Here is a 576,716-nt window from a genome sequence, read left to right as displayed (position 1 = left end):
GTTTTGCAAAGTTAAGTCTAATGAGAGAAAGACAGAGTTTTCTGACACACATCATCCCCTGTGAAACAGCACACAGTTCCTTCACACAATTATTCACACAAGCACACTGCTGAGTGTTTATTCACACACATAGATTTATACTGACGAACTATAGGAAGGACCCTGACAACTTCAGAAGCTGTGTGTCTACATTGTCTCTTCGCTTTGAGTCATGAGACTGCTGAAAGCATGGCAGTGTTTCCCCAGCACAAAGGAATGCATTAACAAGGACACAGATGTTAAACATATATGTCTGCAACCTCATCTTCTAAGATTTATATGCAGTGATTCTGCTTTAGTGAATTCTGTTCAATGGTTCATTCAGCAGCAAAAGGAAAAGCTGTGAAGGTCACACTTCTGAATGCCTGTCTTTGTCTCTCTCTCACTTACACACACATACACACTCAAACATGTACTGTACAGAATATATACATATAGATTCACACTGACACATTTGTATCTTTAGATTGTGTGACCTCTTTTTCCTGATGTTGTTGATCTTGACAGCATGAGTGTGTGACTGACATATGTGGTTGGGCCCTGAGGTTAGCATGATGGCCTTGTCCCTTGTCATGTCTGCTGTCCCTTGCGGCATGCTGTTTGTAGGTGTTCGCAAGTATGAAATGCCCCAGTGTCCTCTCGGTTCGCTTCAGAGAAGCTGCACAAAGTGTTCAGAGACATCCATGGCACGCTATAACAGGAGGTAGAATTATAATAGCAGTATACATTTTTTTGCTGTTTGTCATTTGTTTTTTTCTGTTGACTTCACAGCATTGTTGAAGGTCTTTTGGGGAAAAAAGGAAGACTCTGCTTCAAGTACGCAAACAGTTGCTCACAATCACACATACACACTGCAGGGCAGGTATAGGTCGATGAGTAAACAAGATTGCAATCTTTGCATGCCACATCAGAGTGACAGCCACAAAGGACACGTCGGCAGTGTCTGCACTCATCAACGGGTGACATTTATCTGAGCCGCAGATGTATTGGGATGACCCCTAATGTCACATGGACACATGCCACACCTTTCGCAACCAATAGCACACAAACACACATCCATTGTCCTCTAATGGCTCTTTACACAAAACACTTTCACTCATCTCTTCTCCAATACCCTCCACCTCTTTACACTTTTTTTTGTTTTTCTGATGCCTAACTCTCACCTACCATAATAGAATGCATCCTCTCTTTCCTTACTTTTATTACTTTTGTCTAACTTCTATTCATCTTATCACATCTACAGTATCTTTGTGGTGTTACAGTGATTTTCAGTGTATGTGCCAGAAGAAGAAATGTAACTGTGCCAACTTCCAGGCTCTCCCTGAGAAACCTCCACCATTGTTAGCTCATTTGTACTCTACCGTGTAGCAGGATGAAAAACCTGTTTCATCTAAAAATACCTGAACACTGAAACGACATGCCTCAGAACCATATTGATCTAATACCAGAGTATGAACATGCAAAGACATATGCGATTCAGTCCTATCTGTCTGCTAAACATGCACAAAAATGCACGCACGCACGAGCACACACACAGACAGACAAGTCCTACTCATGGCTATTTTTGTTGCTGGCAAGCACCTTCTTCCTGTATTTACAAACCTGTTTATTTTATAGTAATGGCCTAGGAGGGTGGGACTATTTATACAGGCTATTCACAAACAGTTCGCACATTTTCCTACAAAAAATAAATTCACCCAAATTCTTGCATATCCTATATATTTTGAAAGGCTGCCACCATGTGATCAATGTGCTGACGGGAGTAAAAAAGGAAGCAGTCCTGAGTGGAACAAGGCAGGTTAGTGTGGTGGATCTGTTACAAAACACTAGACTTTCGTCCAGGACTTTCCCTTGGAGACACATGTTCAAAAGCATGTGCGCTTAGAGGCACTTAAAGTAAAGTCACCCAACCATGTTTTGTTTCCTAAACCTAACCAACGGAAGTTAGGTGTAGGCAATAATAGTTACTTATTATTGCCTACACCTAACTTCAGTAACTGTATGTTAATTACATAACTCATTAAAGACGTAATGTCATTTGTGAAGTGCTAATTTGTATGATGTCATACGAACTGTTCTATGAGAATGCACTAATACTCATCTTATGGAAAAGTCTAGAGCTGGAAATATGTACAATGTGCCTTTATATGCAGATGACTTCCAACTTGATGTCTTCGATCCATTACACTCCATTCAGTCCAAATTTCTTTATCTGCTTCAGTGCATTTTATTTTTCCAAATGAATGTTGTAATGGAAAAATAACTCAAGGATTTAAGCAATTATAAGAGGAAATGACTAACTAATATTTTTGGGCAGCCAGTATTTATATTGTGACCATCTGTTGACTCTGGCAGACAAAGAAAAACCTTCACAGTTGAAAAAGTTTTTTTGTTTTCTTATTATCTATTCTCCTTTTGATATATCAAAAGAACCTAAAACTTTTCAGTCTCTTAAGATCTGGGAAAAAAGGGAAAAAATGAGGCTTCTATCAGTGTCCCTTTGTTACATCAAAACCATTTTCCCCTGCACGATTGTGCTTGAAACTTGAAAGACTGAAACTTTTAAGGATCCATTGATGGTGTTTTCACCCAGTTCAACCATAAATGTAATCTTGCCCACACATAGATGTTTATGGACTTTTGCTCCAATTAACCTGGCCCAGGTCTCTCACATACCAAATAATGTTACTTTAAATGATTTTCTTTAGGGTGTGCTGACTCAGAAAAGCATGTCTTTATTATCCTTTTTTCTCTATTATTTATTGCCACTGGAAAGAGGATCTACACCTCAGGAGAGATTATGAAATATAGGACTCTTAGATGACGTTAACTTGGAACTCATCCACACTATTTGGACTTAACATCTTTTCACCAGGAGCACCAACCAGGTGTATTTTTGGATGCATCTCTGAATCCATCTCCACTGCAGCAATATAAGTAGCACAAGCCAGTGATCTACAGTGTCAGTTAAACACCAATGCCTTTGCTTCCCTGAATGCCAGAAGGCTGATTGCACTTAAGTGGAAAGAAAACACCACCCCCTACCCTCAGTGAATAAGAGATCTGATGCTGTTTGTGCAGTTAGAGAGAATCAGATTTACTCTGAAGGGTTCCACTTTTTATTTTATAAAAACTGACAACCATTCATCACCCATATCCAAAATCTTAGGTTGGAGAGCTTACAGCGGGATACATAAAATGTGTCATACATAAAAGATACATGGTTCATAACAGACATTTATTATAAATATATAATTTGCAACATAAAATTAGATTTATATTCTTTTCTGTTTCTTACATTCACATTTTTATTTATGGTTTGTTATTCTTTCTGTTTGTTTTGCAAGAAAATAACACAGAATTTAGGTTATTTGACAATATGTAGAGGAAAACCCTTTATTCCATATGATTGAATGGAAATCAGTGTCATCAACAAAACATGCATTTATCTTTCGATATATTCCAGAAGTAACAAAGACATGAACAACTTTAATGGTGAGGTATCTCAAATCAAAATCTTTCCATAGAAGGCGATGTTGCTGCTGGTGAGCCCATTCAAACAGAACAGCATACACTGTACTGGTTTGCATTTGCGGCTTACATGGATCTTTGTCCTGTTTAGTTCCACCGCGATCTTAGATTGCTTTTTCAAGGATTACCTGGCAGCAACAACAGCAACAGATGTAGTAGAAAAGTAAAAACATGTTAGGAGAGAGGAAGAGCAGGCAGACGAACAATCGCTGCTGCAGGATTTCTTTTCTCCTTTAAAGTTACCTGAAAATCTATTGCAAAACTTTTCATACAAGTGATAACATTTTCCTCTGAGCAGTTTAAGTGCACAGGTCCCTTTGAGCAAAATAAATCAACATGGACAGAGTAGAGGCACTAAAAAGAGCAAAAAGGTGATAAAATATAAGTGATAATGCTGAGCTTTATGGAAAGTGATGAGATTAAAAATCTTCTGACAACCCTGTTCTCTTTTCTATCTAATATAAATGCCACGGAGTCATCTCTCTCCATTTCTTTTGAGAGCATAAGAGAACAAGGGTTTTGCCACATATTTTATACATCTGTATGAACTGTATGAATATGAAGGCTAGATGTAGTAAGGCACATATCTAACCAGTAATAAAAAATAAGAAAAAAAGAAAGAGGCTCAGGGCGGAGCTGTAGATCACCCTATATGATCCTTATTTGAAATGACATGACCACCACTACTGTCTGATAGGATTGATTTTCTCTATCTCATTTTATTTCTCCATCTGCTCCGGCACTGCCCTCTCCGATATGTACGCATCAGTACAACGGGTCCATCTCTACCCGCAACAAGTCCTGAATTGGCTTATGATTTGGTCAATCTCAGTGCACCGGCAACTCACAATACTCTGTTTCTGTGTCTGACACTAAGGTCACTTTTTCTGTCTGATTTCCAATCTTTGTCTTGCATATTCAAATTTAACCACAATTTACTGGCAGTACTAAAACAATATGTACTATATTGTATTTGCTACAAACAATAATGAAAATATATGTATCCAATGCATTTTCAAGTAACACCTAAAGAGCCAATAAACTCAAATAACGAAAAAAGATATTTTCTTGCTCGGCTTTAGAAGTGTCTATTTACTTTTGGTTTCATTTTCCAAGGTTTATAGAAAATGGAAGAAAATTAACTTCCCTGTCCCACAGACTTTATTTTCTGTCATTTTCATGGGGATTAATTCCACTGTAAACTGCATATTATTTTGTGTGTATCATGCTGCAGTGAAGGGTGCTGCTGTGCATTAGTGTCTGATGCCTAGACCTATTGACAAAGGGGCAGTATTTGATGAGTTGGGTTGTTGCCCACTGCTGCAGAAATAGATGGCGCTAGTGTGTATTCAACACTTTCTCATCCTAAGACATCACATATTCCCACTTTGAAGTATACATATTACACTCTAGGTATCCTTCTGCGTCTGCTACTGATGTTCCAGGATGCTGCTACATGGTGGGATTTTGCATCGGTATTTATGTTTTGGCAACAACAGCACATAGCGACCAATGCCAGGATGTCAACATACACAAATGCTGGCGGGGCCTATCTGGTAGCCAATAACACCAGGAACAGTTCTGTCCAGCTTCGTTCAGTATTGTTATCCAGTGGCATATCCTGCAGACGCGCAAGGTGGCTTTCGGCATTGTGATCTTAAGTGGAAATCACTCCAAAAATGGAAATGGACTTGTGTGTCATAACACCACAAAAGGAGCCTGTGTGCATTGGTTTCTGATGACAACATCACATCATCGTGAGAAGTCGGGAGTGAGAATAGTTTGTTAAGCATGTTTTTCACATTTTATAGGTTCATACTTCTGTTTTTGTGAGAGGACTGTTGTAAAGAAACTAGCACTGATTTCTCTAACATGACAAAACTATACCCAGCCTACCACCATGACATGATCATTTTCTATGGAGAAATAGCGTCAGCCTTTTCCTTCCAAGTAAGTGTGACACTGAAATGATATGGCAGGGTGCGGGCTTAGACATAGGGCAGTGGGCCTGGAACATATAAACCCATGTGTTTGCTCTCGCTGTTGGGGGATTTGACTGAAACGCTCGAGGAGATTCGGCAGATTTGATAGAAGAGGGAGTTCAAGCACACAGACTTTGGTGTGAAATTCATGCTTCTTACCCCCCAGAAAGCAGTAGGAAACCAAAAATTAGCGCCACTTCCACTGCAATAGTGATAAAAAGTGTGGTTGTGCAACAGGGAGAGAGACAGCGAGAGAAGAGAGAAATGAAGATGTTTTGCAAATTCAAAAAGAATCAAAGACTGAATACGATTTATACATCTTATTTTTCTGATTTTTCTTCTGGTTTCATTAAGATGCCTTTCAAATTTTCCATGACACACATTTATTCAGTAATATTTATATTTCCATTATGCTGGTGTGCAGAATCATGCAGATAAACTGTGTGCAGTTAAGATCATGAGACAATTTACATGTCAAACACACCAGTTAGTGTACTAATAATCATGCATTGCTCTCTTTACTCACATATAAAAGGTGCTTCACTTTCACTGAATGTGACTTTCATCCAGCTTATTGCTAATTATGGTAATTCTGATTTTCTACTTGACAACAGTCACCAGTGCAGATTCAGTGTGTTGCAATCCACCCTGGGGCTGTAGCTGTATGAAATCTGCTCCATTGTCACAAAGACGGATGAGGACGACGGTGTCCACAGAGCACATCGTGTTGCTCCTCTGATTAAGATGTTTGCTCGCAGCAGCACACTCTCAACAAACTACTGCAAGCACAGCTTTAACAATCAGTGTTTACTCACGCTAAGTGAATTATTAGGCTTGCTTACTAAAAACAGGATTTGGACTTGTTAGATTGCATTGATAAAATCCAGTATTCCGTAGGCAGGGCTAATCCTTGATAATGTCTTTGTTGCTGAGAAGACAACACATCTTAGGGTTTTTAACGCAAGACGTTCCTCTCTGCATCTCTTCACACTTTCTTCTCTTTCTATTTTCCCCTTGACCATTTATAGAAGCAGATAAGTCAGCTGTGCACTTGCCCATGTTGTGATTAATATTTTTTTCATGTGTATGATATTAAGCCATAGAACGCTATAAGGAAACATCACTTATGCATGATGCTTCACCCTCTAAGCTCTGAGGGAATGTTTAGACCATTAACAAGCTATTTCAGTGCGTATAAACTTCAACTGAGCCAAAAATATTATTTTTTTCAAAATGCTTAATTATTCTGATTTAAGCCTAAGGGTGACTTTGTTGAGGATTAGTTTTAATATAGAAATTCTCTACATTTAGCTTCAATAGCTTCAAGCTATAGAGTGGGTTATACTTAGTCTACCCTAATTGATATGGGAAATCACAATATTAGGATAATCTCTGTCTGGAAGGCAATTACAGTAAACCACATCAAGTCCCTATAATGACCATAAAGTTGAACTGTCAATAAGTAAACATTATAACCCTCATAAAGGTGGGATTTATTGCAGAGAGAGACATTGAAATTTCGATGTCAGACACTGTCGCCAAAAGCCACCTTTTGCAGCAGTATGATGTGGGTGATGGATAGGTCCAACAAATCCCTGATTTTCACCCGGGAGCTCGGTGTTTGCTTCACATATGAATGTGAAGCCAAACCATCATGTTTTATTTTGATTTTTTTTAAAACCTAACCACAAGATTTTTTTGACATCCTTTGTTGGTTACGAAATCCTGGAACATCAACAGCATATGCAGGAGAATACCTAGCATGTGATGTGTACACATGAAAGTCCACTGACAATGCAGTGATATGTGATGAGTTGGGATGGGAATGTGTTGATATGACTGAAAATAGTTGCAATTTTGTGATTGGTCAACATTTAGATGATTTGCAATTTGCTTTTAGCTCAAACCCAGACCTTTAATAAGGAACCACGATAGTTTACTGGTCACAGAGACTATTAGTGTTATGTTTCACAAAAGTTGAAGAGAGGACTCAATTGCCAAACATCAAGTGGGCAGGGTAGGAGAATAAAAAGCAAGCTTTAGTGCAGCTTGTAAAACACCTCTAAAACAGGCAGACAACAAAAACTAAAAATGCAGGCAGACTTTAACGTATAGTATAAAAGACAGAGGCACCAAGACTACACTGAGAATAAAACCACAGTGGCTCAAACAAAACACGAATGAATGCAAGAGACCAACACATGCAGGGAAAATGAACCAGAGACACAACAAACAGGCACATTGACAAAAGGGAATGACACAGGAATACGTACACAGAATAATCTAATTTTTCAATAATAAATAATAAATAATAAATTTCAATAACAATTGAATTCAGCTAATCACAAGAATAAGACACAGCTGGAGTAGGTGGGCACAGGCAAAGGGAGGGAAGCACAGGGATTGGCTGACAGTGAAGACAATTGAGGTGTTATAGGTAACACAAGAGTGGAGCAAATAACACCAATGCATGACAGGTGTGCAGCAAAAGCTGTGGAATAGGGAAGGACTAATGAGAAAGCAGGAGTGTACAAAAACAGGTGGGAAACAGACATGACACATGTGGAGAGTGACCTTCCAAATAAAACAAGAAACAAACCATAAGCAAAACCTAGAATCAAGGCACTTAGCATGTGAAGTAAGTTGTATAATGTCTTCTGCAGCTCTGGAGAAGCTTTGTGAAGTATAAGAAAATAATCACAATAATGAAATCTTATTTGGGGCTTAAACACATAGATGTATTTCTGAACAGACCGACTGGGCACAGGCCCATGGGCCCAAAGTATAATGGCTCACCCTGGCCTTCACCTGCAAAATGTCGTTCAAATTTACATTTACAAACCAAGGAGACATAATGACCACAGGGAGACACAAAAAGAGAGGAATGCAAAGGCACTGCAAAGAAATGTAACTAGCCAACAAGAAGTGGCAACAGCAGCCACAAAGAGACACAAAACACAAAAACAACACTTAAGAGACACAAAATGACCACAAAGAGATGCAATAGAATTGCAAAGAGACACACAAAATAATAGCTGAGAGTGACCAAAACAAGTACACAGAAACACAAACAGACTAGAAAGAGACACAAAATTAACAAAAAAGGCACAAAATGACCTAAATGAGACATAAGAAGACTACCAAGAGATGCAAAAGACAAGCAAAGAGACACAAAATAATAACAACTGAAAGTAGTTTAAACAAGTACAAAGATAACTAAAATGACGAGAAAAAGACAAATAATGACCGCACAGAGACACAAGACCACAAAGACATGCAAAGGAACTGTGAAGAGACACAAAATGACTACAAAGAGATGCAAAGGGCTGCAAAGAGACATGAAATGATTGGAAAAGACACAAAATCTCACATCTCACAATCTACCAATGGATAAACACCACACATTTTAACATGGAGCCTGTGATATAAACTGGTAAGCATGGAATTTAACATTTAACAGGCAGGAAAACATACAGACAAGATTCTGTTTGTTGCATTTTGGAAAATTACCCACAGTCAGAACAAAAAGTCAGGTTTTAAGTCAGGACAATTTTTAAACTTGTGAATCTCCTAACCTTATGGAGCACTAAATCACTGGAGTAGCACTTCAAGAAGTTGTTAACTTACTATTTTATTCATGATTACATCACAGTTATTTGGCTGTTTCATGAAGGAAAACTGAATTTGTCTTGTTTTGAACTGGTTTGTGAGGGAAAACAGTGTGAAAGGAGAGACAGTGAATGACACTGAGGTAGAAGACTGAGGAGGTGGAGACGGACTGAACAAGAGTGAGACAGAAGATAAACACAGAGGGAGACAGAGGGATAGAGACAAATAGAGAGATGTGATTAAATGCTTGAGTGCCAGGAGGGTAAATCCATTTCACTTGTCACCAGACAGTCACACGGTTCTGGCCAATGAGAAAGCAACACATGCTAATTGTCAGTCATCTGGAAACGCCGCCTGAACCTCATTTGCATAATTTCCCATATACCCTGCCAGCCGGCGCTGGGTAACACTCAGCGGCAAAAGCAGAGGTTGAGTTTTCGATGTCACTTTTGACTTCATTGGACAGCGATTACCCTCCAATCCAAATTTCCCCGTTTGAAATATTCTCATCTTCTTGTGTCTCGTTTGCATTTGTGCCCGCATGAGTGAATATGCATGTGTGTGTATGGGTGTGTGTGTGTCAGAGAGTGTACACCCAGTGACTAGTGGCTGGTAATTTAGAGAAGGGGGCTAATAACAATGGTGTCAGATAGGCCTGAGTGGACTCCATTATTAGCGGCTTGTTACACTCACACACACACACACACACACACACACACACACACACACACACACACAATTCTAGGTTGTTGTTGTTGTTGTTGTTGAAGATAGCGAGGGGAGGATGAAAAGAGGAGGAAGCAGAGGAGGAAGTTAACAAACTGAGTGAGCAAATTGACTCTGGGCTAGTTGTGTGTGTGTGTGTGTATGTGTGTTTGTAGGAGGTTAAACACGTCGAGCTGTGTGTGTCTGGGTGCATATGAGATTTGACAACTGCTACAAATGCATCCGCCCCAATAGCTCCCTGTCTGCCTATCAAATAATGTCACCTCATTCTTCCCTTGTGACCTCCAAACTGCAAAATCACCGTCACCCCCTTCATAGCAAATGTTTATTTAGACATCCAACAATTGCTAACTATGATCGGTACACCCTCATGACATAAAGTAGAATGAACCAATCTAAAACTAAATGGATTTGGGGGGGAGAAGATGAGGCAGAGCCATAAGCCCATTCACAGCTAACTGGTCAAATTAGGATTTTTTTTTTTTTGCAGGCCTCCAGTCACATTAGCATTTAGAACACACCCACACAGAGGAGGAGGAAACAGAGAAATTTAAGCAATTTGTATGACCAGTGTCTCAATTTACTCAGAAGTTATGTCCTGTCACTTTATGTTTTTTATAACTGATATGTGGGCGTGACTGTAATGGTTTGGCAAGTTGTCCGGGCTGGCTCCTACAATAAACCCCTGTGCTCCTGATGGCAGCATCTTGCATGCTAACTCTGTCTTAATGAAGGGGCAAATTTTATGGATAAAATCACCATAAAAATGCAGTTATGTTGTTCACTACATGGATCAGCCTCACCTGTTGGCATGGCTACTAGCTTGAGGACAGTGTCCACACCACATTTTCTGGGATTGTAAGCAGGATCGGCAACAACAAACAAAGAACACCATAAAGTCTGTATGTCCTGCTTTGTAGGAAGGGCGGTTGGGCCTTTTGCATATCTGTTCCCAGGAGCCCATGATCCATCCATGATTTCATATGATATTTTGTGTTTTCTTATGATATTTTTTGTCTCTCTGACCTTTCTTCAAGTTCTGCTGATGTGACTTTTATGGGGGGTGTGTTGTCTGTGACGAATAGACTCACCATCATTCTGGTGATGTTGGTACATGTACACAACACCCAGTAAAAGTTAAACACACCAAGTAATGAGCTGAACAGAGGATGAGGCATAAAAACTTTTTTTTTCTCGGCTTGGCAGTGCTGACACAAGTTCTGAGCCAAGGGACCAGATTGTGGCTCTGTGACACTTTTTCTCCTCATGTAAAACCACACAACTCCTTTAGTTGCTCTAAACACTTCTGGTTGCTTAGCAATGAGATTTGACTTACATGGTGATGACGTGTCTGATGTCACAGGTTTCATGTTATCATTACCATTGACGTTATTGAGCTGGATTATCATTTTCTTCCAGCACAGCCACATATTTGAAAAACTCAGATAGATGTAATAATAAATTGAAATATAGGTGGTGTACTTGTGTGTAAATGTTTTTTTTTTAAGTTGCATATTACAACTTTGAATAATATTCATTGTCCAGTCCAGACAATACAATGCAACCTCTCATCCATTGCTCACTGATTTGCCTAAATATGCTCAGATGTCCAAACTATTGACCTCTTCTTTGTACATGCCAGTTTGACTAGATGCGTGTTCATCTTTGACACTGACTTGTGTCAGTTATCATCATGATATTTAATAAATTATGTTGCACCATGCCTTCAGTGGTAGATGGTGTCGGCTGAAGAGACAGAATAACATAAGCTCATGTCTTCAGCACCACAAAAAAAAAAAAAAAGTGATAGAAATATGTAAATTATGTAGATAAAATATGAGTACTCGGAAGGCTTCCTTTGGAAGTACAGTCATTACAAAGCAACAACTGTTGCAATATACGAGTGACAGCACGCTGGTCATAAATGTCCCAGGGCATATCACATCTCAAAGTAAGAGAGTCAGGACTTTGTCTCATAGATCACAGTCAGAGGCAATCTCACGCTCAGCACAGAAATAATAGCTTTCTTTAAAACGACTCATTTTTCTTTCCTTTCCCAGTAACTCAGCTGTTTATTTAATTGTCTGTGAGACTTGGGACTGTTAGCAGTGTATTCTGTGCGACTTTGTGTGTGTGTGTTTGTGTGTGTTAGATCATGCCTGGGGTGCTGTTTTAAACATGATTTAACCACTGAACTGGAAAATGAGTCACCTTGTACAAACATGCAGTCTGGTACACAGAGTCATGGGTGTCCCTGCAACTTTGAGTCTGCTTTGCATTGCTTTCTCTCTTCCTCTTTTTCAGACTTCTACAAACACAGACACACAAACAGCCTACACTCCTACAGGCTCCTCACTTTTTCCCCTCATCCCTCCCTCTCATCCCTCTTGTCCCCTCCTGCTTCCTGAAACCTTTTCCTCAAACCAGTGTGCTTCAATAAAGCGTGACAACTTACAACAGAATATCTTCTTCATATATATAACGTGATATATATATAATATTACAAGCAATGTAAATGGAACATTTGAACTATACAACCCCCCCCCACTATACAAAGCTTTGTAAGAATTTTGTTGTGTTGGACTGGATTGAGACAACCGTTGACATTTAGAATATTTCCATCAGTGATGCCTATAGGTTTTTTAGTTTTGAGTGCCATGTTGTATAAAGTAATAGTAATATCCTCCATAGATGCAGATTTCTTATATTGAGGACAACAAAAACAGATCTCCCATACTTTTACTCAACACAGTAACACACCTGCAAGAACATCAGAACACGTAAAACAACTTCCCAGATTAGGGACTGTTATCTCTCTAAAGGCCCCATTGGAGGGTGGAGGGGAAAACCCCCCAAATGGCTGGTGCCCTCCCTAGTGGTGGAATGTCCTACTTACAGGTCCATTCCATATTTCCCAGATGAGTCCAATATAAGCCACTATACTAATCTATTAAATCAATAATTTACAGAATTTCTAAAGGAAAGAAGAGAGTAGCTCTAAAGTTACCTCCCTTATTTCCAGTCATATGAGTCATTGCTCAATGTCATTTCCGTTCTTTTAATTTTGAGATAGTCTCCTGAACTCCTGAAGCTCTTCTCTCACTCATAGCTCCATGTGTTTTTCTCTGTCTCTGGCATCCGCTGTTGCCATGGAAATGCCATTCTTGAGTCATGGTCAAAAACATGGTTTGTGAGGTCACAGTGACCCTTGACCAACAAATTCTAATCAGTTCAACCTTGAGTCCAAGTGGATGTTTGTGCCAAATTTCAGAAAATTTCCTCAAGGCCTTGTTGAGGCCTTGAATAACCTTAATATTATTTATTGACTCTCAAGAACTCATCTAATTTGCTTCATCAGGACTGTTTAGGTGTGGTTTGATCAGATGTAATAAACAGTGACCCATAAACCTTCCAAATGTCATCAGATTTTGATAAAATTTGAACTTATTCCTGACTGATGCGCATGCCTGCACCAATTCCATGGGAGCATCTGACATCACCTTTTTTCCAACCAAGCCTTGCCTATGTCAAAGCAATAAAAAAAGCTCAGACAACAACACAGACACAGAAACCTCTCATGCGAAACAACCAAAAATTGTAACTTTGGCAGAAAATGTCATGTTCATACAGTATCCCTCTGCTCATAGTAAGAATGTGACATGGAAAATAGGTTTAAGACTCTTTGAAATATGTTGTCTCCAAGCTAAAACCCGGATAATCCCTAAATAAACCACTGTGGTTAGTTTAGTCAGACTTATGAAAGCTTCCTCCAGGGTCACAGAGGACATTATACCACATTTTTCACAGGCTGAGTGGTTCTCTTCATTATTAAACCAGTGAACTGATCTCAAAGTGTAAAACTGGGTGATTCCCCATTAATGTGATATTCTGCATTAAACTAATCAGCAATATTTAATATCGCACAATCTAAATCAATTTATGTATGTATGTATGTATGTATGTATGAATGTATGTATGTATATGTATATGTATATATACATATACATATAATTTTTACTAGTTACAGTATTACTTTATCCCCACCAGCAGCTGCTATATTACCGTAGTCTCCATCTTCATTTATACTGCTTTAACCCATCTGGCTCCAATTCCTCTAACATCTCTACTCCATGCTCTGTTTTACCCTTCCTCTCACCATCCATTCTCAGTAATTACCCTCCACTCCATCCTACATTATTCCTCATTTCGTCCTTACCATATTGTTCCCACCTTCCCAAGTCTTCCTAATGGTATTTATGACTGGACTGCAGCTCTTGTGTTTTCCATATTTCAGCAGTGTCCAAGTTATTAGTAGGCCATTACAGCCCCCTCCTCGAGTGGTTCAACCACCAGCCTCAGCCCCAAGCCCCTTCATCTCTCCATTCTTATAATTTTCTCTCCCTGTGGATTACCCCTACTCTGCTACTCTCAGTTTTATAGCTCTTGCCTTATTTTCATTGCTTTTTGTTCTTTTTTTCCCCTCCACTTTACACATTGAAGATGAAACAGAAAGCCTGCGATGGGCCAAAGACTATATATCATTTAGTTCAATATCTTTGCTGAGGCAACGTCAGCACATGAATACTTTATTACATGCATATGTACCGCTAATTCAACGTTAGCTTGTAAATGTATGCAATCTCTGCATGAAATTTTCAAAACAGCATGCAAAAGTAGACTCCTGTATGTTTGAGTAACACTTCAGTTTAATCCCTTCTATATAGGCGGCGCATTAACAAGCAGTAAACATAAAAGAATATAATAAGGTCTTTATAAATATATTGTCAACAACTATAATGCCGAGAACACTCGCTTAATCAATAATTCCAATCTGTTCTTTTCATGGCCAAGCAAAGTTTAGTTAAATATTTGTAAATATGAGGTTCTCTGTCTCTCAAAGCCAGAAACCAGAGAGGTAAGTCTCAAACGTGTGATGTCATTAGGTATAAAGTTTGGATCTGATTCATAATCAGTGAAGGGAGTCTGATTTTGTGGACTAATTGAATTTTGTGGACTAATTAATTGTTTGTTTTCTTTTTATAGACTCCGTAAGGGTCTGTTCAAGTGTGTCTCTTTAACAGCTGTTTATAATGTGTGTGTCAGTTTTACTTTATTTTACTTTATATTACCTTTTGGACATTTTCTGTCCATTTTAACTGTAGGTTTTTACTGTAATTGTCAGATTTTATTTCATTGCAGTCCTAAAATGTTTTTGATTCCTGTTTTAGCATGTAAAGCACTTTGTAATTTGGTTTTGTGCTATATAAATGATGTTAATTACTGTATTACTGTTTGTTATTATTATTATTATTATTATTATTAGGTTGTTATTATTATTATGAGGTTCTATAAATATAAAAATACATCAAATGTTTGAATACTGGTTCTAAACACTAAAGCAAAGTTAAATTGCGGAGAGAGGGGTACATTTGTGCCCTCCAGTAAAATATAATTAAGACAATACATTGAGGCAGAAAACCAGTTCACCAGAATTCAGGAAATTAAGTGTATGATGCTCAGATTTCCCCCAGGAGAACACTTAAATGCACCCTCTCTTTCATATATGCACCTCCATACCCTGGGAAGGTGCTGTACCATTGTACCTTCCCTGGCCCCTTTGTCCAATGTCTGGATGATGAAGGAGTGTTAAATAGTTTGTATTACCCTACAGCATAATGGATTACACTTCTGCACATTCTCATACACACAAACTGACTTACTGTCACTAATAATAGCCAGCCGTGTCTCTCCTGATGAGGAGTGGCCCACCCTTCCTGCTGTGTTCCTGATAGAATAAGCCACATCTATCAACTATAATATCTCCCTCAACAGAGCTATAAAACTTTATTTAAATGCTAATGTCTGTATGACAGATTAGCAGACGTACACAGGTGCAATATATTCTCCACTGTTTGACGTGGCTCACAGCAGGGATATTTCAATCAGAAAAAATTGTCTCTACCGCAGCAGCTCGGCTTTCTGCGACTTCATTTGAATAGAACGACTTCAAATTTGTTGTGTGATGATCTATTACTGCTTGTGGGAGCATTTCATTAAACAAATCCCATCTCTGAGGAGGTCAGAGGTCAGGTTCAGCTACAAAATTGCAGGAATTCAGTGTCTTGGATTGACTACAGGGTGAGAGGCAGTTTATTATCTACGCAAATGCACCTGAATAGTTGTCATTTAACTATTAAAAACTGTGAGCCAGGATTCATGTCAAATTATTCTGCATCATAAATAAATACAGAGTAAAGTGATGAATAATTGATGTGTCTGTCTCTCCTGGTTGAAATAAACAATGAGAACATGTATATGCGCTATAGATGTACTCATGATCCATCTAAGTATGGGTGAATAAGTCGTTGAGCAAGTTTGGAATATAAATCTAGCATCAAAAATTTTAAAAAAGTGTTTGATCTCTTCTTATGATTGAAGTATTCCCTTTAAAGGCACTTTAAGAGTTTTGAAAGATCGATAAAGCTCACCTCAACTACTTCAAACATTATGAAATTGTGATGAAATTATTATTGTCTCTTTATTTGCCAAAAGTTGGATCATCCCATATTATCCCAGAGATTTTGATGTGTTTGAAACCAGGAGCCATCAAAGGCTCTTGAAGGCCCCCATGCAGCTTCCAAGATGAGCACCCCTGGGTAAACCTTTTTCTGACAGGCGGGGCACACTGCGGTCAGGAGAGGGGAGGGGCAGTGAGGGGAGTAAAAGCAGGGATTACCATTCATCCACCAGTGTCTTCTTCTTATGATGTTCACATACAATATGAGCTGCTTGTACACAGTTGCCTCGTGTTAACTGTTTGAGTTATCAAGATTTGCCAAAGTTAAAGTCACCTGGTTATGGCCTGCACTTAGGCCAATGAAATGCTAGTCATTTTTATTGTATCATCCAGTAAAGTTTAAGATCACCACACTAGAGGCCCAAGTTCAATTGCCGGCATTTACACTGAACAAACATTAAAATGCAACACTTTTGTTTTTGCTCCTGTTTATTTAACCTTTAGAAACGTGGAGCAACATTACTTTTCCTGTGCTGCTTTCAGACGCCTTTCAAAAGTATTTAGACCTTTGAACGCTGAGTAAATTGCAGTAATTTCTTTCAAAAACATGGGAGAAAAGGCAATGAACAACTTTCCAAAAACTGTTCCATCAAGTGCAAGAAATTAGTAGATTTAGAAAATGTTTAAAAAGCTAAAAAAAAAAAAACTATGGAAAAAAACATACATACATAGTGAAATTGTACAGAATTATTATAACTTTAAAGAACCGTTTCCAATTCATGTATACCTTTTTTGTTTTTGGATTTCTTTGGTATAATTTTCAGTTCATTTTCTTGTACTTTTTACAGAGTTCTTGCTAATATTTGAGTAATTTCTTTTTTGTTGTTGTTGCTCATTGTCTTCTTCTCATGTTTTTTTTTTTAAGGATACAAGTCAATTTGCTGCAGGTTTCAAAAGGTTAAAAGGTTAAATATTTAGGATTTTTTATGCACAAAAGACTAAATTTTCTCAAATTTTTAATCAAAAAACTCAGGAAGTAAAGGTAGCACTAAACACAATGCGAACACATTTCAAAATAAAACAGGAAGCAGACACAAACATATGAACAGAAACTTGGCAGAATATCACACTCGCATCTTTAACTTAAATTTGAAAAAAAGGGGGGGGGGGGGGGCGCAGAGAGCAAAAACACAAGTGTTGAAGTTATTTTTTTGTTCACTGTGCATCTTTGCTAGGTGCCTCATCTAATACTGTGAGACCAAGAAAAATGACAATCTGCCTAAATCTAACACAACCATAACTGTGTGGTTGTCACATGTTAAACTAATAGTTTGGGAAGTTAAAAAACAAGTAATAATGTCCGCCTGCCAATGACAGAATTATATCTATATGACGTTCTGGGGTAGTTACAAACAACTTGTTGAATATTGGCCATGTACATGGACGAGAGGCCATATGGGATAATGGCTATGTTGCTGACTAACCCAATCAATAGAATAAATGTTGGCATTGTATGTGTCTGCAGACCATGGATATGTAACATTTGTATGTTATAATGTTGCACAAAAACAACTTGGTTCTGGTGAGGACGAGATCATGTTTGGGCTTAAAATATTTGCTTTTGTTGGCCCAGTTGCGCTGGAAATGTTTTGCTAAATACTAATGGTTTTGAGTTCTACGGCTTGACAGCCATCAGATGCCGTCTTACATAGGTGTTACGCCATCCACCATTCCCCCCACCTTCCAGTGACACAGTCGGCTCATAGACATGTAATGTACATGTAACATGTAATCATACATATCATCAACAAATGTATGAGACGCACAAATTGTATCTGTGGTATCAACAGGGTTGTGATGACTTCTGCTGCAAGGTTACATATAGATGACAATAGGAGGTGGCATGGCATGAGTTTCTGCGGACAATATCCCCTACAAGAAGAGCTCCTTTGTAGCTGCCCACTCAACTCCATGTTTCATAATACATGCATAAATCCTTTAATTTAATACAAATTTGTGTTAGTTTATACACACACACACACACACACACACACACACACACATGTATATATATATATATATATACACACATTACCTTCCAAGCCCATTTCAATGTGAAATACTTGTGCATTGGTAAATTGTCAAAGATATTCTTGGTTTTGTACATTAGCTTCTAAAGCAACTGAGGGAGAACATTAACCAGACAATCATATTGTTGACATAAAAAAGAGATTCCATTATTAATTTCAATTGGACTTAAACATTGTACATAACATCTATTGACAGAGAAAAGGGACTCGAGATATGATGTAAATAGTATTTTTTAGACTGAAATGTATGAAAAATACATTAAAGCTCCAGTGGCTCTCTTTATAGTGAAAGTGCATGCAGTGTTGTTTTTGGTTCAGTTGACACCTATCATATATTTATTACTTCATTTCTTTTGAAGTCAGAAGAATCCTGGCGGCTCCGGATGACTCCCGTCTGTAGTCGTCTTCAAAGTAAAGAGCTGTGATGTCCAATCCTCTATGTCTTACACCATATTTATTCCATTTCTCCTCTCCGTCTCCTGCTCACACACTGGAGCCAGGATGCACTTTGTTTTTCAACTGTCAAAAGAAAAGATGGGGGGGGGGGGGGGGTAAATGAAGGGTTTCATTTCTTCAGTGGTTTCGCTCTATGTCTTCCCGCTTTCTTTTCCTCTCTATCTCTTACTGGCTTCACATATGGAGGATGGTATGGCATCATTATCCAGGGGGAGGCAGCCATCCAGTCAGAGAAATCAACAATTAGGACCCAATAAAGTGGAAAAGAATATTTCTGTATGCTAATGAATGTTCCAGCAGCCACAGTAGATGCTGATTAGGGTGTGCTCCCCCCTACCCAAAATACTACTATTATTATTATTTATTCTATTTACATGAAACTCCATTTATTCATTCCATCAAAGCATTTATTAGGGCCACAACACGGGGCTAGTGCCTTTGGTGGGCTCTAAAAAAAGTGACAGACGAGGAAAGAAAGCTAATTTGATTCATGAGTAGATTTAATGGAAGAAACAGTGAAGCGTGAGAGCATCTATAATGTACCCCCAGCAACTGTTCTCCATACATTCTCCCCAGCTGTCACAGGCAGTCAGCGCGGAGCGGAGATGAGAAGATGCTATACTTTCCAATCTGAGAGAAGCAGCGAGGGCAGACGCCAAAGCAGCACAGCTTGTGTAGTGAAACCCCTGCCTGCCTCCAATGCACATATCACAATCAAACACAGGAGAGTGCGCTCACAATTAGCACGCATTCATCTGCACACTCATCCCTCCTAATACCTGTTTTCTTGCTTGTCAAAAGCAATTTAAAGCCAAATGACAATTATTATTGTCTAATAAGTATCTGATGACACTTTCAGAAGCAAAATATATGGAGGCCATCTGTTTGTGAATAGCGTTGATGTTTTTGGACTGTGTTTTTTTTAGTTTTATTTAATTTTTTTTTAAAAGCCTGCAGAGTCGTGATTATCTTTATTAGATTTTGTGTACTTGTGTAGTTTGTGCATCCCCAGAAAAAAATGACATTAGAAGCCATTTATTACAGCTCCCTGGTGCCAACAGACATCCCAGAATAATCTCACATTTTGTCATAATGATGTGATTTGCATTGCAAAGCATCTGTCAGAGGCCTCTGCTGAATCTGCCGGGAACCTCATCACCTCCACCGTAAGCAAAAACCACCGAGTTTCTTACTAACAAATATCTTATAACAATTACTGAGGAATTCACATTCGCCGTTTACTATTTTAAGCAACAACAAAAAAAAAAAAAAACAGTGAGTGTATTTTCGTCTACTTTTCAGACTTTGTCATAACTATAGTTGAGTAATATTTTGAGGATTTGAATATCTGGAATATTTACCTCACCAACCTCAAAAAGTGGGCACATCTCTTGCAGGGAAAAGTGCGAGGTAAGCAAGAGAAACAGAGCACTTGTGGTTATTTTTAATTAAGCGAAACTTATTCAGCTGCGTTTCTGCTTATGCTTCGCAGAACTGTGTTTTATGAAATGCAGTTTAAAAAGAGCTTATTCATCTGGAGGCTCATTACACTACAGTAATTACACAATACAGCGCTTTGCTTTGTGTCTGAGGGGATATTGCTAACAATTCATAAAACCACACCTTCAGTGAGATAGCCCGAGACAAGCTTGAAGACAAAAGAGCCAATAAACCTGTAGAAACAGATCCAATCTGATACGGGAGGTAGAAGGAGCGACTAAATTGGGAGCCTCTTGTTCTGCTGTTATTGCACGAGGGTATATCTCATCTCTGGGAGTAAGGTGTGCCTTTGAATCCCACACCAGTCAGGAAGACAATGGATCAGAGCTGGTGAGATTGGAAGGAAGAGGCTCCTGGCGGGGGTACCCTTCTTCAACCTACCCCAATGGATGCTCAGATGTTGTCTTGAGGAGAAAATGAGTTTGGGAAAAGGAAGGAATGCTAATGAGAGAGTGAGAGAGGGAGTTAAAAAAGAGGAAAAAAGCAAGAAAAAAGCGCCCATAGAAAAGGGGCGGGCATGAGATGCTGTGTACATGGCGCTGCTGTGTCTGCATTATTTAAAAGCTCTCATTAACCTGAGCCTGAAACACACTAAATCAATACTCAACGCAGAGACACAAAGAATTTCAGGGCACTCCCTGTGCAGACTTCAGGATCATGGTGAGATATAATTGCAAAGAGGGGTTAAATTCATTCAGCAGAGATAAAAAAAACTGCTGTGTGCTGGTCAGGGAGCACCTGCCTTGCATTGATTTGGCCTGAAACCAGACGTGTTAAATAGGACATTGATCATGGCCTGTGAGTTTGTGTGATGTGGCACGTCCCCTGATCATTGACGGCCCAGAGGGAGCTTTGTTTGTGTTCAGAAAGTCACCTCAAAGAGGAATTCTGAGTGCTGTGTTGGTGTATCTTAGAGTGAGTTTTATTGCGTTTTAAACCAAATATTTTCCTTTCGGTCAGTTTATTTTACTCTGCCTCATTGGCCTTTATTTAAGTTCATGAGATCATGGCAAACTTGTCACATTTCATTAATTTCATTTTCATTCATTTCCTCTGCAGTGCACTTCAGCGAGTGCATAATGTATGACAGTTCACTGTGATTCATTTTGATTGAGTCATGCAAACAAATGAATGTATTTCTATGAAGAGAGATGCCGAACTGACTCTCTGCTTCATGGATGCTGGTAAGGTCATTTTATTCCTAAAGCCCCAATTCACTAATTTTGCTCAGAGGGCTTCATAATCTGCACAACGTATGAGCCCCTCTATCTTTGGATCCTCAATTAGTTTAATTGCTGGTGGATGTCAAACTCATTATTAAAGCTTAAAAAAAACACATCATTAAATTTTTAATTCATCTTTCTGCTTCAAACAGAAGCCAAAATATTAGATGTTTTCTTTTGAATGAGAATTTTAAAAAAATCATAGAAGGTTTTTGTTTGTTAGTTTGTTTTGCCAGATCTTTGTCTGTATCCTGTGAATTCTATTTTATAAAAATTACCATGTTATGCCTCAGCTCCAGCAATAACCATGACCAGAGGCATTTTGTTTTCATGTTGTCCATCCGTCCCATTCTCCTAAATGTGATATCTCAAGAACAAATTGAAGGAATTTCTCCAAATATGGCGCAAACGTTCACTTGAACTCAATTATGAATTTTGGTGGTCATAGGTCAAAGGTCAAGGTCAGTGTGACCTTGCACCCGTTTCATTTTCGAAAATGCAATATCTAAAAAACACCTTTGGGAAATGTTGTCAAATTTTGTACAAACAACTTTGAAAGAATGAACTCGTTTGAATTTGATATTCAAATGTTACTGTGACCTCACAAAACATAACTAAACTACTAAACTAAAAAAAAAGAAAGAAAAGAGAAATGATACAGTAAAAAGAAAAGCAGGAAGATGGAGTACAAGGAAAGAACAAAGGGCAGGATGGACTTAAGGGCAGAAGGAGATGTTGAAGCCAACAGCGCAAAGTGTTGGCTCAAATGGACCATGAGGGGGCAACTTCTGGCTCCTGGAGGATTTTCTTCGGGTCATCAAGCATTACATCATGGAGACGCAAATGTAACTATGGTCACAGCAGCTAAAGCCAAAGATCCACCCACAGACATGGACTCAGTCAAAATCCTTCTATGTTCTCTCGCCATATATGCATGACTCATTCTAAACCCGAACTCTAGTCTCTTTCATTTTCTCATTTGCCTGGGTTGCCATTTCAAAGCCTTAGCATTCCCATTGCTATGACTGCATACTGACTGACTTGTGCCTGCTTAATATTAGCACAAAATATCTAATCATTCATAAAATACACAAAAAACACATCAAAACACAACAGAAGCCTGTTTATACACCTATTAAACATCAAATCTTCATCATATTTTCTAAAAAACTGAATATCTCTAAGCAGATATATTTTCTGCTTCACTATCTGGTTGCATGTGGCTGTCCAAATCTCTCTTACTCACCCCTGTGCAGAGAAATCAGAAAATCAGAGAAATCAGATAAAAATCGGGTACACTCTGCCTTAGACAAAGCATCATCGTGTTAACAACTCTATTGGATGCTGCATTACTCCCTGTGATGTCCAGACATTATGCGTGTGTAGTGTAGACCTTTACTGCTGGTATCAAAGTCCAGTTTTGTTTACTTAGAACAGTTAATTTAAAGCCCCAATGCCAGAGTAACTGAGGTCCCCGAAACCTTTCAGATTAATTAATGCACTTGTGAAATGTGCCAGACGTAAGTGGGACCAAGTAATTTATTAACTTGGTGTTTATATTGTATTTTCTTTTGCCTTATTTCGAAGAACTGTGTTGTATTTTATCCTTTGTAAATCACTGTTTATTCTGTTTGTGAAGCACTGTGTTTTTACTGTAAAGCACTTTGTGATTTCTATCTATGAAAGGTGCTATATAAATAAAATTTACTTACTTACTTACTTACTTAACCTTGGCTTACCTTTATTTGTGCAACTTCAAATTTCGAACAACACTGGTTGTTGTTGCTTTTCCAACTGTAATATTCGATCCACATTTTTTGCATACTGCAATTCTTTTTCTATTGACCACTATGCAGTTTTTGTGCGCTATTAAAATCATTGTTTGCCTAATTTTTTTCCCCAACTGGTGCTCAGTAATGTAACGCTCTTCATGGTTCTCTGATGCAGCTTAATTGGATGCTGTCAGATCGGTTCAAACAAGGTGGATCTGGGGAATTAGGTGTCAAGTTGCTGGAAATAAATAACCTTAAAGTTAGTTGAATCAAGAAATTAAGGGAAATTAATTGATTCATGGTACACATTTGATTTTTTAATCTTTGGACTTGGGGGAGGGGATCAAGTATTCTCAAGTCAAAACGCTTTCTCCCAAGTGAAATCACGAGTCAGTAGTGTTGTAGCCCAATTTAAGTTGGAAGTCTTTTTTAGGGCTGTCAAGTTGTCAAGAGTTTGTTAAATTTGTGACTCCAGTCCGACTCGGGTCCAATTCATGTGACTCAGATCCACAACTCTGGTTCCAGCGGTCCACGATTTAGTGAATTCACCCACAGACTGCCCTGCACTCCACTATGGAACTACAAGAGCTGAACTCTGACTGTCCAGACTGCCAAAGTCCATTCATTGATTATGATGATTGTAGCATCATTGATAAGAAATAATACATCCAAAATATATGGAAGAAGAGGATGGAGAACAGGAAAAAAAATGAAGAAGGAAATTGTACACAAAAGTGGAGAAGAAGAAGCAGGAGAAATATAGCGCAAACAAGAGGAAGCAAAATAACAACAACATAATGAGCAGCAATGATACACTGACAAACGTTTTAGTGCTCAAAAAGCTCTAAAATTTTCAGTTATTTGACCAAAAGTGACTTAAAGGGCGATATTTGGTCTCACTGATGCGTTAAGGTCTATCTGAAAGCTGATCCCTTTTAGAGACGCCTTTCTTTGACCACAAGTCGACCTTGTTGAGGGAAAGAAAAAACCCACTGATCTTCTCTCTGCTCTCCTGCCAGCAGACCGGGCATTTGGCAGCTCTCATGGAGAGTATAGCCTGAGGCATAGATCCAGTTCATCTGCTGCCAAAGTTTAATATTTGTCTAAAAACTTTATTGAGACAAGTTAATGTCTGTGATTTTACAGTATTTTTGTAACTGATCCTCAGGGTGTTTGTGTTGTTGGGACACTATTAATGCTATGCAAGACATATTAAAGTTATTTCCCCAAAAACAACCTGTTTGTGTCTAATATGACAGGGTTAGAAGTGCATTTATTTAAGCACCCGTTTGTTCTGTCTTAACAGGCTTGACAAACTCAAACACTCTCTAAGGTGCAGGTTAAACCTCCCTTGGATAAACTGTCAGCTTAATGGCCTCTGCCTTACGCTGATAAGTGCCAAGGTGTCTCCTGCTCTTTGGAAGTGGGTGGATAAAGGTGCTAAAGCCTTTGTGTAAAGGCACCGTGAAACACAGCCCAGTGTCTTTTTTTATTTCTCCCTTTGAAGTGAATTGACATTCAGCACAGGATTTTGTTTGAAAATGCACCCTGCCTCCCAGCTCCTCTGGTTTTCCTCTCTAAACTTTGGTACATTACACAAAGTTGGTGCAGCGCTCTTGTCCTTGGGTGTAACTTACAGGTTGTCTGCCTTTTGTGCTTTGTTTGAGTTCCTTCACAAGTTGATTGAGGGCGTCAGTCATAGAGGGAGATGCAGATAGAGAAGGACATGCTGGCAGGTCGAACGGTGGGAGCCGAGGAGTCTGTCAAACTCCATCTCTGCTACGAAAATGGAAGTAGATGGACACAGCTCTCAGTACAACTGCAGGATGTAGAAGAGAGTGCAGGAGAGAGGAGGAGGGCGTGTGACAGGAATGCCAGAGCATCATGTCACTGCTGATGACACTCAATTTGTCTGTGAGTCAACAGACTCTGAGAGATGCACTCCGCTGAAGGCAGCAGCCCAGCTGATGGTATTAATAAGGGGGGAGGGGGGTACTTACCTGGTTTCCATGGACATACTGCACAATATCATGCATGTCCCAGCAGTTATGATCCAAGCACCCATTCATCCATCTGTAGACTGTTCTCAACGACGGAAAATTGAGAGCATTTGTGGTGTGCTTAAACATCTACTGCTAAGTGACATCTTGTTCTCATGCAAGTAATAACTGTTCCTTCTCAGTAGCAAAAGCAAAAGCATCAGGTTGTTATACCTTGGAAAAAACAGTCAGAAGGAGACTTTGTCAAATTATTGAGTGTGCAAAATGTGCGGCTTTGACATAGGACATCGGGATTTCTTTCCATATTGTACCAACATCCCATCTTCAAATTGCGTTTAATTCTGTTTTGCAATCAAGGGGTTTCAACCATACTGTATTTGATTTGTGCAGATGTTTTTAATTGAAGTCTCCCATGGAACATTTATAAGACGTATACAAACATTAAAATGAGCTGTATAGGATATTCAGAGCATATCTATGGCTCAGAGGTTGTTTGTACATGGATCTCAAACATGGTGCTGGTACCTAACGGTGCTGACAAACAGTGGCAACAATAGTAATAGTGCTGACAGAGCTAACAGTGCGAACTGGGGCGAAACCGAAAAATAGGCGCTAAGCTCCCCAATTAATGCCATGCCAATTTAAGCAGTAACCGTTGTATGAACGCAGTGCAGAGTGGTGAAAATGAACTAGACAGTGGGACACACATGGGACTCACGTGTACACGTGACCGGACTATCTACTGCAACAGCAAATGTCAGATTACACACAGAGGCAGCACAATTTATGCCATTATATATTTGTATGGCAAATAGTTGTCTGCTTATAAATCAATGCTCTGAATATTACATAAAGCTCCCTTAATAAATGATGTCTAATACACTATAAGGACATTTTAAGTATTTATTAATATTCAGTATTTGTGAACAATTGTAAGTTCTTCTATGAATACACAAATTATCATATTTTGACAGTGATTTACTATATTGTTATTCATTATTATATTGTCATGCATTATTCTGATGGTGGCAACAGGAGGAGCCACAGTTTTACCATATATTTTAAAAATGCTATATTCTATTGTGTTATAATATTAAACGGAAATATAATGTAGATATTTATTCAGCATTTATATACCACCCCCATGAGTATAAAATTGGGGGACCTGCCATCACACCTTTTACAAAATTGCTTAATGTTTTACAGTATTTCTCTTTAAATGTAATCTGTTCTGTCTCTCTGTTTGAATTGCACATTGGGATGAGGACTGAATACATCTTTGCATGTTTCACTTTTTAAAATGGAAATAATCAAATTTAAAACTTCTTTCTTTATTTTCTCAATTACATCCAGAACCCTGTAATTTCTGTAATTCTCCTCAAAGTGGTTTACATTTTTATAATTGTTTCTTGTTCACATGAAGTCCAGTGCAAATTTTGCAAGAACTATTATGCAGAAATAAAAGTGCTTTATCTTACATCATGGAACTGTTTAAGACATTGTGCAAGACACCATGTGTTCATTTTTTTCATTGGTGAGAAATTTGTGGACTTAGTGTGAAGGGCCTTTGGTTATATCGATCCCCCTGGGTGCTGAAGTCCCAGGGGAAAGCTTCCTTTGATATTGCCTTCCTTGCTTCCTTTGAGTGCGTCCTTTGATACATATGGGATCAGCGTGGCTGCTGCTTTTCACCTGACAGGGAGGAGTTTCACCAAGAGTAAAATGCTCTCAGGATCTTCTGCAGATTCCCTTTGAGTTTCAGCTGGAGCACTCAGCACCAAGTTTGCTCCTTTAATCCTACCACTATTTATTTATATAGTGCATAACGTGGTTTGATACTGACAAGACTCAGGTTATTATTGTATCTTGTTGGTAAAATACTTATTTCATCCAAATCTAACGCTTTCCCAGAAAGAGTACATCCTGTCCAGAGATTTTAAGACAGTCCATGCGCCATTGTACCACATCTGAAACATTGGATCTATCTATTATTTGCAAAAACTGCTGATTTTATATGTCTTGGCCACTCTAATAGTTTTGTCTACTGTCAGTCATACCAAACTGTGGCAGACCACCAGATTACATAGAAAACTGATGTCAGATCATTAAAAAGGACAAAGTGTCAGATCACCACAATTTAGCAACACTGTATCAATTGGTTGTATCACTTTGGTGATCATATTCTGAGGCTCAGCTGGCTCTGGCTCCTGTCTACATCTTTGATATCTGATCTATTAACCTTTTACGAGCTGACAACATCCTGAAATCTCCTGGCAGGGCACGTCTGGCCATGACTAGGTCTGTGATCATGACCCAAAGTGACTGGGCCTTTGCCATCTGAGCCCCTGAGCCTGAGATGCTGTGTATAATCATATATACAGTAAAGGCCTGTATATTTTTCAGAAAAGCCACTCTTAAAGAGAGTGAAAGACATTCATATAAGATTTTACCTTGTTGGTGTATGTGCAGATTTACTCATGGAATGAATATTGGTCGGCCAAGACTTTAACCTTACACATACGGTGAACTTTGGGTCTTTGTCTTTATGGTGATGCAGGCATAATTAATTTTAAAGATAAACTTACAGTTAATAAGCCCCAATATTACAGAATATAAAGGCCAATAATATAACTGGAATTCATTTTAAACTTTTTTTTAATGACTCATCACATTTACATATTCAAATCAAAACTTTGCATATTTTACATTGAATCTAAGACTTTTGGGGGGAACTTCTCTCTGGAGTAATACATTGTGCAGGGAGCTTGTGCAATTTAAATATCTTTTTAGCTGTTTCAGTCATACACATAATGAGTTAATAATTGTTAGCCTGAAGCGTGAAGTGGAAATTGTGATAATTAGTTATCTAAACTTGTAGGTGCTGCAGTGGAGAACCACCTGAGTTAGCTCTGTCAGGATCTTTGGTGATAACTACAGGAAACCCTGAAGTGTCATGTGGAAAAGAAGATGTTCCCTTGCTCAGTGTTGGGCCATATTTTACAAAATAAACAAATAACTTGAATGCCGTCTCCTTGTAGAGTCATGGTTGATGATAAAAATAAAAATCAGACAAATGAGTAAGCCCTCAACCCTGAATGAACTACCCTGGGTGTAGTTAGAGAAGTAAACCAGTAGGGAGCACACTTTTCATACCATCTCAGTGGAATCTCCCATATTTTAGGTCAAGGAAACATCAGCTCTTTTTATATACAATACTCCATTGCTCTGCATTAGCATTAAGTATATGCTGCTGAGGACGTGAGTGCATCAACCTCCTATGAACTTCGCTATATGCGTATTGTACTCCACACATGACAGTCCAAGGGCAGCCTGTATTAATAATAAACAATCAGTATTAGTAACGATCACTACCATCCCATAATGAATTACCCGACATCAGCACACAATTATATTAACTTTCAAAAAGGTGAAAATTAAAATAATCCACTCCCAGTGTTAAAAACACTTTTCTAAACAAGCTTTAAGTGGGAATATTTATGTATTTCAATGGTTTGGATTATTCTGTTTTAGGCCCAGAAACGGCGACACTAGAAACATCAGGAGAGCCATTAAGTCACTGAATTATTTAACAGTATTATGAATAAATATGAGCGTGAAGATTACTCCTAGGTTATATGAAAATGTAATTCTCCCTCTCTCGCGCTCTCTCTCTGTCTGTGTCATTCGCCCCTAGCTTCTTCCCCTAAGGCGCGTGCGTAATTAGTCCATATTGTATTAGTCTGGTAAAACACGGAGCTCACATATATATGCACCCTAACGGACACATAGGTGCATGTTTTAAAGTAAGCCTGCGCATAAGCTCGCCTGCTCTCTTCCTTTCTCTGTTATTATAATATTCATTATTATTATGACAAATGGTATATTTGTTAATTAGTGAAATTTCTTAAAACAAATAGACGGCTAAATTCAATTATTATATAATTGCATATATATATTATTACATTAAATACTTTTATTTTTTTCCTTCTAAATTTTCAAACAGGGATTTCTGCCCATTTGGAGATGGGTCTGGCAAGATCCCGTATCTCCATGGAAAGATGAGAACCACTTCGAAGGTGGGCAGGGTAGGGCAGGGCAGGTACAGGGGTTTATAGGGAGAGGGAGTTGCTTTTGCAGCAAACGGGCTTCCCCCAAATCTTTGCTTACGGGTCTCGCGCCAGGAGCTCGGCATTGTGGCCCGGTCTATTATCCGCCTGTTCTTGGAAACAGCGTCAGAGAGCAGCTGAGAGAGGCTTAACATTTCAAACGTCTGGCGGTAGGCTGCAAAGTTTCCACCTTGAAAACATTATCTGTCATATATCAGCAGGCTGGAGCAGGACACCATTCATCACGGCTTGGTGTTCAATAGGAAGTTTGCTGTAAAGTTGTGGCACACAGCCTTTCTAAGCCCGGAATCCCACTGTTAATGCGTCGTTTTATTTTATGCCTGATGGAAGCCGATTTATTTTATTTGGGACAACCTGTTTCAAACTTTGTGTGTTAAGTTTCTGAGCAGAAATTGTTATTTGTCTGCCTTTCAATGCGTGCGTAAAACAACATAACTGCTGTGATATATCATCGCTCTCGACTCTTAAACAGGCTGAGAGCATTTTGGCAGACAATTTATTTCTAGGGTAATTCTACTTTACAGAGTAATCGCCGCAGTCAGGTTTTCTCAGTTGTATCTTGAGTTAAAATCCCTTTACATCTTCTGCGTAAAAGTCTGCTCAGCGTTAGCAGCAACATCGCGGATTAAAAGTGGGATTCCGGTGTTATTAGTCATAGATGTCCTCTCAGCTGGAAGGAGGCCTGCAGCTGGAGACCACAGCAAAACTTGATGATGTACTAAAATCCGAAGAAGTTGTTGACGTGACAAGTCCTGACGGATGCACTGGGCAGTACGGCCGCCGCGGGGACGGAGGGGAGTACAAAGTGGCCCCGTCTCCAGAGCGCCACCAGCACAAACCACGCAAAATGACCCGCAGCCCCAAATGCGCCCGCTGTCGGAACCACGGTGTCGTTTCGTGTTTGAAAGGCCACAAACGCTTCTGCCGCTGGAGGGACTGTCGCTGTGCCTGCTGCCTGCTGGTGGTGGAGCGGCAGCGCGTCATGGCAGCGCAGGTCGCTCTGAGGAGGCAGCAAGCTGCGGAGGTGAGGAGAGCACCAGTTCAGGTCAGTGGTGGAGACATGATGGAGAATAAACTGATGGGTGGATCATTAGTAGATGATTATTAACAGACAAAAAGCGATATTAAATGAGCCGTTAGATGTACTGAGGATATGAGTATAGGAGGAAATTAATTATTTATAAAGATATTTATGAGAATATTAAACGTGTACTGGCTTATTCATGATGGTAGATTGAAGGTCAGAATATATAAATATCAATACTCAAAATTTTCTTCTGCTGTTTTGAAATTTCTGCAAAGAAATCGCAAATAAATATTTTACACTTTACAAAAGTACTTAAAAAAGCTGGAAGACTGAATTTGCATAATTGTCACTGTTATTTGTATTTTCAAATAATGTATGTGACAGAAATGTGACCATCTCATGGTACAAACAGTAGCTCGATTTTTTTTTATTATGGTCTATAGGCCTACACACAAAGGGCATCACAAGATAATTCAGTAACATAAAGCAGCCATCAGAATTAAAGCAATCACAAATCTTAAAATCATAGATACAGATTCCCTCAGAGGACTGATTGTCCCCATTTGAGTTTGCTTTGTAGTTCATTGCAGTAATAAGATGTATTGTATCAGAAATTTGCATTCTGTCTGCAGAAGTCTGCATTTAATACTGAAAGCAAAATTGGAAATTGTCAATACAGATATAAATACATACTGTTGTCTATATTTGGTCAAAACATAGTATAACAATTAAACAACTAACATAGCTGAAAGTTAAATATAAAAACGGGCCTTTAGATGCTCTTTTATAAAAAAAACAAGTAATGTCTCATTCTCAAATCTTAGAGGCAGAAAGAGATATACTTGCCTCTTACATAATGTATTAATTCCCTTTAATTACCTTTGGGGCAGAGTCTCAGTGTAAAATTATTATCTCCAAATGTCTAATTCCTGTTCCCATGTTTCTCCCAGGGTAAGAGGGGGGTCAGGTGTGCAGGTCCGTTTCGGAGGACAGCATATCAGCGTTACACGAGAGCAGCAGAACCAAGCATACTGGCTAAGAGCATCCTGCAGGGTAAAGTTTAATTAATATCTCCTCTCTCTTTAACATACATCCTCTTTAAAGATTGTGATAGATGGTTCTTTTTCAGTAAATCAGATGAAATCCTTGAAGTCAACTACAGCATTTTTGCTCTATTGCTTTTAATTTATTGAGTAGTGAGAATTAATGCAAGATCACAAACTGATCAACTCAGTCTGTCATCTGTTAACGGAGGAAGTGAACATTTCCATGTCACAGTCACTTTTTTTGGAGCAGAAGTGCAGTAAAATAAATTTATACAAAAATTATATAAATCAGATCATATGTCATTGAATATGGATAACCCAAACCATACCCCACCAGTGTCTAACCTCAACCGTTATCCTAGACTTATGCTTGATTCTTAATCAAGAAAAAAGTCTTAACCCAAATTAAATAGATGACATTATGGGGACCAGCTTTGTCCTTAAACAGATGATAGTCCCCACATGGTCACTAAACAAACCTTTACACAAGAACACGTGTATTTTGTACATGTGCTCAAACTGCCACTGTATTTTCCTTTTGGATGTCATTACCCAAAATTACACATGCACTTAATTTATCTAAACCAACCTGATCACTGTGGCTTCACTATTTCACAACAACAGGCCATTACTGTAATATATAGTGCAGTGTATTAATACCTGCTGGCTTGCAGTCAAATCCTGCTGGAGGCTTTGTCTTCTTTATAGCCCTCTCAGCCTCTCTGTGCTCTCAGTAAAACAAAAATGACACCGCTAACCAACTGCATAATTAAAATAATAAAGAACAAACTACTCAAACATAAACATAACAATTAATCGGTTGGAACAACTTCATTAGTCATAAATGAATTAAATATATGAAAACACAATGGCTGGCTTTTTTTTTTTCATGCAGGACTCAAACCGGTGGCGTTGCCAGGGAACGACACCTCCTGCTGGTCAAAGCAAACACAGTGTGACCAAACACACTTCACAGGTCCCCCCATCAGCGCCCGGATGAGGAAGAGGCGAGCCTTTGCAGACAAAGAGCTGGAGAATGTGATGCTGGAACGGGAGATGAGACAGAGAGAGCTGCAGAACGACCTTTCCTTCTCATCCTCTTCTGCCCTCGTCCCCATGCTTCACCCTCCGCCCCTGCCTGTCTCCCCTAACCTCCACTGCTGTTTTCTCAACAAGGACCCCATCGCTGCAGGGACACCCAATTTTGTGCCTTTGTATAAATATAAGCCGCTTTATGAGTGTGACTTCCAGTTTTATCAGTTCTTCCACCTGAAAAGTAAGTCTTCCACTGAAGACTATAATGACTTCCTATGCCAAAGCTCAGAGCAAACCAGGGAGTACGAAGAGGTGCAGAACAGCTGGAAAGACCGTGAGAAGAAAGACAGACCTGAGCTGATGTCTCTTACATCAGAACAAAGACTCAAACATCATGGAAGCCCCTTGTCAGGTCCAGACCTTGTCAAATCCCTCCCAAAACCAACAGAAATAATGGACTCAAATGGCTCTTCAAGCATCACATGCTCTATTTTTGGAGCAGATCAGGGTATCCTGGGTGGGCAAGACGTCAGTGCACACAGCAGGACTTTTGATCCCAGACCTCTGACGTCTAAGGGATGGTGCTCAGACACTCCAGCAGACCAGGCCTCTCCTCAAGCCGACTCTGTCAAGATCCCTCAAAGCAGCACAGTCAGGACTCCCACTGTGAGGCCATTACCTTTCTCTGTGGAGGCTCTGCTGAGGGCCTGACAGACACACTGAAAGTGCACTTTGTTTATCTGCGGACTAAGAATTGATGTTAATTGAATAAATATACAGTCCTGTTACAGATTTTGAAACACTTCTTGGCAAGGGCTCGTTGATATAAAGTCAAATATTTATGAACAATTTCCAGAATATGTATTTTCTCCCCTTATTTTTCATATAAATGTATTAAGCTTTATTTTAACTACAATTAAAAGTATAATAATGAAACATATGTATGTACTTGATTACTTTACTTTCATTATTTTGACTACATTGTTAATATTTTTATACAAATATTCATTTTAAAAATGTAATCCTTTTTTACACTACTCTGTCAGCAGTGTGACCGAATCACTCTGCTTTGACCCCCCTCACATCAATCATATTATATTCTCTTTTCCTGCAAGAAGAAATATACAGTACATCCATAAAACAAAGTTGATGAAAAAGTCAAGGAGTGTTTGAACTTGTGCCCATTTCTTACGTTATGAATTGATTTTTAAATCAAAGAGTAGATGTGGCTGGCTGGCTCGCGGGGTGCTGCTGTGTCAAAATAAACCAGGTGCTGCTTAGAAATCTCTTTTAACTCGGAAGAAAACTAACACTGGAAGGAGGAACATGAGCGGGAAGCAGGTGGTTTGCCAAGGAGATGGTTAAAAGGAGCACAGATTTTCCCAAACCTGTCGGTAATAGAACAGAAAGGGCTAACTGCCAAAAAGAAACATAGCTGATATTTCTGCATTTGTTCTCTCTCTCCTTTTTTTTTTACCAAGTGAGAAATGTTTATTCATTATGTTTTGCTATTGTTGACATTTTGTCACACTGTGGTCCATTATTGTGATTGTACAACCTTAAAATTATTAACGATATGACACACTGTTTAATATTTCATAGAGTATCATTTCATCACCTCAACAGAATGTGGGAAGATGGGAAATATTCTCCAAGTGTTGCCAGAGTTGCCTAGGCGACATTGTTCTTTATTTTACTTTAAGCCTGATGCCCATTGAGTTTGTTTGAACACGCATTTGATCTATATCCACTTTCCTCTTTTTCTCTCCTACATTTTTTTGTTCTGTGCCGTAATCTTGCAGAGATGGAGGTCAGATACTTTTGACAACTCTGGACCTTGTGGCGTCAACACAGAGGTGATAGCGCGCTGCTCCGTGTCTTTGTCTGCTGGTATCTACCAGCATATCAGAATGCCTTTCTCTTCGTCTTTTCACAGACTGACAGAGAGGGGAGATTGGCACAAAGGAAGATGAGGTTGTGAGCCTGAAAAGCACTGAATATGTGCCATTGTTTTTTTATTGCACACCATCTGCAGTGATTTTTTTTCAATATTAAAACCTCTTCCTTGCAGAGAGTGCAAATTGCCATTTTCACCGTGATGATAAAGAGATGAACATCAGTCACAAAGGAGTGATAATGACTTCTGTGAAGAATAACACAGAGGATATAAATCAATTTTCCCCACGGCAATGCTTGGGGAAAAGCTCATTCATCCAGTTCCCCCATGTTTCACTCTGGAGTGCCCTTAGACGAGGTGTGTGTCAGCTTAATAGATAGCGACCCCGCTTTAACATACCATTCACGTTCCATCGTTCTTGTTAGGACTGTGCCAGGGACAGACAGATTAACTTTATTGTTCTGTGCTCTTTGGAAAGGTTTGATCCAATCCACGATTGCCAGTTTATTACCATTTTCTTTTGTGTGAAAATGGAGGGAAGGATAGAGAAAGAAGACATGTGCGGGGGTTATTGGAATCAGGACAGTTTGCTGACAAAGCAGTTTCAACAGGTTGAAACATGTTCTTGGATTTGTAACAGCCCAAACGCTTCCCCTCCCGGCACCCCTCTGCCTTTTGTCGCCCACCTCTGGTGCTCCTGCTGTTCATTCTCTCGTTGTGCCTCATTTCCATTTCAGCAGGATTGATTTCACGATGTTCGGGGTGGAAAAGCTTTGCTTTGGCGTTTCCCTGTGACTCTGATCTTCATATTTTCATCATACAGACTATCAGCAGTAACTGGAAAGACTGGGAGAAAAAAAAGAGGCAAGTTGGCGGGTGGGAGAGGCCTGACAAAGAGCTATCCCACAGCTTACACGTGCTCCAGCTCCTTTACAACTCTTCATTCACCTCCACCCTGTTACTTCAAACAAGGAGTTTTTTCCCCTCCCTCCTCCCATCAATAACCACGTATTGCGGTCTTCTCGTATGCCGCCATAGGCCTGTTCCTGGCTTAGCATGAAGCCATCACACCACAGCTGCATAGCACAGACCTATCGAAAGGATCTTTGTTTTCCCATTGCCTTCATTTCCTTCACCACCTTGCAGTGTTTACACAAGCTGTGTGCAAAGGCAGACGTGCAGGGAAGGTAAATTGTCATTCGAGGAAGTTTTTCACAGGACTCCAGCCTCCCTCCAGGACCTGAGTGAAGCAGCCAGACCTCTCGAGTTGTTTGGTATGATGTACGTATTGGTCTCCCCTCGGCCACATCATCAGCACCATTTAGTATCAGGGTTCAGTGGAAAGCCTTTGATCGTCCTGCCAGCTCTCCTCATTAAAGAATGGTAGTGGACTAAAAGCATATGTCTTGGTGTGGCAAGGTCATTTCCCTTGGCACTTCTGAGAGAGCTGCTATCTGAATTTAATAGTGTTGTTATGGGATGTTTGGACAGTGCAGAGGACTCTCCAGGTTGATGAGGACGCTGTTTCTGACATGCTGAGCTCAAATAGAAACAGCGTGCGGGCTCAAATCATTTTTTAATGGTTATCTGGTTGGTCACTCAGAGTTGTCATAGTGGTGTTGTCTCATAAAGGCGGTGTATAATCATGGTAAAATGTTGCTGGCGCCTGAATGTTTACATCTTACTTATGTACTGTCAAATGCTCTCATACCTTCCAGGTTAGATAATATTAATTACTGAAAATTAGAATTTGGTCGTCAAATGTAACTGTGACCTCACAAATCATACTTTTGGCCATAACTCAAGAATTCATACGCCAATTATTAAAAAAAAAAAATGATTGAGTGAAATTTTACATCCAAACTCAGGAAAAGGAGGGGAGATAATTGGTTGGATACTAAATTGGAAATTTTGGGTGTCCATTTTTTAAATTGTGGTGATTTAGATCTCCGGTGCTGCTGGGAAGATATGTGTTAAGCATCCATTTGTGGCTTCTTGCAGCAACACCCATATTTAAAGCATTGTCAACTGTCATATGAGTCTGGACAAACATGGATATAAACTGATAAATGCAATCTGACTGTACAAGCAGTTAATTCTAGTTTCTCTTGTGTCATTTGTTAGGAGCATATAAAAGTGATGAGTGTTTTTGTTAATTAAGTTTATTATAAGCATTAAAATCTAAAGACAAAAAAATTATACAATTCATACAAATATTGAAACCAGTTGACAGTAATACAGACACTAAAGGTACAGTAATGCAGGAAATATAACATTAAAACACATTTACTCACAGGAAGCCATCTATTCTTTATGTTTTGCTATCTCTTGCACACAATATAAATTGTACAGTTTGAATTATGTCAGTGCTGTAATAAACTGCATGAGCAACTTGAAGTTTTTTTTCATTCAGTCAAGACAATATAAAATTCACTCTCCCCAAGGACAAATACTTGAATTTCCTGCATGGCTTAATTTGTTAGGATTTTTTAAATTTATATTTGTAAGGCTGCTATCTTAAGTGTGCTGATGGATGTTATCATTATACTGCAGTAATGCTTCTATTTATTTCAACAAAGTCTCTGCAACATATAGTATGAGGGTTCAAGGCAGAGTGTTTGATCTGTCTGCCAACTTGCCACGCACTTTGGATTCTCTCCTGTCCCACCCTGCCCTGCAACAGCCCTGCATGCTCTCCGGTGTTTGGTAGCCACTGGTGTAATGTTACGCTACAGCTGTGTGTGTTTGAGACATGAGTACAGCAATCTTGCTTTGATTTGTGGATACAGGCCAGTAATGAAAGCATCTCCAGCGTGGCGTCGCCTCAGTTAGCACACAATCATTTTTATGCCATGCGATGACCTCAAAATAAAAGAATGGATAAGTAAAATAATAAACACTGTCTCTTAGGCACCACTTGGGCACAGCTAGAACCAAACAGGAAAAAAAAGTGCCTCACCTTTTCAGCTATCATCTATCTGGTGTTGCAGCCTACAGCAGAGTTTGAATTGCCCATCTTGAATCATACTGACCCCCTCGAGCCAATGACGTAATTCATTTAGACGCTGGAAGAATCATTCATCAAGTTTTGTCCAAATTTGACAGTGATATCTGAGAGAAGTTTGTGTTTTGACCTTCAATGATCAGATCAGTGTAAGTTTTTAAAGTCTGTTGAATAGTGTGAAGATAAATGATGGTTGCAAGTGTCAGACCAGCACTGTTTAAGTTATCGCCTGCAATGACTCTTATGAACGATGGATGGACAGACAAACAAGACAAGATCAATAGATCAAAACACCAGACAACCTAGTTAAATCTGTCTGCACAACACAGGCAGGTTTCGTGCAGTGCAGGTCAGGCTGTGCTCCGGAGTCAAGGACGATGATTTCACACCAAAAAAAAGGCTAAACAAAAGCACAGCAAACACAATCAATAGCGGATCTTCCCTGGATTGTTGTTTCAATAGAGAGACAATGTGTGTGTGTGTGCGTGTGTATGCTTAAAGTTATGACTCTCAGTGATGCTTAAGGGAGTAGTTTGAAATTTTGGAAAATATGCCTATTTACTGTCTTGCCAGAAGTTAGCTAAGATTGATACCACTCTCATTTCTTTTATAGGCAAAATCCTCTTTGCTGATTTGACACATTTCTTTTGTTCCATTCTCACGCACCTCATCAGGATTTTTTCATGTTACTTTGGATGCAACTCGAGATATTGTGAAGAACAATACTTGAAATATAAAAAATTACCCTAAAATATGTACTTTGAAAACAGCGTAACAAGCAGTGGCAGACCTGGCACATTTGGTGCCCAAGGCAAGTTTTCCCTGCCATCCTTCCTGCCTCCCTTCCACCAGTACTACTATTATTATAATTTTACTATCTTATTTCATGTATATTTTGTTTCTTTTAAACATGAACAAAAGCTTATATATATCACTAAAACTAAATAACAAACTAACTAACAAACAACAATATTACAAAGACAAACAATAAAAGAATGCATTTGTACAAATTTCTCTTACTCTGATGCTTTTCATATACACTCCACTCTACTTCTTATGTTTTTTTTTTTTTGTTTGTTTTTTTCTAATGTTAAATTTTGTTGCTGAACCAAACAAATGTGGCGTCCACACCAGTACGTTGGTGATGCTGTGATGCTTGGGTGGACAGTCGCTAACACTCAAGTTGGAGTATTTAAGACTACTCAGGAACTCAAACCTGTATTTGTTATGTACGAATAAAATATCAGTTTTACTCTTCACAATATCTCTAAAGCTGGACTGGTTTTCTCTGTAAGAGTTTTATCTAGTTTTAAGTAAATTCACAGCAATAGCCATCAGAGCTAATAGAAACAGCAAGGCTTTAACAGAGAACAAGCATCTGGTCTGCCCTCTGACAGAGACATTCCTAATTGACTGTAGTTGGTTTCCAGTCCAACCACCGCCACCCTTCATTTAACAGAAGAACAAACACACCAGCTCCGGCTTTAAAAGACAGCCCTGTGTGTAACCGAGTCTGCTGTGGTTGGAGTAGAAATTTCACAGCTTTAAAAACATCTTTGAAACAGGCAGGGTAGAGTTCTCTCCCGCACCTCCCCACTTACCCCCATCCTGTACTATTTGGGTTTTTCCATACACTGGTGTGTGCATGTACAGTATTTGTGTGCTTGAATGTGTGCGGAGCAGTCCTGTCGCTATTCCAGCAGCCTTGGGGACGACCGGCGGTGCCCGCGGCTGCAGCTGTGTGGCGATCCAGTTACCATCACATGGTGCTGCTTGGCCGCCGAAGAACTACCTCTGCAATATTAGAAACCAAAGCAGACCACAAGACCGCACTTTCTCTCACCTCTCTCGCGCTAGATCTGTCTCCCTACAGAAAACATTATAGCATTTAAGGGATGTTGATACAACAGCTCACAGCAACCTTGAAATTCTGTGTAACATCACTTTGTTAAACTGACTGTATAACAAAAGAGACACCTGGATCTTTCTGAGGTCAAAACCCTTATTGTGCCATTTATGTCAAAAATTTGTGTTCATGTGGGCTGGTGTTGATCTTGCTGCCCCCTGCAGGTTGCCATCTGTTAAACGCTTGCTTGTTTCTGCCTCTTACACCATTACTTTGTATTAAACTGCTTTCACAATACCTCTCTCTCACCACCAACCATGCTTCCCCTACCCTCCCTGCAGAGAATGTGGCACTTCTGCAGATGTGGAAGCAAACAGAGCGAGGGAAAGAGGGGAATTGTGCAGTAATCTCCCTCATCAGATATGATTATTTAGCATATAAATACATCTTAATACAGGTTATAAATGTCAGCACTTTCCTTGGAGATGACAAAAAGATTCTAGCTGTGATCAGCGCCTCGCAGCTTTAGCATAACCTTTATAGTTTTGTACCCGGGCCCCAAAGCTCTCACCTTTATAAGCTAAAACTAGCACATGCCAGGAGAGTTCAGGAACTCTATAGACCAAGGGTGGCAGCAATAACACCAATGCAAAAACAGCTCCGACATCCCAGCCATTAAAGCAGTATTTACCCAGCTTGGTTCGGATTTTATTCTATAGAAAATTTTGCAAACCCAAACTCAAACAATCCCCTCGACCACATTTTGGTAATCCAATCCACCCTGATGTTATTCATGTCCTGATCTGTACACCCCCTCGTATGCTAACATATTGGCACCCTCTTACAAGTGATTGATTATCTCTGAGGCCTAAAAAGGAGAGGATAGTGGAGTTTAATGACATATAAAACCATGTTTTGATGTCAGGTTCACAGACCTTTAAGAATAACAGCTGGCACAGGCAGAGCACTGGGAGGGAATCGCGAGCATTCAAGGAAAAGTGTGGGCAAGTTGAGATGGCGTGATAGCAGGAACCCTGTGGCTCGCTATAACCCGTAACTGTGACACAACCTGCCAAGATCAGCAACATGTTTTAAAGCATTTTACTCTCCCCTTTAGTCAAGAGAGATTATGCTCACAGACAAACCCCTCGACCGTGCCAGTGCCAAAACTAAGAGATTAAAAACATAGTAGGGAGGGATGACATTTAGTCTAATAGCTTTTATAGTATAAATAGTGTCAGTAAAAAGATGTTATTATACATCTCGGGTTCCAGCGGAGCACGTGTTAAAGCCATTTATGGGGAACAAAGCGTCTATTTCAGGTCGGTGTTGTGACTGGTGGTGGAATAGATGGAGGATGAGGCAAAGCCTGTCACTGTGTCTGTCTGCCCGCTCAGCTCCCTCATTACTTATGAAGACTTTTCTGTTTTGAAATGAAACACTTCCCTGAATGCGGACATGTGTCCTGCTTCTGACAGTCGACCTTGACAGATCCCAATCCTGTCTTCCCTCCTCCCTCTGAGCTGAATATAGCTCATTTTACAAATTCTCAGAGAGATCTCTTTGGGGAAAACATTAATGTAAAACATCTTCTTCTGCTGGAATGCAGGATGAGGAGGGACAGGCTGTTCTTATACTGTTCGTACATTTTCAGATGAAAAGTAATGCACCAAATATCCAACATATCCCATGTAATCATACGGCAGTAATTTGTGCACAACCAACACTTTCTCATCCCAAGTCGTCACATATTGTTGTTTTGCAGTGGACTTCCACATCTACATATTACGTTCAAGGTATCCTTCTGTGTCTGCTATTGACATTTCATACCATGACAAGCCAACACAAGCACATGGTGGGATCACACTGCACAATGGTTATGTTTAGGAATTAAAAGCACATGGAAACCAGGAAATCAAACACACATGCTGGCCTGGATGTTTACATTTAGGTAAAAGAGGCACATGGTAAGGTGTAAAAATAAAAAAAATAAAAATTTAGACGAAAAACAAACAATTGTCTTACACATGAACATCTGGTGTTTGTTGGATCTATCCACTGCCCTTCCTGTCTGACCTACTGGGGCCCTCATGGTCCTTATGTTACATCTGACAGCGTCCAGCATATCATGCAGACGTGAGAGGTTCCAGCCGGCCGCTTTCTCAACTGATGCCAACCATCTGAATATCATGCTGCCGCGGTAAGTGCCGTCCTACTGTCTGGTGGTTTATATTAACACAAGGGACAATTCTGTCTGGCCACGTTCACAGCTGATGACGTCTAGCGGTGTATCAAACGGACACAAAAAGGTACTCTTTGGCACTGGCATCTAATGCTAAAAGCACTGCAGAGGTGGTGGTATTAAATGACTTTGGAATAAGAACGGGCTGGCATAACCAAAATGTTTTGGAAGGCTGGAATCATGTCACTAGTGTGCTGATGCAGTTAAGAGGTAAACTGCCCCAGTAAGGACTGATTTATGCTTAACGCTAGATACGTACACAAACATGGATGGAGCCCTCTGTCTGTACTCTACACTCATTTTGTCCGTATTGGTGCAAGTTCTTTGAAAGTTTAGACATATGGACGAAAGGGGGCAGTACCACCAGAGATCATGGAGGCAGTGCGGTGTAGTTCAAGCAAGATATGACAGGAGACGACAAAGACGTTGTAAAAAATGCCAGAATGGATCAAAAGCACAGTGAAAATAATTCTTCATCCACATGTTACAGTGTATTTAATAGCCTCACAGACCACTGCTGTCTACAACTCTACCTTTATTAAACGGTACATTTTTATGACCTCCTTCATCCCCGCCTTATTTGATGTTGTTGAAAATTTTTGACTCTTCCCTCTATTGCCACCTATTGGCTGTATCTATCATAAAGGTGGCATTAATGTAGGACTGCAGTGACGTTTATGACGTGTTAAATGTACATATGTATTTTTGTACAAAAAGTGAGGATAAATGTGCCTTTAGGCAGAAAGCTGGGGTTGTGTATGGATCACAAAAAAATAGCACTTTCCCCAGGTTCACAGCTGTGTGAACTTTAAATCATTTTAAGGTATGTTGTGAGCATATTTCTTTCCCTGAACCTAACCGCAGTACTTAACCTCAATAACTGTATGTTAATGACATAACTTTACAAGAAGCACATAACGTAATTCATGGGGCACTAATTTGTAGGATATCATAAGAACCATTGTATGCAGATAAGCTGTGAGGGATGTGTGCATAAAGTTCAGCAGATGCAAGAATATGGCGTGAATAATGGAAGAACATGTTGCTCATTCAAATTTGTTTCAAATTTGAATTTGCAATTTAGCTACAATCGCTGCTTTATTAAAATAATGTATGTATAGCTCTATGTTGCAGATGACTGATTCAATATAAATAGCATTATTACCTCTGAGGTCTTGACCAGGGACATGAAATAAGGTGGGTATACTGTAAACCCACTGTACATATAACATATGGTGACCAGGCTGATAGAGGAGCAGCTGAGAAATTGTTTCTTAAACTCTTGACTGCACTCAACTACAGTTTAAGGCTATCCAATTTGAATCCCTCTCTGCTCCGGTAGGCTGCCCACTTTCAACCTGCATGGTGCCATGAATCATGAATCTAAATTTAATGATGCTTCATGAACAGCTCGTCTAAATAGGGTTCGGTCTAAGGAGAAGTAGTTCAAAGGAAAAAACAGGTGAAGTACTGGATGCAAAATGGACGGAGTACTCCTCATAAATCTTCAAATCTTTTCTAGGCTGACATTTAATTGGAAATAAAAATGGAGCAGCAAGAATAGGATGTTCTACATTACACTTGCAAACATAACAACAACAAAAATAAATAAATGATGGACAAGATAAATACATAAAAAAAATTTATCAGGCCATGTGCTGACAAACGCTTCACAGTGAGAACATACAACTCACATTTTAAAATGTTTGTGCCGCTTACAGTTAAGTCACATTTCATTTTAAGATTCTTCACTATCAAGGAATGTTGCCCTTTAGCTTGTATGTAAACACTGGACAGCACAGAACTTCATTAAGGTCAAGCGGAAAATAATTTGAGTATCCGCCCTGTGATTTGGATCAACGCCAAAATGTAATGGGTTATTCCTTGGCCCATACTATATCCCTCCGCCAAGTTTCAGCTAAATTGAGCCAGCAGTTTTTATGCAATGTTGGTTACAAACATACACACACACACACACACACACACACACACACAAAAACACAAAAAAAAAAAAAAGAAACAAAAACCTTACGGCCCTGCTGGAAGTAAGAAGTTCCTGGTAGATCCTTCAGATTGTCTGACTAGTGTGACAGTTCTTAAGGCCAGAATAAAAGACTGCATCTGCAGCATTTTGACTAAATGTACCCTGAACTGATAGTCTGAGTGAAGCTTAATATAAAATCTTCAAACTTAGCTTTTAAATATTGCTTTTATCTAATGTGCTTCCTAATTATGCTTGGTTATTTTAACTACTTTATTCTTATAACTGTTTGTCTTATTTCTTCAATGTGTGTTTCTTTTTTTTTTTTCAATCCGCTTTTTCTTTCTTTTTTTTGGTTTGTAGCTCTGTGGTCTTCATGGTGTAGAGTTTGTCATGATACTGACTCACCTTCCAGGGAAGGCTGTATTTATACCACAGACACATGTGTGTTTAATGCAATCACCTGAAGGCCCTTGACTACACACAGGTGATTACCATTCAACAAATTATGTGACTTCCAAAACCAACTGGCTGCACTGGTGATGATTTGTGCGCTCTGAATTACAAACATGTCTTTTTTTCTTTTTATTTGTAAAAAATAAAAAATAGAAATAAAAAAGGGAAAAAGATGTATTTTATTTTGACATTAAATGGTCTCAGTAATCAGTATTAAAAATTAAGAACTGGGTGTGGATTTTCAAATGATTTTTCAAATATGATATGAAAATAATGATTTATATATGTATGTGTGTGTGTGTGTGTGTGTGTGTGTGTATGTATGTGTGTACAAAATGTTCAGCAAAAAATCCTTTTTTTTAACTAGAGCGCTACCTCTCCAACCCTGTGATTCCTGAGGAAAAAAGGAGCCATTTCTCGATCCACTTGAGTAAAATTGCTTCCTGTTTCAGAGTAACAAGATTTTCTGGGGGTGGTGGGATTTGGAGTAAGCGAGGGAGAGCAGCATCTGTGGAGGAGACATTGTGGATTTCCACAACCACAGTTCAAGTGAAGTATATTTGAGCATGTTTGTCCTGAACAAGGATGTGTGAGCATGACTTTGGCTGTCTTGTTTTTCAGTCTCTCTCAGACACAGTCACACTCACACACACATGCATACACACTCTTACAACCACACAACGCTTCTCTCTTAGACAGTAATAGGAATAGAACGGTGTGGAAACAGAAGCTCTTTTTAACCAGCCATCTCCATGTCAATGTTACTCTTTCCCCTTCAATGATTACATGCAAGTCTATGTCTCTATTTCCTTCTACACACACACACACACACACACACAGATGCACACTAGGTCTTTTTTAAATTGCCATTAAGCTGAAAGCCTAAAATATTCCTGGTACTACACACACTCTTTCTCACACACACCTGACTGCTACCTTCTCAGCCACTCTGCACTCATGCCACTGATGGATTTTTTCCCCAAAATATTTGCTCTGTAACACAAGCTAGTCTGTCTTGTGTTTTCACTTCAAACAAAGCTATTAATCACCTTAATCGCCCTCAATTAACCCCCTACACCAGATGCTCTCTCCGCACGTCAGACAAGTAACCGCTCGCTCAGTCGCTCATGCAGTCACCTCTGCCAAACAGGTGATGAATTGCTACCACAAGGCAATCTCCGCCACAGGCTAATTCACATAATATCACAGCTTCAGATGACAAAACATTAGCTGGAGGGAAGTGATGGAAACAGCCTCAGGGAGGCCAACGGAGATCAACGATACGAAAGGTGCAAAAGCATGTGCCCAGAGCTGTGTGAGTGCACATGTACAAGACCTGTTACTCAGGATGAGGTGTTTAATATCTGCTCACTGTACTGAGGAGATGGGGAATCCCTGGAGCACAGAAAAACAAAACACTCAAGAGATCAGCACTTAGAAAGGAACAGAAATTTCAGTTTTCAAAATCTTAAAGGCAGTTTAGTTTCAATCAAGATACTGTCCTAAAAGATTTTTCTTTTTTGGCTAGGCACCATGAAACAATAAAGAGGGAATTAAATTTAAAAAAGACATTAAAAAATGTAAAATTCACATGATACAAAATACAAAGAGCTCATGATGTGACTGCGACAACTAAAGGTATGAATAAGATAAAAAGCAGGTAACTGAGTGGCACTTTATGGTATATTTGGCGGTGCATTAATTACATGGAGAAGTAGAAAAGTGATGCACCAAAATTTCTATATATCCCACGTAATGATGAGCCAGTAATTTGCAAATAACAGAAATATTTTGAAAGGCTTTGATTGTGTGACCAATGCACTGAGAGGAGTAATTACCTTTTATGATTGATATTGTGAACAAAATTTAACATATATTGGAGGGGACATCTCTCTCCTCCCAGAATATTGGAAGGGGCATGTCTCTACCATAAACATGCAAACTTATGCCCTTTGGAGCAGCATCAGCATATTATGCCAAATTCACATAGTGGCCAAACCATGGAAATACAACTCATGGGTCCATAATGTGATGCCATGAGGCCCAAAAAGACAAAAGTCTTTTCAGACTTTTGATAGACTTAGATTGTGAAAGAGAAATCTGGAAATCTGGAAATTTGAGGATATTTTTTTGACATAACCTTCCAAGAACGAACACTTAAATAGCTGTAGTGTAAATTGATTTGTACTAAAAGTTGTACAGATCACAGTGAAGCATATAGCACACAGCCAAATACAGAGTTGTTACGAACTGCCATTTATGTTAGCAAGCTCGAGACTTAGCGGTTTGGAGGCAGAGTTAAAGGAAATGCTAGTCGATTGCTCTGTGGGCTCCTCAATGCAGAAGATCCTAGTAATTTTATATCCGAACTTTTTTTTCTTCAAGCGCCACTGAGCAACTTTAAAAGGAGCGAACGGGGCTCCGCCTCCAACACTGTATCCAGTTCTCTTTATACGTCCATGGTGCATCCTCTAGCAACAACAGCTCTCAGATTTCAGTCAGCCATTGCTGCGGGAACCCACCCACCCAGAGACTTGAAGCTTGGACACTGGAGAGACCTGTCCAGATATATCTTCTTTTTAACAATAGAAATTATATCATCCTAGTTAATATTTTCTTACACCAAAAGCAAGGACAATTTCAATTTTAGTTTGGCTTTAAGAACAACTTTATGGATCTTTAAATAATGCATCAGTCAATTTGGCCTGTAAAGGAGCTCAGGATAACCAGCTTTTTTTAGAGATTAGCAATGCTACTAGTGGGGTCAACTTTTATCCTTGTACTGCCGATCACTGATTGGGTTACTCGCACTGGGTCCACTGCCAAATGTTTGATATCCAAGATGGAGGTATGTTCCTTTGAACACAGCTCGTGGCACTCTTTCCTTATAGGCTTGCATGAGCTGGATCACAGCGGACGATGCCAACCATGCTTGTTGACAGCAAGGAGGACAAGTGCAGATTTTAATCAGACACACTTGTAACAGTCGCGGGGTCATATCTACATCACAGGGTGTTGTCTTTCTTTGTGAAACACGAAAGGGAATTAAAAACGGGTGGATGAGTCGGGTCTTATCATGCTGCAGCAGTTATGGCTCAAGATCAGAATCTGCCGAGGACAAAGAATGTTATAAATTGGTGGCGGAGAAGGTGACAAGAACTCAAAGAGATAATTAGTGACAACTTAAGAACATCATATTGAATTAAACATGATTATATTACACTGATCTAGTCATTACGTGGTGAACATGAGCTGCTCTTTGACCTACGAGCACTGACCAAACATGTTTATGGCTTTTGGGAGCTGCACAGAACAACTACAACTTGAGTAAAGCTGTTTAGTGTCTTGATTCAGGAGACGTCAAGGATTTTTAATGATGGGAAAAGCAAAAGTTAAACTAAACTGAGCATTAACTTGCAAAGGTTAGGGGATAATTCTGCTCATCCATCCTAAAAGCTTTGAATCTGCTACCACCTATCCCAGCTGAGATTTGAACCATCTGTCATAGCAACCAAACAATAAATATTAAACACAAAATTACATGTAAAAGAACCAATTTTTTTTTGTTTTGTTTTTTTTGCTCAGTTTCCACAGGAATTACATTCATATTAGATTATTTTGTAATGTGAGACTTATGTCCGGTCCAACGTTCATTGGACCAGTGTAGGGAGTAGAGTCTGTGGGAAAGCCACAACAAACAATTACAGTGGCTTTTAAAAGTATCAGAAACACCAGACCAGATATGTTCATGACCAGCAGTAACAAACTGGTATTTGCATCAATGAGACAATTGGGTTTCTTTTAACTTTTAGAGAGTTAGTGTGGTCATGGTCAGAAATCCAGCCTAATTTAGAATCTCAATAAATAACCACAAAAACTTTTTAATTACAAATTATTATTCCTTAACTTTAATTTTGATTATTGCTGGTGTCACAAATACTTTAGACTAGAGTGAAATATTTTAACTTTAAAACCAAATTTTCAATTAAGTTTCAAAAAGTTTTTTAATTAATGTGTTGTTCAAGTTCAAGCATCTTCCCTTCCCCCAGCAAATATTGTAAAATACCAGTAAAGGAGCTTTCTCACCACATCATTTCAATGACGGGAAGGCAGCAGATGGGAAATGGTTTCAAATGAGGTGGTAGGGGCATGAAGTGGTTGCAACCCACGTACACAGATTTTGCTCTACTGTGCTGAGTTCAATGTGTTTAACATCTGGTAGTTACCATCTAGGTGTGGCCGTTCAAATAGTGGGCATTAAGGACTCAGAAAGAACAAAGGTTTGTATTAAGAAGATCTGGAAACAGCATTGAGGCGGGGCCCCGTTCATTCCATTAAGAGCTACTCAGTAGTGCGTGAAGCAAAAAAACTCTATTTCTGTGGTATGACAGTAGCTGGATCTTCTGAATTACCAGGCCCATGAGGCTTACGCACTAGAGACTTATGGAGGCTGAGCACAGCCTAGTGTACCTGAGTGGGTAACTTCCGCTAGCAGAGCGACTGACTTCTGGTTAAGGGCTTTGCTAGTGGTCTAAAAAAATGAATCTTACAGCTCTTTTAGACTTTCCAAAAGTTATAGAACTGAAGGGATTAAATCTAGATAGTGGAATGAGTTGGATGGGGGGATTTGACGTTCATAAAAAATTATCCACTGATTTACAGTTGTCTCAGTTGTCTCTCTGGGCCTGTGGGCATCACATGACTGATCTGGACAGTGTAATTCCACTTTTGGCCACTATGTAATTTGTTTCAGAGCTTGGCGCATTTCTTGGGGGCTTCCTCTGAATACCTGTAATAGCGGGGCTTGTAACTTCTTCAGACAATCAGAAGAAAAATATGGAATAACATTTTCACCACACTTCAGATAAGTGGTGAATTGCCCAAACATGTAGAAATCTTAAGTAATTTAAGTTTTTCCATGTGTTGCAACAGTATGCAGTGACAAGCTAGCTGGCACCTCTGCCAGTGTTCGCAGCTTCTTTTAAAAACACTTTACCTTTTGGAGAAACCCTCTTGCAGGTCAGCGGTTGTCAGGATGGTTACCACACAGTGGTGTGAAAGCAGCTTAAGTGCAGCATATTATGATTTGTACAGTATACTATCTTTACTAAAAGCATACAGTATTGTGACCAAAAAAAAGTTCCATCAATTTTACCGTGTGTTCTTGCCTGTCCATCCAATTGTAAACTAGCAGATTTATCTAAAGAAAAAAAAAATCTAGATATATGTGCACATAAAAACAGTGAGCAACATTGTGGCACATGCTTGTGCAAACCTGTAATAGTACTTGACTCGTCAAAAAACCCTGTCGGGGATATGCAATCCAAAAATGACAAAATGTACTACCAATTGAGCTGTTGCTGTAAGTGCAACTCAGAACGGAGTCAGTCTATGTTCAATTGAAACTGATGTAAATTTAAGGTGGCCTAAATTGGCCTGAAATTGCAGTGTGTGGTCACCACTATTTTCTAACAATCCATCAAACTAATGTGTTGGCCAGAAAAAGACCCGACGTCTAACAGAAACGCTTCAGTCATCACAGATTGGGAGCATATTCGTAGACAGTGGAAGCACTGTTACAGGCAAGAGGAAAGAGACAAAAAAGACGGAGAGACAGCAAACAGAGACAGAGCAGTGGAAGGATTTAGTCGCGTGTCTCTCCTCGCTACGTAAGCGGTTATTACAGCGGGGCAGTGAAGGCTTGGAGGGCCCCCTGACTATCATTTATCAATCATCATAGGAGGAAGGAAAGCCCTTCCTACTCTCTGTGAGTTTCCACTTGGAGTAGTTAAGTTCCCGAGCACTAAATCACTGCCCCATAGCGAGAGAGTGAATGGCGAATGAATGAACGGCGGGAATTAGGTTTGCCGTTAACTCACTGAGCCGAATCACTGACAGACAAATGAGAAAACACAGCGGTGACGGTGCTGACAAATGGGGCTACTTTCCTTTCAGAAAATGAGGGAGTATTATGGTTTGTGGATGGATGAGCGACAAAAATAGGAGTGACGTTAACAAGTCCTGCTTAACTTTCAGAGGGTTCACACACCAGCAAGGAGACCAGCGCCATGAGGTTATATTGCACTAAAATGGACATTTGAGACATGTTGAGCTTTTGCACCAGGTTTAATTTAAAAGCTTTTTTTTCATTTCAGATAATTTTTCTTCAAACTAACAGGATGTGAATAAGACGTAAAGGCCTACCTGTACTTGCAGAGGACCTGTTTGATCTTATATTTGTTTCTGCTTTGAGTCATTGCATTCACCACAGGCGTAACAGGCCAATAGTTGGTGTTTAATGGTACCTCAGTACCAGTCTGGGATCTCAAGGACGCTTTTAAAAAAGACATTTGTGTGACGTTTAAAAGCTGACTAAAAATAGAACAGGTTTTGTGTTTTTTAAAAAAAATGAATTATAGCTTTTCATAGTGTCAGACTCCTTAAAAAGATGTGTGTCTGAGTGCGTAAGCAAAAGCAAAGGTGAGAGAAAGACAGAGACGGAGGAGGCAGACATTGCGTAGACAGGGAGAAAAAGACAGACAGATAGAAATAAAGAGAATGGAGACAGCAAGGCTGCTGATTGTCAGACTGCGTGTCAGACCTGACGCCTGCATCTCTCGTCTTACCCCACCCGCTCCGTCATCCTACAATCTGCCTATCACTCCGGTCTCACACACATCGCTGCTTTGTGATCTATACTGATACTGATTTTTATGGCCAGCAAATATATATTCAGTTTTAGAAATAAGACATAATGAAATATATATATTTTTAGCACTTTGTTTACAATTTTTGATACTTTCTTTCTTGCGAAATTGCAGAAAGTCTGAGTTACTCACACTGTGAAAGAGCCTGAAGCAAAAAGCCCATAAAGATGTGCTCTGTAAGAAAAAGCTATGATTTCAGTCTGACATGCACAAGATTAGATAATCTGAAATCTGTGCACAATGTAAGTCTCTCCGCTTCAAAGGAAATGCATGTTGTTTGTTGCCTGGTGCCTGTTTGTTTTGTTTATATATGAGGCCACTGTGCTCCAATCTCTACTACATCTGTCTCCAGCCTTACAGTGAGATGAGGATTTGTTCAAAGTTGGCAAGGAAGATGAGAGAAAGATAAATAGTTGTAGCAAGTACCATAAAGCACAAAATTAATACAGAGAAAAGGAGTATAGTGCATATAGTGTAACTTTTATTAAGTCTTTTTTCAGGGAAGCATCCGTGCGGGGACACAAGAGATGTTTTTGAGTTTAATGAAGAGAGACATTTGTCAGAGGGAAACCGCTGATGCCACAAGCTACTACTCAGCGGTGATGCATGAATGTGAGTTTGCTTGTCGCCGCGTTCTGCAAAAAGTTAATGCGCCACAGGCATACAACATTCAAAAACACAGAAATTCATGCACATAAATATAACTTTGTAGAGTTAGTGCCACACACACACACACACACGCACACCATGTATGTCCAGCTGTGTCAACAGGTGCACTCTTATTTAGTTGCACTTTGGTATTAGACTGTGAGGCAGGGGGCAATTATACAGTGAGTGTGTGTAAATGTGAGTTTCTGGCATGATATGTATAAAGACTGTTATTAATGATCCTGCTCTGATGGCAATATGTCATGTTGTGTCACTACCTACTGCCATTTTGACCAAATACAACCCATATAACTAATCACACTATAGTACACTTATCAGCACACAGTCGTGTGTGTGTGTGCTTGAGAGACACAGAGACGTAGATCTGGGACTGAGCTCTCGACATCTGTCATTTTGGAGAGCGTCACAGCAGCCAGGAGGGAATGGATGATAATCCATGAGGGACAAATTAGGACACTGAAAACGGAAAAAACAAAATAACAAAAAACACATATGATGGAGACAACAGCTCCCTGATGAAGGTATTTTTGCTGAAATGTGCCAGTGAGCCGTGCTAATAAATAGACTTTCTTTTTTTTTCTATTTTGCAGTGCCTGTGAGTTCTTTTGGGATTCAATACATTTACTCTGTTGCTCCTCAGGGAGAAGTTTGCTCTGGACACATTACTGCTGCCTGAAATCAATGCAGTCACAAAACAGTACGACACAATGTAAATAATACAACGTAATACAATACACACCACCCCTGACACAAAATTTGAATTATGGGTTTGGGGTTTTTGTGGGTAAATTATTGTGCAGTGATTTATGTTTTTGTGTGAGGTTGCTCTACAAGTTCAGCTTTTTAGTCCAATTCAAACATGTTGTTGAGGTTTATTTGGTTAGAAGTGTGAAATTCCATCGCAGCTTTTTTTACTTTATACTGCTGCATGTTTGAACTAATAAAACTGTCTTATTTGCTTTAACACACTCAAAAAGAATACAACTTGCTTTATTTGTGTATTTTGTAGTCAAGGTGCAAATCATAATCGTATTTTATTAAAGGCCAAATGCTGTTGGGTTTGTCTGATTTTGGTTTTACCCAGAAAATGGCTTGAAAATGGGGAGTTTTGAATGTTAGCGTGAATGTGGATTTTCATGTGAGTCTGCTTGTTTATATGCATATGTCCTCTCTATATGGGGTGGTAAAGTCCTGATAGACTCCAGGGCCTGCATTCACCATATCTGCAGGTACAAACTTGCACACTCATGCAGATCCAAAGGGGATGTGATGAATGTGTCCCCGCTCTCTGGAGAGATTCACACCGCGAGATGTATTCTCCGAGGATAAAAACCCAGCAAGCTGTCACATAACTGGCTTCAAGCTGTTACTTGGCAGATAAGAATTTTCAGTAAAATGTTTGCATTAAAGAGAAAAAATGAATTAATTTCAGAAACCCTCATACTTCAAAGCTAATCGAAGAGCCAAACTGTGCTATCAAGTTTTCAGATCTGCTCAAACTAACAACCAACAACATTCAGGAACCGCAGAAATCCTGCAGTTTCAAAGAGTTTGTGGGCACATGCCAGTGTTGTTTGCCTCTGCTGGTGTCAGGAAAGGTTAAAAGTGCTTATTTGGTTTACCAGAGATGAATCAGACAAAAATGTAATGAGCTTGATTCTAAAATTAAATATACAAGCCACCCACTCTGACAGTGTTGTGTTGCTGAATAATTTTTCAGTACTTGAAGAATAGAAGCCTTTGATGCACCTTGACTTCTATTTTCAAATCTGTTTCTGGAGATTATTCATATCGTTGTGATGCTGACAGTTCTCATTCAGTTAGCTGGATATAGACCGCACAATCCTGCTGCTGAATACATTTCTCATTTGGTTTGTTAGATATGTTTTGGAGGAAACATAATGGCTGCCTGGATTTTGCTCTCTGGCAACTTTTTGTCCCCCATTTTTCAGTCCAGAAAGTGTGGCATTCTCAAACCACAGAGAAGTCGTTGGTAGGGTTTGGAGGACATTGGCAGCTTTAGTAGACTAAACCTGCACTTGGGAAGATGGTGGTTTGGGATGAATTATCAAAGTCATTAGTTTCAAATTAGTTTAATAAAAAGATAATCTTAGGAGACAAGGCTGCATGTGTAAGTGACAGAAGATGGACATGAAGGGTGAGAACCAGTCAAAGACACATGCAATAATTAAACTAGAATGAAAGCCCCCTGGTAATATGCCTTCATGCACCAGCCTAATAATTTACATTCATGTCTGTGAAAAAGAGGATGCCTCTCACTCATCTTCCCCTCGGCAGCACAGGAGATTTATACAATCAGCACAGTTTCAAGATGGGCACCCAAGATTATGTTTTTACCAGTTCAATATTTGGCAAAAGTGTCCCCCTCTGTTCATGAGTTATGGCGTTGAGTAATGGCCAGAAGAGTGTTTTTGCAGAACATTACGATGTCACAGTGAAGTTGACCTTTGACCTTTTAGATAGAAAATGTCATCACTTCATGACTTTATCCAATTAGACATTTGTGGTAAATTGTTATGATTAGTGTATGATTTCTTGAGTTATGACCAAAAACATATTTGTGAAGTGACAGTGACTTTGACCATTGTGCCAGATTTGAAGAAAACCCCCTCAAGGCCTTGTTGAGACGAATGCAAAGTCAAAGTGACAATGATGACTGACCGCCAAATTCTAATCAGCTCATCATTGAGTCCAAGTTGACATTTGGGCCAAATTTGAAGAAACTCTGAAGGTGGACGAACAGACAACCTGAAAACATAATGCCTTCAGTCGCAGCTAATGCTGGCACAGAGGGCTTAAAATGTGCACATTCTTTTCTCATAAAATCAGAAAATGAACTGTTTTTCTGCTGAGAATGAAAATTTACATTTCAGAGCAACTGTTGCCTTAGAACTGTGACCCTGCAAGATGGCCTTCAGAGAGTGGTTTACATCACCTGAATACTCCTTGTTGTATCCCCCAGCTGTAATTCATTATCCTTACACCATACAGAAGCCAACCCCGAAGCGTTTTTTTTTTTTTTTTTGCAAGTCACACCAGCTACTGCACCTCCACAGCCCCTGTCTGCACACACACATTTCTCTCTCAGTGTGTCTTTGCTGTGTTAAGAGTCCATTCGTGGCAGAACACATGCCTGGACAAAGGAGGCCTCTCCAGCTGAGTGTGTGTGTGTGTGTCTGTGTGAAGTGGAGGTTGTTGGTGTCTGCTGTAACGAGATCTCTGTGTTTGGCTGGTGAAGAGTGACAGAGAGCAGGATGAAGTGGCAAAAGGATTGTGTCTGTCCAGCTATTCCAGAAAAGAAACAAGAGAGGAAGGAAAATGACGAGCAAATCTATTTCAATCTTTGTCACTCTTGGTGGCTGCTCCCCATTTTCATTGTTGCTCTTCCCCTCTTTATTTGATAATTATTTTTTTAAATATATGTTTATATTCTGTCAATATTTTATATTAACTTTTGTATTTCTATTCAAAATGTGATTCCATACACTAAAAGGTGGTGTCATGATATATAAAAAAAACATAAATTAGACTTTATTTTAAAGGATGATTCTGGTGTTTGAAGATAATGACAATATCAATATTGATTTAGAATTAGACTTTTTCAACTAAAAGCCAGCTGCACATTTCTTGGGAGGGCTGAGTTAAAGAAATTTGGACTCATGACTTAATAGTCTAAAATCATTGCTAAAGCCCTGTGAAAAGCCCCATCACATGTTCCCACAGCCCTTGGGTGGCATCTTAAAATTACTTTTTTTATCCAAGTTGTCTGAAAAAAAAAATCCCCAAAATATTAATTTTGTGTAATTTAAGATTAAGAATAAAGATGGATCTCTTATTTGCCATTTTTGCTTTTTTGAAATAGCTGTCTATTAAAGGTCTGTCCAAATTGATTTATTAAAAATGATTTCAGAACAATGTGCTGTTAATCTTCATCTGGCTTCAATGTCAGACTAAACTTTTCCCATTTCTGTATATCCAAGCATCAAAACACAAGTGCCTATAGAAAGCTAATCTATCACTGGCAAGACGTACCGTAGTGGGAACAAAAGTAATCAGTTAAAGATGAAGTCTATTACGAGACATGATGTGGCTGGATTGAAGCCCTCTGCACATAAACAGCCTTCACTGTTGTTCTGCTGCTCAGTTCATACGACTCACTTTGCCAGCACTCTATTTTCTGACACATTACCATATTAGAGACATACACATTATCACCTGCACACACACACACACACACACACACACTGGCACATTTTAACAGGAGAGCTGTAAAAGATGGACTGTCGAGACACTGCCAGGTGAAAAGTGTGATGATGGGCTGTTGGCAGCGGCTGCTGGCTGAGGACCAGTACTCCATGTAAAGCCATGTAAGCCTCCCAGGTGTGTGTATACAGTAAGTATGTGTGTGTGTATGTGTGTGTGTGGCGCTATACATTGTACATGCTCTCCATCTCTCTACTGAAAAGTGCCAGTCAGCAGTTTAGCCGCCACGGGAGAGCACAGGGGAACGCTTAACCAACAGAACAGCGCTCCACCTCTGCTTTCATTTCACACACTTAAACACATACGCACAAATGCATCCTACATGCAGTTGTCACACATTACACAACACAGCGTATGTCAGCCAAACCATTTTTCTCCTAATGTTTATGTTTGAAGCAAATCTGGATGCAGATGAGACACTTTGTCCTCTCTTTGCAGTTGAGCCAGCATTCTGAAAGCCAGGAGTCGTGTGGAAAGGGCCTCTGCATCAATCTGGAAAGGGCGTGTGAAGATGATAGAAGTGGAGCAATAGCCGACCTACATGTTGAGTTAAAGGCGAACTGAGCTCTCCATCAATCAATCTGCAAACTCTCTAGACTTTGGGGTGCAAATACACAACAGAGCCTCAGAAAGTTTCAAACAAAAGCAAAAGCAGAGCAAAATTTCAGGACACAAAAAGCTAAAAGGGATAGAAAAAAATCCACAAAAACTAAATGCGCCGTAACATTTTATGCCCACTAGATCATATTTCATACCATGAACGCACAGCAGAAGGTCCATGACTGACTCAAAAGCGTTAAACTCTTTTTATTTGTATTGAATGCTTCAAAAAAGGACTCCAGCACCTCTCTGAGAGTTACTGGGGCATGTTTTCAGCATTATTGATATACCATCACCATGACAATAAAAAAACATTTGACAGATACGTCCATTAAGTCTTCTTTAAGGGCTGACAGCTGAAAAACAACTGAAATCTTCAACTTGAATGTCCTCTGTTTCTTTGTGATGGACAAGCTCGATTTGGATGGACTTCTACACCACTGACCTGTATTGTGAGGGGCTCCCAACACTGTGGTTTTAATGAGCTGTCTGTCTGGGAGTCCGTTTGGATTTAATAAGCTCATTAATCTCTATCTGCTCTCCTCCAGGCACGACCAAATCAAAAAAGCGTATGTGGTCCCCATCTTTCACCTTACAGCCAGACTCCTATTGATAAATAGTCTAATTGAAGTCCAGAGCAGAAACTGTTTACTTCTGTCTTTTTTCGCCTCTCATTCAGCCTCAAGGTTTTCTGGTTGAAATGTTTTTCGAGACAGGTAATGTCTGAATGGTGGAATATGAAAGGAAGGATGATGGTGATGCTGAGAGATGAGGAGGAGTAGAAAATGAGAGAAATTACATCAGAGTCACGGCAAGCTTTACTGGCTGATGTAATGGCTGAAAACTGGAGGTGATGACACCGTACCTTAATGTCTTTCAGCGGACGTCTGATCGGCCATCGTCTCTGTAAGCGGCAGATGACAATTAGTCAAACAGGGTCTGACAGCACCTGTCATTCAAGTATGTCAACAGAGGCCATTAGAAAATGTGTCCCTCCCTGACATACCCTGTATTAGCACAGACACAATTTTCCAACACTGAAGCGCCAGTGAGGCAAGCATGTGAAATGCTTTTCCATTTCAACCTTTTCACTTTAAACTCTTCATTTAACATTTCTGTTTCATTTTTTATCAACTTAAGACAAACTTTCAGCTGTTAAGATGAACTCTCAAGTAACAGTAAGTAGTTCACAGATATTTACCTGAATGGCAGAGAGAGCAAGGCCTTCCTTTGGGACAGGCTTACATCTGACACAGGATGTTAGTCTTAATTTCCCTTGCTCCCTGGTTAATGTAAACTTAATTTAATATTTCTCCATGTTTACCCATTGTCATGATAAATTCAGTATAATGTACATTTTAGAACATAACAACAGAAATATTGTTTTGATTCATTGATTAATTCCATTCGTTCCACTATGTAGTTTTTTTCTATCATTGTTAAAAGTGCCATGTGCAATTTTAAACACTAGTAGAGCCATAGAGCAATGCTTTTGTCAGCAGGACAACATCTTGTTTTTATCCTAGCTTAAGGATGCACATGCATATATATGAGCATGCTGAAAATGTGAAACACATTTCTGACAATGGTTTCACATCACACATTATATAATGCACAGTTGACAGTGGTAACATGCTAAGAAACCAACAAATCCGCCAACCCATATGACCATATATTTTGTTTGTTTCTGTTCTTATATGTTTCTGAATAAGAACCCCTACCAGTATGGTAAAGTTTAGGAAAAGAATCATGGCTGGTCATTGTCACATTATATACTAATTGTAATGTGATGTAACATAAGGTGATGGAACGAGGTTTAGTGATGACGTGACATGACAACCTTGCATTAAGTACATTACAACCAACCTGTAACCCAAAGTAGGTCAGTAATTTCACGCAAACAGCAGTCTCCTAAATGAAAGTCCTGTGCTTGTTTGTTTGATGTCATTTTACTTGTCTTAATGTGGCATAATGTAACATAAGGAGGTGTAAAATAAGGTGATGTTATAATGTGACATGACAATATTATGTTAAGTACAATATGTGACATTGCAAATGTACATAACTTCAAATAAGTCAAGTTGTCTCATACAAGACGCAAACAGCGGCCCCCTGGATGGAAGCCCTATATTTGGACAACGCATCCACAGTACCTAACTACCTTCTTTGCTCCTGTCATAATTACTAGCAGTTATTACCGCTAGAGGTTGGCGCCTACTCTAAATGTAAATATGGGTTGTTTGAAGCTGTTTGTACAAATGACCTAAGGTGTCATTGTTTGGGGGAAGGCAGTCTTCAAGAAACATACCAATGCACCAGAGAAGGTGTGGAAGAAGAACCCTGTTAGCCAGAGTAAACGTCAATGTAAACGATACAGGATTCTTTTAAAAAACAAAAAACAAAACAAAACTGGCTTTACAAATGTTTTAGGAAGAATGAAATGCATCCAAAGAGTTTGTCAGACCTCAAGGATACACTATGCATTTCGGTGAACAACAGTGAATGCAATCCATTTCTATCTTTGTTTACAAGAAATCACCACACTTTTAAGTTAAGTTAAATAAAACTCATTAAAAGCCTTCCTGTACCCCCCTTATTGGTAGGCTTTCATTTGAGGCATTTTTGAATACCTTCTTTTGTAAAAGAACAACTGAAAAGAAAAGGCTCATGGTGAAAAACACATTAGTGAGAGCTTTACACTTGACAAAGTCACAGTGGGTTAAATACGTGTCAGGATTAAATACAAATGTTGTACTTGAGTGAAATATCTTTAACTTCAGACTCCATCCTCTCATGTGTCAAGCTTCTCCTGGTTCCTAGCAAACAGTGAACCACAGCAGCAACCCGACCCCTCTTTTGTCGCTTGGGGTAAAGTGGTAGCCGTTGACAGATTTGACATTTAGCTGGACAGTCAACAGGAGAAAGAGGGAGAAGGCTGGAGTAGCATTTTAGTTCTGATTTCTTAACCTTCAAAAATGACTTTTCCAAGTGCAGGTGTGTAGTATCTATTCAAATACAGGAAATATTTTTCACATGTAACACACCCAGCAATTTAGAGCTTGTCTTTACTTTTTTTGTGAACACAATGAGGAATCTTACTAAATTGTGACTAATGGAAATCAGAGCTTTTGTTTTGCAAAATGCATCATTGACATCTAATATTTCTGATACATTTGAAACTTCCTTTAGCCTAATGCTGTTGCTGGGTAATATTACATTAACTCTTGTGTGACTCACTTTTTCTTGCAAAAAGTATCATGCAGAAACATAATCTTCTCGGTGACCTTAGCCATCATCACACTTTATTATATATGTGCTCATACACACTCAGTGATGGCCAACTACACCTTGAACCTTAAACTCCCTGCCAAGTTATATACGGCCTGTTTTAGGTTTCCTAATTGATGGCTTGACATATTTATCATCCCTGCATGCCTCGGCTGGTTTGGAGTCTTTCACTGAGTCCGTGTTGGGAGTGATTGAGTGTCCCTCTTCACTTTCAGTGTCTCAAATCACTGCCAGATGAAAATCTCATATCTCCAAACAGCCAGCTTTCCATGACTTGTACAAAATGTTTTCTGATTGATGACAGTAGAAATCATGAGGTGGATTATGAATGGATATAAATGTGTGTAATGGGCCAATGGGCCATGACACGCAGTGAACACGCAGAGAACCATGTACAATTTCAATATTAAATGATTTAAAGTGTTATTTTGGAGTTACAGGCATTTCCACATTGCAGGGACGCTTTCTTTTGAGGTCCTGTTTCGCTGTCTTGAGCTCCTTTCACTCGAGGGGAATGAATGACTGCCAAGCCGTGACAAAGCCAGATCCTTTTCCCAAACAAAGTGGCCACTTTGGCCAGGAATTTGACATGAGTGATAACCTCATCGCTCTCTCCCAACAATCTTCCTATTCATGAGATCTGAGCCATGGACACTTGGGTTTGTGTTATTAGCCCCACAGCTACAGAAGGTTAATGATGCAAACCAGTTGGGCAGTAAACATCACAGTGGGGGAGAGAGCTACTGATCTGAGAAGAGAATGCCAGTTTGAGACAACAGGGTTGAACACTGAAGATCATTTAAATTTTACCAATTTGAATTCAGATTTTGATTGATCTTAATTCTTATGGACTCCGGGTTTCAATTCGTGGAATATCATTTGAGCAAAATACCAATGCTGCTTAACCATTTCAGTTATTGATAAACAGAATTTCAAAACTTGTTTCTCAACAAAAGCCCAGTTATAACAGATTTGGAACCAGGATAGGCATGCACCAGCTAGCACCGACTAACTTGTTTCATAAGTAAATCAACAAGCTCATTTACGAAATCGAATTGCACATTTAAAACTTTTTTCTAGATAGAAATTTTCTAGCGAGCAATATTTCAGTAATGTGTAAATCATTTGCTACGAAACATCTGTTATCTGTCAAATCAATATCTGCTAGAGAAAATTACTTAAGCATCACACAATGTAATGTAAAATCCAGACTTTATGGTTTTAGGGGGGCAAACAACATATTAATGTTTATGGCTGATACTTTGTACATGCTTAAATCTGTCAAACCCTCCACAAAACAACCAAAAATGCCCTATTTTTGCTAAAATAACATAACCGCTACTGTACTTGTCAGCCACCATGTTCATATTGTATTAAATAGAAATCAGTTTGACCTAATATTTCGTTGCACAACCTTTAAAGATAATCACTGCAATAAAATGTTTTATACACTTGTAATTAGACTTCTCTGTCTGTACTTTGACTCACTCTTTAGCACCATTCCTGCTGCACCAAAACCTCACTAACACCTGCTGGCATCTGGCTTTTTAATGCAATGGGAATGTGTACAATCAGCATTTAGACCTGGGTCAAATAACTCTGCAGTTGTCACAAGTTTTTATCTCCTCTGGCTACGATTGGCATTGATGAAAACACAACATTTGGGTGTAATTGCTAATTTTTCCTCCTTAACTGATGAGACGCAATGACTCACCGCCACTAATTACCCTCCATTTCCACCTAAGCAGCGCTGAAACATTGATCCATATTAGTCTGCACTGAGTTTGAAAGAGAAACTAGTGCAAGAAAGAAATATATTAAGAGAAGTCACCAACGTAAAGTTTTCACAGTCTTCTATCCCTGCTGCTTTCTACTGTTTACCGGTACTCGCCCTGTCCATGACATCAAACGGACACACCAAAACACCCCTTTATACTCGTCTGCTGCAGAACCCTGTACACAGCTCTGCTTCACTGGCAATAGGAAAACAGTTTATATTTTTTGCAGGTTTACCAAATGTGGTTTTTCTACCTTGGGGCCACTTTTTCGCTCAAAACGTAATGCGATCAGAAATTGATGGAGCTTGACATTGAAGTTCAGCTTGTATCTCTATGAAAGAATCAGAATAAAGGTTCCCATTACACACCTTCTGCAGTCAATGTGTTACCGATCAATGCTTTTAAATCCCAAATTTATATCCTGGTACTTAAAATCTAAATTCTGCATTAACTGAGCTTGTCGGCCCTTTTGTAGTTCAGATCCAGTATTTGGCAACGCTTTGATTTCCATTAATGGTGATTTTACTGCCAACTGTCAAGTCCACCAGCAGTGTTTATGTTCAAGTTCAAGGATTTTGTCCTCATTGTCAATCTGTATCTCTTTCACTGACAACATTGTCTTTTGACATTGCCTAAAACAGAGGTCTGTATCTTGGACTGTATCTTGCTACGAATACCAAAAGTCTCTTTGGATGGCAAAACACTTAAGTATTGGGCTGAAAACCAGTCATTATTGAGATGATTGTATGAGTGAATGCATGAACAGGGGATTCATGGCTCATCTCGCTTTTACATTTACTGATGTTCTCCAAATTATTGTCTCGCAACATGTTTTGTAAAAAGGAGGGGAGGGCCACCATTAAAGTTTCAACGTTATCTATTTCACAGTGACAATGAAACGCATTAAAATAATGTTAAATCATTTTAAAAAACGGATTGGTTCATGTTTCAATATAAGGCTTTAGTGAGCTGTCAGAACTCTGTGCTCCAAGGACAATAAGTGAGAACATTATTTAATTACAGAAATGTGTGTGTTTCTAAGAATCTTTAAATTTGCCTACAGGCGAGCACATAATTCAATATGAGAAGAGTTTTGAACAATATTTGAACATTTCATTGGTTGTAAGTGTTTTTCTAATTATTAAGATTGCAGTACTTCTCTCAGTGTAATCTGTCTGGAAGTGGACATTAACTCAACATAACTATCTTTACTCCCCCTTATGCTTAGCACCAATTTAAAAACTCCTTTCTAAAAACTACAAAAAAGAATTTGGAAATATGGACCTGTAAAATAAAGCCCTGCCTTATGATGCCTATGGACTTTTCTAAATCAAGTCACTTCTTGCACTTTGCAGAACATTTTTTGCCATGTTGCTCATTACGTTTTTTCTCCCAAGTTTTGGAAGAAATCAAACCAATTTTCTCAGAGTTGAAAGTTTTATACTTGTGAAAGGTGTCTGAGAGCAGGACAAAAAAGTGATGTCAATCCAGGTTTCAAAGGGCTAAGGTTGTATTTGATGCTTGTATTGCAAAAAAAAAAAAACAGTGTGAAATGTCTGTGATGCAATAGTCTACTCTGCGCTGCTCATAACCAATGCTTTTGGTGTGGAGAAATCTATTAACTTTAAAACAGACCGTGATTTTTTTTACTTAAGCCTAACCAAGAAATCCCCTAAGCCCTCCAGAGAAACTTCTCCCAACAGTTAAGTGTCTCAGATGTCTGACTGAGTGCATGTTAGAGAGCATGTTTGCAGAGCACTTTCAATAAATACACCAATCCAGTAACACACCTGCCTACTGACACGAAGGGCCACATCTGGAGCTGTAACATAGTTTGTCATGGGGTTGCTAATGCATGAGAGTGCTCTGTATGTGTATTTATGTGCATCCCTTCATGTGTTATGAACTGCGGGTGGTGGTGTCTTCACCAGAAGGCCAAACACACACATATTATTGAGGTGGGTGATAAGTGAGGTGTCGGGGCAGAGAGCGAAAACATAATTTCTTCAGCAAATCGATGGGGTGTGAGTCAGGGTGCACAGACAATCTCTCACATTCAAAAAACGTTAATGTTTCATCTCATATATCCATGCACACTGCCTCTCTCAAATACACAAACAAGCACACACAAACCCAGGGGTGTCCTGTCTTGTCACCACTTACCAAGCTAACAATGAGCTAATCACTTGCTCACGCTAGCAGGCAAGGCAGAGAAAAACCCATCAACCTGACACACTCACTCCAGGCCATCGCTACTAATGAAGACAAGCTACTGCGGTCAGGAGGAAAATACGAGGAATAATTTGATTGTGAGCCACTAAAAAATGTTGCTGGGCTATGTAGCAAGCAAACTAGTTAGGTGGGTTACTAATTAAATTCCATGCATCAAACCAAAGTGAAGGTTACGATATTGTAATCCTGGTTCTATGAGCACAGGCAGAGCTCCCTACTGGACATTATGGCAATACTCTCCTCTCATTGACCCGTCACACTGATCCTAACCAGCTATCCTATTCTAGAGAAAAGCATGCATGACCTAACCTACTTTACCTCTGACTGGCTAGTACTTGTTGCCCTTGTTGGTTGAGTTAGTTAGATTTAGGCATAAAGAGTGAGATTGGTTAAGATTATGGGAAGAATCTGCCCTCCTGTTTGGTAGTGTTCAGCCATTATCAGAGAAATGGCCTTTTGGAACCATGCACTTTTGTTTTCGGGATAACGGGCTGTCAGTCTTTTGTTCTAATCAGACATTTTTTTGGTCAATGCGGTCTTCCAACTTATGAACCATCGGAACAATAGCATGGTAATTTCTACTCAGCATGTCTTTCAGTGCCCTTGTAACTGATAATCCTGCTAGTGACTCAGTTGGTGATAATCCATTCCTCAATTGGCACATTGAAATTGTGACACACTGTAACATGCTACTCTTTTGAGAGAGCAAGGAAGGCATTGTGTTCAACAGTTCTGGGAGAGAAAAAAAAAAAGTAAAATATCTCAATACATTGAATGAGTACAGAAAATATGGGGCTTAATCCTGCTGAAAAATTGCAAGAAAAGATGATAATTATTTCAGCGTTCGCACTTCCACTTTTTATTTTATCCTAGAAACACTTTTTTTGTATTTTCCATTGGGAATTGCAGCGGTACTTCCTTTTTTGCAGTCAACATTAAGTTAAAAAGTGAATTCAAAACCTTACAGTGCTGAATCACTTCATCAATTGAGAGTTCAGCTCCACCACCGAGAAATGACCTAACAACAGTTTAAAAGGTAAAAAAGGTTCATTTTTCTTACAACGTTTTCATTACATTTCTCTGTATATCATAATCTATACTACAGTAATCTCTGCTGTGCTCTGTCCTACCTGAGAAAGTCTCCTTCAGTGAGACAAAACAGGAGATTACAGACAACCGCACTGGTGACACAGAGCTACCATCTGATGGGAAGACAGCTTTCCCACGACCATGATGTCTCCATGGAGCCCCAGACACCTACACGGCTATCAAAACAAACTAGAAAACACAAGTGTGTATGTGTGTTCTTACATGTACTGGTACATGTGGTCCTGCTATCACCTGTTGTTTCCAGCGCGAGGAGAATAGATAGAACAATCACACAGCAGAGGTTTGTGTTTGTATGTGTGTGTCTCCGCATAAAGGTGCCCCGATTCTCCAAACATGAGTTGTTTAAAAGAGTGGAGGGTAAAAATCCATTATCAGATAAGTAAACACCCACAGTCTCTCTACTGGGGTCAAAAAAAAAAATCAGATAAAAAGCTGAGATAAATTATTATCACAGTGCGTGAGGAGACAAAGGGCTGAGATGGGTGGGATTGTATCTGCTGTTAGATTAGTGTTCTGGTTGACTGGCAGCCACAGACAGAGCAGACACGGGGGTCCAGAGCCAAACCACAAAACCACTTTCTCACGGTCTCAGTGAGAGATCACAGTACAGCTTAGTGTGCTCCTAAACAAATTCTTGAAATCTTTATTGTCAGCTGAGAATCTTAAACTTTGGATTTAGATTTTATTACTATCTGCAAACAAATATTTAGTTTATTTTCTCATTAAATAAAGGTTCCCATGATATCATGGTTTAATTTGGACAGTTTCTTTGGCAGAGGAGACTTGACTGTACAGTGTTGAGAGTTCTTGTTGGGCATGCGAAATGCCTCTTTGACACCACCTCAACCAACCATGTGTCCTTGAAATAACATTTAATTTGTTTGGCCTGATATATTTCCTACATGGATCATGTTACCATAAGTCTTAGGGAGGTGTTTGGTGGGCATAAAATGTGCAGATCTTTGATACCAGAGGACAGGGTTTATATCTTGATTCCTTTATGTGTTTAGACAACAAAAGCACTTTTGTCAAGGTTTAGAAAAGCTTGCAGTTTAGGTCAAGGGTCTGTCAATAAGGTTAAGATGTCTGATCTCTTGCTTCAAATCACTTCAATTCCAATTATTTAACCAGGACAACAATCTTCACTATTCTCAAACAAATGTTACAGATGCTGAAACAATCAGTTATCACGTTTTATAGAAGTATATTTTAAGAAAACTAAAGAAATACATTGGCACTGAGCATTTAGGAATGAGTTAAAGGGCTTTACCCGACTCAGAATTATGTCAGACGAATTGGATTTAGCTGATTAAGACAAATATTTAACTAATCTCTCCTTTTCCAAATAGTTTGTAAGCAAGCCAAGTTAGGCTAGGCTGAGCTGCAGCTGGCTGTACCGGAGAGCAGTGTGAAAGCAAAGAATGCACTGCCTGAAAAAAAACATAAAGAAAAGAAGATTACCACTCGACTTGCAGAATCTCAGTCGACTGAGGGGTTTCTGACCGACTGACTTTTCAACTTTGAGGGGGCAGCCCTTATGTGTTCTGGACATTTTGCAACTAAGATTAAAAATAATAATTATGGGTGGCTCTGAAACATATTCGCAGTTGCAAATTAAAAGCATTTACACCCAAATTCTATAAGACATAGTTTTTGTAGTCGTCAAATGCTGCCAATTCTTTCAATGTAAGATCCCAATGCTAAAAGCCACCTTTCGCATCTGCCACTGGATGGCATCAGCTGAGAGCGCAGCCGTGTAGACTTTCATAAAGTGTGTGGTTTTACTTACTTGAAATTAGTATTGTAAGTATGTATTTTTGCCTTATAAAGTTGCCAATAGTGAGATGATAGTAAACAAGGGGGGAGAAAGATAGGCAGTGATGCTTAACTATAGTCGCTGGCTGGATTGGAAGCTGGCACGTTGTGGTTTACGTTCGGCACTCACATTCATTTCTTATAAATTCAGTTCCATTTTAGATATCAAAATAAAAGCTCAAATGTGTTATGTTTTTGTATATTTAGAATGGTGTGCACACTCAAATAAAAGAATAATGAAAATGTTTACCACAGGCAATGCATGGAAAGGACAGCATTTACCCTTGGATCTATACCATACATACATTATGCTTATCTTAGTTTTGAAGGTTACCATACTCCCCCCCATCATGTGCTTATCACTGGTTATACTGGTACATTTTCAATGAACGCAGCTCTTTAAAATTCCATTCCAGACTGCATTTGTGCAACAGAAAATCAATTTACATTTTTATTAAGTGGTGCTTGATTGAAAATGGTACAGCTTGCTTTGAGTCTCAGTCACAGACACTCCAAGCAAAGGTCAGCAGCTGCACAGAGTGAAAAAATACAGAGAGATTTTATTAAGGTTAAAAACCTCAGCAAACATTTCCACCTCTTAGGAAAATATCATCGGCTTTCATTAGCCATCATACACATGTTAGAGTGGATTAGATGGAGTGTGACGGGAAAAAGCATGCACCTCCCGTTTGTTTTATGTTAGAGCAATGGTGGAGAAAATGGCTGAATAATACATGACATAGTGTTTTAATTAGCAGGCAATGGAGGGCACTTGGTAATTAAAACAGAGCGATGTTAGGAAAGGTCAGAGGCTGGTGCATTGAGTTAGCATGAAAGAAAGCAAGTGATCTGTAGGGGAAAACAGCAGTAAAGGTGCTGATACTGTATGTCTCGTTCTTTGTATATTTCTAAAGAGCTGTCTGCTGGTTTTGATATGTGAATGCGAGATTTGTGGATTATAGCTTGATAGTGTGATCAAAGAGGTTTCCTCATTATGGTTGCATTTGCTTTTTGGGTGGATGTTTATCTCAATGGTGAAAAGATGTTCAGACCCACTGCCCTCTAATTTTGCCTAAATTGTCTAATTATCCTAACAGCGTGCACAGAGGAGGAAACAAGTGGGACTCTCCTGCATTGAAATGTCGCTGGTGAAAGAATTTATTTGTGTTTGATTTCCCCAAAAGCACTTTATGTCATTTGTGAGGTAATTTCCATTTACAACTAATGGAGAAATCTGATGAACAAAACAACAAAACTTGATGTGAGGGCTTCATTAGATCTGCACATTTTTAGAGTGACCTTTTATTGTGACCAGAACAAGGTACACCTGGGTAGTAATCAGGCTTCTAATCAGTGTCTTGATGCCACACCTGTCAGGTGAATGCAAAGGAAAAGGAAAAGTGCTCACCAACATGAGTTTGAACAAATTTGTGATCAAAATTCAAAGGAAATGCACTGAGTGCATCATATATATATAGATATAGATATATATATATAGATAGATAGATATAGAGATAGATAGATAGATAGATAAATAGATATATTTATGTATAAACCAAATACCCAGAGCATAATAAAATTAAAGAATGTGTCTTTTCTGATGCTCAGGGGATGATGGAGACTAAATCCCAGCTGTTAACACTCATTACTTGACATACAAATGGCTCCTTGTTAAGTATACATGTTAGAGGGGAGAATGGGGAATAGTTTGCTGAAAACTTGTCATTCTCAATCAGCTCACACACCATGTGTAATACCTTCTCCGGCATGTGGATGACACTGGATTTTGAACAAACTCACAAACTGGCCTTTGACTATTCCCAGCCTGAAGAGCTCAAAAGCTGCCTTGATGATAACTCGGCCCGACACTGTGACAAGAGCTGGGGAACAAACCTTGACACCGCAAGCCCTCCCATCCTCCCATAATACATATTGCTCACTCTTCCTCTCACACATACACAAACACCACAGGGGACTTGTCACCCACCCACACTGAAATCACTGAAATGTCACCCTCTGGCCCCTCCAGTGTTTGAGTTATTACCTGTTTCCATTATATCTTTCATGCAGGGCCAATAAAGCTTGAATCAGGTTATAAGAAGGATACCAACAACCTTTATTAAGCTGTCTGTGAACAGAAGCAAATACACAAAGTTCACACACAAATATAGGAAGGGGAGAAAACAGAGTGATTACTTCCAAAAAGAACAGATGGGACAGTGTGAGGAAGAAGGACGAGGAGGAGGAGAAACCAAATGAAAGGGAAATGAAATGAAATTTGAGGAGACAAGTGTTGAGAAGTCGGCAACTGCAGCCTTGAAAGCATATCAGCACACCCAACAGAAACCACCCAGCCATAAGTACTATTTACAAGATGTGAAAGTACTGTTATTTATGTGTGATCTGTGACACTGCAGAGAGCAGGGGAAGTCAAGTGTGCTCCAAGACAATGTGAAGAAATGCCACTCCACACACTGCACTGTCACAAGGTCAATGGTCATCTCAGAGACGCTCTTGTTACTTTCGTAAAAGTTTGTTTTTTTGCTGTAGTGTGAAACGCTCGCAGCTGTCAAGCCACACATGCACTCGAACTTGTTGTGTTGATGCGGCAAAAGTGTGTCAGTGTGTGTTTGTGCAGATTTACAGCAGACAGTCGTGGTGAGTGAACTGAGAAAAATGCCTCAACTGTCATCTGTCGCCCTAAGAGAACATATGCAAGCAAAAAAAAAAAAAAAAAAAAGAAATCACACAGTATTCGGGCCGACTATATTTTCTCAGTCTGGACGTATTCATTCATTCAGCACTCTTCCACTACATTTTGATGGGTTTGTTTGCTCCAGGCAAACATTTTCAACATGGCACAGAACAGCAGTCGTTTGAAGGGAAAACAGCATTTATTGGGATGAACAAATGGCTCCTGGAAGTCAGTGGGAAGACTGCAAAGCTCTGATAGACAAGGAAACAGAAATTCCCAATTTTTTGTTCAAATGTTGCACTAATTCTAAATCGAACTCTTAAATTCTTGCTGATGTCTTGTCTGTAAACTGGAACATATTTCCTGTATGTAAAGTTAAATAAGTATGTGTAATAATACATGTGACACAATGATTTATCCAGTTAGAAATGATCTTCTTTTGGGTTTTTTGCCATCTCTGTTGGCAAAATGCTCAATATTATTTTTCAGTGATCACAATGTCTTGTACAGAAATTCAGTAATTAGAATAATAACTTATATTAGGATATATTTTCATATTAGGATTATAGTTGAAAGTGTTGCCTCTGCTGCTGTGGTGGTTTCTACTTTTTGATGTTTCACTGAAATACAGTGAAGCATTTCAATGTTTTGCTTAAGTAAAAGTAAGAGTGTAGAAATACTCCTGCATGCAAAATGTTCCTGGAGTGAAAGTTTCAAATTATACTTAAAGTGCCAAAATAAAAGGTGTCCTTAAACATCATGGCCCATTTCAAATTAATGAACATTATATAGATGGACTAAAATTATTAATGTGTGCATCACTTTAATGTTGCAGCAGGTAAAGGTGGGGTTAATTTGTATTTGTTTTTACACAGCCAGATATTTTGTGAATTCTCTTCCTAAATAAGTAAAGTTTTATGTGATCTTGACCTGTAATAATACATTATCATCTTTTTTCTGTTGACGAAAGATTAGATTTTATTTTGTAGGCTATTAGTAATCTAAAAAAGTAACTGGTAGCCTAACTAAAATTTTCAAACAAATCCAGTGGAGTTAAAAGTATGTCTATAATATTTGCTTCTAAAGTAGAAGTATAGTATTAGTATAAAGTACTTCAAAATTGCAGTTAAGAGCAGTACTTGAGTAAATGTACTGCTTTACTCCACTGCTGAGATATGTTGTAGTGTGCTATAAAGGATTAACTCCATTCACTCGTGGATGAATGGCGCAAACGTGAGCGCGCTGCCCCACCGTGTGGCCGTATGAAGCCACTGCAGCCCGAAGTAGTGTTGACAGTTGCCAGGTAACAAAATCTCCTCCCACCCTCCACTGAAAGCCTCTTTGCTTTGCCAGCTGTCGATATCAGTGCGGATTGATTTAGGATTGTATTTTAAACATGGCAGAAAAGGAGAAAATGGATTTGGTTCGTCAGAACGCAATTCATGTTGAGACGATCCGGAAAGAGCAGAGACACCAGAAACTGCACATGGAGTTCAGCATTAACCCACACCGGAAATGTGAGTTCAGAGTCTGTGCTCCTTAAAATCCTAAGATTTAAAAAGTACTTGAAGTGAATTTTTCAGTAATTTAATAAACAAACAGGGACTAAGGTTATTTCTCACATATAAAGTTTTAAAGATACTGCCAATAGTTATCTATTAAAGGCAGCTACTGGCCAATGGGAGAAAGTAACTTTGTAGGCCACATTTACTTGAGCAGTTACTTAAAGTAGAGGTTTGTTTACTTTACTTCTTCCTACTCCAAGTTTTATTGACATTAAACAATACAGGATCGCACAATTTAGCTAAAGCCCCTTCCATGCTACATAAAAAAGTATTAACAGATATTTAAATGTTTCAATTAGAATAAAAATCACAAAAGAGCAGTAGTATGTTTTTATGCAAAAATCCTAATCTGTAAAGTAACAAAAATGTATAACATGGCATGAAAAGAAAGAACTCAAGTACCTCAAATTTGTACTAAAATACAGTACTTGACTAATTAATAACATCCAACCACTGTAAAATAGGCAATAAAAAACTATGTAAAAGTGTCAATGAAATAGCAACTAAAAAGGAAAAGTTGTGTGTTGTAGTTGTGCTACTTTCTACTTTACTGCATTTATCAGGAGTTATTTGTTAGTTGACAAAGAAAACATGAGATCTTAGGTTTACGCTTTAGTTTAAAAAGTAAAATATGATTTACTGTATATCTTTGAACAGTATACTGTACACTGTCTGAAACCGACCATTCTGTCCATCAAGTAATACTATCACTGCAATACTGTAATTATACTTTGCTGTCTTTACTTTTCTATATTTGAAATCTTGAATGTAGGACTTTTGCTTGTAACACAGTATCTTTACAGAGTAGTTTTACCACTTTTACTTAAGTAAAAGCTCTGATTACTCATTGAAAAAACAGCATTTGGCCCTGTCATAATTGCCGTCTATTAATGTATCTTTTGCTAGTTAAACTGTATATATTTGATTGTATACTGCATCTTTTTCTCACAATGTATCGCCACTGCCTCTTAGTACACATCCTGCCAGACAAACCCATGTCCAGGAAACCAACAGAATTGGTTGCAGAGAACTGTAAGTTACCACAAATTCCCTTGAAACTACAGAAATGTTTTGCTTTTTTCTTCTCCTCTGCCTAAACAACACTTACATAGACTTTTACGTTACTGCAGCCCCCTACGATCCCAGACAGGATGAAACAGCTGTAAATCTTTGAGATCTGTTTTTACTGATTATGCACACGTCTCTCTTTCCCAGCGGACTTCATTGAAGCCTTCCATAAGGCCCGCCAGGAGCCCACTAAGAAATATGCAATGCCACAGACTGAGAGTCAGGAGATAGGATGGGTGTCAACTCCACTGGTGAGGAAAACACTGCTTACACAATTACAAATATGAACAAAACTGCAGGACACCAGGGTGGCATGTGAGCAGAAAACCGCACTTTAGATCCTGAATTCAGTTAATTTCAACGATCAAACCCAAAGAAACGGATGTTAATCTCCAGATCTTACTCTAATACTTATTCTGTCCTTTTTCTCCCTTTAGGTCCCGTCGCACCGCAGCGATAAAAGACTCAACTTCAACCGATTCAGCACGGACATCACCAAACACAAAGAATCTGCCCTGCGTTCATCAAATTAGATCGCCAAAAAAATGAGCAACCCATTTTCAAATGTATGTGTTTATTGTAAAAAACATACAAGTGTCATCCCCAGAAGCTGCCCTTTCTCATTTCCATCTCAGCGAGCTGAGAAAAAACGCTTGCGGGGCAACATTTACCAGCACAGGTCTATACGAAGCACACATGCCCCTCACATACTTATCATATTAATGAACAGGAAAGGGCAAAACTAACAGCTGCTCAATATTATAAAATGTCATGTCACATGGGAGAGAATCAGTGAGTCAAGGAGCTGAGTTAGAAAAAAATAAAGCAGAAAACACAAAACTCTGAAGAGCACACACAGTGTAAATTAAACAACAATGAGGCTTGTGTGGACATCAGGATGTAATCACAGAAAGTGGCTTTTAAACCACCTTCTCAAATAGGGATATAGAGTCAATTATACTCAATAAAACACTTTTTTCCTTTGTGGTTTAGTTGGCTCCATGTAGTCCACTCCTGGCTTTACTCTTTCTGCAGTGAGACCTTTTCTTCACCAGTCATGTCCTTCAAATAACTTCTTAAGCAATATGGCAGGACGGTTTTCTCTCTGTAGCTTGAAGGATCCTCCATATTAATCCAGACACGTTTAACAGAAGGCATGTTGTACAAAAACTGTAGAAGAAAAGCCCACGTTCTGCTAAATGTCTCCTGGTGTAAATGTAGTTGAGACTGGGGAGCGGGTGCAGGAAACCCTGCCTAGAAACAAAGTCCAAGTGCAGCCTATTGACCAGCCTCAGTCAGTTTTTTTACGAGCGGGACTTCATCTTCTTGCGTACAGACTTGCCCGGGCGTTTCTGAAAAACATAGAAAATCATGAGCTTGTCTAGAACAGAGAACTACTTCCCTGATAATATGATAATTTACTGACAATTTTTCTGCATTTATTAAATCAGTCAGCAGTGCTTCATGTGTGTGAGACTCACATTCTGTTTTCCACCTTTGCCACCTTTCTTCCCTCCCTTCCCGCCTTTCCCATGAGCCACTTTGGCGCGGAAACTGGAGACATCGTTGTGGCTCTCCTTGGTGTTCCACTTCTTCCCACTCTTCTTGCCTCCGAACCCAAACTTCTGGTCCTTGTATTTTCTCTTGGCATTGGGGCTGTCAAAATAGTAGTATTTTTTTTTAGCCTTTTGTGAAAATGCCACAAATGTGAAGAGTTTAAAAAAAATATCACGCATGATTTTTGTGATTGCAATGTGCAAAGCTGAAATGTAACGCCTTACCCCTTCTTGTTTATTGCTTTGTTTGGCACCTGAGATGAGTCTTTGCCCTTTTTCTGGTCTCCTTCCAAGAAATCCAGTTTGTCGGTCATTCCTAGGGGTGACAATGATTAGAAATCTAAAATCTCAATTTGAAACCATTCTCACACAACAAAACCTCAAAACATTGAATACTGTTAATAACCAAAAACATTTTACAGCAATTTACAAATGTTTCTTTCCCCACAGTGCACAATAAATGACACAGCAAGAATTTTTTTTTCCACTTTGAAAGATATGTTTGAATAAAATCACACTTTTAAAAATACTCACCTTTCTGGTATTTCTTCACAGCACTCATCATAGCTTTCTTCTCTTTCTGCCTCTTCTGAATCACTTCTATTTGGACCTGGAAATATAATGACAACTTGTGTTAACTCTTCACACCGATATAGATCATTTGGCCTCTATTGGCCTTTTATGAAGACGTCTCCAAGATGCTGATCTAGCATCTGTTTTGCATGTTTTTTCTATTACTTTAACACAACAATAATAGACAGTGTAAAAGCATATCTTTGGTGCATATACATGGAAAATTATATCCTGTATGTATAAAAGGTACTTCAAAGACTGAAACCTAAGAGGAATACTTCTGAGACTTGTAAGAGGAAAAAAAATGCTTTTCATAGAGCGACCAACCTTTTTGCCAAACTTTCTTTGCTCGCGCAGTTTCTTGGCCTTTTCTGACTTCTCCAGTATCATCTGCTTTGAGATCAGCTTTTTCCTGATCTGGACAGAGGAATATAGAACATGTTTGTACAAATATTTTTGTATTTAAGTCTGAAAATAGCATTTACAATACTTATAACACAACTGGCTGTGGTGCGTGTCAGGCTACACATCAGTCTATCCAAAACATCAGATATAAAAAAAAAACCCACACACAAAAAGAAACTGGAATTATGTTTGATGTTTTTGGTCAAGATTCAAAAAACAACAAACACCTGTAGGTCTTGCGGCTTTGCTGTTTGTTAGTTGTTGTTTTTTTTACTATATTTGTCAAAATTGCATCTGTACCTTTCAAGTGTAACATTCACAAACCAGCTCACCTTCTGCATCTGCTGGTCGGACTTTGCCATCTCTGCAAAGTAATCGTCAGGCCTCTTGGTGGCTATGCCATGCTTGCTCAGGAGAGGCAATGCCTCGAGAACTGTAGCTTGAGCTTGACGGTAGCTAGACATGAACAAACACAGATATACACTCTAAATATACACTCTCTTTGGACAAGTTAGATGTCCTTTAGCAAGTAGAAAATTCCATGAATCTTCAGAGGTACACATGGGTTGGGTCTTTTGCAGCCCACATCAACTATTAACATTGCACATATAAGACAAAATAAAATTCAGCAGTAATTATTATTGATTACTGGAAAACAACAATAAATGTGAAACAAATAAATGAACTAAAAGATGTATAAATACACTCCTCAGCCATGACATTTAAAATATCAATAATAATTCCATCTAACACTGTCAATCTAAGCGATTCAGATCTGTGAACATGGACTCAATGACTTTTAGAATTTTCACAATGTTACATAATGTTTTGGTCACTCACAAGAACATTTCTCTCTGAAAATCATCATCTGCATTGACATCTCCATTTTTAGCACTGGGAACTTTTCCTTCAGCTTGAGAAAGAACGTCTTCAGCCGGCAGGTTGGTCATATCCAACCTCTCCACCCAGGGAAGATCTTTACGGAAGTCAGCAAGGCACTGTTTCAAACCCTCCTGCATCACAAGAGACACGTTGTGTTAGGTAACACTATTGTTGGAATAGCTGCAGGAGTGGATCTTTTTTTTTCAAAATCAGTTCAGAATTATATCAAATGTGTTTTCTTTCCTTAGTGTCATAACTAACACAAAAGTTGGTGAGGAGTTCTAACAGCACAGGACTGTTATTATGAATTCACTCACCACATTGTTGACACATTTTTTGGGTTTATCCACCAGGACGTTCATCCCTGGTTTCAAAAACCCCTTCGTAAAAGCTTCTTGGAGCTACAAAAAAAAACAAAACAAAATTTGGTTATAGTTATATTCTCTTGCATATCTTGTTGTGCAACCAGACACACTTGCTGTCAATGTATAAACACATACACAGCACGCGACAGTAAACATTTATATAATATTAGAGTCAGGCTGTTTGCACAGGAGGTTTTCACATGAGGAGTTTCAACACTTAAGTAGTGCAAAAATCAACACAAATACAGAATAAAATAATTTACAAAAAGCTGGACAATAATACTTTTTTTTTTTTTTTTAAATGCAATAAGAGGTGACGTTTAAGGAAGATGCGCAATATACGAAAATAATATATACACTATACAAAATAAACATTTCAGGCTTCGTCCTTGTAAACATTATATTCTCACACAACGTTACTATAAACAAAGGTCAAGTCAGTCTCGTCTGGATAAGTGTGTCAACAACGACTTTTCAAAATTCAGCACACACACACACACACACACACACACACATTTTAGTTTTACAGTAGTTAGCTTTGACTTGCTAACCTTAGCCACTGTTAGCATACCAACAGTTTTCCTCACCTCATCGTCTGATAATTCACTGTCTTCCTCCTCAGAGTCCTGTCCGAGCAGCGACTCCTCCTCTGCTGACTCCATAGTCCTGCTATCGATAATCATAAGATGATAATATTTGTTTTGGCGGCCGTTAAACGCAAAGAAGTCTGTTGTGGATGTGCTGCTCCTCACATGCACCGCGCGTTCGTTGGTTTCACGTGGGGAGGAAGTGACGAACAGCAACGTTGTACCAATACAATCCGCCGGCGGAAAGGACGCATAAGAACAAAGGTTCCTACATTGAAAAAAAAAAATTCAGATACAGGCAAATTATTTATTTATAATAGATCAATGAGACAAATATGGTGGCGTTCATTGTCATAAATTATCTAACACTCTAATAAAAAGACAACGCACTTAGGTTTTTGGGTTGGTTTTTGTTTGTTTGTTTGTTTTTACCTTTTCCGTCGTTTTTCCTGTCACGTTATTGAATTCCCCTTTCACTCCTCGTTAAAATATTTAATAATTGCAGTTCCTGGAGGACTGCAAACTCCACATGTTTTACCTATGAAACAGATCGAACAGATTACCTATTCAATTCCGAAATTCTATTTGAAATATAAATTGGTGAAGCTTTACTTCGAGTATGTAATTTTAAGACATTCCTCCTGGAGGTGCTGTCCTGCACCTGGGCAGTAGTGATAAATAGATGATAAATTCAAGGTGTTCAAGGTTCATTTATGTGTCATTTTACAACACAAAGTTGCACAATGAATTAAAGTTTGTAGCTTTTTTCATACTACACACACATAAACATATACAAATAGAATTTTAAAAAAATTAGAATAAAATTAAACAATATATGCCAATAGGTCTACTGTTCGCCTACTTACATACAGGCTATAGTGTTATGCAGGCCTAAGTGTAAAATGTATCATTTATAATGGCGTGCAGAGGATAAGGTTATGATATAACATCAATGTCCACTTTAAATAGATAGATAGATGAACAGAGTTTTTCACCACATTATTATGTTTCTAATATGTCAAGGAGCAGCCAAAACCTTGTCAAATTGGCCAAGAGGACTTTGCTGATCAAAGCATAGAAAGAATCTGCATTAAATCTTTATATGAGTTTGACTGTGTTAAAGAGGCTCATGAGTTTCACTGGCCATCTCGTCAAGAAAGAAACTATTGACATCACTTTTTCAAAGCTCTCTCTCTGAGTCGATTTCTGTCACTTTGACACGGAACGAGAAATGTCTGCAGTGTTGGCCCAGTGTCACGACAGGAGAGAAAAAGACAGGAGAGGTCAGTGCCGCTAAAATTTTCCTACATGTAACACACACCCAGAAGTAAAGGTACATATGATAATCTGCCCCAAATGTACAAAATTTAAGTGCAGTGAGAAGGTCTGAGTTACTGTCCAATCTGGAGCATTATCACTGCACACTGTAGCAAGTGAAAGGGAATCACAATCATTCATTTTTATGTTGCATGAAGACAGTTTGTATTCATCTTTTGTGCCCGCGTAGCAGTCGTGTGTGGAGAGCTCGCAGTTAGAGAGTGAGAGCGTGCACATGCTGAATGCTAATGCTGTGCTTTGGCCAGTGACCATGAAAGTATCTTGACTTTACTCAAAATGTCACTTAACAAGGATTCCTCTCAAGTGGTCAAACAAGGAGCTCAACGCCACCAAGGGCTGTGTTAAGAGTTTTCAACCATGATAGTGGACATCAATCCACCGAACATGTTGCATTACATTACCACTGATTATTGAGGCTAGTACTGCCGATATGTTCTGACATCCTATGAAAGAGGTCATTTAGGTTATCTGTATGCGTTATCTGTAATTCCAAAGAACAGACAGAAACAGAAAACAGAGTGTAAAACATCTGCAGGACTGCATTTCAACCAGATCATCAATAATTAACATGCCTCTAACCAGAAATTATAGCAGGAAGTCAGCTGCAGTTGGCAACATAACAATAATTTGCCATTTTGCATTGTTCTGCTTGTTGTCTATGTTTATCTTGTCAGCAGTCCTCTGAGACAAACCGCTGTTTTAAATAAACACAGACCCTGTCAAAATGCATGTAATTTGGACAAAAATAAGAGAGACGTTATCTGGTATGTAATGTACTGGCTTGAAAATGAAAATTCAATTTTGTGTTATATACTGTAGGTTTGAAATGAATTAAGAAACACACAACTTCATAAGATGCTATACACTTAAATAAATACACAAATAAATGAAAATAATCCCTACACCACACTCTTCTCTTTCGTCTATGGGGATTTACTCTGTTTTGGAGCCAATTTCAAGTGGTCATTTAAGGAAATGCAGTTATATGCTATGAAAGTGCAATGTTAACACCTTTTTATTTTTAAGTTCAATCGCAATTGTTTTACAAACATGTTTTAACAAGTAAACACAATTTCTAAAAGCATTCCTTAATTTTTAAAATTTAATATATACATTATCATTCTGTTGAAAATGGCATTACATTTGTTGAGCCACACATTATGACTTATTTAGGACTCAAAACTCAAAGTTTAACACTTGGGACTTGACCTTGAATTGGACAGTCTGAACTCGGGGCTTAATTTGGAATTAAGACTGGAACTGATACTTGAGTTCAAAGACCTGAGACTTCCTTGTGCCTTGCAAAACAATGACTTGGTCCCGACTCTCATGGCACCATGACAGAGATCAAAATATATATATATATATATTCAATATGATATTTTACCATCAGAAAGTGACTTTTTATACTGACATGCTTTTGATTTGACCCACGACAGTCATTGAGGGAAAGTCCTCATTTTAGATGATGTCAAGAGCACAAAAAACAAAGACAGCACAGAAAACACAGAGAACAAACAAAGTAAGTAAGTAGTAAGTAAGGTAAAGTAATTAATAATCATGGTTTTAAACTGGCCCAAAGTTATTAAAGTGTTGAGTTTGAATGTGTGTTGTAAGATGTTCCAGGTAGATGAAGCAGAAAAACTAAAAGCAGTTTTTCCAAATTCAGCATTTGCATTTAATCATCTACAGTCAGTGATTATGGAAAGAAATAACAGTTAAGTATGCATTAAAAACTCCTTACTTCCTTTCTCTGAAGAACCTCTCAACTGAAAATCATCTTCAGCTCTCTTCACAATAATGTCAGAGACATTTAGTTTGCTATTACAACATGCAATTTTCATTTATCTTGGAGCCCAGGAGGCTGCAGAGGTGACTCTAACACTAATACCAGATGGAAGCAGGATAGACAGAAGACTGAGGACTTGTGTGATGAGTACCACTGTTCATTTCAGATGTTATCACTCTCTTTCAGTGGCTTATCCTCTGAGTCCTAAAAGCAGAAATGGACTGATCCCCCTAAGAGTCACTTTCTATTCTATTCTGATGGAAATCAATATTTACGATTTGTACTTCACCACCCTTAGTTCTTCCATTCTCTGCGTGGTCAGATCCAACTCGGAGGCGGCTTCAAAAGGAAAAATACCATAATTTCCATTTCTGTCATCATAATCGCTTGAGCCAGACAGTAATGCGGTCCATTGAATTCGCATCTCTCTGTCACTCTTCATCTCAGAGCGACAGGCTGCTTCCTGACAGCAGATTGAAAATAAGTTGAATTCACTCTGTCAAGCTCCTGTCTTAGAGTTATTCCTGGCTGCTGGATCTCGGGACAAAAAAAGAACACAGCCGTAAATGTCTGGGCCCAAGTTGGATGACTGGTTAAGCTCCTATATGACACTCAGTCAGCCTGAAGAGATTTGGGGATGTGCAGGTAAACAATGGTCTGGATAAATTACTGGATTACTATTTTTGGTCATTTTTGCCCCAATCTGTCCTGTCTTGAGTGGATGTTCATTCTTTCTTCCTCCATGATTTGACTGACGAGCTGGCCTATACCTCTTCCTTCATGAGCTACATGCTGCTGTCTTTGACATGCACAAACAGAGCCATTAAGCATCCAAAGTCCACCTCCTGCAAGCACTGGGATGAGCAGAAAGCTCACACCAGGTCTGTTGGGAGTTGTTTGTGGGAATCATTTGAACATTATCTGTGCAGGGCTATTTCAAATTGTAAAAAAATGGCCAGGTTTTTGTTTCCCCATTGTTTTGCAAACCAACACAACACAAAAGCACATTTTCCTAGTTCTTTGTTCAGAAGCAAAACTACCTTAATTCTCATTGCACATTTAGGCTTTTGGGGGTTGGCAGGTATATAAAGCAGTGACTGTAGCTCCTGAGAATTGTGTATTATTGCCCAAAATAGTATCAAGAAAAGGTAAAATGGGTGTATTTAGAAAAGTAAGTAAAGGTAAGGTAAGTCAAACTTTCATTGTATTTATGAATGTCCTTCCAGCTGGTCCACCCTTTTCTCATTTCCAACTCGTCGAATACTGCCTCTTGGTCAACGATTCGGCATCAGACAATAACGCAAAAAGACACCTTTGGGGTCATTTTCTAATGTCACCAGGGAGCCCCAGTTTGAAATGCTGACGGTGTCAAAGTGATGCCACACCCTGCACTACAATGTGATACGCCACCAGAAGGCATCACTTTGAAACGTCGCCGGTAAGGACGTAATGTAAGGAGCTGGAGACTCTCCATAGGACAGGAGGAGGGGGAGATGGATGGGTCAAACAAATCCCAGACTTTCACCCAGGAGACCGCTTTTTTTCTTACTGAATGAATGTTGGGCCAAACCATGATATTTTTTTTCCAAACAATTAAGTTTATTTCGAAAAATGCTGTATGCATCTGATGAGCAGAAAATGTACATTTCCTGTGAAAACAGTAGTTTATTTGAAAGTACACAATGAATGTAACAGACATAAACTGTCAAGGCTTCCCAGAGCATCAACAACAGATACAGGAGGATATTCAGTTGTGTCCTTGAAAGAAATTGCTGTGAAGACAATTTTGCTTAATTCTGGAGATGTGTCTAATCACAATGTTGAGTTTTATCTAAAATGTCATAGTGCCACTCTCCTAGCCAGTTGATAAGTTTGGTCTGGAGTGATGACATACAAAGTGCATTTGTGTAAAGAAATTAACTCAGTGGAGCACCAAACCCCATTTCCAAATACTCCTTAGAGTGACCACATAATATAACCTGGCTATGTGACAAAGTGCTTTATAATTCAGCCTATAGACCATCAAGTGCAGGATTGCCCAATCATTGAGTGTCCACAGAGCCACTGAGTATCAGAGTGAGGGCAAGTGGTCCCAGCATGGGCAGGCAGCCCAATGTCTTTCTCCCTTATGACTAGGAATTAGACACAGCCCAATGTTCAACCCACATCTCACTCAGGTGTTATGTCCCAGCCTCAGTCTGCTACCCAGGAAGCAGCCGTGCAGCCAAGAGGCTGAGTGACCATGAGTGAAAGAGAGACAAGATAGAAAATCACCAGCAAATCTCTTCTGTTTTAACCTAAAATATTTAAAATGATAATATTCAGTACTACACCCGTACATTATCATACTGCAGGGAGGGTGCCAGAGAAAATGTCAGAAGTCAATACACCGGACTTTGTATAATTTGCATCATTGTGAGAAAGTAATTTAGGCATCGACTTCAGCCAAATCACAAGAGACAGCATTTTTATTTATCAGAGGTTCTCCAGATGGTCTCTTTTTTGCAATTTTGCACAGATTCCCTGGCTCACAATCACTTTGCACTCCATAGAAAATCTATTATTAGGTTACATTCAAATGGAAAAATCCCATCTTATTAGCAACCAGCCCCCAAGATTTGTAAACAGGAAGTTGTTTGTGCCTTTTTCTGTGCTTTACCACTGCTCTGCTCCCTCCTCGCCTTCGCTCTCCTCTTCAGATGGAATATTACATCTGAAGTATTTTCAAGTGGCATTGGTTAAAAAGTGTACATGGCTTAAGTTGTTCTTTATAAAACACCAGCATTTGACAAGAGTGACACAACACAATAGATGTGACACATGTGTAAGGGAAATAGATGTGACACGTGACACATTTAATTTCTAAACTGCATTTGAAAAGGTGGTTTAGTTAAATAAAAGCAGTGTGTTGGTGTTTTGTATGAGGGGCCAGTGAGAGGTCCTGGGTGTCTTCTCATTGTATGCACACAGTGTGCTCCTCTTCTAAAGGTGGACGTGATAAGAGATCCTTAAAATCAATAATGGAAATTTAACAAAAAGGCGATAGCGGTGCAAGCTGACCACAGCTGGTGAGTTGCAAACAACATGTCCATACAAATAGATCCACTTTTCCTTGATAAAAAAAAACAACAAAAAAAAAAAAAAAAAAGAAAAAACAATAGGTTCATAGGTTTATCCTCATATGAATTCTTAAGGAGCAGTAGCAGCCCCTAAAGGCTAAAATGTTCATTACAACCCATAAAAACAATCATCATTGCTAACATCGCTGTTGCTGAGGGGTTAAAATGAATCTTAGATTCGGTTTCTGTCCAGTTAAGCTTTCTGATAACTCACATCCATTTAATAAACAAGTAAATATTGCACAGAAATAAAGGGCTAAATCTAGCAAAATTATTGTGTTTTTCAGTACATTGTTGCATCATTTAAAACTTTCATTTTGTGGCAATGTCATGCATATATTGCCTCCACCGCTCACCATTATTCAAATGCTTTATGTGAGTGAACATACCTGCGGAGAGTGAGAAATAATAGGCTTCATAAGGCTGCATGCTTTGCCTCCATGGGAGTGTTTGACTCTGCAGCCAATCAGTGTGTTATTCCCCCATATGGCCAGGTGTTCTATTGCCCAACCGAGGCATTTTATGTATCAGCACTTCTCTGTGACTTTCTTTATTCCCCCCCTCTCCCATCATCTGCTTTCTCCTTGTTTAAATGAAGTGAAAATTGCATACTTGCAGTGTGGTGTCCTGGTGGATCACTGGGCTAGGACACACACTGAATACAGTAAAAAAAAACACCCCCCTCTTTCCCCATCTGTGTCTCAGTGGTGAGCTTCGTCTTATGCTCTTACTGCATGTCTCATGCTTTTTCTCATTGTCACTTCCGTTTTTCTCTGCCTTTTCTTTTCCCACATCCAAAATATTCTCCTTTCGAGCTCAGTTAGCTGGTTAAAAGTGTTTGTTTTGGGGGAGATTAGTGTTTGTCAGTTATGTAGACATAAGGACTAAAATCATATCTAATATATATAGAAGTAAAAGCTATACTATTTATTATTATCTCAGGTGGGTTGGTCTTGAGGACATTCCCCTCAAAATACTGACAAAATCACAAGAAGAAGCTTTCAGAATCCGCACTATGTACAAAAAAGGTTAAATCAATATTTTCACCTCAGGACCATCATCAGCACAATTTACAGATGATGTGTTTCAAGGGATTTAAATAGACTGTCAGACAAACAGCAGCAGCTAATTAAATAGATTGGCAACACGTGTTTGAATGGACAAATCTGTAAATCTAAAAAGTAAAAAAGAGCCCATAAGAAACACAAATACACAACAGTCAGACAGGCTGGTTTAGACAGACGTTCCAGACATAGCCTGCATTGTGGGATATACGGAGCATGAAACATGTCTGGATGGTAAACGATGCTTGTAAGGGCTACATGGGAACAGACAGGACAAGAACTAAGCAAGTAAAAGAGGAGTGCTCCACCTTGAAATCTCCCTCAAGTCTTTTTAAAAATATTATTTGATATGTTAACAAGTCATGCTCAAAATAAGGAAAAGATGCAGAACAATATCTGAAGCTCCTAACCAGAAGATTATATTACAAAACAAACTGACACAGGACTTGTAGAGTATCCTTGTTGGATCAAAACACTGTTGAAAATAATGAGTATTAAAGTTTGTTTTGGGGTCTTTGAAAAAGTTGTATTATTTTCAGTTGAGGGTATTGCATGGGCACAAAGAAACAAAGACGTCTGTGGCTGCTGAGCTCCAACAATGGAGGTCATCCCTGTTTAAATTCATCTGTATGTGGAGCTTTTGGGATTTGATCTAAAGAGGTCTCCTGGTGGACTCTAATTAAACGTTTAGAGGCGCCCTCCTTCCCTGCTTTCCTCTCTCCTGGCCCATTCCTCCTCTCCCTCGTTCCTCCACCTCTGCGTCCTCTATCCTGACACTGATTAGAAGCGAAGAGACAAATTAATCGGGGGAGCGCCAGGTTGCCAGCTTTCTCTGACGGAGGACATCCACAGAATTTTTAAGGGAAATGCAACGTCAACTTCCATCAGTGCTAAAGGGGCAGTGTCTGTGTGTTTGTGTGTGTGTGTGTGTGTGTGTGTGTGTGTGTGTGTGTGTGTGTGAGTCTAAGTATGGGCAGGAGCAGCGTGGGTCCCATGCATAATCACCTTATTATATCCCTGTGAATGAAATAGTGAATTGATCTGATTAGAGGTTGGATGAAAAGAGAAGGCGAGGGGAGAGGCCTGGCATGTAGAGCAGCTCCCTCTGAAAGAAGAAGAAGAGGAAGTGGAGAGAAGGAAGGGAGGAAGAAGAGCAGGACAAAGGAAGGAGGAAGGAGAAGGAGAGGACGAGGGAGAGAAGGAAAAAACAAGCTGTAAGTAATAGAGGATGAGGAGAATAGAGGCTAAAAGAGGAGGTGAGAAATTAGATGAGAGCTGAAAAAGACATAAGGTGAATAAGGAAGGGAGAGAAGGGAAAGAAGTCAGAGAAAATGTGACTGTTTTTCTCAGTCCATTTGCCTGTTTGGTGAGTAATGTCTCAATCTTTTCTACTGTTTTTCTAACAGTTTCATCCAAACTGCAAAAGCCACCAAGACATTTCAAATTAAATCATATGAGCTTTATCGCCTGATGGAGTTTGCCTAATAGAATTGTAGATGTATAAATTTCAATTTTCATGAGCCCTTTAGGTACTTTTTCTTTTGGTACTTTTCCGATTAAAAATTTATCTTCGAAGTTTTGTTAAATAAGCAACTGTTTCCAAGATCAATAATAAACTTTGAAACTCAACTTTTAAGAAAACAAGAAGACAATAAATCAGGACATTTTAGCATCAACAATTCCATGACACACCAAGCCAATAGTCAGCTGTTGGTCAATGTCGGGCCGTTGGTGAGCGTCTGTCACTGTAGTTTTTGCAGTGGTTTCTGCAACATCGTCACTAGTTGGAACTATTTGGCCCTCGTTGCATGTTTTTTGGCTGAGCATGTTGAATTGGCATTCGAACTGACGGAGCTCGTCAGTTAGTAAAATCACTTGGGTTGGCAGTTCATCTTGGTGCACTAGAAGAGAGAGGCAAGTGAGGAAAATAAACTGTTAACTAAAGCCAAGAGGGAGTGAAATTGAAATAAGCTTTTTAAATTAGGCATTTTTTTTTAGCCATTGAGCTCCTTAGCAGAAACGGATCCTTTGGTCTTTTAATATTGTGTTGTTAATGTGCTAACTGGCTAACCAGCACCTTGAATCTGTCCTGTCAGTCTTCTGCTGTCCCTTTTCTAAAAATACAATTTTATAAAAAAAAAAAAAAAAAATGTTTGAGCTAGTTGGCATTTGACTGTAGTCTTTGGAGTGTGTATTTGGCTGAGACAGGCAACATGAGGTGACCCAATAGTCGTCCTTCTTCCACTAATTCTTCAATGTTGGTTTGGTGTGTCTGGGCCTTTATACACATTACTTCGAATTGCCTTGTTGCTGAACAAAAAATGTTGGCCCACCTTGTCTTGATGTTATTAAAAGCTCCTGAAAAGCTACTAAGTGCAGCTCTTCTAGTAGCTGCTGGCTAAAAACAGATTCATACTGTATAAAAGTAAATGTAAGAGACACTTGGCATGAACTCTCCAGGACTGTAGAGTCTGCCAAATTTTGTTTGATTGAGAGCTTACTCCGACTGAAAAGTGTTTCTGGCTATCTAACTTAGCCATGGTGGTTGTGACCTGGGCCAAGATCCAAGCTCTACCTTGTGGCCTGAGTTTGGGTTTTCAAGGAAAGCTTCAAAATGTCTCTTCCAAATCTTTCGAGTGACACAACAGATATTATGACATGTTTAAACACATTTCACCTTTTTCTCTTTTGGTTTTTTAACATCACTCAAAGAGAGCAACATCCTAGGTGTCTCAGGTAGTCAGCACCTTGCCTCACCCATACATACATGGATTTCACCCATACATCTATGATTGTATTTATTACATTACTCTCTCTGAAAATCCAGGAAGGGGAAACAATGGAGTTCAATTCCTCCTTACTCATTATCATATTTTCTTTCAAAACTTTGACATCTCTATTGGAATTTAAACTAAAGTGAGTTTGTGAGTTTGAACAATGTTCAATATAGTCTATCGGTGTATCAGTGAGGCTTGAGCTTAACAGAAAAAGCACATTATTCTCTACAGGCACATTTATACTCCTTTAATATACAAAAATAGATATGGATATGTCCTTTTCAAACATTGTAAACATGAATATGCTTAGTCAAAAGTTTCTTGCAACAACAAATGAGGCATTTGTGGTCTTCGTCTTTGTTGTCTCCTACAGTTATATCTCGCTTGAAGTAAGCATGTACCCTCATGATCTCCGATGGTACTGCTCCGTTTAATTTGTAAATTTTCAGAAAACTTGCACAAATATGGATGAAATGAACACATGGCGGACAGAGGGCTCTATCCATGTCTGTATACATATATTTGGTTGAGTACAAATGAGCCCTACAATTCTATAACTACAAAGCAAACTATCCATCGACGAACACCAAGTAATACGGTATGATTGAAAGCTGCAGGACAGCTATGAAATGGATCTTCTCAATTACTGTTTCCAAGGTAAAAAAATGACATTTAAATCCTAGGTGAATGGAATGTTTTTCAACAGTAGTCCTAGAGTAGATTGAGTCACATAAATGCTGGAACACAACAAGGCGGAACCAGAGGAATATTATCTCATTCTGTCTCAATTTGTGTCCCTGGAAATGTTCAGCTCTAGACAATGGTGCGCCTGTAAACAGTAGCATATTTACAATGAGGAACTACTGTACTGTGACGTGGAACTGGAACACCAACAGAAATAGTTGTTACCATATGGCCAGACTCCACGTCACCACAACTTCTTCTTCCTCTTTTTTTTTTTACCTGCATAACATCTTAGCTTGTCCTATTTTCCCTCTGAAAACTCTGGATTCACCACAGAAGAGTGTGAGTGCGTACACACACGTACAACACACATCACCCAGTCAGCAATTCTCTGGGAGGCACGGCAGTAGATCATAATTAGAGCCAATCAAAAAGAAGCGTACAGCCTGTTACTTCCTGCCAGCCAGCCAGTTAGTCCATCTGGCCATACTTAGGGCTTCTGTGCTCTGCTAACTCTCTCACAACAGCTAATAGATCGCTTTCATTTATGGGGAATAACTTGAATGCATGTCCTGGCAGCAAATTGAACACACGCATGGGTTCTTGACACCACACTTGAACACAAATCCTGGGGTGTGGGATTTTCTTTTTTGCTCCGATTTCAGCCTCATTCAATTGGCACTTACCATCTGAGTGTGTGTGTGTGTGTATGTGTTGTTTCTTTCAGATCAGAATTACATATATATCTAAAACTGTATGTGGAGCACTAAGTGACAGTGTGACTTGGGGGAGTGAACAATGACATTTTTCTGTCACGGCAACACCTCTTACCTCTCATCTCTCCTTTCTTTCCCTGCATCATTCCCTCCCTCCTCCCTTTCTCTCTGTTTCTTTGTTTTTATTCTTTCTGTCTGTCGTCCTCATCCTGCTCACTCTTCTCCATCCCATCGCTCCTTCCATCAGTGCGCTCTTTCCCCTCAAATAATTGCCTTCCTCACTGAGTCATTGTCCACTCATTTATCTCCCGTCTCCCAATGTTTCTGATTACCGCTCTGCAAATCGGGTTTCTCCATCCTTTTTCACCTCCTTACAACTTCCTGCTCCTTCTCTGTGTTGTTGTACAGTATGGCCCTTTAGCCATTTTGCTAGGTACACGTAAAGCCGTCTGTGGAATGTCCCTCCATTATTTTTCAATGTTATACATAAATTTTACTGTATATTTTATGCATGTAAACGTAATCTTTTATATGCATTTTGGCCTTTCAAGCAAACAAACTGCATTTTAGGTCACTGAAATAAACGTTTTGTAACTCGCTTCAGGGTGATTTACAGAAACCCTGTTTTCAGTACTGACATGTACAGAAAACTGAGGTTTTGGCTTGTAATGCCAGCATGTGTGTTGTTATCTCCTTTGTGGGGCTTTTAGGGATCTTAGTTTGAAATCACCGCAAAAGTGGCAGTATTTGATGACTTTGAAATGAGAATGGGCTGTATGAGATCTTATTCATATTGTTGTGTTGGTCAGGCCGACAAGGAACTTATAACTTATTTTATAAGTATTTTATTGTTTCCCCATTTTTAATAAATGGGAACATCTACTTTGCAAACTGTATCATAAATGCATTGGCTGTATATGTAGCAGTAAAATGTCTATCCTTCCTCATAATTATATCATATGTACACATAAAGCTGAAACTTTACTTACTTATCTTTGGATCTAATACTTCCTTGCATATTGTCTTTATTCTGTGACACATGGTTGACGCATCTGATTTTTCATACCTTCCTGGAATTTCACTGGGGTATATGGTATATGACAGTATTGGTGTGCACACTAAACCCCCAACCTGCGGCACCATTGACCAGCAAATTTGCTTCATTCTGCAGACTGTCTTGCCATTTTCAGTCCACTCAGTAGTCTAAACAATACACTCATGAGATGTCTACAAAGAGTTATATTCTAACATCTCTGCTCCTTATTAAAAAGAGACAGACCACCATACATCTTCTGAAATTCATGTTTCTTTCTGCTAACTAAGTTGTTAGCTTAACTGCCTCGTTAACTCATCATAAAACACAGTTCATTCAAACTCAACAGAAACAAAACAAAACTCATCAAAATTATCCTGGTCAGTCGTGCTAGTCATTTAGTTAGTTATTCCCCTGTTGTAACAATCAGCAACTCTGGCTTGGTCGAAAAAACCCTTTAATTTACGGGGTTAGATGTGAGAATAAGCTTTTTTCCCTGCAGTCTCTACGCTCTCTCTCATTTGTTGCACTTGCGGTCAGCTCAGCTGCCTGTTGCACCACACTGACCTCTGGTGGCCCATGACATGCAAGGAATGCAAAACACCCCATTACAGCCTCTCCCAATTGAAGTTATTATAAAGATGAGGGTCTGTATTTTTGATGGTATTGAAAATCATAGTGTCAGGATTTCTAAATACCATGGTATACTGTTATAACTTCATACCGCCAAAGCCTAATTTCACCTACTATACCCTGAACAATTTGAGCAGCTAACAGAGATCTAACTCACAAATGATATTATATTAGTTACTCATGAATATTACTTTGTTTGCAGTTTAAAAAAGTGTCCCCATTAGGCATGTAAGCAAAATCATCCTACTACCTTAACACACTCACACAGTTGTTTTTCACTTGTGTTGTCCAATTGGACTTCTCCTCAGTGTAGGCATGAGCACACTTCCTCATCATCCTGACTAGATCAGGTAATGTGGAGACCTCACCCTTACTTCGTCATTTGGCAGGATAACTGAACACACCTATGTCGGTGTGCAGGGGATTTAAAAAAAATATTTGCAGCTTAACTTCTGTTGACATAATGCATAATATTTATGCTTTCCAGCCAGCTATATAAATTTTGGCTAGTTATTTCAACTCTGTAGTAATTAAGCTCTACATTTACTCAGTGGCATTTAGGGGTTGCCAACTACCAACTTGTGAGAAAAATGACACAGTTTTCACTGGAAATGAGCTCTCTGGTGACCCATTGTTGCTTGACTTGGCCGATAATGGAGGGTTTGTGTCTTTTTTCCGTCTGCTGACAGGCACACAAAGTTTAACAGAGTTTTGAAACGCCCTTTGGAAATTACCCCATTCAGTGAAACCCCATAGTCAATCCAAAACTTTTTTTTGTGACTGCTGGAAAAGGTTTTCTGTGAAATGAAAACACTAGAAAACATGCCACTACAAAATATGCCAGACACAAGTAGAAATCAACATAATTAAAGCCAAGGCAGACAATACTTCAAGTACTTTTTTGTTCTGTTTTTGTGTTTTTTTTAAAGGTGTCATGCATTTGGGCTCTCGGGACATGAAAGCTCAGTCACAAAGCCGAAAGTGTAAATGAACATTAATCCACTTGTAGAAAATTCATATCTGTAATTATCAGTTCTAGATAAATGTCATGCTGAAGTGCCAGCTGTGGTGCTAATGATGATTTCTTACCATGCACACCATGAGTGCTGCTTAAATCAATGCACTCCCCAAACTCGAAAATATCTTTGCTTTAGACAAATGACCCTTAATACTAAAAAACAGGTCCTCTCTATTTCTGATAACAATTGGTGAATGAAACAATTGAAGAATTATGTGATTTTCGGCTAAGAAGTCTGAGTGTGCACTTTGTGAGCGCTTCTGATCTTATTTGTCTCGATATCTCACTAGTTTTCTTAGGGCCTTTTTGTCACAGTTCAAGAGCCAAATCATGCTGACATGAGCTTTGTCCGCGCCACACTTCAGCAGTCTGGAGAAGGACACCAAGGATTGAAATGTGCAGACTGACAAGATGAAGGCTGAATGGCAAAATATCAGACGGTCTCTTGAGAGAAGCCTCCAGACTCTGAAGAAAAAGATCCCGCGACAGATAAGACCTTATATGACAAAGTACACATAAAGTGTCTGAATTCTTAACTGGACACCTGCCTGAACCAAGGGTACACCTCTAAATTACTGTCAATGGAATGGCATAATGTGCATGGATAATAATGCACAGAGAGACTGTTGGAGGTTGAGGAGTGTTTGATGGTGACTTGCTTTGTGTTTCCATTTTTCTCAACAAAGAATAGTAATCAAAACTATGGTAATCTGGGTGGCATTTTCCATCTCTTCTCTGTCAGGTGAAGCTGTTTGAGATGCAAGTCGTCACTTTTTGTTAAAAATGACTGGGAGGAACTATCTCATCTCATCCCATCTTATCGGATCATCTCGTCATCAATCACATTTGCACAAGCCTTTTTAAATTCTCCATAAAGTCTCTTCCTTGTTTGTGCTCAATGAGCCACAGTCTCATACATCACAGCGGGCAAGGTGACTGAGCTGCAGTCTGGGTCATGAATGATCACACTGAATCAGCACACAAACACAAAGACATACAGACAGAGGAAGAAACAAATGCATGCACAATTTGCCCTATTTTTGGCGCACCTTCCCATGTTCATTATGGATTCAAAACTAATTTGTTTTCCTAGCTTCCTCTTTTTTTGTGAAGTTTTGTAGACAAAACCTAAGAGAAATAGTATAAATGTGGAGGTGTAGGTGGTAAAATATATTCAAAAACGTTATCTTTAGAGTGCAAAGTAAAAGGACATCTGACTTGAGGAGGAAAAAATGAGAAAGAGAGAAAAAAAAACACTGAAAAGGTTAAAATTGATTCTGGCATCAAGAAGTCCATTTAATCAAACTCCTTAAGCAATGCAACCGTGTTGTGCAGACTTCTTGCTCGATACAGCTCATTAATATTGTCCCAAATCTTTACACATTCATCACAAGCTTGGGAGAAGTCAGATCCTCTGTAACAAAGCTCACTGCTGTCTGTCTTCGCAGAATGTGTGACAGTCTGGCATTTGCCCGCCCTGGAAAGAGCGAGTCCATATTTCATCACCACCACCACCCTACTGTCCAGCACGCGGACAGAAATTTACATCTCGTCTGCGGTTGCTGTGTGTCTGTGGTTTCCTTTGTGAGCCAATAGTGGGGGGGAGGGTGTTGTGGAAGGGGAGGTCATTGATAAGTTAGTTTTTGTGTAAATGTCACAGATGCTGAAAAGATTAGACCAGCACTGAGGCTTTGTATCTGGAAACTAATTGGATGGAAAAATAAATTTGACTTTCCGTTTTGAATACGAAGTGGAAGCATGTCTTTTGGTGTTCGTGTGTGTTTGTGTGTTCGTGTGCGTTTGTGTGTGTGTGTGTGTGTGTGTGTGTGTGTGTGTGTGTGTGCATGTTTGTGTATGTACAGGAGAGAGAGTTTGTACATTTGCCGCCTATTCATGAATAAAGATTCGCTTGGAGTGCAGCAGCTGCTGTTCACATGCTCTGTTGTCAGATTGGTTTGTAGCTCTCTCTAATTATAATCCATTTGAACACCACTGCTTACATTTCACTTGGGTTTCATTTGATCATATCACTGGATTTGGACCTGCAGAGCAGCATGTTGGTAAAATGGAAGTGATATTCATTCTCTTTCATAACATATCAAAGCGTTGTCATCTTTGTAGATGGAGAACCGCATCCACAACTGAACGTTCAAAGGCTAGATGCACAAAAGAGTATACAGTGAGGCCATTTAAATTAAGATTAATTATTGCGCATCATGTTTCCTCATCTTAACTTCTAAAATGATTAAAACAACACAGAATATACTACAGAAAGAAAGCACATTTGCAATGTTTTGATTTAAACAATTTGATTATCCTGGCTGCACAATGCTGAGATGACAGAAATGTTTATGGCTGATTCCTGCTTGTGAGGTATGATTAGGATTCATTAGAAGATAATGTGCTGAGTGTTTCAAGGTTGAACTGGTGTACAAGAAGAAGAAGAAACGAAGACGAAGAAATAAAAAAAACAAACATGATGAACCCCAAGAGGATTACATCAAAGACATAAAATACATACACAGGTTCAAAAATGCCTTTCAGGTGCATCAGTCCCCACTTTAAGAGAGTGAAAATAAGTTGTTGGATTTTAAGAGGTCTCACTCATGTACAAGAAAAACAAGACTATCAGAAATGCAGCTTAATGGCCTATTGATTTCACGAACTCAAAATGTTTATTTATTTTCTTTTTTGGTGAAGAGGGAGATTCCCTACTGACCCATGTTCCTATCCTCACCTCTGGCCATGAGCTTTGGATAATGACTGAAAGAATGAGATCGTGAATATAGCACATTGAGTTTACCTGTGTATGTGTAATGCTGTTCAAATTGACTGGAATCTACAATAATCAACCTCCTTGATAATTTTTTTGAATTGCAAAATCTTGTCTCATAGTTTATGAAATGTACTATGTCATATTTTCTTTCAATGCCTATTAATCCTTTTAACTTTTTTTCTAACATATATATTTGGTATTTTTATAGTTTATCCTTTTAAATGCACATAGCTTTGTGTGGCACGTTGAATCTCATTGCATATGTACAATGACAATAACAGTCATCTGACAATAACAATCAGATCCACAATGAAAGTCGATCTGACATTGGGCAAAGGCAAGTTACCCGTGACAGGCTGTTCTTATGCACTATTCGTATCTTTTTCTAACCGAAAAGTAATGCACCAAAATTGGTACATAATTTAAATAATGAGTCAGTAATTTGTGCCATATTTTGGACGACTGTGATATAACTTATATAACTAATGATCAGACGGACGTAAAGAAGGAGGCCGTCCCCATCTGATCTGGGAGTTCTTTACCCTCCTAACAGAGGACGAGATCAACTGCTATATAACAGGGACACAAGACACTTTTGTTGCCGGCATTTTATCTAAAATCACAAACTGGGGCTACATCATGCCATTGTCGTTAAGTTCTGTATAAAAAAAAGCAAAGACAATAATATTGCAGCAGTATTGCGGGGTCTCTGTGTACAAAGGACTATACTTTGGACTGTGGTAGGAAGCCAGACAACCTGTAGAAAACTTTTACACAGAAGAACATGAGAACTCAACCCAGCCGACCATTGAGTTTGAACCAAGAGCCTTCTATCTGTAAGGCAGCGCTAACCAACCACTGCATTACTTTAGATAATGTAACTGAAATTTGTACCTTTATATTTCTGTTCCCTTTCCAATTCATATTTGTGTCACAGGTTACACTACTTTGACCCAAAGCTTTTTGCTTGGTGACCATCTTTAAATATACTACAAGATAATAAGAATCCTCAGGTCACTGGTTTCTTAAAAGTCTGAAATATAATCATAATTTAGATTCATCTTGAAGGAATTTTTTGTAAAAAAAAAAAAAAAAGGTAATTATACATTCTTGGCAAACATCTGTCCAATCATTAGATAGAATAGAACAAAAACAAATTATTATTGATCTAAAGAGCTCATTCTGCACCTGCTGTTGGGCAAGAAAAGTTTCTACTCCCCTCATCATTGGTGATAGTTTGTATCGTCCTGCCAACTTGGGGGTATCTTTAATTTAAATGGAAATGAGACACTGGTCCGTATAGATCGAGGATCAGGTACCTGATCAGTGCTTGATCAGCCTGTCCTCTCGCTGTGTGTGTGTGTGTGTGTGTGTGTGTGTGTGTGTGTGTGTGTGTGTTAGTCTGAGGGTTATGGTTGGGGTTAGGCATATAGCTGTGTAGTTGTTTTTATGTCAAGGTCAAACAACACATCATCTATTGCACCAAAAGTTACATTTTTTTAAGAGAAAAATCAATAAAGAGATCAATAAAAAGGCTGCAAAGAATAAAATATTGCATTTACATCAAGAAGATGCATTTTCTAATGCATATTTACTACCAAATCTGAGTTTCATTTACAAAAGTGGAGTGGAGGTGAAGGGAGAGTCTATTTATCTCCCAGTGTGTTCAGAACTTTATCCAGAAGTTTTGAGTGTGTGCTTGTACGTCTATTACTTACATTGTAGGAATTTAGGTATGCAGACAGCTTGTGGGGAGTCACCTCCCTTTTAGAGACAAAAATTAAGTTTGATTATTCACAATGTAAATCACTTTGTTTTAAGGTTTAGGTTTGGATTAGGGTTAACGCATTTAGCAGTTGAGGTTAATGTTAGATTAAATCACCAGGGAATTAATGTAGGTCAATGCAATGCCCTTTTATGTGACGAAAACAGATGATGTGTGTGTGGGGATACGTTATCTATGCAACACACTTTACCTCTAACCAGACAAAGTGTGTGCAGGTGTGTGTCGGTTAATCTGGGTGTCTGTGCATTCATGAGTGTGAAATGAAGAGTTATGGAAGTGACTGTATTTATTCCTGTTTGCATCACTAACTGCTTCCATATATCAGTGGCAATGTCCCAGGTCATCTCCCATTTTCTCCTCTCCTCTCCTATCTTATCACCTCAACAAAGTTACAATAAACCAAATTACCCTCCAGCGCAGGATACTCCTTCAACTGCCATAAAGTTCAAGATTACCATCTACCATTTCTACGTGACTATTTTTTGGGATGAAAATACAATTTTTCCTCTTTTGCATTTCAAGGGGTCAAAAGATGTTTTCTTACAGAAGTGTCACCACTATTAACAGATTGCAGTGCATCTGTTCACAAGAACACTCCCCTTTTCTCCCAGGTGGAGCAAGAGGTATAATAAACACAGATGGAGTCTTCCTGCCACAGGGAACACCTGGAGAGAAACATGGTGGCTCTGAAGAGGAACATGATGAAAAACAAGTTGAGAATGTCAACCTCTTGGCACTGTGTAGGCAACAGTGAAAAGCTCTTCTTGATGTATGAATCAGTTGTGGTAATAAAATAAAATAAAAACATTGCCTTGTGTTTCAATTATTAACATGTCAATGCTGTACATGGCTTTACTTCTGGGTGATATTAATCATCAAGGTTCTACTCTGAACTGGTTACATTTGAATGAAGGTCTTTGAGGAATTTTTCTGTAAGCAAATAAGCAAGGGCACACAAACAACATGCACAAGCAAGGTCTGGCTTTATACTGCAGGAAATAAATTATTATATTCTCTATCAAAAGTGCTTTTATAGAAAATGAACTTGACTTAATGTGACCACTCCTTCGCACAGAAGGAGCCAGTGAGTTCTGAATGACAACAAGTCACCAAAGCCAAGCAGCTTTGCCACATTGGAAGGAACATGCAGTAATCAACATCATGTGCCAAATTCATGATGAGTGTGTGTAGTCTGCCGTCTAACCGGTGATGAGTTTCTGTGTGTGAAGCATTTTTAAGAAAACATGACCTTTTTGCAAATTAATTGCACTTTGAATAAAATAGACTGCTGTGAGAATACATCAGTAACATTTTGCTTCCCACTGATGTTCCAGCTTCCCTGTTTGGGGCCACTTGATGGCAGCCACTTTAAATTAATTCATTGTTGATATTTGGTTTAGTCCTGTAGGGGGGCTCATAATTCAACTGAGGGGGAAAAAATATCCCACAAATAAACAAATAAGTCAGCTGCTAATGTAAGTAAATGACAGACCATATTTGTTTTTGTCAGTTGCCCCCCCCCCCCACTACACACCCCTTTACCTCCCTGAGAGAGTTTGCTCGCTGGATCGAAAGAAATACTGCGGTGCCTCAGCAAGGCTGGAAGGCTTGAGTGCATGAACTATCACCAGTGGCTGTGGATGCAAAACATAAGATCTGCTTATATTTTTTAAATTGCATCAACACATTTCAAAAGTGGCTTAGATTTACTTCAGCTTGCCTAATGAGTTAACATTAATTCATGCTTTCACTGCCAAATCAGAGTGGGAAGCTGCTTTTCGGAGCTTCCTCAAAATCAGAAAGCAAATACAGAAAAACAGGTAGTGAAGTGTTATCTCAGGCACAGACTTAAAGATAAAAGCCAGGGTGTACTTGAAAAGAATTAGTTAGTAGTATGTCTTGTCTGACTATGTCAAAAGGCAAAAGTTCTAGCTGTTTCAAACAGCTACACTTAGGTGAAGAACCTACCATCATAGACAGAGCTGAGACGCACATTTACGGGCAGTCTCTCCTGGAAAACATTCATAGGGTTATGCTTATTTGTACAAACAAAAGGGATGTAAATGTGTGCAGAAATAATAAAACTACATAGAGAAGTTTAAACCCTGCTTACTCTTATCTCCGCACCTCTGGCCAATTGTTGAGTGAAGTGGGTGTGAGTGTCAGATTGTCAGTTTTAGATTGGCGTACGCAGCACCTCCAATCCCAATATTGGAAAGGTGTGGGTGAAGAGGGTTTAATTATTAGACAAGCAGTTTTGTTGGCACACTGTGTAGGATAAGCTCTCTGCAAAACTCACAATCCAGCCCTCGCTGTCAGATGGCAGAAACAATTGGCGTTTGGCTGCTCTTTCAAATAATTATCTTACAGCTACATTTTCCAAATCAAACATTGTAAACTGTGTCAAAGACAGAAAAAAAGGAAATATAAGAAGGGAGCAAGCTGATGATGGTATAGGGCTGAATTAAAATACTGTGCTTATATAGTGGACCAAAATACATCACAGCACGCTTAATCTATAATCTGTATCAATGGTACTGATGTCCTTCTTCTTGGCAACGTTATAGATCTGCATCTTACAGTCATTTTTTGAATGAAACATATTTGAATTTACTCTACAGGTTTAGACACTGGAGGCATAAAATGTTATTTTTACATTAGCCGAGTTATAGTGCATCTCTAAACTACGGAGGAGGTAAATAGATGTGAGGTACTTTTGATGCAGCCAAACAAAATCAATCAATAGGAGCCGTTGTGTCAGAGATGCCATGATCGATGTGTTATGCCATGGGGAAGCTATTTATTATAAGGAACAATTAACTGTTAAGGCATTTCTTTCCTAAAAGCTGAAATACTGGAAGTGTCTGTTCTGATGCATAAATAAAAACATATAGAGTTCTTGCATCCAGCTACAGTCCCACATTAACACTCACATACACAATATTGAATCCAACACAACGCAACCACACTGATCACTTCTTGTAAGCTTTGTTCTATAAATAAGACTTCTCAGTCTGCACATGCCATTCTGTGGTAGCACCACAATGTGCGAGTGACTAACTGTGAATGAAGCACTTGATCTAATTTTGGATCATGGCCCATGGTGAGGATGAAAATATCGAACCTGAAGAAAAGGTGGATAAGGAAGCCTGCTGGAAGGGGGAGGACAATTCTGAATATAATCCAGATTCTCAAGAATCAAACAGATGAAGAGGCACATGCCAACTATATCTATATACAGTATACAGTATATATATATATATATATATATATATATATATATATATATATAGAGAGAGAGAGAGTATATAGAGAGAGAGAGGGAAGGGGAGACGAAAGAATTGCTGCAACAAAAACAATATGGACCAAAAAAAAAACATTGTAAGGAAAAGGTAATCCAAAGATTTGTTAATCAATTGAACTCAATTGAATTCAAGTTGACTGATGTTGGTCTGGCACCATTACATGAAACAGTGGTTTCTCAGTTTAAATAAAAAACAACTAATGAGCACAGTGGGAGGACTAACAATTAATCAGTCAGCACCACTGGCAGGACTAATTACTTTGTAATGCTGTTGTCAAGCAGGTGTAAACTCGTGTTGTAATGGTGCGGATCACAGCTACCATGGTGCTAGAAATGACCATCACCGTCAATGACGAGTGGATCTGACTGGAAGCAGAGGACACTGTCAGCGGACAACTTCCCACTGAAAGTGGCCTCGTGCATAAATATGTGTAACTTGTAAACAGGTGAGTTATTTAAAAAAAAAATCATCCATCCATACAGTTACCATGACTGTTGAAATTAGTTATACAACTGTTTTGTTGTGCCAGACTGTAAACATGTTTATTGCTGCTGAAAAGTTTTGCATTTTAACGTAGGGGTGTATGGAGATTGACTCTGTTTTGGAGTCAGCCTCAAGTGGCTATGTGATGAACTGCAGTTTTTGGCACTTTCACATTGACTTCAGTTTTCAGCCTAGGAGGATGCCACTTGGTGCAGACCCACAGTGGAGTAAAAGTACATTAGATTCTGGCTGATATGTGGGTGATGTGGTGTGGTGTAGGAAAATCAAATCTCCCTCCCCCAAGGATATCAGTTAGAGTGGACAAAATGTCAGACTGAAGATGGAAATGAAATGTTAACAGTTTACAGTCCTGTCTGATATCAGGAAAATCAAGATGGGCATTTTGCACTATTCTGTCATTTTATAGACCCAACGATTACCCAGTAAATTGAGAAAACAATTAGCAGATTAATTAACAATAAAAACAATCGTTAATTGCAGGCCCAATAGCATTCTACATTAGTGTCTATGAATTTCCAGCACTTCTACTCAAGGCAAAGTGGCATGATTTTCACAAAATCAGAGTATTAGAAATATAATTCCATTTAGTTAAAAGATTTATTATAATAGATATAAAGTTGGCTGTGATTAAAATTAGTCTATAATTAGTAAATTTCCTCTTAACATTCATAAGGCTGGTCAGTTTTGGGTAGAAACACAATGTTGAATACATACACCTGCCAGGAAAATATAAAGCTGAGAATGCAATCTCTTGAAGTGCTCAAAAATGAGATTTTAACATTTAAAGTTCCATAACAACTGGCCAAATCCATGTGCCAATGAAGACAGTGTGATATAATCCCAAACCCCAGAGCAGGTACTAAATTATGTGCAAAGACAAGGTCAATGATGAACTGTGCCTTTTAATCCTGCAATCACAAATGAAATGTATGTGCCTGTGAAGTGACAAACAGCAGAAAAACAATAAGGATGCCAGGCGCTATAACCTTATTTCTAATGAATTATGACTTAATTAATATCATATCAATCAATCAAGACTGACTGCAAACCTTATGGAAGAGCTTGCACAGATATAAACTGCATTTTCCCCCTTAGAGACAGAATGGGTTAAACCACTTCTGCTCCATAAAAAATAAGAAAGAAACAAAAAGCCTGCAGCTCCTCGGCTGATATCACAATCACAGTGGTTTTTATTTATTGGAGCTGTCACACCCCGTGTCATGTGCTGCGGTTCCCCACGGGGACCCACGGCGGCGCGGAGGTCGATCCACCGACTTGCTGTCCCCTCCCATCGGCGTCCCCTGCCGCCGTGCGCGGCCACACCTGCATTAAACGGGGAAAGTCCGTCCGGTGGAGAGGGAGAGAGACTGAGAGGCTTCAGAGGCGCGGAGGCAGGAAGCAGAGCACCTCCAGCAGCTCCCATCGCATGACTGTGGACACTTAGATCCGAGAAGGTTGAAGGTGTGAAGGCACGCGATGACTGGTGGGACTGAGACTTTGCAACCGTGGAGAATACGGGAAGGGGAATTAGGACTAAAGACGAAAAAGGACCGGAACGATACGGAATAGAGGAGACCGAGTGAGCAGCGGAGCGCACAGGTAAGATTGGCTTCTAATAAAGTCAATACAGGAAGACGGGAACTGCCCCGTTACAACTTTTTCTAATCAAACACATTTTCTTTTTATTTCTCAGCTTTCTTTTTTTCGTTTTTAACTTGTTTGTGGGTGCTAAATTATTCACGTTTCCCCTTATTCCCTAACGAAAACAATCATAATGAACAAAATTAAATAATATAATGTTCATTATTGTTAAAACTCCATTATTAAGCAATCTATATTTGACCATTGACCATCTAATTTGCTAAAAACAGTGTTAATTGCTCGATCATTTATTTTACCCCCGTAGTCAAAGGCAAACGGTAATGATTTTACAAAGATTTGATCTTATTTAATTTTATTGAATTCAATCATTTTTATTCTGCTTAATTTTTGTATTTCTATACTATATTTCTTTTATTATAGACTGTATATTTATTTTTAATGTTGCAGATTAAGTTTTCTTGATTTGTTTTTTTTCCTCCAATGTCTCATCCCATAATAATGCATCTTCAAAGTCATTTTCAGTTTTGAGATGAGAAGCAAGCTCTTTTGTGTTTGAGAACTTCCTGGAAGGCTTATAGAGTAAACATTGATAAAACTGTCAAACACAAAAAGCCATAATTTCCAATTTCCAATCATTCACTATTTAACTTGCTACTGAATATTAAATAATTACAACTTATACATTAGCAGACAAGACTGTGGATTCAGAAGCATCAGCCTCTAAACAGACCTTTTCTTAATGTATTAACTGTCACTTCTAAGACAGAAATATATGTATTACAGGAGTTTGGGTGATGATGAAACTTTTTTCCCAATAGCAGTAATGTTCGTTAGTTCTGGACTTTCACGAACAATGAATCACCAATTTAGTTTCCATTAAAAACAAGGAAGTAAAACATGTTGACATTATCACACCCTGACCTTTGCACCAGCAGGATGGCCCACAGTTATCAAGTGCACATAAAGGCTAGTGTGAAGCACTGTAAATGCATGGGGCCACTGTCATAAGCTCTGAGGTCAGTTTTGCTGCATTGTGGAAAATTCATAAACCACAGATAGAGGAAGTGTTGTCGATGCTGTATTCAAGTTATTGTCACTGAAACAGATCAATATACTGTCCACGCATGACCCCCTGTGCCACCTTGCTCCCATAGATCTGTTGTAACTAATTGAAAGACCAAAGATTAATCTTTACATAGGCATTTTATATTGGTCACGTTGTCACTGTTTTACAACAACAAATACTTTACAGATCTATTACCTAAAAACAAGTCAGGCTGACAACATGTGATAGACCTCATTAGAAAAGAGCCTGGAGTCAACATAGAGCGCTGGATGAAAGAGCGGGAGGAGTGTGAGTGTGTCTGAGGATGACCAGGCAGAGTGGAGGAGCTATATGAGAGCTCTGTATAGGTGAGGTGTGCGTTTCGGGCTGTGTGTGTGTGTGTGTGTGTGTGTGTGTGTGTGTGTGTGTGTGTGTGTGTGTGTGACATGGATGCCAGACAAAGAATGGAGCAGAGAGTAGGGCAGAATCTTAAATATCCCCAAGAGGCATTTTGTTTCACAGTCAGCAGATACACAAAGTCAGGCATGTAGTGTGTCGTCAATAGCAGCTGTACCGACTGTCCACCTCAGTCCCTGCACATAAAATACATCCACCTATCAGCATAATCAATTCATTTCAGCCAATTCCAAAAAGTGAGAGTTGGTGAATGATTATATAGATATTTTTGTGTATTTTTGTGTTGAGGAAAGTCATTCTCTCATTCAAAATAACTTAATGCTGCACTAATGCAAAATCATTCATTACAAGACTTGCTTTGTAAGGCTCTCCTGTGCTTAAAAATCAGCAATAATATATTAACCATTCCATGCTGATGTTGAGCAGGTATAATTTTCACTTTCTTAGTTTAGCTTGTGAGCATGCTAACTCTTACTTATTAGCACCAAACATTAAGCAGCCTACAGCCAAGGCTGATGGGAAAGTTTGTAGTTTTGCAGGAATTTGGAAAAACTATTTCTAGTCAGGACTAGTTGCTGGGCAACCTGGAAGGTGCAGGTCTAGGACAAGTAACTGTCTGGCACATAAACCCTGTAAAATAGGACATTGTTTTCGCACCTCGTTTTTTTGCACCGATTAAACAAATTAGATATAAAGTGTTAATTACTGAGCTTTAGAGGTTGCTGGCACACAGATTTTGTTACCTTTGCACAGAGCCAAGCTTTTTGTTTCCAACAGGCCCCTGGAAAAGCAGCTCAGTCTTGCAGACATTTTTTAGTGGCCACTTACAGTACTGCAGCAAAAAATCTCCTGCAGTCCAAAAAGCATTTTTTTCTAATAGGCTAGAGGACAAGTCTGTAAAACCGTTGACAGGACACCTCGAACTGAAAACAAGGTCAATTATGAACCTGTCTATTGTGATTTTTTTTAACCATGGTGGTTTTAAATTTGTAAAACTTTCTTCACGCTCAGAAAAGCTGTGTCAATGCAATGTTAAGTCAATAAGTTGAGTGGGAACTTGCATGCAGGGCCAGTAAGAAAAACGTTACTATGCATATTCAGTGGGCCTCATACTGCAGAAGTAAACCCAAAAACTAGAAACTTTTATTGGTGTATGTGCTAAACGAGCAGCTCCATTGGAATGACTAGGCGCCATCTTGGCATCCGGCATCCAGGTGTTATCATAAATCTATGGTTTCCATCCCTTGTACGAAGCTATGTTTATTAGCTGTGTGGCTGTGTAGCGTACAACCATGAAGGTGGTATCATCTTCTCATCCAACTCTCTGCAAGAAAGTAAATAAATGTATTTCCCAAAGCTGAAAATATTGTACCATACCACCAGTTTCTCGACCTAAATCATGAGGTGCTGCTGCAGTATACAGATGTCACTTCAGCTAGTCAACAAATAAGACAGACAATCAGACTCTGAGCCAGCCATCTCATTCATTACAATCATTATCATCAGACAGCCGATATTACATTAGAATATGCTGAATATCAACCCCGCCCCCACGGGGGGGGGGGGGGGAAAAAAAAAAAAAAAAAAAAACAAAGACTGAGGAACAAAAAGAAAAGAGAGGGCTGCCTCTTTCCCATCGTCAGCAGGAGTAAAGCAGAAGGGGACCAGCATGTTAATTGGTGATTTGATTAGTGTTTTAATATTGCAGCTGTGCACGACAGAGAAGAGCAATAGACTGCCCAGAGGTTTCTCTTTCCTTTTTTTAAAAAAATCAACAGTCACTCCTCTGATGGAGGCACCGACACAGCTTAGTCATTATGCATGTCATTCTTCTAATTTCCTCCAACTTCTAAAGAAGGAAATCATCATTTCTGTGCTCTGGTTTGGTAATGGAGACTATTTGACGGAAGCAGTAATATTCAAGTCATTTTGAGTCTGGCCCAGCATTTAAGAGCCCCATTTGGCTCCTGCTGTAGTAAAGGGACTGAATGGGGCCCACAGCCTGTGCTAAACTGAACAAGACTGGGCTGGGCTACAGTTTTGTCAACAGCAGTGTTCACCACCACTGAGAGGAGGAAGCTCCATTTAAAAAGGGGGAAGTGCCATATGCTGTATTAGATAACAGATTGGGAATGTGTTCTGTGCATTTTTATGAATCCTGTTTGGGTCTGTATTGATAATGTGTGTTTTGTTGGGGGTTAACAATACTGAGGTTGATGAATAGGCAGATTTGTAATGCTGGGAATGATGAGGAGTAGATAAAAGATCATTCACAATCATTCTGACCCCCCCCCCCAGCATGAAAACAGGTGCAGCATGGTGTGTATGTGCTTGCATGCAGTGTGCCACATGGGCTTTGAGTCAGGCAGCATTACCTGGAGCCAGAGGGGGATCTGTGGCAAAGACAAGTAATCCCCCCGACCCCTTGCACACATCTCTCTCTCCGACACCAAAACGCCAGAGCAGACAGCAGACTGGAGAGAGATAAGAAGTTAGCCAGATAAAGGAGCATTGGTAGTGAGACAGAGGAGGAGAGGCGAGAGGTAGAACAAAGTAAGGAAGGTGTGGAAGGCTGGAGAGATAAGGAAGGATCGGAGGGAAAACAGATGGAGATGAGTGTGTTTGTGTGTGGATAAGGTGCCGGGAGGGCAGGTCTTGGCTAGCCATACCAGTCGGGGTGATGCTGTGCCATAAGCTGAGAAATGAGCTCGCTCAGAAAGGGTGGAATTAAACCATCTGAGAGGAGCCAGAGAGGCAGAGGGAGAATTGAAACAGGAGGGGTCTGTTTAAAGTCTCCAGAAATGTCAATGACTGTTAAGACAAAGAGCCTACAGCCAAGAGAGTGTCCAGCATGCTAACAATGACGTTGCAGGTGCAGGTGTGATACTTTTATCTCATTAACTACTTAGCGTGTTAGCATGCTAACACCTGCTAATTAGCACCAAACAAAGTACAGCTGAGGCTGATGGGAATGTCATTAGTTTAGATTTGGTCATAAAAAAAGGTGAAAAAAAAGCTAATAGTAACCTAGTGCAGACACTCAGTGAAAAGTGGGGGGACATGACTGTTTGAACCAAATTTCTTGGCAATCATTTCATAGTTGTCTACACATTTCGCTCAAAACTATAATAACAACCTCACTGTGACACTAAAGGAAAAGTAAGGGAATTACTGAATCCATTATGTTATAGCCTTTTCAGACCATGAATATCTGCATAATATTTGTTCCAATAAGCAGATGCTGAGATATTTTACAGAATAAATTTAAAACTTTGACCTGCTGATGGCTATAGATGAAAAGTCAGGGGGACACTAGAATCATTAAGACACATCCTCTTGGTACCACGAATGTCTTTACCAGTTTTTTTGGCAATCATTCCTTAGTTGTCTTCACATTTCACTCAAAACCACAAATGTCACCAAAATGGCACCAGACAAAAAGTCAGGGGGTTACCAAAGTCATTATGTTACATCCTCTGTGGACCATAAATATCTGCATGAAATTTTGCGTCAAGCCATTTAGTAGATATTGAGATATCTTACTGAAAAATTGAAAACTTTGAAAAAAAGTAGATGAAAAGTCAGGGATCACAAAAGAAATTAGGGATCATCCTCCGGGGACCATTAATATCTGGGCAACATTTTGAGTCAGTCTGTTGAGTAGATGTTGATATTTTACTATACAACAAGTAGTTCTGACCAAGCAATCTGATTGGTCTACAAGACTTTTAGAACAGGCTCAAATATGCATTACAGCACACCTGCCTCAGCACTAAAAAGATTACTCTGCCATTTCTGAACCATTGCTCCAGAAGACATGAAATTAGTACCGCAGTAATGCAGCAGTACCTATAATATCATTGCCACTATATTAATAAGGGAAAGTATGTACTTGTAAATACAGCTTAACAAATGAAAAGTACCAGCCACCTCACTAATGGTTTAAACTATAAACTAACACAAAGATGACATTATTCAGCATAAACCACCATGTTCTGCACAGGTAAACACTGACAAAAAAGTGACATTTGTATGTATGACCAGAAAACAGCAAACTTATCCGCAAACTAAAAACCACTCAGTCCAAATCTAGGCATGATGGGAAATATAGGCTAAGTGACTGGGTCTGCAGTGAAACGTGAAAGGCTAAACGGCATCAAGAAGCAGAAGATTTTGCTAAATAACAACATTTTATAAATTTAGACCATGATGATACCTCCATCTTTTTTCATTAATTTTGACTTTTGGTCTTTACCTTGCTCTTGAGTTATTGGAAATAAAGTTTGCAGGTTAAATCGCAAAATCTGTAAATGGAAAATGTTTTATTTGTCTGCAGATGTCTTAGTTGTAACACAGAACTGAGCAGGCTAAGCATTTCTGTGTCTATATCTGCTGTATATCTTCTGTATAGCTGCTTGCTAACCAGTATTGCCATTTTTAAAGCCACACTGCTGTGGTTAAGTGGCTCTAATTTTGACAGGGTTTGTAATGCAGAAGATACAATAAAAGACTAATCGTATTTCAGTTCTTAAACATTAAGCATCATTGAGATTTCAACAAAGTGATGCAATTGCTGTCGGAGGAATATAAGCTGTAACTCATTAGCAGAACGAGCGCTAAACTGAGCCATAGCGGTGAGTTTACAGTACTGTTTACTCAGCTGATGTAAAGGTCTTTCTTTCTCTCTGTCTGTCTTAGGTTGTCCCTTGTGATTCCTGACAGAGTGAGGACAGTTACACTGACTCGGCCATTGTCTCCTCACTGTTTCTGGACAGAGTGAGGCTCCCTGGGTGCCTCAGCTGTCCATTGTGACCATAGAGAAAAAAGAAAGATCCAGCTTGTCTGCATAAAGACCTATTCAGCATCATTTCGCTTTGCCAGGCGCATTTGCAACCTCAAGAACAGCAGTAAAGCCTCAGCACTATCCCTAGCCCCGAGCCCTCCATCCTCCGTCCCTCCTACTCTAACCCCCTTATCCCTATCCCGCTCCCTCAGCCCCTTCCCTCTCTTCAGCCCCAGCTTCAGCCTCAGCCTTTGCCCCATTTGGAGTCCCAGATGACAGCTCAGAAACATCCGTTACCCTCCTACTCTACACGAGCCTTCTTTCCTCTCCCTCCAGCCCCCGTGGCGCTTGGCACCAATGCCCATCACATAGACAGATGGAGCCAACCCTGACCCCTCTCCTTGCTCGTGGGGACGCCAAGAGAATCAACGCCTGACTAGAGGAGAGGGGGAGTTTGCGAGTGTGTGTGGAGAGGGGGGAGACAGGAAGGGGAGGGGAGGAGAGTATTGCTTTGTCACCACGGTAACACATCGCCCAGTCTTCCATGGACTCCCCTTCGGCCCAACCCTTCGGCCTTCGGATAAAAACGCACACAGCAGGAAATTCAGCAGCAGGACCAGAAGGACCCCCCCCCCAATTGTGCCTGACATATTTTGCTTTGATTATTTGGCAGAGATAACTTGTTCTATGTTCATGTGGAGAGAAGATGCCAACATTTGAAAGAAACAGGAAACCACAAGAAGACTAATGTAAAAACGCTAAAGGAAAGCCCGCTCCTCAGTCTAAAGTGTTGCTTGCATATTTCTGAACACCGCACAAGTTTCATTGAGCCCCACACTTCCTTTCCCCTCTGGCCTCTGTGATCTAAACAAATTACAGTAAGAAAATCTGCAGTCGCTTGGCAAAAATATTGCCATTTTTACTGGCAAACCAACACATGGGAGGGATTTTTTTTTTACAGTAAGAAAGACACTTTATAAATTTTGCCTCCCACACTTGAATAAAGCTGGAGAAGTTTTTCCCTGACAGCAAAAACAAAATACTGGTGGGCCAGAGCTTCCTTCAGTGTGCATGTACGCATGTCTTTATCTAAGCAGTAGCATCATGCATTACACCTTCTTTAAATGGACCAACATTGACTTCATGTCAAGGCATTTGCAGTTTAATTCTCATGACTAAACATTCCACCTGAGTCCCTGCAATTTTTTACAAGAAGCAAGATTTTGGCTTTTCCTCTGTTGCTGGATTTTGTTGCCGTTTTCTAACATCCTCTGCTGACCGGCATTCTGATTAGCATATAATGCCAGACTACCAATTTCAAAAGAACTACGCATCAACAATAAAACAAGACACTAATGGCCGGTGAAATGAATTCAGCAGGCTGACATAACAGAGGGGGGAATACCTGAGTCCCAGTGCTTCCCAGGTAATTGGAGTGCAGTATGGTGTTTTTTTTCCTCCAAAGCACAGCTTCTCTGGTGACCTTGCAGGCTGAAAACCTAGAGGAGGCAGAAACAGAAAGAGAAAAGACGTCCAAGGTTTACGATTATCTTTGGGATTTTTCATCATTACTCTTGGCGAATTAGCATAACAGAGAGTGTTTGGACCGTTGTCTTCAGTCATTTTTGCTTCGTCTGCAGGACTGAGCATCCGGCACACACAAATTATTCCTGTCAATTTAAAGAAATCCATTTAGAATTTTCTTCAGAGGGAGCCTCTGTTTTAATTCAATTGTAATACTGATCACTGGTGCAGCTCCTCATGGCCTCTGTGAGATACTTCAGACAGTGAAATACGCTGATATAACGGTCGGTTTTTGATGAATAAGTTACCGTCACATTCATTTGGGTTGTCAATCCAAATTCCTGAATTGGGCCAAATGAAATGAAGTGGATCATCTTAATGCTATTTTTCATCTTATTCATTTTTACAGTCGGTATTTTATGAATATGCAAAGAGCATTGTGGGAGTTGTGTGAAAATTCACAGCTACAGTGTGAAGATTCATTGCTAGACAAAATGCACAGGAGGTTTTTAGTACACAGGTGAAGTGGAGTGAGATGTTTCACTCCTGGCTAAAAGCACCTATACAACAATTGAGCAGGTTTATTGTGCAATGAGTCTAAGAAAATCTCATTTGCGATCTTTGTCAGACTATGATAGCAGTTTGAGATGTGTCGGATTGTGCTATGAATGCACGGTGAATCATAGTGCTACAATGTAACTGCCGTTACAGCTTTACAAAGTTTTCATCTTTGCCAGAACCAACGTCTTTCCAGTCTAAGTCCTCTTTTTTTTTTAGAGGTTTCTCACAGCTCCAACTTGTCCACCTTAAAGATCCCCTATTGTAAAAATCTGATTTCCGCGTCTTTCTTATTTTAAAAGGTAGAGGTGCTACACTGACTACAAGTCATAAAAGTATAAAAACACTCAATCCACAGAGAAATGCGCACAGCCAGTATTCTGAAACTGTGCCTTTTAATGAGCTGTCAGGACTTCCATGAAGTTGTGATGTTGCAAGTAACCTATATAAAGGTAAAAACTGCTGCTGCAGTCCTGCTACAGCAATTTCCTGGATGCAATGATGGTGCAAAGATGCAGAGATCGCAGATGTGAAAGATCTGTAAACACTGACCAATCAGAGCAGACTGGGAGCCAGGCACAAACATGGAGCATTTCAGACAGATAAATTCAGTACCTGAAAAATAATGTGGTTTTTTTTAACATTAAATTGTGTAAACATGTTTTAGTGGAAAGCCAAAACACAAGTATGAACCTGAAAATGAGAATTATATGGAGCATTTAAAGTGGGATCTCGGACCGCTATTTTTGATTCATGATCAAAGATTTTATCAGGTTTCTTTCATGATAGTCAACTCCAAAATTACAGTGTCAACGGACCTTTAGCAACTTTAACTGCAGATGATGAGAACACTGTGGTAGGCCTACCTTGGATAAACTGAGTCATGTGGAGTTGTGTAAATTGTTTGTGCCTCTGTACCTGTTTTCTTGTACTTAAAAGGAGGCCAGTGGAGAGTGAAGCAGTGAGTCAGTGCTTTTGTAAAGATATTTACGAGGCCAATATGACACGGCTGATATGACAGTCTAGAGGTCATATAAGTGATAAAAGAGGAAAGGCAGACACAGTCCAGCGGGTTCTGTAAGTGTACGTGTCTACAGGGATCACAGTGTGAAAAACACAACATGGGGTAAGATATACTAGTGTCGTTAGGGGTTCGATTTCATCTTATGATCTTTGTTGCATGCCATCGCCTCTCGCTCCATCACCCGTTGGTGTCCCTGCCTCACTTTACTGTGAGCTGTCTAACGAATCAGAAAATAATCTTTCATACACTTGTACTGTATGAAGGGAGGTGATATTTTCAAAACTTTAATAGGATAAGGGGCGGATAGAGCTGGAGTATCACATTATATTGTTTTTGTCACCTTAACACCTTTTGCGCCACAACCACAGACACACACACACACACAAAAACACATACAGACACACACCTCAATTACTGTGCTATTTCTGTGTTGCTACCTGTCAGTGACACTGAGCTCAAACCAGCTGGGATTAATTAGTGACTCCACACACACACACATACACACACACACACACACACGCACGCACACACACACACACATACAAATACACCCTCATCTCTGTCTTTCTGTGAAATATACACAAGCACATCATAAGAGAATAAATACACACACCTAACTACTCATTTACAATTGCACCCCTGCTTACCAAACACACACACACACACACACCCACATACACACTACCATCCATCAAATACAGGATGTGTAAAGCTTCCAGAACAGCATGTTGCCAATAAACAGCCCTCCTTCTCTGCTGTAATTACTTCACTCTTCATTTCACACCTTGTGTATGCATCTTATATCTCCCCATGTCACCGTGTTACGGCTCTGCCCCAGCACAAGGCGATACCTGTCCACACTAATAAGAAATGTGATCTTGCATTTAGCTTTTAGTCTTTTCTAAACAGGCTGAATAAATAAATCTGACTGGAATTTGTTTTTGTCGCTGCATTTAAACTGCTTTCTAGAGGTGAGAAAAAAACAGGGAAATTCTAATCTAAATGTGAGAACATGTTCTTGTTCTCCAGATTGACATGTACTTTTTTTTTTTTTGGTGGTGGTGGTGTTCGGGGGGCATGGGGGGTTGTGTTAGCAAAATCTATGGCCGGCGAGGACAAGCTGTAAGTCCGGTCAGCCTGTGTCGGGGCCGTGTGGGTCTGTGCCGTGCACTGCTGACTTTGATAGAAATAAAGCTGCTGACAGGTTTTAAAAGACAAGCTGTCGAAAGCCATAACCTTGAGGATGATTGTTTGTGTTTGTGCATGTGTTTGCTGTGTGATTGTGTTATGGGGGTGTGATGAGGTTACAAACTACAGTAGAGATTAGATATGCTGAGGTAAGGTAACAAATGACAGAAGAGCGAAAGGGAATAACACAAATATATTACAAAATATTCAAAATGTATCTTTAATAAACATTTTACAGATATGTGGTAAAAAGACAGATAGACAGAAATACAGACAGATAGATAGATAGATAGATAGAAAGATCGAAAGAGATAGATAAGAAAAGTGAGAAAAGAAGATAATCTGGATTTAAGGTACTAGAGTTCAAATGGGAGGGCTCATTGAGCAAGAAAGTGTGGGGGGATGTGTTTGGAAGGAATAGAAAGAAAATTTACATTTGTGCATTAGCTTTTTGATCGTGTGTGTGTGTGTGTGTGTGTGTGTGTGTGTCTATGTGTGTGTATGAGCATTGTTTATTCTATCGGCAGCTGATGCTTGTTTTATCCAGCCACCTCTGTAGTGGTAACTCATTAGCATAGTGATAATGAGAGATAGGAAAGGTTGCAAGTGTCAGCACACCAAGTTTTTTGCACAGTCAAAACAGCAAGTTTGGATGTTCAGAGAAACTGTTTGTGTGTGTCTGGATTATTATCCACCACATACAGCAAAGAAGCACAAACTTCGAGTTTCAATTTGTAACTTGACACCAAGCTGAATATTTCTTCTGCAAGTCTTACCAAACATAGGGTGTGGTCAGAGGGATGCTCTATTGCCCCTGTTATTACACCTGAGCCATGCAAAGGTGTGCTGAACAACCCCAGAGGGTGCACCACTACATGACTAAAATTAAGAACTTAAACCACCAATGTTAGCACTAACAGGATTTTTTCCTGGTATGAAGTTACTTTTTAACTCGGCTTTCAAAGATCAGATCTTGTTAAAGTTCCATGTCTTTGCTCTCAGCTTGACACAACCGAAACTGTCTGTGTTGTGCTGTGTTTAGGAATGATGGACAGGAAGCCTGAATCTCTCTCTCTTACCCCTTTTCCATCAACAAGATATGGGTTTCGTTTTGGTTCCTGCACCAGTCAGATCATTTTGACCGAAAATAAATTTGTTCAGAGCAGGAAAAGCTGGTTCTCAATTGGAACCCCCCCAAAAAGCAGCTTTTTCTTAACCTGAAGTGAGAGCAATGAGGATATAATGGGGAGTGTAATATTCTAAAGATAGGAGAAGATGTCGATGGCAACAGTAGCCCAGTATTGAGTCCTACAACCTGGAAATTAATTAGGATTTCAGTATCTCTGGTTCCCTGGTCTCAAAGCCAATGGGTTTTGTGAATAGTTTTTTGGTTAGATGCCTGAAATAAGGTCTGTGGTCAACAGATACTTAAAGAGACTTTCAGGTTTTGCTCCACAACATAAAATATCTCAGTAAATATCCTACTTGCGAACTTTGAAGCTTTTATGTGTTCCAAAAAATGTGGTTGCTAACAAGTGGCTAAATGACACATCTAGCAGTGCTGGTTTTACAGCCTTGTAGTGGCGGCAACAAGACTGTAGTGTAGGTCATCTTTGCCTGAAAATAGTTTGTTACATCTGGCGATTACATTAAGGCTTCAAAAATCCTGAAAATGGTGTTCATTTGTGAAGATAATCTTACTGAACAAAGCATGTGGTAAACGTTTGTTTACCACAGAGTATAGTTTCTGCAATGATCCAAAATCCAATGGAAAAATCCCATAGGCTTTTTGACATGAAAACCAGGGCGACGTTAGCTTCCGGGTTGGCCTACAGGAAAAAATCATCCTTGGGGCACTGTATTGTGCAACACCCTCCATATATACAATATATACATTCTATTGTAACATTTCTTAATGGCATTTCAGTAAGTCACAACACTGGCATGTTCACACACTGGACACGATATGGACAGTGATGTTGAAACTTCTGTAATGAAGCAGCAAAGACCCACAGCTATCAGTAGCTGAAAGAAAACACATTAGTAACTGCTATGGCAAGTAGAATTACACACTGCACCCAACCCTGATACATTTCCATTTATCTTCTCTTTCAGGCAAATGCTACACCCTCCAAAACCACACTGGAGATTCTCGGGATGTCTGGATTCTTTGCTTTGGATGTTGAAGCTGTAAGGAGGGTTCTGATTTACCGCTGTATCCAGTTATTGTGAGCTGTTAGTATTTCCATTCAAACAGGACCAAGAGACCTGAACTGATGTTGTGGAACTTTTGAACAGAGGCCAGGGCAACTAAAACCACAATACACTGAGCTCAGTCAAGTGTTTTAGTACATTTGGTGCATTACTTTCATATCTTCTGCATGTTTGCCACCAACCCAAGCTACCTTTGCAATTTTTGGGATAATATACATGAAATCACGTAAAACTGACACACTCATGGTGGCTGCTAAGGACTGAAAGGATTATCAGGTGGATTCTGTCTTCTCTGTTGTGGTGGCGACCTTATTCAACAGGCTGGGAGTGGCATCAAGATGCCTGAACTGGAAAACTTTGCCCCCCTGAGGGGTCAGAGAGGCCCTGAGCTGGGCCTAAATGGTCCAGCAGACCCACTTCGGATTCAGCACAGCATCCTGGAGGAGCAGGTGGAGTTGTGGTGGTTCAGAGATCCTGGGAAGTCTCTGCTTTGCTACTGCGTGGCCGTACTTCTTATCCTGGGCTGCGGGCTGGGTGGCGTTGGTCTTCTCTCCACCACCACCAGTGTCTCGAGTGAATGGCGGCTGGGTGCAGGCACAGCCCTCTGCCTGCTGGCTCTAGGGGTCCTGCTCAAACAACTGCTCAGCTCAGCAGTGCAAGACATGAACTGCGTTCGAAGCCGACAGCGGATCAACATGTTAAAAAGCGGTGGCTTATCGGACCTCCTTGTGGTTTTGATAACCGGGCTGTCACTGGTGATTTGCGGAGGAGTACTATTACGTTTAGCCCTGGCGAACCACATGCCGAAGCCCGGCCAAGCCCTTAATGACATGTACATCTCTGGAGTGGTTTTGCTAGCTGGAGGCGGCGCTGCAGTGGTGGGCGTTGGGATATACTCTGTTGTGGTTGTCCTGCTTGAGAGGACAAGGCACGGAAGAAGGTTTGTGGATCGGGTTTTGAATATCTTCACTGTTTCTGGACATATGGACCGTCAGGCTCGCAGAGAAACTACCTCCAGTCTGGCTAACCTCATATGAGATGCAACACTAAGACTTTGTATTCATCTTATTCAGATTAAGATTCATGCTTCAGCTTTGTCAATCGATGATTGGACTGTGTATGAGGCAAAATTAGATGAATTTGTGATATCTGCTAAGTGAAGACATTCACAATCAAATCTCAGAGCACAGAGCAAGGGTGAATGGATTTCAGTGACACACTAAAGAATAATCAGATGGCTATGCTCACAATGCAGCTGAAAATGTATCAAGTCAAAAACATGTTCTTAAAATTTAACCAGGTACATATTCAGTTGTTGTGGCAAATACTTCACGAGTGATTTCTGAAGGCACTGAATCAGCATGGTATTCATGTTCTGTAAATCTTATTGCATTCACACAAGACAAACGTCAAAGTTTTGGTGCCTGTGGTAGTTTGGCAGAGGCAGGACATCAACACAAAAGCATTGTGAAAAACTCGAGTGGTATTTATGGAGATTCAGTAAAGTTAAAAGCACACATATTAGCTGGAACACATCCTAAACTGATAGGAGAAGTGTTGTTTCACAAACAGAAGTGAATCAATGTTTTTGATGTTATTGTTATCAGCTTGGTGCAGCAGTCTGCAATTGAACATGAAAGACTGTGGTGTGAGCATAGCCTACATTTAAATAGGTCATTTGGTTGATCTAAAGCTCTTCTCCACAAATGGTGTTTAAATAAAAATGTTTAGACTACACAGATGAAAAGACAGACACCCATCTTGTAGACGGTGACACAAGGTAGTGGATAAAGGGATTCTCTAAAAATGGGACTGTCGCATATTCAAGATAATGTATGTATAATAACCATGCATTCTGACACTGTGTCCTTGGGCCACACACCTGAACACCACCTGCTCAACTGCTATTATGATGTATTATGAATAAGAGCACTAGCTGAAAGGCTAAAGTGTAAATAGATACAGAATCTGTGATGGATGGGACATACATGAATTTTCTTTGTGATTCATGTGCAACCTTTCTGTCCATGTTCACATGGATATATGGAAACATTCAGATGACCAATTGAAGGGATTTAAGGATGCACAGTACATCAGTTTAATTATTATTTAACGTAATACATGCAGTAGGGCTGTGGTATTTGTGACAGAGCTTGTCGAAATTTCATTGTAACATTTGACTTCTTGTGCACATGATACAAGACAACATGATTGTTGGAGAATTACATCACAGCACTCAAGAATGTACGGATCATTTGTGTTTTTGTGCATCAACACAGTATTGTCATGACTTTTAATCTCGCAGCACTTTGTTTTTCTTAAACCTGCAGCCTATTTTTGATATTAACACGGTGTCTTTGTAAAGTTTAATGTCCATTCAGTGTGCTGACATCATAGAGAACCACACATCGCTTCAGCTCTAATGAGTTTTTTTTAATCTCTTAGCTTATTGTTTTTATGATATGGATGAGTATAATTCTCATCAATTTGTATAGGTCAAAGCAGACATTTCAGCTTGTCATAGTAGGAAACCACAGGTGTTGTTGATAACACTAATAACGGCTCTGTTCTCTTCAAGTGCTCCAGTAAGAGTGACAGTGAGCAAGCATGCAGTACCCTGAAATCAAAGCAGCTAAATGGAATACAGCCATCATTAATTTCTTTATTTGCACCTGTGTTGTTCTATTGGTAAACAATGAAGCTCCAATAAATCTCACACCACCTACCAACCACCAATGGCCAAACAAAGTTACAAAGTGGCAGATGAATTAGCTAGCGTCTTGCGAAATAAATGTCCAGTTATTTTCCTGAGAAGTTGATGGGTACCAAATCAGAACTAAAGAGATGCCAGTAGCCACTGGACTTACTTTCGTCAGAAGCTGAATTCTGTATAAATGTCAATGTGTCTGCTGAATGTGTAACTTACGCAGGCAATGGCAAAGGTCCATAAAAACAGTTTGGACATGTCATTGTCAACTCTTATTTCAAAAAGAGGTGTTTCCAATGAGTTGTAAATTACTGCGGCTGTGCTAGAACACAAAAGCAGCAATCATAAAGCAAATAAATATATTTCCCAAACTATGACATGATCAAAAGTATGTCCAATGGTAAATAATAAGATCGTTATCTCTTTAGTCGAGAGAGTAATGCAGGGATGATGGGGTTTTTTTTGTTTGTTTGTTTTTTTTTTGTAGGCCAACACAGAAGTTAGCATTGCCCTGGTTCTCTCAATAAAAGACAATTGTTTTTTTTACATTGGACCTTGGATAATTGCAGAAAAAAAGCTATGTGACAAACAGAAGTTCATGAGTACATGTTCAGCATTATAATTTTCACAAATGACCACCACTTTTATGATTTTTGAAGCTTAAATACAATTGCCAGAAGTATAAAGCTAACATTAGGCTTTTAATGAACTGCACCACGGCTGCATGACTTTAAAATTGCCACCACAAAAAGTCTGTAAAGGTGTGTTTAATGCAAAGACTTCTAGCAGGCCAGTGTCATTTAGCCATTTGTAAACAGAATTCACGAGTGGGGTGTTTTGTAGAACGTAGAACAAAATGTGAAGGTGTCTTTAGCTTATGTAAACCAGAAACAGTATTTCAGCCATCTTACCAAAAACCTATTCAAAAAAACGAAAAACGAACTAGTTTCCAGGCTTTAGGACTCATTTCTGCCCCACTCTATTATTTTAAACTAGCTTGTCAACTAACAAGAGTAAACCAGCTAAAGTATAGGTTTATAAAACACTCATTGCAAGGCTCTCTTTCTTTTTATCTGTGTTTGGTGTGATTCATAAACTGTGGCCTTTGTTGAGAAAGCAGTTTGCAGTTATGTCATTGGGTCTTTTTGTGATGTTGGATATGTCCTTGGTGCATTCTGGGACTGAATCTAGATATTATGACATCAAGCTGTTTTATTAAGCCTCTGCATTTGATGACAAATTTGCCAAAACAGGTTTATTGGATAGCGGTTCTGTGTAGTCCGCTTGATCTCCCCCTAATGGCTAAAAAGTGATTAGTGCAGCTTTAAGCACCCCAGAGAGTATAAAATGAAGGATAGTTGGAATAGTCATGAAAAGATTTTGGATGGCATTATATTCCTACCAGTTTTGGGGAAAGCTGACATATATTCAAGAAACTGGGATCCTTTTACAAGACAGTTTTGGAAATGCGAAATCAGGGCCAACTTTACAGTAAGGGTAAGAAGATGATGAGTCAGCAGCACTTTGACTTTAAGTTATAATGGTATGTTTTTAGTGAGTAACTTCAATTTATTTAAATCCCTGAAGCACTTAAGTAAAAGAAAGGAGGGTGCACATTATTTCCATTTGGATCAAGTTGATGAATCTCCGTGAATTTCTCTAATATTACTCAAGGTTTACAAAAAAGGTGTCTTTATGCATGAGGCTTTAGTTGGGGGTGACAATTATAGTCCCAGCACTTCTGATTTATTAGGTGTATTATTGGCTCAAATAACAGGTCATTATCATTCCTCACAAAGCGGAGAAGGAGAAATAAGTGTTGGGAGGAAAATTCAGTGAAATTAAATCCATTGCATCTCCATGGCCAGTCACAGAATGTCAATGCATTTGCAAAAGTTTAAACTGGGTTGTCAATATGCTTCATCACCCCTTGCTACATTATGTGAATTTACAGTGTGCTGACATTGCTGCATTATTACTGAGTCTCATTTGTTTACAGAAGGGTTGAAACATTCACTATCAAAGCAATAGGCTCCACTATTAAGAAAAACTGTGCACAGTGGCCAATGAAGGTCGTTCGTGTTTGTAAAATGTTTCCAAAGCCTTTGAGAGTAATACCTCACATCGCCTTACAGAAGAACCGCAGAAAAGGTCCTGCATTGTGTCTCAGTTGTTTGTGTGTGTGTGTGTCTGTGTGTGTGAATCAGTCACGCCTCTTTATCTGTCTGCACATACGCACAGCCAATTGCCTTGAGACAAAAGGGGTCACACAGTTAAACATTGTTGGAGTGATGACGGACAGCATACTGAGGCCACAATGCACAAGGCGGCGGCCTGTAGGGGCTGGTATAGGCTAGCACCACTCTCTCTAATACACACACACACACACACGCACACGCACACGCACAGAAAAGAAAAGAGGTTCATGCTGCTTTTTTTACAACACACACAGAAATCCTGTAATCCTTACTTACATGAATCTTGTCTTTTGACCCACACTATAAAGTTGCGATGGCAGGTTGTGTATCCATGCATGACAAAAAAAGGTGAGCAGAGCAAAGAGGGATGCTGCTCTGATAGTGAGGAGAGAGGACTGAGTGGGAGGAGAACATTCAAAGCTTTTTTGTCAGAAAAACATCTGAGCACAAACAATTCAAACCACACAAAAATGTGCTCTGCTACAACTTAATTCAAGTCCAAATGAAGAAATGATTTTTCCTAAATAAGGGTATATCTTTCATTCACCATTGTGACTGAGTTAGGCATTTCTAATGTGCTTTCATGTGTAAGAACGCAGTTTTAGTTTTGCTATCAATCATCTTCAGAATTAATCCTAAAACCCGGAAATGAGCATGTTAGCACTCCCAGTTCCCTTTTGTCAGAGTTGATTTTTTGAATGGGTTTTTGGTTAGATGCCTGTAATAAGGTCTGTGGTCAACAAAAGCTTAAGAGACTTCATGTTTTTTTTTCTAGCTTTTTCTAGCTTAGCTTTTTACTTCTGGTGATTACATTTACACTTAAAAAGTCTTAAAGTGGTGTTCAATGTGAATTTGGTCTATCAAGGGAAGTTAAAGTCAACCAAAACATAACTTAGAGGAGCTAATAATTAGCATACAGACATAGGAGTGTTATCAATCTTCTCAGTGAATTAGCAAATTTCCCCAAATTTCAATTTATTCCTGCATAACACTTTGATTGCATCCAAACTTCTTTACAGCTCCTCAATTTTGAATGATGTATTATGTGAACTTTGACATTATTTGGTTGTAATCAAACTAATATTCCTGTATTTAATATTTTGGGTTAAATGTTTATAGGAAGCTCAAAGCAGATTGGTCCAGTTGTTAGTCAAATTATACATATGATACATTTTAGAGCCTCAATTCATCATATTATTCATCTATAACCATTTAGTCTTACAAAAAAAAGTCCAAAACAAGATACAAAAAATGGTTTATTTCCAAATATATCCCTTTGCTTCCTATCAACAAACAGTAGGTGATAAATTAACACACACACACACACACACACACACACACACACACACACACACACACACACACACACACACACACACACACACACACACTATCAATCCTCATTGGTGTCAGAAAAATGTCCCCACAACAGAAAATGGAATGATTGTAAAAGGTTTTGAACTCAACAGCAGAGATGCAGTAAGTGGATGCAGGACTCTCTTCTTTGCTGGTGGCACTGCAGCTGAACTGATGTGGTGCGATGCATGCACAACAGAGGGAGTGAATAACACCACAAACTGCTCTGAAGTAGCATATCGGCCTGCAGAGGCTGACATATAAAAAAAAAACCAAACAAACCAAAAAGTCACTGAAAAACAATTACCTCAACATATTGTCAATATTCTTAGATTCTGCAAAGAAATCCCTGCAGGTTATTTTACCTTTGTCCTGCTCCCCCCTCCTCAACCCCTTGTTCTGTCCTTCAGTTTCCCACAGGGGACTGACTAGTAAAGGATAAACAACAGATAGAAATATGACAAAAAAATATCTGCATCGTGCTCTTTCCTCCACTCTCTGCTTCAAAGCTGCAAGCTGATTTTGAGCACAAGGACAAGGTTACAGGCCCCGTGGGAGCGCGTTGACGGCATTATGTTACACTGCCAACGCCTCTGACAATATTGTGCCTTATTAATCATTGATCTGGTCGCTGGTGTTAGATTCAGTGCACTGGGGATTATGTTCACAGTGCTAAAGGTGATGATACATAGGCAATTTTTTAAGGCAATGAATATATAATATCGAGTTTCTGGCAAAACATATGCCTTTGAGAGGGATGGAGATTAACAACAGAGTTAAAATGTACTTTATATGGATCATAAAGTGGTTATTAAGGACAAAACATATGAGGAGTAAAAAACCAGCACAGTTAAAGATGCTGACAGATGTGCCCAAACGTGATGTAGAGGTTAAAATTCTGCATAAAGCAATAACTATGCTTAAAGAAAAGGATCAAATTTGATGAGGACGTGGCACACCTTTCTTTCAGAGAAATCAGTCTGCAATATTATGGCCCTTTGAGAAATAAACAATGACCCATCACACTTACTCTATATTGGCACTACACAATGTTTGGTTTACATGTTAAACAGTAGAAAGCTACACATCTCAGTGGACAAGCCAAGTACCCAGAAAAGGCAGTTCTCCAAATTCTATATTTCATAATATTTCAAAATTTTGTCTTTCAGAAGAAATCATGATAAAAAGTAAAGTATTTTTCTCCCAATTCTTTTCTTAATTAACCCCGAAATGAGAGCTTGCCGGAAGCCAAAGTTATCAGTTCATTATTCACATATTAAAACCTTTTGCTGGAGTCCTGAGGAGCCCTTAAAAAAATCACAGGTCAGAGGTGATGTAACAGCCTTTTCCGTCCTAAGGAAAGGGTTGTCTTACTATGGAACAATTTCATGTGTCCTCCTGCGCCTGTCCTCTGTTGTCCATTGCAGACAGGGAGCCAAAGAAATGAAGAGAGGAGAGGGAGAGGAAGACAGACAGAGAGAGAAAAAATATCCATTCGTCTAGCAGCATCTGTGCCCTTTAGTTTGTCCGGAGCTGGTAATCTGCCAAGAAATGTAACAGCGGAGCATTAACACAGCTTTCTTCCCCTCATCACTCCTGCACTTCACATAACTGCCAATATGAGCCCCATTAAATCCCTGAACAAGATTTGCACAAATACTCGCTGTAGTGGCATTCTTCTAAATCACATTACCAATATTTAACACATTCCTTTCTTAGACAGATATTTAATCTTCTGCCATTTCAAACTAGACTTTTGATAAAAAATACATTTATTATAAGGACTATTAGCAATATCTCAATCTTCAATTTGAACAAAGTTGTTATATTTATTCTGTACTGTTTATTAAAAAGATAACACTGACTTACTTGGGTTAAACCTCTTTACCCCATTTTGGGCCATAGGGCGTCGACCAGAGCTCATCATCTCACTCTTAAAAAGATGACACTCTGTGGCCAAAAGTATGTGGTCACCGCTGTCCACATATTTTGGTGTGGGGCAGTTTTTCATGGGTTGAAGTAGACACCTTTAGTTCCAAATGAGGGAAATATTATGCTATAGACCTCAATTATATTTTAAACAACGGTGTTTTCAAGTTTGTTGTTTTGGGAAGGAAAATCTGCTCCAGAGATAATAAAATCTCATTTAGAATCACACTGATATTCCTAAAAACACAAATAACTAATAATCCAGATGATTGCCTTACTCAGCAAGTGTGTTGTATAGTTCACTCCATATGTCTAAAGAATACTTCACATGCAAGATGACTGTTTTTATTACTCAACACATGTTACTTTAAATTAGCAAAGAAAACATTGCTTTTTTCTGCATGCAACTCCCGCAACTCAGCGGTGAACGGAAAATCCAAAAAAGGCAAACATTCTTCATTAGCTAAAGGGGCCATGTTTAAAAACAGCAAAACAACATTAGACCATCCATTAACAAACTCTAACACAACTCGTGCAGTGTCATTTATCCAGTTGTAAGCTCAGTACTTTCCAGACACATGTATTTTTTGCTAAAACATGACACTGTTAAACACTGCCACCTATGAGCACATGCTTACTTATTACCTCTGCTATTATGTAGTTCCATGTGTAAGACTGCTGTACCGTGTTGTTTTAAATTCTAACATTTTGGTGAAAATGCATATGTTTTGGAAGTACTGAGTAAACGACTGGATAAATAAGACTTGTATTTATACATGAGTTGTATGACAGTTTATAAAAGGATGCTATATTATAGTTGTTGTTAAACATGGCCCTTGTTTACTTTAATTCATAAAGAATCTTTTTTCCTTTTTTGGATTCTCCAATTACCATGGAGGCAGGTATGTTTTCTTCACAAATTAGAAGGAAGAAGGAAGTGAGATATTTACATACAAACGGACATTTTATGTGTAAAGTATTCTTCAAATTGAATTATTTTTACCAGTCCAACACTTTATTAAAAATGTCTGTTTTTAACAGCTTTTAACAAACACCAGTGTCATAAGCTCGAGAACATTGCGGGTTATACGCAGTCCATTGGGAATATGAGGGGCCCCCATTAGCTCAAACATGTCTGTAACAGCAGTAGTCTAGAGAGATGTGAGTGTTATTTTAGGGCAACAAAAATAACAGCTAAAAAGTTGAAAAAATTAAAACCCCAACTTAATGGTTACTGTAAATTTTTTGTTTATGGATGAAAGCAAGTACAATAAGTACAATAACTTAAGTCCTGCAGTGACTATTAATTGGACTTAAAGGGATATGAACATAAAGAAATGCTCAATGACAGATTGGAGTTAAGAGAAACCGGTGGAACAGAGGCTGGCCCAGAGCTGCAGCAGGACTTCAGCTCTCTGTAAAGAAATGCTTTTACCAGCTTGCTGTGAAAGAACTTGACTGTCCCACACAGTAGCTACGCAGTTTGTCACTTTTCTCCTAAGCCAAGCAATTGCATCACCATTGAAATGTACCTCAGTATGTGCACCATAAGTGAACGCATCATTTACACGGCTGCAGTATTCAGCACTGATCCTGACAATCTGTTGCAAGTAACATAAGGATAATAACTCAGAAACCTATTAGAGAGTGCTCCAAGGATGACATTTTTCTATAGACCAATGCGAAAGTTGTCCTTTATGATTTATGATGATACTTACATGTTTTATTCAGCAAGATAATCTTATAGAGCCTCAATGCAATAGTCAGAAGTAAAAAGCTACAGTTGGGTCATGTAACGGCGTCACCGTAACAAGACTCCAAAGTCACCTGACACCTGTTGGCAACCTCCTTCTTTTAGATACATAAAAGCTTCAAAATTTCTGAGTGGTGTATTTACTGATGCAGTTTATGTCACAGGACAAAATGTGAATGTTTCTTAAGCGGTGTTAACCACAGACCTTATCTAAGGGTTGTTACCAAAAACCTTTTCAAAAACCAACTGACTTCGAGATGAGAGAACCAGAGGTGCTAAAATGCTAATTCATTCCTGGGGCACTCTATCAAAGACTGGATCATCAGATAGTTATTGTTCATGTGGTTTTTACAGTCTTTTAATGTGTTTTTCACAAAGTGAGGTACTGTGAGTAAAGTTGGGCTGACAAAAGCTTAAAGGTTATTCAGTATAGTCAGTTCACTTTGAAAATTGACAATGAAGAGAAAAGGACTGTTAGGAAAACAGTAAGTACAGCCAGTAAACTACTGGGGATTAAATTGCCAAAAAGTAAATGTATTTGCAGAGACAGTTATTAACAAGGCAAACATCATCATGGGTGACGAGAGGCATCCACTGGCCTCCTCATTTAACCTGCTCCCATCTGTACAGTGTTATTGCCCCCTTCTTTTTTTTTACAAAAAACAGATCCAAATGGTACTTTATCCTGCAAACTATTACATATTTAAACACGCACAAATAATAAGCAGTATGTCCAGCTGGTCTGGTAAAGTCTCTACCTCTGTCCTGTCTCATTAAATTCCTACTCTATCTATCTATGACTATCTATCTATCCATCTATCTATTTTCTGAACACCTCCATCATTAGGGCATTATCTATACTATGCACTATTAATGTTCAGTTAATGCATATTATTGTTTAAAATGTAAGAATAAGAATTCCACAATCATATATGCGAGTGATGTTTGTGTTACCATACTTCTGGACATTTACTCTATCATACATTACGGTCATTACATTTCATACACACTGATGCTTGAAAACTCTGCATTTTAATTTCAGGACATAATGTGAAACAACATCAGCACGCAGGGGTCACTGGACAGCCAGTATCAAAGATCAGCTGCTGTGTAATGCTGCATAATCATATTCTGACAACTGACAGACGGATATTCGTGAAGTCTTCATTTACTGCTGTACAGTACGGCTGCTAAATGCCTGTTCATCACTCATTAATAAGTCAGCAGACTCAGTCTACAGTATCAGGGTATTGTTTAATCAATGTGAGTGTGTCTGCATGTAGTGCTGAGTGAAATGTGATCAGCGCCGTCCTCTCTTTCCCTCCCTCCCCATGTTGCTGATGGTAACAATAAGAGAAAAGTGATAGCAGCGTTCTCTCCAGCCCCCCCCCCCCCAACTTCATCACTCTTCTTTCTCTCACTCTTTCTCATCTCCTGTCCCCCTCCTCTTCCCCTTTTCTATCTCTTCCCTTGCCGATGTTACCCACTACCGATAGTAACCTTGGTGTTTGCTGAGTGGCACCCTGGGAGCTTCCTGGCACTTTGTGGCATCATTCAACCTCCGGCAGCACCCTGACTTGCACCCGACACATCCAGGTAATGGATATGATGGATGTTATAGAGTGAGGTTCATTTCTCGGGCGCATGGCAGGTATGAAACTTAAGGATTTCTGGCTGGGGTCCAGTGGAGGTATTGGGCTTGCAGCTCCATAACATTTCCATTTGCCCCCCCATTGAAACTAGTGAGCTAGTAAGGAGGATTTTGCTGCAGTACCATCAATATATTGTAGATTTATTGTGGAAATATGCAACAATGTGTGATCTGTCCAAAAAATAACCATGTGTTTAATGTAGAAACGAAACTTTTTCAACATATTTCAACATGTTTTCATGGTGCTTGTCTCTTCTTGTGTCACACTTGACAGATGCAGAAGGGTTCACTTCCAGGGCAGCGGCTGCATCTACAGATCCCTGAGGTGCCAGCTTTGCTAAACATACTTGACTGCATTTTTTCGGCTTTACAGTAGCCCTGATACAAATCTGGACAACTGAGAAACAAAGAATTGTACGCCTTGAGCAAGCAGGCTACAAAGTTTCTATCCCTGGCATTCTGTATGGTGTCATTCTGAGCCTCTGAGGTCATGGCTCACAGTGATAGAGGCAGGTAATTGATATGATGGATGTTATACAGCTGGGTTCACTCCTAGGGCACACACTGAATAGTGATGCTGAGAGACTGATCCTGACACCACTCTAGCAAGGAAAACATAATATTTAACCTCAGTGTAACCTCCGATTTGCAAATGGATTTCTACATAAAAACCATCATGCCTTTAAGGAACATAAACTCAAAATTTAAATTAAAATTAAACAGAAAAACTGGAGTCCATGAGTTCAACACAATGTGGGCACTGGATGTTTGTTACGAATATTCAGTTTAATAAATAAGACCTAAGGTTTTTTTTTTTTTGGTTTTTTTTTAACTTTGTTGCTTATTAAGGTTTTTTTTGAGAAATACTTATTGCAAAGCAAATTTTCAGGGGATTTATAACTTTAGGCACAACAGACTGCTAACTTTTTAGTACCACAATGACTTTATGTTACCTTACATAAATATTTTGTTTTGCACTGACAGATATAAAGACATTACATTTGTGGAAAATAACAGAATTCAGATATCAGAATCTGTAGTGTGTGTGTGTGTGTGTGTGTGTGTGTCTGCGCGCGCACGTGTGCATTTCAGTGTTTGTTCTCACCTCCACTTTGCGTGATGTAGCGCACCCAGGGTAATGCCTGGTAACCGCTCTTCTCTATGATCTTAAGGTAACGTACCTAGGTAACACAGACAGGTTAAAGATAGTTATTTCACTCATTCACACACAAATACACACCAATGTTTGCTATATATCCTTTGAATGCTTCTGTGTGCTCATGGTAGCCCATTTATAGCACACCATCATAAATCACACCCGTCCATTGAAAACAGAATATCTCCGAATTTTTTTTTTTTATCATTCTAAATTTTTCAGACATATTGTGCCTTTATGGGCTGAGAAAATGTTCCTGGCTCAGAATCTAAATAAAACTCTTTTAAAAAAAATCAGATAGTCTTAAAACTGCATTTTACAAAAACTGAAAAAACAATGCTGCTTTTTTCACTCATGAAAGGAAATGTTTTTTTTTTTTTTTTAGAGATAACTGTTTTTGCAGGACAGTGACAAAATGAGTCCAACAGGGAAGCTAAGCAATCCACTGGTAGGGAGGGGTCAGCAACAAAATGTATTATAGCCACCTAAAAAAAAATCACTATTGTATGCAATAATGAGAGTATTTTCACTTCTTTACCAAAATATCAGCCAGTGACTTCCAACGGAAAAATGAAGTTTTTGTACAGCTCTCTTCAAGACTTCATTAGAAAACCGTCATTTTAACATGCTGGACACAAGAGCTGCTGGTCTGCCGCTGCTTTGATCAGTTAGTTTGTGTAAATGTGTTAAGTTTGGATTGATCAAAGTCACACAATAACAAAAACTAACTTATTAACTGAAGCAGTGATAAACCCGTAGCTTCTGTGTTCAGCGAGTTAAAATCAATGTTTTTGTTAATGGAGTCTGGTGGCTTTGACGACGGCGTGATGGGGGAACCTAAGCCGCTAATGGATTCCCCGTTGAAGCGACTATCTGACAAAAATGTAAAGCGGTGAAATAACTCTCATTATAGTGTACACTTATACTGATATAGACTTTTTTTTTTAGGTGGGATGTTTTTTGGTGGCTAAAATACTTCTTGTTGCTGACCCCCATCCACAGTAGTAAGTAGCTCATCATAGATCATACATACATGTAATTTATGTATAAATATTTCTTTGTGCAATGGGTTTAAATAAAGGGTCCCACCTGGATCCCAGACACGGTGAAATAAGGGATCTCAAAGTTCACTGTGATTGGTCTCTTTGCGTCCAGCTCATCGCTCTCCACACTGGGTAGCCCAAAGTGTGCCCGCATCATGTACTCCTTACCACCCTACAAGAGCAAAAACAGAAACGAGAAAAAGTCACAAAGCTGTTGCTGCATCCGTTAAAACTGAATGAACATTCAGAACAATGTTGTTCACAAAGATTTTCTGATAAAACAGTGAAGTTTGTTTGATGACTTTTGTTCCCTGGTGTCTGACTCTAATTAATGCAAGGCTGCTTTGTCCAAAACAAAACAAACTTTATATTCATGGCATCGTGAGACAACTACCATGTCATGTCAAGGTGAATCTGATATCAGTTCATGGAATTTAACATCTGACATATATCTAGGCTATAAACACACAAAATAACAGGTTAATCATTCTTCATTCAAGCAAATGTGTAACACATCCTCTAAGCTCGGCGCCTGTTAGTTTGTACTTTGGCTTGACTTGCTGCAAATCAGTTACCATATTGGCTTTAAAGCCCCTGAAACTTTGGTTTCAAATCAGTATTTCACTGTAACATGTAAGATTTATGACTAAATAAGCAGAAAAGTTACAAAATTCAAATAAATGTCTTAACACATAAACAAAGCTATTGTGTTTTATCAGGATTATGTGGGTGTGGTCTTATCAGTTTTGATTGACAGTACTCTGGCAACAAAAACTAACAACCCAGCAATCGTCCTCATTGTTGAGGTCAAATGTTGTGTATGACATCACCTTTTCCTAGCTGAGCCCAGCCCACTTCAAACCAGTGAAAACAGCTCAGACCACAGAAACTTTCTTTTTAGAAATAACCAAAACTGCTCTGACTCTGGCAGAAAACTGTGTGTTTCCCCCTTTGGCATTATACAGATTGATGCAGAAAACCTTATTATCCCTATCCTTGCCTACAGCTGATAAGAAAATATTTCTTTTTTTGCATAACCTAATAAATAACAATAAATGAGAAATCTGTGAAAGATGCACACATTCATGCTTATAAAATAGCTGATGGCAAACAGACTCATTTCTAAAAGCTATACTTTCCCTGTTACAGGAGGCGTTCTGGTTGTAAATAACTGGGTGGAGTTGAGGGCTTTTGTAGTGTGAATGAGTCTGTTTATCAGTCTCTTATCACACAAAGCCACTGCTTCATCTTTCCTCCAAACTCCATCAAACATTACAAGTTGAGGATGGTGTTCTGAGAGAATATATGCAGTTTTATGGTGTCCAAAGGTTGATAGTGACAAAGAGAAATGTGCTGCAGAGTCACAGACCAGCCGGATAACAATACGTCACCAGTAATGGCAATTCTTAACCCTCCTTGACAGGCTGAAGGTGTAATGAATTACTGAGGAGATCTCAGAACCTGACAGATAAAGCAACCCAGACTGAATTAATGTTTGACAAGTTTTTAAAATGTTAAAATTTTCTTTTGAAGAGTTTATATTTTGGTGACAGCAGAGGCTGACATCAACATTGTAAAAGAAACACCAAAAACCAGATAAAATATGAGACTTGCTTTTTTTTGCGTAGGGAGGCTAATAATAATAATGTGATAAATGACTGCTGTCTAATACTTGTCAGAGTCAAAATATAACTTCATTTTCTAACAATGGGACTGATTAAAGCTTCTGTAGATATCTTTTATAGATATGAGGTATCACTAGTGGTGGAAGAAATACTTTGTTACAACTAAAACTCATGCATTCAAATATTGACTTAAAGGAACAGTGTAAGATTAGGGGAAATTTAGTGGCATCTAGTGTTGAGGATTGCAAACTGCAACCAGTCGGAAACTTCCCCTGTTAAAATTCCTTCTGTGTTTATTGTTCAAGAGGTTTTTACTAAGAGATGATTTATCCTCAGAGGTCTTTTTCCTTTCAAAAACTGCTCCAAACTGATCCCAGATTAAAACCAGTAAAACCACTGAATCAAGTTTCACGTTAAAAAAAAAGTGTTTTTTTTGACACCCTCATCACAGAGGGGCTTCTAACTACAGTTGGCCAACTCGATAAAGCAAAGATGCGAATGGCCCGATCTAGAGCCAGTGTTTGGTTTGTCCATTCGGGGCAACTGCAGAAACATGGCGGTGCAATGCGGCAATCTCCACAGATAAGGACCCACCTCCTATGTAGATATAAATGGCTCACTCTAAGGTAACAAAAACACAACAATTCTTATTTTCATGTGATTATACACTAAATAAAAATTAATATTATTATTTTTCATTTCTGTCAATACATTCCTCTAAATCCTACACACTGGACCTTTAAGTAAAAGTACAAAAGAATTAGCATCAAGATCTACTGAAATGACCAAACGCAAAAGTACTCATTGTAACAGGGAAGAACGGTCCATTTCAGAATAATGTATACTGTATTGCTGCATGATGTAATATATAATAACAATATTACTTTCAATAAATAAACACATATTGAAGTGCACTTTGTCCTTGGCTCAGACTTGCACAGTGCCTGTGGTTGTGCCACATCGTGTCTCTTATAAACAAATGTAAGAGATATGCTATTTAAATATTGCCAGATGGCTGATGTGCTATTTACTTCTTAGGCCCCAGTTCCTCCTTGACATTTGCAATCATCTTGTCACACTTTCCTCCTTTAACCGTGCTGAGTAGTATGGCAGCATGACTCTACGTGTGTGCAGATTCTGACCAATCAGAGGATGCCTTACAGTGAGGGCTCTTTCTAATTGGCCAGAGAATTAACAGTGCATATTAGACAAAATAGTACCTGCTGACAGAATGTAATTTAATACACTGTTACTATATTCAAAGAGCAATATTGCAGTCTTTTGCAAGGTCTTTATCATGCAAGTTGAAAATTTAAAAAAATCTATTGTGCAGCCCTAATATGTGATGTCATAAGATTAATTATTATTGCCGCATTAATGTGTACATGTCTTTAATGTTGCAGCTGATAAAACTAGAGGTAATTTTAATGCGTTTATATACTGCCAGATAGCTTGTGCAAAGTTGGACCACCATATTAGAGCCATCATCAGCGATACTGCCACTTTTCTTTCACGTTGGTCATCTTTCATCTGGCACAGCCCAAAATCACAGTGTAAACCAGGCTTAAGTTGTATGCTGCTTGAGTAGACGTTCTTAGTTACTTTGTATTACACTGATGCAATTCTGCCTTTAAAACCTGACAGTGGTACAGGATAGTACCGTTCTTCTTCCAGCATCAACATGTACTAAACGTATTTTTTATTATAAACTGTGTATTGTGTTGCCACACTAACAGGGAAGGACTTGATGTTCCACTGCACCACGCTCTTCTCGGGCACCCACTTGGCGCTGCCTGTGCTGGTCTTGAACTTGGGTGAGTCAGCATCACTGGGCACTGGCACCAGAATGGACACATTGTTGGCAGTGGAGCGGCTCTTAAACTGACTCCGAGCCTGTGGAAGGTGACAGAGGACAGAGGAGAGTTCAAATGTCACCTGAGACCTTTACGATAGAGAAAAGGAGCATGCACATCCAAATTCAAATCAAGGAGGTCCTCATGATTATGCACACTGCGGCTTGTTATTTTGAGTCTGCGTGGCTGTCACTGCCTCAAACAGATGGTAAGCGGTAATCCACCTGAGAAGTATGTGTCATAAATACTAAATAAGTTTCAGTGAAGCGACTACATGAGTGGATAAGGTCGCCGTGCTGTTTATATGCTTATGTTTGTGTTCCACTCATCCTTACCTTCACCTTGATCTCCACACGACTGTGAGAGAACTTTTCAATCACGCTCTCAATCCATATGAGAGGCTTCACCTGTCAGAGAGAGAGAGGGCGGACAAGGTCAGAGGGGTGAGCACAGAGTTGAAGTGCGTCACTACAACACACATCACCAGAGTGACACTGTGGACAGGGGAGAGAGAGATTATGTTTGTACAAGGGAGACAATAACTGCTCAGACGGCTAGGAGTTCACATGGATTTCAGGCGCAACACTCCCCCTCAAGTATCGTCTGGTTCATTGAACAGCGTGTCAGGGTGAGTGGCAACATGTGGCTTAGCAACTGAATCACTATTCATCTTGAAATATATCAGTTGTCACTATGACTGGGCATTAAAGGGAAAGGATTATGCTCCTCCTCATTTTCTGCAATATATATTATGTTACATTGTCAGATGTTCACATAAAATGTGGCCAAAGATTCAAATAATTACGTAAACGCATATAGAAATAACACCTGTAAGCTAAAACCTCAGGCTTCAAACCGCTCTGAACACTCTGTTTAAACATTTCTTTTCTACTTTGGCTACAAGATGACATCAAATCATCACAAATTTCCTACGTCAAACAGGTCTGTGACACCGGGGTAAATGCAGATGCCGGCAGCGCTGAGAACTGCCTGCCCATACTGTGAGCCAAAAACAATGAACTTTCGAGGGTGTGTTGGTCTTCGCCTTACTGTTAGATGAATAAGAGGTAGCTCTTGATGTTGTTGTTTGCATGTGGTGTTAGTGTGTGTTAAAGAAAGAAGTTTGTTTGTGTGTCCCACTCACTGTAGTGTTGAGACGGTAGGACATGAGCTCGCTCTCGCCGTCAGGGGGGATGAAAGAGATGGTGCGGTCGTTCTCGAAGCGTGACAGACGGACACACTGATGAAACTTCACATCCTCCAGCTCCACTGTCTTACTCTTCTCTCCTGACACACACACAAACAATACACAAACAGAAACACACAACAAAGATTGAGAGCCTTCCACGCAGCCTTTGGGGAAATCAAGGTCAAGGTAATGATGACTGACAAACATTCGCTCAGTCTCTCTCCCACACACACACGCACGGACTGTACCCGCAGTGTGCTACCAAATCCATCTGCCCTCTTGTTGTCCCCCACTGAGCAGTTATTTAGCTGTTACACACAAACACGTACGCACACAGGCACACACACTGTGTGCCTTCAGAACCTGCTGCCATCATCGTCTTCCCCACTGAAGCCCATTCAGTGGCCTCACAAACAAACACACATACACACCGAAGTAAATAAATATTGCACTATCAGCCAGAAAAAAAAAACTTCTGACAAAAACACATATCTGTCTGCCTTTAAGAGGTGTGTTTTCGTTACTCGTCCAAGAAGAAACACCATTTTCTTTGTTGTCAAAAGCCTCTAATTTACTGTTTGTGAAAGTAATCCACCTACTACACTAATGTGGGTCTTTTATTATAGTCTCATTTTGTGAAATACGCCTACAGGGAAGTCTTTCTGCCAATGGGAGATGTCACACTGTTCTCCCACTATATCATTAGTAATATGACTGCTTAAGTACACAACCATTTGTCAGTTTAGGTGTTTAAAACCTGCCAGAAACAGATAGCCTCAGGGGAGACATTAATCCTTGTTTATTGATGAAAAAATACCACAGAAAGCAATAAATCCTCGCATTTGAATGTGATATTTTGCTGGATAAACAACAAATTATTCATTGATTTTAAAAGTTGTCAACTCATTTTCTGTTTATTGACTAAGTAAGATCACACAAAAGTATAGTTATGAGTATGAGTATAGCTAGTGACCAATTAAGCACTGCTCTAGCCTTTATCTAACTTTTATTTCTAAAACGCCACAGGAGCACCCATAGAGGCAACTATAAACAAAAATCAGCAGATTGTGTCCGCTAGATCATTTTCTCTGTGAGCAAATTAGACAATTCCAGACAATTCCTCTCATGGGTGGAGCAAGAGTGCAGCGCTGTTGCAATAGACAGTTAAAAGAGCGACCTCCTTAATGGTGGCATCTGCAGTCTGCTGGAGAAAGCCTGATGTTCTGCTCCTCTGTGGTTAATGGAGGGTGCTGAGTGGTGGAAAACTGCTGTAATGACTGTGGGCCTGTGGGCCTTCAACCAAATCCCCCATTCAACAGTCAGCTTAAAGCCTGCCTCACCTGCTCTGAATGCAACCCTGGACCGGCACTGTCGAAGAGAAGACGTGTGTGCGCGCGCGCGCGTGTGTGTGTGTGTGTATACACTTGTGTGCATTTGTGTATGCAGCTTCCTTGTTCATTGTTCTCTCTCTTGAGTGCCTGTACGTGCATAGATTTATGCATGTTTGCTTACTACTTGCTCGTTTCTCTATTGATTTTGCTTTTGTGTGTGCGTGTGTGTGTGTGTATGACATTTCCTCATGCCAGAGAGGGGACTGGCTGAGGTCAGGTCTAGGGAGAGCACAACACTCCTGAACAAGCAAAGCAGGGAAGCCCTTTAAAATGGTTTCTGTCACTATTTGGGTTTATTTTTGAGTCAGTTACACACACGCAGGCATGCACACACACACACACACACACACACACACACACACACACACACACACACACACACACACACACCCTCTTGCATTCAGCGTTATCAAGACGACGGGACAGAAAGGTCATATGGGACACTCTGTCACTGCTAGGACTTCAGGGGCTACAAGAAAAGGCAGGTGTGTGTATTGGTGCACGTGTGTGTGTGTGTGTGTGTGTGTGTGTGTGTGTGTGTGTGTGATCTGCCAGCTGGGGATTGAAGATGCAGCAGTGTCCCCTGTGGTTCACCTTTAAGGCTGCTCTTACCTGTCCCTGTGCTTTTAATACACAGCAGTAGACAGGAGGAACCTAATCTGTTTTCTGTCTGCTGTTGCACAGAAAAAAAGAGACACAGGGAACACAGGGAAGCATTTTACAATGGCATTTGGAAAATGTTTCTGTCCAAAGCATCTTACAGTGTTGTGATATCACTGACATGGGTGGCCAGAGAGACAGTTTAACATAGACGTCTTAGCATTTAAAGGTCAGTACACAGGATACCTAGCGATTAGCGGATTATTTTCCTGAAAGAAAATGAATTGCCCACTCCATTTGGCGAAGGATTCATTGTACAAGTCAGATTTCTAACAAAAATGAAAAACATTTCTCGGTTTCACCTTTTTAAATGCTATGGAATGACACAAAAATATCTGCATTTTGGATGTGGAGGTTTTAAGCAAAAATGCCAAATGTTTCACCTTCTGCCAAATGTTTCAACGATAAGTTGATTAGTCAATTTATCAATTACTCAATCAACAGAAAATCAATTGGCAAGTATTTTTGTAATGCAATAATTGTTTCAGTCATTTTTTAAGCTAAAAAAACAAACATTTGCTGATCTCATGCTTCTTAAATGTGAGAATTTGTTGCTTTTCTTTGAAATTATACTAAACTAAACAGCTTTGTTTTTTGAGACTGTTAGTGGAATAAAACATACCTTTTTTGAAGACATCATCTTGGGCTCATGGAGATTACATGAGCATGTTCTGCCATGGTTTAGCATTTTATTGATAAAATAATTAAGGAAGAAAATAATGGGGAGATTAATCGATAATAAAAAATAATCCTTAATTGCAGCCCTATTTGGATTGTTGATTAGACAAAACATGTCATTTGAAGATGTTACCTTGCCAAGACAAATAATTGGAAAATAATCATCAGATTAATTTATAATGAAGATTTTTGATAGCCAGTATCTCAGCTTATACTGTGCTCGTACAGGTTGAGAACCTCTTCAAAATCATCTTATGGAAAAAACAAATAGTGTCAAATCCAAACAAACAGACAACACCTCTGCTAGGGAGTTATGTTTAATCTCTGATACATGTAGTATACATGCAGGTGTAGACACGGAATTTAAGTAGTGGTGTAATGTAACTAAGTCATAATGCTTTGTTACAATATTGTAACAGTACATTTAACATCATAAAATGTCTTTTGAAACTTAAGTACAGTAAATATCTGGTACTTTAAGGCTTTTACTCAAGTATTATAGGTGACTTTAAGTACCAGTGTCATTTTCTAGTGATAAATCTGTACTTTTACTCAAGTATGGCTTTTAGATATTTTATCCACCACCGGACTCAAGTGATCACATATTTTAGATAGGTGCTTGTCCTGACTGAATGATGAGCTTTTTGTGGGCTATGTTATTTGATGGAGCAGTTTGAAATTAGGAAATACTGTGATTGTAACATGACATTTCAGTACTCAGGAGTGACAATTCTGGACTTCTGCCAGCAGAGGGCAGTGTTAAATGACTTTTACTCTCATATTTGGGTACATCCAGCTGTGATAAAATGTGCAGATCAGGCAAACATTGAAAAAGATGCCACACACACACACACACAGCTACAAAATATGTAAAAGAAAAAAAGTGTAGCTGCTGAGGATGAGAGGGCGAAACATATTTTAATATTTGTATAAACAGTCTGTGTGAGTGTGCTGCTGTGTGTCAGTGTGTTTGTTTGATCATTATTTCTGATGATTTTTTTTCTGAGGAAATGTTATTTCCCAGACTGCAAAACACAGCGGGGGGATTGTGGGCTGCATATACAGGATATCCACAGACCCTCACCTTTCATCTGCAGGGCTGTAGCCTGGGGTGAGGATTAACTGAGAGGCAAAGAGGCTAGACAGTGATGGAGCCTTTCCCCTTCAGTAAGGAGCGGTAGGGGGCATGAAATGTAGGCAAAGGAAGGGGAGGAAAAGAGGAGGATGAGAAGGAGAAGGGGGAGCGGGTGCAGGAATAGACAAGAGGAGATGTAGCAGTGGGAGACGGTATTGGGAAAATTGGAAAAGTGGGAGGAAGATGAGGAAGGATGAAAGCTAAGCCGAGTGTGAGATTTGCAAGAGTGAGGGGTTTAGACAGAAAGAGGAGGTGAAGGTAGAAGTGTGAGTTCAAGGCAAATGCTCTACCATCAACCAGTCGCACATTTACAAATACTGTTCATCATTTAAGCATTAGTCCATCACATTTTTGGAGGAAATTTATACCTTGGGTGAATCTTTTTCACCCAACATAAAATAAAAGTTTCCCTTTCCACTCAAGTTCTCTATCAAAAACCTCAACTCTTGGCAGCCTGAGATAAGAAGATCTTGTAAATATTCCTTGCACATGTCACTCATGTGAAGCAGTCTGTTGCTGTCAGCTCAGTGTGTGAGATAAAGTGTACCAACAACGATTTGCAGAGCTCAACTGAAGGGTAAGACAGATAATGAGATAAATGATATGATATGACCCATGCCTGACTTACATGCATACTGCTGCACTTAAACTATAAAATAAGTCAGTTTTCAAGAAGCAGCAGAATTATATTGTCAAACTAAACAGTTGTGTGATATCATGGGCAGTGCATCAGCAGTTGGAAAGCATGTTTTAAGGGGCAGTTCACCCCAAAATCTAAATTACATTTTCTCTTTAAGCTAATTGTGCTCAAAGAGTCCAAAAAAAGATTTGAAAAATTCAACAGCAATGTCTCTTTCCAGAAATTATGACCCGGTTACTCAAGATAATCCACAGACCTTGTGGTGAGCAGTTTATTTCTACTGAACTACACCCGCTAACCGTATCACCTCACAAAAGGAAGCGTGCAAATACTCGTGGACAAGAGGCTCGTGAGTGCGAGATATGAACATTAATGTTAGCTAGCTCAGTGGTGCTAGGTGAGCTATCAGTAGATGCACACTTCTTTCTGATATGTTTAGCGGGTGTAGTTCACTAGAAAGTAAATAGTTCCTACATGGAAAATCTCACAACAAGGGCTGCAGCAAAACAATCTAGTTTGTTGAACAGGACTACAGGTAAAAGGAAATTTTACCTGAAATGTTGGGTTGAACTATCCCTTTAAAATCTAACAAATTGTCCATGCTAGCTTTATCAATTTCTCCTCTCTTACATTTGTTGAATGTAATTCAGGTCAGCTTGTCAGTGTGACTGTATTGCTTTCTCATAAATGTTTTTAAGCATATGCAGGCACTGAGCATGACTCACTGTTACTTACTGCCTGTGATTTCAAACAGCACTTTGTCATTGAGGCCCAGTCTGAGCTCAGGCATCCCCGACAGGACCACTTTGAGCTTGATGGTGCCCACTATTTCACTCCGCAGGACGCTGCCATTGGCACTGACCTGCAGACAGAAGAGCAACATTATATATTAAACACCAGATGTATTAATTCATGAGTTCACTTTGAAATAATCATCGGCTATATCAGCTTTAGAGTACACAGTGCACAAAAAAAACACACGCTCTTCTTTTAGAAAGTACAAATGTGCACTTTCGAGTTGCTTTTTTTATAGGACACAGATCAGAAGCAGATATTCGGTCCATAAACACAGATTGAGGGACGGGGGAAAGGTGTGATGTGAAAGAAGATTAGAAACATCAAAAAACATCTTTAAAAAGTCCCTGGTAACAGAGAAAGGAAGTGACAGCTGCAGCTCTCTAAGCAGTGTTTGAATATCTGCATCTTATCAGTTTCCCTTTGACTCATGAAAACCTGCAACTGTGTGTTAAGTTGTCCTTGAGATGTTGCTCCAAGGACATGAAATATCAGAGCAAAGTCATTTCTCTTCCTTTGACTTTAAAAGACACTGGCATGATCATGTTAATCTCTTCTGTGTCTTTAGCTGTAAGAACTGATCCCTTTGCTGTATTCCTCAGTTCAGAATATAAAATGCTCCTCTAAATAGGTTCATTATGTAGCCTAACATTATCACATTGATCATCAGTACTTTGTGTGTCGTATAGCTGACAAAATGAGGTCAGAAGGAGACAAATATAACAACGTTACATAATTAGAGTAATACAATAAGTCAACTTATTATTACATTATGGGTCAATATTATTATTATTATAAAAGCTAGAAAAAGAATCTGAATTTGATGAAATAAAGTTTACTTTTCCAGCAAATTAAAGCTGTTACAATATTACAAGTAGGCAGAGATCATGTCACAGGTTGAAAATGTTGTATTGTCACATCACTTGTAATGTTTTCATCCTGAAAAAAATGTATTTTGCCTGCTTAAATAACTGACAAACCTTTGAAATCTAATACACTGCACACAATGAAGAAACATAAACACCACGGCATGTTACACTGTAACGGTATAGAGGATTGTTGATATTAGAGACCGTTTCCTTCGCAATTCAATTCAAGGAAAGAGACTGTTTGGAGGAGTCAAAACATGCCAGGGTTTTAACAAAGACAAATTCAGAACTGACGCACCCACCTCGCCTCAAGGAAGCACTTTGACTTTCTTTAAAAAATGCAAAAATTTTAAAATGATGGAATAGAAAAGGATGATGCTGGATATGTAGAGCTGATAGTACAGTCAATATGATTAAGAGTCAATCAAATGTATTTAGAAATGTATCTACAGTATATGTGTGTTTTGCTTCTTGTGACCTTATTAATGTGTACAAACTTATTTTGAAAACCAATAAATATATTCAATAAAACAAGAGTTAAAATTAAATTAATCATTTTATAGTATTCTACAAATAGTATCATATAGTGATAAATAATAATAATAAATAATAAAACATTTCAAGTAATGATAAAAGAAGAATGAAAAAAATAAAAGACAAAATAAATGTCTGGGATGTCTATAACACTTTCTGTCTCTTTGCTGAGTCAGTTTGTTCTTTTTGAGAAAAAAAGTAAGATATGATGTTGACAGAGCAAATATTGTCCTCACCAGTAGATTTACTGACTCGATGACATCCATGAAAACTTCGTTCTTCCTGTACTTGATGCCTTCTGACCGCCAAGACACAGCATTGGTGACAGTGGCGGGAGGTCGAGGAGCCCCAACCTCTAATTTATGACCCTGCTGGGTGATGTACCTGAAAGAGACAAAAGCAGAGAGAAGTTGTGACACACGTCAAACTGTTTCCATATTCAGTCTGTTATTCTGCAAAGTGGAACAACTAAAAAAACCCATGAGGCCATAGGGCTCATTAAGATGCTTAAGACAGACAGAATTTTCCAATTGTGGAGAAATATCTCAAGAAATGGCTGCAGTGTCAAATAATTCAATCTCTTAATCTTCTTTAAAGACTGTCACCTGCAGAAGACTAATACCACAAGACTCATCAACAAAATAAGATTCTTAACTTAAGGAAAAATTAAAAGGAAATGGCAGCGAACATGCACCTAATCTCTCTTAAGAAATGTTTTTTTTTAATATATTTTGTATTAATCACACCTCATGATTCAAAATAAATGAGCTGTTCTTGTGTGAATAAATTAAAGAAGGATTCCAATCATGTTGTATGAAGATTTGTTATGGATTTATTTGGGAAATGTTGATTTACATAAACCCATTGTGAATGCAGTTTCACATAACATTATCATGCATTTGTTTACATGATACTAAACCATTATGTGTTGCTCAGGTAAATAAAACTCCAGGATCAAGTCACTTAGAGGACTTTAAGCCACCAGGAAATGTTTGTATTCTCCAGTTTGGAACTTCTCTGATAATAATTTCCTTTTTTTTTTTTTACAGACTATGTATTTGATCAATTGTTATAATAAAAATATTGAGGGTGCAGGTTTAAAAAAAAATCATTACATTAATCAATAATGAATGCAATTCCATAGCTTTGACTGTGGCAAAAACAAATCAGTTGATATCTATTTATACATTATAGTTACCAGCAAGAATATCTTTTTTGATTCTTAATCAAAAAATATTATATTAATCTGTTGATCCATCCATCCCTCCCTACATTCTGTCTCTTAGAGTGGAAGCTGGAGAGATTGTTTTAACAATCCTCTGACTGTGTCCAGGGAAACATAATGAATTGTCATGAGGAAAAAGAGGGAGCTGTACCTTGATAAACAACATGTGACCAGGCCTGTATTTAACACAAACACCTGCTCCTCTGCCATTGTCAGCTTCTCACTGACTGGCCTTGTTTCCACTGCACAGCTGTCTTCTCAGTTATTCCAGTTTTGGAGTGTTAATTACATCTGCCAAGGAGGTTATGTTTTCAGTGAAGGTTGTCAGTCTTGTCACAGAAAAACTACTGACCTAATTTCCCTAACCTATTAAATTCTCAAAATAGTAAAGCTCAATTGTGACAAAACATAGTTAATTGAAAAAATCCGATCCAAAATCAAAAATTCTGGGATAGCCAATACATGTAGTTGTTCAAACGTCATACAGAGAGCAGTCGTTATGAAGCACTCTGGGACACTGGTTTCGTGGAGACAATTCTTTTCTTTCCCTCATACTAGGCTGTGTCTATAGAAACGTAAATACACACATATCATGCAACTAATCATGTCTGTCTTGTCTGAATTAAACTTCACCAGAGATATTAGGATAAATGTTTGAATTTCACGATTCACAAGAACTCGCAAGGATCTTGACCATAAAGTAGGGCTGCATGACATGACAGATCATATAGTGATTATATTCACAGATTTTGTGATATAAGTCATGCATATTTGCATTTTAATTTCACTGACAAAAATATAAAAATGATGATGAAGGTGAGATTTTTGCTCGGGTCTGTATCAAACAAGCATGATTTGTAGGCTGGGGCATCTCTGTAGCAACACATAAACTTGTGCCATCCTGATCGTCTATCCCCTAATTTTACATTAACAGGAGTGTTGTTTGTCCTGCATCACCACAGAAAAATGCTAAGAAATCAAACAGAAAAGTGTCCTTAAAGTTCAACTGTAACACCAGCAAAATGAATTGTGTGTGTAAATATAAAGTTACTAAATCATACTGGTTTGTGTAATAAGTTTTGTTTCTCTGTGCAAACATAAATTTGGACTCAACTGAACATTTCTTCCTTGTGAACATGTAATTTTTTTTACACCAACTGTTTTTCAAAACAGATCGCCTTGATCATTATGTTCTTTCAGTCTACATGTATGTTAATATTTCCAATTTAGAAACAAAATAAATGTACACGTCAGATGACAAGGTTTCAGCTTAGCACACCCATATTTTAACATCATTCTAATGGTTTTATAAATATATCCTGACATATAGTGCTTGTGCTTGCAGATTATCATAAAGGACTGAACTATTAGCCTTGGCGGAGGTCTCCAATCTCAGAGTGCTCTTCTAGTTATTTTCATGTTTGTATAATGTACAATGGTTTGTATTTTCTGTCTGGTACTTGCTAAAAATATCCAAAAGCCCTCACCCTACAGATGACTGCCAGATGATTTGTACAGTAACCTTGGCAGGCATTTTAATAAAACAAACGTTTTTTTAGGCACTTTGTTGTAAACAATCTGAATTGGTGCTGTTGACCCGCTCTTGAACCTACTGTGGAGAAGCAGCTAATATTCACAAAAGGACAGGATACAGCTGTTTTGCAGTCATGTGCCTCAGATCTCTTTAAATTCAACTCCATCAATTGTTCAATGAAAATACATGCTATAAGTTTTAACTGCCAACACAAATAAAAACACAGAGTGACAGTGATCCAAACTGAGCTATCTCTGAAGCATCTCCTCTCCCTCTGTCTGCCCCACTGACCTTTTCTCTGCCCCCTTTCTCCTCTCCTAGTTTCAGTTGCCCCTCACCTTTTCTTCTTCTCCAGAGGCCCGAGCATTTCTCCACAGAGTCAGTGACATACTGACCCAATGTTCCACACAAATCTGTTGTCCTCAAGCAAAAGTGCAAAGCTAGCAGAAGAGCAAATTAGTAACAAAGCCCTTTTCATAACTTCCTCTATCATAACTGTGTCTGTATCTGTTTTGAAATCTGGCAATTGTCCAAAAAAATCTGCCTGCAACAAGGGGGGTATAACAGCACCATCGCTGAAATTATTTACTAATTTTGGAATGTCATTGTGCTTGTGATTTAAAGCACCAATGTCACATATGATGTCCTATCTGTATCTGTAAGAGGTCTTTCTTTACAGCCGACTAAATACAGTAACAGGAATGGTATTTGCATTCTATATGCAGTTTCTAATTTGAGAGTTGAGCTGCACTGTCCACATGTCAAAAAGCATGGGTATTAATAAGATGTCTATCTTGCTCCAGACTCATTTCCAGATTGCGCAGTTCTTCTGGTAACCGAAACTGCAGATGTATTTTATATCTGCTTCCTCGATTCAACCAAGCAGCACAGTCATAGAGAGGTTAACACTGACATCTCACAGAGAGAGTGTTTGGACCCTCTGGTTGGCTGTGGCCCTTGTCTCTATATCTCCTGTGATACTCTGGTGACCTGTCCTCTCTCTCAGTGTTAGCTGTGACCGGCTCCATTCCCTAATGACCTATTTTCATTCCTAGTCCTTAAACCTGCTGTAACTGCTTTGTTTTTGACACTTGTGGGCAGCGGAAAGAAGTTGTGATCACAACACTGACACCATCAAGTTTATGAAGTAACATCATTATTCTTTCGAGTCTTGTTTCTGTCAAGGACGAGAGCTGAACTAAAACAGTAAAGCTGTGGGCTAAACTGAGCTTAAAGCTGTGTGAAGCTGAGAGAAGCTGCAGATATGGGTGATAATTCTCTGTGGGTTCATCAGAAAGAGCAAACCCTTTCACATTGGTATTTGAAACATTGTTATTGGGAAAATATTGATTATAGCCACTCAAAATTGAGTTTGGAGGAACTGTTCGAGCATGGGCCAAGTGTCATGACCCATGAAGCCAATCAAAGCCTACTTAACAAAGATGAAACAAACTAAAGGCTCATGTTCCCAGTCCATGTGTACATTTCATATTTACAGTAATGTCAACAACAAAAAGTGCTAAATAAACAAGTTTTAGATTGATTGACAGATTGAGGCAAAATGTTCTCCCTAGTTTTCCGTCCCAGTTCCACCCACCGAGAGGGTCCTGAATGCATGCTTTGTTACACAGCAATGTCTGACAGTGCTGAGAGATAAAAGGCGGCGACAAGTGGGCTTGAGGTCGACGTTGGGTTGTTTTGTTGCTTTGCTGTTTGTTCTGTTTTGCCCTGATTCTCCTCAGAAATGCTAATGAAAAGATCTGGAAGCGGGTTTGGCAGCAAACTGACAGATTAGCATAACAATAGCAATCATAACAGACACGCATGCGTGCACACACACACACACAAACACACACACACACACCGTTCATACAAGACACACACATGAACACATTCACGTGCATTGCTACAGTCTCACTCAGGCTCTTGCATTCACCCACCCCCACACACATTTATATTTTCAGCAGGTTGTCAGTGTTAAAATGTTTTTTAAAAAAGCGTTTTTGTCATAGGCAGGTCATGAAAAGGTCAGAGAACTGAAATAGCTTTCAGACAGAGTTACACAGTGGCTGTCTGTATGTGTACTGTGTGTGTGGGGGTGGGGGTGTGTGTGTGTGTGTGTGTGTGTGTGTGTGTGTGTGGTGTGTGTTTGCGCATGGGAGAAATGACACTTTGTGTGTCTCCTTGGAGGAGAGCAGAGCAGAGCTCAGTCTCAAGTGTGTCCAGCTGACGGTGTCATTGTGTCTGAGTGCCAACAGGAGCCTGGTAATTATCAGCCCTATTCAGACACTAAATACACATACTGTACACACACACACACACACACACACACACACACACACACACACAATCTCAACCGAGCCTTGGTGCACAAACACCACACCAAATTAAACATTAATCACATAATACCAGAAAAATCTCATTTGAGACATAAAAACAATGTACAACGCAATTATGAACTTTCAAATATAAAGTTCACCATTAATTCGAAGCAAAGCTGATCGTGTACACACACAACCCATGCTGTCCGGGTAATGTAAAGGGAACATCAAGCTTTTCCCTAGAAGCACATGCCTCTGTGATGAGCCAAGAGGAGGGAAAAAGCTAAACTACCCACTGTACACTGAGAACACAAAACACTTCTGAAGCCCAAGAGAAGTAGCTGCTGTGGTTCATTTCACTCTCTGAATAAAGTTCCACCATTCATTACAGCTCGAGTCACCAGTTGTACTTTGTTGAATGAAAAACAACAAATAAAGCCAATGGCACTTCAAACAGAATCATGGAGCGCTCTTCCTCCCATCTCTGCTGGTAACTACAGAATGAAATACAAAGCTCACTGAAAAACTTTCATGTTTCATTCCCTGATTGATGATACAGGCTCCACTTGAGCTAATGTGGTTGCATTAAATTCAGACTGGAGTGCCTCAGTGCATTACAGCCTTTGAGAGTTTGCAACTTTAACCTTATACCTTCATCAGCCTGATTAATGTTACACTTAAAATGCCTGAACACAGCGCCAGCGCACATAAATGATCAGAGTTTTGGCAAATGCAAGAAATTTGAATCATTTTTTATCTTTAACGAAAAATAATGGCACAGTAACTGCTTCAATTTTAAGTTTTGTCAATATTAGTCACTTGTAGACAATAAGACACGACAATCTTAACATGGTTTTCTTACTCTTGTAGGATCTTGCTATCAGTTGTTTGTGGGAAACCGAAGTCCATCACTTCGTCCATCAGCTCATACACCGTCACAAAGTTGTCACGAATACTTTCCTCCTCAAGTTCCTTAAAGTACTCCTTAAATACCTGCAGACACAAATAGGCAGTTCAACATACACGTTACACTATAATAGATACATGGCATACAGGTTTTTTTTAATTGATAAGGAAAGTATACATTTATGTCATATGCTGGCTGTTTTGAAGAGACAAAAGCAAACTTATTTTTAAGGCACAGAACCAAACAGATATATGCAGCAAAGTAACAGCCAATTAAATAGGAGGTTTAATTTAACTGCATGTTATCTTGTTGGCTGGTCATGTGATAATCAAATAATAACCACAAACAAATGCCGACAGTGATCACTGAAAATACTCATTTCTGAATGGTCTATATTGTATAATCTGCGACCTTTGTTTAAAATGCAGGCAACTTAAACAGCAAAACTTTGTGTTACATGCTACAGGAGAAGTATTACAAGTGTGTTTAAACTATACAGTGTTTAAAGATGGGCAACATATCTCCACTTCCTGCATTGATGACATCATTTGGAGCCAGAGTCTTCCATGTAGCAATCAGGAAGTGGAGCCTTGATATCAAGTTCCAAGTTCCAATCACAAGCAATGCCATTTCTTGCTGTCAAACCCCCTTTTTATAGCTACAATTCTACAATTCTACAATTTCATTTAGCAGACGCTTTTATCCAAAGCGACGTACAACACAAGCAAGAATTTAGACTTGAGGAAAAAACCCTTAGCAAGTGCAAGTGCTTCAGGTGTGATTGGTCACAGGTATTGCCGTCTAGTGGCAACCAAAGTAATAACTAATAATAGCATAGTAATAGTAATAGCATCAAATGATTAATTAAAACCAAACTTCTCAGAAAAATTAACACGATCATACATCAGTGTGATAAGAGCTATTTTTCGCAAAAAATGTGACTTTTTGATTCTTTAGTTAGGCCCATGTCCCATCGACAAACACAGAGGGGACAGGTTTTATGACCTATACTGCATCCAGCCACCAGGGGGCAATACTGATGTTTTGCCTTCAATTTTGGGGATCTGTCATGCTTTCCATCTTTACATACCATAATAGGCTTAAAACAAACAAATCACATACTTATTTTGAAAATGGTACAGTAAGTGAATAGTATAGGGTCAAAATACACTAATAGGTATCCTGCATTAGAAAGTAATGCACTCAGAAGAAGAAAGCCCACTTTGCTTTCCTCAGTTAGTAAAATGAGGACATCTTCACTCGTTTTTGCCAATATAATAGAGCCTGACTTAAGCCAAAATGATACAAATAATCACTTAACATTTTAATCAGGCTCGCTAGGTTGATAGCGCAAGTGAATATAAGTAGAAAGTAGAGATCATGAAGCAGACGCACCTGGACAATTTTATAAAGAAACGAGTACACCAGGGCAGCATTGGCGTTCTTCTTCGTCATCGCCACCACTAAAGAACAGTCTGTCAAGAAATAACTGTACATCTGCAACTGGCAATATCTGAGCTGAATGAACAGATGGAGGCATAAAGTGAACATCTTTGAGAGACTGTGGGTGGTTATAAGATGAATGCAATGAAATAAAAGTTAGCAGAATGCATCACAGTTGCAAGCAATTGAGAACATGGCCACAGGGAGGTAAAACAGCTCAGTTGTCTAATGCAGTGCGGTGGGAATACCACAACTGCAATATCATACTGAATTAATAATGTGTGAGGAAGTCTGACTGCCCAATCTTGCATTGAGCACGGAGGATATACAGTGCATAACACATCACAGTGAATCTGTGTTCAATTTTTCAACTGGCTGAGAAACATGAAGTGATGATACAGAAGATGTGAAGCTGCCTGCTGCTGAGATGTGAAGCACAGGACTTGTTATGGAGCTGCAGACAGCTTAGTGTAGAGACCATTCAGGTATTTGTGTTAGAGGCTGTACATTTCTACTACATTTTATATTTACTAATTTCTCTGGAGATATGACTGATGGGAAGGCTGTGACATTTAAGTAGAAACACACAAACTCAAATGGATACAGTAGAGGTTGCTGTGCTTGATCCACAGGAAGTGCGAGGAGCCGTGGGTGACCAGAGGTGTCATCTCCGCATCCTCTTCTCTCTTCATCAGGATGGGCATAAAATGGTCAATCTCATTCATGTCCATGTTCCCCATGTAGTTACGACAGATTAGCACCTGGATCCATAATGTAAAACAAAACAAAATATAGAAGCAGAGAGGTTATTATAGAACCGCTACCCAGTTATTAAATGCTTTTTGCTAAAATACCAAACCTGAGCGTAAACATGCGTCAAGAGCCACTGACTGAAGAAACTCTAACCTCACGGAGGGAAATAACACCATGTGCTTCCAATTTGAATATCTGATGATGAATGACCACCCTCTCAACATGAAACACACCGTTTTTAAAGTCACATGCTCTGAAGTCCATCTGGTTGAATAGAAGACTGCTCAAATAATTGATAAAATTGATATTGATTTACTTAGCGTAAAAAATGTTCTCAGACAGAAAGAGGGATTATATTTATATCAAAACAACAGCAACAACAAAACACTGTGTTCGTAAGTTTCATTTTGTGGAATGATTAGGATGTAGAACTTAATTGAAATCCAAATACAAATAAATTTAAGAGGATATAAAATAAAACATTTTTAATAGGCACTGGGATGAGAAAGGGTTGGTAGTTTGAACATGAAGTATTTATTTGTTAGATTTATGTCCGATTTAACACTGGGTGTATATTTGGGTTGTTCATAATTTTCTGTGAGTTGTATATACGTATGTTAAATAGTGAGTTAACTGTTTGAGTTATGGAGAAACGGTAGGACAATGTAGGGGTATACCTCTTCCTACTACTTTTTGAACATTTAAATATTTGACATTTATTTATGGTGTTTATGAGAATTTTGTATATTGAGAGTTTGCTTTATATCAAGAATTTATTTTTTTTATTACTTTTTTCCCTTACATTTTGTTTTGTTAAAGGGTTTTTTGTTTTTTTTCCTTGTCTGCTGTGAGGGTCCAAGGACAGAGGGATGCTGTATGCTGTAAAGCCCTCTGAGGCAAATTGTTAGTGCTAATGTGCAATTAAAATATATGTTTGAAATATAGAAATAGATAAAATCAAACAGGAGCTCAAACAAACCTCAACAAATCTTCATTGATAATCAGGTTTGAAATTATAGCAAACAATACTGTGCCAACTTTGTTACTGCAAATGCTGGTTAATAGTTGTAAGACACAGTGACCTTTTGTCCTAGTGGTTATATTGCACATACAATGTTAACGCAACATCCCGGGTTGATTCTGGCTGGAGTCGTTAGTTGCATGTCTTCCCCCTTGCTCAAAAACTTGGCGAAATGCCAAAAGAAGCACCGTTTTAAAAGTTGCAAGACATTAATGAAAACCTAAGTGCCTAAGAATTTAAAACATAAAACTTCATTCACTCTTACAAAACACAAACAAAATCTTTTTTTCCTTGTACAACCACTTTTCCTTATCTGTATTTTAACTCCTCTTCCTTGTCAGTGAGTCCCCAAATTTTACATTTTGGCTTTCAAAAACCCTATAAAACCAGCAAAAAATGTATAAAAGTTGGGTGTGCAATTAAATAGCCAGTAAATTACTCGTGGACACTTCTATGATTGCAGCTTTCCCAATACTAAAAATGGAGCCTCTTTTGACTGCATTGCATTCTGTTCTTTTGAGAAAAGCGTCACTGGAGAACTTGGTATTTCTGCCTTTGAAAGGTTGAACATCAGTGCAACTTGCTGAGTCCATAAAAGACGCCCTCTTTAAATCTAAGACTGACATTCTGATAGAAACTGTACATGGTAGGCAGGTACAAGACTTTTCTTCTGTTTCCGTTTGTAGCCCAAGTAGTCTTGACAAATCACGAGTAAACAGGCTGTGTGCAAGCAAACAAACTCCATTGTGGATGCACTAAAAAAAACAGACACACAAGAAAAGGGAAAAAAACAGGTCCAAACAATGAAAAGATGACACAGAAACTCAAGTTACACTGCAGAAAGCACTTGTAGTAAGTGGACCTAAAGTGATGAAAAAATGACAGAAAGGTACTTGTTTACCTCACATAATTACAAAATTGTAATGCCTTAAAAATGATTTTCAACGAATTATTAAAATTTTACTTAATTTAGACCCAGAAACCACCACACACACACAACAAGATGAGTCAGCAGTCTTGCCAGAGTCCGTACACACAGAGTGAAGTGAAGAAAGAGATCAAAGCTTCTATGCTTGAGGGATCTAGATGACACACGCAAGCATGCACACACACACACACACACACACACACACACACACACACACACACACACACACACACAAACAAAAGCTTCCCCCCTTTCTTTAATAGAGAAGTCTGTTGCATAGGGGTCACACAGGGGCAGCATACAACAAAGGCAGGAGGAAATAAGAAATAAACAACAGGGAAATGCCAGGAAAGTAAAGTAATCTGAGGGAGAATAAAAGATATGAACAGGCCACTGCTCGGCTTCTGTGAGAGGAGACAGAAACCACAGAGCAAAGAGTTCAGAGGTCACCAGAGACAGGGAACGAGGTACAGACAAATCTTTGTATCAAAAGAGCTGCAGTACTGAGGACCCCTGGAAAGGTATCCAGGAGTTCACTTTGTAGTTCTAAGTAGTAAACTTTGATAGAAAAACATAAGAAAGAGAATAACAGTGGAAACATGATCGGTCTGTCTCAAACAGGACGAGATCAGCAGACTGACTTGAGCAGACTTATTAATGCAGAATATACACACAATCACTATGAACAAATTTAAAGTCATAGTGTTGGTCAATTTAAGAGTTAATTTTAGTTAGGAAATGACCCTTTGCTAAGCCCCGCCCCTCTGTGATGGTCCGTCATGCTGTCAGAGCTAGCATGGAGCTCACGCTGTACATAACTGCACTCCGTGAAGAAACATTATTAAATTTTTTGGAAAAATGAAGCAGTGATTTGCCAAAACCCAGACCAACCCTACACTTTTTCAGGGTTTGATTTTGGCTTTAGAATGAACAAGAAACATATCTCCTTTTAACCTCTCCAGGTAGGGACTATCACTATTACATGTGCCCCAGGCACAACATTTAGCTCAAAATCCACAAAAGCTGCCTAAAAAAATGAAGAAAGTGTGACATGACTACGTGAGAGTCAATGGAGCACAGCTGTGTAGATGTCAGACCCGTGTCAGAGCTGGCTGATTCCACACTATCATTGGGATAGTCTGTGTCTGAGGGATGGGACAGAGCAAGGGGTCAGTTAGGGTTGAGTCAATTCACCACAGACTCGATCGATAGTAAATGAACAATTTCAATAATGGCATGAAATATTTGCTCATTTCAGGTACCTCAAATGTGAGGATTAGCTGATTTTCTCTACTTTTTATATCATTGGAAACTGAATATCTTTGTGTTTTTGAACTGGTTTGTTGAAATTGTGGGGCTTTGTTTTGTTTGTTTGTTGTATTTTCTGACATTTTGTAGACTAAATGGATAATGAATAATCAGTCGCAGCCCTTTTTCAAATGCACCATGGATAAATTAAAAATGGCCAAAAACAACAACACTTAACCAAAACCCTCACTGCTCTATACCCATTGTCAAACTCCATTTTATCAGCATATTGATGTGTGTTTCACTTTTTTTTTTGCCAAACAGCCACGTGTTTTTCAGTCAGCCAACTCTGCAGCTAATAACTGCATGTGAGGATAACAGCACAGTGTGTTAGGGGAGTTTCCAGCAAACAGGTTCATTATTTGACAATACGAACTGTATGATGCTAGAAGCTGCGACATTTATGTCCTTGCTATAGTCACAATGATGATTTAAAATTATGTTTCACCTTTAGGTTAAGAGTCAGCACACAATTGTCGTGGCATGTTTGTTCAAATGTGTGTCAGTAACACTCACATTAGAAAGGAAAACATCAGACAGTGTCGTATATTCAGCCAAGGCAGAACACATCAAACAGAACACCTCACACAAACAGTTAGCATATTTCATGCCCCAAAGCAGAGCTCGGCTACTTAATAATCCAGGTCTCATTAAATTCTACTGTGGGTGTGTTAACACACCATACATAAAAACATATTCTGCAAAGTTGGGGTGGCATTTACGAATACTTAATACAAATATCACATCCTCCATTGCATTCCTACAAATCTTATCATGCATGACTTTCACAAATGACAGGTACCTCAGAGGAGTCCTGAGTTAAAGAGTAAAGCTTTAAAAGAAACAGTTTAGGAAAAAAATAAGACATTTTTTTGGCAGCAGAAATAGACAGAGAGGAGGCAGAATGGAATAAAAACAAAATATAAAAATACATATAACAGATTGAAAATAAGGCAAATACTAGACAGAGACATGGTGAAGAATAGTATAAATTGTGCAATAAAAGTTAGGAAGTCAAATTTAAAATGTCATTTACTACAGCAGTATAAGATCTTGCTGTGGTGATCCGAATCACAATTTTTGTCATCTTGCTTAAATTTCACAAAAACAACAACATGGTCTTCTTTTTTTAAGCCCGCTGCTGGCTTTAAAACACACCAAGGGATTCTTATACCAGGGATTTAGTTATTGGGACACATGAGGCAATCAGTGAAAGTTTACAATGTGTGAAATCAATAGGAACCACTCGCTGCTGACCTCTAAAGGGAAAGGGCAACCACAAAACCCTCACTGGAGTGTATCACTGGAAGGCAAACTGGGACAGAAATGAACTCCATTGTCAGCTTGTATAACCCATCAACTGTTTGAAAAGCAATCACTGCACAAATCTCTGAGCATAACTCCATTATCACTCTGAGAAAAATATAGCAGAATAATGATGATATTTTAGAGTAACAGCAGCTTACTTGCAGATGAAATAATGGTGCATTCAAGAATGCAAAAAGACACCACTGAGTTGGTCCATCAATTGCAACCATTTAACATTGTGCAAGCTCACAGTGCCTCTTTTTTTCTAAACAGCTAGAGGTTAACAAAAAGAGTAAAGATGCATGCTGGCAGCTCTGTGAGGCTGTGAGGCGCGGCAGTGCAGTGAGAAGTCTATGTTGGTGCAGCATGCTAAAATTTGCTAATTTGCACTAGACGCAATGTGCTACTGAGGCTGATAGGTAGATCATTTATTTAAGATTACAAAAACTTTGTCCACAAATATGAGAATTTCCACCTGCTGGTGGTGCCAGATGAAAAGTCAGGGAATCACCATGAGGCAACCACCAAGGCTGAACAATGAAGTGCCAAAAACCTCAGTTCATTAAATGACACCACTTGAAACTGTTTCCAAAAGCGAGTCAATCCCCATAAACCCCCATGTTAAAAAAGCAATAGCAATTTTATAGTGGATTAAAACATGTTAACAGCCTGAAACAAAAATCAGTTTTGGTCTCAATAGCAAATTTCTTTTTAACTCACTCATTTACATTTTATTAAGGCCTAAAATACGCATATTTAAGGGCAGGACCACTTGACTCACAGGCTGTCTGCAAAGGCGTCACTAACGTCTGTGAGTCATCCACAGCTTCACAGTTTCATCCAAATTCAGTCACTTCTGGCTCCAAGAAAAAAAACTGCATCTTTTATTGCATATAGTCTATGGAATATCTAAAGCCTTGAGGATTTATTCTCTGGGCACCACAAATGTCTGCACCAAATTTGATGGCAATCCATTTCACAGTTGATGGGATATTTCAGTCTGAACCAAAGTGGTGCCCATCCCAAGAAACGGAAATCAATAAAAACTGATTTAACTACTGAAAATGAGCCTAATTTTGGTACATTTACACTGTGGTTGAATATGCACCCCCCTTCCTGAACAAATAAACACATAATAAAAAAAACCCAAAAAAAGCAAGATTTCAAACCTCACACCTTTGTGCTTGAAATTTGCGGTTACTTATTATGGACCAAACTTCACTGAGAACAAATGACGCCATGCTGATTTCAATAGCCTGACATTTGAGTCTACATAGCAGGTCCCAGCAGCCAGCAGTTTGTGGTCTAGTGCCCAGGAGCTACAACTTAGAGAGGGGGAGGGAGCCTGAGGGTGGAAGGATAAAGGGCAGTGGTGGAAAGTGGATTCTGTGGTAGCTGTCGCCTTCCCACCGTGTCTAGAAATGTGTGCAGTGAAGTGACCTGTTTACAGGTTTGGGTGATGTCTACAAGATTGTCTACATGATTATTTTCATTTTTGGTGTCATTTTGAATATTTTCATCCTGTTCAACATTCTAGGTAAATGTGTTTTTAATGAAACTACAATACAACATAGAGGACAGAGGACCTCGACTGGTCAGGACACACGGAGAGAGACTGAAGGTGAAGAGCTACTGATGTGCCCCAGGGCAGAGATAGATAGATAGGGAAAGAGAAAACCTTTAATCTGTGCAATCAGACATTCAGGATTTGAGGGTCTGATCCTTTTCCCTGATGGGTATTGTATTGTCAAGCATAAAAGGCTTCGTCAGCAATTCCTTATCTTGTCCTCAAATAAATTAACCCTGTGAGGTTTAGATGTAAAACCTTATGAAGTAGTAAAAATTCAGTGCTCTCTTCTATCCATCCTACACCACTGCACAAATACCAGTAAATTAGATTTTTTGGGGGGAATGTTTCGAAATGTTAAAAATGTCCGTAATGATATTAAGGATGTAGCTGAGGACATTATCAAAAGAACTGACTATTATTTTATTATTCGGGCTGTTAATGCCAGAACATTGAGAAAATGTGTGCGTAAAAATTTTGCACAATTTAAATCTACAAATTCCTGGTTTTATCTGACCAATGATCCAAAACCCACTGATATTCAATATATTATCATATACCCAACCATCAACTTTTATATTAGTTAATTAATTAATTAATCATTTTTAGGCAAAAATGCAAAGACATTCATGGTTTCCAGACCTCTTAAATGTAGACATTTGCTGGTTTTCTGAGGGTTCTGGTAAGAAATTGTATAGGCTGGGTGCTGGGCTGTTGTTTTGGACAAAACAAGCAGCTTTGAGACATCAGGTTGTACTATGGGGAACTGTGAAGGACATTTTTCACTATTTTCTGACATTTTATAAATGATTAACTTGGGGTCGACTGATATTGGTTTTTCGGGGCCGATACTAATAGCAATTATTAGTAGTTAATGAGACCAATTACTGATTTTTGGAACCAATATGCATTCACAATAAAAATAAAAATATTTCTGTCGATATTTAACTATATATACACAAAACTTTGTTTAAATGCCATTTGTAAATGTTTATTCAAAAGTGAAACTTTCGCCATCATATACAGAAAGTTCCCAGCAACTTTTTTAAAATGTCAAGTGAATAAATAAAAACAGCTCCCTGAGGTTTTTCGAATTAATTAAATTTATCATCAATCATTAAAATGAAACGCCTATACAGATATTTGGCAAAATGCCAAATATTGGCCCCAATAATTGGCCAGGCTGATAATCTGTCAACCCCTTTGATTAACCAATATACTAATAATGTCATCAATTTATCTTGTTGTGTAATTGTTGGTTGCAGCTTTAAATTATATGTATACAAACAGAAAATTCTCACAATTCAATATTTGGCATTTCAGCTTAAAAAAGACAGAGTATTTAATAAAGCTGTTGCTTCTTAATGGCTTACTTGATACTGTAGCATACCAATGCCTACAGTTTTGTTTCTTAAAATGCATTTCCAATGAAAGAAAAACCCCATGTCCAGACACAATTTTGGCAATATGTTGTAGAAAATGTTCCCATCACATTAAGTAATACTTTTTAAAGGACAACATTTTGGAGCAGCTGAAAGTAAAGTTTTAAACTTTGAAATAGGACACATCACTATGAATAAAGGCTGCCTCGCTGCACACGAACAAGCCCTCTGTGTATACTGAGCATTGGTTAAACGAGTTTGGCCAGTTGAGCCTCTCTTCCTGACTGCTGCCTGTCCTACATGAGGGTTACAGGACACATACAGTAGCAGTAAGTTAGCATGTCTGTGCCAGGAAATGTAAGTATTATGTACAGTTGCTGCAGTACAAAAATATCCGTCAATTTCTGGACTTTACAGGAGCTATCACACTGGGTTTAATTAGTAGCAGGTGCTTCGTTGATTACCCTGATGTCAACTTCCCCCAACAACAAGTCGCCACAAACTTACCTTTCCCTTCAGGTCGAGGATAAATATCGCCGACGCCGACATCTTGGTGGAGAAAAATCCTCGAGAACTAGAACTAGCCTAGATAATATTTAGGTCTACTGTAAAATATGGGTCACTTAAGGGGGATTATATTCGCTCCCATCATCCTCCTTCCTCCACTCCTCCACTCTCTTGAGTCGTTGCGTTTCACTGCAACTCGCTGCTTTTCCGGAGCGGAGCATCAAGCGACATGACAGTAACACAAATGCAACTTCCGGCGGTTAGGTAAGGGGATTTTGTTTATCACCTAAGATTACCACTGGCGTTAAGTAGGCTAAATAAATACATTGTAACGCAACTGCTGGCTAATAAAGTAGTCTATTTTTGAGGTATCCTTTTTTCGTTAAGTAAATTAGACTAAAGGTAGCGGTAGTATGCTAGTTAGAATTATCTTCACCTCAAAAAACTTCAACTTTCAAGTAGGTCTATATGTTAATGCATCAAAAGTAGTCAACTTTAAATAGACCTAGCACATTAGGCTTAACAATAAACCATCAAGCACATTTCGTTTCAAACACAGTACTTTTAAGTCTATTCTGATTACTGGAGTTTTAATTCAAAATAAGTGGGTAATTTCTTTCTCTCTCTTTTTTACATTGATTTCTACATTGAGACTAATCACTATAAAACTATTATTTAATAAAATTAAGTTAAAATATATTTCAGAGTATTATACTTTTCAAGTTTCACTACTTTTATTTGAGAATAACACATTCATCTTTAACTGTTAAACCACAATTATATAGGAATAAGAAACACATGCATGATTTAACTACACAGAAGTAAGTATGCTAGCTGAAATTTGGTCTGCCTTGATAATTAAAAATCCCATATCAATTTGTCAATAATAAAGAAACTGGTCAGTTTTAAGATTTATATTTGTTATATACATTTTAATGATATAATGATTGTACTTTCACTTTAATGCAGACCTTGTGGTGGAATATTGTATTAATTTTATTTTATTTTATTTCATGTAGGCCTGTAGAATCTACTGAGCCATTGATTATTAAGATATGTTTGCATGTATATATTTAATGCATTTGTTAAAATCCAGCTATCCAATATAATACATTTTTTAAACTAAATTATGGGCTTAATTATCAAAATAATCCTAATATATATGGATTTATACGCATCCAAAATAGTCAACGCTTTCAAATTCTACACTTTTATTTTGAAGGCGAAAACGCTGAGGTTCCGTTTGCGTTCCAGCTCGTGCGTGTGAACTTGACGCACCATGTTTCCGGGTAGGAGCAATTAAAAGAGGCGCCTGTCAGCTCCACGCAGACCTGTCAGACCGCTCTCATCAGCTGGCTGTTCTCAGAGGACCCCAAAACGCTCCAGGCCTCTTTTCGAGATACAGTGTCAGGCTTAATCACTGTTGTTGATCCCACTGTAAAGTTTAAACCAAGAGGTGAGTGTGATGACTCCACTTTGTAAACCAACGAGGCAAACTAACGACAATTAAGACCAAAAGTTTAGATTTAAAATCAGACCTGACCCATGCAGACAGACCAGGCTGCTTCCGCATATTTATTGACACTTTCCTGACCAAACCGCATGAGTCTAGTAGAGTTAATAAGGTAGCCTACTGAACCCAGGTACAGTCTATTGATATCATCCTAAAAATAACAGGTATCCTACAAGTAGCCTAGGCTGTAATCGGCCTACATTTTTGGTTGTAGCAGTTAGCTAGTTTTGTACCCTTTTTTTCCTAAAACGTCTACACAAGAATCACAATGCACAGTGGTGCTGTAACGACACTATCAGAAAGATATAAATAGAAATTAGGTTTTTGCTCATTAAGCTGATGATCTGTCTGAAAGCTGTTTTATAAAGAACAAATGGTCACCACTTTGCAGAGCCTCACAGCGTCCTGTGTTGTTTAAGTTACTACCAACAGCACTCTATAATATGTAAAACAGTTGAATAGGCTTATCATTAAAGAAGTTCAATCATATTATTCACCCACTGTATTTACACCTATGTGTCACTGACAAAACACTACTTTTTAGTGCAGAGTGAAATGTTTGTTTACATTCAGCACAACACTGCTGTTCACAAATTTATGCCTTCCTGAACTTTTTTCAACTATTTATGTGTGACAATATAAATCTTCCTCAAAAGTAAAGACAGCATGGGAGTGGTGTTGGTTTTTCAGTGGTTTAAACAGCTGAGGCGGTGTATCGACAGTCCTGCTAAGCAATGGTAAATTCGATTTCATCCATCTCTTCCTCCGTGTCCTCCATGTTCTCTGCTGCTCTTTCAGCCCTCGCTCTCTCGCTGGCTGGGATGTAGTTGTCCTCGATGAAGCCGTCATCATCATCCTCGCCTTCAGGAGGGATGCAGTGAGGGTTAATTCCACGTCCACTGTGCATGGCGAATTCCACCTCCAGGCCTGGAAGCAGTGATAGAAACACAAGAGTTGGACTGCATTACAGTCATTTAAAGGTAAGTCCTATATGACATTATAATTGACGATGGGATTGATGTGTGAAAAAATGATTGAAAGCTGAATGTCACATTGAGGTTCAGCCTGTAGCTGCTTTAACAGAGACTAATGAACTGGATTTATGTCATCAGACGAAGTTTGACAGACATGTTTCTCCTACTTGAGCTTTTTTATTGTTTTATCAGAGAACAAGCAGAGTGCGTCTTAACGAAAACCATCATATTTCCATCCAGTTATTGACCATGATAGATTGCGGTGTTTCACGTTCAAATACAGAATGAACCTTATAAAGCACAGGCAATAATGATTTGAACCAAAAATGCAGTTGCATCATATCTTCCTGTTTAAGAGTCAGCGTTTTCTCAGCTATGTTTTGTTAAAAAAATGTGTGGGCATAAAATTACAATTACACATGCAATAAGCATAATTATTATTCTCAATGTTAGCCACACCCCTGCTGATCAAGTGCTTAACTGATTTTTTGGCCACCTGGGAGCAGCACAACAAGGTGTAAACACAACACTGACATCACTTTAAAATGAAAATGGTTTGAAATGTTTGGTTTTTTTTAGAACACAAGGCTAGTTGCGAACACTTTTTGCTGCTTTTTGGTGCTGGGCAGGTAGCATACAACTGGTATATCAGCTTTTTAGGGGAAAACAGCGAGCCGTAAAACTAAAGGCTTTTTTTTCTTCCTAAAGGCTAAACTAAGGCTTTTTATTGATGTTTTTCTGCATTTTGATATTTATTCCAGACTTAAATATAAAAGCTTTGGTGAAATATCACAACTTCACAAAGAAAATTAAGTTTGGTTATATTGACATCGGTGCTGTGGGAAAAATAAAAAATCACACACCTGCAGGATCGCAATGGCTGATGGTGTCTGTCTCCCTCAGCCTCGTGTGCCTGTAGCTGGCCAGGTAACGCCGGACCACCTGGCATTTAGCCAGAAGGGCGATGATGATGGAGACAGAGATGGCTGTGACCAGGACAGCCACCAGGAACTCCCAGTTGTGAGACTGGTATTTTGTTGTCTTGTTTGCCAAAGTGTCTGCAAGAGAAGGAATTGAATCACATCCTTGTTATTGTGGAAAGCACCTGAATAACCAAATCTCTGCTCAGTCCCACCTCAGACCAGTTGTATCAAGGGTTGCAGCAGTATATGGTTTCAAGGTATACTGTGGTATGAAAATTGATGGTTATCATTCGCATACATTGGCTTATCTAGAAAAAAAAAGCACCTGGACGGAGAAACTTAAGTTTATTTTAACTATTTTTAAAAGGGAGACTTTCTACACATAGTTGCATTAAAAAAAAAAAAAAAGCTTTCAAGTTTTAGTAACAGTAATAAATTATTTTTTCAACCAAAAAAAAATCAAGGATCATTGAAACTGATAATAATAATAATTCTGTACTACTATGATGCTGTGAAACCACAATATTTTCTGAAACAAACATTTCGTTTTCTTTTACTCATTTTAACATGGCTTTTTTATACCAGAAATTATCTACAACCTGATTCAGACTAAAACTGGCAATACTCACAGTATTTTTTCCATGAGGATAAATAAATTGTTTCTGTGTGACAATGCAGCTCTTACCATTTTGTGTTGCTGGTAGTGTAGCTGTAGTGAGCGTGCCGTTTGATGATGGATCCATTTGGCTTAGCTTTCGTTTTTACAGTCTCTTTCAGGGACAGACTTCTCCTGTGTGGCTCAATTTGCTTCTTGTTGGTTGCTCTTGCTTTGGGGCACCATCAACTCTAACATAGAAACATGGATCATGTGTGCATATCACACGTATGTCAGTCAAACAGCTGTTTTTGTGACCTGCTAATTGGGAATCTCTTGAACTCCTGTAACTGTTGCTGGAGAGGAGGTTTTAATTTCTTCACCAACAGATGTTTGTAAATGTGCAAAGCTGCTTAGTGCTGTGTTGTCTTCAGCAGGTGCAAAATAAATGGGATCTGTGGGAAATGTTGCAGGGCAGGCATCTCCCCAGATGAGGGAGGTAGTTGTCTGGCAGATCTCTGTTGACCAGCAGGGAGTTAAACCTTTAAAGCTCCACTAGGTGGCAAGGTTGAGTGACAGGGGACTCCTCAGTTCAAGTGAAAGGTGCTGGCAGCGTTATCATCCTGTGTATTAGTTGAAATTAAGCTGGCATCCTCTCCTTGCAGTCAAATGAGCCTTTAAAGAAAGTGTGCAAGAGAAATAGTGAAATAAATCAGCATGAATCATACACACTTGCCTACAAAGACATTTTTCAAACAGAAAAACTATGCTTTTTCCAAGTATCAGTAAACTACAATAACCCTGTTTCCCATGCGCATTTTGGCTTTGAATTCTTTTGGACTCTTTGTGCCGGCAAATGCATATTTTATAACTGAACCACACAAAAAGAACATAAAAAATCAAATGACCTAAATATTTCACTTAGTATGTATGAAGAGTGAGAGTGTCATCATAAAAAAGGAGACTCTGCTGAAATCCAGAAGTAATAATTGAGTACAAACTGTCAGGGGCTCAGGAGGATATCATCCACAACAGGAAAAGTGTGTCGCAAACAGGAAGTGCCACATACTGCAGTACCTTCCTCCGAAGGTCTAACTGTTAAAATCACTAATTTGTGTGTGTGGTGTTTTGTGTGTTAAAGAATCTCACCATGTATCCGTCATCGCTCGCTTCCTACAATGCTAGACCCACATAACTTATGATTCTCAAAGGACAATAAAGGCCTAGCAAGGACTATTTGTTTACAAGTACAAACATGGAACATGACCATAATATAAAGGCCATATTGATGCCATCAAATATGACTGCTTTTAGGTGCCGAGGGAAAACTTTGACATTTTGAGAATTATACTTATTTCGTAGAGCTGTGGCTTCCACATCAGCGACCAGGGCCCGGATCTGAGTACACTTGACCCCAGAGTCCAGTTTATTAGATTAGAGTGAACACTGTGTAGCCTACCATATCCAGGCACAGTTCGGTGATCCATACCTAGGTCCACTTGTAAAAGTGGTCTTGAGTACAGTTCATGTGCACTCTGGTACGGCTTCTGTCAGGTGTGAAAACCAATAGTACCAAAACACGGAAGTGGACTATTATTTAACACAAACAACATTACAAATGTGAAAGCTGAGTGGCGGGAAGTGGAGAAGGGATGTAATTGTACTCAGGCACGGCATGAATCAATTGTACCTGTTTTGAAAATGCCCTTACATGAGAAGTTGGAGTCAGCTCAAAGACTCGACACAACAGGAAACTGCTACCCTGAATGTGGAGCTAGATCTTTTACTTTGCTGAGACTTGTCACTTGACCCTCTTTAAAATGGCAATTTGTCATTTACAAACTTAGATTTCTCAAAGATTAATCAAATGAAATAGTACATAATTAGTGATAGCTTTTGGACTTTGGACAAAACCAGGGTAGCTGTATCCCCCTGTTTTAAGCCTTTGTGCTAAGCTAAGCTAACCGGCTGCTGGCTGTGGCTCTCTGTTTACCCTACATACGTACATAGTACATAGTGATACTAATATTCTCATGTAACTCCCTGGAAGAAAGGGAAAAAGCACATTTCCAATGATGTTGAACATGAGTAGCTTGTTTTGAAAGAAAGAGGATGTTGTGCACAGCTAATTTGTTAGATATTTGCATGAGTCTACAGGTTGTTCTCTGTTTTCAGTAGAGCTGTGAGGATGCAGTCAAACAAGTTCTGTCCTCATGCATGACATCCACTGTGCACTGACTGTAGTTTATGTTTTACATGCCTTGCTAGCGCCTATATTTTTGATGATTTTTTCTACCTGTGTTGTTTATTCTAAGATGTACCACGTCATGGTTTTATAGGACTTTTTTTCCTGCTCCTCCTTTTAATGATCATTTTCAAGTTTGTTATTTAATTTTATTTTTTATCATGTTAGGACATCAACATTTCATGTTTCCAAAAATCAGTAATAAGGCCATATTTTAGCTGCACTAACGCAAAACCAAGCGTTATTTTTTCTGTCATATAAGGACCTGCTTTGGTTTGCACATTTGCAAACATTTGCACATTAATTTCTTGTAGGTTTTTGACAGAGCCAGGCTAGCTGTTTCCCCGTTTTTAGTCTTTGTGCTAAGCTAAGCTATTTGACTGCTGGTTATGACCATAATGTCCAGAGAGTGTTATTGATCTTCACACCCAGACCATTCTCATTCTAAAGTTGTCAAATACTGCCACTTTATCAGTGGTTTCAGTGTTAGACAGCGACGCCAAAAGCTACCTTTCATGGCGGCACGATATATCGGCCTCAGTTCATAATGCAGCTGTATGATATGCCATCCAACGGTGTCAGACCGAAACGCTGCCAGTAACAACATAACATTGGGAGCTGCCCTATAGGGTGGGCAGGAAGGTGGTGGACGGGTCCTACAAACCCCAGACTTCCACCCGGGAGCCAGCTGATTACTTCCTGTATGAATGTAGAGCCAAACCATGAGGTTTTTTTCTAAATGTAACCACATGCTTATGTAGCCCTAAATTTGTGCTCTTGTTGATGGCATTGGTTGCAGAATCCTGTGGCATTTAAAGCAGGCACGTCATATGTAGATGTGGAAGTCCACTGACAAAGTGGCGATATGTGACGACTGGGGATGAGAACGTGTTGTCTCATCTAGCTTTCTGCAAAAACATGAATAACCACATTTAACCATATAACCATACATAACACTTAATGTTACTCGTTCAATATGAACAGTGAACACGCTAAAAATAGTAAAGATAATTGCATGATATTGTAATGTTGCCATATTAATAAAAAACATAGGCTATTAGTTGACATTAACTGTTCGACCTTTATATTTATGTTAAAGTATGACTACATGACAAATAGCATTTTTTTTTCATTGACATTAACTTCCAGCAGGATAAATGGGGAAAGAAACCCAAAGTAAGCTACTACTATGCTGCAATTAAACCCTCACACTTCTAATATAATGTCTCCCCAGTCCTGAAGACATGTAAAACTCATTTAGACTCTCCTCCACATTTTTTTTCTTTTCTGCAAAATGTGGTTGTTACATTCTGTCGCTGTGTAGATGAAGATTTGTCTCTCTCTCTCTCTTTTCTCTCTCTCTCTCTCTCTCTCTCTCTCTCTCTCTCTCTCTCTCTCTCTCTCTCTTTTGCCCCTTTCTTGGCTCTGAGGTGATTTTTCACAGCAAGAGGGATCCGGCTGCTTCGCGCCAGCCATTAGGCCTCTTCCCCTTCATCTTCCATAGATATTCTCCTCAGCAGTGTTGGCTGTAAACACAGCAACAGGGCTGCCTTTATCTCTTCCTGTTCTGTCCTCACACAGGCAAAGCACAACAAAATATACACACCAAGCAGCACAGCACCGGGAGTTATACGAGAGAAGCCTGGGAGCGAGAAATCTGTGTGCGCGTCAGATGTAGTAGTGTTTGTGAGCTCTACTGTGCGCAACGACTGTTAGTGTTTGTATGTTAACATGCATGTGTACGAGGCTACATTTCCATCTTTGTCTGCATGAGACGGTGTATGAATATCATTCTCAAAGCAAGGAGTCAGTGTTTCTTAGTCATTCTTTGTTTCAGTGCCCCAAATTGTGAGTGGAGTGTCAGTTTCTAAACACTAATGATGGCCAGAGGGTGTAAAATGTTCTTTCTGTCATCAAACTGAATTAAACATCAAAATTAGATTCTGCTGGTGGAGTGTGATTACATTCCTTTGAACAGACAAATTAACTGTAACAAATTAACTGTAAGCAATCTTATGATTATACTTGTTGAGATGAAAATGTATGCAGCGGTGGAAAATAAGAACATTTACTTTCAGTACAATTTTGAGGGACTTGTGCCATACTTGAGCATGACTTTATGAAGCTTCATACTGTACTTTTATTTTGTGACATTTTTCAGGTCAAAGTTATACTTTTCAGGCCTTTGGACCACTTGTCATGTTTCAGATGTCTATGGGCAGTTAGCAGTGTCACCAATAGGCCTAAATGAGTTCCCTCCATAAACTTGTCAGATGGTTCAAAGGAAAGAGAGTTTAGTATTTTACCATAATAGCACCAAATACTAATTTGTGTAGGAGAACATTCTTTTTTCTTATTTCTTACCCCATTAATCATCTCATGACCCCTCTGATTTCTTGTGCCCCTCTGCAGGAGGCCTGACCCCAAAATTTGGAATCACTTGATTAAACTACCAAACTGTATATGAAGTACTATATAAAAAATTCCACCTTGACAAGCCACAGTAATAAAATGCTACCAACTCTTTGATGCATCAGTATTAACAATTTAAAATGCCAAACATGCCGTACTTTCAGTACATTATATAATACTTTTGTACTTTCACTTAAAGGTCCAGTGTTTACTATTTAGCAGGGTATATTGGCAGAAATGAATTACAACTATTATGGTTTATTTAGTATATAATCACCTAAAAATAATAATCCTTGTGTTTTCATTACATTAGAATGAGTGGTTTATATCTAGATATGGAGTGGGTCCTCGTCTATGGAGATCGTGAAGTTGCACCATGTTTCTACAGTAGCCCAAAAACACAAACCAAACACTGGTCTAGACATGGCTGTGCATCGGCCACCACAGTTAACATGACCTCTGTGACAAGAGTGTCACAAAAACACTTATTTTTTTTAATGTGAAACGGCTTGATTCAGTGTTTTTAACCCGTTTTAATCTGGTCCGATTTGGTTAAATAGTTCTGGTTAAACCTGATCCATTTGTTTTGGAGATAAGAGACCAGTGCAGATAATTTGGCTCTCGGTAAAAAACTCCTGAACCGGATCTTTATTTAACAGAGCAAAAAGGCGAGCACACATTCGCAGGTGCTAGGCTAGCAGCCTGTCTCTAATGTGCCAAACAGTTTTGGAGAAACACTAATTTGTAACATTAATCTGCTTTATTCACTGTTCTTACTGGTTTAAATCACCAGGTAAATTGTTTTGTAGAGGAAGAAACATCTGCTGATAAGTCAATAACAAACTTCTGATCAATGAACAATGAAGGAATTATGACTGGAAGAAGTTTCAGCTGATTGCAATCTGCAGTCCTCACCAGTAGATGCCACTAAATTCCCCTAAATCTGTCACACTATAGCATTTTTACTTCTTCCACCACTGACCTTGATTTAAATTAAAAAAAAAAAAAACTTAATGTAATCACATCAAAGTGCATTTTTTTATCAGCTGACACAAAATACCTTGGCTTCATACAACAAATCATACTTGACTTAGCAAACATCTCCCTCGCTGGCTGAGATAATCACAGATATTCACACAGCACAGAGAGCCGTCCTTCTGTTGACCCTCGACCCAACAACCCACAGAGCAACAAGCCTCCCTCTTATCCCACTGCCAGGATCTGTATTTCTGTCTTGCTTTGAAAATGTGTGGAGGAGTCGGGTTGCTCCATTGTTTGTCAAGGATACGGCATAACGTCTGATTGTGCAGTGAGTTAAAAAACAGCTGGCTGGGACATTGTTTATGAGCATGATTATTTAACTCGCACACTGAACATCAAGCTCAGCCTGTGTGAAATATTGGTTGTTGGTATGGCAGGCATTGCACTTTTGCTTTTCCCCTTTTAAGTTTAAAATGAGGCAAGCCAGCTTAAGTAAAGTGCCTGCAAATGTCATGTTTGGTTTTTGCCTTTCAGCTGAATAATGGCACTGTCAACAGAGAGACTGCAAGGACACAATAAGTAAGAGCCAACCCGACAATAAAACAACACATCACATTACCTGCATCATGAGCACAAAAAATGATATTTTGAAAAACTTTAGCCCATGGCTGCTTAATAACTTAATGCTGTAGATCTGAATGCGTGCTTCTTAGAAAGTGGATAAAGTGAGCTGCTAATGGTGCGTTACTGTTTTGTGTGCAAACAGCAAGTGGCCAACATGCGGCAGGTGCATGAAATGACACCAAAACACATTGTCTGTTTGTCTTTGCTGTATTAAGAAAGAATGGCCTTCATCAACTGCTGAGTGACTGCGATGTTTAACAATTCATACGCTAATATCTACTGTGGTGTAAACCAGTGAACCTACAAACATACCTGACGCTGCGTAGTTTGGGGCACTTTCAAACTCATTTTAAAGCACATTTTAAGCACATTGTGACATTATTTGTTAATTATTGCCTTATCAGTTCACAAGATAAGCCATAACCCAACAAGCATGTCAAGACATTCATGTGATATTTACATAGGGCAACACAGTCAGTGGATGAGACTTGTATTTCAGAAGAGCAGCTGTTGATTTCCAGTCTTACCTTGTTGTTTCCTCCAGCTAGTTCACCTGCCGTCTCTCCACTCTCACATTTCTCACCAGCATTTACATTTTCCTTTGCTTAGTCTGTAAAATGGAGAAATGTTGTGCAAAGGTTGACCGAGGTGTGCTCTGCAGCTGCTTCCCAGAAGGACAAGTTAATGAGTAACTTTGTAACTAAGGTGTGCTCCCTCCCGCCTACTTCTGCATCTCTCCGTCCAATAGCACAGCAGGCCTGGTCAGAGCTAATGTTGCCGCTCATCATTGCCAAACCAGGAAGAGGTAAAATGTGACTTATGAGCCATATGTCATATTTTAATTTGTAACCACCAGTGACCATGTACAAGTGAAACTGCAGGCAAGCAGTCAAACCTGTTTTTTTGCAAATATACTGTTAGTGTAGATACCGCTTCAGTGGGTAAACAAATAATCTTGTTTGATATCTGCTTTGTGGCTTTTCCCTCTTCATGTAGTGCGTGTGAGTGTGGTTCATTTGCCTGCCAGGCGACACACCTTGCTTTGTTGATCTAAAGTGTAAAGCTTCTCCTCAGTGCTTTTCAGATGAGGGAGGAAATCAGACAAGACAAGATACAGTTTGTGGTGACAAGGAGTGTTGTTTATTTAAGACATACAGCCTGAGGGGAGAGAATAGACCTCTGGTGGCTCTGAAAAGGAAAAGCGAGGTGACCCTGAAAACAATAGGGCCACTTCCTGGCCACTCTGCATCTTTACATCTCCTTTTCTTACTCTTCCTCCCTCCCTCCATATGTTCCAGGATGCTTCAGCTGTATGTCTTGGGGCAGATTGCGCAGACGAGGATGGGTTGGGACATTTAAAATGATAACTCAGCACCAGCTGAAAGAAGCAGTGGGGGTTTCCCACCATAGATGAAAGCGGCTCCATTTGTTGTTGGCTAACGGATTTATTATTATAGTCATGCCATTATCAACTCAGTATTTTTTATGGTTATGCAGCAGAGGTATAAAGTGAACTTAGGAAAAAGGACAGCCACTCTTTCTGGCCACCAGGGGGCAGCAGAAATAAGATTTTAACACCACTGACATATTATCACATAATACTTTCTTAGCAAAAGTTTCTTTTTTTACACACTGACAACATATAATTACAATATACATTAACATTTATTTGAAGTTGTGTTTGTGAAGTCCAATATCTAGCTCTGTTTTTCTCTCCACCAACTCCTAAGGGAAATATTTGGCTCTTTAGCTACTAAATGCTACACTATGTTCATCAGCTAGCAGTTACAATTGTTTGCTTTGTGTGCTTGCAGCTACAATTAATAGATTATCAATTGATGGGCTACATTACACAAAGTAATTTGTTCCATGTAAAAATGTAGCAGCTTTAAGTATTTTAAGGGAGGACAATGTCAAATATGCAACAGTCAAATGAGGAAAGGTGTTCAGTGTGACTTCTATCTTCTTCTATCTGTGTCTATTTACAGATAGAAGTGATCAGCCAGTGTTCACTGTTATTAAATTAAGTATTTGTAAAAAAGTGCTAATTGGTTATCAAGTTATTGTAGTTGTTTGATCTGACATCAGAGTTTAGTGTACAGTGTGTCAATATTTTAATGCTACAGCTAGGGCTGTGGCAACACGTTGATGTAATCGTGTACGTGAATACGTCAATAAACAAAACGTGCGTCCACGCGTCGCACCGTTTCACACAGCGTGCTTCATGAGAGCGTGAGCACCGCAGAGCGTGTTGCTTTTGTTTCGCCGCTCGTATATCAAGTTAGAGCGTGCACACTGCCTGCCTGAGCAGCGCTTGTCAGGCGCGTCTGAGCTGCGTGTCAGCTGCTGCACATATACAGAAACGGTGGCTTGCCGTTTTTTTACGCGTGATGCTCATGTTTGTTGACTCGATGCCACTTCATACTGCAGTTTAAAGTCTCTCTCTGTCACAGAGATGAGGAAATACAAAGATGTTTGTTTTACCTCAACTTCCCTTTCCCTTTCAAAACAAAAGCTATCTGACTCTCTGTGGAAAGAATGCCATCAGTTGCTGATACAATGCATTTTATTTTGAAACATTTACAGGATGGGGTTGTTAATGTGCAGGAGCTTGCACAACTTCATAAATGAGTGGAATATGTGCTTATAAATTTGAAAATACAGCACTCATATCAGCAGGCTGCAGTATGCCTTAAGGCCCAGTTAAGCTGGACTATTTTGATGCAGAAAGAATGTACTAGATGTAATTATTTCTGTTAGAGAAAAGTTATAGTTTTATTCAAGTTGTACTAATTTTACTGTAAGATGTTTTGTTGGACTTCTAGATTTGAGGTTTTGTTACTGTAACAAAGAGTAACCGTTTTGTTACTCCTCCTAAAATTGACTTGAATTTTACATTGTTTTATTTATTTTGCTGTAGGATTGCTAAATGTAGATTGCACTACATTCCTTTTACTTGAATGGAACAAGCTCTTGCAATAATTTTATTTTGGAGAGACCAGTTAAGACTGGGCTTTTGTTGGGGAATAATGCCCTGCAGTGTATGACAAGTTTTAAAATGTTATTATCGGCAAATTCGTTGTTATATTAATAGAGTAATAAAAAAATAATAGTTAGATCAATAAAAAAAAATCGATAGATTAATCAATTAATCGAAAAAATAATCGTTAGGTGCAGCCCTAGTTACAGCTCCCATCCTGATTTCAGCAAAAGTCAAGTCTATCACTTTTAAAAAGGAAAAAACTTCTCCAGGTAGCTTTGCGCAGGAGTAAAAGTGAACATATTGTGACCACACCATGATGTCACCCCAAGCTTGGAGTTTGATATTTTGGCCAGTCTTCTGGAGTCAGAAGTGACCACATTTGGACAAGAGGGTGGATCTGACTGAGACCCCGAGGACTGTGCCGTTGTAGTGACTTATCAATCACAAGGTATCATACCCTGATTTAACGTCTTTCTTACTCTAGATGGGACCATAACTTACAATATTAATGTTGAAACTAACAACTGAGACCATAAACTCATTAGAGACATGTTTACTGAGCTTTAAGTAAAGTGAACAGTAGGTTAATTTTTTTCATAGACCTCTATACAATCAGCCTTCTTCTTGGAACCAGTGGAATCGCCTCCCTCTGGCCATAAGAAAGAATGCCGGTTTAAGGCTTCACTTTTCAAACTATGTCCACTTCTTTTCATACAGTCTATGACATCAACCTTAAGTTGCACATAATTGCACAATTTCAACCTTATGCACACTAAAAGAAATGAAAAAACATCCTGCACACCATTAATCACTATCTTTGTCTACCGTGCTTCAGTTCCAATGAAGGTCTGAGGACCAAAATTATGAGTGATCAACGATGTGTAGTATTTTCTTTTTCTTTCATTTTTTTTTAACACTCAGTTTATGATCCGAAGCACCTGTCTCAAGTGAGACTGTCTGGAGTGCAAGACCTTTTTATACAGCTGTGGTAATGTGTCTCACCAGAAAGGTATTCAAGTTCAGATGTTTTCAAAAGGATGACGATAGCAGCTATGGACAAATATTTAATGTCAAATGTTTTGCTGGTAATGCATTTACAGCAGGCAAACATAAACAAGGTCAAGGTCATTAGTAGCACCAGTGGAGCTGTTCTCAGATCCTGGATAAGAATCCTGGAGGAGACCGGGGGCTTTCCCCCTGTTTTCTACCAAGGGATGTTTACTGTTTGTCGTCTCAGTGAAGTGGTGGAGCCTGGGCCATGACCCTTCTGTGGGCAAGATGTGAAGGCCTTGCTAAGTCTTCTGAGAGGAGGGAAATAACAACACGTGTCGCACTGTATATAACAATGGACAGTCAGACTTGAGGAAGAGCTATGTGACAAACAGGCTTGCGACTGGCCATTAAGCATCAAGAAGAGACAGTCCACAGTGCTCAGCAGGCTGGAATGATTGTTATATATTATTCTTGCCTCAGACAGTTCTCTGCTTTAATCACTGTGATGTGCGACAACCTAATTGTAAATTTTACAAGGTGACAGCCGCACATTGTTCACATTTTTGTGAGTTTGTGAGTCCATATGTGGGCTCCATCTGGAAATATGATAATGTGAGTGAGGCTCTGTGCACATCTGCTTTAAATCTGTAAATCTGTTAATGAAACAGCTGCAGTTTTATTTATATCCAGCATTATTCTCTTTTATCGTAATGGGTTGTATATTAAATGTGATACTATCTATCTGGGCTCTTTCATTTTATTAATCTAGGTGCGAATTGAGAAGAAATTGTGCAAACAAAAATAGGCCTTTTTGTCTTTTGCCCCTTCATATCCTTAACTTTACTGCTGTGATGACCCATTTTCAACATAAAGGTTGTTTAAATTTCATCTAATTTAATCTAATCTAAGAGTTTCCTGTCTGTATGTGCTCACATTACATACCTCACTACCACTACAGGCAGTGAGTAGAGTCTGTATTTATTTGGCTTGAGCTCCTGCCACCTCTTTCAGGTGTTATACTGTATAGAGAAAAAGAAGAAATGGATACTGTTAGTATCAGTTTCCTTCTTTGATGGTGGAAGGTGTTTATTTTATTTAATTAACAGGCTACATCTACTGTGCATAAAGCTTGGACCTGGATGCCAAAGGCAGATTTTTTTTAAGTAGGGTTGTGTGGGGTACTTATCCATAGACAATGTATTACATACAGTAGATTTACAGGAGATTTTCACTGCTGAACCTTAATGTCAGACAGTGATTTCCAACTGAAAAAGGAAGCCGTTATATTGCTCTCTTCAAAGCCAGACTCCATAGAGACAAACAGTGAGTCAACGCCGCTGAACACAGGAGCTGCTTGTCTACCGCTGCCTCAGTCAGTTATTTTTACTTGTGTTACTATGTGACTTTGACATTTAACTTTTAATTGATCAAGGCAGCAGTAGATCAGCAACTCCGATGTTCAGCAAGTCAAAAATGACTGTTTTTGTCATTGGAGTCTGGTGGCTTTGACAAGCGCATAGATGGGGAGCTGAAGCTTTAAACAGCTTCCACATCTGAATGGGCTTTCTAACGAAAAAGGTTTAGTGGTGAAAATACTTTCAACATAGTTTACACTTTAAAAAGTAATATTTTTCTCAGGTGGCTAAGATACATTTTTTTACTGACCCCAATCCACAGCAGTACATTGCTTAGCTTCCATGCTGGACTCTGACATCTACTGTAGATATATCTATCTAATGTAATGCGCTGACTATGGATTAATACTCCATACAACCTCACTTCAAAAAATCTGATCTCTCCCTTTTAATGACGTGAATTCTTGTGAGGAAAATGATTTATCCAAATGGCGTGTTAATCAGTAGTTTCTATTACCTTACTGTTTGTTTTGGATGTCATGGTTGTGAGAACACACTCTAGCAGACGCTAGCAATCTGTTGACTGATAAACTTGCTGAAGAAAAAAGCCACAAGCACAGAGATACACCCTCTGTGGAAGAGTAAAGACAGAGCTGCATTAAAAATGTCAGTGTTTTATCTCTGCCTGGTTACTGCAGATCTGCTAACTCTGGAAGATTCATGTGAAAGTCATTTTTTACAAGATCCAACTGTGCATTTTTCTAATCCCTCTGTGAATGCTGAGAGGATATATTATGCGAAAAGTGAGAGTGCTGCAGGATTCAGTAATAGTTCAGTGAGGAATTTGTGTTTGAGAGGTCTCATATGGTGGTAATAATGACACAGTGTGAAAGACTTACTACTCCTTTTTCAGGTTTGCCCTGCAGGAGAGATCGGTACCTGCAACTCCCTCTGCAGGGGTACAGTCTCTCTGAGCAGAAGGGAATTATTAAGGGGGGCACAGTAGTAAGCTTTAAACAAATACATCACATTGAACACGATAGGCTGTGTGTTAAAGCACTCGATGGATCCATTTTTATGGGTTGTCAGATGTATCAACAAGCCATTTATGTATACAAAAGCTGTGGTGGTCAGTGCAGGAACCTAGTCTACAATGCAGATCTCTGTCCAGCTGCTGTTTTTATTCACGCTGTAATAAAATATCTGTATATATTGTGATTTTAAAACTAAGTGTTTTTATTAAGAAGAAATTCAAAAAGCTTCACGAAGCCAGTGTTTCCATCTCAAACGCATTAGGGAGTTACACTTTTTGACATTCATCTGTGGTTAGTGCATAAAACTGCAAAAACTAAGAATTACTATGGTTTGACCTTGTTACTGAAAGCTTCTTTTTACATCCAACAAAGGCCAAGTAATGAAAAATTTGCTTTAACAAATCCTTTGCACACTAAATCCCAATAGAAGCACAAAGAATGTTGCGTTTCTATAGTTTTAGCTCCGTAGAGATTAAGACCAGTTTCTCTTACTAAAGCAGATGTGCAGCGAAAGATTTCATACAATGGCTTGCACTTGGCAGAACCATTGCATGCAGAGCAGCACTGTTGCATGCAAGAAAATATTTTAAACCAACTTCCTCAGTATGCAAGTGTATGCATGCTTTGGCACCATCCAGCTCCCTCTTTCTGTGTCCCTCCTGATGGGAACGAGAACCTATGGTCTGCAGAACCTGTGTGTGTGTGCATGAGTGTGTGTGTCTGTGTGTCTGTGGGTGTAGGTGTAGGTGTCTGTGTGTGTATGCGTGTGCGTGTGTGTTGAGCAAACAGCTATCAGACAGGAGCCGAGACCCTCCACCTCCACCCCCGCCGTCACCTCCACAGGCCTTTTCCTGCCTGTAGGGTGATTCCTGCCCCTGCGCTCCCTCCACTTCCTTCACACACATATCAGCCTCTAGCAGCGGTACCTCTTCCTGAATCTGGCTCAAGTTCTCTGGACACTGTGGACAAGCAACAACAGCTCATCCATCTCTCTCTATCTCTCTCTCTCTTTCTGTAACTCTCACTGACAATATGCCCCGTCTCACGCTATCTTTTGAACGTATCTTCTTTACATAATTTCCCCAGGTAACACCTTGTTGAATCGTGCTTCTGGGGCCTCCGCAACTAAGGTCTCAAGGCGCATTTGCACAAAATATCTGCTCTTGCATTTTTTCTGCCTTTCAGCACATCACTCCCAGGGTGTTATTCAACTTCCTTGAAAAAAAAAACGCCTGTTATATTCCAGACATGTTGGCTTGATTCAGCACCACTCCCTTTCCACAATTTCCTTGATACCCATGTTCCGATGGGACAGATATTCTATTTCTGTAATTAGGATTTGCGATGCTAACTAGCACAATAACAGCAATGAAAAAACAAATCTATTCCATCTTTAGCTTTGGACCATGGCTAACAAAATTTAAAAAAAATAAAACTATGATTGATATCATTAATTTTTCCATTTTAACAAAGAATGTGTAATTTGTGTTTTCAAACAGATAACATTAGAGCAATTTCAGCACTGTAGCCTGAGCTGAAGCCAACTCTTGAAACCAGAGACAGATGGACCAAAATGATCAATCTTAACCAACCTTGTATTCTTTTGGGGGCTGTATTTTATATACAAAACAAGCAGAAGAGGTCAAGTTCTCAGGTTTATATTCACCTTTATAAACAAGATTGCAAAACTTTTTCCCCCAATCTGGAAAATATTACCTCCCTCTCATGTTATTTACCTTACTGTGTCCGCTGGCTGGCCGAAATCATGTTATCCTATGATCCTGTACTGAGGAAACCTTTTCACATTAAACCTACATGGCTGTTATTATTAGAGCTTCCTTAGTCTGATCCAGAGGCTTTCCACAACACCAGTAATGAGTGTGTGTGTGTGTGTGTGTGTGTGTGTGTGTGTGTGTGTGTGTGTGTATATATACTGTAGATGGTAGATGACCTGTGCAAGGTCACTAGTTGGTACATAAACAACCCACCAACATCCCTGATTACATGGAGGGTTTGTTTGGTGTCAGATAGGGGTCACGCTGCTCTGCATCTGGTGATGGACCCAGATCACCCCATCCCTATTCCCAGTGCCCCAGCCTCCCCTCAGGAGGCACACTGGGACACTGGGGTTTGTTGGGGGGGTCACTCTGCCTCAGTTCAGGGCCATGCGTTTTTTCCAGTGGGACTGATGAATTGACAGGAAGAGAAAGTTTAGGAACATGTTACTACATTCCGATTACATTTGTGTGGGTTTAAGTGTGTGTATACAAACATTAGGCCAAATCTTTAACAAAACAGGAAACAGACGGAGCTATATGTAAGACATCCCAGAGTAGTTAATGGATGATGTAGTCTTAAAGTAAATAGCACCTTTTACTGCTAAAATACTCTGTTAGCTGTTATTGATCTTAGTTGAAAATAATCTTGGATACCGATTGCCTTGATAAAGTCAAGTAAATATGACCATAAATCTTAATCCATGTTTACTTTATATCTAATTGTGACATTTACTGCATTTACTTAATTTTGTGACGTTGTTGGAACTTAAAAATGAGAAGTAAAATGACCTTGTTCTTTCTCAGTGTTTGCAGCTCAGTAAACCAAGTTAGTGTGACTCAGGAGGATTTTGCCAATGATAAAGTCAGGAGATCTACAAGTTTTGTTTTGTTAACATATTTATAATGTCAGTATGTTTGTATATAATGTCAGAAATATGAAGTTGCTAAAACTTGGAGAGATTGATTTAATTAGACTTATCATATTTAAGTTGGAACAACTTCACGAAATTAAGTACATATGACTAAATTTTAAGTAAAGTTACTATTATATGATGTAAACATAAACTGACTAGTTATATTTATTTAAATTTTTCAAGGCAATCAGTGGCCTAGATTTCTTTAAGTAAAATCAACTTGTCAGATTTTATAGTGTAGTTATTGTGGCATATACAGTTATTGGTACAATGTCATGTAAGTAAATAATCCAAATTAAGATAAAATAAATACATTTACAATTTTAACAGGCTCATTAAAGACTGCTTGTATGGAGACACAATTTGCTGCATGGAAATAGGGGCCTTGGTTCAATACTCAGCACATTGTAGCTGCTGAGTCTTTAAAGTAGCAATGCAGACATGTTTCACTTTCATTAGCCACAAAAACAGGAACTGATTTTACATGTTTTGAAGGTCAAAGTACAACACATTAGGCTTTAAATTTGTCCATCAGCATACTATGAAGTAAACACATAAATGTCGCAAAATGATCAACTGGCCTTTCGGGTACCAGCAGTATATTTGTCCTGACAGGTAGGTAAGCTATAGTCATTTTTCTCAGCCACATTGCTTATGGCTTCGGTAGATATGTCAGCTGTTTTCTCCAGCTAACAAAAACATGCATGTTGCAGCTTTTCAGAGGTCTTGGGTATTGTAAGTTAACATTAAAACCATGTCAAGGCATGTGGAACGTCTGCCAAGTTGGATGGGATATTGTCATGGGAGCCATTAACACTAAAGAGTACCTTACACATTAACTCCTACTGTATGTGAAAGCAGCTGAAAAGAAGCTCAGCCAACACAGATTTGTATGAGAAAGCAGTGCTGTCAGAGTCATAACACACGAACCATTCTTGTGGCAGTATAAAATCAGCAACATGATTTTTGAAAATGTGATAAAATAAACAAATAAATGTAAAATGAATGCTGGCAAGAGCCTTTTCTCTTCAACGGTGCTGTCAATTGCTGAAGTTATGTCCATCATCATCGTCATCATCATCCACCAAGCCATCTTAACATGAGATTACATTATTCAAAGAGTGCCCTGAAGTTTCTGATGGGCAGCTGTTGTTCAGAGGTAGAACAGGTTGTCCTTTAATTGTAAAGGTTGGTGGTTCAATCCCTGGCTCTTCCAGTCTGCATGGCGATGTATTCTTGGGCAAGATACCGAACCCCCCCTTGGGGCGCCTGATGGCTAAGTGGTTGGAGCGGTTCCCCTATGTACAGAGGCTGTGCCCTTGCTGCAGCAGCCGCGGGTTTGAATACGGCCCTGGCCCTTTGCTGCATGTCTCCCCCCTCTCTCTCCCCCTTTTACACTCTCACTGTCCTGTCAATTAAAGGCAATAAACGCCCCCAAAAAAATCTTTAAAAAAAGATACCAAACCCCAAATTGCTCCCAATGGCTGTTCTATCAGTGTGTGAACATATATGAATGGGTAAAGACTGATTAGCTTAGCTACTTTGTACAGTAGCCTTGGCCACCAGTGTATGAATGTATGTGAATGTGAGTCATAGTGTGAAAGCACTTCAAGTGGTCAAAAATTACTAGGAAAGTGTGAAACAAGTGCAGTGCAAGTCCATTTAATGTAACTGTTTCATAAAGTTGGGGGACTTAAAAATGATAATTAATATTTTAAATCTAAATATATCCTCTTTTAGTTCTGCTTACTCTTCTTTCCCTGAAAACCCTAGCCACTACTTAAGAGCATCTATTCTTTGGACCTTCCATAGGTGGCTGAACAAACCATTCGTTCACTTGTATTGGAAGTAATATCGGAATATTTGGATGCTGATATCATCTCTGTAAACTGAAATTTGGCAAACACTATGGCTTAAACTTACCATGAAGTTGAGCATGGCTTTATAAGGCAAGTCTTGACTCACCACATCACAGTGGTGATGAAATTGCTGGTGGAGCCTCAGGAAATGGACAAAATCCATGGTAAACTTAAAACCTGTGTGCTTGTGTTTGTGTACAATATAGGTGGTGAGAGATCATGAATGTGTATACATCTTTCTAAGCATGTGTCATCGAGAGTTATATCATCTTACAGATATAATATGATACAGCATGTAGTACACAACTCCTACTGTATCTCATCAACTGTGCTCATCCCAGGCACCCTTTGGCCATGCTGACTTTGTATATTCTTGTCCTTGTCAAGTCATTTCCTATCATTCCATGTGTTCATCCATCTATTGGAGACATGTTGCCCTTAAGGTGGCAGTTCTTCTTTGTGAGAAAGTTTGCAGTGGAAAGTGACAGGATGTAAGGGAGAGAAAAGGAAGTGACATGCGACAAAAGATGGGAACCATTCATTGTGGTCTGAACACACTCCTGTCTCATTGTACTTCATGGCCTAGGAGGTAGTTCAGTGTCCTAAATCATTCTTTTAGTGCCGCATTTCCCAAATATGTTTCGTGCTGGTATGAATCTGGTGAAAGTCATAGATAGAAGATAGAGGTCATAGATTGTTTTTTTTACACCAGACCAAAGTGTCTTCATCCATGCCAGCCTGTGAGGCTTTAATAAGGCACAGCAGTCAACACGCTCACTATGACATTATTAAGATTCGGATGTTTAGCAGCAGTTTGGGGACTGGCCTGTAGTTATCATGGTCATTGGGGTAAAGACTAGGTTATTTTAGTGAGGGATGTGTAGTTGTAAATGTTAAAATTGGTTGGATAACTTTATAGCCTCTTTCCCACCGCACAAAAAAACAGCTAACATCTGGCTTTGAAAGGTAACAATCTGTATTCACATAAATGGAAACACAACACCCGCGTGGACACACTAATTTTAACCCCTTAACCAGTGACATGCAATGATATGTCGACTTAAATTACCATCCATCTCTGCCCAAGCAGCGCTCAAACATCAATCCAAATTAGTCTGCGCAAAGATTAAAAGAGAGATGGAGTAATTAAGGTTTTCACACTTAAAAAAAAACCAAACACATTCATACAGACTATAGCCAATTTGTGAGATTACCTGTCTTTAAAAACCCATGTAGACATGTTAATTTTGGTGCAAAAGGGGTATATGTGTTAAGCAATTATTTAGATGTGATTCAAATGTTAGTTATTTTGATATGATCATGATAATTTGATAACTTTTCATCCAATAACTGTTGGGACATTTCTCTTTAAAGTATAAATGCCAAGACAAAAATACAAGGGTTCACAATTTGAATTTGTCTACTGGTCACCTTATATGTCTTAACCAAATTTCATCCCAAAATCATCTAATAATTGTTGAAATATTTTAGTGTGGACCAAAGTGACAGACCAACTTTGAGCTACGTCGCTAGCATGCTGAAACGTATGTGTGAGTTTGTGTTGATTTCTTTCCCCCTTTCTCTCTTATTTATTTATTCATTTATTTAGCTAAACCAAAACATTGATTTTGGCATGATCTTGGATTTATTCATCCTTATCCACATTCCACCAGGAACAACTGGAAACTGGGTTCCCAGTTGAAAATGTAGCTGGGTTGATAGTGTGTGAAGATTTTAGGTTGTCACCATGTGGTATTTCAAATCTACTTGCTTTTAAAAAACCAATTCAGAACCCTCATAGACGTAATACTGGAGTTATCAGGGATTTACAGTACGTTATCTTCGGGGAAATCCGACTTTGTAAGATGGGGGTCTTTTAATTCCACTAATAATGCTCACACACATGCTTTATCTCAAAATCTGTCTTTGTGTCTTTCATCATCTCATTCACCCTATCGCTTAAAACGTGTTTCTCTCACACGCACAAACACTCATGTAATCACACGTTCAAGCGAACACTCACACGTGGTTCATGTCCCTGTAGGTTTCCATGATCCCTGGGAAGGGTTTCTTTATCAGACAACATGGGGTACATTGGTCAGGGGTTTGTAAGTGCACTCGAGGGGGGGTGATTTAGAGGTCCTGAGAGGTGTGACTGACACCCTTGCTTAGGCTCCCAGGGCCCAGCAGGATCAGTGCGTGTGGAGCTGGGCCAGTCCGCCACACAATGAGAGGAAATGGGAATTTAATACAAACTTTCTCACAAAGTCTCAGAGACCTCCCGCCTCTGTTGCCGGCCTCACTTCCAGACACCCCCAGCTTCGCCATCACCACCTCCACTATAACCACAACAAAACGTCAGAAACAACTAAAACATGCCCAGGAGTGTGCTGCTATAAATTTGCTGTTTGACACGATTTAGGTGACATTTCCCCACAAGGATTTTTCTCAATGGAGTTTGTTAAATATTTTGCTTGTAACAGCAGCTACAGAATAAAATGTAACAGACAAGCATGGATTCAAAGATTTCCATTTTTTGTAATTACATTATGAAGATGAATTGAAAATCTGATTATTTAGTTATCGTCAGTGACGGAAGAAGAACTCACATCTTTTACTTAAGTAAAGGTACTATTACAGCACTGTGAAAATACTCTGTTACAAGTAAAAGTTGTACATTAAAATTGCTGCTTAAGTAAAACTAAGTATGAATCCTCAGGAACATGTACTTAAAGTATTAAAAGTAAAATTATACAATATAGAAAAATCTTTAAAAATGATAAGAAAACAACATACCCAAAAAAGTCAATATAAAAAAAATAGAAGAAACTCAAAATTATTTTTTTTTAAAAATCACACCCCAAAACTCAAATTTATTAATCCAAAACTGAAAATAACACACCCTAAAAATTAAACACTTTAGGGGGAAAAGACACCACCCAAAACTCAAAATTATTTAAAAAAATAAAACCTAAATTTAAGTTACCATTTTGGATTTTATATAAAGGCATTAACTGCACTTGTATAGCTGTTTCCTAATCTTGCGACCACTCAAGCGCTTTAACACTACATGTCACATTCACCCATTCACACACACATTCACACACTGATGGCCAAGGCTACCATACATGGTGCCACCTGCTACTCAGTAACCATTCATACGTACTCACATACCGATGGTGCAGCATCGGGGGCAATTAGGGGTTCATTATCTTGCCCAAGGATACTTGGACATGTTGACTGGAGGAGCTGGGGATTGAACCACCTACATTTCGATTAGAGGACAACCCAGTCTACCTCTGAGCCACAGCCACATGCACAACTATTGTCACTAGTTCACTTCAATGAAAAGATGCATTAGATTGTCACAGTAATGCAAAGGTGCAAAACTTAATCTCAAGTTTAAGAAACACCACTTTCTCTTTCTTTCTTTCTTTCTTTGATTGTTTGGAGTATTGAACTAAATGTTTGTTCTACTGTTGTTATAATGCCCGAGGAAGCAATATGTTTTAACTTGGCCAGGAGACAAACTGAGCCCTGTCTTTGTCTGGTATGTCATAAAGCAAGCGGCAGTCACTCTAACAACAAACAGTTCATAATTACTATAGAGCAACAAAGACTTTTGGATACAATGGCTAATGTCTGAGGAGCACAGTGTGTCCTCCACCCTGCATGTCCACCCCACCAGAATAATTTCCTTCACATACACACAAACACACATGCACGGGCACACAATTAGTATTCTGCACACATGGAGTTACACACGTGCATGCTTTCAGTCTGTTTCACAACAATGCACCATCACATATGGACAAACATGGTCATGCACATATACATGATACGCACTCACAGAGAAGCACACACCCTTGGTTTCTGGCTCCTAACAGTCTTAATGCAGCCAGAGGCATCTGTGTTGACCCAGCCTTTGGTCTTTTCCCCTTTGGTTTCCTTTAGAGGCTCCACCAAGCTGAGTCTGCAGCACGCAGCACTTTTCTCTCTCTTATTTCTCTGCTCTTCTTCCTTTGCACTGCTCCTCCTTTTTTTTAAGTTAATTATAATGACAGAGTGCAATGATTATCAGAAAATTGCCTCAATTTATGTGCAAAACTAGTTTGTTTACAAACTTTTGGCTATACCGTGCATGGACATGTGTTGCACCCAGATTTGTGCATTCTGCTCCTGACAGTTCAGTATCACTGTTTTCATTGTCCATTCCTGTCAGTGGGAGTTTTTGAAATGCGTGCAGAGGAAATACGATGGTCTTTTAAAAGAAGTTGTTCTGGCTTCTGAGCTGCACAGGTCACATTAACAGGTCAAGGGGACAATACAGATCTGAGCCAAGACCCTTTGTTTGCCAAGAATCAAAATGGAAACACTGTGATTTGCAGACAAAACAGTTCCAAACTGGGTGTAGCCATTTCAATTTTTGATTTGATTCATTTCTTTTTTTATCACAGCTAATTGAACAAGCAGCAGGACATCTCCTTTGATTATACTGTGGTTCTCAGAGTGTCACTCATGCATTTTTTTATTGGAAATTGTAGGATTCACAATTATTTACTTTTTCAGGCGTGGCCACACTTTGCAAATAATTACATTATTTCATTCTGTGTTTTTTGACAATCCAGTAAACAACAGAATAGTCCTTGCAGGCCAAAAAAAACCAAAAGCTCCTGAAATTGAAAACAGGATATTTGAAACAATAAGAAGTTGAGTCAACTTCAAGTCAATTGTCTGGAGCAGCGAGGAAATGTAAAGAAAACATCGAATCAGCTCGACAGTTTTTGCAGAGAAAATGAGAAAAGGCGCATGCAGTTGTTTCAAAGTGAGACAGTGCAGCACTCTTAAAAGATTGGGGCAGAAATGGCAGAATAGACACAACAAGCATATTGTTCATCATTTCCTGAGGTTGACTGATTATAACAGAGAGGGAAGGAGGGAGGCTGACCATAAAAGCTGCAGGGATTGTAACCAAGTCATTGAAGTGAAAGAACAAAGCTGTTGCATTTGGCAAAACATGATACCAGCTGCTGCTGCATTTGGTGTTCCAGCTATATTATCTTGAAAAAAAAAAAATCAGGGTAGCAATAAAATGCAATGTCAGCCTCAGAGGACACATTGGAGCATGCAGAGTGCATGTGGGGTTCACACAAATGCATGTAAAATATGGGTAGCTGTAGAGTATTGTGGTTGAGAACACAATTATCAGCATGTTGTTGATGTATTTTGATTAAATGCAGTCTGACAATCTCCAAACATGTTCAATCTCATGTGCAAAAATCCTGGTGCCTCGCGTTTTGCGACATGAAAACAAGTGTACAATATATTTCTTACAACACAGAACTAAGATAGACATGTAAACATTTCAGAAATACTAAAACCTATTACAATATAGTTAATACTACCCTAAAGTAAAATAGAATCATAAACATTTTAATGCGATCAGCACACTGTCATTTCACTGCTAAAACAGAGTACATCCGTAAGACGACATAGAATCAGTTGTATGCAAAGTCAATCAGAGTGGTTGGCACTATATTGGAGCAAAACGTGACAAAGTTTAAACTCATAAATACATTAATCGGATCGGGGAGGTCTGGAGCGCCAGCAGTCCTCCGCTGTCTGGTGACGCTCTTCCTTCCTTTCCCACCCAGAGAAAGCTGAGCTTTCCCTAAAGTCCAGCTCTGCACTTAGTGTGACGGACTGTGATACACTCTCTGAAAGCTATACGGGACCGCTGTAGTCGTTACCGAAGTGATTTTACACCTGAACTGGAGCTCAGGGTTGTTCGCCAAGTTATGCGTAAAAAAGCGCAGCGCTCGCCGTAGCGTCACCGTTTTGGATGTACATCTTTCTCTGTAAATCTGATTTAGTAACGACATCATTTTCCTAATGGGGATTATAAATACCATGAGGATTTTGTGGGTGTTTGTATTATGGTTCCTTGATGTATCAAGTAAGTGGGATCTTATTTTAATGCTGTTTGAGTACTTCTTAAACGGAGCAAAATATTAAAGTCGGCTTTCTTTCCGCAGAAATGCGATGTATATTTAAATTTCTCACCGAGTCTAAATTATTTGATAAATATATCGTTGAATAACATAATTTTTAATTATGTATATTTTGTTAAAGTCGTAAATACCCTCGGACTGAAGAGTGTGGATGTGTGATCCTTTGGGAAAACAGGAGCTCATCCATGTTTCCTGCTATTGTTCTGTGGATCTGGGGCTTAAGTATCAGAGTGAAGGAATGTTGGACAAAATGTTATTATTGGGTTCAGCTCTTTTATTCAAATAACCACATTCCTGAGGGCTTTTTTGCTTTTTTGATCTGATATTTTGAAAGATAGACTGTTGTTGATATTGTTTCTCAATCCTCAACTCAGGTGTCAGTGTGTGACATGTTGTAAGTCAAAGACTTTTGTAACAAATACATCGAGACTCAAGACCTTACTCTTACTTGTGGCAGAAACAGACACGTGTGGACTACAAACTATATTTTTCTGCTATGACTTTTGTTCTGTATTTGTACTTTGTGTTCAGATGGTCTACAGAATGAGTTTGTAAACTGTGTCAGGTGTGTAAAAAGAGGTTGACATCATTCTGTATGATTTAATCCAAAAGAGGAACTATTCTCTAGAGCATGTGATAATCAGATGTTGTCTGTTGTGAGCTATCTTTAATGTTAAAAACAGGATTTCTTCAGATTTTTTAATCAGAATACAAACATTTGTATAGAAGCCTGTGCCAAATTTTGCTGTATGAAGTGTGAGCACTACAAAAAGCCATCAAAGATACACTGAGACAGATTTTAGAACCAGCTGTACAATATTTTATTGGTGTCACCTAGTTTTACAAAAAAATCCAGTACACCTGCAATAGAAATGTTCAAAACCACATATATTTTCTGTTCTTGTGTGATTAAAATAAGTTAAAGCACAATTCATATTCTCATTCTACTAATTTCACATAAGAAATATATATGTATCAGGGTGATGGTAAAGCTCCTCACTAAAATGATTTGTGTATCCTTGTTATCATGTTAAGCTCGGAATGACCAATAACCTTTATGTGCCGTAAAACCTCAATAAATAGACTGGGCTATCATCTCTTTAAATCAATGAACTCAATAGGCTTATTTTTGGTACAGGCATCTATATGGGAACGGCTATTAATTCCTTTCACACAAAACTGTTGCTCAGCAAATCTTTAAATACAATCACAGTGTTTATTTAACCCTTTGAAACCTAGGCAAATTGGTTTTTTTTCCCAAAAAACATAGGAAGAAGGTAATCAGCAACAAAAGAAGAGCCAGAAGTTGGCAACAAAAAAAAACTGTAAAAAGTAATAAAAATAAATAAATATTACGTGAAAATTTGCTGGTAAAAAAAAAAATCAAAGTGAGAAGTTTTATGGTATGTCAAACAGTTTCCAACATAATGTCCTGTCCGTCCCCCAGATGCTGTGATCGACTTGACCATGATCTCCACAGTGAAGGTCACCAACGTCAATCACTTCTCCATCTCCTGTATCAATGGAGAGCGCAGCCCTGCCCAGGTTGAGCTGGACATCAAGAGGGACAACAAAATCCTCATATTTCCCAAGAAGCCAAATTTCAAAGTTCATAAGCCTAGGAACAAGGAGGCTGTGGCCAGAGACTTCCGTGATCTGGATAATATCGGTATCTTCTACTGTGAATCCACTCAGGAAGTTCCTCCACTTGAGACGGCCACAATGATCAATAACTTTCCCAGAGGTGGGTAGAAACTGGGAGTTTGTGCTAGTCAGGTCTAAACTATGACTCTACAGTTTTTATATCCATCCAGACTGAATGCTGTGTCATGGAAGATAATGATGTATCTGTGTTCATGTACAGCAAATTTTGTCCCAACTCACCTCACACTGACTGCTAACAAAGGAGAGACCGTTAACCTCAGCATGCAGCTAGTCAGCTCCCAAAAGAGAGATGTGACCTGGAAGTACAACGGTAAATCACTTAACACAACTCCAGAGATGCATAGGAAATTTATCGCACAATAAGAGGCCATACACTCCCAGGTTTTTGATAAAAGATCTTGTGCAGAAACGAATAGATGACTATGTTTTCAACCCATGGAAAATTATTCCCATGATGTTTTTGTGTTTCATGCAGGAAACTACTATTACATGACACACTGGAACGATGTGGTCAATCGCACTGCGATACTCACTGTGGAGAATGCAGCTTTTGCCAATCAAGGCATCTACAGTGCCAGCTATGTCGGGGACAGCCCTCTCCAGGGAGCCTGGATGAGGCTCATTGTCAGAGGTGTGTTGGGTTCTGACACTCACACACTAAGAGACAGAAACACACACATATGTACATTTACACACTGAGGGTCAGATTGTATGGAGGCTTTTACGGCATCAGTCTTCTCAATCAACCATCAACCAAAAAAGCATATTACAACAAATGTCAAATATATCTTTAACACTTTTTTTTAAATAACTAATAAAACAAGTGGGAGATGATTTTGAACTTATTGAATTTGAGCTTTAGCATAATGACATGTTTAAGAGAGACAGCACATGTTTTATTTCCTGTAGGTCATTATTGTAAATAGACATTAGCAGTAACAACACCATCTCCACCCTCCACCTGCTCTGCTTTGAGATTCCCCTATTCCCTCTCTCTGTGTCTTAACTAGATACAGTGGGGGGGGGGGCATTTTACGACATAGTTGTATCCCTATTCAATACAAAGCACAGAAAGCCAAAATATATCTTAATTATATGATATGCACTTGAAGCCATTACAAGGTTCTGTAAGATGGCCAATGGCGAATGCAGTCAGAAAGTTATCAAGGGTTCAATAGACTGAAAGCTTTCAACTTTACAGGCATGTTTAACAAACTGCACATACTCAAGAAGGGCATAACATGTGTGGATTTTGCAGCTCACACTTCGTTGTGATATAGCTGTTTTCTAAGGAAAGAAAACTCTTTTTATGTATAGATTGTCCTAGTATGAAGTGGGGTCCTTACTGTGACAAAGACTGTCCAGAGTGTCTCAATGGCGGAGTGTGTCATGATGTCGACGGAGACTGTATCTGCCCTCCAGGGTTCATGGGAACGCGCTGTGAGACAGGTTTGTACTTAACTCAATTACAGGACAGTAAAGTAGAAATGACAGACACAGACAGAGAGTGAGAGGGAGGGGATGTGTATAAAGTTAGATATTTTTGCTCTGTAGTTGAGCTAAATGCTAATGCCAGCTTGTGAATGTGTTCACAGTGATAATGCTAGCATGTTGATGATTAGCAGGTGTAATTCTTACCATGTTATCACTTTATTTTAGTTTGTTAGCTTGCCAACATTTTCTAATTATTACTTAATAGAAAGTACAGTTTAAGCTGATGGGGATCACATTTGTTTAGCAGGTATTTGGTCATAAACCAAAAGTAATAACCCAACAATAAAGTAAAACATAATGTAAAACACTAAAACTGGGTCAAAATAACCCATTGTCTTGGGTTTGATTTGTGACCATAGACTGTGAAATTAATGGATGTAGTCATTATGATGTCACCAATTGATCGAGATTGGCATTGTGGTTTTGCCGCCTTGTTTTCTGGAGCCAGAACTGACCAAATTTGGAAAAGAGGTTGGAGCTGTGGATGAGCAAGGGGTAGATCTGACTGAGAACCCAAGGTGACACCTTGCGTACAGTCTGTTTTAAAGAAATCAAGCCAAAGAGCAACTTACCAAAAGTTGCCCCCAAAAATAGTAAAAAAAATTAGTTAGAAAAAAAGAAAAATGAACAGTAAAAAACAACAAACAAGAAAACAATGTTTTTTGTTTATTTATTTATTTATTTTAATTATAAGAGTGATCAATATAGTTTCCCATTCATTTTTCCTGGTTTTCCAAAAATATCTAATAATAACCCCCAGTTTCAGGTAATTTCCTTATATTTCCTAATGTTTTACTTTTCATTTCTTTCTTCTATTTCTTTTTTTGCCATTTATGGGACATGTCTTGACATGTTCCTTATTTTGTTTTTACCAATGTTGTCAAAAGAAATCAAACCAATTTTCTTAGGTTTTAGAGGTTTAAATCCTGGTGAAAATGGTCTGCAGCACAAGAAAACTGATGACTTCATTTAAATGGCAGACAATCAACATTACATCTTAACTGCTTTTTGGTTATGACTTTGCCTTAACTGTTTGTCTTATAATATTGCAATCAAATATAACTATAAAATCAAGATCCGTGGATGACAAATGAGTATCCTTGCTGACTAGGTTCTCTTTCCTCTGGTGTTTTGCAAGGCAGGTTGAGGCATGATACAGCAAAACTCGAGGAATTTAAATAAACACATTTGTGAATTTATCTTTCTCTGATGGTTTGCAGCCTGCAGAGAAGGAATGTTTGGCCGAAACTGCCAGGAGTCATGTGACTCCACGCTGAACTGCAAGGGGCTTCGCTTCTGCCTACCAGACCCTTACGGGTGCTCCTGCGCCAGCGGCTGGTTTGGGAACCGCTGTGAGGCGGGTGAGCACTGCATCTCCTAAATTTGTCCCTGTATTTTCAGTTCAAGTGGTATGCATTTAGGTTTAAAAGCATGGTTTTTACTCTTTTGTGTGCCAGCCTGCTATAATGACATGTATGGACCAGACTGCAGACTGACATGTAAATGCCAGAATGGAGGAGTTTGCAACCGTTTCAGTGGATGCCAGTGTCCTACAGGTTGGAGAGGACAGAACTGTGAGAAGTCCGGTAGGTATCACCACATCATATTAATCCTTATTTTGCTGGATGGCTCATCTATGGAATGCAATTGACTTCATTGATACTGTTTTTATATTCTTCTCCTCATCACTGCAAAGCATATTTCCATTTTCATCCTTCCATCATGACAGCAAACATTTGGTAACATACACAAGTTAGAAAAAAATAAATAGCATTCAATTTAATTAATCTATTTCACCACACAAGCTGGCTTTATCAGGGTTTATCATAGAAACCCAAAGGGGAAGTCAGCATGCCTGGATTGAGGTTGGTTTGATCAAATTGCATGTAATCCATGAGTTTGTGACTGTATTTTCTTTTAATTTTAAGTTTTGAAGCCCTTGTGTCTGCACCAGAAACAGAGTGCACTTTTCTTGTTTTTTGATGCATAAGATAACATAAAACACATTTAATGGGACAAATGGTTTCAAAATTTCACCAAATGCATGATTGAAAAAAGATTTATAACCTCTCTGTTTAACATTATTTGTGTCAGGAATTTTGAAAATGAGACGTGTAGTAGCTATTTACAACTACAGCTTTTTTTCTGGGAAATTTGAAATAATCTATTGCCACATCAGTTTAATTTTTTTGCTCTTCAAGTTGTGTACACTATATTGTCTAATCTCTGTTCCATACCTCTATGTTTTTTCAGACCGGGCCCCCCAGATCTTGGACTTAGATAGTAATTTGGAGTGGAATCTGAACTCCAGCCCTCAAATCTTTTGTTCAGCCACAGGAAACCCCCTGCCCAGCCACAACAGCATTGAGCTGCGGAAGTTGGATAGCACTGTGCTCAAGGTAGATGGACCAATAGTTGGGCTGGGCATTATATATAGATATTATATTGGTATCAGTAGATATGGTCTTAGATTCTGGATCCGTATATTGTAAGTGTTGTCTTCTCCTGGTTTTAAAGGCTACATGACATTAAAGTGATGTGATTTTCTGAGTTTACCAGACTGTTCTAGCTGTTCTATTATTTGCCTCTAACCACGTAATCATTAAATCCACATTACTAATAATTAATTATTAAAAATCTCAACCCTGCAATATTGATATGGAGGTAGGCCATTTAAACAAAAAATATAGTGATATTTCATTTTCTCCATATCGCCCAGCTCTGCATGCAACATTCCTGCCAAGACAACTTACATTAAGCCTGAATTAACATTATAAAAACACACAGGTTGGATAAAAATAAAGTCAATGTAGTCGGGCAGAGATTACATACAAGTCCTTGCAAGGGAGGATTGCAAGAAAGATTTATTATATTACTGTTTGTTTATTGTAGATTATGAATAACATGTCACCACATTAAACAAGTCAGCAAGATTTGCATTTCTGTTTGGGTACAGATTAAAAAAACACAAGATGCAACATGTTAATTAATGAGCTTTGCAAGTGCTGATAGGCAGATGTTTACAACTTTAGGGAGACCTAGGCTAACTCTTCCCTGTCATTTTGTAAAGCTAAGCTAATCATCTCCTGGTTGTAGCTCCATAATTAACACACAGACATGAGCTCAGCATCAGCTAGAAAGCAAATGAGCTCATTTACGAAATATCAAACTATGCGTTTAAATGTGTAAAATGTAATCACCCTAATAATCGTTAATAAAAAATAAAATAAAATGCAGTTTGTGTACCTCTGGTAACATTGTCAGGTGCCATGAATAAAGTTAGATTGTACTGTGCCTTTAAGATTGGGCTGACACTTACAAGGTTGAGTCAAGCTCGGAGGAAGTTAACAACACAATGGGCTGACCAGATAAGGCTGTATCACTCCACAGTGCAGCAGTTACCACGTGTTGCCTATAAGTAACATGTTCAAATTCTGTGTTATTTTTTCTGTGCTGTTTCCTTGATAATAGAGGCAATCTGATAAAGAATTGTCCCAAAACTTCCCGCAGGAATAGAGGCATTTATGGAAGGATGTTCTTAGCACCAATCCAGGCAGCAGCAAACATAGGCACAGGAAATGGAAATGTAGTTTTCATCTTGCATTGAGTTATATTGTGTGTTTTACTCTCAGGCCTCTCACACTGTCATGGACTCAAATAAGAGTACAGCCCTGTTTAAGATCCCTCGTCTGACTGCTCAACAAGGAGGGTTATGGGAGTGCAGGGTTTCCACCAATGGCGGCCAGGACTCCCGCAAGTTCATCCTCACCATTAAAGGTCTGTGTGTGGTTTCTTTACAGTCAAATTTCCAGTATGCAGACAAAAAACACATATAAATTTTTAAATCTCTGCTGTGTCCACTCAGAGCCCCCTGTGCCCACTACTGCTCCCAAACTGCTGGATAAAAAGAGTAAGCAGCTGCAGGTGATGCCGATAGAATCCCACAGAGGAGATGGCCCCATTGTCTCCACCAGGCTCCTCTACAAGCCTGTGGAGAACGGAGACTCTTGGTCCTCCATTATAGGTAAGATATCATTCAGGGGTGTCAGCCTTTTTCGCACACAGCCATTTTACACGGAGAGCTCACGCTATAGGGCCGCTATGATGTCCCTTCTGTACTTCTTTGCATTTTTACACAGAGTCAATCAATGGTGGAATAATACCACTCCAGTGCGTGATTTTAGACAGCATACCAGCATCATGGAAGCAAAAGAGGCATGACGGGTGTAACGTGTAATACAACAACATCTGCCTTTAGTGTGACATATAACATATGTATCTGCGGTGCTTTATAAGCCACAAGTATGGCATAACATGAAAATGGCAATTATTCACTCCCATCCCTCTTATATGGCAGTTTGTGCTAGGAGGGTAAGGAGCTCCCAAAATCTCAATGTTTCCTCAGTTCGTGGACATTTTTGACGGCTGTTTTTCTTTGAGTAAGCTGCCGTCATAGGGTCACACCCATGCCATCTGTGGTCCCATCCTGTTGGCTATCCCTTTACACTGTCAGCACCGTTACTGTCTCTGTTGCTTGCTAAAGAGCAAGACACCTCTGCCCCCCCATTCTACAATTTAACTTTTATACAAAACAGCGAAGCAGGATATCGGCATGACATTCTCACCTTGAACAGAGAGCCACACTGCCAGAAGTATATTTTTGGCTTTCATCAGCAAAGAAAACATGGAATCACCAGGAATCTCCATTGTTTCATCACATTATAAGATAAGCCAAGGTTATGATGTATTACCTAAAGTTACAGAATAAAACAAATCATTGCTTTTTGCTTTCATAATAATACAACTAATTTTACATGGAAATGCAGGCACAAATGAACCAAAATTAATACTTATTATAAATATCTTATTTCATCTAAAACACACTGCAAGTTCTAACTCATCATATAACTAACAAAAAAGAGTAACCTACTTTATGTGGGTATACTTATATATTCTATGTACTTAATAATAATACTTTTATAAATGTAAGTTTTAAGGAAAATGCTATCCACACTTTCTGAGGTAAAACCATAGATAAAATCTTATGCAATCACCATTATGTGCATCCACTTTCTTCCAGTTTATAGTGACAAAGAGTCCATCACGCTGATGAATCTGCAGCCCTCAACCCGCTACCGCGTCCGTGTCCAGCTGAGTCGTCCTGGGGAAGGCGGAGAGGGCGCCCCAGGGCCAGAGGCCATCATGGAGACTGACTGTCCTGGTAAGACCCCAACTGGGATCAGACACATTTTTATATTTAAGTCTTGCCTGGGAACAAATGTCTATGGTCTTGCCCACATAACCTAAGCAAGCACAATTATCATGTGTCTGGTTAGACTAATAGTTTGCTGAGCAGTGGTTTTCCCAGGCCTTAAAGAGCCTGTTGTATTTTCCCCAGTGAGCATATGTATGTGATGACTCGAGTAACGGACAAATATAGAAAGATACCAGTGGGCTGAAATGGTGTGTGGGCACTTATTTGCTAAGATGAAAACACTCTGGGATCGAAACTACAATTTAAACAAAAAAAAAACAACTGTGTTGTCAGTCATCTAGTAGGAATCACAAAACAGTGGATAACAAGAACCTGCACTAAAGTGTCATGGATTTGATTTTATCTGTGATTGTGGTGTAGAGGGAGAGAATATCTGAATGTGTGAGTACAGAAAAGCTTATGAAAAAAAAACAGAATTAGGACAGCAATTGTTTGGATTGTCCTAGTTTCATACTTCTATTTAGTCTTTGGCAATATGTGGTTAGACCCATGTGTGACATGGAACACATTTTATTTGTTATAAGGGAGTGTTGGTCTCTTGCACAAGCACATGCCTTTGAGAAGGACCACACAACACTGAAAAGTTGTGTAAAATATGGCATATGATAACGACAAAATTTGCATAGACAAATCCTGTATTGATGCTGGCCATTCATCCATTGGGTGCTGTGTCCTATAATGTACAATTGACCAAAATGCAAGTAAACCACTATGACAGGTTGTGGGTTTCATCACAGAGCTCAGTGTCCCAATTTATCACTACACACCAACTGTATACAGCATGGGTCTTCAACAGGGAGCCCGGGACCCCTAGAGGGTCCTCAGAGTTACTGAAGGGGGCTGTCAAGTTATTAATAGATTTTTTTTTTAAATTTCTTTTCAAAAACTAAAATGTGTCTGGAAATTAACATTAATGCAAATCCAAAAAGAAATTCTATCTTTGTGATAGTGGAGTTTCCTCTCTCACCTTCCTGAGAAGCAAATACGGGTCAAGACTTCACCCTGAAGCTGATGTGGCCCCCTGCCCGACAACCACGATCTGCCCAGTTTATTTTGCAATGCAATTTTATAACCTACTACATATAATATATGTAGTAGGTGGTCACTGCTCCATCTCTCTTTCAGCTAGGCTCCTGGCCCTGAAAAATGTTGAACACCACTCATGTACAGTGTGTGTATATATATATATATATATATATATATATACTAATCTTTATAGTACACTGTTTTTGCAGCTAGTATACACAACATATTTAACAATTTTATACTAAGGAATAAGGAAATATGAATGAAACATGCATCCATGCACTCAAATCTGTGTAAAAATCTTATTCATATGTCAAACAAAAAGGGAGTTACACAATACTTGCACAGCTGGACATCAATCATATTGCAAAAGAATGGCTTTGGGGCACAGATATGCAGTCACATTCAGATCTCCAACCAAACTGCATTTCTTTGGACTGTGGGAGGAAACCAGAGCACCCTTATGAAAACCACATGAACTACAGGAGTGAATTCACAAAGAACTACAGTCAAGATTTGAAGCTAGTACCTTGTTGTGAGCTATCAGTTCTAACTGCTGTGTGGCAGCCAGTTGACATATAAATTGAGATAACCATCCAATTCCCTTCAAAATACTTTATCCATCCTTTAGGGGGCAATTTAAGGGACTTGTTACTGACGTAATGAGAGAGATTCACAAGGAGCTGTTAGCACCCCCAGCTCATCCTGTGTTCTCTGTCGCTGCAGAGCCCACAGTTCAACCTGAGATTGACATCAGCTCGGTGGAAGGCCGCAATGCCACCGTACGCTGGCGACTGCCCGCCAACAATGGCGTTAATGCCGACACAGCAAGTGGCTTTTTAGTGCAGCTCATCGGCCCCCACAGTGAGAAACTACTGGAGGAGACCACCCTGCTCACTGTGCTCTCCACAAAGTTCCACAACCTGGAGTACCAGCAAGACTACACCGTGGTGGTGTGCCTCATCAACTGTGGCAGCAAGGGGCCGCTCTCCAAACCCTACCACTTCCGCATCAACAGCCAGGGTAAATAGAAACTGATGTTAATAAGCTGCAAGGAGAGGTCCATCTAAATGTCGCAGGGTTTTCAATGCAGTTTATAATACCCTTCCAGTGCTGAGTGGCAAAGCAGGATGTATAACACAATATACAACACAGGCTCACATGTATTTTATTTTCATTGTAAATATACAAGCTAATAAATGGGATTAGATTTTCTTTAACGACTCTAGAAAAGAGTATGTTTTGTGCTTGCTAGTTGCTTGGTGACTCTCTCCCTGCCCACAAACTTTACTGAGTTAAGGAAAAGTTCCACAATAGTTGGCAATGAGTGGAGATCAACAAGTTTGAAAAAATCTATTCAGCTAAACAACAATGAAAGTTAAAGCCATGTCTTTTGTATTAAAGCTTTCCAGAGCAGATGTTTTCAGAGGTGTGGACTCGAGTCACATGACTTGAACTCGAGTCAAACAAAAACAAAAGACTTGTTACTCAACTTGGACTTTTACATAAATGACTTGTGACTTGTGACTTTCTAGTCAAAACACTAACGTTTTGACAAGAAATTACTACATGATACCTTTCCCCAAACCCAGAGATTAAAGGTCTGGTGTGTAGGATTTTATGGCATCTGGTGGTGAGGTTGCAGTTTGCAAGCAACTGAAACTTCTCATGTGTGCCAAGCATGTTGCTGAACAACAGTTGCCAACATGAAAACGTGAAAATGTTAAAACACAAATGGCCGAATCAAGAGCCAGTGTTTGGTTTGTTTTTTCTGGGCTACTATAGAAACATGGCAGACTCTGTGGAATAGACCCGCTCCATATGTAGATGTGAACAGCTCATTATATGGTAACAAAAAACACAATGACTCTTGTTTTCAGTTGATTATAAACAAATAAAAAACAGTTGCGAATATTGTATTCCATGTCTTTCAATTGATGCCCCTAAATCCCTTACACTGAACCGCTAAGAAGTAAGTTATTTAAAAAATATGCTAGCCATCAGTTCATAACATTTCATTTCCTGAATCAGCAAACAGTATTTATCCCCAGCAAGTCAACACTGAGAGTAAAGACAATTTCATTTGCATAGTAAAACTATGCAATGGACAAGAAAAAACTAATTTTAGTATGCAAAACAAGTGGGTTGAAATTAGACACGGAGACGCAACAACTTCCAACTTCATTCGACAATTGAAGTCGCACAAAGAAGGCTAAGTTAGGGCTGACTTAGTAATAAAATATCATGAGATAAGATAACAGCTAAGTAACTTTTTAACAAACTTGTTTGAACAAATAAAGATAAATTTTAAAAAACTATTAATGATTGTTTTAAATTTAAAATATTATGGTTAAATGGCATTATAGTTAGTGAGGAGCACATCATGACTTGTTTACAACTTGAAACTCAAAGTTTAAGACTTAGGACTTGCGGTTTTGACTTGGGAAGTGACTACAGACTTGCCTGTCATGACGGAATTTGAGTTCAAAGATTTGAGACCTAGTTTTACAGTATCACTGTTGATTGCGATTAACTCTGATGGTTGCTCTGTGTCTCAGGTCCGTCATCCCCACGCAACGTCGAGGCCCAGGCCCTGTCTGTGTCAGCCATCCAGGTGAGGTGGCAGCCTCCTGAAGATCCCAATGGAGGCATAATTAAATACATCATAGAGTACCAGCCGGTCGGCCTGGGGAGTCCTCACCCTTGGGTGGACACAGACGATGGAAACAAGACCACCAAAGATGTGACAGCACTCAACGACAGTACACTGTACCAGTTCAGAGTGAGAGCTTTCTCCAAAGTGCCGGGAGAGTGGAGCAAGTTTGTTCAGGCGATGACACAAGGGGATGGTGAGTTGGAGGTTATCGTCTGCTTGCCCAACTTTATCTGCATTACTACAACTGACATGTTGATAAAAGATTAATTCAAGCTTTCATGACAGCTTTCTAGTTATAAAAGATTTGAGACCTACATATGGGATGTCAGATCAGGAAAGTTACAATAAGCTTTGTTCTTGCAAGTATCTGCCGATGCCAAGTCCCAACTTGTATTTACCTGGATAATACAGCTGCAAAATTCACGTCAAGTGCTTTAAGTTATTCAAATCAATCCAGTGTGTACGCTTGACAATTTAATAACTCTGCAGTGCAATACAAGAAAAAATGTCTGCATCCAAATAGTTCCAGTTTTAGTTTTACAAAGTGAACAAACTAACAATATTCTTACATGGATCTTATCATAATTCCACTTGTTGCAGCATTTTTTTTCCAATGATAAATAATAATAATAATAATAACAATAAAGTGAACAAATTAAAATGTGTCCTCAGAAATTGCTCTCAAAACAACCTAGTGCAGCATTGCAATACAAGTACAGAACACTACAAATGAGTAATATAATCACATCCACTTTGAAGTGGTGCGATAGCTGAACAAGTCACAACAAATAAAAATAGGTCACAATTCCGCTTATTACAGCATTATAGAAAAACTGCTACACCACTTTAAGTGGAATTGAAATTATTGTTGTTCATTTTTAGTAAACTTGTTTAAGTTGAACAAGAAAAAAAAAACTCAGTTTCTACTTAATGGAGTAGCAGCATTACAATTAAAAAAAAATATCTGCCACAAATCGTGTTCTGCATTTACGGCCGACAGAAAACAAAGAATCGGGAAGGGCGAATGCTCAAAATAACCAATCCCAATCGATTAAAGAAATGCATTAATCAGGCTTAATACTGATCCTTCTGATTCGATCGGGACATCCATACCTTGTTGTAAGCCTTTCCTCTTTGGGTTGGCTCACAAGGGCTGCAAAAAATGTAAAATTTCTGTTTTACTTCAATGAGTAATCTTTTCAAAATGAATGAGTAAATAATCCAGTGCACTGGCAAAAATCAAAGACTTTTTACAGTCTCTTGGACATACTTTTATTTTCCCTTTAAGCTAAAAGTAGCTCCCAGTGGAAAATTTCCCCACTACTGTACTTGCAGCCAATATCGGGGTTTTCCCAGGTGGCGCCTAAGAGGACCACCCACACAGTGACAGGGATTTACTCTGGATAATAATACATAGACAGCCCATTAATCTTCACTGTCTGAAAATCATCTCCGTCTCCCTACTTGGTTTTTCTCTCCATCCTCCACCCTGCCCCTCTGTCCTCCTTCTCCATCTCTCCCCCTTCTGCCAAACAGGCCTTCAGAATTTAACCCCGACCACCCAGGGTGTGGCTGGGAGGCCTGCTGGGGACAGTTACCAACTGTTGGTGGCAGTGGTTGGCTCAGTAACTGTCACCTGTGTGACTATCCTGCTTGCACTGTTGGCTCTTTTCTTTATCCGCAAGACACTGCTCAACCGTCGGCGTACATTCACCTACCAGTCTGGATCGGTAAGGACCTGAATTTTGAAAAACTGAGAGATTTATTGATTCCTGGTTGCGAACACAAGTAATCTTACAGAGCCCAAATGTGTTTTTGGAAAATCTTAGAGAATTTAAATATATGTGCATACATTACCGGGCTGTTTATACCCCCAGGGTGAGGAGACTATTCTGCAGTTTAACTCAGGAACTCTGACGCTGACACGGAGGCCCAAGCCAACGCCAGAACCCCTCACTTATCCGATCCTGGAGTGGGAGGACATAAAGTTTGAAGATGTCATTGGAGAAGGCAACTTTGGCCAGGTGTTTAAGCTCTTAATGTACTCTCTGAATATTTTAAATTTCCCCTGCACTAAAAAAATGTGTTTTTCTTATATTTATGTCTCCTGAAATGACCTTGACTATCCTGACTTGTATCTATGCAAAGTTCTTCACTTTAGAGGTGTTTTCCTCATTGCACTACCAAAGAAGGCAATGTCTCTGCACTTCCCTAAATATGAGATTCAGACATACCCCTGTAAGCTAGATAAGATAAGCTATGTCCCTTAAGCCCAGATCAGACCAAAACTTTGCTACAAGATGAAACCTTTATAGACTGTTGCAAAGAAAAATTGCAGTGGTGTGGACTGACCCATCTGCGCTTGACTTAAGCTGGCTGATGGTGTCACCTGCATCCCAGCTTGTCAAATTGCCAGCAGCTGGTTTTAGAAAGTAATGCACATCAGCTATTTCAACTACGGGTCGACTAAAATTAGTTTTTCAGGGAAAATACCGATATTTGGAATCAATATGCATTTGCAATGAAAATGAAAATCTTTCTACCAATACTTAGAATAAGTATAGAATAGAATAATTTGGAATATAGCAAACTCCGACACAAAACTTTGTTTGAATGCCTTTGGCAAATGTTTAATCAGAACTGAGACTTTCGGGCCCAATAATTGGCCAGGTCAATAATCTGTTGACCCCTAGATTCAACAGCCAAGTCCGCGGCCAAGTCAGTAAACTGTCCACAGATAGCCTTTTCACTTGCTGTGTTATTCTCTGACAAGGTTCTACAACCACCAACGCTGTGTCAGCCACTGCCAGTGAGCCTTCAAGCTAACAAACAGCATAAACAAATACAAGACTGTATTTAGACTTACCATTCTGATATGACTGCATGCCAACGATTTCAGTGCACAACAGACTCCTCATCTGAGTCTGTGTCTGACTGAGGCAAAAACATGTATGGCTGAATCTCTCTGATATTTCCTCTAACGCTAATGCTAGTCATCTTGGTGTGCACTGCTGTTTTACCTGTCAACCTAGCATGAGCAGAGTTTGAGAAAGCCAAAAGCAAGTGAGCCCCAACACAAATGGTGGTGGATTTGTTTTTTAAAGTATTTTCTGGGAAAACCATGTTAAACTAAACTCTTGCTTTGACTCAAAAAGATGTAGCAGGGTTTTTTTTAATTACATTGAAAAAATGTAGATATAATAAAGTATATCTACCTTGTTGCTTTTACCTTAAACTAAATATAGTATATAGGCTACTTAAAAACATGTGTGGAGGGTAACTTGAAATGTTTCTCCTTTGACATGCTTTTCTACACTGGATTAAACATTCAATCTAACAACTGTATCAATACCAGGTCATCAAAGCCATGATCAAGAAAGATGGCAACAAAATGAGCGCAGCCATCAAGATGCTAAAAGGTAACTTTGGCATACATTTATGCAAGCACTCACAAAAAATACAGATACTGTACATGCATCACACACAAATACACAGAAAATATTTCCCAGGTGTGGTGCATTTTCTGACTGATGTGAAAATTTCGTTTCAAAGATGCCAAGCTGCTTTGCTTGCACTTTGTCTAACGATGCTGTGCACACTGATCTTCCTGCAGAGTTTGCCTCAGAGAATGACCACAGAGACTTTGCGGGGGAGCTGGAGGTGCTGTGCAAACTAGGCCAGCATCCCAACATCATCAACCTAATAGGAGCTTGTGAAAACAGAGGTAAGTGAGTGACACCTAGTGGCTGTTATGGATATTGATTAGCCTTTGAGTCTTTGCTCTTAGAGAAAAACTGATGCATAATGCTGTTTTTGGCAGGGAAAGGGATTTATAAGTTGCATAAATCTATAGGTTGCTGGGTGCAAAATTACAAAAGCTATATAAATGTTATTTTACCTTGCTTATCTGGGTTCTATGCCTTAAAAATATATTGGTCAGCTCTGGCCAACATTCAGATTCTGCAGGACACTACTTATATGACAGAATAATATACTTGGAGAAATGTACAAAGTGATCCAGTTAACGGAATTCACTATAGTGTACACAGTCTCTAATATTTGTTATATATCACAGCATCTTTTTTTTCTTGTCTGGAAGAAAACGTGACATGGAAATTTGAAATTTGACGTTATTCATTTTTGGTTATTTTTGTTACTCGGCTACAAGTAGAAATATGCAACCTTCAGTAGACCATACAAAATACACAGAAAAATACTATACATACAATGCTTTGATCTCTTGGGAGTAGAAGTGACTGTAAATTAATGGACTTCTGAGCTGAACTTTTTATATTGTATCACGTTCAATCCAAACAATAATGTTTTCTTACTTTTACAAGAAAACGAAAAAGGACAAGACAATGACCAACAAAAACTAAAACAATGCCACACATACAACATTTGAAAATACAATCCTGACACTACATTGAAGTATTAGACCACATGATTGAAGAATAGTAAAGTAATGACAACAATAGCAAATTGTAAGGCCTTAATTGTTTTTCTTTAATATTTCCATTACTTGTTCAATCATACCCCTATTTATCACACCGTTTTCTGCATGCGGTTTGGAATGTTTGTGACTCGACGGTTTAAATATTGCCTGCTTCACAGACAAAAAAACTGTACCAAAATTAATTGTAGGAGACTCTGCCAGGGGTCCACAACCCCTCCTGCCAAGCTTTGTTGGATCTCTTGATTATAAAATAGAAAATGAAAGTCTGGAGTTTTAATAAGAAATAGGCTATTGTGTCATCAACAAAATTAATTTACAATTAATTTGTAATCCATCCAACCCAAATAATGTCATTCATAGGCTTTCAGTAAGAGGCAAATTGTTTATATTTCATGATGGAATGGAACGCCATGATATGGAACATAAAGGATCGAGTGTAAAATGGAGGAAGAAGAGGAAGGAAGTATGAGGGGAAGAAAGGAAGGAAGGAAGAATTGTGGCGCGAAAGAGGGAAGAAAGAAAAGCAGACTCATAACTTAAGATGGGAAAACAAAGAAGGAAAGAGATCAAGAAGAAAGACATGCTTTCAAAGAGTCATTTTTCTGTGACGTACAATTTGCATGTGCCCTTCCTGTACTGCCGCTCTCATTTCACCCAAGCTGTTCAAATATCTTGTTTCAACAGAGAAAGTGGCTTTCAGTGGTAGCACTAGATGTTACCCAGTTGCTGTTTTTGGCAGTTGGGAAGTTTTCTAATTTTTTTTTCAGATTATAAGCGTATATTTAGTTTATCCTTTCAGCATATGTCAGTAATTTAAAAAAGGGAAAGATATATGATGTTTTTAGCTCAACGCTAACATAAAACACACAAGCACATACACACACACACACACGCACACACATCTTTCCTACTGAATATAGGAAAGCACAATGATACATATTTCACTGTGCTAATGTGCTTGTTTTGTTTCATTTTGAGCAAAGAAAACTGATTCTGCAGGAAACACAGCATGTCCTGGTTAACATAACCTTTTGTAGCTGAGAAGGAACATAATTGTATTATGTTCCAGGTCTTTGACCATTCTGTCCATCGCCCTGTTACTCTTTCCTTCCACATATGGTTTTAACTAATTGTGTTGGCACTCTCTGCTCCTGGTGAAATCAGCATGAAACCCTTCCAACAAGCACAAATGCCTCATGACCTGTAAGAACTCTGGTTTTGGCTGGAAGCCGCCATCTATTAACAAAGCCTCAAGCATCCGGTCGATGTCCGTGAGGATTTCATGAAAGGTCTGGTTTATCTCTGTCTGGTTTTAGACAGAACTGTTGAAGGCCCAGCCCCTTACCAGCTGTCGCTGGGTGTCCTCGTGGCCGGTTGCAGGTGCAGCCAAGCTCATAGTCACAACTTATGCAGACAGAAAATGAAATGTTTATTTGCAGCAGCCTTAACTCTATTAATCACCATCATACATTGTGTATGCCCCAAAGTGAGTGCAACACATCAAAGATGAATAAGGGACATTTGTGGCACATTTGTCAGGCGTCCAGTGGTGGAAGAAGCTATCAGGTCCTTTACTTAGGTAAAAGTACTAATACCACCCTGTGAAAATACACTGTTACAAGTAAAAGCCCTTAATTTAAAATGTTACTTTAGTAAAAGTAAGAAAGTATCATCAAAAAAAATGTACTTAAAGTATTATATGCAAAAGTACCCTGTACAGAAAAATCTAAGAAAGAAAACAAAAAATGACAAAATTATAAAGACTTAGAAAAAAACACACTAAAAACTTAATTATAAACATTTTTAAAAAATTATAAAATTATAAAAAAGAAAAAACACCCCCCCCCAAAAAAAGACAGAAAAAAAAGCCCAAATAAATGTTTATCAAAACAGTCGCCAATTAATTTTATGACAGCCAGTTAATTAATTAATCAATTCATGGTTTCAGTTGTACTTGCATAAACAGTTTGGTTATTTGTTTATTAAGAAACATTACATTTTATAAAGTCTTCTTATATTTTTTTTAATGGAAAAAATCTGTAAAGTAATTAAAGCTTTCAGATGAATGTAGTGAAGTAAAACGTACAATATTCCTCTGAAATGTAGTGGAGTAAAAGTACAAAGTTACATGAAAAGAAAATACTCAAGTAAAGTACAAGTACCTCAAATTTGTACTTAACTACAGTACTTGAGTAAATGTACTTAGTTACATCCCACTTCCCACCACTGACCCTGTCCATACAGGATTTTATATAACAGATTAACTTTTCTTCTATGTTACTCCCTCTCTGTGTTCTCCAGGTTACCTGTACATAGCCATCGAATACGCTCCCTATGGTAACCTTCTAGACTTTCTGAGAAAGAGTCGAGTGTTGGAGACCGATCCTGCCTTCGCCAAGGAACATGGCACCGCTTCCACTCTCACCTCCCAGCAGCTGCTGCAGTTTGCTGTAGATGTGGCAACAGGGATGCACTACCTAAGTGACAAACAGGTGAGAGGAGAAAGAACGTGTATGTGGGAGGATGCTTGTAATTGTTTTGGGGTTTTTTTACCTCTCATAGCAGGCTTTTCATCAAGTTGCCCCATGACAGTTGATACTGAGAAAGTATTTAAATGACTTAAATTATTTAAAAAAAAAAGTTAACTGAATTATTTGCAAAGATTTGATAAAAATACTAATTTGGCACAAGAGTAACAATGTTGGAAAACCTATCTATTTCTTACTAATTGAGACACGATCAAAATAATACACAAACTACCCTAATTACCTAATAAGTATTGTACTTTGGTGTATTTTGGTGATGATGTAATAAAGATGACAGCATTACAAGTTCAGTGATTGAAATGAAGCTGCAATAAATTAGCTATTCATTTTAAATGTTGCATCATATGCCCATTTCAAGTAATAACTAAAAGGTCAATTATGTAATTGTGTTACATTACTCAAGACATTATTATATTAGAAGCTTGTTTATACCTTTAACCATGTAGGGTATTTTATGATGCTTGCTTGAGCTATTAAATCATCCAGATCCAGATATGAAATATTCAGAAACTACGCTGTCTTTAAGAAACATTTAAAAAAAAAAAAAAATCCTTTTCAATATACTATACATTGGCTCATCATAAAAACATGTCGAAGCTATACTTAAAATAACACAACAAAAATACATGAAAAATGAAGAAAATGTTTAATTACGCTACAAAGATATAATTTCTGTTCAACCACATACTCATTATGTTTCTGTGAAATGATTCATGCATTAAGCCCAATGTTTATTATAAGTAGTAAAGCATCTCCTCTTCTCCAATCTCTTGGCTCTAGTTCATCCACAGGGATTTGGCAGCCAGGAACGTCCTTGTAGGGGACAGCCTTGTGGCAAAGATAGCAGACTTTGGCCTGTCCCGTGGAGAGGAAGTTTACGTTAAGAAGACAATGGTGAGTGGTGAGGTCATTAACTGTTGTACTTTTTTCAGACAAACAGCCAGCAGAGGGCACTAGTTGTTTGCAAGGTATTCCATGTGTTTCCACTTTAACTAATGCTATTGACATCAGCTGCCATTACATCGATTGTTATATTGTGCACATTCCCCACATGTTGAAGACAATTACTCAGAGGTCTTCTGTGAAATAGAGGAAGACTAATCAGTTGCACAGACAAACTGCAACAGACATTTAACAGTAGGTATGTTTGAAACCAAAGTGCAATATCGTCTGTCAGTCAATTTGTTGTGTGCTGCACAACTGTTACTGCATTATCAGTATATCATGTGAAAAAGACCCGAACTGCAATGATTAATCAGTTGATTGTCTACTATTAAATTAATTGGCAGCTATTTTAACCCCTTTGAAACCTGAGCAAATTGACTTGATTTCTTTTAAAATCACAGGAAGAAAGCAATGAGCAACTTTTGAAGAAATTACCTCAGAATTTCCAAGAAATTAGTAAAAAGTACAAAAAAATATGTGTAATTTTGGGGAAAAAAAGATAAGTAAATTGAAAAAAACAAGCAAACAAGTACATGACCTAGAAAAAGTTCTTAATAATGGATTAATCGGTTTGAATAATTAAAAAATAATAAAGGCAAAAATTCTCATATTCCAGCCTTATTTGGGAAACAACTTTTTGTTTTCTTTTTTTTTAACCTTTATCTTACCTTTTGTTTGACCAAATAATGAATCAAAAGATTATCGTCAGTTAAACAGTTGTTTGTTGCAGTCTCTTATTATTTTAATAACTTATTTTAAAGAATAATTACTGACTGCTAGAAAGATTTATTGCAAGCTGAAAATTATTAACTGGTATGTCCAATTAAATGTCCAAGGTTTCGTTTTATAAATTTTATTTGTTTTTTTTGTTTGTTTGTTTTTTTGTTGTTTTTTTATTACAGACAGTAAATGAGAGATTCTGATTATATATGTAAATACCTTCAACTGCAGCATTTTGTGTGCAGTAATAGTACTGTGGTTTACTTATTTACCTGTATCTTTATTTATTCTTTTTTTATTTTATTTTTTAATATCCACAATCAGACTCCACGTGTTAGCATGGCAGAAAGTGTCACATAAATCTGTTTGGCTTTCAGGGGAGGCTGCCTGTACGCTGGATGGCCATTGAGTCCTTGAACTACAGCGTGTACACGACCAAGAGTGATGTGTGAGTTAACAGTTTAGCTTTTCAACTAACTATATTCCTGACTTAAACTAATGCACTCACTGCAGCACTTGGGGTTTTTCAAGGCAGGCAATGCTCACATTTTTTTCTACACAGGAGCTTCAATTATGTCTGCATTAAATTGCTACACTAAAAATGCAAAAAGAAAAAAAATTGGGGCATATTGAGTGACATGGCATGCCGCTGACTTTGCAAACAAATCATCCCCCTGTCGCTGGCAGAGTGATAAGGGTGTGTTGTGTAACTGATAAGCCCAACCAGGAAGCTTTGGGTACACCTTAGCAGACAGGCTGAGACGTTGGTCTGTCAACTGAAGCCTATTTATACACAGTGGAGACTGAGCTTGAAGAACGAGGGACAGCTAACGGAAGAAGTGTGAAGACTGCCTGTGTGGTCAGAAAGAGTCGTAAACAATGGCAAGAGAAACAAGTGGGAGACGCAGAGCAAGATCTTAAAGCTAGAGGACATTTTAAAAATAGACTAAGACACCAACAAAACAATCAACACTTGCCTCCTCATGTAATCTACCACAAAGTTGTGTAACAGTTGCAACAAGTGGTTTTTCTCATGAATTATGTTGCTAATCAGATCTCAGGCAAGACGAAGGTTTCATGTTGTTGAGACACTTGGTGGTTCTTATCAGTTTCCGCATTTTGAAGTAAATATGCATTTTAAGCATTAAAATAAAATGGAATCATTGTATTTCCATGCACATTGATTTAGTTATAGAAATGTCCAAATGGGGTCTGCATTTTCCCATGCAATGCTTTGTGAAGTAAAGTAAATTAAAAATCTGGACAATTTACACACAGTAGCAGCCTTTCTAGTTTCATAATACATGCAATTTAATGGATTAAAAATATTTAATCATTTATTGTATACGTAGATTAGCAGGTATGAAATAATGCTAGTTTCTTAGCGTGAAGTAAATGATGATATTCAGGTGTGACTAATAAAACTCTTAGATTTTCTTTCTATGTTTCTCCTTATTTACAAACATTTCTGTCCTTGCATCTCGTAGGTGGTCTTTTGGTGTTCTTCTCTGGGAAATTGTAAGCTTGGGTAAGTAAAAACTCAGTCAAACAAGATGGCAAGGATCCTCACTATTGCTTGACCCACAATCACTATCAACATGTTAAATGTATTTTTCTCCGTCTTGTGTGTTTGTGCTTCAGGTGGCACACCGTATTGTGGTATGACGTGCGCAGAGCTTTATGAAAAACTGCCACAAGGCTACAGGATGGAGAAACCCAAAAACTGTGATGATGAGGTGTAAGTAGCTGATGAGTAGCTAATTCCGTCTTTCGTTCCTCCGTCCTTCCCAATTCATCAATGTCTCTTCCTATGTCCAGCTATGAGCTGATGAAGCAGTGCTGGAGGGATCGGCCCTATGAGAGACCCCCTTTCTCCCAAATCTCTGTCCAGCTCAACAGGATGCAGGAGGCCAGGAAGGTAATGCTGCATTCACACAATGTCAGCAGAGAAAGAGGGATAGGGAAATGTCGTGCTGGTAGTCAGTGGGAGAGTGGGGCAGGTCATGCCTTTGCCATCCTGGGAAAACAAAGAAATACACAGTAGGGGAACTGAAAATGATTATTCATTTTCAGTTCTACTGAAAATACCATATGAAATGCCGCCACCATTGCTATTTTTGCCATGAACTTAGAATTAACAGCGTGATAACCTACATGAGTGTTGCCATGTTTGTGGTTTACATTACACAAATCCAAAAGTACATTACAGCCTGAGTTATTCTCCATTAACGCACATTTTACATAGGCAAATATGTAAACAAAAATGTTCCTGACATAGCAGGTTGTCCATTCAAATGAGTGATTAAAAAACAAGTACAATTGACTGTAGACACAGATGGAGCCATCATACCTCTAGCGTACCTGCCTAATACCCTGACATTTTGATTGTGTTTTAAAATCTTAAATTACAAGCTTCTCTCCATTTCCCAGGCTTACGTGAACATGGCTCTCTTTGAGAACTTCACCTACGCTGGGATAGACGCCACAGCCGAGGAGGCCTGACTACCAGCCCCCCCAGACCCTACCATGCCATGTAGCTCCAAGAGGAAAACCCGAGGATGGTCGCCACGTTACTGCCGCCACCCTGCACCTCAACGTAGAGACAGGAGGACCAGGCGCTCTTCCAAAACCACCCAGCTATAGACGGAGGACTGTGAAAGGACACTTTGTGGAGGTCCTCTTTGTAAAAAGAGATGAGAAGTATCGCTGGGCATTGGATTTAGAGATGCAATTGCTTCTGACCTTTCTGGAAATTCTGACCCCTTACTAGAAAAAATAAGACACAGCAGATAAAAAGACACAACATTGACAACTTTTACAGAAGTTACAATGGTGGACCCTTTTTTTTCTGAATTTTGAGGGGAAGATGCAAATAAGGAGCTATGTGACTTGCTGAAACACCACAGGGTCTGTGGGGTGTCGACGCTGGACTTTATTTTCCCTCCATTGCTGTAAATGGAAAGGAAATCTTTTCATGAAGATGAAATTAAAAGGACACAGTTTGGATCGCAAATATTCAGGTTCTCAGACTGTGAAAAAAAAGGATGAAAGACATACAATGTAGCACTTAAAACCAGCCTCATTTATGCCATCTGTGTCTTTTATTGTTTGCCTCTCACTGCCATGTGAATGTAACTACTACTGTATATATTTTGTCTCTCTTTACAGGTATTAAAGCCTCCTATTCGAAAGTAGCCAGAGTTTAGGACTAATGTAAATGCATTAGGGCTGTCAGCGTTGGCACGTAAACCACGATGCAATTAAAGCCCATACATAATGCGTTTTTTGTAATCTCGTTAATACCTGGCTGACAATAAGCTGTAAAGGGCTGCATTTTAAAGCAAAAGCTATGATACTTCTATAATATGAAACTAGACCTGGGGAATCCAGGGGTACCAAACATGTCATGCTAGCTTCTTGGGAAGGGGCAAAATTTTGGCGATGGAAAAACGGCATGGCCATTTCACAGGAGTCCCTTGATTTCTCTATTCCAGATATCTGAATGAAAATGGGTTTGTTGTAATTTGATTGCTGATCAAAACAATCTGGTAAGAATTGCTTAGCCTTGTCAATATGGACTTCATAACGGTTTGGTAATGCAAAATAATTGACTGTCAAAACATGTAATAAAAAAAAAAAAAGAATCCCAATTAACAGTTGAAACTCTGCAATTTATCACAATTTGAGAAATGAATCATTTGACAGCCCTAAAATGCATTGCAGATGGATGCTCCTTGTGTTGCACGCAAAGTTCCAAAACACAGTAACTGTTATAGAAAATAGATAGAAAATGCTAGTAATAGAGGGCAAATACCAGCTATCAACACTATAGTTTACCTTTTACACTACCTATCACAATGTATGGTAATATATCTATTATATAAGAATGTACAGTATGTTTTCATAAACTGGTTCCTTGAATAAAGGTTTTGCATATGGTGACTGGAGTCCAGTTTCCAGCTATAAACTGCAGTTTCCGTGACACTGAGGATGTTGACTTTGGTAAATACTATTGTGTTTTTGTTGTTGTTGTTGCTGGCCTGCTTAATAGTGACCATGGTGGAAACCACAGGCTGGCTGCTGGGGGCCCAAGTGTCCTCGGAGAGTTCAGGAACACTGATCTCCCCTGCTGCACTGAGCTGATCTGTCACTGAGTTTCCTCCACAAACCAACCGCAGGCATAGAACTGTCCGTCAAACACGGTGTCAGTGGGCCAGCTTCCTGAGGACTCCCACACAAAGACACCCACTATACAGCAACACAAATGTGTAATAAGGGAACAAGAGCATCATGAAATTTATTTTTATCCCCCATCTGACAGAGAGCTAAACAATTATTTTGAGTATAAAACACTAGCTCTATAGGCACCACTGTAACCCCATTTATGAACTCAGCATTTTGTTCCTTAGCCTATTCCTAGATTTGGAAACATAGTGATATGGAAAGGCAAATATATGGAAAAATTTCAAATTAATTTGACCTGTGTTTAAATTGCTAAATCAAGGGAAAAAATAACAAACCAATAATTCCATTTATATTTTTGTGTAGTGTAGCCACTCAGTCTGTAGATATGTTGGATTTCAATTTTGATTTTTCCACTATTTAAATCACAAAAATCCTTTTAAAGAGACCCTATTGAAATGTGTGCTTTGTATTTGTAGTTTGCCAAACAACTTTAAGACCAAACAACTTTGGCGGATTAAAACTAAATATACCAGAATATCAATAGGAACTTCTAAAATCAAGTATATTTAGTGTGGTTGACATATTTGGAAGCATGTATGTAAAGTTACATATGGTCTATGCATAGCTTTAACATTGTCATGAACAGCTAATGGAGATACACAGAAGAGGATTAGGCCCACATGTGAAAAATATATATGACATCTGAGATTATAGTCAGAATACTGACCATTCTGACTTCATTCCCACCATTTCAAGAGTTTATGCAGAATCCAGAAAGTAAAGTTCCCAGAACAAAGGGAATTCTGGAAAATCTGACTTTAACTCCATTATTATAAACTCTGTTGTAACCTTCAAACTTTACCTTCAAAGACTCCTGTTCAGTCTTAAATGACTGGATTGGTATCCAGTGGTCCTCCTTGAATTATGAGATTACTAGCATTTAGTCCAAACTCATCAAGCCCAAATATCAACACAAAGATGTCTCAGTCTCTTCTGAAATATAAAATAAAAAATGACATCATTGTTTAAGTGAGTCATCTATTGCCAATCTTGTTTGCAGTGTTGTGAATGGCTGTTTGGCTCAGTAGGCTTATTGTTTTAGAAACCTTATCAGTTCTAACAGAAAAAACATCCAAAAAAATTATGCATAACCTGTTTACAAAGAACAGTTTCATCAAACCCCGAAGCCCCAGCCATCAAAGCTCCAGTATGTTGACAGACTAGAGATTGTATCACCCTGTGGCATGCACCCATCTGCAGAAAAATATGTTTTCCTGGTACCTGGTTTTGTAACGCTGCAGTGAAATGGTTACATCTCTGGTCTGTGCTGCAAGATAGAGGCTGAAGATAAGGCGTCTGCCACTTACATTTACTGTCATTAATGATTAAGCTGACTAATTATGTTTGAATAATAATCATTATAAGTCTGTGAAATGGGCTAATTTGAAAAACAAAATAATTTGGTTTTTGGCCATGTCATATTTTGACATTTTATTCCATTCTATAGTTTGGCATTTTCAGTCATTTTTTCAACATGCTATATTATGGTGTTTTTGGCCCTTTTTGTAACATTCTACACAATGGCATTTTTCAGCATTTTATTTTATGCTGTTTTCAGCGGTTATTTTGGCCATGGCATATTTTGATGATTTTTTGCTATACAGTAGTTTGCCATTTTCTGTCATTATTTCAACATGATATATTTTGGGGGTTTTGGTGTTTTTTGCAACAGTATATGCTATGGCATGTCTCTACACTCTATTTCATAAATTTTTCAGCTGTTTTAAGGACATGTCATGTTTTGACATTTTTAGCCTTGCCTTTTTTGTCATTTTTTCAACATGCTATGTCATGGTGGTTTTGGCCATCACTGCAACATTCTATGCTATTGTGTGTTTTGACACAGTATTTTATGCTGTTTTGAGGTATTTTCAGCTGTTTTCTTCACGTCATATTTTCACATTTTTGGTCAGCCTTGCCTTCTCGCTTGTTTTTTCAGCATGTAATATTATGATGTTTTGTTTGGGTTTTTTTGCCGTTTTTGCAACATTCGCTATGGCGTGTCTTGGCAAGCTATTTTAGGCTGTTTGAGTTGTTTTCAGCTGGTTTTGCGACATGTCATATTTTGAAATTTTTAGCAATATGGTATCCTTCCCTTTTTGGGTCATTTTTTCAACATGCATTATTATGTTGTTTTTAGCCCTTTGTCCAGCTTTCTATGATATGGCATGTATTGACAGAGTATTTCATACTAATTTGAAGTGTTTTACGGCTGTTTTTGGGACATGTCATATTTTGACATTTTTAGTCAAACTATAGCCTTGCCTTTTTGGTCATTTTTTCAATATGCATTATTATTGTATTATTGGTTGTTTTTGCAACATTCTATGCTATGGTGTGTATTGACAGAATAATTTATGCTGTTTTGAGGTGTTTTCAACTGTTTTTGGGACATGCAATATTTTGACATTTTTGCCTGATTATCGACTATTATCGTCTCTTTAGCCATTTTTGAAACAAACTATGCTATGGCATGTCTGGGCATGGTATTTTGTTGTGTTTCGAAGTGTTTTCAGCTGTTTTTGGGACATGTCATTTTTTGACATTTTTGCCTTAGTATAGCCTTGCCTTTTTGGTCATTTTTTATACATGCACTACTATGGTGTTTTTGGCCATTTTTGCAACAAACTATGCAATGGCATGTCTGGGCATGGTATTTTATGCTGTTTTTAGTTGTTTTCAGCCATTTTTGTGACATGTCATTTTTTGACATATTTGCCTTACTATAGCCTTGCCTTTTTAGTCATTTTTTCAACATGCATTATTATGGTGTTTTTGGTCGTTTCTGCAGCAAACTATGTTATGGCGTGTCTCTGCATGCAATGTTATGCTGTTTTGAGTGGTTATCAGCTGTTTTTACGAAATGTCATTTCTTGACATTTTGGCCTTACTTATGGCCTTGCCTTTTTGCTCATGTTTTTTCAACATACATCATTATTGTCTTTTTGGCCGTTTTTGCAACAAACTACGCTATGGCATGTCGCGGCATGGTATTTTGTTGTGTTTTGAAGAGTTTTCAGCTGTTTTTGGGACATGTCATTTTTTGACATTTTTGCCTTACTATAGTCTTGCTTTTAAGTCATTTTTTTTCAACATGCACTATTATGGTGTTTTTGGCTGTTTTTGAAACAAACTATGCTATGGCGTGTCTCTGCACGCTATTTCATGCTGTTTTGAGATATTTTCAGCTGTTTTTATGACACGCATTTTTTTGACATTTTTGCCTTACTATAGCCTTGCCTTTTTGGTCATTTTTATACATGCACTACTATGGTGTTTTTGGCCATTTTTGCAACAAACTGTGCTATGGCATGTCTGTGCATGGTATTTTGTTGTGTTTTGAAATATTGTCAGCTGTTTTTCGGATATGTCATTTTTTGACATTTTTGCCTTACTATAGCCTTGCCTTTTTGGTCAATTTTTCAGCATACATTATTATGGTGTTTTTGGTCGTTTCTGCAACAAACTATGCTATGGCGTGTCTCTGCACGCTATTTTATGCTGTTTTGAGATGTTTTCAGCTGTTTTTGGGACATGTCATTTTTTGACATTTTTGCCTTACTATAGCCTTGCCTTTTTGGTCATTTTTTATACATGCACTAATATGGTGTTTTTGGCAATTTCTGCAACAAACTATGCTATGGCATGTCTGTGCATGGTATTTTGTTGTGTTTTGAAGAGTTTTCAGCTGTTTTTAGGACATGTCATTTTTTGACATTTTTGCCTTACTATAGCCTTGCCTTTTTGATCGTTTTTTTTCAACATGCACTACTGTGGTGTGTTTGGCCATTTTTGCAACAAACTATCCTATAGCGTGTCTCTGCACACTCTTTTATGTTGTTTTGGGATGTTTTCAGCTGTTTTTGGGACATGTCATTTTTTGACATTTTTGCCTTACTATAACCTTGCCTTTTTGGTCATTTTTTATACATGCACTAATATGGTGTTTTTGGCAATTTCTGCAACAAACTATGCTATGGCATGTCTGTGCATGGTATTTTGTTGTGTTTTGAAGAGTTTTCAGCTGTTTTTAGGACATGTCATTTTTTGACATTTTTGCCTTACTATAGCCTTGCCTTTTTGATCGTTTTTTTTAAACATGCACTACTGTGGTGTGTTTGGCCATTTTTGCAACAAACTATCCTATAGCGTGTCTCTGCACACTCTTTTATGTTGTTTTGGGATGTTTTCAGCTGTTTTTGGGACATGTCATTTTTTGACATTTTTGCCTTACTATAACCTTGCCTTTTTGGTCATTTTCTCAGCACACATTATTATGGTGTTTTTGGTCGTTTCTGCAACAAAATATGCTATGGCATGTGTCTGCACGCGATTTCATGTTGTTTTGAGATGTTTTCAGCTGTTTTTGGGACATGTTATTTTTTGACATTTTTGCCTTACTATAGGCTTGCCTTTTTGGTCATTTTTTAATCTCGTAAATAATGACTTTTTTCTCATTAATAATGACTTTTTTTTTCTCATGTCGTTAATAATGAGTTTTTTCTCGTTAATTTTTGAGTTTTTTCTCATTAATAATGAGTTTTTGGCTCGTAAATAATGACTTTTTTTTGAGTCTCATTAATAATGACTTTTTTCTCGTTAATAATGAGTTTAAATCTCGTAAATAATGACTTTTTTCTCATTAATAATGACTTTTTTTCTCGTGAATAATGAGTTTTTTCTCGTAACTAATGACTTTAATCTCGTAAATTTCATATATATATTTTTTTCCATTAATGTGGCCCTAATCCTCCGTCGTAGCATGGTATTTTGTTCTGTTTTGAAATATTTTTCAGCTGTTTTTGGGACATTTCAATTTTTGACATTTTTGCCTTACTATAGCCTTGCCTTTTTGGTCATTTTTTAACACATGCACAACTATGGTGTTTTTGGCCATTTTTGCAACAAACTATGCAATGGCGTGTCTGGGCATGGTATTTTGTTTTGTTTTGAAGAGTTTTGAGCTGCTTTTGGGAGATGTCATTTTTTGACATTTTTGCCTTACTATAGCCTTGCCTTTTTGGTCAATTTTTCAGCATACATTATTATGGTGTTTTTTGTCGTTTCTGCAACAAACTATGCTATGGCGTGTCTCTGCATGCTATTTTTATGCTGTGTTGAGATGTTTTCAGCTGTTTTTGGGACATGTCATTTTTTGACATTTTTGCCTTACTATAGCCTTGCCTTTTTGGTCATTTTCTCAGCACACATTATTATGGTGTTTTTGGTCGTTTCTGCAACAAACTATGCTATGGTGTGTCTCTGCACGCTATTTTATGCTGGTTTGAGTTGTTTTTGGCTGTTTTTGTGACATGTCATTTTTTGACATTTTTGCCTTACTATAGTGTTGCCTTTTTGGTCATTTTTTAAACATGCACTACTATGGTGTTTTTGGCCATTTTTCCAACAAACTATGCTATGGCGTGTCTCTGCACGCTATTTTATGTTGTTTTGAAGAGTTTTAAGCTGTTTTTTGGACATGTCATTTTTTTGACATTTTTTGCCTTACTATAGTCTTGCCTTTTTGGTCATTTTTTAAACATGCAGCACTACTATGGTGTTTTTGGCCATTTTTCCAACAAACTATGCCATGGCGTGTCTCTGCACGCTATTTTATGTTGTTTTGAGATGTTTTCAGCTGTTTTTGGACATGTCATTTTTTGACATTTTTGCCTTACTATAGCCTTGCCTTTTTGGTCATTTTTTCCGCATGCATTATTGTGGTGTTATTGGTCGTTTCTGCAACAAAACTATGCTATGGCGTGTCTCTGCATGCTATTTTATGTTGTTTTGAGATGTTTTCAGCTGTTTTTGGGACATGTCATTTTTTGACACTTTTTGCCTCGCCTTTTTTCGGTCATTTTTTTAAACATTCACTTCTGTGGTGTTTTTTTTTGCCATTTTTGCAAAAAACTATGCCATGGCGTGTCTCTGCACACTATTTTATTCTGTTTTGAGTTGTTTTCAGCTGTTTTTATGACATGTCATTTTTTGACAGTTTTGCCTGACTATAGCCTTGCCTTTTTGGTCATTTCTTCAACATGCATTATTATGGTGGTTTTGGTCGTTTCTGTAACAAAACTATGCTATGGTGTGTCTCTGCACACTGTTTTGTGCTGTTTTGAGTGGTTATCAGCTGTTTTTATTACATGTTAATTTTTGACATTTTTGCCTTACTTTAGCCTTGCCTTTTCGGTCATTTTTTAAACATGCATTACTATGGTGTTTTTGGCCATTTTTGCAAAAAACTATACCATGGCGTGTCTCTGCACGCTATTTTATGCTGTTTTTGAGTTGGTTTCAGCTGTTTTTGGGACATGTCATTTTTTTTAAAATTTTTGCCTTACTATAGCCTTGCCTTTTTGGTCAATTTTTTTCAAACATGCATTATTATCGTCTTTTTGGACGTTTTTGTAACAAACTATGCTATGGCATGTCGCGGCATGGTATTTTGTTGTGTTTTGAAGAGTTTTCAGCTGTTTTTGGGACATGTCATTTTTTGACATTTTTGCCTTTGTATAGCCTTGCTTTTTTTTTGGTCTTTTTTTTCAGTATGCATTATTGTGGTGTTTTTTGGTCGTTTCTGCAACAAACTATGCTATGGCATGTCTTTGCACGCTATTTTATGCTGTTTTGGGTTGGTTTTGGCTGTTTTTGTGACATGTCATTTTTTGACATTTAGGCCTTGCTATAGTCTTGCCTTTTTCGGTCATTTTTTAAACATGCACTACTATGGTGTTTTTGGACATTTTTACAACAAACTATGCCATGGCATGTCTCTGCACGCTATTTCATGCTGTTTTGAGTTGTTTTTAGCTGTTTTTGGGGACACATCTTTTTTGACATTTTTGCCTTACTATAACCTTGCCTTTTTGTTCATTTTTTTTCAACATGCAGTAGTATCATCTTTTTGGCCGTTTTTGCAACAAACTACGCTATGGCATGTTGCGGCATGGTGTTTTGTTGTGTTTTGAAGAGTTTTCAGCTGTTTTTGGGACATGTCATTTTTTAATATTTTTGCCTTGGTATAGCCTTGCCTTTTCAGTCAGTTTTAAACACGCACTTCTGTGGTGTTTTTGGCCATTTTTGCAACAAACTATGCTATGGCCTGTCTCTGGAAGCTACTTTATGCTGTTTGAGTTGTTTTCCGCTGTTTTTGGGACATGACATTTTTTGACATTTTTGCCTTGCTATAGCCTTGCCTTTTTGGTAATTTTGTCAGCATGCGTAATTATGGTGTTTTTCATCGTTTCTGCAACAAAAACTATGCTATGGCGTGTCTCTGCACACTATTTTATGCTGTTTGAGTTGTTTTTGGCTGTTTTTGTGACATGTCATTTTTTGACATTTTTGCCTTACTATAGCCTTGCCTTTTTGGTCATTTTTCTCAGCATGCAATATTATTATGGTGTTTTTGGTCGTTTCTGCAACAAACTATGCTATGGCGTGTCTCTGCACGCTATTTTATGTTGTTTTGAAGAGTTTCGAGCTGTTTTTGGGACATGTCATTTTTTGACATTTTTGCCTTACTATAGCCTTGCCTTTTTGGTCATTTTTTAAACATTCACTTCTGTGGTGTGTTTTTTTTTGCCATTTTTGCAAAAAACTATGCTATGGCGTGTCTCTGCACAGTGTTTTATGCTGTTTTGGGTTGTTTTCAGCTGTTTTTATGACATGTCATTTTTTGACATTTTTGCCTCACTATAGCCTTGCCTTTTTGGTGATTTTTTTCAGCATGCATTATTATGGTGTTTTTGGTCGTTTCTGCAACAAACTAAGCTATGGCTTGTCTCTGCACACTATTTTATGCTGGTTTGAGTTGTTTTTGGCTGTTTTTTGTGACATGTCATTTTTTGACATTTTTGCCTTACTATAGCCTTGCCTTTTTGGTCATTTTTAAAGCATGCATTATTATGGTGTTTTTGGTCGTATCTGCAACAAACTATGCTATGGCGTGTCTCTGCACGCTATTTTATGTTGTTTTGAAGAGTTTCGAGCTGTTTTTGGGACATGTCATTTTTTGACATTTTTGCTTACTATAGTCTTGCCTTTTTTGGTCATTTTTTTAACATGCACTACTATGGTGTTTTTTTATGGCCATTTTTCCAAACAAACTATGCTATGGCGTGTCTCTGCACGCTATTTTATGTTGTTTTGAGATGTTTTCAGCTGTTTTTGGGACATGTCATTTTTTGACATTTTTGCCTTACTATAGCCTTGCCTTTTTGGTCATTTTTTAAACATGCACTTCTGTGGTGTTTTTTTTTGCCATTTTTGCAAAAAACTATGCCATGGCGTGTCTCTGCACACTATTTTATGCTGTTTTGAGATGTTTTCAGCTGTTTTTATGACATGTCATTTTTTGACAGTTTTGCCTTGCCTTTTTGGTCATTTTTTCCACATGCATTATTGTGGTGTTATTGGTCGTTTGTGCAACAAACTATGCTATGGCGTGTCTCTGCACGCTATTTTATGTTGTTTTGAGATGTTTTCAGCTGTTTTTGGGACATGTCATTTTTTGACATTTTTGCCTTACTATAGTGTTGCCTTTTTGGTCATTTTTTAAACATGCACTACTATGGTGTTTTTGGCCATTTTTCCAACAAACTATGCTATGGCGTGTCTCTGCACGCTATTTTATGTTGTTTTGAAGAGTTTTCAGCTGTTTTTGGGACATGTCATTTTTTGACACTTTTTTACTATAGCCTTGCCTTTTTGGTCATTTTTTAAACATTCACTTCTGTGGTGTTTTTTTTGCCATTTTTGCAAAAAACTATGCCATGGCGTGTCTCTGCACACTATTTTATTCTGTTTTGAGTTGTTTTCAGCTGTTTTTATGACATGTCATTTTTTGACGGTTTTGCCTTACTATAGCCTTGCCTTTTTGGTCATTTTCTCAGCATGCATTATTATGGTGTTTTTTTGGTCGTTTTCTGTAACAAACTATGTTATGGTGTGTCTCTGCACGCTATTTTATGCTGGTTTGAGTTGTTTTTGGCTGTTTTTGTGACATGTCATTTTTTGACATTTGCCTTACTATAGTGTTGCCTTTTTGGTCATTTTTTAAACATGCACTACTATGGTGTTTTTTTGGCCATTTTTCCAACAAACTATGCTATGGCGTGTCTCTGCACGCTATTTTATGTTGTTTTGAGATGTTTTCAGCTGTTTTTAGGACATGTCATTTTTTGACATTTTTGCCTTACTATAGCCTTGCCTTTTTGGTCATTTTTTCCGCATGCATTATTGTGGTGTTTATTGGTCGTTTCTGCAACAAACTATGCTATGGCGTGTCTCTGCATGCTATTTTATGTTGTTTTGAGATGTTTTCAGCTGTTTTTGGGACATGTCATTTTTTGACACTTTTGCCTCGCCTTTTCGGTCATTTTTTAAACATTCACTTCTGTGGTGTTTTTTTTGCCATTTTTGCAAAAAACTATGCCATGGCGTGTCTCTGCACACTATTTTATTCTGTTTTGAGTTGTTTTCAGCTGTTTTTATGACATGTCATTTTTTGACAGTTTTGCCTTACTTTAGCCTTGCCTTTTTCGGTCATTTTTTTATACATGCACTACTATGGTGTTTTTTGGCCATTTTTGCAACAAACTATGCTATGGCATGTCTCTGCACGCTATTTTATAATGTTTTGAGTTTTTTTAGCTGTTTTTGTGACATGTCATTTTTTAACTTTATTTCCTTACTATAGCCTTGCCTTTTCGGTCATTTTTTAAACATGCACTACTATGGTGTTTTTGGCCATTTTTGCAAAAAACTATACCATGGCGTGTCTCTGCACGCTATTTTATGCTGTTTTGAGTTGGTTTCAGCTGTTTTTGGGACATGTATTTTTTTTTAAATTTTTGCCTTACTATAGCCTTGCCTTTTTGATCAATTTTTTTCAACATGCATTATTATGTCTTTTTGGACGTTTTTGTAACAAACTATGCTATGGCATGTCGTGGCATGGTATTTTTGTGTTTTGAAGAGTTTTCAGCTGTTTTTGGGACATGTCATTTTTTGACATTTTTGCCTTTGTATAGCCTTGTTTTTTTTGGTCTTTTTTTTCAGTATGCATTATTGTGGTGTTTTTGGTCGTTTCTGCAACAAACTATGCCATGGCGTATCTCTGCACGCTATTTCATGCTATTTTGAGTTGTTTTCAGCTGTTTTTGGGACATGTCATTTTTTGACATTTTTGCCTTACTTTAGCCTTGCCTTTTCGGTCATTTTTTATAACATGCACTACTATGGTGTTTTTGGCCATTTTTGCAACAAACTATGCTATGGCATGTCTCTGCACGCTATTTTATAATGTTTTGAGTTGTTTTTAGCTGTTTTTGTGACATGTCATTTTTTAACTTTATTTCCTTACTATAGCCTTGCCTTTTCGGTCATTTTTTAAACATGCACTACTATGGTGTTTTTGGCCATTTTTGCAAAAAACTATACCATGGCGTATCTCTGCACGCTATTTTATGCTGTTTTGAGTTGTTTTCAGCTGTTTTTGGGACACATCTTTTTTGACATTTTTGCCTTACTATAACCTTGCCTTTTTGTTCATTTTTTTTCAACATGCAGTAGTATCGTGTTTTTGGCCGTTTTTTGCAACAAACTACGCTATGGCATGTTGCGGCATGGTGTTTTGTTGTGTTTTGAAGAGTTTTCAGCTGTTTTTGGGACATGTCATTTTTTAATATTTTTTACCTTACTATAGCCTTGCCTTTTCAGTCAGTTTTTAAACATGCACTTCTGTGGTGTTTTTGGCCATTTTTTGCAACAAACTATGCTATGGCCTGTCTCTGGATGCTACTTTATGCTGTTTGAGTTGTTTTCCGCTGTTTTTGGAACATGTCATTTTTTTACATTTTTGCCTTAGTATAGCCTTGCCTTTTTGGTCATTTTTTAAACATGCACTACTATGGTGTTTTTTTGCCATTTTTGCAACAAACTATGCTATGGAGTGTCTCTGGACGCTATTTTATGCTGCTTTGAGTTGTTTTTGGCTGTTTTTGGGACATGACATTTTTTGACATTTTTGCCTTGCTATAGCCTTGCCTTTTTGGTATTTTTTCAGCATGCATATTATGGTGTTTTTTGGTCATCGTTTCTGCAACAAACTGTGCTATGGCGTGTCTCACGCTATGGTTTTGTTGTGTTTGAAATATTTTCAGCTGTTTTTGGTACATGTCATTTTTTGACATTTTTGCCTCACTATAGCCTTGCCTTTTTGGTCATTTTTTAAACATGCGCTACAATGGTGTTTTTCGCCATTTTGCAACAAACTATGCTATGGCGTGTCTCTGCACGCTATTTTATGCTGTTTTTAGTTGTTTTCAGCTGTTTTTAGGAAATTTCCATTTTTTTGACATTTTTGCCTTACTATAGCCTTGCCTTTTTGGGCATTTTTTAAAACATGCAGTATTATCGTCTTTTTGGCCGTTTTTGCAACAAACTATGCTATGGCGTGTCTAGGCACATGGTATTTTGTTGTGTTTTGAAATGTTTTCAGGTGTTTTTATGACATGTCATTTTTTGACATTTTTGCCTTGGTATAGCCTTGCCTTTTTTGTCATTTTTTTTCAATATGCATTATTATCGTCTTTTTGGCCGTTTTTGCAACAAACTATGCTATGGCTTGTCTCTGCACGCTAATTTTATGCTGGTTTGAGTTGTTTTTGGCTGTTTTTGTGACATGTCATTTTTTGACATTTTTGCCTTACTATAGCCTTGCCTTTTTGGTCATTTTCTCAGCATGCATTATTATGGTGTTTTTGGTCGTTTCTGCAACAAACTATGCTATGGCGTGTCTCTGCACACTATTTTATGTTGTTTTGAGATGTTTTCAGCTGTTTTTGGGACATGTCATTTTTTGACATTTTTGCCTTACTATAGCCTTGCCTTTTTGGTCATTTTTTAAACATGCACTTCTGTGGTGTTTTTTTTTTTTGCCATTTTTTGCAAAAAACTATGCCATGGTGTGTCTCTGCACACTATTTTATGCTGTTTTGAGATGGTTTCAGCTGTTTTTATGACATGTCATTTTTTGACAGTTTTGCCTTACTATAGCCTTGCCTTTTTGGTCATTTTTTCCGCATGCATTATTGTGGTGTTTTTGGTCGTTTCTGCAACAAACTATGCTATGGCGTGTCTCTGCACGCTATTTTATGTTGTTTTGAGATGTTTTCAGCTGTTTTTGGGACATGTCATTTTTTGACATTTTTGCCTTACTATAGCCTTGCCTTTTTGGTCATTTTCTCAGCATGCATTATTATGGTGTTTTTGGTCGTATCTGCAACAAACTATGCTATGGCGTGTCTGTGCACGCTATTTTATGTTGTTTTGAAGAGTTTCGAGCTGTTTTTATGACATGTCATTTTTTGACAGTTTTGCCTTACTATAGCCTTGCCTTTTTGGTCATTTTTTTATACATGCACTACTATGGTGTTTTTGGCCATTTTTGCAACAAACTATGCTATGGCATGTCTCTGCACACTATTTTATGCTGTTTTGAGTTGTTTTTAGCTGTTTTTGTGACATGGCATTTTTTAACTTTATTTCCTTTCTATAGCCTTGCCTTTTCGGTCATTTTTTAAACATGCACTACTATGGTGTTTTTGGCCATTTTTGCAAAAAAACTATGCCATGGCGTGTCTCTGCACGCTATTTTATACTGTTTTGAGATGGTTTCAGCTGTTTTTGGGACATGTCATTTTTTGACAGTTTTGCCTTACTATAGCCTTGCCTTTTTGGTCATTTTTTCCGCATGCATTATTGTGGTGTTATTGGTCGTTTCTGCAACAAACTATGCTATGGCGTGTCTCTGCACGCTATTTTATGTTGTTTTGAGATGTTTTCAGCTGTTTTTGGGACATGTCATTTTTTGACATTTTTGCCTTACTATAGCCTTGCCTTTTTGGTCATTTTTTAAACATGCACTTCTGTGGGGTTTTTTTTTTGCCATTTTTGCTAAAAACTATGCCATGGCGTGTCTCTGCACACTATTTTTATGCTGTTTTGAGTTGTTTTCAGCTGTTTTTATGACATGTCATTTTTTGACAGTTTTGCCTTACTATAGCCTTGCCTTTTTGGTCATTTTTTCAGCATGCATTATTGTGGTGTTATTGGTCATTTCTGCAACAAACTATGCTATGGCGTGTCTCTGCACGCTATTTTATGTTGTTTTGAAGAGTTTTAAGCTGTTTTTGGGACATGTCATTTTTTTGACATTTTTGCCTCACTATAGCCTTGCCTTTTTGGTCATTTTTTTCAGCATGCATTATCATGGTGTTTTTGGTCGTTTCTGCAACAAACTATGCTATGGCTTGTCTCTGCACGCTATTTTATGCTGGTTTGAGTTGTTTTCAGCTGTTTTTGTGACATGTCATTTTTTGACATTTTTGCCTTACTATAGCCTTGCCTTTTTGGTCATTTTTTCAGCATGCATTATTGTGATGTTATTGGTCGTTTCTGCAACAAACTATGCTATGGCGTGTCTCTGCACGCTATTTTATGTTGTTTTGAGATGTTTTCAGCTGTTTTTGGGACATGTCATTTTTTGACATTTTTGCCTTACTATAGCCTTGCCTTTTTGGTCATTTTTTAAACATGCACTTCTGTGGTGGTTTTTTTTGCCATTTTTGCAAAAAACTATGCCATGGCGTGTCTCTGCACGCTATTTTATGCTGTTTTGAGTTGTTTTTAGCTGTTTTTGGGACATGTCATTTTTTTAAAATTTTTGCCTTACTATAGCCTTGTCTTTTTGGTCATTTTTTAAACAAGCAATACTGTGGTGTGTTTGGCCATTTTTACAACAAACTATGCTATGGCGTGTCTCTGCACGGTGTTTTATGCTGTTTTGGGTTGTTATCAGCTGTTTTTATGACATGTCATTTTTTGACATTTTTGCCTTACTATAGCCTTGCCTTTTTGGTCAATTTTTTTCAACATGCATTATTATCGTCTTTTTGGACGTTTTTGTAACAAACTATGCTATGGCATGTCGCGGCATGGTATTTTGTTGTGTTTTGAAGAGTTTCGAGCTGTTTTTGGGACATGTCATTTTTTAACATTTTTGCCTTACTATAGTCTTGCCTTTTCGGTCAGTTTTTAAACATGCACTTCTGTGGTGTTTTGGGCCATTTTTGCAATAAACTATGCTATGGAGTGTCTCTGGACGCTACTTTATGCTGCTTTGAGTTGTTTTCGGCTGTTTTTGGAACATGTCAGTTTTTGACATTTTTGCCTTGCTATAGCCTTGCCTTTTCAGTCATTTTTTAAACATGCACTACTATGGTGTTTTTTTGCCATTTTTGCAACAAACTATGCCATGGCGTGTCTCTGCACGCTATTTTATGCTGTTTTGAGTTGTTTTCAGCTGTTTTTAGAAAATGTCCTTTTTTGTCATTTTTGCGTCACTATAGCCTTGCCTTTTTGGGCATTTTTTAAACATGCACTACTGTGGTGTTTTTTGGCCATTTTTGCAACAAACTATGCCATGGCGTGTCTTTGCATGGTATTTTATGCTGTTTTGAGTTGTTTTCAGCTGTTTTTGGGAGATGTCATTTTTTGACATTTTTGACTTACAATAGCCTTGCCTTTTTGGTCATTTTTCAAACATGCGCTACTATGGTGTTTTTGGCCATTTTGCAACAAACTATGCTATGGCGTGTCTCTGCACGCTATTTCATGCTGTTTTGAGTTGTTTTCAGCTGTTTTTGGGACACATCTTTTTTTGACATATTTGCCGTACTATAACCTTGCCTTTTTGTTCATTTTTTTTCTACATGCAGTAGTATCGTCGTTTTGGCCGTTTTTACAACAAACTACGCTATGGCATGTTGCGGCATGGTGTTTTGTTGTGTTTTGAAGAGTTTTCAGCTGTTTTTGGGACATGTCATTTTTTAACATTTTTGCCTTACTATAGCCTTACCTTTTCGGTCATTTTTTAAACATGCACTTCTATGGTGTTTTTTTGCCATTTTTGCAACAAACTATGCCATGGCGTGTCTCTACACGCTATTTTATGCTGTTTTGAGATGTTTTCAGCTGTTTTTGGGACATGTCATTTTTTGACATTTTTGCCTTACTATAGCCTTGCCTTTTCGGTCATTTTTAAAAATGCACTACTATGGTGTTTTTGGACATTTTTACAACAAACTATGCCATGGTGTGTCTCTGGACGCTACTTTATGCTGCTTTGAGTTGTTTTCGGTTGTTTTTGGGACATGTCATATTTTGACATTTTTGCCTTGCTATAGCCTTGCCTTTTTGGTCATTTTTTAAACATGCACTACTATGGTGTTTTTTTGCCATTTTTGCAACAAACTATGCCATGGCGTGTTTCTGCACGCTATTTTATGCTGTTTTTAATTGTTTTTAGCTGTTTTTGGAAAATGTCATTTTTTAACATTCTTGCCTTACTATAGCCTTGCCTTTTTGGTCATTTTCTCAGCATGCATTATTATGGTGTTTTTGGTCGTTTCTGCAATAAACTATGCTATTGCGTGTCTCTGCACGCTATTTTATGTTGTTTTGAAGAGTTTCGAGCTGTTTTTGGGACATGTCATTTTTTGACATTTTTGCCTTACTATAGCCTTGCCTTTTAAGTCATTTTTTTCAACATGCATTATTATTGTCTTTTTGGCCGTTTTTGCAAAAAACTATGCTATGGCATGTCATGGCATGGTATTTTGTTGTGTTTTGAAATGTTTTCAGGTGTTTTTATGACATGTCATTTTTTGACATTTTTGCCTTACTATAGCCTTGCCTTTTTGGTCATTTTTTCAACATGCATTATTATGGTGTTTTTGGTCATTTCTGCAACAAACTATGCCATGGCGTGTGTCTGCACGCTATTTTATGCTGTTTTTAGTTGTTTTCAGCTGTTTTTGGGACATGTCATTTTTTGACATTTTTGCCTTACAGTGGCCTTGCCTTTTTGGTCATATTGTCAGCATGCTATATCATGGTGTTTTTTGCAGTTTTTACAACAAACTTTGCTATGGCGTGTCTCTGCACGCTATTTTATACTGTTTTGAGTTGTTTTCAGGTGTTTTGGGACATGTCCTAATTTTACATTTTTAGCCATTCTATAGCCTTGCCTTTTCAGTCATTTTTTTAGCACTCATTATGATGGGGTTTTTTGCCATTTTTGTAATATTCCATGTTATGGTGTGTCTTGGCAAGCTATTTTATGCTGTCTTGAGGTGTTTCCAGCTTTTGGTCATTTTTTCAACATAGTATATCATCGTGTTTTTGGTTTTTGGCGATGTCATGTTTTGACACTTTCCCAATTCTATAGTATACTGGACGTTTTTGCAACATTCTTTGCTATTGCATGTCTCGGCACACTATTTCATGCAGTTGTCAACTGATTTCATTTGTTTTTTTGGCCATGTCATATTTTGACATTTTTTGCAATACTATAGTATACAATTTTCAGTCATTTTTTCAGCATGCTACATTGTGGTGTTTTGGGTGGTTTTTGCAACATTCTATGCTATTACGTTTCTGGGCATGTTATTTTATTTGGTCTTCAGCTTTTTTAGTCAGACAACTCACGTTTGAAACATCTATTAGCAGCAAAACATGGTCAGAGTTTGGCGTCTAGGCTCCAATATCATTACACCCCACAGATATATTTACATAGAGATATTGAGAGTGATGAGCAAAACATCTTGAACTCCCCCAGTCAGAGCCTACAGGTAGATGCTGGGGTGGTGGTGGGGCTGAAAGAATCATGTAATTTTTGGCTGTTTTTCAGCATAGTTTAGCATGACTCTTTGGTTACATTTCGGATGACATCCTTTAGTTTGAACTTTTTGGCATATTTTACAGAACATACTATAGTCTGACTTTTAGTCATATTTTGGGCGTCATACACTTAAGATTTTCTTTGTATGACATACTATAGTTTGAAATTATTCTGGCATATTTTGGAAGGCATATTGTACATGTCATCACCATAGCGTCATCCTGGAATAGCAGATACAGAAAAATACCTTGAGTGTTTGCAAAGATCCAATATGAAGACTTGGGACAACATTAATATCTTCCGACCCCTAACCCCTAACTTATTGCACTGGATGGGTGGATGTTTTTCAGAGCTGAAAGGACACAAGACTGATGCAAAATCCAAAAATGCACTGCGGTAATTGTATGATGCCACCAGCAACACCATTCCCTGGCAACCAAAAGGAATTTTCATAGCAACTTGTGATTTTAATCAACTCATTCTTCAACTCCAAAGTTTTTTTTAAAGATAACTAATAGATCTACCTTGTACTTTGTATCTTGTATCATTAACTTGTTGGAATCATAGACTGTGTATAAAAATGGAAGACGTGCCCCCACTTTCCCCCGTATGCTTAAGTAAGGATAAAATACCCAGGATATTTACGAGAATTTATGGCTAGTTTATATGTCATAGAATATACTGAAGGAAAAACAAGTCTATCGAGTTTAAATGAAAGCTTAGGTGCTAAGCATACTGTGGTTTGCATTCATAGTCATGCTGCCATCATAAATGAGAGCGCACTTTTCTCTTCATCTTCATCAATTTCATCTTGGATTGACAAATTGATTCTCTAAGTTCCTCAAAGAACCATGGTAGCTGAAGGATGAGAATACTTCTAGCTAACTGGCATTTTTTTGTCTTGTGTGGATGCAGAAGAAGGACCCAAAATGCAGAACAAACAAAAGGGGAGCCACAAGTACAAACTAAAGGCGAACTTTAATGCTGAAGATTATCCACAAAAAATGTAGAATAAAACAAGAACAAAACTAGACTGAAGCAAACCAGGCTAATGAAAAGAACTCCGGTGAAGAACTGGGCGGGAACACGACAGGGAGAACAGGAAAGAAGCAGCAGGGACGACAAGAACACAACCAGGAAAACAGAAAAACAGACAAAGGATGAAGGGAAACAGGTATATATACAGAAAGGAATTTATCAAGAAAAGGACACACAGCTGGGTAGGTGGACACAGGAGCAGGAGGGAAACATAGGGATTGGTTAACTAAAGAAGGTGTGACTGGAAAAACTAGGCTGCAGCAAATGAGCGTTTAACAGAAACAGATGTGCAGGGGAGACTGACAGGGAATGACAGAAAATACTGATAACACAGGTGAAACAAATCAGTGAAACAGAGACAGAGGGACACATAATCAGGAAAACAAAGAGAAAGGGAGAGAGACAGAGAAAAAGCACAGGTGACAAACAAGGAGTAAAAATACAAAATAAAACAGGAAACAGAACATCAGTATCTAGAAACAAGGGAAAACTAGAAAACAGAAAACCCGAAGACAAAGTCCACAGTGTAACAAAACCCCCAAACCATGACAATTTGTAGGTGAGCTATGTTAAAATAATAGGAACATGCTGATGTACTCTGCTCTTGTGCAGTAGATCAGGATGTGGTAAATCAGCAAGATGTGCTGGGAACTTTTTTTAAACTCCTCTGAAGCCATAAGCACGCTTGTGTGTACCCGATTAGGGAGGAAGCACTGAGAAACTAAGAGAAGGTCTGACGTATGCGGCTACCAAGGAAGGAACTTGAAACTGTACACTGTCTTAACTGTAAACAGTTAGTGTCTGACCTGCCTTAAATTTTTGAGTTGATTGAATTTGAAAATACAAGTTGAATCATTACAAAACTTTCTCAACTTGCCTGTTTTAATTCAGCCAACTTAAAAATGAATAAATAAATAAAAATACTTCTGACAGTGAAGCTTGAGGAGCACTCATCATCACTCTAGTGAGTGTTCTCCATGTCTAGATTTTAGGTCCTCAAAAGGCTCATGAAGCCTCTGTTAGTTATGAGTCTCTCTCCAAATTGATTAAAACGCTTTTGAGCTTAAGAAATTGTTGTTAGAGTAAGAAGAACAAAAACACTGCTAACGCAGCAAAACAATGGACTGAAACATGTACCAGGTTTCATTGGCAGTAACATCCCCAGTTTGTTATTCTGTCTAAGGCAGAATGATTATTTTATTAGATATATTTCTATAGATTCAGTTAATATACCTATACTATAATATGCCTTTTTTTGGTTGTTACTTGTACTATGCACAAAGCATGCTTCCTGCTCTGAGCACAACTCTTCACATTGGGCCAACCCCTTAGCACCACTTAACCCTGCCCACCCATGCCAACTGAAAAGCATGCATGCCAGACAACACACACAATGCACATACACAAGCAAGTACTGTTCTAGTTAAGTGCCATGGTGATTCAGAATACACAATCCCACCAGTAACCATGAATTCACCCTGGAGGTGGGAGATGCTCCTTATCAGCCTGTGGATACAAGTGGGCGCTGTGCCTGGGATACATTGCAGGGATGGGACTGTCAATCATCTGTCAAGGGAAGGTAAGGCTTAAGGATGGTTATTTTATGTACTGAGGTACAATTTTGAACCAATTCTCAAACAATTCAGGAGCTCAAATTTTTCTCAATTACTGATTATTACCACTGAAAATACTGGTTATAAAGAACCCCCAAAGTCCCAAATTGTGTTCTTTATTAAGTCTTGTGAGATGTTAATTTGTGCGATTAAGAAAATACGTTGAAGGTAGAAATTACAGTTTTGTGCAAACCAGTATAAGGACAAAACAACATGTTGTTCAAAGTTACTATCTTGTGGGAATGAGGTATATAATACCACAAAGATCTATTTCAGGCTTCCTGCAATGAAATATCTTGTTCTCTCAAGGTAACTTTACTTTTTTAAACTTTTTTTTCTCGTGCTCATGTATCATATTCTTAATTTCTCAAGCAGATATTTTGCTCTTAAAGGATGAGCAGGATCCAAAATGTTTCACCCGGACAGAAGAGGATTTCACCTGCTTCTTTGAGACTGCAGACAACAACACTTATGATTTACTCTACAGGTTAGACAAGGAAAGTTACTGCATGGACAGTAAATCTCGAATGTGTATTATATTAAGGGACCTCAGAGAAATCATTTAAACAGTACTTTCATTAAAAATGTTCTGAATCATATTGTTCAGGATTTTTTTATATTCTTGACAAGCTGCTATTTATTTAATGTTAGTTATTTTTGTTTATTAGTATAGGTGGGAACTTGAAGTGTCTTATCATAGGCTTCCCCACTTTGTATTCTAAGACATAACAGGTTTACGTTTATTATTATTATTTTTTTAAAATTTGAATGATGTCATGTTTTTTCTACTTCTTTCTTCACTTTTGTCTGCATTTGAACCCTACATACATTTTTCACATGTATGATTAGTCACCTTAAAGCACTGTGAACTGCACTTACATGTGTGAAACATGCCATACAAATGGTTAATTAATTGATTAATATGTATCACCATGTCTATTGTTCTTGTCACTTATTCTGATGAAGCCCGCCAGAGAAAAGACGTGAAATGTCTGTCCAGAGAGGAGAGGACGGAACCTTCCTCCACATCTACTCATTTCCTGAGCGGGATGTTTTATTGTTTGTGGGCATGCACCTTGAAGTGGTGGAGCACAACACCAACACCAGCATCTACAGTCGGACTGTCTCTGTGGAAGACCACTGTAAGACATTTCTTTTTAAAATGTTTACTTGATAAAAAAATTATTTGAAAAAAAGAAACCATATGCATAAGTGAGCATATGTGTGGTGATTCTGTCACATGGGCAAAAAGAGATTTCAGATCCACTGTACACAAAAATATAATTGGTTAAGGTTAGGACGCAGCATTCATCAGAATGCTCCAAGGGGTATGGGCATAAGGGTCACAATGTGGATTCAGTGATTAAAAGTTCATAAATGAACCAGTTTATGTTGGCTTATATGGTTAAAAAAACTTGACCACGATAAAAAAATAGGTGGTTAAATACACAAATATAAAGATGCAATACAATATAGTTAATAATAAAACAGTAGGGGAAAGCAGGAAGAGTAAAAATTAGGGAAAAATTAAATTACATTATTAAAACTATGACTAATTTTTTGACTAAATCAGATCCAGTCTTTATTTCATATTTGAAAGTTCACAGAAGGATAAACACAGGAGTAAGGGTTAGGATTTTAAACAGGTTTAAGTGTTTTGTTTACAAGCTTGTGTGAGCGATGAGGATTTTCTATTTGCAGAATATAATTTTTACATGTTTGCATCTATCTTGCATCCTGGTTTAGAGGACCAAAGTTCTAAGCATGAAATGCAAGAGAGGAAGTACTGTGTGCTAGCGAAATGGCAAGCATCCAATACAACGAGCAGGGTTAGCTGATGCTCAGGCAAGATAAGCGCGTTCTGGGTCTTTGCAGTGATCTCCGAGATTATTATTATTGACTGATTCTGCAATGTAATTTTTCCATCATCTTTTTTGTGTCCAGTGCTTGTGGACCCTCCCTTCAGTGTTTCTTTACACCACAATGGCCGAGCAGGACAGCTGCAGGTTTCATGGCAGACAAATGTTATGAAATACTGGAAAGATTATATGAGGTCTATGGTTCGATACTTCTCCAAGGGGCTGGGAGAGAAGACAAAAGAGGTACATATCATTTTAGCTTATACACACTATATGTGAGCACATGGGCAGTTTATAAAGCATTTAGGTATCGGTACACCCAGCGTGTGAGTTAGTCTGGTGGGCTTTTGTGCTCCATGCCAACTGTCTTTTGTCTTGACTGCATCTTTATGGTAATTATGGAGGCCCCCAAAGTCTAAATGTGCTACTCAATACATTAATAAATAACAGTGTTTGCCAGATAATTAACATGGGGTATTAAAAGAAGATGGAGTTTTACATATTGTCCTTAAACCTCAAAATCAGTAAGTGACTAAAAAGTAGGATAAAATAAAACATTTAACATTTTACATGAACTTTTAAGTTAACTAATTTCTATTTCACTTTGACTTAAATGTGTGAAAAAAAACTAAATATACAAAAAATAAATGAATAAAAAAGCTAGAAATGAAGAAGCCATTTGCTTTTAGATTTTATTTTATTTATCAAACAATGTTATTTATGTAATCAATTAAATCTGTATCTCATCTGATAATCAAGTTAATGTGCTAGTTTGAGTCATTAATTGATGCAGTAAAACATCACTACGTGTTTATTTTCTTCTACGCTGACAAACCTGTTTATTACACGAGAGTCTGTAACCTATCATTTTTTTAAATTAACTTTTTTCACTAAGTACTATTCATGATCTTTATTCACCTTTGGGCCTGTTTTGGTGATTACAATAGGTGATGAATAATATTGTAAAATCTATCATGTTTGTGATTTCTAAAGGCAAAGACTGGCGACATATTAGACTCTCTGGCACCAGGGGAGGAGGTTGAGGTCCAAGTTAAGATCAAATGTGCCTTTAACTCAGATGCCGGACACTGGAGCCGTTGGTCAGCCCCTGTGCGAGCTGTGGTCCCCCAAAGTGCAGGTGTGTCTAACTAAGAAGAGCGTAATGTGTGAGGATGTGGCAAAGAAGTGGTTATCCACAGCGCAACATCTCATCCTGTGACCTCTTCTGTCACAGATGCAATACCTTAACGAGAAATTCTTTCTCTTTTTTTTAGATGATACTTCACTAACATGCTACACGACTGACCTACAAAATATAACCTGCCGGTGGAATAGGAGCAGATATGGGGAAGAGAATGAGTATAAACTTTTTTACAAGATGGGTCTCAGGTACATTACTGACTACATTACTACTACACATTCTCTCACTGACTGAGAAGTCCTCAGATCTCTGTGCTAAAGTAAAAGTATGTTACATTAAGTTTTAGTGGAATATGAAGTTGTTGTTTTTTTATTATATCCTTCCTTCTTGTGCTCCTATCATTCCTTTCATTTCCCATTGTATACTAACCACAGCAATAGACAGAACTTTTAAGTTATGCCCCAAAACGCACTGACATTCCCTTTGTTTGGCTGTGATTTGCTGTGATGATCTTACAGTGAAGCTTTGGGATGGACAGAGTGGACCAAGTGTCTCGCTGACAGGGACTTGACTGAACTGTGCCGCTTTCGTGGAGATGAGTCCAGAAAAATCAGGGTGAAGCTCAGCAGCAGTTCAGCTCCGATTAACAGAACCTTCTATACTCAAGACTTCACTCTCAACAAGAGTAGTGAGTCATTTTTTGCTCTCTTTGGATGTGCAATCTGTGTTTCTTTTGCTTTTCGGGTTAGTTTTGTCTTTGATTTTATTACATCAGATATGGACAACAGAGACTAAAAACTGCGCTGTGCTAAAAATTGTTCATGTTAATTACGGTTTGGTCAAATATTACTCATAGGCGAAGATGCTTTCACATCTGCTTTTACTAAGCAGTTCAAGGAACTCTGTATTACTAAGCAGTTGCACCACAAATAAACTAGAGAAATTTGAGTCAATATATTTAAGCCCTTCTTGTATTAATATTACATTACACACATTAATATAATCTATAATACAAAATCCTATTTGATCATATAAATCACATAAATTATATGCTTTCTCTACATTACTTGCAGCAGACTACATTTTCCAAGTACTATGAGAGTAAGAGCCCAAGGAGCCTAATTGCTACCTCTTTTTTTACCTCTTAATTTCTCAAGCCTCAGAGAATTTTTGTCTCCATGTCTTTCTGTACTGAATAAATGATTTTTTTTTTTAGTCAAAACATCCCCACCGTATCATCTGAGAGGAGCACTACAGAAAGACAGGTTGTGCTTGAAATGGGAAGCTCCTCTTTTGTCTCTGTCAGCTCACCTGCAGTATGAAGTTGGCTACCAGATCAAGGAGAGTGAAGCATGGATGGTAAGATGTTTTTATGGCTACACAAATTTATGTTTTTCTTTGTTTATTTTTGTAATGGCTAAGATATCTTATACTGGTAGGACTGTGTCTGGCTCTTTTTTTTTACAGTGGTTTGTGAACTTTTTTTCCAGTTCTTTTTTACTCCCTCAGCTCTTTCAGATTCGCTGGCAAAATTTGTTCATTAGTAAACTTAACGTCTGTGGAATTTAATGGGAATATATAGAACTTTTAGAATAATTCTGATAGTGTTTGTAGACAAATAATGGCTGCTATAGCAGTATTATTGTCATTCTTGATGTTACCACTAGATAGCACCAAAGAGAGGAAGATCAATCCCATGTACATATGGCAAGTGGCAGAGTAAAAAAAAAAGCAAGATGATTTATTATATTGGTTTAAACCAATGGATGCTGCACAAATTTTAATGTGCTGAAACATGATTATGCAAATTTTTTTTTTGTGTAAATAAAGCAGTAAATAAAATAAATTCAGGAAATGAAAGAAACTGAATGGTAGGGAGCATGACTATATATTATCACTAAGAAGGCCAATTTAATGCTCTTAAAACCGAACGTCAAATTGACCTTTCTGTCCCCAGACGGTGTCCCTAAAGGGTCCTGAGACCAGCGCATGTCTAGAGGTTCCAACAGGTAGCCAGTACAGTGTTAAGTTAAGAGCTAAACCCAATGGTTCCATTTACTCAGGCTACTGGAGTGACTGGTCAGATGTGGTAACTGGTGACACCCCCACTGACATAGGTAAGCTCACACTGATAAAAAAAAAAGTTGCACAAAATGCAATGCAGCAATTTCTTAAGATAAAGAAACTGCTGCAGTAGATTCTTAATTATTTTGTAAGCTCTCAATAAAACAGTTTTGTTCCATTTTGTTTGTGATAACTAATGTAGTAGTATATGATATGCACTGTGCCTTGACATAATAAAATACATATTACAGACTTATGAAATGCAGTTCTCTGTTGCACTAATTATATAACATTACTGGGCATCATTCGAACCTTAATGCTGTATAAAAACCTTCACAGGCATATTACTCGCGCTCGTGTGTATCCCTGTCTCAATGCTGATTATTGCACTCATCTTCATCTCCATGTTTTCCACATACTTCAGGTAGGTAATCAGCCACCTCTTAGGCTTACATTTTGAAATAAAATAAAATCCAAACAAAAAAATACATTTTAAATGGATATCAGTTTGTACTTTACAATCACTTGCATATATTTTAAATCTAATTTCATGCTATTTTTTATTCTAGAAATCATTTTAATCTCTAACCACTCTACCATCTACTCAGCTATTTTCATGTCATTTATTTTGTGTGCTTTTGCAGCAAGCTCAAGCATTATTTTTGGCCGCCGGTACCTGACCTTGACAAAGTCCTTCAAAGTTTTCTGACAGACATTAACGAGCCAAAATGGGTAAATTATTTAACAATTTATACATGATATACATGCACTATTACATTGCAAAGAAGTAGCCTACATAGCATTCCATTAAACGAAATTTGTACCCTGGTGAAACAGTTTTTTCTTCTACAGGAAAAATCAGGTTGTCTGACTAATTTATGATAGGATATAGGTAAAACACAAGTAATAATAAAGTATATATTTTAAGAGTGATGTGAGTCTAGGTAACAAATTAAATGGTGTTTTAATGGTGTTCCCCGGTGTTATAATGAACTACTTTGTGCTTACACTACAGAATCCTCCAATAACAGCAAAGCAGTGCCCTGAGGAGACCACTTCATCTGTGGTGGAGATTATGTCTGAAGACGAGGTTTCCGAATTAGGGAAGCCATCAGAGGAATCCACCCAGCTCCTGTCACCAGAAAGCCTTGGGATTGAAATCTTTCCAGACTATGTGACTCTGAACAAAGACAGTGTCATTCTCTGCCCAAACGGAAACAAGTATGTCTACGAGGACATTGGAGAGAAAGACGCCCTGGGGGCGAGAGATGAGCTCTTCCAAACATGTCACTGTCCCTCCACTGATGGATCAGCCAGCTTAGGCAGTGAGTTTCTTAACAGTTCCTACTTGCCCCAGGCTGAGCCTGCAGACAGCTTCGACTGCAAGTTCACCAGTGTGAGGGGGCCAGGAAACCTCTATACTAATCTCCCCTGCAGCTAAATGTTCAGTTGTACTTTTTTACCACTGCTGGTGCACATTAGATGTATACACTTTTTTTTAAGTTTGGGTTGGAGTTTTTTTGCACTTATTTTATAGGACAGCTAAGTATAAAAGGGGTAGAGATATAGGGGATAACAGTTCACGTTTTAGGTTTAAATGCTGTTAAAAATATTAAGATATACTAGAGTAGATTTTTTTTTAATAATTGTAAATATGGTTTCTTTCATATTAGGGCTGAAAATTTATCTCCACCGCACTGCTGTGTGGCTTTATGTCCACTAGAGTGAACAGGAGATCACAAGATATTTTGTGAGATGGCAAGAAAAGACTCCACTGAGTGGCTTTGGTGTTCCAGGAAACAGTATTGTATAGTATCTGTTAATGAACAGGTAGAAGGCTATTGTCCTACTACGCTTACTTACTTTGGACAAAGAATTGGGATTAGGAATTTTGAGAGGAAGATGCATTAGAAAAAAGAAAGACGAATTTAAACTGACACCCATATAATATACTGAACATACATAAAAGTGCAACACTTTTGTTTTTGCTCCCATTTTTTACAGGTTAATATTAAATATGAATGACTTTCTGTAGCCTTTTATTGTGAACAGTTCAAGGTACACCTGTGAGGTAATGGTGCTGTTTAATAAGCATCTTGACATGCCACAGCTGTCAAGGCAAGTGCTCACTAAAATGGATTTGAACACATTTGTGACCAAAATTTGAGAGAAATCTATCTATCAAGTCTACAATTTAGTCTTGGGACTTTAACTTAAACCTGTGAAAAATGGGAGAAATAACAAACATGTTTTTATTTATGTAGTTCTCCCTTATGGCACCTTCAGTTGTATTTGTCACAATATAAACTGAGAATGTGACAGATTGAAACTATTACTGTTAAAACAATGTGTCAGTTTGAGTTTGTACTTTAAAATAAATAATTCTAGTGTAACTTCTGCTCAAATTTTCCAAATTTCCTTGCCAATGTTTACTGTTATATTAACTCTTGTCTCAAGCTTTTGCTTCATTATGCATTATATTATAACTTGAGGATTTTTATTTTTGTCAATAAACAATAAAGCTATTTTTTTCCTGTTGCATTTTTAGTGAAGGCAACCTTTTGGACTTTTCTGGGAACAAGTCAAACCACAGCATAAGCATTTTTAACCGACTTGAGCAGCTTTTCTTACTTGTAAATAAATAGCAACAGTCTATATACAAAGCTCATTTCAATCTGTCTTACATTTTTGGTGTCACTAGGTGGCAGAAGAGATCAACGGTCAGAGTGAATTTCTGTGTCGTCAGAGTGAGTCCTCACTGAGACACAGGCAGTTTGTTCTGTACCGCTGAAAATGAGAGCACAGTTAGATTTTGACCTAAAATCACAATTGTATTTCTTCTCATCAGATGCCTCATATCAACATGGTCCTTGAGGATTAAACTTGCAAATACATTATCAAATGCTGTTAAATAAAATATGAACTGTAATTACATTGATCCTAAAATGACAGTTAACCACAGCAGCTGGAGATTATTAAAACCTGATACCACAAAAAAGCACAACATCTGAATGTTAGATGTTAATTTATTACACAAAGTAGACGAAAGGCTCAATTTAAGATGACTCAAATAATTATTACTCACAACTTGTATGAAATCTAAGAGACCTCAGTTGGAACCAGGGCAATCACAACATCATGACTACTGTGGTGAGTAAGGGGGTTAGGAAGAGGATAACAAAGTCAGCACACATTTTCAGGAGCGGTTACTCACAGACAGGTTTTGCCAGTCAAGAGCCAAAAACTACATTAAATGTTCTGATTTTAAATCAGCGATAGGAAAAGGTTATGGTGCCCCAGAGCTGGACAAGCCATGGGTGATTTGAAGCAATGTGAGAGGGGGTGACAATTTTAGATAAAATCCAGTGGTTGACATAATCGACTGTGTTTGACTGCCCCTGCCTGGCTCAGCCTTCTGAAGTAACTGCGTGAGAATCACAACTGGATGCTCTTGCAACCATGCTATCACCCAGCATCCAGCAAGCCCGCCTTCTGTAAAATATACTACCAGTGTCACACTTTAACAGCAGTCCATCACATCTACAGTGTTCGCCAGACTGTATGATATCATGACCATAAATTAGCCTGGATCGTCTATGAGGCAATAGCAGCGGGTGGGAGAGAGCGAGTGTTAAGAGTGAGGCAGAAAGACAGAGAAAGTTTAAGAGAGTCAGTGTTTACTGGTGTACAAGCCTCTCCTCCCAACAGGAATTCTTTCCATGTTTCATCACTGCCCGCTTGCCCATACGCAAACGTCTGCAGAGGGAGGCTGAATCACCTCCTGATGTCATTTCCTCAACTTTCACTTACAATCACATTGAGGAAAAACATAATTTCACGTCTTTACAGTATATAGTGTATGTACAGTATACACTTTCACACACACACTATCATATCTATGGGCCTCAAACACCAATTCAGCAGAAATAAGGCCACCAAATCAGAGCTCATCCTTCACACTGTTTGCAGCTACCAACATGGAAACACATCAAAACGGTTAGCTTGTTCTGCATGCTGAGTGCAAACTCTCTCACTGCAGTCACATTCGCTGCTATTGGATTTAGTGGAACAGACATCAGTTTCACAGCATGCTCTGAGTCAGTTTGAGTAAAAACTGCCAGACGGGAGAGAAAAAAGAACCAGTGTAATCAACAACACAGGCAGAACCAATGGAGTGAGAAAACTACAGTGCCTTCAGACTCATTCAGCAGGAGTACAGTCGTTGGTTTCCCATACAGACATTAAGAGGAGCAGAGGTGTTATGTTGGAATAAATGAAAGCTTAATTGTATAATAATGAAAACATACATTCCCCACACAGGCAGATTTGATCCGTCCTCTGTAAGGTTGGCACAGATAATTGGCATTCCTACATGACTCTAAACAAAGGCTCACCAGGAGGGATGCCAAATTGCTAAAACAAAATGGTCCTTGTAGAATAAATTAAAAGGCTACTGTTCGCTCCTGTAGCTGGCAGCAATTACTGAAATCAGTCAAAAATTGTATCCAGCACTGTACAATCAGAAGCTATGATTATTATGCAACAGTTATGAAAAAGTAAGAGCACCTCAGGTCTCAGTGGCAGTACATTCGACATCAATCGCCAATATTGACATTAAGTTTTCCATCATATCTTCAGAAGGCTTTTCAAGAACTGTATTTTCAGAGTGAGAGATCAAAACCTCATAGATGTGGCCATGCATTTTTATAAAATACAGAATGCTGTGTTAGGGGTTTTGAATATTCTAAGGTTATGAGATATATTCAGCACCAACTGTAAAGAAACAGCAATAATTTAACATGTTTGTGGATGTCATATAGCTGTATTTTGGTTTTGTTTTTGCCTTCATCTTACACCAAAATACACTTCTTGAAAAATGCATTGCAAACCAAGTCCCTATTGAATTATCTACCCAAACATACGCAAAATTAAATCACAGTTAAAATGGTGCATGTAAACAGCACAAACCATTTGTATACATTTTCCACTTTAGATGTCAGTTAGTTATGTAATTCTTAAACCTGCAGTGTAATGTCAGACAGACTCTATTTCAATGGCAACAAAAAGGATTTATCAAACAGATCCATCTGGTTTTGTTGCTCCAGCGCTCCGTTCTGTGTGGTCCTCTTAAACGGTTGTAAACATCGATTAGAGTAAGCAAGGATTGGTCTAGACACGAGCAGTAGGGGCTCTCCAGGTTCAAAAGGCTGGGGGGAATTAACGTAACACATGTTTTATTCCTCCTCTGATCTGAGATCAGATTAATTACAATCAAACTTTACAAGTTTGTAGACTAGTTGGGGCAAAAAGTGTCAATAACTATGTAAAACATGTCCGGCTATTGAACATGTGAAACTAAATGACCCATTTTCTAACCTCTGAGTCTTCTTTTATCTTGTTTTCAGCTTTTTATAGAAAATATAATAAGATTACTTTTAATGTAATGTCCTAATTATTGTAGAGAGAATAGCTGTGTTTCCATAAACATATTTTTATGTGTATTTTAAGTGTTGTTTAAGAAAAGCTGTGTGGAAATGGAAAATTTCATTAAAACTTCCTCAGTTATGCAAAATAGTTTTTATGGTCCCTTGCGGTGGTTTTTGCCTTTGTCCAAAAAGAGTTAATGCAATAAATGGGCTTTGCCAAATGAGTTCTGACATAGGAGACATTTAACTACCAAGACTGATCAGCTGTTTCCACTGATGGCGTCTTCATTCAATGCTTTAGAATCATTACACTAATTTGTCTTCGTCTCCAGACAGCATGAAACATACCCAATACTGGCTGAAATAAAAGCGCAAATAAAACCTGGCCAGTTGAAACACTTTCCTGAAAACCTAACTCAATTGTTCTCTTGTAGATTAGATGAACAGAGCAACTTCCGGGGCGCAATCTCTGCTTATCTACTCTGTGTGCTGGTGGATCGCAGCCCTGCCTAAAGCAGAACCTAAACTTGAGACAAAACTATGCTTTGTAGAGCCTTGTTTGATTTCCTTGTCAAGATTTCAAAAGTTTGTTTACAATTTCCTTGTTAATTGAATGGAAACACGACTTATGATAACGTAAAACTAATTGTCATCTATTCACACTTTTTGAGAATGTTTCATGTAAATTAAGTGTTTTGGCGGAGCAGGGAGACCAGATGACTCCCTCCAATTTATATTTTCTTTGTCCCTCAGCAATAACACACTTGCCTATTCTTCCTCTAAGTACCATGATAGTTTTGCTAAACTTCAGGAGCCTTTGTGATTGGATACAGGCTCTGATGGTTACCATGCACTGAGAGACCTCCTGGTGAGCGTGCTCAGATGTTGGCCTTCTTGTTGATGAGTACAGAGCAGCATGTGAGGGCTCCATCCACTTTGACCTTCTCCATGTTGGACACGGGGATCAGCATGTGGTCCTTCAACTTCTCAAACACCTGCGGGACAAGCAGACAAGTCTGTCACTGGAAAAACTGACTTCTTTTACATCATTCTGTTCAGAATTTACTGACGATTATTACAGAATTATGTCAGCTGAAATTTAACAGATCATCACAATGTTCAGCCAAATATCATTGGAAAAAACATGTTTTAATGCCGTGATATATTTCAGAATCAAGAACCTTCCCCTGTACATTAAAAAAATAATCAAATACAAAATAGATATCGTCATGGCAACAGCTGTTAACTCTCTGCCACCCGACTCTGCCATTGGATGCCACATCTGTGAGTGAGTGCAACAGGTACTGACCAGCCTGTTCTACAACAAGCCCTTCAGAAAAGGCTGACGTACAGCTCAGCTGGCAGCCGTTGAACTGAAAGGGAAAACTTATGCAACACTTTATTTTGTTTACTCTACTTGACAACTTGTAATGTGTGATATAAAAGAGCTGTGGAGGGACACAAAATGTAAAATAGAAAAACAAGCATTCATAAAGATTTCCTGGTCTCCCGGCAAAATATATATATAAAAAAAGATGGGAGTGAGAACTATTACGACATTCACAAAAGACCCTCGTAAAGGAGTGTGTCACCCTGTGGACATGTTCCAGAAGAAAACCAGTGTTTTCCTACCGGACTTCCAAACCAGGATATTTTTCTCTTTAAACTCTCATTTCAACCCTGCTGTGATAGTGAGCGAGGCCTTGCGGCACAGCCAGAAGACCAGTTAAACAAATTCTTATCTCATGATGCAACATGGCTGATGAAGCCTCTGGTGATCCAAACGCCATGTTTAAAGACGCCGCTCTCATGTGCCTTATAACTCTAGATTCTTCTCTATCCAAAACATTTTGTATAATTTGGGCAGGAGTCAAGGTCTGGGCTCTCCTTAAGTAATTCAAACAATGGCACTGCACCACCATACTCAAACACCATCACATCAGTTAACTAGAATTACGGCCCTTGCTGTTGTATGGCCCTGCAAAACAGTCAAGTTGCACTTACAATTTACATTAATCTCTGTGGAAAACATGGTTGCCAATGGATTTCCAGATAATAAGATATCTGAGCCAAGACTTCCTCTTTTTTACACCAGGGATTGTGCATGGTCCAATTAGCAACTTTTTGATAGGTTTTTTAGGTCGAGACGATTTTGACAGAAATCTGCTTATAGATGCAGAATAAAAACAAAAAAAAATTGAATTAAAAGCTAAAGCATTGTCATAGGACAAGTGATGGGTTCCGCGATGTCGGTCAATACATTGCCATCAGTAGCAACATCACCAAAGCAACCGGATGGAATCTTCATAGTAGTGGCTGATTTTAATCAACTCAGCCTTCAACTCCAAAGATGTAGTACGATCAAGGATAATTGTAATTTCGTTTTTTAAACTTTGTTTAAAAAATGACCAATAAATCTACCTTCTACTTTCTCTTTTACTCTCCACACTGGATGTTTATATGCAGCCAAGGTCAGCTCAAACATGACTGGCCAATACTACTCAAACTACAAACGAAAACCAGAACCCTTTTGATATGAATCTTGGCCTGTTGCCTACAGATTCTGCAAGTGTATGCAGATATCTATTAGGGGAACACAGACGTGTGTACCATATTTAAAAGCAATCCATCCAATAGTATATGGAGACATTTCACTAAAAATCTAAAAAGTCAACTTCATAGTAATGCCAGATTAAAAGTTGGAGGATCACCAAAGTCAGACGGACACATCCTCTAAGTAACATAGACTTCTGTTTGGCAATCCATCCTACACTTGATGAGATATTTCAGTCTGAACCAAAGTTTTGGGCATCATCCAAAAAAACATCATTTAGACCACATGATTGGAGGGTCAACTCAGGGAATTTTGTGCTTTTGCATAACTCCCCCAAAACAACACCACTAAATCCCCTGCTTTTTATAGCATCTCCCCCTCCAAAGTGTCTCTTTTTTTTGGAACATTTCAAGCTGAGTTCTCATTACTGCGGTTGATATTTATATGTCAGGTCAGAGGGTGGCATGGTCCCACACAGTAGGAGCTGCTATATTTCACTGGGCCTTTTGTCTGCTCACTTTGTTTATCTCAAAACCAAGCCCTCTCGAACCGTCGCCAGTGCTAACCATTTAAGATGCCCTATTTCCACCCCCTCCGACCCCCACCAACCCACTCTCACGACCCCCTGCCTTTGTTAATGTGGAACTCTTATGTAACTTCACGAGCAAACTAAAAATAGACCGGAGATTAGCACAGACAATGTTTAGAGTTCGAAAGCAGCAGAAGTCTTGTAGAGAGTCTCTGGGATTGTGCTGAGAAATTTCTAAATCTCAGCAGAGGAACACGCAACAAATTCCCTTGGGAAACATGTACCAACTGTAGACTTACTGTACAACAAGGCATGATAAATGTGCTATTCATATTTTTCCACTTTCTTTAAGCTACAGTTTCTTAAACACAAATTGGGAGCAAAAATAGGTCCCAAGCCAATTTCTGGTGGGTTTGAACATTTGAAAGGAAACTGGTTCATGGAACAAACATACATTCCTCAAATATTGTTCCAAATGGTCCGTTCAAAGGTGCTTCCAAAGCAGAAAGCACAAAATACACAAATAGAATTTTATTATGCTCAAGTTGAATTCCCTCAGTTAATCTTCCTGGAAAAATCTACTGAGCCTTCACCATAGATGTTAGGCCAAAGACGTATAATTTTGCGAATTCTTCCGTCTAAAAATAGCTGGCGGAGGTAGGGGTTTTAACCACAGAGTACATTTTGAGGTCTGAGCAGTGTCTCTGCAGATGCTGGGTTCGAGCCTGTGAGAATCCTTTCGACTTGTTGTGATGTGGAGTGACCCCAAGGCATCTAAATAGCACGGATGCTGCTCAGCCTTTACCAAAACCCAACAGGCAAAGTGAGACAATAACATGTCATTCACAGTGAACTACTGTGGAAAACAATGTGTAATGTGTTGTGAGTGAAAGGAACATCTTGACTCTGTTTGGAAGTAGGTCACTGTATGTCTGAAAGAAATTTACGGAAAGTTGTGGTTATATGCATTCAGGCAGTGATGGTGTAAGCTGTGAGACACTGTTGGAGGTCATTTCAGCTAGGTATGTCTAGCCAGCACACAGCACTTAACAGTTTAACAAAGAACACATGCTTTAAGCATTGTTCTTAAGACGGCATCCAGAGCAAACCATCAGTATGTCTTTGGCAATAATTAGTTTTATCCTTGTAGATTTCTTTTAGCAGTTCCTGACATAGTGCCAACTTGGCAACAATAAGTACAAAAGACAGTTTTCTGTCTAACAGCAAGCCATTTATTTTGATCAGGAATTGGTGCAGCCAGGGAAGTATTTTTTAAGGTATTTTTTGGCAATTTGCCCTCATTTCATAGTAAACCTTGGATCATGAGGATATCCAAAACAAGTACTTTAAAGTGTAGATAAATGAAAAACAAATTAGATGTGACATTTTTGGTTTTGTAATAGAATAGTTTGTAATTTAAAGTATGTAAACCTGCATTAACTTTATTTTTACTTTTTATTTTTTGGCAACTTAAGACCCTGACACACAAAGTCGTCAGTTGGTCGTCGGGGAGCGTCTGTCAACCCAGTCGCTGCCGTGCGTCCTCTGCTGTTTGTCCTCATCAGCCATTGTCAGCCGTTTTCATCCCATGTAATCACTCTGGCTGGCAATTTGGCTTAGCACATGAGAAGAGAAACATACGTAAAAAAAAAAGTAGACAAAGGGCTAAAGTCAAGGAGGAGTGAGACTGAAACAAACTTGTTGTACAAAGTAAGATCATTCTTCGTCGAGACACAGGCGACATGAGGTGATACAACAGTCAACATTCATAGCCACTAAGTCTTTGATGTTGGCTTGGTATCAGGGCCTTTAAAGACACTGCAGAAGATAGAACCAGCATGAGATCTTCATACCTGCAAACAGGTATGCACATGCATCCCCCCATTCACTGGCATGAACACAAACACACACCTTCAAACACACACACTTCACCTCCATGCCAAATTTCAGAGTTTTGAGGGTCTGACCAAGAGCTGCTGGTTGAAACTAAAAATATAAATTACAGCAGCTTTAAGAACTGTTTTAAATCAAGTTTTTTAAGGGGAAAAAAAACACCCAAAGTCTCTGGCTCCTAGTCTGGCGTCTGAGTCATGTCCACAAAAGCCCACATCACATAAAACTGCCAGTTCCTTTGTTAAAAAAAACTGTGCTGGCTGTGGTTGACTTGTGGTGGTCTGTGTAAAACAACCACATACTGTAGATTCTGCAGGGTTTCCCTCTCCAGCCACTTGTTTATCTCAGAGGTCTGGACAGGATGGAGAGCGACAAAGGCAAGTGCTCTTTAAATATAAGCCACTAAACCAGCGTGACTGTCCTGACGGTGTTTCTTCCTCCCAAAGGTGTAGCCTCAGGATTGTAAATGAATATGTGATTTTGCGCATGAGATAAAGTCACGCTGTGTGGATGTGAAATGAGCCGAGCATTACCTTGGCACTCTCTGGATACTGCTCTGCTGTGGTGTGCAGAAGCACATGCCCCTTATTAGGTAGGTTCATGTAGATGCAGTTGGCAGCCAAGTCGTCAGGCACCGTCAGTTTGTCATAGCGATGGTCACTCATCTGCTGCATAATCTACACACACAGATAAAAGACAGACAATAGACATTTAGGTTAACTAACGGGCTGCATGGTGTCCACATGACTTTCACAGAGACAGACAGAAAACAGTTATTCAGACTATCAGGCACTTTGAGTCAGAAGCAAGGTCACAATACCAAAGGCAACACCACATCTTTCTGCGGGCCAAACCACTCTCGGGGCCTGGGGGGCCTTAATGGAGAACACAGGAGCAGACAGACATTCTTTCTCAGCAGATGTCATGTTATTTATGCAATCTGAAGGAGGCTAAGGTGGGACAGGCGGTGAGGGGAGGGGAGAGAGGCTGAGAAGACGCCCCTGTTGCCAAGTGGAAGTCGGGGGGTGAGGATGTTATGACCAGAGGAGAGGCAGGTGCCTGTTAATGTTTATGAGCAGAACATCTGCGGACGGATACCTCAGAGACGAGGAGGGGAGGGGAGGTGGAAAGTGTGTTTAAAAAAAAAATCCAAAGCGTCAACATTCAGAAAAGGTATTTTGAGAAGTGAGAGTTTCATCAGATATAGACATCCTCTTATTTCTTCTCTCTCCATGCTCCTCTTTTTGTCATCACCCTCTGTCTTTAAAGGGATTCTTTGCCAATAACTAACCAGCTTTGTATCTAACATCGAGGGCAGTGTGTGTGTGTGTGTGAATAAACTGTGTTAAACTTCCCTCTATCTAACCAGTGCTAAGATCTCCCTGCTCCTTGGTCAACAAAACTTTTGCTGGCTCCTGGGCTGCTGCTTAGACTATAGGCTGTACTTGCACATTTTTATATTGCCCACCACCAATACCGCCAGCACGAACACAAACAGAGAAGTGGATCAAGAGACAGACCTGCATATCACTCTCTCTCAAACTCATATCAAATGGTAAAACTAGGCAGTGCTTATAAAATATAAACTGAGATCTATTACTGTATTGCCGATTTCTCTAGTAAAAAGGTTCTCAGAAATATCTTTTAGTGCCCAGCTCAGCTGTAATCGCGAGAGTTTGTGACCAGGAATTGGGCACGATACTGTTTCCTGCATAGTGAAAAGGGGGGACTGAAACAACTGAGATCAAACAGTAAAACTAAGCAGCAGTGTTGCCAACTTGACGACTTTTTCACTATATTTAGCGACTGTTCTGAACCTCTAGGCAATTTTATTTCTATTTAGTTAAATATTTTGTAATTCATTCCCATGCATTCTGCTCAGAGAAATCACGTCCACCTCCATCATTGGCACCGAGTCTCTCCCCCTCTCTCCTCTTGTGCCATGCAGTAATTGTGTGGTAGGCAGGAGGAGAGGAGACGCTGCTTGCGCTGAGAGTTCAATTGTAGTGAGTTTTTATGGTTAAAGTAAAGCTCTTGCTGGATTGGAAGTGTTGGAAAGTGCTGCACTGTTTTGTAACTGCCATAGCTCTCATGCCATTTAATTTTTTTGTTGAGATTTTTTTTGTTTAATCTAATTCGGCAAAGTTTTAATGCCTCCATTAATGTGTGATGACGTCACCGCTATGCAAATTACCGTACAACCTCATCTAGCAACTTTCAGTGAACTTTGGAGAGTAGTGCTAGCTAAGAGTTGAGTTGGCATCACTGCTAAGCAGTGCTGATCAAATATAAACCAAGATTCTGTTACTGATGTGCCTATTTCTTCGTCAAATATTTTTAGAAACATGTTTTAGCCTGCTGTTTAACTGTAATATGAGATCATTTGTTGCCAGGCGGCCATTAATATTATGTTGAAGTTGATATTAATATGAAGTTGAAGTTTACAATGCTGTAGATCAGATTTTGCTCATAAAATTCCCCAAATGCCAGCTATGGGACTATGGGACTATTCTGCATCAAAAATGTAAAATGTATGACATCTGGCTTGACGCACACATATGTTTTGAGGAGTGGGTATGAGCGAATGTGATGACACAACTACAAATGTGGGAGGAAAATGTGAGGTTTGTGAGCACAATGGGCTTTGTAGCAGAAGATGTTTTCATTTCCCACTGACTGGATCTGCTGCAATAGGGAAGATCGGGGTGTTTGCTGAGGCATGAAAGGCCTTTTCCTATGTGAATCATAAAGAAATATGAATCACTTTGCTTTGCTAGACTACTAGCATTATAAGTTGAAGACACTCACACTCCTTGTAACCTGAAAAAAAAAAAAAAAATTATTGCGATGTAAACAGATGTCCAACTGGTCCAACCCAATAGCAAATGTGCTGTTTTAACTGTAAAGGCTTTCCTGGGAAACTTTACTCAGCACACAGGAAGTGACACATTTTATATCTCTGGCAGCAGCAACACTGCTTGGTTGGAATAAACAGAAGAACAATCGTGCGGTTAGTATGAGCACTAAATCCCATCATTAAATAGAAAACCCGAGGAAAAAGTTGTCACACGACTGGACCCATTGTTATATGTTCTGGGAAGTGCCGTGCAAAGCCAAAAAAGTAATTAAAATTTTGCTACAACAAAGTTAAACACAGACTAAAAAGGGGAAATCATGCATTACGCCAGTACCATAACTCACTTTGGATGTATAAACACTAAATTAACAGGCCCTAATTGACAAAATAAATCAAATTCATTTTACAGGAGCTGACAGTGTCATTTCTGAGTGCAAGGCTTCAGGGTGGAGTACATACAGTGTGTGCTCATACTGTACATCTGCATGTGTGTGACCCGAGCAGACACATTCCCAGATCACTTGTGGGTGTGTTAGGTGATTGCAGCAGCTCTAAATGAAAACACTGTCCATGTGCGTGACTGCCAACACGGTCTCTCACACACAGTAGGATTAAGAGTGGTAGAGTTGAGAATAAAGGGTGACTCCACCAAAGAACACAGTTCCTGTTTCACACAGAGTCTCTAAAACATTGTGTTTTCTCAGTAATAACTATTGCTATGAGGAAAAATGTCCTACGGCAGAATTACATCGTGTCTTTGTGTTAAGTTGGGTCCATGAAATGCAATTCATTCCTCCGTAAATTCACCTAGCTAATGGAACAGTCGGTTCTCTGTTTAAAGCCGGTGAGTCCAAATGAATCAGTTTAAGGCCGGATTAGTCTGTCATACATTTTTAAAAGATGGTTTAATTTATTGAAATATCAGGGCTCCAGAAATTAAAAATCAAGGGCAGGTTACCTTGATGTCTTTAAGTAATACTTAGATGAGACTTTCAGATGCTCTTAACAGCATTTCAGCTGACTGACATCATTAATAAGCCTCAGATTTGTGCGTCATCATCAACTGTTTAACAGCCAGAGAAAAAAAACGGAGAACCAAGGCTTCTACACAGTCATCCTGGCCCTGGACCAGGCATACAGCTTCAGCACATCAGCAGCAACTTACTTCTGGACAGTGGCCGAGGTCCAGTTAATACACAGAGTGGTAACTGGGCAGCAGAATGTGCTCAGTCAGAGCTGCTAAAACAAAATATTTACTGGAAGGTAATAAAATCCCCTCCTGGGCAATCTCAACCAGTTAACATAAACACTGACAATTTACTGGACTTGATGCCGTCCACGGTGGTCATCAGCATGATCTGTATTTTGGCCCCTGATATGAATATTTATGATGCTCATTGTAGTAAGCCGTCTCAGGAAGTCTCTAAAAGTTTTACAATACTTCTTTTCGCTGATGAACAACAGCAGGATGTGCAAGACAGATCTTACAATGGGCTGCTTCCAACTGCAGAGGGGAAATGAAACTGAAATTAGTTCCTGTTGATGTACAATACTGTAAATGTTTGTTGTTATTCCTTGACACACATTTCACTCTGAAAATATTATTGGTCTACAGAGAGTGTTTATTGCTACACCCTAATGTATCCGATGGATGATGAAGGAAGGGAGGGAAGGGGAGGATGCCAAACATCTCTGATAATGCTGAGAAAAGAACAGAATCCAGAAGAGCACCCTGGAACAATTCACATTTTTAATGTTTCTTTCCTACTATCTTTGAACGAACAAGGCAACAAACCAGAAACCCTTCACTGTACCATGTGATATCAGCTGCTGCTGGCAGACTCTGCTGCTGACTCAGGGACTTGATAACATACTTGGCAAGGAAGCCCACTGCTCAAAAGCCATATATGGTCCTTTCCCTGATATGATACATGCTGCAAAGCTCATCCATTTTTTTTAGCCATGCTGGAGCTGTGACTCCTGGGATGGCCATGTCTGCCGGTCAGACTGTATAAAACAAGTTGATGTAACCACCGTGACATCACCCACTGGTTTGTGAAATACCGTTTTTAAGCCTTGAGTTTGGCATTTTGTCCGTCACCACCTTGGTGTTTTGCAGCCAATGGTGACCATTTGGAAATCAAGGGTGGAGATGGGGAGGGGTGAGGGGTGGATCTGACTGACGGACTGTCAATGACACATTGCTACGCCTTTATCTGACGGGTCACATTGGTAGCAGCTTGTCAATCACAAGGTATCCATGCACTAAAGCACACCCTGCTTTATGGTGCATTTTATTCTAAAATGGGAATATAATTTACAACAAACAATCATGCTGTATTAAAGAAGACTTGAAACTAGCGATTGAGACCACTGAGTCATCAGGAAAATGTTTTCTGAGCTAAAAAATGAAGTAAGAAGTGGGGCCATTTTCTCACAGACTATTATTTATTTATTATTTAGAATATTTCATGTAGTATTATGGCATGTTACATTAGTGACAAAGGTACCTTTATAATGCCTAACCATGATGGTTTTCCTAAACCCAAACAAGTAGTTCTGGAACAGGTCTGCAACTGTTTCATGACGATAGGGTGGTGTTTAAAATTTCGACCGTAAGTAGGGTAATATACTGTATGTTGTTTTGAGGCTGATGATATAAGCTGTTATGGAAGTCAGTGGAAATTGACCAACTCTTTCATTTAGGTGTAATAGAGCGTTGCATTCAGCTCAAAGCTCCGCTGTGCCTCAGTAGGCAGTAGCCGTTAGGGTGGTTTTAGACTCTTGATCTTGTCTGATTTTTACTTTCTCAGGACAATTCAGAGACATATATCTAAATTACCTTAAATGTGGCATTTGCTGCTGATCTCTGACACTGCAGCTGAAAAATATCACATATGCTAGATAACTCATTTCATTTTTTTTTTTAAATCAAACATCAAAGTTCATAGGAAAAGTAAATTACGTTCATATTTTGGCAACTAGTTTGTACAAATGTTTGTGATCAAAATTTGGTCAAACACAACTCATCCTGAATATAGCCCTCGTTGTGTTTACAACTCATTATCTATAAAAACTCAAGCATGTAAACATCCTTGAGGTGAAGATCAAACCCGGACCAGTTCTGAGTAATGACCTCATGAATCAAACAGCAGTGAGTGGTTAGCCAGAGCCTGCCCAGCAAACCCATTATAGGGAGGGAGAAGTGTGTGAGAGTACAGGGAGTGGGTGCTGCAGCCTCTGACAGAGGCAGTATTTCGGGATGATGACTTCATGAGTGAAGCTTGGCAGTGACAGCGACAGATGGATGATGAAATCCATCCGGTCAATGTGTATTCTCATCCATGGGAGAGCTAAACACAGACAGGAGACTACACCTTGACTACACAAACACACATTCTGAGCACACATCCCAGATAAAGACAAATCAACACTGCTTACCACAGTAAAAATGAGCATTCTTTTTAACCAGATGTCAGTGATATGTACATATACAGACCTTCTACTACAAACCCAGACAGCCAGCAGGTCAGGGTCTCCTCTCTCGTCTGAATATTTTATAGCAGCACAATTCTAGCTCCCTAAAGACAAACTGAATGACTTGGGCTCCACTTTTAATGTGGACAAAGTGTCTTTGTCCTAGGGTACACAGACAAGGAGCCTCAGAGCCGTAAGAGCTGCATCCACATCCAAAACAAGCACTTTGAATTCATTAAAACAGCATTCATGAGATCTCACTCCCCTCACAAAGAGAACATTACCTAATTACAAATCCAGGGGTCGTTAAAAGTCCCTTAAAACAGCAGCTAATTGCTGCAAGAGAGGGTGACGTAAGCTGTAATTAGATAGCGAGCAGCCTGTTATTAAGTCTCACTAACGGCCACTCCTCGCTCCAGTAGCTAATTACTGGGGTGATCAAACAGGCAGGAATCTTAATGAGTCGATACCAGAATATAAAATCAATTATCACGTGTGTTTATGCACAGATTCTCAACTTCCTGTGTACACTTCAGCTATGCAAACATGCACACAAGACCAACAAGTCCGACCTTGTGCTGCTCTCAAGTACTTTACTTCATTAGGATGTGCTGTCAGATGAGCTGGTTTTAATTGTCCCCTGAGATACACTAAGTGGCTTTTGCTTGACTTAAAGTAACCTTGTGTAGGATTGGGCCAGTAGAGGGAGATGTCACTCTAGTAGGCAAGAGGAAAGCCCTGCCAGCAAGGCCAAGGGTGTATGTGCTTTTGTATAAGTCCTCATACTTATGTCATTAAACACACCGCATGTGTGTCTATACTGTGCAATATGGCACTACATATTATGCCAAATCTCAGTCGCAGTGTCGTCAAAGATTTGTTTCATGTGCTGATGTTTGAGAATCTTAAGGACAATTCCATCAGAGGGATGGGCTTAGATTTATCACTGTCTTTGTGAAAACGACCAATCTGTCTCTGTCACGAGGTAAACTGCCTCCTGTTCATGTTTAGTCCTACAGCATCCCCTGCGTTTATTTTCTTATTTGAGGGCTATTGTTGCGCTGGAGCTTGATCGATTCAGAAGCCCTTTATGCGGTAATGAGCTCAAGCTGTTAAATGGAAGGACAATACCTTTGCAGCTGAAGCTGGGGAGTGAGTGCCAGGGGCAATCCCCTCAGCTTAGCTGAGAATATGAATTAATGAGGAAGGATTAAGGTGACAGGTGGTCTCAATGTGCTTGCAGCGGGAAGCAGCAATCAAGCTGTAAGTAAGGGAGTCTGCTCTGGATCAACACGTGTGATGTCCTGTCTTGTAGTGTTATTCTTGCTGAATACTTTGCAGAAAGGGAGAAAAAAAAGTACAGAGCTGTTAACACCAACAGCATTGGGCCAAGAGTCAATCAGAAAGAAAGAAAAAAGAAAAAAATCAGCTGCGTCAATGTGCGTCATAGTTTAAAAAAAACAAAAAAACAATGCCACTACATTGATTCAGTGGTTTCCATGACTACAGCTGGGGTGAGCATAGCAATGGGATGATGCTTTTACTGCACATTCAACACATACTAAATACACAAAGTTCATACTTTTAGGGCTTTCTGTGCTGGTTCACTGGAGCCGATGACAATCAGGCCTGGTCCTCCCATACTGCAGAAGCTTTTCAGGTGAAGCCCTTCCAGCACAGGCACGGTCGAAACAGCATAGTCCTGCAAAACATAATCCAATTAGGTAAAACTAAATATAAAGATAGAATAGACCCAGGCAATGAAAAAAATGTTGTCAAAGAATGGAACCTCTGTGGTGACATTATCTCACACATATTCATTATGACTTGCATAGCTCTATGAATCGATGCTTTCTCTTGGATTGGATTGTACAGGTGTGAAAACTCAATGTCAAACAGAATGTATAATTTTGTGCTGAACTGACAACCTACGGAGAAGAGTCTGCATAAATGCGTACCCTACGCCGTGACCTGACATGTCCCAGAAATGCAACACATTGCAGTGCTGCAGACTGATTATTTTTGTTAGCTAAAAAAAACATTTCCCTCTGTGGAAACAAAGATTTTATTTACTTTTATTTCACAAATAAGAAATGCTAAACTGATAAGACTACAGAGCCTATGTATATATATCCTTACTTCATATGAGTAAAAGAAAGCTTGATAGCCACTAGGCTAATTTATCCAATGTAAAGTGTCATAGGCTTATGCTAAAAATGTTGGCTTGTTGCATTTCTGGGGAATAAGTGTTTATCAAAAGACAAACGTAAAAAAGATTTGTCTGTGAAGTTATATTGGAGGTGCATTTTGTACTTGTGTTTGATATTATCAATATTAAGCCATGTTCTATGTGTGTTTTAGGTGTGCTTTGAATCAATCAAACATTACAGCGCTTCTCACAAACCCCACTGCTGACTGGAGTTTTGGAGGTGAAATTGCAGAGTGATGCACTTGCCATTGAACAAGTACAAACGCTCACAACGAGGGCTCTGTGTAAAGCCTACACACAACTATACTAAATCTGCACTAATTTTAACTTTGTCAGTGACAGATGCTCACAAACCTTTGGAAACAAAACAAAGCACTGCAGCTCCAGTCAGTGTATGTGAAGTGATGCAATATATTATTTTTTAGTTGTTGCTTGTTTTATTTTAGAGACAACTGTTGTGGCTTGTGCAGTGTTGGGAAACTGGGTTTAAAATGACCTTTAAAATAAAGTATTGGGCAGCTCAGGGGTAGAAACAGCAGGAGTATCTGGGAGATGAATCACTACTGAGCCCGGGGCTCACGGGGACATTACAGAGCATCTTGTAGGAGTCTGATTGGAGAGGCTTTCCTCTGGCTGCAGGACGCTGCATACCAAATGTTTAAATGTTACTGCAGGTTATTTTAAATGGCACAGGTGTCATTTAACCGTTTGAAACCTGGAGTGGACATCACTTCTCTTGTGCTGCTTTCAGACACCTTTTCACAATTTAAAGCTTTAAACTTTGAGCAAAGTGGTGTGATTTCTTTCAAAAACATGGGAAAAACATGGGATGAACAACATGGTAAGAAATGTCCCACAAATTGCAAGAAATTAGTAGAGTCAGATAATCCCTTTTAAAGAAGCTAGGGAAATGTCTTGGGGAAAAAATATATATCTATAATTATCATAATTACATGTTTAAAATGTTGTCACAGAATTATTATATTTATAAACACTTCTTCCATGTCTTGTTTGTTTGTTTTCCTTTAACTTTTTTTTTCTCTAATTTCCAGTTAATTTTCTTGAACTTTGTACCAGCTCTTGCTGATTTTGGGGTCATTTCTTCTGCGTTTGCTCATTGCCCTCCTTCCATGTTTTTACAACAAATCGAGTGAATTTGCTCAGGTTTCAAGGGGTTAAGTGTTTTAAAAACTTTGTTTGAAATTGTAAGTATCTCTATAACATTAAATATGAATGACCTAACAAGCAACAATCAAAGTTAGAGATTAGGGAAAACATCCTTGTTAATTAGTTATTAAGCATGTAACAGGCAAAATCTTCACTACTCTGCCTCATCAAGACTGTGTGGGTTTGGTTCAAGACACCAGGGACAATATGTATATTTATACACATATTTATACGTGTACTTTGTGTGTGATTATATATTTTTATGTATTTACTGACATGTATATTGTTGACATGATTGGTCACATGACTGTTCATATATGTATTTAAGATGGAATCTCGCAGTGTGAAACTGGTCTGATGAAGAGCTGTCTTGCTCAAAACATCACTTTGGTGCGTTAAATAATTGATAATGGGAGCCCTGCAGTGTGCAAGCCATTTTTTTTTGCCTTTTTACTTTTCACTTATGTTTGGTTCAGCACCTGCTCCAAGTTTGGATTTGGATGAGCATGCATACTTTTGCTTTGGTTGAAGACATCACAATTGTCTCACGTGACATGACCAAAGCTGTTCAAACTACAGTAGAAAAGTTCGCTTTCATGTAGGATCCCATCACTCATAGAAAGAGGCCAGTTAAGAAAGTATGTTGTCAGGGCCTGAGATTGCATCCATTTTGAATGATTTATGGAAATTAGTAGTGCAGCATGCGATCATTACTACAGTATACATTTCTTCAGTATAGTACTTAGTAATATATAGGGGCCTATAGTGTTTTATCTTTAGCCTTTGACGGCTGATTTTGGACTGGGCACTTCAGAAAAATGCCAGTTGAAAGCCTCCTTGTTTGCAGTAATTAAAGCCTGTGGTTCATATTTGAAGAATTATAGCACAGCATCCCCTGCTGAAACAACATCATCTTTACCACTGACTTTGTTATGATTTTGATTTATGGATCCACTGGACTGGAAGAAGTTCCCACTTTCAAGTTGATTGATTGAGCATTTGATGCATAGACTCACAGTTTGTGACAGTTAGAAATACCGTAAGCCTTTTGAGAATTGCAAATGCCAGAGGTGAGTTCTTCAGAGATTTGTAAACCTTGAAGTGATACGAGCTGTATTTTGAATTATGATAGGATATGAGACTTCAAGCTTATTTGCCAAGACCTTTTCTTCTCGAATCAACATGAACACATTCATATGAGCATATAAATTTTGGTTTGCGCCTCAGAACTGACATCCATATGTTTTCTTAATCACATAATATGTTTTGCATTGGTTTTTATGGCTCTCAGTTTCGTGAAACCCTATGAAGTATAGTTTCCACAGTTTCACTCTTATGTGACATTTTCCATTCAAGTATATGTTAACACTTTTCAGGTCAATATTTGTACTGCATCATTAGCTTAATTAAAGCATATGATTCACTGACTGACTGAAATACAGAATAGCACTTGGCAGTTCACCATGCACAAAGCTTAAATTACTCCATCTCCTTTATGTTTTCCTGAATCCTTCCCTTGGCACTTGTTTAGAAAATAGGAAAAGGACAACTGGGAATTATGTAATCTGAACTTCCTTGACTCATTATCCATGAAGAGGAAGTTCTGTTGTGGGGCAAAACTATAAATACGAGTCAAACTTTTCTCCTTATTAAGACAAATCCTTATAGGAGTTTAAGGAGAGACAGTGTTGCTTTTCATCTGCACTAAACAAGCTGATTTACTGCCATGTTGTCTCCTGAAAAGACACTACTGATCAACCCAGAAGCACAGCACACTGAGCTGCACTGTGCAGATCTTGCGCGGTGTCCATGTTCGTGTCGAATTGGTACAAGATGAGAGTCAACACCTTTTAGCTGCAGACAAAAGGAAGCAGTTTGGCCTCTAAATGACTTCTTCCCGTACAAACTCATTCGATTAACAGCACCATCTGCTCTGACCTCTTCAAGGACCACAAAGAAAAAAGCATCAACATCTGTACGCAGTTGCTGAGCGTTAAACAAACCTGGCAACGAAGTGATCCTTAATTTGATAATGAGAGGAAAAAACAACAGTGATAGGAGGCATCAATCTGATAAAAAGCGGAAAAAATAACAATAATGGATGCTCAAGTGATTTTTCCGAGTGTCATTTGCCAGAGACGCATCATTAAGTCCTGTCTTATCAAAGATAACAGAAAACACGGAGGAATCCATAATGAGGAATTCAAATCAGACACAGATGGGAAAAGGGAAGCACAGCAATAAGGCCATTCATCTTACAGTAATGTGTTGATCTCTCCATGCCATGACCCACCTCTGAACTTGAGAGTCGGCCGGCTTTTCTCTTTTGTCACGGTCTCTCAGAGCAAATCCAAAAGCGATACGCATAAAGTCTGCGGTATGAAACTTCTTCACATTCCAATAACAGTAAACAAGACTGATAGAATCAGTCTGTGTTTGTGACCTAAACCGTGACCCTGTTTGCAGACTGCATGCCTAAATCCTCCCAGTTTGCCTCAATCCGTCTCAGTGATGTTTGGGATATTTTGCGTAACATTTCCTCTGGATGTGTGTCATGTGTGAGTGGTGATTGTTGAGCTTACTTGTGGCAATCAAAGTCAGGCCACAGCGCATGGGAAATATGTCTGAAAGGAGTCAGTAAGGAAATGATGAAACAAATCAACATTCAACATTAACAAGGGTTGAAAGGAGACATGAACAGGGCTTATACACTTTCTGTTGACATTTACTTTAAGGATAAAGTCAGCAATCAATATTCTTCTTACTGTCAACAAATCCCATGAAAAGACCAAAACCACCAATGCACATTTCTGTTGTCAAACAATTGAGCCCAATCCAATGACTGCTTTTTGGAGTTCCTAGTGAGGACGTAGACATCTCTACACCCAAAGCTAATTCTATGGCATTTGTATCACTTGTAGCCAGAAGGCTTACTGTCCACAAGTGAAAGTTTGAGAAGCCCACATCATCCATAAATTGGATCAAAGAAGTGTTAATACTGTAAAAAAAACTCAGATACGACAGAATTAAGTCCCATCAGAAAAATAGAGACACCTGATCCCCCTTTATAGAATTCACACTTACTCTATCTTTTTGTAAACGTGATAGCAAATTTCTACAATTTTGTAACGTATGACAAACCAATGTTTTTGTTTAATGTAATTTATTTTATTATAAATCTTTATAATTGTATTTATTGTTATCACTGTTTTTCGCAATATATTTTTGTATTTTCACTCTTTTTATTAATGATTTTTTTTTTACCTATTATTTATTTGTTCCCCAATCTATGTACTTTTTGGGGGTTTGGGGGTATGTGCTTGTACATTTATGTGTATATTTACTGTAAAAACAATAAATTAAGTTAAAAAAAAGGAAAAATTTCAATGCATCTCTCTCTCAATAGTTTCTGACCTCTCCGCCTTGTCTATGGCACTCAGTCGCGAGCTAATTTATTCCTACTATAGACATAAATCTTTATATGGGTTACAAATATATACTTATTATATCTGTCCAGACTCATTTGTAGCTATGACAGTAAACAATAACTCAAATATATATGTTGCTGCAAATAAGCTTAATATTCTAATACATGGGTGCCTCACATACATATTTTATTTGGCAGCACTGAATTCAAGAAAATCCCTTAATGCTGTGTTGAGATATTGCATCAACAAGAATGAGATGGACGCTAGGTCACAGTAACCTTGACCTCTATATACAAAAATCCGGTCAGTTAATCACTTAGTTTAAGTGGAAGTTTGTGGCAATTTAGAAGAAACTTGCTCAAGGTGTTCTGAGATATCGCGATTTTTAAGCACCAGACATATGCATGTACAGACAACTTAAAAAACCTAACCATGGTGGAGGCATAAAAAAGGGCTAAGTAATTAGGCATGGTTGTTTTTAGCAAATGTTACTGAAGTAGTGCCAATGGGGATTAATTACAGCTGCAGGACAGTGTGCACGTTCATTGTAATATAGGAACTCAGTGCAACACTGTGGGGCATTGATGTGTTTTGAATAGTTTTTGCACAACAGTGGAAGTCTTTGGAACAAAATAATAAGCTTTGTCTGGGTCCGGCTACATAGGGCATACTGAAATAATTAGTTGGATCAATTTATTGTTGGTTTTGGTTTCTTAAGGGATTTGTTGAAAAAAAAGAAAAATATCACCAGACATCCTTCTAACAGTGCTTTTCCCTGCTATGAGAGCAGTTTATGACGGTGAGTTATTAGTGATTATTTAATTGATTTGTCCACTTTAAAGGGGAGAAGCTATGAATTATATTTTACATAGACTTGTACTTGGCCTCCAAAAGGAGTACACAGTTTATTTATTAAAAGGATAACAGTATTTTGCTTTCAAGGAAGACAACAGCTTTACAATGCTTTTTTTCAACATGGAGGTGATGATGATGGTGATGATGAATGAAGTAATTAATGAGGCAGGTGTTCCCACTCCCAAATCGCCCTCTTAATCAGTGTCATCAACAGGCTGTTTAATCACTGTATTCAGAGGTGGCAAAGGTTTGCATCAATGGCTGATTAAAAATGCCTCAAAGCCAACTGAGGCCTGGACCTTGGAGGGCACTGACGACTAATTGCCACTGAGACTCTTAACAGCTGCGTCCATCAATAACCTCAGAGTGCTCAGCTTTAGTGGTGCTAAATAACACAACAGAAATACATAAGTAGTTATCCTTTTGGTTAATCTTACTTTTATGTGGATAAAAATGTACATATAGTTACTGTATACAGGGTTCCCACACATTTTCATTGATAAAACAACTTTTCCACAAATTTTCAAGGGCCCATAATAAAACGAGAGAAAGAGGAAATGCGGAAAGAAAACTAACAAACATACGTGATGGTAAACAAAACATTGTCGCACACTACATCACGTCGACAGCTACAGAAAATACATTTTCCATTATGTTTCTTTTAAAAACTTGGGTAAAGGGCAATAAGCAGCTCAGCAAGAAATGTCCCACAAATTGCAAGAATTTAGATTAAGAAAATTATTTTTAAAAAGCAACAAAAAAATGTTGTGAAAGCTGTAACAGAATTAGAATAAGAACATTTTTAGGTCATTTCCTTGTTTGTTTTTATTTTTTGCTGAATGTTCTACCTGGTGCCACGTTTGGACTGGACTTGGATGTTCTGTACAGTACATGAACCACATAAACTGAAAGTCTGAAGGGATTAAGACAGAGGTGAATGGATGGAGGATAGATATAAGAGAACAGAACAGAGAGCATGGTGTGACAAAGAGATGGATGGAGGGATAAACTGAATTAGAGAGAACAAGAGGTAGAACAGGATGAAACAATCAAATGAATAGAGTGATGATGATGTTACCTTCCTGGCCTAAAGCTTTTATGATTGATAACACATTTATCTCTTCCCTTCTCATTTGCAATGTCTTATTGCTCACAGTATTTGAGAGACTTCAGAAGTCACAATGAAGATTGAATATTTAAAAAGGGGTCATGTTTGTTAAGATTTTGAATTACTCTCATACAGTAAAGTGCCCAGAACAACAGATTCAACCCATTTCTATATTTTTTATACTGGCTACTAAAAAAAAACCTTACTTACATTTTTGGGACTGACCTCAATGTCTGACTGATTGATCTCACTTTTGTCCCAAAACTGGCTCCAGTTCAGTCTTTACCACACAACAACACACTTATTACGTTAATTTTTAATATTTAAAGTTGCTCTAATAGATGTATTTAGATTCAAAAATGGGTCAAATATCTACTGGGAAAAATCTGTTTGTCGTAACAAACCCACAGAGAATTTTAGCCACTTTCTGCAGTTCCCCTTAATTCTGCAGATTTTAATAGTTTTTTTCTTTAAGATATATCCCTCAGGATTTGATGGAAACCAAAGCAAAGCTAAGATTAATGTGAATATTAGACTTACATTTGGCAGTTGGCCAGGAACAGGGCTCACAATAAATCCTTATGATTCTATATCTCTGCTGGATATTATGCAACTGTTGGTGAGCATGTTTTCCATGTCAGCTTACATGTCAGTGTTGTGTTTACAGTTTATTGCACTGACCCTAAGTGTCTATAAATATCATAAATGCATGATAAGTGCATTTAAATTCAGATGCTAACTTTAGGACTTATGTATATAAGGTATGTAATGGCTCTCTCACACATTAACATAAGTAATTCATTATTTCAGTATTAATTGTGATTCTGCCAGTTTATACACAACTGTACCATTTAAACTCACCTTAAAGGCATCTGCTAGGATCTCTGCTCCTCTCTGATTGGTCCGTTTGGAAAGGCCCACAAAGAACTCTCGCCCTGAAGACAGAATCAGACGCCACTGAAGTTGTGTAAGCACCTCACCTTATCTCATTCAGTGTAGTTAATTTAAATTCAGCATTAACTATGCCTGCATGGTCACTACACAGATCCACAAATACTAAATAGTAAATAAAAACAATCCAAGGCTATAAGCTTACAACAACTGTGTGGATTTGCTCATAAATAAATACATAACATTCATAAATAAATATACATATTAAAGAAGACAAAAGTGTGCATTAGCGAAAGTCATGGATAGTTACTGATACAGTTTTGGTACCACCTTGGACAAGGTTCCAAGCGAATTGAGCCCTAAAGGGTGCAATTAAAACACTGAAGACCAGCAATTGGTTGGGGAGTCTTCACTTGTTAAACGCAGGACACCTTGCACAACAATGACCATTTTAACACAGCTTTGCTACCGCCAATGGCGACGGCAAGTTTTTAAATTCACTTGACCTAGATTTTTTAAAAATCGCAGCCTTGAAAACTACACAAGAAACATAGTAATCGGGCACATCCAAAAACCATGCAAAGCAGGTGCTGGGCAAGAAGAATAGCAATCAACAACATGAGAAAAAAAAACATCACTTCTGGAGGTGAAAATAAATTGCACATAAGGGAGACACAGCGTGCAGACTTTTTTCATGTTATTATGACAGCCTTCAAAAGTACACCATACATTATGTACACTATGCTGTACAATTGAGGAAGTGCAATCATTTTTGTGCTTGGTCATTAATGAAAGGATTCAGTGAGTGTCAAGCTGAGGTTGATGTCACAGCACTTTCAAGCGGCGTCCGCAGTGTCAAACAAAACAGAGTTGCGTGAAGCTGAATCAAGGTGAAATATGCAGTGGAAATGCAGCAAAAGACAGAAAAGGGGATATCAGATTTAGAGTAACTATTCATATATATCTGTAGTAGGAACCTACATAAAAATCTGTTTAAAAATCTATAAAGTCTACAATGATCTTGTCTAAAATTCTTAAACACCAGCAAAACAGAGAGGCTGTGGAGCTACAGTAGGTGAACACTGCACTCACCACAGTGTGGACTTTCTGCATGCCTGTGAGAAAGGCCAACTGTGGTCAGCATGGTGGGGCACAAGCAGACAGAGCCCTGAATGCCTGGCGAGGCTGCAGCAGCACACTGAGCTCAGGGATGGGCTCCTAATGTAGCTGCTGAGACTTTACAAAATGAGCTGTTAGCCTGAGCCCTGCCAACAGGAAATGTTTCTAGTCCTGCCATGTGAAACCGATTTCAGCTGGAAGGAACGAGCACGTAGAGCCAGTGTCTAGAAACCCAATTAAGTGTACTATGCATTTTCCTTGTGGCCTGCGCAGCGTAGAAGAAACTGACCCACATTTTGACTCACTGCATGGCTTTACCCACGATTCTTTGCCCTCATCAAATGTTATTATGTGATGCCAGAGGAATAAGAGGCCCGTGGTGAGAACCTGCACTACTGCTGATTTGATTTGACCCTGCAGTATGGTACATAACGTTTCTGCGACAGAATATTTTTTGGGAAACTCTGCTTAGTGGCACTGAGGCTCCAGGTCATCAAGGTCGCACAGAGAAATGTTTGCGTGGAGGATCACTGACATGAACTTACAGACACTCAACAGTCTGTGAGCTGAGACTGCAGAAGCTCACACTCTGCTATCACACTGCTCTCATATGCTTTCTATTTACAGTTATTTTTTCTTATTTGTACTTAATGAACCAGTACAAGCATAGTTAGTTGTGGATTAATAGTGGATTACAGTAAAACCCAACTTTACACCCGACTGGTCAGTTGTCAATCTTCCCTGTGACCCTTTTCCCCCTGTTTTGAATCAGAGTGACACTTATTCCTGTAGTTATTGTGTTAAAAGTAACACATTACCTGTCTTGAGATGCAAAAATAATGGATGAGATTGAGACAAACACAACACAAAGCATCCTGTCATAGGATTTTAACAGATTCCTGCAAGCCGATCTGAAACCTGTACATTATGTTACTGCTTAAAACTATTTTCTGTAATGGTTGGAGAATTTCTGCGTTTGTTTATAGCCATACAGGGAAAAATCTAAAGTACAACCCACGTCATTACTGACCTCAATCACTGAAGCGAGGTGGAAAAACATTTTTTTTTGTTATGCTGCTCTAAAGAGCCAGATACTTATTGCAAAGGTTTACGCCAAAAATGTTACTTATCTGTGTGCTGACTGACTTAAAAGCATGCCATGCAGGATATCAAATTTTAAGCATCCGAGTTTATAAAAGAAATACTTAATCTTTGTTGACTGTGGGGAAAGCAATGTTCATTTGCTGTCACAATGTGAGCTGGTGTTTGAGAAAACATGGAGAAAAGCCCTCAGTGACTCAATGGCCTTTCCCTCGTTCCACTCAGAAGACCAACTTTACAGTTTACAAGCTCCGAGAGTAGCAAAATTGGCAGTATGTTACTTGATCCATCAAATACTCGATTGTGAGGGGTGTTATGTTCAATACAAAAAGAAATGATTGTTTCTCTTTTGCTTTATGTTCTGATTAAAATGAGGTGTATGAGCTATATAGCCTTGTTTTTCTGTGGATTTTGTTGTATTAGTATGAAAATGGTAGACATCAGTGTTGAAATAAAGTTGCAAAACTCCTTGGTCTATGTTGAAGTAATAATCTTGACATAAGCCACTGACAAAAGCCCTTGTATTTGCAGTATTACAAACTATTTGTTACAAACTATCTATTGTGCACAGTTGGTGACACACTTTCTTTTGCCCAACAGTGATTGGACCACCATAGAAGGCAGGTGGAGACAGACTCACTCGTGTGTGAACAACAGTGTACTATTTTTTAGGATCACTGCTTGCAGTGCGACAGACCTCACATAGGTGACACTGTTCGGGTCTCTGGGAGGTGAGATCCAAAAACACTCCTGCTTTTAATAGCAACTAAAACATCCTGGCACACATATACCTCTCATGTTTATATATATATATATAGGCATTTGACTTTGAAAAAGTTTTCCAGTTTGTAGGATTTTGTGAGATCTAGCAAAGATGTGGCAGAACTCAATTTTCTCCTGTGTACCCAGAAGGAGAACTATGAGCTTTGGATTGTCTATTTTGGGCTTCTGTAGAAACAACATAGGGAATCCGTGGAAGAGGACCCGCTCTGTATATAGATATAAACAGCTCATGTTAACGTAATGAAAATACAGCAAGTCTTATTTTGCTGTGATTATACAATACTGAAAACATAGTTATGAATATTATACACCATGTCTGCCAATAGGTGTCCCCAAATCCTACACACTGGACCTTTAATGCAGTGATAAAACCTGAGAATGCATTTCATAACAATATCGAAGCAAACACATTGCTAAATTTTAGGCTCGCATGTATCCGCATCTGCAACCATTAAGCTACAAACTGACACAGATGACACTGTGCCACCTCTCAAGCTAGACATAAAAGCAGACATTAACCTGACTCATCTTCATAGTTCCATGTATATATTTCATTTCTGTATAATCTAACATCTTGCAAAAGAATGCTAAATTAAAGTATGCTTGGGTGTTATAAATATATTTGGGTGTATTAAATGACTTTTAGAGCTTACAGAGGGCTTTACTACTATTTTATGCATCATGCATGTGATATATCTATAGAAATCCCTGGTTTAGAGCCCCCCCCCCTTTAGGTAGAGTGAAAGCTACAATGTTTTTCATTTTTGTATAATCTTCCATATTTGGATGGCCTCAGGCTGTTAAAAATTGTTTAACAAAATACAGTGATTGAGGGGACGTAGTTTACCTGTAAAAAGCACATCTCCTCCATCCAGTGTGGCGTTCTCATCTGTCATTTCGACAATGTTCACATTCAAGTCCTTCAGAGCGTCCTTCATTGCCTCCGTCTGGAAGAATCACAAGGACACAAACAGACATGTACTTAAAACATCTGCTGATATTAAACAAAAGATAGAACTGTGATGATGTGCAGTAAGCGACACCAACAAATGGTCCAAACCATCAGAATTTCCTATCTTTGGAAATATCATGATACGGTCCAGTTCTAATCAGACATCTGTAAACAAGATGATGAAAATCAGTTTGAGGATTTTCACTGGATTTCTGTAAGGCACAGTGTTTACCCAGATCCCTGAGATGAAGTGCACTGAAACAAAACCTTTTCTCCCCAACAGGTTGCGATGACATCATTTTAATGAGCCATGAAATGATGTCATTTTGGAGGAAGTACTTTAAAACATTTTACAAGGCAGTGGCTGTGGAAAAAAAGGTACGCCGAAGGACCAACACAAACTCTAAAAAAGCCTCTTCCTGTCCTCATGTTCTGGTTCAACTGTCTTTCGTATATTTATAGGAAGGAAGTGAAAGGATGGCTGCCGCCCGGACAGCATTAACATATATTATGAAACACATCTCCTGGATGGAAAATGAAAGGGCAAACCACATTACACCTGGATGTCCTCTCTGCTGAACTCGAACCTGAGGAAAGAGAAGGCCTTTTTTTGGCTGAACCTCTGCTGGTCTGCTTTCCTGTCTGACCGCCCAGTGTGATTTTACTGTCCTGTTTTTGGGGTTCCTGCGGGAGTACTTTCCAAGGCCAGTCATGTTAGCAAGAGCATCAGTGTTTCCATGAGCCCTATCTCACTATGACCTCAGCCTGCTCACTGTGCTTCTTGGCAAACACAATGCTCCTGCTTCTCCTCATATGTGGAAGGCCGAACCATGAGGTCATCCAGGTAGACTGCAATGCACTGCCAAGATGACACAATAAAGGCCTGCATACGCACACATTGTTACATAACCATCCTATCCTGATGCGTAAATACATATATAACGGTATTCAATCCTACCTTGGACTGTATATTCATTTTGGAGGCTGCAATTTGTGGTGCTGTTGATTTCTACTACAGTAAACTGTCAGGTATTTCTACTAATTTGCCCATCCTATTTATATCGATGACTACATTTACAAGCACACTAATAGTACTCTATTATTCAGAATATGACATTATCCCAAATTTTATTGAGGACTCTACAAAATATATGAAAGAATCTGAAAACAATTAATGTTTTACAGTTTTCTTTAATTTGATACAGGTCATGTAGCATTTTCCGATTAAGACATGGGGGATAAGCCAGTATTATTTGGGTTTTAGGAACATTGAGGATGTATACAGCCCATTTTGAATAAACACCTCAACATTGATTTTATTTTATTTTTTAACAGTAAACTGAATATTATTTAGGCCAGGCTAAATAACAGAAACACCTCTCTGTATGATGCAATACATTTAAAATGAAAGTTGAATTAACACCTCTGAATTGAACAGTAAAACATTCACAAGGGTCTGATTTATTGCACAACTGCTGTTTTAGACGGCATGAGCTTTAGCTAGGTGTGCCTAAACTGGCAACTGAGTGTTTATTCAATAATGACATTTGTTCAGTTTTATAGCTGTTTGTTTGGATGACTGTTTCTTTAAATGCCCTTATGACCACAATGGCACCTTCCCAATCTTTTCACTTTCCAGAAAACAGACAGTGGAATCCCACAGAATAATCAAACTTTCCTCCTTAATGTTTCATCTTCACTGCAAGAATTCTGCTTATCTTTTTACTTCAGTTAACCAGGAACAACACAGCGTTCTTCCAAGAAACTGGGTTCACGGATTCATTAGTGGTTTCTTAGATTCTGAGGAAGCAAACAGTCCAGATGATTGAGGCAGAACTTGTGCTTTGGATGTTTGTTTGTCATATGTTAAGTTGTCTCTGTGTCCCACTATTTCGGAATCTTAGGCGGGCCCAGCAAAGTAATTCCTGCTCAATCACTGAGTCATCATTTGCAAGAAATCCTCAGTCACCTCAAACATTTCATGTATTAACAAAGACGTTTTCTGCGTGTCTGTGGCCATCAGCGAGGCCAGATTTGCATAGCAAAGCTGGAGAGATTATTATTTTATACCCTGCACTGATTATATTGAGTACACAATTAAAATAACATGTAGGAGAAACACCTCTCCTCACATGGCCATACACATTTTACACACTGCACTGTGTCTCCACCATCATTATCAGCCACTTGTTTTTCCTCAATTCCACCACCACACTACCACACTGGAGCCTCCACTATCACAGCGGTCGTCTGCCCAGGAATCTGCAGGACCGTATGAAGCAGCTCTTTACCTCAGCTCTCTGGCATTTCCTCTGACATCACTTGAGGTGATGTGACCCAAAGGGTGTTTAGCCCCCCCCACCCTCCACCACCACCATGTGAAACGTAATGGCCCCTAAACATAGACAAAAGTGTGATATCCGCTCCGTCTGCTGTGAGTGTGTGTGTGGTAGAGAACATTAATTAGGCTGTCTAACTGTGTTAAAGTTCCTGAGATGTTATGTTCCTGAGAATGGTGGGACAGACATGTAGACATACGCATACATGGACGACTGGACGGACAACCGGAAAACTATGCCTCCCGCCATGGCTGTCACCAACAGTGTGGCCTGAAAATGTAGCTTGTGAGTTTAGATGAAGGATTAAGCGCACATACTAAATGAGATGTGGACAAAGCACAAACACTTGGTTTGAAAAATAACTACAACAAGCTACATTTGAAAAATATTATGAATTAACAACATGTTACAACATTTTTTGTGTGGTTCCTTCCACTAAAATATGCAAACTAGGGAGAAGATTGAGCATCGTGATGTAATGGTCTTGTGTATACAGTTGGTGGACGGTCAGGCATGCAGTGACTACACAAAGATAAACTGCACACTTACTGTAATTTGTCACTACCTATAATTAGGGCTGCTGCCCAAAATCTGCAAGAAAAACTAGAATTATCACAGGATTAAAATGCTCACAAAGCAGACCTTTTGTAATATTAATCTGTGGCTTTAGAGCCAAGTGACTGAATCTTTTAGTCTATTCCAACATCAGTTAGTTGGATTTAAGGCATTTTTTGGGCACATCATTTTATTTTCTGGGTATTGACACCAAAAGAAATCACTAAATATATTTTATTATAATAAGAATTGGTCCATTTTTGTCTATAAAAGCATGCATTCAAAGTCCTAAACAGTCCAATGGAGGAATCAGACTGTACAGTCTTCTCCAGGTCTTGCACAGGGAAAAGAGAACGCTACATGGCACTGCATCTCATCCCAAATGATTCATCATTTGCTTGTGATCCAGGGACAATGCGGGACTTATTGGAACAAATCTTGTTTGTGCTGGAGGTACTCAAAGACCACAGTGACCATAAAGGGATGCACCTGCTCAGCTACAATCTTCTCATAGGCTGTGGTGTTTCAAAAACTCTCAGCTGGCACCAACAGGCCTAACGCAAGCCAAGAAAACCCTCCTGACACCATCGCACCTCTGACCCGCATTCTTCTTGAAGTTAATGGCACATTTGGACGCTACCATCAGCATGTTGTAGCAGAAACAGGGATTCACTGAAGCAGATAAGCTATATAGTTGTGCATAGTTGGCAGGACTGCACATTTCTTCTGCTCTCACACATGCTTTAAAGTTCAATTGGGATTTTGCTCTGACAAAGCTCCTTGCAATCATTGATATCTCAAAATATTATATTTAACAGTTGTGGGGAAAAATGTTTTCCATTTTCATCCATTTGACCCCATGATATCACCAGCTGAATTGATGATCACTTCTCTTCTTTGTTAGCCGGTTTCCCCTGCATCAGTCTAATAAAATGAATTCTTGTTATGCTATAGGTTGTGGCAGGGCATTAAGTGCTGTAATCATGATTGACAAAACAATTAGCATGCCACAGCAAGGCCTAAACAGCTCCCCACAGATACACTGCTAATTACAGCAGATTAAGTCAATGTTTTCTCATGTGATTCATACTGCATTTACAGAAGAGTAAATCCATCAGCGGTACGGTTGCGAATTTCAGGTCCATCAATCATTTAGTCAGGTATGCCTTTGACAACTTTTTTGCTTTGTGGAAGCTAAAGTGCTCATTATCTTTGTCACAAAAGGCAGCATTTAGTTGAGGTTAATGCACTGTCAAGTTGTGGTAGCCTTAAGCATAAAGGTTTGACATTTTACTCCTTGCATGTCTGTAAAAAAACACTAAGACCAACTAACATCAGGCTTTTTAATGTGATGGGAAAGGTTGCAATCAGCACTCACACCCCTGTCAAATGACTTTGCAGTAGTCATGGGTATTTAACAGCTCCAGCTCTGATCGGAATTGATGGAAATACAACGCAGGGGTGAACAAACTAATTTGAGCCCCTTTACTGGTGAGATATACTGATGTGGTGGTAATCATCTTTAAAGAAAACTACGTACATGTGCTAATTTAGGAGTAAAGGGGGTATAAGCGAGGCTAATGGTCCCTCCTTTTTCAGACTGTGTGCTAAGCTAAGCTAAGTGCAACTGGCAGTAATTGAGAGTAGCATTGATATTTGTATCTAACCTTAGGCAAGAAAGCAAATAAGCACGACAAACAATTCCTTTCACAGGCGCAGACATTTCAAGTTTCTTTTTTGTCCAACTACACCATCTTCAGTATCTCCACCTCTCCTTTCTGACCCTTTTTCTCTTCTTCAACTTCTTCTCTGTCTTTCTTTCTTTCCTTGTCTCTCACATTCCCTCTATTCTCTTCAGACCCTCGTGGCAGGGTCAAGAATGCTCCTACAGTAGCTTTTCCTGCAGAGTGGCCTATTATCTCTCACTGTGAGGGACATCCAATACCCCATCCTGCCTTGGTGCCAGCTCCCTATGCCAGCACCTCATTCTCCTCTCCCTCCATCCCTCTGTGCTCCTCTCTTCTTCTCTCCTCTCTCCCCTTTTCCCCCTGAGTGCTTGGCCAAGCGACATGCTGTTAGCCAGCACCCTGCTTTGAATGAAAAAGGCCTTTTAAAATTCATTAGGGGCTGACGGCTCTGAGACCCAGTCGGTCTGCCTGCCACATTCCTGCCGTTCCAGCACAGGACAGGGGAGACGGAGCAGAGAGAACAGCCTTTTATTTGGGCCTTTTTATGGACCCCTTCTCCATTCTCTCGCCCCTGGTACCCGTTGATATCGCATTCTGCTAAAGAGGACCATCAGTCTGATAGAGCACAGTGCATTTGGAAAGGGAATAGAGTGCACAACAATAGCATTCCTGAAGGTCATCCTAGCCTCCCTACACCCGGCAACAGAGTCCCACGCTCCAACATAATGGGGACACAGCATTCCTCCAAGCTTCACACGCAAGGAGTTCAACCTCTTTAAATGACAGTTATCAGCTGCAGTTTTTGAATGTATAAAGCAGGCTACAAAATCAGTGGTATACTGCAATACATTTTGGTTGGTAAAGACAAAAAAGAGGACATTAAGCAGTAAATTTGTCACAATTGATAAAACTGATATACACCTGTGTGAATATACACACATTATAAAGAAAACGCTCTCTGAAAGGGTACCATAGTCTCCAAAAGTTTGTGAATCACTAGCTTTTTTACACATCCAGCAGACACAGAACAACATTAACAATCATCTGAAGTAGGGGTCAACAGATTACTGGCCCAGCCAATTATCTGTATGGGCGTTTTATTGTAATGATTGTCGTTAAAATGAATAAATGAAAAGGTGTGCGTATTACACTCAACCAACACCATAGAAGGCAGTCTGCAATATATGCAAAGAAAGTGTCAGCATAGGAGAAACATTTAGGCTACTTTGTAAAACCTCAGGGAACTATTTTTATTCATTCATTTTTTTATTTAAATTTTCACTAAACTTTATGAAAAAAAGTTGCACGGAACTTGCTGTATAGGATGTTGAAAGCTTCCGTTTTGATTAAATATTTGCTAAAGGCTACAATGTTTTGTTTTGGATTTTGTTATATTCTAAATTCTAAATTTCAACAGAGATATTTTTGTTTTTATTGTACTGCATATCGGTTCCAAATATCGGTTATCTGTCTCATAAAGTACTAATAATCCATATCTGTATCAGCACTGAAAAACTAATATCGGTCAACACCTAGTCTGGAGTCCTGTTTCTGGCCACTTGGCAAATATGATTCCAACAACTGACCGATCTTAAGTCCTGCCACCCTTATTTATAGTTTGTCTGACATTTTAGCCTTAAGAAGCAAACAGCAGGGACTACCGTATGCAATGGAAGGATATATTCACAATGTTAAAATTTATGGTGAAGGCAAAACAAAGTGAATTGAGGCTTCTGATCTTAACAAAAAAGAGACTGAAAGACTGAGACAGAGGATGACAAAACATCAGTCAATGCTGCTCCTGCAAAGTAGTCTAGGTATTTATTACTGAGTGTAAACCATGGTGCTAATTTAATGTTCGTCTTTCTTTACTGTAAAAGTTAAGTTGGTCATTTAGGGATGGCACATAGCCTTCCAGAGATAAAATAAACAAAGGAATATCAGCCTTGTGAAATCTTAAAAATATGTCTGCATCCAGCCTATTTGTCATTTTCCAAATCTCTTTAATGTTACCACAAAAATAAAGAGGATGCAAACCTGGCTGACACTGTCTATTTGACATTAGGCTAACACCTCTGTGGCTATACATTAGCTAGTTACTTAGCTAGCATTTTGCTAACATTAGCTAACTTAAGATGTGACTTTATAAAATGTAATATGTCTTTGAGGACTGTGACAGAGCCCTAGCCACATCTTTTAACTATCTTCAAAATTTGGTTTTGTTTTCAACATTTTAACTTTATTTCTGTTTTGGTCTCTACCAAATCCTGAGGGATGCTATGTTCAACTGCTAGACTGTGACTTTGCCTGTCTGCTGTTTGGTGTTGGGCAGTGTACGATGTAGTGTACAGTGGTTTTATGAGACTGTCTTTTTTTCCCAATTTAAAGTAGCAGCCCATAGCTAGAAATGGGTGATGGCTGACAGGACCGATGAAAGTGAATCAAAACAGCAAATTTCAGGGCTATAAAACCAAAAAACTGCGCTGACAGATGCTATGAATTTCTGTAAAGGTCAAACGAACAGTAGAGCTGAGTGATATTTCTTGTCATCACAATAAGTGACCCATCTCACACTACACAAAGTCATTCTACCCATTGTTACCTCCGCCCAGAAAGTTATGTTTTAGTTGGTTTGTCTGTTTGTCAGCAGAATTATGGAAAAACTGCTCATGCAATATTTTATAAAACTTGATGGGCCAGTGCAGCATGTGCCAAGGAAGAACCCACTAAAATTTGAAGCGCATCTGAATCACAGGACCACAAGGATACACAAATTAGTTTTTCCTTTTGTTAACATTATAAAAAAGGGCATTGGGCCTTGGCAGAGGTCTGAGCTCTCCTAGTGCCCTTCTGGTTAATATAAAAAGTATTGCAGCTTTAAGGCCTCTTTTGGAATATGAAAATGACTCAAAAACATAAACAAATATCAAAAAGTTGCCATCTAATGATTCAAAGAATCATGTGTACAAACAAAGGGAAAAAAAGTGATTTGCTTGTGTTGACAAAAGGGCATAAGTTTGAACAGTGAGTCTTGTGCGTCATAGGGTTTGGCTGGCCATCCAGGACACAGATGATGATCGGAACAGATAGCAAAGGCCTAATGCAGACTGAGGAAAGTTCAAAGACCAGTGGAATACAGAATGGGAATAATGGCTGCATTTCAGGGCAATCGACCAAGCGGAATTTAACATAAATGCACAAACCTCATTAGCTATGCAGGAACAAGCTGGATAAGGCTATCTGGACCTTTCAGGTATTAAGTATTTGACGTCATGGAGGAAGCGGAGAGATGATTCCCTTTGTTTGCAGAGAGCAGTAAGAGCGATTAAATGGCTCATTTATAGATTTGTCAAAGGTTTGCCAGGGGCAGCGGTTTCACTGAGTGCTTCTTTAGAAAGAGCGCCTGAAGGCTTGAATAAATGGCAGCCATGAGGGGAGAAATCTACAGAGGCTTTAATAGGGTTATGACTATTGTTGCATTCATACACATCTTATACTCTATGGCATGGCCACACATGCACACAAACAGACAGGAACACTTAACACATAGAGGATGCACACAGAAAAAAATGTGAAAGTGTGCAGGTCTCTCATCGGAAATCAGTACTTAATGATTTCCTTCCAGTCACTTTCACAGAAACCGTAATCACATAGGACACACAAAGCACTCATACATTAGTCACACAGGTAGTTGCATAAATGGAAAAAGGCCCCAGTCTGATGCTGTCATGGTAGTCAAATATTGCATTCCTAAAGGCAACTAACTTCAAGGGTTTGCACTGTCACAGCCTGTAACGAAAGTATGAAATCACAACAACTCATTTAGTGGCAGCCAAGAGCAAACAAACCCTCCGTGGCCTGTCCTTGTGTTATCCAAACAAATCCTTGGTGTATGTTGGAACATACCTGTGGTTAACCAGGCTATGACATCCTCCTTGCCCCCAATCAGCTTTAGGATTACATAAATGTTGAGAAGTAGGTCAATGGGAAGGCGTGCCATGCACAGTTAACAGTAGCAGATCTGGAGACCCTCGCACCACAGCGACCACAAGGATCTGGCAGGCTGCCCCAGTTAAAAAAATGAGCTGTTTCAGCCGAACCGACTGCACTTTGAGACTGCTTTCACTTGGGGCTCCCAGGATATCAGGGCTGCGAGGAGGAAAATGCCACATTACAGTCCCGCTTGGACACATTTACAGCCGTCTGTATGGTGAAAGATAGCAACAAGGCCAGGATTACACAAATCATTAGAAAAGAGAGCGAGGGACAAAGTGAAAGTGCAGGGCATTTTGTCTCTGAATGTTAAATGGGGTGTCTTCGGCTTTGTAAGAGCATATATGGACAATGTATGAGAGGTAATTGCACTTCAGAGAGCTGAGAAAGGCTGCTGTAGCCTTCATGTAATTGCACATAAAAGTGTGGATGGCGGGCTGTGTAGAGACTCATTAAACAGATATAAAGACTTCTGCATAACTACTTTTCTATTAATGCTCTAGCAGCTCTTCATTAGCTACTCTTTTTATTATTCTAAATCGGAAAATTGAAAGAGAATACTAAAATTACATCTCATCATGAATCTTTCAATGAACAAGGATCTCAGTTTGGTTGCTGGAGTGATGATACTAAATACTCAATAACAAGCAAGGTTCTCACAGCTTAAGGCAGGTTAGATTTGAGATTTTTTAAGATGTTTTTAATGCTATTCAGAATTTAATTTAAAAATTAAAAAATGTGCAGTAACTAAAATGAAAGAAAAAGACATGAACTGACATAAATCACTCAGGGTTAAGGTCAACAATCCAAGTTAAAAAGCCAGACAATCTACTTTAAATGTTGAAAAAAAAGAAAGAAAATGAAATCTTTCCTAACCTGATCTGCATGACATAAATACAAGAGGCATTTAGTCAATTATTTTAAAAATAGATATTACCAATTATTTTGAAATTTTACAAAGCCACGTTAGAAAAAAAGATTCATAATATCCTACTTCCCATATCTGCGCATTTTAAGACTTCTGGAAAATTAATTAAGGGTATTTTAATGCCAATTAAGGCCTTATTTTTAGATGTATTAATTTAATGCTTTTTAATACTTTTTAAGTATTTGCTGGGACCCTGAACAAGAAACTAGCGTATAATTCTTATGAAAAGGTTTAACCAAGGGTTAAAAAAAGAGACTGAAGCAACTGAAGGATCTAGGTCGCTTTTTCTAAATGAATTTTAAGGCTGAGATGATCATTAAACCTTTTACATATCCATGTTGATTTGCAGTCTGTAACTGATAAGTCTTATAACTACAGGTTAGAGGAGGTTCTTAGAAATGATCACAGATTAAAGAGTACCTCTGTTGAATAAGGCTTGTTGAATCACTCTTAGATAACACTCTTTTCCTCTGAGATCATCTGTTACCAGGAAAGAGGACCCTGCACATTTCCGAGCAGGACAGTAAACACATCGGGAAACAAAAGTAACTGTCAAATGTATAGTGGGAGAGGAATTATTGAAAAACTTCATTAATAAAGGAGGAGTGACTTCAGTCCTGTACTGTATAACACCTCCCCGGTCCCACAGAGAGACACACAGGCAGAACCGAGCACTGCAAAAATAAACAGAAATACGAGTCCGTCCCAGAGCAAATAAAGCGCTTGCTCCAATCAGTGGGGCTGTAAAAAATGTGTCTGCTGCCTACCTCTCACTGTGACGGCTCCACAAATACAGGAGAGCTGCAGGCTAGGAACTGTTGGAGAGCAGAGAGATGGAGGCTGTTGGTTACGAATGGACATGAGCCTCCACCGTGGGGAAAAAGCAGAGGGGGCTTCAGTAAATACATCTCAACTTGGCACTGCCTCCTTCGTTTATTGGGTTTGACCCCCACAGACTGGACCTCTATTCCCAAACAAGGGGAAAGCCAATAAACTCACCTACCTCACAGAGAATTACAGTTTGCCTTTCCTCGGCTGCATTGGTCTGATAAAATTAATATCGCATCAACCACTATGTAAAAATGTAGCTATCAAAGCTGGGAAGATTTACTACACATTACACTCAGAACCCAGAATTCAAGCTTTTTTAGGAAAAAAAAGTATTTGGCAACCTCCGCAAGCACTGCTGCAATGCAGGATGGTTTGACGGCAGCAATGGTTGTTTGTACTCAAGACGAACAGCTTGCATCGCCCTCCAGGTCGCTCTGCTCTATACCACCGACAAGCAGCGCTAATAAAATGCTTTTACGACCACCATTTCCTGTGTTGTATGACATCAATTGGGAAAAAAGTGAAATATTCCAAGATTGGAGGCCTAATGTACACACTGTGAGTACTAGCTCGGTTAAAGGTCGTTCCACTTTCCAACATTTTTAAGAAGGGCTATAAAGCTCCTCAGGTCTTCTCTGATAAACTAAGGTTTACACTTGAGATGTTTACCTGATGTTATTATCCAAAGCAATAAAACACTAATGGCCAAATCAGTGAAAAGACATATTTCAACATTACGGCAAGCCATATAGAGAACAACAAACAGAGAAAAGAAGCTGTATGGCCTTTCCTCTTCCTCTATTTTTTTTTTCCTCGAGGGAAACCGAATTGGAAACCCTACTCACCGTAACCTTTGGCCTACCTGGGCCGAAAGACACCGAACCACCCACACTTTAAGTAAAGGGTGACCAGGCTTAGAGTTCAGGGTGAGCACCTTGTGTATGTCAATCACTTCATGTGCAAAGTACAAAGTCTGCTTGGGAGCAGAAGGCTATATAGCACTATAGTGTCCATAGTATTTAAAGAACAACATCGGAGGATTTCCATGTTTTGAATGTATTTTCCAAACATTAAGCCATCAGTTCCTTTGCATTCACTCATGTACAAAATGAAAATGTAGTATGCGACATTGAAATTTATTTGGATTGTGTAATCCATCACACTAAATATCAAGGACTGCCATTGCTTTTGTTTGAATGACAATCTTCTTCTGGTAATAAGCTTAAAACCTTTTCAAATCATTCCCTATTCTGTTAATTGATTTCCATAATGTACAGAAATTAATATAAGCAAAACATATTAAAAAAACTAAATAAATGGTTGGCCAAAATGAAGAGAAGACATGATTTGTAGTTTAGGGACTTATTTATGCTAAACATTAGATATGTATACAGACACGGATGGAGCCTTCTGCCCATGCTCTGCATTCATTTCATTCATATTTTGCACATTTTCTGAAAGTTTACAGATATAGAAACCACGGGGGCAGTGTGGCATAGTTCAAGGATGATAAGATCATGGGAAATGACAAAGATATTAAAAAAAAAGAAAAAGCAGAACAGAACATATCTGTAATATACTGAACAGAATTCTTAAGTCAGATCCACCCCTCGCTCCTCTAAAGCTCCAACTACTCATCCAAATATGGTCACTTGTGGCATCAAAATCCAAGATGGCAACAGCTGAAATGCCGTACTCGAGTCTTCAAAATGATAGTCCACAAACCAGTCGCTGATGTCACAGTAGCTACATCCATTATTTATACAGTCTATGTAAGAAAGGCATGGCAGTATGAGGACAGTGATGTTTACAAATTTGGAAATGGACATATCAATTTTTGTACATAAAGGAGTAGAAATGAGCTCTAAGGAGAAGTTTGCATTACATTACAAAATTACATATGTTGCCAGTGGCCAAAAACCAAATGTGATTGGATTTTTATTTGAGGGGCTCGAGGCATTTAAAAAAATACATGAAACAAAAAGAAAAGCAATGTCTCTCAAGAATCAATAACCTAGTTACTGCAGATAATCCACAGAGCTCACTGTTTCCATCAGAAAAACTTTCTACTGAAAAATTATGAAAACTATGAAAACTGTTGATGTGTTCAGTGGATTATCCTGAGCAACAGGGACCACCTACTAACCTATAGGCAAATAAAACCATAACTATCTGAATGTCAAATAAGGTCTAGTTCTATGTAAAAAAAAAAAAAAGACCAAAAAAACCCACTTCAATGAATTTTTACAATCTGGACACGTGACATCTTCTTGACTTGGATAAGAAACACCTCCACAAGAAAAAAAATGAGGAAATGTGTCCAGTGAGCGAAACAGCCCTTTGATGGAACTAAAACTTGCAAAAACAGTGGAATGTCCCTTAAAGGTTTTGAACAAAGTGCGGGCTGCCTGAAATTTCCAGAAGCTGTTGTTGAACAACTAAATCAGACTGTAGTGAAAAACATTCGGAAACAGAATGAACTTATATAAGATGGTAATATGCTTCAGCAGGCATCTGCCAGGGAGGTTTTGCTGAAGTACATATGGTTTAGGATTGACAACGGGAACTTAAAGTTAATGGAAAGTGGAATGCCTGATAACTGTCACCAAAAGTCATTTCCCATAACCTTTCAGGCTTTCCAAGCGCTGCGGTAAGCCGACTCCTATTACCCCTACAGAATCAAAACTTGGCATGCGTGTCACGTGTACCAAAGATGATTCAATTGAGACGACTCGAGGAGGAATCCCCATTGTGTTTGTTTTTTTATCCCAGGGGTTGAGGCCCCTGGAAAGCCAAAGTGAAAATACCCAGAGCTCCCACATATTTGAGCTGTTTCAACATCTGTGAGGCCCAAGGTGTGCCACAGAATGGAATGTCCAACCAAACACTCTCTGCAAAGGTTTGTCTGGATTTATGTGGCTCGGGGCCTGACCTACCGTGGCTTTTTCAGGGGAGGAGAAAAGATATGTTTGGTGTTTTCAATGCAGTGCGAAGCAGGATACAGCAACATGAAGGGTCGAGGAAGGAGACGGCGAGTTTGGGTGAGTCACGTTGAAATGAATTTCTGGTTGAAGGCTTTCCCCTCTTTCTCTCTCTCTCCCCTCCCACGCAGGGAGTCCTCTTAGTGTATAGTGCCGGCTTGCTGAGGGAAAGAGGAACCCCCGACTAAGAGGTCAGGAAAGCCACAGAAGTGAGGAGGGAGGATAAGAGGAGCTGGAATCAGAGAATTTTGACCTCACTGGATCTGAGGAGAATGACTGACAAGGGCTCTTCCCTCAAAAATTCCTCCCACCATGTGTTCGGATACTGTTAGTTTTTGTTCAAGCTGTTGACATTCTGGATATCTGCGAAAAAAAAGCAAACCTGAAGTTGGCTGCGAGCTTATATAACGAAAGTATCTGACCACCTTTTGAAGCCACGCACACTAGATTGTAAGAAAAATCTGTTTATATCTCATTTCTGCATTCTTTTCATTGTTGAGGTGTTCCAGCGGTTGTTCCTCTTTGCTCTGTCCAGAATACTAAAAACAGCATGGAAACACAGTGCCTTCTGCTGAAAGAAAACACCATCATACCAAACGGTTACACCCACGATTTCCAAAGAATGCAATGGACGTGTTCCCAAAGGGGAAAAAAGTAAAGTTTGCCAGTCAAAGTACAGACTAACTGCCCATTATGAGGGATTTCCCAAAACAGCCATGTGAAGTTAGATGTATGGGAGGGGCTGGTATGGAAAATGAGGAAAAGGACTATGTCTTTTAATCTTGAAAGGGAAAAAGAACAAGATGGGCCAAAAGGTTTCCCATAAATGTTAATGAAGGGCTTTCCCAGAAAGATTTTTTTTTCCTCCTTTCAGCATGAAACAAGAGGTCAGGTGCTAATGTTAACCAGCAGGGCTAGATCCAGGGAGCTGCCTTAAAAGTATAATAGAAAAGAACCCTGTGGAATTAACCGTACTTCAGGGATTTAGCAGTGAGAGGGCTAACACTGCATCATAATGTGTTAAAAGAATTAAACAGGCCTCTTTTACAGAGAAGCACAAGAATATGAGAAGATGATCAGATCTTTTTCAACTTTTAGAAATAGCATCATTTGCAAAAAGGTAAATCTCTGCAGTGTCTCCAGATAGTTAATGCCATGATGGCACTGCAGCTGTTACTGTGAAGAAACGTCCGTGCCTCAACAGGTCAGAGCCAAGTCCGATCTCAGGAAGTCCCACCGTGAATCAGGGTTACCTTTGGGTACCACTGGTACCACTTCGTCATATTGGGATAACCATAGTAACCTGTCTGAAGCTAGCTAGCTAGAATCAGCCTACTCCGTAGCCAGTAATTGTTGAGTCAATTCTGAGTCAGGTGTTATTACAATTAATACCTACTTAAGAAGTTACTTTAGAGGCAATTAAGAACAACACAAGTGCAGGCCCAAATGACTGGAGTATCAAAACGTTAGTGTTGGTTAGTTTTACATCTTAAAAATGAAGAGGTTCGTTGCATAGCTAGTAACTTTAGTGCAATGGAAATAAGGAGAAGGTCGATGAAAACTACCACCAGCAGACAAAAGATAAAATTTGTTTGTTGTTTTCTTTTGTTTTGTGTTTCCAAAGTGAAGTGGCGTGGAACTGATGCACCATTTCTGTGCCATGGTCTGTTCTGTTGCAGAACATTGAATTAGAAATCGAAAATCCCTTCCATACTTTTGGCCAGAGTGATAACTATGACTGCTGAGAGCAGAATCAGGTAAGTGCAGGATGTTCTGTACTTCATCAGTATCTTAGCACTTAACTAGGACTTTAGTGCACACTTTTCTTTGATAGTGTGATAAGCCAAAAGATTTTTACTCCGTGGTTGAGAAATGCCAAAAAGGCAATAAAAGCACCTATCACTGCTACAATGAGATTAATAGTTATGTAACTGAAATTTGGGGTGTATTTCCTAACCAAGTACCCTGACAGTGAGAAATAGCAGAGACAACTGAACTCATAAAATATGGAATATATTTTTTTTAGACATGGCATTAGGACAAAACCATTTGACAGTTCTAATCTCAGTCATTGAAGTAGCAGGCCTTAATGTACTTTCAAACTAAAACTTTCAGACAGGCAGGAACATTTTTTAGCTGACTGTTAACTTAAAGCATCTACCAAGTATCATATGATGATGTGAAAGGCGTCGCTTAGAGTAATGAACCTTCAGAAAATCTTGAATCTGCAGTTCCTCTCAGCTTTCTTGAGGTTTACACCAAATCAAAATTTACTGTTTTGTTTTTTGACATTATTTTCAGTAAAAAAAGCTCTTAAAAGACATTTTACACTACTTGTTTAGCACCAAACAGCAAACAGACAAAGTTAGAGACAAGGTGATTAACATAGATGAGTGAGATATTTTCTTTTGGAGCTGGTGGAGAACAAAATCAGAGGTAAAAGGAGAGTGAACATTGGACTTGTGAGGGACATACCACTGTTTTATATTCATCATGTGGACACGAAGACGACACCAAATGAGCGGCCAAGAGAATCAGTCGTTGCAGGTTTAAAAAAACCAGCATAAAAAAGGAAACAAGGCATGCCATTTAGCATGCTTGCCTGTTAGCATGTTTGTCAGTCTGCCAACTACCAAAACAATTCGCCTATCATTCCTCAAAGTGGCCACCCCAATAATTGAGCTAACCAGTCTGAAACCAGCCTCCTTCTGTTTTCCTGTCGGTGATAACAGGCTGCCAGCAGTCAGGCCCGTCCAGCTATGTCTTTGAAGCTGCACATGTAACCCATGTGTGTGTCTAGAAGGGCCACAGCCACTCCCTCGCTCACCTCGCACTGCTGAAGCCTGGACTCACAAGGCCACAGAGCTCGCCCCTTACCCTTGGGCCTCCATGCAAAAACATTGCCACTGCTGCAGCGAAACGAGACAGACTGTAATGGAAACGGCACACTTTCCAGACACTTGAGGGAATAGCAAGCATCTCCGCCTGAGCCCCATCAAAAAAACATACAGACTACCAACCCTGGTCCCCCTCCCTACCTCCACCCTCTCGGCCCGTCTGGACATCGGGACATCTCGTCTTTCAGGAAATAACTCGGCAGGTTTCATAATGATTAGAATACATTACAGATAATAAACCCCTGACTCGGAGGACTTTTCAAAGATAACAATAACAATGAAAACCTTATTCATCAGAGATTCAGTATTCAGTATGTACCTGCTTAATTTTAGTAATGCAAAGTTCTGCTGTACTGGACACTTTACTTTGGAAACATTCCTTAGACTCAGTGTTTTGTGTCGCATACTGATCCCTCTATGGTTCAATAGTTGGATGTTAAACTTGAAGACTAAACCTACAAAAGTGTCACAGGATAGTTTAAACATTGGTATAAATATGAATTATGATCATTCTGCATCACCTGTGTGGCTGCCAGGTTTGAGGAGTGGGCATAGTCTCAAGACTGAGAGTTAAAAGCCAGAGCTGATATTAACTGACATCTGTATGCTCCATTGTGAAGCTGAAATGATTGATTAATTGTTTGAGCTTACAAAAACAAAAATTTGATCATCAATTTAGTCTGTAATACTAAAATATTTCCTAGTATAGTGTTTTCATCTTGGGGGTTTCCAAATTTAAATTTTTACACACTGACTGGAATTTTTCACTCTTTAACCAACAATTATCTATTCATCAAGAAAATAATCAGCAGATTAATTGTAATGAAAATTATCATACTGTGTACAACAATCAGTGGGACTGTTTGTGCACAGAAAAATAAGAACCGATTGACGGAGGCTGATCTTTAATTAAATGTTCATTTTACAAAGGTGTTATTGTAAAGAATTAGACTGAATTAGTCCGAATTACCCATTTCACCTCAGAAAACATACTGTACGTTTCAATGTTGAACTGCATGCGGCATTTTTAAAAACTAGTTTCCTTGTGGTGAAGTTTCAAACTGCATTTGATTTTATAAGTAATCCAATATAATCTACAACTAGTTTGGGGTTAGATTAGGACATTCCCTTCACCCTTTTGGTCTGATAAGTTTAGAGTGCCGTTTTGAATCCTACTTTTGGTGTCAGCATAATGCAATGATCTTAAGGCTTCGACATCAGATTCAAAGAGATGTAAATTAAGCGGTGTTGAAGTGAAGTCCTGGCATCTGCTCTAGGTGGACCACAGATTAGAGAAGAGCTATAAAGTGAAGTAAGCATGTCACTCCCTCCCCCCTCCTTCATTTCACCGGTACAGAAGTGGATCAGATTTCGACCTCCCCTCTCAATCAGCCCTCTTCCATCTGATAAGATATAGTGCTGTTCAGAAGCTCTTAAACCTCGCCATTCTTCACATTCTTGGGATTCTGGATGGTGTGACCTCATTGGGTGAGGGAAGCTGGTAGGAAAATAGCCCCCGGCCGAGCCTTTGCTTCAACATGGAAACTTAAGCTAACAAAGAATGCATGACTATGTGCAAACTTGACTGTGGCTGCACTTGTGAGGGAAAACAACATGTTTTCCTATGTGAGTGTGTTCTCGCTCCAGATTCTTCTGTACGTGCAAATGCGAAATGGAAGCATCAGTATGGTTCAAGTGTGTCTCATGAAATGTCAGAGGGAAATGTCAGTATGTATTAGCCACACACACAGTGACACCGTACTAATCTGCACCTTTTAAACACCGTGTCATTCTTATTAGGCAACTGTGCCAACTCAACCCTGATAACCTTATAAATCTTAACAAAGGTACTGTATAACACTGTTGATTTTCTGCACCATTACCAACCAGACAACCACAACTCTTACGATAAAGGGAAATAAAATATTCCTATAATATATATGGCACATACTTTGCCTTAGTCCATTTTCCCACATGAACTCAGAATCCAGGCATTGTCCAGAGTTTCGCTTTCACACATGTAGCACACAACAGGAAATTGTCTGTGTCAGAAGCATTCTCACATACTGGAAATACGCCATTTTGTTGATTTGAGGGGTGGAGCCTGGGTAGAGGATGCAGGAGACAGTACCTGATGCAGATTACACCGCAGTCACTGTTGGTTTGTCATTTGGTCATATACAACCAAGTATTTTGCAGCTCTTTGAATTTTTCTAACAATATCTGCATCAGCCCTTACTGACAGAGGTTCTAGAATCTCGTCGTCTCTCCAGTAAGACAATTTCATTGCCATCTTTGTGTAAATGACCCATATTCTTCCCCTTTTGAGGCTTGTTAACTTCTGGTTTCGCGCACTCTGCATTATAGCTATGTCATCAACATGCCACCACAACCCGAATCAGACAGGTAGTATATTGGGTTCTTAGGGTCTATTTGGTAAAAAAAAATTGCCAACTCTTATTTAGCACATTTTCACTCTGTTTCAGTCTATGTGAATTGCTGAGAAGAAACATCCTGACTCTCATTTTGGTAGATTTTTGCCATATTTCATCTCTCTGCTGTTTCATGCTAGCCAGGCAGCAAAAACCTGGCATGTCAGAGCTTGTTTACTGGAAACTGCTGTCTACAGTTTTATATGGAGGATTTATAAGAGCGGTGAGACTTAACTATACAGTCTGGCTGGCGAAGCACAACAATGAGCTACAAGCTGCACAGAACTGCAGAGGTGGATGTAAATTCTGTGGTTTTATACTACAAATAACCATTTCCACAATATGGGGAATCACTTGATTCAACAACAGCATAAAAAAAACATGTCTAGCAAGTTTATGTGGCATTTGAGGATGATTTTATTTATAGATCCAAAGGAAAAAGAAGCAGGTTGAGGTAGGAGATGCAGGTGGAGGTGGCTGCAGAGGAGGAGGTGGCGGCGGTTGTTCGGTAATGCTTGTTGCAGTTTTGACGACAGAAAGCAATTATATGGCTCTCTGCTTTATGGAATGTTCTTGGAATACAGAGCAAGGCGATCCATTAGGTTTGCTAATCAAGCAGAGTGTGTGTCCCTGTGTGTGTCCCTGTGTGTGTGTTTGTGTGTGTGAGCGAGTTGCATGCCTCTCACTGAAGCACATAATTACTAGCTGGTGATAAAAAGAGGAGAAGGGGGCATTATGGGATAGCTGTGGCGTGAGTCGCCATTTGTACCAGGCTTTATTGAATGGCCATAGGTGGACGTGATTAACTACATAGCTGGGAGCTCAGGTATGCACACACACACACACACACACACACACACACATACAGAGACACACAGGTATGCATATTAATCAATACTTTATCAAATAAATAACAGAATCCTCAAGTGCTTAGAAAAATGGCACATGTACGCATAAAATGTCACGCTGCCTAAAATGTGCAGCATACACACGTAGACAAACCACAAATTTGGAACGATCAGCACGTCAGTCCAAAAAAAAAAGGAAAGCTGTTTATACTCATAACCAGGCTCTGAAAACATTCATTTAGTCAGGCTCTGCTGAATCATTTACCAAAACTGAGGTGGAAAAAAATATATAAGCACGGAGTCTGGCTTTTACGTAATGCCAGCAGCCAGTCAGTCAGAACCACAGGATGCATACAGGGAAGAAGAGAAAACAAACACTGAAGGATGTCCTTTCTGCATACTTGATGCTTTTCCCAGCCACAAATACCAAAGTTCGCCCGGGACGCTGCAAAACAGATTCACTCTAAACCGACCTGCGATTTTACCTTATAAGGGTTTGAATACTTTGGGCCTTAGGTTGTGTGTATATGTGTATACGTGTCTGTCTGTGCGTAGGTGTGTCGGAGGAGCTCGCGAGTTTAGAGGGGGGATATTTCGCACAGCTGGTTAGTCTTTGTTATCATCTAGAGATGGTGTCTCTGGCAGCATCAGCGGTGGTTTAGGAAAGCTTAAAGCAGATGAAGAGAAAATTCCACGGTTACCACTTGGTTTAACATCGTTCCTTTCCAGCAATCTGTGCCAGCAACACACACACACACAAACACAGAAAACCTCCTGGTGGTAGGTCTGAACTGGAACATTGTTGGAATTCTAGTAGCCTCGATCCAAAGCCTCCCTTTCCTCTGCAGTTCTTGAAGTTTCTGCACCACTAAGGCTAATATATACTGCAGTCTGCTCCACCACTGCTGGATGATAACTGTGTAGCACTCCACACACCACAGGCAAAGTAGTTCTCTGATTATTGTTATGTTCAATCAACATTTTGTTCTTTTTTTCTGGGGGACTTTTTTTTTTTTTTAAATGTCTCCACCTGATAAGCAGTCGAACCACTCCTTGGAGGCTTTTAGCCAGTTGGCAATGCTCAAAGTGGACATTAATACTACCTCATGTCTTTCCAAGACAAGGACTAGATAGGTAAGACTATAGACTGCATAAGAGTGAAAAAGGTGCTAAAAGGTGTCAGGGGGCTTAGAGGTTCAGACACATACCATATACTGAGATAGCAATGTCCAGAGGTCTAATCCAGCCAGGGGCCTATGCAGCATGTCATACCCCCTCCCTCCTTTGCCCTCACCATTTCCTGTCTGTATTTTTACTGTGACCTACCCAATAAAGGCAAAATGCCCAAAAATGTTTAAAAAAAGGCTCCTACAAATCCTTAAGATTTCCTTTACCTTAGAGGAGGATAAGAAAAACAATAATTTGAGAGACCATGGTTTCCAGTGAGAATGACAAATTCCTGTCCACCCAGATACAAATATATGAAACATGGTCTGGCCCAGGTCAGAGGAAATGGATTTCACAGTTATATAAATTCAAAACAATTGTGAAGATACATAATACATAAAAGTTCATTTGCAGTAGTGCCACTAAATGTTATACAGTCTTTGAATATTCAAACAAATTGGGCAAACTAATGCTAAAACTATTGCCACACGTTGTCAGTAATGTGATTCTGCCTGAGATGGGAACATCTCAACATGGTCAGGCTTTGCGTATGGTTACTTCACAGAATGTCACTAAACAAATTGTCTGTTGTGCCGCACATTTCTATTTTTAGGCTATATATAAAAACTGTTTTGCATCTCCTTTACAGTACCAGCTGTCAGAAAGCTGAGATACCATATCTGTACTGCTACAGAATCAAGTTTGCTAAAGTGAACAGTGTGTCGGACCTAATCATGGCAGTCCCGACACAGCTGCATGTCTGAAACACAATACTGATAAAGACGCCTGGACCCTTGAATAAACGTGACACACAAACAAGCCACCTAAAGTGTGCTTGTTATGGCAAGCTGGAAGTGGCAAAGCATGCCCAGCATTCTGCCTTACAGGGGCAAGGCCACAAAGTTCAACCTTGAGGTCAAGGAGACACACAATTTATAAAGACAGCACATGCTCACCCAGCCATGCATGCATATAATCAGACGAGAATGCACGTGCATACACTCAGGAGTCAGACTCTTTACTGTCTGATCAACAGCTGTTGAGGCACACATGCAAGTGTGCTGACTTCATGCCAACGATAAGAGTAATACCTCACTTTGGAGTCACAGTTCAGGGCTGTTTATGATGGCAAATGCCTTTGTAAGTGCTGAACAAAGGATGTTCATTTAGGGTCCCAGCTATGTTTAGTCCCCTGCTCAGGGCATTCAGTCATCAGTCTAAATAGGATCTCCATGCATGGTGTAAAACCCTTAACACACTTTCTGCACCCATGCACCACCAATGACACCATGGGACAGAGTGAGACACAGTCATTCACTTAAAATGACTGTCATGACAAAGAGAAGAAAAGCCACAGAAAGCGGAGCAACGTCAGGCACAGATATCTTAGAAAAAGTTTAATCAACAGTGACATGGTGATGCAAGTGGCAAATGGACGTTCTGTTTCCCTATGAATCCTCTTCTGACTTTAGTTCCTATTTGTTTGTTCCAATCAGTTGCAAAATGTAACTGTACCTGTAGCTCTGTTGTGCACAATATGTCCCCATCTTTCCTATAAAAGATACACTCTTTGCATTTTGTATCACAACTGCTGCACAGTAACCTCCCTGATATTACGTGTATTTTTTTAGGCGGAACGTGGATGCGTCACTCACATTTATCACAGAAGATAAAAAATAAATGACCTCAGCTTCAAGACAGACACCAAAATCAGTGTCATCAAGTCAGTATCTGACCAAATGTCTCCCCTTCTTAAGGGAAAGGGGAGACATTAAGGTGTTGAGTAATGGCCAGAAAAGTCTTTTTACTTAGCAGTTTGACATCACAGTGAAGTCGACCTTTTACCTTTTAGACATCAAATGCCATCACTTCACAAAGAAAAATCAAGAATAATATCTACAGAAATCTGGAACCCTTTTATGCGATAGACTGACTTGCTGAATATTGCACCAGACCTGTTGTTGGTAAATTTTATTATTTTCTTTCATTTCTATTTTAGTTTTACAACTATTTTTGTTTTATTTATTTTGGTATTATTATTTTTCTTCTGATTTGTTTTTATGTGTGCCATGGCCTGAGGTGGATGAGAGCAGGGAGTGAAGACTTGGATTTGTTATGTTCCGTTTTGTCCTGATTGTACTGTACTGACTGTTGATTGACTCTGGAAAATCAATAAAAAGATTAAAAAAAGATAAAAAAGAATAATATCTATAAAATATACAGCTGTTGAAGGATGAAAATGTAATGTCATATTTACCATATTAATGTACCAATTTCAACTGTGCACTCATAGACATGGAGTTACATTTGGAAGACAAGATCGATATGTGGCAAAAGGAGAACACAATAGCATGTTCACACTTACAGCCAAGAAGTGGCCCTCAACAAAGTCACATACACAATGCAAAAAGCTATCTTTCAGCTTTAAGACCATACTCTTGACAATCAAGACAAGTTTTAATGGAGAGTGCCTTTTCTTAGAGAGGGCTATCGTCGACATTTGCCGTTGCAGAAAAAAAACACGTCCAAACACTAGACACTGATAACAAGTACCTCTCCTTGATATCAGAAAAGGCCTGTAGTCGTCAGGGGTATCATCAACACGGACAGTGTTCTCAACTCTGAGTCAAAGCAGTCTGGAGTAGTGAGATGATCATAAGACAAAAAGACAGAAAAAATCAAAACCAAAGCTTATGAAAAAATGCAAAAAATCTTTTGGACAAATGGTTCACAAAGTTCTTTGGACAGTGAGTTCATACAATATCTGTCAGAAAGGATTCATTTGACATACTCTTGCCCTATCCTCTCCATCTTTAATCTATCATTCTTCTACAGCTAAGCTCCCAGTTCAGATCGCAGGGATAAACGCGGCTCTACTCGATAAGTTCAGACCGTGGCTTATTTCTGTGACTAATCGTGACCGTGCTGGTTCAGTTCCACTCGTTCCATCATCGTCCCCACAGACACCAAAAATCCCTCCTAGATGGTTCGAGGAATTTGCTAAACAGTTGCATAATACAGTAGATTACAAAATGGAGGGAAACTGAAATCATGATGTAAAGTGACAATTTAACCATTCAGGGGCAAAAGCTTTAATTCAAAAACAAATTAAACTTCAAAAAGACTGCAAAAGAAGGAAAAACAGATGCAGCAGAAACGTTTCTGCTGTGACTAAGACCCTATGGGTGACTTGAGGAGTGTTCCCCATTCACAAAGTACCCTAGATGAACTTCTGCTCTGTGTTAATGGGCCAAGCATGACCAGCTCTATCCTTTTGCTATAAGCATTGGAAACCAGGACCAAATGTTCTCATGCATCATAAAGGAAAAAGATCAGACAGAAAAAATTCTATTCGTACATCATTGCAAAACCTTTCCAAATCCTTTAAACTTTGTTATGATTTCTGGTTATGATTTCTGGCCCAAACTATTTAAGAGTTTCCCCAAAGAAGCCGCCGGCTCTCATGTTGTTATCACCCGGTGATGTCATGGACCCAATCTGAGAGGATTACGCAGATGGTGGGAGAGATGGACTGTGTGCTAGCCGGAGGAAAATGTGGATTCCTCTGACAAACTATGGGAAGAATGACGAGGAATTTGGCTTTGCATTAATCTCTTCCTTTTTATGAAGGGGGTTTGGATCAACATCAAATTGTTCCATTGTAAATGCTCGGCCTTGTGGTTGTGTTTCCTCCAGCAAAAGTAAATTCCTACTCAAGGATGCAGGAAACAAACAAAAAAAGAACTAGTCTGAGACAATGGAAGCGAGCGCATTCAAAATGCCACTCTGTGTCAGAACAATCAATTCAAGGCGCTCCCTTTCTTGTGTTCCATTAGTCAGTGTGCATGAATGGGAATAACAATTGAGGTGGAACAACGTAGCTGTCTCATTATTGCGATTCCACTTCCATTGCGTATCAACTTCAATCAACAACAAACCAAAAGGCACAAAACATTTCCTGAGGACAAAGGTACAGCAAATGAGTAAGTGAGCAGATCTAGCATTGTGTGACAAATACAGTTGGAAAACACATATTTTACATTCTTGCTGTTTTATTTCAGTACATTGTAACAGTCATAAAATAGCTGTTTAATAAGTCATTCTATCCTCTTCCTTTGCTGACTCTTTCCCTCGTGTCTGGCTCCATAAATGGTCAAACAGCTTTTGCTTCCTGGCTATTTAGGGTTAATCCTTACTGGCTGATGTCTGACTGACTGGAAAGCTGCTTAGGGTCAGAACGGATGTGCAAGTATTTGAATCAAAATTCTTGCTCAGTCATTAGGATGGCACACTGTTGCATAATATGGAAACACTCAGGAATGTAGCCACCCTAACTCAGTTTTCCTATTTCTTTACTTACAAGGTTTACTGTTAGATCAGTACATTGTAAATAGGGCAAATTTCATCCATTAATGAAAGGCGAGGATGGCTGATGTTTCAGATAATCAAGACCAAAACCAAGTATAAATTGATCTAAGAGGTATTGCTGCTGTAGCCAAAGCCTAATAGAGCTTATCATTTTATTGTTTCATAGGCTTTCCAAAACTATTAAAAACACGTGTGAAGCATTTCTTTATTATCATGGACGTGGGCACTGTGGTTTGCTTGAGTCAATCCCACAAACACAAACCTGCTGTCAAAAAGCTTGCAAGTGCACTATATCTGCTGAAAATAGACCCACTATATATTACCGTTTCAGTAATTTTTGCTACAAACTACAGTGTCCAGCTGTTTTGGGAAATTAAACAACCTTTTTTTTAATAAGTACATACATATAATATATATATATATATATATATATATATTTACTTTTTTGTAAATTAATGTAAAGCAGGAACCAGGTGGCTTAGGGAAGTCAGAACATATGTGAAAATGAATAATGCATAATTTGTTTTGGTCCAGGGCTTTGTCCACAGTATCAAAAATAAAGAATATTGGCAACCTTTTTACTTTAAATCTAACTTATTCTCATTCATAACAACAACAAAAAAAGGTAATATTGTTTTTAATGCTGGTTGTCTCTCGGCCACTTAAAGGTCCCATGTGTGAGAATTAGGTGGATATGTTGGCAGAAATGAAAGATAATGCCATAAGTGTGTTTCCTTTAGTGCATTGTTACATAAAATTACTAATTGTCTTGTTTTCGCTACCTTAGATTGAGCTGTTTATAGTTACGTCTGCCATGTTGCACCACAATGTTTCTACAGTGGCCCAGAACGGACAAACCAAACACTGGCCCTCAGCAGAGCTATTCGCGTTTTGTCACTGGCCACAACAGTTAGGGACTCCTAAAAGACGAGCAACTTCTGAAAAATACAAATATTTTTTGGAAACTGCTTTATTTTGTGAATTTACCACTTTTAATAACCTTAAGGAATCCTAAAATACAGTATATGCTTAGCAGATGGGAGAAGTCATCACTGGTTGCAGTCTGCAACAACTGGTAGATGCCACAAAATCCTAAACACTGCTCCTTTTTGATAACCATGCCAAATGATAAACAACAAGGGGAAGCAATCTTTGCTGTGAAAACTATGGCATAATTATACCTATTCAAGTCTCTAAAAAGTATATAATGAAACAATCAGAGATCAAACAATAACTCCTCAGGCGTAAAGATATGTCTACTTGTGACAAGGCATAGCTTTATTTCAAGGGGTCGCAAGACGAAAAAATGTTGGGAACCACTAACCTAAATGATCCAACAGGTGTCCTCTCCATCCGTCCTTAATCTATGAGGCTGAATGAGGACACAGACTCGACTCTGAGTCATCATCCATACTGGCACCAGAGCCTTACATGGTCAATAAGTCCATTTACGTGTCTACCAGTCATGCTGACTAGTGCCAAGCAGGTGGCAACCGACGGCTCTGTCACATTCCTGAGGAGACCTTGATGCCCCGCCGCCATGACAAGACCATTCCTGAGTGCCGGACACGTGACTTTCCATCTGTTTGCAGGTTTATCTGTAACGTGGCCGGCATGTTGACAAGCATGATGCAACTGCTAAAGTCTGGTGGAGGCTGTAGACTCGTGAGGTTCAAGCATAAATGTTGATTAATCATGTCATGGTGACTTTGTTCTTTGTGACACAGTGTGTCATTTCGCTCACTGTGTCATTATGTAATGTAATTCTAACTTGCGCCGAGCACTAAAAGAGTCAAAAGTAATTGAGCTTGAGTCCATAATGTGAAATTGTGCATTTAATTGCAGTTTATGATTGCTGTACGTTCTCCAGTTTCTCCATCAATCTGCATATAATTTCGGTGCATGACCTAATGAAATGCCACAAACTTTTACAGATGACATAAAATGTAATCTTTAAAATCAATAACAGGGGGTTCAATAGAGACACAGTGATGGGGCCACAAATTGATCTGCCTGGAGGGCTGTATAACAGTGATGTCCATTAACCATCTAAAAAAAAATCATCAAATTTTTTATCCAAATGGCGGACAGTGTCAAACAAAAACAAACAAGTCTTTTAAACTAAAGGTGTCATTTTTTGTAAACCTTGAATATGATCATATAAAAGCAGACATGCTGTCAGAGGATTGGAATGTGAAATGGAGCACAGTGGGAATGTCTCACAGGCTGTGTGTGTGTGTGTGTGTGTGTGTGTGTGTGTGTGTGTGTGTGTGTGTGTGTGTGTGTGTTTAACTCCTCAGCTCTGGCACTGGACAGGTGTGCTTCTTGGGATTGAACAATCCCTGTTATTGCCCAGCCGGCCTTTTATTACCGCCTCGCACCCAGCCAATCACATCCGAACACTGGTAAACAGGTAGAAAGGAACAACCATCAATCACTCTGTGTGCGGAGACCCGACTCATGCCAATTACACACACATACACACAAACAAAAAATCGGACCAGCAACACAAAGAGCAGAGTGTATTTTTGGAGGACAATCCTATTTTTCCAGGCATGTTTCTGTCATTATCATTCCTGGAGTAGCTCATGTTTGAAGTCAGCGGGCCGTAGAACAGCACAGCGCTCACTCTGCACCGAGTGGGATGGCTACGAAGAGATGATGGGGAAAGCAGGTGCTGTGATTGGGGCTACGCTGCTGCCAGAGAGGTAGAAAAGAGACGTAGAGAATTACAGAGAAAGGGGCAGCAACGACGACAGTGAGAGCTTTCTGACCTTATTTCCCTGACTAGACCCCAACTCTGTCTGATTAGTTTTCATTTCCACTTCCCGTTTCTGTCTGATCAGTGGGTTTAGTCTATCGCGCCCCTGGTCTGCCTCTACGTCTGTCTGTGGGTCTGTGTTTATGTCTAATAGAGTGTAACAAAAGCAGGGATGTTGAAATGTTTTCCTGCAGAAAGCACGACGGCGCTGAAACCTCATGGTAGCCTCAAACGTTTCATAAAGCTCAAATTTTATATCTTGCATGCTGAAAGTTCATATCATTTAAAATTTGGAAGTTATTTGCCACTGACTAGTAAAGCACGCTTAGTCTGATTATAGCTGACCAAGATCTTTAAGGGGGGATTTTTTTTTTCAACTTTGTTCTTTTTTGTAGTTCTGCCAATTATTTATCATCAAAGTTACTGCTGAGAAACATGGCAACATCAGAGGACTGTCTGACATGGTGAGAATCATGAGAGGTCAAATGATTATTCTGGCCGTAACAAAGCCAACAGTTTACCTAGATTATCTAAAAACACCAAATCAGAGGTAAAAAAAAAGTAAGCACATAGGGCATGTCTGTAATCCATTACTGCACTAAAACTGTGTGCTTGCCAAATCTGCTATAAAGACAACATATGTGACCATTTATTGTGTGAAAATTCATGTGGTTGCATTCATGTAAGAGCATGCTGATAATTATCGTTGGTGCCCCTTCGCACAGTCCATGATACGCGTGTACGCAGTGGTGTAGAGCTTTATGAAACAATCCATTCATCTGTAACCATGTTCCAAAAATAAAGCAGTCTATAGCTGATTGTTTTAAAAAGAAAAGTGAGGAGAGACAGAGGAGGCTGGGAGGAAGAGACTAGGAGAGGTCTGAAACTTTGAAGTTTTCACAGCAACAGTAAGAAACACAAAACCTGCAGGACCCAATGCATGACCCAAAACACTGAGCCCTTCGTTCTTTACATAAATGCAAAACTAGGATATGGAAATTAAGAAAACTATTCATCAGTATGCACAGTCAGGCATTAACTCAAAGCTCTATCAAAGAACGGGTACGACCACTAGGAAAGTTATTTTGGAGCTCTGTGATGGATGATAACAAAAGGCAGTTTGGGTTATTATTTTACAGTTCGGCTTTGTTTTCTTTTCAAAATAAGTTTGAATTACCTGGAGGGATATAACTGATTGTGTTCTTTGCCTTGTTGGACATCTTTTTTGCAATTACATCATATTTCCAGATCTCAGCAAGTAGCTTAAGTGCAATGTTGCTGAGTAAAATGTTATTATTGGCAATAAAAGTTGGATAGTGGATAGCGTGAACATCCAACCCCAGTGGAGTACAGGTACGGATAGAGATGGCACACAAAGTAAACATAGAGGTACTCTCAGGCTGCATGAGTATTCATACTAATGTTGAAATGTTTTTGCATAATGCAGTTATGTTTGCCAGATGAAAATGTTAAAGATCACAAATGCATCATAACAGTTATTATTCAATATTCAGGGTGTAAACTACGTCTCTTATTGCTATTACAATGACCATAGAGTTGGTGCCTAACTTTCTGAAGACATACAGTATTACTACTGTTCAAAAGTAAAAGTTGTGTTAATGTCTCTTCAGCCTGAATTTGGCAAAAATAGCTGAAAAGTTAAGCTGAGCTCTGGCCGACGCAGCTCAGACCACTTAGAGACTGAATGAGGAAGGAGAAATTTAGTCTGCCCCGTGTGCACAAGAAGTGTCCCAGCAGATAGCAGGCTGATGTCATTTTTCTCATCAACGGTAGGCTGGAGAAACAATGACTCCAGCGTGGAGTGACGTGGGCGGTTAGGTCATTACAGAGGTCAGAGGGGAAAGACTGATGTAATGTGATCGTTTCATGGATAAGGCTTCCATGACCTCTGCTACAGATGCATGCAGGGAAAGCACTATTTAAAGTGGATGACAGCATGCAAAAAATGTGCTACTGAGTGAGTGTTTTGGGGGCTGACGTAATCCTTGCCCTGAGTTCAAACCTCAACTAAGCATTTAAAGGGAAGACTTTTAATTTGAAGGGCATCGTGTAGACCCTCCTCATGTATTAACATGTATTATTTCATTAGACAAAATTGTACAAACAAAAAATACAGCAGGTGTAGTCAACCTGATGCTTCCTTTTGGTAATTCCATTAATTCCACATGAGCTAAACATACATCACCTTATGACAAAAACCGCTAAGTAAAAAGCTTTAAAGTTTAGATGGATCACTGTGATAAAAAGGACATCCTCACAGTCTTTCTCACACTCTGATTCTGAGCAGCCACGGTTGGTTCACATCTATTAACATCTCAGTAAATAAGAAGATCATTTACAATCCCTGAGTGCTACAACCTCAATTACAGAAAATGTAAGAACAAGCTGCACATCATTGCTGGTTCTCATTTGGTATTCATGAATACAATGCCTTTAGTGGCACCAAAGCTATTCAGTTAAGCATTTTACTCTCTGCGCTATTCAGAGTGGATTTGCAAAGTGAACACTGAATGACAGGGCAAAGTCACATTAGGGGTTTTAATCATGTTGTGATGAAAGGAAACCTGGCACATGACAAACTCCTCAGAGGTTTGAAGCTAGAGGAATGGAGCTGCGATGGATTTTGGTACCTGGCCTAGATTAATAGCATACACTCAGGCATTAATGTCTTATCACTTGTCTTTAGCAAAATCCTTCAGGATTCTATAGAAAATATAAGAAACGGAGCCCGTGTGAACGACAGTATCTATACTAAATATGTGTAGACATTTGGCTCTGCTTTCAGAACAAACTTAATCTCTGTTATGACAGATATCCTGTCATAACACCAGGTGTTGGACAAGTGAAACCTTTACTAATTGGTGTCGCTAAATGAAAAGTTAGAGATTGCTTAGGAGTCATATTTCATTGCAATCTATCCCATAGCCTAAAAGATACTGTGTTTACCTTTTGACCAAAATCTTGAAGCTTCAAACCAATGTGCGAACGATGGACCAATGCAACCCAACCAACAGTCTGAAAACACAAGAGGCTGAACCTTAAGTATGGCTCAGGAAAATAGGTACAAAAGTATCTCTGAATATGCACATACAGAAGGGTGTCGTGGATAACCGTAGATCACAGAGTCTCTCTACAACATGCTGTGCATGCCAATTGGCTGATCGAACTTCTGTCAGGAGGCAGGTTCAAAATGAAAAAGGAAAAAAAATAATATATCTTATATACAAACCCTGCACAAGTATAAAAGGAAATGCCATGCATTTGTCTCTGCACAACCACTGTGCATGCTGCCTTACTTTGTAAAGTAAAAAAAGAATGAACAGAAAAGAAAAATATGGAACTGTAATTGGCTGAAGATGCAGACATGATGGTCTGTTTCTTCTGCAGAAAGTTCAGTTTTATATCAAAGCAGTCTCATGACTACAGTTTTAGCCAACAAAAGTCAAATACTTCTCCAGAAATGTATGACAAATCTTTTGACAGCAGTTTTGACTGTGAAACAGCACAAACTGCAAGGGACCAAAACCTCTAACATGCCAGAAATTCATTTCATTGACAGATAGTTGAACGTTCAGGCGATTAATCAGGTTTTATGACTGCACTTCAAACGGCAGCCGATCTGGCAAAAATTTGGCCCAGTTGATTAGGGGCTATAATCAAATGCCAAATTCAGACTGTGTCGGCCATTTCTTAATAATCTTAATAATCTCAGTTGTGCATGTTTATTGCATAGTAACGTAAATTACGCTAATGTTGTCAATACCCAACAAACTGATTTGCTAAATTTGTTAGATAATCAATAATTATAGTATTATATTTGTTTCGATCTATTAGTTTTATGCTGTCTATAAATTACCCCATTTCAGTCCCTGCTTCTCTGAGCACTACATGAGCATCTACACTATAATCATATAGTCTAGTGATGTAGCTGCTGTAGTTACATACCCAGAGTTAATGAGGCAGATAAATTAAGCAGGAGAGGATGAGCGCTCCTGACACCCCCGGGCAGATCTATGGAAATCTCTGACAGGAACATATAGGAAACCAGCGATCAGATAAATTGCTATTCACTTTAAAAATGTTATAGCATGTTAAACACACACACATACACACACGTGTGTAAAGCAGCAGCCATACGCAGCTGACCTGACACGCCTGGTTGAAAAAGGTCAATCAATAGCATCCCAGAGCGGGGCGGTGACGAGGAGGAACTCTGTGGTCTGTTATGGCTGGACAAACGAGCGCGGCTCTCGGCCAACAGGAAACAGACAGTGAGTTCTGTTCACTGCTGGGACACACAGACCCGTGTGCGTCTGGAAGGGATGTCTGTGTGTACTGGTTTGTATTTGGAGTGCATGGGATAAGATTCTGAGTTGCGCTGTATTCTGTTTTCTTAGCTCAATATGTGTATGAATCTGTCTAGCTGTGGATGCATTTGTCTATTTATCTTTCCCATTCTTTGTGTGTGTCTGGGTGAAAGACACATGGAGGAGAAGAATCATGGACTAAAGCTCGGCACGTTCTCAATACTTCCTCCAGACTGCTTATGTTGGGAGTGTGTAGTCTATTTTCAAAGTCTGACACTGTGGGCCCAACATTAGACCCCACTGATTTTAAATTTTGTTTTGAGTTTTGAGTGTTCTGTCTTTATGTCTGCAGGTTTTCAGCACAGGCCAGTTATCTCTATAAAAATAGATTGGAGAGTGCAAGTGTCCTAAGAATACAAGAACAATGTTTATGAGATCTTCTGAGGCCTAGTTAGGTCAAAAAAGTACTGATGGTTCAAAATCTAAAAGAAAAAGTCATGTTTTTTTCAGGGATGTAAACAGGAAGTGTAGACCAAATCACCATATTCATTTACAATAACTTGCAGCTGGAAAATCCGTGCACCACGCACATAAAATGTAACAAATGTAGCACGGAACAACAATGCCTTAATTGGTTAGTCTTTAGCCACCTGAAAAAACCCTACTAAAAAAAATCAATGTCAGTTAAAGTGTGTATCAGATTTAGAATATTTTACTGCTTTACCTTATCGTCAGAGAGCCCTTTCTATCAGGTAACTGAAGCTGTTATGTCAAAGCTACCCCACTCGATTGTCAAAAACAGTAATTTTACTTAGTAGAACATGGGAGTCTTGGTTTACCACTGCCTAAATTGGTTAGTGTGTAACATAAACCAGTAAAAATATTTCAAATATAGTGTACGCTTAAACTGATGTGTGTTTTTTTTTTTTTGTGACTAAAATATGTTATTCTGTAGCCCCTGTCCACAGCAATACATTGCTTAGCTTCTGCGCGGGTAGATTTTGTTTATCACAGACACTAGCAAAGCAACACAGCACATAAAAAAAGCATGGCACAAACATCAAAAAGGTTGGACCACAATGTTTAACTATATCTCTTTAAAGGTTCTAGTTACAACTGTATATGACAACAGAAATAAACAAGTTTGCCAATTTCACATATCTCCACAATTCAAATCAATTACCAGTTGTCTACCCAAAGTGACTGTTGTTAGCACATCACCATGGTCATTCAGTCTGAAGTTGCCATGGAGAAAGATGAGCACCAGTCTCTTTTGGCAATTTGGCATCACTAAAAGTGTGCTGAATTAGCTGTTGGCAGTTCCTGCTTGCAATGAATCTATGGACGTACAGACAATAAATATAGTATAACTGGATAACTATGATGTTAAAGTACACCGAAAATGAGCTGATCCTCAGAAGTTCTGGTGTTATAAAGAACGCTGTTCTCCTATCATTTCCATGGAAATTCTTAGTGATGTACTCATGAGTGACATTAGAGACATGATATAATTGTGAAGCATAAGTCACACTGAAACCACAAATGTGTGTCATGCATGAATGTTCAGATTTTAGTTATGACTTAGAAGGACTACAATTTCCGATGCAATTTGCATTCTTTTTTTAGTCTTTGAAGTACCTTAATTGCCTCAATGAGCTGTGTGTCAGAGCCACTGCTGACTGTGTCTCAAACAATGCAGTAATTATATTTTGGGGGGCTGGGGGTTGGAGTGGGTGGGTGGAAAAGTCCAAATTTGTAAAACAAACTACAATAATTCACTTTTTGTTGTTTCCAGAACACCAAGATATACTTGGCTATTTCACTTCACATGTCTTTGCCCCATGTCTCTCCCTCTGCGCCAGCTTGGGGAGGCACGTCTCACATTTTTTAATACCTCTGGTCTATACTGTGTATGTATATCTGCATGTAATTTTGTCATACCTCTGCATTTGTGTACATTTTGGGCTGCACTGCAGACTCCTAAAAACAAGAGTTGAAATAGACATACCCTTTTGTATTGAACTTCTGCTCTACTTTTGCAGCTGCTGCTGCTGAGTGAACCTCTTACTGTGGTTTGTCCACATTATCTTTGGCAAACAAGACCCAAAACATGACCTGCACACTCCTCTCCATCACATGTTGTTCTCCCTGGAGACACGTTTAACTGCATAACGTGACAGATAGCTTGAGACAGGCATTTGCAAGCAGATCTCGCAATTTCCATCTTTAATAAATTGATTTTGTAGCTGAACTAAACTTTCATACTCGGGAACGACTGCAAACAGATGCCACCAGCTAGAAAAATGCCTTCTCTTTAACAGCGTCTGACATTTCGGTTTATGGGCAATTATTGCCATGCATCTCACCAATATTATGTAATTATCTTGGAGCTGTCACGCAAACTTTGCTTGAGGATTCAGACTATTTCCACAAAGTGACAACAGGCAAATTTCAAATTTATTTGAGCCAATGGTTCCCATGTGCTTCAACCTTTGCAGCATAGTGTGCGCTAAAAGGGAAATGGACCCATTATGACTGAGGGAGGGATGGCAGATTCTTCCTAATAGCTCTGCTGTAATGACCCTGGCATCTGCGAGACATTGTACCGTCTCCAAAACATTACTGGAGTGACTTGGCCATCATTCAGCCTCATCAGGTCTTTGCTGAGAAGTGTGCGCCCTCTGATAAGGCCACCCCCAGGCTCAAAAGAACACAACAAGCCTAATTTAGTCCTTTCAAAGCTTATTTGGCTTCTGGCTATCTGAGTCATCACCACCTTTCAAGTCATTAACAAATCCCCCTGAGCCATGCGGCGCTTTTTACCTCTGACAGTGGCTGAGTGTGATATAACTGCTTATCTCTGACAAGCATAGTGCGTTAGCGGGCCAACAAATGTAACCACAACACATTCTAAAGTAATTATCAAGCTGAATAATCAACAATTTAGATAACTGATTACTCATTTGAAAAATTTATCAAGCATGAATACCAAATAAATCAAATTGTGAGGATTTGAAGCGTTTCTCTTTCATCACTGTAAATTGAATATCTTTGGATTGTGGAAAATTACAGAAGTTGACATTGTGAACTTGAACTACCAAGTGTTTATCTCGGTGTGCCTAACTCCTAATGCTTCTATAATCATTGTGGACGGAAAAAAACAGATTAATCCAATGTCTTTTTGCCGATTTTCTGTAAGTTCAGTAGATTTGTGCTACATTTGAATGGATACTTGACAGGTGTATATTGAATATCTTTGGGTTGTAGACTCTTGGTTGGACAAAAAGTCACCTTGGAGCTCTGGGACATTGTGTGAGACATATCTGAACCATATTTTGACATTATAGAAATCAAACAATTACTCACTTGAGTGAAATAATCAGGAAAGGATGAAAAATTATAAATTACAATTACTGTTTTGTTGTTGTATGCCCTCACGAAACAGTAATGTTGCACAGTTAACAAACAGTTTGTATACATGTCTAAAAAAAAAAAAGAAAACATGCTTCACACACATAAATTCAATATTTGGCCAAATATCTCCCCTTCTGTTTCTGACATATGATGTTGAGTAATGGCCAAGTGTTTTTATAGAACATTATGATGTCACAGTCAATCTGATATTTTGGATATAAAACATCATCAATTCATTAATATATCTTATGGGATATTTGTGTTAAATTTTGTAATAATTAGCCTAAGAATTCTCTAGTAATGGCCAAAAATATGTTTCATGCGGTCACAGTGACCTTTGCCCTTAGACTACATAAATTTAATCAGTTCCTTCTTGGGATTAAGTGGACGTTTGTGCCAATTTGAGGAAATTCCCTCAAAGCCTGCTTGAGATATTGTGTTCATGTGTTCACAACAATGAGATGGACATAAGTTCATGGTGACCTTGACCTTTGATCAACAAATTAAAATCTGTTCATCGTTGAGCCCACATGAATGTTTGTGCCAAATTCGAAATTTGAAAAACATCTGTCTCATGTGTTCTTGTAATCACAAGACTGAGACAGACGAGGTCACAGTAACCTTGATCTTTGAGCCATGACCACTAACATCTAATTAGTTCATCGTTGAGTCCAAGTCATTTGTGCTAAATTTGAAGAAATTGCCATTAAGCAGTCCTGTGATATCACATTCACGAGAATCAGACATGTGAATATACGAGCGTACGGATGGACAACTCGAAAACATAATGCATCTGGCCACAGCTATTGCCGGCGCTGAGGCATAACAATCATTAATTGCAGGCCTAGCTCTGCAAATCACAACACACACAAGGCAAACACTCCAGCTGGAGCAAATTCAGAGCCAGTCAGTTGCTGTTGCTGATATAACCGTGTGACCTGTAAAGCTGATACTGGCAATCAGGCTTCCTGGAGTGCTAATGTGCTGATCCCGTCTGCTAACCAACTGATAGAAACATCCTCTACTGGCCAACAGGTTCCAGTTCATCAGTCTGCCTGCTGACCCTGCAGCCCCTGACCTGTGATCACCTGCCAAGACTGCTTCCATTGAAGCCGGGCAGCAAAGGATAAGCTGGCCAAGTGTGATTTACCCCCTGCAGCGTTTTTATTATTAACCTGATCTTATGATAGAGATTCGATGGCACACGTACATAAACACACGTGCATTCAAAGAGACACGCTCCTTTGTTTGAGCTATTAAACATCTGTTTAGGGGAAGTCGTGCACTGAATTAGCCAATCGCAAATGTGGGTGTATCTGTATACATCAGTAGTTGTCAGAAGTTTTGTTTTGTCAAAGATTAACTTACAAGCTCACTGTGTGTGTATGCTTGCACACATGTGAGCCGTTTATACTCTTTCCAATTTTCCGGAAGTCTGCTGGAGCCTCCCACTGCTCTGGGCCCCAGCGGATGACTTCTTATTGTGGGTTTGGAGCCCCAGAGCAATTAGATGAGTTTATGGTAAGCGCTAAGAAGCGGAGAAGCTTGTCATTCTGTCAGAGCTGATTTCCCCCTCGCTCCAAATGCCGACCTCTCTGGGATGCCAAGGGTGGACGTGGGCCACAGACACGTATTTAAAAAAAAAAAAAGAATTGAGGGAAGTGGAACATTTGTGAACCCTGCAATGATTTTGTTTTTACTTCCTGTAACTAAATTTTGTTGCTAAGTGATTTGAGCCAAAACATGCTTGCTGGCAGCAAATGTATTTGATGCCTGGCAACATAAATAATTCTTATCCAGTAAAAGGGGGACTAATGGGGATTGTCAAATTTGGGATGGAAGCTGCAAAAAAAGAGAGACAGCACAGTGTGTGCATGTGCCATCTTGTTCTTGTATCTTTATGGGGACTGGTAGGAGTTTTAAACCTTGTAAGGACAGGACATTTTTTCGGACATTTTGTTTGTTCTTCACTTCATCAAAGTGCTGTTTGGGGCTTAACACTTGGGTTTGGGGTTAAATTAGGCTGTATGTGTATGCGTGTGTGAATAGATGGCTCCACAGTGGTTTGCTTACGTTACAGTAACATGCATGCATTTGGAATAACAATAAAAATCCCCAATACTGAGACTCCTGTCATATTCACTGAGCTACACTGTCTATCATCCCACAATCCAAGTGCTGTGGGAGGTTGTAGGTATTCGTAAGCTGCAGAGGGGATTTGTATAAACACACAACGACTTCAAACGATACCTACAAAAGCAATGGAGTATCAAACAATGGTGAGGTATGCTGCCATGGCATGACACAGGAGTGAAATCCCTAAAGAAATCTTTTCACAAAGAAAGTAAAAACACATAATAAACAATGAAAGCACTAGCATAGCATTCACTACATGAATGAAAAAAAAAATCTATGTTGCACCTCCCTGTGCAGTCCCAAGAGCGTTTCCCAACACTGTTGATGTCTTTTTTTCCAAGTGCAGTGCCAACAAAATACTTCATCCGCTCCACCTCTGAGGCCTGTGTATCCTCCTGAGTCTTTCTACAAGATTCACCTCTTTACCAAAGTATTTGCTGGAAAACTAAATAAACACAGTTACACAATGGAAAGGGGGTCTTATGTAACTGACACCAGCCATGTCGTGGCCCAAATGTAACAATTTTCACGGCCCTGAACTTGAATACACCCCCCCACCCACACGTGTGCATACATAATGTATATACAACATCAACCAGCTGTGTGACATGTAGTGTTGCCTCTGAGAGATTAGATAATCCCTAAAAAAATTCCTGGAGGTGAGGCTTACCTTTCTGAGAATATATTGTTGATGATGATGGAAAGGACACTCATAATCTATTTCCTCTTTCTCACTTTACCACTAAAGAGTAATAAAGTAAGGTGTTAAAGACAATATCAGATGTTTATTAACTCATTTGATACACAGTGCATTAATAACTCAAACCTTTGTTGAATAAGATGCTACTGGCTGCATCTATCTCTCCTGCAGGTTCACAGTGGAGCAGAAATGCATTTTTTTAGGCCGTGATGCATGGGTGGGCATATGCCTGTGTCACAGTAAGAGCAAATTTGTCTGCAACTGATTGATAACTGAGACTAAATTGATACAAATGATACAAGTTTGCTCAGTAAAATGAAATTAACATTTAAAAAATGAATGTTGAATTCCCGACTTAGATCATTTCACGTTTTCTTGTACACGACAGTGACTGCTGTTTGATGGGATGCACTAATGCTAATGTGTGTGTGCAGTTAAGGTACTCTTCTGGAACTGAAGTAACTACTTTGTACTACTTTGTTAATATCGACCTTACTTCCAAAAAATATGATGCCAGGTCTCATCCATCAGTTAGACGAATGTAAATTGTCTCCCTGGGAAAGTAACGGTTATAAAGTGTAGTGTTCCTAATCTTAATAGTATAAGACTAAATTGTTAATTTACAATTATGGAAGAAATAAACAAACGTTACATGTAATCCTGATCTTTTCAGTCTAGATTGAATCACTTTAGTCTTTAATCAAAATGTTCCAATCATCACTATGTCCCAAAGTCCAAGGTATCAACTACAAATTTTGTTATGTTTTGTCCATTCAATGGCCGCAAACCCAAAAAGACTCAGACATTTACAAAGCAGCAAATTCTCACAATTGAGCAGCTGGAATCAGCAAATGTTGGCATAACTCCCTCAATCAACTAATTATTTTCAAATTTTGAGACAACCGGATTAATAACCTAATTGTTTCAGCATGGAAACATTTCTGCTGGCTCTGCGAGTGCTCTGTGCGTGACTGAGGAGATTGGACGGCGGAGAAGAAGTGTGTGTTTTCAGTATGATCCTTGGCGTGAGAACAGACTGTGAGCGGACATCACACCACACTGTGACAGCCAAGGGCAGACAGGGGAGGCAACACACACCTCCCTGCCCGGCCCTCATACCTGCCCTGCCCCTCTGGACCTCTCACCAACAAAAACTCCTACCTACCATGCACATGTGAATGCGTACATGCATACACATACAGTGCTGCTTAAAACCACTGCCAGTTTACACAAAATTCAAATTATCAGAGGTTTATGGTGGTGTAAAAAACATTTTGCACAACATGCCTAACATCATTTCTAACTGTCCTTTTGTGAATGTGTCTGAAGCTGCTGAATACAAGTATCATCAAACTGCCGTCAGACATATCATAGATCTCTGCTGAATACTCAGTCAACGACTGATGCTTGATTATTTTGGCTTGGATGGCTTTTTCAAGTCTGAACACTCGCAGCTTGTCAATTAGAGAAATACAGTATGACATCAGAGGTGTTGGGAATATTGGCAGGCAGGTTTCAAATCACTTCACTTCAGGTATTGAACGCCGATGCCAACATGCATATAATACATCACCATTAATCATGGTAATTGCTAAATGTAGCCCCGAACTAAAGGTCACTGCTGTAGGATATGTAGTGGTAATGTGTGAGTTAGGGCTTAATTTATTAGCTGCTGCCAACAAGCATGGCTACATACTTAAACAGCGGTGTGATATATTGCTGGATAGCTGTAAAAGACTACCTGAAATTTCTGGCAGTGGATAAAAATTCCACTGGCGTGACACTTCTATTTCTTTGGACCATTTCTTCCGTAAAAAGTATTTCCAATTAAAGCCTTTACTGGGTGGTCCACGAATTATCCAGGGTACAAACTACATTCACCTTCATTGTATCAAGATGGCAACAGAAATCCTGAAGACAAACACAAATAGAACCACAACTATCTTCCTAGCTATAACGAATACATTTGAAAATGTTTCTTGTGCGAAATGACCCTTTAAAAGGATGTCTAATGCCAGAAAGTCAGAACAGATTTAGCCAAAACACACTACTGTAACACATGCACAAATGACACGTAGATGCCAGAGATGCTACAGGTGAGCACTCTCCCCGTGGCCTCCAGCCTCCTCCTGACACTCTGAGAACATTGTGGCACCCAGTCGACACATACTGTCTCCTGACTCACCCTCATGTGGAAACTAGACACCTGGGTCTCACCTCCTGCGTCTGAGAATGAATGGTCTCACATGCACATACACAGTGAGCATGTTTGTATGAGTGAAGACATTTCCTAATTGTTAATAAATACATGCAAATAGACATATTATGCAGATGAATTCATGCAGACTAACAAGCAGCAAGCATATATTTTATATCAACTTAAGTTTAGAAGAAATGAAAGGGAAAGAGAATTTTACAAATCATTGTGCGTTACAGGTCTTAGAGAGAACTACTGCGTACATGTAAATGTAGTATGAAGCTGTTGGTGGTGGCAGAAGATTCTGTGAGAAAACTGACAGTTAAAAATGCAAAAAGATTATAAAAAGGAAAAAAAAAAGATAACCAGACACCTGCAGCCTGCTCATCTCTGCCTGAGGCTTCCCAGCTGGCAGCGAACATCATTATCATGTCAGACATTCATTGGATACCTGTTGGTATCAGACGTCCTGACATTACATTTAAGCCACCTGACTAAACAAGTTAAATTTTACCCAATATTAACGTCTAACCACACTGATGACCCGCTGGGTAGCATCTTGAAGCTAGACTAAGTGCCACTAGCATAACATTACTAAATCTCAGACTGATTTGCCATAGTATTGCATTGTGGGTAACAAGGTTGACAGGTTTTGATGAGAAAAGAGCAATTATGGAGGTCATTGTTGATTTATTTCATAAACAGTAAAGTTATAGGCCTTAAACTAATCAAAGAGCTGAAAGATGCCAAAATGCTTCATTGAGCTGAGGGCAGTTGCCTAGTTTGTCACTGTTAGAAATGTACTATGCAGGACTGTCAGTTACTGTTTGCAAAGAAGCTCACCAGTAACGTAGTTTAATTAAATGTAATGTAAAGTATAAAAGCCCTTCCAATGAGTCTATACATTGTTTTGTTTTTTTAAAGGAAATCATGCATAGTATACCTTTAATATGGAAATTGTTTATGCAGCTTTAACTAAAGCTTCAGTTCAGATAATTTAAATTGAAGTAATAACTTGTAATGAGCTTTTAAATCTATACACATTCTCAAAAACATGCTGATACCCAAGTAATCCATGGAAACCTTAAACTGACTGTCTATTATGATAGTTGTAATGCAATTTGAAATTTAAATAGCACCAGTGTCAGAATATTGATATGATCTAATGTCTTATTCCCATAAAGGCCCCATGAAAAGAAATGGAGAGAATACTTTTCATTCCAGCTATGAGCACTTCTGTGCAGAGAGCATTTAGTGCATAATTAATGTTTTCTGCAGGAACCCTCTAAATCACTGGATCATAGCCTCTGTTAATCCCACTTGCGTCAAATTGCTCACAGATTCAGGAGTCTGACTATAATTTCCTATGACTAAAAATCACAATGGCATATAGTAGAAACAGAAATTAAAAAACATGAGCACAACAGGACCACATTTTGTTCATCAGCAGAGATTCCCCCATTACTTTGGCCAAGATGCACTCACTGTTAAATTCAATTTTAAGAGTGCCCCGTTCTTTGGCATAATTAAAAACTACTCTGCAAACAGCATTAGTCAGTCTGAATGATGGAGCAGAGGAAAAATGCTAACTCAGAGAGGGCGGTTCTGGAGAGAAAACAACGTCTGAGATATATCACTTTCATCAAAGACCGATGAGTAGGCCTTTCCAATGAGGCAGAGAGCAGGAGAAGTTCATGCAGTGACAGGAATATTTGCTCCACGCTGTGATGAATGGGCCAAAATTTGAGAGAAGACACGTGAAGCATGCATAAAAGACCAAGTATTCATATTGATGATGAATTATCATCCATTTGTAATAAGCGAATATGCCCCCTCCCCCCCCCCCCAAAAAAAAAAAAAATGCATTCTTGGATCTCTATAAAGCTGCAGCACTACAACAGGTGTGTTGGGGAAAGAGAAAAAACAATAAGTTTTGCAGGCAAGAAACAAGACAACAGGAGAGACATGATGACAGGAAGTATACTGGAGTGTGCTGCAAAAACAAATCACTCCATGTTCCCGTAAGAAAGATAATTTTGAAACAATATTGGCTGTGTGCTTCGAAAGTCGAGCAGATGTAAAAACAGTGTTTTTGCCTGGGCAGTGCTCTGGAGGCTTTGCATTTTTCGGCAGATACTGCCACAGCGAAGTACAAAATATGGCAGAGCCTTGCTTTAGCTTGTCCTCCCAGGACGCCATCCAACAATGAGACATGAAATCAACATGACTGAGTGTGTGCCTGCTGTCTATATCTGTGAAAAAATGATAGATGGGGATGAAATGCAGGTATGTCTGCAGGTGAGCGCTTTTCTATGTTTGGAATTTTGAGACCATTCATATGCATACAACTATGTGTTATCTCAGCTGAAGTGTCTCTTTTATTTGTTCCCCATGTATTAAACAGACTAATTATACTGGCAATGACTAAAGGGGTGTAAGAGAGCAGTTTATATTTTGCTCAGTGTCTCCGAGGCTCGGAGTGGAAATGACATGGTTGTCCTAAAGTTACAGTAGCAAGTGGAGGAAATTTCATGAGAAAAAGTGGTTCTTTGAAACTAATTTGAGATTAAAGTTAATTTACAACTGGTGACTTATTTCACTTGTTTTTACCGTAATGATACAATTGCTCTTGTTCAACGTTTCATCACTTACTTCACTTTTGATGTAGCTCCAGGAGCACTGCTCTGTTTCACACACAGTGCCAAAACCAAAACAGTCTCGACCATGTTCTTTCAACACCGCACCAAGCCCTGCCGGCACTACATGTCTGCATCGTGCGCAGAATTAGATTATTTCAGCTAGCGTGAGCTCATTGGAAAGTGGATGATTTAAGTAAGTAGTCTGATGGTGGGTTCCTTTGATGTCCTGTCAATTTAAACTGCCAACTGGGGAAAACGCAATCACGTCAGCCTCCTGGTGATAATTGCAAGTAGGATATGAGGAGTGTTTTGACAGGCTCACACCTGTAGTCACACACTGTGGAGGCAGGACACATTTCAACATTTTCATGTTTGACTTTTCAGCTACATTGCCAGGCTTCCTTAATAGGCCATTCATCTTCATCAGACAGCAAATCACATGTCCCGGTAACTGCTGTAACTAATGATTTTTTCCCCCTGTTATTTATAAAGCTGTTGTCTTTAAAATGTCAAAAACTGGTGACAATTCCCCTACAATTCTCCACATCCCAAGGTGACAGCTCAAAATCACTTATTTTCAATAAAACCAAAAATGTGCAAATTACAGTGATATAACTGACAAAAGCAGAAAATCATCACATTTAAGAAGTTGTAAACAATGTAATTGTCCTTTTCAGCTATAGTTTTAAGAGCTTGCCATTAAATTTGCTTTACACTCCCCCTCAGGATAAATTGTAATAACTTTGGCGATCCCGTAACTTTTTCATCATCAAGTCTAAAACTTAATTTGCTCAATACTGTAATTTAAGACCAACTAGAATTACCATAGTGTGGCTGTTTGCCTCAGCAAACCCTTTGCAGATATAGTTGACATTCATGTCTGAGAAAACATGGCTACCTCACACACATCTTTCCCCCGGCAGCCCAGAAGATCTATAAAATCAGAATTTCAAGGTGGACACCAAAGATTAATGTCACCAATTCCATATCTTAACAAATGTCTCCCTTTCAGTTCCTGAGTTATGGCGTTGAATAATGACCATAAAAGTGTTCTTACAGAACATTACGATGTTAGTAAAGCTGACCTTTGACCTTTTGTATATAAAATGCCATCACTTCATAATTATAGCAATAGACCTACATGTTTGTGCCAAATGTAAAGAAATACGGCATTGTTGAGATATCAAACTCATGAGAATGAGACAGATGAGGTCACAATGACCTTGACCATTGACCTATGACCCCCAAAATCTAATCAGATCATTACTGACTCCAAGTGGACGTTTATGCCAAGTTTGAAGAAATTCCCTCATGGCAATCTTGAGATATTGCATTTATTAGAACAGGACGGACATACAGATATGCAGGTATGAACAACCCAGAAACATAATGTCTCCGGCAATGGCAATCACCCGCGCAGAAGCATAAAAACCTGCAAAACTAATGTCATTCCCATCGCCTTCAGCTGTACTTTGTGTTTAATTCCATTAGCAAATTAGCATGCTAGCACATCAAGCTAAGATGGTGAACATGCTGAACATTATATCTGCTTGACATCAGCATGTTGGCTTTGTTATTGGACAGTGGGGTGCACCACTTCCTCAGACACAGGTGTATCTCAGAGGCGGCAGCCAAATCCCATCAGCATGCCTCCAGATAAAATGATGGCTGTCAAGACTGTTGTTGTTCAGTGGCAGCCGAGAAAACTGGGCATTTACCCACCAACTGTCAACTAGACTGACAGGAGAGACTGATGGTTGTAGCCTGCATGATTTAAGAGCTTCTTTCTGGCTCTGCATCTCAAGCAATCAATGAAGTTGATGTTGACAGTTTGTGTCTCTCGGGGACAATGTTGTTTTTTAAGAGCAGGAGCAAAAGGAAGAGAGTGAAAAGTCAAAGAGTGATAGAGAGAGAAGAGAGACAGAGAGTGGAGAGAAAGAGAGATTTTGAGGAGCGTGCAGATATATATCTCAGTTAGTCTTGACTGACTTCTGCTATGTTTACAGAGTGCAGTAAAATGTTGCAGAAGCAATGATGAAATTACCAGTGAAGTATGTGCTTGGTTAAAGTGCGGGCCACTAGAAATTCTATAAATCCGATCCTTCTGCATCCACTGAGTTCTCAGGATTAGAGGTGGGTGTTGCATAATCTGCCTTCAAAAAACATCTGTCAGTACTTTTTAAACCAAATAAATATGGCTTACATGCCCAAAGCATGCAACCAATGACAAAACAAAAACTTCTGTTCTCTCTTTCAATATGTGCTTAAGAAATCAGAAAAACATTTCTCTAACTATGGATGCTACACCTTCAACAGATATAATATCTCCTCTCATCAACACTCGAGGAATCAAAAGGTCAATGAGGCCACCATTCAGACTTGACCAAAAAACACCTGAGGTGTGAAGCTCTAGTTTCTGCTCAAGACTCAAAGAAATCATCTCCAATCAGTGGTGAAACATTATCAAACAACCTGCTACAGTACAGAGGGGCAAAGACGTCCATTCTTTGTATAAAACACAAAAATCCCTGGAAAATTTTTCAAAAATAATCAGTTCCTCTTTTTCATCTTTAATAATTTCATCTTGAAATAGCATTTTCCCTTCTTTTTATTCTCAAAAGAACCAAATCGAATCTATACAAATATAATGTGTCTCTGGGAGCAAGGTCTCCCCAAAATCTACTGTGTCACCTTTCACTGCATTTGCACAGCTCTGAATCAGATTCAGGCAGCAAGTAAAAGCAACAGAAGAAAAGCATAACATTTAATTAGAAACTAACTTTCAACCCCAAGCCTTCAAGTGAAAAAAGAGGTTTTGTCTCGAGTTATGCTGCGCCCTCTCTGACCTTAGCGTGACTTCTCAACACCGTCCTGCCTGCGGCCCACTTCCTGTGTCTTCCACTGCTCCGTCTCACATACCAAACCAGACATTCACACACCCACGGTGACGGCTGAGCGTGACCCGGTCATCCTGCGAGGCTGAGAGGAGTTCCTGTTCACGAGTGTCCCGCAGCTGTCTCGCAGACTGCTGCATCGTGCCGGGTTGGTGGGGTTGTGGTGGGTGAACCCGTGGCAAAAAGGGGGCAGGGGGCAGGCTGCAAGGTGACAGCAGGGTGGGGGGAAAGCTGTCTGGTCTATTCATGTTCTTTACACAACACTTCCAACTAGACACGAGAGGAAAAGTACCGGCACGTGTTGACCAATTCAGACAGAACAAATTGTGATGATGCTAAAACCTGGGATGGGTTGCTCCAGCTGTTTGCATGCAATGCCCTTCCAAAATTAACTTGTCTCAAATTAGTGACTCATCAAGTTACTCCTTTCAAACGTACAACTTATCTTAGTTTATAAAAAAAAACTGTATTTTTAGCTTGGAAACATATGAAGCATAATCCGGTCAAAGCAACCAACTTTGTAAACAGAGAAACAAATGTTTAAACAGGCCGAACAAGATTGATTGGTGCAAGCCATTTAATCCTCTTGACCTCCTACTAGTACACAATTATGTTACAGCAAAGCTATGTTTGAACTTCTTAACGGTAAAAGCATCTAGCACTGAGCCTTTTTTCCCTACTGAATGTGTACTGACACCCCTTCAAATATTTCCTTTTGATCCATGTTATTTAATCTGGTTTGGGTATGCAAAAAGTAAGACCAACACATATAAGCTGCTGATCAAAGTATGGGAAACTAGGTTAATATGTCTGGCTTACTGCAAAACTGTTTATAGAGGAATGCTAGGACTTCATTTTTACTGCTGGTTTTCAATCTGTTTCCAATGCGAGTACAATTTCATGCCAACAAAAGACATCTCAGCACCACTGTAATTTACAGTCGCTATTATCATACTACTGGAAATATAATTTATGCTTCCTGAATTGAAAGCAGGCTAACCTATATCACTCGGTCAAAAAGAGATTCTAACTTTTTTCACTGGCAGACCATTGACATCGTTGAGCGGTTGATTTGTGGCGACAATGATCCTGAACCTTAGGTTGTAAAATGTTAAATGGAATGAGCTTAACTTGAGTTAGACCTCAGATGACCTTTTGATTTGATGTTTTTCCTTGGTAAAAAAAATGAATCAGAGACGGAGGATGGGAGAGGAAGCAGCACTGCAATGTTACAAACAAACACGCCAGACGAGGATTCAGACAGACAAACAGTGAGAGGAAGGACAGGTTAAATGTGGTAGGAATGTGACAGACAGTTGGGGAAGGCACGTTGACCCGAGCCCACATGCTACTGGCGCGTTCCCGGTGGCTCACCCTCCCTCCCCTGTTCACACGCGGATGTCAAGCCTCCCTGAAGGAAACCAGGTCGGTTCCTCTACGGAAGTCATATAAGAGCTGGGAGGACGGCTAGGAATCTGCATCTGCCGGCTGTCTAGTCAAAACAGGGCTTCTCTACGGTCTGGTGTTAGTTTGGGGGCAGTTACATGAGGCATGACCATGAAAGGGGCCCAAACAGACATATAAACTGCGAGAACTGAACCTAAATATTACGTCTATAAAAACATGACCTAAATATTGTGTCTGTGAAGCAGAATTTTCCATCCTGTCTCCAGACTTAAATGACACCTCAAACTTTTGCACTTGTTATGACAGATTTTAGCACTTTTTAATAACCATTATTTTCCAAGCTCAGTGAACTTAACTTACAGTAACTGCTTACAGCAGTGTACCATTATAAGATACACCATGCATCAACTGGTACTTCAAGAGCAGATAATGGCTACACTTTAAGTCATCACAGTGTCTGAGCGGGACCAGTAAAAGGTGGCAGGTTCAGTAATCATTTCATGGTGGATTTGAAGTGAAGTTCATTCGGTTGATAAAGCTACATCACACATCACCGCCCTGTTCACTTGTTCTGAAATCAGGTCTTTTTGCTTCAGTAAAACAGTGGCGGTAAAAAGTGAGAGTGAAGGATCAGAGAGGGATTTTCTTTTTAGGCAATTAAGTTTGTCTTCACTGTCAGACTGAGAGACTGCACAGCACAACCTGAAGTTCAGGATATGAATACAGAGGGAAAAGTCACCCAACTGCACCTACTGGGAGACAGCCCAAATTATATGAAGCAGTTTATCAGAGTTCAGCAAAATCACTACTCGTCATGGCTGCTGGATTGAGACTTGAGTTCATTTTTGACCAACAACATCACAAAAACAGAACTGTAAAAAGTTAAAGAACTGTACTTTTTCCAACAACAAAACCAATTTCAAGGACAAAAAAAATTATTTCAGATTTTTCATTTAAACTCTACTGAATCTCAGAACTATTCATGCAGACCTACATTTGGGTAAGTTTTCCAAAGGTTTACAAGGTTTAAACCTTAAATTAAAATTTAACAAACGTGGTAGAATCTAGTGTTGCATTTGTGAAGTTCCTTGACCTTGTTGTCAATGTTATCAACCTACTAAGAATGTGTCTACATAATACCTACATTAGACAGGTACAAAGCCACCAGCTTGATCAAATTTGTCTTCAGTCAATGCACTTCTATTCTGAGATATCTGAATTATACCTGCCCTGAATCGACAGCAATCAGCTAATGCTCTCCAAAATAAAACAACTGAGACCTAGCTTCTGCTGAAGCAAGACTATCGCACCTTTCTTATTCTCTTGCAAAAGTTCTCTCCAGAAATTATCTGTCTTTGGGCTCCATTAACATGCAGATGAAAGGCTGGCTGCAGTTGCAATGCTAATTTCATCACTAACAAATCCAATTTTTATGCTTGATTGGTAATTTCGAGGCTTTTACCAAGGAGGTGCCGTGGCACATTAAAGGTTGTGTTTGTGCAAATTAGGTGGTGCAGTGGAAAAAGGAAAAAGTTTCAGTTAGCAATTGGACCTAACTTTTTGCTCGCTCTGACCACCACGTCTTGCAAACAAAGAGAAATGTTTGTGGGTTTAGCTGGTAAAAGAGCATATGGAAACCTTTTATTAAAATCACAAAAATCCATTTCATGTGAATATGCATCTACGCTTTGCCTTTTTTCACTTTGATATCTGCACTGCTAGAGTAAGAGTTAGATGAACTTGACCTTAAAGTGCCTGGTCTGAATGTGGAGGAGCAGCAGATTGACTGAACCCAGATATCCTGTGGAGAATGCTCATGCTGGCCACTTTTGTGCAACAACTCTCTGTTTCAGGCACTACTGCGAGCCTGAAACCGCAGTTACAATGTTGTTTTGTGGCTCAGGTCACTCTCAGAAACAGGTAGAATTCCAGCCTATCTTTTGATACAAAGTGCTAAAAACTGTAGTTCCTTGAATGGCCACTTATGGCTAGCTCCAAAAATAGGTTAAATCCCCACAGACACTCTGTTAAAGTGCCTAACTTCACAGCAAAAGTTACTAAAGTGTTTACAGCCTGTTACTTAAGAATCGTTTTGGTCTCTATAGCCAATTTCCCCATTCATGACAACTGTAAAGGGGGGATTTTTAATAGAACTCACCAGTTTACTTTTTACTAAGACTTAAAGTTATGCATAATTAAAAGGGTTTAAAGGGGAGGTTTTTCTTTAGTCGAGGGAAATTGTGATTTGTGATAATGGGCTTTACAATAAAATTGAAAAAAAATGAACAGCTCCACTCTCTGGTACAAATTAGTTCACCTCAGGTAACCTCTGGCTTCAAAGCTCCAAGAGGGCGAGAGCCAAAATGACAAAGTCCAGGCTTCAAAATCAGAGTCCACAAACCAATGACTGATGTCATAGTACCTATGTCCAATATTTTTATAGGGCCTAAGATTAAAAATCTGGAAAAAGTAGTTTCTGTACTGCTGTCCTTGTCACTGCTAAACCAGACAGAGATAGATACAAGGCTCTGGACATGATCCCTAACTGTCTTTGCCCAATTAAAGCACATAATTATCAATTGTGTAACATGGGGCCAACATGGGGTAACTGCTACTCGGTGTGACCTTAAGTAACTCAAGTGAGTCTCCCCTTAATTTTAGGCTGAACTGCAGTACATCTGCACCTTAAACTCCAAAAATCAATAAGCAAAAACCTTTTACCCTCTCACATATAAAAGGCTATAGTCACCTGAACTCCGTTACCTGAGCTGGTGCTGAAAAACTATCAATAAAGTATGTAAGCAAGCAAAAACATGCAAGTTTTGATTGGCACAAGGAGTGCCAGCAGTTCAAAACCTGCATCAGAGCATCAACAGAGAGAAGTGACGATACTCAACAATAAAACTCGCTGTGAACGCATCCGAACCAGACCTGCAGTGCACTCACCTCCTTGCTGCCAAACGTCAATACCTCAGAACATTGTTAATTAGAACATTAACAGTCTGCTTGATTCACTCTTCTTTAAATTTATACGCAAGTTATTTATACAGTGAAGGTGATAGGGAGGAAAGTTTGGCAACATTTGCTACGCTGCAACCAACATTTAAGTTCAGGAGGTCTGATAAACTAAAGTGCTGTCAGCAGGCCAGGGAAATATTCTCAGGTCAGTCATTCTGTGCATGCAGAACACACTCCGGTGAGACTTTCTGCTGTGGCTGGGCTATATGAAGCATCTAGTGAAAGTCTTTGAGGCACAATGAGTCTACCAAAAACCAATCAGCATCTTATGGTCAAGACCGTGAACAGACAACATAATTTCTGTGAACACAAGACCAAAAACCTAAACATATGTAGAAAGTCGACTAAGCTGGGCTTATGTAATTCTGAAAATGATGTGGTATATCATGTCATCACAAAGTAACGAGGAAATAAAATAACTGTGGGTATGTTTGTGCTATTCAAATTATGATTTCTAAATTGGTTTGCAGTAAGCAAGAAGGTTGGCTGACAATCTGCAGATCTGCATCCAGCCTGGTGAATAATTTCAGCTTATCAAAGTAATGTTTAGTATTATGGAATAATTAATGTTGGCTCTTTGCTGGAGTGTTTTCAGACAATGCTGCAGTCTGCACTGAACAATCATGCTGTCCATCAGACGAGCATTTCCCCTGATAATAAAGCTTTTAAGCCACAGCCTAATGGATAAGATTCCTGCAACCTTTAAGAAATCTTTACTAACTTATTCCATTCTTGCCTTATGGAGAAGAACAACAATGAGCTCTGCAATGGATACAATCAATTGAAAAAAGTGATCATCATTTAAAGGCAGAGAAGAGAACGATCAAACTGTGTGAACCAACTAGTTAATCTCTCCTGCAGTGAGTCTACGAGACGATTAGAGAAGTAGAAGAAAAGAGAACCCAAAGCAGGCCTGATAGATGGCCATTCAGGCAAATGGACCAACAACTAAATTGCAGAGCATTTAAAACAGACTAAAGTGATCAATAATAACAAGTGATTCCTTCCAACTTAGATAAGAACACCTCTGAATTCCCAAATCAATTCTCCTGCTGCCATGCACACCTGCACTCCACAGTATCTGATCGAAAGAGTTTAAAAAGCACAAGTTTAGGAAATGTTTCCCCCGTGACAAAGTCCAGTTTTTTACTGGCAGCACACTGGTTAATGGTAGACTAACCTGATTTCACGATTGTCTTTATGAAATCGAGATTAAAGAATTACAGTACAGCAATGTCTGCATGATTCCAACATGACATTCAAAAGTTGAATAACCGGTCACGTTAGTGACAACAAGCCTGAGAGGGCTGAGAATGTGAATCATGGCAGAGAAAATAGACAAGGCCCTGGCCAACCATGCAGCAGACAGAAAAGCCATTTGCTAATGGTCAATCATTAATCTTTGAGGTTAGAAAGCAAACTCATCAAATTAAAGTCACACAGGATGTTTGTTGATTCTTCAGAGTAGAGCTTATTTCTCTTTGAATCAGTCTGAACTAGTGACACAGAATTGAGTGTTGTAGCACAGCCGGGCCATCATGCAAGGATGTTGATTTAGTTACATAATTCTGTATTCAACCACCTGTTAAGGGGAGATGCTAATTATTTCAACACAGGCGTGTCTGAAGACCTATAGGTAGAGCCTTCAAACATGGTGGTGTAATTGTAACTGATCACATAAACACAGGCAGCAAAAGCATCATTATGCCCACAGGAAGTGAATGATCACAAAATTGTAGTTCACCTCCAGAAGCAAGAGGCACTATTCTCAAGAGGGCTGATAAAAAACAAAATCAAAAAAAGATTAACTGCTGTTTCCATCATTTCTCAGATCAAAAAAGATGTACCTAATAATTACAGCGCCATCTGTTCATGGGTGGATAATGAGGCAGCGTTCACACACTGTAAGTGCGCTATTTTTAAACTCACAATAACATTAGAGTAATTTCATGATGTGTTACACACCAGGGAGATTCAGGCAAGCAATGCGACTGGTAATAGACGTGCTCCTGCATTACTGATGGCCGCAACTTATCTGTCGCCATGGTAGCTGTTGTAAACAGCCAGCCAGATAAGACTTGGGAGAAAACTTTTCTATAGTAAGAAATGCCATTAAAACTACAACACCCATAATGATCAGGTGCTTTGGTGATGCTGACTGTGTTTCGCTACATCCTCCAGTTTTACAGCTATAGTAATGATAATGCAAGATAATATGATTATGATGTGTTATACTCTGTGTTATGAGAAACACATTGAGTTTGGTTACACCACATTGTTCAGCTGCAAACAAACAAAAGGCACAAGTATTTCCATAATCAAACTTGGTTAAATCACTAAAAAGTCAAACTGCCACATAATCTCGACTGTGGAACAAAAGCCTTCAAGCCTACTTGAAGGCCTGATGTGAAAATGTCATTTTACTAATTTTTTTCCTGTTCACCCAGCAGGCCAGCACTTTAACTCACTCAACGAGAATGAAATGCAATTCTCACAGGACATTATATCTCATTATGTGTAAAATTACTCAATTCAACAGAATCACTTAGAATTCTGCCAGAGACAATAAATACTCATGCATTCATTGAAATCCAACTGTGATTTTAACAGTCCTGCTTTTGCAAACATATTATTTACGCTCTTGTACCTCACACTTTGCCAATTTTTCATTCATCACAGCTGACGGCTCTCATGAGCAGAACAGAGGCGAAAAACCAAATCACTGCTATCTCTTTATGAAATCTAAAAAAAATTGCACAATTTAAATGTGGGAAAGGGGTTTTGGCAGAGTGATAATAGCGCACAAATGTGCATGCTAATGTAACTTGTAGCACGTTCGGAATAAATCAAATGTGGGGGTTGAAGGTAGCGGCGGCGAGCTTTTCAATCAGCATCCCTGCCGCCAGTGAGGCTGGGGACCATTAGCACTAGTGAGCCAAGTAAAGTGACTCTGATGTGAAATGACAGGGGCTTTCACAGAGGCCGTCCTACCGTTTCAATCATTGTCATTCACTCACTCACACACACACACACACACACACACACACACACACACACACACAGCTACCCTACACTGCAGCTATCCTCACTAGGCAACCGACTGCACTCACATTGCTGTTTTGTATTCAAAAAAATTGTGTTGATTCATTAATTTCAGCATCATATAGCCCCTCAGTTCCTATAAAACATATATTTTTTCTTCTTTGTTAGATCTTGTCATGATCCTGATCAGCCAATTACACTGGGAGTTATGAGGTAAGTCCCTCTTGGATGCCCTGAATACAACACATTAATTATATTGACAACCTACATCCATTATGAAGTGACAAGTGACAATCAATACTCCATTCATCACCAAGAAAAGTGAACTGCATGGACTATGAGTGTGCAAAAACTCCATATTTTCAGACTGTTGCCCTAAATAAAAATGTAAAGTGCAGCACAAGCACATATGATATTGACAAAAGCATTGTAGTCTTTCAGATGGGCGTTGCCTCGTGCCTAATCACCATATCCCTTTGTAAAGGCTGGTGCACAATATGATTAAAATGTGACCTGATATGGCACAGCTTTCAGATATGCAGGCCTCCTGCCATCTTAAAACTTACGTTTCACACATTTTTTTTGCAGGAAATTGTATTTGGCAACACAGCTAATTGAGTTATATATGAACTGACTCGACTCATTCACAATTTAAAATCTCTGCCAATATTCACCCACACGCTCACACAGATCATCCGGCTTAATATTTATCACTCCATCATGCAACCCTGCAGACTATTAATTGCATGCCAAGTGAGCACAACAGGCGGACGGGGAAGGGGAGGTCGCCTTCCTCTCCACTTCCACATCAAACTTTTTATTTTCGCAGTATTGAATCATGCTGTTGAAGATGATGACATTTCCCTACCTCTCTCCTCCTGCTCTCTGCCCCGGGTCTGGTAATGAGCGCCGTGTCACCGCACACCACAGCCGCGTCCTCCACGAACACGCAGTCCGGGAGCGACTCGTCCGCGGGGAGCTCGACCACCTCCAGCCCGAGCCTCGTCCCCAGGACCTCGACGTAAGCCTCGTGCTCCCTCCGCGCCTTGGTCAGGTCCACCTCCGACTGGCTGCTCCGGAGCGCTTCTTTGGCCAGGGACGCGGGGATTCCCCGGACGACGGCGTGGGTGTAATGACCAAAACCTGCCATTAAACCAGCCATGTTTTTGCTTTCCCTTTACTTGGCACGCTCAAATCTGGAACAAAAAAAGGAGTGAAAAAACACCCTAAGAGACAACTCGGCGAATGAATGAGAGAAACTACTATCAGTTAACCCGATGCTGCCTGGCTTGCTTATTTGTTCCGTGCTAGTTGGATGGGTTTTTATTCTTTATTTACAGTAGCCTGCTACACACACAGTGTCAGTCAGCCCTGCTCCAGTCTCCAGGCGAGCGACAGCGCTTCGGTGACGCGCACCGACCATCACGTGTAGCCTACGAGTCTGTCAGCCCTCAGCGAGGCGTTCAGCCCAACAAGTGACAGTGAGAAACACACTGAACCTAATGGCTCAATCCATTTCACACCGGATCAGCAGAGCGAGTCAAAGTCCTTCATGCTTTAAAAGTCTCCATAAAAAACAATCAGTTATTTCTCCATAACACATTCCATATTAGTTCTCCATATCTCTGAATCTTCATGTAGAAATATTCACAGGAATCAATTAGACATGAAATGTTTAATCATTAACCATAATTAATCAACAGAAAATTAATAGTTTTTTCAGCAAAGGTGGAAAAACAAAACTTATTCCAGATTTTTAGATCTACGGTTTTTGGTTTTTTTTGGTTTTTTGGGTTGTTTTTTTTTTGTCTATTTTTGTCTAATATGATAATAAAATGGAAATGTACATGTTTGGCTACTGGTTAATTTGAACACATTAGCTTGGTTGGTTTCTTTTTTAAAGGAAACTGAAAAGTATTGTTTTCACCATTAGATAAAAAAATAGGCAATTAATCGGACAAGTTTTCATTTAGTTGCAGCTCCAAAATTGATAATGGTTGTTTAAAATCACTTTCCACATAGTGATGTCTGTATTTGGACACTATCCCAGCTGTCCACCAATGTTGTTAGATGATTATATTTGGTTAAAATAGGTTGTGATATCTGGTGACAAAAATTCAATTTCAGGACAATGTCTAATGCCCACACCAATTTTATATAGAATACTGGTGAGAGATTATGTTGATATTTTGTTGGTTTCAAGTTGTGTTGTTAGTTAGCAAAATCTAACATCTTCCAAATATTTATTTGTAATGTATAGAGAACAAAACCCAACGTCTGCAAAACATCATAATGTTGACATCCACACATCATTAAATTCTGACATTGTTACACTTTTTTTTTTTAAATCAACCCAAATTTAATTTAACATCTGTCTGACAAAAGAGTCCAAAGTCTTTCTGATGTCTTGCTGATGTCCGGTGTCAGATGGGGTGGTATAACTTCATAAAATTGCATAATAGAGTGCACCAGGGTTTACGTTTTTCTGTGGGGCAATGTATATGTTAGCATGGCCCTGCTTCCCTTGTCAAAAAGCCCATTTTTTACATTGGATTTTGAACTACAGCAGAAAATAAACACAAACAAACATTCCTGATACTGACACATTTTGTTCAGCAAGATAATCTCCACAAATGAACATGACTTTTGGGATTTTTGAAGCTTAAATGCAATCGCCAGAAGTAAAAAGCTAATGTTAGGCTATAAATTAACTACACTATGGTTGCATGGCTGAACATCGCCACTAAAACAACAATGAAAATTGGTGTTCAGCCAGACTGTAGGAGTGGGATATTTACTGGCATATTTGATGTTATAGAACAAAACATTACAGTCTCTTAAACTTGTCTTAACCACAGACCTTATTTTTGGCAGCTAACCAAAAACCCATTAAAAAAACCATTGACTTTAAGTCATTTCCACGATTGAGGACTCATTACTGGGGCACTCAAAAGTAAGATTTATATAGCGTGCTGTGATGAGTTCCTGAAATCTGCAACACATTGATAATATGAGTGATATCAAGAACAAAATAAATAGTGAAAGAATATGAGAGGACAATGGTATTTTAGAAAATACAAATAATTTCATACTCAACAGCAGTGCTAGAGATAGTGTTGCCACATGGATACCAACATTCCAACATGGTTATATGAAAAGACTGACATAATTTGGGAATCTATATGACCTTTTAGTTTGTATCTTGGTGTAATGATAGAAGACGTAGCAGTAAGAAGTGACCTGTATCTATGTCAATTTTACTGGTTGCTTGCAAACATAATAAAACAGTTTCCCAGAGGAAAACAAATGGGAGAAATGGATGGCTTTCACTGCAAATTAACATTTGGATTTGTATGAAGCTTATGACATGAAGAAAGTAGAACAAGAATTGTATAGCCCACTCGATTCCCATGGTTTCTTAAAATACATTTCAATCATTCCAAATAAAAAGCAAGAATCGGAGACATATGTAACCGCTTCACTCTTGGCAGACAATATGAAATAATGCAAGCAAATTCAAGGGCAAAGAATATATCAGAGGATCTCCACTTGTCCTGCAACGTGAGAAGCATAGGGCAAGAAGACTGTGAAAGGAAGAGCAGTTTTAGTGTATATGTATGGGAGGAGTAAGGGTGGGTGGAGAGGGGGGGGTTATATTCCCTATGGTGCCATCTAAGGAAGGTTCTGGGCCTGGTGAAGCTGTCTGAATGGATGGAATGTTTCTTCAGACGTCCCAGAAGCACATTCTTCCACTGCGGGACCTCGGTTTGTCTTTTCTTGTTCCAAATTCACTCAATTATCCTCGACTGCTCTAAACATTCCAGGAGCCCCACATTCCTTTTTCCACTCCAGCCAGGATCACCAACCATCGCCCTCCTCCCAACACTAACACCTGCCCCCACCCAGACTCCTTTTTTTCCATCATTCCTCATCACGGATGGACGTGGCCCAAGAAAAGACCCTCTCTTTCTCTTTTCTCTCTCCACGCTGAGGAATGTGGCTTACTTTAGATGAAGGAAAGCCCTCATACTTCAGGCACACCTGGCTGGTACATTGTGCCGTTATAAAAGAATTGAGTGAAAGCAGACACGATCCTCCAGCTGCGGATGAGGCGGCACCAGAAGGCAGCACCTCTTATTTGCCTGGTATGATTGGACTCACGATGAGATCCTAGACGTCTTAAGTGCCACAGACATGCATGATTACACCAGGTGCACAGGGAATATTTAACTCTAAGCCATCGGGTAAATTTATGAACCTAATTACCACAGAAAATAAGGTGATGAAACAACGCGACATAAAATGATAAAACATTAAAGCACTGGATTGAAAGGAATGTTTTTGGAGGCATTTCTACAGCAGATTAATTCTAATCAGATTCCTGAGGTTTATCAGCTGTCTATGAAATCTTTGAGTAAATGTCGGTTTTGTTAAAAGTCTCTCGGCTGGAGGAAAGGATGCAGTGACATTTATGATCACAGCTGTTCAATATGACTTAAGATATTTACGTGCCCTTACGCCAAAGTGACAGTGAAAGAAACATCTTTACGAACTTTGGAGGTGCCAAAAGATGAATGAGATGAAAGAGAAATGCTGCAATCACAAACAAAACAGGAAATCGATACTATAGGTAGGTACAGGCAGGATGGTACCAAGCTGGCACCAGAAGTCAATATGACATCAGAAAGATGTTGGACTCTTGTCAGACTGATGTTAAATTTTGGTTGGAAATTAACTCAGGTTGACCACATTTTAAAGGTCTAACGACTTCAGAATTGAATGATGTGTGGACATCAACATTACAATGTTTTGCAGACATTGTGTTTGTTCTCCTTACCTACAACTAAATGTTGTTATTCAAAGTCAAAATAATGTTGGCATGAGATGTTGGAAGATGTCATATTTTGGTTATCTAGCAACACAACTTAAAACCACCAACATAATATCAACCTAATCTCTCATCAGTGTTCTACACAAAACTGACCTTGGTATTACGCATGGTCCTTACATTTGAATTTTTGTCACCCGACCTCACAACCTAAATTCAACCAAATATCAACGTTTAACAACACTGATGGCCAAACTTCATCCTTAGTCTGTATTTATACAGAAAGTATCTGAGAGAATTTCCTCTTGAACTTGGCTTAATTAATAAAGACAGAAATGGTTAGTCTTTTTTTGTCATTTTTTAACAAAGCAGTGGAATTGGTATTTCAGTGTCAATTGAGCCTATTTCAAAAAGATTACTGAGTTCTTTTACTTTGGTGCTTTATATCACAAATTTACACTACATTAAAAAAAGAGATTTTGATATATGATTCCTGTGACCTGTCTTCACTACCTCTAGCGTTACAGCAGCCAGCAAAGTACACTGCTTGTCTTGCTCTCTGTTACATCCATCACCCCAACAGCTGACTGGAGTCTATCTCAAAGAAAATCTAACGCTAAGAAGAAACCAAAGACGTACTCGGTGTTCCACAGCTTTCAACAGGTCTTATCTGCTACACAGCTAGCTTCAGTGCTTTCCTTGCTTGCCAATTTCCTCCGCTGTTGAAGCCCCTATGAAGATGATGACAATAGTAAGCTATGTGTTCTTTAAGTAATCGAGAATTCAAAATGAGAAATATTGTTTTCTTGTCTTTGCCAACACACAGATCTACTGACTTGCACAGCAAATAGGTTCTTCATTGGCAGTGGCATGTTAAGTATGATCTTATTTACTGAACCTTCCCAAAATGCAACATTGCAACAGATGCTTTCAGTGCAGTTTTTAGACAAGACATATTGCTGCACAAGAATGCTAAAAACACATTTGACTTCATGTTGTAAGCATAAATTCCAGCTCACAGCCCACAGTCAAAGTATATGTCAAAAATATAAGTCAATATATGTAAAAAATATGCTGTCCATCACTAAAGACACTAACAAGAGATCTGTTATAGCCTTGCACTGGCTGTGTGCACAAGATAATGGACAGACGTGGAATTATTTCAAGTGAAAATGTGTACTCTGCAACCTTTAGCATGAACTGCCCCAAAATAATCTTTGTGGAAGAAATTACACAATAAACTGCGCTGTAACTAGATTATGAAATAGCCCTCCTCAGTCAAGGTCTTCTCATTTAATTATGTCAACATAACCATGACAAAATGGTCAAACACAATGAAAAAGCCTGAGCGCCTTTGTTTCCTTCCTTGATAAATCAGCAAAAGTTTGATTTATGTGAATCCATGAGTTCTGCCTTCTCAGATTTACATTTCTTCAGAGACTGACTCAGTATTTTAATCACTGGCCTCATCGCTGCCCCCGTTCACACAAGAACAACCCATAACTCAGGAGACTTCCTGCTGCTCCATGAGCTGACAGAGAAAGGAAGTGTTGCTCGTACACACTGCATACCAGTTATGACATTTATCTTGAATATAATACAATGGAATCTGTTGTTTAAACATGCTGGGCTGTCCTGTTCTGTTCCATCTGTCACTTAGACATAAATGGGGAGGCTGAGGGCCGCTCGCCATGGACTTCCTGAGAACTGATTCTGAGGGACGCTGTGTCTTCAACTTTGAGTGCTCCTGGTGGGATCTGACAATGAGTTTCCATTACATTGAGCCACAACACAACACACAATAATCTCTCGAACTTTGGCGAACAGTGAAATCACTTAAGCATCTCAGCTGGGGGTTGTGGAGCTGCTCAGATAACCATGCTACGGAGCTGTGAGCATAATCCAATGATCATTTCTGTAAAGGAAAGAGCCCCCCTACTCATTTTTTGGGAGAGTGTGTAGTACGTATGTGCGTGTAGTGAGGGTTCTCAGACGGCCTGAGTGGAAACTATTATGCCAGGGCAATTGCAAAACGGAGACGTATGTCCAGATTTTGTAATATTTTCTGAACTGAATGGGTAATTAAGGAATGAAGATTACTGCGTGTTATTCTCCACTGACGTACAATGACAACACTGTTTCCTATCGCTGTAACACACACGCAGATGTACACATGAGGCCCTACACACACATATAGACTCATATACAGCATGCACATACATACTTGAGAGACTTAAGGTCAACATATCAGAAAAAATGACATAATATCTGCTGTCCAAACAGTTCAGAGACATTTAAGGGATATTCCACTCCAATTTGATATTGCACTTCCACAAAGTTAGGAGACTTGTGAAAGACAGTAAGGAAAGAGCGGGGAAATTGATGACTGAGATATGTTGACTTTTAGTGCCTTGAATGGGTCATGCTCCAAAAATACTGGATCCTACATTTCCTATGATGCAATCAATAGCATGTTCTTCAAAGGAGCTCTACATGACATTCAGAGCATTAATATTGCAGCAAACAGCTGTTTTCATGTGTACATATAGCGGAGTAATGGTGTCCTGAGCAGAGAATAAAGTCACTCTACCTCTGTGTGCAACACATTTTCATCCCAACTTGTCAAATATCGACGCATGGTCACTGAACCCTCACGTCTACATAAGACGCGCTTAGTATCCTCCTGCATCTATTACTGACATGCCAGGAGGGCATGTCAGCTTACGCCAGTTACATGCATTGTATCTTTTCAAAAAATAGTACCATCATTAGATGCACATCTACAATGTTAATAAATGCCTCATATTTGTGTTTAATTACTTGTGCAACAAAGACACGGTGTTAGACAACCACAGCACATGGTTAGGTTTTGAAAAACAAACATCATGGTTTGGCTAAACATTCATATAGGAAGTGTACAGCAGGCTCTGGGGTTAAAGTCCAAGGATTGTTGGACCCATTCTCCTTCCTTATCACCAACCCTATATGGACTTTCCAGCTCCTCATATCACGCTTAGATCAGCAGCATTTGAAACTGGTACTGTCCGCATATCATACTGTCGCCTTGTGCCGTCTGACTGCATTATAAACTGACTTTGTCCAGCCGTGTACCTTACCACTGCGAAAGGCGCTTTTTTGTGTCAGTGTCTGACATCGATAACACTGACCAAGCACCAGCATTTGATGAGCTGGGAATGAAAACTGGCAGTTGTGTGTGTTGTAATCTGAGCTTCGCTTTTTTCTTCTTGCTGTGGTAGATGGTCTGGCCACACGCGCACATTTTAGTGCATATTCTCCACCGCTTTGTAATGTGCTCAAAAGCTGATATCGCTCAACACTGTTGGCTCTGTCAGCACATTGTTGTTGTAGCAGTGGCTCCTCCACCTCTATGTTGAGAGCCATCTGTAGACGACCATGTACACTCTGAATGTCCTATATAACTCCCTTAAACTATTGTTGCCTTGTTAATGCCCATGTCTTTCAAACTCCATGACCAAAGTTTGTGATGCAGGCTCTCTGTTAAAAAATATATATTTAGTCTCCAAGCCAAAGTGGAGATGAGGGGAGATGAGGGGATTAGGGTTATTTTTTCAAACTTTCATTTTAAAGCTGTTTATATGAATCCAGTTGCACTGATCATGGGAAGTAAACTGTGTGGCCCTTTAAAATCTTAAATTTGACTTTTACATAGGCCAATGGCCACGCATAAGCATAACACAGCTTGGAAATACACACAAGAGAAGCATTGCACATGTGCTCATACAGACACACCTCCTGTCCAAATAGGCTGCGCACACGCAGGCACATCTCCAGTCCAAATACACACAGAGACACAGGCTATAAGGATCTGTTCACAATATAATCAACATGAATATCATATTAGAAGAATGCACATTCTTTAAATAAAAAAAATATCCAAGCCCAGTCAGAGAAATGAATAGCGCAGGCTACTTTAAGGTAAAAAAAAAAAAAAGCTTCAGTGTTTAATATCAATCTGTCCACATCGGGCATAAGGAGCGACACGCAAAAAAACACCACCAGAAGTTATTTACTTTTGCCTAACGAATAGGATCTGTTCAGAATCAGTTTCAGCTGCTGTGATTCATATAACGGGAGTACGATGGTGATACTTGGTTTAGCGGATTGTCTGAACCACAGTCCACAGAATAAACTGAAAAAGAAAGAAGTCCAAACTCACCGGAGAGTCTCTCCAGCCGTCTTGTTCACTGCTGCTGTCTCACTGTGTCGTCATGTTAAAAACTACACGAGTTTACAGGGCAGAGAGACGAGAGATGTCCGATCCTTATAAACACAAATAAACACTCTGCCCTCATGCAAAATGTCCTCTTTGGATTCTGCCAGCCGTTCATGGTGATAATAATGGTTTTATGTTGCGTCTTTACGCACATCGCTTCCATCTGGTGAAAGTTTTCATCAATCGGAATAATTTGAAAACTTCGGTGGAGGGGACTTATTGAGACCCTGATGTAAAAAAAAAAAAAAAAAAAAAAAAAAAAATACAGACAAAGACCGAGTATTTGTCTCCCCCCACCAACACTAACACCACAACATCTCTCGTGGAAAATTGGATCACTTTACCTACAACAGGACCCACTCCCCCCCTCCGAAACGTGATGGACACATTGCGTGAAAAGTCAAATTGCCTCAAGGAATGAATGCAGAGGAATTTCCCTGCATGAAGAACATATTTAACAAGCCTTTAAGCTGTCAGGAATGCTTTGTGGTCCGCTGGCCAAAGCAGAGAGAAATATGTTAATAATGTAGGCTACTGCCATACCAAATATGGCAATATTGTTACGTCTGAGCTCTGGTGCGCATCTGGAAACACTTAGCTCCTCTGAATAAAGGCACTGGGAAGCCAGAAATAGACGCTGTTAAACGTATTTCTGCCCACACCTTTAGACTCACAGAGAAAAACCTACTTCTATTTTAAACGTGGCTACGGCAACATGCCATAAAAGTGGATGAAACTAATTGCTTTCATGCGTAAAAGCATTTCTGACACAAAATATGACAAGATGCCCAATTTTCTTAGAGGACACTGTATAACTCGCAATGAAACTAGTTCATAGTAACGTTTTTGACACATTTTCCACATATTGGGTTGTTCTCTGGCACGTTTTTAATCGCAGAAAGCCGTTTGAAAACCTGTCACCTGATGCGCTGAAACCATAAAGTTATAAAATACAAAACGGAATCTCTCACTCATTTGCCTATAAAGAGAAAAGACGGAAGTAATCACGGTGAAAAAAAGTTACAATGAAGCACTAAACCTCCACTTCTTCAACAGAAAACTCCTCTGAACTCGAGTTGATAGATGTGAGAAGCGAGCAGAGGAAGAAAATGAAAGAGGGGGATAAACAAGAGGGGAAAAATGTGAGACGGAAAAGTGTGTTCAGATGTGATCCAGGGGGGAAAAATCCATTTGAGAAAGAAGAAAAAAAGGAGAGAGAAAGGTTTAGACAGGGTGGAGCTTAGGTCTTGGATGGAAAATGCGCCGAGAAACATTCCTGGCATAGTTTGGGAACAGTTCAGCAGGCAGCCCAGGAACGACGTCAGCTTCCCACTACGGTATAAAAGTCCGGAGGTGGTCGGACCTCAGCAGACTGCAACCGCTTTACCGAGAGCTTCATCTACTCTAAAAGGAGCCTCTAACACCAGAGACTACAAGCAAACAAATCAAGAGACGACAAGACGACTGAGTGAGGGAATACCTAAGGACTCCTCCGAAGACAGACTATACTTTTCTTTAAAACTTGGATTCCTCTTGAACACGCAGAAGAAAATTTATCCAAGATGCTGATGCTTACTGTTGTCGTTATCTTCCTTGGAAGCCTCAATTTGGTGAGTTATCTCTATTTCTGAAAGAGAGTTGTAATTTTCTGTGTATGAAGAGAGAAAGAAGAAAACGTTTCTTAAAACGGGGTGAAATGCTGACAGATTTTCGATAGTTTGGGGGTGTTCTGTGTGGCACGACTTCAGAAGTTTCAGTCTCTAATAGAAGATTTGATTTTTGGCTGTACAGGCTTTCTCCTCCCCCTCCTCCTCGTGCCCCTCCGTGTGTGAGTGTCCGCTGGAGATGCCCAAGTGCGCACCCGGCGTGAGCGTCGTCCTGGATGGCTGCGGCTGCTGCAAAGTTTGCGCCAGGCAGCTGAACGAGGACTGCAGCCTGACCGAGCCTTGTGACCACACTAAAGGACTGGAGTGTAACTTTGGGGCCAGTTTTGCTGCTGCTACTACTCGTGGCATCTGTCGAGGTATGTATAAAGATCATCCAGCTCCAGATGTGCATGAATTTGAATTAGTCTGAAGCGTTTTTTCCTAAATTTAATTCAGCAGTGTGGGGACCTGGGTGATTTCAGCACTGTGGAATGCAGATAGAAGGAAACTTAGACTAAACCTCAAAGTACAGACAGCCCACTGTGGAGGGAAAGAGACTCCTCAGGCAGCCCTGAAGAATTTCACAGTTTAACTGATCCTTACCTGGCAGCCATGTGATGTCTTCAGCAGACGTTTCGGAGCAGAGCAGGAAAGAATAACATTCCTTTCCTTCTCTTTTTTTTCTCCCCTTGCAGCAAAGTCAGAGGGCAGACCTTGTGAGTACAACAGCAGGATCTACCAGAATGGAGAGAGCTTCCAGCCCAACTGTAAACACCAGTGCACATGCATCGATGGGGCAGTGGGATGTGTCCCGCTGTGCCCACAGGAGCTCTCCCTGCCCAACCTGGGCTGTGCCAACCCTAGACTGGTCAAGGTAGCAGGCCAGTGCTGCGAAGAGTGGGTGTGCGATGATGGCAAGGAGACAGACATCCTGGAGAAAATCTTTGGCAAAGACATGCTGACTGATGAGTCTGAAAGGGACCTCACCAACAGGAATGAGCTCATTGCCATTGTGAAGGGAGGACTCAAGTCTCTACCTGGTAAGGAAGCTGTCTTTCATGTCAGACACTGTAATTTTTCTGGATATGTACACAGAATATCTTACAATTTGTAAGATTCCAAGATGTTAATGTTTTTACTTCTTCTTTCAGCCTTCAGACCACAACCTGAAGTCCACATGTTTGACAGCCAGAAGTGCATCGTCCAAACCACGCCCTGGTCCCAGTGCTCCAAGAGCTGTGGAACAGGCATCTCCACCAGAGTCACCAACAACAACAGCGAGTGCAAGCTGGTCAAAGAGACAAGAATCTGTGAAGTGCGGCCATGCACCCAGTCACCTTACTCCAGTCTGAAGGTAAGCTTGATCCAGCATGACTGAATGAGATGGAAACATGCATGACACAAAAAAAATGCATCACTTTTTGGTCTGAGCACAAAACTAATCTCCTTTATTGTTTATTTCCTCTGCAGAAAGGCAAGAAGTGCAGCAGAACCAAGAAGTCAAGCCAGCCGGTGAAGTTCACCTACGCCGGCTGCTCCAGCCTGAAGAAATACAGGCCCAAGTACTGCGGCGCCTGCGTCGACGGCCGCTGCTGCAGCCCCCACGACACCAGAACCATCCGCGTCAAGTTCCGCTGCGAGGACGGCGAGACCTTCAACAAGAACATCATGATGATTGAGTCCTGCAAGTGCACCTACAACTGTCCCCATGCCAACGAAGCCTCCTACCCCTTTTACCGCCTCTCCAATGACATCCACAAGTTCAGAGACTGATTGGTGAAGAACGTCCAAACCCCTCAGCAAAGAGAGAGACATAATCAGGCAGCCAATGGCGGTCCAGATGAATGCAGGGGTGTAAATAGACTACCAATCAACTACCGGCTTCTTGTTGTAACTAGATTCCCAAGGAATTGTGGGCTTACATCATGAGGACTTAATGAAGTGCACTGTTTGCTGTGACTACATCAGCATTCTTAACTAAGATCCGCTTCATATTAATGGAGCATCACAAGTAGCTTCGTTATGGAGCAAGATGTAATTAATATTTGTACATTTATGTTAGTCGCTGATATCAATTCACTGTGTATATGTTGATCCTTTACATCGGACATGACCCAGACTGTAGACTTGTGTGTGTATATGTAGATATGCACATACGCAACTTCAATTAGCATACCATTCTGTATCTTAAGAACAAGACACCGAATTGTAACCTCTGGACTTGTTTAACAAGTGTGCGGTTTCATTCCTTCCTGACGTGGGCATTATTGTTCATGTTTTGTGGCAGCTATTGAACTCCCTTCATGAAAAAAAGACAAAACGAAACATGTCAAAGGATGAATGAATGTTTTTATTATTGTTATTAATATTATTTATCGAAAAAAAATGTAGCTACTTTATTTGGATATTATGTGTCATACTGGAATAAATTGTAAAATGATTTAATTTTATATGCTTCAAATAAAACTGATTTATTTATGAAATATGACAGTGCCTGAGTTCAGTCTGTTCAAACACTGCAGGACACAAACAGAATACAATGCTCTCATGCACAGGGCAGGGGGAGGGTATTTGAAGCCACTATTCCCAGAGAAATCCCTCCTGTTATATCATTCTGTAGACCCAACAGATTCTCAGACAGACACTGAGCAGGGTCAGTCTGTTCTTATATAACACAACCTTAGAGGCTCTCTCCTGACTTTCTGTGCTTTGGAATGCCATTCTGCAGCGAGCTAGCTTGCTTTCATTTGATCTGGCTAAGCCATACACTTGACTGATTCTGAGAGGGGGAAAAAAAGATTAAGTCCACGAGTAGCAATGAGTATGGGAGTATGCCAAGAATCTTAAGTGCTGCTCTGAATGGGCTGGGATTAGACACCATGCAAGGGGGACAATGACTATTATTGTATACAATGGGCTGTATACAAAGAATGCATTCCCGGGTAAGCTTTTTTATTTTTTTCACACAGCGGGCTAGCACTGCCAAATTGACCTAATTCATTAGTAGTTGCCTCTAAAATTGAATTAGTTGCATTGGCCTCTGTTGGCTCTTAAACCGCAGGGGTCTGCTAAACAGTTGTAAACAGTAGGGAGGGTTTAAGTCTCCATTCCAGGTTTTTAGTTTAAGAGGCATCAAGAAATACTATTATGAGGTAGAAGGGGGGGGGGGGGTGACAGGAAACAGGGGTAACATAGTTGCTTCTGTGGTCATAGAAACTTCAAATTCAGTCTTTCAGCTACTGAAATATTGTGTTGCTACTGTCACAAACACCACTTGACTCCCGCTCTGGTGTTTTCATTATGTTTACCTGAGCTCAGATTGGTCTGCATGCTATAAGGCAGTAAATTTTACGACTCCACGGTGCATGAAACACATGCAGTATGAAATGCTTAATTAAAGAGCACAATAACTATCAGTCTGAAAATGATGTGTGTTTTTTCTTTCTCACGCACAAAGTCTGATGGCAGATGCTTGCAGTTGGTACAAATACCTCCAGTACAGTTTGATCTGGGGTAGGGAGAGCAGAGCTACGACAGGGAAGGGTTTCTTTTTTGATCCAGGTAGAGGGAGTGGCTCAGGAATGCAGCAGTGGCTCAGAAAGCAGACATCCTGATGGGCGGCAGATGTTGGAAAATATTTCAGAGCAACATGTTCACTTTAGCTAAGAAGATTTTCCAAATATACACAAACACTCCCCAGTACTCACTTGTGTGCACAAAAGGCATTTTATCTCCACACAAACAACTCTAAAAAACGTGTCTGCGTGAAGGTACTTGGCACTCCTGCACAGCTGCTGGAAACAAGTCTTAATCGAGTGTATTTAATAAGAGGTTCAGCAGGACACATTGCCTTTGATTGAGCTGCATACCGCACAGGATGTGCCCACTGAGGTTTTACAGATTGCTCACATGAAAGGCTCCTGAGGTTTACCTAATCACAAAGATGTGTGGCTGCCCCCCTTGCAGCCCGGATTTATAGTCCAAACACTTTCAGGGAGCCCTCGTTTTGCTCTTTTTGACTCCTGAAGACAAAATTTCCTTCTCTGCCCTTCAGAGTTAAGAAAGCGCCGTGCATTCAGACTGTCATTTGTCTTGTTGACACAATGCAGCGAACTTGGTTATGTAATGGCATCTGTATGTTATGTGAGCTGTACTTTCGGTCATCCGTAGCATTCCTTTATAATGTACAGACAAGCACAGTGGCAAGGTACTCAATCCCTCAGCCTTAGCAGAAAACCCGAACATCAGGATCACTGTGAATATAATTGTCCCTGCCAACACAGCGCAAACCTGTAAAAACTATCGAACACACAGGCAAACAAAGCTCTCACACACATGCAATTAAATCACTCAGCGACTACCTCATTCCCTGAAACCAAAATGTGTTTATATGACAAAGACATTAGCATTAAAGCTTCATTAAGCACTACGTAATGCTGTGCAACCAGAAGCTAACAGGATCGAGAGTGGTCATTACAACATGCTGGAAGCTGCTGAGCACTGATGTCAGCTATTTAACAGCCCCCTTGTCCATAACCTCGGATTAATATTCACTGTTATAAGAAACCCAGGGGCAAGAAGCAAGGAGGGTTAGAGGCTGGCCACCAAGTACAAATGCAGAGGCAGTCATTTGCTTGAGAAAGCACCATCTGCTGGACAAAACAGGGAGAAGCATTCTGTGTATTCAGACTGACTGACCTGATTACACCTGCAGAATTTCAAGACTCATCAAATGTGTGTCTGAAACTGTCTAAACAACTTATAAATCATCATGTATTTTCATATTAAATGTCACATTTCTCACTGACACAAAGTGATGTAAAATACATCAACTTGCCAAATCCAGATAGGGTGTGGGACCCTCTTGTTGCAATCAGCATGAACACACACACACACACACACACTCACACACACACACACACACACACACACACACACACACACACACACACAAGAACGGCAGTGATTTCTTCTGACACACCCATCAGATTCCCATCTGCAATTACATAAGAATAACTGATGAGCAGGCTTAGGGGAAAATCAGAGACGATTCCCTCCCAGGCTGTTGGATTGTTCAGTCGGTCCCCAGAGGGCCGCTGGCTACTGGAGTGATTATTTGCTCAAACAAGCTAAGCATTGATGGGAGAGGCAGCTCTGAGTCTTTGGGCGTCTTGATTCTCAGTCCAATGGAGACAATGTTGGACTGAATAATCTCCAAGGGGGCACATGCCGTCAACGGCTGAGCTAATGCTGGCATAAGCTGCTCTCGCTATTGTTTAACATGGGCAGACCAATGAGATCACGTAATCACAAGCTGTAATTTTGCCTTGCCTTGCCCTTAAATTGTTAAAGAAATTTTAACACTAAAGCTTCTTATTATGATTGGCTCCCAAAATGGATAAAACATGAAAAATTACAGACATGTGGAAACCTGATATCATGGACTAAATGCAGAGGTGGTATTTAATGCCACTTTCCTCAACCTATTGTGTTTCATTATGATGGACTGTTCTTTGTTACTTAAATGTTCAGTGTGTTGGATTGGAGGAGACATATTGGCAGAAATTGATAAAATGTAACAAGTATGTTTTGATAAGTGTATAATCACCTGAAAATAAGCATCGATATGTTCTCAGTACCTTAAAATGAGCCATTTATAAATATGGAGTGGGCGCTCGTCTACAGAGATCACCATGCTGCACCACCAGAAACAAACACTGGCTCTAGATAGCACCATTTGCATTTTTTTGCCTGCCACTGTAGTCTGAAGCCCATCCACGATGTGCAGCTTTGCAAAAACACAGATTTTTTTAACATGAGACTGATTTATTCTGTGTTTTTATCGCTTCAAATCACCTTATCCATTTATTTCCGAAAAGAAGAGAATCTTGGGGATAATTGGCTCCTGGTAAAAACCTCCCGAATGTCTGGATAAGTTATAAGAGAAAAAAGGTGAGCACACATTAGCAGGTGCTAGACAAACGGACCAGCTGCAACATGCCAAACAGCATCAAAATATCACTGATTTGTGATGTGAAACTACTTTATTCTAGTTTTACTGGTTTAAATCACCAGGTCTGTCTGTTTTGGAGTGTAACTAACACTAAACTAACACTGAAGGAATTCTAACAGGGAAAAATTTTAGCTGGTTGAAATGTGCAATGTTCAAGCCAGATGCCACTAAATCTACCTGTATCTTACACAATGGACCTTTAAAGTATTCTGCAATAATAGTTAAGTAAGTTTACTAAATGTAAACACAACTGAGGGCCCAATTTTGATGCTGAACTAAAAAGGATACAAAAAGTGAACATTAAATCAAGTTTTACATTCAGTACATTTTTGCTGCATCTCCTGTACTGTAATATATAACCTTTTAATTTATATATACAATCCCAACATCTACTGATGTTTATACTATACTATCTATTACTTGTAGATGTCAAAATAATATAATTCCTTAATATTAAGGTTACTAACAGCAAGCAGATCTTAAAACTAACACATAAATAATGTGACACTTGCCACCATCGCTTGCTTTCCAAAAAAGAAAGCTATTGTCTTCTATGTTCCAGGTACATATGCTCACATTTTCCAACAAAACTTTTAGTAAATGTCGGTGACATAAATGCAGAGAAGCTATATTAATCTCTTTCACAGATTACAATGATTTACATTTAAAAATGTGACTTGAACTCTTGAGCAGTGGTGGGCCTTGGGATCTAGATTTTGCTGACATTTCTATGGAACATTAAGTGACAAGCAATGTATTTTCCTACTCTTTTGTCTCCCCCATGCTGGGTAATTGCAGTCTGGTTTCCACTATTGTGAAGGGATAAGGGCTAGTAAGGCCTTAGTCATTATATCGCCACCCACTTTCCCCTGTAACACAATTTCTGATTTCTTCTGCATCTTTTGATCTTTGGAGCTAACAATGGTTGTGCCATGGAAATGTAGCTAATGAGTGGCAACTATGACTCGAGGCTCCGTGCACTAAAAAAGCGCCTGCTGGCCTCCGCTTGTCACAAACTGCAATTAAGTAACCACACGAAGAAACAGATTTAAATGTAAGGAAAAAAGCACACACACATGCATTTACCAAATGTGGCCTTACATTTAGTCGTCTTAGAGTCTGTTGATAACACATGCTAGACTTAGCAGGACAGATGGTAATGTAAAAAATCAAGAAGCTGCGTGAAAATGGAAGCTGGCATGGCATTTTTAATGATTTTTTATCACAGAGTTTTAATATATCATGGCGTATGATTAATATCCAGTGGGTGGGAACACTTTCACTATATATAACATTTTTTGAATGCCATATCCTAGGTCAGGTGGGGTATATAATCCCTTACAGCATATTCTAGGCTTGCTCCGGGGTTTCTTCCCCACTGGAAACATCAAGAACGGCTCCAAAGAACTCAGCTGCTTGAAACACCTTTACTTCCTTGGCTTCTTTCAATGCAAAGACGCAGCAGTTTCATTCTGAGCTTCCTCTTGATGTCTGAGCTACACATGCTATCTCTGAATTCATAACTATAAACGAGGTTTGAAAAGTAAGTAGATTTTGTAAAATACCTGCACTAGTCTGCCTGTCAATCTCACACTTCAGCTTGCTCTCTCTGACTCTAAAATACTTGAACAATTTCACCCAGGGCAACATCTTAGGCACTTGGAGGCAATGAGTCTCAACTGCTTCACACTGAGCCACATGTCACCCCAAGACATGACCTGACAAACTGACTAAATCTCAACAGTATAATGATAGCCATAAAGAAGATCAGACATAGCAGATCAGATGATGACTTCAAAGTGAATTATGACTGGCCATCAGTCATGTTAGTCTGAGGTGTTTGTTTTGGACAGTCTATGACAGTCCATCTCCAGGACCCCCAATAAGACAGCAGTGCTCAGCATCGGTGCTCTCATCAACCCCATTTGTAGTTGTACCCCAAGGCCCATTGTTTATAAAAGGATGACAAAATCCTGCAAAAAGTAACTGTAAGTATCCCACCAAGGCCTGGTTCAGGTACTGGACCTGGTTTCCTTGATCTGGCACATTCACTTTCTCCAAAAAATGTAGATCTTTGAATTGTGTTTGGGAGACTCTAATCTCTATAAAGAGATATCTGCATTTGTATGCAGAATCTGTCGGGGAAGGGACTAGATTTTGTGCTCTGGTTTCTGTTTGTTGTCCAAATAGTATTGACCAAATTATACTTGACCGGCAGGTCAACAGTCTCTGTGGGGAGTCAGAAAACATTGGCCAAAATGCAGTCTCAGAACCAGAGTTAGTTTTTTATTTGCTTTTTGGAAAGCATTTATCTGCATTTATATGCAGAAAGGTCTTGGCCCATATTTCCTCTGGCTACACCTGACCAGCCCAAAATATTGGCCCCCAGATGATAGCCGATGACCTCTGAAATTGGGAAAACCCTACCAGAAGCATGGCCCCTATGAACTCCTTCAATAAAACAGATAGTACTTTTTGGGGGGGCAATGTTATTTAAATGGTAAAAAATTGACTATATATAAAAGCTATCACTTTACCATTTAAATTGTAAATCATTCCACATGCGCTGTAGGCAATCTCAAAAATTGCATTATTTTAATCAAATGCAGTTGAAGGTTTGCAGCTGGAAAAACAAAGTGTTGAGGTGAAATAAATGGTTACATGTTTGATTACATTTTGATCATTTGGTTCTCCCTTTTCATTTTGCAAACCAACAAATTGTTAATGTGATGATGTGGAAATACAGTTGGGACAGAGCAGCTATGGTAATGTAGTACTGAGAAAATCTGAACACAAAAACTCATGAGGCTCAGTGGCAGGTGCTCTAAAATCAACTTCAACCCGATAACTTGAGGCTGATAATAAAAGAATAACAGACAACAAGCAGGCTGTGTTAGTTCAGACTGTCAGATTGACATGAGACAGACAAAAGGGAACAAGTGAATCACTTCCTGCAAACAACTTACTAGGGATCAGTCTCCGAGGTGACTGCGGTGACAACATAGCTGGTCTGTTTGTGTTGAAGTGTGGTGGTGGCTCTTGTTTATTCTAAGAGCAGGATGAATTTAATCAGCCAAAGGTTCTGGAGCTTTTCTGCCGCAATCTGTCCTAAATGGTAATTTAGTAAATTCATAATACTGTGGACAAACTACAGTCCTCGTGTGACCTCCATGTTATGAGTGTAGACTTATGAGGGAAATATTTGGAAAAATCACAAAGATGGAGCCTGCACATCCTGAAAGGTTATGTTTTTGTTGACCAAAGAAAACTTGTAGTATTACATAATAACTGGTTTCAGATTTTATAATAGCCTTTTAAGCTCGACAATGAACAGGCCATAGAAAACCACTGTGGTACAGCATTTCTTTTCAGGAAAAACAGATGGCCTCATTTAGTGGTACTTCTCTATGGTTGGAACAGTCAGATAAGCGAAACATCGGTTGAATGTCAATTCAAAATGTGAAATACGCATGCAAAATTGTAGACTTGGTTGCAGATGAAAAGTGTTTGATTTTCAGCACTGGAAATGTTTTCCATGCATTTAAGAGGTTCTGCTTGATAAATGATTCTCAGTGTGCCTAATGACAACCACTCCATGTCCCATGTGAAAATGGGTGACATCAGGCTCTGGAAACATCATTTTGTGCTTCAGTACCTGCCTTTCTTGATGCAGAGTCCTGCCAACATTGTCCTGTTTCTGGATAAGGCCACCGCAGCAGAGTCATGTCCTGAAGCTGGTCTCATAAAAAACAGCTCTGCACGCAGCACAATTGAGCCCTGCCCACCAAATCAGGGCTAATTAAGTGCAAACCAACTACAGAAATTTCAAAGGGCAATTGAGTTAAATTGGAGGAATTATTTTCAATGCCTGTGTTCTCCGCAGACTAAAAAAAGCTCAAATTTGCTTTTAACAACAAACAGAAACCAAAGCAGAGCTTTTGTGTGGTCGCATTGAGTGACTTTATTGAGATAGAAAATTAAGAGAACTGCTAAAATAAAATGGGTGGTAATTCAACACAGGCAAAGCCACGACAAATAAAGGAACAGATGTGCAGGCACCAGAGGTTACCACTTTGTACTTTCAGTACTTTAGTTCTATACAGTATTAGTCTGCCATTAGTCTTTTTAAAGAAATAAAATGACATTTTCAGAAAAAAGATTTATTTGCTTTCTTGCTGTGACTTAAGCCCCTTTAACACTACCTGTTCAAGGCAGGAATATTGCGCTGTTCTGCCATTCTGCTCTCTTTTGTATGATCGCAGGGATCTCTTGCCTTTAATCTGCCATAGAAGGTAGAAACAGTGCCAAAACTGTGTCTATATGAACAGGACAGCTGGCAGGATGGGATCATGGGCAAGACTGGTGCGACATTTGGACATTTGGAGTGTTACATGTGCGACCCACCTTGGGAGATTTAAAAGCAGATAATAGCAGTGAGTGGCTAACTCAAAGAACGGTAATTAACGTCTGCAAATTAAGTAAATAATGAGATCTGGAGCTCCCTACCATCTGAGCAGAGAACGAGTCAGCCGCCATTTAACAGAGAAGGTAAATTACTCTTATTGCCATGTTTATACCATTGTTGTTGTTTAGAAACCACTGCCGACACAAAGGCTATATGACACACTGGAGTCCGACACTGTTGTGTTTAACGTCGTGCCCATCACACCTCTTTTGATTCCATGATGCCGGCATGCTATTTAAAATCACAGACTAGAGAGAAATTATGTTGCAGGTGTTTTGCTCTGTGTAAAAAATGCTAAGGAGGCTTAAAGAAGGGATTAAGTAGTGGTCCTATATTGCAATTTCTGTGAAAAAAGGGGCTTTAAAGTAGGTGTGTAAGCTTGGTAGGTGGATTTTGGCACCTATGGACTGAGCAAGGCAAGCTGTTTCCTGTTTCCAGTCTTTATGCTAAGCTAAGCTAACCAGCTGCTGACTGTAGCCTTGCATTTAACAGACGATATGAAAGTGGCATCAATCATTTCTAATTCCAGACAAAAAGGTAAATAAGCCTATTTCCCAAAATGCCAGTCTATTCTGGTCAAACCCTGTCTGCCAAATTTTGTACATACAGATAACATATGTGGTCCAAGTAAAACAAACTTTTATAAAGCAAAAACTAAGTAATGCTTTTGGTTTCTGTTTATTCAGAAAACTGTATGAAGGCCCAGCTGGAGAATGTATGAGCACATGGTCCAAACTGTATGGCAAAACTTGCACATGAACATAAATGGCACCTAGGGAAAGGAGTAAATGAGTGAGGGGTCTCTGCGGCATCTCTCACAGAGGGATGCGCAGTCAGATGTGAGCTCATTGCCTCTGACTGTGAAAGGGTGGAAAATGCGTCATCATAGGCCAGACATCAAAGAATGCCGGTCCATAGGGGTTAACATCCAAAAGAGGTTGACAGAGGTTATAAAAACACATCTATAAACACAGGCCCCACCAATGAGCCATACTGTCAGTTATTACTGGCACTCTGTTGTCGTAATAAACTAACATTAGGTAAGAGTACGGCACGTAGAGGCACCACAGGCGCAAGAACATTCACAGAGGGATACACCCCAGAGGTGTGAGAAAAACGAGCATGTCAACATTAACTTTTATTAGCTGATGGAAAAACGAGACTAATGGTCTTACTGACGCTTGACAGAGAGAAGAAATATATTCAACTTCAAAGGTGATGGGGGCCCTGCAAGGTGCTGGTTTCACTTAGTTTTCAATTAAAACAAACAGTCAAGAGAGGGACAAAGAACCTAATGATTGTTTAACACAAATAATAAAACTGCAGAGCTTTATATTGATAACACATTTTATATGTAGAGCATTTTTTCAACTAAAGATTAAAATTAAAGGTCGTCTGTTTACAAAAAAAGCTTCATAGTGACATTTATTGGGATAGGATAGATAAGGAAAAAAATAAATAAAAACTGATACAGCATATTATTGCAATATTTTGCATGACAATACTGTGTTGATACACGTACGCCAAGTGTATATATAGCTGAAAACTTTATGTTATTAGATAAAACAGATGCTGACAGTTTTCATTTGGGGACACGATATGTAGTTGGAAAAAAGTAATAAGCCACCATAATATTGCATAAAATGTCATTACAATATTCAGCATATCGCAATACATTTAAAAACAATAACACTGTATTGTTTCGAAGTTCCTTTTTCTCAACGTCTTGAGGAATTCTCCTTCATGTTGTCATCAAATTGAGTTTCACAGTGCACTGTTCCCTATTGATTTTGGAAACAGGACTTTACAAAACAAGCTCATCTCAAGGTCCATTTATTAAATGTTCTGGAACTTTTAATCATATCAAATAATTAACATTATGAACAGATGGAGTATGATAAAGAAGACCGAAAGCTTAAGAACAGCTGATAAATGCACTTCAAGATAGAGCTTAGAGAGAATAGTAGATATTTAGCAGTGTTCAGCAGTGTAACAGTGTTTCTGAAGTACAGAATTAACTTTTAAATCTAATTGCAATACGGATGACACTTCCTAAAAGCTACATTTTTGTCATGTTTGGTCTTATGTCAGCATCCACCACAGATGAGCAGCAGTACAAATAGACAAAAAAAATCCCAAAAAGTCTTTATTCAAGAAAACATATGTCCAGACCGATTAAACCTAAATAATAAACATTAACATTGAAACTGAAATGATTCCATGTATATACAATACAGCACAGATACAGTGGTATCAACTGTATCTATCATTTATTAAATCTAATGTTAAAAATAACTGAAAATACTGTTGGATTGCATTGGTCCACTGTATACGGACATAAGATTGAAAACTTCCTGTCAGATCAGATATGTCTGCCTGCTCATTAATTTCATCCCAAATATCTGAAGTTATCACTCACGTCCACAGCTGTCAGCAGTCTGACCTGACTCATTTTCATCATGACAGTGATGGGTATGAACAGGCCCCGGCTCTTTCACAGCATCCTCCTTATACATGCTGACCTCAGCACTCTTCTCTGACAGCTCATTGTCATCAGCTGAACCAGAGATGTTCTCGTTTATGGACTGATCCCTGCTGCTGTCACTGTGTTTATTAATATCATCATTAACATTAACCCCAACACTGTCTGCTGGTTTGTCTTTAATCGCCTCCATGTCACTAGCAGGTCTTTTTGCACCATCACAGCTATAACTAAATGAGGTGTTCTCTTCAGCATTTCTTTCCTTCTCTTCTTCCTCACTACTGTCTATGATCTCTCCCTCCTCTACCTCTTCCTCCCCTGCTTCTCTTCTGGCCCTTTTCACTTGTGGGAGTTCAGTTTCAGGGCTGGTCTCCGGGGTTCCTGTCCAGATGTTGGTTCCTCGCGGGGTGCAAGCTCCTTGTAAGGATGGTGAAACTTGGTTCACCTCTTCTTTCTTTGTTGCAAAATTATTGCAGGCTGATGCAGGTTGAGCTGAAACAATATGATCCCATTTGTGTGTAAAATGTATGATTAGACACGGCTCTTGCAACAGTAAAATTCCTACATGTCCAAACGTATACACAAGTGATCAGCGAGTTGCACAAGGATGGTTATAGCACAGCTGGGGTCATGCTTAAACAGAAATGGTTAGAGAGAGAGAGAGGGAGAGAGAGAAAGGGGGGAACAGTACAGACAGTTTGGGAATGATGACGCTATAGTTTGGCTCCATGCTGGTTTCCAGGATGAGGCAGCGTGCCAAGCAATTAGTTATGCAATAAAGTAGGGTGGACATGTGTGAAAGAAAGGCTGCAGAGTAAATGACTGTGAGAACGATAATTGTGAATTATAAGCAATTACTCCCAAACATGATCTCCCTGCAGTCTGACGAATTATAAAACGCATGAACACATTTATTTGGACACTTTTTCCGACACATTTTTGCCTGTGTCCTAAGAAATGGTTATTCAGCTGAGCCTATAATTTGAAAGATTAATGTAATTCAACTTTTATTCTTTGTCCTGTAACAAGACACACAATTAAAAATCTATGCCTGACTCTCTGACTATTTATCTTCGGCACGAACCATAACTTATACAATTTAAAGGCTCCACCATTTTTTGAGCTCATAAAGTTGTGGTAAAAACATAACAATGTTTGCCACACACAGACTTTACTTGGGCGGCCCAGGTGTATTAACTGCATTTTTTATTTTCCTATTATTATTTTCATTTATTTTATTGGTCCAAGGAACGATGCCATCCAGCCCGCCCTTACCCCGCTCTCACTCTCTCTAAAGAACACACTGACAATAGACTTTTCTGTTAAAAAAAGACCCTCCTTTCCCTACACTCTTAAGATCAAGTTAACTCTGATAAGCTACTCTATAGTCTATCTATGCCCTTAACTTGGGCTGTAAACAGTTAATCGGTTAATTGCCAACCGTTATTGTGACCAGTTCAGCATTTTGGTCTATGGGTTAATTTTGCTACACTCAGGTTACTGCACTGTCCACCTTGGTTTGGTGGGAAACAGACAGCTACCATCCCGCCTTAGTTTCTAGAGACATAGTACCCATTACCCACCTTCTGGTTTCCAATGGATAACTTGGCTGTTCTGCACTGCACACCAGCCGGGGTGGGTGGGTGCTAGCTAGTGGTGCTGTTCATTTTGTCATTACCATTAGCATTGCTGTCCTGACCCAACAGCATTGCTGTGGAAATAGTGCAGCACCCTCTGGTGTCTCCCAAGGTCACCCTGGGGAGTAAGCACCACAATTCTGAACCCCTTCATCATCGTTAACTATGTTATCACTGTTAGCTTTGTTAACACCATTAGCAGTGTCAGCATGGAGAGAGGTGCTTACATAGTTAACAATGCAACGGAGGGTTTACCAGAGTGACCTGGGGGAAGACCAGAGGGTCGCCACCATGTGTCAGAAAATAAAATAAAAGGCAAAACATTTACATCACAAAAAAACTTTTTTCTAAAACAAAAGCATTTTGAAATGTGGCAATAAAGACAAAGCCAGTAAAAATTTGCTAGTCAGTTACGGATCAATCGGTGTTGAGCTATCAAAAGCAAATTAAACCAAAACTGATGCTCCTATTCTTAACGCAATGCTGTAAACATAGCTTCCTGTGCATGGCCGCTGGTGCAATAGATACCTGACAGTAAATCTTTGTTACTTGTGTAACACTTGTTCAATGATATTGCTGCATCAAATACTCACAAAAGCACTTAAACCATCATGACACCCATGTGAACTTTACGTATGGCCAACACTGTGTTACTTGTAATTCAAGCACCCCTACTCGCCTCAGATGCTAAGCTATCTTTACCTGCAATTTAATGTCCTCAGACTGGAGCAAATTGCTTTGGCATTGTTTGTATGTTTGTCAGGAGTACCAGGCAGATTTGACCCTCCTCTGACATGTTTCCACACTGCAAAACAATGCTATGACAAAGAACTAATCTGACAGTCCAAACTAACACAGCCTGCTTGTTGTCTGTTATTCTTTTATTATCGGCCTCCACTTATCGGGGTGAAGTTGTTTTTAGAGCACCTGCCACTTAGCCTCATGAGACTTTGTGTTCACATTTTCAGTACTGCATTACCATAGCTGCTTTGTCCCAACCGCATTTCGCCTTTAACAGGGCTAACTTTTTGTTCATGACTTATAACCTCGCTCAATGGAGCACCTACAAAGGGGCATCTACATTTGAAATACAGACATTAAAATGTTATTCAACAATCTGAGCCAAAATGCTGGCTATAGGTCTATAAGGCCACAAGAAAAGTGAACTTTGACCAGCCTAATGTAGTTTATATCAGGAGACTGACCGGCCGCATGCTGCATGGTTGCAGCCTGCTGGACCCTCAGCATCACTTTATCCTCACTGGATGTGCCGCTGCCACAGTGTCCGATTGCCCTTTATCGCTTCCTGCCCAGCTTCCCAGGCCACTGTGTGCGTAATTATCAGGATGTTCCTATGGCTAACATTATAACATTATAGCAAAACAGTGTGGCACCAAAGCCTTATCACAGAAAACACACACTCAGACTCAGGCTAAAATTACCTCATTCGTCATTCAGCCTGTCTGGGTCTGACAGTGTAATGATACTGGGTTAGTGTGGTCTTTTGTGACCATACTAACCCTAGTGAGATAAACACAGCTTGACCACACTGTGCACATCTGAGCAGGAGCAAACCGCTGTATGCTTTTTCATGATATGCAGTCGTAATTTGTCATGACTCTTGTTGGCCCTAAACATCCGCCGATGGGAGTAAGGACTGACAAACAGGTGAGAAAAGCCACAGGCTGATCTCCTGTTGTCTCATCTTCTGTCATTTCACAACTCATAAGGTCACCGTTCAACAGTAAGCTATGTTTGATCCTCTTTTTGGCCACGGACACTGTTGAGGTTAGGTTGGTGTGTGTGATGCTGTGCAGAACACCCTCATTTCCGTTGGGGTAGCATGTTGCCATAGTGAAAAATAAGGAAAGAGGGAGTCTCAAAGTCTCAGCTGGAGAAACCAGGACATGATACAATGCTGTTGGAATTGGGGAAGTAGAGAGGGGTTGGTGTTTTGGGGCTACGTAGGGTTTTGACTTCTGTCATATTTCCACTCTTTTGTTTAGTTACAGAAAACATAGGTGCAAGATGCATTAAGCTGGATATATTTTTTTTTCAGTGTGTTCAACTGTGATCAGTTGTTATTGTGACAACACCTGCCAGGAGGAACGTAAAATGCATCACACTCACTGGTTCGAGAACTAGAACAGTTTTGTCGTATTCTTACACCTTTTTACCTTACTGAACAGAAAAATAAAACCATACAGCAATCCAAGTTTCTGTCTTTCACCAAAATAAGACTACTATTAGCCTAATTGTTAGTCATGTAGTTAGTTAGTCCACTGTCACAACAATCAGAAGAGGTAGGTGTGAAAATATGCTGATGTGCATGCTGTTTATGCCAAATTTCTCTGACTCTCAGCAGTCCCTGAGCAGCAGCTCTCACTTATTTCTCGAGGGCAGTTTCAGTTAACATGTTTCAACAAAAATGTAATTAATGGCCACAAAAGAAACAGAGAAATAACACTTACTGTATCATTTCAAAGGTGACACATTGCTCATTTGAAAACATACTACTCCATTGCTCATTTGGTCGTTACAGCAAAACCTTGCCCCAGCTGCAAGTCAGTTTGCGTTCTGGAAGTTAGCCCTTTACAACGGTTGCTGTGGCGATGGTACACATAAAAATGGCCGCCACTCTGGCCATTATGCAACACTGATCTAAAATGATTGTTCTACTTTTATTTTATTTCTATGGATTATTATTACTTTTTTATTTTTATTTTTTTTTTACAAGTAAAGCATTAATGTGTTAGTTTTGATGCAGACGTAAGCTTACGGCCATGACATTTAAAGCTAGATAAGTGTTTTCTTACCTGGTCCTTTCAGTGGATACTCCTTCCAATGATCTCTGAGCACAACATGCAGCACAGGATATTCAATCAGTGTTTTGAAGCTCAGGTTGTCCCTTAGGGTCTTGCAGATGTCCAACTCATGGTACCTATTTCAGATCAAATTAAGGGAAAAAAAAAAAAAAAAAACTCGATTACAAGGTAACTCAGTTACGGCATGCTGGTTAAATTATGTGACATTAGGCTCGTTGTAGGTAATTTCAAGTTTGCTAAGTAGCAGCAAAGACAGAGCAAACTGCTGTTGAAACTCTTTAAGTGGCAACTGTAGCTCTTTATTTCCAGCCGCCTCTGGCAATGTTGATGACTGAGAATCTTTAAAGGATTGATAGAGATTTGAGTCATGGCTTGGCACATTAAAGACCCTGCTTGGTGTTCGTCTCAAGAGACACGAAAAGGGTCTCTTCCCCTCCTTAAGCTCTTTGTGTGAGATGACATCAGTCTAGTCTTGTCTCTAAGTAGTCCTGTCACGCATTAGGGATGGTCATAAATCACCAGACTAAATAGTTAACTGGATTCTTGGGAGACACGGCTTGCTTCTGCACTCAACTGTTTCAGAACCATACAGCTTAGGCTGTCATCACCAAAATACAAGGCATCATACATTTTGGATATATAAAGAAACTGGAACCAACTCCACCTACTGTCAAACCCGCGCCAAACTTATGATTGTCGAGCCATTGTTTGTTTTGCTAAAAGCACAAGCAGCCTGAGAACCGCCCAGGTAGACACCCACTCCCAAAGCCAATCAAAGCACTGTGCTATAATGTGACATTTACAGGTCTGTACTGACGGGCCAGCTTCCAAGAAGTCCTCCCTCCTGGAAGAGTTTCTCTTAGGTGGGCTACAGATCATTTCACAAGATCCCACAAATAAACGGCCAAATGTGTTGGCACTTCCTGCAGGACGGGATAAAGGAAAAAAGAGATAGCCTGTGGGTCTCAAAGCACACAGGATATTTCTTGCCACAAATAGTTGCAGGATAATTCTGGCACATCTCTACATCAGAAGAGTAGAAATATCCCACAAAAAGATGGGTTATAGAGTAGAAAGGAAAAGATACCAGCTACAGGGTCAAAGGTTAAGCATTGAACCCAGTTTGTGAAGCTGGTATGTAGAAAGTAACTTAAGAAAGCAGGATATCTACAGGGGCTGCATCCATTTCCAATGTGCATACCAGTCAAGTCCTGTTTCCATTTCATCTGTTTTTATGTCTCACTTGTAATTAATTAATGCTCACGGATGTTTTTTATTTTTGCGGATCACCAAACTAAACAAAAACACGAGTGTTTGAAAACAACAGTGAAAGAAGAGTAGATGGCAAAGTAGATTGTGGCTCCCTGTGGTGTCGATGTGATTGTTAAAGTTCTGGCCATTTCTAGAAACATGGCTGGATGGCTCAGCCAAGAACACGCACACATCTGGTCTCTATATTGTGTTCTAGTGAATGAACAGAACAGAGAGCAAGACTGATGTTCCCTTCACGGAGGCTTCTATTGCTATCCCTTCCATCGCTGAGACCCATCAGCAGGGATATTGCACGAGGAAGGTGTACGAAAGGAAACTGCAAATATTTTCATAGCGACTAGACATGATTTTGATAACAATAACAATGCTGAAAACCCAGATTTTTCTTATGCAAAAAATAAAAGTCTGTAGTTGCCTGCTAGTTGATACCAGCAATGTTTTGTGAAACTGACTCTTGTTTGGGTTCATGTTGTTTTTGGATACTCTTTGCATGCTTCTGGCTGCAAAGGGTTTCCAGGATTGTGTGGTAATATTTTTAAGGTCATCTTTTGTTGTTGCCGTTGTTGTTGTTGTTGCCAAGACTATGTCCTCAGTGAACCTTATGTAATGACAGACTATGGCCTTTTTTAGAAATGTTATGAAATTAGCAAATCAGACCTTGCATAATGCACATAATACATATGCAAAAACCTGTTGATGTAATAATTTGCAGATCTCTGAAATATGTTCTGGTGACATTGCAGCTCATGATGAGCATGATCCAACTGACTGTCAAGTGTCATCTGAATGAATACCAGGACCAACAGTCTTCCAGCAGAACACTGCATTGTAACAAGACAACCTATGTCATTCACTTCATTTGTCTATGGTTTTAATGTTTTGTCTGATCAGTGTATAGTAGACTTACGCTTGTGCATTTTGCACTTGCACTCGCATTTTTTGGATTGACAAGATGTTTCATGTGTACAAATGAACTCACTACAAGGTCTGGACATTCAGAGCTCATATACAAACTCTTTTCTTTAGACTTGGGGTGAAGATACAGTGTTTATAGTACTCAAGCATTTCCCGGCCTATGATATCAAAGTTAAGACTGACAGGAAAACTCAATAAATAAAGATGGGCACTGACTAATACAGGTACAAATATTCCCACTATCCAACTGTGCGTGCGCTGAACAATTACGCAATATAATCTGCTTGCTATTTTGGTAACAATACCCAAAACCAGTCCAGCATTGCAGGAGACCTGAGGAAGCATCTGCAGCACAGAAACAAACTTGAACATAGCTTTAGGGCAAGCTGAGGGAGAGCAGATCGACAGGCTCAGGAGGGCTAAGAAGAGGGTTTGCCACAAATATGTGAGAGAAAACACTGCTTGGACAGGACAGAAGCATTACTGTCTGATGGATCCACAACACTAGTTTAAAAAAAACTGAATGCACGCACAGAGGTTTCCTTTCTTGGCTGGAAATGTAAAAACAGCATCTCTACTTCTGGCACGTCAACAAGTTGGCTAAGAGGAAAAGAAGAGGTAAGGGAAAGGAGTAAAGGGCATCCTCTGGATCTAAGGAGTGGGATGAATAAAACATAAACATTAAAAAATAAAAACACAAACAAACATCCAGACGGGTGTGAATGGATCTCTTGATGCAAAGTGTGTCTCCTTTCCAGTAAGAGAATGTTGACTGGTTACACAGCTATGTTTAGTTTAGCACAAGAGCTCCTTTATTGGAGTGGGTTGATATTCCAGTAGACATTCAATAACAAAAACATGCAGTCATAGCCTTTGTATTAGACTTGGCAAACAGCCTCTAGGTAGCCATGACTACTGCTGTCCATTACCTCACAACATTAATAATAAGCTTCAAAATTAGGGGCTTTCGTCTAAGACTGAAAAAACGTGGAGGCCACTTTGTGGTTGCAATGCTTTTACCTTGCTTGGGACCCCTTAAAATGGGATGTGACCTCAGCCTGGACCGGCCTCTCTTATTATTAGAGCTTTAGTATGTGGCTATGGTCCTGTTATGTAATAGTACCTAGTTAATTTAAGATAATTTTCCCTCAGACAAGCATCCTAATTTTGCCCTAATTCCTTTCATCTATCCCCAATATAATGTTGACAATAAACACTTCATAATCCATCATTATACAGCCTCATACTCAGAGCTATTAAGGTATGACGGGCAAATGTTACTAAGATGGAAAGTGAGACCGTTAGAGGGAGATTTATGCCCCTGTATTACTCATTATCACAGACTTGACAAGACATAGTCAAAACATTCTTTCACCATAGTCTGATTTCTGACTGTCAACATATCAGGCTAATAGCTGTTGGAGTCATCAATAAAATATTTCTCTGGAAACTAATAACACTGTCACGTGGATGATGCTAAATGTCATGACTCATTTATTAAAAGTTTCACTGGAAATGTCTGTACCTTGACATGACTATGTCATGTAATACTAGCCCGCTGACTAACACTGAATAGCTGACGGAAGCAAACAAGGCGTCACAACGTCAAAGAGATGCCATAGGGGGACGAAAATAAAGTTGTTAACATCGTGATAAATTTCATGTTTGTTGATATTTTCAGGTAAAAGAGTAAGTTGTAGGGCGGGAAAAGGGTCTTTCAATTAAATATGACATGAATTATGTATTACAGGCACATCCTATATAAAACTGTGTGCTTTCATCACTTCACACTGCTTCTTCTTGCGATAGCTAGAAGCCAGAAAGAAGTTTTGCATCTGTTTATGCAGTCGATTTGCAAAACAGCTTTGTTGTGTTTCAGAAGTGATATATGCTTTCTTGTGGAAGCACATTAGCAGATTCTGTTTGTATTTTTAACATGCTGGGGGGAAAGACCATGATGATTTCCGTATAGGATGACACTACATCCATTCCCTGGACAGGTGAATACATGTGACTTTGCAGTACTAAAAACACAACTGCAAAGTTCACTCAGTCTGTCTATTTTGATGCTATCTGGAAACACCTTATCAAAACTCCCAATTGTCTGATGTCATTATTAAAGGTTTAAAATGAAAAATGGGGTATTAGAGCTGTGATTTTCTTTGGCATAAAAGAGACCAAGTGAGTGGATTTCCCTTCAGTATTCTTAATAAACGTGCAAAACTGTGTAACTTTTTCATGTCACAATGCAGGCCATGATAATCACAAGAAAGGTATCACTGTGCTTTCTCTTGTTGCAATATTTGACATTGCACGTGTTATTTAGCACTGTATTGCTCCTAAGAGCACTGGGACATGTGCAAAATCATAAAACATCTGCAGAGTTGTGTCCTGTTACTCATGCAGGCATGCATATGTACCATAGCTGCCGCAGCGGGGTAACTCTTCACGTGTGTGAGAATGTGGAGAAATCCTCGGGTTTATCAGGCTCTCACAATCCCTGCTCTGTGGCTCGGACTTATGTAACATATGTTTAGCATCTAGGCTTTTTTTTTTTTTTGTTGTTGTGGGGGGGGGGGGGGGGGGGGGGGGGGGGGGGATACCCAAACGGAAAAGCTTACAATATAAGATCTATCGGGCCAAAATGCATGTATTATGCTTTATTTGAGAAGTAATATATTCTAGCTTCTGAAAATGTGCTTCTTGTGCACGTGCCTCATGCACAGCCTGATCTACATTAGTTCAAACATGGCTCAAATGTCTTCTCTACCACATCTATAATAAGTCATATTGAAATAACAAATTCTAGGACATGCTGAATGCCAGACTATGTAAATCACCACCTATACCTTGTACATCTTGTCAGCATCAGTATGAAATCCAGACCTCTAGACTTATGGTTATTGTTCTTTGTTTTGTTTTCAGTTTGTCACTGGTGTCCTTGCAGCTCTCTAAAATGTCACTCTGTGACACCTGAAAACATAGTGGAAGACATTCTGAAGTCTTTTGATGACTATAAAACCTTAAATGGTGATATGAAGTCCCTCTCACAAGTAGGAACTCCGCACCATGACTCGTTGATATAGTTTGGCTCCTATGCATTCAAAATTCCCTCCACCATGGCCACAAAAACACATGACACAGCAGAGTGGCCATCCAGACGAGGACTGCATACTGTACTCCAGTACCTATCCTGAGGTGTAATCAGTAATCTTTAGAATATTTACAATATGTCAATTTATCAATCACAAAATGTGATCAAGACTCACCTATAAATGCTTAGAACCACGCTGGTGACATTAATTTGGTACTAAGTAGCACTTTTAGTTCAAAAAACAACCATCTGACATTGTAGATCTTATGTGTGTGTGTGATTAGGCCTCATTTGTCTTTTTGGCATTGACCTGATTTGAAACACGAGTCAGCAAACGTATTTATTTTCTCCTAATTTAATTTTGACTTTATATTAGCATAAGCATATTCTGAGCTGTCCTCACAATCAAGTTACCATTAGCTTGTCTTTTCACTGACCTGCTAAGCCTGATACATTATTGACTTGTGATTATGCAGCGCGATAAACTACCTTGTAATGACGGTCATTGTGAAGGTGACGTTCTGTGGCATTAGAGTTAATGACACATTAAAAAGTATTCAAACTTTCATTAAATCCAAGTAAGGGCAAAAGGTGACAGCCTGACAGCTCATACTAAATCTTGGCTCACGTGTCACATCGCTACACTCGTCTTTCAGTAACGCCTCTCTATATGCTGCCATAAAACATAATTTATCTGTTTTGAAGGTGTGTGCAGCCCGGCCCACTGGGCAAAACAAAAGGAGCATGTGTAAGATACGAGGATGAAGGATGGGATGGGAGGTTTCATGACGTTTCATGCTGGCCAGGGGTGTAATTATTGTAATCATCATTCACGCCATGCCTAAGTGGAAATGGAGGGCAGCCAAAGAATGTGAAAGTAGGCGAGGCAAATGGGTGCTATCAACACCATTCCCTGACCCCATTTTCAAAAAAAAAAAGACAGACAGATGGGGCAGGAAGAGAGAGCACACAGGACAGAATCTTTGGCCACAAAAAACGAGTGTGAGACAGAGTGAAGGAAAGCAGAATTGGATTGTGTATGTGAAAGTTGCAAAGTATTTTCTTGACCAATGGCTTTTCTAAATGTTGGAATCACAGCCAAAAGGGGTGGAGAAAAACCTCTTCAGCCCTCCCTGCCAAGACTCTGTGCAGCTTTGCAGGAATTTACAAGTCACTGATGTCATGTTCATAAACAAATTATTTTGATTTGATACATGCTGAATAAATCAGCCATGACTGGCAAGTCTAATCAAACGGACAGAGCGGTCACATGGACCGGATGCCTGAGCGATGACAGGATTCTGACACACCATTTTATCTTATAGTCAAAACTCAGACACACGTCTAACATGAATATACACCAAGTATCTGGAACTTAAACTACACATTTGTCTGTAAGTCTTTATTTTACAACTTGGATATTTTTGTTAGTCCTATCCCATCTGATGCATGACCTCCAATTGTTTTTGCTTTATACATTTTTGTTGGTATTTCTATAGCTGCATTATAACAGCACTGAATCCTAAACTATAGCCAAATGTGACCAGTAAATCCAGAAAATCAGGATGGCAGAATCTACCACAGATGACTCATTTTGTTTTCTCTTGATAAAACTTCTTAAATAACCAAATTTTCTTTTGTGCTATGCTGAAAACAAATACTGGATGATCATATTATTTGAAATTCTCAAATATCAATATCGGACTCGAGTCACTATCAGTTGAGCTGTAGTGTGTAGGGTTGGCAACACAACTCTGTATATTTAAGGGTACCAGCTAAAAATACATCAGTACTACCAAGTATCGATTCACATTAAATCCACTGGTGCCAAATTTCTTTACCTGAGAGTGCATGCGGCCGACAAAACTGGGTTTAGACAAGAGGTGGAAGTGCCGCCAAGTGCCCCGAATCCTTGAAGCCAGCAAGGAGCTCAAAGGCCGACAACAGAGCTAAACAGAGCCGACCAGTTCAACTTGTGTGACTAGAAAAGAGCAGGGAAGCAATACTGCTTTTTATTCTACTACTTCAGCCCTGCAGCTTGTTCAAAAATTATATTTTTGTTATTAAAGAGAGAGTTAAGTACCAAAAAAAAGGTACAGGTGGAAACTGGTACCAAATTAGTGTTAACCATACCGCTTCAAATGTGAAGAGTGCCCATCCCTTGGTGAACAAGTGATTTTAGCACATAATACCTATTATGTGGCCCAACTTGTTGGACTAGTGGCAGAAGCCTTCAGCTGTTGAGATTTAAGACATGAAGTCAAAAAACAGCAGAGCTGTTCAGTCCTACCGAGACCTAGATTTCTTTTTGACCCTGCACCCACAATTCCAAAAAGAGGGAGAGCAAACATGCAGTACATTTCCCCCAAAGCTCTCAAAGATGTATCACAGTGCACTGGCAATAGGAAATGAGACAGGTGACACGTAGAATCTCACCTCACAGAGTTCGCCTTTCTCCCCTCGGCTTTCATGAAGACTTTCACATGATCAAACGGAGTGTGCACATACATCTTCAACCTGAAACAGAAATCCACATCAATACAGGAGGTTAGAGACTGAACTGGAAACTCAAAAAAGAAAATAAAAAACATGGACTGTGCATAATATCCTAGGATGGTTACCTTAAAGGTCAAGGCACAAAGAGCTCATTGAGGACAGGACAGACTGAATGTACACTTGTCTGGTATGCTGACTGATATATGTGACTGAGGTTTCTTGTGTGAGGGAAAATACTCCATGCAATTGACGGCCATGGCACCTGATCTCGCTGTAAACAGCCGGCCAATGAGCCACGGAGAGTTGAACCACGCTCAGTTGAATAAAGAGTAAGTGGACGTTGTGTCTAAATGTTTGGCAAAGGACCAAGTTAGGTGTCTATTTTAATGAGTTACATCTGACTGCAATATGCTCTGGCTGTAGTTTTTACAGTAGACTGCTTATTGCTGACTGTTATCAGTCCAAAGGTTAGGTCAGAGAAGTCAGATCGCTGTTCTGTTTGAGGTTCAGATTAGAAATACTGAATGTTCTGCAGTCAAAGAGCCTGCCTTGTTCACTGCAGTTCATGTTGGGAGAAACATAATCTTGGGCCGTGAAAAAAAAGAGAGAAGCAGGAGCAAAATTACAAAAGATAAAAGCAAGAAAGACAGATTGAGGGAATCAGACAGAACATGGAAAGACACCAGCCCAATCCCCTGTGACTGAAATTGGATTGAGCTGCTTGGTATTAAAGATCAGGACATAAAACAACCTTTGAATAAGAGCTTTTATAAATTCGCAAACTGAACTTTCTCCTTATTTAATCAAGATCAATTGAACCTATTAAAAGCAGTCTATTCATCTGCTCAGTTCACATTCAAGTCAAGCATAATTGTGGTTCCAAAGATCAGCAGAGTGTTAAATCCAGTCACATTCACAATCTACAGTTAATTTTAATTAGAAACAGAAAATATTTGAAATCTGTTGTGGAGAGGAACAAAGAGGACTTCAAAATAAAATAGTGAACATGAAACTGTAAGAGCGAAATTAACGTCTTGACCTTTTCCTTCTTATACACGACTTTAATACATGCAGATTGATTTGTACTTGGTCTGTAACTGAGGCATAATCCCGCTGCCAAACCCAATTACAGGGGTTCTGGTCTGGCATACAGACGACAGAGGACCTGTATACAGGTCTTCAAAACCAAAGCTGCAGTCATGGCTATGAACAGCCTTTATTTTTAGATGATGAATGGTGAGGAAAGTAAGTAAATTTGAAATACAACAGGTCATATGTAGCCCTTCTTAAACAGAGATGGCACAAAAGGGCCAATGGGAAGTCCCTTCTTTGCGCTGTCTTTGCATACATGTTGGTAACCCTTTAAACAAAAAAAATGGCATAACATGGCAAAAACAATCATTTATGTTCCCTGTTATATGGCAGCTGATCATGCTGCCAGACCTCATTGTTTTCACTATTTGCAGCCATTTATGGCCAATTATTGTTCTTTGAGTTAGCTGCTAACTGCTATCTGCTGCATTTTAAATCTCCCTGCAGAGGGTCGCACACATAACATATCGTCAAGCCTATCTTTCCTATGGCACCATCCTGCCGGTTGCCCTTTTTTTTTTTTCTTTTTTTTTTATACAAAGAAACAGTACTACCTCCACTGCCAGCTTAAAAGCAAGACAACTCTATCCCCTCATTCCGTAATCATACCTTTTATAAAGAACAGCGAGGCAGCATAAAGGAGCAATATTCCTGCCTTGAATAGGCAGTGTAAAACTTAAACTTATTCATTAATGCAGCACTGATGCTTCAGCTACACCTTTACACCACAGTTTTAGATAATACAAAAGCCCATATGCTATGTAATATTCCCAGGACAAGATGATGCAATAACAAATGAATGTTAACTGCGTCACAGTGGTGTTGGGTTGTGGTTAGTGTTTGATATAATATGCTGCAATAGTGCAGATATTACTGTTCCTGCATTTCAACAGCAATTATTGAAAGCAATTCAATTAGCTTTGTTTTCCCCAGTCTCATTCCCAGTTGTTATGAACTTGAGAATCCAGTAACTAAACACAGCTTTACAGCTGTTGCCAATAGCCAAAGTGCACATTTGAACTTTTCAAGAGAAAACAATAGGCTGAGCAGCAGTCATTATCCTTAAACATAGAGGTCTTCCAAACCATATATCAAACTTGTGTTGACTTCTAGGTCTATTATCACATTGTTAAATTTTCTACTTTTTTTTGTGAGTACAATGACTGAACCAAAACTATTTAGTAGCTGAATTTCTTCCACTAAATGCAGCACATTAATCTAAGGTTTTTGGCTTCTTAGCAGGAACTGTAGCTGATGGCTATAAATGAACTCAATATTACCAAAACAGACATGGTGACAAAGCTACATGCTGTGCACTTTAAATAATGCCCTTGGACGTATTGCCAAGAATATGGATATAGTTTTCACTTCAGCTATCCAAGTTCCATATGGTCTGCAGAAAAGGCTTTAGCACACCTCCATCTTGCACTGCTTCCACATTCATCAATGTGAACTGGCTGCTTGGCCACACTTTGCCATAAAACTCAGATGCAGTTGGATCCTGAAGCAGTTACTGAAGCTCTTGGGTAAATACTAACAACCACAACTTATGTACACAGCAGCCCACTGCTCTTTGTAAGGTCTGTAGCTGATAGTTGTTCTGCAGCTTAAACTCTGTGACACATGTATTTGACATTAACATGATGATGCAGTTTCATTAATCATCAAATAGCAAATCCTTCCTAAATAAATAGGAAGGAAATACAGGCACTACAAAAACGTGGAAAAATTAGGAAGAATTACATTAACAAGCCTATATTGTTGTGGCAAAATCATTAAAGAGCTAACATGTTTCAATCACTGCCAGTCTTCGTCAGGGCTTTAAAAACATTTACAACATAGGTATGACCCCACCTATATTGCATGAGGAACCAATAGGAGGCCATCAAGTCACCCAGATGATGAAATGACAGGTTAAACAAATAAAATATAAATGACAAATAATAATGAATAAACTAATAATAACAAATAATAATGAAAAAAACATAGTTTTTCGTGTTCCCCATTTCCATGAATGCCCAACATGTCAAGTTTTTGATGTATATTCGATTATAGAGCGATTAGTCATCGCTCTCTTTTTCTAAGCACAGATTTTCAAAGCACAAACTCAAATCAATCAGTAAACTAGGCAGTGTTGATCTTATATAAACCAAGATTCTGTTGTGACTCATTGTTGTGAATGTAACTCACAATTCTGCCACAGAGTTGAATATTTTTTGCCTAAAATGTTTTCATGAAACTAATTTTAGCTTACAGTTTAACTGTAATTTGAAATTGTTTGATACCAGCCGTCCGCCATATTGTTTCCTGCGCAAAAAACTTCCAAGCTCTTATTACATCAACTACGAGCAGGAGCGTTTATGGTCTGGTGTGTTGCAGTGCATTGTGGTAGTTGTAGGTTTTCTACCTCCTGAGCATAAGTGAATGCCACAGCCCTTTTTCTCTGTTTTCTCTGGTTATGTCACACCAATATAAAAGTCACTGCATTTTTCTATTGCAGAGACAGCCTAATTCTATAAAAAGACCATCTTTCCAGCAATGAAATACTTCTTTAAACGTTGATGGGACAAAGCTCACTTTTGACGTGTCACAGGGTCCGACTCTGTAGGGTGGATATAAGAGGTCAAGATCTGCTCCAAGGTTTGCTTGTCAGGGACCCTAAAACAAAAGAAGATTTTGAAGGAAAGAGCAAATATGAGAGACATTATGTGAAAGTTAACTTCTAAATCATGTAAAAAAAGGTCATAATGGATAAAATCTCTGTGTATCATTTACAATCCTGGACAAACACACATCTAAATGGTCCCTCCTGCCAAGTTGCAGACTGTGCACCATCATGGCACTCCTTCTGAGTATTGAAACAGTATTGATAACTTTGCTCTTTACAGAGTATACATATTATTCAATACATGGAGTATAGTTGTGTAACTCACCTCTTCTGACTGAACTCTGTGCTTCTCTGAGGAAAGATGAGCTTCAGGTGCCACATGAACAGTTTTTCTCTAAATAAGACACAGTAAAACTTGTTTTTAGTTTCAGCTTTTCAAAAACAGTAGTGTTTGATGCATGTTTTTCTCAGACAAATGAGGTCACCAGTGCTCTCACAGTATTCCCTTCAGTCAAACACAAATGCCCTTGTTTAAATTCAGAGCATAAAATGGATCCAGCCTTAATCTGTCCAAGACAATACGCCTGGCTGCTTCCAAAATCTTGTCCATCTGTGTGACTGTGTGTGTAAATGAATAAACCAGAGTCACCATGGAGACCATGACATATACACTGGATACTAGGACACCAGCTGGTGGATATCACATAATGATCACTTCTTCTGGGGTAATGCTCTGGGCAGCAACTATTAAACGTGGTTGGGGTTTTTTAGGGTTGCTGGGCGTGCTCTACAACCAAACATTTATCTCCTAAACAGCTGCTGTGTTACCTCCTAATGTAATGATGCAGAAATAGCCAGCAAATCATAAAATATCAAACAGTTCTTATTTCATCTTTAGCATTTTACAGTAGTGGATTAATTACTATTAATTTGGGATTTTGTCTGCCTATATGCCAATTTGACACATTAAAATAAATCTCATATTAAAGCGAGCGAGTCCTGTTATGCAGATAAAACCAAGAAAACCATAAAAGTATAGTTTTTGTAGCCCTTGAGAAACAGAATATAGTCAACTGGCACAGGCATGAATAAGTCCTGCACTCCAGTCATATACCCAACATACTGAGCTGAACCTAACTACAAGGACGTGAGTTGACCAAGACCACAGAATTTGCCATATATAGGGTGGAGCTGATTCATCAACCGATTCTCCATCAGAGCAGAAGGACGGAGGCCTTGATGGATCTGAAGGATGAAGATGAAACATGCGGCCCAAAGCATAATTGTAAGGCACATACGGGAGACCTTGTTATTAGGGCTCACCAGCAAAGATTCAGAGTGCAACTTGGAGGTTTCTTTTGATATCTGTAATATAAAGATTTTTGTATCTTTTTTTGACCTATCTAAAAACAAGCTCTGCACAGTTATCGTGGCTTGATTCTCAGCCTATTCTGGGTATACAACTTGTGGTTTTGTTTTGAAATAAGAATCCATATTTGCCATGTTAATATGCTGTAATTTTGTAATGTTTAAAATTTTAACAGATGTACAGTTATATGCTACGTTCACTGTTTCATGCTAAGCATTAGCATGTTCATATTCTATGTTAGCGATAATCTTCAAAAATAGGCCAGCTACCAGTCATTTTTTAAGCAGCAATGCAAAACTAAAATTACCACCTTGTGGATGTATGCCAAGTTGCGGTTACATTCATGTCTGTGAAAACATGGATGCGTCACAAACATCTTCCTTTCTGCTGCACAGAAGATTTATACAATCAGCACAGTTTTAAGGTGGGCACCAAAGATTAGTGTCACCATTTCAGTATCTGACCAAATGACTCTCCTTCTGTTCCTAAGTTATGACGTTGAGTAATGGCCAGAAAAAAGTGTTTTTGCAGAACATAATGATGCCAAGGTGGAGTTGACCTTTGACCCTTTGGGGGTAAAATGTCATCAATTCATCATCTCCTTCTATTAGACATTTTTTGTGAAATTTTGGCATAATTACTTAATGAATTCTATAGCCAAAAACATGTTTTGTGAGGTCACAGTGACCCTGACCTTTAACTTTTGACTATCAAATTATAATCAGTTCATCCAAGTAGATTATGGAAAATTTGGGGGAAAAATGAAACATTTCCCTTAAGGCCTTGAGATATCAAGTTCATAATATGTGTATATATATATATTGTTGTCTATAATTGAGAATGAAATATTTGATATTTGAGCATAATGGGCACACAGGCACACATTTAGACCTAGGATGAAATTTGTGTTTTTCATTAAATGTATATGTTAATTTTAATTAGTATTTGCAGAATGATAGCAACAGCAAGTGTTTAACAATTTATGTTTTTATTCTCTAGTATTGACTAAGACTTGTTCAATGTTCAAACACATTTTGTAATTTTTTTGTAAATGGAATTACGGCAAAATACTGGTCAAATGAATAAAACAATGCAAAAATATAAAGTACATATTCTGACAGACTTAATTATCACCTACAATGAGCAGCTCAACACTCATGTCATTCCAAGCAGCAAACTCCAAAGAAGTGCCAAAAACTGTAGTTCCTGTAGTTGAGGATGGCTCCAGAAATGAGTCAATACCCACAGACACCCATGTTAAAAGGCTCAACTTAACAGCAAAAACAGATATGTTACAAGCCTGGTACAAAAACTAGTTTTGATCTCTAAAGCTAATGTTACCATTCATGACAACCATATGGAGGGTAAATGCTTTTTATATAACTCGCCTGTTTACACTTTATTAAGGCTTACACATATTAAAGGGCGGAGCTGCTTGAGTGGCAGGCAGCCTTTGATGCATTGCTACAGTCTAAGAGTCAGATCCAATTTCTCGTCCAAATATGTTCACTTCTGGCTCCAAGACAAACAACATGGCGGCAACTGAAATGCCTAACTCGAGGCTTCAAAACGGAGTCTATAAAGTAAAGGGCGACGTCACGGTAGCTAAGTCTATTATTTAATAAAGTAAATGCTTTGACAGGCGATCTGGTGCTTTTGAGGTTGTTTTGTGAATCCAGATGGTAGCACTATAGAACAGGGGGCATGTTTTGTTTCCCTGAAAACAAAGACAGGATGGGTAGGAGGAGTTGAAAAGTGAAAAAGTATGTGCAAAACTGGCAGAACACCCAATGAAAGGTGCTTATGAGTCACTACTCAGCTGTAAGGAGAGGGTGAAGGGGTAAAGCTGTAGGCAATAGGCATGCTGGGAGTGTAAACTAGGGGCTGGGAGGGGATTCCCTACGCAACTGTAGACGCACCTAACACCTCTAACCCCTGAGTCAGAGGAATTTATGTTCACTCAGTTTTGGCAGAGTTTCTACTTTGGTGCATCGTTGTGCATGCATGTGTATACGTGCGCAGGTGTGCATGTGTTGGTGCGTGCAAGCAAATTGAGGGTGGAGAGCCAGGTGTGATGCCATTATTCTGTCATTACAGTGAATGGAAACTATGTCTTTCAATGGAAAAGGGGCTTGCCCAAAGATGCATGCAATCATTTCAGGCAAGGCCACAGTGCATACCTGGGATAAGTGCCATCATTCATTGTCGGGGGGGGGGGGGGCAACAAAAAGAAGTCAAAAACAGAAGCATCAACAGGGGAGGACGACAGCTTTGAATACCAGAACCTGCTGAAAAATATCAGGACGCACAGCCTAGTCCTTCAGCAGTAATTGCTGGAGGGCCTTGAGCATGGCATTTAAACTCTAAAGGAGAGCAAACAGTGAAAAGATAGTTGTGCAAGGCAATTTCCATGTGTATCTGTGTATATAAGAAGTACAATTCCTGCTGAAAACATGCCTGTTTAAAAAGATTAAGCGCTTAAACCACACAAAGATTATGTTGAAAGGTTGTCTAACCTAAACAGAATCCCATGCAGTAAGCTATCTGCTACCTTACATGCCCTGCATTAAAAGGCATTTTCTCCTTCAAGAGGGATTATTCATCAAACAGCTTGTTAGACCACAAGCACTAAGCCTAACCAAATACAATAGGACTGGCCAGAAGAGAGTGCAAGAAATGTAAACATGTTTCATTATTAATACTGTACAAATATAAAACATTTGTTTTGAAGACAAACACTGACTCCTGCAAATCTCTCGGTTTATAACTGAGCTACTAAATGGCCATCAATCTGTAACTGCGAGTGTGTTTTAGGTTTGCATACACGTGCGGAAAAAAACCTAATTTTCTCAGGGTACACAGGCAGGCAGGACATTTTATGATCAGCTCTGGAAGTTACAGTGTGTGCTCCGGATTCAGATTTTGTTTATTTTGTCTCATTCTGAAACCTCAGCGTCCTGGGTAAAATCCCTCAAGGATTCAAATGATTCTCAGCAGCCTGAGTTGCTTAGAGAGGATGGAAGTGGTCATTTCTTGCTGCTTCCCAAGGGGTTGCTGCGTTCTCTTTCTCGAATTAGCAGCACAATAGTATTTTGTTTTCAACGAGCGTCGACCTCCAAGGCTGAAAAATGATTGCAAAAGTGCAAAAAACTGCAGTTCATCAATGGCCACTTGAGGCTGCTTCCAAAACCGAATAATCTCCATAAACTCCCATGTTAAAATGTCCAACTTTGCAAAATTTAACATGTTTTACAGCCTGGTTTTGAACTCTATGGCTAATTTCAAGATTCATGACAACTGTACAGAGGGTGAATATTTCACCCCATAACATTTTATCAAGGCCCAAAGTTATGCATATTTAAGGGTGCAAATGCTGAGTGACAGGCTGTCTGTAAGGCATTGCCATAGTCTTTGAGTCAGATCCACCCTTCACTTCTCACATATGGTCACTTGTGGTTTAGAGGAACAAAGATGGGGACGGCTGAAATGCCAAACTCGAGGCTTCAAACAGATCCAGTCCACAAATCAATGGGTGAAGTCACGGTAGCTACGTCCATTTTTTATACAGTCTATGCTTTTCACCCACTATGCTACACATTATGTACACAATTGAAAAGAGCTAAAAATCCATACTCTGGATTTCTTATGAAAACTTCAAATCTTTAAACCAGAACCACAGGAAGCCTCACTTGCAGGAACAGCGGCCCGTCATTGAATTTGTAAAATATTTGTTATACATTTCAGTCTGTCACTGTATTTCAATATGCAAGCTAGAAATTTAAATAATTCAAGCCTTGAGCCAAACTGAAAAGTCATCAAAAACACAAGTGATGATTCAGGACATGTCAGGATGATGTCTTTCTTATAAAAAAAAGTGGTGAGAAGTGGTCATCCCCACTAATGGCTGTTAGTCATCTTTGCCCTGAACAGCTTTTTAAATACACATCTGGTGTCTAGGCTTTGCTGAGTACAGTTTCTGTTCTGTTCTGTTCTTCACAGACCTGACAACAGAACTATAAGCACGAAGGGTGACACTTTAGTTCTAAAAGCATAATTTACATATATAACAAATAATTGCAAATCATTAGCATTTAAAGGAAGCAACTTTCCCTCTCTCTGTAAACTCAAATTGAGTCTGAGAAACTGTCTGCATCCATAAGAGGGGACTGAGATATAAAGCAGACCCAGAGGAGGATGGATGAATTCATTAACAAAAACACACTCTGTTGATTAAGTAAGCGATTGGAGTCGCTTGTGCCATCAACACTAGAGAGCAGAAAGCCTGACTGGTGGTCTGGCAATCACAGCAGATCCATCTCATGGGATTAAGGATTGGACAGATCCAACAAAAATGGTGAGGCACATGCAACCATGTGTCCTGTGTATCGCGCCCGTCAGAGGCAGAAGCCAGGATTTGGGTGGCAAGTGGGTGCTGGTGGAATGAGATGACAGGACTTTGGGACCTCTTTACTGAGAAACAACAAATAAATTCAGTATCCAAAGCTGTGTCTGAATCCACAGCCTCAGAGGGTGGAGTGGCAGGGAGATTGATGAACGAAAGAGAGAGGAGACAAAGATTACAGGCAGCTGTATCATAAGACTCCGTCTTAAAGTCTTGGCTTGAGCCTGAGTTGCTGGACAAACGCCACAATGTTAAGTTATAGGTATGCTTTCCCTAAAAAGTTTAGAACACACTGCTCCTCCTCAGTTCAAATGTGGAGGGTCTCAGTATGCATGTGGACTTCAAATGAGCTAAACTAGTCTAAAGTCACACTAGCAGCTTCACAAGTCTGTGATGACCATTACCAAGGAGTAAAAAAGATTGTTGAAAGGTTGACGAATGGTGAGACATTTTTGCGAGTCTTCGAGTCTTACTACTAATAGGGCAAGAAACATAAATTTAAGTCTGATGTGCATAGGCAGTAGCTGAAAGTAACCTTACATGAACTACCATGTTGGACCAGTGGAAAGTTTGACCCGAGATGTAAAGTCAAAGGATGATTCAGGTCATTGGGATTTATTCTCTGAAGACCATGAATCTTAATCCATCCAATAGTTGTCAATATATTTTGCCAATGTAGCCACCTCTAGAGCCAAAGAATTAGTGTTGCTTAGAAAGTGAGAGAGGTCTAATGGCCAAAAGTTGTTAACGCTTAAGTTCTTCTGCCCAACAACAAATCTATGTAATTAATTTTGAACAACACATGGGAACCTAATCATTAAAATTCAGTCAACCAAACATGACACCTGGCAGGTTTAAATTCTCTCTAATTCATGCAGCACACTCACATTTCTGGTTAATTCACAGTTTGGAATTTCACCCAGAGCCAGAGAGCAGCATGTTGCCCATAGTTATGTGGCCAATTGTGATGACAGCGTTTGCAACACTGATGAAACTGCTGCTTGCCATTCTGATGCGAGCTCTGCCGCGGATGGCAGCCGGCGTAGACTCTGCTCTGCATCAGCAGTGGTTAATCAAGCCAACAGCAGCCAACAGACTGTCTGCTGCAAGTTTAAAAAACATTTGACTAAAGCTGCTGCTGATTATTTCATTTAAACTTAATTTCTGGAAAGTAGAAGTCGTGGTGCACGTGAGTGTGCGATGTGATGAATTGTCATTTGCCATGAAATCTGGAGTGAAATATGGGTCTGTCTACTTAAATCCATTGCTGCATTTATTTATCATATGAACTATTTCTTACACCACTCAGGTTTCTGCAAACCAGTGATGAATGTCATTGCTACATTACAGCATTTTCAAAACTGCATAAATTGAGATACTAAAATTACAACCCTTTTCCATCATCCTAGCAATGCAAGCTGTTGCTGTGGCATGTTGTGCAAGTGTGTCTCCACTTCACCTTCACAACAGGAGAAGAAGACCAAACCATTATACTTTGATGATGCCAAATTCACTGTTCAACTTTAAGTAGTTCCGTACCCCTTTATAACACAAGATTCATTGTGGTCTAGAGTTCTGAAATACTGCCAAAGGAACATGTAAACATCCCTGTTTTCACTTTGGCCAACCACAAAACTGAAGCATAGTAAATGTGCTTCAATAGCACCCCTACCATTTTCTTTTCTATGCTAGTGCAGCCGTAATGAAATCTGGTGACGTCTGTAGAAATAATGTTAGTGCAAACCAAACACTTCCTCCTGCTGCTGCTGCTGCTGCTTCAGATTAAAAGATTCGCAAAAGCAAACCAGTGGAAGGCTTTCATTATGAATCAGAAACGAGAATGGTTGACTTAGGCTGGGACATGCTTTTCTAGAAAGTACGTAGGTAAACATGATTTTTCTGAGATATTCACTTGGCTCTTTATTTCATACTTTAACAGATTGCTGTACTGTTAACATGTTTTTTCTTTTCATCTTGAGTCTACTTTCCGACATGGGTTGGATCCACCAATCAGCTTTGTTAGCACTTAGGTCTATTGGACACATCTTTAAGATGCAGGAGATGTGACCTGTGAGCTGCTCAGTTCACTAGGCCCAGGAATCTATTTGATGAGTATGACTCTCATGGTTTCCCAGCATATGACTTTTTTGGTGGTAACCTACCATGATTAAAACATCTGCCACCACGTATTCATCAGGAGCACAATCAGAATATATATTTTGTTTGGTTTCTCATTGCACCATACTCTCGAATAGCAGACAGTGTCCTCGACACAGATGGAGCAGGAGACTGCCAGGCGTAGTGAAAGTAAAACTTAACCGTTCATTGTGCTGGGTGTAAAAGTTTGCTTTCACTTGACTCTGCAGTACCTACTCCACCTACTGAGGAAAAAAGAGAACTCATGAACAGCTCTGCGCGCATTGAGTTAACAGTCAGACAGTCATTTTCTGTAACCGCTTGTCCTCGTAAGGGTCGCGGGGGGGCTGGAGCCAATCCCAGCTGTCATCGGGCGGAAGGCGGGGTACACCCTGGACAGGTCGCCAGACTATCGCAGGGCCGACACATAAAGACAGACAACCATACACGCTCACAGTCACACCTAAGGGCAATTTAGAGTCACCAATCAACCTGACCTGCATGTCTTTGGACTGTGGGAGGAAGCCAGAGACCCCGGAGAGAACCCACGCAGACACGGGGGAGAACATGCAAACTCCGCACAGAAGGGCCCCCGCCCACGGACCAAACCCTGTTCCAACTGGGTTTCGAACCAGGGACCCTCTTGCTGTGAGGTAATAGTACTAACCACAACAACACCGTGCCGCCCGCATTGAGTTAGCAGACCCGCCAAAACATCTGAATTTAGAGAGCAGACACAGAATGATAAAGAAAAAGGGACGCAAGATTTGAAAAGACTAAGTCTGTTGACCACCTCCACAGCAAAAGCAAAGTGGTATCAACAGTTATCAACTTCCAGCTCAAAACAAAGCAACACCTTTGACACTGACAACCTCAGATGGTGGTTGCATAATTTAAATTGAAATCTTTTTATCTGTCAATCATTACAGTCGGGCAATTGGCAGTTGAAAATTTACCCCTTTGCGTATGCCTATTTTTATACACTCACCACACACATGTATTAATCAAGGGGGACAGTGAGGGGGCAGCCATAGTACAGCAAACCTGAAGCAGGCTGGGGGATTAGTGCCCTTCTTAAGAGGAACTTGGCAGTCACTCGGAGGTGACCTGGAACCTTTCTATCTGCCAGTCCACACTCCATACTTGGTCTGTATGGGGACTTGAACCCTGCGACCCTTTGGTGCCCAAGCCAATTCTCCAAAGACAGAGCAACTGCTGTGTTTGGTGTTCAATATATGCATGAAATGTTTGACACGGTGCAAGATAAAATTAAACATGGAACCCCACATTACACACGGCAACATATGGTGTTTCCAGTAGTCATATTTGCTTAGTTCATTACATTTGGGGATCTATTTTTGTGTGATCAACAGGGGTGTCCCAATGCGATCTCAAAGATTGGACTCGGACCGATCAAGGCATTTTTTTAGCTGATCTGGATCGGGAATATTAAGCTTGTAGAACCTGATCTAATCCTTTATTTTATGTCAGCTGTCACACAAGTGTTTTTACTTTCTTGCACAACAACAAGGAATCCAACCTTTATCAACTCATAAACTCGTGTCTGTGTAGGAGCAGCAGCTGAGCCCTGCTCGCTGCAAAACACTGCATACTTTTAAACAAAAATGCAGAATGAAGCAGTTCATTAACATTTAGTCAAGCATAGGCTATATATTGGATTCAAATTAATAACTTTGAAGAGGCTTACTTAAAGTGTGCACTGTGCAGCTGTAATTTCTAAAAAAAATATAAGTATCAGGTCTGGTAATCGGCAGATATTCAATATTTAATGACTTGCATTGGGATCCTGGACAAAAAACCTGTGACTGAGATTTCCCTAGAAATTAAGACACTATATTTACTACAAGATTATTTCCCCTTAGAATTATGAGGTAGAACTGATTTTGAGTTCACTTTTCTCCAACATCTGTCAATATCACGGAACAAAATATGAGGTCTCCTCTAATCCAGAGAGCTCGGTTAATTGAGGCCGATTCCCAATATATGGCAGAGTGACATACATCGCACAAATCCACCCCTTCTCGAATTACTAATTATCTGAAGTTATTATAGAAATATGTGGAGTTATTATCCACAGTAACTGCCTCTGCAATGTGTTGTCCAGTCCACTCAAGCTGTCTATGAGGAAAATGCCCTGCCATGCCAGGTTGAGGCTGTAGAAAACATAATTCCACCCTAAAACAGCTACTCCCAACATACTGCCAAATGCCAGCTATTATATACTTACCCTCCAAGAGCTGGACTGAGAGGCAGCTGTGACTCTGTCTATCTCTTTGCTGTTTGTACCTTGTATTTTAATTAGTCACCGGCATAAGATGGAGAGGAAAGTAGCTGCATGGCCATTATTGTGAGTACAAACATTTAATCAAAGAGACGAATGCTCACAAACTCATACACATGCGTTCACACACGCACGCACACCATCGCCAGGCATGAAAGCCCTCTAGTCAGCTGTCTGCCAATAATGATCCTTCTCTGGCAGCATGAGTGCGTAGCATGAATATGTCGCTAACCAGCTGCAGTCACACTGCTCACACATCTGCTTTTTATATTATGTACTTGGTCGATTCTGAAACACATTCTCTCTCAATCCCTTGCAATTTATTGTATACCTTTCATCCCACTCCTTGTGTCCATTTGCAGGTCTTTGAGTGGGACACTGTTGTGGTTAGATGAAAAATCTTCACAGTGAGACATAGTGAAACTAAGCAGACTAAGCAGAAATAATGCTGTGCATCTTAGCCAAAGATTCCTCTAGTGAAGGAGAAACATCATAAAGATTCTTCTTGTGTCTTTTAGTTGCACATTCCCCATGTTGTTAAAGCTTTACAAAATAATCTGACATTCTGGTCTTATCCTGCAAAAATCTTTCTGTCACCATCAAGTGCTGAGCAGGGAATGAGGATTATTGGGTTTGAGGGTGGGCAGAGTGTGCTACTACAACCTGACATAATGTTGCCTCATCCTGAGATGTGACGTGCACATTTAACTCACCGCCTGCAAAACACCAGAGACAGACGTGACAGAGTGGTAGACTTTAAGGATGGAAAAGAGGGTGGTGAAAGGGAAAGTAACAACATTCAACCAGCTGTAGGGACTGACAAAGGATTCTTTTTAGTGGCAATCCTGATTGGCACCCAATGATGTCCCTGGGCATTTCAGACTCGTAAAACTTTAATATGCAGTTCAATAACCATTTTTCCCTCTTCCCCTCCTCTATTCTTCCACAGAGGGATTAAAGTGGCAGGGGTCAAACTCAGAAGAAATGGGAAAATGAGTGGCAGAGGGTTGTCCAGAGAGGGAGAAAAGATGCCAGACATGACAAGACCACCGGTAGAACTGAGCAAAATGGAGAAGTGCCCATGCAAAAGCACTGCTTCATACTTCAGGGTCTAAAGGAAGTAATAAGCCTCACTCACAAGTCTGAAAAGTTGACCACACTGAAATAATTTCTCCCAAAATCATTAAACTACCAATGGGGGAACAGTTAAATAACAAAACCAGCCTTGTTGGAGGTGCTGTATGTCATTGTGTGTGTTAAATGTAATTTAAATGATAAAATAATCATTAAAATGAATCATTTGGGATAGTTTCTTGGCCACAGGGAGTCTTCTTCTGTTAATTTTTTATTAATTTCTCAGTAAAGTTTGCATCACGAGGCAATGCATATTGGAAGATTGTTCACTTTTTTTGTGACCATAATTACTGACTTCGTCAACAACACCAGGGCTGTCCAGCTACAACACGAGGTAACATGTTAAAATACCACTTGTGAAAATATCACACATTTCAATAACGATGAAACTAGCTCCTGACAAATTTCAGATGAGGTCAACTGCTAAGAAACAGCTGGGCACTGATCTTCTCGCTGCCAAGCTTCTCTGAAAACTAATTTGCAAGTAGTCTAACCGTACATTTGGTACAGAGAGTGCTATTACTTCAGTCCTTTTGACCTTTGGTGTCAGGACATCTGAGCTTGAAGAGACTTACTGATGATAGACATAATAATGCTAAAATACAGTTTTACTTTTAGGGTCCAGGGTGTAGGATTTGGGGAAATGCATAGGTAGAAATTGGAATAGAAGTTGTTTTTTTTTTCTCTGTGTAGTTTGCAGCCTCTCTGAAACAAGATATTTTAATGGAAAACTTTATTCAGTGTTTTTACTGGTTTTATTCACCTAGTGTGTTTGTTTTGGAGAGGACGAGACCTCTGCAGATAATTTGGCTCCTGGTAAAAATCCCTTGAAGGTCTGGATGCTATCAGAGTAAAAAGGTGAGCACACATTAGCAGGTGCTGGGCTCAAAGTGTCTCTGCAATGTGCCAAACATAGAAGAAACGCTGATTTGTAACATGATACTGCTTTATTCACTGTTTTCAGTGGTTTTAATCACCTGATTTGTTTGTTTTGGAGAGGAGGAAACTTCTGTGGTTAATTCAGCTCACGATATAAACCTCTTGCACAATGAACGCTGAAGGAAGTCTAACCGGGAGAAGTTTCAGCTGACTGTATCTTCAATCATCACCTCTACATGCCTCTAAACCCCCGTAAAATTTTATTGTGAAAATTTTGTTTGCAATTTACAATGGTCCCTGTCAATTGAACTTTTAACTAAAATGAAATGCATGTTAAAAAACACGTCTTCAAAAGTCAATGGATGTATGACAATAGTGTGAATTATATTTTTACATATTACAGTAAAACACGTGCGGTCATGCTGTGGAGGCGATGCACTGCAGCTGCCCGTTGACGGTTTGTCTACAGCACAGAATTCGGTGCCATTGATCCTCAGAAAGATGAGTGCATGTGGGTGTCTGTGTGCTTATTGGAAGCTGTTAATATCCTGAAACTGAACACATCTGACAAGGTTACCATCTACCACCTGACAAGTTGTCACAGAATAATGACCAGCTGGAAACAGTCTCCTCCAGCACAACATTAAATTGTCGTGAAATCAATAGTAAACCTCAACATATCTTAGTTTTTTCAGAGACCGGTGTGCTAATATCGATAACACCTCTACCGCCTCAGGTAAAATATCACTCACAAGGACACGAGTAGATGTCCACAGCCTTTCATCATCATGCACCACACTGCCATGAGATAACCTGAAAAGAGTCCCCATGAGATACTACTGCTGTTAGGGCTTAACAAGAGTGCCATCCTGTGGTAAAGAGAAACATCACTAATCAGAGGCTCATTTTGCTCCACATTAAGCTGGGCTTAACTTCACCAGACAATGAATGTTGTCTTTGACTGTGACTGAGCGCAGCAAACAGTCACAAAATGTTTGGGTAAGACTTTAAGTGGCACAAAATGGAAGCTGTATTACTCCTACTTGTGTTTGTGAGACAGTATGTTTGTGTACTGTCTGTTCTATGATCCTGCAGCACGTGGAAAGGATATGTTAAGAAAAAAATAATTATCCATGTATTCAATTTTGGTCAGGATTTTTTCAACATAGTAATAACAGAGTTGTATTCTCTTTTTTTAACAATTACTAGGGATATTTATGTTATTATTATAGCATTTTATGCACCAAAGAGGATGAGCCACACACTGCTTTACAGCCTAAAGGAAGTAATGTGCCTGTGTCACTTTCGCCTTGTTCAGATTGCAAGCCCAAGTTCATTTTTGGGATATCCAGATTGTATCCAGATATATCAAAGGAAGTCTGTTCAGTGAAGAAACCACATGAAATATGATTTTTGCAAATAGAGTCCAAACCACATTTGGAGGTGGTTTGAAGTGACATTCCAATCAGACTGATCAGATTGTATTAGTCTGAACGCTCTGAACTCTCTCACTTCAGTGTCTTTTGCGTCATTCTTAACACAACACACAAAGACAACATCAAATCCAAAGTCATGGAAGTGCTGAGCAGAAAACTATCTGCAGAAAACTGCTACCAACAGAGCACGATGGAGGAGCTTGTTTGGTACAAAGGAGGAGTTTGAGCAAAATGATGAACATCAATTTCTCTCGCTTCTGTGTTGGAAAGCTGTGTCACCAGTGTAGCTACATTCTTACTGACGCCTACATACACATATACATATATATACATACACACACACACACACACACACACACACACACACACACACACGAATATAGTTTTCTGGACATCTTCCCCTAGTTTTGTGAAGATTTTCAGGTCATTTTCAGGTCAACTTTCATTATTGTCCTGCAATTTGCAGGACAATTCTTGCCAAATTGCTCATTGCCTTTTTTCCCCCATGTTTGAATAAATTGAGAAAGGCATGTGAGCACAGAACAAGAAAACTAATGTCAAGTCATGTTTTAAAGGGTTATATTGTAGCTAAGGACATAACAAGAAACAATATTCAAAAAAATATTATCTGTATTTGAGTTCTTTCATTCTTACTTTGTGAAGTAGACAGTGGAGTTTTCTCTGCTTTTACTGAAAGTGATGGGGAGGAACCTTAATGTGATATTCATCTTTCTGGCACTGGCTGCCAGCCTCTTCGCCTGGAAAACAAAAAAAGTACAAAATTGTACAGCATTAAGGCGTTATTATTTTTATAAAGGCTGAAAAAACATCAATATACATAAAACAAACAGATCCCCTCAGACCTTTATTTAAGATCTCACAGTAGCATACTCTAAAAAACAGTTTGGTCAAACAGGATGTAACAGGAATCTTGTATTTTTAGTCTTTAACTGATTTGTTGGGGCCACAGACAGACTGACATTTCAGCTCAGAGGAAAAGTCAGGGGGGGGCATCCTCTCTAAGAACAAACAGGTCTCAATACCAAACATCTGTTCTGCATTAAAAAAATCCGTCTGTGCAACTTCAATCAACAATCAAACCAACGGTGACTTGAACTTCCTCTTACTGTGGTCTTATCTGAAATTTGAAGGACAAACGTTTCCTTTCTGGAACCAATGTAGCTCCTTCATGACTTGAGATTGGCGAAGAGCGAGAGACAATAAAAGAGATTTATGAAAAGGTATGGCTATACAAGGCTACTAACAGATTATGGCACGTGCAGTGTTCTGGAGGAAAACCAAATCCCAAAGCCTATCATGTGCCAGGCCTTTATCTCTCACTGAGAATAAGGCTCATTATTTTTGATTGATTTGAAACCGCTGAGGCAGCCACTGCTGCGAAAAAGCCCATAAAAGAACATGCATTACTCTAAGCTATCAGATATCATGTTGTCATGCTGTACAGGTGAAAGCTGGCAGGGACTCACAGTCTTATATAAATGAATGTCTGTGGTTTGGAGCAGCAGCAGTGAGCACTGCGCAACCACAGCTGTGGTTTTATACAAGTGAAGCAATAAAAGCACAAAGAGAAAAAAAAAACCATTTAGATGATGCTGTAAAGCTCAGCAAGGTCAGGTTTTCAATATTATTGTTTTCACCCATTGGATTTCAAGAGTCATGTGCATTAGATATCTAATCTAATATAACAATGCATCAATGGAATATACACATTTTGCTATAAATGGGATTTTTTATGATTGTAAATCATAACAAAGGCATCTCCACATCATGTATTTTCAGGTTGTTTGTGAAAAGGAGCCAAACTGAAGACAATCTCTGTAGGGGGTGAATTGCGCTATAGACTGGCATCCTTCCAGTGCCTCTGTGAATGTCTACGGCTCTCTCCTGGGTATTTTGCTGCTCAGAATTAACAGCGTGCTCCCTGACATTTGCAATCTATTCAAGCTCTAACATCTCTGAATGTCCTCCTCAATAATGTGTATGCCTACATGTAGCACTGCTAATTTTTATGCTTATGCAGTTTTTTTTCCCCCCATACCTTAAGGTCTGTGACCTGCTCATGTCTATCTTTCTAGTTTTTATGGTTCACTCAAAGCATATATTAACATACTTTTAGTCCTCTCTTGTCTCCTTTTTGTGTTTTTTTGAGTTTTATATTGCTTATTTTGCATTTTTTGATTTTGTATTTATTTGTTCTATGTTGTCCATCTAAAACTTATGTTGCTGCCTGTCTTGGCCAGGACACTCTTGAGAAAGAGATTTTTAATCATTTAAAAGTTTAAATTAAAAAAAATCTACTGTCATGTGTTATTTTCTGTTTACATTCCTTTATCAAAATTTAAATAAAATACTGTGTTACAAAAAAAATTAAAGACAGCCACATATTTGTCTCAGTGAAGATAATGGCTTGACATATGGGGCTAGTATTTATCTGTAAAGGGTACAAATCTTTCACTTTTACTCCAAAACACATCATAATCATACTTTATATTTCATACATTTTTTTTATTTCATATTAGGAAAACTTATCATGACCAAATAATCTTTAATGCAAAAGAGCTCAAGGTCTCCAAAATGTGGATTCTAGATAACAGCTGCACAGAGACAGAGGAAGGAAGCACACAACTTCCTGGACATTTATTAGGAGTGATTGTTCAAAGTATCATTAATCATGCTAGTCGGACAGTGTGACAATATTGCATTCGTCAGCATGCGTAAAATAAACTACGTGGAACCAAACCAAACAAACTCAAAAGCGAACCTTTATGATAAAATACTCAACATTTGGCGTGTATCAGAGCTTAATTTGGAAATCAAGGATGTACCTTTAAAGTGGAACGCGGAGACCGAATGAGGCTGTCTCTGGAGGCACCGTCTGCAAATCGTCCTGTGTCCTCCAGAAGCCTGTAGTCTACAGTGCAGGTTAAGGACAAATAGGAAACATGATAAAAAAGTAAATGAGTAGCATTTATTTTCATAATACTACTCATGTATAAAATACTGTGTATAAACTGTGTATCAGATATTTCCTCGCTAAAGAAACACACGTCTGCTGCCAGCCATGACAAAAATCATATCCTTATCAGCTAGCTGGTTAGTTGAAAGTCTGACGATATCTATTTTAAAATTTAACAGTGGCTGCCAAAAATGCTTTGAAGTAAACAATACTATAAGTTTTCTAGCTGTTTTCAGTTTTTCGGTCATGGGACAAATAAAAAAAGATCCTCACCACTGAGAAGTGCCATTTCATCAAAATGTGAGAGGGTCACAAAGGCTGTTTTATTTCTCACGCCACTGCATCCCGAATCTTCTTTGTGTTTCTTCACACATGGCAAGCTGGAAAATATACACAAACAGAGTTTGTTAGGTAACGCTTCAATTATTAAAAGGAATTTGGTTTGGCTGCATTTCTGTTTGTTCAGACAGCCGCACCAAAGCACAACAACAAGAAAACCTGACAAAGAGATACAGAAGACTAAATGCAACAAAATATTATCTGAGGACTGCTGGTCTGCTGAACTGAGACCGACAAATATCAAACACTAGCATACCTCTGACAAACTCACACAAAAAACCAGTGAAGCAGTTGGAAAAACACAACTAGATTATATAAAGTGGTAATCAACATTCCAGAAAGATTTTTAATATATGTGTGCTCAGAGAAAAAGACCCAGAAAAAACAAGCTAAAAAAGAAGTATTTGTGCTCCATCTCCTTTCCAAAACCAACTGAAACTCATCTGCTCTTTAAAAGGTTTTTACTAGAAGCAATATTGAAACTGTGAAAGCAGAATCTAACAATTATTTCAATAACAGTGATGACTAATCACAAAAGGGTGCACGACCATTACAAAAGTAAGAGTAAAGGTATTCTAACAATGAATTGGTAACACGAAAACTAAATTCACAAAAGCATAGCTGTCAAAGTAATCGCACTGTCGTTTATGCACACAGGATGTCCAAGACGATTATGAATAACAGTTAGCCTGAAAATATTTAACATGTTGGATTAGCATCCTATTAGCCCCTGACAGCTAGTATAATAGCTAGTTTGGTTATATTATGCTCACAGTGAACAGACTGAAGAGAAACAAAGAAATTCCAAACATAAACCAACAATCGCAAAATAGCTATAGGAAAAAGGCACCTACAGGTAACACTGAAACAAGGACATTTTCAGAGTGCATAAAAGCAGCCCATCAACCACAGATTTAACATTTTCAACTGAACCCAACTGCTGGTGTAAGAATGTCAAGCACTGTGTCCAAAACTCCCCGTGCTCCCCTCTTACTGAAGGATGTAAAGAATACTGTATTTCCAGCACTGCCCATCTGCACGTTTAAAGGAGATGCCTCAACATTACTAAAGCTAATATTAAGAATTGCTTGTAATTGGCTTTCTCAAAAACCTCACTAACAAAAACACATAAAAATCATTGGATTTAATTCAAGCATGGAAGTCCCATTTTGCCGAGAGACAGGTATTTGGCCGGGGTCAGACTAAAGACCATATCCCCAGAAACTATGTCAAAGGAATGCTGAATGATGCCCAAAACAACAGGCAACCACGAGAGCTCAGGAAAGGACATCCCCTGGTGCCCTTTGATAAATCTTAATGAAATTTTCAGGTATGACCCTCAATGTGCCATTAAGTACTTGAAGGTTAAGTTGTAAATGCCAGCATCCACAGAATTCGAGGAATAGGCCGCAAACCACTGCCATTACCTGCAGCATGCTGTTGCTGGCCATGAATCAAAGGGAAGTTCAGGCAGTAAAAGCAAAAACACGCAGCACAAATTGCACACAAAGATAAACGAGATCCTGTGTAACTATGAGTTCCGTAATTCTTTAGTGATTATTGTATTTTTATAAGACAAAGCAGAGCTATTTCTTTATTGGTGATGATATATATGTATATATATGGTCGTTGGTATGACCCTCAATATATATATATATATATATATATATATATATATGTATGGATTATAGCTTGCTGTGTAAAATAATAGGATCTCATTGCAGAAACAGACAAGGCACAATCAACTCACAAATAGAACTCATCTTATTCATCCCAACGCAATTTTAACATATAAACAGAAAAAAGAAGTTTTCCTCTGATGATATGGTAAAGGGTTAATGATTCAGGGGAAAATCTGCCTGTAATCATGCTCACAATTACTAAATTATTTTAGGTCATGGTCAAAAGGAAGCAATACAAACTCTTGTGGAGCATCCCATGCTTAGTAGGGTTCATGTTTTTCCTACTTTCTGGGACTCCACATGTAAAACTCTGTCTGATATTTCAGGGCACACGGTAGAACCTGATCCACTGCTTGCTGTATTTGGGGTACTGACTCTCTGAAAGGACTTTTCAATTGCTGCAAGGTTTTTAACCCTTTTAGCACAAAGATTAATTTTACTGAATTGGAAACAGGCTCAACTTCCTACCTGTGGCATATTTATAAGAGATGTTACGCAGCACCCTGAACTACGAGGCTCTGTTTACAAATTTAATAACTTGGCAACCCTTTATTAATTATTAATAAAGGGTTGCCAAGTTAGGGTTGCCAAGTTATTGGCAAGGCAGTTACAAGGCAGTAACAATCATCCCAACTTTATACTACTGTTACAGTGTTACCAGGTTAAGTGTGGTGTCAATGATAAACATGTACAGCAACCCTGTGTTTTACTAAGATTTGTGCTGCATATTTCATATTACGTTGTTTTTGTTGAGTATGTGTGAACTCCCTCACATTTCTGTATAATTTATTTTCAATCTGTCCTGTCTGAGAAATGAAAAAAACAATGAACAGACGTTAAAAAAGAGGAACCAATACAAGTTTTATCGTGAATATGCAATTTAAGACAATTGTGATACCTGTCTCCGCTTTGACTAAATTACAAAAAAATGGCCAACCCTGTAGCTAAGCTTTACAGCCACTAACAACAGCATACTATCCAACACAAACACATATGCTCTTTGAAATACTGTATATGCCACATCACATTCCTGTGCTCTTTCCACACTCATCTAAACTTACCTGTTACATCACTTCAGGCTCACCAGGAGATGTCATTGTGAGAGATCATTTCAGCCCAAATCAGAGCATGTGCTTTAAAAGAGGCCTTGAACTGGCCAAAGTCTTTCTTTTATGTAAATCTCACTTTACAGCAACTCCTGCTAGTAGTGTACTCTTAAAATGTATTACATGGTGCCTTTTACTAATAGAAATAATCAATATTGCAACAGTGGAAAGGCTCCAGGGACACCTGGTGTGCTAATTTTAATATTAGGGTTTTGAGTACATTATAGAGAGTATGGGTAGCCTCAGTCTACATATCAAGAGGAACTGGTGCAGTAGATTTTCTATGATTTGACACTGTTTTGTCCCTTTCTCCTTCCTCTGCTGTTTGATTACTTTATCATCTTTAAATCTGGGCATAAACACATGCACTTGAGAAAAAAAGTGCAACATATGAACTTGAATACAGAAACATAATAAGCTAATTAAATTCTGCATGGCGGCAGGTCTCACGCTTTCTTTTGCAATGTCTATTTATGAAGGCTTGTTGGTTTTTTCACACAAACTAAATAAAAATTTGAGTAACTGAGATATCTTTATGTCTTGCATATCTATGTAATTATCTTGTGACCCCTCGGATTTATTTAGAGACCTCCTGGTGTTTGATTTGCCAGTAAAATATTACTTGTTTCTTCTCACCTGCAGGAGTGGGAAAGACAGCCAGGACATCTGTACTTCGCCTCCTCTGATCCACACACGCCACAACTGCGGGACAGATGAAATGTGAGCATGGTGCACACAAGCTGTGAGCAGTCTTACAGTTAAAATCAAAACAACCTGGGACAGAATGAATAACGGACAAAAAAACTGCAATAAACAACCCACATGACTTAATCTTCATAATCTTTATTTGCTGCAGTAACAGTTTGTAGATTGGCAACTCCTTCATCCTCTGTTTATATGTAAATACATGTTTTTACTATCTTTTATTCCATCATCCTTTAGCAATTTCTTTATATTTAATTCACAGATTCATTCATATAATTCTAGACAGGTCGATCAGCTTCACCTTCTGTTTCACAAAACAAAACATGGCCAAATTATCATTACATTTCATTCATGATGTTCAAATATTTTTGGATGTGTGTACATATTTATAAATATCTCCTTTTTCCTTGTACACTCTGAATTGTTTTCTCTGTAATTCTTTGTTTTTGTTGGATTTATGTTGACTCAATGGTAACTTTTGTTGCTCTTTGTTGTCATTTTTCTTTTGTTGCATTTTACTGTAAAGTGTTAATTTCGGGGTTTTTTTGTTTGTTATTTCTTCGCATTTGTTATTGTTTGTTGCTTACAAGTTGATCTCTTTTGACACATTTTTTTCTTTCTTTCTTTCTTTTATTCAACTGGATTCTATACACTTTTTAATCGTGTAAAAAAATAAACTAAAATAAACTAAACTATGACTGCAATGCAACTTCCAGATAAACATTAAAACCTTTGCACTAAAAGAACATATTTTGGGCGACATAAATCAGATAAACAATAAATAATACGGCAAAGACATGAAAAGATTAAAAAAAAAAAAAAAAAAAGAAATGACAGCAGTGAGTACTAATGAGTTTGTTATCTGATGTAGCTAACTTGCAAACGTGCTGACTTTGTGGCTAACGTTAGCTATTCAGCACATAACGCTTCCTGTGTTTTCTTATTTGCTTTAAGTAATATTTACGTCTTTTAATATCTTTATAAGTACTACAAAGCTTAGAACAGGACTCGAGCGACACATTAAAGCTATCATGAGCTTATGAGCTAAGCTAGCAAGCTAAGTTAGCAGGTCGCTCGTGACTCGCTGTTTTGTTCAAACACTCACTTTGAGAGAGAAATCTTCCTTTTGGTCCCTTTCTGCTCTTCTTCCGTACCGCTGTTTTCCACTTGGCTCTCTTCCGTTAACATTATGTCTGTTGCTGGTACTAATAAAGCGCACATGACAGGAGAGGTACAGCCGCACGTTGGACACAACCCGGCGGCATCAAAACAAACACACACCCTCTTCCGCCGGTGCAGCAGACAGCACGTGGAGCTGAGTTCCGGTTGGAGAGCTGCTCTTTGGCGCCTCCCGGTGTTAGTGGAGGAGAACTGCAGCGTCCTCCAGTCAGAGGAAACACACCTAGAGCACAAATAGCACTGACCTGATGATGATGATGATGATGATGATGATGATGATGATGATGATGATGATGATGATGATGATGATGATGATGATGGGGAGAATATGGTACTATCAGGAAATATTCACACCAAAAGTTAAGCATAGAAAATGCAGGGCTTTTAGAACAGTTAACTAAATTCTCATGCAGCTGCAGATTGTTTGTATTATCCTCCAATAGCTGTGAGTTTAGACAGTCTGTGATCTGTACAAAAGTAGAGAGAGAGGGGTGTTTATTTGCAAGTCTAGTCCTCACCAATGTTTATGTATGCTACTCAGGATGGGTTTACTTTGGGAGTACTAGCAGACTGACATTAGTATTTCTTGAAGCTGCATGCATGTGAGAGAGAAAGTGAGCATGTACACACACCATGTTCAATCAGCAGTTTAACCCTTTGAAACCCGAGCAAACTGGCTTCAAAACATAAGATGGCAATAAAATAAATTAAAAAAAATATTCAAAAGTTTGCAAGAAATTAAAGTACTAAGAAATCACCTGAAAATAAGATTTTAGAAGACAGGATTCCCTGAAAAATAGTTTAAAAATACCCCCCCCCCCCCCCAAAAAAAAAGTTAATGAGATGTAAAAAGCACTGAACAATTATAATAATTCTGTAACATACTTTTAAAAATGCAGTTATGATAATCATAAATAGTTTCCCCTAGCCTTTTTTTCTTTTTTTTCCCTAAACAGTTTTCCCTGGCTTTTTTTTTTTTTAATTCTAAACCTAAAAATTTAGTGAAATTTTATAGAACCTTTTTTTTTTTTTTCTTTTACCAAGTTTCTTGTTTTCTTTTCCCCATGTTTTTTAAATAAACAAATCCAATTTGCTCAATGTTCAAAGGTTTAAATACTTTGGACAATTGTCTGAGGTTTCAAAGGGTTAACACTGAGGTACAGCTGAAACCATAACATGTTGCAGTTTAAATAGGAAACTGTGCTTAAGAGATTGGCACATGAGCAGCATCCATAGTTAGGAAGGTTAGTTTTGAAATGGAAGTGGTCACAGCTAACTAGTTACCCTGTTAAAAATGTAATAAGTAGTGTAAGTAATTACTTTCTTTAAAGTAATCTAACTCCTTTAAAGTCACCCAACATATTACATTTGATTACTTTCTGGTTACTTTGCTGATAAATGTTTTTAACCGGGCAATAAAGCTGAAAAGGTAGAAGGAATTCCTACATTTTGAAAAGATGCAAAGCAACATAACTCATTTTATGTACTATATATTAACTTTTTACCCAAAGAATACATTTGGATGTAACACCTTTGTAATAACCAACATTTGATTAGTAACTGTAGTTTAATTACATTTCCTTTTCTCAGTAATCGCGACTGGATAAAAGTACATGTGTTTTGTGATTAAATCACATGTAGAGCTAACTACTACTTGCCAGACATTGGAAACACACAACACATAAAACACACCTAAACTGTGTGCGAAGTTTATTATTCTTTCATATCTATTTTTGTTTGGTCCAGCACCTAGTTTTTATTACTTTTGGATGTGCGCACTGCTTGAACTTTTCTCTATAAACATTAAAAATGTTTCACATCACCATGTGGATTTTGCAGACTAAGACCATTTTTTTCCTCAATTTGGGCCATACGGCTGAATATATCCAAAATGCTCTTCTGGAATCTGGTCTTCAGTGTTACTTTTATGAGAATCCAGACTATTTTTCACTCTCTTTGTAAACTTTTATTTCAGAATTATTAGAGCAACACTATTCACCCAGATGATAATCATACACACAACTGAAGGCAGCACCACACAACCATAAGCTTAGATACATTTGTCAACAGGAAACTACAGGTAGTCATAATACTAAGTATTTCACCCCTTTCACTGCAAACCCAAAATGATCTAGACATTACCAGGAAGAGCTGTATGTGAGACTGCAAAAGTCTAAATCATATAGATTGGGCATTAAATGGATGTTACCTTGCCTGCTCTCTAATACAAAGTCTGTGTAATGTCTAGTTGAGCCCATATTGTGGTTGACATTCGAGAGTGAATTGATCGCAACATACTTTATGACTTTGACCATGTGAGACCGTTTAAAAAAAGTACAGTACCGTTTGTGGATAAAATGCTCCATTTATTTGTTTGTCAATGTATTTATTATTTACACATTTGCATCCATCTTTATCCTGCACAGACTTTATATAATTACACTTTGTTCAAAGTAACATAACTTAATATAATGACTGTGTTTTCTGTGTATTCTGACTCTGGCCTATTGTAGCTGCCAGTCCACCAAATCACCACTGAATGAACTAAAAGAACAGTATGATAAACATACAGTTGCAGGTGTGAACACACAAACACACCTTTCAAACATAAATACTTCTTTAGACTGAGCTGTGGTTGACCAAACAGTTCTCTGAGAGTATAACTTACTGTGGTACAGTAATGTGAACAAAAATAAAAACAAAAAGGATATAAATAAACACACAGTATGCTGTCAATATATACACAGGAAATGTAAAAACTCACTGATGACTCATTCTTTGTTGCAGCACCAATGATAGGTTTCCCCTGAAGAACCTACCACATAGAAGGAAAAGCTACAAAAATATGTAGTGTATCAAAAAAATGGTTCATAAATTAGAAATGACCAAATCAACATAAGTACTTAGACAACATAACAAATCTTGATGTAACCGGTACATACAACACAAAGGCAAAAAAAAAAAAAAAAAAAGACCAACTTGACATTAGCAACTATTCTAGAAAGCAAATGAGCAGGTAGAGGTAGAGCACCATCTGTCAAGATGTACAGGTCCGACTGGGCAGGACCGAAGACAAAAATATCATGAAAACAATGTAAAATATAGCCTTTGATTGGAAAAATGAAATATTTAAAGCAGTCACACATTATCCACATGCTATTGCACTCATTAAAAAAACCTTTAGACAGTGCTCCAATGGGGCCTGGCACGCTCCTTCGGGTTAGGCCTCCGGCAGGATGGTCTGGGTGTGTTTGGGGGTGAGAGGGAGGTGTAAGTTTTGGGGTTTGGATAGGCTGCTGCTTAGTGAGACCCTGCCCTGTGATCAGGGAGTGATATGGATCCATGTACAGCCAGCCTAAGCACCGTTTGATTAACAATGATCAACAAACATATTTTATACAATAATTGATAAATATTGGTATACACTGTTCTCCTTTGGCCTTCTTGGTCTGGATGTTCCGCAGAGATTGAGTTCTTCCGTGTAGGTCTGACTTTGATTGGACATGGGGACTTTGTTGCTCTGACACGTCCCATTGACGGTGTCCAACAAACACAACAAACTCACAGGGACGCTCGCTCTTTGGTAGGCAGCCATTTTGTTGTAACAGCCTTGCATTTTAGAGGTTCATGTGAATAGGCTACAGGACAGTGATGTTGGTGTCAGAGGAAGCAGACTGGACTGATTTCTATATGCCGCTGACTATTGGGCTGCAATGTGGGAGACTCCTGTATGTCAACAATAGGTAGCTGACGACTGTCCTGAGTATGGAAGAAGAAACGTGACTGGTGCCAGCTGCCATCTTGGATCTGGAGGAGAGAAAAATAGAATCATACAAGTGATTCACAAATCGAATCGATCAGTTCTGATTAATTTCAGTTCTCTGTCCTGCTCGTTACCTTGCACTCGTCTTGTAGCACATGTGGTTCAAGTAGTGTGTCTTTCTCAAACATCTGTTTGTTCCAGCCACGAAACCGTAGTGTGGTGTTCTCTTGCGAGAAGGATCTGGTAGAGCTGAAGCTGTCTGTGGTGTCGTAGGGAGGATCATTTCGGCAGTGGAACGTGATGCTGTGACTGGCTTCAGTGCTCAGTAAATGGAGAAACTTCATTTGGACTTTCCCTACACCAAACACCATCTGTGACGGAGAGCAGAAACAGCTGTGTGATCAGTCCGCCAGCGTAGCCACAATCGCATAAAGATTTACAATTCAGATGGTTGTAAAGCTGTGATACATCGTCAAAGCAGCGGACAATACAGAGGACTGCTGCGGTTTAAGGTTCTCATTGAGTTTAAATTTGTGCTCCGTTGTGGTGTAGGACAATTTGGAAAAGTTTGAATAATCAACTGACATGGATGGAAATGGGAATAGCAAAGTACATACTTATCCATTAAAAACAAAGGACAACCATGATTCCTACATATTTACAGGGTTCCCTCAGCTTAAGCCAAGGTAGATTTAAGACTTTCTTTAATGCCACTTGGAACTAAGTTTAAGACCAATTTTCTAATTACCAAAATTGAAGAATGACATTTTTATTTTGCCCAAATGTTTATTGAAACATAAAACCTGACTTTTTTTGTCCGTTTAAAAAGTTAGATTATATACATCAAATGTTAAAAACACAACCCTTGCAGAGGGTGACACGTGGAAGGCAATCTACATATTACATTAACAGAACAGTAGCTATTTGGTTTACCAGCAGAAGTGAGAAATTCTAGCAATTCTGGCCAGTTTTCTGGGCAATTTTGTGTTTCTCAATATGCATGTGGGATTCCACTAATTGGATTCCCATCATGGCAAGTTAAAGAAAATGAATTCATTTAATCATTTAACAAAAAATACATGTTACCAATTATTTTTTAGATTGTATTATGCATCATCAGAAAAAAAACATGTCTGAGCATTTTAAGAATTCTGAAAGATTAATTGAAGTCAATTTAATACCGGTTCAGGCCTCATTTTTAGATTAAGGAATTTAATGCCTTTTAAGACCTTTTAAAGACCCATGGGAACCCTGTATTTAAGCTACAATAAAGGGCTCAAACAGACCTTTATTTCACCTAGGACTTTAATATATTCATATTTTTATCAGTTAAGTATTACCTTATTCGAGGCCACTGGATGTAAACAGGTCTGCCCTCCTGCGGTAAAGTTGCAGAAGACCTTAAAGGCATCAGACGTGCAGCCCAAGTTTGGATCGATCCAGAACCAACCTGAAAGTCCCCAATTCAAACAGAGTGATACAGGGAGAGCCAAACAAGTATTTTACAAAGGTTTATATGCAAACATCCACATATGCCTAAAATCTGACAAGCTTACCATCCCTGAGCTTGCGATGACAGTCAAGCAGATCTTTACAGACACGAGCCGGGTTCTCCCTCGTGCCCAGAGGCTTTTTGATGCTCTCAATCACACTGCTCAGGTAACGCAAAGTCTTAAGTATCTCCGTATTTTGGTCTGGTAGACTTATCTCTGTGTTCTGGAAACTCTGGTAAAGAAAAACAATGGTTAAACTTAAAATCGTTCTCATTCTCATTACAAAACCAGCAAAAAATAGAAATTGCAAGGAACGTAATTATTAGTCTGTCCATCTGCAAACATATGTGCCATCCCTGCAACAACACACACATTCACCCCGTCCACTGACTGCATGCATGGGTGTCTTACCTCTGTCCTGAGGGCAGCGTTGGAGTCAGATAAACCGTAGAGGGCTGAGTCAGCATATATCTGCCTCTGTGGGTTCAGAATCAACATATTAAACAACTTAATGAAAACATAACAGATTTTGTGCCCTTTTCATTATTTAACCGAGAGATTTCAATCCGTAGGCTTTTTAATTGGTTATCAAAACATGGCGGTTTCAATACACATCCGGTTTACAGAGAAAACTCAAAAGCAATATGAATACACTTTAATACCAGAGACAGGCAGTAAAATAAGTCTTGCATCAATAAAGCCTGGCATTCCTGACTTCAGTGGGGGGAAGAATAGCACATTCCCCTCAACACTACAGTTATCACATGATGTGTGTCAACAAAATCGCCATCTGATATCATTGTTTTTCCAAGTTCTTAGAATGTTGGAGCAGGAAAAGGTCAGCGAGATAGCCAAAAGCCACACTTTATCCTCAAGTTATGACGGATAAGACATGTGAGGAGGGTTTCTATAACGGTGCCAGAAAAGGCTGATCGTTGAGCTCCACCGCCAATGCTGCTGAACGAAAGCGTTTTTCCTGCTCATCTTATCGCTGACATGGATGATTTGTTGGCTCATCTGTAGTTTAGCAAATACACACGACAAAAAAATGCTTCTCCTGGCTCTGTCATATCCTGGCTTTGTTCTGCTGTCTTTTCTCTGTTTCGGGGAAAAGTCTATTGAAGCTCTGACAGTCACAAAGCTACAGTTTTAGGAACAAAAGTTAGTCTATAGCTAAACTGAGGTTAAGGACAACAGGATGAGGGCACAGAGTTCAGTCAAATGTAAGAAAAAAAAAAGCCCTCCACTCTTTTTATTATAACGAGGTCATTCTGGGATGCATAACATGGTCTCATCCATCTTTTCTATAACTGCAATGTTTATTTTTAAAGCAAAATAGTACGTTTATGTGTTGGAGCACAGCATGTGTTGCTGTAAAATCATCTGCGTGTCTGTGTTCCTATGGTCACACCTTGTGTTGAATGGAGCCACATTCATAAAATGAATAAACCCTTCCCTTTCCTGTACTTCCACTGGTTTGTCTTATTAGTGCAATTGCCCTGTCCTTGTGTTGTCATACTGTCGTTCTTGTATGTTTGTCACTTATGGGAAATCTATAATAAAACCTAAATGAAAAAATAAAGTATATATTTTTTTTAAATCAATCACCCAAAGGTTGGACAATAGCACCAGCAACTTTACAGTCCAAACCTTTTGTCTTCTACATGAATCTCAAAACATAACTCCTTCCTCCTACAGTAGCTTATTCTGTCTATATGAGTGACATGATGCACTTACTGTTGGACCTGGAGCACCGGGAGGTCCCTAGGGTGGGAAGAAAAGAAAATGACAAAATAAGTGACGGTAAAAATTCGACAATTGTGGTCAGCACTCTTTCTCGTTGTATTTATAGAGTATGTGTAGTTTAAAACTGAAATGTCATAGTGAGGCTAATACTTACTCTAGGTCCTGGACTTCCCTGTGGTCCTTGAGGCCCCTGAAAGTGTGAGTAAAAAAATTTAACATGACTAAAAAGTTGCATCAATAATGTGATCTGTTCGTCCTATCTGCTTTGCTGTGGCACTCGATCTGAATACTCCTACACCCTACATGAATCCAAATACCAGCTGAAGGCTTTAAAAAGAACGTGTGTCGGATACCTAAAATAAGGTGAGCAGAGTGGGTCTTTGCAATACAATTGCAGAATTATGATTCATTTTCTCCCTTTACCTCTCTCTGTTTGCTGCGAGGAACAGTAGTAGGAATTGGACTATCATGCTCTCTATACGCAAAGTGGTTACCTACTGCCCCCACTGGCTCTAGTACATACCCAGGGCCGTTGGACTCTGGTGGTTTTAGCTAGTTTATGTACACATATGTGGGAGCATGCACATTTTTAACATCATCAGTGTCTGAGTAAGTATTAGAATGGGGGGGCCATTGTGTACACAGTGTGTTTGTGTGTGGTAGTGTAAATTGCAGAGGCATTTAGGCTTAACTGAGAACCTTACTACAGTTTACATTACGGAGTGGGAGCAGGGATATAGAAGCGAATATGCGGGTTGCACTGTGGTTTGCCATGCTAACATTTTGACAAGGCATTTCCTCGACAGTGTTTATACAAGAGGGTCTGAGAGTACTGTAAGGCCCCACAGTGAGCTCCGGGAGACACTGAAAACAGCTACTTTCACTATGACTCAGCCATACCGATGTGCTGTCACTTAAGGATAGTCTTATAAACAAAACTACCACTGAACCCAAGCTAGCTTTCAGGCATCTTTAAACAGAGCCTTCGTCATCTACTGTAGGTCTTTTTTTTTTTTTTTTTTTTTTTACACCCGCAATCTGCTCTGAGGTGGCGCCATTATAACTGGCCCAGCAAAGCATTTTCAGTGAGGAATTTTCAAGTCTGACTACTCAGTGAGGTATAATCACGATATAATCACATGTTATTTCAGCATGTAATCATACATAATATAAATCATTATCACATACTCAGTCTGAAAGACTTTTCAATGTTTGGTTACTGGTTTCAATCGCATCTTACCATTTCGCCACCGCTTCCCTTTGGACCCCTTGGCCCCTGTGGAAAAGATATGCAACATTAAACGATATGCAGTATTGTATCACATTGTATAAGACCATGGATAGTGAGTAGATTATTTTTCAACTTAAGTTAAAGACCATCTTGCATTACTTGTCAGTATACTCTCTCAGTTCTACAGAATCCACTGATTGTTGTCTTGTGATTGCCTTTTCAATTTACAATTCTCAATACAAACACACACACACACACAGAGAGAAACCTACGGGTTTTCCCATTGGGCCCATCATTCCCTCAGGTCCTACAGGTCCAGTGAATCCCTGAAACAAAGAGCAGGGTTGAAGATGAATAAACACATTTGTCTGAATTAACATGCAATGAAGAGTGTGACTGCTGAAGAGGTGGTGACAGTGAATCTCACCATACTTTAGTGTTCATAACAAAAAGTGTGTGTACTCTACTGAGGAGGTGAAGAGATTTGTTTGCATATTTTAGAATACTGTATTTCTTCTAATGTTATTCCATCACTGGCGCCAGTTAGTATGATGGCTGGATGGTTAGTGAGGTCTACATGGTGCCTCCTGGAGCACTTTAATGCTGTTATAAACAAAAACAGTCAGGTGATTAAGTTTGTTTGGGCTGCTGATTGTTTTCAGCTGACAACTTATTTAACCGGTCCACTAGGTAATATTTACACTGCTTTATTAGTTGTGACTATATTTGATCAATCCCAACAGAAAGCACTGTAATGTGCCTACTGTTTCTATTTCTCTTAAACTTACCAGAGTGCCCATTGGGCCTTTCGGGCCAGGGAAGCCTTTCAGTCCCAAATCACCATTTGGTCCCTGTTTGAAGGAAAGAGGTCTGTGTCATTAGCAGCAATGTAGTCAAGCAAGTGCTGTTAAAACAATATTGTTTCATCAATAAATGCTGATTCTGAATATTTGAAACATTTAAAATAATCCTTTTCTGTAGTACCATTACACTAGTATTGCACTTGCACTGTCTTATTGTTAATGTTTACTGTCGTCATTCTGCTGTTTTGTGCTACTGATCAAGAAAAGAAAACAAAACATTGTGATGTAAGCTAGAATTTCAAGTATTGTGACAACACTAACTCAGGGAGTTTTTTTTTTAAATTATGTCTTATATAGTAACCCAGGAATTAGTCCTTAAAAATGGAAATGAGTTAGCAATTCAGCACTCCCAGTTCCCTCATCTCAAAGTCAATGGGTTTTTTGAATGGCTATTTGGTTTGAACCCTGAAATAAGGTCTGTGGTTAACACAAGCTTAAATAACTTTTATGTTTTGTTCTCCGACATAAAATATGTCAGTAAATACCCAACTCATGAACTTTAAAGCTTTTTTCTATCTTTAAAAAATGCAGTTGCTAATAAGTGGCTAAATCAGACGACAGAATACCATCAAGGCACACCGAACACAGTTTGTTGTGGTGGTTACATTAAGTTATGTGACACCACTGTATTCAGCTTATAGCCTTACGGTAGCTTTTTTCCCTCTGATAACTGCATTCAGGTTTCAAAAATCCTGAAAGTAGTGCTCATTTGTGAATATTATCTTGCTAAACATAACGTGTAAGTATCATAAACATTTGTTTGCCACAGAGCTTATTTTCTACATTAATTCAAAATCCAATGAAAAAATCCCATGGGCTTTTTGACAAGGGAACCAGGGTGATGCTAACTTCCGTATCTTGTCACTTTAACTGTTGGTTAACCTCTTAGTCTCTTACCATCGGTCCTGGAAAGCCCTGCAAACCAACCATTCCTGGATCTCCTGATTCCCCCTACAAGTAGAAAAGACAATCACATCATAGCAACACAGAAGCTTTGCTTTCTACACACTGTCATTGTCACATGTGGTGTGTATTTGACAAACACATCATGTCATAAGTAAGAGAATACATTAAGTGTGAGTGTGTGTGAGTGATTGTGTTTTTTAGATCCCATTTTATACCAACAGCTGCAGACACAAATGAAACATAGTTCATTGGCCATTTAAAAATGTTGTTCTCTTCCTCAGAGGAACTGGGACACACACAAGGCTTTATGTCTGGATCTACAGTAGCCGCTGCCCACATTCACATACCCTCTTGGAAACATAGATTGTGAGGTTTGTTGTCTGTACCCTATTCTGTGTCTGAGCACTGTCTGTCGTCCAGGGTGGCAGACACCATGTTTGAACAACCAGTCATCCACATCCTCTAGACAGCTCCACTTTCGGGCCAGAGACTTTGACCGAGAAACTCTATTCACTGAAAAGTGTAAAGGAATCTGACCCAAGGGCCCAAGTCTGCTCTCTGTTCCTCGAGCATCAATGGGGAAAACCAGTGGAGGGAGGGGAGAGCGAGGGATTGAATGTTGTTTCTTTTTTCTTCTACTCTGCGGAGTTACATAAGTAAAGTGGAGCACCTCTTTTCGGGTCTCTGGAGGGTGAGGATATTGCATAACATGGCCTTACCAGGCGGAATGTTTCCATTCCTGGTCTCGCCCAGATAATTTGTTACTCTATTCATGGTGAAAAAGTGTCAGACACACACATTTTTAAACCCACCCATTTTTAAACCACAGATGGGCTACCTAAACCAATGAAGCTATATTTAGAGTGGTATTAAAGAATGTATATAAGCTTACTAAGCCCACGGGATGGTATCAATTTAAAGTGTTATGACTTCAACAATACAAAAGATGTTCAAGATGTACAAGATGTTCTATGTGCATAAGGCTTTTTAATGACCAACAAAGAAAACGGTATGAATCTAAGAATCAAAAAGTTACACAAAAGCATCAATAGTATAATAGATGAACAGGTCTTATTTAAATTTCCATTTTTGGGATAATCGTAAATATCATGTCCAGGAGCACCCAAAGAGACTGCTGGGCAACCAACAATAGAAGAGATACTGCAAGCTGCATACGCACCAAATTCAAAAGAGGCAGAAGATCTTTATCAAGCATTTGGCATATTTCATATCAAAAGATATGATTCCGTTTCAAATAGCTTAAAAGCCTGGCTTTTTAAGATAGCTTTCACTAAAAACGATGTGTCTTATCTGTAATACGATAAAAAAAATTGTTTCCTAACAGAATGTAAGTTAAGTGTGTTTTAGTACCATTTTAAAATTTCTCAGCATATTTTGATGATTACTGGGATAATATTGTGAACTGCAATTATTTTAGCAAGGTTAATCATAACATGACATTTTCATCTACTCCCAGGCCTAATATACTCACTGGTTGCCCTTTGGGTCCCGTGTCACCTGTCCTGCCCTGGTCACCTGTGGCCCCCTCCATGCCTTTGATTCCTGGAGCTCCTCTGTCCCCTGGCAGTCCCAGTTCTCCCTGAACCAACAAAGATCAGGAATTTAAAAAGCTAGTTTAACTGAGGAAAATGTTTTTTCACTGGATATTTCTTGCTCTGTCAAGACACACTGCCAAAACTTAGAAGACAGCAAGGTTTATTATTATTTTCACCTTCTGACCAGGGGGTCCTATTTCTCCAGGTTGTCCAGGAAGTCCAATCTCTCCCCTGGGACCTGGACGTCCAGCAGGTCCATCTGGTCCAACCAAGCCTCTCTGACCCTATATGTACACCAAAGTTTTTGTCAATACAAAAACATATATATATAATTATTCTTTTTTTTTTACAGTTAGCATTCTTCTTAATCTTCTTCCCTAAGAAGATGCTGCATTGCTACATTTCTTGAAACAGTGCAACAGTAGAGTAGCGTGAAAACATCCTGTCTGTCTCAGTGTCCTTGCACAAAACACAAATAAAACGGCACCAAATTCATCAAATACTTTCTCTTTGGCGTTAAAAAAAAATAAAATTAGATTAATATATAAGTAAATAAGCTTCGCCTGGTACCTTCAAAGTTAATTTGAATTTGAATTGCTTTTAAACAGGTGACACTCAAATTTCTGATGTCAGAGCGTCCTTGAATTCACCAACAGGCAAAGATTTCACCAGTTTATGACAAATGACAAATTAATTACATTAATTCTTTTCAATATATCAGTGTTTATTTCAATAGAGTGTAACCAAACATATTTATAAAATTCATTGCACAGTCATAGCTGTACACTACAGTGCTGAAGTCTGCTGGTCTCTCTTGGTTATAATATTTCTTGACAGTGTGCTCCTTAAGTGTACCCGTAAAACTGACTCCCTGTCACTGAGTTGTTTTCTCACACCACAGACCACAGTGGTTTCCTGCTCCATCAGCAGTGTGGTGAAGCAGAAGGGAGCGAGTGATATTAGAATAACAGATTGAGTGGGTCGTCGCCTTGCAGATGGCTTCTGCTCCTCGATCACTTTGAGGAGAGCGGATAAGTCGGGAACCAGGTTTACTGCGTGAACCCCCAACCTGCAGGTGCTAGGAGGCTCTTGCATAAGAAAAAGTCCTCTGTCTATCAGCTTAATGAGATCACTATCGCGACCCCTCCAGCGGGATGGAAGTGTCACTTGAATGGCCCATTTGTGGAAAAGCGGAGGATGGACACAAACTACAGAAAGCCAATCTTCCCATCACAGGGCCCAACAAGCAGGAAGCCTCCAGCAAAACCACCCGTGTGGTTCCTGAGTAAAACCTTGTCAATTTGTAGGATGACCTCCACTGCATTTCTTTCTTGTTGCTCACTATCACACTGTCCAAAGAAGCAAAAATGCTCCAAAACAAGTCTTCCTCTTTCACTGTGTGAATATATCCAACTGGCAATGTGACTAGAAATTAATAAGCATCAGATAATAAGGAAAATGATGAATAAGAAGATAACTGACAATCATTATGGGAATAATGACAGAGAAAAAAAAAAGATTAAGGCCTATTCTGCAAGGACTCTGCAGCCTGCCAGCAGAGGCAGAAGGGAGCGATATTGGTATCTTTCTACTATGGAAGGACGTAGTGTAAAAGTCAAATAGAGTTTCCTGCAAACTTCTCTTGCTAGGACAGCCCTGCATATGCTTTAGTAAAAGAGCTTTGAAGCAGGCTGTTGACTCAATAAAAGTTCCAAAAACAGCACACATATAAGAAGAGGTCTCTAGATAAAAACAGGCTTACGTTTTAAATTTATGGCTTGTGTATTGTTTTCAAATTATACGGGGTATTTTATATGATTTAGGAGCCGTAGAGTTATGGGACTCACTCGGCATGGTGAAACCGCATCATTGCAGTCAAATGAAAATTTTTTTTAAAAAAAATCATCGGCCAAAATTAGACTAACCAGACTTTTACAAAACAACATTACGTAAATGAAAGCCAGACAGAAAGGACTTGGCTTTCCAACTTTTGGCTGAAAAGGACGAAGACATTTCATGCATGAAATCCCAATCCACACTGGCTGCACACTTATTTGGATAAACCCACTGTGTCGCAACCAGAAGAAGCCAATCAAATCAAACAAGGCATTTAATGATTAGTCAATCTCAGCTGTGCGTCTCAGTCTCAAATTTACTGATGGTAGCAGCTGGAGGAAAGCTTTGGGCATACAGATGCAGTCAAATGAAATCCTCAAGCGAAGGGGGCAATGTGGCGCCAGTTAGCATGATGGCTGGATGGTTAGTGAGGTCTACATGGTGCCTCCTGGAGCACTTTAAGGCTGTTATAAACAAAAACAGTAAGGGGATTAAGTTTGTTTGGACTGCTGATTGTTTTCAGCTGACAACTTATTCAACCAGTCCACTAGGTAATATTTACACTGCTTTATTAGTTGTGACTATATTTGATCAGTATAACAAAGATTTAGACCAGAGAAATCAGAGAAATCTGTGAAGGCAAGCTTTATACAAAGCAAAGATGAGGGTGGCCAAGCGGAAAAGAAAAGAGAAGAGCGTATCATTGGCTTCTTAAATTCTCCTAATGCAGACCACAGGTCTGCTGTAGAGATTTAGCACTAAGTACAATATAGGTCTTCTCGAAAGTTCAGTTATGCAAGTAACTCTTCTGACTCCTTCTGTGACCCACATTTATGGTGCTGGGCAAGAATGTTTTCAGACATAGCATATATCTGGGTTCCTGTGTGTGCAGCCACAAAATCAGCTCAATAATTTTCAAATGTGAGCCCCACCGCCAAAGTTCCATGGTTTGATTCATCGCCACTCTTTTGACCCACTTGTGTCCATGGTGTTGGACAAAAGTCAAATCCATGTAGCTTGGTGGTCTCTGTCATCTCTGTCATGACTAACATTGGGAAAATATTTCAATGAACTCTGCCTTTATATATCTAACAAATATATGATTAGCTAAAAGGACATCCAAATCAACTGCTACTGACTTAAACCAAGTAAGATGGAATTATATAGTGCTTTACCCTTGAGCAGGCTAAGTTTTATCAACAAAGACATTGTGGGAACTCCAGAGAGTTTCTGAATATATTCTGCATAAAAGATAAATAGGCCGAGTTGTGCGCAGTTCCAATTTCATGAATTAGTTGCTGTTGTGCCTTCTGATATTCATGCATTGACAAGACCCTTTATTTCACAAGTACAGAGAAAAGAAAAGATGTTGCAGGTATATAACAGTATTTCACTCTTTTGCTGGAGGAAGGGAGTGAGATAAGAACAAAATATAATACCCATCTCACTGAAAAAAGGGTGGAAAGAGAAAGAGAAGCCATTCATACTCCTGACTTCCTTTACACAGTTACACTGTCATTGATTACCTGTCTGCCTTTTTTTCCTGGAAATCCTGGTAAGCCAGTCAGTCCCGGGGGACCATCAGGTCCTGGGTAACCCATCATTCCCACAAGTCCAGGTAAACCCATTGGCCCCTGGAAACAGTGACAGTGTCATTCAAACTCAACCCCAGCCTGAGGGGCCTTTACAGACTTATAATGAGCACCATATCACTATTTTTATCATACCAAGTTTATATTCCCTTATTATTCCTCTGAAATAAAAGAGATGCATTCCTGCAGACCTCAGCCAAAAACTATTTGCCAAGACTTTCTGCTTTTGCCAGCATCCAATTACAGATCAATAAATGTTTCCAGTTACACACGGAAATATTTAGACATTTAAAGGAAATGCGATACTCTTGCCGCTGACATTTTATGGCACACACCCATGCATTATATCAATAAATAATGGAAAGCAGCAAAGCATTTTTAAGTTACATAATTTGCTTTTTTCCAATTTGCTTTTTTTTTGCGGTAACTAATTTTTTAAACATGCAATACTTTGATGACGCTGAAGGTACTAAGCTGTGTAACCAATGCGAAGCTGCATCATTGCACAGAAAATCACAGAGGAACATACTTTTGATTGCATATATTGCTCAGGTGACGTGATACTGCACTCACTTCAATGCCAGGAGCTCCACTCAGTCCTCTCGCTCCTTTCTTTCCTGCTGAACCCTGGATGAACACACACATAAATAATTAAACATACATGAACATTCACAAAAACACAAGGTTACATATCTTACTTGCCTCTCAATAAAGAGCTGATATTTTAAGGACCATGTCTGAAATGATTCTCATGGAGAACGTCAGGACTGCCTCTATACTTTACTTCAAAGAAATTTACACAACTCTTAAAGGGACAGTCACCTTGAAATTTAAAAAATCAATAGTTTTCCTCTTGCCTGTAGTGCTATTTTTTTCTATCTAAACTGTTTTGGTGTTAGCTGGCAAGTGTTGGAGATATCGACTTCAGTGATTATCTGCATTCTCTCAAATATAACAGAAACAGACTTTCAAGTAGAAAGGTTTTTTTTTGTTTGTTTTTACCAAACACCGCAACTGTATCAGAGCACAGAAGAAAGTGTGTTTTTACTTATGGACAACATTTTCGTGCTAGTGACAGCGCAGGATGTAAACACTAATGGCGTCCTCCTCTGCTGAGCTGTAATATTAAGCGGTTAGAGGAAAACTATGTATTTTTGATTTGTGGGTGAATGTTCTAGGCCCTGATATAGTCAGTTACTGTATGTACAGTTCCAGAAAGATATCCCTCAAGGGATGTTTTACAAAAGCCGCAACTTTAAACAAGAAATACAACAGATCCCCAAAATTTCCAGTGTTTCCTGGCAGACTATCTGTTTCTTGACACATGGTCTATATGTTTCACGTGACAACATTGCTCAAACTCGGTTTAAACTCCAGCCAAGCTGAGTAAATCAACAGAAATACTCCCATACTATTTGAACTGGTTATATAATCACTTACATACAAGCTGTTTCACATGTGGAAGAAAGTCAGTGGTATCTAGTGAAAACCTATCAGTGAAACCTGTGAATACTTCAACACTACAAACACTGAGTGGAGCTTGATCAAGGAGTCTTTAGATGGTTTCTCAGGAGAATTGAAGTTCTGTAATCAGAAGGCCTGAGACAAGATTGAGGACTCAAAAGAACTTGACAGCAAAGAAAGCAAAAACCTAATGAAGAACGACTAATTTTAAGATATCTGCTTTGATGCCAACTGCCCAGATGTTAGGGTGTTCTTGAAGCTTTTTAAGCATCTAACATGCTTAAATCTGTTAAAACCTTACTAAAAGGACAGGTAAGACAAGCAGGATCAAGCAGTCAGGGCCACCATCAAAACTTGCAGTATTTCTGTAGTTGCATTCTGCTCCTTATTCTGTAGTTCAGTGTATTTATTTTTTTATCCTTTGCTTAAAAAAAGCTACGATGAAATCATCAACCACAGAGGATGGGCCCAAAAAATGGCTTAAAGTATTTATGCAAGCATGCTCATCTGGTAACAGGTGAAAAAAACTGTGCTTTTGCCAAATGTCTGTGGTTGGTCTTTCATTTTGGCAGCAAAAAGGAGGATTCTTATTCATCCACAGTGTCATTTATAAAGCCGGCCCAAGCAAACCAAACCCAACCAACTGCTGGCAGTGGCTGAACAAGAGCTGTGTTAATAGATTTATGGGATTTGTTGAGTAAAACCCCTATTCAGCAAAAAAAAAAAAACAGAAGAAAAAATCTGATTCTGAAACTGTCTTATTCACAGGACTTATCACATTCTTTACTGTATACATAAGTGAAACGATGTACAGGATTTTCCTGCTACGGGGATTTGCATGGACCCACCGGAGCTCCTATCTCTCCTTTTGGGCCCGATTCTCCAGGGAGTCCTGGTGATCCCTGAGACAAACACACACAAACATTAGTACTAAGATCTTATATGAATTCATACTCTGTTTAAATGGTTAATTGTGTAAATAATGTCAATGAAATGTTTTCAGGGAAACAACATTATTAAGGATGACAAGCTTACTAACTCATATGCAGTAATACAATTAACTGAATAAAACTTTATCCTCACTGCTTTTTAATCTGTGTCTGTCCATTGTGGACACTCTATGAGGTCAAATAGTCTACTTAACACACAGAATAGCTCATAATCCCCCTCATAATCCCTCCGATTTAAGTGACTATGCCCTATTCTTGTGTCACTCTCAGGCAAAACACATTTAACATATTTCACATGTTTAACCCCTCTACTAGTAAAGCTGCGAGAACAGCACAGTTGCCACAATATATTGTTTTGTTCTTTCCGTAACTTTCAATCTTTTCACATCATAGTTAAATGCGCTCAAGAGTTGGGACAAAACCACTGGCATGATGATTTGACTACATGTACCAAAAATGTGTCAAAGCCAGTTATTGTTCTACAGACATTTACTAACTTACCGGTGGGCCTTGTGGTCCAACAGCTCCTCGAGATCCAATGACACCAATATGACCCTGAAACACATTTTAAAATATAATTATAGTTTTCTCTCTCAATCTCAATCTGTGTCAGGGCTGCAATTTCTAAGAGACATAACATGTACATGTCATCTCCTCATTATTTACTAAAGGATGAACATTATTTCTAGAGCTATGATACATGTATTCTAATAAGTAACATTTCCATATACAGTGAAGAAAATATGCTCAATTACCGGCTCCCCAGCATGAAAACAACATACAATTGTTTCTTAGCCAAGTTAAATGTATGTTAACTATTACAACAGGTGGCTCTTAGTAAACGGGATCCAAAAAGTCTGCACTGAAATGAATAATAATGGCAGCCAAGAGGGAACTGTTGGGGTATTCAATAGAAATCTGGGGAATGATGACACAACAGCCAAACCAGCCATTATTTTTCATGACTATGATACTAAGTTGGAGCTGGAAATGGGTCATGGATAATCTCCAGTGATTCTTCGCAAGAACTTTCAACAGTTACAAAACTGTTGGGTAACAGTTTGGGCCATGAGATATGATATTTAATGGCAAAAATGTGTCCTAGGAACAATGTATTAAAATTAAGTTGACTGTCATCCAGCAAACATGTAGGACACTCAAAGTTCTTGAGAGGATCTGCAACAATTTTACAATTTTTAAAAAGGGATGACTGGAGACCAACTGCATCCTTTTTAATTTTATATTAACGATCTACTTATAATCACAGGTACAATGAATATTGGGAGGAATATAAGGGTTATAAATTTAGGATAAGAAGACATCTAAAAAACGGTGTGTTGTTATTATCAGCTAAATCAAATTGTTTGGGGATTTTTTTGTTTAAAATGTTGTAGCTACAGACTACATTTGTAGATCCATTCACAGTCAAAACAAAAACACCCAACTGTCCAAAATAAAGTGACCCATATACCAGCTTCATTGCACTGTGCGTGCACCGTTTGAGAATCCTGAACCTGAGAGGCATGAAGTGACAAAAACACCAGATTTCCGCAGCCTTATTGGTGGGAATGTGGTAATCCTCTCCAACATGTGTGGTCTGCCCTTACAGTATCTAAGCAGAGCAGTGTGTAATGGAGCGCCAAAAGAGTATGAACAACAATCCAGCAGTCACGCACACTGTGTTGACTGTGTGATATGTCTGATGTTGATTTAATGGTTTAGTCTACCTGATATCCTTCATCCCCTGGCTCTCCACGCTCTCCTCGTTCTCCCGGGGCCCCCTGTGTAGACATAGATGCACACACATGAACACACATACCGTACGTGCGTGCCTTGATATATACCCACAAAGCTTCAACTAAGCTGTGCAGCTACTTTAAAACAGATTCACTTCTCAGGCCAAAACACATGAAACGTATAGTGTGGATGTGACCTATGAGTCTGGATCTTTACTGGAGTCAAATGGAGAGGTGTCATCGAACCTTTAACCTTTACTTTCAACTAATCTTGGTAGGGGCTGCAGCGAAACAAAGGCTACCACTGTATTGCTCATTCTATGTACTGCAATACTGTGCCAGCCTGATAATCCAACACCACTCATACTCTATGGCAGGTTGCTATCTATACTTGTGTTGACTTCCAGTAACCCTGACTGTTAATGCTCTGTAGGCCTCTCTCAGTGGTCACGTCCATGGCTGAGAAATGTGTCTCAAAGTGCATAGGAGTCATGGTACTGTAGAAATGTGAGCTTTCCCAAGCTGCTAAGACTCTCTGATTCGTCCTGATCCTCTTTTAATATTAAGAATGACTTTGTTTTCTTGGGTGCAGAATCCTTGAGGTAATTTAGGGTGATCAATGGCCCTCACTGAAACTCTTGTCCTTGACAAAGACACAAATGTTTTGTATAAATGCACAGAAAATAAGTCTGTTTCCATTTTAATAATAGAGCATTTGTGTTCACTGTTGTGACTAGACCTCTATTTTCAGTATGGGGGAGTCTTAAGAACGCAAACAAAGCGAGGCTTAAGATTAACCGGGAAGTGTAAAATACCTCTGTCAGACATTTTTAGCTCATTCATACTCAGCCTGCGACAAACAGAAAAGATCTGAGCCACACAGGTTGATAATCAGGGCCCATGCATGACAGAGCAGAAACATTAATACATTATTGTCAATCTGATGGGACAAAAAAATAGTTTCCTGAAATCAGGGACTGATCAGGACTAACTCTTATTTCTGATTTTCAAGCCAGTATTTAAATGGCTTGGACTAAACAGAGCGAGAAGTGTCAGGGATCAGAAAGGAGAGTTTAAAGGAAAGCAAGACCTACTGGTTCACCTAAGGGCCCTGGCAGTCCTGGGGTCTTATTGTCCTCGCCTGGATAACCCTGGAATGTAGCAAACACACACACAATCACACATGCAGGCATCTGAATTTGCAACCAGAGAGTAAATTGAGGTAAAATTCACCTAAAACCCAAGACACTGAAATAATTACACTTCAAGCACTTGTTCAGGTATCATATTACCTTTTCACCTTTAGGCCCTGGTGGTCCAATGGGCCCAGGCTTGCCAGGGTGACCCTAAAAGAAAGAAAGCAGATAATTCAAGCTAACGAAGCTGCCATACTTCTACTGGCTACAGCATGTTTCTTGGAGGAGCAGAGCTCCGCTGTCAGCATATTAATCAGAACTGTTTAATATAAACACAAGTCTTTGTAGAGAAGCTCTTACATTCTGTCACTTAAGGATTTGGGGTTTTGGCTCAGACTCAGAAATCAGTCAGCAACCTGAGTCAAGTGTGGCTGAGTTTGAGAGCCTTCATACACACCCCTAGACATTCACTAAAAGGGACAAAGTGAACTTGAGGTGCCCTGTCAAGTTATGCAACCTAAACCCGCTGATGTTGGCACTGACCGGGCTGTGGAGTCGCCTGGAAAAATATGCTTGTACACTTCACCATGTTCAATTCCACCTCTTGTCTTTGCTCTTGTGGTTATTTGTGTAGCCTTTTTCCCCCTGGTATTTTACATTCATTGGATAATTAACAGGAAAGAGTCATGGGAAATATAAGAATGGCGGGGACAATGTGTCCTTCACCAGACTCAAACACAGGATGCCTCCAGCACATATAATAGGCTTACAGCTATGTTGAGTTGAGATCTGTATCTGAAGCATGTATAAAGTTACTTGAGGCAGGCTTAAGTTGGATGTGTAAACCTCAAACAGCTAGTTTTTACTTGCCATGTTCTAGATTTTAGGGGAATTCTGGAATTTCAGCAAATAGTTTTTTATATAATTTGGTAATCCTACTCTGTAAGAGAGGTTCCCAATGAATGTAAACACAGCGGGATGTGCTGAGCCGAAATTCAGCATAGTCATGGTTACTAAACTCTCCAGTAAGAACTGTACCATACTTATTGTGTACACTGCAAAATAGTTCTCGTAAACCGAGATAGGAGATACTCACTGTGTATCCTGCCAGTCCTGGTTGCCCCTCTATCCCCATAACTCCGGGCCGACCCTGGAAGCAATGCAGAAAATGCACACACAATAAGACAGTGAATCAGTCTTAGCAGTGTTTGTTTTGCTGGATCAGCTAAATATAACCTTGGCCTCAAACAGACACAAACGCGAGCTGAATCCTGTGCCCAGAGTTGTTTTACGACAGGGTTATAAATCTTTTTTCTCCACAGCAATCACAACACTGTCTTCGTGGTTCTGCTGAGAAGGGAGCTGCCTTTCCCTGTGTAGAAGAAAAGAATGGATGCCTTCCTCTTGGCGTCTTCCTGTATTTTCTTGCTCTTTCTCAGACACTCACAAAGACGTTAATTTAAAGCTTTGCTCTTTAAAAACACTCAAGAAAAAACATTTGACACATTTGTCATAGAATACAATTAGAATTCCCCTAACTGGAATTCACAAAAAGACTAAATTGATTATTATGCAGATAAATTATTTTAGTATTATGCATGATAAAATTAAATATTAAGAATATTACATTGATTTATCTCTTCACTTATCTTTCTTTCTTTCTTTTCTTTAATTTCTTCAAATACTGGTGTACAATTTTGAGAAATACTTTACTTTTACTCCACAACATCAGTCTGATTGGCTCCGTTTTTAAATTACTAGTTACTGCAGAGTTGCTTACACATATACCATAATAACAGAATATGATGTACTGATATATTTGAACTACTTATGAAGAGAAAACAACAGGCATGAAAGGCGCGGCAGTCCCTGTGTTAACTCTGAAGCCATTCCATTATTCATATGTTCACTATTCCCTACACATTAAACACACTAACATTCATCATATGTACTCCACAAATCAATTATCCTGTGTTCTCATTTGAAAAAAAAAATTGAGATCAAAAGAGATACATTTATATGTTACATTTTTTGGTTTCATGATGGTGCCCTATTGTCTTGTATCAATGTATGGGCAACCAGCTCGACATTATAGAGCCACAGATTTTGAAACAACTCAACTTTCTGATAAAGCCTCTTTCTTCTCTAACTAACAACGATCAACACACATCCTGCACCTTTTGAATGAGCCACCAAACTAACATTCACCATGTCCATTTGCAGGCTAGAAAGCTAGTTAGCTGCTCAGCTGAAGCACATTAATCAGCATGTAAATGTACCTACATGTCACCTACATCCAGTTAGGTGCTGGTGTGGTCCTTACTCTCCTTTACAGTAATAATATGCTGTCAGCGCATGACATGTAAGCTACAGCCAAGGTTATTTGCTTTGCCTTTGTTCCCTACAGTGTAACACCAGCACTCTGGTAACCTGCCAGCTACTGTCAATTAAGAATAGACACTGACAACTCCCTCCAGCCAGCTGAAACAAACAGGACCATTTCTGATTTTCCTCAAAGACGTTTTTTTCTTCCTTTTAACAATAAATGATAACAATAAGTGATTTCAGTGTGATTCTGAGACAGGACTAAGTAAGAGGAAAGACAGGAAGAATGGTGACTAACTGGTGTGCCTCGGGTTCCCCTGGCACCTTTGAGCCCTGGCTCGCCTGGCTGGCCAATGTCTCCTCTTGGGCCAATCTCACCAGCAAGACCTGGAGGACCCCTCTCCCCCTGGATAGAAGCAGAACGTCATTAGGGAATACGAAACAGCAACACAGACAAAAGTATGGAGATTATCCTTTCAGATGAAGGTCAGTATTCAGGCTCTTTTGACAGTGGAAGCATCCTTAAGCAAGAAGACAAATCCATACTAGCCCTAGAGGCCATTTGTCTTTAACGCTATATGCAGTTACTTGGACTGTGTCTTCTTGCTTCCTGCTGTGTAAAGTGTGGGGAAACATACTGCAGAGAAAAAGTTGTGGTGAACATGGTCCTTACCTTCTTTCCGTGCCGCCCTCTGTTCCCTGGGGGGCCTAGTTTTCCTTCTGGCCCCTGTGGCAGGAGACCCATTAAATAATTACTACAGACATTAAAGAATCTATTCTGTGATCAGATGCATTTATAACTGCACCCGATGACTTATAAATACCAACCTGCTGGTCCTGATACTACAGCAGTTTTTCAGATATTATCAGCGGGCATTTTTCTGTGCAGAGGTTAATAGCTTGAAGACCACAATGCTGTTCAAAACTTTTTCAGATTTGTCTGTTTACATGTTTTTAAACTGGGCTCTCTCTGAGCTATGTATGTTTGCCTTGAAGCCGCCTTCCTTTCTGACACTTGTGACCTTCCTAAACACCTACAGATGAATCTGGATCGCAAAACAAACAAACACTTAGGAGTCTTTAGCTGAGATCTATTCTGTGGTGCTAAACGTCCCTAATCTATGACATAGTGTCTTTTGCTGCCTCAGTAACAAGGAGGTTTTGCTGAAGAGAAGGCTGCCCCCTTCTGAGACACAAGGGCATTATTTGGTTAAGAGCACTTTTTCAGTCTATTCTTTGGTAACTAAATTTCTAAAGGTGTGATTTATTTTGCCATGTCCAATCAGCTGTATGCTTACAGTGAAAACCAGGGAATTGCTTTTTTTATGCAACAAACTGAATCTGCTGGAGCTTTTATTCAGATCTGCATTTTACTTTCAACTGTGCTAAAGTGTGTCTTTTCTGAGTCCATCAGGATGTTAGTGCAGGTAGCAATTTCTGTTAATTGCTTTGATTACTGTTTAGTTAAATTTGTTGTTTCTGAAAGTTTGTAAACATAATATAAACTCACACGGAAGCCTTGTTTCCCAGGCTCTCCAGGTGGTCCTATGGGCCCAGGGTCTCCTTCTATTCCTTTGTCCCCAGGCTCTCCGATTGGTCCACATTCACCAGGCTCACCCTGACAGTGTGATGGACACAGAGAAAGAGAGGCAGACAACAAGGTAAAACAAAGTGAAAGACAGCTCAGTTATGATTTAGTAAGTTTCATATTACCAACAGAGAGAAGTCAACCGATCAGACAAGCTGTGGTGTGGCTACATGCTTGATTTTGATAGAAAGCAGTGAAGTTGAGTTCACAAATACAATGTTCAATCTTGCAATGTTTACCTTGGCTCCGTCTTTTCCTTGTTGGCCTTCTTCACCAGGGGGACCAGGAAGACCCTACAAACACACCAGCATTTACGCAAAATCTCTCCACTCTTGTTAAAAGTAACAAACTGAAAACTCTGACATTGTTATTTTCTCTGTCATGTTGAATTTTTTTTGTGTAGAGGATCTGTTGCAACACAGACACTGTTTCTGGAGAACAATATTGATGTTGATGGTAGAATTTCAAATCCTGGGCCAACTACAGTTAAACTATCTGCACAACTGGATATCACTAAAGGTAGAAGAGAAACATTATTTTTCATATTTTAGATAAACTGACTAATCGTAGATGTATAAAGAGGAGATTGGCAAAAATGCTCAGTGTCCTAGATCATCAACATTGGCAGCTGTCACGGTGATAATGAGGGAACATGCAGGCGTTACAGAGTAACTTCACACCAGGCTGAAAAGTAGTCTTTCACTGCCCTCTATGGTGAAAAGTTTCAAGGCTGCTCTGACCACAGTCAGCATCACTAGTGTATGTAGTTGGGTGTGGTCACAGGCGTGCTGTGTTCGGCAGTAAACACACCAAACGGTGATGTCACTGTGTCCTGAAGAACACCTGTACATCACTGAATCATGGCGAAAAGGTAAACCACTGGAGATCCGAAAAGAAAAGTTTTTAACAGAGTTTTAACTGTTTTTTTCTTTTAGTTAGGAGATTATTTGATTCAGTAGAGCAAATAGTTAAATCTCAGGGACTAAAATGAGAAGTAAGGTACAAAATTAATTTTAAGGAAATGGGGAGTGACTGGGCTGTCTTGACTAGTGGCCAAGTGACCACTCATGAAAGCCAATTTATTAATCCAGCCAAGACTAGGTTTTAAATATCAAGTCTGTGGAGACATTTTGTTTGTTATGTAAAAAGAAAAAGCACGTAACAATCTAAAACATGTGTGCCATCAAACAAAGTAAACTGTAATAGTAATGATACAATTTCCTTTGCATAAGGATAGACAAGAATTTAAAAAATCTCAACTGTAACCACAATTAAAAAACAAAATAATACCCCGTACTTTTGTACTGGGGAGACATCTCACATATTATTTCAGATTCTTTTTTTAGCCCACTTGGGACTGTCATAGAGGATGAGAGAATTTCTATGTGTGTAATGGAGTTTCTCATACATCTTCTAATTTTTTGATACTCTATTATATTATAATGAAGTAAAGATGAAAACAGCACTCAGATTTGAATTTAAATTATAAAGATACACTTTGTGTATACTCGCAATATATACACTGCAGAAAGGCATCTTGCCCCAAAACATCAGCACCCAAAAGTTCCATCATGAGTGAACGCGTCTCATTTTATCTTTCTTTATCCACTAAAATGAAGTCAGAAAAGATAATGCTGGGGGTTTGATGTTTGAGCAACCTTGTTAAAGAATGTTGGATCTAATTCTGGGGACAGAACATTAGGATGAGATTCAAGCAGCCCAGGTGCTATTTATAAAGCCCATCAGACCAAAACAATTCCATCACTCCGCTTTCTTCGGGTCAGGTGGGGGTTAGACATTCTCGTCAAAATGAGGGGGAGTAAATATATGACTGGGTTAGATTTACCCAAACACAAGGAAGGAAGGGATTAGTGGGATGTTTGCAGTTACTCACTCTCATTCCCTCCTGTCCCTGCTCCCCTTCAGCTCCCAGAGGCCCGACGTCACCCTGCAGGGACACAAAACACAGCACTGGGCTGTCTAGAGGTCAAGACACACTAATATGTGCATGCACCCTCCCACGCTTACACCAACCACTGATACCTGAAGCTGACACAATGTTAGACTTGACAACCAGCTGCTGTTTTACCTAAGGCTACAGTTATGTCAAGTCTAAATCGAATGAGCAAGGTCACGGTTTTTCACATTGCTGGAAGGTGGTTGAAGCTCCACATGACAAATGTTTTCTTAGAGGCAAGGGTGAGAGGAGTGGTTGCAAAAAAACGTGGTGGAGTCACACTAACCTTTGACCCCGGTTCTCCGATGGCCCCCGGTTCCCCCTCTGCGCCAGGCCCTCCCTACAAAGATGGTAAACAAAATACATGAGTCATGTTTTATTTGTGCTATTTACATAGAAATGCCACCTACAAAACACCAGAACCCTAATAATGAATTGATAAAAATTAACACATTTTTAAATCAAAGTACTTCAGGTCCTTGCTCTCCATCAGGTCCAGCCTCGCCAGGAGGTCCTTTGGGTCCCTGCAGGAAAAATAACCATCATCATCGGATGTTTTAATGATACATTAGTCTCATTACTGGACTTTGTAGATACAGTAAATCTGAGAATAAAACATGAGACAGAAAAACGTTATCCTCAACTCTGGCATATAATGGGAAAACAAACACATACAGCTAAATGTTTAAGTGTGTATCGCTAAAGCTCAGGGCTGAGAGGTAAAACTGAAGACCAGCCAAAGGCAAGATGGGACCCATAACATAAACCATGCCTCTAGTGTTGTTGGAACCTTCTACCCTAATAAATATTTGTATCAATCTGATTGTTTGACATTCTTGATGTCCCTGAGGGGTCGGCTGATTTCCAGGAAAATCGAGAACTAATCCAAGATGGGAGGCGCAAGGTATTAGGTTCCAAGGTGTGAAGAATGCAACGACAGAGAGAGCAATAAACAATGTTCTGTCCAAATAAAATCTTTCTTTCCCTCTCAAACACTTTAATCACTCATAAAGAGCAACATCAGAGCTTCTGAAGAGCTTAGTCAGTAATTCCAACAGCTTGTATCTCATGACACTGTGTTAGAATAATGACTCATTATAGATTCCAGACAAGTCAGCTTTGACAATGTGTTATTTGTTTGCAGTTTCCTAAAAAAAAAAAAACCCACATCAATGCAACAGTCGGGCGACAGCATACTTACTGGTTCACCTTGGGGTCCCCTCTCTCCTGCACTGCCTGGAATCCCTGGTTTACCCTGGAAACACACACAAAGTCAATCATGAGCTCAGTGAAGCTTCAGTCATTCATTTGTGTGGTCACAGAAAACAAGCATGAGAAAGCTCGGCTTTGGCCGTGGTCCCCCTCTCATCATTACTATTATCATCATTAGCAACGTAACCACAAACATGATGGCTGAATCTAACATTTCAGCGCTGCCTAATGCCTACAGACACAGAAACTCTTTGATGCAACACAAGTGGATTGGCTTTCCTGCAATATCAGATCTCTTTGTTGCACTCCAAACACTGCGTTGCCAAGTTTAGACAAGAAACCCTAATTTGAAACAGTGTTCAGTCCAACATTGACAGAGGAGGACATTACTTGTGCATGTGAGAGATAGCTGGTTCTTCCAAGCACCGCAATTAATGTGCCAGAGTTTGATGTAATGAATTCAGTAGCATTAGTCTTTAGCTGAAGAATAAATTGGTTTGAAAACTCTGTTGCAAAACACTACAGCCTGACTTGAAAGCCTGTTGTGGTAATTATCGACCTATTGAGGTCAGCAAAAATAATCAAGGTCATGTCCACATATCGTACCATGCTGCCCTTGAGTTTACATGAGAATGTCACCAACACTTTAGCCAGCATGACGCCAGAATAAACAGCAGGGTTTTTCTGACCACTTTTTAGACTTGAATACAGACTAGGTGTTTATTCACAGCACCTACGCAGAATGAACATATTAAAACAATGCCGAGAAAACTGTTTGCTGCGTGTTACAAACCACATCAGGCTGTTATGTACGCACATATGTATATTCAAATTCTGATATCTAAATAATTTTAGGAATTAAAGATTTACAGTTAGTGCAATCTGGGGTATTTTTGCATTATCATGCTATTATATTATAATTACATCAGTAGCATAAGATGATCTAAAAATGACCAGTGTATCTTTTATGCCAATTATTTCTGGGACAAGATATCGTATAAAAAATAGTTATCATGACAGGCCTACTGAGTCTAACTGACTAGTTAACACTCAAATAAGTTTTACTTCTACTCACTAAGTAAATATGACCTGAAAGAAAAACCAAAAAAAAGCTGCAAAATGAAGATTTTAAATGTTTCAAGCTGTGTAAATAAGGTCTTAAAAGAGTAAATCCACAGAAGAAAAGGGAAAATAAAACAGGAAGAAAAAGAAAGTGTTCTCACAGCCAAGAGTCAGTGAGAGTAACTGGAAAAATGGAAGGGATTAAAATGATTTTTAGACTCCATTTTAGGGAAACACGCAAAAAAAACTTCGGTATAAAACAGTGTTTTGTGAAAACAACTAGAATCACTGACATCTGCATTCACAACAAAACTGCATTCAGCCCTGAATGTAACTGGCCCTGATATCACATATATCAACATATTTTTGGGACGTGTATAGTGTACACATAAGTACACATAATATACTTTGAGGGAGAATTTATCACACACAAGATGGCGCTATGGGTCCAGAGGTGGACAGTGTAAATGGTTCTGATACAGCAGGTTAGCCAAAGCAGTGAGGTTGATAATAGTGGGCAAGTCCTGAGGAGGAGTAGATGTTCTGCATCTTACATCAAGCAGCATGTGTTTTGGAGGACAGGTCACAACTAGCCCTGAGTATGTGCGTGTTGTCATGCCCATGAGACCACGTGTGGGTCTCACAGATGGCTTCATCTGAGACTGAGAACACAAGCTTGCACGTGCCCATGTGCGTATTTGTGTGTTTGTTAAGAGTAATTGTAAACAACCTTGAAATGTCAAATGTTAAGCCGTCAGATGATTAGAGAGAGTGGAAAGCAGCTCATTTGTCAGTGGAAAACAACACAAATGAGACCAGCAGCGATTAAGCATGCAGGTGACAGGGCTTTTCTCTGACTGGGGATGGTCCTTTGTAAGCCCTGCCATAAATGGATGAAACAAACGGCATTATAAGAAACACATTGTGAATGTAATGACCATCAGTTGACTATTAGACAGCCCACATGGATCTGCTTTTAAATCTGTTTGTGTTTGCATGTTTCTGCCATCTGTGGAACATCAGTTATTTCATCCTTTCACAGTTCAAAAGCACATAAAGACTACCATCCATCACTTTTTTGGTGCTAAAAACAAACAGAAAAAAGGGTCTCCTGGCAAAATGGTCCTTAAAAGCTGCCAAATCTCTGTCGACTGTGTGACACTAAAACAAGACACTAAAGTCAATGTGTGTCCTACTTAGTGTTCTTAGCTGCCGAAAAGACAAAACTTCTCCTCTGGAATTGTAAAAGTCTCATCCAAAAAAATCAGCTGGCTGACATATTCAGCCATTATTAGCTAGATATATTGGTATTGACACACATGTCAGCGGATAAGTGACTAGAAATTGCTGAACACAAACGCCAAATTAGATACAGTTTCACCATTACGTAATCCGTCCAGTAGAGAGCACTGACAAGTTCATTTTTCATCTGTGCAGTGTCCTGCTTTATTCATATGTTGGTCAGAATTCTTTCAAAAACAAAAACAAACAAAACAAAACAAAAAAATCTTAAACAGTTGTTCAAAATGAATAGCTGATCTAAACTAATGTGAATGGTATTAAAATCACACAAAGAATTACTCATTATTTCTCGAATACAGAAGCAGGAAATGCAGCCAAGTTTCATGTTCATCAAATCTGTCAGACGAACTGATGTTGGTACTGCAAGCAATGAAAAACTCACACCCACACGCACCGGTTTAATAAGGGGGAATACATGCACATGTATTTTGATTATGTGCTCTTTTAACTATGACAACTTCCTCTGAGGTGACTTTATAGGTGCACAGTCTTTAAGTAATAATTACATATATCACGGGTGAAAGGAGGATGTGGAAATGTTTTACAAGTCTGTGTTGTCTGCTGCAGCCGTACTAGCTTCTTGTTGCTGAAGCGCAGAGGATAATTAAAAGCTCTGAGAGACACGTTCAGCAGTCAGCATTCAGTTAAACATTACTTACAGTCTTCCCAGGAGGGCCTCTCTCCCCGGGACTGCCAGCCTTGCCCTTCGAAAAAGAAATCATTATTTAAATTATTAACATGCATTTTTAATCAAGGCAACTGATTTCAATTTATTTTGAGACATTTACTGGTTACACATTCATCTTCTGAGTCTGGGTGATTATGTCTGTGCTGGGTTTTACAATGATACAATTATTTGTGTTCTACCAATTTCCCTGCAGCAAAATCAGTTTCCTAATTAATTTATTGGCTTCTTGTTTAAATGTTATGTTTTGGATTTTTTTTTTTCTCAGATGACTACAAAATGGCATAATGTGTGTGTTGTTAATCTGTCCAGAAGCATTTGAATGATTCAGCACAACAAAAACACTTAAAATGTTTATGGACGTTAAAGCTATGACATTAACAACTTGCTTTGTGGAAACACATTTGCAGTTAATTGCTTTGTTCAGAGTGCAGATCCATAACAGTTTTACTGATTTTGATGTCACTTGAACCATCTGTCATCAGCTCATAAATTTGAGCCTAAAATAAGCCATTGTAACATATTGTTTTATTCAAAGTAAATGATGATGAGCTCCTTTAGGATTAGCATTTGTTTTGTTTTATTGGGATAATTGAGAGATGTTGTCTGTGACAGGCTGAAAACAGCACTAATTCAATACTTTAATAATTCATTGTGAAATATAAATCTGAGTGAAACAACTATATTTGTCCTTATGAAAATAATATAAGAATCACTTCTACTTCAGTGGTGATGGAAGGCAATTACAAATGTCCTCCCTACAAATTTCCTTCTTATCAACTTCAATCAACCTGAATAAACAGCACTTGAAGAGGTATCACATAGAACACACAGGAATACACAGAATGACTGTGCTGGTATACAGTTTTGAAAAATTGTATAAAGCAGAATTGCATTTCTCTCAGACATATCAGTTAAATCATTTTTTGCCCAGAGACTTCATTTGGTATGATAAGAAAAAATGCTGCAACATTTTTTCTTATTGATCCAAAGTCTTGAAATCTAGTATGGACATACTTTGAAAAATTGTATATCTCATAAAACAAATTACACTTTTATCAATAGTCAAAGTCAGGACAAGTGGGGAAAAGAAGAGGAAAAAATTGTGTTTAATAAACATCCTCCATATGATATTTTTCCCTATGCACATGTGTGCATAACTTATGAGTTCAAAGACAACTTTATTTTTCTACTTGTAGTTTCTGAGATACAGGCATAATTTTCTTCTTTGGGCACATAGGACTAATGTTTTTTTTTCGTAAAATATAATGAAATGTACAGAAAATAACGGTAGCCTCACGTGCCCAAGAAATACATATAGTATGATAATAAAAACTCATTTTTCAGCCAAATGGTTTGACCCATTTGGAAACTGTCTTTCATTTGTGCAGGCAAACCTAGAGAACACTTCCACTAAAGAACATTCAAATTTTTAGCTTGTGGTTGACAAATGGGTTAAGTTCAAACTTAAAATGGGTTATTACGTTTTTAACTGCTCTGCCTCAGCAGATTTAGATCAAATTTCCTCTCTACAAGCTGGCAGCAGTAAATAATAACTGTATTTGGGTATAACTTGATACAGAGGTGAAAAGACAAAGGCCCACTTTGCAAATTCAAAATGATTAAAGGCTTGCCAAGCTTTTACAGAGGCCCAAGGCCTGTAATACTAGATGTGGTAATGTCTTTTCCATGAGGTGAATCTGCATCTTCAAAAGGCATGCATGTTTACCTAGATGCTTCGGGATGATGCCTTTTTTTCATGACAATAATTATTCTTGTAAATATAAATTTGCCTTCTCATTATTTAAAAGCCTGAAGCTGTCATCCTGAAATACACGAGACATAAAACATTTACAACATCATAACTATTCAGCAGGTACCTTAGAAGTATTTTTAATACTTCAAATATAAACTTTGTAGAATGTTATTTAATGTCATTTCCTTTTTCCTGTCTTTCTCTTAAAACAAGGTAGTACAAGATGAAAGACAAACATATTTAGTTAAAAACTACTTACTATGAATCCTGGCCCTCCTTTTTGTCCACCATCACCCCTTTCACCCTGCAAAGACAAAGTAAGACGCATTTTGGAAAAAATCAGAGGAACTAATGAAATAAACCATCAATATGCTGTGACAAATAATTTCACAGAGCAGTGCTCCAAAATTGTGCCGATACAGGAGAATAGACATATTTCATTCATAATCACTAATCCCATCATGCACATGGTGATGTTTTCCCACAGGGTGGTGTGGTGTGCATGTTTACCTTGGTGCCCTCAGGGCCTGGTTCTCCCAGTGGGCCATCTGGACCCCGGGGCCCCTATGTGACAACAACATGAGCATGACTCAATAAAGAATGTGCAGTACAGGAATACATTTACCATCAAAGCCTTATACACGAGGCGACAGGTTACTCTGAAATAACACCAACAACAAAGTAATCAGTCTGTATTCTTTATCTACTTGGGGGGTTTTCCGCCCTGATGCCGCAGACGACCACTCCCACAAACATTCCAGGGGTTTCCCAGCACTGTTGCACCACAAAACAGGTAGAGTGACAGATACAAATCTGTAAATACAACCCAGCACCGTCCCCTTTTGTCTCCTGTCCACTCCTTCCACTTTCAGCCTATCTGTCGTTTCCGTCTCCGTCTCCCCCTCCTTTTATATCTCTATCTTTGGTGGCTCTCTATCAGCTCCTATTGTGTCTCTGCCTCTGGCTTTCAGTCAGACTCAAATCCCTATCATGTCCCTCTGCTCCTTTTAAGCTTCCATGGCGACAAACCCGGCTTTATCTTCCTCTCGCATTGTTCCTTCCTGTCGCTTGTCTCTCTCCAATCTTGGTTTAAAGGTCACTGAGGTCATTTCTGCCAAGGCCAGTGCTACTGTCACTTGTGGCCCCTCCTTGACAGTATTTCACAAATTACTATCAATTAGTTAACTCTAAGTAGCTAAGAGATTAATTCATACCCAAAAATTAATGTATACATAAAAACAAGCTTAAAACAAGTCATAACTTTTATAATCATGTATCAGTAGGCAGACATTTAAATAAACAATGTGTGCATACAGAATAACTAGTCTGTAACTTTAACTGCAGAAAGAAATTCAATAACTGCCTATCTACAAGTAATGGCATGCATTACTACACAACAGTTTGTCTACAGGAAAATTTCAGGAGCAGGTGAGGTGCTTTATATTGTGAGTGATCATTAAAATGAGGAAGAGGAATCAGAGATTCATAGATTAGATATGAGGGTAGCAGCTCATACTTAAGAGGAGACACTAAGGGTTTTCCCACGAGGACAAAAAGCTTTGGAAGTAGTGCCGGTGTGTGCCAACTGGGGCATGTGCACACCAGATAATTCAGCTTTGGGGCATGACATGTTTTTTTAGAGCTCAGGGGGTTAAATGATGAGAATGACTGATAAGCTGTGTAGCAGTTTCAATGTGCTTCCGTTATGTTGCATTATCTCGTATCGACAAACCGCAGCCTTGAGAAAGGATTCCTGCTTCATTTTCGACATCTTTTCCAAAAACAAAAGCTAGTGGGGGATATGACTTAGGTCCAAATGATTGGCTTTTGCAGTTTTCACTGATCCATGATGGATCATTTGCCTTGACAATGGAGATGAAGCACAGATGATGAAGAGGGAGGACTTGATGGTAACTATGTCAGACCTCAGTAAGACAGGAAAAGCAACCACACACTGACACATGTAAGGATTACAGTAAACAACACAAGCCGTGGCATGATAAGTGCTACCACATGTTTTGCTTGGCAAAATGTTCAACTGGTGGAAAATAAGCGAGATAAAAGGACGTGAATTATGGCTGAGTGATGAAGTGTGAGAGGTAGTGGGGTAGTAGGTATCACTTAATTGGCTTGTTAGCATTTCTGCTCATTTTCTTGCATTAGCTGAAATTCACTCACATTAAACTTTAGCTAAAGAGCTTTAGCCATGCCACTGTTAGCCAGTCTGGCATTGGAGTTAAGTACATGCAAACAAACGGTTAAGGAAAGATTTAAAGTACATCAAAAGCAAAAGTAAGAGTTAAGCAGAGGACTTTCCAAGCCTAGAGCTCTGTACTATCACATAAATACCTGAACATTGATGGAGAGAAACCAACCTCTTCCAAAACAGAACAAAACTGCTGACTATCATGGATAATACATGGCTAGTCAACACAATACTCACTTGAAAAAGTTGGTAACACTAAACATATGTCATCAGTCACATTCACAATCAGCGCAAGATAACAGTTCATCTACACATGAATGCGTTGAACATAAATATTCATAGCTGTACATCCATGGCTTCTTAACCATGTGTTTTAGCCACCTTTCAGGAACTACAGCTTATTTTTGGGTCCAATGGCATGATGTTTTATCATTGTATCATATGAGCCAATAACTGCCAATGGCAAATGAGAATTGGATCAAGTATTTGCATGCCAGAAAGCAACAAAAAAAGATGAGAACCTAAAGTGTTTGCTGCTAATACGCACTTGTTTTGTTTTGTTTTTTTGTGTACAAAGATCTTATAATTCTATACCATGGAAGTCCAAACTGTTCATGTGCACAACACAAACAGTCAATTTAGTCTTCCAAGAACATAACAAGATTATTTTGATTTGCAAACCCACCAAGTTGGCCAAGGAACAATTTTGGTTATATCCCATCATCTGAGCTTGAATTTAATTTTTGTGATATATGAGTTGCAACCAATTTAAGATGAACATGTCAAGATTAAATCTCCTCTGTTTGTTTTGATCTGGTAGACTGTATAGTCAACATGATGCTCCTTAGTTACTTCTGCTGTTAGATTTAAGTTGGAATTAAAGCTGTAAACCTACACTGCTAGTAAAGCCATATCTATCTTTGCCTCTTCACATGAGGGTGTCATTCTTCTCTCAGCCACACGATGTCTCACCAGTATTACCACACCATATCCATTCAACATTACCATAATGTCTTTCAACATGAGATTCATGGGGCTTATGACACTGTTGTAAATGCACCTATAAAAAAGCTCGGACCAGATGGAAGGACAAACACATGTTTTGTTATTGCTTTAACCTTTGGTTTACGGGAATGAAGTCTTGATGAGAAACAGACAACCAAGGGTCTCATGAGTGAAGTTTTCATGAGTTGCTGAGTTGATGTAGGCTCATATCACACAAAGGACTAGTACAGCTAATGCCCCAAAGGTAAAAACAGCTCTTACCCTCCTGCCCTTCGGCCCAGCAATGCCTGGACTCCCGCTCAGCCCCGGTGGACCCTGTGAGAAAAAAACATGACAGACACAAGATGGAAGACAGAGACAGAGAGTAAAAATTGGAAACTTGTAGTTTTTAAAAAAGATATAATTTAGGAAGGTATTCATATTGTTTCTTTGGCATGGTGCAGCTAGACTAACTATAATATACAGTAAGAATATTTACATAAACTTAATAAGCTAAAACCTTTCTATGCAAAATTTTAGCCGACATCAGCACTCATCTAAACTAATGGACGTACTGTGAAGACTCAAGCAGAACTACTGAACTATCCGCCAGTTAAGACAAGCTGTTTATACAGGTCTAGACTAAATTGTGAAAAACAGGAAAACTGATACATCAGATCAACCCCTTAAATTTTATGTGTTTACAACTGTACAAAAACCAAAAGTATGTCCAAGTCAGTCTTGTAAATTTCAGCGTTTATAATATCCAGCCAAGACACTGAGTAGAGAAGATAAGAGTCAATGCATCCAAGCTTCTCAGTCCATTAAGTGCTAATGTGCGATGACTCAATCCAAAATGCAGAGGGAGCAAAGGAAAGAAAAAATAAACCTTAGCAAAATTAGTTAATGAGAAACCAATATGCATTTATGAAGGTCTGCAGAGAGTGAAGGCATTTATCTTTTCAATGCAATAAATAAATAGATTTTTACATGTGGACATCTAAATACAGATAATCATTATTTGGTATAACATAGTGGTGACTAAGAAAAGACACTTACAGGTGCACCTTGCATGCCGATGTCCCCTGGACTTCCTGGCAACCCTGGATAGCCCTTACAACAAAACACACATAACAAACATTATAGAAAGGCAGACAAAAATTGTGTCTCTGCATCTGCTACAGGTGTAGTAAAGCGTATACACATTATTCAAACTATGCTGCATTAGTGCTTTTAACAATGACTGGTGCAGAGCAAAAGCACAGCAGCAGTGTGAGACTGTACAGTAAAAGGTGGTTACATCTGTAACTGGAAAGGACTGGGGCTGTTCTGTAGGACTGTTTCATATTATGTTGTCTCAGAAAGAGCTCCAGACCCACTAGGAAAAAAGAGACAGCTGGGTGCTGTGGTTCCCATCACAGTACTATCCACCACCCATTCTTTCTGTAATAATCTATTAAGTAGTAATACCACAATAACAAAGGAAGCCAATAAGGCGAAAAGTGGCTAGGATCTGCCAGGAAACGCTAATCCCTGCAAATTGGCTTAAAGCAGAAACAGAACTTCATGAGATGATCATTGTAATCTATGGTGATACAGCCCCAAAGTCAAACTGCCACTCCTCGCTAATGTGGCTTCATTATTGCAAAAACTGGTTCACACAAATCACCATAACTGCTTACGTAAGTCACAAATCTCTCTTTTTCAGTCAAACATGCACACACACTAGCAGTGATTCAATCATCAAACTATTCAGCCAGCCAGCCACCAAATTAGTCATCCTCTCCTCCAGCCAGCCAATCAGTCAGCCTGCTAGCCAGTTTGCCAGCCAGCTGGGTCAGGAGGACTGGGGCCCAAAGCCACAGACACAGAGTGAATCCAAGGCCCCAGGACAGTGAAGGAAGCAGGCCAGAGTCTCTCATGCAGCAGTATGGAGACACTGCTGTAGTGAAGAGCAGTACGTTTTATTTTCCCCCTGGGGAATCAGCTTTGTCAAAATAACTTTCATTCAAACAGATTTTCCACAATATTGTGTGGGTCAGTTTTGTAAAATTAACCTGCCATTAACCTGCAAATATGCAAAATGTAATCAACCAAAATACAACTTACTGTGTGGATTTAGGGAAGGCAACAAAACACAAACTTTTTCTGTGCAAAAATATTTATAACAGTGTCAACTAGAAGGGCACTTGGAGAGCACGGACCTCTGCTTTGCCAACAGTCCAGTCTCCTATGATAAAATATACAAATCTGCAAGTGCAACCACTGTTTATATGTCTGCATATATTTCTGAAACTATTAGAATTACTTTAAATGAGTGCTCCACAACACCTACTTTCTGTATAGAGTGCGAGCAATGATGTATGTAAGCTACCCTAAAGGATTACTGGTACCGTGAATATGGCTTGTGATATGAAATCGTTGTATTTCTACAGTTTTTTGTTACATGGCCCATGCTTCAAACTTCCATCAAGTTTCATGAAAATCAAGCCAGCAGTTCTTTAGAAATCCTGCTGACAAACGTACCAAAAACATAACCTCTTTGGTGAAGGCTATAAGTACTCCCACCAAAATATTTCTCAGTCTTTACTGGGATTGACATAAATGTAAGGAGAGAACAGTTTAAAGACTCTTTCTCAGTCTTGGAGAGTCCGTGAAGTGTCCAAAAATGTTGATAACTGCAGTTAGACATAATCTGACTAAATCTGTCATTTGGACCAGCTTTTGGAAAAGAAGAGCTTTTCCTGTTCCACTTGTCATTAAAATCTCCTACTGCATATTACAACAGAGTTGTAATTCTGTCAAAGATGAGACAAACCAGTACACGACACTGCCACAGAAGCCTTGTATTGTCACCATGAGGTACAAACTGGGAGTGACACATACTGACACGAAACACCGTAGCTCCAGCTCATAAAATTTATCACAAAGGATTGACAAAGAGAGATCACAGACAGACCAACACCAAACAGTCTTTCAACAGATCCAAACTGAGTATCTACAAAGTCTCGTTACTCAGTTTGGTCCACCAGAACAGTCTGGTTTGAACCACAAGAGTTACTGTTTTTTTTCTTTCTTTCTCCTCAGCATTACTGTGGGAAAACCATTTTGACACGGCTGAATTTTGCAAAGATTTGTATAGTTACAGCACTGAGGAGTCTGTAACCTTTTACGCCAAGTGAGACTGATTTCATTTCAATGAAATAAACCTTGTAGCTCAGAAACATCTGCCAAAACTCACAGCCAAAATTGCTCAGTGGTTCAGTTTTATATTCATCATCCTTAGACATTAGTTTACTGAACAATGTATTCAAGCTCTGGTAGGCTATTGTAGTTTTGCTGATTTCTTGGAAATCCCTTTTTCAATATATACAATATGGCTCTGGGGTTTACCAACCCTCGGACAAGAAGCAGAGCTCTGCAGTATTTCCTGAGCGACTGTACTTACCCTTGGCCCCTTCTCCCCGATTGGTCCTGTTGGACCCGCTGGTCCTCGGTCACCCTGGGGGAAAAAGCAGCAAGACACAAAGAGAGCTGATCATTAAACTATGACCTGAAGAAAACTCCAACACAGCTTCAAATACACTTTTCCTAATAAAGAGCTGTGAAACTGGAGAGCAGCTTCTTAAGTGCAGGAGGGTTAGATTGACAGCTGGTTGAGTGGAGTTTAAAGTGAGTAGGCACTTTGAAACCCAGTTGGTGCCACAGTATTTTAAAAGCAAAGGTAACTCCGGGTGAGCAGTAAAGCTACCTATATCTGCACTCTAACCCCTCCAACACTTGTGTCAGTGATGCTTTAAACCTCCCTGAACTGTGTAATATTCACGACTGCAAAAGTACACTTCAAGCTCTTCTATCAAACACTGAGCAGAATAGTTTGAAAGCTCTGAATTGAAAACAAAAGTCAAAATCAGAGGGTGATATTGAATTAAATACATTTAATGTGAAAGGAATTTGTGGGCTGTCAGGGTATGACTGGTGCTGACAGACTGAACTGGGAGGAGGATTTTGCATAAGAGGACAAGCAAGAGTCTGACAAGCAGACAGCTTTCCATGACAAGAACATGTTCTGACACACAGGGGGCTTCTGGATAGGAAGGAAAGGGGAAGAGGTTAAGGTTGAGGGAGGGAACAATGCAGATAGAAAATCAGGGGTGTTTTTTTTTTGTAGGACTGTCAATAATCAACACCCAGGCTGCTAGTAAAATCATTTCAATTGAGCAGAAAAGCCGGAGATGTGCTTGTAGCATTTCCTTTCAAGATGAGAGGCAATGGGAGCCAACCATGGAGGAAGCCTCGGGGCCTCTCCAGGTTGCATCACAAGTATTTTTACATGACTTACACACTTGTGGTGCTATCCCTTTTCATGCATTTTATGACTGCATATGCAGTAGTATATATTTAAAATATGTCAGCACTGCACATGTCTAATGACAGCAATCAGGAACAAATAAACGTTGAGGTTTCTGACAGAAGGTGACAGGCCAATTTGTCCTAAAAGGTTTGTCAACAACTAATGTGTAATTTTCTCACGAATTAACCTTCAAATTGCTCACTTCAGCAGGAGGGCGGAGGGGTGAGAGGCAATAATGGTGACATGGCTTAGACTTTGTGGTTATTGATGTGGACGTGAGAGTATTGAGTATTTATCTAAACATGTGTTCTGGGTCCTCTGGCGCCTCGAGCCATGGCTGCTTAACACATCCCAAATTACAGGCCCCTGCCACTGACAAGCAACCAGCTGATGCTGACTGACAGCCTAATGATAGAGAAGCACACTCCTTACCTTTTCACCAGGAACTCCCACTACCCCAGCTATCCCAATGAGACCAACTGGACCCTGGAGAGAAGAGAGGAGAAAGATCCAACACAAAAACATAAGGAGAAAGTGTGTCAGTGTGAGGTCCTGATCTTTATTCATCTAAGGTTTATTTTCCAACTTATGACACCTGGAATGCAAAAGATCATACATTACAATGTAGTATGAAGAAACCTGGAGGTTGATTTATTTAGGATATTTGTTCACTAGTTCTACTTGCAAAAACAAAGCTTTACATATTGATTTCTAGGGCTGGGTAAAAAAAATCTATTCATCAGCACATTGCAATATGCTTTTTACCAATTCAATATCGATTCATAAAATCCTGAAATTGATTATTTCCGTTGTAATGACACCCCGCTCCTGTGGGGGCAGTGTGAGAACCACCAGAGTGTAACTGACATTGTTCAGAGGCCCCGCTTGACCCCCAAACGTCTGTTGTTTATTCATTAAAATGGCAACAGTGGCGCGAGGTAGCAGTATTAAAATCAGCGCCAACAACATTTAAAGCCGGCATTTGGATACGCGAAGTCAATAGCAGTTACGTCGTGTGTGAGCCTTGCGAGTCAGTGTTGAAACATTTCAACAATACAACAAACCTATGTAACCATTTGAGCCAACACCACGCAGATGTTGTGCAACCTGTTGCTAAAGCTAAAGCTGTGGCTCACACACAAATGCAGGTAGATAAATCCTGCATAAATGTTTATTACTTTTGTCAAGTTCGGCTCAGGCAAAAATGTGCACTTTTCTGTATTTAACTTTTATTTTAGTTTTAATTTTTATTTAATTAAAGAATGATGTAATGGTAAATAAGTTTTGGTGTCAGTTTGTTCTATATCAATACAGATAATGCACACTTTATTGAACACATATTAGAAGATATTCTAATGAATTATCTGGGTATTTCTGACATCAACACACATAACTGAATCGATATCAAAGCAACTGGATAAATATAGAATCGAATCGAAATTGAATCGAATCGAGACCCAAAGGATCGAAATTATATTGAATTGTGAGGTTTTTGACAATACCCAGCCCTATTGATTTCCATAATTGATAATCCTTGGTCAGTCAAAGGTCCTATGATGTAAAGTCAATGAATGCTTCAGTTTACACAAAACAAAGCAAAGGCAAATATTTTCCATTACTATTTGCCAGTAATCATGGCATAATGTTATTGATTACAAAAAATATTTTTTAATCCACATGCAACTGATAATAAAGGGTTATCAAAAGAAAAATACAAGAATAAAGTAAAAATAACTTATTTCTTGGGCACAAAATCAACAAATGGTTATTAATAGGGGCATGGTCACCGTATAATGTAACACAATACAGATGGCCCCAAAAAGACACACACTACTTACTAAAGGAGTCCTCATGGGAAAAGCACCAGCTAATGTAAATATGAGAGTTATCGGACGATCTTAAACCACTTCCAGATCAGTCGTCTGGGACAGCGGCTGTGGTCTGGATCAGCGCCAGCCTCTAAACTGGACAATCTGGAGATCCAGCCCAAAAACTAAATGGGTGGCTGGTTAGACATTCAGTCAGAGACGGCCACTGTATTTTTTGTGACCCAGTCATTGTGTTTATTTTTGCCAAAACAGTAAAACAAAACTTAGTGTTAAAATAGCAAAAGAATGAAGGTTGGCCAATTTAGCAAATAACATGCACTTATCACAAGCCAGACCAAAGCCACAATACTGCAAGTATGCAGCACCACAGCATGTGCACTAAGCCACCAGGACACTGCAAGCTACCAGAACATCTGAACCTAACTGAGTTACAATGTTACTGTAATAATTCATACAACTGCCCAATTGCAGACCACGGTCTCACTTCTGGCCAACCACAAAAGCCAGCGCGGTCAGACTGCGGCTCTCTCTGGCTGTGAGGGCCAATTTCTATCACTGTGCTTCCTTCTTGCAAAAAGATATACTCACACAGTTATACGACTGCTATTCTTGCTTCTGTCACATAATAATATGGTATATGTTGTTGTTATTTACTTTTATTGTTTTCTTTTTCTGCATCCTTTATATATCCACAGACTAAGAGGATGAGCAAAAGTCAGAGAGAAAGAAACAGAAAAAAAGAAACTGAGAGGAACACAACAGACTGACAAAGTGAGTGTGACAAAGTGAAAGACAAGGAACAGACCACTAAGATAAACACAATGAAATTTTGTTCCATTTGCTTTTCCCTAACTCAGCTAAAAAGGCTGACAGCCTCAAAGTGTTACTCATGTATCATCACCTAAAGGGTATTATTCTGTTGGAAGCAAGTAAAGCAGTTGAGCGACGGATTAGCAGCAGAGTGTCTGTGAGGGGATGCAGCCTGCAGGCATGGGAACGGGAGCCCTAAATTGACCTCAAATCCCTTAATTGGGACACGAAGTGGGGTGAGGTGGTACCCTGTATCATTTAACACAAGGAAATGGTTTTAAAGGGGTTTCCATGTGACAGGGCCTTGATGTGGGAGCTTTTATAGTACTGTTTTGAGGGTGATCTGGTTTCTCTGACACAGCTTGAATTACAAAAGTACTGGTATAGCCATTCACCTTACAATTAGGGAAGACTGTTACTCACTTACTGTTAAAGTATTAAGGTTCTCCCTCGCACATGCCTCTTTTCTTGCACATGCAAGCCCACACTGAGCCACTGACATGATAATCAAAGCACAGAGGTTGACATGTGAGCTACATTTCAAAGCACACCTGTGGCTGCCTTTGGTAAATGAGGACTGATACATGTTTTATTAGCTGTGGACTGGCAGGTGACTTAAAAATGGAGCACTGAGTAGTCAATCTAAATTGGCTAAAATACACTACGCAGTAAAAACCTCCAGTAAAGTTTCACTTGAAAACAGTTTATGGGAGGCCTCATGGTGATGCAGGAGTGCTCGGGAAGACAGGCGGTCTACAGTGTCACTGCATCGACCCTGGGTTAACCTGTACCAGTCAACAAAGGCCTTTCTCAGTTTCTTACACATCTTATTTATTTGGAAAGTGATGTAATGGCATTCATTAGAGCCTCCATATGTTTTAGAGGTTGTTTTTTTTCCTCTCTGCACAGCCCCATGGCTCCTCCTTGGCTTCAAAGGCCTCCTCTACTCAGTAAGTGCATAATCCCTCTCATATGTGCACTGCAGCAACACAGTTCAACATGGCCCGCTTGGTTGCCTCCACTATGCACAGAATGCAAATATTAACATTAAGGGGCCTCCGGGAAGGATGGACATACTTTGGATGTTCAGAGCAGTTGTGTGCTTTAACAAAAAGGAAACAAGACCCAACATTCTCTGGAGTAATTGCGCCGGGTATAAAGCATTAACTGAAGCATGAAAACGAAAGACAGACATATCAAACTGTGATTTTGCAATTAATTAGTACATTTAGAAACAATCCCAACACAGATGTTTTGGGACACTTGCAAAGCCACTTGATAAACAAAAACCAATATCTTTTTGGCACGACATTTTCTACTTAAGCTATTAAACTTTGACAGCATGCACCACAAGAATGATTCTTGGGCAACAACAGCTTTGAGCCACTAACAAATGTGCAATTCAAATGAGGTGATTTCCACAGAGGAACTGTGATGGTGTTCCTTCTGTTCTACTGCGGTGTTCTGCCAATTTCATGATGAGAACATTATTCTGTTGGTGGCAGAGGACCCAAATTTCTCTCAGCATTAAAAGTGGGTCAGGAAGACAGCAAGACATTAGAAAAAGCTCCTGTAACTACCTCTACGGTTTCCACACTGGAGGATTTAATTCACTGAGGCATGAAGGCATTGCGTCATCATCTCAATGCAACATGTACATTAATCTTTAAGCAAACTATTAAAACATTTAAGAGCAGGAATTCAAGCTAATAAAAGCTACATCACAGACTCCAAAATGATATACTCAAAGAATTTAATGAGAAGCTACTAATCAACAGCAGGATGGCTGTTAATTAATGTCAATCCTGTGCTTTACAACATTAACTTACTTGTGGTCCAATTTTTCCGACGTTTCCCATGTCCCCTTTCTCTCCCTGCAAACAGAAATCATCAAAGAGTGTGCTGGTTAGCTTCCTGTAATTAAAGATATCTCTGTCACCATCCTGCCCTGCTACTAGCACAGGACTCACAGGATATTGCAAGTGCAAAAAGGAACACACACACAGATTGCGATTGCACGGGGCTGCGTTGCTTCTCATTGCAGTTTGCAAATATGTATGATGATAGCTCTGGAAGAGGTCATTTTCTCTCCTATTTAAGATCATGTTTACAACACAGTAAGCCTGAGCTTGCAATGGGTCACAAACATACATACTGAGGTAAGAAATTTAGGATAATAAAATATTGAAACACATGACACCATGATCATGGCACTGCATTTGTGGTGGGTACAAAAGCCAATTACAGCCAATAAAACAGGGTGAGGATCAAGTCTGGAATGCTGTGGTATGCTGGAGTGAAAGCTGGGGACAAACTGACACTTAAATAATCTAAACTGAGAGTACAAACCAAAACTATGGCGGTGTATAAGGGCTCTCTAGGTTAAAAAATTGGTATACACAAGGAGGGCAAAAAACTCACAATATTCAATATTAAAGGTGTAAATTTATAAGAAAAAATACTTACATAAAAAGTTATAAAGTCATGAATTTGCAAGAAGAAAGATACTTGAAACAATAGTTTCAAGTAAGATGTCCCATTACGATTTAAAAGTAGTTCCGAAATGAAAATTGTGCCAACTTCCAGGTTGTTGCCTGGCCATCAACTGGATGTCTGTCCTTGGTGTCCAAGCAATGTGAAAATATGATGTTAACACTAATGGGCCTATTCTAACTAATTCTACTCTATTCTACTAAGTTTATGTACACCGTGTGCATTCAGCAGCTTTATACATCCTAAAAACTGAAGGTACAATTCAATTAGGTCTAATAATAATAATAACAAAGCAACATTGACTCGGGACACAAACCAGGGTCTCCCGAGTGAAAGTCCTGTGCTTGACCAATTCATCCATCATGACTTACCCCATGTGAGGACTTTGTCAGTCTTTATACTGAGTCACCTGACTTTAATGATGAAAAAACCCTGAAGGCATTTTCACATCAATTTGTAACTTTTAAGTTTTCCTCTTGCATTTGTCTGACATTAATCTCTGAAAATTGTCTCAGAAAATTTAAAAAACTCAGCCCAGTTCAATGTATCACAAAGACAATCATTTTTTAAAGTTTGAAAAATATGTCAATTTCTAATATTTTTCACATTAATTGATGCCAAGAAAATAGGCTAAAAGGTTAATTCTGAATAGCTCAACTGAAATGCACACATAGAAAGAAGCTAATCTTCCTTTCAGACACTTAAAGACATTTAAAAATTTGATACTAAACTGGTTGAAAATCGGCAAAGTAACCCTTCAAGTATGAAATTCATCAGTACTTTGGCATATACAGTGTTTAATTAAAACCAATATGAATCCTTTCAGAGACAAATTTGATCAGATTAAGTTGACCCTGTGATCAGATCAAGTCCATGATGCATATGTAACACATTTCTGTGTATTTTACAATACTGAGGCATGATATAGTGTTATAGAACGTCTGGTAAGACAGTTACAAATCTAAAATTTAAACTGCCACAAATGCATCTATGAATGTAGTGATACCACAGTCACAATATAGCACTGGCAATACAGTCATTTAATACGAAGGAAGATTCACCTCCAAACCATCGGCACCAGGTTCACCTATGTGGCCTTTCCTTCCAGGTCTCCCCTACAAAGACAAACAAGACACAAACATGCATACACACACACAAGCGATGATCAAAAGATAGCAAAGCTCAAAACGTATTTATCACATCTCGTCCCAGCTGCTTACTGATAGAAGATCTAAGCGAATTGTTTCATTCAAAACATCGGCAGAAGGCTCAGTTTGTGTCCTTGTGACTGTGTGTATTTGTGTATACAAATATGTGAATCCGGGAATTCTTACAGTGGGGCCGGCGCTGCCAGGTGGGCCAAGTGGTCCTTCATCACCCTGCATGGACACAGTATAGTGTATCATATACAAATATTTGCAAACATAAACACAAACAAATACTCAAATGTGCACAGCAGAGTCCAACAGACAAACAAATACAGATGGCATACTAAACCACACAAAGACATACACAGACATTAACAGCACCATTCCTATTGCATGGATTCAACTCAATATTAAAGGTCTGTAATCAGCATTTGTACTCACACTCAATTACAGTGCCTGGGAAAATGTACGCTATGCTTTTAGGTATAAAACAGCTTTGTCTCTGCACTCTATCTGACAGAGGCGACCCCATACCTGGAAAGTATGTGTGACAGCAAAGCACATTGGCCAACTTCAGCTCTGTAAGTGGTTGCCAGGTCAATGAGCACAATAGAAAAGTGTATCTGTGTGTTGCACACCTTCCACAGGCTTCTGTTCCTTTTTTCCAGGGCTGGAAAACTTTCAGCCTTGTTTTTATAAGCACCCAATGATGAATCATGACTTCACCCAGTGGAACATGCCTCGAGAGATATGGCAGAGAAAAAACAAAAAACTCCCACTAGGATCTAAGCTGTAACTGTTTGAGATATGACTTGATACTAAATGAGAGGCACTATGTCAGTTAATCCGGCCTCCGACTACTGATCCAATGGAAATCCCTTGATGAGCCATATTTTCCACATTTCTGTATCAGTAAGTTGAGAACCGAACAGATGTGTGGACTTAAATTGGGTGTTGAATTGTCTCACCTGTGTTCCTTGTGGCCCCTGCGGGCCTTGGGGCCCTCTTGCACCTTGCATACCCTGAAACACAGATGAATGCATGAATTCAGTTTAATATATGAATGGATGGAGAAGGGGAGAGGGAGAGAGAGAGAGAGAGAGAGAGAGAGAGAGAGAGAGAGAGAGAGAGAGATGATGTACCTTTGGTCCAGGTGGACCATTGGGCCCCGGTACTCCAATGTCCCCAGGAAATCCCTAGCAAAAACATGAGAGAGGAATTATTATATGATATTATTATCAACTGTCATGAGTCACATGACTGATTGGTTGAATTTGATACCACACATTAAATAAACTCATTGCATCTGTGTGTACATTACAGGAGGGGTAGGATTATACTGCATTCATGATGGCAGGTATAAAGTAAGCCTATTTACTTCTCAGCTCCTCTTTGCAAAAGACTAAGCTAAAAAAGCTGAATACCTTCAGGCCCACCTGTGATGGCATAATCACTCATTTCAGACAAACAATGCCTGTTGGCTGTGGCCTGTGACCTATAGTCATGTTGCACTCCTGGCTGCAGCATGTCTTTGACACTTCCTATGCTTTTCACATACTCTGAAACATCAACAATGACCTCTTGGACAAAAGGTGAGGTTCTCTTCATCCAAAGCACAGACTTGCTAGAGGGAGATTCCAGAACAGGGAAAGCATGGGATAAATGATTTATGTTGTTTTTCGTGCAAAACAAGGATGTTAAAAAGTTCTGGGGCTAGTGAGATGACATATTGATGTCTCCACTACCAAACACTCAATTTAGAGTAAGTAAGTATGAATAATTACACCAAGCAAAATTTGAATTCACTTTTCTTTCTTAAAGGGAAAATCTGTCGCCTTTTATGGGAAGTGCAAAACCATCAACTCTGATTGGACATCCAAAAAAAAAAAAAAATTAAAATATAAAAGCAAATTTTCCCTTTAAATTTCATATTAATATAAAACACTATTGAATATTGTAAAATTCAACATTTTAACAGGACTAAAAGGTCTAAATCCTCAGGTGCAGCCCCATTGGCTGCAATCATCATCATAACACACAACACAATGTTAGATGGAATGGTTATTGACTGACATACAGTGCATACATATAGACCGATTTTACTCCAGATAAAACCTCAGGATCTTACTACAGGCCATGTCAACTTAATGGTTAAGTTCAGCAAATATTATGGCAATGACCTGGTAGCACAAGTGGCCTGTTTTATAATCCCATATTTATTATAAGTTGAGTTTTGATGTAAGGGTGGCAAGTGAAGAAAAGGGTCATGATCATGATAAGGTCATCCAGTGACCAGTGTGAAGGTCATCTTCCTGTATAGCTCAGTGGTATGTTCAACGTCATTTGCTGATTAGATTTTGAGTTGTTCAAGAGGGAATTTAGGCCTAGAAAAAATGTAATGTAGGCAGGAGAGAAAAGATCACCAAAAGCGATACATTTAATTCTATGGATCACTTTTATCTACAGCAAATTCCACTGTAATCCTTCCATTAGTTTGCAAGACACTGTGTCACTGATCAAGGTGATGATCCAACAGAAACAGATCAGGGAGTTGCAAAAATCATTAGGAATCATTATAGGGATCATAAAAACTTTGTTATCTAGCTAAAGCTTCTTGAGATATCTGTAAACTAATTAGGTCTGCGTCTAACAATTATTTTCATCATTGATCATTTCATCATCAATCTACAGATTATTTTCTCAAATTACTGATTAACTTTTTGGCCTTTAAAATATCATTAAACAAATAAATATGCCATCAAAATAAGCTGATGCCATCAGCTATCACGTTTTGTCTGACCAAAAGTCCAAAACCCAAAATACCAAACATTTAAGATAAAACTGATTTTTTTAATATTTAAACGATGATCAAAATTGTTGTCAACATGAACAGAATGTCCTACCTCTGGTCCTGGAGGTCCAGGTGCTCCTTGTACCCCCATATCACCAATTTTACCCTGTTTAAAATACAGAAAACTCACCATAACTATTATGTATTCTTTTTGTCTGCACTTAAATAATGTATTCTGTATATATTTTTTCACCATTAAATTGACAGTGTGGATCTTAATAATGTTATGCAGCATGTTCTTATACGTGTTCTTCCATTTGATATGATGCAACAAAATCTTATATTGCACTGACGGGTATAGAGCAAACCACAAACTAAGCCCTGATCAGTCTCAACATGATGCTGCATGCACATTTGTTATCAGGCATCAAGGCTAAACTCAAGACACTAGACACTTAACTCCTAATGCTAAATGGTGCTCTTTCTGTGTCTCACTTAATCGTAGGTAATGCTTGCTTGTTTAGTACACAGTGTGCGAGTAAGCACTGCAGCTGCATTTGCGCATCTATGGTTAAGAATTTTTGGTGGTGAATATTTTAGTCACGAGCAAACAAAGGCTTTTTTAAAAAAAATAAATTTGAATTGATTAAGTTTGGAGAGTGTTAACTCTAAAAGTACAAGTTTGTTTACCAATTCTTCTTTTTCTTCCTCTTAAAATTACACCGGAGAAAATGTGGGGTTATTTTGATTATTCGGAGGACTGGGTTTGATTCTGAATCTGATTCTGTATAGACACTAGGTGTTTTACAACAGAAGAGTATCTGGTGTGTTTACAATGCACCCTGAATAGAGAGACATTTATTCCATATTTATCTCCTCACTGGAGCTCACTACCAGCAAGTGCATGAGATAGCCAGTGTGTGTGTGTGTGTGTGTGTGCGCGTGTGTGAATGTGACTGAGCTGCCTTCTGTTTACGAGCTAACAAAAATAGATCCCAGATTTCATTGTGGTCCACTGTGTTTACTTGGCTTTGTCTATAAAAAGTCTACAAAACCTGCATCAAATGGCATGCGTGCATGCACAAACAAACATACATAAACACGCAAATGCACAAATAAATACATCTTCAGTAATGTCTAGACATGCACCCTTGGCTGCACAGACACATACACACTCACACGAACATACCGGTGGTCCTGGTCTCCCTCTTGGCCCAGTAGGACCAGGCGCACCAGCAACACCCTGAAAGAAACAGACATAACACTCTCAAACTGTTTTTTTACACCCTTTGAGTGCATGCCTAAATGTGTGTCTGTACAAACAGATGGGGCAAGCTGTATGTAGTGACCTCATGTGATTAATGAATCAGCATCTGCATTTATTCAAACACAATGCATGTCTGATTTTTGGAAATGTTTTTGATTCATCATTTTCCAGACTTAGCGAAGACTGAGCCTCTATAGATTCTCCTATTGTCCCATTACTTGTCGTAGCAGGAGGTCAACAGTGATCACTTCTGGGATGTTTAAACAATCAAGAAGTACAACAAAATCCATTAATTATAAAAGAGTCATCAAATGACATATGTTCTCAACAAAACATGAGTATTATGTTGTTTATTATACTTTACAGGATTCATGAAGTCATGACTTATAATTGTGTGAATGAAATGTCTCATGATCTTTTTATACTTGCTGGTAAAAATGCAAGTAATGCTCAGATGGTAGGCATCTGTGTTTTACTTTAAATCTTGCTGGTGTGACCGGCGACATACCTTATCGCCTTGGTACCCCATCTCTCCTGGTTCGCCCCTTTGTCCCACTTCACCCTAAATTTCACAGTATCATACAGAGATATAACACAACACTACCCTGCACAGTGATCACAATACGACCATAAATACCAGATACAAATCTATACATATAGAGTATACTGCAGGAATATTTGCAGCTTGCAAACTTGCATGGCAAGCTGCTTATCATTTATGTGAGCTGGGTTACTGACACATTACACACAGATACACTGCAATAATATAAATATTTAGATCACCTTATCACCTTTCAATCCAGGCAGGCCGGCTCGTCCTGCTGGGCCCTGCCACAGGGAGAGGAGAGATGGGAGGGAGTGTGGAAAACCAGTCCATTAGCAAGAACGAGAGGAAAAGGGGAACATTTTTTTTAAGGATTAGCAACATCAATGACAGGATTAGTTTGAAAGCAGGGATTTGCAAATAAAATGAAGCAAAAAAGGAGGATGATGACAGACGATAAGAGTTGACATTATGGCAAACATTTTGTCAGTTATTTTACTTTTTCTTTATAGATTTATATAGAAAATGTATATATGTTGATGTTAGATTTATGATATAAAGATACATACAGAGTTTACTTCTAAGAATCCAATTATAGACTGTACATAAAGATGGGTGACATGTCTCCACTTCCTCCTAGTATAAAAAAAAATTAGGAAAGCATATCTAGGATACGGACACTGCCAACTTAAGCTGATTTGGAGCCAGAGTCGCCGCTCATGTGGAGGGGGCGGGGTTTACGACCTATGCGGCAGCCAACCACCAGGGAACCATCGAGATCAAGATTTTGGTTCCACTTTTGGGAAGGTATCACGTTGTCCATCTTTACATAAGGTCTATGAGGCCAATGGTTTAATATGATAGAAATGTTCAGTATTTTCCTAAAATTTAGAGCATTTGTGGTAGCCAATGTCTAACCTACCTGAGGTCCCACCAGACCAGGAAGTCCTCGGAGTCCCTCAGGCCCTGGGTCCCCCTGCGGAAGGAAGAAGGTACACAGTAAAATTTATGCATCACAAACACCAGACACACACACATACACACATCTGATCCTGACACAGTGCTGCTCGCCTGACACTGACTGGCATATTTCACACTAAATGCTTCTGATTTCTTCTTGGCAGGGATATTATTTTGACATGAACACTATCTGCTGTTTCCAACACCAAGCATTCCTCTTTGTCACAACCTTATAACACAACTAAGCCGTGTTGGCATCCAGTTGTTTTGTAGGGGTCTGGGCTTGGCCCTGCTCACCACTGCGAGCCCACAACATCCACACTAATTGACAGAGGCGAGATGAGAATGGCCAGAATGTGTGGTGCGACCGAAAAATACCTTTTACAAGCAGGCTGGCAGTTGGCTGGCGACTGATCGCACGGTTTTCACAGTGACTGCAAAAACCATGTCAGAAGAGATTATGTTGTGGTGACAACGATGCGTGCGTATGTGTGTGTGTGTGTGTGTCTGTCTGTCTGTGTGTGTGCGCGCAGTCACAGACAAACATATTTAACTAAATACAGCCTCTGTACCTGGGTATATAGGCATGGATTCCTTTGATATTGTGGTAAACATTTTTATCAAAGGAACCAGACAGCCAGCTCATTGTGGGTTTATTTTCTCTTAGAGACTGTGGTAAGGCTTCAAGGGGAAGAGGGAAAGCGTGAAGAAATATCAGAAATTGTTCCAAGACAGTCCGCAGAAGACAGTGTCTGCCATTACCAATACGACAAAGAAAAGTAGAGTAAAAACAAATGACTACAATGGAAATTGGGAAATTTCTTATCTCAATACTCTGCATTAAAGACTTAAAAAATACTAACAGACCACTACCCCCTGTCCCTGCAGCTCCACTGTGATACTGCAGCAGGACGGACACAAATCACACAGCCCTCTATCATCCTCTCTTTCAACAGAGAACACATGAAATTTACATACTGAAAGGAGATAAGCATAGAAAAATAACCAACTTTTTCCTCAAATGCTGAATTGATCTGATACGTCCATCATTATCCCGGTCTGCTGTCAAGATGTAGCCTGACTGCCAGGTGGTTCAAGATCATCCAAACCATTATCACCCAGCCACACTGAAGACAAGTGATTAAAGACTTGACAAAAACCAGACTGAAGCATTCCTGTACCGCTTGTTTCAACACAACCACTAACCTCAGAAAAGCCAATCAAACATAAAATGCTTCAGCACCCAGTTTATCATATAGATTGTATTATATACTTGACACAACATGCAAGTGGAGAAAGCACAACTGAATTACTGTACATGCTGGCCTCATACCACGTGTAAATGATCAAAAACTGGTTTAAGTAAGAGTGACAAAGCAGCAACACACACACATAAAAAGCCTATAAATTTTCAAACTGCTATGATTTTTTTTGTGTCTCCACTACACTTTTGTCTTTCATCCAGGCTATGAAAGAGTGTCTGGCTGCATCACATTTTGTTGAGTCACACACTGGCAAAGACATCAATTGCATACCAGAACGAACACTTGCTGTTCTGTTTCTGCTCTCCCTCTGATTACTTAACGTAAGTTCTGACTTTGTGTAATTGCCTTTCAATAAATGAGCGAGCACAACTGGAGCCACAAGGGTGTGATTGACACCGGGAAGTGAAAATGAGTTCTAGATGTCAAATCAACCTTCTTTGTGACATCTATCCTGTGTCAAAATCACTCAGCTGGAAAGTTGACTAAATATGAATTACATCAAAGACAGGATTAAGAAGGTGTAAGTATTTTGGCTCTCTTGTATGATTACTCAGAAGTACTTACAGGCAATGATTAGTTTAAAAAGGCAAGTAACCACTACATCAGCTTTAATTATTAATAATTAATATCTTGGTTTCTAATTGTTTTGTTTTAGAGGAGGGTTGGGTCTTTTTTGGGGAACAACAAATATAATTTTTTTGTAACATAAAATTAACAATAAAAGATATATAATGTCCAACATATGCACATTCTCTTCAGGTTGAGCATTTTGGAAATATAAGCTTTGTAAAGGATTTTTCAGTGACCATACTAAATAATTTAACACTACATACACATCATGACACCGTCAACAACTCTATGAATGTATTAATACTTGACAGTGTTCTTATTTGCTTAAAAAGCTTGATGCTGCATTAGCGTCATGACTGTTCAACAAACGATGAGAAGGATGTAAAGACTGAGTTGTGAAGTATTGTAATGTGTGTGGCACCTTAACTGAAACTGTATGTGGTCAGATACATATTGTACAGCTTATCTTGAACACAAGACACACTGTTTAAAAGATAAATAAATAAATAAAAAGTGATTAAGGGGCAATCAAAAGAAAAAAAGGGTCAGGACTTGCATAACAACTGTCAGAAGACTCTGTTATGCTGTGGCCAAAACTTCACAACTACACATGTCACAATGTCCAGTCTTTTCATCAACACAGGCTCTATTTTGGAAAAGGGATTGAAATCCCTAGACAGGCAATAAATCAGATAGCCCACCATCTCTAAATATTTTTTTAGATAACAGAGAAATTTGGCACCTTTACCATATATTACCAATGAGAAGAGTATTTTCTTTTGCGTGTAGTGCATGCAGTTCATTTATGTGTGCATATGTGCACATCTGTGTAACATCCTGTTCTTTCCAGACCATACCAAAGTGATCTGTGGTGTGACTTTGGACATAGAGGCAGACTTAGTTAAACTCTGAAGCAGACAAAGTATTATTTTCTTTTTCACTTTTTTAAAGAGGCTGTGGCACGCTGATTTTTTAAGCTAAGGAAAAACTGACATGGACATTGACCTTGCACCTTAATGTATCTGAATGATAATGCTTATACCAAAAAAAGTTTGTTTTTTTTGCATGTTGTATAACTGTGTTATTTTCATCTATTTACAAATAGTGTATTTGCATATTTCTGTATGCTGAGGTGCCTTAACAGGCTTGGAAATGCATAAACTGGGTTTGACTAAAGCTATGACACAATGGATTAAATGAGCTCAATTGCATTCATGTGGTATGATGCTAGCTCCCAGACTCACCATTTCACAGTAGTGAGGCCTTTTTTTTTGTACTTGACTTCACTGTATAAAACTACCTATTGCGACCACTTGCTCAATCAAAGCCCCGTGAAACTTTATAACTAGAGACCTTGGACATTCAGATTATGGACGGCTTTAATAGATATTTTGACAATAACAGGGCTTCTAAGCAATTTCCAGATCAGGACTGATCCCCATCCAGATGCTGAAAAATGCAATTCTTACAGATATCTCCAAATGTCAAAAATGTTTGAATCACAGCGTGGATTTTGCCAAGGTGTTCCTTGGGGTCTTGTTGTCATAATGTTGTATTCCAGAGAGATTTTTTTGAGAATTTTTCTAAGTCCCCCTGAGGTTAAAAAAAAGAAGTTAAAATTTATCACAAAATAATAAATGGCTTCAACCCAAAAATTGCCGCACTAACTTATGAGACTTTACTGAGTATGGGAATGGCCATCATATTGTCCTCATTGGTTTTGTAAACCTATACTAAACTTTCAGTTTAGTATAGGGGCTCCTCAGTTTCCTTGCTTTCAGATGATGTATACCACTTCAGTGTTGCTGACCTTCTATCTCCTCATGAAGATCCCCTGTCTCCCCCAAAAGGACAAAAAATGGGTCCATGGTGCTTCTAACAAGGTAACTTTGTAGTGACCACAGTTTGCTTTTATAAATGTAACTACAAAGTTTTACAACGACATGTAGTGCCACGACCTATTACATAAACTGGGTGATGATAGCCTGCAACTCTGACATGACACACTGAAGGAAGCTAAGAATATAAGATGCTGTGAAAAAGGCAGGTGGGTTTACTTCAAAGCTGTGGTAATCTCGATATTTTTATGGCTCTACATGTGTAACCCTCTCTGTGTTTGTGTAAAAACAAAATAGTCTCCATGTTTCATGTCTGACTGTGTCTGTAGTAAAGATGACTTACAGCCAGTAGCTGAGGTGAAGGTTAAGGAAACCCCATCCATCCAGATGTGTCTAGCGCACACTGAGTGACCCTTAAAGCACCCCAATAAATCCCCATGCTATGAGGACAGCAAACATGTGTCAATGAAGCTTGAAATGGTGGCGCAGGAAAGGTGCTGTAATATACAGTTGTATCTATTCTGCTGACATGAACAGGAGGATGTTTTAGAGGCGTCTGTGAACTCAAGACTTCTTAACAGTTGTATGCTCTGCAGTAAAAAGACAACGTGCTCTCTATCTGGCCTGTGACTGTCTAGATTTTGTCTCACTGCAGTAAGACAGAGTCTCCCATATGGTTAAGAGGCTAATAATTAAGCCTTTGGCAGCTTGAATTTTAATTCTGTTATTGACATTTGAGGTGTATCCCTCATACTTTATGTAAAATTCCATATTTCTAGGGTACATTTACTGCACTAAACCATGAACTGTGTTTAGAGTAATTTACATTTGTAGTCTTATACGTGCTGGAACTTTGCCAAAATTCAAGTCTGTGTCTCTATGGCCCTTTTTTCACAGGACTAGTATAGCCTGGGGACGTCTAATTTGTAATAACTGCAGAAGTGATCTTAATCCTGTTCAAATCTGCCATGTCTGTAATTTGCCAAGTAAAAATTCCACAGCAAATTCTATATCATACTTCGCCAAATCAAAGTTCATGTTAATGCTATTAATGCAAATTTGCATCTCCGTGATTTGGGGTTTTTGCAAGGTTTTTTTTGTTTTCTTTGCACCTTTTTTGCCTCCTTCTCTATTGACAATTATGGAGGCTGCATTAGCAATTACAAATGAAAGTTCTGACAGCATTTTGGGTGCAAATTCAGGAGGCTTATCTCACTATTCAGCACAGATGTGGATGTAACACAGAGTCATGACATCATATCCAGGAAACAGTGTTACATACAGACTATGCTTATCCCGTGCAAATTCACTGGACAAAACACAGACATGGGGGGTCATTCCGAAATCACATGAGGTAATACTATGCCCATGCAAAGAGGGCTTAGGTCAATTTTTTGGAGCTTTTCACCTTTTTTGGCACTGTCATGCCCAAGGACTTAGCAGGACTGAGGATGCATGATGTTCAGCCAAGACAATTTAATTCTGAATCCCGCCTTTCTAATATTCTATTCCTTTAAGTCTCTGTGGATTACTGTAGTGGCTGTCAGTAACAGCAAGAAATAGGATATTCCCATGAAAAACAAGCTCCACAAAACATCTAAGCAAATTCACATTCATCACTCATGGAGAAAAACAGCACATCCTGCTATCCATCACCCAAACCTCAATCTAACCACTAGAGACAGACAAGAACATAGAAAGATGGACAGACAAGTAATCCTGGAAACATGTACAAGGAGAGGCAGAAGCAGAGCTGTGAGTCAACTGTATGACAGATCAAACATAGAGCATTTTGGGCATGGGAAATGTGACAGATTAATAAAAAAATAATAACACTTCAAAACTGATACTCACCCTCAGACCAGGAAAGCCGCCTATGCCAATCCCACCAACAGGCCCCTGTGAAACATCACAGCAACATCCTAAGTACACAGGACAGGACACTTACAGTACTGAACATTCCTCATTCCCAAGGCTACATTGGAAATACTGGAAGTGTAACTTCACATTTTGATGTTTTTATGTGTTGATCTTCTCTGATGCCAGCTGGATTTGTTTCTTTGAAAATGTGCTCAGGCTTGGTGTGAAAGCTTTACAAGTATCAAAATCAGCATTTTTTGTATAATAATAATAATAATAATAATAATAATAATAATAATATAATAATAATAATAATAATAATTAATAATATTATATTATTATTATTATTATTATTATTATTATTATTATATACAGAAGTACTACATAAAGGTGTTTAGATAGATGAAAAGAGGATGCTAAATGACTATTGCTTTAGCATAAGAGTCGGAATATGTTAATGTCTATATGTTTAGCCTAGTACTGTGCACCATACATTTCATTATGATGAGGACAAGAAACAAGCAGGGAGACCCAGGCTTCAGAGATGGAAGCAGACAGGTGAAATGACAGGCTGAGGGGTTAAAGTGTAGGATTCGAAAAAGAGGACAGCAGAATCCACCAGGAGACAAACAAGAGTTCTCACCTCATTGCCATCAGGACCAGGAGGCCCCCTCTCCCCTGCATCACCCACCACACCCTGTAGGGGAAGTACACCCACATTCAGTTTAAGAAAATCAGGGCACCCACTGCCAATTATGCCCTCCACTTGACAGTACAGCACTCCCATTAAGATGAATTACCAGTAATTTGTTAAGATTTTTCTTCTTTCTTACTGTTCTTATGGCATCTGATCTTGAATGTAAATAAAGCATTAACCATGCAGTTTCCCAGGTTGTTGATCAAGATCCAATTTCCACTGACATGGTGTGTAAAAAAAAATGAAGCAAGATAAGCCAGTGCATTGGTGAGCCTGTGGACGGGCTTACAGCAGCCCTGAGGCCAGAGACTTTGATCCAGTTAGCCAGACATCCCTAATGTTCCAAAGAAAACCCTTTGGATGAAACAGACACTGGGCTGACTGCCCGCTTGGCAACTTCAACACAGTGAAGCTAAGGCTTGTTTTTAAAACATTAACTTCTCACAGTGTGAGGGCCCAACCTTTACATTCCATTTGTCTTTATCTTAGTCTGATTTTTTTCAATGCCACCCAGGGAACAAACCTGGCATTGCAGGACATGGGCCAAAAAACATGCAATCAGAAACTTCTGATGTGGTTTGCCACACCTTGTTAAATCATTTTGAGGAGTTATTCTTCTCTCCTCTTTTCTCTCTCAGCACTGTGAGACCAGTGGTCCTTAGTGTCCTGCTGTTTTAGCACATTCACAACAAATGCACCATACACATGAATCACAATGTCCCTGGGGCTTTTATAGATGTGAAGTATTGCTATTTTGAGAGCACATATTGCAGGAATTATCACATGGATGACATTTGTTCAATTTTCTCCCCAGATTTTCCAGATGAGAGGACCCAGACAATCGTGTCTGCAGCTGTCTCCTCATAGCTACAGACGGATGACAAAGGTATACATTTTTGTGTCTGGAAGCAACTATGAGCTATGTCAGGAATCAAAATTAATTAAAAATTACATGTCTTCCTTTGAGGCCAGGTTTTCCAACAGGACCAGGAATGCCCTAGAAACGAAAAAAAGGAGGATAAGTGACATGAATCTTAAGCATGAAATTGTGCTGCTCCAAGAAAATTGGTGGCAAAACAGTGACAAGGCACTGTTGTTCTCATCATGTAGTATTTATCTATCTTAATAGAATGTAGGAAAACCACCCTCTCTACTGAGAGGTTCTTTATATGGCCCACTGTGAGCCAGGATTCAGAAATTGTTTCATAACACTGAAATAATAGTTCCCTTGGAATAAACCAAGCTAATATGCAGCAATCAACAAGAGAGCTATATAAAATTAAGAATAAAGACAAGGGTTTCCATGAGATTGGAATCTTACAAGAATGAAGAAGAGAGTGACATCACTCAAGGAGCCTAAATGAAAAATCTAAATTTTCTCCTTTTTTTTCCCTGTACTTAATAATTTAAAGCCATAAATGACAGCCTGAAATAACTGCTGCCAATCTCATTTTACTTTTACCCAATAGTTTGAAAAACAGAAAAAAAAATTACAAATGACTCAGTAAAAGGCTGCTCCGACATACATCCGTAAGAAGCTCAACATATATCAAGCTGTACTGGAACAGAGCTTAGAGCAGTGCTAAAACCAAAAATGTCATGACAGTTGACATCTATCAGACCTCAGTCAGGGAGGTGAAGTATAAGACAAAGTAGGTGGAAAAATGGAGTGGAAAGACATGAAGAAAAGGACAATTTAAGAGATAAATGTGACAAGTACTGAGAATGAATCTGTCCAAAAGCACAGCATTCAGGAATAGTAAATAAAAAGACAGTGACATCATGCGCATTTAACAAACATCACTCACTCTCTCCCCCTCTAGCCCTGGTGGTCCAGCGACGCCAGGAGGCCCAATGAAACCCTGAAAATCATCAATATTTTATATTATATTTTTTGAGCATTAATACAAGACATTTTTAGCAGTGCGATACAGCATCTTAATTCAAAAAAATCTATTTAGCAACACTGCTCATTGCTCATAAACCGTACAATAATGATATGATTGATGATACAAGAATTACTGGTCACATTGACCTACAAGTAGTACGTGCCACAGTCTATTAGCATTGGCCCGATGGTGGTCACCCAAATCCTTGGAACTGAGGATTTGGTAATTTGGCCAGTACTAGTTTGATTATCTTTGTCTGGTCACACAAATGGACAACCAACATTGCTATTCATACATCCTGCAAATGGGGTAAAAAGGGGATCATCCGTTTCTCATATATTCTCTGGATTTCTGAAACATCTGTGACTGTGACCCTGATGTATCCTCTGGGAAATTCTAGATCTGCCACTGGCTGCTGTGAGGAATTATATCCATACAAACTCTCCTCAGATCTTTGTTCAAGATAAATGCAGTCTAAACACATGCAAGTTCACTGCCTTTAGGGTTGCCCGGGTTATCTTTACATTAAGTGTTAGTCAATAAAATGCATTGTCTGAATGAGCTCTAACACAGGTGTTGATTGCATTTCCAAGCCAATGTTCTAAGTATTTTAAATCCAGCAGTGTTTGCATCCATGTTTACTTGCTAGCAGTCTTCTTCTTCCCTTCCTATCCTCTCACATTGCTGCATATCTTGTGGTGTTACCGCCACCTGTCGATCAGCTGAACAATCTGAAACCACTGGCAAGAATGTGCTCCGTTCATGTATTTATGTCAGTTGGCAAAGGATGTAGTCAGTGTGTATGAGTAATTTGCGCAACCCTGTCTCACATTCATATCTTATCAGTGTACTGTCTGTCTTTGTGGTTTTTTTCATGTCATCCTCCTCACTCTGACAGAGTAATCTCAGCTCTCCCCTTTCTCTGGGTTTCAACGCTCCACTTAAGTCCCCTCTCTCACTGGCGCATTTGATGCCCCTTCGGTTCTGCTTTCATATTTTCTCCCATCTGTTTGTCTTCTGTCCCCTTTCATCTTTTCTCCTGTTTTGGGGGGCATTCTTTCTTGCTGAGGAATGAACCATAGTCAGACAAACCAGTCAGTCTTTATAGAGAGACAACCCAGAGCCTGGACCAGCCCCCAAAAGCAGTCTTACATCAGGCAGTATGTCAGAAATACAACTCAGATTCCTGGCAGTCTCTCTGGAGTGAGGCTGTGGGCCTGACACTATCCTAATCCTTTCAGGAAATTAAGTGTTCAATCCAGCGCTGCAGAATGAGAGCAAAGAGCCACTTGTACTTACACGGATACCTTTAGGCCCTGGGTTACCTTGTGGCCCTGCTGAGCCCTGCAAAAAAGGAAAAGACTCAGGTGAGGTGGACCTATTGTTACAGTATGCACAAGTTCACATGGTGAGGGAAACATTAACACATGAATGGCCAGAAAAGAGTAATACAGCCAGCTTGATTGACAGACATCTTAAGAAAACACATTTTTTTTGTACATTAAATTGCACTGTAAATTTCCTCTTCCACACTGCCGGCAGTGCACATGGTTAAAGTTCACAGACTGCACACATGAAAGGACAAGAGAGAACCAATTTAATTAATTTATGCATTTTGTTGCAAATTGCATTTCATGGTAAACTATATTTTCAATATACTGTTGAGGAAAAAGCAGTTATTGCCGCTTAATCCCAAACGCAAAATGGGTAAGAAACGTGCACATGACAGCAGAAAAAAGTATGCATTATGCAGTTATCATTATCATTGCAGTGTATTTCCTAGAGTTCTTGGGACAACAACAAAGAACCAAAGAGGATCGATGGAGGAACTGGGAGCGTATTTTCGTATTTTTCACTGCACCTGCCTGCCAGGGTAACCTGCAGCCCCGGCATCCCCAGGAAGTCCTGGTATGCCCTGCAGAAGAGAGAGAGAGAGAGAGAGAGAGAGAGAGAGAGAGAGAGAATGAACAGTGAATAGGGAGATTAGATGGATGGATAAAGTGAAAGAGGAGACACACAGACCCCAACAGCATTGCCAACTGAGGAATAAAACAAGCACTGTTCATTCCAGACAGCCTCCTCCAAGACAACCCAGGCTATTTACTGTACCTCTCTGCACCCCTCCCTCACTGTCTCACTCTGAGTTTTTTCAGCCCACTGATTACATGACGCTTTTCAAACATTGAGCTGATACTTAATTTAAAACAATCAGTGGTTGTTGTAATTAATTTTGTTATTGGTGACGTTGTGTAAAACACATGCCATGAACAGGTGCAATCAGCATTTTTGCAACAATCTTCATATTCTGCTGACATTTCTAACTATTGTCTGACAGGACCATAGTAAATCTGTGAGGTTTTTTTGTTGTTGATCAGCGCCTGGTATTACTTTGCCAGGTGTTTAGATTTTGATTTTCCATTATTAAACCAAAAAGACCTTTAAAGTGTGCCAGAGACCTGTTTATGTTGCTATTTCTGAAATCTCCAAGCTTATAGCCCTCTAATGAGGACATGTCAGGAGAGTGTGCAATGCGGTTTGTTAATTGTTAACATTTTAATGAGGTGAAGAGTTTTTACTTCAAGGAGAGCGGGATAAATGGAAGATAAAAGGAACCACTGACTAGCGGGGACAGCTGAAGCACTGACACAACTGGCTGGTGACAGACACAGCTGTGTGTTCTGTGTGTGCATGTGTGTGTGCACGCCGCATATGCCTATTAATTCACCCAGTTTGTGTATGTATAAATGCTGTGATATATAACATTAGCATCACTGTGTCCCAGAATGTGTCTCCAATCATTCAATATACATGTCCCATCAGTGCTAATAACAACTGCTTCACTTTTGCAAAAAAAAGTCTTATCTTGCTAACACACACACACACACACACACACACACACACACACACATCACTACTTACTTGTTCTCCTGGTGGTCCTGCTGGCCCTGGATGACCTTTAGGACCCTTGAAAAGGGGAAAAAGACATATATTGAGTTTTTTTTACATGAAAACACCAAAGACATTAACAAGACTAAGGAGTCGTTAACATCAGGAACAAAGGTCTGCTGGATCAAAGTACACTTTACCACAAAGTCCAGTTCGTTTGATTACACTGTGTTGTACTACCGTTTGCTATATTTGTGTTTTTTCAGTGCTGTGTCCAGGATTTCCACATTCTTTTGGATGTGTGCTGCCTATGTTCTGGCATCTGGTCACTACCTTTATCTTCCTCTTTCCTGCAGCCATAACTTTGGTAAAAATCTCTACAGATCCAAGGTCACAGAATGATCTCTGAACTGGGATGGTGGGATTTGGAGGCTAACAGGATGATTCTGATAGCAAATTTCCATTTGACATTTAAAATGCTGATGCTCAGTGATAAATCCACATAGTTTGTGCTTCCTGTTACTGCTGAACATAGATGGGGAAGAAATTAGAAAGTGCAAAGATTGGTGGTTGTGTGTGGGCATGTTTGCGCTTCAGATGGAATTGGTTTTAATACAATATGTAACACGAGTGTGTTTAAAAAGTGGCCTATTATGCCTTTCCTCATGCTACATGTCAGTGAAACATGTACTCTGTTGAATGAAGATTTTGATTTGTTTGACTTTTACTGGTAAATTTTCACGGTAGAAAGTGCCACTGTACTCTATTACAGTCATTCCCCAACTGCAAGTATACCGCTTCATATAGCTACAGTACATATGAATGTTTCAGACAAACAAATCTTGGTTGCTGCTAATGTATTTATGTCAATGCTGGAACGTAGGTGTTGTTAATTTCTCCTCGATTTAAGACGCTATTCATGCTGACACGTGACGGTTGTAAAGATCAGATATTTTTCATGATAAAAATTGCCGCTTATTGATTGATTAAAGCATAATAGTCCCCCTTTAATGTTTCATTTTCTATTTCAGAAAGAGAAGCTACAGTCAATCATCCCATTTGTCCCATGTACTGTTTGCAGGAAGCAGTTCATGACCCATTTTGGGTTCTGAAAAAGAGATGAAAAATGGCTCTTTTGTAGAGTACAGTGTGGGTAAGGGTTTAAAAGGGTATAACTCACATGTTTAAAAACATCTTTCTACAAATTTTATAGTTGCCTCATTCTAATCCACATTCAGTTTGGTGCTACAACCAAATTCTGCATTTAGTTAAACAAGCACTTTTTCTTTGTAAACTAGACAGGATTTATTGTTCAGTAAATCAGAGCTCTTCTTCTTAAAGCTCTTTTGTTTATCCCTTTGACCTGATCATCAACAGCAGATGTTAAGGGCTCCAAAACACAAGGTCAGGGCCAGGTCATTATCTTTTTGGGGCAGTGTGAGATCTTCTTGCATGGGGACACTGTCGTGTGCTTCCGAGGTTGTGACACATGATCCTTCACACTCAATAAAAGGCCCACTTGGGGGTTAAGAGCAAAGGCCCCAAGTCAGTCATTTCCTCTAGAAATACTTGACGGGGCACAGTTCATGTGCTCGGTATATTAGGTTTAGCTACTGCAAACACTGGGATGGCCTCCTGGGAGGCAAGGTGAAGGCCAGCTATGTGAAGACCAGACTTGAGCTTCAATGAGACGCTACCCAAACAACTGTGTAGACATATCCATGTGGGCAGCAGGACGACCTACTATAGCTGGTTAAGTCTGTTCTGTATCAAAGCCTACAAGCTCAATTCTAGCAACAGCCATGTTGAACACAGCAACAGCAATGTACCTTTCTGAGCAAGACACTGAAAGTATTACAGCATGAAAAAAAATATGATAACAGACAGAGGGCATGAGTGTGAATATGTGCACACTGGTGGACACAGAGAATGCCAATGTCCCTCATTATATTGATAGCAGTATCAATGAAAATCTCCTTCTTTATGATGACCAGAGGAGGCATGGAATATTGCGCATGTCATTGTACCCCTGACCCTGGGCAGGGTGGCTTTCCTCTTTTGGATAACCTTTGACCTTGACCTCAAAGCTATCACGTTTAAGTAATGCAGCACCACATCTTAACAGCTAGCTCCGAAGCTCAGAGAGAGAGGGACACGTGGAGCTGCATGCAGAGATAGGGGTATGCAAAGACAGTAAGGAAGACAGAAGACATAGGTTGATGAAGTTAGACAGAAAAAAATATCAAGAAAAGGTTCTTGACATATGTATATGTTTCTCTCTGTTTAGATAAAGATAGACAGAAACACTGAAGACTGCGAGCAGGGTGGGTTGTAGTCAGTCTCTGACTGGGTAACCCAATACTCACCACATTAAGAGGCCTCAGCTAAGGTCTGTGGCTAACACTTGGGGGAGAACAAAGTGTATGTGTACACGTGTGTGCATATGTGTTTGTCTTCATGCTCTCACCCCTAGCTCAAACATGGCTGATATATATATATATATACAACATTCAAAGTCTGGGCCAAGTTTGCCTGCACATGGCTCTAACCTGTGACGTTACAAACAAACTTGACAATGGCGGAGGCAAAATGGTGACGGCTTGCAGTGCTAGCTTTGGTAATAGCTCTAATAGCGCAAACATTGTTAACCTGATAGGGGAACTGGAGAGTAGGCATTATGTTTCTGCAATTATCAGTGGCAACTGCTGTATGTGTGCAGTGCAGAGCGGTCATGAATAATCAGTCAGCACCACGAGGAGAGAGACTCATGCCCGCGTAACTGGCCCAGCTACCAAAACAAAGAACAGAGAAGCTCACATTATACGCACACATACACACACAGAAGGAGCACGACTTCCTTCTCTGCTTAGTACATCATTACTCCACGATTTCTTTGCATAGCAAATAGTTGTTTGCTGCTATATCATTGTTCAAAATCTCATTTATAGAACCTTCAAACTTTGCTCTTTATTCAATCAACTATCTAAAAGATTTGTTGAAATCAGAAAATTGAGCCACTTTGACACATTATACAAAAAATAGTTCCTGACAGTAAGTCCTCTGAGCCTTCCTCTATCTTCAGCATCAGTTGCTGGCTTAACCAAAAATAGTTTAATAAACAAAATTTTACCGGTGGACCTGGAAATCCATCCAGCCCAGGCTGACCTGGTGGGCCTCTGTCACCCTGTCGAAACAAATGAAAAACAGAGTAGCATAACATTTGCAAAAAAAGTTGAATGCAATGCGCATAATCATTACAGACATGAAGGCAGTAAGACAGAAAAGCAATGTGTTGATTCCATTATAGAAGCTTCATAAAGGCGACGATGAATAGCTGTGTACTGCAGAATACGTTATATGTTATAAAAGGGAAAATTCATCCCATTGCTTTAGATCTCTGACAGTTAATTCAGACACAAATAAAATAACTTAGAATAAATTATTAAACACTGTATAATTCTTCCAGCAAAAAAAATCTCAGATGACTAATGAACAACAGGGCAATGGGTTAAAAAAAATTATACAAAAAAAAATACAAAAGTGAAAGACTTATTTCAAAGAGTGATGAGAGGTTTGCAATACTTGATGGGAATGGCATCAGGGTGAAGTTGGTTAAGTACTGCGTGAACACACGCAATGTTTGTTTTAACTGAAATTTTAATCTGGCTATCCTAGAAAGGCTCTGTGAAGGGAGAAATTATGACTTTCTTGGGGGATTTCTCTAAGTGCACTGAGCACTAAAACTTGAAGGGAAAGATGCTTTTGGAGCTTAATTATTTCAAGACATTTAGCAGTGCTGCTCAGGAAAATCATTACTGTGATGAAGTTTGGAAGAAAAATAGACAGGGATGGAGAGAGTACAGAGTAAGAGAGACCAGCTGTGTTGACGCCAGACAAATCAAAGACAACAGAATGAGTCAGAAATGCAGAAAGGGGTTTAGAGGAAGTTGCATGAAGAACAACAACTATATACAGAAAACAGCTTCACAGATGAAATTCAAATATCTGTTTTTTGATTGCCCACATATTATAAAGTGTTGATGCAGATTTGTTCAATCCTTTGTGTTACTTATTATAAATCGTTATGTTGTATGATCTGAACTGACCTTTTTGGATACTTTTCAAAATTTCAAAATATTTTGCTGAAATTACTGATGAATTAAATCAAGCACAGACAAAAAATGTAGTCAGTGAGCAGAGACTAAGTGTCTGAGTGAGGACTAATGTAAAAAACTGGTCAGAGAACCAGCACAGTGAAAATGTCTCAGGACAAGTATCATTGTCAAAGCAGTGAAGGCTTTGTGACAAACAAGAGAGCACACAGGATCAGGCAGCCTGATACAGGGGCAGATTTCTTACCTTCTCTCCTGGTGGAGCCTGACCTGGAGACAGCCCGGGGTCTCCCTTTGAACCCTGGAACAGAAACAGGATCACAGGGTTAGGGACATCTTAAGCAACTCATGTCACAATAAATATCGCTTACCAGCAGAATCAGTTTTCATAAATTATGGTTATTTAAAAAAAACTATTCTTCAATGATTCTTTTATATATATTTTTGTTATTTAATCATTTCTAAAATGCCAAATGCCATTACCAGCATTAGAGCTAATTATTGTTTTTAAATAACTGAAAGGTAGTAATTTTGAAAAGTACAATGACTGTGAGTAAACAAATAAAATAAGTAAAATGATAATGTTTTCTCTTTCTTAAAATCTGGAGTGCTTAGCTCATATACTCTTTGCTTGTTTTCTATAACATTAGAGCAAAAACCAAGCATCAAAAACTGTTGCATTGAGGACAATGTGCAGATGCCTTAAGATGCACTTCCTGTAATGATGGCAAGATGCTGGCACCACAAAAATATCCAACTTAATTGAAGTCAACAAGAAAAATCCCCAACTTTTCTTGAAATGCAAAGTTTTTTTTCCACAAGATGATGTAAGGGCAGTTAAGTGGCTAGCTGTGGTGTTTACTACACTGCTGTTCAAATTGGAATATTGTGGAATCAGACAGCTCACATGGTGGCAGCGGAAATAACAGTTACAAACCTCAAAATGTCCCTTTAGAAATCCATGTGTGATGTCACAGAGGTTACACACATATTTGTCCGCAGTCTATTATTTTAACAGTGTTCCACACATGGCACTGTAAAAAGGAAGGTGTGTGTTCTGCAATAACAGTTAAAAGCCAATGTTGGAAAGCACCATTCACTATGGCAAAGGGTACCAGACTCTGTGAGTATGTCTGAGGACATTTCATCTTGCTTTCTTTTTGAAAATGTCTGTGTTTCGTTAACTTGGAGTTGTTTCAGTTTAAAGTTTGAATGAAAAGTTTTCTCTCAGCACTGACAATCCACACAATTTACCAACACCGGTAAATGGTACAGATGCTTTAGGTCGTTTTTTTTATAACCACATTGTAAAGTGACTTTTAAAATGACAAGAAATTTGAAATGGCCCAGAGAGGGCTCCATCTTGCATGCATGCTGAGTTTACTGAGCACAGCGTCTATTGATCTTTCAGTATAACACTTACAATTATGCACAATTCTTCATACATAAGCAACGATCAACGCAATAATTATGGTCATTGTTGCTGCGTTGTCATTCACATGTCATTGTCATTTCCTCACAGTTCCTTAGCAAGACAGTAACACTTTAGCAATGGAGTACAAATGCCTTTGAGGATGTGGACCTCACTCAGTTTCTGACATCCCAGACAGACCACAAGTATAATTTCCCCACAGCAGATAATGAGTCAAAGAGTCCATCAGAATGGAGCTGATGTTTAAGTGCATTTCTACAGAACAGAAATATTACATTTAAACAGCCAGAGGTCTTGGGGCATTTCTTCCCAAACTGATGTGAGCTAGAGTCATCAAATCTTGACAGTGTTGCATCTACAGAGGTGTTATGGTATACCAAAACTGCAATCTAAGGAGACCTACACATAATTTCAGCACAACAACTTAAATGAACAGAAAAAAAAGATAGTGGATGAATAACAACAAAACACATCAATCTAGCATCAACTACTGCACCATGATATTTTTTCTAACCATTAGAAAAAGTGGTATGTGCATGGGATGAGGTCTAGGATAGACTTTTGAATACAAAACGTATCATCTAAGTTTTAAGCTGAGGGGCTAAGTTAATGTTTGACACCGTGGATCCGTACATTTCTCTCAGTAGATCATGAACATCATGTTCTGACTGACAGCCAGTGAGGCGTAGAAAAGTTTGGGGATGAGAGAGCAGAATTTCTACCACAGCATAAAACCAGGATTACTTTCTGTTGGAGACAAAAGTCAGAAGCACATAAGGCAGTTTGAAAGTTTCTTTTAAGTCCTGCAAGCACACTGTCATATCATTTCAGTCTCTGCTTAAAACACATGTCAACAAAGCTCAGCACTAGGGACGATAGTCCTCTGTATTCATCCTGGTAAGCACACGTATCTCAACAGGGGATATTTTCCCAAACTGAGACAAAGAGTCTCTTAATCTTTGTTCCGCCTCCACAAAGGGGGTTGGGGGTGTGAGTATGACTCACCGACAGGTCACTATGGAATTAGATACACTGATTTTGCTTTTGTATGTGTACACATGAATGTGGGCGTACATGCTTAAGGAACAGAGAGCAAGCAGGTGGGCCAATATTTCTTAGTAACCAATCAAACGCCCTCAGCCAAAGGTGCACAGTATCCTAGCAAGGTCAGAGGTGACACAGAACAAATCCATCTATCTCCCTTTGCTGTTTGGGGAAAACAGAACATTCCTCTTTTTATGTGTTTGGGGTGAGGTGGACAGAGAGATCATAATTCATGAAAACAACTTTCATAAATGTGTCTCATCTTCAGCTATGCTGTGTATACAACTACACTGCAACTACAGGAGCTATCCATCCACAGGCAAAACGTTTCACATTGTAAGAAAAAAAAAAGCAGAGGGCAGACCATCCACTTATCGTTTGTTTCTGCGTCTATAACATGACTGTTCTCCCACTGACTGCATGGTGTATGCAGCTACTCTGCGGTAGCCAATCGGGACCACAGTCACCACAGCCATCTGCATGGAGCTGCCCACATCCTTGCTATGTTGTACCAGTGTATCTTTTACATCTGGTTCCATGCTGGGAAAAGCTTAGCTGATGTTTAAAAATGCTGTTTTTGTCTTCATTTCTCTCTTAGGATGAAGTCAGTGTCATGCCTAATGAGCAGGGACCAGCACGATGATGCCTTGCGGTGAAAACCTGGGTTACAATGATCTAGGCTGTGGGGGTATGTCATTTAGGGAACAACCACGCTTGTCCTCTCCAGTCTTCCTTGCTGCACTGTAACAACACACTGGCACATCATTATCACTCCTGCTTACATCTGGCTTTGTCTGGTTTAATCCCACTTGCACATGCTCTGGGCAGCAGAGATTGGCTTTTTACGGAACCAGCATGCCATTCTCCGGTGTAATTGAGACCACTTGATAAAAACAGATATGATTTCAGTGTACGTGATTAAAAAGGCAATTTAGCGACCTTGTGACATCACTACAGCAGTGTCTTTTGGAGCAAGCAGCATGAGTTGCAGAGCTCTTACGACGAGGTCAACAAACCGACCCAAACTGAACCTGATGTTTGGGCTTTAAAATAATTTTACTCCTCTTAATCATTATATGTCAGTGAGAGTGACTTCAGTATTTATCTTTAAATGATACCCTGAATACAAACATCACATATACCACACTGCTCTGCTTCTGACCCCTTCTGCCCCTTCTCCCTCCTGAATTACACACAAACACACATGTGCAACAGGAGTGAGCAACTTGTCCCAGCTTGTCAGCTCGAAGCAGCTAACTGTTTTCACTGTCTCTTTGATGATTTTTCGAGGAGGATATAAATAGTAAAATATGAAGGGAAGAATTTTAAACAGTCCCCAATATGTCCTGTTTCTGAGTCCTTCTCTTTGTGTAATTAGCAGAGATTTTGAAGTTCTTTATGAAATAGCTTTTGCCATTTTGCCTGTGCTAAATTAGTTTTGATTTACTGAACTGTTTGCTGGTATCGCTGATTTAGAATAGTGTGCTACAAAGGATTTGTTTGTATGTGATGGCTAATTTGAATTTGTATTCATTTAATTTGATAGGGACAATGTATTTTTAACATAGTTTCAATGCAATGAGACTGATGTATTGCACAGAGATTGTATAGCAATAATTTTCAACTCTTTCCCCTGGCCGAGGTTTTACATGTAGCCCTGCAGTGTTACTAAAATGGATAACTTAACTTACTAGCTAAATGCATAACTTCTATCTACAATGTTAATACTGTTTCTAATATATAAAAAAAAATACATATAGAAAACAGTAAAGAAACATGTGCATGTGCAGGCAGACAATAATGTGGCTAGAAACAGAATCTGATCTTTTGCCCACCCAAGAGAAGAGACGGCTCTCAGTTACAAATGACAAAAACAGATGATTTGATCAAAAAGGAGTCCCTGGCTTGGCGTCAAGCTAGATACAATGTCACTCAATTTCATACAATAACCACACTGCCATCTCACGCTCTTGGTTCTGTTCCTCTCTGGTGATTGGCAGGCCAGCATGTGCAGTGACAGTACACTTCCTCAGGCAGTAGGGAGAGCTCAGGCTTGTCATCCCCTCTTTTGAAATCTTCATTTTACTGTACAATAATAACCCTCAAATCCAACCAACCGTGTCATTATGAACAATAGTGCTATCACATTTATCACCACTTCTTAGACAGGAAATCATAGGTTGTGAATGTAAGTGACTTTGAAGACTTACACTCCGGGTGCCACAATGTACAATCAACCATCTGGTTGCCCCAAGTGTTCTGTGTGACTGGCATTACTATACTTTTTCTAAATTTTACAACAAATCCTTTGTCTCTGCAGTTCAAATTCCATTTGAGTAGAATACATATGGAGCCTAAATTAAAAGAATACATGACATGGAATTTTCCATGTCTTCAGGCATGCAATATTGCAAACATATGCATGTTTGTTTCTCTCTTCTTACAAATTCTACAAAACATGACATTCAAAATTACACAATATTACAAGAAAGGAATAGAAAGCTACACTGTCTAGCCGAGTCCATAATGGTGAACTATAAGGAATTTCAACATAATGTTTAAACTAGCACCTTTACAGAGTTCTAGTCCATCATGTGCTGCCATAAACTACAACCCATTAATGATGTACAACTTTCAATGTTCATGTGTATGACTACATATGGTAATTTGTCAGTTTTGTTATCTTTCCATTTTTAAAGGTTTTAGTTTGCCACCTCATCCATCAGAATACCCTTGAGAAACACTTCTTGATAGAACGAAAAGGTCTTCACCCAACCGTATTCTTTGTCAGGTTTTCCTTTCCCAGTAGCTTGCTTACTCACGTTATCAAATGTGACATCATCTTATTGAGACTTTAAATGTCACCTATTGATCCAGTATGGACACTGAACATGTCAACGTGACTACAAAATAGTCTCACACAATTAAATGAAGCATAGCAAGAGTTGAGGCAGTGCTCTCAAATGACAGTTGCTTTGACTGATCGGCATCAGCTGCAATATGCTTTACAATCATCGGCTCAATCACGGCTGTATGGCTAGTAATGTCCAATCATATTCATGCAAATGTATAGTGTGAACATTATAACCCAACTCTATATCTGCTTTTCCATCAAAGACTTTAAGTACAGTACGTTTGAAACCAAAAGTACCACCAACAAAGAGGTACCTCGACCCAAGTGTTTCCATTGAAGACAGTACTCTTACATGTGGGCAGGGTTGTTGTCACTCACTGTATTTCCTTGTTCATAGAACAGGGCTGCACAAAAAAGCAAGCTGCACTGAGAGTCTCTCAGTGAGATATTTATTAATAGGGGTTTATGCATTAACTCCTTTTCAGGCAAGAGCGTGGGTTTATTCTGCCCAAGCACACTTAACAAAGCTCTGACGGTGCAAGTTTTTTTTCTCTCGAGTGAGGATTAGATTCCACCGTAAAAGTTGCCGGCAGTCAGCCCAGTGAATGAAATTATATTTTTTTCTCAGTCTACAGCTGCTGCTAAAGGCTGCAAACATCGTTTCATTTTAAAGTTTCGTTTCCTTGTGTTTGAAAAACAGTATTCAGGGGTTAAACCAGCCACAGCTCAGCCCGCAGAGCAGTGTTGATTCTCTACTGACATGTCAACTGATTGCAGTGTTTCTAGGTCCACCTTTTAGCACCGGATCAGTGTGCTAGGTACCCCAAGCAGAGAAAGACGAAAAATGGGAACAGTTCCAAAGGTACTAAAGGTACCATCCATAACTTTTCACAATAGAAATGCAAACAAATGCGTACAGAACTGAACTGAACTGTACCAAACTGCTAAAGGAAATGCCCCCTAACACTGTTTACCGCTGACTACGCCCATGTCAACACTGTTTGCTTAGCGGTATTGGTTCTGGCTCAGAAGGAATTAATCTGGCCTGTCGACAGCCACAGATACCAACCAGAACCCTGTCTGGCACTCTGAGGGAGCTGATTACGTCTACCTTGCAGGCAGAAGGCCACTCACCTTCGGCCCATGTGGTCCAGGCTGTCCTGGGCTTCCATGTGGACCAGTGGGACCCTGGAACAGATACAGACAGAGAGGGAAAGCACGACATGAAACTACTGTGCATTGTTGATAACAGCTCAGTATTTAAGATGAGTCATAAAATGGCAATTATAAATTTCCAGTAGCAATCTAAACTGAAGAGACATTATGAAAATGAAATGAAGATAAACCTGAGAAAGAACTGGTGTTTTTAGAATGAGTAAATACTTTAGTTCCCTTTCCAGTCTAGCTCAATATCTCACAATTTGGAGTTTTTCCAGTTCTGCCCTGACCAATCACGGAAGCTCTACTACTACCACATTTGTCAGGGCCCAAAGACAGACAGATCATCTGAATTCCTACAACAGGTATGCAATGAATGTACAACCACACAGGCACACTTATGCATACAACTAGATGTGCACATTTATATGCACACACACACCATAAATATAGTACTTTCCTCCACATCTGTACTCCTGCTGCCTGCAGACCACGCTTTCTCTGAACTACAGACAAGAGCCAGGAGAAAGGCTCTTCCTCTATCTTTCTTATACTCTCTCACTGTCATTTTAAAGTGAGTAATCTGACCCTGGTTTCTATGAGAGCATGCTACCCACAGAAAATGAAAGAAAAGAAAGTAAACTCTTGAAGTCATTTGGTAATCGTTTTGGTTTGGTATTATGAGAGGGTTAACTTACAAAAATGTGTAACTTAGGCACACTTCAAAGGCAAAATTAACCAATGTCTATGGGCAATACTGTGATGTTATATGTATTTGGCCATTAAACAATCAGTGAAAAAAGGTTGCAAGACTGCAATACAAAAATTCACTGCCCTTTCCATCATAATATACTTGATGACTGTATCAATCACTAACTCAATATTTAAACTGTCTCCCCCCTCCGAGATTGTTGAGAATAAAAGAATCTTTGAAGTAAATTTGTCTGTTTCCATGACAAACTGTGTACTCTGGTTCAAAGGCTCATAGTCTGATAACATTAACAATTAGAGGCAGCAAAATAAGTCTGCAGCTCTGTGCTGAGACAGCAGAGACATGACCGCAGTATTGCATGCTGCCCTCAGCTTCCCACCGCATAATGATTCCAAGCCTCCCTCTGTCTCCACTTTATGCCTATGGGGTTAAGAGTATGTTCAGTATCAGCTTTGTGCTTTCCAAGTCTTTTACTGAGAAACATGTTTTACTGTCTGCCACCTCTCTCTGTATACCAGCTTGTCTTTCCGTCTATCTGCTTTCTAGACTGCCTGTTGCCCTCTGTGATAAACAGAACATAAGGCCACATTTAAAACAACTTGAAGTGGATGGAGGCAGTCTGTTGATGCAGCAGGGTGCCAATGCAAGGGGATTTAAAAAAAAAAAAAAAAAGCATGGTCATCTGGCAAAAACACCAAACCACCTCAACTGGTGAGACATCATTTAGCTAAAAAATGCATTGGCCAGTCAAATCCATACAAGCCAATACTGCTGATAAATTACCTTGTAACAGCACATTTCTACTGTTTACTGTTTCAATCATTTTGACAAAAGATAAAACAGTTGCCGCTGAGATAACTTTCCAGAGCTGTAAAATGCTGTTTGTATATTACAAACCGCTGCATGATGTTCTGGCGTCTGATAAACCTTTGACGGCATTAATGTGTTACAACTTCTTGGATCATCTTTTATTGTCTTACAGGTACCTTAAACAACAAGGCCCACCATAACAACTCCCTGCTTTGCTTAAATGCTGTTTTCTCTTTGAATCCTCGCTATGAGGGGATAGGACATGAAGAGAAAATGCTTCATTTGTACATTACTTTGTGCTGATGTAGACAGTTAATTATAAACTTTACAGGCAACCACACACAACTGACACGTACCTATCATAATCACACAGAAAGACAACCCTGCTCATGCACATAAACATATACTGACAACATTTTCCCATGTTAAGCAATGCTTCATCACTGATCATTATTTGGACAGTCAAGAGTCATTGTCTGAAAAGCAGGTGTTTCAAACTGTCTACAGGTAATCAAGCATTACATTACTTTTATTGCATGTTGTTTTCCATAAACACTGACACATTGAAGGTATTTACATTTCCTGAGTTAAATTAGCCATGCAGACGTCTCTGCAGGGTAGAGCTTCTTTAAAGACCAAGAGTGAACTGTTTATACACCTTCGCTCTAACACATACCGCATCCATTTAGTAAAATGTGTCTTGCTCTATTTAAAGATGCCTCCGGGGCCTGTGGCATGATCGCAGCATTGCATCATGACAGCCTTGGCAGTTGCGTACAGTGTAGTCTCAAGATCAGAGTGGAAATGCAGCCTGTGCCGCCGAGGCTGCTGCTGGTTGCAGCTGGTTTCATCTGGAACTGTTTGGTCACTCAACCTTGGTGCTCCAAAGGTGCAGACAAGTAAACAACATTGCCTGCATCCTCAAAGCGAACTATCTAATAGCCATGAGCCTTTACAAAGCAAGGGTTGTTCTGAGCTTGATCATGCTAACCACAAACACGTCTGTCAGTGCCTCTTTTTCCGACAGTTGCAGCTGGATTGTGGTGGTAAATACAAGCAAATCACATATGGCCAGTGCCTGCAGACTGCCATGACAAAAGATGAAAAGAATAAAAGTATTCAGTTAATGTGTTAGTGCTGATGATTAGCAAGTTCAGTGCCTCAAAGGCTAATAAACCTGATCTTAACCTCTTTTTGGTGACGCAGAGATCAAACCACAGAACGTTCTGTGCTGTGATGGATCCTTGCCAGCATCTAGACAAATGTTACAACAGACTAAATCCAAACAAAATGTCACTTTTATCTGCTTATATCACATGCTATGAGAGTGAACAGGAAACTCAAAAATGAAGAAAATTCTCGATGAATAAAAGGGGGCTGCATCTAACAACATCAAAACTTTACCAAAATATCCATTAACACATTCTCATACAACTCGTGCAGTATATTCCAAGTCTCATTTATCCAGCAGCATGCTCTGTATTTCCTAAACACATGCATTTCTCGCTAAAACCTTTCAATTTAAAAGACTTCTGCAAATAAGTAGCTTGCATGAACTATCCGATGGATGAATGCTGCTCGTGCTTTGAGCTTGTCCATGTTTAAGACTGTATATGCATGTTTTAAAAAGTAAGACTTTAGTGAAAATGCATGTCTTTGGTTCGGACTGAGCATACAACTGGATAAATGAGACGTGGATTATTCTGCAGGAACTGTGTTAGTTCTAACTACAACACTATATCAAAACGGGTGGTTTGATATAGTTTTGCTGTTATTGAAAGTGGCCCCCTTTCACTTCAATTCATCAAGAATGTTTTCCATTTTTGGATTCCTCATTTACCACAGAGGTATGTCAGAGAAACAAAGTTTTCTTTACAAATTCACTGTAACATGGGGTGAGTAACTGGTATACAAACGGTTATTTTGTAGGTGAAGTAGCACTTTAATTGTATGCCACTATCACACACATGAGATGACCAAAGTGCTCATCCTGATCAGTAGATCACAATCTCAGTTACACCATGCTGCCTTTGTATCATCACCTTCGCACGTTACTCACCCGAGAACCTCTTTTTCCTGGAGGACCAGGTAAACCAGGGGGACCAGGAGGACCCTAAATCAGAGAGAAAGAGGGACAGGGAGAGAAAGAAGGGAATGTTGTAGAGAGAGAGAGAGAGGGAGAAAGCGAGGGAGTGTGTGTGTGTGTGTGTGTGTGTGTGTGTGTGAAAGAGAGAGAGGGAGAGAGAGAGAGAGAAGGGGAAAAAGAGAGATAGAGTATGTTAATGGCAAGCAATAACATGCAGTTCACTGTCCAGGCCTCTGCAATGATGAGTATGTGCTATATTTATGTAAGAGCTATGAAGTTCAAAGACAGGAGCCAAGTGTTTTCAACTAAGAGCTCTATTAGGAATCCCTGAGCAGAAGGGTCGAGTTACATTCTCAAGATGAGATGGACACCACCAGCCTTTGGTCAGTTTTCGAGATTAACATAATCCTCCATCATGGAAAAACGTAGCATGAAACATATGGAACAACTGCATGTCATGTTCTGGTAGATGTAAGATGTTAAGCAAATATCACATATATTGGAGAGTTGAACTCATATAGAGTTGACTGTTTCTTTCACTGTTTCCTGAAAAACTTAAATCATTTTCAAAAGTTAGTAGTTTTGAAATCTAAACCATAATACCTCGAAATTTTGTAAAAATAGGATGCTATTAAGGGACAGTTAACAATAATGTTCAACTGCCAACCAGCATTCAATACAGAAAAATGCAAAAATTATGAGTCTTATCGTGCTGCCTGTAAAGTTTTTCCATGTGAATGTCTCAGTAGATGGCTTTGAAGTGGTTTATTGCCAAGTCTAGTTGCAGAGAAATAACCAATAGAAGAGTAAAATTTAGAAAAACTTGTACCACTCAGTGGAAGGCATTAGCTAGAATGCTGAATTGATTTCAGGTGTAAATTGAGTGTGCGATATTTACATTACCTATATTTCTTTAGGACCAAAACAGGCTGAGGCTCCACTCTTTCTGTTAAAGGTGCTTGTGATCTTGTGTTTTCTTATCGTTGAAGGGTGTGAGACTAAATTTCTCAGTTTTAGTGGCACATTCAAACTTTTTAAGACCTCAGGACCATATCCACCTTCAGAGCAACATGTAAAGACTGCCCTTAGGGGTAAAGGCCATATTTTGTCTAAGGGCTCCTTTGAAATGCACTGGTGTGTCAGTTCTGAAACTGAGTATCTTTGTGACTTCATGGCTTGGTCTCCTCCAAATAAGTTAGAAAACAGAAGACTATGATATATCGAGACTCAAAGGGCCTGTGAACAAGCAGTCAGCTGAGTTCACTGAATTATGCAAATTATTGCTACAGGGTATTTTGAATAAACTACTGAAGAAAAGCAAGACATAACTCTGTTTTCAAAATTGAGTAAATTCTTAGCCAAGAGTAATTGTATTAGTTTGACAGAAGAGATGCACCTTTCTAATACTGATATAAAATATTGGGCTCATACTGACTCAAATGGCTGGATGGGATATCAGTGACAATGGGGTTGATCTTTTCCATTAAATACCATGTTTACATGTGATTACACGTGCCATCATGTATCTGCAGACTGCATGGCTGAGGGAGCTAACAACAAACATTTCAGCTGTTAAGAGGTATTTCACACTTGCTACACCAATAAGTTGTATGCTTCTTGCAATACCTGTAAAGCCAAGCCACACTGCATGATTCATTGTTTTAATAATAAATAATAATTTTATGAATTTATAGCTATGTATTTTTTGTTACACTTTCTTGTATAAAGTTAGAAAAAGTAATGTCATACCTGATGTTGCCTTACACATAAAAGAATGGTCCTGTTTACTTCCACACAGTGAGACAGCTTATTCATTAAATACTGGTATTTGGTTGATATACAGTATAGGCCAATAACCAAAGCCCAAGTATCAGTATCGAGACTGAAAAAGCCAGGTTGCTGTATCCCTTCTTAAAAGAAGAAATTTATTACCAATTACACTCTTGAACAGCAATTTCAATCCACTTGACAACATTAAGGAGTCAGCAGGAAATCCCCCTCTGGTGAAAGAATCTATTTCTTTTTCAGGACTTTCTGATACTCCCCAATGCAATCTCTCCTAAAAAACCATCCCACTATAAGGTACAATATTCACACTTTTAGATGAAAACAGTCATTATACTATTTTATTTACTATTCTGAATTGTTGCTATAGCAAATGACTATCATGGGGTTCTCTGGAGCATCCTTGTCCCCTGTCAGAACAGTAGATGGGCAAAGAGGGAGACTTGAATAAAGAAACAGCTGTTTGTTCCTCTGGACTCCCACACACAGACACATGGAAACTGTGAGCACACCACCGCCCTCACCACAACAACAGGGCCTAAAGAAATCAGGGCCATCATGCTGCAAAATGATAATATTCACATGCTTCTTGTTTGCTGCCAAGACAAGGGTCAAGTCTTTCCCAGTGGGTTCAATTCAAGAAGTCAAATTTCTGTAAAGCTGAAGGGCAGAATGAATCATCTCCTGAACTCTGAATACTGTGTGACATTATCTTTAGCTGAATAGCCCCTACATTGTTACCCAACATGCAGTCAATATGCAAACTGTCTCCTGTATGTTAGGGAACTTTAAAGTCCATGTAAAGTGATAATTAAAATGGCCCAAAAAACAGGAAAATGGTAAAAACAGTCAACCGTCAACTCCACAATACAGTACTATATAATGAAGGGTCTTTGTAACATGTTTTCAACAATCAGTTTCCAACATTTATAATGTGTTTTGAAACAAATCTCTGAATTCACTTTACTCGGACTTTAAGTCCCCCTCCAATCATAAATATGTTTTCTTTCTGATGCTTCTATCCCATGAAATGTTTGTCCTTGACCACATTGACCTGTACCTGAGAAGTTTGTCACTAGAGAGGTGTTTTACATTCCTCTCCTAAAACTGGCGACATCTTTTTACGTGCTTAAAATCCCAGATTTAAACTATGCCAGGCAAACTAGACTGGGGACGTTACTTAAATGAAAGCCAATTACTGCGTAATACGGGAAACACATTTTGACGGGGAAAAAGCAAAGAGTGGATAGCGAAAGCAAAAGCAAAAGTGAAATTTTTTGCAAGAAGATTTCTCCATGAAGGATAAAGGGAAGATCTGCTTCAAGCACCTACAGACCATGTAACTGAGACATTAAAAAGAATTAAGGAGGTCACAACTGGCTGAGGTCCACATTTCCACTCTCCTTATGAAGTGTTTGTATTTACTCTGATGCCTTGTTATCATCATGTAAAGTAAAACCTGATCCAAATAAGGTTCAAAATTTCACCAACAAACAAGGAAAAAAGGAGTGCCTTGCTTGGTACACGTGGGGTTTCCCATACAGTAGTGAAAAAATGCAGGGTCATCGAGAGACAAAGGGTTTACCTGGGTAACCCCCTACCAAACTGTGTAGTGGTTAATGTCTTTATAACTTGACCAACATATCTCTGCTGTTACCTCATTATTGCTGGGAAAAAACATAAAATGATCAACGTTTGGATAACTTAAAAGGGTTGTAAAATTTGCCTCAAGGTATAATAAGTGTTTTGGCATCTTTCAAATGTTAACACTCATTTATGTATTTCTCAAACTAGACTCCTAGAATATATTTCATGTTCTCAGTTCCTGCAGTAACTAACCCACACAAAATAAGCACCATGTCTGGTTTTTTCTTTAAATCGTAGATTGCTGTTTTCAGTTTGAAGCCCCATTTATGTCTCACATTCAAATATAGCTGAAATGACTCGTGAAACTGTAAATGACTTGAAGAATACATCCTAAGTTTTTAGGATTGTTAAACAAACACCAGCGACAGTTAAGATATGTTTAAGCTTAGGTTTAAACTTTTAAACAACCATGCTCAGTCAATCTATGAAACAGATAAGGATATCTGCCTACAGTGCAACAGCAACACTGTAACACCATCGAATTTAAGACCCATCAGAAGACAACTCAAAATAAAACACCTTACAATTACATCCACTTTACTGATAACTGACTAAATGAATACTTTCACGGTAGTGCTTAACTTTCTGTGAAGCGCTAAAAAACAAATTATGATCTACTGAGACCAGAGGCAGCCCATATACATGTAAAACAGTTTTTATTTCAAATATGATTGGTAACTTCAATGAAGATAATATTTTATTATTTGAAAATAATGTTTTACTATTTGCTTAAATTGTCACTACCTCGACCAAGTGTTATGTAAGCCAAATAGTCTGTGAAAACAGTCATGTCCCTCCTCCTCCTCCTATTGCCTCTACTGGCATTCACTAGAATCTTTGCATCACAGCAAAAAGAACCAGTCAGAGCCAAGAAGGCTCTAACATAGCTGTCAATCATGTCAATCATTTCTTGTTAACTACAGCTATATTTGAGCACTACTCAAATGTTAATCAAGATTATGTTACTTTTTCTCACCTCAAATGTTTTCAGAAACATATTTTAGTGCACTGTTTAGCTGTAAAATGAGAATGTTTGAGACCTGCCACCCATTGTAAATAGTTAAAGGACGCATCAAATACTGCCCACTGGCTGGACCTACTTTCTCATTTTAGTGTTAGACAGTACAATAAAATTGGTTGGGTTTTTTTTTTAAATTTGAGGCAACACATGCAGTAAAAGAACAATGCAGTATAAGAACACTGATTTATATTTGATCTGCCTAGTTTGACAGTTTGACTGCAGTTCATGAGCAGTCAATCATGTCAGTTACATGCTGTGATTGATATGATTGACAGCTGCGTAAGAGACTTCTGTGTGCTAATTGTTTTTTGTTCATGTGAAATAAAGCCATTTAAAGCAACATGGCGAGGCAGAAGAACTGCTGTGTGTGTATTGCAACAGTTTAACCCTTTAACACTTGGATGGACATTAATTTTTTTTCTGTGCTGCGTTCAGACACCTTTCACAAGCATTAAGACTTCCAAAACATTAGCAAGTTGGTTTGATTTCTTTTTGTAAACATGGGGAAAAGATAATGAGCAACTTGGCAAGAAATGTCATGCAATTTGCAAAAAAATAAGAAGTAAAAGGTGACAAGAAAATGAACTGAAAACCAGCTATTGGACATTTAAAAAAAAAAAAAAACTAAGAGGAATGCCCAGCAAACTACATTCATAACATTTGTATTTATACATTTAAAATGATGTGAGAGAAAATAATAATCATATATTTTTTTCAGCATTTTTGTTTTTTTACTTTATATTTCTTTCTTATTTTCAGGTCATTTTCTTGTTACTTTTTATTATGTTTTTGTAATTTTTGGTCATTGTCTTCTTCCCATGTTTCTGAAAGATCATGCAATTTCTCTCATGTTTCAAAGGGTTAAGCAAATATTACAAAAAAATACATTTATAGAAGTAACCAACTGTAGCTTTGCAGAGGAGGCAATGACACAGAGTGAGCCACTGACCCTCAGCTGACCCAGCACTTAAAACATGTCTGTATCAGAATGGTTAGAGTAGCCAAGACATACAAACAGTTAGAGACAAAAGCTTGAGAGAACAAGAGTACTACTTTATCTATACTTTTGCCAAATTGAGAACCACTGGAAAAGAGCCTGTGGCTTAAACTGTATCAAGCCCATAATTCTGCACTCCGGTGTACTCAGTGCTGGCAAAGCTATGTCCCACCTATAGACCTGCAGGCACTTTATAAGTGAGGTAGTGTTATGGAAACTGGTAGATGAGCCCAGACATCTTACATCATTACATCATACCTTGTTTAATTGTATCAGACAGAAAGACCTGACACATTTCACTCATGGAAACATAAGCAATATCTGTAAATCTGAGCTATGAAAGCATGTTCAGTGGTAAAGCTATCCTGACAGCCATCTTACATCATAAGGCTTGATGCCAGGGTGTACCTCCAACATTCACATGAGTTATCCTTTCTAACATAAGAGCAAAAGAAGCTGGCAGTATTTCAGCAAGGGAATGACGTGTTATTTTAACAACTTGTAGATACATGAAAAAAGAACAGTGCTTGGACATGCTATCACCTCTAAATCACTACACCGCCCTGCCAAAATATTTTTCATATATCCTGTATGTATGTAACAAAGCCAACTTTTACATAGCATATTAACTGTGATGACTATAAATTACCTTTGATTGCCGTGCATTAATATTTTCCTCTTGAGCATGTACAGCAATGCACTGACTTGTATCTCAGCTCTTTGAATACTGATCCATGAACTCACAGCTCTACTTGTCATTCATAAATTCATTTACTTACCGGAGAACCTGGCTCTCCTTTAGGGCCACGGAAACCATCTTCGTAGTCATAGAAATAGTCTGCATCCTCATATCCATAATCGTATCCTCCCATGTCTACATCATCATAGCTGCCATCAGGATCATGCTGTTCTGAGGTGTCCACCTGATTCTCCCGGTACAAAGTGGTGCCGTTGGCTCTAAGGTGAGTCTCCAAGAGTTGATGAGACTGTTGTGGCCTAGAGTGAGAATCCCTGGAGCTGTCGATGGAGTTGTTCCTGAGTCCTTCCTTCACTCGACCTTGCCTGACTGGGGAGATCAGGCCAGGGGTGGCATCTGGCGTCTGCAGCGTTCCTGAGCTGCTGTCTTCCTCTGTGCTGTTTTCAGAGAGATCAGTTTTCCCCTGGGGGCTGATCACTTTTGCCAAATCATTTTTGGTTGTGGTGATAGTTGTGCTATAAGCAAGATCCAGAACTCCTCTACCACTCAGTGTAGCTAAGGTGGGACTGTCAGGCTGCAGTGAGGGCTTGGTGGATTGGGAAAGGGGATCCAATGTGGAAATGTGGCTCTGGTCCCCCAAATGAGGTTGTACTGATGGGCTCAGGGTTGAATACTGTGTGAATAAACTACCTGGGGACACTCTGAAAGCTGCTGTGGCTTTTATGGGGGTATGATGTGTAGCTGCTACTCCAAGAAGGGACTCTGTCAAGGGGTTAGAAGGAGGGTCATTTGCCTCAATGTCGAAACCAGGATGTGGCAAAGGCAATCGGTAAGTGTCGGCCAGCCGGCACTGTGTTTTAAGGTACTCGCAGTAGTGCGCGGCAGCTTGGGCAGAAGGATAAATATCTAGTTGGCAGATTCGACCACTGAATTGTGCCGCTTTTGAGTTCATCCTCCCAAGAGTGAAGAGACTCCCGGAATCCCCTAGTGTCTGAGATCTCGCCAGGGTCTGCTCCCTCTGCTGCACTGCCCCACAATCCGCATAGAAGGTCACTGAGCGTGCACGAACACCCACAGCAAAAGGGTGCTGGCGCCCATCCTGCCAGTTGTAGGTGAAGTATATGGAGGCTTTCTCAGCAGTGTAAACCACCACTTTGCGTGGCAGCAGCTGAATGCCAAAACGCAGCCTGTCCCTGCCATCTTTAACACTAAAAAGAAACGCATTGTTTGCTCGCCAGGAGCTTAGGCTAACCACAACAGAGAACTCTTCTCCAATCTCTGGTGGGAACAGACTTTCTGCTGGGGCCTCATAGAGGGAGTTTGAGTCGAGTAATACCCCATGTCCAGGAACAGGAAGATTTAGCAGTGAGGGAACAGTAGTGTAAATGGTTGAAGGTGAGCTTGTCCTGTCGCCTGTGATGCTTTGAGCTGTGAGCCCCAGTCGATAGAGGATATCCACACCTGACGGACAGAGGAAACAATGGTAAGGTTAACATGACAAGACTGGATTGCAAAGCAGATAAGCTGTGCCTGTGTTTGTATTTAATGAAAACAATAGTTCTGCAAGATATCATGTGAAAATGTAATGGTGCAGTGACAAGAGATTTTGTTTTTTACAATTTATGGCATTTCATCATTTTTGAAGAGTTAACAGGGAGCAACAGGAAACATGGGGAGAGAAAGAGGGTGGGTGATGTGGATCAATGATCCCTCGCTATACGATACTGTGGTCATATGTTGCTGTCTTAAATTGTCTTGATTGTGTGAATGTGAGTTTGCCATTTAAGTCATACAGACCATCATAAAGTGCACCAGATATCTGCAGATATAGTTGCAATTCTAACTGTTTACTGACAGGTTTAATAGGTGTAGTTTCATTTCTCCTCCGTGGCTGCTAATTTTAACTTCAATGTGGGACATTATATAATCAGTCCTTGTTCAAGGAAAAAAATGTCACTGGTCAAACATTATTCACTTAAAGCCCCATGATGCTGATGACCCCTCCTTGTTTTTTTCCAAGTACCAGAAAGACAGCTGTGGCCCAGATGAGTGAAGGGGACTACAGAAGGATGGGGCCTGACTAGGATACAGGAAACCAGTCCACACAGCCTTTTTGAATCAATCTGCCACAAGAGATTCATGGGAGCAGCCAGCTTTCCTCCAAATGGTCCTGTCATCCTTTACCCATGCCCACAGGTAATTCTTCAGAGAGTTGATGTTACGTCTGCTGACAGTGAGGCACGGCCAGGTGAAAGGACTTAAACATTAGTTGGAGACAAAGGCTATTCTTTGGCTTTGAGTAAAAGCAATTGACATAAAACTAGGCTGGAGGGCAATGTGTCACATGTGTCAGTGCTGGGCAGTGATAATTCCAGAAAATAAAAATGGTATTGCTGATAGGACAAATGGGAACAAGGATACCTGACATATTCTGTAACTGTAAACCTGAATCTGACGGGTCAGTCAGGTTTGAAGCTCACCTGACCTGTGTTTCTGTGTGTGTGTGTGTGTGTTTGTGTGTGTGTGTTTACATGCAAATGAAAGAGAAGGAAAGGAGAAAATACTGTGAGTCAGTGAGTGAGTGTGTGCATCTGTGAGTATGCTGGCAGACCAAGGCAGCAATGATGTAGAAATCCATGTGTATGTGTGCGAGTGCATCTGTGTTTTGGGAGATCTCAGGGTCAGTTTGAGGTATTTTCATTGCTAATCCAGAGACACTTTTTGGTTTGAAGCAACTCCTCCTCTGTATTTGGGGAGCCAACTTTCAAAGAGGGGTTAGTTGATTTTGTATTGCTTAGAGGGAACTAAATGCACAAACAAACAAAGTGATCTACATCTCCAGAGAAAAACTTTCTGCTGCATCATTGTCTTCTATTTCTTATTTTACCTGTTTGATTTGAGAGGCTGCTTTTTGATTCAGGGCATTTTAGGTTCATACTCTTAACAACCATAAAGACTGCAGACACTTAAAGAAAAAAAATACATCAAAGCTATAACATGCCTATTTCATATGTGTTGCACGTGTACAACCTTTTGAGCTTTCACCCTGGTTCAAGGGATCAAACCAAGGTGCCAACATCTTAAAACTCTGCAACAGCCAAAGCAGAAATGTTTGAAAAAACTACCAGATGGTGACTTTGTCAGCTCCATAAGAACTGTTCAAAGAAGCATCAGGAATTGAAGCATATTAGTAACATGAGTCATGCCTTAAAGTTTTACACATAAAGACTAGTAGCCATTTTGTTACTCAACATTTGTGACATAGGTTTTAAAAAAGGCAGATAAGAACTTGATGTAATCAATATGGCCATGCATACTGTTGCACAGATTCAAACTATTGGATCAGTATTGATGCAGATATTTTTGCCTGGGTTCAGACCTTTTAACCAGCCCACTTCACGGAGTTCAAGTTGATTGATTCATCTTGTATTGTGACATGAAACAGTGGTTTCTTGTTTAAAATAATAAACCATTGAGCACTGCGAGGAGTCTAACAACTGGGCAATCAGCATTACGGGCGGGACTAACACAGTTGTCATGATGTTGTCAAACACTGTGCCAGAAACAAAGAGGAGCGATACACCAATGGCAAGCACTGTAGGCAAAATAGATGCTGCTATCAAGGCTATTAAAAATTAACATGGTTTCTCATTATCACCCAACATCGTCTGTTTTATTTAAGTTTACGTAAGATTACGTAAGATACTTTAGTCTCGTGATTGGTTAGGAAAAAATGGAATCCCCCTCCCACATGAAAATCATTTGGAGTAGGCAAGCAGATATTTACCTTATTTCATGAATTGGCCAAACTTCTCCCCTCAACTTTTTGAATACAGTTACTTTGTCACTGCCATAATGCAGTTTATTACTTTAAACTAGAGCAATACAATCTACAAAAGTGTCAACTGATACTAGAGAGAAAAGAGAACCGTTATGGGATTGATGACGGATAAATTGTCTAAACTCTTGGTTTATTTCAAACCTTTTCAAATCTTAAAAATGTAAATGTATATCAAGCAGAAACCAATTCGAAAGTGTTTGCATCTTGGAAGTCAGGTTATCTCACAAGTGCAACAACGCAGTGGTATGTGACCTATTGTTTGGGTGTCTACAGATATGTATCTCTAGATCTGAGATCTGACAAGAAGTTGTGGCATTCATCTGCATGTCTGTTCGAGGTTTAAGCATGTGTAGGATCTCTAAGGTCACAAGCTTTAAGGAGTTAAGTATATGGCTACTGCAGACATTCAGATTTTAGAGACTTGAAATTGGAAATCCCATAAATGCATTTTGTAGCTAGGGTATAGTGTAGAAATATACCATAGTTTATTTGGCTCTAAAGTAGACCACTTATCAAATACACTTTTTTGGATAAAAGCAGAGCCACCAGTGTTTGAACAGTGAAAACAATAAAAACACACACATTCTTCTTCTGTTTTAGTGCTTTAGAGGGAGGGAGGAAAACAGGGACAGACCCAGAGAGAGTAGGAGTGATAAACACAGCACGTCCTCTTGGATGTTGTTTTGCCAGGATTTTAGTCCTGCAGCCCAGGTAGGGAGACTATCTATCTGCAGTTGATCTAAGCACGCACTGAGATGTCCTTGACATTCTTAGCCCGAGGTAAAGTCAGCCCAGATTCCAATTAACCTGTCTCATATGTGAAGACAAGCTGCTCTAGCACTCTGTACGCATTCCTCCTCCTCTCGTTATGATGGATTGATCCTGCTCATAGTGGGCTCATCCACTACAGACACGTGGAGAGAAGACAATGCAGTAATGGATGGGACGCTTGAGGCAGTTTGTTTTCCTCTGTGCATGGGGCAGTAGACAATGCACATACACGTGGAGATGTGAACAAATATGTCAGGATTCATTCTGAGGTCAACCCTAAGTGTGCATTACACTATGTGGTATTTCTGGCAGTGGCCCAGAGATATGCCACTCAAAGAACAATAAATCCTCTCAACAAATTCAAAACACAGCAGAATTTTCTTTATATACTTTTGACAGCATTCTTTCTTGCTGAGTGAAGGCAAGTTCTTTCAAGGAAATCACACCTGGATTAATACATAGGATTATACTCAAACTCAAAGAAACAGCCTCAACTGTACTGACTCTGACCCTGTGAAAAAATACTTCTTCTACCTATCATCATCAACTCCGAACATCTGACCTTCTCATATTCAATCCCTTTCATCCTTGTTGCTAAATTTTTCGTTTTTCTAACGGAGTGATAAAATCTTATCCCCACCATTTGTCCAACTAAGGCATAGTTGCCAATACAAGTTAAGTGTGTAACTTAAATTTCCTCTTCCTCCTTGTCTGACTGATGGATGTACTTATGGTTACATGTGACACACGTATTAAGAGCCCTCTATCAGGGACCAGAGATGAGAGCACTGAAAGGAAAAAAGATGGGAAAGTGGGGAGGCAACAAAGGTTGAGAGGCTATTTAAGCCACATCTACATGCATGCTGTGGCCTGGAGAGCATGAGCAGACATGTCGACGGAGAAGGTTAAAACGAGAGAAAAAGCAAAGAAAGAGGTGCTCCTGTCAGCAACGACTGTCCCATATATACATGACTCACTACAAAATAGAAAGCAATAAAAAAAATCTTCTTTAAAGTGGTGTCTATATATAGATTGGATCTTGGGGCGAGTGGGGTGCACCAATTATACTGTTTCTGTCTCAGAATTACCTCCAGAACCTTAAGGGGCCATGTCAAACAAGGAGTTTTTTTTTTACAGCTAAAAACTCCTGACGCTCACCTGGGAGCGTTTGAGAGAGCTTTGGAGGCGCAGCATTTTTTTTCAGTTGAGAAGCTTTGCTGCAGCTGGTTGCTATGATACGGAAGTAAACATGTCTGCACATTGTGGGTTCATGAGAGGAGACATTATATAATATTAAAGTATTCTTATACTATCAGTTATATTAACAGATTCTCCTCCATTGTTGTTGTTGCTGTTAAGCATTTATAGATGTCAGATGTGACGGTTTGTGTTTGTAGTTCACTGTTTTTCCCTCCTCCACTGTAAATGACAGACTGAAGTGACAGTGCTGAGTGAAGCGTTTTTACCAAAAGTTGAACATTTTTATAACACTGGGCACTCAGAGAAAAAAAACAAACAACCAAAAAAAAAAACACCAAGTCGGCAGTTTGGTGCAGTGTCTACCCCCAGCGCCTTGTCGCGCTGCCGGCATTTGTAGCGCAGCGTTTGTAGCACGGTGCAAATATGCAGCCCTTAACTCAGGTCATCTGCAAGTACAGAGTAAGAATCTGATACCAGTGTTCTCTTTTCCCAAGATTTTAAATCTGAATACCTCACCACATGGAACTCACTAGGAAGATTGTTATGTAAGATGGCATGAAGCCAGAGCTAAAAACAGACTGTAAATATGGCTGAATGATCAAATGTCAGAGACAGTAGTTGACTATTGACAAAGACAAAATGGGGAACAAAAAGAGTAATTTAGATAATGTTGATGTTCATGTTTTGTATTGCATTAGAGTTTTGTTGTTTACCTTGAGCTAGGTATTCTTCTTCTCCAGAGAGTACTGCTGAGCATACTGACAGGAGCAGGATAAAGTTCCACCTAGAAGGACACACAGACACAAATTAATAAGACATTAGGTCATTTTAACAGCAAAAGATTGAAACATACAAATGTGGGTATTGCATTTCATCCAGTCCTTTGATCTACTAAGCTCATTAAGAACAATTTTGATTAGAATTCTGCGAGACAGATGAGGAACTTCAATCAAACACACATTTCCACGGAGGTGGAAAATAAAGTCTTATTCATTGAATCTCAAATAGAATAAGTCTTATTCCTTATTCTTAATTTATTCCTTGACGGAAAGGTTGCCAGTAAATCACAGGGCAAATACAGATACAAACATACATGTTAGTGTCTATGTTGCCTTGAGTGTTGCAGCCTGGGATGAAAACCAGAACTCCAAGATGAAAGCAGAGCAAATACCAAGGATAGAGAAACATTATAACTGTAAAGATAAATTCATGTCTGGTCGTTTTTACTGTAAGGCAACACTGCTAACCACTTAACACTGACAGCAACCTTTTCCCATTCAATTACAATCCTGGTAACATAGTTTATACAAGATACTGCTGTTCATCATAAAGATGCATACCAGATGTTTTTGCTGTGTGTGAAACTCTGTCAAAGGAGATTATTAGTCGGTTTACTATATCCTGACTGAGACAGAGCAAAGTCACACAGATGCCCTAACACTTATATCAAATAAGAATTCGACTTTACAGAAAACAACGGTCTCTTGTTAAAGTTTTGTCTTTGTCATGGTGCCAAAACTGTGATGAATCTGAGAAAATATTGATGACTACTTGCCTGTTTTTCCATTCAATCATAACAATTTGAAGTCAAGCGTTATCGTGCTTACAAATGTAGAAAGCCTCCCTAAGTCAGATTATTTAGAGTAGAAGGAACAGATATCTTAAGTGACGCTAAGATCAAAAATTTGCCTGATTTTATACCGCTTGACACTGGAACAAGAGTGACATATGTTACCATTTATAAGTGCCACAAGCCAGCAAACCAAAACCAACAGTGACATATCACACAAATTTAATTCAATATAATCTTCCACCAGAATAAAAATGACATGCCATCACAGCCACTTCTTGATTTCTGAGCAGCTGGATCTCTTTATAATAGGGCCTTGATGTGATGGCAATTATTTGAGACATAGAATTTGGGAAATTCTTCCGGCAAGCACAAGTATAGGGATGGCCAAGGTAAGCTGAGGATATAAGTATGGGCTCTAAGGAGGAATTCACTCTTCTCACAGTGGTCATTTTGACATGCCATGGCAGGAAAAACACAGGTGTAATTAATACCATTAAGTATGACTACAGTAGATATGGGCAGTATCATGGTATTAAGGTATAGCGGGGTATTTAGAAATTTATTTTAAATACTGTCAAAAATACAGACCCTCAGAAACATACAAATTTGAGTGAAACAGATATATTTATATTTCCTTGTGTCTGTGACAGCAAATGGTGGTATGGAGTCAATATAAATATCAAAAGACCATTTTCACTGTCTATTTCTGCTGAAAACTGCATGCGTCATGCGGAAAAACAATCAGCAAGACTCCATTTGTCCAGATGTGCCACAGCTCAGCAGCGCTGCTCAATGTGGCTGTTCTAACCTGGTAACATGGGGGCCAAAATAAAAAACAACTGCTTATGCGGAAGTCTTAGACTCAGTAAAAGATGTGTTACTCTGTTGAATAAAGAAAATGGGTGTGAGAATATGAGCTTTTGTTCACATTTTGTGAGTGTATTATGTATTGAGTATACTGAAAATGACAATGTTAGCGCTGCACATTGATACCATCATATACTGTATATCCCAGTGAATTTCCAGGAAGGTATGAAAAAATAGATCCTGCCCAGCCCTAATCTACAATATGTTAAATTCAAACGTGTCAGTAAGCTAAATCATGCCATTAAATCAGCACACATGATAGACCTTCTTTTACAGCAGACATTTTGACCCCTCATGGTAAGCAAAGCAAAGGTGAAACTGATAACATTAACAATGGCTCTGTTCCATTAAGTGTGCCAGTATGCTATTCCAGTGAGCTAGCATGCACAAAACCAGGACCTCAACTTAATGAAATGCAGATATCATTTATGTAATTAAATAAACTTGTGCTTTAACTAAAAAAAAAGGTCTATACATGGGCCCTGGAACTGAAATAGCCAAATTAAAGCTAATGGAAAGTTGTTGTTATTAATGATAATACCTAGCTGCACCATGAAAAGGTTCTGTAATAAATTGAACAATACAACTGTCAAACCTGCTACCTGTCAACACAGCTAGATTTTGTGACTCTGCTCATGGCATGGGAAGATTTGAGAGAATTATTATAACATTAACATGACATTAAATTAAATGATAAAGCACAAAGAAGACCTTTATTAGCCAAGCATAAGGCTTTGTACCTAAACGTTACAACGATGCAAGTTTTTGGTAAGGCAAGCAAGCTTAACTTAGCCATTAGCTGATATTAACTACAGCTAACGTTACTTGAAATGCAGGTAAGTTAGATGCAATGTTGTATCAAAGTCAAGTTGGTAAAATTTGAGCAGCCTTGACATTTGCAGACGAATGAGCTTTTTACAGCACTCACTCAAGACTCACTTGGACCTTGTAAGCTAATGGTAAGGCTAGCGGGCTAACGTTAGCCTTAAAAACGTTATCTAACCTTAACCGAAGCTAATGATACTTAGCTTAGCAGTTAAACTAAAGATACTATCAGTGTTGTTGTTTTAAAGTCAAGCTGTTAAATGTCTTAACAATGGTGACATTTGCAGACAAATTAGCTTTCAACGGCACATATACTCACAAAGAGACAGCTGACTGGGACAGAAATGTAACCGCAGTAAAAACTGATCAGGTATGATGCGTTTAAGCTCCCCTCGGTAAAAACAAGCATTTATAAAGTAAGGTAAATTAAAACGTTCTCATGATATGTTCAATGCAATCTTGTAAAGTGTTGTTCTTGACGAGAAAAGTGAATAAGTATAGGTCATGGTATAGGTGTTTGAAGGATATTGTTTCAGAACAGTATTGGTAAAATAGATATTAGAAAGGGAATCATAATAGTGCCTACATTGTATTCAATAAAAAGTCTTTTGAAGCAGTTATTGAAAAATGTTTTTAATGTTAAGGGTCATTTTAAAGATTTTTTCGTGTGTGTGATTGGATTTGTGCTCACTCAAAGTTTGCGAAATGAAAGACTTAATGACTTTAAAAACAGTTAAATTCTGTTTTTATTAAAACAGAATTTCTGTATCGGCCCAGAATTTCATAATCAGTGCAACCTTAACAGTGACCCATTGTGTCTAGAAATGTTATCATACTGTCATATTGTATTAAGTTGGGCAAAAATGTCATTACTGTAAACACACCATTGGCAAAATAAAGGGAAAAAATTACGCAATGTGAAGGTATACAAGGAAATAACAGGACTAAAGTTGTGAATTGAATAGCCTAACATAAACAAATAACTTTGACTCTAACCTTCATATTTCCAATGTATCCATATGCAGCTAAAAGAAAAGTTAATGATTAACCTTGGGGCTAAAATGGCTGGTAAATTAATAAGTCAACAGTCAGTTTGAATTATCAATTAATCATTCGTATAAATGTAATTTGAATTTCTGGATTCCAGACTGTTGATTGGACAAAACAAACTACTTTAGGTTGACACATTATGCTCTGGGAATTTTTGATGTAAACAATTAAATGATTAATTATTTTAAATAAATAAATAAAACAATTGATTAATTGTGATGGTAATTGTTAGAGCCCAAATCAATATTGGGTTTAAATCAGTTGTTGGAACATTTTAAAAAGAGGCCTGGGAGCCCCTTAAAAGGCAACCTGACTCCTCTGTTTATGAAGGCTTTCAGCTTTGACATTTTTATGTCTGAAAATATGGCGAAAAGTCATGCAGGGAGCATTTTTGTGTCATGTTTTATTGTCTCCAGACAATGATGGATTTGGTCTCAAAGGCACATTTGGTTAATAACAATTTAATGCTGTTCATGGAGGCATGCCTCAGCAAAGCTATGACCACAAAGAGGGAAAGGCCCCAGCTGAGATTTAGAGACAGAAGTGTCACGCCTGTTTTTTGACATTCTTTTTTTAAACTTGTAAAGAGCACTCTGCCTCATCGATCTTTAAAGAAATTGTCAACCCAGGCTGTTTTAGATTGACAGGAGATAATGATCTACCACAAATGGCATGTACATGACAACAGTTATCTATTTACAAAACATTGTGTCTGTACAGCAATATGGTAATGCACACATGAAAGAAAGAAAGAAAGAAAGAAAGAAAGAAAGAAAGAAAGAAAGAAAGAAAGAAAGAAAGAAAATATGTTTTACTAATACTAATCACACAATGAGATATTAGCATATAACCTACTTGGCTGCATCTTACTCTAATAGATTCTTTGAGCCTCAGTCCTTTGACCCTCACTGACCCCACCTCTAGGTGGCACTGCCCTCCATATAGCTAGAAGGGAGCAGCTGAGTGTGCAGTTACAAACTACATTGATATTTGTTTTTTCCTTATTCAGATGAGATTTTCACATGCAGATTAATGTTGATTACTTTACTTTCTTTTTTACACAGACCACCATTCCCACAGTTTAAAGATGAACTTGTCAGTCTTTAAAACGACAGCAACAGTAGGACATTATGTTATCTATGTTAAACTCCCACCATTCTTGTGCCATTGGTAGGATATTAATCAATACCCCTATCATACTGATTGGATATAAAGGTAATATACTTACTAAAATAACATGGTTGGTTTTAGAATGTTATTTTGTTTTAACTATTGGTATATACATACTACAGGTTTTTGCTATTGTTTTCCTCTGATATGTATCAGTCAAATCACATGTAAAACCACCAATTAATCAAACCACCATTTAATCAAAGCACCAAAGCAATCTAATTATATTATAGGGCAGTGGTTCCAGGTTGGTCCAGGTGCTCCCAGGTGGGTCACCCAGCACCCCTCTCTGCCAAAAACTCTGCCACATGACTCAAAACGTGTTGTCTGGCGGAGTTTTGCTGGCTGTTGCTCAAACTACAGACTACCATATATCTGCCCACTCCAAATACTAACTAATTAAATTAAATTCTGTTTCTCACCTACAACTTTTCAGAAACATGTTTTAGCCTTCTGTTTAACTGTAAAACAAGACTGTTTGTTCCCAGTCGGCCGCAATCATGTCAAATGGACAAGTTTGCTTTACATAACCCACAAGAAGGCACATTTATTGGTCTGGTGCAGCACAGTGCAATCTGGAAGTTGTAGGTTTTCCCTACCTCTTGAACAAAAGCGGATGGCACAGCACAAGTATTTGCGTCTTTCTACTGCATATAAAGCCTGGATTTATGAAAAGATGATCTTTGCAGCAGTAAAACTTTAAACAGTAGTCAAAGTCACCAACAAGTCACCTCTTTTCTCCTAAACTATAACCCTCAACATACGAGCATTGATCATGTACAGCTTCAAAGCATACTCTGTACATTAGAACCAAATCAATCACATCGACAGCCCTGTACATAGTAACAGCTGCTGACACAACTTGAAGTGGCTTCTGGCAACCAGCGGGATGGTTTTCAGCGCAGCAGAGTGGCAGAACAAAAGACAGGAGGAGACAGTAGTCCTGCTATTTTAATATGCAGTTAGAATATGTGAGAGTGCTATCAATCACAGGGTGCTGTCACACCTTAAACCTCCCCTTCAGGCATTGTTATGTGAGTGTGATGGTTACAAACAGCATGGTATCTGTCTCACAAACATCTCTCCCTTCATGGCCTTTGAGGGCCAGATTAACCCAGCAGAGAGGCTGCCAGTGTTTGTGTGGCCCTATTTGACAGAAAGCTACAGACAGGCAACCATGTTTGTTTTCCCAAAGCAATGTGGCCCTGCAGACTTGAGCAAAACAAAGAGAAAGAAAGAGAAGCAGAGAAAACGACAACAAGAGAAAACAGAAAGACGAAGACTGAGTATTAGTAGAAACACAGTGAGCTGTCAGTCACCTGTTCCCCATCTAGAAAGTGGTGCGACATTCCACCGCTGGGAACACAGACAAATCCCCAAAGCAGGAGAAAGCAATAGAAGAAAACAAGGGAGGAATATATGATTACAATCATTCATCTGTTGAGAGAGGATAATACTGACATTTATGACGCCAATGAGTAGCTGGTTCTGCTTTAAACTTGGCAGGGTTTAAAAGTAGAACAAATGAGAAAAAAAAACTAAATATAACACTTAACATTCCCTTTTGGAGTGTCAAGTGGGGCCATCTGATGCTGATTCAGGCAGCCTTTTTTTCTGCCTGTCTGTCACACAGTCTCTGTTCAGGACTATTTAAGGATTCCCTAAGAGTATGCCACCAAACAGACTCTGGTCACTGCCTCAGCACATCTGCAGTGACATAAATACCTTCAAGTAATACTTCACCCTCCATATGACCATTTGTATCAATTTTTTAACCTGTGAGATAAACTTTGCTTTTCTCACATGCCTCCACAGTAAATGAAGAATCCAAAAATGGACAAAGTTCTCAATTAACTTGAGTCACAAGTGAAAACATTTAATAACAAACTAACTAAACTATGTCAAAACATTAGTTTACTAACTATCACACAACTCGTACAGTAAAATCCAAGTCTCATTTATCCAGTCTTACACTGAGTGCTTCACAAACAGACAGCCTTTTCCAATAGCGGAGTGAACATAAAGAGAAATGTATCTAAGTTCCTTTTATTACCAGACTCCATTGAAGAAACAGTAGATTTACCTCGCTGAACATGGGAGCTGAGAAGTGCTGGGAACTGATCTATCTAACTGATCAGAGTCTGGCTTTGAAGAGAGCATATATTCATTTTACTCTCACCTCAGCTACACTGAAAGAAACAGCTGCTGTTTTAGGAATTATTGAGCACAAGGCCGGATAAATGAGACTTGGATTATACTGCACGAGTTGAGTGAAGGTTTGTATAGATGTTTTAATATAGTTTTGTTGTCAATGAGGCCCTCCATGACTTCAATTCATCATAAATGTTCTCAGTTTTTGGATAAGTGAGGAAATCTAAATTATCTTCATGAATTTAGTAACATCACATGGGGTGATTAACTGATATACTATAAATGTTAGTTTAAAGGACTATGTATCCACTTTAACCCTACTGTTTACCATCCTTCTGTCTCAGCATCAGTTGGTGATCTTTGTGTATCTTATTACCATTGGCTTTTTATTTTGTTGTAAGCAAATAAGAACGAAACAAAGGTACCGACTTCTTCATATCCACGAAGTAGGCTACATGCACAGCCACCAGTTGCATCGTGTCTTTATTAAACCCTGCGGTAAATCCCTGTCTAAGTGACAGCACACTATGACATGCTTTCCAGTCTTTGCAGTTGATGGAAAAGACTGCTGAAAGCAAGACAAAGCTCCCCAAACACTGCTCTGTTGACTAAGGGAAATACCACTATGTGGGGAGTGGGTGTCATGTCAAGACTATAAATAATCACAACTTAAAACTCCCCTCTGCAATGAATCATTCCAGCAGCAACAGATCTTGCCTTTCTCCCCTCAAAATGAGCTTGGATCCCTAACAATGGTTCATTCAACTGAGGAAAAAGGCTGAGAGGCAAATGGAGAGGTAAAGTGCTGGATTTGGTTTGGCAAATAGGAGCAAAGTCACTTAAGTTCTGTTTACAGTCCTCATAAGGAAAGGGAAACAATTTTCTTACTTTCATCACTGATGTCTGTCGGGGGGGGTGACTCTGTGAGCAGTGACATTCACATTACACTGTTTACATGTCTAATTTGGCAGGCCACTTATCAAATCCATTAGTATCAACAAAGCATGCAAAGCTGTTAATCTACCTAAAGAACTCTGAAATGTTAAAGTTCTTGAGGGGATAAACAGAAATGACAATAAAATTGCTGTTGATCCATGCTGGGGGTAAAAAATTAAGTATAACAGTTGCTCCTCCTTACATTGGTGGTGAGGTTCTTTGATTTGTAGGGACATGTTGGACCATCTAAACAAACTCGATAGGAGTAACCTTGACTGACTCCCCATTTCATCCCCTCTGTTGACTTTATAAGATTGTTTCTGCCTTCAGCGTATCACAACAGTCGATGCTGCTCTCTTTAGAAATACTCCACATTGAGTCATTATTCAGAAAATTGAGGTTTATGGAGCTTGACCTTGGAGCATTTGCCTAACCTCCATTGTTATATGCCCCCATGGCAAATATGTGGCTATTTGAGTCCAAGTTTTAAATGGAGTGGAATTAAAAAGAAAGGGAAAGCAATAACTTTGACGCATAAACGGATACAGTCCTCTCAGGAGCTGTAATGAGGCTCATAATATAAGTCACTTTGTAAAGACATCAAACTGTGAAGTAAATTATACAACAGTAAAAATACATCCATCATAGATACAGACAATCTCCTCCACACACACACACACACACACACACACACACACACACACACACACAAAAATTGTTCACATCCCAAGACCAACCGAATAATTCTGTCAGTGGAAACATCTGAGTTTTTTGCTAATCAGGTGTTCTGTCCCTGCATGCTTCGCTTCTCAACCTCGACCAAAAACATTCCTGGACACAAGAAAGTAACTGATCCACGGCCAATATCTGTTCCTACTGGCCGTGTTTCAGCTTTAGCACCTGTATCCTGATCATGATTACTTCATTATGGAGGCACTAAGTGGGCTTGTCTTCTTCTCATGTCTAAAAAGCTGGCAGCGAAAATTAGCAGGTCAACAAGTTTCCAGGTTTCAATTGCCCATTCTCTCTCTCTGGCCAAGATGTGAAATACTTTTCAGATCTAATATATTTCCAAACTACCCCAAGGGAGTCATGACTAAAAATATAAAGCTGATGATTTAGATGATGATTTTCTGAGAGCGGTATGTCATGTCCGGATGCTTCTTAATTGACTAAGAGCAGAGCGTAGGGGCATGTTTGTGCTCACTCAGGAGTCAAGAGGTCACAACAGACTAGAGTAAAGATTGACTTAGCCCACAAGACAGCAAGCAGACAAAGGGCTGTGAGTAAACTTCCACTGGCCTTTAATAGTTTGCCCTTTTCCTGTTGCGGGGAGACCTGCAGATGTTAGGAGGGTTAAATACACTCACTCACACAGACAGGCCAAAATCCCTACAGGCACTGTGGAGAAGATGAGTATGCTGCAGCGAGAAGGTGAGCAGGCTGTGATTCCATTACAGTTTTACAGGTGAGAAGTTGCCTCATCTCCTGAATCCATGGAAACAGTTCTCTAGTTTTTTTGACAGTTTGTTAGCTGTATTCATTAAAGGGCTATTCACACAAATAGTGACAAAGAGAAAAAAACATTTTTCCACCTCAGCAGTGACTTCTCCATCAACAGGCCTCACCATCGGCAGAAAAATGTTCCTGATAGAAATGTTCTCAGTGAGGTCTGAAGTTTATCCTGGATGACACTGACATTGTTTCTTGTAAGATGCTTTGCTGGTTGTGAAGGTTAACACATTTTTCACATTGCTGGGTCATTATATTGCTTTTTTAAATTTTGGGTGAACTGCTCATTTAAAGGTTAAGTGTGTAGGATTTATTGGTGTCTAGCAGTTGATGTTACAGATTGAAACCAACTGAAACTTCTCCAATGTGCCAGGTATGTAGGAGAACTACGGAGGCCGACACAGAATCACAAATGGTCCTTTATAAAGCCAGTATTTGGTTTGTCCATTCTGGGCTACCATAGAACAACATGGTAGACTCCATGGAAGCGGACCCGCTACCAACCTAAATCTAAACTGCTCATTCTAAGTTAACGAAAACACAACAGTTCTTAATTTCTGGTGATAATAAACTCATGAAGACTTTGTTATTGATATTCTATTCAATTTCTGCCAATATATTCCCCTAAATGAACTTAGCCACTGTACCTTTAAGCTTCATGTTATACCACCCATGTAGGATTTAACTGAGTTTATGACTCTTGCTGTCCAAAAATTACAGACTCTTCAGATTAAAATACATGGAAAACAGAAGACGTGAGGCCATATTTAAGGTAATTACAGTATGTGTGATCATAGCCTCATGACAAACTACAATATCTGTACTTCATGTAATGACAACAAGTCACTATCCAGTGAGCTGGATAGTAGTGACATGGAAAACATTGCCCCTTGTTCTTCACTGTAGTCTTGTTCGTGGTCTAGTAAAATAAGAAGACCGTATATATTGATATTTGCATCATCATAGAAATTAAGTCTACCTGCAGAAGCCTACTTTCACTAAGTGTTATGCCTTATTATATAGTGTACCTCAGTTTCCATGGATGTTCATACAATAACAAGAGATTCCATGTATCCAACACCTTGGCACTACACTGGACAAACCTATCGCTAAAGCACAGGTGCATCTCGAGGCCCAGATTAATCAGTCAAGCTAAATGAGGTAGATACATGTCACTGTGACTTACTACTGTGTCACTGCATCAGGTCAAAGCAAAATTCACCTCATTAAGACATCATTCATGACATTTAACTTTTTTTATTAGCCATTAGTCTTGACCCCCTCCTAAGTCTATTTCCACTTCCTGAGAAATTGCATCATCAACCCACTATAGGAACTACCACATATTGCTAAAGAGACAGCATGCACTCAGTCACTATGTGAGAATCTGTGAGTCTCTGCAGCTACTCAGCCCAACCACCGCCAGCAATGGAGCAGCAATCCCTGCAACAGTGGGTGATTGTCTGGAGCTCAGGAGCCAGTTAACCACTGATGCATACACACTAACTCTCCCAGTGATTTCAAGGGGAGGCCACACTTGTTCTCAGTCAACCCACATCTCCCATAAGGCTCTCATTTTCACTCTCAAGGACACACACAGAAAAAAAAATGGATCTGTCAGGATTTCAGATCCACTTTGTTTTTCGTCAAGCAAACTCTATCAGCAGAGAACAACAGGATGCATTGTGAGCTCAGCTCTTTTTAGATCTTATCTGTAAGGGATTCATAATAGAGTACAGACAACTTGGACTCACTTCTGATGGAAGAAAAATACATTTCCTGTCAAGTAGCCTATGGAGGCGTGCACATTTCTGTAGGTCCTACAGTCCCAGCTGAATGTAACAGGACAACAAAACCTGCATGCAGGATGTCAATAATAAACACTTCCATGAGGAATGTTTAGCTTTAAAGGTACTAAATAGATTTTTTTTCTATTTAAAGCTTAAACAACTTGACAAAGTTTGATATGTTTCTTATGTCTTGAGTACCTGACAGTTGCTCTTATGCTTTATATATTACCAAAAAGTATAACAATGATTTATCAGTGATAAAAGCGGGATAAGCATCATTGCTTCCAAGCCATTCTCTGTGTTTATTTCCCAGCTTATCATAGTTATGAGTGCAAGATTAATAAAATGTAGGGGACAGGGTTGGCAGTGGGCCACATGGTATTCAGATTATAATGTAGGAGATCCCAGGCTACTTGTTCATATGGTGAGTTCAAAGCCAAGTTTTGTGCACTTACTACTGCAAAGATGTGAGCTACATTCATAAAGATCAACCAAAAATTAAAAAAGAAGTTCAAACTTCTACTTTAAACTTTAAACTAAGTCCACATGTCCAGTTGCATGTATTGCATGATTATTGCGCATAGTTTAAGGATGAAAAGTCCACAGAAACAAAGGGAACTAATTCAAAACATCCTAAATGGAAGAACTATACTACAAGAGACCAGTGCTTCCAATATTAAATTCAATGCATACAAATACAATATTTTCAGTCACGTTTCGGAGGCAAAAACCTGTAGCTGCGGGGACTTTGTTTAGTCTTTTGGCGCCCCTGTCTGGGAAAGACGCCAGAGAACAGTACTGAGTCCCCCCAGTTGCCATTTTCTATGGAAATCTGTTCTGGGACCGGTTTCAGAGACGCATAGGTATCCTAACATCTGTATACTATTAAATAAAATGCCCACTTACGTTGCTGCCGCGGAAACGTGTCCACTCCTTGTCCGTTGAGCTCCTAAATGCATTTGTATGCATTTGTCCAGGCAGCAGAGATCTGGGTGAAAACAGAATCACACTCAAGAGGATACCTGCTCATGGGCTAACCCTTTGGTTAACAGCCAAAGGAAGCGTGAAGTGGACGGATGAGTTGTGCCACCTCAGAATTTCCTCATCGTATTGCAGTCCGGAGGAGAGATGTCTCCTTCTCGTTCAAACCAGACGCTTCTCAGATCCTTTGCGCTCTGCGGCGCGCAGTGATCGGGCTATTTCTATCCAAAGTGGAACAGCGCGCAACAGTTGCATAGAAAAAGTTGGCTTGGTAAGCGGCTTAGTCGGACTGCAGCAGTGTCAACTCGACTGCTGTGTGGGATACAGAGAGTCAGAGCTCGACTGCGTCTCTCACAGAGTGGTCTCCAACATAATAGCAGATCCAGCTCTGTGCGTCTTTACCCCCAGGCGGTGGTTTCTGCTATGTGCCTTGACTTGCTCTGATGCAAGGGGACCCGTATTCACCCCAACACAACTCCTACCAGCTGGTGGTGTTGGATTTCACCAGTTACTCGTGACATCACGATGAGCTTTTGGCTTGTATTCATCAATGTCTGCGTTGTCTACTGTATTAGTCCATAGCAGGTACAATATTTACATTAAATGTATATTGTGCAGGATAGAGGAGGGCATGTTCTAGATGTAAAAAAAAAAATCAGAATTAACTTGCTTACAAACACACATACAGACACACACGTGCAATCAAATAGAGTACACACTAAGACTGAAATTATGCCAGAGAAAATAGAAGAGATCAGCTGATGCAGCCTCCTGTTGTTTGCTGACAAGCGAGTCTGCCAGGTGCTGCAGCTGCACTGTTGTTATGGCAAAAAGGCAAGAGTATCCAGCCTAACAGGACAACTTTATCTTACAAATTGAACAGTCTTTGCACATATACCCCTAAAAATGCTCTTTTATCTAAAAATGTTTTTTTTTTTTGCAGGAGAGAAGGACCTGGAGTAGCCATTCTGCTCTGTTCAGACACAGCAAAAGTTGATTTGTACTCATATGCACTTTTCAGTATAAAGATAAGCCACAACAAGTAAACCAGAAAGTCTTTTGGGCCTTGCTCAGTTGGTTAATGATCCTGCGGGTCAAACTGTCAGAAATGATGCAAATAATCACATAAGAATGTTGAGTTTAATGTTAAAATATGCAACAGTATGTGCAAGGCCAGAGGTATGTGGTGTTGCTGTATATAAAACACCCCAATTTTCTTTGGCCTGCAGCCAAATAATTACATTTTAAAGCAAGACCTTCTCTTAGCTGCATTTCTACTAACATAAAATGCAATGAAGCAATTATGTTGCAGACCACCATGTAACATAACCCTAAGCAGGTTTAAGAAAATGAAATGTGCATTAACAGGTTGCATGCCGTGTAATATGAGAGGCTTTGATTTTGCAGCTTCAGCTCCAGCTGCTGCATTGTGTTTAGTCTTGAGATTTACACAAACAGAGATTTATTAGGTGTATAAACTCTGTTTATCATCAAACATTTCAGCTCTGGCACTGATTAAAGTTGGCAATAACACTTCTTTGTTTCCCTGTAACTGAGCCTGAACGCAGCACTGCCACGCTTCCTCCTTGAAAATGACACCATTGCTTTACTTTATCTCTCTCATCGTTTTTTTCAAACAAACAAGCTCTAACCTACTTCCACCTTTCCCGATCAAGGTTAACCCATTAACCTAGAACAAACAGAGCTCTGTGGGTCCCTGAGCCCTCCCTCCCCAGCCCTCCCCTTCATGCACCCCGGCATCCTCCTCCAGACATCCCCAGCCTCCCTTAGCACAGCCTGGACAGAGAGGGAGTCCATATGGTTTGCAGTTTAGGGAACTGGGGGGACGCTACTAAGAGACAGAGCAGTTCCTGCCTCTAATCCCAGGTGGAGCACTCAGGGTTTCTTAACCTGAAAACAACAGAGGGACAGATATAGTGAACAGTCACAATGCCCAAACAAGGAGTATTAAAAGAGAGGTCAAAGTGACATGGAAACTCCAAGTGAGCCTGCCAGCCACTATAAACATGGAGGTTAATAAAGAGCATTCATTCGCCTGCAAACAAGCAACGGAGGTCTGTGTGTATCTGCAGGAGTGGGTCAAACTCTCTTTCCCTCTCTTCATCAAAGATAGTTGTCTCCAAGGAGGACGCACTTTGCACTGTATGGTTCTCATTCTCTCTCTCTCTCTCTCTTACTCTCCCTTGCTGACTTTGCCATCAGCCAGCATCTCAGGACAGCAATGCTTTGACCAGATGTTTTCTTCCACTTCCAGGAAACAAAAATGTTGAGATGATGCTGGTTCTCTGACAAGACCATGAATCAACATCATGAACAAATGAATTACATGATCAGTTTGTAGCAAAGTCATAGAATATCTGTCTTCCAGAGCTAGAGCGTTCACCATTTGCTGACTCGGGAAAGTGGCTTGTGTCATATTGATCAAACCTTGATGAGATTAATTGACATATTGCAAAAAGCTTCTATGAAGATTGTTACTATATTATACCATAAAATTACTTAAGCCAAGAACGCACGCAGATTTACTGCAAACTTTTCAAGATGAATTTTCTCGTTTTTTTCACCACACCTCCAGATGTGCACTAATCAGTCCATTGTGCGCAGAGCACCATAACGTTAGGCCTGAAAAGTGACTGGTGTCCGCTAATCAGAATCAGATTGCCTCTCCTTTTCTCTCTTGAGGAATGGGCAGACGCAGATGAGTGTACATTGAACCCCTCCTGATACATGTGGTATTCCCCTCTCGTAGTAAGTTATCCAATGAGATTGCCAATAAATGTGTTGTAATGAAGCCAGAATCACCGTGGTAGTCAATGGACCGGTGTTTTCGGACAATGACTACGGAGTTTTAGAAGTACATTAAAGTCAGGCAGGCTTCGCATAAGTGCAGCATATGATCACAGACAAAGTCTTTCCATATGATCAAATATTACATAATGCATGAGGAGCACATGTCTGTTCTAGCTTGACTTTGTCTACCAAGATGTTACTAAAAAAACCTTAGAAGAAATGGACTACAGATATTTTCTTTAAAGGTCCAGTGTAGAGATATGTTGACAAAAATTGAATGTAATATGATAAGTATATTTTCTTTAGTGTATAATAACCTGAAAATAAGAATCACTGTTTTTTTGTTACCTGGCAGCATCAGTTCAGAACACAGCCCCAACCTTGGACTTTAATGCAGGAGTATGGTATCTGCCTCCCAAATGAATGTGATGTTTTTTCTTTCCTACATCTAACTATGTTCCCTTTTTTCCCTAAAAACAACTAGCCGTTTTCTTTCTTGCCTAATCCTAAGCAGCATCCTAAGGATAGTTAGGGCGTAATATGTATACACAAAAGACCACAGCAAAAAGGCAATATGTGATGACTTGGGATGAGACCATGTTGGTTGCACTGCCATGTTTTTACAGTAGCCCAGAACAGACAAACCAAACACTTGCTCTAGATAGGGCTATTTGCATTTTCGCATCTGCCACTGCAGTAAGAAGCCCTTACAACAGTGTCTGAAAACACTGTTTTTTTGGGGGGTGGGTTTCTACGTGAAACTGCTTCATACAATGTCTTCATCTGTTTAAAACCCTGGTTCCATTTGTTTTGGAGAGAGAAGAACCTCAGCAGAGGTTCAGCTCCCAGCTCCCAGTAAAAATCTCCTTAATTTCTGGATTTAATGTTATCAGAGAATAAAGGTGAGCATAGGCAAAATACCAATTTGTTACCTGAAACTGCTTTATTCGGCTATTTTCGGCTTGTTTATATCACCTGATCAATTTGTTTTGGAGAGGAGACCTCTGTGGATACTTCAGCTTCTGGTAGTAACCACCTGAGCATCTGGATCTTAATTAACGGGGAAAAAAGGTGCAAAAAAAACATTAGCAGGTGGTAGGCTAATGGTGGCTTCAACATACCAAACAATGCAAGACAAACACTGATTTGTAACATGACTGGGTCTGTTGGGTTTGGAGACCAAGGAACCTCTGGGGATAGACAATAAAAACCTCCTGAGTGTCTGGAAATAAGGTGAATACACCTTAACTTAGAGAAAAAGAATGCAGGTGCTGTGCAAGTGGTCTGTCAGCTGGTTGCAATCTGCAGCCCTCACTGCTAGATGCTATGAAATCTCCTTACACACTTCTCCTTTAACATGATTACAATGACTTTTTCTTGTTCAGTCTCTTATGTACAATACATAAAAACTATGCTTCGCACTTGCTGGCATAATGTTGTGAGCCTGTACCTAATTTGGTCTGGGGGGTGTTGCTGGCTCCTGTCCCAGGGGCTCCATGTATTCCTACCTGAACACTCATGATTTCAGCTCAAGAACTTCCTGCTGGAAGTCCCGAATTCAAACACCATGTGCTTTCTGGTCGGAGAGCATATTGTCTTTCAGCTTAACATTTCATAGTACAGTAACAGCTTGTAAATGTGGGGTGTGTGGAAACTTTAAGCCTCAGAGGACAAGAGCGAAGCCAAAGTCAACTGGACTGGTTAAAAAGAAAAAGAAACAGGAAAGTGGATGAGGAAGAGGGGAGGCTTTATGGTTGGTAGAGCGTAAAACAAAATGTTGTCTTGTAACCAGCCAGTAGACATAATAAAAATGTGCTTTCAAGTGCCTACTGTAGGTACATTCTTTTCGACACAATGCCGCAGACATGGTTGGCCGAGTGTGCCTCATTAGGTAAACAGCTCATCAGCGAGCGTCTGCCATGAATCTGCCGACCAGGTTGACAGCTGCCCTGCGCACAGGCTAGACACTAAACTTGCCTCCGTCTCTAATTAGCAGACACGGCCCTGTGTAATTTCTGTCCTGCGTGCGTGTCACCAACTCGTAGGGCTGTTATTTTGCCGAGTAGGGAGAGAGTGGGCAACAGCTGGGAGAGTGCTTAACAGATGGTGGAATACAGAGTGGTCGATAGCTGAAACAACGCTCCGTGTAAGAGTGTGTGTGTCTATGCAGTGATGTGGTGTGCAGAGCTTAGGGGACCATGGGAAAGCAGGGAGAGAGGGGCCAGGGGAGTCCAGGGTGAAGGGGGAGTTTGGGCTGAGAGGAAGTTTGGGAGTGTGCAGGGAAAGTGAAAGTCCCTGTGTAGGTCATATGGGGTGGAGAGAGGGCACAGAGGAGGAACACACACGCTGCACAGGGAGGTGTTGCCTCATGTTTGGCTTTTCATTTTCGTCGTGAGGCCTTCTTAGCACTTGAAACAATGCCTGGTTAGTTGATGGTTCATTTGAACGGTATCCCAAAACATCATTTGAATTCACAAAAAAGCTGATGAGCTCTTGATATGCCTAAACATGTTTCATATTGTTTCTTTATTGCAAAGTAATTACCAGAAAGTGCATTTTCTTTCACTTCAGATTGTTTGGCTGCAACAACGGAGGGGGTAGTGTGTGTGTGTGTGTGTAATTAGTTTTGCACATGTCGAGCTGAAGTCAACCAAACCCACATAAACAAGCCCGGCTGTCAACTTTGAAAAACCCTTGGCATTCGAATGCTGCCAAAATCCCATGTTGCAGCATCATAAATTACTTATGTTTAAGACAAATGTTAAATAATTTATGGTTTCCTTAACATCGTCAATTAATAGCACTGGAGAAACCAAGTATTTACTTGAAATTGACTATACCCAAGAACTTAAAAAAAACAGCCTGGCAGGACAATGAGAAAAAAAAATAGAAATGTGCTGAGCCCAATGAAGACATCATGCTCTTTATACTGTGGATGTAATTAATGCCCCACTCCTGCTTCTTTGCTGCGTCATTCCCTGGTGGCTCTAAAATCACCTGTTGTTAAATTAGGCCTACATCCCAAAGTATCCTGAAGATTTCACCCTCTTTTTCACTGGAGGGGAGAAAGGAAAATTTAGTATTCTTCCAAGTAAAACAGTCCATAGGAAATTTGAAAGGAACTGGCCCCACTGTACATTCATGCATAGTCTTCAGTTTTTAAGGCACAATGCACGTCAAAGACTATTTAACACTTTGGCAGTCATTCTTGGATACAACAATGCATAACTCAAACAAAAACCTGAAGCGGTGGCTTTGAAAAGAAGATGAATATAACATCTGTTTTCAGACACAAAATGATGAATGGCAACAGAGTGGCAAGGCAACATTACTTTACCGTAAATTTCTACTGGCACACCCAAAATGACGTATATCATTCAATGCCTAAACGACCTTGTCCTGTGTGAACTTAAAAAGCTGGAGCAATGATTGCGTGTGTGATGACTGCAGTTTCTCAGATGGCCACTTGAGGCTGGCTCCAAAAGTGAGTTGATCCACATTGACTCCAATGTTAAAATGGCCAACTTTACAGCAGAAATAAACAAGTTTACAGCCTGGTACAGAAAACGGTTTTCGTTTCCAAAGCTAATTTCCCTGTCATGACAACTGTTCAGGGGGCGGATCTGCATTTCCTTGGATAGCAAGGGAATAGTCCACCTTACTCTGCTTCTTACTGGCTTACCCCCCACCCCCAAAAAAACAGCGTAACCACAAATGAGGCAAGATAAAACTGTGAGAAATACCTATAAGCATACATAATAGTGAAAATCCGAAGTGTGTCTTACATGTCAATAGATAAATGGCAGCAGCAGGTTTAAAGTGCATGATGTCTCAGGTCATTGCACAATATAAAATGCATGCGCTTAAATCAGTGCATAACGGCTTTGGGTCATTGTTTGTATGTCCATGTGTTGTGAAAAAGGGGGTGATGGAGGCTGTAGCTCTGCAGAGGAAGCTGTTCCTCACTGCATTAGTCCAGGTTTGATATGGTTCTGTATCTCTTTCCTGATGGTAAGGGGGCAAACAGACTGTGGCCCGGTTAGGTTGGGTCTCTATGCCGCTAGCCTTCTTCTGAGGCTGGCTAACATACACTGTGTTCAGGTCTGAGCTCCCAAAATCCTCTGTTATGTTTTCACTACCTGAGCCAAATCCTTCTGGTTCTGTGCAGTGCAGCTGGCATACCATACAGTTAAACAATAACAGAGGATGCTCTCTGAAGCTCCTCTGTATAAGTTCACCAATCGTAGTGTGTTGCTTTGAGTGACAGGCTGTTTGCAAGGCCTCGCCCATAGACTATAAGAATAATGGACGTAGCTTTCATGACATCTGTCATTGGTTTGTGGAAGCCTCGTTATTCGACATTTCGGCTGTCACGATCTTGGTTGTTTGGAGCCATAAGTGCCCATATTTGAACAAAGATGTGTTTATGTAATAACAATGCATTGTTTTTAGTTCTGACGCCGTTTTGGAAGATTCTGCACCAAAAAAAGCAAGATAGATTAACAAATCTAGGTCATAGGCACGGCACTGCTTATTATACCACAAGTTACGCAATGCAGATTGCATACCTAGTTGATTACGAAAGCAACAAAAGTGGTAAAAAAGAAGTATAATTATTGGATCTATTTATCAAATCCTGGTTGAGAGACGTTTCTTAATTCAGACAGCCTGGCCCAACCTGGCCAAGATCTGGCAAACACAACTCCTCTTTGACATCATTATCCCTTATTTTCCAGAGTTTTGTCTGTCAGTTTGGGATGAGGAGAGGAGAGGAGAGGAGAGGAGAGGAGAGAAGAGAGGAGAGGAGAGGAGAGGAAGCCTGATTTAGGAAGGGGGAGAAAAAAGCCACCTTGACCTCACTTTCATCTCTGGAGCTGATCCTCTGTCTGGCGTGAATTCTCTGAGGAGCTGGCTGTGGAACAGAGAGTGGCTTTATGCTTGCTTACTACAATGTTCCTCATACAAAATCTCTTTTCATTTCTCGAGAGGGTTGAGAGAATGGCTTGAAAGGCATGTTCTCTCTTATCTCCAGTGATACCATTAGGCTGTGAGTAATTTAGGCCTGATCCCCTATATTTTCCATGTAAAGTGAAGCCAGCGCTGATGACGATAATCTTTACGCAGGGATAAAGTGTTGAACAATCATGATGGAGATTCAGAAGGTCACAAAGAAAGCCATTGTAATGTTTCTAAACCTTCTGAATCCTCACACACGTGTCGTGTCCAAATGGTGTATTTGCCACAGATATCCTTTCATTTCTCATTTAATTCCTGCATTTACTGTAACCATAAAAGAGAAGAGGGGCTACATGAAACAGAAGTCATAGACAATATTAGATTTATTGGATTAAATGCAACATTTTTTTTCATTTTTTATTATTGCAGAAAGTTAGATGCAAAGATTCATTCCATTTTAACACTATGAATGAAGCTACTGGCATTCGGCTTACTTCTTCTCCGAAATAAAGACTGCAGCTGCCTTTGAACAGTGTACAACACTGATCCATTGCAGGAACAGGACAGCACCTCACATTCCACAGTCACACTAGTCCTTATTTACACACCTCCTCTTGTTCTTTCACCACAGTTCTCCGTTTGATTGGCATAGGCCTTTAGAAAAGGAGCCTAGTTGAGTGGTGCTGTCAAGGAATTAGTCAAATTTCGGTGTATCAAAGGATAGTACACTTCCTTGTTTGAAACTGATTCAGCAGGGAGGTTGTCCAGTATATTATCCTACGCCTGTAGTAGAAGGATGCCAGTTAAGCTTGTGCCCATTCTTCTACATCTTTTCCTTGATATTTACTTATGTTTTCATTTGAAAACCACGACCTGGCTAGCTATCTAGAAGTGGGCAGAAGGAGAGTTTACACACTGGTGAGCTGATGTCCTCTTCCCAATGATGTCCTGCAGCCACACACCACCACCATCCTAAGTCAGTTACAACAAGCATCAGGACTTGCAAAATAGATATAAAAGCCTAAATTTAGCACAAATTTAGCAGAGCTGACAAGGCGGCGACTAGAAATGTTCACACCTATGTCATCTAGTTCTGAGCAAGAAAGCCAATAAGCATATTATCCTATTATTTCCTTAAATTGTGTTTGTGTTTTGTAACCAGGGGATGACACAAGCAGATGTGCTGCCTTAGCTACCAGAGAAAGTCTTGGACTGAAATGGGGTTTATGACTTTGGGAACGCTTCCTTGACCAAACAGTTATACTGACAATGTGTAGAAAATGCACATTTTATAATATTTGGAAGTATTGGAAGTGCAATTTACAAACATGAAACTAAACTTGGCCACACTGAGATACTTGGAGAGTGGTTTGTAGTAGTAGCCATGTCCAGTTTTAGACAGGGAGTAGCTGTCAGAAGAGATCACACCAGTGTTAGAGTGACAACAGGAGACAGTACTGCACAACAGCGACCTTGGTTGCATTGGCAGCCAAGACACAGCGCATCAGCAATACGTGTCCCTCTTTCACGGGTGTGACAAGTGTCCAACCGAGAAAAGACCTCACAACAGCTTGTTGCCTCCTCTCTGGCTCTTTAAGATGGACAGAAATATTTCACATGTCTGCTCTGACCACAGGGATACGTTACCTTTCAGGTCAAACCCCACCCAGCCCTCATCTGTCGACCGTCATTCATCATTTAATTACATCTTTTAGCCCAAGTTTGTTGGGCTAAAAGACTGTCATTCTCTCAAATTCCATGAGATAACTAGGGTTCAAAAATTCCCTCATCTAATCAGCCCATAAACATAAGGGGCAAGATTGGGATGTTTTTAAAGGTGTTAAGGAGCCCTACAACAGACACCTGTCACAACACCCGTCCGAGCACGGTGGCTCTGCGAAAATGGAACATCACAACAGCAGGATTTAGAAAACAGAAGCATCTCTGAGCCTCTTGAGCTCTTCTTCTTTGACTTTACAAAGCCCCTTTGATTTTTGATTTAGCCTACTTAGCCATACAGTCAGTGCAAGAGCCAAAAAGTTCAAATATTCTCAGAAAGGCAGGCTATTTTAAGCCAGTACACTTCTCTATGACTATACACTCCACATCTGCTTCTCCAAATGGATTTAAACAAACCCTCTAAATGTTTAAAATACCTTCTGGCACAGCTTTTTATAATGGAGTGCTCAGAGCAACCAGAAAGAAGACACTGAGAGTTGTTTTTTGTGACAAGGTTTATGGCTTTTACATGTGTGGATGTTTTGGTGATTCATATCTCTCTTTCAAAAGTTTTGGATGACCCTTAAGAAAAGCAAGCTCCTCTTTCTCTTTTAGGACATCCTCAGTTCTTCTTCTTACCTGCGCATGAAACAGCGGTCGTGCAGACCCTTTGAGAGGTCCAAGTGCATCCACTCAAAACTTCAAACACAAACAATGAGAAACAGATTTACTATTTATTTCTTGGGAGAGCAAACACACAAAAACAATGTGTTCTGCTGAAGATTAGAAACAACTGCACAGAAAATTGTTCCCAGTTTTAGCAGAGAGGGGCAACATATATTTACTGCTGCAGGAAAAGACCTGCTGTGATCCCTGGTTTCCACAATAACACCCTGAAGGAGGAAGAAGAAGACAGGAACAAGAAGCAGGCAGCAATTATTGGGCCAAAAATGGGACAAAATAGATCAATTTCAGGTTGTGTAAGTGCTGTGCTTGAAGATAAAGATGTGAGATGAAGTAACACTGGGTTAACTGGGTTATTTCAAATCAGGTGCTATAGATCACTATCATCTGAAGTGTGTCTGAAACTAATGAATCAAAAAGAAGAAAGATTGGAAATGCATATATTTAAACCTGCCGTCACAAACTTTTTGGCCACTTTGGGTTAGCAGAAACAACCTGTAAACACAGCACCGACATATTAACTAATTCCAGACTTTTTAAAAAATGTTTTATGGTGTAACTTTTGTTGCCTACTCAACTTAAGGAAGTGCACCTAAAAACTGAGTTTCTTTTACCAATGTTCTAAGTTTATTTTGAAGAGACTGTATGCATTTAACAAGCAGAAATTGTACATTTCCTGCACAAACCAAAATTTATTTTGAAAAATGACGATGCATATAACGAGCATAAATTGACATGCATTCCTTGAACATCCAAAATTTATGCAGGAAAGGGGTACCACGTCGGTATCATGTGGAGCTGGGAGTGACAATATGTTTCTGTCTGTTGTTTGGTGCTGGACTTGTAGCATATAGTAGGTTTATCAGAGCCAAAAAAGAATGCTAAAATGCTCTATAATGTTGAATGGAAATGTCGAATCAGGAGATTCAGAAATCAGAAATTTTTTGAGGGTTTATCACATCATGTTGTGTAACACTTATGACATTACACATTCATGCAAATTCATTTCATATATTGTTAAAAATGATTTCAGCTGCTCTAAGAGTAGAATACACCCAAAAGAGTCATGGAAATGTAATGAGATTTATGTTTCATAGTAAATTTCCACTTCCACCAAACAGAACATGCTGCGTTCCTTTTACCAGCAACTCATGGGTGGCAAGGACCTTTTGTCCCCTGTATGTCAGGTCTAGATTCAGCTCAGACACTTCTCTATCCATCAGCTGCCCCATGTCGCCGTCGACTGTCACCAGAGGCAGAAAATAGCCCAGGCCTCCTGCCCTGGGGCAAAGGAGTGCCACCTGTCAGCCAGGACCCAAGTTAAAAAGCCAGACTCCAGACACAGATGGACAATCACCAGTACCTCATGTGTTTGCTATCAGGGCTACAGCCAGGTTTGGTGTGGCTGGCTCGCAGCAAAAGACTTCATCGTCATTACCTCATATGTGTATGCTGTCCAGGCTGCCAACAGTTTTACAAAGACATAAGAGAGAAAAGTCTTAGGTCATTTCTTGGATTAAAAAGGACATTAGATTAAGAATTTCCTACAGTGTGAGTAAACTGGCTGAAAGAACTCCATTCATGTGTTTTCTCAATGACCCTAAATCAGAGACATCCGGTGGGGAACCCTAACCTAAAATCAGTTTTGGGTCTTGTTTGATAATGAATGAAATGGTCAATGAGACCTGTTTTCAGATAAGTACCAATACCACAATGTTAACTCCATTACAAGTCCTGCTTTTGAACCCCTTCTTAAGTAAACATAAAAAAGCATTAAGTCAAGTAAAAAGAAGTATAAAGTAGCATAAAATGGAAATGCTCAAGTTAAGTGAAGTAAACTTCAGTTCTACAGTTAATTACTTTCCACTTTTGAATTTGATCTACAATCTCACTATAATGAAGTATGTGTAAATGCCAAAATAGATCGCAGTGTTTGCCACAGTCTTCTAGGATGGGATTTTTTCCACTTACTCCACCTCCACCTCTTTCTCCGCCCGGCCACTCCTCCTCATCAGCCTCATCACCTCCACCTGGTGCTCTCAGCTGCTCTTCATCCCCAATCAAGCCGGTATTTAAGCAGCCTCACTCTTCTCACTCTTTTCCAAATTGTCTCCGCTTCCATGCCTGACCGTTCAGCACTCATTCTCGGACTGTTTTCCTGGTTTTGACTTGACTCGCCTCTGACCACCTCTTCTCATCTCTGCCCCGGTAAACCTAACAGCCTTCTGTCTCCGACCATGAATTTTGCTCGTGTACTTCCTGGTTCTCGTCTGCCTGTGACTGTGCAGTGTTTTACTGCTTTGGCTCCGTCGAAAGAGATCGCCATTCCTCCTGCCGTATTCAGAGCCTCCCACCGAGCAAAACATGTCTTCTGTGTGAGTGCCTCTAGTTTTATTGTTTTAATGGTACATCAATTCCCTGCCTGTCCTTGTTGATCCTGGATTCGTCTGCTCTGCTGCCTGCCTGCCTGACGCCGACTCTGCTTCCTTCTTGACCACGAGCCGTCCCTGCCCCTCTTCAGAGTCCCACTTTCCCCACAAGCTCCCTACTGTAAGTGTTCCTCTAACTTACCTGATACATTCACCTGACAGTCCACTCCACGTTCACCGTTTCTCCACCTGTACTTTGAACTACCACCTGTGAATGTGAGCTCATCCCAGTCCCTCTACGAACTCTGCTCCACCCCAGAACTAATCACTGTCTCTACTTACCTGAAGCCTGATTATACTTGCCTTTGTTCCATTAAATCTGCCAAAAGATTTAATGAATGTCATTACTAACTACTCGCCTGCTCTGTAAATGGGTCCCTCCACACCCCGTTACAGTGTTAAAGGCTATATTCAAGATTTTTCTTGTCAGCCAAGCCTTTAAAAAGACCAACATCAATAATGACTTGACACTACTAACATGCATTGCCTGTTTGGTCTGATAATCACCTCTTTCCAAAAAACAAATCAGTGAGTCACATTGTTGCCCAGGGTGAAATGTTTCTTTGTTTCCATCAACACTGGCACTTCAGTTTATTTTTAAGTAAATCTCAGATTGTCCTGCTGCCGTCAATGCTCACTAGATCACCAAAGTATGTATTAGGGCCATGACAAGTTTACCACTAGTTAATGTCAGGCCGTTGGTAAGCTGCTGTTGCCCTAGTTTTTTAACATGTGTCCTGCACTGTTGGCATTTGATGGTCCTCGTCATCCTTTGTTGGCTCTTTTTGGCCAGTTCAGCATGTTGAAAACAGTGTCAAAGACAGCAGATTCCTTCTGTAAGAGAAATCACCCTGATAGGCAGTTCAGCTCATTGCACAAGAAGAGAAACGGCAGTGAGGAGCGCAAACTAAAGTCAGTAGCGTGAGATTAAAACAAACTTGTGAAATGAGGAAAGATATTTTGTAACCATTGAGCTCTTTAGCAGTGACGGTTTTTAATTGTGATACTGTTTGCTACGTTGTGTTGTTAATGTGCTAACTGGCTGATTAGCCTTTGACTTCATCCTGTTGGTCCCCCGGTTTCCCTTTTTGAATTGCATTGCGCCCAGTAGGGACACCTTGCAACATGCCTTTATCCAAGGAGAGACGAATTGATGTTTTGTACATGTGCTGTGAAGCTGTGATCAAAACAACATGAATATCTGGGATCATATCCTGTTGCCAGCCTGAAAAATAAAAAGATTTTTCCAAGCAGTCTAGACAGAGATAGCCCTGAGGTCATCACCATCATGACTTCCAGACTGTTTTGAGCTGACTGGCTCTGCTGGACACAGGACTTGATGGAAACCCAAACACTGAACTAGCCAAGACTCTCATTATGTCAGCTGTGGATGTATTATGTAATAAGATCTTTAAAGAGACCGAATAAATGTCCCCTAAAATAACTTCATATAATATATATTTTTTGAACTTTCTTTGTAATTTTGCTGTTTTGATATAAACCAAATTAAGCTTTTCTTATCTAATAAGACTTATAAATGTAACAATGAGTGTGGTTACATGTACATTAATAACATGTTTATGAGACTTATTCCAGTTATGACCATATTTGGGATATAGTGTTTACATGAGCATGGATAAACTCAGTTATTATGCCCTGTATATGTCCCATTTTCTTTCAGAGTACTCTAGCTAGCATATTCAGGTTCCTCATTAAAAGAATATGGTGTTTACATTCTCAAATATAACCGGATACTCCAAAAATCTAATAAATGGGTTACTCATGTTCATGTAAACAAACTCACTGAGTGCGCCAAAAATATCACCATGCAGAAGGAAACGTGCATCTACTCATGTACGAGAGGCTCGTGATATTGAGAGATGTAAATATTAGTGGTACTGATATGGTATGATACCTTCTACCTTGACCGTACACGTACTGCAGACCCAGACACAGTTTCTTTCATACTGCATACTAAATGGGAGGGTGGGGAAATGAGCTTACCGTTCACCTATTGCCCACATCTGGTGAAACTGGCATGCCGCTGAGTCCGGAGTGAATATCTGTAGAATATTTAACTTAAAGCTTCACAGTGTTGCAGAGACTGTAGCATGCACAGTCAGCATGCTTGCTATGCGAAGAATACTCGTCACAAATAGGCTGTACGAGGATGTCTGCATAGGGTACCCTTGCAGACATGGACAGATGGTGACATTTACCTTACCCATACCCTTGCAGACACACTGACTCAATGAGTTAGCCTTTATATATGACATATAGATGACAAATCATCAAACTAAGCCCATCTCTTTATAGAAAAAAAAGGAGAAACAATTGAACATAAAAGCGGAACAATATGGAGTCAGTGGCAAAGTCCAAAAGTGAATTAAATGGAAAGAAACCTCTTTCTTGATCAAGACATTGATCGAGTTAAGATCTGTGAACAATTTCCTCTAAATGAGTAGCCTGTGGCCTGAGTTTAAAAAAAAGTAACTCTGTATAAAGGCATCCAGCTATTATCTGTATCCTGCATGTTCTGTGAAGTGCCTGTTGGTGGATTTACACACTGTCTGCATTCTCCTCTGGACAACACACAGGAAAACAAATGCTAAATAGTAGGGAATGCACCTAAATGAATCAAGATGGCTCTCTGTAAAGCTGTGATGTGATGCAAATTGGAAAAAAAACTCCTATACTTTTGATGATCCTTGCCAGTTCTCTTATCGTTTTTATTTCCTGTGTGTGTGTGTGTGTGTGTGTGTGTGTGTGTGTGTGTGTGTGTGTGTGTGTGTGTGTGTGTGCGCGCGCGCGCGTGTGTGCGCGTGTGTGTGCCGTTCAGAGCTAAATAAGCATGCTGTCATTCCAGAGGCTCTGGCTGCTTGTCCACTCTAATTCTTCTACATTTATTTCCAGCATAGAGACAAGGACACTTGATCTTCCCCTTTCACAGGGCTATATCTGTATAAGCCCTGTTGTTGGCCTGTTTTTTACTCCAACAAAAATGGATCCGGTGCCAAGACAAATGAGGCGCACATTTGTGAACAGCAATGGAGGCCAGCATCCAGAAATGGGTAAAACAAAGCAGGAAACTAGTAAGTATTCCCATTAGGGGGAGGAGAGTTAATCTTTCAGCACCTTGGCCCATTTCTTTTAACAGTCCTGCTCTTTTAACTATAGTTTGTCTGATCTGGGTGCAGGTAGCACCGCTCAAGCACTGCCTGATCAAATAGGAAAAGGCACAGCATTGCTGTTGAATCATTAAATCTGTGTGGAATCTAATACAGCAGCTCAAATACTTACATCAAGCCCATCACAAAACTTTACCATACCTTTGCTGACCTGCAATTTTTGTTCTGTGCAGTAAAAAGGGGTGCTGGATTATGTCTTCTGGTAACAGGGAGTGTCTGGCAGGATGAGTTCTTACTGTAAATGTCCAACAGAGGGACCCTGTGAATCTCCTGACCAAACAGAAGTGTGTTTGAATGACCTCGGTCTCCTTTCCACTCTGAAAGTACTTAATTTGCAAAAGCCTGAACATAAAAGAAACTGCATACTAAATCATGAATTTAAAGTTATAGCTTCTGAAGATTAATGTATAGCTGGTGAGCGTTGTTATTTGGCCACTGAAGAGCCAAATATTTCCCTCAAAAGTCGGCAGAGACCAAAAACAGGTAAATGAAAAATGAATATTGGAATTGCATTTATCGGTTGGCCAGAAACACGAATAATAATAACTGCTTACATTTCTGCTGGATGTGTAATCAGCAACTGTTTGCTCACAAATTTTCTATATTAACCTTATAAGAGTAGTGTTCTGCTGCCCAAAATGGACAAAAGAGATGAATGGATGCAAGTTCATTAAAAATAATCTAATTAACTGCTGCAGTAATAATGAATTTTGGGGGGCAATTGCAAACAGCATGCTGTTGTTTAGTTGTTTAGCTGCTGCTGCATCATCCACTGATCTGTATATATGGTCTGTGACTGTGTAATCATTACACCATATTGTAACTTTTGAAAACCAAAACTGGCTTACAGCTGCCATCCTCTGAAAAGAAGCAAGTAACAAGCTTTTAGAGGCACCTTTCATGCCTATATTTGTTTTATGCAAGCGCTTGATGCTCAAAAGCAAGATTTTTGGTGGACCATTCCTTTAAAGCCCAGTACAGAAGGCTTGGAAGGAGATTTTGGGTAATAATAAAGCTTTACACACATCAGTGCTTCTCCAGAACAATAAACTTTGGAAGCCTTTTAAAACCATGTCTAAAAAAATGAAGTTCAGTTGTCAGAGAACATGTCATGAGAGCAACTGTCATTCTTTTAACAGTTCGGGTCATCTGTAAACCTTTGGAGAATGTTGGTGTGAAAAGGTGTTCCCCTTCTTCTCATGTTGTTTTGTCCTGGGCATATTGCTTCAAACAGTCCAGGTCAACAGGACACCGTCTGCACATTAGACCCAGGGTCAAACAGACACCTGCTGCCAAGAGGAGCAGTCGTATAACTGACAGGCGTTAACACTCCCGTAACTACACTGCTAAGCTGTGTTAAATACGCTGCACTGCGTTAGGGTGTGGTGCTGCCCAGCTGCCCATATCTCACTGCATCAAAACCCATCCGCAGGCCTTGATTAGCACTCCTATCTCCTGCCCTCCTGCTCCTCCTTGTCCCCCTCCTCCTCATCTCATTTCACACTAAACAAAGTCGCTGCGGGGTCTGATGGCTGGAACCCCCTCTCTCTTATCACCTCACAGTCGGAGCCACTGGCTGGGATGATGAACTTGGCTGGAAGGAATCTGCAGGCTTCTCCACTTGACTGAGCAGAGCTAATGAGACGGAAAATCCCACAGCCAGAGCTTCAGGGTTCACCATGGGCATCGGGGGAAACAGGTAGTTCAAGCATGGGAGAGAGAGAGAGAGGCTGAGGTGTGTTTCATAGGGAGCACTTTGCAGGTTGTCGAAGAAACAGAGCAACTGAGGGTGAGGAGTATGGAAGATGAAATGCTGAAGGGACTCCAAGGAGGAGAAGGCATAGGAGGAGTGTGTGACTGGATGAGGCAGGGATTACCTTGCTTTGATCTGTAAACCGTGTCTGTACCAGGGAGGCTGGGGGACCTCACTCTCTTCATCAAGCCGCTGCCAACCCCCCACCAAGATGCCCCTAAGGTGTGAAATGTGCCCCCAATCCCTTTGCTACACACCCCATCACACAGCAGACCTACAGCAGGACAAGGACTGGCACAGGAACAGACGGCACAGTGCGAACCACTCAGCCGTTCTCACACTGCTAGTATCTGGCCATTGCAGAAGCAGCAGAATTATTGGTTCATGTTTAAAGGGATAGTTATACATTTTGGGAAATACATCTGTTCTTGTTAATACTCAGATGAAAAGACTGAGATCTATTCATTAAGGACAAAGCTAGAACCAGAAGGCAATCAACTTGAACAGCTCGCCTGACCCCGACCAAAGGTAAACAGTGGTGCCCTCAAGGGAGGGCCAGGGGGGCCCTGACCCCACTTGATTCAATTGCTGCCTCCTCTGGCGAAAATAATTTGAGGCCAACATTGCTGTCTTTAAGAGGCTGTCATACACTCATTTTTTAACCCTCTGAAACCTGAGCAAATTAGCTTGGTTTCTTTCAAAAACATGGGAAGATGGCAATGAGCACTTAAGAAGAAATTAGTCAGAAGTAAAGGAAAATTACCTGAAAATTAACAAATAAGAAAGTAAAAACCAATTACACAAGAAAATGACCTGAAAACATGTACTTAAAAATGATAATAGTTCTGTAATGTCATTTTAAATCTAAAATTGTGAAAATTATATAGTTTTTTCCTAGCTTGTTAAAAAATATATTTTCAAAATCTGTGGAACATTTCTTAAGTTTTCCCATGTGTGTGAAAGAAATCCAACCAATTTTGTTTAGAATTCAAAGGTTTAAAATACTTGTTAAAAGTATCTGAAGGCAGGGCAAGAAAAGTGATGTTGATCCAGGTTTCAAAGAGTCAAGTTAGTCAGAAACTAGACAAATTAAGGCATCCATTTGTACCAACTATGTTAGTACCGCTTGTCAGGTGGGCTAAAGCTAAATTTTGGCAAGGGAACAACTGGCATGGCTGTTTTCAAAGAGATCCCCAACTCTCTTCTCAATATATATGTGTGAAAATGGGCTCAATGGGTACCCTAGAGTCTTCCCTTAAACTCAAGATGTTTCCAGTAAATATTCTGTTCCTTTCAGTTTGTGCACTCCTTCAAATGAAAGCTTTATATTTGTCTTTCTAAGAAAAAGGACAACCGGCTTGTTTGAAGATTGAAGATTTGAAGAGTTCTGTACTGTTCGCACCTTTTTCCTATGAAAATCAATGCACCAAAAGTTGTGCAGATCCCATGTAATCATGAGCCAGTAAATTGTGCATAACCCACATATTTTTGAAAGCTGTGATCATCTGACTTGAGAAAGAGGGAAGCAGTTCCAAGCTGTCAATTTAGGGGGTAGGTTGGGGTGGTGGATGGCTTGCAAAATACCAGACTTTCCCCAGATCACTGGCATTCAGAACCATGTGAACTCTGAGTCATTTTAAGGTACATCATCCCCATGTTTCTTTTCCCTAAACGTACTTACCTACACCTAACCTGTGTTCATTTTGTAACTTTACATTAAAGATTTGTGTCATTCGTGGGGCACTAAATACATTCCTAGGATACATTGCCTAATAAGTAAACTTGACACATTAAAACAGGATTGTTGTGGAGCTCAAAATGTTAACTGTACGTGTAATAGTATATGCACTTCAGATAACTGGTAATATTTACTGTAAAATAAGAAACCAAAGTATCAGTAAGCAATTCTTTATCTCCCTATACTGGCCTATATACTTTAACAGCAAAATGGCATTCCTGAAATTCATTGATGGCTTTTGGTTTGGTGTGCTACCTCAAGATTTTCAGTCACCTCATCTGGCAACCCTTATGAAAAATGTACGAGGGCCCCAAAGGAGGTATTAAACCTCTAATGATCAATTAACATATTATATCTTAAATTGAAGTATGAAAACATCAGCTTGTGGTTTTACGGGGGTTATATGCCAAACTTTAAATTATTTTGTGAATGAAGTATGTGCATGTTTTTCCTGTCAAGCATTTATTTTTTTAAACATGTTGTCCAGTAATACGCTACCGCCACCCCCCCAAAAAAATGGTACTAACAATTGGCAAAGCCAAAGCGTAATACCCTGCAGGAGGGTCCATGATTTCTTGAGCACAGCTGTCCCCTCTTGTCAAAAGAAAAATCCCTACCTCACATGGTATTCATACATGTACAGTAATTCCTTAGATTTGACAGCTCAGCTTTGACTTAAGGACATACATTCCTTTGCCATTAGCTAAAAACAAATGAGAAAATTCTTTGATGTTTCCCCTGACAGACAGCTGTTTGTTGAAAACATGCTTATTCTCTATGTTTCTTCCATGTGCATTATTAGCTTCAAACATGATTGTTGCAAAAGCTTCAGGCATTGTTGAAATATAACCACTGACAGGGTTATATGAGCAGCACAGGTGGAAAGGCTACATTTTTCTGTGCTTCAGATATTCTCTCATAGGCCGCGGCAATATTTATTCCCTACCTGGCTTTCAACTCTTAAATCCTCCTCTCCTGTTTGTTGAGATGATTGGCGGACAGACCTAACTGGGGTCATTTGAATTATGCCTTCGAAAAGTAGATGTTGCTGGCCTCGGCTCAAAGCATTCTTCTGTGACATGTGCAGAACATGCAGACAGGGAGGCTTTTCCACGCGGTGACCAATCTGTTTTGCAGACAGCCTTGAATCTCCTCCGCAAGATCACAGAAGCACTCTTGCCTGTCTCTGTTTATTTTTGTGCCCCTTCAGGTCCTGTGAATGTCTCACTCCTGTCTGTTAAGAATAGAAAAGATGGGCTTTGACAACTATTTAAAGAAGTTTTAAACCTCACCTAAAAATTCATAATAATTTTTTTTCCCCTCTTAGCGTTAGTGCTACTTATCTCTCTGGATTTGTTTGGTGTGAGTTACTGAGTGCCGTAGAGATGTCTGCGTTCTCTTGTAATGAAATTAAATGGCACTCAGCATACATTGGTGGTATTCAAAGCGCTGCACGGTGTCTTTTTGATTCAGGGCTGAACTGCCTCTTTAAAGCGAACCTTTTGAGTAGGGATTGCAAAAATGGCAGAATTGAATGCCTTTTGGTGTAGCTTAAAAAAAAACAAACAAACATGTGATTACTTCTTCGAAAATATCTACATCTGGAAAAGAAAGAAAACATTACATGTTTTCAGGAGAACTTTAGACCACACAACTGGACAACCACTAGGAGCTTTAAAAGGAAAATGGATCGCCAAGAGCCAAAAGATGCAAATGTGGACTGCAGACAGTCAGTTCATTTCACAATGGGGATATAAAACTGAAACAAATGGCTCCATAACATAAATGCATCCAAAACCAAGAATGGACAGACTATTTTTGTTTGTTAACAAGCTGTGAATGCAGCTAAGATGATTCATATTTGTAACCGGGAGGTTTAGTTGCGGTTGGCTTTTTCCCTCTACATGTTTTAACGCAGCAGAACATGGAGACAATGAAGCCCCATAATCAAAAACTGCCAGTGTGGTTACCTCATGCAGTAATCATTTATCATTCTGACACTCCATCATAAAGTGTAGTGCTGTGGAAAAAAATCATCTGCCACTCACAAACTCTCTGGCTACCTCTCTTAAACTTTTACATTTGTATGAATGGATCTGCTCTCAGAATACAGTCAGAAACTCAAGGTTTGTGTGTGTGTGTGTGTGTGTGTGTGTGTGTGTGTGCGTGTGTGCGTGTGCGTGTGTGTGTGGTGTCTGTATGGGCATGTTGTGGAGTTTGTAGAGACAGAGCGGTGAAAATCAAAGCATCAGGAAGGGCATGGGGTTGATTGTGCTGTGTGTGCTTAGCCCATGCACAACTATCCACACCGCAGGACACCGTGGAACATGTGATGGGGATGATCGCCCCAAACACCCACCCCTGCCCACACCGCATCCCACCCCACTCGCCCACAAACTGTCCTTTTGACCCAGATCCCCCACACCTTCTCCCAGCCTTTGTCTCCTATCTTTCTCTCTCTCTCTATTTTTCTTTTCACTTTCTCTCTTCTTGCCACATCAGTTGGACCTCGTTCCGGCCTCCAGCCACGAGCCCCAACAGGCCGCGGAGCAAACAGAGCCTTGTGTTAATGTAATGAGCCAAAGAATGCCACCTCTCAGGTTTGAAATCGCACTGAGTGTTAAATGACCAGAGGAAACAGAGTGGTGGAGGATATATGTGCATGTGCCTGTGTGGTATGAAGCAGCTGTGGATGCATATTTATACCTGATAAAAAGAGAGCAGGGGTAAAGGAATCAAAAGAAGAGCAGAGGGGAGGAACACCATGACAAAGGTCTTCAAGAATGAGGATGAAGTGATGCTAATTTTGCTGATGCAAGTACACGAAGCATGTATAAATATTAAAATGCATGTTTAAACATGAATGTCGCCTCTTGACTTCACCTGAGTGTCTTTTTTTTCTCTCTCTCTCTCTCTCTTTCAGGAAGGAAAAAAGGGGAAAAAAACAGTCATGACACTACATGTTATTTCCACTTCAGCCATTTTCAAGTTAATCGTATCACTGTTGGATTTAAATGGAAAGAGAGATGGAGAAAGAGATAAAAGGAGTGATGACAGATATATGTGGAATAATGCTGGAAGAGATGGTGAGCATGAATATTTGATTTCCACAGGTGCTGCTTTGACAGTTAGGGGCTGCCTCCGTTTTGATTTTTTTAATAGCAGAGAGCTGCAAGTTGCATAAGACTATACATGAAATATAGATAGAAAATAAATAAATGTCATAGTGATTTCTATTATATTTAAAATGACACACAATTACACAAATGATTAATACCAACACTGGTTAGACAAGGCTATGCTGAATCAATTGTATATGCCCATATTCAGAGAAAAAACAGACTCCTTATTTGAACATCAAGGTCAGACTACGAGTGAAAAGGCAGAACTCAACTTCAGTTGAAATATCTTCTTTGGCGACAGTTCATATCTTAAACTTAAACACATACATATTCATGAAGAGTACAACTGTTTTAAACTAGTCAAGCTCTCTTTCTTGTCGCACAGGTCATATCTTGTTATGTTGTACGTGAATGTCAAACTAATCTAGTGAATTTTTTATGTAAGTAATGTTTGTTAAAATGTATCCTGGCTGTATAAATACAAATGAATTAATCATATGTTTTTTCAATGTGTATATGTATTAGTTGAGCAGACAAATAGAAGTGACTGCAACACTATTGGAATGGTAGTAGTGTCCACCTCACTTATACAAAAACTTGAGAGTGTAGGCTTCGTTTCAGCATTGGGGACACACAAATGGAACTGCGGGGGATGGAGTCCTTCCCCAGGAATTACTGATCGTCAAACACTTAATTTACTGCATTCTGGGGATTTTTAGGCATTGATGTTTGCCTCTCTCTATCAGTTCATAGGGAAAAGGTCTTTATTATTGTCATAATCAAATTTCTTTGCTTCTGTCATGTTTTAAGGGTGTTGGGTAGGGGGACAAATGCACATGTTCTAAACATGGAGGGGGTATGTACCCCTGTGTACCCCCAAACTCTACACCTATGCGAAACCTGCATGCACAAACCATAGCTACAGCATATCAAATCTTTACACAGAAAAATACATATTCTTAACCCTTTGAAACTTGGGCAAATTGGCTTGATTGAAGGCAATAGGCCCCAAAATTTAGAAAGAAATTAGTACAAAGAAATGCCACAAGATCACCTGAAAATAAGCTAAAAAGAAAAAAAGGGGGAAAAAATAAATCTATGTATATTTTTTCTGTTAATATATAATTATAATATTCTAGACAGTTTTCTTAGTTGTTCACAGTATTTTTTACTGCCCCCCCCACCCCCCCCCTGTTTTTTTTATCTCGTTATCTCGAGAAAACGAACTTTTTTTCCCGAGATATTAAGTCGTTATCTCGACAGAAAACGAACTTGTTTTTTGGTTTGTTTTTTTAAACTTTATTGAATGAACGTCAGAAGAAGAAGTGGCGGGTGGATGATGTGACAGCAACGTTGCGGTGTTCAGCGTGGACAAATGCGTGCAGGTTCTCGCCCCTGCACGTACCAAAAAGGCACCGGAGCAACAAAATCAGTATAATAATCTAGTTATTTACTGAAGAATTTTGGGTGATGTGTTACTGTAAAATCATCTTACCTTGCGCATTTGTCTGAAAATTTCTCAGGAAAACAATCACCTTCTCGAGATAAAATAATATTTTGTTAAAATGAATAAAATCTCGTTATATCGAGAAAGGCTTGTAAAAAAAAAAATAACATCTTAGGCTTGTATCTATGTATTTTTTCTGTTAATATATAATTACAATATGTACCAAGAAAACTCAACTTAATTTTAAAAGATTTTAAATGACCCCCCTTTTTTTTTTTTTTTTTTTTACAAATTTTTAGGTCATTTTGCTCAGGTTACATAGGGTTTATCTAAAAGGGCATGCTTCTGTGCTAATTGTCTATGTTTGCTGCCTAGAAATAAAAGGTTGAGGTCAAAGTTTGTCACAATGTGTTTTTTTTACGTCACATTACCTAATTATAGTTTATCAGTACAACCACTCGTTTAGCTCAGTGTGGATCTCCAGATTTTTGCGAGCGAGGCAGGGTGTAACAGACTTGAATCTAGTGGATTATAAGAAGATAGCTTGTGCAGGAATGCTGGTTAATACATGACTTCTCCAAAAAAACAACCCCTTCCTCAATATAAAGATGTGCCACATCCACTGAATATAGGCAATGATCTTGACATCGCCGTGTTTGTTCTCCTTATTAACCTTCTTAAGGTCACCGTTCCTGTGTCATCCTGCTACATCAACAGAGCCTAAAAGGTCAAAGGTCACCTCAGTGGCATCAGCTAGAGGTTGACTGTTTAAACTTCTAGTTTACGTGAATACTAGCAAATTAAAGTAAAAACCAGTGTTTAAGACTACAAGTGTTAAAGGAAATCTCTCACCAATTTCCCTTACTAAGTCTACAAAGAACAAAGAAGAGAAGATTGTTCCTCCTAGAAAAAAGCCGCTTTGTACCAAAGGAGGGCTGTAACACAACATTAGAAAAGATTTCTGGCCTCAATTTTTGTCTGTTGGTGACAAAAAAAAAAAAGAAAACTTCAGTCTGGGTTTTATGAGTATATCAGCAAACCCCCTTTTTCCCCATTCTCCAGGTGTTGCTTGGCAACTTTATGGATAGACCAGGGGTTTAATTATCTAAAACGTAAACAGGATTTCTACTATTAAGATTTAAAATGCACATATTCACCCTCCAGACAGAGTACACAGGTGATACAACAAAACATATGAGGGGATAACATCTGATTCTTTCCATCAGGTAATCGGGACTCATTTGAGAAGAGCGTTCTAGTTGGGTCAAATTAGCATGCTTCTCCTTTGTAATTGTAGAGAGGTTTAGAGAGTGAGAAAAGAAAACATCTGCCCACTGTTGTATTTGCTAACACTGAGTAAACCACTCACTGACATGCTGCCACAGATGTGTCCTGACCCGAGTTAAGTTGATGGATAAAATAAAGACAATCAAGATATTATGGCTAGATTAAACAGAGACATGGAGAGGTGTGGCTTTTCACCTTTGTGGGGAATTTCTCACATCACGGTCAAGCTCTGTGGAGATTGGAAAAAAAAACAGTAAGCAAAAGGAAGGAACACTATCCTGACTGCTGGATTTGCCATCATATTTCTTCTAGAATATTACATCCCTAAACTGGTTGAAAGCCAAGAACATGATTACAAAAACAATGTGCATTTATGAGAAAATCTTCAGCTCATATGGGAGGAAATGGCGTCTCATCTTGTAGCATATGAGACTGATATGAAGAAAAACATTAAAAGCAGGGGAATTAAGGGGGGGTCATTTAAAATCATTTAAAATTAAGTTGAGTTTTCTTGGTACATGTGCAAAAAATCCCCATATATATGGTCATGTTTCAAATCAGAAAAACAAGGGAAACAGTAGGAGCAAGACTTATTTTAAGACATCTGTTGTTTAAGGCACATTAATCTTAGCTGCTGAAACTATGACGACATAGCTCTTATTTATTTATTTACCTTTTTTTTTTAATTTTTCATTAAATGTATTTATATATTTATGTTTTGCAATGTAGCTGAACAGAAAGCTGGAATACAACCTATAAAAACTTGATTCCAAGAATTTGTAGTCAGTTTATTAAGACAATCCAGGATTTGTAGAAAGGCCAGGCACATGAGGTTAAAGGTTTCATTTTACCAGTAGCTTTGGCTGACAGAAAAATGCCACTGGTGGTCAATCTCAGAGCTAAAATTATTAAAAAATATAACACCTATTGAACTTTGGAGAGGAGAGGAGAAACTTACTGTTTAGGTTCAAGAAGGTCAACATTCTTCTGTTTTATGAAGCCCAAAAACCTTCAGTCCATTGGCTGTCTCCCTGTCAAAAGGAGAATATCTATGTCACCTATCACCTTCCAGCCTTTGGCCTGTTCAGAAGCCACAACTTGAGACAGTGTCATTAGTTTCCAAAAAACATAGTAATCACTGTAAAAACTCTTCTGAAAATATATAGGGGTTGTATCACAAAAAACATGCCCTTATAGTCATTATCATCCCCAGCATTCATTGTGGTGTTAATACTAATACAGTTATTAAGGAAGATAGCACAATGGTGAGAAGATAAAGGGAAAGAAGGAAATGAAAGATAATCAATCACAACAAACAACACGTGAAAAATGCAAATGTTTTCCTTCTGCCTTCAGGATGTGTACGGACTGGACCTCAGTAAATCTCCGCACTGTGCAGATCTGACCTCCACCTCACCGAAAAATGCAAAACATCTCATTTGAAGCATCTGTATGTTTGTGTGTGTGTGTGTGTGTGTGTGTGTGTGTGTGTGTGTGTGTGTGTGTGTGTGTGTGTTGGGGGGGTGGAAGCAGCTCCTCTAAACTCTGGCTGACTTCAGAAAACCCAAGACAAACTGCTAGTTTCTCTGAGCTGCTCTAAATCATTATGAGAAGTGATGCGACCGGGCAGCGCTGATGAACAATCTGAACTGTTCAGAGTGTTGAAGGTGCTTTAAGCTATGGGAACAAACAAAGAACCTAACTGAACGGGACACCTTGAAGAAAACATGAAGCATAAGATATTATGTATTTGTTTTTACATTTTGTTATTATTTGATAGAAATTCATTTTCATAAGAGAATAGGTGGAAACCAGAGCAGACAATAATTAGGCCAATGCAAAAATTTTCACTCTGCCAGTTTTGTCAGTTCATCAAGATTTTTTGGGGATGACTTATTGTCTCATCTGTGAGACTATGTTGCACTCTTGTGGTCAAAATTGTGAATGACTTAGCCTCCTCAAAAACTCAACACTTCCTGCTATTCTGTCACATTTCACAAGCTGATGATCATGCTGTCACATTGCCTGCTGAATGAAAGCTGTACAGCACACAAAAAACAGTGGCGGACTGAGAAGCAGGGCATAAAAAATAAAGGGCACCAGCAACATGAGGTTAGTAAAAAGAAAGTAAAAAGTTTTCTAGCATGTAGGGCAACCTACATGGCACTGCACAGAATTTTCTTAATTAAGGCGCCCCAGAGGAGACTTTATCATGTGTTGTCTACCATAATAGCATCTAAGAGGGCACTTTTGCTGCCCGTGACAAAAAACAACAACAAAAACTACCCTGATTTGCTACTTCTATAGTCTTAGTGCGTGAAAGATCAGCACAATACAATATGAACTATTTGAAAAATATTAGGCCTATTTGTTCAACTATATATTAACTCATCTCAACTTTGAGAATCACTCGTCTATGTGATGGACAGATATGCAAGACAGTGGTGGCAGCTTATATCCTCCATTCCTTACATAAACACACTCTCATTACCGTGGTGTATATAATTGTAGGCTATGTAAAATATTTGCATATATTTGAAAATAATGGTTATTTTCAATACCACTACTGTCGGAGAATGTAAGCCATTTGTTATTATCTGGATTTTGCTGCAATATAAAAGAAAAGGAAAAAAAATCAGATTCAATTGTTTTTACTAGCCTACAGATATTGAGACAATTAAATAATGTAACAATAAACACCAAGAGTGTAGGCCTATGCACTGTTTAAAGCCTGCCTTTGACATCCAATGTGGGCTTTACTGCCCACTAATCTGAACACATGCCTCTCAGCAGCAACACTTGAGTCAGATGTTTTTAAAACTATGATCATTAATTGTCTGTGACTGGAGATAGACTAAACATCTACAGAGACTTACTAGAGTGATTAATGAAGACTAATTTGTGGTGCCCCTGTTAAACTCTGTCCAACATTAAATATGTCCAAATGTTTCCAGGCTAAAATATCAGACCATGTGAACCCAATCTGCCCCCTTGAAGATGACTGTGGGTCAACAAGAGCCTTGTTGAATAACAGACTGGAACAGAAAAAGACAAGGCCATGAAAACTCAATTTCGTCCAATTTCGACATCAGTGTAACTTGAGCAAAAGTTCAACAGTGACATCTGGAGGCTATTTGAGCTACAACTAGAGCATGACTGCAGCGCCAAGTGTCACTGCCAAGTTTTGTGCAAGCACACTGTAATACCTCTATAGGACTTTCTATAAGATAACTTTTGTATTATTATTATTTATTTTAAAAGTGCTATGACATATAAATTAATACATGACATTAAATCACAAAAGTTAACTGCATGTTGACAAAATAACATTAAGTCCAGTGTCAGCAGTGTTTTGTTTTTATTCGGTTTGCGCCTTTAATAAAAAAACCAAAAAAAAAAACCCAAAACGCTTTGCGACAGTCGTCACGACGCGATATAGCGCTTTACGGCTCTTTTGGAGGCTGATTCAAAATGGAGTAGATCTTCCAGGCAGAAATCTACCCAAACAGCTTTATCTTTGTCTTTTTATAGTTACTACATTAACAGCTCGTTACTCGTCGGTAAATTAGTGCACCCTCACTATGACGGAAGAAAAGAAGTCAGGCTCCTTGGGTTTCTTTTCGAGCTACGACGATTTGAGCGACAGCAGCGACTCAGACTCAGAGACAGAGAGACAGAAGAAGACACCGGGGACAGACGCTCCTGAGACCGGAGCCCAGTCCTCCCAACACGGGACCAAACGAGCCGCCGGTGGAGCTCCGCTACCGAGACCTGACGAGCTGTTCAGCTCCGTGTCCAAGCCGGCTTTTCTCTACAACCCGCTGAATAAAGAGATAGACTGGGAGAGCCTCACGGTCAAAGCTCCTGAAGAGGTACAAACACGAGTTAGACAGCGATGTAAGAGAGTTATCTCAGCTAACCTGGACAGACTTAGGCCTTACACTTCACTGAGAATAGCGGTAGTTTACTTGCCCTGCTGAAAAACAGCTTGACCAGTTTAAGATAGTTAAGCTGGTTGACCAGCTGAGGGTACAATATGTTTTCGCACAGTTTTCTGTGGTTTATCAGGTCATACCAGCTTGTGATGCTCGCTATAGCTGGTTTAACCATTGAGGTTCCTGTAAAATGGAAACCAAATCAATATCCTTGATTATGGAGAAATAACAGTGTTATGATGGGAAGTATAAAAAAGCATGTCCTGCTGGTGGCTCATACAGCTAAACCATCAAAAAGACCAGCAAGAACTGGGTCAGGACCATCTAAGACCACCTTCGACCAGCTAAAACCAACTAAAACTTTACTGTACTATAAGTAAAAGTCCTGTATTCAAACTATAATTCAAGCAAATGTACTAAAGTGTGAGCATGTCCACAACAATTATTACCATCTAAGTGGTTTTTAGTACTTAAGCAGGTATTTACATACTGGTATGTCTGTCTGTGTACAGGTTTTGTCACAACTGCGCAAGGTCATTACCATAGTCTGAAATTCACTTTCCACTACACTTCTATCTATCTATCTATCTATCTATCTATCTATCTATCTGTCCTAAGAACACATTAATGCAACTCTAATATTAAATTTCCTAATATAGTAGGGCCTGTAATGCATATTATTGTCAAAGGATACATTTAGCATATTTGGTCGTTTTTTTCTTTTGGTACTTAAAGTGTATTTGATGCTCATCCACTGTAGGAAACTTTGATATGAATAACATTTTTAACGCAGGACTGCAGCTTGTAAGTTGTATACAGTGGTATTGCTAGTATTTATACTTAAAGCTGGTGTAGGCAGAAATCTGGAAATGGCAAAACAAAAGAAAACAGAACCAACACACCGTCCTTTTGCAGCTCACCTCTCTCTGCAGGCATTTGCACACACCTCATAAAGTTACCAAGTGTTTCTACTACACTGATTCATTTATCCTCCTTTCATTGTAGAGATGTACACAGTGCAGCAACTCAGGAGGCTGATCTTCAGTCGGTGGCTGTAGCATCTTAAATGTGGCTAGAACAAACCACCAAGCACAGGGTGCCACAGTGAGCTGGTGACCTGGTTTAACGTGTTAGCTGATCCATCGGGGTTGTCCAGTCCCCTCGAGCTGGGATTTGCACCGGCTGAATTTGTGTTGCTGTGTTCGCTGACTGAGGGTCCGTCTCCGGAGCTGCAGCAAGCTCTTAGCAGGGTGGTTCACGTCAACGTGAACATGAAGCTGCAGCCATGAGGATTTGGCTCTGGTTAGCAGAAGACTAAACTATTATTATTATTATTACTATTATTATTATTATTATTATTATTATTACTGGAAGTCTTGAAGCAGGGGGATAGGAAGTAGGGAAGTTGCCATTGGTTCTCCAGTTTACGCCCTGGGAATTTTTTTAAGTCACCGATCACTGTACCATGGCAGGAGTGATCCCATTGCAAGATGGTCTTTATTTATCTATATTTTACAACTCTGTATGGAGAGGAAGCACTTGAAGCACTGACGTAACTCAGCAATGCTGCGTGTTTCTTGAGACTACAGAGGTTAGAGCTCATTTGTGTCTCCAGTTTACTTTTCTGAACCTTTCCTGTGTTACTTTCTCTAAGCTAGTTTCACATATCTTGCTTTTCTCTGTTACTTGAAGCCTGCCAGAGAGTTTAAGCCATGGAAGACAAACGCTGTACCCCCTCCTGAGAGCTACACTGCAGAGCCAGAGAAGAAGAAAGGAGCTCCCCCGGGCATGGATATGGCTATAAAGTGGTCCAATGTGTATGAGGACAATGGGGAAGATGCACCACAGCCTTTCACTGGCAAGGCCCGGTTCTTACCTGCAGAGGAGGAGGAAGCCCCCGAATCAGGTTAGTCCTGCAGTGCAATGACAGTGAGGCAGTTTTTTACTATCTTGTCAGTATGATCACTGCCACAGGCTTCATTCTCCTGTTAACACACCGCTTCTTTGACAGCATTTACCCACTTGCTTTTATGTCTTTTTATATGAATGTTTATATATTATACATTATATTTTTAATGTTAACAGTCATCCCCCCATTAAATTGAAATAATTTCTGTTTTTAGTGAGAAGGGCACAAGCTTCCATATATATATATATGTATATGTATATTGGGTTCTGGTTGCGTTCTTCAGTTGGCCGTTGGAAACAGGTAACTGAGGGACAGCTGATAATTAAAAGAAGAAAAAAGTGTTCTTGAAAGATAAATCTCTGGTATTTTTAAAATATGTCTCCCCTGAGTCTGCTGTGATTCATGGGTGCGACAATTACTCTATACTCATTTACTCTGTGGTGATGTTGAGCATGTTTAGAAAACCTGCTGTAGTTGTGGAGAGACTCTGCACCTTTTTAAGCATGGTTTTGTCTGCTACTTCTCAGTGAGTAGTACAGACTCTGCCCCAATCTTTGATGTGCATCTAAACATACTTGATGAAAAATGTGCATGAGGCTATATCCACGCACTACATAAATAAGATTTGTATAATTTTGGGAGAGGTCTGTGTATGCACCCTTTGTCAAAAAAAAAAATCAGTATACTTGAATTTGCAATAAGCGAGTGGTGCGAGTGGACATAAACCCAGGGCAGCGTCATTGTTACCCAAAGATGCACAACACAGCTTCACATGCATCACTCCACCCATCTTGGTGGAAAATGGATTTTGGGAGCCACAAAATTACCAAACAAGCACAAGCTAAAAAACTTGCATTTTTACTGCGCTTTTCGGTTTTCACCAAATACAGCCTATTTATGTCTGAATAGTGTGCTGTTTTGTGATTAAAAAATCATTCTTTTCCACTTCCTGCTACCCCGCTCCTATCCCAAATCCCTCAACCATCCACCAACACTCCTCTGGTGATCAGATGAGGAATCAGAGAAGCAAAACATGTCAGCCAAGAAGCGCCGAGTGGAGACCTTCCAGCAGAAGGAGAAGAGGAAAAGGGACATGGGACAAGCGACTTCTGACAAGAATTTTGTAGAGGAGGAGAAAAGGATCCTCAGGCAAAATGCTGATTGAGGCTTAAACTCTCCTGCAAAAAGGAATCTGTTTCTAATATAAGTATTTTTATGTCAGCTGAGAACGCTCACAGATATTAGCACAATGGTCGAGAAAGCGGTATGCTGCAAACTTAAACAGGCATTTTACCTTTGTCTTGACGTTTGCAGTATTCTTTGTTTCATTTTCAAAGGACTGTCTGTCAGCACACTTCAAAAAATGTTAAGTATATACATATATATTACAGTCCCACTGTAAAATGTTACTGGTAAATCTTTGCTGACAATCTTTCCAAGTAAAGGAAAATTCAGGTGTTTTACAGTCTGGGTTGTGTTTTGAGGGATTTCAAGAGACACAGCTTTACAACATATACTGGGCATTACCAAAAAAAGTGTCCAGACAGGTTTGCTCCCAGTTTGGCATCACTTTCGCTTTACTGCTGAATATATAGTCTAGACCAGTGGATCCCAACCTTTTTGCTTAAGAGACCCCTTTTCTGTCATTTAGTAAACTGTGGCCCTTGATAGAGAGAAAACTTTCAGGAACTGTCATATTTCATGGATATTTAATAATGTATTAATCACAATAACAGTACAGAACAACTGTTCGACTGTGCATTTTACCTAAATAGTCAACACAATTATTTAGTGATTTTGATGCATTTTGGAAAGATTATCTCCTGTGAATACTACATCAGAGATGACTTTTCCTGATATTTTGAGGAACTCTCTAAATGATTCTCTGTCCGTATACATTTATTTTAACCCTTTGAAACCTGGATTGACATCAGTATTTTATGTGCCACATTCAAACCCCTCTCACAAGCATTCAAACCTTTGACAAGATTGTTTTGATTTCTTTAAAACACATGGCTAAAAAGGCAACGAGCAACTTGGCAAGAGATGTCTCGCAGATTGCAAAAAATGATGAAAAGCTGACAGAAGAAGAACTGAAAATACATGTTTAAAAGAATAAGAGAAAGAATTGTTAGAAAATATTTTTTAAGGGAAAATATCCAGGAAACAGACCAACTATAAATATAGTTGTATAATATAACTGAATTGAATTTTTGTTATCATTACTACTCTTACCATTTTTATTTTATATTTTTGCTAATTTTCAGTGAATATTCTTGTAACTTGTTACCTAATTATTTGTTGATTTGGGGTAATTTCTTGTTACCTTCCTTCCATGTTTTTCAAAGAAATTAAATGAATTTCCTCAGGTTTCAAGGGGTTAATAGACCATATATTTTTTGTTTTTAAAGTTTTCTTATGCCCCTTTAAAGTAAGAAGGCCTCCAGTGAAGCTTTTGCAACTCTTTTGTGAGTGAGGAACCTCAGGCTGGACAGCATGGTGAAATGACACGTTTGAAACCTGCCTGGGTGCTCTTGTTTGAGTCCCTTTGCAAAGAAGTTGGTGAATAAAATGTTTTCATAACCAAAAAGGATGAAGCCTGAAATTTCCAACAAATTATTTAACTTTAAATGATTGAAGGTTTTGCCTGATTTGACACACTGAACCCAGAGGAACATAGATGTTAGTTTGCTTTAATATAATACGCTTACATTACAGTGACGTCCAGTTGTGGTGATTTACTTGGTCTGTGTTTGTCTTGTATTATACAAAACATCACCGCTGATATATGAATTATGTGTTTGTGTTGTGTTAATAGAGTGACTTTCCTTTAAAAAAAGGTGATTAAAATGGCTGTAAATTTGTTGAAAAGTTGCTTGTTCTTCCTGCTTTTGGGCACTAGATGTCGCCCCGAAGCTGCACTAGTAAACACTCCCTTCATGTTTGTAGTGAGGTCTGCTGTACTGAGTGCAAACACCAGGAGGGGAGTTCAGATCTTCGATTTGGAAGTTTGTCTCATCTCAGTTCTTTTGAGATACTTGTTGCATACAGACTGTTTATCTAGTCTCATGTACCTTGTATTGCACAACACTTTACATCTGTGTGAAATCAAAACTCGTTGCATTGCAAACCTTGCGTTGTACTGTTTTATGGACCTTTTGTTTCTGCCAGCAAATCTGCTCATTCTGTCTAAATGGTTGTATACGGATAATTTTATAGTTTGTTTTTATTGTTATACTGTTTATCATAAGCCAGTTAGACAATAAAAGGTATTTTACTGAAAAAAAGTAAGTTCTGTCTTTCTGTTTAAATTGGGTTAATTAAGACATAAGCTCAGATTTAACCACACGATATTTACTAACATTTACAGGGAAGCAAAGTCTTAAAAATGTCCCTAATCATTATTAAGGTAATAGACTATACATTCCCAAATTCATTCTTTGAATTTCTGTGTCCATCGGAGCAAATATAATGGATCTCCAAGCTCTGAGAAAAAAAAAACTTTCCACTTTGCAACAGGTTAGTGATCAGAGGAATTCCTGGCCTATCTGTCATTGTGGGTTGACGTGAAATAGTGGTAAATATGTTCCTGATAAGATTCCAGCCTCCAGGTATGTGCCTGGCCTTGTCTGAAATGCGTACCTGGTCCTGCACAACAGCAGCAGCAGACTGATTTTATCAACCATATTTACGAACAAATAACTCCTCTCTCTCTCTCCGTACTGACAGTATGAGCAATCGCCAGCGAGGTCACATCCATCACTATTAAAGAATCTTGGTTGTCAGTCTTGTGACTGGAAATTATCACTAAAATAGATGTTTTCGCAACTTTCTATTCCTAGAATTGTGTGAAAAACTTCAGCCTAGTTCTTGTGTTTTTGACTTGTCACTCTCTTTGATACGATATCTACAGCATTCCTGGAGCGTAGCCTCTTTGTGTCCTTAAAAAAGCTCTGATCAAATTCAAACTCACTCAACAAAATAAAATTATTAGCATTATATTCTGTTTTTACCTACGTAAAGGATTATAACGACTGTGACTTATTAACTAAATTGCGAGAGGTTTTCCAATAACTTAGGAGTGTTTCCTGGTTCAGTTAGGGCTTTGAAAAGTGTCAGTCACACTAACCGTTTATCACTGTGACACATTTACTGGAAGGTCAAGACCTCATGATGGCTATTGAGTATTCAGGGACCTTTACTGAGCTGGCTGCTTACAGCTGCGACTGTCTGACTTATTTCACACAGTCAGCACAATGTCGCAGCCTTTATGTAAATTGTGTTCTGGCTGTTGTGCAGTGCCAATACAGGAGGAACATTTATCTTCTCTGTTTTTCTTCAAAGGCATACTATGCAGGATTTTGGTTAAAAAATGTATAGTCTAATTTAAAAGTAATCCCTCTTAGTCATCACTTATGAACCACTAAGTGTGGTGGTGTACTTATCTGCAGAGTTTTTGCCCTCTGCCTGTATTTTTTTTATTTTCTCCTTATTTTGCTGTTCCCGGGACGTTACTGTGCATAGCGTGCAAGTAAGACTAGGACTAAATAAAAAGGTAGTGAACAGGTGCCAGACCGTAAGCAGCACATCACCAAAAATATGCTAAATATAGATATAGCAAGGAAAAATCTACAGACTGTAAAAAATAATGGAACTAGTCATTGTGATGTCATCCATTGGTTTGTGGACTATTGTTTTGAAGCCTCAAGCTGGAGCTGTGGAGGAGCGAGGGGTGGATTTGATTGAGAGGCTGAGGACACTCATCGGCAGACAGCCTGGCCCTCAAAGTGGCCTGCCCCTTAGTTATGCATAATTTTATGACTTAATAAATGTAAACGGGTGAGTTATCAAAAAATCCTGAATGTTGAAATTAGTTATAGAGACCAAACACGTTTTTTGTACCAGGCTGTATACATGTTTATTTCTGCTGTAAAGCTGGGTATTTTAACATGGGGGTCTATGGAGACCGACATGTTTCTGGAGCCATTCGAGGAACTGCGGTTTGACATAACCCGGTCAAAATGAAATTCTGATCTGATGATTAAAAATCAGAATCACTAAAGTCAGTAGAATTTCTCCTCTAAAGACCTTTACATATCTGCAGTAAATTTGACAAAAGTCCATTCAGTAGTTGTCAAGATATTTCATTCATAACCAACAATGTCAGCCTCATGGCAGTAGTGAGAAAAACAAAATAAAACAGAGAATCACCAAAGTCACTGATTCATCATCTGAGAGCCATAAATGTCTGTACAAAATGTCATGGCAATCCAAAATTTAAGATATTTCAGTGTGGGTAAAAGTGGTGGATTGACCGACAGACAGACAGACATGGCAGTCTATAAAACCGTGGTGACAGCATGTGGCTTAAATTGCTAAATTTATCTTGTTGCATTAACTACACCAGTTTAGGTGCTGGTTTTTTGTCAGCACACTGACTTGTTGAGTTCCGTAAAATCTTCACTCGTCTATGGATGTTTTCTAGAGGCAAACAGTTGATTTTCACACCAGCAGTGATGCTGATTGTGTGAAACAGATGTTGAGCAGGAAAGTTAACCTCTGTAGAGCAGGACATATCCCTCTAACCTGTCATTTGAGCTTTTAGAGGGTAGAAGAAGGTAGAAGGTAGATTTATTGGTCATTTTTTTTTTTAACCAAGTTTAAAAAATGAAATTACTTTTGTCCTTGATCCTGCTACATCTTTGGAGTTGGAGGATTAGTTGATTAAAATCAGCAGCTACTATGGAAATTCCATCCAGTTCCTTGGGCATGTTGCTGTTCACTTAATAAGAATATTAAGAGTGCAGTTATGTATGTTGAAATCATGTCTTTTTAAAGAAAACCAAAAAGATGAAAACATTTGCCTGGCTCAGAGAAGACCATGGTCTCTCAAATTTTCCAAATGATGAGGCAGTAACATAATATTGTAATTTACAGTAACATTGTGGTACTGGCCACTGATTGCAGCTGAATATTTCCAAACCGTTCTCCCTTGTTTTAAGTTGACGTACAAATTCCATTCCTCTAATACCAAGAGCAGCAACGGAGAGAAAGACAAGCTCATGATTCTCGCTGCAAACTGAACTGTCAGAACTTGGGTTGACAAATTACAACACAATGTTGGTAATATATCATTTAGATTAAGAGAAATAAGTCTGAAAAGAATTTTTTTTTTTACCTCTATCTTATGTACTTTAAGTAGTTCTCATTTGCATATTTATTACTATTACAAAATGACTTAAAAGGCTGAGCTGAGACAATATTTTAATAAAAACATGATTTCCTGTGTGTGCTATTTTATTTGGGGAATGATGGATTATTTGCCATATCTGTGGGTTTGTCTGCTCCGGTGGAAACTTTGAGGAGCTGTTACATAATCTTAATGCATTGAGGGGCTAAAACCACAAAAATGCCAGCAAGAAAAAACATCACGTTATTTAAAATGTGGAAATGTTTATAGTATACCACAAAAAAATGTAGTCAGGTAAATGTTTCATCTGTTAAAGTAATTTTCTTCAGTTTTTGAGAAGATAGAGCACTATCTTCACATAAAGTGAGATAATCTCAAGTTTTCACTCGGACAATATGAACATGACGATTGACTTGTAAAGCTGAACATTTAAGGCTTGAGCGCATGATGAACACAGTCAGAGGACAGAACGTTCTTTGGCAGCTCACAGATGATAGAGAACAGTAGCACAAGACAAGCAGTCTGACCTCTTGTCATGATAAACATGTCAGTCTGTTGATAAGGATATGGGACAGACGAAGAGACAGGTCCAGGCGCTGTACTTGTGTGTGTGTGAGTGTGTGTCAGCCAGCAGCAGTCAGCTAACGTGGCTGCTGGTCAGTATTGGAGGAGATACTATCTGTGTGAATTCTGTTTTCTCGACCCTTGTCCTGTGCTTTACCCAATCAGGCTCAAGTGGGTGCAGCGAGTTGTGAAAGTGTGCTCACACAGAACAGCAGACATATGGGAATAACACGATAACTTGTGTTTGAGTGCATGTCCAAAAAATCAAAATCAATTCAGAATTTTCCAGGCTGAAGCATTCACTCAATTGATCGATTGTCTTGATAACTGATTTGTCTTGTTGAGTTATTTTTAAGAACAAATGCCAAACATTTGCTGGTTACAGTGACGATTTGGTGCTTTTCTCTAATTTGTATGGCATGAAAAAATTATAGTTTTTGTGCTTTGGACTGTTGGTCTGATAAAAAAAGATACAACTTAAGGATGTCACCTTGGGCTTGGGCTCAGTGTGTCAGTGTGTTTCTGACAATTAATAGTTTAATCAATTATTCAATAAAACAAATGAGAGCATTGTTAGTGGATGACCAATATTATATTATATTATATTTGTCTTATTCGGTTCAATATCGTGAGATCAATTTCCTTCTTAGGATTAATGACTGTCAATAGTTTGATTAATAAGTGCTTTGCTCTCATTTTCACTTTCTGTTAAAAGTTCAAGTTGCAGCAGTCTAAGTTGTCGAGTCTCACTGAAAGCACAAAGTGCAAGTGGTAAAAGTGACTGCAGAATTGAGTTTTAACCTCACACAAAAGCCAAGGAGGGATGAAATATCATTTTCCTGACTTAGTCTGCTCAGTTTAGCCTCCATGAGTCACTCTGTGTGCTTCAGAGGAACACTTACAGCAAACTTACAGCCTTATTTGGAATGTATTTTTACTTTGCATTTTTATACAACAGATGTTTGCGCCAACATGAGCAAACAGAATATTTAAGTTAATTTCCCTGCTGTCTCTGCCAGGTTTCTATCTAATGAGACAATGTTTATCTTAAAATATATGATGTTTGCTCGCACCAAACTCAGATACAGACTGCTTATGTTTGCATCAATCAGGTCACTGACATTGGCCTTTTATTATAGTTTTGATCTTGCTGTTGGATGAGCTATAATGTTTGTCCGTACCCAATTCATACAGATGCAGCCAAATACTGCAGTGAATTTTGTTTATTTTCATATTTGTCATTGAATTACACCAATGTTGCTCAAAGCTGATTACCAGAGAGCCAGCATTCTGTATGACTGAGGGTTGCACAAGAAACGTGTGGGTGTTATGAGTTATCCACTGAAATTGCTAACTTTAGCTTAAAGCACTAGCATTGATGACAAAATTTAAATCCCACAACACTCCTGAGGAGCCTCTAGTTTCCATTCAACTTGTGGCAAATCCTTAACCCTTTAACACCTTGATTCACATCAGTTTTCTTGTGCTGCTTTCAGACACCTTTTACCAACATTTAAACCTCTGAACCCTGGGAAAGTGGTTTGATTTCTTTAAAAAAAAAAAGGAAAAAAACACAATTAGTAACATGGCTAGAAATGTCCCACTAACTGCAAAAAAGAGACCTTTTTTTATTAGATATGATCAAAAAACAAAGGAAAAATGTCCAGAAAACTATATTTATAATTCTCTGAATGTACATTTAAAATTATGTTGCAGAAAAAAAAAATGTTTTAGCACTTTCTTGAGGTCATTTGCTTGTTTTGTTTCTTTTTACCTTCCTTTCTTTGACATGTTTTTGTGAGCGTGTGCATATTTTCAGGTCATTTTTTTTGTATCTTTTTACTAATTTCTTGTTAATTTTTGGCACATTTTTTGGTAAGTTGCATGTTGCACACTTCCCATGTTTTTGAAAGAAATCAAGCCAATTTGCTTAGGTCGTAAAGGGTTAACCTGACAGATGCTTGGGGGTGCAGTTTGAAACAATTTCCTTTCTCAGTTTTTTTCACCAAAATTAACACATGTATGCAGGTTTTTTAAAAGTGAGAAAAATCCTTAAAATTTGGTGATAGACTGCTTTCCAATTGCCAGTAGACCAGCACCATGCACCCAGCTCTGCAGTGGACAAGAACGTTTTTCACTTTTTTTTTCTGCTGTGTCATGTTCAGTGTCTCGAACAGGCCAGGGGAAAATGTTGCAGTGATTACTTCATTTTTATATCTCTTACTTGTTCAGTCTCTTTCTCTGTCTTGCAAACTTGATGTCAACTAAATTTGTAGCGATGTTTGAGTGCTGCTTGGACTGAGACAAATGGTATTGTGTGGTGACCCATCATTGCATTGCACCGTAGAGGGGCTAAAATTATTACATCCACCAAGGCATTAGATTTCCATCCCTGCCGATCAAAGCCGATTGGAGCTGGAGCCGATAAATACCCCTGACAGCAGAGTCATTTGTTCCAGGGAGTGAATGTCGATTGTAACCTTTCCCACTGAATACAAAAAACAGATGTTAGAGGGTTTAAGTGTTTTTTTGAGCAGTGGAAAAGGGGCTCCAGTAGTCTGTTACTCTAAAGGGAAGCCACTGAAAGTGAAAGTATTAAAATTGTCTGCAAATGATGAAAATATAACACACCGATTTCATGTCGTATTCAGGGCTCACAAAATGTTACTAAAAACCGCCAGTGGCTCACAGGCTGCATTTGAGCGAAAATGAATTACATAAACTTTTGTCCATAGAAGGATTAATTTAACCTGGACTCTCATTTAAGAGTTTCTGTGTCTAAATGATTTTTCCATCTTGACGCATATATCCTTCTAGGGGAAAACTGTCTCTTTGTTTTACGGAAATGGTCAAGATTTTTAGTTGCTGCTCAAAATGTAGCCATTAAAACCTTTACTCTAAAGCTTTGAAGATAAATTGTTCATAACCAAACTTGGAAATTCGTAAAAACACTGGTGCGGACATAAGGCACTATGAGAATTCCCTCAAAATGTGTTTCTTTAATCGTGAAATATGAGCAAATTTCTTTGACAATAATGTGACTCTCTGGAACGTAAAGCTGCAGAGCCTTGGCAACGCTACTGTGACAGGGATCATCCAGCCTGATTTATACCCTGAGAAAGGCTTGTGTCCAAGGGCATAAATTTAGTTGCGGTGTGCATTGAGAAAAAGGGAAGGCCCATAAACCAGCCAGCACAGAGAGAGAGTCAGAAACACAGAGAGGGGGAACAATGGGCAGCCATCAGGAGGAGAGCCCCAACAGCTGCAAAGCCCCGTATCCTAACACACACCCACGTGCAACCACACACACACACACACACACACACACATATATTCTCTGTGTTTTTTTTTTATACACTCGCAGGCCAGGCCATCTGAAAGGGGGCCAGCAAAGCAGATGTTCTGCCACTGCCTTCACAAAGGGCACAAGTGACTGGCGGAGGAAAAAGTAATGAGGGAGACAAACTTCCTCATTTTCTCCTGCACTGTTGAGTCAGCATGCAGAGCAACCCTTGACAAGTGCTTATTTTGTTTTCATTACTTGCATGTTTTGTGTCATACTGATTTTGCTCAGCAGTGAGATGATGCTCAGTAATTGGAGATGATTTCCATCCTTTACCCAAGAAGCAATATCACAATGTAAAAATACTGCATTACATGTCTGCAATCAATGTACGAATTTACTGTCACCTTGGTTTGGCTTGGATAAAGCTGTGCAGTGGAACAAAACCACACAGCACCAACCCTATCGCTTCCTAATGAAGACTTAAATCTTAGAAAATAGTGCATTTGTTTTGGACTATTTTCAGCCGTGGCTTAATACTCATTTTGGATGCAAAGCAGTAGGATAGCATGGCACTGAGTTAAAATGAGCTATGTCCATGGTATGAAAGGAATACTGACTTGTTTATGTGTTATCAGCAACAATTTTTTTGTTTAATGGGATCAATTATTTATAGGTTTTGGTCTTTTCATGGGTTTTGTTGATGTGGATTAGCACCTGAGTGGCAAATGTTTTGTCTGTTGGTCAGACAAAACAGGGAATCTCAGTTTTTAAATTTAGACTTTGGATAATTGTAAACACTTCAGAGACCAAATAACTCAAGTAAAGCAAAAGTACTTCCACACCTCTACCAAGTACAACACTTGGATAAATGTACTGATACAAAATGTACCACCCAGTTTTTCTTTGTCCATACACCAACAAGCCATCACTGCATGTTTTGCTCTATACCCTCTGGAGATATCACAAGACAAGATCACATTTTCAGGAATGCAAAACATTTTCAGCCTAAAAATTGCACCAATAGACACTATTTGTCAAAAAAGTTATCGCTCATGCCCTACAGTGAGCGTGTTGAGTAATTGCAACACTTCTGTTTGTGTCCTTCCTGATGTATGAAGTCTCTTTTCCCAGATGCCCCCCGCCCCCACCCTTTTCTCTCTTTTACACACAAACACACACTATGCAGCCTGCAGGTTTTGACCTGTAAATAACTGCCCTGACAGGGTCTAGTCAGTCAGATGGTGGAGGCAGGCCGAGGCGTCAGGGCCTACATGGCTCCTGCAGAGCAATAACAGATGCTTATCATGTTTTACTGAGGGTAGTGACGGTGGCGGTGGGGAGAAGGAGGGTGAATGTGGGGCCCTGTCGATGAATAGCTCTGACAATAAATGCCCTCAGTCATGGGTAGACATTGAAAAGAGAGAAGCACAGTTATGCCAGGAGGGTTATAATAGAGTCAGATTCAAGTCAGAGAGAGAGGGGTGGGGTGGGATGTGTGTGTAGGTATTTGAGTGTATGCATGTGTGCCTTAAAGAGAGTCAGAGAGCGCATGTGCACTCTTACACCCACTGCAGCTTTTCAGCAGCTCATCCTCTCACACATTCCAAGTAGAGGCAACAGCAAACAAATGGCTTAAGGTTCAAGTGAAGTATGTTTCATTCCTTTCTCCGCTGTCTCGGACGCTCTTAAAGTCTTGGGCTAGGCTGCGAGCAGGGACAGGGGTTAGATGCAAGGTCAAAGAGGAGAGGATTACTCAAGATACACTTCAGATAAAAGTGTCAGTCTGATAATCAGCAGTGATCCATCATGTGGCAGGCCGTGCTTTTAGGCTGGCGTCGGCATTGGAGGATGAAAAATAGCCCTCGTGTGTGTGCAGTAATGAAGATGAAGGTATAAAAAAAGACAAATTCATCATGACATACACAATCCAGCTCATTTGTAAAGGGTAAGAGATGATTCAGATCTGCTGAGGTTATCACCGTCCTCCTTATTGTTCCTCTGTGTTTCTCTGCAGAGAGTCGAGCAATATTTCTCTCATGAGACCGGAGTTGTTTTCCCTGTTGTTTGCTGGAATGCCTTCACAGCTACCAGTGAAGGAGGTCATTTGAAGTCCTGGCTCGTTGCTCTCTATCTCAATTTAATTCACATTTTGGGAACAAATATCTGTTGAATTTCAACAGAGGGGCCGGAGCTGCATTTCACGTAGTGGAATACCCCGGATCTAATCTCGCAGTCTCATCCTGGATATGAGATTACATTCATACATCTGTTTTACTAAACAGGAAACATTCAGAAAACATTTGGAGCCATCCTCATTCTTTATACACATTTAAACCTTTTAAAATGTTGAATGATATACATGGAATACACTGGCAGAATATAAATAAGTACATTAAATCCAGCACTGCTCTTAAGTGTAGTTTAGAGGTAGTTGCACTTAAAGTTTTGATATTTAATGATACTTAAAACTTCCAAAATATGCAGCATTGTAACAAAACTATCTAGTCGTTAAAACATGTAATTGTGACAATGAAATGCTGCTCCTGTGTTAATGCATCAGTCATTTTATTTAAATAACATATATGATAAATGTATTGAATATCCTTTTTTTGTTAGTGTTATGAGCACTTTTACTCTGGTACTTTACAGTTTACTGATATCTTGTGCTTCTTCCTAATTAAAACCTTTATTGCAAGATATTTACCCAAAACTGAGTATTTTTATCTTGTAGTAGCCTATTTCTTTTTTAAGTAGGCCTAATTAAAATATCCTAACATTTACTTTTCATTATTGATTAATCTGCTAAATGTTTTCTTGATTAATAGATTTAGGTTCTGTTAATTAAAAATAGTAAAAAATTCCTATTATGATTTCCCAGAATCCAAGGTGACATCATCAGGTGTCTTTTGTCTGACTAACACTCCGAAAACTAAAGATAAGCAATTAAAACTGATGTGTGTTTGGCCTTTTTGCTTGAAAGAATGACTTAAATGATTAATTGACATATCTGCTGATTCACTTTCTGTTAATCGGCTGATTTAGTCATTTCAGCTGTATATGTCAAAGTTATTAACATTTACAAAAGCTTATCATTTATAAGAAATCAACAAGATCAACTGTTTGGTAGTCAGGTTGAGGCTGGCGATTATCCTAATGCAGCAGGACACAGGCATTGAAATGAAGACCCCTGGATTTTTAAAAATTTACTTGTTAATTTATTTACCAGCGAAAGTGCACATGGATAAACACAGCTGTAAATGTGCCAGAGTTAGCCAAAAGGCTGTTTTTCAGATCATTTGACCTCTGACCTCCAGGAAAAGAGCTATGGAGCATTTGGACCACAATGAATTAAAACATTTACAACTGAAAACCTGAAGTCATATTGCAAACAACTTGATAAATGTTTTAAAACTGGAGATTGGTGGTTTATTAAAAGTTCATCTTGTTACATTTTATTAATAACTTGTTGATATAACTAAAGACTTAATGGGTTTTTTAGAAAGTGAGAAACTCAACACTTTTCAACAATTGTATCAAAACATGTAACTGTAGAATTAATGACTCCAGCATTTTGAGATGACTTAATATTAAAATTGCACATAAAGGTTAAAAATAACCTTTATTTGCAAATTGAAACCTGAGCAAATTGTCTTGATTTCTTTCAAAGGCTTGAGAGGAAGAAGGCAAAGAGCAAGTGAACAAAAAATAGCAAGACATTTACAAATAGTTACAAGAAAATTACCAAAAAATAAGCATCAAAAGAGCAAAGTAAAAAAAAAGACAAACATGAAATTGAAGTAAGTGCTAAATATTATTTTTATTTTGTAGAATAACTCTTAATATAATATGTATGTAAATATTTTTCTTAAATAGAAGAAAAATGCCAGTGCCAGTGGGCATTTTCTCTGGTTCCAGCTTCTCAATTAAGAGGATTTACAGCTTTTCTAATACAACAAGCCTAATTTCGTTGCCCACTCGGTTCTTTTACAGAAACGTTGGTGCAATTTCCTGCTAATAATTTGAGTGCAATTATTCCTGAACTTTGATCCAGGCAAATTTCTGAGCTGCAAACACGAGGAGAAGGTGAGGTGAGGCGCTAGAGGGAAGGCAAAAGAGAGTAACAGAGGGAGGGAGGAGAGCAAAGCAAAGCGTGTGTGTGAGTGGAGCAAAGAGAGAGGGAGGGAGAGAGAGGTGGTGCAGTTGAGCACAGTAAACCAGGAGTGAGTGAGTGAGTTAGGCGACAGAGCGGAGGTGACAGCGGAGAATGGAGAGGAGCTCGTCCGCCCGGCGAGCTTTGACCGCGGCGAGCGTGGAGAACCCACTCGGCCCTTCCCCTCTGGAGCCAGCGTGCTGAAAGAAAGTGGGAGGAATTAACTGGGGGCAAGGGAAAGGAATGGCTGATCCTCTGCGGAGGACTTTACTAGCGAAACTCCGGGGGAAGAAATCCAAGAAAGGAGCGACGGTCGGCGGTGGATACGACTCTGCTGCTGCTGCGGCGAATGGGGGCCGAGAAGGTAAAGAAAAAGTTTTGCAGCGAGACTCCGATGATTCTCGCCCGGTAGTGTTGCTCACAGGGCTGGATTGCACGACAGAGAGAATGAGTACGTACGAGAATTGTGTTGACGGGGCCATGGTGCAAACAGGGGGGGTGGTGATAGTCCGGGAGAGTCGCGCAGCAGAGTTGTCCGGCGCGCGTCCCCAGGAGCGCAGCAGCGGGGGCAGGGTTCGGGTTAATGAGCAGCTCCTGGGGGTCTCACTTCAAAGAGACGTGCACTTTGGGGGACATGAATTCAGGGAGGGAAGTAGGAGCCACCAGGGGCCCGGATCTGCCGGCAAAATCAAGTTATCTGCGGGGGTCCCGCTTGGAGGACCGCACGTGCAGAGAAAACACTTCGTCTCGGTGCCGCGGCAGTGCAGCGACTCAATCGGGTTTGGGGACAATTCAAATCACGTTATGTGCGGAGCACGGGTAGAAACGCATACCGGGGTCGGTAAACCGGCAGAGGGCCGGGACACCACTGCTGATGGTGATGGTGCATCCTCCCGGCACATGGCAGGGACCGTAGTTCATGAGCACAACGCCAACTGGAGATTTGACATCAACCAAACTTTGGAGACAAACTGCGCGGCACTTGTGCATTCAAACCGTGTGTCAAGAAACACAGAAGAAAATATTGTGATTAGAAATGTTGAGAGTTATGAACCTGAGTATGCAGGGGACATTAGAGGGACTTCAGGCGGTCTGCAGAGCCCCACGTTTTTCCCCACAGAGTTAGAAATATGCGACATTAACATGACATCCCTGTGCGCCACAGAGGGGTCACTCAGATACACTTTAGACAGCGAAGATGAGGATTATTATGATAATGAAATTCTGCCTTTTTATGAAACCGTTAGAGGAAAGAGTGATGGTGACAGAGCAGAGGTTGCAGAGCTGCCACAGCCGGGTCAGGATAAAGGGCAGCTTGGTGATAGTGCGCAGGAAACAGACAGGCTTAGGAACCAGCTGAAAGAAGCTTATTACCTTCTTATCAATGCTATGAATGATATCAACCTGGATGTCCAGCAGATTAGTGGTGGTTTAGTGGGGCAGCAGGCCACTTCTTCTTGTAGTAGCCACTCCAGGGATAGCCTGTGCTCAAGGTTGTCTGCCAAAAACATGGACAGCGACTCCTGGTCCTCAGGAGGCGACCACAGCCCTCAGCAGGTGTCTGACACTGACTCACTACTACTTTGCCTCACTGGGAACCTTGAGTCAGGCCTCAAAGGCAGGCTGAATAGTAAGAGTATGATGAACCTGTCTCTGAGGAAGATAAGACCCACATTACTGCGCTCTGCCAGTGACGGAGCTATCAGGTATCCAGATGGACCCTCGTTGTGTGTTCAGGCTTCTGGAACGCAGAGTCCACACATGAGTGGTGATAAAGGGGCCACAGAGGCAAAAGAGGCTGCCACAGGCGCAGCTGACCTATCAGAACCTCAGGTACTTTACAATGCTGTCAGCAGTGATGAGATGCAAGATGCTGCCGGCGATGAAGATCGAGGTGGGCCGCTCAACGACAGCAGCGGGTCAGTCAACAGCCTCACAGGTTCTTCAGACAGCAATGCCGAAGCATCAACAAATCAGGGTCACAACAACAAGCAGGAACTGATGGACATCCGAGCGCAGGGGGCCAACTCTGTCAACAAGGGGCAAGGCGTCACTGTCAACAAGATGCAAGAGTGGATGCACAAGGGGCGCTTGTTGTCTTCTGAGATGAAGCAGCGCATTGAGGGCTCATCTTTGCCCCGTGGCGCAGGCCAAAGCCAGGACCGGCTACCTCAGGGTAACCTCGGTGTGTGTAAACCAGGGGTCCAGACATCCAGCCGAGGGGTTAAATCTATCAAGGCGAAGTCACCACGGCAGCAGCAGCCAGGTAGGAAGGCTACACGGAGTGGCCTCAACTCCTGTGGATCTTCTAAATCAAAGAGCTCTCACCCTCCTTCCTCCCGTCTGATTATTGTCATCCTCCTCCACTCATAGTAAACTCCGTCTGGTGGCGGTTCACCCCTGCACTCCTCTTCTGGATGCAAAGCAAAGGGACGAGACACCTCAGACCTCTTTGCTTTCCTTTTTAAGATTCTCTAACTGGTGGCGGGTTCTGTCCTTCACACTAATTTAGGTGCATTTTAACACTGAATTAATAGCATATCAGGTTTGTAGGTCGAATCACTCACAGTGTAGTTCAGTAACAACTAACTCCCTCTCTCCTCTGCTAGCTGCAGGGGTGTTTTCCGTGGTGCTGGTGGTGGGTTTGATTGTTTTTGTGTGTGTATGACTTTTGATTATGTACAAAATGTCAAATGACTTTCTGATTGTGGATTGATGTTATGTTTGTGATGCGGTGCAAAAACAGGAAAACATCTGTATCATGAAACCATTGACAGCAACAGGTGATAACAGAGTTTGTTGAGGTATTAAATATGCAACTTCAGTGTGTGCTAATCAGGGGTTAGGTGGGTTTTGCTCAAAAGTTTACCCAGTTGGCACAAAAATATCACCACAAGTTCCATTTAGTAGTTGCTCTAGAGCTTTCAATCATATCACCAATCAATCATCAATCCTCCTCAGCAGATAGGGTTTGCCCACTAGTTGTCCACAAGCTCCATTTACCTACTTATTGGAGGGCATGCATGATATTGGATTTTTGCTGATATACATTATGTCTATATTTTCCAATTCATTTTGACCAACATTGATATATGCACTTATTTTTTTTACCTAATTGCAGAGAACATCAAGTTTCTCCTGTGGTAGAATTATTATATTACAGTGCCTACTCTTATCATGATGGCCCAGTGGCTGGCAGATGCAATCATAAAATGCAATGCTTTTCAAAGTGTACAAATTAACTGCAAAATAAGAAAACTACGACTACTAAACTTAGGTTACATGCAAAACATGCCATTTTTATTAAACAACACTGTTTCAAACAAAATTGAAATATTCATCCAATTTTAAGAGGCTGTAATGATGCTCTCACTGAAACAATCATGACAATTGCCCCAACATGGTCTAATTTGACCTATCTCAACTTATTAAAGTCTTATAATTAAAGGAGCAGTTTGTAGGATTAAGGGTATATATTTGCAGAAGTGGAATTTGATATTCATAGCTATGTTTTCTTTAGTGTAAAATCACCTGAAACTGAGAATGATTGCATTTTTCTTAGCTTAGAATTAGCCCTTTATATCTGCATAGGGAGTGGGTCCTTTGCTATGGAGTCTGCCATGTTGCACCACCATATGTCTACAGTAGCCCAGAGCAGACAAACCAAACACTGGTTTTACTTCTGGGTGGTGTCAAATCCTACACAGTTCTTCTTTAAAATGTCATCTTACCCTTTTGTTATGTCGGCAGAAAAATTCATTTCAGACATATGCAATATTTAATTTTAAAGCCTTTAACTGCAGATGCAGATATTTCTCAGCATTTCTTTCTTGAACACACTTTTAATTACGTTTACATGAATTAACACTGTGCACAGCCCCGCAGTGATAGCAACCTGTGGTACATTACACTGGGAACACATGTTGCATACAAATTAAGCTACCTTTTACTGCATGTAGTGCATCATTTTAGTAAACGAACTGAGCCTTTTGTCCATGCTGACCTGAACTGACTGCAAACAAGGCAGTGCGCCAGTTCAATCATAGGATTTGGAAACAGCCAGTGTGGAAAACGTGTGTATTGACATTTGTTGCACATGGTGTGGAAATGGGCTCGTTTTGTGTGGATCTTTTTATGCTACCACTCATAGTTTTCTTATTTGTGTTTGTGAGTGCCGGTGTGTGTTGCTCTGACAGTGTTTACCAGAGTAAATAGATGACCTGCCATGTGCGCAGGCTGTTGTTGACCCTCTGTGTGCTGTGCTGCTAGAAATAGAATGTGATCTGAGGCTGCTGAGTGGAAGGCCTCTGTGTTTGACTTCCAGCCGCTGTTGGCTCAACATTGCTCCAACTTTTACAACTCAGGCTCTTTCCTCTGCTGTGCTTTAGTTCAAATAAAGATGGGACTCTGCTTGATATTAGTTTCCAAGGTCCCTTTCCCCCCCTTGATTCTCATTTTTTCCCCATTTTTTTCACAGCTTTCCCTTCTGTCCCCACTGAACTTTTCCACAGCTGTGGCCAGAGGAATCTAAAGCAGGAGAGAAGCCACTGCAGTTATTCTCTGTGGTAGTGGTGTGTATGTGTGTGTGTGTGTGTGTGTGTGTGTGTGTATGTGTGCGTGTGTGTGTGCGTGTAGGGGGGTTGGGCTGTCATGTTGTCTTCCTCCCCGGTCGTTTGCTCTGGACAGCTCCCTGGTAACTTGCATTTTAAAGAGACTCTGGATTGAATGTTTAGGATGCCATTCCTGTTGTTTAACTTGTTTGAGTTGTGTCACTTAATTCCTCGCCATGAATGAACAAAATGAAGGGCGATTAAGCATTTATCAAGGTCAGCCCTGGGCTTATCTTGCCCCTGTGGGCCTCTCAGTGCCTCACAAAGAGCCATTTAAAAAAAGAAGAAGAAATGCCAAAGCTCTCAAAAAGCTTCAGTGAATTGCTTGTCTTGGCTTGAAACTTTTCATTGAGTTTTTGGCTCTATTCTAAATGTATGCAAATATTTTTATGACTCTGACTTTCTAAAAATAATCCTGTTCCTCCCTCTGAGTCTTACTTGGAAATTAAACTTGGCTATGAAGTCACAAGACAAAAATATTGGCTTAATTAGATTGCAGCTAATTTATTTCTGCTCTGACTTGTCCTTTAATTACTGTCTTAAAAAATCATGTCGATTATCACCCACAGCTGAGCGTGTCACTCCTGTATATGTGTGGGCAAGTTATATTGTGCACATGAGCATGCAAATGCACATCTCCAGTGTACATGTTTGTAGTTGCACTTGGAGAATTTATAGTTTTGTTGTGTTGTGCTGCAGCAAAGGATCGGCTTTGCCGGCAGGCAGGCAGTATCCAGGCTTCATGTTTTGGCCGGGCCTGAACTCAGGACTTATGTGTCAGTCAAAGCTGATGTTGAGACTGAGCCATAGACACCACAAACAGAGGAGAACAAGATCCACTCCTTGGGTTTTTTTTAAAACTTTGTCTTCTTTTTTGTCAAACTAAAAGGAAAATCATACCCTGTTTGCATGACTAGAAACTGTAACCGATTTAGAACAGAGCAGTATTGTTAGGGGAAAAAAAGTGAAAAAGCTTTTTGTATTTCCGTCAAAACAGATTTAAGGGAATAGTATACCATAAAGAAGATCAACTTATATCATAATGTGTAAGATTAGAAGATCAATATCTGTAGACAGCTACAGGTAGCAGCTGCTTAGCTTAGTAATAAACATAGACTGTATATAAAGATGGACGACAAGGCCCCACTTACCTTGCTATGCTGAAGTGACGTTAAAATATCCGAAATACGAGTGTCGCCATCTTGCGAGGGTAATGTCATTGAGAGCCTGCATCTGCGCAATAGCGATATCCGCATTGGGGGAGTTCCTACCTGAACACCTGTCTGACCAATCATGAGCAGCTCCACTGAATGCGAGCGCACGGACTGGCTGTCACTGCTGTCAATCATGTCGGAAAAGCCCCCTTTAATAACTCATTAAAACTGAATTTATCATAAAAACAAACACTTGAACAAACATCAGGGTGATGAAAACTACCTTCAGGGACAGAAACCATCATTGGGAAACATTTCTTTGGCATGTACTTTAGGTTTTCAGTTTGGCCCATATCCCCTTCACTAACATGGAGGGTCGGGCTTTATGACCGAAACTGCAGTCAGACACCGGGGGCGATCAAGCTTGAATAACCTCACTTTGGGAGAGCTGTCATGTTGTCCATCTTTATATACAGTCTATGGTAATAAAGACTAGGAATAGGGGGAAGAGCCTGCTTGGCTTTATCCAGAATTCAAAAACATGTCTAAAGTTTGTTATTTAATATATCTTATCTTGTTTATTTAACTCTTACAAAAAATGAAAGTGTGAAACTGACAAGCTGTGGTTTTATGAGGAGTTATGTTCCAGACTATTTCTTGGTATGTAACAGTGATTTCCCTGAGTCTCTAGTCCAGTATAGCACCTCAAGTATAGAGCAGAGACCCACTCTGGCATAGGCACACAGTGTAGTATTGCTCAACATTTTGATTAGATTAATTCCTGCTTGCTCAGTACATTCAAAGTAGCTTAAGAATGAGATGAGGGTGCAGGTGTAATATAATCCTCCTTGACTGCTGTCAAGTCATGTCAGAACGATGTGGCATTTGGTTTTCTGTGTTGTGCCAGAGAGCTTGTTACTGAGCTGCAGAGTTGTGGGCTTTTTTTTTTCTCACATAATTTGTCTTGTCTGGTGCGTGTGTACTTGGACAGATTTATGGAGGATGGTAGCTCTAAAGACAGATCAGGTGATGGAGGAGAAACTTGAGGCATCAGGGTTCATACTTGGATGGTTTTTAAGAGGTATGAGTAACATGGTGTTGTCTGCAAAGAGTGTGGGGCAAACACGAGCTTGTTCTGCAATTTATAATGATTGACTATCGGTGAAAGTTACTGAATTGTTCTTTTTAGGTGGCAGCTTTTTATCAGGAGCTGCTGCACAAAGTTTTGCTGAAGGGCCTTTCAAAGACTTGTCTTACTTTTACCAGTGTTTAAGTGGGTCACACTGTGTCCATGTGTCTTTTTTTAGATTGTATAGTCCCTCCCTTGAAGCATTTTTGACTGTTTTTTGAACAGATACAATGAGACAGGACAGAAGAGTTAAAGAAAGAGCTGCAACATTGAAAAGAATTTGGGTTTCAAGCCAACGTGTTGAGAAGGAAATGACATTAGCATTAGCAGGTAGCACTGCCAGGATGCCTCAGTGGGATGCAAGTGTTGACATGTGATGCAACCCTGGACGATCCCAGCCCTGCACTGGTGTAAAAAGAAAAACCTACACTGAGAATCCTCATTATCATATGAATAAGTGTCAACAGGAATGTATGGCACACAGCAAAAGATTCCCTCTGAAGGGGGGAGCCTTAAACTCTGTATACACAACAAAGTGTTGTCTGTATGAAGGAGAAAACTAGCTGGTGTGTGTTTTGCACTTATCAAAAGAAGAGCCAAGGAATTCAAGAAATAAAAGAAAAGCCTATGGGAAAGTGGACCAGTGTTTTGTCTTAGAGGAGAGAAAGATTCAGAAGATTAAGACATGAATGTAATTGGCTTTACTGTCAGGCTCACATGACGCAGGTTCATACTAGCGCAACCAGGAAATAAGCTTTTTTCATTATATGTTTGCATTCCTTTCAGCACCTCAGACAAACCCATATCGCTCCTCCCCATCCACCTCTCTCTCTCTTTCTCTCTTTATGTTCTCACACAGACGTGCACCTTTGTATTATGTGCTCTGGCCATCTGTTACCTTCAGGTCAGGGGTGTGAGTGCCCTGAACACATCATCTTCATGCCATCGCGGCACAGGGAGCCAGGCTGTGGTAGCTCCGTTATGGAAATTTCTCTTCTTTGCTTTTCATTGTGTTTATAGGAGATCATTTGGTAGCCTACTTGTGATGGGTTATTGGTCTCTCATGACAAATAAATAAATAAAAAAACAACAACAACAACAACAACAACAACAACAACAACAACAACAACAACAACAACAAAAAACGGCAAAAGAAGCAGTTTCCTTACTTCTACTTACCTGAAAGCAATCTCATGATATATGACAATATACTTAAAGATTTAAATCAGGGGCGCCTCTAAGATTTGAGGACATTGGGGGCTTAGCCTGGACTTTTTTGTTTCGATGAACAAGCTCTAGTTTGATGCTTTTTATTCACTCTGGTGCCTTACGTAGAATTATAATGGATTTTGATGTCAAAAGTGTTAGCAGTTATTAGTAATTAGTGCTGAGTAGAAACAGAATACATATTAAAAAATCAATTTACCAGAGTTAGAAAAATAGTGTATGAATTGATGTTAACAACAGTGAAATGTAACGTGTGAAATGTAAAGTACATTTTTTAAGTATATATAAAGAGAACAACAGATTATGACATCCATTCCATCCATTTTTGAAACACATATATAGCCAATATATTTAGATTCAGGGCTGAAGCCTCAGATGCCTAGCACGAACAACATCACTGAAACAAATAAAAGAGTCAGTTTAAGAAAAAATCTTTTTAAAATGTTCTTCTCTAATAGAGAATTCTGCTGGTTTTCCCTGGAGAATAATCCTTTGTGCATTTTGGAAAATGAACACCCAAGTGTGATAATAACAATTTTCATCAGCAGTTTATCTGCAGGTAGCGTCCTTGATTATTTGATTAGTTGTTTGATCTTAAAGATGTCAGAATATTGTAAAAAATGCAGATCGCAGTATTTGTACTGCCGCATAAGACATAGAAAAGCACAAAATCCTCTATTTTTAACTTGAAAATGGCTTAAACGATTAATGGATTATCAAAATAGATAATCAGGTTCGACTCCAGTCTCAGCCCTTTGCTGTATGTCATTCCCTCTCTCTCTCCCCATTTCATACTTGTGCTGTCCTGTCAATTAAAGGCAAAAATGCCCAAAAAATATCTTTAAAAAAAAAAATAGATCTCTTATTCCCTCTTTCTTCTTTTTTGGGGGGGGTTTTTGTATTCTTTGTGGTGTTCCCTTATAGGGCAAAAAAAAAAAAGTCTTTTTACTTGAGTTTTTCAGTTTACACTGTTAGACGCAGCTTATCTTGTAAAGACAGTTCCCTTGGCATACTATATATGATAATTTATAATAATTTAATTATTTTTTAAGAAAAGCAGACTCAGAGATTCCATTATCTATTTTTCATCAGGCTGAATGTTCTGCTACAATCATGAGAAGTGTTTTTGCATCAAAAGCAGTCAAAGGGTGAAATGCTGACATGCTGATGTGAGCAGCTGATAGAGGCTGAAGAGTGTTGAGATAGATTTATATTTGACACCGGTGAAAATGGCTAAAATCTCACTTATTAAGTTGAACCAGTGTGCTGCCCCTATACTCTGGGGAAGGTGTTACTGCCGTGATGGAGCACGGCGGTGGAAGGAGACGGCTGTAAATCTGGAGCTGTGGTCTGGAATGCTGCTCGTGTCAGAACACGCTTCCTCTTCCAGTTATGAAAGACCCCTTAAAGAAGATGGCATGCTGACAACAACTCCATGCGCAACCATCTCACCTCTCTTCAGTCTCGCGTTACTAGATCGAGCGTTGGCGGAGTTCTGTATACGTCTTGGCCTTAAAACTCTTTAACCTCTCTCTCCTAAAGAATTCTTCCTTGACCAATATCCTGATATATTTTTGTTACAAGCTTCTCTTTTTTCCCTCTTACCCATCTACAACGGTTCATTTCTGATAAGGGCGTAAACAAAGTTCTCTATCTCTTAAATGTTCCTCTTTAGCTTCATTTGTAGTCATTGTCTCTGTGCCCCTAAATGACTTAAAATCTTTAATTCTAGTTATCCCTCATCAGGTGAAAAAAAAAACTATTGATTATAGGCTGAAGTGCCTTTTTTGGATGTCTTGACCTTAAAAGCTTTTTAAGATTTGTTGTGCTACAATAACTACCAGACTAGTGTACAAAAATATATAATTTCTATCATAATATAGCCTACTTTTCTGGAGGTTTTCCCTCATGTAGATTCAAAAACACAGTTTACAGACAGAGTTTAAAGGGTTACAAGACATTCCAGTTCAGGACATCTGAAAACAAACCACCATAGCAGATTATTACAGCCTGCCAGCTTGAGCCTGCACATTAACTCATGGGACTCCGTGTAGCAGCAGAAATATATACTGCATGTTTCCTCTTTACTCAACAGTCAGCACATGCTAAAGCTACTGAGCTCCAGGGCCCTCAAACACAACATAATCCAGGCTAATGCAAACACACGGCTGGTTCATGTTTCTGGCAGGAAAGCTTCCTTAAATTAAACAGAGCAGAAAGGAAGAAATAGTTAAAGATGTGCTTTATATCCAGGCAGCGTGGAGGTCTTTTTGAATTAAAAGATTATATTTTTTTGTTATTTTTCATTGTGGAGATTAGCTTTAAAAGTGGCCTCTGTTCTCGCAACTAAAAGCTGTCTTATATAATCAGCTGGAGCGCAGTGGAATGGCATCCCTAACAGAAGCAATTTCATCCCACTTTATATCATGCTTGTCATATTTCCCAAGTAGGGAAAAGTGTCAAGCAGCACATAGAGAAATAAAGTTTTTGTTGTCGGGAGAGGAACTCCAAAGTTGGTGTTTAAGGGATTTCGAGGCACTGGAGATGGCGGTGATTATTGGGAGTTGCTTTATGAAGTTGCCTTGCAGATCACAGAGAAGCTGTTCAGAGAGGCTGGTTGACTTCCAGGGAAAAGTAAATCCCAGTGGAGCCCTCTGCTCTCTGTGTGCCGCTCTCAGGGCTTTGTCAATAAAAGCAACCAAGCACAAAAAAAAAAAAAAACCCTTAGTCTCAATCGACTGAGTAGAAACCATGTTTTTTTTTAACCCCTTAAAACCTGGTCTGACATCAGATTTCTTGTGCTGCATTCAGATGCCTCTCACAAGCTATTAACCCAAGCAGATTGGTTTGATTTCTTTCATAAACATGGTGAAAAACAGCAATAACCAACTTGGCAAGATATTAGTACAAAGTGATGAAGAATTTACTTAAAAATCTGTTTTAGTACAAAGTGATGAAGAATTTACTTAAAAATCTGTTTTAAAAAGGGGGGGGGGGGCACTCAGAAAATTATCAAAAACTAGGGAACATTTTCGGAAATGTATTTATAATCATTACATTTGAATATTTACATTTATGGTACAGAAAAAAAACCATGTATTTTTGTTTAATTTTCTGCACTTGCATCGAGTCTTCTTTTTGCCTTTGTTTTTTTACTTTTCTTTTATGGCTTATTTTCATATGATTTTAGTAACTTGCTATTTTTTGGGCCATGTGTTGTTAAGTTGCTCCCCATGTTTTTGAAAGAAATCAAACCAATGTGTTCCAGTTTTGAAGGGTTAATGTACAGCACTTCCCTTCTCTTAGACTGCTCTGGATTAATAATACAATGGAGAAAAAAGTTGTGGTTTATTCTGACTCATTCGCACTTTTTAATAATGCCGTCACACATGCACATGCTGGATGTTGGATTTTGATTTCCTAAAGTGAAAATATTCCCAGGTCTATAATTTGGTGGATGTAGCCTTGGCGTGTGTAAAAATGCATTTCCTTGAGGAAAGGAGAAGTTGTCATTATAGCATGTGGAGGGGCTCGTCTGGGAGCCGCTGAGGATCAAAACAGTCTTTTTACACGAGCCTGCTGTACATGTTAGAGCAAGATCCTGCCCTCGCTCTGCCCGTCACACACACAAACACACACACATGTTCAGAGGTTGTTTTTCTCTACCTGCATCTGCTCGTCAACACTAAAAATTAACTAAAAATTAAAGCATGCTTGATGACTTGCAAAGGTGCTTTTTGATTTCTAGCGAGAAACCAATTCTTACTCTGATTTGAAAAAAAAACAAACATACACAATCACACTCAAAGCTACGCAGCTCCCCTTATGCTTTTTTTGGGACAGTAAGGGACCACGTCACCGTCTCTATTATTTGTCCTTTTTCACTGCACATATCACCACTGGCTGTACTTACCGTCGCCCCCTTACACACACACACACACACACACACACACACACTCCCCTCTCTGCTCTATTTTCACAGCTGTAATGCCAGCGGTTTCTCACTCTTTTTTCCAAGTTGCTGTGATGGAAGATATGCGAGTGCTCAATCCCTCCATCTCCCTGTGATCTCTTTTGAATTCAAAGCCCACATATCCCCAAAGCTGACACTCCCGAGATGGGAAATCAGCGAGTAGAAAAGAGGAGGGATGTGCTCCGGAGGGAGACAGTGGTGGAGTAACTGAAAGTTTGATTTTGGTCATAAAAACAAAATCACAATAGTCCATCTAAAAGTTGTAAAATCAAAACTAAACAAGACGAGGCACAACGTGGCTCTTTCTTTCTAAGAGGAGGGATGAGAGAGGGAAAACTCTATAAAACTTAATGGCATTGTTCATGGTTTCCACACCTGCGGTTTCTTGATACAGATGTTTTCTTCAACCTGACAGGACTTGAAAAGTCTAGGGTTAAACATCAGATTCACTTCAGCTCAGTAATTACTTAAATGATGATCATGATGATGATTAGTTGCATTTGTATTCCTAGAAGTTGTAACTCTCACACTCCTTCTCTTTCCACCCTCAGCTTTCATTGAGAATGTCCATACCCCCTGTGCCAATGGCCGAGAGGTGGGCAGGGCCAGCGAGTCCCCGTCATGGCGGCCGCCGCTCACCACCATCACCGTGTCCAAAAAGCGAAACTGGCTGCAGCAAAGTTCCCTTGGGAAGAATCACTGCACCAAGGATGAGCCGCAGGGAATGCTGGGAGCTGAGGAGGAGGGCTCCCATCAGCAGCCGCCTCCTCCCAGTCCCTCTCCAGATCACCTGAGACCCTCAGGAGGGGCTCCATCACGGCCAGCCCGCCTGCACCTGCCTCAGGTTAGCCTCAAGGTCTCTCTGTTAGAATGAGAATTGAAAATATTTGCTTTCTTGTACAAAAAGGAAATTGTGAAATTGACCAGATTTTTTTTTCTCAGAGAAAGTATGTTCCTGAGTGTTTCTCGGCAAGGAGCAGTGATATCTCTAAATCTCTGATATGAAGCTATAGCTAGCAGCTGGTTAGTTTAGTATAGCAATAAAGACAAGGCTAGGGCTAGTTTGGCTTTGTCCAAATTAAAAAAAGAAGCGACTTCTCGAAATCGCTGCCCTAAAGCTTAAACTAGCACCAGATTGGCTTAGTTTAGCAATAAAGACTTGAAACGAGGGATAAGCTAACCTGGCTATGTCCAAAATTTAAAAAAAGTCGTAAGTTTGTCAGTTAACATGTACATCTTGTTTATTTATCTTCTACAAAAAAAAGAAAAGTGTAAACTCAACAAGTTATGGTTTTAAGAGGAGGTTTGGGGCAGAGTATTTCTTGGCTTTACAATCTATCATACCAGGCTGGGGTGTCGATGGCTGAGTGGATAAAGCAGGTGCCCCATGAATGAGGGTGGTGTTTTTGCAGCAGCGGCCTTGGGTTCGACTCCCGCTTGAGGCTCTTTGCTGCATGTTGTTCCCTCTCTCTCTCTCTCTCTCCCCCTTCCATGCTATTGATCTGCCCTGTCCAATAAAGGCTAAAATGCCAAAAAATAATCTTTGTAAAAAAAAAAAAAAAGAGGGAAGTGGAGTGTGGGGGGGTGGTGGGTGGTTTGGTGGGTGGGGGGGGGGGGGTAAATTTCTGAACAGAGCCAGGCTTGTTGTTTCCCCCTATTTCCAGTTTTTTTTTTTAAAGATTTTTTTTTTGCTTTTATTGCCTCTACGGCTGCTGCGGCTGCTGCGGCGAGGATCCAACCTCTGTATATGGGGCGCCACTCTATCCACTGAGCCACCAGGCGCCCCGACCTATTTCCAGTCTTAATGCTAAACTAAGCTAACAAGGTGTTTTCTTTTCATCCAACTCTAATCAAGGAACCAAATAAACATTTCTCAAAATGTCAAACAGTTCCTTTGAAAAGGTGACTTTGGTCTCAGCACAGAAGTTGCTGTGCGTTTTTGTTCAGGTGTCATCATGCTTTCTTTTGCCTTTTCCCCTAATATGATAAGGAAATTTCTGTCTTGATTTAGGTTAATGTCAGTCAGGCCAAGACGTCTCCTCACCCTCGGAGTGTGGATCCAGCCGAGGAGAATGACGCAGATGATGAAGGGGAGATCTGGTACAACCCGATCCCTGAGGACGACGAACCGGAGATGTCTCACCGATCCTCTGTCCGGCTGCTGGTCCCCCCACGAGCAGAGCTCCAGAGGAGGCCAAGCAGGGGCGGGGATGTGGGTCACGGTAGCAGGAACCCGGGGAGTGGCGGCAGCGGCGTTGGGCCGGAGGCGCTAGGGGAAAGCCTCGGTGGCGGTTCAGGAGATGGAAGTCAGGGGAATGCTGTACATTCCACAGAGGCACTACATCTGCACAGACAGATGCTCGCGTGCAAACCTCAGGAGGAGGGGGGGCCTTCCACCAGCAGAGCCACAGGTAAGGCAAAAAGAAAGACACACACATCCTCTCATTCTTAGTTTCCTTTGCCTCCTGCTTTTTGTCGACTTCTTCATTCCGTCTTTCCGTCACATTTCTTTTTTTATTTGTTGAGGGCCAATTATTTTCTGTCAACTTGTCTCTCAGCCAGTCACATTTTTGCGGTTGTTCACACCTTGAGCACAAATTACAGCTGTTGTTGAAAATGTTTCAATCAAAGGATCAGCAGAACTGTTTTCTGCATTCTTGGTTTACTATAGAACTACTAAGTATTTAAGTGAGAAGTTTAAGACAGTATAGCAAAAAACGTTTTGCTGGTGTAAAATTCAAAATTTCTTTATCTAATCTATAACAAATGCAGCCGTCCTAGCTCAGTTTTTCCTCGTTCAGTTGTGTTTGATAGGAGCAGGCAGGAGCTGTGGCTGTCTAATCATATCACTCCTTATCAGTGTCCCTCATTAGTTAAACTCAGAGAGACATTAGCCAGGAGGAATTCAGACTAGGCATTCCTCAGAGGAAAGAATATCCATTTACTTGTGACTGCAGTTCACACAGAGTGCTGTGATCTTTGTAAATTGGTGCTTCTTAAAGATTCCTTTTAGAGCTCTCGCCTTGAAAGCTTGCTCATTAAAACTGCTTTTATCATGTGTGCAAACACAGAAAAACAGATTCATGACCTGCACAGTTTAAGCAGAACTACCACTAATAAATTGGAGTGCTCTCTCTGCACTTTTTGATTTACTTGTTGTGCTTGGAGATTGTTGACAACTCAACTGGTCTGTAGTGAAGGCATAATGATGACAGCCAGCACACGGCTCCCTGTCTCTTAATAAGCTCAGTGTGTTTTTTTCAAACTTCCGACTTTTTGTTCTCTCTGATGTGGCAACATAGTAGTTTGAACCAATTGGCACATCTTGAGCTGAGCCTATAATTACAACTTTTGACAACACTTTTCTGTGGCACGCAACAGTCATTTCTAGTCGCAGGAGCACAAAGCGAGGCTCAATCGTTTTGGGTGTGCTCAGCGAAATCTAATACTTAAGCTTTAGTGTTCATCGCCACAGTTTTATTGCAGGAATGAAAACTTGAGATGATCTCAGGAATAACTTATTTTTCCCTGAAATTCAACAGTTTTAACCACAAGTTGTTGAGACATGTTCCTATACATTATACAACATACTTTATACATAACAGTTATCAGTACATATAACAAAGCAGTTTATTTTGAAGAGTGGGAAGGTCTTAAAGGGATAGTTTTGATTTTTTGAAGTGGGGTTGTATGGGGTATTAATCTATAGTCAGTTTGCACGCCTCCAGTTTGAATAAGCAGGCAGGAGTCCAACAGGGAAGATACTGCCGTGGATAGAAAATGATTTTGAGTATACGCTATTTTGATGGTATTTTCACATCTTTACCTGTCAGTCAGATGTCCTATTTCGATGAAAAAGCAGTGAACAACTTCAGTTCCCAACCTCTGCTCTCATCAAAGTCACTAGACTCTATTGAAAATAACAAGGATTTTAGCACTTTGAACTAGTGCTGCACGATTTGGTAAAAATATGCGATTGCGATTATACTGAACAATATTGCGATTTGCAATTGTGATTATGATAAAATAAATAAATGAATAATGATATCATCAGTCTACCTTCTTGGTTATAAAGGAAAATGTAGAGAATAATAATAGTTTTGAAGTGTGTATTTCTCAACTCAAAACATACAAATATTAAGTAGAGTTTTCACAGTACTGTTTTCAAAATAACTTAATATTTAAAAAGTAAGTTTTTTCCATAAACTGGCTAAAGTTTTCTTCTTGGCTTTGGCTACAGGTGGACTTTCCACATCCAGGCCACCCTCCTCCATTAATACGCAAATTTCAGCCTTTTATGCGGTTACATAATCGCACAGCTTGAAATCGCGATTGCATTTGCGATTAGATTAATCATGCAGCAGTACTTTCAACACAGGAGCTGCTGGTTTACCGCTGCCTCGATGAGATAGTTAGTGTTATTGTGAGACTTTGGTAAATTTAAACTAACCCTCTAGTCACACAGTAACACTAACAAACTGATGGGGGCAGGGGTACACCGGCAGCTCCTGTGTTCAGTGATGATAAATCACCGTTTTTCTTAATGGAGTCTGACTTTGAAGAAATGATCTAACAGTTTCATTTTCCTGTAGAAAATCACTGTCTGATGGAGGTGAAGCAGTGAAAATACTCTCAAGATAGCAGACTCTCGCAAACTGGCAACATTTTATTTTTGTGTGGGACTTTTTTAGGTGGCTAAAGTACATTTTGTGGCTAACCCCTCCACAGTAGCAAATTACTTAGCTTCAATGTCAGACTCCAGCTTGCTTCTATGGGGGCGTACCGATTGACTTCTACTGTTTGTCATATACTGTCTATGGATAAACACCTCATACAACTCCAGTTCAAAAAAACCTGACCTATCCCTGTAACCTCTTAAGGTGTGGCATTATCTTCCCGAAACAAATCTGCCTGTGACAAGGACACAGGTTAGATTGGCTGCTTATAAAGTCCTTGATCCTCATTGACTGGCGTCAAACTCCTGGCTGTCTCTGACATCACATGTGGCTCCGTCCTGAGAGACTGTCCTTGTAGGATTAGGATTAAACCAGTCCCTAAAGAGTCTCAGCGTACCAGCACAAGAAAGGCACTAATCATAGCACACAAAGGTAATGCAATCTAGGCTATTTCTGCCTGCACCTTTAGATCGGTTTCAGTCTTATTTTGCAGTCCAGATGAAATTTGCTGGTTTCATTAGGGGCCTTTCATGCTAGGTAAGCAGATGAGGCGACATAAATGAGGAGAGAGCGTTGAGAGTTCGCTTGATCAGCATTTCTAACAGAGAAGGAATCTAGTTCTAAGCTCCTGTGAGCAGAAAGCCTTTTTTAAACATTCACTGAGCCATCTACCTATTTAAAAAGCACTTCATTTTCCACCACCTTGCTTCCACCCAAAGACCTGCGCCTCATTCACATCCTGTAATAAGAATCTCTTTAATGAGAGTAGCAGGTCTGTGATAGTGTGGATTTACTGGTGCTCTGACTGGTTGCTGTGAAAATGAGAAGCGGGAGCACAGAAGTGTTGTTTTTTTTTCCTCTGCCTCCCGCGCCGGAACTGCCTCCCTCTTTGCTGCTGTGTTGACTTTGCAATTGATTCCTGTGGGTTTGGCGACGCCATCCCACACTTCACTGCAACAAAAAACGAGCAACAAGCCCGGCTACGTGTCATCAGAGAGGAAACGTTCATTACTGGTTGTTCGTGTGTGTTTTGTCTTGTGGGTGCAGTGGGCAAAATCAAAAGGAAGGGTAGGGAGGTAAAGTATTGCTTTAGTTAGAAACCTCCTTCACCTATAGAAATTGATGTGTGTGTGTGTCTCTGTGTGTGTGTGTCTCTGTGTGTGTGTGTTGTGGTTGCTGTTAACTCAGTTTAACTGCAGAATGACGCTGCACTCCTCCTCCGCTCACACTGGTTGGTAGGGTTTGAGGATGGTGGGCAGGAGTGAAAATGACAACAGCTTGCTGTGGGTGCTCACTGCACCTTGCATTCAGTGTCCCATCTCTTCACTACAGGGTCAAACTGGACCTGTTTAAGAAGGTGTATAATTACAAAAACACACTTTTTTATGAAAGCTTTTGTGTATTGTACCCTGATCTTCCAGATAAACTGGACCTTTATGGCGATTTTTCCGCTCATACGCACTGAAATACCAAAGTTGATGAGCTGTTTGCTTGCAAACTGCAAGATGATGCTTTAAAAGTGAAATAAGTGGATTTCTTTTTACCACCCTGCAGCACAAATGATCATAAAATATATGCTGTGGTTGGAAGGTTATTGATCAGAATGATCCTTTTCCAGTGATCTGACTTATGCATACTCTATCAGGAAAACATATCTAGTCATGGATAAAAGTCATGGATTATTTAAGGGGCTATACCAGTTGTTTTGCCATTTGTATACATAGGCTATATAAAATTAATCAACATAGCTACCGTGATGTCACCCATTAGTTTGTAGACCGGGTTTTTTGACCATGAAATGAGCATATTTGGATGAGAGACTGGATCTGACTGTAGTGGCCCCTCCCTTAAATATAAGTAACTTTAAGCCTGAAGAAATTTAAACAGGTGAGTTATATAAAAATACAACCCCGTACAGTTGTCATGAATGTTGACATTAGCTATAGAGACCAAAAATGTTTTTGTATTTTAACATGGGGGTCTATGGTGATTGACTCGCTTTTGGAGTCAGCCTCAAGTGGATATTAGAGGAACTGCAATTTTTGACACTTCCACATTGGCTTGATTTTTCAGCCTAGGAGGTTGCTGCTTTGTTTAGGCCCATTAACAGCAACTCACACATGATTTGCATAACAGCTGCCTATTCTGAAAACTGGATGTTGCATTACAATAATGTCAACATTTTATGCAGTAAATGTAATGCAGTGCAGACCTTTCAAATTGCTGTAGTCTTCTATACCATGCAACAATGAATGCAACTTGATGTACACTGGGATGGATTTCACAACTCAAGAAAGTTTCAGAGTTGTTAAGACTTTTAGTAGGAATACAGTAGTTACCTGAAATAGCAAGAAATGCATTCAAAATCAAATGTACAACATGCATTTGAAAGTGGTCTGCGAAATTGTGAAATTCATTATTTATGGTTAAAAGGCTGAATCATGCAAAACATTGGACATCTTCATGAAAGTAAATAGCCAAATAGAAAATGTTACACCAAACTACACTGCACTTAACATGTGTTGGTTTGTACTAACATTATTGTTACCACCACAGCGAGCAGTATCTTTACCACTACTACTGCATGTGTGTTGAGGATACCACATCATATGTTGCCTAACCACATTTTTGCAAATGTGCCCATGCCGCCCAGGGAAAAATGGACTTTGAAGTGCGTCTTGACAAAGTTGTTAAGTACAGAACACAATGAGTGCAGCCATAGTGCTCAGCTTCACTGTTTCAGTCTCATCGTTTCTTCATAGATATGAGCCCATACAGACTCCACTTTATCTGCAGTGCTTAAGATTTGACAGGCCTTTCGTTGATTAAGCACGAATAAGAGTGCCTGCTGAATTAATGAAGCAGTGCAGATGTAGATGACTCTCTGCGACTATAGCGTTCCTCTGTTTGGCTGGCTGGTTCTTTTTCTCTCACCGGATACACTCCAGACTCCTCGTGTGCTGCCTATTGACTGACTTTTTGTCCATCTGAATGCTCTATTTGTATGGAGAATAATGATTGATGGACTTTGGGGGTGGTGAGCATGGTGTGTTCCCAATCTCTTGTTCCCTTTAGCGCCTGTTTGGGGGAATCTGACTTGGCCAGCACTCAGAGTGGGATCAGAGCTATTTCTGGGGGTTGTTTTGGTCACGCTGGCTGCTGAGTTTGAGAGTTGGCCCCGGCTGCTAAAGTTACATGAGAGTTCAAGCCTCCAAGCTCCAACCTGGAATCTAATCTCGGCTGACGATTGCACGTTTGGGTCTGGAGGAAGTCAACAAGTCAGAGGAGCAACAATGTGAGAGCAGCACTTCAAAACCAGAACAAATTCCTTAGCTTGGCGATAGATGTGAAGTTCAGGTCACATAGTTCTCTCATGGCTTGTTCTTTCTGGTCTGTTCTTCATTTTATCACCAGCTGCAGAAAACTGTGCTGCTCTCCATTTTGATGAATAAAGGATTTTATCTGTGCACGCTAATGCAGAATCCTTCCTCAATTGGTTATGCATGCATTTGGGGTCACAGTAGTATCTGCAGTTTAGTCAGAAGAGAATAGTGTGGCACGGTGTACGGATACCAAAAAGGTATTACAATATCCTGATGCTCAAAACGGTACAATACCCCATTTTATTAGTATGGTATTTTAATGACATTGTTTTTCTTAATGCCGTATTTCCTAAATTCCTATGAGTTTATCAATGTGCGACAGAAGGTCAGTCTGTGTGTGTGTGTGTGTGTGTGTGTGTGTGTGTGTGTATGCAGCACTCTGCAGGGCTTGACATTCATGCTCAAACGGGGCAAGTAAACCTAGTATAGGAATGCCTCATACTGTTGTCCGATCAGGAAAGTGAAAAATACATGTGATGTCAAATGTAACTGAAAATAAACTACTGTATCGCTGAAGCAGAGTTTTTCCAAATGAGCTGCGTGCACAAGTCTGTCTCACCACAAAGCACTGAACTGGAGAAAAATCAGACATATGGGACACGATTGAAGTTAACTCTGGGGTTGATGATAATAGGGTTGTACCCGATTCAGACTTGCTTTGTTTTGTCCAGAAGCTAATGTTAACTGTCCTGCCTTTCAAACGAGGGCTCCAGTGTGGTTCCATTATTTTTCTGATATTTTTGGTTTTTGCCATGGTATTGTTTCTAAAGATAATGTTGGTATTGTGACAACACTAGTGGAGAGTCTGATCCTTACCATGCGTTTGATAAGAAGTTTTCCAAGAGTGTTTTTAACCTTCAAGTATTAAGGGCTGTTTATATATCTTTTATATAATTAAATGGTATAAAACATTTCCCAGAGCCTAAGGTGGTGTCCTTATGTTGCCTGTTTTTGGACCAAAAACTAAAAGATTTTCAAAGTATGTAAAAAAAACCAAAACATTTATTCTCTTTGGTACTACCTGCAGGGTTGTGCAATCGATGACACACTTTCTTTGCTGGAAATCAAGCCTTCATTTTCCTTCATTTTCCCGGGAGATGGTACCTGGTGGCAGAAAGAAGTGCATAGTAGTGAACGCAAGGCTTACATGGAGCCAATCTAAACGCAGATGATGTCATGATACTATAGCCAATAATTTGACCACATTATCTTTATATAATAAGTTAGAGCAAACCTGTGCATTTCTACATTATAAATATAATGATATGAAATAATTGCAGTAAAGAAGCATCGTTGTAAAATTGATTGTGTCTCCATTAAATATTTACTGCTGAAAAAGTTTTTTGTTTGTATTCATATATAAAAAAACAAGTCATCTGTCAGCGCTCAACGTGTAGCTGTTAGTGCCTTGTTGTTTGGATGGTGGCGGTGCAGCGAGGCCGGTGTGGCTGCAGGCTGTCTAGAATTAGCAGCCACTGTGTTGGTGGAGTTACAGCAGGGCAGGAATGCTTGCAGTGGTAGGCGAGCTAGGCTACATGAGGGCTGCTTTGGCAGGGGGCCATGTTGTGCTAGTGAGAAGGCCCTGCATGCTTGGATATATTAGCAGGGGTTTTGTAACCATTGTCATGAAACGGCCGGGGCTCCCGCAGCCCCTGAAAGGCCTTCCAGCGCTGAATGATTTAGAGCCAAAAGGAGAGGAAGCAGTGCAGAGCCTGGCCTCGGTCACCGAGCGAAGAAACCACAGGACAAGTATGCCATTCACCGGTTTATTTACACTCCCCTTGTTTGTCAGCACTCCCTGGTCTTTTCTGTTTTTACATTGAACATACACATTTGGCAGACATGCTTGTACAGACACACACGCACATACTCAAGTGAATACAAATGGTTTTACAGGGGTAATCAGGGACAGCAGATTACTGTCTCCCTCCAAGGCTTATCAGAGTATGCTCACACAGTGACACACACACACACACATTCTCACATTGTGGTAGGTAAAGCACCTAATATTGTTTCACAGGAAGGCATTTCACATTATCCGACTATTATTTACAGCTTGGCGTTTGCTAGAGGGACAAGTTGGCTCTTGATGGAGGATACAAATATCAGGCCTATTCGATAATGATCAGGTCTTCCCTCACACACACACATGCTCACACACACCCTCCTCGTGCACCTGTCTGGTGACAGCGTTTTGAAAAGCCCTCTTCGTAAATTCCTGGGCTTTGTTAAGAGGTGTCGGCCGAGTGCATGAGGAGGTCTGCAGGGTCACAAAGGGCATGTGTGTGTCTTTATGCATGCATATTTACATGCACTCTCTCTTTGTGTTACAGTAATATTGTGTGTGCATGTGCATGTTCAAGCATTGGGGGTGGACACAGTTACCCAGCTCAGGTGTCAACCAGAGAAATGCAGACCTTTTGCCCTTTGACCCTGGAACATGGCCCTGGAGGGCTGGGTGTCAAACCATCGGCCCTGAACCTCAGCTAGTGAGGTGTCGCATTACTCCCCTGGCTACTGCCACAAGGCCAAAGGCTACAGAGGACACAGCTGCGTGTGTGTGTGTGTGGACCACAGTCATTAACCATGCAGCAGTCATTAACTGATGTGCCTTACAGGGATCGTGGACATTGCCCCAGTTCTTGATGATTATCAAGTAACTGGAACAACAGCAGGATGCTGATGGACGTTGTTTTGTTGATGTTGATTGTATCACATAGTGAAGTAAATGGGCACTGATGCCGCATTTTTTATAGGTATCACATGTAGCAGTGTGATTGAAATCAGAATCAAAATATTGATAGCATTATCCTGATATTGATTAGAAGTAAGAATAGTTATTGATCACTTTCTGAATACCAGCCAAGTACTGCAAAATGTGATACTTGATACAAAACAGGTGGTTGTTTTTTATGGTTGCTTATTATTCTTTGCTCAGATATCTACATTAGGGAACTTTTGTGACTTATATTTTTATGTAGCACTGATGCAGTGAGCTATTTAGCACATATATATAACAATAAATACCCATAAATCATTCCAACTCAAGGAAATAGTGGAGTCCACACCGTTGCTATAATGATGACGATAATGATGTAAATGAACAACAGCATTGTCTTCAATAATTAGCAACATCTTCTTTAAGTGAGATGTTGTCTCATGTGTGCCATATGTGTAATTATGGACACATTATGATCTCTATTACTTGCTACTTATATTTAGTTCAACTCACTTTTATACATACATTCCAATATCACAAATCACAGTTTGTGTCAACATATGGTTCCCTCTGTCCTTGGACCCTCACAGCATGCATAATACCTTTCATTCTCAATAGTACTGTAATGTAATACTCAACGCAATATGTAGAGAAATTAATACTATAAAAGAACTCAAAGTTAAACTGTGTTTCATGTTTGGGGAATTTCACTCCTGATAAACCTTGTTTCAGACCTGACCAGAGCTCTCTGTGTACACGACCCCACCCCAGATGTTGTTTGGTGCGTTTGCACCTCTAGAGGCCTCCACCCATGTTCTCCCTTCTCAGAGCGCCTCTGTGTCTATTATTGGCAGGAAGCTGTGACAGGGAAGGCTACTCAGCCAGAGGGGAAAGGAGGCTAAACATGGTTTGGTGAGGAATGTGAGAGAACAGCCGTGTTCATTTGTACATTCACCAGCCAGCCTGCCAGCCTTCCAGTCGACCATCCAGACCTCTGAGTGCCTGGACAAGGGGCGCCTTTGTCCCCCATCTGCTGGCTACACCCTGCCCTGCTTCTGCCCCCCATCTTACCCTTCTCTCCATCCTGTTGCACCTCCTCTGCCTCCCTCTTTTCACTTGTGGGCCCTCGCCCCAGAATAGCACAGCAGGTCCCCTCTGAAAATAGAGCTGGTGATGTTGGCAGGGTCAAGCTCTCTCTCTCCCTCCTCTTTCTTCTTTGTATCTCCCTCTCTCTCTCTGCGTGTGTGTTTCTCTCTCTATTACAGAATCACTATTGTTTCTGAGGTTTACTCAGAGAAAGTAATTGATTAAAACAACAAAAGCATTTATATGTGAAATGAGAAATCCAAAATCATGAATTAAATGATCATCTTTAAATGTCTAAATAGCTCATCAGCCGAATATCTTTTTAACTATCTAGGCCAAGTCTAAAAGCACTCCTACAAGGCTCACAGAAGGTAAACTCTTCCTGCAGAGTCATGTAGTCCAGCATTAATCTCCCATGGGCCCATGCAGCGAGGTATTCCCTCTAAAGTGTAAAAAAGGCAGGGTAGCCATGGAGGAAATCTTATTAAGAGAGCTCTGAATGTAGAAAATAGCTGTTTTTCTGTTTGAGACCAGCTCAAGCTTCCCATTGAGCAAATAGCAGGATACCTGTAATTTGACAAATTCCACTTTAATCACTCAAATGGCTTGGTGCCAATTATTTCTCCGTCTCTTGCCAGGTAAATTATTTGAAAGTGGAAAATGACTCAAAGGGTAGTGATGGTGATGGAAATCTTTGGAAGTAATCGTGTAGAAGGTGCATTGGTACATTAATTTTTGTTGTTATTAAGGCAGTTACAGTCAGAACATACTAATGGATGGAGGCAAAAAAACATTCAGACATGTTACCAGTGATGTTACTACTAAAAATAGTGACAGCAATTGTTGATAGACTCTTAAACATGCATTAACTGATTTCAGGGCAGCGGAAAAACAAGACACAAACTCCACACTGACAAACTTTAAAGATGATATGGCTTTACAAAGCACTTGCCTATTTACACATCTGGCTGATAAGGAGTAATATAAGCACTTATTTGGAGTCCTGTTTCAGTCTGAAAGTCCAATATTTGCTCCCCTTTTAGCTCTGTTTTTTGTCTCCACCAACTCCTGAGGGTAATATCTGGCTCTTAAGCTGTTAAATACTCCACTATGTTCACCATCTAGCTGCTGACTTTGTCTTCCTGCAGTGTGGTGCTTGGTAGGTACTGTACAGTTGGTGTGTAGAGCTTTTTTTTTGCCGAAAACAGCCTTCTGTGGCTGAAAATGACACTGATACTCCTTTTCTACCAACACGGAACATGTTCTGTTCTGGTTTGCGCACCAAATTTTGAACTGTTCTCAGCAATTGGACCCATAAATAGATTAGTTCAGAAACTTGAAAGTTGGTTCCAGGCTAGAACCAAGAAAAAGCAGGTTCTCCTTGACATGAAGTGCGGAACATGACAACATCAGTGGGTGTATCATATTCTACAAATTGTAAAATGTGGATAAAGTCTTGCACGTAATATTCTTGTATGTCTTCTTATCATTAGACCAATATTTAGCAAATGCTTGTTATTTGAAAAAAAAAAAAAAAAAATCTCTTACTTTAAACAGCTCACTGGTAATCAGTGCAATCTTCCGTCTTGCTATGTCTGTTTGCTTCCGCTGTGCGAAAAACCCTGGCTGGTTTGTTATATAGCACCAAGTTTCCAAGAATCCTGAACTGGTTCAAGAGCAAGACATAATTCTGTGGAAAGGTGTGTCAGAGCAGTGCGAGAACCAATATAGTAAAGTTACAGGCCTTCAAACCAAAATGGTGAGCTGAAAGCCAGTAGAAATCTCTTTGTAGCTTTTGGAAACTACAAACTTAGCTGATAATTCTCTGTGGCTCTACATGTGACACTTTTCACGAAGCACATAGACATTTGAATCAATGTTCATTGAATAATAGTGATTACAGCAGCTTTAGATATTGTAAGATTATTAGCCCAGCCACAGAGACGCTCTTGTTGGGTAAGCGACCTGTTGAAAAAACAACATGGATAAAATTTAAAGCCACGGCTCTGTCCTGTAGACTAAACAATGGCTGTCACTCCTGCGTAGAACTCTAGACCCTAAAATTTCACATTGTAGACATCTAGTTAGGCAAGAACTGCCCACACGGTCCAATCCAAATGGCTGTTTTTCAACTTGAATAATGACTAAGTAACTCTAGCTCAGCCCTGAAGCGGTTGGTGTCTTTGGACAGACATTTCCACGCATATAGGCAATGTTTTTCCTGGAGTTGCAGCTAAAGACATTCCACTTTAATTCCCCTGGTGTTTGATTGAATAAAGCCCACTTCAAGCAAAGGGGCCTTGTGGAAACTCTTTGTGAACAATAGAATTTTAGATATCTGGCCATTTTAGCAACAGTTAATTATCTAAATCACTGTCTAGGTTTACATATAGAGACTATAACTGTGTTATATAGTGCTCAAGTGTTTATAACGCGTTGGCTGCTTAATGTGTCTCTGTCAGTGGATTACTGGGTTGTATGTAAACCTAATCACTTGATGATGTGCCACGAAGGTGTAGTGCTTCTCTGAGAGACTGTAAATTATGGCTCATGCATACTTTGCCTTTGGTTTTAGTCTTTTCTTTCCTGTCTGCCTTCACTGGACTTCTGAACAGTTACGTGTAATCATGGTTAAACCAGTGATTACAGTGACTTTAAGAACTTGTGACTGGTGGTACCCATTTGTTCCTGCGAGTAATCCAAAAAAAGTTGCTTTATAAACATTTTTCCTGCCAATGAATTTGGCTGTAAAACTGTTTAAAGTTTTCCATGAATTGTCAACCCAAAAAAATCAAAATTTTAAAAAGTGCGAGGCTCTCCTTTTAATCAGTGTCTCTCTTGCCCTGTTATTTCCTCTGTAGATGGTCCTGACCTGCCCAATGTTGTCAGCTCCCCTCCCTCCAGCCCAAACCCGGCCAAGAAGAGCAGCTCCATCAACTGGTCCTTCCCAGACAGGATCAAGTCCCCACGCACTGTAAGGAAGATTTCTATGAAGATGAAGAAGCTTCCGGAGCTCAGCCGGAAACTTAGCGTCAAGGGCACCCCGAGTAGTAGTAGTAACAGCAACAATGGCAACGTAAACAGTAATTTAGAGCCCCGAGCCCATTCTCCCCGAAACAACGGGAGTGGATCAGAGACCGCCCCCCATTCCTCAGGCCCTCCCAGGTTAGCAACGTCTGGGGGTGGACAGGCCAGCCGTAATGTGATCTCACGCTACCACCTGGACAGCAGTGTGTCCACACAACACAGCTTCAGCAAAAAGAAAAGCAGTGGCAGCTCAAAGTCTGCCAGTAAAGGAGGCTACCTCAGTGATGGTGACTCGCCTGAACTGGTGGCCAAATCTGGGAAGCACAGCTCTGCAGAGGGGAAGGGAGGAAAAGGAAAGGAGATGGAAACAGGAGGCGGAAACTCTAAACTCAACGGCACGGAGCTGGACATTGATGCTTTCCGACATTACAGCTTCACAGAGCAGCCCAAGTGCAGCCAGTATATCTCCGGACTGATGAGCCTGCACTTTTATGGCGCTGAGGACCTCAAACCTCCACGCATTGACTCTCGAGACGTCTATTGCGCCATCCAAGTGGACTCAGTTAATAAAGCACGAACCGCCCTCCTCACATGTCGAACTACCTTCCTGGATATGGACCACACCTTCAACATCGAGCTGGAGAATGCCCAGCACCTGAAGCTAGTGGTTTTCAGCTGGGAGCCCACGCCGAGACGCAACCGGGTCTGCTGCCACGGTACGGTGGTTCTGCCCGCGCTCTTCCGGGTGACGCGTTGCCACCAGCTGGCGGTGAAGCTAGAGCCACGGGGGCTGATCTATGTCAAGCTGAGCCTGATGGAGCAGTGGCAGAACTCGCTGGATGGTGGGCCAGATGGAGACAGGGAGCCCCAGGTGTTTGGTGTGGAGGCGTGGCGGGTGGTGGAGAGGGAGAACACAGGACTGATGGTGCCACTGCTCATAAGCAAGTGCATCAATGAGATCGAAAAGAGAGGCTGCCAGGTGAGTCTACCTTTCAATGTTTGGTTTAGAGAATAAAAACAAAAAACAAGAGCTGAACTTGTTGGTGACAACCAGCTGACACTGTGGCAAGCTGTGTTTCTGCTGGTCATGATTAGTGCTGCACATTTTAAGTCCATTTTTCAATAATCTGACTGTGCTATTGTTGATTAATCAGTTGTTAAGATTACAGAAGGCCAGAAAATAGCGACAAATGACCAGCAGAAGTCATGTCCTCCTCACGCACAATCGTCTAATGGTCCCAAACCAACCACATTCAGTTTAAAATGCCATAAAGCAAAAAAAAGCAACAACCCTTCACATTTTAGAAGCTGCAAACAGGTGATATTTAGATTTTTTGCTTTATTGAAGAGTTGTCGAATTTTTTGTTGATAATTTTTCGCTAGACTGACCTCAAGCTGATGAGTTGATTACAGTAGGATTACAGCCCTAAATATAGCAAATAATAATAATTTTTATTATCATTAAACTGTGATGATTGGTTTCTTGAGTGAAATTACAGAAAATAGTGATTTTTTTTAATTAGAATAATTTTCCAGAGCTTAAACTGGTTCCTTCAAATTGGCCATCAGTCCAGAACCAAAAATTAATAAATAAACAAATAAAATAATACAGAGAAAAGGTGATCCTCAGACAGATCCAACAGTTGAAATTATTAACCAATTATGGGGTTGGGCATTATATCAATAATTAGATAAATATCATATGAGAGGAAATATCACCTTAGATTTTAGGAATAGTAATATTTTAAGTGTTGTCTCCTGGTTTAAAGGCTGCATTACAGTAAAGTGATGTAATTTTCCAAAGGAACCAGACTGCACTAGCTGTCCTCTAATTAACCTTAACACACTAGATTACTACATCCACATTTTTGATGATTATCTTTCAAAAATATTACTGTATAAATATTTTCAGAAATCACCAACAGTTGATATTAAGGTATTTGTTAATGAATATGGTGACATTTGATTTTCTCTATATTGCCCAGCTCTAAATGAAAAATATTTACAGATTACATTTCTGTTAACTGACTTATTTAATAATCATTCCAGGTCTCTATGATATATGCTGTGAATATATGCACAGTATATGTTTGAGGACTCATGTATACACAGTAGATGTGGGTGGAAGCCGTTCAGATCCTGTTGTGTCAATTGAAAACAGAAGTGGATGAATTTGAAAAGACGTATGAGATCTGTGAGAGAATAGGGAGAGAAAAAATCCCACATTCGTAGCATCCTTTTAGCTCAGTATGCCGTGAGACGGGTGCTTGCCCTGCAGCCAGCTATAGTGCTGGATGACTGGCATGAGCAGAATGGAAAGAAGAGATGTATTGCACTTCATGATGTCTCTGAGCCCTCCTGGGGCGTCTGGCTCTTTTATTTAGAGAGGAGAAAGACTCAGAGTTAAGAGACTGATGTTGTGTTGGTGTTGATGTTGGAATGGATCATGTGATCGTCTTCTGTTTTGCCCCCACCCCTCCACTTTTCATGTGCTCTTTGAAGCCCAGAGAGAGGATAGAGAGGCGGCAGCGTTTCTCCTAATTAGAGCTGAGACAGCCGCAGTAAAAGTGTCTGGCCATCGTTGGTGACTGATCACTCTAGGGGGGCATGCCAGGGGCAGCGGGTGCCGGGGGCCAATAGACAAACATTAGGCCTCTCCAAGGAGCCTGTCTGTCAAATGTTACCCCACCCTTGGCCACTTGTGCAGCATGCCGGGCTCCTAGCAGGAGTAATAACAGCAAAGCTGATTGTTTGATTTCTAAAGGTAGAAAATAGTTTTTAATGCTGATGTCAAATTAAAGGTTCAGGTTTTATTACATTTGAACATAATGAGCTTGTGTATCAAAGTTGGTGGTGCATTAGACAAGAGGACCAACTAGTGATTGCTGCCATTAAATCATCCATTAATCTCCCAGTTGTTTTTTTTGTATTATTTATTTATTTGATCCAACTTTTTATTGATAAAACAATTCAATTATTTGGTTTTTAAAATATCAGAAAATTTTGAAAAATATGGGTTTTCCAGAGCCCAAAGTAACATCTTAGAATTTCTTGTTTTGTCCAATCAACAGTACCATCAATTGTTGTAATTCATGTTTTAATTTTTTTTTCAATTATTCAATTAATCTCCAAATTCAGAGCCCGATGGGACCTCTTCATTTTGCCTGTTTTGTGTGGGGAAGAGTTTAAATCTAAAATGAATTACCTTTACAAGAATAAAAGCTGACAAAAAGCAGCAATTCTCACATTTAAGAAACTAAAACCAAAGAGTGTTTGGCACTTTCGGTTGATAAACAATGGATCCATTTTTGAAGTTGTCCTTGATTTATTTTTTTTGTTGAGCAATAGATGAATCGACTAATCATTTCATCACAACACGAGACAATACATGAAGCCAACAATTAGTAAAGGGAACTTTCAGACCTGTATTTGTCAGTACTATATCATTCAGGTTTTACTATGTTTCCTATTGAGGATTTTTAAAAAAGTTTTATCAAATTGTTGTGTAAATGTAATGAAACACCTTATAAGCTGCAGTTAAAAAGAGGGAAATATACCTGTTATGGAAGCATAAAGGGACCTGACTGCCCTTTACAGACCAGCTGTAGCTCTCACTTAACAAATAGTGCTCAGCCTGCTGGTTCAGATTTCTTCTGTTTATATAATTCACGCTTGTTTGCCGTGCTATATAGTGATTCCTATCTGTTTCTGTCTCCCCTTGTTTGCCTCTCTTTCTCCCTCTGGCTCTGTTTTTCACTCAGTCTTTGACACTGTTTGGCTCCCCCAGGTTGCAGGCAGATGGGGGTTAGGACGGGGTTTGACACCAGATCCCAGAGGAATTTGCAGGCTGTGTCATTAAAACATGCACGGCCTGACGTGCAGCGGTGTGCCTTTACAAATGATTATGTGGATGTTTGGTGGAGACTCTTTTTCAGAGTCTCTTAGAAATGAGTGTCCTCAGGGCTTCTTCGAGCTTTTAAGACGTTGGATGATTGTGGGTGTTTTGAAAAGACTGCACATAATGTCGGTGCCAGAGACTGGAGTTATGTGTGTGAGCACTCTGTACCCATTAAAGAGAACCTAGTAACCCACATACTACCAGACATGCAGGCAAAAGATGCACACAGATGTTGTGACATGTTATGAATCGTCGTATAGATGCATCATTTCAGACTCCAACAGACTTCTTAGCATTTTGTTGACGAATGTTTAAGGTTCGACTTGACACACATGTGATTTCCAGACTGAAGATCTTGTTAGATGTTGAATCAATAACATTGTCGGCTTCATCTGTCTGTTAAAGAAGTGTCATTTAGGCTATCTAACACTAGTCTCTGTGGGGAAAATATTCTGTAATGGCTCTTTTCAAACATGACAGGACTGCAGCAATTCTTGTGTAATACGGGGAATCTGGCACAAGCGACAGACTGGTAGAAAAGAAGTTTTTCTTCTGTCATCTCAAAGGCTACATCAGTAAAATATTAAGTGGGTATTTTGCAGTTGAAAACTTAATGAACATAAGCACAAGGGATTCATGACTCTGCTCTCAATTGTGGATCCCTTAATAACGTTTCTCATTAATTGCATAGTCTGTTAGGTGAATTATTAAAATCTAATGCCTTTTTTATAGTACAAAGTACAAGACGTAAAGTTGCGACTCCCCTATATTCCTACAGGATTATAAGCTGTGTGTAGACACTTTTGCTAAAATTTCATAGAAGAGCTGTGTTTTTTTCCTCTTTGTTCAGCAAGACAAAACATCACCTATTTTTTTCATTTGTTAAGATTATTTGATTTTTTGTGCTGTGGGCTACTAAACTGATAATCTTTGGGTTCTGCACATTAATAGAAAATAAAAAGAATCACCTACTTTTGTTTTTGTATTTGTGTAGTCATGCACTGGAGATTTGCACACATGCATGCTCTCCTGTAATGTGTTTATGCACATACATATGTGGGGAATCCTTGACTCACACCAGGAAGGCGCTCTGTCATCTGTCGTGAAGGTGACATATCATTATTTTCCTTCGAGTGCCGATGAGAATAGTGAGTCATGTTTGGAGGAAGTCAACAGCTTGGTGGACTGACTTTGATCGAACACTCGAGCATTAGTGCAGTGAAATGCACTTCTCTTTCTTTCCTTTGATGTCTCTATTAAGTCTTTAAGCTAATCCCAGACCAAAAAAAAAACTGATCCTATCACTGGTTCTAGAGTCACTGAGCGTCAACATTCCTGTTGGGGGAACTCGTTTGGTTTTGTGGTCATTGTGTCTGCCTTGTTCTGCATATACATCTTGGCTGGTGCTGCCTGTCGTGTTGCCCGGCAGCCACAGTGCATAAGTGCAAGCCCTCTTTTTTTGCTAACAGCTGTTCCACGCCTGCGCTCGGCTCTCCTCCAAAGAGAGACTCTTTTTTTTTTTCCTGAATGGACTTGTTGTTCATTGTGCCCAGTGACTTCTGTTTACTCTCATACAAAGGCAAATCCCTGCCTAATCTGTGCTCCTCTCTCCCTCTCGTGTGAGGTTTAGAAAACACTGCTCGACTCAACGAGGAGCGCTCACAAATAGTTGGTCTGGTGGGGAGACATTATAGTGCTCCTACGCTGGAGCCCGGAAAGGCCAGCAGTGTGTATGAGTGTGCGTGTATTTGTGTTTGTGTGGAACCGGACCCGACCCGCCATTCACAGCCCACTGACTTAACACGTTACCGAGGCAACCACACCAGTTGGTCTGCTATGCCACATACCAGACAGACACATGTAGGAGAAATTATGGTATGTCTGTAGCCAGGGCCTAATCCCAACATAACAAGGAGACCACTAGTGCCAAGTTTCAACTATCGAATGTCAACGTCTGGAGGAAATTGTTAAGAGTTCCTTCAGTTCACACTGTGGAGGCGTAGGTAAGGAAACATTAATGGTTTACTGTGCAGTGCGTCCATTTTTAATGCTGAGCTGTCAGCTGGGTTGTTAGAGGAGCTCAGTGTTTATCCAGTCAGTCAGAAGGATGTGACATTTTTATCACACCTCTGAGTGTAGTTTGGCAAAACACAGAGCATGCTGGTTCTTTAATTCACTCTGAAAAAAGCTGAGTGATGAAAATATGCTCACTGATGTGTTGAAAAATATTCTACATAGAAACTTTTAATGCACAATGGTGTTTTAAACTCGGAGCTATGTGTCCTCTGAGAGAAATAACCAGATTCTCCTCTTAGAATTGAAATCATGACTAACACAACGCACTATTGCTCATTTTAATCTAATGAGGAATTTTACAGCTTCAGCCTCACTTGACCAATAATTTATGGTGGGAATGTTCTTCTTGAAAAGTTAAATTCAAAAGCAAGAAAATGTACGTTTGATTTATTCAGTAAACTTTTTCCAGCTACGGATTGGGGGACTGCCCATTATTCCAATGGCTCATAATTGCGAAGCACCAACAGTCCCAAAAATGTCATTGGGTCAAAAGCCTTTTTTTTTGGACAATAGCTCTGCCCCTGATTGGCAAGTTCTTGTTGCTTTTGTTGGTTGAGTTGGTTAGGTTTAGGTGCAAGGAGTAAAATTGGGGAGGGTAAAGGTAAAAATACCAGGGTAAGTCAATCAGAGGCAGATTATGCCTTCCCTAGAGTACAGGTCTGATGTTCATTCTACAAGACAAATTGCCCTTTACAGCAATGGGATTTTGGTTTTTTGAAATAATTGTCTTTTGGTCCAATGGGACAATTTTTCAAACTATTGGGGCTTTGGAATTCTGAATCGTCAAACAATGGCGTAGTACCGCAGACTGTTTGGTATTATAATTAGCTTATTTTGGCTAATATAAGCTAATGTCAGGAGCATATTGCAGAGCTGAGGCATTTGAATTTTAGCTCTATCTCCTCTTTGCATTTAGCAGGTCACGTGCAGTTTTTGTTAGAGTTTCACCTTTTTTCAGCAAGAGTTATGGAGTCTCTCTTTAAACGTTTAAAACAAACTTTAACAGTCTGTCTCTGTTGAGCAGACGTAGCTTCCAGTCAGTCAAGTTGGATTTATTTGCGTAGCCCAAGTTTATGTCAGGGATTGACAATCTATACAACCTGTGACTCCATCTATCCCTAAACCCTCAAGTTGGATTGAAAAACCTAAGCAAAAAAATTAAATCAGAAAAATATAAAGGGAGAGTCTTTATGAAGAAAACAGGAGGAGGATTCTCAGGACTCACATAAAGTATATGCAGAGTAGACAGAAGTGTAGACAGAATATCAGAATGAAAATATAAAGACACAGGATTACTGCAAGTAGAACAGAGGGAGAATGTAAGATATGTTTGGTAAGATAGGTAAATGGTAAGACTTTGTAGCGTGGTGCTGCTCCACTCTGGGCCTGATAGAGTTACATATACAATCTATAAAATGTAATTTGTTCAAGTAAACTGCCATTTGCAGAGATAAAACAGATGAGTTTTGAGACACCTGGATTTTATGTGAAAGTAGTCTTGGCTTCTGTCCAGCACATTGTTTAAGTGCAGACTTGATCGATAGGGCTGTAAAAATGTCTGCCGCTCTGTCAAATGTTTTGTTTACTTGACCTGCTTGTATCTCTCTATGTGTTTCCAGGTGGTGGGTCTTTACCGTCTGTGTGGATCTGCAGCCGTGAAAAAGGAGCTCCGTGAGGCATTTGAGAGAGACAGCCACGCCGTGGAGCTGTGTGAAAACACGTATCCTGACGTTAACGTCATCACAGGTAAATAGATCGCTGGTTACCGAGAACATGAGATGGCAACAAAGCAAGGGATCGCTACACACACTTGGCATAATTAGGAACGTTGTTTTACTAACTAGAGCGTTGGTGTCTCTCTTACTCTCTGTTAAGATACAGTGTCACACAATACACTACATACTACAGTATACAAAACATGTTCTCAGGTTTCCCATGAAACAGACAGCACAGTTGAACCCAGATCTGTTTACACAAATTATTTCCAGATTAGCCTACTTGTTTGGTCCAAAAAACGTCAAAAACTTTTGAATTGCCCATCATTATTTCCCAGAGCCCAAACTAGCATCTTAAAATTGGTTGTGCTATTCTGAAAAAAAAACCAACATACAAATCCAAAAGATATCCAGGTTTCCATCAAAGAAGTCAAGCTGCAAATTCTCACTTTTTAGAGGCTAAAACCAGCAAATTTATGGCATTTATGCTTGAAAAATGACATTTACGATGAATAGATTCATAAAATTGTTGATTATTTCCCTGAGGATCACTTAATCAATTCAGATTAAGAACCTCTCAAATCATCAATTTCATTGAGAGGTTTTCTGAAAAAAAGAGGCACAAATTTAAGATTTATGTGCTAAAGATATTTATTATACTGAATTATGTCAATCATTGTAAACTTCTATCATACATCCGTCACAAGAACACTGAGTAGTCTTTTTTGGGGATTTTGTCTTTAATTATTTATGATAGTAATGAAGCGGAATTTATACAGCAATGCATAGGCAAAAATTGCAAATTGCTTTATACAAGATTAAAATTGAACTGAAAAGACACAAGGGACACTTGAAACACAATGACTGATGTACTTAATGAAAAGATCATGGTTTTATTGCATGTCTACATTAATAATACAATGACGAGGTCATCACTGAGTCTGGATTTATTATTGATCCATTCCTTGCCCTAGTAAACGTGCCTGAACTGGTGTGTCCTCTGCAGATAGGTCAGCACATGTGTACATCTAAGAGTGTGTGTGAGTGTGCTGTTTGTAGTAAAAGCATTCCAGCAGTCAGCCAACGGTGTGGGCCGGTGCCTGAGGGAAGGGCCCACACACACACACACACACACACACACACACACACACACACACAAATCAGGCCATTCTGTACATTCAGGTCATTCTTTCTCCCTCAGGTTTGTGGTTCAGACATGCTCTGTATTGTCCTTTATAGGACACAGTTTAGTAAATGCAAAGCATTCTATCTGGTTATGATGGAGTAAGCTGTGCTGCAAATTTTATGTCCCACTATGTATTATTAAAAAAAAAACAGTAATTTAAATGCCACTCAGATCTTGCTTCAGTCTTTAGCTTACAAAAACAGCCGTGTCACTGGATTGAGTAATGATTCGGGCAGAGCAACAGATGAGGGGGGAGGGGCAGCAAAGTTGTAGAAAATGACTTGGTCATGATTTTTGTGTCTCCCACAAAAAGAGGAAGACCATGGAAACCCCTGGGCATTGTAGGAGCTGCTGTTGGTTTTGAGAAGAGGCCCCGCATAGGCGTCGTCCTATCATGCCTGCTTTGATCCACACACATTTGCATGGCAGGGTAAAGAACACAGTTAACAGTTGAGCGGGTTAGAAAAAAAGGGCCAGCACCAGCACGGATTGTTGGTTTTTGCTCGCTGCCTAAATTTGCTCCACCAAGCGAGTTGCTGTTGCAGATGGGCCTGAGTGGAAGAGGGCAGAGCAAGGGGGAAGGGAGGCAGATGAGGGGGTTATGGTGTGGGCTGCAAAAATGTCCATCTGGGATATAATCATGGGTTTAGTCTTAAAACACACTTTAGTGAAACATTTGGTAAAAATCTGCCTGTTGATTGACCTTATTTTAATTTTTTTTCCAGATTTTTGAAGTGAAATATCCCCTCATATTATTGTCTATATCTCTAAAGCTAAAAGTCTGAGGTTAGATTGACATGAAATCACTGTGGTGTGGAGTCAGACTTGAGGCTAATGAGCAAACAGCAAATGGATGAGCTAAGAGGGCTGGCGTGTCACACGGCTAATTTAAAAGCCGAGGTAGTGAAAGGGATTATCCAGAGATCAGAGTTCAATCCAAAGCTTGCAAAACATGCTCAGTGCGTGGCCCTCCATTGTTTCATATCACAATTCACTCAAAAGAATCAGAAAGATGTTATCAACAAGAGCAACATGCTGTGGAAAATCAAGACAAACCATATAATCTTAAGCAGTTCATGTTCAGTAAATACTCCTCCTGCTCTGTAGTCTGTGCATGTGTGACACTTCAGGGGGCAGTCATTGAGAGAGTCTGTGTTGCTGTAGAGCAGCTGCAGTATGCGTCCAACAGGATTTATAACCTCCATTGACTCCTGGCAATCATCCTTCCACTCACCAGGGTAGTGGGTCAGTGTAGTTTCATGTAAATTAATTTTATTTCAATGTTGAAAGTCCCATTTCTTATTTACACTGTATGCACCAAAAATTGGACACCATAATCTCTCCTTTGTTAGTCCTATAAGACATGAAGAGGAGTTAATGCAAGCATCTAAAGTCATCATCATGAGTCCAGCACAAAACCTCTCATGAAACCACAGCTGATTTTGTACAAATTAAACAAGCGCAAAGTTCTGTTGGCTGCGAACTTGTAAGTCGATGCACCCATGACTTGCTCCTTTTCCTCTATTGGCATGAGCATTTAATCAGCTGTTCTTTGGCTTGTGATTAATCTTTCCATAAAACCTTGGGCAAGTCTGTGAGTCCTTTTAGAAGTACATGAGACAGATAGTCTGTGAAAAAAAATCATGTCCCTCCTGCTCTTCCTAAATGCTTGTAATTGTTTGCTGGAATCAGATGGTCAGCAACAACCAATGAGAGCTGTTTCTTACACAGCTGTCAATCATCTCAATTATGAATCAAGATTACGTTACTGCATTGCTTATTTCTCACCTCAAATGTTTTTGGAAATATATTTTGGTGTTCAGTAGTAAAATAAATAGTGTATAATCAGTATACCCATGTTTTCTTTGTCAGTGCTGTTGCAGGAGAAGACGCTTTATTAGAGCAAGACTTTTGAGCGTTTAGACTGTTTATACAGTCTGAGTAGCTCTTCGTGTTGTTATATAGTTTTAAGAGTTTAGTTCTGCAGAATATCAGATGGTCTTTTTCTACCTGGTAAGAGAGGCTTCCCTCGGTAGTTTGGAGTGGTAATGTTGGGGGGATTGTCTACTGTTCCAACAGCTCATAATTCTGAAGCCCCAATGGTCTGAAAAATGTCCCATTGGACAGAAAGCCCATTTGTCCAACAGCCTGTTATACAAAAAATATAGAAATGCTCATTGCTCCAAAAATACACATTATCCCTTCAGGTTAAGAGATTTATGAAAAAAGAAAAAAAAAACAATAAAATAGGACAGGTCTTGCTTTCGCCATAGTAAAAAGGTCCACTGGTCGTTCTGCATAATAATTAGCCATGTGCTTCTGATTTGCTTCTGAGTGTGTAGCATATTTTTTGAAAAACAGCCCTATGGAGTAATGAACATTTGTTTTCAGGTTACTGAGCTGGTGATAAATGGCCTTTTGGTCCACAATTTTTGTACAATTGGAGCTTCAGAATTATTAGCTGTCGGAACAATGGCATGGCACCAATGGAGGTCAGTCAGTAAAATCTTATAAGGCTGTTTGGCAGCTTAGTTTATGACATCAGCAGTGTGTTCAGCAACATCAGCATTGCCAAGTGACACAGAGTATAAGCAATAAGAGTATAGCCTCCAACTAAAAACCATTTATGTTGATGTTTACACCTCCTTACAGATCACCCTGGTTGGATAAAACAAATACACAATGAAATCACTCTGGAAAAGTTTAGTTTTGGAGGACACTGTAAAGACCTTAACTAATGATTAAGCCTTCAGCTCAACCTGTGTTGGCCTTTGTGTGGAAAACAAAGTGATCCAATGATGAGAAACTTATAGCTGTCCTCCATCCTCAGGGAAATTAAACCAGTGTGTCCCAAGCCCCGCTGGCTGACAGCACAGCACAGTTATTGATCCTTGTTTGTGGTCTTTTAATTTGCCTTGCCTGACTCATCTTTTCCATAGCCTACTTCCCTACTTTGCTCCCCCTCACCACCACCACCACCACCCTCGGCAGTACACCAGTGAAGACATGGAAAGTCATTAACAAGTGCCCCCTTTGTTGCCGAACAAACACAGATGGTATTTGGCTCACGCATGGGGGATTAGCTGAACCCTGGGCCGGCCGGGGAAGCAGGCAACCACTTTACAAAGGGCTGCAGGCCTGTGACGCTGTCAGAATATTTCTTTAACTGGGGTTTGGGAATCGTAAAGACATATTTCTGATGAATATTGCATGAGAGCACCAATGTTTCCAGTTAGGAGTGGAGTCTGCTTATTTGGGTTCTTTGGGGCTATGGAAAAGTTGAAGTAGGACCACAGTGTGAAAGCTTTACCGTGCCACCGGACAAGGCACACACAATCTCCTCTGGCCCCCCCTAGTGCTGTGGGGGCGTGCAGGACAGCAGGGAGGGGGCAGGACGGAGAACAAATCCCCATTTGTTCTCCGGGGCGAGGCGTTGACTGCAGCACTGACAAGAGGAGTGACCTTCCGCTTTGTTTGAACAAGAGGTCAAAGGTAGAGCTGTGCCCCAGTGCATTGTGTGCCTTGTAGTGTTTGGTGGCACATTTGGAACATTGAAAGTCTGAATTGATTAGAAAAGAAAACATTCACATCAAAATACTTTCAGCTGCTGTCATCTGGATGTTTGATTGCATGTTTTTGAAGGATCACTTCAAGGGTTTATTTTTTCTAATTGAGCTGCTTTTATTACAGAACTCTTTTGTCTTAATGAGCCGTACAATTGATTGGAGATATATGTATGTGTAGTTTGTATCTCTGCTGGTTTAAAGCCAAACCCTGACATTTTAAATGTGAGAGAACAGACACTCAGGGTGTGCTTGTTGTCAGCTTGGCTGTGAAGGAAAGTGAAGCACCTGCAGGGGAAGCACACCTGTTCACCCCTAAGCCCATGACCTTGTGTGTACGTGTTTGTGTGTGTGTGTGTGTGTGAGTGTGTTAAGTGTGTGTGTGGAGATCAGGCACCAACAGGGGCTAAGACACAAAAGTAAACACTGGCACTGACTCATAGGCGGCTAATGATTTACCTGAATGGCTGTATTCTCTTCACTTCAGACAAACACAAGCACATGTGCACACAGTTTGACTGACTGGTGTATTTTTTTTAATTATTGAAAGGGAAAATGCCCAAACATGTATGTTCAGGTGTCATACATTGCATGTGAGGCATAAAGAGGACATTTTGTTGCATGAAGCAGTGCTATCGTTCTGCTGCTGTTGTGTCTCGATGATCCGCTTCATAGCACAGCGAAGGTCAGAGAGTCCACCATGCTTGAGTTTCCATTTTAAGCAAAAAACAAAACAAATCAAGTGGTCCCTCTCTGCATTTTGTTTGCACACTTGGTTAACCAGAAAAAAAAGCCTTGCTTTGCGGATATAAGGGTGAAAACATATGGCTCATTTTTGCTTCCAGGCAGTGTGTTTTTCCTGCGATGAAACAAGCAGATTATTATTATCTCAGTTAAGTCTCAGCAAAGATTGACAACAGGAAGCGGGGGGATGTTCACAAAGCATTTCTGTGTAATCTCATTTGGAAATCTACATGTCTAGAGTAGCGTTAAGGAAAGAGAATGTATCTTGTGTGTTTTTGAGTCCTTATCGCATTCTGCTAGTACCAGATTTCATACCAAACCCGATGAAGATAAATGATAACTGGAGTGAATCAGAATTGAAAACAAACATGGAAACATGTTGCCGCGTATCAGCTGCGCTGGCTCTGAGGGCGTAGGGGACATTGCACATTCAATTGTAGCAACATTTTATGAAGTTTTAAGTGCATGTTTGTCTGAAGCTATGTTAAAGTCTGACCCTGCTGAGTTCGAGCTGTCATTGTGTTAGTTTACCTGAGGTGGGTTGACTGATACAATGCGCCAGTGTGCTTGTTTGGGTATGAGCTGTTTTTCTTCAGAGCCACCACTACCTGCCGCAGGAATACACAATCATTCTCTCCCTATCTGTGTGTGTGTGTTGAGACCTGTTTGATTTGATTTTAGAGGAAAGGGTTGTGAAGTGCTTCAAATGCAAAAGCCAAAGTTGTCAAAGTTACAGATTTTTTTTTTTTTTGTTGTTGAAGATGGTAGCTGGTTGCCTGATTGCCTCAGAATTGGAAGTAGGGAAAATACCTTTTGACACCTTAAAAAAGAAATAAGCAATGACACTATTCATATAAGTCCAATTGTTTATACCTGTTGAATTTATTTTAAAATACAACATGATTTGGTATTGTGATTGATGAGGAATTTGACCAATATTTGAAACACTTCAAGTTTACATCACTTCATTCACTTGATGAGTGTAGAGTGTTTGTCTGTCCTGAATGCCACTGTGCAGATACTGAACCTAATGCTAATCTGAGACTTAAGTGTAACACTGAACTGAATTTAGAACCTTCTTTTACTCTCTAATCCTATACTGAAAAGCACTCATGCTCATGTAGCTGTTGGAAGGGAAAACACGGAAATGTAAGGTTCATTTTAAGACATTTGTCTATCCACTTTATTAGATTAATGGGTTGATGAACCCACAATGCCAGTTAGGAATAGACTGTAAAGCCTTAAGCCTCCGGCTCCCTTAAAGAGCAGAGTGGGGACTTACTAGGATTAAAAAGTGAGCGTGTTAAGTTGGGCCCTCCGTTTTTCTTACTGGGCCTAAAGGGATGTCAGCAGATTTACAGTGAATCTTATTGCAGTTTGCTGTAAATAGAAGAAAAGAGATAAAACACCTTGGGTGTGTGGGAGGGGATCCAATGATATAGAAGTGATGAAGTAGGAGCTCCCTTTTTTAGGCAGCCTAATCAGAATCAGTTACAAAAGCTCAAGGGATTATGACACTACTTTGGGTATTTTACAACCAGATGGTGCTTGACATGGATAAATGTGTCCTTTCATACCAAAGCATACTGTTGTACTTTCTGTAAGCAATGTATGGGGCAAAATTGTTAAACCAAAGTGGTGCAAAGGTATTATCTTTTTATTCATCTTCTTAAATTATTGCACCCCCAAACACTGTATACGGGGTTCATATGTAATCTTAGAGAACATGGAGCTCGAATGAGTACACGTAAATTATAGAAAAGAAACATAGCTGTTTAAAAGTAACTGATGAGACAAAAAAAGTAAAGTGAGCATAAGCCAGCTGCTTTTTAGTGAAATATTTCTCTAGTGCTTAGCTGAATACAGTTCACTGTGTTTGCCATGTAGTCACCATTACAGGGTAATTGTAAATGGGTTGTTTACACGCCTCAAGCTGATAAACAATAATACGCTCTATCAGAGATCCACGTTTCTGGTGAGCCGAAAAGAAATCCCCCGAAGCAAAGCAACAACCCGTGGCACAAAACCTATTCAGCTCATAACATGCATTACACTAAAATCTGAATATTCATATCTCACTACTGCATAAATCAACAACATGAATGCATCATGTTTGTGCCCAAGTTAATCCACATTTGAGCAATGCACATATTGCATATTATCCCCAAGCAGATCTGCCAGCTACGAGCCTCTGATGTATACAGCACACTGATAGCATCAAATGCAAAAAACATGCACAGAGCCAAGACACTATGTGATAAACATGTTAGCACAAGCTCTGCAGAAGGAACAATCTCTGGCATCTCAGTGGAGAATGAACCTTTTGGAATGAGCCGCCACAGTTCATAGGTGTGGATAGCAAGGACAGGAAATCTTTTTTTCTGTGGCTTGAATGTTTGAGCCAACAGCTGATAAGATTAGTGACAGAAACACAAAGTTGTGGAACAACAGTAGCTATAGTACTATAGTATTCCTCAACAAAGCCATCTTAAAGTAACATGATTGGGCTGTTGGCAGGTGAGCTTGCCTATGAAATGTTAAAGCTGCATTTGTAGCAGCAACATTGCGGAACAAAACCACTTTAAGGGAAACAGGTATTTTTCAGTGTTGACCCTGTTTTCTCATGTGCCAATGTGACTAATGGACTAATGGAGACAACGGTTTTTTGAAATTTGTCCAGTATTGAGAGAGAGACAGAGAGAGAGAGAAAGAGAGAGAGAGGGAGCTGCAAAATAGGCTGCAATGTAATTTTGGGGGCAATTTATGTCCATTGGAAGTTTTGGTTTTTGCCCCTGACAGGCTCAGATATTCTAAGTGTCCCTAAGGATCCCTAGTGAGAAATAAAACATTTATCTTTACCTTTTCTTGATTCAGACTCCTGCATCAACTCAACTACAGAGACTTGTTCTTGCTGTTCTTGACTGAAACTTAGGTAGACACAACAAACAGAATAGGTAAAGAAAAACATTTTTGTTAGACACTTATAATAACAATCTGAGCCTGTCGCGGGCAAAATAAGCACTTTTTTGTAGATGAACATTGGTGTTGAAGCCCATTTCACGACAGCCAGCTCTAGCTCAGGACCCATACTGGACCCATTTCAAAAAAAGTTGATCCAATTAATCATGACCAGGGTTGGAAATGAACTTTTATGTCTACCTGACACTGTGGCAGCTAGACTACAAAATCTACCAGCCACTAAATAAATTACCATTGTGTTTTTGGCTGGTGAGTGAAGCAAATCTAGCACTTGCATTTTCTACCAGCATTTGACCATCTCTGGTCATGACACATAAACATTAGAAAATAGGATCCAGGTTGAAAAATACTGAAATTTCACTGTAATTCCAAAGGGTGTGTGGATATATGGTGCAGTATGCATATATGGATTCATTGTGGGTGTGCTGATATATGTTGAGTCAGTTATTTCATCTTGATTGCAGCAGCACAACACAAGTTATTTGCTGGGACTGGCTCACAGGCGTCACTCCATTAGAAGCTCGTTTGCAGTCATGAATTGGCCAACATCAAGTCTGTCAAACCTGTCTTTGTGAACCAATAATTCTGTATATCTGTGGAATACTTTTTAAAAAATTATTGGTTAAGTGTGTCCTTTGGATTTCTAAATGGTTTAATCAACACCACACTTTATTTGTGTGTAATTTTAGCATTATAGTGACAGCAACCCATCAGTCTTAGAAATTTTATAATATAGTGTTACTCTTCATAGACATTCATGTGTATCACTTTATAGCATTACCAATATAGCTGATTACACAGCCCCCAGCCGTCTCTGAAAACTGATCCAGCTTCATGCAGAGGGAAAAGAGAGCAGACACTCACCACAAAGAGCTGTCACACTGCCAACAGTCTTTCTTATTCATGTACTCATTCTTCTCTCTCTCCTCCTTCGCCTTTGATGAAAAGGCATGCCAGCGATATTTCAGGGGCTTAGTCGAGACAGACAGCGTGGGTTTCATGTTTTCCCGTAGCTTTTGTCTGAACTGCGGGAGGCTGAAGTCACAGGTGTGAATACGCCGTCACAGACACCAGCCCCCCCCCCCCAAACACTTTTTGGCTGCCGAGTCACGCCCGACTCCAATCAGGCATCTCAGCAGACGCCACAGGATCACCCGCGGAAACAATGGGACCTCAATTTGCAGCCAAGAGAGTGTGCCAGTTTCAGCAATTTAAAAGACAGGGAAAATAAAAGCTTTTTATGTCTCAGTGACAGCACTTCATAAAGATATATTGTTAGTGATTTGTCAGGTATTAAAGCTGCCTGTGTTTTCACTTCAGCTGTGGGAAAACTGAATGACCCTCAGCTATGCTGCAAAGAACTGGTTTGGCAAATTGAACATCCGCTCACTATCTTCATGCAGCAGTTTTCCTGATGCTCTATTCTCTTTGTCTCCCACCTGCCAGGAGTACTGAAGGACTACTTGCGAGAGCTGCCCTACCCTCTCATCACCAAGCAGCTGTATGAGGCAGTGTTGGAGTCCATGGTCACGAGGCCTCTGCGGATAGGAGTGGCAGGCTGCGAGAATGACCCGGCTGACTCCGAACACACCGTCAGCCTGCTGGACAACCTGCCAGATGTGGAGAGGGTGAGGAAAGCAAACTGTGCATCCCTCTGCTGGCTCGACACAGTCATCATAGTGCTCAGATATCGTCACACAAGTGGTTTTGAAAGGGACCACTGTGGCATAGATAATGATGGTCACGATGATAAGGCTCACTGCTGTTTAACCTCTAGTACGTAGGCTTTTTCATCAGGGGATATTAGTGGTAGCATTTAGTCCATAGGACTGTGCTGGTGTATTTTTCTTGTACACCCTTTCAATGTCATTGAACTATTTTTAGATAATTGTAAAATTATTTAAAAACTAAAATATGAGAAATATGATAAAAGTCTGACTGACATTTGTTTTTTTGAGCAATTACCTATAATATTAATATAAGTTTAAAAAAAACAATAATGATATATTAATAATATATTGGCCTTTGTTTTGTTTTGTTTGTTTTTTATTTCATATGCCTTCGCATCGGCAATAGCTGTGGCCAGAGGCATACTTTTTTTGTGTTTTCTGTCCATGCATATGTACATCCCATTCTTGTGAAAGTGATATCTCAAGAATGCCTTAAGGGAATTTTGTAAAATTTGGCACAAACATCCACTCTCAGTCAAGGATGAACTGATTAGAATTTGGTGGTCAAGGTCATTGTGAGTTCTGTCCCATTCTCATAAACACACTATCTTCAGAAGACTTAATTTTCTTTAAATTTGGCACAAACATCCACCTGGATTCAGTGATGAACTGACTAGAATCTGGTGGTAAAAAATCAAGGTCTGTGTGGTCATCTGTCTCATTTTTGTGAACCCAATATGTTAAAAAGGCCTTTAGGGAATTTCTTCAAATATTTTTTAGACATGATTAGACTGTAACTGCAGCATGACAAAAAATAGCATTAATACATACTTTTTATGAGAACCCCACTGTTACCAAGACTAACCACTATGTAATGACTGTTTCTAAACTACCTCAAACATATCTTTTCAGTACATCAGCTGACATATATAGTACACAGTATGCAGTATACTGGTACTGAAACATCTACATGGTTTACTAAAAGTTTTTTTTTTTTTCATTTCTTGAAAGAAATGTAGCTTTTAATTGCTACAAATAACATCCTGAAGTCAATTTTTTCAGTGAAGCTCTGCTGCTGCTAGTGGTACTACTTCAGCTACTCATCACAATAATAACATGTCTCTGTGTGTGTGTGTGTGTGTGTGTGTGTGTGTGTGTGTGTGTGTTTGTGTGCGCGTCAGATGACTCTGCAGAAGCTTCTTGACCACCTAAAGTTGGTAGCATCCTGCCAAGAAGTGAACAAGATGACGTGTCAGAACCTGGCGGTGTGTTTCGGCCCAGTGCTGCTCAGCCAGCGCCAGGAGGCGTCCTGCCACACCAACCGAGTCTTCATCGACTCCGAGGAGCTGGCAAGCGCGCTGCACTTCAAAAAACACATTGAAGTCCTGCACTACCTGCTGCAGCTCTGGCCAGGTGAGTGATTTCGGGAAAAAATGTTGTTTTTAGACAATATTTTGCCATGTAAATCCAGTTTTACCAAGTGTTTTGGTTTGAAACACATTTCTTTTTAAATCAGGATGTATACATATAAGTCTGTACATATATATATACACATATATATATACCAGCCTCTTGGCGGAGGGACCTATACAAATCAGTGCCAGCTCTGCGGTTCAGCTCTACAAAGGGCTGTTAAAGGGCTGGGCTGCTTTGATCCTTGAGGTTATCCACCATTGGCACAAGCACAGCTGATAGCCATTGGCCGCCATCTGTTGGCTCCCCAGAGATGAAACTCTCCACAGAGTGCTTCATCACGGAAGACTTAGCCAATCACAGCATTGCAAGTAAGCCCCGAGTTTAAACCAAACTTTTAGGCGTGGCACCCTGTCTTAAGATAAATCACCAACCAAGGACAGATACCCAGCACCAGCCTCCCTCACACACAGGTCATCTGTCTGCCTGCACAGCTGCTCTCTGCCAGCTGCAGCTGTCTGCTCAGTGTGAGATATGAGGCGACCCACCGATTATTCAAGAGGGAGTCGGGAATAATGAAAAAGAGCCGCAGGCGGGGTAAAATTTGTATTGGTCACAGCGACTAATTTGATATTTCTTAACCTTAGGCGTTTCATTTTTTAAATCTTGTGTTCACTGTGTCTCTTATCAATGTGTGAGCCATGCAGGGGCTACTGCGGTGCAGTGAAAGTCTCAACTGCTGTGGAAAATTAAACAAACATTAAAAATTGAAGAGTGTGCTTTGCCTACACACAGGTTGAAAAGATAAGAATGCAAAGATACATTACTGCTATTAAAGGACATAACCTTATCACTGTGGTAGTTGGCAGTTTGCCTGTTGTAACCTCAGCTGAATAGATTGTTGACCTTTATTGTTTTTTTTAAAAAATGTAAGTGATAAGACGGCTTAAAAAAACAAAAAACCCATTTAAATCCAATTTTAAATGTGCGCAGTCTTTAATGTTAGCCAGTTTACTGTATCTTAATTGGAAGTAAGCTGCTTTTTAGAGTGCTGTGGTTTTCTTTAAAGTGTGTCTCCTTGTGTCAATGTATCAGGCATCAATTTTTCAAAATTCACATGCATGCTGTATTTTGAATCCTTTTCAAAGTGTTCCTAACATCATGTCAGACAAATTCTATACCTGAAATTCTCAGAAAAACTGCCCAGTAACCTGCAGCTTAAACCACATTTGCTGATTGATGTCTGAAGAAGAACTGACTCTGTGTCTGGTCGAGCCTTTAAATTTAACTGCATCCTCAAACGCCCACGTTGACCCAATTCTGTGAACTGCTGAAGTCGAGCACCTTCCACCCTCGTGTACATCAACTGCGAAAAAACACACAGAGAGGGAAACGGCAAGGCAATAAGTCAGCATTTGTGAATCCCTTAATTGCAGGTCGCCTGGTGAAGTATGAGTGGAAATTTCAAAAGATAAACAAAAAAGTGCAAAGACATTTTTCTTTCAGAAGACAGAGCATACATGCATATAATGAGTCAGTCTGATGGGGTCAAGTAGTTTCTTCAGTAAAAGCCTGCACTTGTTCTGCACTCTGTCTGCAGCTGATGTCATCCAGCTAGCACCTATAATGACCTGTAATAACCTTGACAAAGCTCTCAGTCCAGATTCAAGCCTTTGTTTACGCCCTCAGTGGCATCTCCATTCTGTCTTCTTCCCCGGCGTAAGACGCCTGGACTATAATTAAAGACATTCCAGGCTTAACCTTAGCCCTCAGCCCCTGAAGCTTTGCCCTAAAATTTCACAGTCATTATGGGATATTTCATCTTCTCACCTCTTAGACACATTCCCGACATTGTTGGTCAGGCCTCAAGTGTGCATGGCTTTGGGCAAGTGCATCTGACACTAGTAGCGCTAGTTACAGGTAGTGTGAGAGAGCATGAGCTTATGAGGAGGTGTTGTGTGTTTGGCGTGAACTATCATGAATTGTATGCGTGAGTAGATGTAAGCAGATGATTAGACTGACAGAAGAGGAGAATGTCTGTATTATTGTGCTTGTGTGTAGGGATAATCAGCACATAAAGTACATTGTGCCTATATTTTATCATAAGACATGTTATTTTGTTTGTTTTCTTTTTGGTTCGCTTCCTGCCTTCATTTTCTATGCTGACGGCTAATAACTTTAATCATGTCATCACTGAATCATGTCTAAAATTAAATAACATGTTGTCTCTAAAAGGAGGATAATTCCTGTTTGTTTAAGGTGATAATTGCTTGAGTCTTTAGCCTCAGGAGAGTTGCAAGGCATGCAACCGCTGTACATAAATACTGCATCAGCAACTGCCACTCCTGGTGAAAGAAATACAGTCAACTTAAGTCACCTTTTTTTTGTTTAAGAACATATTTGAACTTTTGTACCTGTTCTACATGACTTGGAGCCTTAACTTGTAACATTCTTTTCTCCTCTCCAATCCAGTAAGGGAGAGCTAGCGGTGTCAACAAGTGTAGATACACAGAGATAAAGACAGACAGGTAACCGGACTGTGCTGGTTGTGTTGGAGTGCTCGCTGTTCTCTTTTTCGTGGCACAGTCAGATGATTCTTTCATAATGTCCGAACAGGGTCTGAGTTTAGTTAATTTTTAAGTTTGGTTTAGCAAACAGTTGATAACAAATAGTACACAGGGATGGCATCCAAGGCACAGAGTGTGGTGGTGTGACTTCAGCATGTTTTTGTCTGACTTTGAGCACAGCATGGCATGCTCAGACTCTATGTGGCAGGACGTGTGTCACATATCAGGGGTCTCCCAACATAATGAACTTCGCTGGTTCATCCAGATATTTTTAGTGCCCTAATAGAGGTTTGTTCACATAAACAGGTTGTCTCAGGTGCGTTACCAAAAAAAAAAAAACCACACACAAGGCATGATTTTAAATATTAGTTTAGGGTGGGGGTGAACGTGTAACACTTAAACGGTCAGGTCACACAAATTGAACTTCAGCCTAATGAGATTTGCTCTGCAGATAGTTTTGGGGTTTTTTGTGCCAGTGTTTTGAGATTTCTGTTTGAGCCAACATTGAAAACTTGGGGCCTGTGTCCAAATTAGTGTTTTTTTTTCTCAGCACTGGCATCTTTTTTTTAAATTGTCCCTTATGGCGAATAGGCATCTGCGTCTGCATATGGCCACCTGGAGAAAAAGCGCTGCTCCCGGCATCTTTTTCAGAGCGCTCTGCCTTTTGTGTGCTGGCACTTCCGGCATTTCAGGTTGAAAATATCCTAACTTTTTTGAACGGCACCGGTGATGTCACTGCTGCTTTTTTAGTTAGACTACTGTCACAACAGAGACAGAGAAGCCTGTCTATGGGAGCAGATCAGCCGGCAGACACTGGATGTTACTGGTGTGTGTTGTGGTTTTATTTCCAAACCCTTGTAAGCTTGTTGTTCCCTGTGAAGTCAACCCTCTGTTAACATGGCATCATGTTAACTCACTGTTAATGCAGAGATATCGCTGGGAGCACTTTTGCTAGAATGAATCGTCTCCAGCACCCTGCCACCACTTTTCTGCTGAAGAAAAACGCAATGTGGACACAGGCCCTTACGCAGCAGTGTGACTGTCCATAAGCAAGTGATTGGCAGACCACAGAGCTACTTTCTACTTAAAAAATAGTGGTGGCAGAAATCTCAGCAGAAGAAATTTTAAAGGGTTGGCAAATCCGATCAAAAATTTCTGCATGGCAAGATACCACAAGGTGTATATGAGAAAATCTGTGTTTTGTTTCTTTTGTCATTTGAGTGAACTAACCCTTAAAACAACTTTTTCATCATTTTGGGGAATATTCTTTCCAAAGGTAAAAAAAAACCCACCAGCCGTTTCCCCTTTTTCAGTATTTATGCTAAGCTAAGCTAACCATTTGTTAGCTGTAGCTTAGTATACAGAGTGGCACTCAAACATTCAACCTAAAAAGCATATTTCCCAAAATTTTGAACCATTTCTTTAAGGTTTTCTTAAACAGCTCCAATATGTTTAATAACTCTGCCTATATTTTGTTGCCTTTCCCCTGTCTGTTCCTCCAGTTGTGGACCCACATGGCCGGTCCTCCTCACAGCCCCATGCAACCTCTCTGGCTCCAGCCTCATCAGACTTAATGTCAGCTCCACCTCTACGGCGGAAAAAAGAACGTCCCCAGGTCCTGAACCTCTCTGAAGCCGAGATGGCGGGCGTTCTGCGGCCCAAACCGGGACGCTTGGACAGCCCTAGCAACCGCTACGCCGGCGACTGGAGCGGCTGCGGTGATAGCTACTTCCCTTGTGAAATACTGCTGCCTCCCAGCAAAGAGGAGGCGGACTATGACGACGTGCCCTCCGAGGACACGGAAGCAGCTGAGGAGGCGCATGAGAAGCCCGAGGACGCAGAGGAAGACAAAGGGCAGATGGTCACAAGCCCTGTGTCTGATGCTGCTGAGCAGGAGCAGAGAGAGGAGGCAGTGAATGAGGAGGAAAAGGAGGAAGAAGAGGAGGAGAAGCAAGAAGAGAGTGATAGTTTAGGCAATGGGCAGCCATTAGAGGACAAGGAGGAGGACAGGGTGTGCGACCACATCCTTCCCCCTCGTCTGCCCAAAGAGCACACGTACCAGGCTTACATGAAGATCCAGGACATCAGCCCCGTGCTCAGCAACAGGGTCAACCTGAGAGACCTGCAGGAGAGCATCGACACTCTGATAGGAAACCTGGAGAGAGAGCTCAACAAGAACAAGCTCAACGTCGGATACTGACTCTTGACACACACACACACACAGACAGACAGACACACACACACACACACACACAGACATCCAATCACACACTCATAAAGCCTGATGAGGTTTGGAGAAGACCTTCTTTACCGATCAAGGTGCTTCAGGATACAGCCTCAGTGTTTCCACGGAGAGCCTGTGATGTTGGTGTGGTGCTGCTGTAACAAGGATGAGATGAGAAGAAATGCAACGGGGCACTTCTGGCGTTTGTACCTTACCCATTGACATTCCGTAATGTTTTTATTTTTTGCTTTTTATTTTTGTCGACTGTCTTTCTTCATGTTGTTGGTTTGTCTCAGTCCGGTTCTGTGTTCCATGTTGTTATTGTTGCTTCTCTTCTTATTAGAAGAACCCATTGACCCCTCAGGGGTTTAAAAGGTGCCTTAATTGTGTGAAGGTGGTACGTCGAGAGGAGAATCCACCCTGAAATGAAATGCATTTCCTTATGTGATCTTGATACAGTGTTGACAACTTCTAAGATATAAGAAACAGTTGTTTTTACGTTAACAAAAGCTGCAGTACATTGTTTTCTAGCAGGTTTGAATCCATCCTTGGTAATATGGGGCTTGACGCATGCAAGATTTTAAGCAGTGATACTGACAACATTTGCAGAGCAAAGCTACTGATAGGCACTTTTTTATAATTGATCATTTTCCTACCAAAACATCCCAGTGCTTCCAGAGTTTTGCCTTAAGTATTTTCTTGGCAGGCCTCCGAAGCAGCATTTGGACATGGGACACTTCCACATCTATGCAGTGGTAGGAAAAAAATCTGGGATGCATTAGGCCTTTCAATTAAGAATTGGTTTCCAACAAAAATATGTAATTAGGTAATTAGATTAATAAAAAAATGTGCATAGAAACAAAACCATGATGGTTTTGCAGTCAAGCCAAGACCTCTATCACTTTGGCAGTGAAATAAGTATGTTCCAGTATTTCACTGAACCACACTGTTATTGACCAGAACGTTAGTCTCTAATGCTGAATTAAAAAACAAAACCAACTTTCTGAATTCCAAGAGTTTCTATCTTTTACCGTCTATTTTTCAAGCTTGTAAGCACAGAGTTTAGTAACAAACCAGGATCACAGGAGGAACATTTATTTGAGGGTGGATTCCCTTTTTTAAGGCAGCAGAGAGCTTTTCTATTGAGGTATGAAACACTAAATGTTGTACAACAATAATGCACTTATGAGGCAGGCAGTAGTTTAGATTGTCATTATAGTTCACGCAGTAAATATTATGGACTGTGGACTGAGTTGAGGGAGAAACAGCCGCCACTGAAACCTCTTAAAGATAAATATGAAAGAAAATTGCTTGAAATTTCTTTTATGCTGTGCATTGTGTGAGATGTTAAGACACCCATGTACAGGCGTGCATACAGCTGTCAGAATTGGATACAAGGTAATAATGCTCTTATCTCTGTTCACAGAAAGCTGTATATTAGAGACAGATTTGATCTTAAGCAGGCAACTACAAACAGAGAAAATGTGTTTCATGTGGCATCACATTTGCTTTAGGCCTAAGAGAATAGTCCAACATTTTGGGAAATGTGCTTTTTAACATTCTTGCTGAGTTTGGTGAGAAGATTGATACCACTTATGGGTTGCGCTAAATAAATGCTAAATATGCTAAATATTAAGCTGTAGGATTATTAGCTTAGCATACCATATAGACTGGTATTTCCATTTCCACCAATGTGATGAAAAAAACAGATCGTATAAGTCATTATTATGAGAAACTCTCTTGAAATAAAGACTAAGTATCTCAAAATAATGACTCTACATCTCAAAATGATGACTTAGTGTTGCAACATAATGAGAAACTTTATCAGAATAGTTATTTTTGGTTTTGGTTATTTTTCTTTCTAAAGATAATGAGAGACTTTTTCTAAATTAATGACAAATAATCATTTTTTCTTCTCAAAATAATGACTTTCTTATCCAGAAATAATGAGTTATATAATGAGAAACATTCTCAAAATATTTAGTTATTTATTTTAAAATAATGAGTTAGTATCTCAAATTAATGAAAAACTTTCTCAAAATAATGACCGAGTACTGTTTCCAATTATTTTGAGATATTAATCAATTATTTTGAAAACATTACTTATTGAAATGTCTTTATTTTTTTGTCAGGATTTTTTTTAATTTAATTTCTTTTCTATCAATGTGTCATGAATGGGCTTCCATACAAAACAGCTAGCCTGGCTCTCTTTACCAGCACCTCCAACATTTAACACAACTTGCTTGTTTAAGCTGTGTGTTTGTACAATCTTTATGCTAATATTGGCTAAAATGAGTGTGGTATCAACCTTCTACCTCTCTGCAAAAAGCTAAGGAAGCAGATTTTCTCAAGATGTCAAACTATTTCTTTATACACCACCAACCAGTCACCTCTCTGCTTCTCCCAGCTTTTTGACAAAATCGTGAAACAGACACAGCCGAAATGTGAAGCACAATTTTCCGAGCAGCCGTGGAAACTGTTAGCAGACGGCTTCAGTTAGTACGACTTAGCTAGCTGCCTAAATCAGCAAAGG

General features: G+C 39.4%; 14 protein-coding genes across 23 annotated transcripts; 8 read left to right on the top strand and 6 right to left on the bottom strand.

The window, feature by feature from the left end:
- Window positions 1–29,646: 29,646 nt before the first annotated feature.
- Window positions 29,647–33,786, top strand: dmrt2b (doublesex and mab-3 related transcription factor 2b). 3 transcript variants are annotated; one of them, XM_042483939.1, is made up of 4 exons: window positions 29,647–29,721; window positions 30,225–30,617; window positions 31,550–31,652; window positions 32,541–33,786. In XM_042483939.1, the coding sequence occupies exons 2-4, from the start codon at window positions 30,231–30,233 to the stop codon at window positions 33,389–33,391; spliced, it is 1,341 nt and encodes a 446-aa protein (XP_042339873.1). In that variant the 5' UTR covers window positions 29,647–29,721; window positions 30,225–30,230; the 3' UTR covers window positions 33,392–33,786. The 3 variants fall into 3 exon arrangements, with proteins under 3 accessions (XP_042339873.1, XP_042339874.1, XP_042339872.1); XM_042483940.1 differs by having other exon boundaries at window positions 29,686–30,596; XM_042483938.1 differs by having other exon boundaries at window positions 29,686–30,617.
- Window positions 33,787–70,677: 36,891 nt separating this feature from the next.
- Window positions 70,678–72,463, top strand: fam183a (family with sequence similarity 183 member A). Its single transcript, XM_042516698.1, has 4 exons — window positions 70,678–70,801; window positions 71,822–71,881; window positions 72,065–72,168; window positions 72,355–72,463. Exons 1-4 carry the CDS (start codon window positions 70,681–70,683, stop codon window positions 72,448–72,450), a joined length of 381 nt encoding a protein of 126 aa, XP_042372632.1. The 5' UTR covers window positions 70,678–70,680; the 3' UTR covers window positions 72,451–72,463.
- Window positions 72,464–72,474: 11 nt separating this feature from the next.
- Window positions 72,475–76,493, bottom strand: ebna1bp2 (EBNA1 binding protein 2). Its single transcript, XM_042516690.1, has 9 exons — window positions 76,286–76,493; window positions 75,651–75,734; window positions 75,292–75,464; window positions 74,784–74,907; window positions 74,374–74,463; window positions 74,008–74,083; window positions 73,699–73,789; window positions 73,399–73,573; window positions 72,475–73,269 (listed from the first exon to the last, which is right to left on the bottom strand). Exons 1-9 carry the CDS (start codon window positions 76,379–76,381, stop codon window positions 73,222–73,224), a joined length of 957 nt encoding a protein of 318 aa, XP_042372624.1. The 5' UTR covers window positions 76,382–76,493; the 3' UTR covers window positions 72,475–73,221.
- Window positions 76,494–100,188: 23,695 nt separating this feature from the next.
- Window positions 100,189–115,588, top strand: LOC121961932 (transmembrane protein 125). The gene is made up of 3 exons (XM_042512054.1): window positions 100,189–100,426; window positions 106,590–108,100; window positions 113,084–115,588. The coding sequence occupies exon 3, from the start codon at window positions 113,521–113,523 to the stop codon at window positions 114,217–114,219; it is 699 nt and encodes a 232-aa protein (XP_042367988.1). The 5' UTR covers window positions 100,189–100,426; window positions 106,590–108,100; window positions 113,084–113,520; the 3' UTR covers window positions 114,220–115,588.
- Window positions 115,589–119,325: 3,737 nt separating this feature from the next.
- On the bottom strand, window positions 119,326–154,732 carry ap1m3 (adaptor related protein complex 1 subunit mu 3). The gene is made up of 12 exons (XM_042483619.1): window positions 154,549–154,732; window positions 146,379–146,535; window positions 145,727–145,794; window positions 144,287–144,417; window positions 138,581–138,728; window positions 136,882–137,008; window positions 131,598–131,740; window positions 130,789–130,860; window positions 130,335–130,493; window positions 127,022–127,147; window positions 125,882–125,957; window positions 119,326–120,984 (listed from the first exon to the last, which is right to left on the bottom strand). The coding sequence occupies exons 1-12, from the start codon at window positions 154,588–154,590 to the stop codon at window positions 120,962–120,964; spliced, it is 1,272 nt and encodes a 423-aa protein (XP_042339553.1). The 5' UTR covers window positions 154,591–154,732; the 3' UTR covers window positions 119,326–120,961.
- A 1,335-nt stretch (window positions 154,733–156,067) lies between these two features.
- c3h1orf210 (chromosome 3 C1orf210 homolog) lies at window positions 156,068–165,456 on the bottom strand. Its single transcript, XM_042514542.1, has 4 exons — window positions 165,343–165,456; window positions 158,644–159,228; window positions 157,899–158,093; window positions 156,068–156,988 (listed from the first exon to the last, which is right to left on the bottom strand). The coding sequence occupies exons 2-4, from the start codon at window positions 158,699–158,701 to the stop codon at window positions 156,789–156,791; spliced, it is 453 nt and encodes a 150-aa protein (XP_042370476.1). The 5' UTR covers window positions 158,702–159,228; window positions 165,343–165,456; the 3' UTR covers window positions 156,068–156,788.
- tie1 (tyrosine kinase with immunoglobulin-like and EGF-like domains 1) lies at window positions 156,990–206,034 on the top strand. 3 transcript variants are annotated; one of them, XM_042514527.1, is made up of 24 exons: window positions 156,990–157,041; window positions 183,190–183,486; window positions 183,607–183,717; window positions 183,883–184,038; window positions 184,725–184,856; window positions 186,122–186,262; window positions 186,359–186,487; window positions 187,155–187,300; window positions 188,534–188,678; window positions 188,767–188,925; window positions 189,982–190,122; window positions 191,929–192,225; window positions 193,761–194,051; window positions 195,395–195,588; window positions 195,736–195,882; window positions 197,214–197,277; window positions 197,472–197,582; window positions 200,616–200,806; window positions 201,641–201,754; window positions 202,903–202,973; window positions 204,013–204,053; window positions 204,167–204,263; window positions 204,344–204,443; window positions 204,956–206,034. In XM_042514527.1, exons 2-24 carry the CDS (start codon window positions 183,210–183,212, stop codon window positions 205,025–205,027), a joined length of 3,327 nt encoding a protein of 1,108 aa, XP_042370461.1. In that variant the 5' UTR covers window positions 156,990–157,041; window positions 183,190–183,209; the 3' UTR covers window positions 205,028–206,034. The 3 variants fall into 3 exon arrangements, with proteins under 3 accessions (XP_042370461.1, XP_042370454.1, XP_042370467.1); XM_042514520.1 differs by lacking the exon at window positions 156,990–157,041 and adding an exon at window positions 181,423–181,687; XM_042514533.1 differs by lacking the exons at window positions 156,990–157,041; window positions 191,929–192,225 and adding an exon at window positions 181,423–181,687.
- Window positions 206,035–224,482: 18,448 nt separating this feature from the next.
- On the bottom strand, window positions 224,483–325,370 carry ddah1 (dimethylarginine dimethylaminohydrolase 1). 4 transcript variants are annotated; one of them, XR_006107339.1, is made up of 8 exons: window positions 316,019–316,687; window positions 261,483–261,582; window positions 257,603–257,676; window positions 249,557–249,676; window positions 242,174–242,317; window positions 237,512–237,659; window positions 233,923–234,025; window positions 224,483–224,883 (listed from the first exon to the last, which is right to left on the bottom strand). XR_006107339.1 is itself a non-coding variant. In XM_042514507.1 (7 exons), exons 1-6 carry the CDS (start codon window positions 316,310–316,312, stop codon window positions 237,543–237,545), a joined length of 849 nt encoding a protein of 282 aa, XP_042370441.1. In that variant the 5' UTR covers window positions 316,313–316,687; the 3' UTR covers window positions 224,483–224,883; window positions 237,512–237,542. The 4 variants fall into 4 exon arrangements, 3 of the variants coding, with proteins under 3 accessions (XP_042370441.1, XP_042370429.1, XP_042370435.1); XM_042514507.1 differs by lacking the exon at window positions 233,923–234,025; XM_042514495.1 differs by lacking the exons at window positions 224,483–224,883; window positions 233,923–234,025 and adding an exon at window positions 324,177–325,370 and having other exon boundaries at window positions 234,141–237,659; window positions 316,019–316,346.
- mpl (MPL proto-oncogene, thrombopoietin receptor) lies at window positions 224,979–232,859 on the top strand. 2 transcript variants are annotated; one of them, XM_042514488.1, is made up of 12 exons: window positions 224,979–226,140; window positions 226,550–226,661; window positions 227,141–227,316; window positions 228,119–228,276; window positions 229,027–229,171; window positions 229,308–229,422; window positions 229,693–229,862; window positions 230,391–230,533; window positions 231,132–231,291; window positions 231,578–231,662; window positions 231,883–231,970; window positions 232,254–232,859. In XM_042514488.1, the coding sequence occupies exons 1-12, from the start codon at window positions 225,936–225,938 to the stop codon at window positions 232,677–232,679; spliced, it is 1,983 nt and encodes a 660-aa protein (XP_042370422.1). In that variant the 5' UTR covers window positions 224,979–225,935; the 3' UTR covers window positions 232,680–232,859. The 2 variants fall into 2 exon arrangements, with proteins under 2 accessions (XP_042370422.1, XP_042370415.1); XM_042514481.1 differs by having other exon boundaries at window positions 226,547–226,661.
- Window positions 325,371–325,594: 224 nt separating the features above from the next.
- ccn1 (cellular communication network factor 1) lies at window positions 325,595–328,362 on the top strand. The gene is made up of 5 exons (XM_042512642.1): window positions 325,595–325,843; window positions 326,025–326,256; window positions 326,575–326,919; window positions 327,031–327,233; window positions 327,350–328,362. The coding sequence occupies exons 1-5, from the start codon at window positions 325,796–325,798 to the stop codon at window positions 327,650–327,652; spliced, it is 1,131 nt and encodes a 376-aa protein (XP_042368576.1). The 5' UTR covers window positions 325,595–325,795; the 3' UTR covers window positions 327,653–328,362.
- Window positions 328,363–337,397: 9,035 nt separating this feature from the next.
- On the bottom strand, window positions 337,398–376,498 carry znhit6 (zinc finger HIT-type containing 6). The gene is made up of 10 exons (XM_042484234.1): window positions 376,351–376,498; window positions 375,177–375,242; window positions 371,687–371,793; window positions 371,283–371,368; window positions 369,091–369,194; window positions 355,104–355,172; window positions 354,748–354,828; window positions 351,019–351,099; window positions 343,293–343,417; window positions 337,398–339,331 (listed from the first exon to the last, which is right to left on the bottom strand). The coding sequence occupies exons 1-10, from the start codon at window positions 376,464–376,466 to the stop codon at window positions 338,769–338,771; spliced, it is 1,398 nt and encodes a 465-aa protein (XP_042340168.1). The 5' UTR covers window positions 376,467–376,498; the 3' UTR covers window positions 337,398–338,768.
- Window positions 376,499–378,782: 2,284 nt separating this feature from the next.
- On the bottom strand, window positions 378,783–478,384 carry LOC121941362 (collagen alpha-1(XXIV) chain). The gene is made up of 60 exons (XM_042484141.1): window positions 477,922–478,384; window positions 465,855–465,925; window positions 459,412–460,790; window positions 453,156–453,209; window positions 449,551–449,604; window positions 443,334–443,387; window positions 442,105–442,158; window positions 439,008–439,052; window positions 437,950–438,003; window positions 437,388–437,432; window positions 436,008–436,061; window positions 435,152–435,196; window positions 434,146–434,199; window positions 433,497–433,541; window positions 427,932–427,985; window positions 427,249–427,293; window positions 426,974–427,027; window positions 426,388–426,441; window positions 425,311–425,364; window positions 423,550–423,603; window positions 423,376–423,429; window positions 422,594–422,638; window positions 422,321–422,374; window positions 420,596–420,640; window positions 416,560–416,613; window positions 415,222–415,275; window positions 412,833–412,886; window positions 412,056–412,109; window positions 409,094–409,147; window positions 408,843–408,887; window positions 406,802–406,846; window positions 403,768–403,821; window positions 403,037–403,090; window positions 402,853–402,906; window positions 402,504–402,557; window positions 400,849–400,902; window positions 400,532–400,639; window positions 399,695–399,748; window positions 399,320–399,427; window positions 397,793–397,846; window positions 396,853–396,906; window positions 396,655–396,711; window positions 395,552–395,605; window positions 394,326–394,379; window positions 393,723–393,776; window positions 391,984–392,037; window positions 391,345–391,452; window positions 388,159–388,266; window positions 387,919–388,026; window positions 386,418–386,471; window positions 385,446–385,508; window positions 384,930–384,983; window positions 384,667–384,702; window positions 383,581–383,616; window positions 383,418–383,444; window positions 382,092–382,157; window positions 381,744–381,912; window positions 381,528–381,637; window positions 380,322–380,558; window positions 378,783–380,231 (listed from the first exon to the last, which is right to left on the bottom strand). Exons 1-60 carry the CDS (start codon window positions 477,972–477,974, stop codon window positions 380,085–380,087), a joined length of 5,178 nt encoding a protein of 1,725 aa, XP_042340075.1. The 5' UTR covers window positions 477,975–478,384; the 3' UTR covers window positions 378,783–380,084.
- A 28,200-nt stretch (window positions 478,385–506,584) lies between these two features.
- Window positions 506,585–511,034, top strand: c3h1orf52 (chromosome 3 C1orf52 homolog). Its single transcript, XM_042482735.1, has 3 exons — window positions 506,585–507,002; window positions 508,758–508,971; window positions 509,985–511,034. Exons 1-3 carry the CDS (start codon window positions 506,712–506,714, stop codon window positions 510,137–510,139), a joined length of 660 nt encoding a protein of 219 aa, XP_042338669.1. The 5' UTR covers window positions 506,585–506,711; the 3' UTR covers window positions 510,140–511,034.
- Window positions 511,035–523,259: 12,225 nt separating this feature from the next.
- syde2 (synapse defective 1, Rho GTPase, homolog 2 (C. elegans)) lies at window positions 523,260–576,035 on the top strand. Of its 2 annotated transcripts, none has more exons than XM_042514552.1 (8): window positions 523,260–525,430; window positions 535,809–536,101; window positions 537,269–537,668; window positions 549,983–551,127; window positions 557,742–557,868; window positions 567,756–567,937; window positions 569,161–569,392; window positions 573,462–576,035. In XM_042514552.1, the coding sequence occupies exons 1-8, from the start codon at window positions 523,408–523,410 to the stop codon at window positions 574,157–574,159; spliced, it is 5,100 nt and encodes a 1,699-aa protein (XP_042370486.1). In that variant the 5' UTR covers window positions 523,260–523,407; the 3' UTR covers window positions 574,160–576,035. The 2 variants fall into 2 exon arrangements, with proteins under 2 accessions (XP_042370486.1, XP_042370494.1); XM_042514560.1 differs by having other exon boundaries at window positions 523,260–523,528; window positions 573,462–576,031.
- The last annotated feature ends 681 nt before the right edge of the window (window positions 576,036–576,716 follow it).

This window comes from Plectropomus leopardus, chromosome 3 (assembly GCF_008729295.1).
Source record: "Plectropomus leopardus isolate mb chromosome 3, YSFRI_Pleo_2.0, whole genome shotgun sequence".
NCBI classification, from domain to species: Eukaryota; Metazoa; Chordata; class Actinopteri; order Perciformes; family Serranidae; genus Plectropomus; species Plectropomus leopardus.
The sequence above is the reverse complement of the archived record's forward strand: the minus strand, read 5'-3'. Positions and strand labels throughout refer to the sequence as shown.

What these genes read in the sequence shown, in the direction of transcription:
- dmrt2b (XM_042483939.1), top strand. Translation starts at nt 30,231, where the DNA reads ATGTCCTCTCAGCTGGAAGGAGGCCTGCAGCTGGAGACCACAGCAAAA. An exon ending in TGAGGAGAGCACCAGTTCAG is followed by an intron (nt 30,618 to 31,549) that starts GTCAGTGGTGGA and finishes TGTTTCTCCCAG; the next exon opens with GGTAAGAGGGGGGTCAGGTG. An exon ending in GGCTAAGAGCATCCTGCAGG is followed by an intron (nt 31,653 to 32,540) that starts GTAAAGTTTAAT and finishes TTTTTCATGCAG; the next exon opens with GACTCAAACCGGTGGCGTTG.
- fam183a (XM_042516698.1), top strand. Translation starts at nt 70,681, where the DNA reads ATGGCAGAAAAGGAGAAAATGGATTTGGTTCGTCAGAACGCAATTCAT. An exon ending in AGAATTGGTTGCAGAGAACT is followed by an intron (nt 71,882 to 72,064) that starts GTAAGTTACCAC and finishes TCTCTTTCCCAG; the next exon opens with CGGACTTCATTGAAGCCTTC. An exon ending in GATGGGTGTCAACTCCACTG is followed by an intron (nt 72,169 to 72,354) that starts GTGAGGAAAACA and finishes TTCTCCCTTTAG; the next exon opens with GTCCCGTCGCACCGCAGCGA.
- ebna1bp2 (XM_042516690.1), bottom strand. Translation starts at nt 76,381, where the DNA reads ATGATTATCGATAGCAGGACTATGGAGTCAGCAGAGGAGGAGTCGCTG. An exon ending in AAAAATGTGTCAACAATGTG is followed by an intron (nt 75,465 to 75,650) that starts GTGAGTGAATTC and finishes CTTGTGATGCAG; the next exon opens with GAGGGTTTGAAACAGTGCCT. An exon ending in TTTCAGAGAGAAATGTTCTT is followed by an intron (nt 74,908 to 75,291) that starts GTGAGTGACCAA and finishes GTTCATGTCTAG; the next exon opens with CTACCGTCAAGCTCAAGCTA.
- LOC121961932 (XM_042512054.1), top strand. Translation starts at nt 113,521, where the DNA reads ATGCCTGAACTGGAAAACTTTGCCCCCCTGAGGGGTCAGAGAGGCCCT.
- ap1m3 (XM_042483619.1), bottom strand. Translation starts at nt 154,590, where the DNA reads ATGTCGGCGTCGGCGATATTTATCCTCGACCTGAAGGGAAAG. An exon ending in GTGTGGAGATCAAGGTGAAG is followed by an intron (nt 130,494 to 130,788) that starts GTAAGGATGAGT and finishes CACCTTCCACAG; the next exon opens with GCTCGGAGTCAGTTTAAGAG. An exon ending in CTACATCACGCAAAGTGGAG is followed by an intron (nt 120,985 to 125,881) that starts GTGAGAACAAAC and finishes ATTTCTTGGCAG; the next exon opens with ATTACCAGCTCCGGACAAAC.
- c3h1orf210 (XM_042514542.1), bottom strand. Translation starts at nt 158,701, where the DNA reads ATGGATCCATCATCAAACGGCACGCTCACTACAGCTACACTACCAGCA. An exon ending in ACTACCAGCAACACAAAATG is followed by an intron (nt 158,094 to 158,643) that starts GTAAGAGCTGCA and finishes CTTCTCTTGCAG; the next exon opens with ACACTTTGGCAAACAAGACA. An exon ending in CAGCCATTGCGATCCTGCAG is followed by an intron (nt 156,989 to 157,898) that starts GTGTGTGATTTT and finishes CACTGCTTCCAG; the next exon opens with GCCTGGAGGTGGAATTCGCC.
- tie1 (XM_042514520.1), top strand. Translation starts at nt 181,624, where the DNA reads ATGGGGATTATAAATACCATGAGGATTTTGTGGGTGTTTGTATTATGG. An exon ending in GGCGATGACACAAGGGGATG is followed by an intron (nt 194,052 to 195,394) that starts GTGAGTTGGAGG and finishes TCTGCCAAACAG; the next exon opens with GCCTTCAGAATTTAACCCCG. An exon ending in GAGAAGGCAACTTTGGCCAG is followed by an intron (nt 195,883 to 197,213) that starts GTGTTTAAGCTC and finishes TATCAATACCAG; the next exon opens with GTCATCAAAGCCATGATCAA.
- mpl (XM_042514481.1), top strand. Translation starts at nt 225,936, where the DNA reads ATGCCAGACAACACACACAATGCACATACACAAGCAAGTACTGTTCTA. An exon ending in TGTCTCTGTGGAAGACCACT is followed by an intron (nt 227,317 to 228,118) that starts GTAAGACATTTC and finishes TTTTGTGTCCAG; the next exon opens with TGCTTGTGGACCCTCCCTTC. An exon ending in TGGGAGAGAAGACAAAAGAG is followed by an intron (nt 228,277 to 229,026) that starts GTACATATCATT and finishes TGATTTCTAAAG; the next exon opens with GCAAAGACTGGCGACATATT.
- ddah1 (XM_042514495.1), bottom strand. Translation starts at nt 316,312, where the DNA reads ATGGCTGGTTTAATGGCAGGTTTTGGTCATTACACCCACGCCGTCGTC. An exon ending in CAGCACAGAAAGCCCTAAAA is followed by an intron (nt 242,318 to 249,556) that starts GTATGAACTTTG and finishes CTGTGTGTGTAG; the next exon opens with ATTATGCAGCAGATGAGTGA. An exon ending in AGTATCCAGAGAGTGCCAAG is followed by an intron (nt 237,660 to 242,173) that starts GTAATGCTCGGC and finishes CTTGTCCCGCAG; the next exon opens with GTGTTTGAGAAGTTGAAGGA.
- ccn1 (XM_042512642.1), top strand. Translation starts at nt 325,796, where the DNA reads ATGCTGATGCTTACTGTTGTCGTTATCTTCCTTGGAAGCCTCAATTTG. An exon ending in TCCTTGGAAGCCTCAATTTG is followed by an intron (nt 325,844 to 326,024) that starts GTGAGTTATCTC and finishes TTGGCTGTACAG; the next exon opens with GCTTTCTCCTCCCCCTCCTC. An exon ending in TACTCGTGGCATCTGTCGAG is followed by an intron (nt 326,257 to 326,574) that starts GTATGTATAAAG and finishes CTCCCCTTGCAG; the next exon opens with CAAAGTCAGAGGGCAGACCT.
- znhit6 (XM_042484234.1), bottom strand. Translation starts at nt 376,466, where the DNA reads ATGTGCGCTTTATTAGTACCAGCAACAGACATAATGTTAACGGAAGAG. An exon ending in TGTCTTTCCCACTCCTGCAG is followed by an intron (nt 371,794 to 375,176) that starts GTGAGAAGAAAC and finishes TATATTTTCCAG; the next exon opens with CTTGCCATGTGTGAAGAAAC. An exon ending in AGAAAGGCGAACTCTGTGAG is followed by an intron (nt 343,418 to 351,018) that starts GTGAGATTCTAC and finishes GATCTGAAATAG; the next exon opens with GTACCATGAGTTGGACATCT.
- LOC121941362 (XM_042484141.1), bottom strand. Translation starts at nt 477,974, where the DNA reads ATGCATTTAGGAGCTCAACGGACAAGGAGTGGACACGTTTCCGCGGCA. An exon ending in CTGGTCCTGATGGCAATGAG is followed by an intron (nt 433,542 to 434,145) that starts GTGAGAACTCTT and finishes GATGTTTCACAG; the next exon opens with GGGCCTGTTGGTGGGATTGG. An exon ending in TGGGAGTTCCTGGTGAAAAG is followed by an intron (nt 415,276 to 416,559) that starts GTAAGGAGTGTG and finishes TTTTTCCCCCAG; the next exon opens with GGTGACCGAGGACCAGCGGG.
- c3h1orf52 (XM_042482735.1), top strand. Translation starts at nt 506,712, where the DNA reads ATGACGGAAGAAAAGAAGTCAGGCTCCTTGGGTTTCTTTTCGAGCTAC. An exon ending in CGGTCAAAGCTCCTGAAGAG is followed by an intron (nt 507,003 to 508,757) that starts GTACAAACACGA and finishes TGTTACTTGAAG; the next exon opens with CCTGCCAGAGAGTTTAAGCC. An exon ending in GGAGGAAGCCCCCGAATCAG is followed by an intron (nt 508,972 to 509,984) that starts GTTAGTCCTGCA and finishes TCTGGTGATCAG; the next exon opens with ATGAGGAATCAGAGAAGCAA.
- syde2 (XM_042514552.1), top strand. Translation starts at nt 523,408, where the DNA reads ATGGCTGATCCTCTGCGGAGGACTTTACTAGCGAAACTCCGGGGGAAG. An exon ending in TTCCACCAGCAGAGCCACAG is followed by an intron (nt 537,669 to 549,982) that starts GTAAGGCAAAAA and finishes TTTCCTCTGTAG; the next exon opens with ATGGTCCTGACCTGCCCAAT. An exon ending in TCGAAAAGAGAGGCTGCCAG is followed by an intron (nt 551,128 to 557,741) that starts GTGAGTCTACCT and finishes ATGTGTTTCCAG; the next exon opens with GTGGTGGGTCTTTACCGTCT.